Below are 576,716 nucleotides of genomic sequence, written 5' to 3'. Positions count from 1 at the left end.
TATGTGTTATTCTGGATCTTCAGCTACTTATAAACCAAATTTTATCGTAATCGTTTTGGTAGTATTTGCGTGAAAGAGTAACAAACATCCATACATACATACATACATTCTCACAAACTTTCGCATTTATAAAATTAGTAGGATCTTCCATCTGCTGAGTACCTATACGTTTCACCTGCAACAGGGTGTCATCTTAGTACCTTTGAAGCGGTAAGGTCTTTAGGACTTATCGTAGAACATTGTTAAATTCAATGAAGTCTCGTAAAAAATAATTTCAACAAGTCTTCTAACAAAGCACATGCCGCACTACAACACCAATATTTCAAACCAATTTTTTACATAACACTTAACCAAACAAAATAACCAAAGAACACACCTAGCGGCCATTATTTTGTGTGTAATAAATCGTCCTATTACTTATATTTTGGCGGTGCCATGATTAATACAGTCCGAGTATTATTTACGGCATATTTGATCAGATAACGCGATGTCCACTACTTGCTTGGGGCTCAAATTGGCCCAGTAAATCATAGGGAAGACTGATACGAACTGTTGATGTATGAGTTCTTTGTTAATCTTTGTTACTATTATAGTATGTATATACTAGCTTCTGCCTGCGACTTTGTTCGCGTGAAATTACTTTCCGAGGTTAAAATCATCCCATTTGATAAACCAAGTTATAATTTTATGAAGCTATCAGTGTACCAAATCTTATTATTAAAACCATTCCAATAGTCTTTTCGTGAAAAATGCATCCATCCTCACAAACTTTCGCATTTATAATAATATAGGATATAGAGTACTGAACATAAATTGTATTTGTTCGTTATTTGGTTTGAGTAACTCTATTTTTTTGTGCTGTAGGGGGACAAAAATTTTAAAATGAGAGCATTAGGTCAAATTAGTTTAGGGCGTAAAATTTGCAAGATCTGTCTTATCTAATATACTTACTTAATCGCAAAGTAAACATAATATAAGTTAATATAAGAATAAAGTTTTTTTTTTACATCTCTTGTTCACTTAAGTAGAACCAATACCATATAAGCATTCCGAAAGGCTTACATTAGGCTTATTACACCTACAACCCAATTACATCCCATGAAAAATAAAGCCAAAACAACTACTAAACATAACTGCTATATCGGCGTCCGGATAATTCCCCCACAGGTCTGCCACCCTTCAGAAGACAATAGTCGTGATGAACACGTCAATATTGCTTAGCACACGACACGTATTAATGCCAGGTGACGTATGCCAGTAGATGTATGTATAGGTAATTTGTATCGATCAAGTATTTGTTTGTATTAGAACCATTGTAGTGTACAAACTTCTTTTAAAAGGAAAATAGTATCATTTTGCAACTTGGTTTGTCCCGAAAAAAATCGTGGTCGTCAGTTATTCGTCATCTCGCAGTTGCAGAATTGACAAATATAAGAATAGGATAAATAAAAAATGTGCTATTCTGTCCCGATCCGATCCCGATATATTGAGGGCGAGTTAATGAATAACTGAAATATTTGAATTCTAATACTTTATCAATGGCAAAAACAAAAAATTCAATAACAAAATTAGGTTGATAATTTTATTAAACGTAGTTGCAATTCGTGCAAGCACGCATTCACAGCGTACTATGCCGAGTTAAGCACTCAAATTACCACCTCGCGCATTCAATACCCCATTCAATGGCAACAACCAAACCATCCATTCTCACGACACCGCGAACATTAAAATCAGATAACATATCACAGCTTACAACATCAAACGCATCATGTACCGAACAATACCAACTGACCCGTGAACTAAAAAATTCGACTGTCAAAACACCATCCATCGCGTGGTTGACGACTCAAAGGGATCTCGTATTGTAAGGGAGCGCCAATGGAACAATACACTTAATTTTCGTACAGCTTTGATTGATGGCCAATCCCATTGCTTCGTTGACATGACAAACGTAAGGTTTTGAAATTTATTTTTCGGGACACGACAATAGATGATATTAATACGAGTAAATCGGTGTTGAGATTGGACCTCTTGTGGTGTTGTTACTAAGATTAATATGGAAATGTTGATCAAATATTTTGTAAACAGATACACAAAGGTGATGAGGTTTAATGAGTTGGATATTCACAAAACAAACAAGTAGAAAAGTAATAAATAACGAGGAATATAGACTTCATTTTGATGGCAGAGATAATATTCAAACATATATGAATGCATCACGCATTGTAATACTGATAGAGACAGCCAGGTATAAATATTTGGTCAGTACACCTGCAATAAAATAAAGTTGTGATCGCAAACAAAAATCACAATAAAGGCCACTTTCTTCATAAAAGCACAATAGCCGTTAGCGAGCTACCAGACCCTCAGAGGTCACAAATAACAGTACAGCTCGTAAACTAGTTGGCGCATTAACCATAACGAATAAAGGCACTAAAAGCACGTCTCGGCCGTCCCTAAGGGCCGTTTCGGCTGTCAATGCGAAAATTTAAGTTCGCCACACCCATGCACTCTGGAAGGGTCGACCTTTACGCCCTTTGTCTCAATCGTTGTTGCTTTTACATTCCGTAGCTGTACAAGGTCCGTACTTTACGAAGGATTAAATAAAAATGTGCGGTAGTTGGGTTCAAGTTTTAGTGCGCCAAAGGTGAACTGTATTTTTGCTGCAGTCTTTTGTTTTGAGTGTTTTATTTTGCTTTTCGATACATCTTTAGTTTTAAAAGTAAATACTTCAAATGCTACTTTAGTCATTTGAATAGAATCTTTACAAAACGTAATGTTTTGACATTACGAGGAAAGGTTACAGCAATATACTTTTTATCGTCCACCGCTCAATATAAGCATAAGCAAAAAATGAAGAAACAATTGACAATCTCCTAATGCAATTTGAAGATCCATTAATCTCATATCATTAAGGAGTGTCCCAAATTGCAACATATTTAATACTAGCTGACCCGCGCAACTTCGCTTGCGTCACCTAAGAGAATGGGTCAAAATTTTCCCCGTTTTTGTAACATTTTTCGTTGCTACTCCGCTCCTAATGACCGTAGCGTGATGTTATATAGCCTATAGCCTTCCTCGATAAATGGGCTATCTAACACTGAAAGAATTTTTCAAATCGAACCAGTAGTTCCTGAGATTAGCGCGTTCAAACAAACAAACAAACAAACAAACAAACAAACAAACAAACAAACAAACAAACAAACAAACAAACTCTTCAGCTTTATTATATTAATAATTAGTATATTAGTATTAGTATTAGTATTAGTATAGATTCAAACTGTCTAGACTGTAGTGGCGTTTAATAATGCCTCGGGCTTTATAAATATTGTACGTTCACTGTTTTATATCACTTAGATTGCATTCATTTACTGACCCATTCAATTGAACAACAGACCCTAATTCTGGCAGTCGAACACTGTTCTAATCTTGTTGTTCAAAGGAATGTGTTACCGACTTCGGGTGGCCATCTATCTTGTTATAACGACAATGTCTTGATGTATTTTATCACATTTAGCCCCGGTGGAAATATTTACTATCGTCAGCCACTCTACAAAGAGCTCCCTCGTCTCCCCGTTTTCTTTTATTTCTTTCTATAAATAGGTTGTTGCTGGGTTGTGTTCTATGGGTCTATTGTAATTGGTTGTAGCTGCCGTGACCGCGGTGTTAACGGTCTTATTTGTCATCTGTCAATTTGCCTTCTATTTTTGTTGGGGAATATGAAAGCTTTCGTTTAACTGCGCGTGTCGTCGGCAGTGTTTTGTCATCATTATTTTTGGCCTCCTCCATAATGATTATTGACAGGATTGTGGACACGATGGATTGCTTGTTTTTTGGTGTGTTGTAATTTTAGCCCTTGGTTATAAATTGGTTTTATGGTTAAAATATGTTGAAGATTTTAATAACTTTGTGAGTGATCCATTTTTATAGAATATATTTTTATCTTTGAGTGACTATTGTTTTATTATTGCTCTGAGTTAATTCAGGAGTGGAAGCGAATGGTAGTCCTATTACCTTTCTCCTTGGCGGATGGCTAAAACAAAAAAGGTTCCCATTGAAAAGGAGTAATCAACGGAATTAAAGCCGAATCTGTATCAGGAGGCGAGCCCCAATCTTGTGGGGTTTACGCCCAATTAATAATCGTGCGGCTGAGATTTTCAAAGTTCTAGTCGTTTCCCCTTGTTTCAAAGAATCAATAAAACTTTAGGGACGCATCACTGAACAGAATTCAATCAGGTTAAATGTTACTTACAAATTAATTAAGAGTGATGCTCCTTCAGTCTAATCTATGCAATCATTCTTTTATCTAATATTGTTCATAGTTGCATATCTTCAAAGTCATTATAATGACACATTTTAGGATTACCTTCAATATGCATTCAACAACAAAACTTATCTAAAATGCCCTAAAGTTCCTGAACCAGGTGCATCTATTGATATATTAGTAATATTAGTATCAAAACTTTGAGCGCTACTGGTGTAATGGCTAACCAAGATTTAGATCCGATGCGCCGGCGCATCATGTTTAATTAACTAACCCCCTTCAAGGTGCGTTGCCGTAAATATAGTGACCGAAAAATAACAGCCCTCGTGTGCCTCCTGTTTTGTTTTTATTCCCCTTAAATGCATGTAATGTGTTTTTTGTTTATTCTTACGTTTCATTTTTCATTATTTAATATGAGAAGTTTTAATCCTTTTATTATTATAAAGGTAAAAGTAGAGTTACACTTACCTGTAGGCTTATCACGTATCTCAGTTGACAACTAAGGTACGTCAAATTGATGATCACTATTCAGAACATTTCTGCTTTGACGTAATTTGTTAATCACTAAATTCTAAGATAGAAAACATTGTTCAGCAGTGGCTTTCAAATAGTTGTCACCTGAGATACTTGTATGAAATAAGCTTGTTATAACCGAGGGTATAGGCAGGGGTATATGAAACCTAAGTACCTATGTAGATACAAATGCTAACTAAGTAGTAAACTTGTTCTGAAATGACAATGTTTATGTCACTAAAACATCTATAACCAGGTTTTAATTTCTCAATTCATCTATTTCTATTAATAACATAGGAATAACAAGTTTAATTAAAGTTCAATTTTTGTCTCGTTCGGGTCTATTATGGCGTTTGGACCGAGCGTCCCATCACAGGGGTTTTGGGCGGCTAGTGTGTAATCCCTATAATTACAGTCATCCCACACCGGGTGATTGATAGTTGCATCGGGAACAAGAATGGGATTCTAATCACTTTTTATAGGGTGAGATTTAGGTGAGGAATACGGGATGAAAAGACGTATTTCTGTGTCTATGTTTATTTATAAGGCTTCGTTTGATATGAGCCGAATATGAGTTTTTAAAATAAAGTTCGTTGTATTATCAATAGGTACTTATTTATGACTTATCTACGCAATAGTATAATATTTTGTATGTAGGCAGCAGTTCTTGTTTTTATTGAAACAATTTTACTAACACCTTTGGGGCAAATATTATTCGTAAGTATTTATTTAATTATGAAACATGATCATTAACTTCATCTTTTATTACGTAATTTTATCTAAGTATCACTTTCCATTCATTTAACAACAATAAATGGATAGTTTTTTCTTTGAACTTAGTGTGGCATTTTTGTCAAAAGAGAGACATTTGTAATCATTGATTATGGGAGCTTACAGTAGAACCTTAACAACAACAGTAGAAGTACACTAATGGCTACCCCTGACGCCTCCTGGCCAGTTGCAAGCACACCCTCTAATAAAGACAATATTAGGAACGCCTATCCTTGCTTACTTTTATTAAAACCATGTAATTTAACAAAATGCCTACCAATTTATCTACGAAATCGTGAACCATGGAGGTTTTGTTACCGAATCGTGCGCAGGAGTCGATTTTTTTCGAACATCCCTTAACTGATTGTGTTTTTTTTATAAATCGTCTACTCGTTATATAGTTTTTTTCTTATTTTGGGCTATTTCGTTCGCGTGGCATATTTTTTATGGCGGCAATTTTTATAAGAGTTTAATTATAGAGCTGTATTGGGATAAAGTTGCGGTTTCACAAAAGAATATCAAATAGGAGATAGCTTATTTTATATTTTTAGAACATTTAACATACCACTGAAAAATTTAAGTACAAGAAAAAAGGTTTACTACTTGTTTCGGGGTCAAATAGTTCTAAACATTTTATATCTGTTTAGAAAATATTCTTGATGGAGTAATAAAGCATTGATTATATTTTTATGTTTGTTGCCACTCTCGCATAAGTCTTTTGAGCCACAAACGAGACTGCACTTATTTTACCTAACGTCACCTTAATCATCTGCAATAGATGAATAATGGTGATTTCTTTTAATAAGTTTTTAAAAAGATAAACATTATTTACGCTAATATAATATTTACGATATTAAAAGTAAGCACAATGTATAGTATATTTATGTACAAATAGATAAATAGAAACAAAAGTAGAAAAATAAAAATAATGAGTTATTTTTGTTTTTGTATAGGTACAGTAAGTACCTCTTGTGTTTGTTTGTGACTTGTGACCTACAAGGTTCCTTCAATTTACTTAATAAGCACTTTTATAATGTTTTCAACACTTAAATTTGACATACACAATAATGAAAGCCGCGTTCTGGAAATGTGTTTTAATTTGCCAATATTACTGCAGGTATTTAATGTTCGAGAATACAAGTAAACATTTTACAGGTGTTGTTTACACGAATTCATTTAATATTAATATTTATAAACGCCGTTATCGGATTACGTGTGAGTAAATATAATAAAAGAGATTAAAAAATATATATTTCATAGAAAGACATTTCGATAAATAACGAATAGATAGCTATTTTTATTTTCTATATGCATCTATTACAATTGACATTTTACTAGGTACCTTTACTTTGAAGGTGAGCTGAAAAAAAACAGTTATTTCCATAAAAAAACAAAATATATTTCGACACTGATCATTAAAAAATTTAGCAGATCATCTCAAAAATGACGACCAACTCGCACACGAGTGAAATATTCGAAATATCCAACAAATTGCGTCTTCGGAACAAAAAATCTTTCAAGTCGATTTAGTTCTTTGTGTAAAAAATAGAGGGCGTAATTATGGTCACAATGCCGTGGTTAGCGCTGCGGCACAATTAGATTTTGACGGCTCTTTGATAAATGCTTGTCTTGGGCGCTGGTAAACCATAAAAACCCTGAGAGCCGCTTCGAGGTCACTTCGAATGTTATTTTTCAGTGTATGTGAAGATTATTTACGAGCATATGAAACTTATAAAAGTATTTGTTTGGAAAAATAATGCTATTTATGACAATGTTTAAAATATAAAGCAGGAATATCAAAGTAGATCTAGAATTGTTTTTTTCATGATCTATCTAAGATTATAAAAAAAAAGTTTTTACGTGAATGATCATTTAAAAAACAATGTTTTTGGTTGTTGTTGTTTTGTTATGATACGATATGTGGTTTGTAAAATAATTGATTTATTATGTTATTTTTCGGCAGCAGTTGCTTTTATCTTCAGTATTATTCATTAAGCATGAAGTAAATTAATTTGTCATTGGAGTTTGTTCTGAGTTACACTTGGACAATTTCGTAGCCATTTTTTTTTATGTGTTTGACGCAACACCGGCACAAATTCAGCACAAATATGTAATTATGACTTATTTTGGATGGTCATAAATTCAACATGTCCTCATTTACTTGTAATTATTTCTTAGTAAACACACTGAAACGCTAAAATAATTATACAAATTTCCATAAAGTCACCTTGGAGTCGAGTAACGTTCAAATGTACAAAACATATCACGGCATTTTTATTGTTCATATTTCATAACTTAACAATTCCAATGTCACATAAATAAAAGAAAATATAAAAGTACATTGTGGCTTTTACGTGAATTCAGGTTCCGTGACGGTTTTATAAAAACATAAGTAAATAATTAAAGCTAGAATGTTATTATATTATGAAATTATAATTTCACTTAAGGTCAGAAAAACACTATTTTATTCAACTATCCTTAAGGTCACATCATCCACTCGCTCAATTTGCGCGCAAACACAGATTGCAACCACAAAAATCAGGTACTTAACTATTACTATGTCCGATACAAGAAGATACAGATTTATCATTCAAAAGTCATATAATACATACGAAACAAAAGCGATACAAAAATACTAAATTAAGAGTTACAAATTGTATCAAACAAAATAAAATTACTTAAAACGACTCTACGTATATTCTCTATCCCAAAGGATAATTCACTACAAATCGTCCCAACTTATTATTAAAAGGATCGTTTCCCTAACCGCGAATTATCAAATTTCAACCATCTTGCCCTAGTATTATCACATAAGTCCAAATGTCTCGGGGTACCATTTAAAACAACCAGTATAACGTGAACCTCATAAACCACACAACGGCAGACATTCTTCAAAAATCTAAAGGCGATTTCAAGTGACGTGGGTCTTTCTATACTGGTCACTTTAAACTCCGACGATTAAGAGAAAATTGCAAAAGATTACAGTCCCGCTTGTAATCCAAGATTCTCCTGTAATTATAAGTTTTCCTTTAAAATTCGGCCATTAATTAGACCATCTGTGATTTAAACGGCTATTTTGGACAATAGCTAACATTATGGTAGTTTTGGGTAATCTATCAAAAATCTTATTTTTTATTTGTTTACAAATTGTTTTAAACCTTTTGATGTACTTAATTATTTTTAATGCGCTTTGTCAGTAACAATTTGTTTGTTGTTTTACACAGATTTTATCAGTATTGCCAGATTTATTTATCCTTTAAAAGGGACATATAAGTACGCGAAATGTGTAAATACCGAACAATTCGAAACAGACGTTCAAAATTTTAAATACGTTTTGGTACAGAGTCAAAATATTTTATAACCGTTGATATTTAGAACCGTTGAATGTTTATAAACGTGAATGTCAAAAAAATTAAATAAAAATTCTATTATATACCTACTTGAAAGGAGAATGGTATTAACTATAGTTTGTACTTTCTATAATCCCTTAACAAATTAAAACAAAAAACCATCGCGAAATTTATTTCTTAACATTTTTTAAATTAAAAAAACACATGAGACATCCATAAGAAGTGTTGTCATGCCCATACACTGACATTAATAACAATTTATAAGGTTTTATTGATTGCACACGAAAGGGTCGCTACCCACTGGCTCGTAACGTCGTGCATTACAGCAAAAACAGTCACACTCGAGTGTTCTTTACAATATACGCTTACCTTTCCCGGTTATTGTTAAATTCTTCGCAATGCATGATTATTTATCACTTGGTAGTAATTACAGTGCAGTGGCTTATGGAATAGATCGTTAATTGTTTTAATAATATATCATTTTTCGTGTATTTATGATCACTATGTATATTTTAACCTTTTAGGTAAAGTTACTTGTATTTGTTATTTATAAGAAAAATAAAAACTTATGAATTACTTAGGTGCCTGCCGAACACGACCATCGTCTGAAATATTTTAGACTTAAATAGAGTGACCTTAAATATTTATAACTAGCTGACCCGCGCAACTTCGCTTGCGTCACGTACGAGAGAATGGGTCGTAATTTTCCCCGTTTTTGTAACATTTTTCGTTACTACCCCGCTCTTAATGGCCGTAGCGTGATGATATATAGCCTATAACCTTACTCGATAAATGGGCTATCTAAAAGTGAAAGAATTTTTCAAATCGGACCAGTTCTTGAGATTAGCGCGTTCAAACAAACAAACAAACACTCTTCAGCTTTATAATATTAGTATAGATATAATATTAGTATAGATTAGTTGCATATTCTTTTTCTCAAATACATTTGCAATGCAGTCTTAGAAAACTTAATAATATAACAAAAGTTCAACATAACATCTATTGAAAACTAAACAAAATTCACAATTAAAAATAACCCTGACAAACAATTTGTCTAAGTGCAACAAAACAAAAAAGAATCAAGGTACTATTGATCACAATAGGAAATAATTTTGTACTTGACATTTAATGTACTGCACACCATTTCAAATGCATTAGCGTAATTACACGGTTATTAATGAATATATGAACGAACTAGCTGACCCGCGCAACTTCGCTCGCGTCACATAAGAGAGAATGGGTCATAATTTTCCCCGTTTTTTTTTAAAAACTTACTGGTGCTCTGCTCCTTTTGGTCGTGGCGTGGTGTTATATAGCCTTAAGTCTTCCTCGATAAATGGTCTATTCAACTTAAAAATGATTTTTCAATTCAAACTAGTAGTTCCTGAGATTAGCGCGTTTAAACAAACAAACTCTTCAGCTTATATATTAGTATATTATATATATAGCTTATAATATTAGTATAGATGATTCTTACGAACAAAAATATAAAAAGGTATTTTTTGCATCGATGAAGTGTATTTGCGTCTTAAATAGTACAATGTATTGTTGCGTGTCTTGAAATGAGACCACCTAGGTATTCAGTGAATAAAACGAGGCTTACGTTGTTCATTTTTATTGTCCCTTGCATTAATACTAAGAAATTATTATCAATATTATTTTGATATATTAATTATATTCGTGTAGGTTGAGAAATAATGTTTGTTGTAAATAAAGATACTATCTTTCAAAACTCGATACTCACAAAAACTGTTAGAAATACTGACTTAATAGATTGATAGAAATACTTAAAGAAAATAAGTACTAAATTATATAAAGGATTTAGATTTAAATAGCTATTATTGGCTCGACATAACAAAATACGGGATATAGTCTTTCAACTTAGTAGAAACCGTTCACATTAACGATATTACTAGAATATAATTAATAATCCTGTGCATTCCCTAAATTAAGTAACTGTATCGATCGGGCCATCAGCTACATAGATAAAGATACGGGTCACTGATGTTGCTAAATTCTCAATTTTGTTATACAAGTCAGCTGAACCTTTCATACAAAGCTATCTACTAAATTATTAAAAGTAGTAACACTTTTTTGTACCCAGTACACATTTACAACAGTTAAATCGTGTTAGAGGATTAAAAAGCTCCGTAAAGAAGATTGGATAAAATTAATAATCCGTAGAATTCTGTTTAATTTCTTTGATTAATCGCCAGCTTAACTGTACCAGTGTTTTTACCTCACTTGTTATATTCACTCACTGACAAGTACTAATACGTATTAAACGGACTACACACAGCATTCATGCTAGAATTAAAACAGCTTGTCTAAACTACATAAAACTGTACCTCGATTCTCTACCACTATCGACTACCGAAAACCGGCTAGCTATCGAAATTTTGACACTTAGAATGTACTGCCAAAATATTTCCAACGACAACCGTCAGAGGCGCTGATCAGATTTTCATACAAAATTTCTCGATGACAGTTCGGTTGTCGGTAGTCGATAGTAGTAGAGAATCGAGCTACTTTTTTTTTGTTTGAACGCGCTAATCTCAGGAACAAGTACAGCGCGATTCTCTACAGCCCTGTCGAGTATCGAAAATTTGACATTTAAAATGTACTACCAAAATAGTTCCTACGACGCCCGTTAGGGCCCTGATCAGAGAGTCATACAAAATTTCTCGATAGCTAGCCGGTTGTCGGTTGTCGATAGTGGTAGAGAATCAAGCTACTGGTTCGAGTCGAAATAATATTTTTGATTTGAAAAGTTTATTTATTGAAGAAGGCTATATATAGGCTATGTAATGTCACGCATTGATTAATAGGAGTAGAACAGCAATAAAAATGTAGTGAATATGGGAAAATTTAAGTCTATGCACTATGCAGACGAAGTCGCGGGCGATCGATAGTAACAGATATGGATCTACGGTTACGAAGCGTTTCCAACACGGTCTTCGCTGATTTTAAGCCTACAGAGACACTGATTGATTGTATTAAAATTAGTTTTATTTCTGCTGTTACTGAAAACTACTTAAGTATCATATTTATAATGAGAACACTCGAAATTTATTAGCGTTGTGGTTGAACTTCATAAAACTAGTGACTTAATTCTTTAGTCATCTAACTTGAGCTTAATTATTTAGCGCATTTAGTGTTCTCAAAATGGCTCTTGTCCTTGTTCCTTTATTTAACTCATCTATTATAAGAAAACCTTGTGAGGTAAATATGATTGCACTTAAGTACACAATTGAAAAACCTCTACTTTTTTTAATAGACCGTGGATATAATACTCCCTTCGTCAATCAGAATCAATCATAACTCATTTGACATTAAAAACAGAGAAAAATCAACTCAAAGTGCAAAGCAACTTTTTCTTGAACATTTCTTCATCTTTCCCCTGACTATTACTAGTAACTACACATTACAAACCAAATACTCTCGCTGCGTATGTCTGTCTGTCGGCAGTTAACTCTAAAGCGGCTGTATGGATCATTATACAGTTTTTACTAAAATATCTCTTGTTTTAATAGCAGAGGAAAGCATCGTGATAAAACCCCACATGCAAGAGTTCTTTACAATATTTCTTTAAAGCACTTATGCAAAATCCCCAACCCGCAATTGTCTGGCATGGTGAACTGAAAACCTTCCCTAATTTCAAGAGGAGACATCCAGCAGTGAAACACTGCCTTACTTTATCTACACGTTTAAGACAAAAACTCTTGCTATTATCACTTGTAAATAGAACAATTCTTAAGAAAGATTTTAGTGTATAATTAGGTAAGGTTCTATGTTAAATAACTTTCTAACTCGAGCAAGGCCAGGGCGTTCGCTAGTACACCATACATTAAGAAATCCTAGAGGATGGTGTCAGTAGTTTTTACTCGGCAAGACATTTAATTACATAGCACATGAATTATTCAGTTGACCACGAGGCGGAACGGTCACACACGTTGGCAACGGTCACTCCGTCCGCCTCAAGATTTCGAATTATGATGACTACTTTTATTATAGCTTGCTTAACAACTTAGATTGCTTGAAAGAGATTAGAGTTGAAAAGTTTTCCTATGTTTAAGTAGTTTTTCGTGTAACGGTAGATCTGTTTGTCTGTTAAATAAGTAGTCACAAATTACTTTTATGAGCTTTAAATAGGAAAGATTAACGAGTCCTTTAACTCAAGAAATGATATAGGCAGGTATAGGATTTTTAGCTGTTTGAATGGGTGGAGGTAAAGAGTTAATTAGTTCAAATATTACAAATAATTTAAACAGTTTTAAAATTTTCAGGTCCTTTTGCAGAATACAAAGTAGCAGTATCATTTCATCGTCTTAAACGACACATTCCATTTTGATTTCGCTCCGTTACCATGTCATTAGCCAAGAGCTTCTCATAACCGATCAGCTAAATATCAGTCGGCTGTCGCTTTACAAGACCACCAATCACATAAATAATGACCGTAAACTATGTCTGATTCACATATCTTGATGATTCACTGGCTATTCGGTACATAAACACAAAAAATACAATGTTCTTGGAACTGACACGCTATGTTCATGTCCTCGGGCATCAGACTCAAATAATGCTTGGTCGCTAGTCACATTCGCAGGCGAAATTTTTGACATTCCGTCACCGCCCTCCCTTTGAAACGTGTGGTTACATGGCGCTTTTCAAAGATAATAGCGAAAAACTATTATTGTCTTTGTGTGTCTTTAAACTTCTGAAACTGAGAAACAAAAATTAGGCAGTTTAAAGTACACAACGGTGGCGTTAAAATATTCAATTTGTTAGTAAGGTGTGACATTAGCTTTCGTTTACAATACACGGTCATTGCTGAGACAATAATAGCACAATAGCCAAAGTATTCTTTTCCATTATCAAACATAAATAGTGTTCTTTCAGAATTGTGTATTTATCAAGTTGCTGCTATTTTTACTATATTTCTATGTGAAATCTCGACTTTTTTTTTTAAATAAATATGTCCTTGCGCATCATATAATCCTTTATTATTCTAAGTCGAAGGTCCCCTGGGCAGGCGACGGATTTGCATAATAACAGCCGCACTCTTACGCCCTCGAGCGAGACCACTCTTTTTTGACAAAATACTGCAGTTCGTTATTAACATTGTTGAATATTTTTGACATTAGCTTTATGTAAAACTGAGGTCTACTGGATACCAAGCTTTTTGGTCGCATATATTCGTTGTATATGGAAGAGTGTAAGCCTGCTTTAAGACATAATATATGCATAGGAGCACAGCTTCGATCGCGTGTCAATACGTTTTGTGGACAAGTTCATAAAAATCTTGTTCACATGATAACTGTTAAATCTACGATAGTCTACTTCAATATTAATACAACAACTTATAAATTCTTTATTTTTCAATTGACTTGTAACCTACACTTTTTGGTGTTTTGGATCAAATATCTCGATAATTCGGTCAAATAGATTGTTTATGCCATAGTTAACGGATTACCTCATACCTATTACCATCAAATCTAAAACTTCTATCACATCTCGTCAACTGTCACAAAAACCATCACTTCCTTATAGCAACACGCACATAATAAAAATGGACGACAGAACAAAAAAGAAAATAAAAAGTACGCTCAAACTCACGGCATGTGAAGATAGTCCGTTACACATATCTGTGTAATCATCAACACAGCACATTATCTACGACAGCTTTTGCAACCTCGGACAGTGAAGCAACATGCAACCACCTAACCGTGACTACTGACACTTACTTACCAACAAAACAATACAACACAACTCACAAAATAAACGAACTGCTATTTTCAACCTTAAGACTCAAAAAATAGAACTCAAATAATTTGAAACTAAATTCTAAATCACGCAATTATAACTTTGTTGAAGACTCCGCACTACCACAGTGTAATTACTAAACAACAAAAGACGATCTGAAAAATTGACGCACTGTGTATTATACTTCGTTATTTACATAGTCTGTGGCATATAAGTTGCGGATGTCACGGCATATGAATTTGTCGCTTCAAGTAATTGACAGAACGAGTCGTCCAATGAAATAACGCAACGGATTGCAAGAGACAATTGTACACAATGTTATATAGTACATAGCACCGTAGATGGGTAATTTTACGGTAAGTGCGTTCGACAATAGCTCCTACAAGTAAACAAAGGCCTCTGACCACGCATTGTTCTCTATTTAAATAATTTATAAGACAAAGGAGAGATAGCGGCCTAAATTTGGTGTCGACGAATCGTGTCAAAGAAAATTGGAGGTACTTTGTGTAATGATTTTGCTGGACAGAAAGTTGTGCCCTCTTTGCTCTAGTGAATGCGCGATTGTTGATATCGGTATGAGTTTCATTCTTATATGAAGTACATCGTTAGTTTATTTTTAAAACTTTAACCGATAGACAAGTCTTGATAGTTGTACAATACAGAGTCTAGATACTTGGTTATTCAAACGAAATCGACAGCTATGAAAAGTTGTGTATTTCAAGTATCGGTTATAAGTAATCAGCGAAATCAATTTCTAGGACTAAAGAAAATGTGTATTTGAAATTGTTTTGAATATTTTTTTCGCAATAAACATGTCTTAATTAAATCTACTTATCGATTTAAGGAAACATATACTCGATTTTAAAATATGAAGCCTAGGAAATACTCTTGAAAAATATTCTTACTAAAAGCACTTGTGTCAAATCAAAAAGTATTTAAGCGATAACATAGGCATTGTACTAAGTTCAGGTTACGTATCTTTCTTACACTTATACCACAGTATTTAAATGAGCAAGTATTTAGCACAGTTCAAGTGTTATTTCAGTAGATACCGGATTTAAGATTACAATGTAATTGTGTAGTAATAGTAGGTCGATAGAGAGGCACTTTTAGACGTCTCGTGATTTTTAGCATTTAGTTATAAGTGTTCTATGTCAAATTTTGTGGCTAGCTACCATTGTTACTGCAAGATTTCTGTATAATAGCCTCCACGTATGATTTCTCGTCCTAGATTTTGGAAATTTTACTTGTTTCATGTGGCAACAAATGCTGTAGGATATTTTTTTTGTAATACGTAATTCTATCCGCACCCTTTCTAATGTTAGTAGGTTTGTCTATCACATCTATATGTGAGTAGGAAGTACTAAAACCTTACTAAAAATAAACTGTTAGTCCCGATTATAAGGCTTTAGCTATAAGCTTTATTTTTTTTTTTAATTGGATCTTTAGGAAAAAAATGTATGAATCGTTCGGATGATAATGTTAAGGCCTATTTCTTTAAGTCCCAAATGTCTTCTAGTGTAAGATACACCTGCGATTTTTTCTAATTCAACTATTTCACACAAATCGTTTTATCTGTCTGTCCCTACATGCCTGATATTACGTAGACACGTACCAAACGATTACACGAAGTTCAATCAACATACCATATATATGTGAATATGAACATCCATCACGAATTATAAATTAAATGGATAACTTCAATTTAGTTGTTTGTCAAGTATAACTTTCTACAAATTGGTATAAACACCATCGTTTAATTGACGCGACATGTTTGTTACACAACGCGATTTCTAAATGTTTTATATGTAATATCAATATGGTTGATAGCACATGACTTAGCCTAGTATGATTGTAATTAAACTGGCGTATTTTTTTTAACCCATTACTGTCCCACTGCACGGCAAGGGTCTTCTGCCAAACGAGGCCTTCCTCGTTTGGCAGAAGACCCTTGCCGTGTTAGGTTACTTTACTTAGATAATTTTAAATTAACAGCAGCGTAGCATCGTAAAGTTTAAGAAAAAAGTATCTTTAAAGTAAAGACCATGATAAATTATTTGTTTTTAAAATTAACGAAGTTAAGTCATCATTATCATAGTCTCTCTAAATCGCTATTTACAATTTGTTTTAGCAAGTGCAACAAAAACGTTCTTAAGTTGAAATCACTAATTTGTCAATTCTCGTTTTAGTTAGGAACAAATAGATGTGCTATAAATTGACTTAAACAAATAGCTATATACCCCAACAACATCGATAACCTGTCAGTAATTTCTTTCAAATCAGTTACTGTTATTTCTTTGAGAAAATCTAGACTTGTTGAAAAATGTTCGTGTTCTTTTGTCGTACACGTGTTCAATTTCTTCGAATTAAAACATCCGCTTTAGGAAAAATCGTTAACAAAAATAGATCTACTCACCCATTTTCCTTATAGCGAAATAATATTTAAATTAATAAAAAAGTATAAACGTCAGCCGTAGAGGAAAACTGCACGATCCAACTTAAAAAAAACATGGCACTTTCTAAACTCAAAAAATATTATTAAAACTAATAACCCGATCGTTTAAAACGAAAATGGTAATGGTATCTAGTAATGATGCCTACCAATAAAACCTTTATCCACGCACAATTTTATCGACAGTTAAAAACGATAGGTATCAAGTCAATGCTACTTAATTGCACGCATTTCGATTCGGATCGTGTGTAGTATCGATTATAGGGACATATCGAGTTGTTAGGGGATATTCCGATGTGTATATAGATGTTTTATTAAAAAAACATTATTTTGGAGGTGAGAATGGAGGTCGATGGTTGAAATAACAGTAAAAGACTTGATGTCCAATCACGGTGTTCACAAAAGTCGTAACATATAAATACCTTGTCACGTTGCGATCGTTAAAATGTATTTTGTAAACTTGTTAAGCTGTCATTTTGTTGCTTAATGTTTGCAGAAATATGTAGAAAATGTTCTTTTTGTTATTTCGTTAACTGTTATCGAGGAAAGCTGTTAAATGTTATTGTGACTGTTTTTAGAACTGTTAGTTTTCTATTGGCAATAAACAAAAACAATATCGACGACCGACAGTTGGAAAGGTGGTATTAAAATATCTTAAAAGTATAAAAAAGAAATTCAAGCATAGTATGGTTTTGAAGAAAATAAGGATACGGAGAATAATACTAAAATGAGATATCCAAAAAGAAAGGGGAAACTAGATACTTACTCAATATAATATCATCTACTACGCAGTGTTTTTCACTAGAAAATACTCCAAAACCAATTAATCTAATGATTGGAAAACATCATAACAATAATTCATAGGTACTGATTCGTTTAGCTGTTTGTCTATTTGCAACACTCAATTACATCGGAATGATGAAGCTATTAGATTAAATTGACTCGGTGATACATATTTATAATCTATATCGGTGTCAGTAATCAACGAAAATTATTTCTGGGACTTTAGAAAAACATGCATAGGTACCTCTAGTTGATTAGGTAAGATTTTCTAAGAATTAATGCATATATCTTGATATTATGAGGACAGCGGAGAGGAATTCAGAAAAAACTACCCTGAAAAGATATTTAATTTTAAAAACTACTTTAAGTTTCAGTTTCTATTAACAATGAACAAAGGTGCATAGAAATCTTTAGTAGACTTTAGATTGATATGAAAACATTAGCTTAAAGAGATATAATAATTGCAAAATAAATTTACATGCCACTTCCAATAAAAACGGCAGTACCTATGTTTCAAGTTTCAATTTAAATGATAAGTTGTCTCATCCAAAATTCCAGATGCCAAATAAAAATATATTACATTACACAATAATATCAAAACCCAAAACACTACAAATATAAAACGTAAAAAGCTTCAAGACAAAATTGTACCAGACCTTATCACGGAACCAGTTGAGAGCAATTTAAATTAATGGATTTGTCATCGCAATTAATTTTATAGGAATTAATATGCGAGCGGCGAACCCAAAGAGATGTTTTTTATGTATATAAATTGACATATAATGGAGTCTGGACGATGTATGAACCGGTGACGGCAAATTGATTGACAAATTGCGTGACGAATCCAAAATAGGTGGATTTCTTTTGAGTGTGGCTGTTGTAAAAGTCGCGGGTAAATGTAGGGCCCTTATGTGGGATCAGCGCGGAAGCGGGAGCGATTAGACCATGACTATACTGTGATATCAAAGATGGCTTTGAAGCCAGTGTAATGTTTTGATTTCAACTTTGGTTTTGATCTGGTTTATTTTCTTTCTTTTTGTTGCATTAACAATTTCTTACTTTTTCAGTGGTTTTAGGCTGTTAAGTAACATAAAGATACCAACAGCTGTTAGCTGCAGTGAACTTACAATATAACAAACCTAGTAGTTTTTTATTCAATTGATAAAGTCTCTCACGATATGGAAAATAAATATTATGAGCATCTGCGAATGTTAGAGCAAACCTATTTCAATAACATAATATAATTATACAGGTTGTCATATTGGTGACATTTAGAACTAATTGAATTCAAGTATACAGTGACGGTCACTCAATAATTCAATAACATTTATATCACTTAGCAATAAACTCAAAACTTTATCATCTATAATAATACTATAAAGCTAAAGAGTTTGTTTGTTTGTTTGAACGCGCTTTGAGAAATTCTTTTAGTGTTAGATAGCCCATTTATCGAGGAAGGCCATAGGTTATATATCATCACGCGACGATCAATAGGAGCAGAGAGCCAGTAAAAAATGTTACAAAAGCCGTGAAAATATGACCCATTCTCTCTTACGTGACGCAAGTGAAGTTGCGCGGGTCAGCTAGTCTATAATATTTATCATTGAATTAAAATTCAATTGCATCTTGCAATTTACATTTGAATATAGATTAAACGTATTAAAAGTGAACATTGTATATCAAGTGATCTCAGAGCTGCAGATAGATATCTAGTCCAGGGCAATTGCATTCCATGTTTGAAGACGCATCATTTTATTAAAGCAACGTAATCTTAATAGTATTACGTTAGATCTAAACTGATTTTATAATGTTTATAAATACTTCCATATTTGTATTGGTCATGTAAAATTAGCATCGTAAATGAAATGTGCGTTGTGACTTTTTCAAATCATTGCCACAATTTCAAAATAATGCTCCAGACGTAGTTCTCAATCGATGCTATTTTTATGTAAATAAGAAATAGTTTTCTCAATTTCACTATCTAACTGAAGCTGAGTTGCTAAAACCGTATTTATCCCAGGTATAAATAATGGGTTGTATGTATTGGTCCCGTAATAACTTATTCAAAGCATTGTCACTATTTTATAAAAATTATATCAAGCAGGTCCCATTAGATATATAAATAAGAAGTAGTTTTTGCAATTTCTATGTTACTAAAGTTGCGTAGCGTTGTTACTATTTATCCTAGGTATAAATAAAAGGGTAGCATCAAGTTCTTCCTTCTCAAAATCGCTGTTTTCCTAGCCCCCACTTATAGTTGTAAAAGTCTTAGTTAACGGTTTGAAGTTCTCACGACAGATCGATCCCGATTACGAGCCGCGTTCATTATTAGTCAATATGTTTTATTGAAAACGAATGCCGCCTTTGATCGGTTATGTCAATTTCTCTATATCGACGCTAATGTCTTCCGAACTTTATTGTTTTTTGGTGATTAGCGGCGTTTCACTAGATATTTTTAATTGTACACCTCGTATATGACGTACCTTGGACGTTATTAAGGAAACTTGTAATTGTGACGCCCCGATTGGAGAGAAAAAAATCAACGTGTGCACCTTTAGGACCTGTTTTAGTGAAGCTGTGCTTGCCGCGTTAGTGTTATAGAAATGAGGATGCTGATATCGCATTAACTCACTTAAAAAAATAATCACTTTTGAAACCATTCCTCCTTATTCTCAAAGTTACTCGAGGCAATTGTAACTCTATGATATGATTCGCAATCGCCTCTTGTTTTATTTGTATCCAATTTTGTCTCACCTAATCGGTTAGTCCGAAAAAAACAGTTACTGTAATGACACAAAGGACGGTCAGTTCAATTAAAAATCGTCAATACACAAATAAACAGAGACTATTCAAGTACATCGCAACTCTTGCGACATTGACATTCCGACCGACACGCTACCAAAAAATTCTATCTTTTAATTTATTTAATTTGTGCCTCTAATTACAGACAATCATCATTGAACGTGATTTCTCGTGACGCCTCTGACTTACAAGGTAGTCTTTTGTACCACCGTCAATGGTTGTCAGACATGTGTTTTGCTCAGTAACCTTTCCATAAACCAGTTTAAAAAGACCCCCAATAACACCCAACAAATTCCTTTAATACTCTAACAATGCGCATATTCCGAGGGACGAGACAGACCTAGATAATTTGGTTTCTCGGTACCATTATCGGAGACTAGTAATCAGAAGTAATCACAGAACAACGAATGGTTTTTCGTCGTGACGTGTTTTTTTGTCAAATTATTTTGTATTTTTTATTCATTTTACCGATGGATTTTTGATTCAATGTCAAAGATCGTCGTACGTTCGATTGACAACAAATTATATGTGATTATGTGTGGTCAGTATAAATACCTCGTAGGTAAGTCTGCATCCATATCCTGTTCAACTCGTCTGTAATTACGTAGATAGATGGAATAGAATACAACGACAGTATTTTTTATGTAACGTAATTTATCATGTGTGTAAAACCCTGATTTTGTAACGAAAACAAGCGTGTGAGTCGGCTTTTCCAAAAGTATGTTTGCAGGAAATGTGATACTAAAAGAGTGTTGACTACAATTTGATGGACTTTTCAGAATCGGATTCGGAAATATTATTAATTAAATCACTAACTTATGCGTTGATAACGTTGTGAGAAATTTTATGTCTTCAGTTATTGCCTTGAGACCTAGAAATTTTACACTCAAATTTTTAGTCAAATCCCTTATAAAACTGTTTCATAACTATTAAAACCTTCAAGCATAACACTGTCCTCTCCAAACAAAAACGTACCGTTACAGGCAAATCTGATCTCCATATACTACATACCAGCAGCATTGTACAACAAAATTATATACTTAACAAGCGGTTCCCATCCCCACTCACGCACAACACAAAGCCAGGTCGTTAGGCTTCAAGCTCAATAAATAATAACGTACGATTTGCAGGAGGAACACTATCTAATGATCAATGCAGAGAACAATCGCCATTGTGGTGGGCTGCCGGCGGCTCGGCTGTCACTGCCCGGTTGGGTGGGTGCACCAGCCAGCCAGCTATGATGTAATGCACGATTATATGAATACGACATTATTATTTTGTTGTGGAATGTTTTGTAAGGTTTCGGGAGGTGTGGCTGAAAGGCGAACGGCAGGTTTATATGAAGAATTCGTACAGCTTATAAAATGTCATGTTTAGGTTTACTTTTTGTTTTAATTGGTAGCTAATATGATAGACAAGCTTATTTTAAAATTCTTATATTTTTAAAAGTTGGGAGGTAAAAGTTATGTCCATTTTTAGAAGCCCCGATAGTTCGCTAAATTGCTCAGATGCTGTCAAAACCACAATTCAAAACAACAGCAAATTGGCGGATGCGTAGACGTCAGACGAAAAGTGACGTATCATGAGATTTTCTTTTTCTTTAGTTGTCAACAAATATAAGCCATGGACCAAAAATTATTATTTAAATAAACAAATACTTTCTAATTAATCCGGACTTCTAAAAATAATACTCCCAAATAAAAATAAGTGACTTAGTCCCCTTAATAAGTGGTACAAATTCTGTTACGAAACAACACAAACTTTAAGCTGTACGAAATCTGCCGTACTCCTTTTATCTCAAATTCGTGCTGAACATTTTATTTAAAATATTTTTGAAGTTATTGGAAATTCAATTAGATTGCAGCAATTGTTTTTATAAGCGTTCAAATGTATTGAAGATTTATTAAAACATATATTAATTCGCCTGATATTTGAATCAGTTTAAAATAGTAAAAAATATATGCAGTTTTTTTAAAGCTCATTCAATATTTTTATAGTTAAGTTACAGTTGAGGCTATATCTGATAAAACTTTGCATAACAGACAATGTTATCGCAATAGTCTGAAAACTAAAAGTCAAATAGAAGACACAAAAAAGGGACTACGCAAAGCTTTAGATTTCAAAAGTCGATATACTATCAAATATTGTTCGAAAATCTATGCAGAAAAAGTTGTGTAAAGGTTGTATTTCAAGAGACAGTATTATCTTACTAACCTTAGAACTTAGAAGCCGGCGAGGTATAAATCTGAGGATATCTGGAGGCGCGGACACGTGGTGAAAGTTCACTCGCGTATCGGCGCCGCAGCCCGCAGGCTACGGCCTACGCGGACTCTTATTATGAGAGACGAGAATAAAACGTTATTGTTGCTAGGAAATATATTTAATTGATTGTAGTTATTTTATATGTATGTTTCGAGAGTTCAGGTAAACAAACGTTAGTACTATAGAGTACCTCGATTGTTTTAAAATATAATATAATGTGGTCTTTACATCATATGTCGTGTGGGTAATAATTTGGTAATTATATAAAACTTCTGATTTAATCCGGTTTTGCACCATACTTCAAACTGAAACTTACGTATCTATATTAAGATCAACCATAAAACCCAAAGCGAGATTTTGTAAGGTTTGTCAGATAGAAACATTACAAAACTTTAAACAATATACAATAACCAACAAAATACAAACTAGCATCATCCACTACATTATCGGTTCAATCTCGTTTCCACATCGTTTTCATCTCGTTCCTCCTCATTCCCCTGCAGAGTACAGCATCACCCACAAGTACGGTGGACAACCGATAGGCCATTAAGGATTTATTGCCAACAGATTGCTATCATTACCTTCGTCGAGTGGATTATGATGTTTGAATACGTTATTAGGACTTTACACGTTGGTGGCTGACTTTGTAAGTGTTATTTTTTAAACCTAGATATGTAATTGCTAGTTCCTTTGACTTATTATTGTAGGCTATTGATAGTACGACGATAGAGTTTTGTAAATGTAGGTATCACTGCTTGTGAATATACTTATACTCGTGCTTTAACAACTAAAATTATGTCGCAATGGAAAGTACATAACAGAGAACATAATATGGTAATAAAGTACCAATAATAAGAATCCCGCCCGACGAATGCATGCAATATCGTACAATTTAAGATTATGCTAGGCATGTAGATCAAAAAAACTGAAATAAAAATTGTAGCTCTTTATTTTATTGCTTGTTTTAACGGATACCTGGGAATAAATTAAAAAAATACTATTGCAGCTCTTTTTTATTATTCCTTGTTTTAACAGATACCTAGTATGTTTGTGATAGTTAAGGTAAGCATATTATCTAGAACTTTCAAAATTTCCAAAAAACCAACAAACAACAATCAATTAATCTTCTACTAAAAGTCACCGATCAAAACACATCTCCCCAAGTGAAGAATTAAGTCAAGTTCCTTCAACCATGCACTTCGTAACTCCATATCACTTCCTTGGCTCCCTCTTTTAATTGCGATCCAATGAAGCGCCGCTAATTCCCTCCCCTCTCACCCCCTACTGCCCTTCTCCCTCTGGGACCGAAGAGTGGACGGTCTCGTCTGATAACAGTATCGATTGATGAGTGTAGGTCAGATGGTGATGTGTTTTGATTTAATGTTTTTTGTTTTCTGATGACTTCGAGCGTTTTTTGGTTTTTTTATACACATTACTGCATAATAACTAATGACATGACTTGTATTGATATGACTCTTATAGCTAAGTTTTATTGAAAACTTGCGACTATTTCACTTGAAAGATTAACGAGCCCTAAATTCATTATTTTGTATCTATAACATTAGTGCGATAAAAATTACTCAATAAAATCAATAATTACTTCAACAATAGAAACTAGTCATCCTTTTGCGACTTCTAACCAAGCCTAACTTCACGTTTTGACATTTGTCATTTAATTTTATCAAAAACGCACTAAGTACCATAACAATGTTTGCTATAACCTACCAAACAAATATATTTTCAACAGACTGCAAAGGACTTCAGAATCACAAACAAAACTATTGTAAGAATCCAACTACTTGTGGACCACTCAAACTTCAAACTAAGATTGACCCGAAGCAATATACCTCGGGCAAGTGTCCCGAGCAATCTCGACCGCTCCCGACATCCCTGGAATGCATTCCTGTCACATCGCCGCCCTACGCCAGAGGACTTGAGTGTGTATACCTATGTAGTTGTTTTCTTTGTAGAACTTGGTTGTGTTTTGCAAAACGTATGAATCGTACAGTAACAGTAGTGATCTAATTTACGAATACACCATAAATTGGTGTATTCGTAAATTAGATCACTTCTTTGACACTGAATACTATAAAATAAATTTTACCTACTGTCCCACTGCAATGATTAAGAGATTAGTCTTCGGGGACGTTACGTTGGCGTAGTGCGAATTGGAAACAAAAAATGTTTTAATTAATTCTATGGCTAAACGAATACTAAATACTAAAGCTTAATTTGTAAGGATATTATTGTAGCAATAATTTCGCGCCTGTAGTGGCTTCGATATCAATGTGAAATAAATAGCCGTGTGATGCACTGCATATTATAGCCATCGTTTAGATTGTTTGTTTATATTTTTGTTAATTTTAGTTTTTCTGTACGCCGTAGTTATGTTTACCTGCATGTAAATCAAACTTACACTGGGCTGTTACTAGGCCGGTATAAATTATAAACATTACAAGGTAACCGAGGTTTTATGATGACACAAATTTTGATAATTTAGTAGGCCAAAAGGTGGCAGCATGACCTAATTATTTTTGTGGATATGAGTAGGATTGATGGTTTATTAAAAAAATCTTTATAAATTAAATTAAATTAAATTAAATAATCATTTATTTCAGGCAAATCACCCATATTTTTGTTAACTTAAAGTTTTTCTGGTTTACCTATTTAATTAATTTAAATGAACAGTGTTCCTTTACTCTAACGTAAAATTAATGGTCTGGTAATGTAAAATATTAAACTGGAAGCCGATTCCAAAATATTTAGAAAAAAGTGTAGGCTGATGACGTCTTTACAATGTTAGCCACCTTAATTGGTATGTCTTATTTTACAAAAAGCATGCATTATTAAAATAACAAACACAAATATACAAACAACACCACAATTTAAAGACGAAAACACCAAACCCATTATTTACAATTACATAAATACTGTCATCGTTGTTTCGGCAATTGTGGTCGCAATTACTAAAACAATTCCCCTTCGAGTAAAAAGCGTCCCTTCAGAAAACATTCGGACACTTAACGAAAGCCCCGAAGGAACTCGACAAATTAGTCCGTGGAGCGTTTCCACACAATTTGGCGAGACGCGATATGTCCAAGAAGGAGGAAAACATTGCCATTTGATGTCCCGACGACAGGTACTGTGGGGACGAGAGCGGGGAACGAAGCGATTCAGTTTGTATTTTACTTTTGAGTTTAACAACGTGTAACTGCTGTGAGAAGATAAGTGTAATTTTTCACAGAAGATACAACTTTGATTTTATATTTTTTTGTTTGACTTAACTTTAAAGAAATACGTACATACATACGTGTACATAAAATTTCCTTCTTTCCATAGGGTTCGGCACAGACTAAAGAACACCACTTGGTATGATTTTTACCAAATTCCTATGCTCCATTCACATCCATATATTGCCGTTTAGTAATAACATATTCATTACAAGATTAATAATAACACTGCTGTAAATTGTCAATACGTTAAACCCTCCAACTGACCTATAACGTCCTCTATCTTTATACAAAAAATAAATGTCGTATAGTGACAAGTGTAGCGCATAGTTCTACAAGCATCGCGTTCTAATTTATAGTTAAGCATCGATCGATTAACTGACTAAGACTGGTACAAAACCCTCCTCGAGGCTCGCACTATAAAGAACAGCGTACATGTCCTTCACACTAAGTGATGGGGCGACAAGCCAGTGCCGGATTACAATGACGAATCACTAAATAAATCACCCCATTTTTCCACAGTACGTGACCACAACAAGCCGAAATCACTTCCTGTTTTCCTCAGGTGTTATATGAAATCATTTGTAACAGTTGTAATGCTATTTTCGTGTGGTTTTTCTCAGAAGATTGGGCCATTTGGTCTCGTATTAAAACGTCTGTTTTGGTGTTCTTTGTCAAAATATTTATGTCTGCGATGCTAGACAGTTTTGATTGAAAGTAGGGGAAGATGACATTATTTGTGTATTGTGGACACCGTCCAAATTACGTAGACATGTCTGTCCTAGAAAACTGAAACATGTTTTTAGTTAATCGATAGGGATCGTTCACATTACGGTTTGTTATTTGTCATGTCTAGCTGTCATGTGCAGACAGAAATGTAAAACAATTTTAGCACATTAAAAATAAACCAAGTTTTGACACTTTTCAACCAAACAAAAATTTTAAACCATTTTTTCTTGACATACAATACGACCTCACAGCCGGTTTTTGCTACATAATTATTATTTTACTGATCTTTAAGGTACAAACTTGTCCAATCATTGATTTGCTTCAAAGTTAATAGAAGCTTTCTTTTAAAGTACTCAAGTATTTTTCTTTATAATCAAGCCCAAGTCCGTCCCCCAGACAGGACATATGGCATGACATCGAGAATTCGCCGTACGCCCCAGAAAGGTAATTACACCGGCTTGATAGACAGACCGACCCTTTCGTTCGTAAACTACCCTACAAGACGTACACATTCACTTGAGCATCGAATTTCTTTGTTCAGTTCACTTAGATTGTTTTTGTAAATGTCGCTTGTAGAGGTGATAATGATGGATTGTAATACAACGATTCGACGGAAAAAAGACGCAGCTAAAAATAAAACTTTATTTTTAATATAAAAATAAATATATAAACATACAACTGACACAATATACAAAGTGTCCAACACAAGAATTTATTATTTATCCTTACATATAATTGTTTCTTATGATAATCGAACCTGGGAACCCTAAGAGCAATGATCGGCATAGCTACAAAGTAGTCACTACCTTAATTTAAAGATGGACGGAGTGTCCTATTATGGTAAAGCATCGCTGAAACCTCCAAATAGATATTTAAAACACGGAGTTAAAACTTACGCTACAAAACACATTGATTGCATTATTTAAAACTAGCAACTAGATTCATAATAATTTTATAAGCAAGCAATAAATTAAGTAGCTAAAAAATCTCTTGTAAGAAACAAATAATTCACTTACATAATTTCAATAGACCTAATCCACCTGCTACTAAAATAGCCTTAACTTTTTACCTTTTATCACCTGAGATAACATCATATAGATATAATCTTAATGTACATTATGTACAATACTGATACGCGCTACGTATATTGTATGCAATTTCGAAATTGCCGACTGCATTGAATAGTACATCAGTATGAAATAACCTCGTACAATTAGTTATTAGTTATTGTGAATAAAATATTAAAAGCTCCCTTACATAGATAGAAACAATACTTGTAATGCTTTGATATTTTATTAAGACATACTTAGCTTACGTGATGCCAAGCTTGTTGTATTCCATTGGTGCTTGCGGCCTTTTATTATGTTTATATATCCCATTGATGCTATTTGTTCTGTTTGTGCTAGTGCTGTAATGGTTGTGTTTTTGTGAGACTACATCACTACTTTAATATACGTCTTAAATATCTTACTTATACAACCAATCCATTTAATTATGTGTTACCTAAAAAGTTATCGCCGCGACACTGTTTCATTTGACAGAATATCAGGTTAAAGTTTAATGTCATTTTAGTTAGGATATTTTTTGGACTATGTAGGTATCCAATTATTCGAACCAAAAAAGATCTTAGCCTCTACACGTATTTTTGAAACAAGTCAATACGCCTTCATGTAGCCAGGCAATTTGCAATCACACAATTTTACTTGAAGAAACACAACTTGCACTTCGTTCAATATGCATGACGTCACACTCTAACATAAGCTAACAATAAACGCGAACACACCAACATCGTGACGATTACCGGCGATACAACCAGTTAATAGCTCAGCAGCTTTTAAATAACAATATAAACCCGCCTACCGCTATTAATGTGGCTGTAATCACTAGATCTTTCTCAGGGATCATGTTGTTCTGTTCCTTTCAAGGCCTACTAACAATGCTTGATGGGTAGTACTATCAAATTCTTGCCTAGATTCCAAAACTTGTTGATATTTTATTGGTTTTGTAATCAAGCTTGGCTTTTCGTGTTACAAGTATTACTTGTGTTGACTACGAATTATTTATTAATTAGGTTCTCTATCTTTTGTACTGTACGGTACTTTGGAGAATCGAGAGTTGGACATTTAAAATATACTGCAGAAATAGTTCCTACGTTCATACAACATTTTCCGATAGGTAGCCGGTTGACGGTAGTCGATAGTGGTAGAGAATCGTGGTACAGTTGTTACGTTTTACTTAGTCTAACAAAATTTATCATACAAGGTTTCATGTGCAACCTAATAAAAACAATTAAGCGTGAAATACTTGAGTAGGTACAATTTAATATTCTTCCTTAGATTCTAATGTGTAACAAAAATCTACCTACACTATCTGCTATCTAGATGGGATATTTATTTGCTGCTGTAATTAATATTAAAGTTGATAGATAGTCTTTGTCTGTGTCTAAATAATTGCTATAGCCACTAACTAAAGTTATGTGCTCACTGATTAAACAATTGATTTAAATCTCAAAATAAATGCCCAAATTAAAAAAAAAGATATCTTATAGTATCAAATAACAGTCGCGTAAAACTTTTGGAAGATAAAAATCAATTTTCAAACAATGTCTCTTTTTTAATGAATATGGCCATTTACTGATCACCTGTTTACTTCCTATTCAATACATTGTATTGTACATATTAATTACCTTCGGCGATGCACTAAAAAGGTCCGTACACTTGAAGGCGAGTGAAATGCTAGAACAGGCCGCCGGAGGGCAGCACCCACGTGTAAGATGGGCTTATACGTCTCCTGTCTGAGCCGAGTATGGTGAGGTTAGGCTGGTTATACGATGAGCGGGTTAACTTGAAATTCGTTAGAATTTAATACCAATGTAACAACTTCAACCTGCACTTGGTCAGCGTGGTAGAATCAATTTCTAACTCCTGTCACGTTTGGGAAGAGACCCTTGCCCAGCAGTGTGCAGTACATTTTTTTGGATACAAAAGCGAACTTGTGACGAGTTCACAATTTTGTAAAAAAAATTGTCGCTTTAGCTTTTATGTTGGGAAGATTTCGATTGCGTTCAAATCATTAATTTCGTACAAGATAGTAAAGCTTGCATAGTTAATCAGTTAATGGCAGACCTTCAAGGGCAAGCTTTATATGAACGCAGCGATAGTTACTCTTGAACTCACTTAGCCAATTTTTTTTAAGTTATCTATTTTACATTATTTACAAATAACTCATCATACGTTTTTATTCATACGAAAAGCAAAATAATAATGTAACAATGTATCTTTGTTTCAGAAAGCAGTGACTGTCAACGACTGAAAATCGCTACGGTACAAGCAGCCTAAAAGCCGCGAGCTGAGACCCTTACGCGGATGCAGCGCAACCTAATAATTTCTTAATGTCATGCGCTCTGAAGGGAATTATTGTTTTGTATTAGAATAATGGCGTACTTAGATTCTTAAGTATAGATTAAAAGCGGCCATTCCCCCTGACGTATTGCTTGAGTTTTCCATACAATTGGACTGAAAATTAGGTCGCTACAACCATATATTATACGAACATGATCACACGGGTGCTTGAAAGTTATGAATGTGGTAAAATAAATGAATACCTGTAGTCTTACTACGGTTCGTAGTAGAATTAGCATAGGTATATGGCCATTGATCAGCCAGCTTGTGTTACCTTATTCAAGCAGTAGGAAAATTGTTCCAAAACTTACCATATTTTTTTTTAGCAAAAAATTATAAGGAATCCGTTTTTTCGAGATTCATCTACAAAACCCTAATAAACAATTATTAAAAAAAGACGATTGTCAGTAAACAAAATGGATTATGAAAAATGCAAAAGCTCTTAAAGATTCATTTTTAAGATTTCATATGCAGTCGCTTCTTATACGTTTGTTTAGTCCTTACCTATTATCTAATTGTAGTTTCAGTAAGTAGTTTAAAATAAGTTAAACTATTGTGTATTCAAAACGACAGTTGATTTCAAAGCGTGATTCACAAATGGTTGCCCCGTCGTTATAAAATACGGTTAAAGGTTATAATGTCAAGCGTTTGTGTCACGACATTTAATTATTTATGTTAAACAACCAGTGGCAAATTGGTCTTATTATAATTTTGAAGGGAAGACATTTTGTGTGGAGACGTGATAGTGCAACTATACACTGTCACGTACTTGGCTTTGCCCGTTTATTTATAACGCTATTCGGTTTTATTGCTTGTTGTGATAAAATAGTGCTTGCTTAAGATCTCTGTTGTTTTCTTACTAGATAGATATCAAAGTTTTGACGCAGATTGTAAATTTAAATATTAATAAAGGAGGTAAATATTAAGCATAGTACATATTAACGTACTTTGTCAAAGTGGTTCCTGTCAGTAAATGCTCGTATTAGGCCGTGTACCAACTGTTGGTTATGAACGACCCTAGGAATAAATGGTCTGCATTAGCTAGGTACGACTCACTAATTTTCTATATAATATATATTTTCTCTGGATCAGAAAGATATCATGTTTAAGCTTTCTAACTAATTGCCTTCTAAGCCACAACCTTTCGTGATCTGCCATCTATAACCAATATATCTAACTACGTGGACTTAAACCGTTTCCAAATTAAATTCTGTACTTAAAATAAGTCTGTCCAACACGCACAGCCTCAAAAAACGCCATAAGCCCATTAATTTCACGGAAACCACCCGGAAACAACAATAGTCTGTCAACGCATGCGGCCCAGTTCGCCATATTGTCGCATCTGTGCGACAATCGCGTGCGCGCATGCGCGTGCTTTATGCGCACGATTCGATTTCGCACGTCCATCTAGCACGAAACAAAGCAATTAAGATTTTTTACTATTGTTAGATAATATTTTTCCGGTCTACGGATTCTGTGAATAGATTTGAATGAAATTGTCGCTTTTGACGTCGAGTGTTAATTTTAATGCAGAATTATTTTTTTGTCACGACAATCTCCTTTGTAGTTGTACGATCGGAATATAATAAATATTTTAAAATATTGGTATAGTGTGCGCTTTAAACATACATTTTATTGCATTTAATAAAAATATAAATTTATTTATTTATATATTTATTTTAAACCTTGTATACAGAGCTGTATAAAGGCGGACTTAATGCCAGGAGCACTTTCTGCCAGTCTACCTTAGGGTGATGCAGAGATTGTTGTGAAGGTTATTTATCAACTTAATTGAAATAAAGATAACTTAAGATAAGAGACTTTTCTTGAAACCAAATTAAGCTCCGCAAGTCGTATTCATGCTCTGATTTATTTTTTTCAAAGTGAATATATAAATATTATAGCTTGCACAATACGCAATTATTTTATAAATTCATGATGAAATAAGAGAGCGTTAAGGATGCATCGATCGCATTTATTCCCAAATTCATTGCAAAAACGGAACTTTACAACAAGTAATACATAATTTATAATGTACATACTAACACGTATTACGCCTACTTATATCACCGGGCCAGCTCAAGCGTGGCACATTATTTAGCTAAAGTACAGCACATTATGATATTTAACAATATCTAAATGCTGGCATTGTCTTCAGAATTAGACACGGGCTGTGAAGCCAGAGCCCTTAGCAATGCGATACGCGTAGGTGTTACATAGATTAATGATGGAGATAAGATCTTTTAGATATATTTTGTGCCTAACACTAGATAGAAAATGACTGACGGAACATAAAAATATATAAATGTATCATCTATTGAAGGCATGCAAAGTCCCCAAACCACACTTGGCCAGCGTGGTGGACGCAAGGCCTAACCTCTCCCTCATTACGGGAGGAGACCCTTGCCCAGCAGTGGGACATTAATGGGAATTTACGAGTATTATATTATTAAAAAATACTTCAAAAGATTTGTTTACACAATGGCGTTATCCAATATCTGGCTTGTGGTAGCAGCAAAGCTGATTCCAGGATACTATAGCGCCTATTTAGATGGTATTGCAGTACCGACTGTTTCGCTCCAGTCACTGAGCTTTCTGTTTAAAAAATTCCGCTACCAACAGGGGTAGCGGATAACGTTTAGGTCTGTATAATTAATAGAAATTTGGCACACTAACAGCTAAGTACGCTACCCCCGATAAGTATCCACCTAGAAAAGAGAGCGTTTAGGTCCTAGACCTTTATACTGGTAATCAAGAGCCGGTTGTGGAAATAAGCAAAATATGCCAGAAATAAATTATTACAAACTGACAACTAGACATTTGACTAATAAGTAATTAGAAATAATAGTCGGAAGGTAAGTTAGAGAAATTAAAATGGAGTACACGTGTCATAATAATAAGTATTTCCATAACACGCAGCAATATTTTCGTTTAAATTTATGAGCTGGGTTTTTCCTGTAAATGGTGACACTAAGCCTAAATAACTAGGGAACGTAAGACAAATATGAATTATATTATTGTTCCGGCCATTTATTGTACATTTGTAGAAAACTTCCACTTATTTATTTATTTACTTTATAATGACGGAAAACATACATTGTCATAATATATTCATTTAGAATGTCCTGTCATACCTATCGAAAGTCAGAGATATATACATAGGTAATTATAAAGTGCACCCACGTTTCTCTTGTTATTTTTAAATACAATACAATGTACCGCAATACAATGTAAGTAGAAACCCGTATTGTAATCGGGGGAAAGTCCATTTTCTAATCCATTCATTTTCTAATTAATATAAAAAAATACAAAAATCACAGCTTTTGCAATACAGGATTTGAATCCACCACCTGACAATTTTCAATCGCAAAACATGCCTAAATCACGAAGGCATACATCGACAGAATTCTGAAAAACAATATCCTAACACTAAACTTTAAAGTAACATCACTTCTTCATAATAATCTAAGTCAGTTCCCTTAGTCATAGAGTAAGAAAACGCCCGAGGCGGGTCAGAGCAGTCTCCAAGAAAGATCACTGGCAGATAGCACAGCCTTAATTAACTATAACTATACAATAACATACGTGCTTGTTCACAACCTCTAATTTTAGTTTTGATTTAGTCTTGTTGTTTAGGGTTGACAGTGGTGATAGGAAGTAAAGATTTCATGGTAAAATTTGTGTTACGACAGTTTGTTGTAATTTAAAATTTACATTTTCTTTGACATCCAAGCAATTATGGTGGGTCATGTAGATATAGCTAAGTAGTTACACTATAAGGTAATAAGGTAATAGACAAATTGTATTACCTTTTGATTGATGGTGTCCAGCCGTAGAATTAATATGAATCAATAATAAAATCAGTTTATTGAATCGCTTCAGTTCTCAGTATTAGGCAGATGTTTAATTTTAGTGTCAAAATTAATATCCCCACAGTGCTATCATCCTATATTACCTGAGATATCAGCCGTATTACCTAGGACGATGAAAGATACATTAAATAAGTATCTATTATTAACAACCAACAAAACAAATAAAATTACACCACCTATAAAAACAAGAACCACAATCGAACATCATTCAATTGTCTAACCCTTCACCTAACACAATTACGGCGCTCACGACAACTAATAAAATGGCAAAAGAAACGGCCTTCGCCACTTGAGGGTCGGAGAGTCCTCAGTATTCCTCACGCGACCCTCATGGCTCCTCACAAAGAAAGCAAACACTTTAGCGGAGGACCCAAGGACCCTAAATAGAGTACGTATTGAGTCGCGAAATAAAATAAGGGATCGTTTGTGGAAATACTTGTAAGTAAGAATGTTTAGAGCTGTGCTTTTTGATTTTGCTGATAATTTTGTTATTGTTGGTTCGTTGTAAGTTTTTTTACTTAGCACAGGGATTATGTTTCTATCAGAATTTTTGAAGACCCATTTTGTTAGAAATATGTAAGTTTTCGTAATGTCTTTTCTCCATCTCATGATTTTTTTATATTAAGGTACTAGTCTTCGAACTTTATACTAAATATCATATTACCAGACAGACGCTTAAAACTTTATGACACTTTTTTTTCAAATTAATAAATATAACCCATTTTATTTCATTGCTGCGCTCTTACCTTCCGAAACGAAACATATTTTGAACATCAAAATTGATCTCCTAAATAAATATAAATAGACACGCTTAAGGTAGTGACCCCTCTATAAAAGTCCACAATCAAGTGGACAATAAGGCTGACCGCAGGTGGCGCGTGCCTTCGCCAACTTTTCAAATATTTGCCATGACTTTCCCATGGATTTGTTCCTTTTTCCCTTTCCCCAACTAACGTGAACATTTATCTAGGGCCGGATCAAGTATGCTTTGACACAAAGGTACGAATATCTTTTGTTCAAATGTTATGTTTGAACTTACCTTTTGGATTTGATTTAATTAAATTTCGAATTTTTGAGTGTTGTTCTTTCATGTTTGTCGTTTTGGGATTGTTGGGATGTTAGCTTTTGAAACTTTGTTACGAATAGATTTTGTGGTCGTCACTTTTATTTCGTTTCTTTATTGACGCAGGTCCACTTAGATTAAGTTGCAGAAAGGGATGAAACAGTTTTGCTTTGTTTAAACAATTAAAGTTCTTAAGTTAGTTATAATGAGTTATATTATTATGTGCACTTAACTTACACTTAACCTTTTTGGGAAACGGCGTAATGCGACAAGGCGGCAGAAATGTATTAACAGCCAAAACAAAAGTATTATTTCAACGGCATGGAATACTACACCTCTATTTTCATAATTACACCTTACATAATCAAAGAAGACCTCCACAACAGCGTCACTAATCACCAAAAATGTTTGACATTTCGCATTCCACACTTACAACCAAAACATGATGCACCTGACCTTACTTAGTCCAAGATTTAAGTTCCTACAATCGAATTTTTCGTTTTTTTTTCTTCAACCATTAATAATAAATCGATTTCCTCGTAGCTGGCTTGTAAAAAGTTAAAATGCACAATTAGCACTAGATAAAGCACTTGGCGTAATAACCGTGGGAGAATGATTTTTTGTAGACGGTTCAAGTTGAGAATTATAGCGTTTTAGTACCGTAATGTGACGGAATTGGGACCGAAATTGTCTTTGTATCACTTAATTTATCAAGTATTTTATATCACTTAGAATAGCCAAAATATATGCCGTGCTATAAACTATCACTAGGACTGAATGCTTGCATGAAGCTCTCTGCCTATTTAATTCAGATTACATCGAGTTCAAATAGCCCTACACGTCCAGTGAAATATGACCTTAGCCACGAAATGTGTTGATTTCTGTATCACTTAACATTAACGGGTCATTAAGTATGCGAGTACAATAAAATATGTTGCTTTGATGCTGTTGACATGAATTTTGAGATAAGTTTAAAAGGCTTGATCAACCATATATATGTACCATATGACTGCACTGTTGAAATTTAGACATTAGAGGTATGACACACATGTACAAGGAAATGGCGATCAAGTAACCACAAATTGTTGATTAATTACGTATGTACCTTCAGCTCGAGCGACACACGCGAGAAGTGACGGGTCTATTAATTAATCTTTGTCGGACACACCATCATATTTACGCAAAACTATCTTAAAACTTATGAATGAAGATAACAGATAAATAAATATTTTGTCTCATATTAATAACATCTATGTAAAACGGTGTGATAGTAAGTATGTACGTGTAGGAAAAAGGGCTTACGCGACGTTCAAGTTAAACACGTCTGTACATTTAACAGCTGAATAGATTTCAAATCCGATTCCATTTTCTCTATAAAATACAATGTTAACTTTCTTAAAAGTAAATAAAAAAGGGTTGAAAAAACACAACCATTTATTTGCGAGAACCAATGCATATTATCATTTAATCGAATTTTCTTTCTGTTTAAGTTAGTGTTAAACTTTAATGTGAAAACAGTTTAGAAATACCAATTTCTTCTGCAAACAAAATAAAGTCTCACACAGCTTAAACACTTCTTATTGACAAACCGGCTTCTATAACTTAGACGTAACAGTACTGCAATACTTAATAACATTTAATAATCGTCCGACAGCAGTCAACGTTGTCAAATGCTGCAAATTAATGTAGGCAATCAGTGTTTGAGGCCGAACGAGCAATTCTCACGGGCGCCGCACCCAAATGCACTGCAATACAAATTTGTCGCATTCACTCAAACTGTGGAGGACACGACAGGTAGAGATGCGCGTTTAATGTTTACAAATGTCGACAACGTTGTTTAATATTCATTGGGGAAAGTAAATATAAGGTTTTAATAAATTGGTGGAATCATTGATTGGTTTTCCAATTCAAACGTATGTTTATTTGTCTCACTGCAGTCAATTGGTCTTTCCTGGAAATGAGGGAGGGGTTAGATGTTGAGTCCACCACGCTGGCTAAGTACGGGTTGGGGACTTTGAATGACCTGATGCAATGACGTGTAGAAATGTTATAATATCTGTTGTAAACATGTATAAAAGTATTTAAGAAGTGATTAATCGATCATGGTAATTGTATTATGTATTAATAAATTGGTCTCAGAAAAAGGTTGACCTTAAAACAAGTAACGTTTAATTATCACAATGAATAATGTGCGACCAAATGGGGTTCATAGGAAATTTATTGAAAATTAATTCATAGAAAAATCAATTAAGCCTAACGCAGTTTTCTATACATCAATCATAATCATAAAAATCACGAGGTTAATATACCAGTTACATCTGTATTACAGCAATAAAAACCCATAAACTACACCACCGTCAATCATTTAAGACATAAACAATTACTACAAAACAATTATTGTTCATAAATTATTCGGCGGCTTTTGAATCATAATTTATCGATAAGTTATTGAGGACATCACTAGTTTCTACAACCGGTACGTTTGCGACAAAGATAAATGTGAACACTAAAGTGCGACACAGAGTAAAAACTTTCACACACCAACATTAGCCCACTGCAACTTTCCTTTAACAATTGTGTGGTGATATTTTACACTGTGGTGTTTAACTAGAGTTGAGTCATCAGAATAGTGTAAAGGTGTATTCTAAACGGATGATTGTTTGGAATGTATTGCTTCGACACCTGATAGAGGCGTAGTTTTAAAGTTACTCCACCTGTTTTATTTAACGTGAGTCAACAAAATATTTACACCACGGCACGTTAGTAGACTCTAAAAGGTCGCTAAGTTTTCTAATCGCAAATATATACAAAGCACATAACTCATTTCCCAAGAGCTCCTTTAGCCAGTTTAGATAGCAAATCTAGCCAATTTGATTCATCCTTGTAGCTTAAATATAACTTATTTTAATCCGCAATCACGCCATATGTCACAAAATATAGTCCTCAACAATTTGATGACAGTATTTTAACGAATACATGCTAATATGTCGAATAGAAAATATTACAAAGTCCGTAAAGCTTGCTACACACATATTCGGTTCGGCATGTTCTGTTCGGCAATATTTGACTAACTCGAGTCATGCCCGGTTTCTGAGGCACATTTAGCGGTAGTTTATCTATTCAAACTGTAGTGTTTATATTAGCTTAATCGCTATTGAATAGATAAACTACCGCTAAATGTACCTCAAAAATCGGGCATTACTTGTGCAGCTTGTGCCGATCGGATTCATCGACACATATACTTAGCCGAGTGGCTTAGCCGATTAATGCCGACCCGACTGTGTGTAGCAACTCTGAGAGAAAAAACATTCAGCGATTAGAAACATTAAATCATTATTTATTACGCAAGTTTAGATCTCAAATTGGACGGTTTTAATTAATAGTACATTTCTATGTCTCTCCGTTAGTTTTAATCAATCAATTTTGGATGTTATTCGTTCAAACGGGCCGAGTTTGGCGCATTCTGTAATGCCTGGTAGCTTATTAATTGCCATAAAGCACAGATTGATGACAGGCTGACGTCGCTTATCGTTCGATTTGCGTGATCTATAGAAATATCCTGTAACTAGTTTTAACTGGTAATCTGTAGTTATCGGTCAGTAAACTATCAATGCAATGAATGCAAATAAAGTTAGGAGTTAAGTACTTTGCAGCCGACAGTGCCCATCTTTCGGAAGACTTCCAATACTTTTTTAAATTTTGTGCATTTTTTGGCGATTAAGTCTACTAAAGTTCACATCTGGGGGCACGGAAGTGCCCCCGCAAGTCGAGCAATTATTATTTATTGAAAGTGAAACAACAATAAAAATAAGTCCACTATTAAGCCTCTATGTTCGAACCTGTTTCTAGATATTTTGTTTTTCTTTTTTAGAATAGTAAGATACGTAGACTTTGATACTAATTCTCAAACTAAATGAAGTTCTAAGGAAACCCGAATAAATTAATTGTATGACAGAGATAACTCTTTTATAAGTCTCTCGGGTCCTTCTCTTAGAAATAACATCCAACTGACTCGAGCATCTTTACAACATAATAGTTAGCGATTTGATAACCTATATCTTATGTAACAAAATAATGACACAATTTACAACTGACATTTGAAAATGGACCGGGGCGCTCGGCAGTTTCGTATAATATTATCTATTATTGCTTCAGTGTAATGTAGTCTAATAACTAAATAGCCATCCGTCTGCATGGGTCTTTACGTCAGCGATATAGCAGCAAAAATATCCAATATACAATACTAGTTCAAAATTTGTGCCTAATTATGTCAATCCTGTGATTACATTATTTTATCAAATTGAATGGCGACCACCATAGCCCAATAACTTAATAGACACTTTGAACTTAGTAAACGAAAGTAAGCATATAAAAATTACATATTTTTTGGTACGTTTAGTGAGTGTGAGTGGTGTGCGGACTAGCATGGATAGAAGCATATTGTGAAGAAAAGTGACTGTATACTTAGAAACATGCTAAAAGTCGATTGAGCGCAGGTTCCAAAAAAGTTATCTTTTAGACTACCAAAAATACACTGCAGTCTTTCAAACGATAAAAGCAAATAACTAGACGCACTGAAGTCTATCAACATAGACTGATTTTAAAACATCGCTTATTTGTTTAAAGTATGTCTGATACCCTTGACCTGATACCTAAGTCCACTCAAATCAATAATACAGGCAATCAGTTAAATCTTAAACTATTCCACTACAAACAGTCAAAAGCGTCAAATAAATTAATTAAATCGCATTAAGCATCAACGTGCGTAGGCAGCGGTGCTAAAACTTAACGACGAAAGACCTGAGTTTGACGAAACAGACCCTGAGATAGTGTCGTACGGTCAGTCTCACGATACGATAAATACTAAGTAACGATGTTTACGTCTCAATTACGAAAGCTCAAATTTAATCAAATCGCTTGATGAATAAGTGAAATTTAAGTTAGACTTGTCATTCCCCACTTTTGAATTATTTGTTAGCTATGCACAAATTTTTCGTGTCTCACTTTTTTATTAACCTGTAGCGCAATTCTGTACCTATAATCTGTACTGTCGAGTATCAAGAGTTTGACATTTAGAATATACTGCCAAAATTGTTCCTACGAGCGACACCTGTTAGAGGCGCTGATCACATCTTCATACAATTTTTTTTGATGACAAGCCGGTCGTCAGTAGCAGTAGAGAATCGAACTACTGTGCTCATCGTATAATTGAGCCCAAAACGTTTATTACGTGTCGCTTTCCGGCTGCTGTAGAGATTTATTGACTGAAAGATAAGGCCAAGACGATATATAAGCTAGTCAGGATGAATCGACTTTTATAAATCAAAACTTTCATCTACGGTATTGGTCTATCCTTTTATTTACTTGTAGTTTTTATATTCCGAATCACTTTGATGTCTTTCGTTTAGTAAACAATGAAAAGCTCATCTAATTTGATTTGTATTTGCGCCACAAAGTCTGCAAAAACAATCATTATAGCAATAATCGTAATGGTATAGATTACGACAATCATTGCTCACGATTATTAATTACTTTAATAACACTGTTTGTTAAATTGCCGCCATAGAAATAGTTCGCTAACTCGTAATGTCGTTAAATAAAGAGTTATAGCTTTAGTTTACAGTTGATAGATTAATTTTTTTTGTAATTATTGTACAAATAAGTATTTGCAAAAATCATTCAAAACATTTCTCGATGGCATCCAAATTCAGCGACCCACACATCGCCAGCGTTGTGGACTCAAGGCCTTATCCATCCCTAGATCGGAAGGAGACCCTTAGCCCAGCAGTGGGATAGTATCTACCGGTCAAAAAAGTATTTACAGTAAAGTAACGGCTTTTTTTATGAAGTAAATCTTATGTCGCAGCAATGCAGATCCTTGGGACGACCGATTTTCAAGACCTTAAACTAGCTTAAACTTTTAATCTTCAAAAAACATTTGTTAAACAAATCAAAGCTAACTCGTGTATTCAATTCCAATAGTTACTTACGTAAGTTGCTTGTCGAATTACTTCGAGTACGTCCTTGCCACGCCAAAGTTGTCTCACAAAAACTCTTCCTAGGATGTAACATGTGATATTTTGGCAACAATAGAGCCAGTATGTCATGCTTTGCCCACATTAGCGTGTTGTAGCGTGACCGCACCGATTTGACGGCTACAGTCATAGTTCATGGTTGTAAGCGCTTATACACTCAATGCCGTTGTCGCAACGTCAACGCAACGCTTCTATGTTGTGTGTATGTAACGTGTAAAGATCGCAATCGTGCCGCGGCCGCACCGTTGTCGCTTGAATTTTACTATAGGTACCATTATAATGGTTGTAAGTTTCCTTCCTGGGGGGTTATTACATATCTCGGTTGACAACTATTTGAAATGCACTATGCTATACATTGCCTTTTTACGTAGAGTAGACTGGGCAACACGTTACGTCAGAGCAACAATGTACTGAATAGTGACCATGTACGCCTATATGACGTACACTACTTGTCAACGGAGATACGTGATACGCATACTAGTCGGTAATATGCCAAAATCAAATACTGGATAAGCCACGCGGTAGATGCGCGGAGGCGTAGCGTTGGCTGTGCGGTGACGTAGCGTTGCCGTTGCGATGACGATAGTCTCGTGTATGTATGCTCAAATGTGACGTAAATATTTCATTGAATATCACTGCGACACGACGACGCTCATTAGTTTTAACGATCGTGATTTGAATAACTGCAGTTTAAAGCATCGGTTTTATAAACAATCGTTAGTCTAATGATGCTTGAATATTAAAGCTGAATTGCAATTGTCTGTACAATTAAATGTCATAGTAAACTAACATTTACAAGCGAATATTTCTAAATATAAAATGACATTATGCCTTATTTGGGTCTGTTTTATAGCTTTAATTGAAGCTCTGTCGTTTCAACGTAATTATTTTCATGTTACTTCAACATTCGCTATTCAATTCGTGAAAGGTCGTCTATAATATTTTAACATAACATAACGGTATTCCCATTATTAAAACCCTGAAAATTACTTCCGTATCGAACTTAATTATCACAACTTTCTCTCATAATAAAAAGCGTACGTTGCACTAATTTCCATGAAAACAGATCATCAAGCAAATGACCGAGGCGCCTTAAATTAGTGCGTTCATTACCGCGTGTGTTGAAACGCTACGTTGAATGAGGCAAGTGTACTCGCCCGTTTATTTGCCTTTACTGCAATGTTAAGTGCTTGTTCACGTTGGAACTCGCGGGCGCGGTGGCGGTCGCGGTCGCGGGGACGTGGCGATTTGTGTTCACGTTGGCCGCCAGGCGGGCGTTTGGCTCAAACTGGCTCAAACTGGTTGATCTTACTTGACATCGCGCCCGCCACCGCTAGTTCGACGTGAACACACACGAACATCTTCACTTGTTTGATATTGGCGCGAGCGCGCCACGCGGGCCGCGCGCGACGCCGCTAGCTCGCCCGCGACTTAGACCGCGCGAACGGTTTGTACGTGAACACTTCGGTACATCGCCATATGTTTGATATTTCGCGACCGCGCCCGCCACCGCGCCCGCGAGTCAACGTGAATGAGCACTAATAGTGTCCCGAGGCGCTTCGACCACTGATTGAGACAATTACTCGAGATTGCAGCGACCGCAAGAATTGTGTGACCGAAGATTTTTTGTCTGTTACTTTACGTGATATATGCCATAAATTGTATTCGCGTGTAACTTAATGCTGTTGAAAGTTTGATAATGACATTGTTTTGGTGTGTCACGTTGCTTCGGGGCGTAATTAAAAGGTCACAAAATTGTGAAAATTTGTGGTTTGTTTTTGTCTCATTTGTTTGTAAAGTTCCCACCAATTTCGTTCAACTTTGCATTACAAAAAATTTTATTTTGTATCCGTAGATAAATGTCAACTAACAGGCTACCTACTTACACATTCCCCTCTTTCAAACTGTACTAAAATATTTTAACTAACATTATTGGTAGACACAAAACTTTCCTCAAAACCTAAAACACTTTTCAGCCTTTAAAACAGCAAAATCAGCTAAACTAAATCACACCAACAAAACCACGACTCTAATCAACGCTAATGAATGTTCAGTTCAGTCGGTAATGTGCATCGCCCATATCGGGCAGGCCAGTGAGTCAGTGGACGTGGGCACTGGGTGTCGCAAGAGCGCGCCACTTGACTCGCCTGTGTCAACACACCTACACGGATTGACATCCGATCTGTCTCGCTGTAAACGCGCATCTATTGAGATTGTTTACTAATTTTGTGAATAATTTTATACGATCAATCTTATGTAAGCAACGTTTTATGTTTCACCAAGATAGGATACGATGAATGTCCTCTTCACTGTCGCGTTCAAGCTGTTTGGCGACACTAACGCTGAACCTGAATGTTGTTACTCTAAAATAATTTAAATCTTTTACTGTTACTGGTACAGTGAGTTTTCTTTTAATTCTTACACTGTTACTGGAGAAAATAAGTTTTCCTTCAATTTTTATCTGGCTAAAACTTCAGGTGAACCTATTACGATGGACTAGTCATGATGGAGCCACCTTCTATAATGACAAGGAACGATTCTCACGCTGTCTTTCTTCACAGTTTACCTTATTACATCAGCGCTTACGTTGCACCAATCCTTGGTCGGTGTAATGGAAGCATAGATGCAAGCAGCACTTCTCAATCTGTCAAATAGATCGACGACAATCCGCACCTACCTAATAACATTGCTACCACAGATACATGCATATACAGGTACAGATTACAAGCTAAAATGTCGTAAATACTTCACAAAGTACAGCCTCTGTAGCCAATTACCACACCTCAACATTCACCCTTTGGCGCTACTTAGCACAATTGCCGTCCAATGATTTAACTTGCAATGGAATGTACCACTCTAAATGTCAACAATGACAATATTAGACAAATGTCAAATTAAATTTGAATGTACAATTGGTTGTAATGATTGTTTTAGTAGTTTAGTAGAATCAATATTGTAGGAAAAGGCTTCCGGCGTTTGTTAGAATTCTGGACCTAAAATGTTGATAACGAAATGAAGCTATCAAATGTTGCGACAACGTATTTAAGCAAAAGTAAACGCTGCAAGCCGTAACTCCGGGTTTTCTAAGAAATCTTTACTTTATGAACCACCAATTAAAAATTAAATCCGTTTTAAGTTTATCGCCAACAGACAGGCAGATGGGGCGACCTTATTTTGCAATATAGTGTAATGATAGTGATATCGGTAAGTCATTTCTTAGAATGTTTGTCAAGTTGACCATAATTCGACTAAGTTCGTTAACATAGATGAATGTCTGTTTGTAACTCTTTCCCGAAAACACTACTTTTACCCCGCAAAATCGTTACACGTGGACGCAATCGCAGGCAAAAGCTTATTAGAAACTAGCTGACCTGGCAAACGTTGTTTTGCCATAAAATTAAATAAAAAAACATTGTCCAGCGGACAAAATTGTGAATCTAAACCATTCTCAGATCCTCTTGAAAACACAAAAAAAAATTCATCAAAATCGGTCCAGTCGGTTAAGAGAAGTTCAGTGACATACACACTTACAGAAGAATTATATATATAAAGATAAGCCACACTTAATCCAAGTAAATCATCTCCATAGATGCGTTAGTATTACCTTAACTAAATTCTGAGTTATCTGATAGCTCATTACAGTGATAAAACGTTTCGCCTTCGTGTTCAAACGATTGTACACTTTACACAATTACCACGATCGTCCGTGGATCTGACTCATTCATGTTGACATTCATTGCTTTTGACGTTTCCATGCGAATATTGTATTAATTACTTGTTATATTGAGTAATTGTGGGCTTGGGCTTTGGTAGGTGTTGATCGCTTGCGGTTTAAGATTTATTGTTTATTGTGTTTAAGAAGAATAATAGATTATAATGTAGGCTAAAATAAAATCTGGTTGTTTGTTATCCTTGATATATTTGTTTTGCTTTATAGTTTTTACTGGCTGCCTCCGTGGCGTAGTGATTAAGGTCGTCATGCCGCTACTATTGCGTCGGGAGGTCGTGGGTTCGATTCCCACAGGGAACAATTTCCGTTGTTTGTATGTTTGTAAAAGTCCCCGCGACACAAGAGAAATTCTTAGTGAGAGAGTTGTCTTTTTAAAAAATACTAAGACATCGTTTTCTATTAGTATCGATGTAGAATTACCAACTGCTTAAGGTGCAACAAAGTTGGTAAAATAGAGACATCAGTTGTCGACTAGAGTGTTGAAATATACTTAGTAAGTAACGACAACCAGTTACTGGACCCTCAAAGGTATTGCAGAACTTACTCATTTCGTTACCTAATCCATGTCGCTTTAGATATTATGGTTTTATGTACTAAATGTTTACTATGATTTTGATTACTGGGTGTGTTAATAGGTGCCGATTATTCTATTGTCAGATGACTTCATACCAGAACAAACATTGGTTCTTTGAGCAATGTTAGCAAAGATGAACTTCATTCCTCATATGAACTAATTAATTAACTTATAAAATTCAACGTGTCTTTTCTCATACTCGATTTACGTTGAAGGTTCATACTAACAAGAAGCCCTGGCAATACGACAATATTTTTTCTACAAGCGTATTTTACCTACAACTTTTTTCTACGCCACGACAATCGTGCAGTCATTACTTCAATACTGCTCATTATACGCAAATGCATACATTTTCCGTCATGATGATGGAAGTTCTATATTGTGTACGTGACAATACAACCTGTTCTGAGAACGATACACGATTCTGAATTGATTATCTTCAAGATTTCTTGTAATCTTGGATTTCCCTTTGATGACATCTTATTTTATCTAGGAATGTAGTTTGCATTGCAGATTTTTGTCCTCACGTAGGGAAAATAGCATTTTAACGATGTTACACATGTCTACACATGATTGAATATGTATTTAGCCTATCCCTATAAATATTATTATATTTCTTACAAATTATTTATTACAAAGGCATCCAATGCTTACATGACTTAAAACGTTTTCGCATTTTTCAAAGAAGCTCATCAATATTAAGTATTAGACATTAAACCAAATTTGAAAGAAGACGTATTGATTATACGTCTTCTTTCCACTCAAACAATCTGAAGAACATTTTGTTTAATTTTTCTCATTTCAAAGACATTTTTAATAACTGTTTCTAAATCCTAACCCCGATAATCACTAAGCCTTACTGTCATACTAACATTCAATTCTATCGCAACGTCCACCCAATAAGGCTCTTCATGTAGGTTTAAACACTACAAATATTAATTTATTGACACTTTCATGTATTCAGACAGGCTAACAGGCCGGTATCCGTTTAGTGCTTATTATTGTATCTGGATTTACGATCTGTAAATGATAGAGTATTGGCAATTGGGTGACTCATGACACAATTTTGATGACCTTTCAACCCAAAGTGTGGGTTTTGGAGTCTGTTTCAAACCTTTTTATAATGATTGTGACTTGGCGAAAGACGTGAATAAAGGGTCTAGCAATAAGACAGCTCTCGTTTTAAATTATAATCAGCTTTATTAAAAACATGCCTCAGCAAAACGATTGATTTTGAAGGTCTGTTTGTATAAAGATACTTCAAAAAGGTAATGCAAGTTATAACTTTCAAACTGTCGCATTACATGTACGAGTATATTATATAATTAAATCCGCAAGTTTTATCAACATAAAACTATATTACTAGCACTCTATGCATCCTATTTTATGCTATTTTATTCAAGTAAATTAATGATTTCAATCATTAATTTACTTGAATAAAAATACATTTATAAAAAAGCGTTTTATTAGAACTATATCGTTCTTGGAAAGTTTAAAAACACCGCAATACCGAAAATAATAAACGACTGTCTAGCAGTTCTATAACATCTATTGTGGACAATAAGGAACCTGAATTAGTTCCACGACTAAAACCTGCTACACCCGTTAACTGCACACTTCCCGAATGCACACACAAAACCGCTAAAATGTATATATTTAAGACACAAACACAATGCTTCCTCATACAGCTGTAACTAATCACAATTTACGTACTAATCCAATTGTAAATTAAGGAAAAATCAATGCAGCAACGCGGAAAGCATCACAATATGATTGGACAATTACTATTAGCTTCGTATGTGGTCACCGATCGTGACCACGGGACCTTCGGTGGTCGAGTGATAAATTTTTATATCAACCTAATGTCCATTGTACGTGACTGTTGCGACTATAAATGCGTTTGTTGAAGGTCTTTGATTCGACGGTTAGTCTAAGACGCATCAAGTAATTGCATTAAAAGTTTGACTTCCTGTATATGGTTTGGCAAGGCAGTCTTTGATATGTCGTTGCAATAATTATTCCTTATTTTGTAATTGTTTTCTTATTTGTGAAAGAGATTTCGGTACATCTTTAATATGTAACTAGTTAATACTTAGAAATGAGTTGTATACTATTGTTTCTCCCATTGTTTTTTTCAGACTTTAGGAAGTGCAACGTAAAGACATATTTATTTTACATATCACTAAAGCTACGTTCAAGTTTACGCTAGGTTTAAGATTATGATATAAAGTTAGTTATATGTTGATAACAATCATATAGACACACGATTTACATAATTCTGGCTCTTTTTGTGGGTATTTAAATTCATTTTCATTCACATTTTTTTTGTGCTTAAATCATAATGTTACTTATATTTAAAACCGTAATCATAATTTTATAGAGCTGTTTTTGCGTTATTCATTTCTATAATTTACAATATTTGTTAACCTATAATAAGTAAGTATTTTAAAATAACGATACAGTCTGACATCTTCCACTGTCCCATAGTTTTTTTTTTTTTAATTTATTAACCGTCCTTATATCCCAAGAATCACGCATCAATTTTTTAAATATCCCTCGGTCAAACCTGGATCTTTTTCAACAGCAACAACTATTAAGAACGGCAAACTCTTTGCACGCACACCCAATACTATTCATAAAAGCCTCTAATACACTTTTACATCATCAACAAAACTTCCTTACATCACAATGCGAAACAAAAACCACCGATTACCAAACACTCGGTCACGAAAAATCGTTACAACTTAACCGATAGTTAACTAACAGTTAGTAGAACAGTGGAACTGACCTTTTCGTTCAAGGTTGGAGACGAACTCTCATTAATTTTGTCGCTGGATTTTGAAACAGTTATGTTTTAAATTATATTATGTATTACTCAATGTTGCCATTATTTGTGCACGACTTTACTGCTATTTTCGAGGCAACATCGCCAGTCGCTAAATGATCTGTGGGTAAAGCAACGCTAGGTGCGGTTGATCAACATATGGGTTACCGAGTAGTGGTAGTCGAGCCGAACTTCTCCGTGCTTCGGAGGACCTGTAGCCAGTCAGTCCCGCTCCCCCTAATTAAGATAAGAGTCTTTATGTTTTGTCAAAAGCCTCCAGGCAGCTTAAATAATTTTGACACTAGCTTGACCATATACCATATGCGAAGATACGCACTTACGATAAGATGAGAAGACCTTGTGATTATATAGCTTTTTAAAACTAGGACTCTAAAGTTTACACACGTGTATCATATTAAAGGATTAAGCGACTATATTGAATAGTAATACCAATATAATAATGTCCACCGCTTATGAGAATAATCACTCAAAAATTAGCACATCCTTCCAGCCGGTCGTTGACCTCTGACCTCCTACAATCATGTTTTTCTACCAAACCGTTAACACTGAATCATATTTTGCTACCTGTATTTAGTATAATCCTATTAATAAAAATTTTGAAGGACATCTTTCATATTTTATTAGGTGTCGCCTTTAGTATGATGTCATGGCTAAAGATATTTGCGTTAGTGTTATGAAGTAAAGGTAAAATACGGGTCCGATTTATAACTTTACTGATTTTAAGAGTTTATTAAGATGTTACTACAATTATAGTGAAGAACAAATTTTAGAATTATAATAGTGTAAATTATTTTCTTGGTAAGCCTCAAAATAGGCGTAAATAGTGGGCGTTACAAAAGTATAATAAATGCTGTCAGTTTTTTAGATAAGAGTATTGATCATTCAGAAGTTTAAAACATTTTCATTCCGAATATAAACTTCATATAATACCTCCATACCGTATATTTAATGATAATAAGCAAACAGTAGTATTTATTATTATAATAATATACGTTCTTCTGATAATTTAATTACATCATCTAAAGGAATATAATAAAATATACGGCATCAAACAACAAAACGGTCCGACACCGCTTGCTTTACATAACAGTCAATAATGTCATAAACATACATATTTATGTATATCTTCTCGACAATAATCATGAATGTATGAATATTAAATATATAATTAATTTATAGGTTTAGGCTTGCTACTGTGTCCTTGCATTTTATTGTATAGTCCAACAACTTCGTAGAGAGATAATAAATTTAACCTATTAATGTCCCACTGCTGGGCAAGGGTCTTGTCCCGTAATGAGGGAGGGGTTAGGCCTTGAGTACATCACGCTGGCCACGTGCTGGTAAGAAATAAAAGAAAGTTGTTTATTTTCAGCGCACAGCACACACGCCATGCACCTTAGCACAGGTGTGGTAGGGACTTTGCATACCATGTTATATACGGCTGTTTTAATTTGGAAATACTTACAAAGATTTTACAATTTCGATAAAGCGTGCACGCCAAGTCTCTCTACTGAGTCGTTGGACTATAGATATGTCGTATCTTTTGCAAATGTCATTTTTAATTGCAACGATGTTTTTCAATATTACTAGTGAATATGATTTATGGATTTTTAGTTCCGGGTTCTCATCCGGGCCGAATTCTAGTGCAAAAGACAAGTTTCAATCTCGCTTAATGCATAGTTAGGTTTATATTTTCGTTGATAGCAGCGAAAGTATGTAGCAGTCGGCTTCTTTTAAATTTCCTTATTCTTGTGTAGTATAGGTCATTTTATAGCGAAATGCGTTTAAAAAAAAATAGTTTTTTAGCTGCAGGTTTGTCTTTTTTGCTAAAGTTTTTCGTGTTTCTAGCAGTCGATTTAATAATAAACTATATAAAAATGATGACATAGTTTTCTATAATTTATTATTTATCGCCTTTTACGTATTCATAAAGAAAAAACCAACGTGTATTTCACACATAATAAATAATACCAAGGACACATAAATGCGAAATGATATAAAACTATAATATTTAATATAAATTCGGTGACAAAAGTCTAATATAATTTACGACCGCGATTTGACCTCTACGAAGACTTTAAGGCCACTTTATACTAAACTAGCTGACCCGCGCAACTTCGCTTGCGTCACATAATTTTCCCCGTTTTTTGCTTCTTGCTTTGCTTCATCGCTACTCCCCTCCTATTGGTCGTAGCGTGATGTTATATGGCCTATAACCTTCCTCGATAAATGGGCTATCTAACACTGAAAGAATTTTTCAAATCGGACCAGTAGATTCTGAGATTAGCGCGTTCAAACAAACAAACAAACAAACAATCAAACAAACAAACAAACTCTTCCGCTTTATAATATTAGTATAGATTTACGCAATACGCAAAAAATATATGACTTTTACAACAAACTTAAGTGCTACTTAGTATTGGTTCAGATAATGTTTTAATGTTACTTCAAGTCGTGAGGCTTTGAGGCAAAAAAATTGCCTAGCAAGGCTATTTCAGTATAGGCTTTATTTTTATTGTACTGAGTTTCTATGGGTGTTATTGAGTAAAAAATGCTCTTAGGTCATAAAAAGCTTTGATTGCACATTGTAAATTGAAGAACCTAGAACATAAACACTTCGATATACTGTATACGAATCCGTTAGCTCAATAGATACGGAGAATTTTACAGAATGGGGACTTAATTCTCATTTTGCTAGGCTCTGATATTATGACTGCTTTAATTTTAGGGCTTAAGTTTTAATATTAATGTGGACATAAGCACAATTTTATTCAAAACTTTTTTGTGTTTTATTTATTTAGGGACTTTTAAACCTTTCAGACATGCAAGCCCAAGCTACTTCTAAACTTTAACTTTGACATGAACCTTTAGTAATCAAATAGCTGTTCCACTTAGTTCTATAGCGTAGTGGTAGTCTTCACCCGATTCACTATTCAGTTGTGTGGTAGGAATATTCGTCAGAATTACGAATAGTTGATTCTCGTCTTATTATTTTTTGTCTTATATATTTACTTCAATGCAAAAGTGCATCCTCGAGACAAGTGGTTTTCTTTTAACGTTTTGAAGAAACCCAAGCAGAAGTATATCAGTTTAGTTTTCAATAACTTTACTATTCATATCAACATTTTTATTTCAATCGTCATTCGTCTTCCATAGTCTCTTAGATATTGTACAAGCCAGGTCTCATTTCACAAGTGAGCCTGCACTATTAGCGAGTATTGCCAAACTCAATGATTCATGATTCTGGCACTGTCTTTGCTGTTTGTTTTGTAAGCTTTTAGGGTCCCGTAGTTAAATTTTACTATCTTTTGCAGTTACGACTTGAATTATGGACATTTACGAATACACTATAAATAAGCTGGACGAGAGTTGATTGTGCAACTGTTGATTGTGAAGTTCTAAGTTTGCTCCTCTAGTAGGCAAAGTATTTCCATATTCCTTTTGAAATTATCTCCCCAAACAATTTTATTGGAAGTCTGATCTTATATTAAGGTAACTTGCTAATAATTTGTAGCAAAACACCTCTTTGCTTATCGTTCCCGAACAGCAACAGCAATAGTAACATACAGAATCTCTAACATCTTTCAGCTCATAGCCAGTTGCGCTCACCGGTCGGTAAACGATCTGTGGGTTAAGCAACCATTGGCGCGGTCATTCCATAGATGGGTGACCGCATAGTGGTATTTGAACTGGGCGTCTCCGTGCTTCGGAGGGCACGTTAAAAGTCGGTCCCGGTTGTTGTCTACTAAGTTAACAGTCGTTAAGCCAGGTCAAAGGCCTCTCGGGCGGCTTGAACAACTTTGACACTAGGTTGACCACTAACCATACGACAAATAATAAAATAAACATCTTTCAAACCCACAATAAATTTTGTATGACGGTCACCCATCCTGTGGTTAACCTCGATAATTTTGCTTAAACTCTTAGACTGATTGCCAGAAATTGTGATTGCCTCAATAAATAAATAACTAAACTCATTAAAAGTATATACGGAACTTACCTATTCTTAGATAGATTTTTTCCTAAAATATTCATAACGGATCGTTGTTTGAATAAAGTTTTAATGTACAAGTGTTGATTGGTAAAAATAGTTCACTAGTGCTTACGATATTTCGTGTATACCACACTCAGTTGAAGAACGACCTATGTTGAAACAGGGTAAAGTCACTTAAGCCTTTTTTGATTGATAGCGTCGAGACGTGCGATGCGTTTGCTCAGCTGAAAAACGGCCTAAGTTAGAATACAGTGAAGTGACTTAAACCATTTTAGAATTGGGAAGTTGATATGTACTGTTTGTAAGTTCGTTACGCGAATTATGTTGAAACTTTGTAATTAGTGCATTTTGAAGTTAATGTAAGAATTTTCTTTTTAAGTATTGAGTTGGGTTCTATGAGAATCTGTATTTAAGGTGAATGTGGGTAACTAGTTACACATGCGGTCATTCCATAGATGGATGACCGTTAAAAATACTTCAACTAAACTTTTAGGAGCTTTAAAAGTTTGAACAATGTTAGTATGATATAATTAAGAACTGCGTTTTGTTTAAAATGCAACCAAAATACAGCCCTAATTACTTTCACATGAGATACGACGGAACTGCGCTTACCCATCCAAATCCAACCCCTACTGAAGATGTACTTAACTTTAACATCATTACAAAAAACAAAAGTAAACAAAACAATCACAAATATAAAGGTCGTCATTAACCTGAACGAATCCATTCGACGATCATTACATAGTCAAGGAACATATCCACATAAAGTAGCGTAATCGCGTTTTTACGACGTCTTTTTGTACTAAATTATAATTAAATTCACTAATGTGACCACTGGCAATGTCAACGTAATAAAGGGTTCTTGTACACTAGATTGTAACAATACTGGAAGAGAAGATTTGGATATTCGCTGCTGTAGAATATGTTAAGGGTCACAAAATCCTTAGAATATAGGATTGCTTGATTGACATCCATTCATCTTGTCATACATGACCGCTGGTTACGACTACAACACACTTAACCTTTTTGAAGAAAGACATCTTATTATACATATTTGCTAAATAAAGTGTTAGCAGATCTATGAAAATCAATGTCATTTGATAGGCTACCTATTTGACGGTTTTCCAAAATCGGTGTAATTATGTAAATCGATGTAAATTGGTACAAATATATTAATAAATAATAAATTTCGGCTCATAAACTATCACCACACAAAATTTCACGAAAATCGGTTCTGTAGTTTTGCCGTGAAAGCGTAAAAATATTTTGCATTTGTAATATTATTGTGGAGGTACCCATACATGTTGTTAACAACATAATTATTATGTTTATGCTAATTTACATATTTCTTTCCTTGATTCTTATCATAAAAGATGCATCGATAGCTGATTAATTCATTTCAACATAAATGTTACGTCATAATCCTGTACTTTAAATATTCTTGAATTATAATCTGTTAAATTATTTGTCACGCAAATTGTTGATGTAAGAGAGGATTAACTGCTTCATAGGAATGCAAATCATAAGTGTTATATATAGACAGCTGTTTTATTATATTATTGTATGCTTTATTTTATATATTTGTCTGTAATATACTAGAAATATTGCAATGATAAAATTATTTCAGAGCTCAATTAAAGGTAAACTTTGATCCATTTTTTTTTTGGTTTTTGTTGATTTAAACTTTAAAGTATCAAGGCCCTTGCGTCACCTCGCACCTTAGGGTTTATTTTTGGAAAGAAAAATAGCCTGTTTGATATCATATCTTCTACTATCTTTATGCAAAATTTTATCGAAATCGATTTAACTCACAATAAAGAACCGACTCGCATTTTTAATTTAAAGTAAATACTGAATTATTATTTTTTCATTTGTAAGGATCGTACCGTGTGAGGTTTTCTGGTCTTTAACTACAAGAAAATTGGAAATTCGCTGTTTTTTTGTATGACTGTAGTATGTATTTAACAACTTACATATGTAATTCAAATAATGTTTGTAAGCTGTCATTCTGTCCAGTGTGTGCAGTCCTTGGCTGGGATCGAACGTCGCGCAATCAGTTGACAGGCATGAAGGCTGCAGCGCTGCACGCCGCGTGACGTCACACAGTGATTACCCGCTACTGTCATCAGCGAGTAGGGCTGCCTTACTTGCTGAATTTGACACTTTTATGAAGTTTTGTTTAGTTTGTAATAATTGTTTGTTTATGTGAAAAATCTAAAGTGATAGAGATCTCTCTAATATTGAAGCCATTTATAAAGTATAAAGATGGTTTCGCAAAGTGTTATACTGATTGGAAATTACAATTGGGTAGTTGACTGGTTTAACGAAAAATTATTAAACTTTTACTCTTAAAGGTTCATCTTGAATGTTCAGTCTATGTAACTTTTTTCTTAAATAATATCGCGTATTTCTATGCAAGAATGTATTTTTATATATGTCATTTCATAATTAGAGTAGCTGATTGGATTGATACTCAAGTAACCAATTGGCTATGAGCTCGAAAAGCAGCCGGTAAAACAAAAATAATCAAAATAACTTTAATGTAACTAAGATAAAAAATGTATTTTGAGACTTTTGAGATCAACATATCACTATTTATACCTTCAAATCAAGTATGAAAAAACATTTATTAGTTAATTAAATGCATTTTACAAGATATCGTTACACGAATGAGTCGATTCATGTAATTAATAAAAAACAAACTTAATCTTCAGCGTAAAATTCTCCAAGATAAAATGATGATTTAATAAACAATCGATTATAATAATTGTTTAGTGTTCATCACGATATCATTGTACTTTCACTAAAGAAGGACTAGCAGTCCAACATAATATTAGTTACTGAATTTGCATTTTTCAATCAATTCGCCATGAGAATATCTATTAGTTTAGCTAATTGGTGTATTAAATTTAATAAAAAATATAAATTAACAATGTTCTTGAACGGATATTGCTTTTTGTAAATATTTGTTGTTTCGGGACTTCACGGTAGACTTATCAATATTATGATCATCGTTGAAAATATTTACTCCCGGCATCGTCGATGTGTCAATCTTCAAAAGCTTTGTGATAGATTTAATAAATAGGATCCACGGGTATATGGCACAACAGAAAACAATTTTGACTACCTCCGTGGCGCAGTGGTTTACCACGCCACGCCGCTACCATTGCATTGGGAGGTCGTGGGTTCGATTTCCACACGGGACAAATACTTGTACGATCCTCGATAATTGTTTCGGGTCTAGTTGTACTTTGTGTCCGTTGTTCATATGTTTGTATTAATTCCGTGTGAAAAACGATTCCACAATACGCATTTCTATGTCAATGCAGTTACTATCGTATAGCGCTAGCTATGTAAAAGCTATTCTAAGAACTAAATGACGTAATGATATACTGTATATTATGTCGCTTAGGACTCTTTTAAATTAAATAGCCAAACCCCCTATATTAAGTTAGCAACATAATATTTAACTATAATATCCACCACGACCCTGAGGATATTCACCAAACAAACTTGAAGCTATTACCATATTCACCATGGTTACAACTATTCATTGATGTCTTAGTGTTACTTAAAAGTCAAGGGTATGTTTCTGTTTGATACATACCTTTCTAATTACTTTGTTTTGTGAATTTGTTACTGAGAACTTGAAAGCAATGCAGAAAATATTGGTGAACTATTAAACTTAATAAATAGTTTATAAACACACTCGCAAGCTATGATGGGGTTGGCATATCTTACAAGATAAAAATTCCTTAATAAAATAAGAATAAAAAAAAACACACTAGCCGAAACGAGTATTGTATGCAACGGTAGTCGCGTAATGTTATCATAAACCATTGTCAATTATTATAAAGCTTTAAAAAATAGGAGTTTATGCTGACTGTCGGATAGGATCAATTTGATCAAATCATTGCCAAGTTCGTGGCATTATCACCACCTGATCTCCTATCCCCAGCCCGTTCTAACATTATTATGAAATAGGTACTATTATAAGCTTAAATTTAACCCATTTCTGTCCGACTGCTGGACAAGAGCCTTTGGTCCAAATCCAGACAATACTATTAACTTCTACGTTTAAAAGTTATATAATAACAAACATAATAATATATTATATTATCCGCATAAAATCTGCAATATAAGTTTATTCCCACGTGTAGTCAGCCCTACACTGATGATCGTCTCGGCCTTGGCAGCAGTCACGAGTTGACAAAACGACGAGTTGTTGGATTTGTTCAATTTTAGTGGAAAACCGTCGTGTCGCCGTGAGCGGGACGTTAATCAGCCGAGGTACGTGTGCTTGGTTCAAGGCATGAGATGAAGCGATAGCGATTTACAAATAAAGAGCGGTAATGAATCTTCACTTGATAAACACAGGAATGATAAAAACACATGTCCCAATCCTGACCTGTTATACTCATATACATGATAATAATTTAAATTGTTTTGGACAAACCAGTCAAGCAATGTTTAGCTATTTGACTCTCTTGCCATTTATTTATCTTTTTAGCAATGAAGTACTCGTATATTATGTAAAAATAAACAACATGCTTCTGTTTCGGCTACTGTTTTGTCTTCTGTGAGTAGCGCACAGAACACAGTAGCCCAAAATAACCAAAAAGTTGTTTCAAGCTACAAATCTCTCGGAGCAAACGTTTAAATCGTAATCGAATATTATTGTTTTATCTTATAACTTGCACCGTACAAGCAACTATGTTAAGCGCAAATTCGTATTGATACGCGGATTTTCTATGCAAATGTCGATTACTTTAATTGGAATGGCCTTTGCCTGTATTTACGCACACAGTTGTAATATCGCAATATTGTTTCAAGATATTTTTTTATTATGTCGTAAAATGGCAGGTAATTCGCATCGAGGACAAATATTATGTGTGAAGAGGCTATAATATAACTAATCCGCGTAACGTTTATGTATTAGCCAATACATATCACAGAGACCGCTGACGATTTTGATTATTATTTTTTTCGAAATATTCTGCGGCTTTCTTTTGTAATAGTTGTGTCATGTTTGTTGTTAGAAACTGGTCATTTTATTATGTTTTTTGGCCTTTGACTTGTAACTGTCTAATGCCCGGTTTCTGAGTCACGTTTAGTGGTAGTTTATCTATTCAATCTGTCATGTTTATATGAGCTTAAACGCTATTGAAACGATAACCTACCGCTAAATGTGCCTCAGAAACCGGGGGTAAGTGAATAACTTGATGAAATGATCAACATTGTATTTTTTAAATTACCTTCCTTTTCGTTACGCAGCCGTCTGTATCGGATGTCAGTCTGCGGTCACCCTAACCGATGTTTACTTGAGATCAGTTATCAGTAGCCCAAAAACCATGCTAATTTGATTTTGATTGTAATTTATTTTACATTAAATTATAAAATTAATAATATTTTTTGTTAACAAAACTGTCCTCTTTTATTTTGACGTTATGTACTGTTAATATTTTTATAGTCGTACTAAAATAATAAGTTTGTCAAGGAAATGTGCCTCTTTATCCATTTTTACTGCCTGTTTCCGTCACAACATTTTAATAAAACCAAAAGCTGTATGTTAAAAATTTAAAATTAACAACGATTACAATCGTAACCAAAATCGTGTGACAAGAATTAAAACTATGGGAAAACCTATAACTGCAAATGACGTCATAATTATAAAAACTTATATGAGAGTGGGCAAAATTGTATGTTTTCTTAGAAATAGGTATTGACGTAGTTGATTCTGGTTGAAACAATTATTGTTATCTGATAAAATAGAGAACTATAAAATAATTATTCTGATGAATGAATCTGCGTAAGAATGAAATTTTATTTCTACGTATTCTCATCTTTACTATATTTACGTATACTACTACTAACATAATACTGTTTGTAATTTCTTATGCAATGTATCTTTATTATTTCTATAACACTTCTTTGCAGCATAAATCATCATTCTAACAATGCTTAGTTCTAGAAAACTTAAAACAGTTTTAAACGAAAATCGAGACTTTTATGGTGAAACTTGCTATCAATCTTCTATTGGGTATTGTAAGTTCAAAAACATATAGCAAATTATCAAGCAGGTATTTAGAAAGAAAGGTGTCTGTCAAACCCTAATAACCGTAAAATTGTCTTGTATCCCCAAACCAGTATAGAAACTTTATTCTATGAAGTAATGTGCGTGCGCAACATTGGCAACACCGAGGACCGTTACGTCACGTCCTTTTCCCGCAAAATGGGGATTCACACGTACGTGTCACTGCAATTAATATAATTTTGTATTCGATCCGCTGGCAAATCTTTAATTTGTAGTGTAACCAAGCAACGGTTACAAATTGTAATTGCGAATGAGGGACAACATGTATGACGAGATGTATGACTGTGCAGGAAACAAAAGAAATTATGTGTACAGTGTATCATGATCATCATCACCAGTTTTACAGTGTATGGAATGCAGTATATCGAAGAATTCACTTTAAAACCAATAATTACCTCATTATACTGCTTTTTAGCCTTTTTTAGCCACTGCTGGACACGGGTCTTCTCCCAAATAACGGTATAGTTCAAGTCTGGAGTCCAAATTTATAGCTTACATTACTTTACTCTATATCCTATAAGAAGGGAGCTAAAATAGAAACCAACTTACTATAAGTAAACATTTATATATCACAAACACGTAAGATAATCATAGTATAAAGCTTTAAGGACATACAGATATGATTTTAACAACATCACTAAATAAGTATCCATTCTTCAACGATCCTTAGCAGAAGGGAACAGGTCAAATTCATCTTCAGACCAACAGTAATCCGGGACTCCATAATATCGTTCTGGACATTGTGTGATGGGACTGTCCCGGTCAGACTGCGTTTCTGGGTCGAAAGAGTACTGGTTCGCTTTTGGTAACTGGGCAAGTAATTCTGCCGGTATTGGTGGTAGACACATATCCCAACACATGGTTAATGTTTGAGCTTTCAATTTATGGAATATTGTAGACATACAGCTATTGTGCATGCGATTAGTTCGGTCTTCTTTAGACTAATGATGAAGACGAATAATCCTTGTTATAAAAATGAAACAACGATATTATTTTTAATGACAAATCCGCGAAAAACAATAACAAACATTTGACAATAACACGTCAAAGCTTGAAACATTTTGTCAGTTTTTTTCTTTAATTTTAAGAAAGAGTTCGGATACAGTGATATAGGTATGGCATAAATTGGAAAAAAGTTTTATTATTAATGAGGTTGTGTATATAAAGTAATAAATGACTGATGTGTTTGTAGACATTTTGCTATAAAAACTAAAGTATGTAAGTTCGTGACTTGTCCGCATCCCGTTATTAAGTGTATTAATATAATCATTCTTTTACAGTCTTAATTAAAGGATTATAACTGTTGAGAGTAAAGGAAGATATAAATCAGTCTTAAGACTAATTAGTCGATTTGAAAGATGAGTCGAGCCGATAGGTATTAGTAATTTTAATCACTCGGTAGTAAATTTAATTTTGATTTAAATGAAATTCTAAAAGTCAGTGTCATAGTCTATTTTTAACTCTACTCGAAATCTCTAAGTCTTGTACCTGTACATACTTACTTATAGTTAGAGCTTAGTTCAACTTATCTGTCATTTGTCTATCTGCAACGTTATCTGAAACTTACCAGTAAGTACTAAAAACGGCATAATAATTACCTTAGTCCCGTTTGAAAGGAAAAATATTTTTTTCACAGGCTCCAAAAGTCAATGCCTTAGAAAATTGTTTACAAGAATTAATTGCAAATAGTAGTAATACAAGTTTTACAACAATTGCGAAGCCGTAACGGAGACAATAATAATTTGAAAGTACCATCACACAACTTTACGTGTCTCATGGAATTTAGAAAAAACAAGTTTTAGAAATTCGCTTTCATACTCTTTCGAATCTTTCCATGATCAGTAAAAAGATAATTAAATATTACAATTTTTAAAATATTCGTACAAAGTTTCCCCGAATTTTCCGACTAACCTTATTTAAAGGATGATTGGATTTTGGTTTTTCATCTGCTAATTCTTAATATTGAATGAGCTGTAATATTTCTAGTCGGCAGAACGCTACAAATTCTGAAAATGCAAAGTTGACATCAGCTTTATTCAACGTACCTAAAATTAAAAAGAAAATCATGATTTTAAACTATAAACTTATTTAAATAATAACCCAAAAATAGATCTAGAATACGCAAAACCAGCTACAAGCATTACAAATCCGAAATCCATCAACATTGAGCGTAAAGAAACATGTATTAATTTCCAAACGACGATAACTTATTAGAAACATGAATTATTTCGATAGCGGGCGTCGACTGGTGTAAAAAAGGTAACCAGTTTATAGTGTAGACGACACGTCGCGTATTGCCGGCTACTGTGGGAACTGGGTCGGGACAGGCTTTATTTTGTTGTGACACCACGAACCAGGCGCCAAGACGCGACACAAACGTGTGGTGCAAGGAACAAGCGGAAAACATTTTGGGAAATGATGTTTCAAGATGACCTTTCATTGGAAAGGAAATTTCATTTATGTGAAAAATAATCGTTATAAACTGAATTTTTTAGCTTGATAATTTAACTAGTTCGCGAGCTTACGGTCTCAGCGATTACAGGATCCTGAATGTGAAGGCGTTCTTTTAGTCTATACGCTTTTTTATATTTATATTTTAAATATTTCATTATTTATAATTAACGATTGTTTGCAAACAACGACTTCCCGATAGAAGTATTTATTCATCTGCGAGGGTAAGACTCACAAGCATAAAAAAAATCATAAAAAAGTTATGAATCGCTACCGCTCATAACTCACATTAACAACAGCGACGTTTGACATTAAATAGTTCATTAGAAAGAAGCACCAATCCGAATTCGATACGTGACTCGATCTCGGTCGAAATTGTTTAATGACTGGCCGATGTTGCGTGAGATGGAGACAATTGATAGGGGCCTGTTATGTCTGTGTATTGCTTTTGATGCGCTGATGAAGTGTAGATGGGACAGATAACGAGATTTAGTGGTTAGCTACCAATGTGTGACATTGCCAAAAAAAGTCGAAGCGTATTTCGTAGTCGAAATAAGCCGATCGAGTTACGGTACTTTTTTGGAATTCGTGATACTAATTTGCGATCTTTTTCAAAATCTTCAGACGGAGTTTTTTCAGCTCAACATTTACTGTAATGCTTTCATGACTTTCAGCACGGATGATTTTCCAAATTTACTTGTAAAAATAAATAATTTACATGTACTTATAAGAAAATAGTGTTTTCATATGAACTGGCATCCTTTTCCTATTCCATTCGTCATGTCGAAGTCATTAGTTTTTTAACGCACTATTTCGATTGGCAACAATAACCATTTGTTTTCATATATGTGACCTTATTATCATTAAGATTCCCATAACATCATGATAGAGTGATAATGACGTCATCAGCAGTATCAATGACGTACACTTAACAAAGATTAAAGTCGTGAACTCGTGACGGGTCAAGAATCCTGTTTAACTATAAAATGAGTCAGTTAACTTTATAACCATTCAGTGATGTTATCTTCTGTCCGATTACAAGACAACTAAACATGAGATAATTCTGCGAAACATTACGTTTCATTTGCAAATACCTATGAAGGCTTATGGGTTAAATACAAGGCTATGGATTAAGTAGCATTTATTTTTATATATATAATATCACGCCTTTTATATCCGAAGGTGTAGTGAAGGTGTAAGCAGTACATCCACGTTTATGATGAGGCTACCGGAAATATTGAAAGATCTTTTCGAAATTTTAATTTATACAGTTTTTCATAATATTTGCCATAATATCTCCTCGAAGTGCTACTCAAATATACAAGGTTATATATAGAGATATTAGATTTATTGATTTATAAGATTTTTTTCAGTCATTTCAGAAATTACCAATAACAGTGGATTTGGACAAATTACTGCCGTTAATGAATAAAAGTCTAAGTCCAAAACTAATACGAAATTCTGTATTCAACCACTTATTCCTTATTAAAAAGTAAAGTTAAACCCGCAAATAAATAACACGTTCTATCAAAACAAACGTTTATTTTGGCACATAGATATAAAACATGGGCGGATTTGTAACCTAGTACTTATTTAAATATGATTAAGTCCCATGTGAATTCTCACTTCATAAACCAGTTGTATGTATGTATATTAATGTACCGTTGATCTGTCGAGGAAATTGTTTCCAACTCATCCAAAGACATATTATTATAATGGTACACCTGTGCACTCTGCAAGTAGTTGGATACTAGTCGTGTACTGTCGCTTCACTTGCTTTGCGTAAAGCTTTAAAGCTGAAGCTGCTAGGAAATTCTTTTTATTAATTTGGCGTGAAATAAGACGATATTTTACAACTTTTACGTTTTATGAAATTTGTGTGTAGAGGCTGTATTGGATTTGTATTTAAGTGCAGCTTCAAATACATGCAAATCTGCCTTAAAATTACAAAATTTTGCATTTAATAATGTAAGGCAAGTTGCAATTAATATTCCTATTTTTTAGCAATATTCGTTTTAGAACTATCAATAAATTATAAGCAGAAGTTAATACAATACACATTTATAATGTTAACAATATGTTAATCATTTGGCTTATTAACTCATAGATTCACATTACAAATGCACAGTGCGATCATAAACAACTAGAATAATAAACAGACAAACTAACACCCGCACATAATATAAATATGGAATATGGATGAAATTAATACTGTCATTCAATGTCGAAACATCAGATACAGATAGAGCCTACAAAAACCTCAGCGAGATGTCATGAATGTAATTGTTTTTTGTATTTAGGATGTCGTAGGCGTCGCTTTTTATTTGTTCACCAACTCTATTCCAACTAACGAAAAAGACTCAAATATTCTTCGGTAAAATGAACACAGTGTCGTGTTTTCGACACGGTGTTTAGTCCGTGTGGCGGTGGGAAATAACGAATTTAATAGTAGACCCCCGCTGGTTCCACCATGTAAGATTGATAGCTGATACGAAAGTCACTTTATCGTCCCGATGACGAGCTTTTTTATCATCATGGGACCTTTTAAGTGAGAATTGTCTTCTTATATAAATTGGATTTTTATCTGTACTGCGCCCGTGATTGAAATATGGCGTCAAATTTTCGGGTTATTATGTTATTAGCTGTTAGTTTAATAGCGTTAATGCTGTTGGGCGCTACCAATTCAATATGTGTTTATATCTAGCGGGGCCCCCTTAGCTAGAGCGATGAAAGTGATAAGAGCGGTTAGCTCGTTCAATGTACCTACCAAATATAATGAAATGGTCCAATGTACCTCCGTTGTATCCACAGAAATGACCTCTGAAGTTGATGTCCATCCAGCGGGGCCCTTCGTCGTTATCAGGCCGAGATACTTAAAAGTGATGTCAGACGAAACTTGGCCCAATGTACCTTTCTAGTCATGTATTTGTTCTTAAAAGTTTGTGATGATATACCAGAAATTAAGTTTCAAAGTTTTGTCTAGCCAGCAGGGCCCTTTGTTATTTGTATTAACATATGCATAAAATGCAGACCATTCTTATGTCTTCCCAATGTACCTCACAGTTATTCACTATTTACCAAATTTTTCGCGGTTTTTCTACCTAAACAAAAAAATAAACTTTTCATACAAAATAGTCTGTTTGTGCTTTGTGTTTCTTACCTTACCAAGCGCATACTACGTACTACATTATTTTCTTACCAGGTAATTTGAATTCCCCTTTTCCCTCTTACGGGATGATTCTACTCATAAATATGTACAATTTCGAAATCAGTATTTAAAAAAATCTACTTTTCATACAAAATGAAATATGAAACAGACTATTTTGTATGAAAAGTTTATTTTTTTGTTTAGGTAGAAAAACCGCGAAAAATTTGGTAAATAGTGAAGAACTGTGAGGTACATTAGGAAGACATAAGAATGGTCTGCATTTTATGCATATGTTAATACAAATAACAAAGGGCCCTGCTGGCTAGACAAAACTTTGAAACTTAATTTCTGGTATATCATCACAAACTTTTAAGAACAAATACATGACTAGAAAGGTACATTGGGCCAAGTTTCGTCTGACATCACTTTTAAGTATCTCGGCCTGATAACGACGAAGGGCCCCGCTGGATGGACATCAACTTCAGAGGTCATTTCTGTGGATACAACGGAGGTACATTGGACCATTTCATTATATTTGGTAGGTACATTGAACGAGCTAACCGCTCTTATCACTTTCATCGCTCTAGCTAAGGGGGCCCCGCTAGATATAAACACATCAATTCAATGACTGTTTAGTAAGGTATTGCAGAATCTGAAGGAATAGATATACCTAATTATTGTAATAATTATAATCTTTTTGGGTTCCCAAAATAAGTAAGAGGTATTCGGAATCGATTTTTATGTTATGTTGCAAAATAGTATTTTAAAGTATGTCTATATTTGTTCAAAAGAATATCTAGACATAACATGATTTTCAGGTAGTTAAAATGTGTAACGGATTATTTAGAAGTCCTTATAATAGTCCTTATAAGTAGCAAGAGTATATTAAGGAACAGGCATAATTATTTTAACTTATAAAAATGTTTTAAAAATTTCCCCTAATTCACGTGAACAAGTCCGGTCGTCACCGCCAAACAAACGATATTTGAGTTTAACAAATTGCTATAAAAGACAGTCTCCAAAGCCTCAGGCTTTACTATATATTAAATACTATCATCAATATACACCCGGAAACAGTAGAATTATTTAAATGAACAACCTTCTTTATCTCTCTATTTTTTCTCGCAGTTAATTTCAGTTTGACAGTTAAATATTGATGATGAGAACTCTTGAGGTCGTTTGTCAAGTAGCCGGTCAGAGTACGTGATTTAAAGGTTATTGGTGTAATTAAATAAGACATGGTATAAATGAATATAAGTCTTGGTTTCTGTTATTTGAAATCTGAAAGGTAGTATGTGCGTAAAAAAGCATAAGTTCCTCTAAAAGTTCTTGCAGCGCAGTGGTTAAGTTAAAATACAGTAGAGGGTTTCAAGTTGTACATACTGATGTTAATACACTTTATACTCATGTTTTGTTAGAAAATTATGTCATTTAGAAATTGACTTTACAAAGTACATAAGGGGTCGAGCTAATTATCATTACGTCGAAATTCCAATGCCCTAAATTTAAAACACTTTTCATCCATGTAAATAATACCCAAGCTTAAAAGCCTTGCCACGGTATCAAACAGAAACAATTAGCAATTACTTATTAAATCACTAGCGCTTATAAAATATCATAATTCTTCATAATATTTTGTGATTTATTCAACACTTCGAGTGTGTTATTAACTTGTAGTTCCGGACTTGAGATATTATCATCACTATTTATTACTATTTAATTCAATTACTTCGTTACAATACATATTTACCTAATCATTCATTCATGATCTCATTTTATCAAAGCTGGTTTACGCGTTTCACTGCACCTGGCTTTGTCAAGTATATTTCTTCATAATATAAAATTTTTGATTAATTTATTGACAGGTGACAAAAGAATAGAAAAATACCTAAGAACACGTATAATTTTAATTACATAACACACTTGCGTTCTGGTGAAATTGTGGTTATTTTTGTTCCCAAGTTTTAGAATGAGTACAGTATTTTTGGGCTCCAGCTTTTCTCTATTCAGCGGAAAATCTCGCAGCTCCGCTCCCATTTCAGCAGTGTATAGGTAGATAAAAAAAATAGGGAAATTAATCCAAATTAGTTCAGTTTAACTGTGAAAGCGTAACAAACAGACCGACTTCTACATTTACACTAAACCTTAGTAAGAAAATGTTAACTAGAAGGTTTAATAATATCTGTAGGTGTCTGGGAACATAGTTAGTAAGGTGTTTAGTCATGAGTCAATGACGCAGGTTTGATTCCCGATCGTGTAATTGCCGTGTCGTGAACTCTCTGATAGCGTTACTTTTGCGTAAATGCCTGATTGTGTTGTGACTAATCGTGGATATGTTTCCATTATGATGTTTGGTTTTACAACGCGATTACCTAAGGTTAATATAAAATTATTTATATCGCTTTTATTTATAAATGTTGCCAAACTATGAAACTATATTTTTAGAACCCTCTTATTTCGATTGAAAATGATTCCATTGCTTCAAGCCAGAAATTATGTGTGCAAGCAAAAAAAGCGTTACAAACTTAAAAAGACGTTACAAATCTAAGATTAAACCAATAATACCCTGAGCAATCATAATGGTGAGACGACGAACTTAACTATTTCATTAAGTACCCACAGTACCTACAAATAAATACCTAAAGACACAAAATAAAATATATTTCGCAATAACTTACCAACAGACCCAAACTCATCCCTTTCGGAAGGAAAGCCTTGCCCAGCAGTGGGACAGTAAACGGTTATAAAAAAATAATTAACGTACCGTATAACAATGGAACCGAACCTGCACTATCGTACGTCCTTTACTCCAAACGAGGACATTCGCACGTCTCAAAACACTGCTATTAGCGAAGCGAATGCGTTATTACATGTCAATGCAGTTGATCATGTCTATCGATGGCAATAGAGATTGTGTTGCTAATAGTGATTGGTGTTTGTATGTTTATTTGTTTTGTTGATGGGTAGATGACACAGTATACATACAGGTAGAATAATAATAAGAATAGCATATAGTTTAAAATATGATTGTTAAGTTTGATTTCTTAGATGGGTAAATTGTTGTTTATATTAATAAAATGATTTGTAAACAGTCCAAAAAATGGATAGTTATTGAAACGAAAACGAATATGCTAGTTAGATACATTTGATCCCAAAGGGATTTTTGTTTAACAATCCTCATTAGCACCCTCAAATTTGTAGCTTTCCTGAAAATACGTAGTAATATCTCATATTATGGACTGAAAATTAACGCCTAAATACATAAGACGTAAGACCAATTTTCGTTATTGATAAAAACTCAAGCCCCACTCAAGCCAACTCAAGCAAACCTTCACACCCATGCGCTTAAATAAAATAAACTCAAAAATAATCAATTTATCACAACATTTTTCTATAAACAAAATTTAATACAACTATTTTGAAAATAACCTCCAAATTGAACGAACATATTTCCTTTCACGTCCTTCAGACAACAGTTCCTAATCTTTAACGATAAGCCATTACAATAACGACACAATAAACGTTATAACATAAAGATATCTTATTAAATGCATATAAAACATGAACTTCCTTAATACGTACTACAATAAATTTGATTTTATACACTTAAATGTGTTAAGGAAACTATTAGGAGACCACACAGATCGTAAGGAAAAGATATGGTATCTTATGTCTGTATGTTTGATAAGGTATAAGTCAGACAATATTAGATCGATTTTGATCGGACTTTGAAATGCTCCTAACACTATGATATTTTGAAAATTAATCATCATTAACTAGCTCGTGTTTATAAATTGCGGATGATCAATTGATTAAAATAGTATCGTCATACCAATTGGGTACTTAAGTAGTATAATAATACAGAGCAAATTTGCCTTTCGTTTACGAAAATCATTTCCAAGTTCAAGACTTTTATTAAACAAAAAACTGCATATTTTTAATCTGGCTCGCAAAATTCATGATTTATTGATTCTCGCATGCTATTAATCTAATCTAAGGTCCATGACACACACAATCAAAACGATTTCAGTAGTAACAAAAGACATTGGAAGCCACAGGTGTAGATTAAGTTAATAAGAAACGTGATAACTCTCACGATGTACAATTATGATGATATTACGTGTTCATGAGCTAACTGTGTAATCGTTTGTCCTTACAAATGCATTTTGTATACATCGTGATTAGGTGTGCCGTGTTTTTGTTAATTTATAGTCATCCTACTAATCTCTACTAATATTATAAAGCTGAAGAGTTTGTTTTTTTGTTTGTTTGAACGCGCTAATCTCAGGAACTACGGGTACGATTTGAAAAATTCTTTCAGTGTTAGATAGCCCATTAATTGAGGAAGGCTATACATCTTCACGCTACGACCAATACGAGCAGAGTACCAGTAAAAAATGTTACAAAAACGGGGGAAAAAATCACTCTTTCTCTCTAATGTGACGTAAGTGAAGTTGCGCGGGTCAGCTAGTGTTATAAATGCGAAAAGTTATTATGTTTGTTGCTCTTACACGCAAATACTATGTGACGTCGCACTCCTTTAAACTATTGAACTTTACAACTTGTGAACGAATTTAACTTCGGAAAATCTTTTCACACAAACGAAGACAAAGAGGGAAACAGTAGCAGAAATAAGTGCGGAAGTCTATTTACCTGTTCAATTTTCACTGGTAAACCGTCAAACTAACTATAGAGGAATATGGCCTAGAGACCGAAAGTTTTTCTTAAAAAACTGTTCAAAAGCTGCTCAAATAGGGGACGGAACTTTTAAAGCGAGCGATGCCGTGCGGATCAACTAGTTATCAATAAAAATGCAATAATTTGTATGATTGTATGTTTGTGATGTATTTTTGTATTAAAATTAACGGCGTCGTGATAGTTTATAATTCCTGTTTAGACATTAAAATTATGAAAGACAAAGTTCGTGTGAATTCAAAATCCTTGAGTCTGCAAGTCTCCGATAAAACGTTAATTTGCAAGAAGTTTTATCCAATAGCCTTTGTAGTGTATATTATTATATAAATCATATAATTTTATATTATGCTTTTAAAGAAAAACTAAGAAACTCGTCTACCAAACATGTACTATCCACGAATAACATACGCTGTATTAGACAACGCAAAAACTTATCCCTAGAGATTCACTTATCATTCACACGTACCACGACAGAATAAACACAAAATATACCACTTTCTTACCATAAAACACTTCGAAAAAAAGTCCCTACAAGTATCCGTCTTCAAACCCTATCGCTAAGGGTACAGCAGATAGCAATAAATAAATCAATGTCGAACTACGCAGCTACTGAATAAAATATATGTCTTTGAAATATTCCCATATTATCACGAAACATTGCGGCTACCCTACTACCCACAGCGGGTTGTCAAACTCAACTGACAGTTGTGACGGTTAACATTTGAATGTGGAATTTCGTATTTGAAATTTGAGACGTGAATTTTGATGTGTTTCAATAAAAATGTCTTCGTTTGAAAACTGAATGTGATGTTACGTTTTCAAGGTAATATTTCGGGGAAAATGTTTTCTTGGTGTAAATAGATAAAAGATGAGCTTTTTAGAATGGTTTACTGTTAGCTTGTATCATGGCCCGACTGACATCGCTATTAACTTAATAAAAACTATGAAATAATATGCTCAAGATAAAATTATTTTCGTTTTTACATAAAGTATTAGTCAAGTAAAGTAAAACTATCATACACTAACTACATCTGTAGTTTATACCAACCAAAGTATATTCTAATGGAGAATTATAAATCGAAACACCCTGTACAACTGGACATTGTACAAAAAGTGTTGAATCGGAGATCGCGATCACAGACGGACAAACTGATTATTTATGTATAGCGATGGCCCAGCACCTATTCGTCTTGCACCCTTCCGGACAAGGGGTTTTAGGGAAATTGTCTCCGTGCCAATTCTCTTATTAGCTGCTGATAAATAAATCTGTGGGTGATGGACTACGAACAGAACGAAGGGACGAAGAAAGTGCTTTTTTATGGCACAAGTCTTGTTTGAACAAGTCCCTATGTGTTGGTTGATTCATTTATTCTCTTATTCAGTAATGTAATTGATCAGTGATTTGATCCTAAAAAATAGACACTCCCTGTTGTACGTGATATTTCGTAGATTTGAAAACATCTGAAAATATATTGAAAACCACTCTCAGACTAATAAAACAGTATTCGGATAATAAGCCTTCAGCTAATGTTCAACTTCCTTTTCTTTACATTTCTTCAACCCTGTGTAATGCGCAGAACCTAATTGACCGCATTTAATTTTATTATATTAAATTAAACAAAGCAGCAAATGCAACAAATACACACACACAAAGGCAGATTCAACCCTACACAGTATTTAACGTACATGCGAACAAATACAGTAGGTACTTTTCGTACACAAACACACACACGCACATACGTACACACATACCCATACCCACACACACTAGCAAATAAATGTAGAAATTCACTCACACATATTTACATCCCAAGTTTATACAAACACATCAACAAACGAGACGTCTTGATACAAAACATACGAAAACACCGATGTAATTACCGTCGATCATACAGTAAAACAACAGGGCAGGACAGCGGACATATTTCTTGATGTTCCGAGAACAATTTGTTGGCTTTACTAACTGTTTATTGGTACATTATCTTCGCGATAGAAACTATGTGTATCCGGTTTTACTATCGATTGATTTAGGTGCTGAATTGTGGCGATATACAAACTATAGGAGTTATAGAAGAGTGTACAAATTTCGTGGAATTCGTATACTATGAAGTATGAAAGCTAGTTAAGTGACGCGTTGGGTTTATCGCGAAGTTTTACTTTGGAAATTGCCCATTAAATGGCCCTTTTCTTCAGAGGAATTTCTTTTTTTTTAAATCTTTGGAACGCTAGAAGACTTTCTCCTGGAAAATAATCTTTTGCTGAATCCGTAGTCGGTTTTATTATGTAACAGAAAATATTTTCAATGAAGTATCATATATTATCGTAATTCCGTTATAATAAGGTACGTGTTAAGAACAATGTATTCAAACAAAAATATACTACATTACAAATATTACTATGACTCAAACTTTTGTATTAATATGTATCCATGAAGTCATTGGATACAATCCCCGACATCCTCGATACGATTCTAAAAATATTAATAGCATTGTGAGACGATCGTAAGCTTATGATTTTAAATCCTATCTTCTGAAATGGCCGTCAACCCACTCGGAACCGATCATGTAAAATGGCTGAGAATATTGTTGTAGTGACTATGACACGAAGCTAATTTTTTTTCTTTGTTTTGCACCGGATTTTCCGCAAGTGTTGTCCATTGAAACCGAATTCAAGAAAGAAGGAGGTTTTTTAATCATGTGAAACTTATTTTTTCATATAAATACTTGTTGCTTTCTCCCTTATGTAATCTTTCAGTGCTGAAGAACTGTTATGTCAAAAACGTTTAATGTTTGAATAGACATGTATGAGAAACGGTTCATTAAAGAAACTAAGGAATGTTCAACTTCAAATTACAATTCGAACATATCAAACACCACGCCAATTATGCTCTTAGGTAAGCCTCTACCTAAGGCGAGTGAAATAGTGAGGCAAAGGTGTAAGAAATACACCCATATTTTGCTATTTTCCTCTACAATGTTAGTCCGGTTTAATAGGGGGAGAGCTCATTGCCTAACTATATTTCAGGATGTTAAATCGTTTCGGTTTAATTGTGGATATCTTCTTCAACTTTTTGTTATAACTTCTTAACATAGTTGAGACTATAGTCGCTTAAACGATAGTTTTTTCCCTGACTAATCATTTAAGACCCTATAAAATTCTTCTTCACTTATTTCCCAGTAACAATGTTACGAGACCACAAGTGTTCAGTGAACACTCGATCACATTATTTTGACAGTTGGCGTCTAAAAGCAAATGAATAGCAATAAATTTAAATCTCTGTTATCGTTAAAGAATGTCCGACGATAGATAAACTATATATTCCTATTAAAATTAAATCTGACGACAGGGTTGCCAGTGGATAAAAAACAGGAGACATTGTAAGATGACAATTTTTTACTTCTAAAACTAATTATTGGACTTGAAAACTGATTTCTAATTGGATTATAGCCCGAACCTGAAACTGCTATTATCAAGAAATTTTATCATTATTCGTATATTATGAAAACGCTCATGCATTTTATTTAAAAAAAAAGATCAACCCGTATTTTACAACTATATTAAAGTTATATGTATAATTGTACTGCAAAACTCCCAATAAAATAAGAACTGCAAAAACGAAAAATCTAAAATACGCATCTCAATTTCGTACCAAATAATTTCTATAGTTGCTTCTTCGATGCACAAATAAGGTAACATCACTAAGGCAGAGTGTTGGCAAACATTATTTTTTCCATGTAGTTGGTAGCCCTGTTCGTTGTCGAGTGGGCATATAAACGTCACGTATCGACACAAACGCGATACAGCACTTGGCTCGTGCTCAAATTGATATTGAATTTATTTTCAATTTTAACGCGCCCTCCTTATGTGTACAGAGCACTGTTGAGTTGCAGAGGCAGTGGCATTTAAATGTTGGGTTTTGTTACGCTTCGTTCCAGGTTTTTCAGTATATATTTTTATAAAGCTTAGCAAAATATAAAGCAATGGATATGCATTCAAAATGTGTTTTGACGAAAGACTAATGTGTAAAACCTACATAAAATGATATGGAAATAAAGTGATCAAAAACGATTGACACTTAATACTGTTCTAATTACTTAGTCTTAGACCTAAGTCACTCACGCAAATGTTGCAAATTTCGTTAAATGTTTTAAGATGTTAAACAGCTTTTAATATTTATATAAACATTACATTTAGTTAGTACATACTTAATAAATACCTAATACACATTTTCATAAATACCATTCAAAAACAAAATCTTCCACGACATTCCCCGTAAATCACTCTAAATACTCTACATCTAACACTACTCTGTATAGTTGACAGTGAACAGGCGCCACCGCGGATACAAACGTCAAACTCTATTTCTGTTGCGACTGCGGTGTGCCCGATACCACATCCCCCCTCTCCCCACCCTCGCATACCCCCCATATACCCAGCACACCATAGATTTGTCCCGTAAACAAGTGCGCACTGTTTTTGTATGGATTTTTTAGGACTATTTTAGATTTGGGTTAAGACGCGCACTCGACTTTCTATACAAACTGTATGTAATAAAACTGGCTGCAAGGAATTGATTTTTAATGAAATGCCAGATTGCTTGTGAAAGAGGCATTGCAAACTATTTTCGATTCAACTCTTACGAGAATAAAAAAATGTTCTTCGAAAATCAAAATTGCGGTGGCAATGCGATTCTTTTTTTTATATTTTGAATAACGAAACATAGTCGTGTTTCTTTACAGCCAGCGTCCTGATATCACTCACTACTTTTTATATAAATAAATATAATACGGCGTACTCTTTGTCATATCACACGACAAACTTATCTCCAAACTTTCGAAAAAAGAAACCGAACAGATATTTGATTAAATACTCGTAAACGTAACAACACGCACGTATAAAAACGAAAATAGAATAAAAAATAAAAAGAAATATAAAGGCGGAGAGTCACGAGACACGAAAATGAGATGTTATCCGTATAACGATCATGATTCTGTCCCGCAAGCGTGACAGATCGCGACAGATAGCCACTGACGTGACAAAGGACCGGCTCACTTAGAAATTGATTGTGTGTCGTGATAGGTTTGCTTACTAACTGTGTGTACTGCTGTTTATATGGATATTGTCGAATGCTATTTTCAATTTTTAAATTCGAATGACTACGACTGAATTAAAGCTTCTATTACAAAATTGGTTACCAAAACAGCAATTTTATCTTTACAGTTGTGTGCAATAAATTAAACTAAATTAACTTGCTTGCTTTTAAATTAAATAAGTCCGGTTAAAAGCCTTTTATCGTTTCATCAAAGCTCACATGAATAATGAACACTTCAGGTAAACCTGAAACGATAGTATCTGTTGATGACACACATGCTAGAAGTTAGTTAGTTTTGTATAACCTAACCAACCCATACAATTCTAGCGGCTCATGCATCGTAAAAAGCACATTTTCTTTTGTTAAGTTGTATAAACAAATTCTCCCAGAACTATCCTCAATTCAAACACAATAATATTTATTGTATTTTTCTCTTTGTCCTTCTTTGACACGGTCGTCATTTGGTCAGAAATAACCTAACCTGACTTGTTATTTTTGGCGGGCGCGCTCGGATCATATTCAGACAATACCATTGACTAGAAACGCTAGGTTTCAGCTGCCAATATGTAAGATCTAGATGTCTTTTAGACTAAGGACGCCTGAAATATAACCTAAATGCAATGTCAAATTATAGATGATGTGTCATTTCTGACAATGACATTTGTGTTTAGCAAAATGTATTGTCATTTTAAAAGCTAAAAAAACTATGCATAGAATATTCTATTCATTTTTAGCAGGCTTTCAATACTCCAGCAGAAAGGAACGTTTACAATATTCCAGCAGAAAGGAACAAGATATTTTATAAAGCAGTGCACAGTGGCATCATTTGTATTTTTCTACTATTTTATAAAATACACTAAAAATATGAAACCCTATGATACTCTTAGACCTTATAAAACATTATAAACAAATTGATTACACCAAAACATAATATTTATAAAACAATATCAATTTTATTCAGAAAACCTAACCTCAAAACCACCCAATAAAAAGCTCACCCTCGCGTCATTCAAACATTGAAAATAATGCGATGACATCAATTCAGTGAACATCATGGCTGCACGTCATAAAATAGACATTGTACATGTCAAAAATATCCCTTCCGCGTGTTAGGGTTGGCTCTAATGCTCGTTGAATTTTGCATGTGAATGGGCCTCGCGCCGGCGGTAATGTGACAAGTGACAACCTTGAATGTAGGTTGGGTGTCTGGTTTGTTTCGAATAGAGGATGTATGTGATGTGTACAGGATATATGCGATGTTTTGTATGACGCCCCGTTTTACTTGAAGTGATTGGTGATTGATCTATTAATTGGTATATCCTTCCCGTATTTCACTGAATAGGAAAGTTAAAGTAATTGAAAGATCAATAACTCGATATTGAAACTTGCAACTAGTGAGGTTTTTTACCTATGGTTTTAAAACAATGAGACACCACTTGCCTTGCTTAAAAACCTGTACCGTTCAGAATAAGCTAAAAGTGCTTCAAATTTTACTTTAGCCTGTGATACTCAGTCAAATTAGTTCAGTTAAATTAGTTTGTTTTAGGGAATCGCTGGCCAAAACTTACCATCGATGAGGTAAAATAACAGTTCGGTAACAAAACTGTCCCTAACTCAAAACACCTTTTAAACTATTTACATTCGGTAAAATAGAAACTACAATAAAACCACTATGAACTAATATTAGTGACTGAATCAAATTAGTGATTAATTAGTAAATCTACGACCTAACGTGAAAGCAATTAGACAGAGACGTAATAATCATGTAACGCCGGTCCACTTTAATAATAGGATTGGATGTTACATTATTTATGAACATACAGCTTTTATCTAATCACTTGTTACAGTACAGTTGTTAGTACACTAGACTTTTAAGTTAACTATTTGATATAGTTTTATATATCAAATAGTTAACTCGAGAGGAGAGGAGCTCGTGGCTTAGTTTACAACAGCCGCACGGATCGATCTCTGAGGTTAAGCTACGCTTGCCGAGGTTTTTCCGTGGATGGGTGACCATCTTATACATATCGAGTTCCTCCGTGTTTCGGAAGGCACGTTAAATTGTGGGTCCCGGCTGTCATTTTCGAAGATCTTTGACAGTCGTTAACAGTAGTCAGAAGCTTGAAAGTCTGACAACCAGGCTTACCGAAGGGTATCGTGTTAATACCTAAGTAACTGGGTTGTGGAGGTCAGATAGGCAGTCGCTCCATGTAAAACGCTGGTATCCAGCTGCATCCGGTGAGACTGGAAGCCGACTCCAACATAGTTTGGAACAAAGGCTAAGCGAATATATATATATATATATATATTTGATATAGTTTTACATCGTTTATTTCTCCTAAATATTTTTCTATCAATTATTAAAAATATCTATATCTTGTTCATACTCATACTTTAAACCTAAAATTTAAAGTGAGTACTTTTAAATGTATTTTTTCGCTGTCGTATTTGTGGCAAGCAAAACTTTCAACTATGAATGAAAAAAAAACACCGTCACCATTTGCTTTACCAAGCCTAGCCAGGTGGACTAAAGACCCTTTGTCTTTCTAGGGAGAGATCGATTTTAAGTGCCTTAGTATTTCTAGTAGGTTTATTTTCTGCCTCTTAAAAAGAAACTTGGAACTCGAAGTTACGACTTTACAACCCCAGTGAATATTTTTCACCAAACGCCTCATGTTAAGAAATTGGCGTAGCAACCCTTGCAACTAACGGGTGGGTTATGGGATTTATTCTCACTCACCCCTTGTTCCATGTGGTTTATGGTTATCTGCATTTTATGCTAATGCTCGCTGATTTCAACCGTCCACCGCTTTTTAAGATACATTAAACCTAAAAAGTATGAGAGACCTTTTACTGTACAAAGGTATGCCAGCCTCATCATACCCTAAATATAATTACGAACTAACTATGCAATTGTAAAAAAGTATGACTTTAAAAGGGGGTTTTCCTTTTTTCCTCCGTATTATTTCTTCTTTCGTCATTAAACTCCTAAAATTCCTAGCAACTGCTCCCAGTAACCTCTCTTGCAGAAAAAAGTATCTTGTATTAATCGTTTGTAAAATTTCTTGACTAAAATCAGCCTTACTCCGGGAAGAGCCTATTGCCTAGCAGTGGGACATTTTTGAGCTTTTATTTATTGAACCGTGAGAAAAGTATGCTAAAAGTACATTTAATCTGTCTATAGACGTTTGAGATGAAGTATGCGTACATATTTAATTAGCCTTAGAGTAACCTATATACTTATACAAAAAACGATGAAACCGCTTAAAAACTCCCAAACATACAAATACCTCACTAATTGTGTACATTATTACAACAAGCAGCAATTTAACTTTAATTATTACATAATAGTAATAATTACCTCTAAGATTTACACCGGAATCACGGCAGGATAACCGGTACTGATAAGCTATCGCTCAATCAAAGAATTCTAAAGCATTTTTTTAGCTTGTTACTGTGTTTACTACTGAAGACTGAAGGCTCTCTCCTCAAGATTTTCGAACCCCTCTGTCATTTGTTTCTGGCCAGGCACACGTCCAGTTAAACGTCTTGAACATCCTATTGTAAATTAATATCCACTTGGGTTTTCTCCGTCGTCGAACGTCTACACCGACACTCGCTCGCTCATTATGTGGCAATATCAACAATGCATAGCAAAATAATTAGTTTAGTATAAAATATTCAGACCTACGTATAATTATAATATTAGCCGGAAACCCGGTTAAAAATTTCAGCCGATTTCACATAACGCCGACATTTTAACAATATTCTCGAATAAGAAATTAGTATCTTCCGTTTATAGAGATACGCTGATTGCACTTTTACATATAACATTGTAACAGTCAATTATCAACACACCCGTTTAGCGAACGGAAATAGAATAATAAATACCAATTTTATGAAAATCTGTACATGAAATTGATGTGTTAAGTGCAGGTGTGGTATATTAGGAAAGTGACGACCTCGTCACAACAATGCGTGCTGCGATTTCGGATCCCTGTAGAAACTAAACGTGTTAAATGGTTTCGTGATAGACTTTTGTGTACACAGCGAGGCACGAAGATTGGTCAGCTCAAATACAGCAAAACAAATTGAATTCAATGATGAAATCATAAAAAAAACAACTATATTAGAGAACTATGACGAAATTCTTATTTCATGCAATGGTAGTGTTAAAAGCTTTGTACCTATATTTGTATAAACCCATACCACGGTTCACACGCAGTTCAGAGCAGTGGAAAGTGCGAGTGTTGCTCACTCACAACTCGCTCGATAACGTCTAATTGACGGCCAGAGTGAGATAAACGTCAATATCCGTCGATTTGCGAGAACAGATAGTAAGGAATTCTCACGCTTTGAGCAACTTTCAGCTGTTTTCGAGAGTAAAATGCTGTCACAAGTGACACATAAGTGGAACAATTTGAGACGTGATAGAAATACATATTTTAACACTTTCATTTACTGGGTTCAACAATTCTGAATTTTGTTACTAAGCAACAGGGACCATGATAATACATATTAGGACGGTTAGCATGCATGCTTATAAAATATAAAGGTGCCTTCAAAATGTCCAGAGCGCCTTTTACGTTGCAGCCAATTTATTTATTCATACTTGAACACATTTTTTTTATAATACCCAATAGTGTAGTTACTATTATTAAGTTAAAAGTAATCTGCCATTATATCACAATACAAACAATAGGTACAAAGTAGGCCTTTGTATATTCAATAGTAAACTACTTAAAACAAAAGCACACTCAAAACAACTAGATACCAATAGTCTTTAAACTATCTTCCGTATAAAAAAAACTCGTGACGAACTACTGACACGGTGCTATAAATATTGCAACACAGCCGTCAATTTCAAATCAAATATTCAAGCAAGCGACCATCACCCACACGCCACCGTAACTAATCCACAGGGACATCCGTGACAGACAAACACGCAAATATATATATAACTATATGTATAATACTAGCTATATATAACTATATAATATTAGCTGACTGATTAGATAATACAATACACAAAAAAATGTCTAAATAACTCTTATCACTAAGGAGTATGGAAAATATATGTTGGTCGACTCTCAGATCTTCTCAATAGGCTCACAAAATTTCATGTGTTTTATAATAATAGGTATATAAGATGGGCGGGTGACATATATGTTAATAATTTCGTCTGTGGGTACAATAACCTCGATTGAAACCTTATATGAATAACAAAACATAAAAAAATATTTCGAGTCGGCAACATAATAATTTATTCGCAAAATTCGGATTATGAAGAATATCGTTAAATTCTGGCTAATGGCACTGACAAACAAAACACAATCACCATCTTGAGCTCTTCAGTCGTTAAAACGTCACGAAAATGTTGTTTTTGACACTTTTTAACAGCCATAGAATTGTATGTATGATTTTATTATGACTCACATTTAACCCGAGTGAAGCCAGATTTCCATCTAGTATATTTCAGTCCTCGTCCGGAACACTGAGTAATTCACCTCGACATTTAATTTAACACGTACACAGTAATTAATAATTGCCTAACATGACTTGTCAGATAGATGCATGATTGATCACTCAGAGCGAGTCAAAATATGTGTGTTTTGTTCACGACGTGTGACTAGTACGACCCTGTAGGTCGTTCTTTGGAGGCGTTTCTCACAGTGACACACCTATTTTGCATATGAAAGGTAATGTGCCTTGTATTTGTAAAAGAACATTGATTCGTGTGTATATGTCATCAAATGGCATATTTGCTTAGTGGTTAATCTTTTGTGTTAATCAAGGTTACTGTCTAAACATTTCTTGACTATGTCTTTTTAACTTTAGCGTTGCATGTTAAGTATCTAAGTAGGATAGTGCAGCCTGTGACAACGGTCAATTTAATTAGAACAAAGTAGTCTGGCAATCTAAGATATAACGGATCTGTGCTTTAGTTCCCTAATTGAAACTCCTTAGATCGAGCAATCTCCATCCAATCTTTGTTCACCGTCTCATAAACTCTTGCCAGCCAGACTAATGATATTAACCTGCACCTCTATTAAAAACAAACACGCGCAACTACTTCTAAAAAAAGTACTATAAAAGTAAATATTCCCGTGACCTAAAACCAATGCTGGAATAAGCCGGTAAATCCCGGTTTGAAAGCTGACAAGGCCGCCAACATAACAAAAAGCGGCGTGACGGTTGGCACGCCCGACACTTGACGTCTCAATTGTCTTTGATCACAAATACGTGAATTATTCATCAGGAGGGCGCTTTCATAGGCAAAAAGAATGGCGTTAAGCTTTGATATTGCGAAGTTGAATTTATTAGTTTGTTACAATACCTACCTTTGTTTTGTTAATTCGTTATTTCACAATGCGACTGGGTTTTCTGCTGAAGTTCATTTGTTCTTACGGAGTGTAGGAATCCAAACGACGGAAAGCTCTTAAAAACAAGTACTGTCCAACGACGTGCTTTATACGGCTATATTGTGGCTCTTCACAAATTACGAGTGATGCGTAAAATTATTATTATTAACAGCGTGGTTAAATGGAAAAAGTTTATCTAAAATATTTCAAAACAGTATCTTAAACAAAAAATATTAGTGCTGATAGTATCAGTTTTTTTAAGTTACTTTTCTTGACACTACAATTTAAATTCTAGATATGTAAAATAATACTTCTTCAATAAAATATTCAGTAGTGTAACATCCCGTCTGACTGTCATAATGGATATCACTTTGAATTTACGTCACAAGTGCAGGAATAAAGACAGGTGAAATATTGTAGAGCGGTGCATTTTAAAAGTCGACGTTTTGAATTGAAAATTGACAAAATAAGCGACAGACAGACTTTAAAGAAACACTTTCGTATAAAATGCCTGTGATAATAAATACGTGAATATTCATTAATAAGAAAGAACAATTTAATAATATATATTTACTGGTCTATTGAAAAAAAATAATTTAATGTGATTCATGACCATGAAAAAACACAGTCACTGCTGGGCAATAGTCTCTCCCCGAATAATGAATAGAGATTACTAGTTACAATAAATTTCTGAAGATAAATATGCTAGACACAGCAAAGCACAGACTCAGGCTGTAGTCTCGTGACCTATATTTACACGTGGAATAGCCATTTCTATGATCCAATAGTAGTTTCAGAACTTAATTTTCATACGCTTCCAAACTAATTCTTAATACGGAAGTATTCATAAACAAAAGAAGACAAATAAAATAAACTTCAACAAAATTCACAATCCACTAAACACACAGTCCAAAAAAAAAAAATTATACACAATTACGAAAATATAATTTCCTATTAAAAAATACCTAAAGTGTAACAGCTACAGCCTGAAGCGTTATGAAGCTAATAATTATCTTTTTGAACTCCTTTATGAATTCTTAAAGAGATTAAAAGAATGATTACGTATTCTCACTTGTCTTGACGAGCCCTTGTAAGGGACAAGCCAGATTAAAGCACACCCTTAGGCTAGAATTCTTCGCTAGAATATACCCGTGTTTAAATATTTTTCCGGCCACGAATTAATTAGGTACATAATGTTTAGATCTTTCAATTTGGGAGTTTACTTAGACTAGGAAGTGGGGAAATTATTTTTGAATTAATTTAGACTTTTTTTATAAACTTCCGTTATTAGCTAGTGTTGTGCTAGTTACGTGTTGCATGAATGCTTATTTTGTCTTTACACGGCTACTTTTCTATTCAAAGTATAACGCTTATTTTGATTTTTAATAGTTTTTAATGAAACGTTTGTGGCTCCTTTCAATTAAATTACCGTTCTCTGTTACCTAGTAAACACTATTTTTAATCAATCTCAGAAACCATTACAGTAACAAAAGACGAACGATTAATTGTGAACACTCCAATTACGAAAAGTAACTTAATAAAGCAGTTACATTTCTTCTACGTTACAGCAAAAGCAAAATCCTATTCTAATCGTTACAAATCCTACAAATGAAATTACCCTCCTTTGCGTCGCGCAGTCGGATAAAAAAGACAAGATTATTTTTACGAAAACATTTTTTCCGAAAATCTCCGAGCTCATCTTACACTTAGCAACAATTACCTCGATACACCCTTGCCGAATTCCCGCACGTCTGCCCTCGGGCTTAGCGCCGTCTTTAAACCGCCTTTGTACATTTTGTCAAACGTTAATTAAGCCCTGTGTACACTGCACGAGCGTAATCTGCGAATTACACTTTGAAGTCGCGTTAGTCTTACAAATTTGGTAGCAGACGTTTTGAATAAGTGATGCCATTTTCCTAGCTGTAATTAATATTAGTCTATGTTTTAAGAAGAAGTACCATCAGCCGCGATCATTGATCTCTAAGGTTAAGCTACACTTACCGAGGTTGTTTTTTGGATGGGTGACCATATCATACATACCAGAATATTTCTGAAGGCACGTTAAACTGGGTCCCGGCTGCATCTGGTGAGACTAAAAGCCGACTCGACTAATTCTATTTCTTGGTATCTATTTCTTAATAATCCTATTTCTTGGTATTAGAAAATGTATATAATTATACTCAAATTTACCGAGGCTATAAATGGATCAAACAATACACTTAAAGTAATGTTTATAAAAGTGTATTGTGTTGCACACGCATATGCGAATCGGCCATTGCGACATAGACATACCTATTTTTGAGTAAGGTTTAATTTATCTGTTTTCCAAATAAGGCAGGGCGTGGTCGTGTTTTATTCATGTATTGCCAACACATACTAACTGAAAAACACCAGGTCAAATACCAAATAAGTAAAACACAGGAAGCACTGCCAAAATGTTGAAGTATAATTTACAACTGAAATACTCCATCTTGCTTAACTTCCTTATCTATTATTAACACACTTGAAAAAGGAAGAGGTTCTCAATTTCGTCACGAAATAATTTATTTTTACAATTCACTAGCAAATCTCATAAATCTAACCATCCTTACGTTATCAAAGTTTATATACCATAAGTCGGGCAACTAAGTAGAGAGCATTGGCACGATTTATTTAGATAATAAATAATAATTCTATTTATTTCTAAAATAAATTCGCCGCGACCATGACTCTTTAATATAGTCTAACAACTTATTAGAGAGCGTTGATTGACATCAGCGACTTATGTATTTGACAGTGGCCAGTTTGATATGCCTACTTTATTTTGGAAATACACAGAATCATTCATTATAATATAAATAGATTGTCCATCCCAAGACTCTCTACTAGCCCCCGGTTTCTAAGGTACATTTACCGGTAGTTTATCCATTTGTTTAAACTTATTAGATCAGGGAAAAAGTATTTTCGCATTATAGTATGTAAGAACTTGTAATAAAATCTCTTTGGCTTCAACAATCACAAATGAGTACACGGTTCATTAGGTTTCTTTCAGAGAGCTCGTGAGGTACCCAAATATAATTTTTTTTTGTCTAGATAAAATATATTATTTCAAGTTCAAACATACTATAATACAGCACACAACACACAGCAACAAATACAGTTTGAATAGATAAACTACCGCTAAATGTGCCTCAGAAACCGGGCATTAGTTGTTAGACTAAATTGTTGGACTATAGTTGTAATACACAAACAGTCTAATTCTGAAAACCAAACTAATTACGTACAAGGCCTACGGAGAATTTAGCTAATAATACGTAGCTGAGTACAAATAGTCAAGATGTTATTACTTGAGCAGACAGCGCCGCGGGCACTAGTTAGTTTATTAATTTACGTTTGACAAACTATGCGGGGAGCTTGTAGCTTTGGTTTAGTTTAGTAATTCATTGTGTTTGTGTTGTATGACAAATTATGAGAGATTTTGGAGTTTACTTAAGTCATTATTTGTTATCATAAAGTTTTCTTACTTTTGACTGAAATTAGGTGAACATTATCGTATTTACCAATTAAGGTACTTCTAAATTCATTCTCATGTAATTGGTTGCTTTTGAAAATGTATTTACATAAAATCTCAAGATACCAAGTTGAGAGTAATTTAAGCTTCTTATATAAAATAATTGATTGATACCTAAACATAACAACAAAAATGATGGTCTGCAGATTATTTACAAATAACCCTACAATAACTTACAAATACAATTTCTGACTTAATTATGTCATACGTACCAGCACCAAATACTCAATTTACATGGTCCCATATTTTTCCCCAAATTAAAATAATACCTTCCAATACATCACCGACTACAAAACCACAGCTCCTCCTCAGTCACCCAACACCCAAGCTTTAAATCTCATACAATCGTGGAAGCACCTAGCGCTATCTACCGGCGGCTTTGAAACTAACAAGTACGTAACATTGAGGCACAAGTTCACTTGTTTTTGTATTAAACGTTATTTTGTTATCGATTGTATTGAAAGTGATAGTGTTCGATTCCTGTTTCGGTTAAATGTTATGTAATGTTGATAGCGAAGTCCAATGTTATTTCAGTAAAGCATGTAGTAAATGTACTACATGTATCCCTAAAGGGCATCTGAGAAACATACTTCTGTTACTTGAAGTATTTTTTCAGTTGCTGTTTACAACAAGATATTTTTATTTTTTTCCTTTGCACCATACATTGCAGTAGGTCTTTTTACGTGCTATTTATTCTACTTAACTATTTGAGGTAATGAAGTATTTTCTTTTAGCTTACCTTTCTGAGACTCTTCTCATTTTTACAATCATAAATGTTTACGAAAAAATTACAATTTAACATTTTTTTTACTTTCAGATGTATACCTAATGACAAATCCTTGTTAAACCGACAGTCACTATATGACTACTTTAATTGTATATAAATACAAGCGTTATAAAGCTTTGATACTGCTGATAAGATTATCTAATCATCGCGGAAAAACCCATCACAACACAGACTAAAATATAGTTTTATCATTACTCTTTCAAACCAAACGTAAATCACGATACATTTAAATCTTTGTTATTAAATCAATCATGAAGAAATATTGCCCAAAAATACTAGAATAAATCATAAAGATCCAAAAACGAACCACTTGCGATTCAGTTTTCAATTTGCTTTAGACAATTTTCGTACAAAAATCATTGTCGACTCTAGCGTATATTATGTCAAAATATTTTTTTTTTTATACCAAGGGGGCTATCTCGTATTTCAGTTCACAACTATTTGCCACTATGCTGTACATTCTTTCCTTCTTTAGATTATAGTGATTAAAACGTTACGTCAAAGGAGCAATGGACTGAATAGTTACCATAAATTTAAGATACATGATGAGCCTGCAAATGTCTACTCAACACAAATGGTACACGATAGTAACGAATTACGAAAGTTCGTGATTTCGTTACGGTTTAAAAGTTTTTATAGTGATAGTGCTTTTTCATTTCCACGAACACATCAAAACGGGTTCCAAACAAAAAATAATTAAATGTCAATTCGTAAATAATCACGTGTATGTACCTAATAGAATCGAAAAAGTCTACGACTCAAAAAAACCACACGCGTAAAAAATTAGTAAAAAATCTCACGCACTTTTTACAAAAATCTATCAACATTTTTTACGCGTAAATGTCGTTGTACGTGAAGTAAATTATTTACGCATTGACATTTATTCATTACTTCAAAGATTTAAGGACGTTTTAAACATTTGATTGATATGAGAAACATTAATCATTGCAAGCTTAATCACGGACAAAAACGTCAGCCATTTAATTAAATGTTGTACAAACGACTTCTTAAGTCCTTCAAACCGTTTTGTTTAACTCGTACTTAGCAATACTTTGATATATTCAAACTACAACCGCGACTAATTTGTCCACAAATTCAATATTTTCATTTAAAATAAAGCATCCTTGGCGATCTACATTTACTAATCTCACTGTTTTAGCTGTTTAGTAGTTTATTACTGTAAAGTATTAGACAAATTTTAGAACCAAATGGAGTCATTAATTTGGCTTTATGAGAATTTATGTTTTATCAAAACTCATCTCGAAAATGGATTGAACATTGGACTTGGACATTTTGAAATAGAAGTTCAGACGGCCAGAAGCTGTGGCTGTTTAGTTTTGAAAAAAATAGCCATTCCTCTGCCATTTGAGAGGCGCCTTTGCCACATAATGGTTTTCATTTTTTTACACAGAAATAGGAACTTGGTTAAATACAAGTCCGAATTTGATTTAGGAGTTAATAGTTCCGTAGATTACATTTTATTTTCAAAGAAATTTGTATTGGATGCAAGAATCGATTTTGAAACGCCTTTGTGGCTAAAAGGCATTTACTGTTGAGTAGTTTATTTAGCTACATATTAGATAAATAGGTCTATAGCAACGAACGAAATTACGAAAGCATTTTCTCGCCATAAACTAAAAAGCACACTTTTTTTATAAACACATTCTAAACGACGAACGTTACAGAAATGTCAAATTATTTTCGATATTCAAAACCACATTTTTTCTTCTTTCAAATATCGAACATAAATATTCCAGCCAGTACACAACATAGGTGTTTACCAAATCAATAACACTGGTTGCACAACAAGGAAAAATCGGTCTAATTCAATTTGTAAGACCTATTATCGTAACGAACAAAAAAACTACCCATGAATAGCTTTAGGAAGTATTTAAACAATCATCACACCTATATTTCGTGACCTATTAAAATGCGTTCACACTCCCGGTAATTGTAAATCGAATAACATTAAAAATTGCATGCATTTTTCTGAAACGCATACGTGACTACGTCATTTGTACATTTCCTTATTTATTTGGTAGTTAATCAATTAATCAAGAAGTGATAATTGCTCATGTTAATGAAAACTTGCTTCAGTGTGGTAATGTAGGTATTTTAGAAACCATGAACAAAGCTCGACAATCGTCATTGCTCCTAGAACTTTCTTTTCACTAATTCAAGTTTCTCCATTAAATGTATTGTAGAAAATTAAGGTTTGAAAGCACTCATTTACACGTCGTCTTATTATTAAAAGTCATAGGTACATCTTACGTATCCCTTTTCCTAACATTTTTTGCCTTATACATCGCTGCCTTCAACTTATTCCATATTAAAATTGATTTACCAAAACAAATCCTTAACCAATACTTTCTTCTATACTCTACCATTGCTGAAAAAGCTCTGAAAAGTAGGTATTAAATATTCGATCATCTTTAAATCCAATTGTACGTTTAATAAATCCTCTATTACTTAAAAAGCTCTGACACGTAAGTGCAATACATTATACGTATATACAGTAAAGTATAGTAACTCTTACCTTTATAAAATCTCAGTACTCGTATATTTCCATACAACATTACAGAACCCTAAATAATGTATATTTGGTGCGTCGCCCTGTTATTAACCGCAGGCAGGTCGCCTGTACAATTAGCGATGTTCTCACGGCGATAGATAGATGACTTCAATTATAATTATACGCCTCCGTTCAGGAAGATTGTTCGTTTAGAGGTCAAGCACTTTAATTTGTATCAGGTAGTTTTTTGGAATTCGTTTAAGACCTCTTGTATGTATATTTTTCAACTGCACGTTTGGCGCAGTGGGTAAGGTAATCACCGCGCTATGTGGTGTGTTCGAATCTCACCCTGGACAAACATTTGCGTGATGAGCACGAGAATCTGTTCCATGCCTAAATGTCAATCTATATAACTAGGTATTTAGAAAAACATATAAGTTAGTGTATCCAAAATCTGGGTTTGGAATCAAATGACCGTGTATGAGTTGTCCAAAATATTTATCTATACTAATATTATAAAGCTGAAGAGTTTGTTTGTTTGTTTGTTTGTTTGAACGCGCTAATCTCGGAAACTACTGGTCCGATTTCAAAAATTCTTTCAGTGTTAGATAGCCCATTTATCGAGGAAGGCTATAGGCTATATATCATCACGCTACGACCAATAGGAGCAGAGTACGAGTGAAAAATGTTACAAAAACGGGGAAAAATTTCACCAATTCTCTCTTATGTAACGCGAGCGAAGTTGCGCGGGTCAGCTAGTTATTCAATATTTTTCAACTGTTTTTCCTTCTTTGACAGTATTTTATTTAGGTTTGAATGGTTGATTGACAGGGTAATACTGAATTTATAAGTACATCTCGGGCTCTGTGATTTCCCCTTGTTCGATAAAAATCTTACAATTGAATCTGATTAGCCTTTACGGGTTTTCCAAAACGTTAGATTTCTTGATAGGTATTATTACTTCTTAGCATAAGTTGGATCTGAATTTAGGAAGAATATTTTAAGCACCTATCTTTATCATCACCACACTACTTTTAGTAAGATTTTATAGCTTGACTTATATAACGCATCTTTAATTCCGGGATAGAAGTCTTGAGGTTCTAAGAAATCCATCGACGGAGACGTCCCATTGTACTGAAGAATTAGGTATCAAATTGATTTTACAGATGGTATAACTTTGTCAATAAATGCTACTAATTCTTTGATCATAATCCACCTATGTAGAGAATGAAAATGTTATGAAAGTATTTGAACACTACATATCCATAAATAAGTATTAGGTCGGGGAAAAAGTCTTTTCGCAATATAGTATGTTAAACTTGTAATAAAATCTTTTCTCTACACGAAAAAGCTCGATATTTGGGTACATCACGAGCTCACTGAAAGAAACCTAATGAACCGTGTACTCATTTGTGATTCTTGAAGCCAAAGAGATTTTATTACAAGTTCATGCATACTATAATGCGAAAAGACTTTTCCCCGACCTAATATTATCATAATACTACTAGAGATAACAAAAGAAGCAGAGTGTACATTTAAAATGTACAAATAAATGAATATCGACGCGTTTGGCGCCACAAGATTCATTAAACTTTGATTTACAATGATCTCATTAAACGACCGACGTCACAATTGTGAAGTTAGATTGGAATGTGTACGAGATTCTACGACGATGTGATAATAGTATTGTAAATCACCGGTCTTATAGCTTGCTGAGAACTGAAATAAGCTGGTAACCTTATATATTATTCCTAAAAAGTATTATAAGGAAACCTCACTGGACCTGTAACTGAACCCTAAGCGTCTTTTAAAGAAAGCTTAAAGTTAGCTCTAATTAATTCAACTTACCCCCGGTTTCTGAGGTACATTTAGCGGTAGTTTGTCTGTTCAATAGTGTACAAAACTCATATAAATAAAACACTATTGAATAGATAAACTACCGCTAAATGTACTCGGGGTTAGTTGAGTCTATTTTATGAAATTAATGACTTTTTACGATATGGAGAGTCTATTAAACTTATAAGTCTTAGTAGCAAAATTGCACTCTTATAAGTCTGGTATTTAGTAAAAGAAATGCAATGCAAAAACTTCCTGTCTTTATTTGTTATTACTGAAAGGCATTATGCTGAGATATTGGCGCTAGTTATTTAAATACTTACTTCATTTATCTTTAAGTTATCTGATAGTTATCCAAAAGTAGTTTAATCGGGACTTAAACTTCTTATCTTATTCTGTATCCAAAAATTCAATAAAGCTTTTAGACTTCTGATAATTCAGACCATGTTTTCTTCCATTTCATCGAAGTATATACCTACTTAATACCATATACAGCTGGGGTGTGTATGCACTTGCTAACACGATCACGAACACCCGACCGGAACAGAGTTACGTTACTTCATATGTTCAGTTGTTCACTGGTGGAAACATCGCTGACCGGTGAAGAGGAACCGCTTGTTGGAACTTATTACTTGTTCATGATAGTGTACAATTTTGAAGAAGACTCTTATTGTTCATTTATTGACTTAAAGTTGTCTTTTTGACTTAAATTGACTTGAATTTTTACAAACAACGGACGCAGAGTATAACCAGACCCAAAACAAGTATTTGTGGATCGAATGATTGTTTCGCGAGGGAATCGAACCCACGACTACATTATAGGTAGGTATACCATAGGTTAGACAAATGTAGCGCGATTTTCTATAGTAGGTCTATAGCACCGAAAAAAGGAAAAAAATGTCTATTGCGTAGTACTCGTAGTCCGGTCCTGTATGACAAGATGTATGAAGGCAAGAGAAGTTTGTAAGAATCGTACCAAAAATGCGTCATATTGTGTTTGTATAACATCAACCAGCGAATGCTTGAGCTTTATAATAACTTGACGGAAAATTTAGTTTATATTTTTCTGATCAGTTTTTCATATAAATTTTGTTGATAACTTTTCAGTTGTCCATATTGGATGGTAGTAGTAATTCGCCTCTATATTGTTTATAGTGTTTGTTATATAATAGAGACTGAGTGTAGTTTTGTTGACAATGTAATGATTGAAGGAGGCTATTCTAGTACGTCTGTTGTTTATAAACCACATTTTAATCATTTTTTTGTATCTAGGTATGATATTTAAATTGAATTCAGAAATATGATGTAGTGATATAGCAACCGCAAAATTATCAGGAATCAAATTACTACTTAATTTAATGATAAAGTATTAATTGAATATTAAGATTAATAAAATCTAATAAAAGAGACTTTGCGGTATCAATTGAAAAATATTTGAAGAATTCAAAATGATTAATTATATAACAGGTATAATAAATGAGACTAATATTATTTAATTACTTTTTCAGCTATATTTCAAATGTACACCTAACAACACAATACTTTCTCTGTAATTAATAATAACATAAAAATATTAAACATTAATTTATTCAAATGGCTACTGTAAATTTAGATGTCCGCCATTAAGAAAACTAGTTTATTGATTATTCATAGCTACAAATTGAATGCTAAAATTATCATATCTTTATTGTATTGGCTCATAACAAGCGCAGCTTTTGAACAGAAATCAATTCGTGTGAAAGATTAGTAAAAGGTTTCAGCCAATTATCCAATCAAGCTTCAAAGTGAACTTTTACTAGAAAGCATTGTTATCGCGAGGGACAAAAAGTGCGTAGGCAGCTGCTCATTATGTTTCCACTCGAGTAGACAATGTTCCCGCCGACTGACGCCACCATTATACCATTAACTATCCGTAACCAGATTATCTCAACAATAATTCGGAACAACTCACCACACAAATAAAAACAATTGTACATTTTTTCCTCAATGAGTTTATTGCGCCAGAACAATAAATGAAGCTGATCATTATAACGTTTACTTTCAACATCGATTACGAATACTCTACACGATATCATGTCGTACGCCGAGTCCATTAATATTTATAATATTCCAGTCCGTATTGCACTTCGCTTCACAACGCCAACTCAAACACCCAAGCCGCTATCCCTATTAACTTACAGTTCGTGGGATCGATAATTACGATATATTTGTCTAAATATCACAAGAAAATACAAAAACGAAATACGAAATAGAATTAACACAATTAAAATTATTAACAATTAAATATAGAGAGTCTGTGTCGCTTCAAGACGTGAGGTATCACCAGGGCGAGCGCGGCGTGTGTCGCGGCCGTCATGACACGGGCACGTGGTGCTGGTACAGTTGCTCCTGGCGCTCGCACAGAGACGTCATCTTCTTGAACGACTCTGAGCTCTCGCGAAAAAGCAGGTTGGCGTCGTCCCGGGGGCGCGCGTGCGCCGCGTCCAGTCGCCCCGGCGAGATCACCGGCGGCGACGACGCCGACAGCGGCGACAGAGACTCCCGCGCCGACACCGCGCCCGCCGCAGCTCCGTACGGGCCGCCGGCCGCTGGCACGCCGTTACCCATCAGGAAAGGCGCCGGAAAAAACCCCCGGTCGCCGAACTGTGGGAACAACCCAGCTTGCAGTGCGCTCAAGTTACGACTGTAAAATTTCATCGTTTCAGTCACGTAGCTCGGTAGTTGCGCTGCTTCCTCGTTGCCGCCGTACCGTAAGCTTTCCAATGTTGATGCGAGCCCTTTGATGTCCGCATACAATTTATTTAGGAGTTCTGCATTCACCTCGAAGGCAGGTCTCTGTTCTCGTCCGTCCGGTGAGCCGGTGGACAACAACCGCCGATGTAGGTCAACGTTCGAGCTGTGTCTGTCTCGACTCCGCCGAGAAGGGAAGGCGGCGTCGCAACCGTTCACTTCACAGGGGTGAAGTAATTTCAAATGATCGTTTCTGTAATGCATACGCAGGGTGAAGTGGTTCTGAAATATTTTCCCACAGGCTGTACACCGATCTGGGTTCTCATCATCAATCGGGATCTCTAAGTCGTTGATATCTGACCTTTCATCGGTCCTGTCGCTGCTCGCTGACGGTGACCGCGCCCGCGCTAAGCGTTCTTCAAGAGCGTGTAAGTCACTCCCGCTGTCGCTCGGCGTATACAGATCGGAACGCAATCTCAACCCTTCGCGGACTACGCTTGGAGCACTCGATTCATCGTCCGATTCACTCTCAGCCTTCAGTCGTGTAACCGATTCCGAGTCCACAATAGCTTCCTCACCGTTCTGAAAGGACTCGGTATTTTCAGGCTTTTGTTTTTTCAACGACAATGGTTCTTCTTCGGCGCGACTTGAGCCGGGGGTCGACAAGTTTCTAAATAAATCCGCATGATATTCCTCGTCGGACACGTTGTATTCGTTGTTTTGCGAACACCGCGTGGGGTTGCCGCTCTTCCTCTTACGTTTATTAGGAACGAGTGAAGACGTCTTATCGTCCGAGGCGGTGGGGTCGGTACGGCTAGCACTATCAGGTTGCACAACAACTGGTTTGGTATCGTCTCTATTTTTATTAACACTCAAATCCTCCGGCTCATCTTCGTAATTCAGCCTTTCAACAACCGGAGACTGAGTCCGATCATCAGATTTATCTTTATGTTCATCATCAGAAATATCATCATTAATTTCACTACAATTATTCGAATCATCTTCATGCACAACAAGAGGTTTGGCAAGGTCTAGGGCATTACGTGAGGGCTCGTCGTGCGGTGGCAGTTTTCTGTACATTTTCTCAATTTCACTGAAGTTCCGGAGGTCGTCGAGAGGCACACGGGGTGGCAGAGGAGTCGGTCCCGGAGGCCCGGCGAGCGGAGGCGGCAGGCGTGCAGCTAACTCAGGCGGCAGGAGCCCGGGCGGAGGGATAGGCAGCCTCGCCAGCGCCGGCAGCAGCGGGAACGGCTGAGCAGAGCGACCGTCGTGCGCTGATATCTTGCGTCTCACGTGTGGTGAATGCAACTTGGGATTAGGGTTAGCACTGTGGCGGTTTCTCGAACGTCGCGAACTGAACATCATGGTGCATCCTTCCACTGTACACTTGTGCATCTCTCGCAGGTGCACCGCGGAAAAATGAATTTTTAAAGCGCCTTTATCGCAGAAAGTCTTGAGGCAGACGTTGCACTGAACTCTCTTCTTGCCGGTCGCGGGGTTGACGAACTGGACACCGAGGCCGAGAGGCCAGGGCGCCGGCGGCGGGTCGCGCCTGTCCGGCGGGTACTCGGGCGAACGTCGCTCGTCACTCTTGTCATCATCTCGGCCGCTGAAGCTGGCGCCGAGCTTACGGAAGTCGAACTGGGGCGCGGGCTGGCTGACTCGCGGCATCATAAAATAGTCCAGGCCGGCCGGCAAGCCGGGAACAGCACCGAACTCTTTGCCTTCCATCACGTCACTGTCATAATATAGCGCGCGTAGTGCGAAGCGGGTGGCGCGCGACGCGGCCGCTTTGCGACTGAGGACGTGCGACACAGGTGACCGCGCGCGGGCGGCGCGCGACAAAGGCCAGCGGTGCGGGGGTGTGAGGGCGGCGCGGCGGGCGAGCGCGGGGGAGCGGGGCGCGCGGCGCGGCGGCCGCAGGTGGGAGGAGCGAGCGCTGGGCGGAGCGGATCGATGCACGGTGGGGACAGGCGACACTCGCGCTCGCACCGACCACTGTAAACACTGGAGAACTAAAGCATCGCATGCCGTTACGTAACTAGACACATACGCCACTCCGTGTGTTGCACAGCACATAGCCATAGCCACGAGCACGAGAGCACACGAGCGCATACCGCTCGCTAAGTTCCGCGTATAAATATAGACTCCACACGACGAGCACACCGGGATTCATTAAATGTTTACGGAGAGAAGTCTCTATGATATATTTAGGAATGCCGAGTAGTAATTAAAAATGTACGCTCGACATAGACAGCGTAGTAATTGTTGATTCAAGTAGACAGCTAGGTACAATGAACTTGAAAGTGAATATCAACAACGGCTATTTGGAAACCCGAAATAACTGAGCCTGCGGTACTTGAGAGATAAATAAAGATGTTCTAACGTTGACCATTCTTAACGAACGTAATATTGAAGGCACCATCTTTTGCAAGAACATAGTCAGCGCTCCGTTCTTAGTCGTTTATATCTTTTATGATACTTATCACTAAAATAGGGGATGGATATGATAATAATATTATACCTACCAGTAGATACCAGTAGGTACCAGTACGCTACACCTGTTCAATTGGTATGATAAATACCTAGTACTGTAGCCCCAATTAGTAATTAACTTAGACGATAAATTCTAAATATTTAAAACCTAGAGCAGCATTTTAATTGCTTGATTACATTTGAGACTAGTTGAAGTATAAATATCCTATGTCAAATAGGTATATTTATAAAATTCCCACGTTTCAAATATATAAGGAAAGTAGGTTACGTCACCAATTGGCAAACACCTCGTTAAGCAGGTTCGATTTCCGCTCTAAACAAAAGTGCTTGTATTCTACTGAAGATTGTTTTATGTTCTAACTGTGATCTGTGACCATGATAACTGTAATTAAAAGACTATTAATAAAAAACTAATTCTTCGTAAAATAAATAAAATTTAATTTATTTACATACTTTAGGGATCAAATTATTATTATCACGATCTAATTATTACTTTTTCAAACTTTTCCAGGCTTTTTTCAAACTGGTTTCTAACCAAATTAGGGATTTGATTTAATCACAATGACAATTATATGCTCAAAACTTATATTTATATCACAAAACTACGTATAGATACTTCGAGCTCGTATATAGGTACGGCTCTATGTACCAATAATGGTACAAACGATCCTAAATTATGTATTTTTGCAACAATATGACCATTTTAGTAATGTTACAGTACGGTAAATTTTACAGCGCGTGTTGTTTTGTGTAAGACAATGTATCAAAAGCACATAAACGATTGTAGAGTTCAAATCTATTAAAGATTAGGCTTTTACTGATTATAGTCTTAAGCTATATTATAGCAAATAAATACATACCTCACAAATATAATTCTTATTTCCAAATGTTTGTATAAGTTTAGGTTTTAGATGCGGAGATCAAATAAAATTCTTACGTATTTTACGTTACATGTCAAAAATGCGCAAATGGAAAAAAATGTTCAAAAAAGACATACTCATTAAAACCCTATTTATTACGATAAATAATCTCATTTCTAAATCAAAAACAAAACTAACAAAAAATTTAATCTGATTACTTTTAGATGCTTCTCAAGTGCGACTACTAATGCCATCTGTGATTGTTTTTAAGAACCATTCTTACATCAATGAAAATCCTCAGCTGTACGCGTGTCAATAAATCATTGTTCTATATTTGAAAACATTATGAATCTGTAACAAACATGGCGGTCGCAATAAAAGAACGGCTTTCGACTATTTTTATTTGATTTTAAGTGAAATTGTTACGTTGCGTTGTACCATCAAATAGTTTAGTACAATCACGGTTTCGTATTCGTTTTCTATGAGTTGGTTTAGGGTTTTTCTTTTCAAAATATATTAAAGAACGGAAATCGTTTGAACAGCGTTAACAATCTACTTCAAAGAAAGACTTCCTGTTACCTACCTCAATTTGTCGGTTCATTAGTAAGAATCCGTTTAGGTAACTAGACTTATAGTTAATTACTTAGTTATATGACATCGCGTGTAAGTACATTCTTCATTAATTTAGGCAGTCACCAGTCTTCCTTATTATTATGGGATTGTATGTTATGTGTTCTGATTACAGAAATTCCCAAAAAGAACTTGTGTATACCTATTTTTAAAATAAATACCAGTTAGTTTTTGAAGCATCCGTCTTCACAAATATTGAAGGTTTGAACTCTAACACAAAGTAAAATACGAGTAATATTAAGTATTGAAATAACATGTGTTGTGTAAAGCCCCACATTTTTTAAATACTTTCGGGAATTTTAGTCTCAAAAACACGTTGCCAGACACCAGACTATTCAGACATATTTCTTGTTACAGCCCAAACAAACCGAATGCTAAGCTGTTATCAAAATACTCAGCTTCTACAGTGGCATCATCGAATTTGTATCACGAGCTCAGCATTGTTTCACAAAAAGTAATTAGTAATAAAAATGTTTATTTTTAACGCTAACTATAATAGGTACCTACGTTTTTATATATCGATGTGGATTTATTGGAAACCTTAGGATAGTTTAAGATTTCGAATAGGAAGTTAATAAACCAAGTGGAAAATATCTATCTGACCGTCACTATGTTTGATCTGCCTTGGATAAATAGAAAAGTGTTTTAATTAAACATTATCTTATCGAAAGATTTTAGGATACCAGAAATTAGTAAATCATAGGTACTGACAATAAGAAACGCTTTTTTACACAATTTCTAATACGTCTTTATTTCTTACTAGATTTACTTTCCAACAAGATCCAACCTGCAATCAAACTAGCTGCTTCCACAATCATAAAAAAGTAGCAAACACAGAACTATTCCACTAAATTGCTAAACAAATGTGAATCAAAACAGAGCAGCTCATTCACGGCAGATAACAGTCATCGTCGTCTGTTCGCCGTCGTATCGCACGCACCGATTATTTCTGATCTCGGAAACAGTTACAATTGCCCGACTCTGCCCGACTATCGTCCCGAGCATGCCGCGTAAACATCACTGTTTTGGTGTGAGGGTTAAAGTAAATGAGGGAGCGAATAAAGCTTAGAAACGATTTAAAGCTGTTCGGAGTTCTATTTTGTATAGTATACCTAGTTGTTCAATAAAGAGCAAGATTTCGATCATAACTTTGAAGACCTAAACTCTGGTACGTTGACCAGTATCTAGGCACGAGAGTAATTCTAAAGTGTTTCTGCATAAATGTACTGCGCAAAAAAATATTTTTTCTGTCACAATCCAGTGGGATAGTAATCCGATACAATAAATAAGACGTGTCAACTATCATTGTGGTCATTTACGTCGCTTTTATATTTTAGGGCTCAACCAGAGAGTCAAGACATCATTTGCACCTAATACTCAAAGTATTATGACTAGAAACTGAAATATCTAGTTTTTCATAACATAACAAACGCGTACTGTGAACTTCCGCAAGCAATTTCATTTACTAATAACTCGCTATTTCCTGTAAACTTGTACCACACTACAGTCACCCATATTATACTCTCCGTTTCGCGGTACGTAACATAAACACGATCTCTTTTTGTCCTAAGTGATCGCCTCTGGTCAACGTTGATTTTTATATCGATTTAAGACTATTCTACACTTGCATATTTTAATAAGTTTACTTTTTCTATACTTTTAAGTTCTACTGTAATTTTATGTATTTTTTGACCACATCTTTTTTTGTTGAATCTTTTATTTTATGACCACAAAAATACACAATTTCCAATTTTTCAATGCTGCTTTTCAGTTAATATTATCAAAGGATATTTTAGGGTTTGTCTTTATTGAAAGAACTTTGGTATATTTTTTGTATTTTTTTTTTGTTATCTATAGTTATAATATTATACATATAACAATATTATTATGCTTCTTCAATTTGAAAGTAAAATAAACAATATAGTAAAAAAACAAAACTATTTTAAACCTTTATCCATTATTATAAATTATTATTGTGCATTCACAAATTATAATTACAAATGCTAACTGCAAATACTATACAAGGTTAAAATAGTTTAATATATTTTAAAAAACTGTATCTAACGCAATTTAGCAAACAAAAGTGAATCTTAATGAAAACGGGTATAGTTATTTTAATATCAAACTAGCAGCGCCATCTATTAGCAGAATATGGAACTAAACGTATAGACTTGGTCATTTTATTTTTCGTACTTTATTAAAGTATAGATCTAGATACACATCAGGTAGGTTTTTGATTCTTTTAGCTTTGTCTTGATCCATAATCAACACATTTCACAGCATGTGAAAGTAAATGATATAAATTTTCTTCGCTTAAATCTAATAAGCCCAGTATCCTATTGGAAAAATATGACGTCACATTTCACCATTACATCCCAACATTACACTGCAGGCCACAATGAACAGGCTCCTTAAAACCGACCGACATATTTATTTTGAAGAGCGGCGTATTTTGTTTAGATTAAAAATATTTTTGGCTACACTTGCACACGACACTGCGCGGCGAAGTATCCCCATGTACACTTGCTTACAAAATTATAGACCGAGCCGACAAGCTGTGTACTTTTTCGTGGCATGTGACGCACACAGGTCGTTGGAAATTCTTAAGATTGTGGATTTTATAGAGAAATTAGATGAATTCATTTGTTTGTTTAGTTTAAAATTGGGTTGTAAAATTTGTACCGTGTCTTAAAACATTTGCGTAGCAAAGGTGTCTTAGAGAGGTGTTTTTCTCAACACAATGTTTACCAATACTTTACCTATCGCTTTCCTGATATCTTATTTCAGGATTTTCCCACTTTAAGAAGAGTTTTGTCTATCAGCTGATTGATAAATTATATTTTTTACATATGTCAATTGAAATGTTTTCGTACATTTTCTGCAAATATTAACTATCGATCGATGCACCGTGATCGTCGACTTTACTTGGCAACGATCACCGTCGACTTTATGTGTTCTCCGAGACACGAAATAACTCCCCAACTTTCATACAATTAGGCAATCACAAAATATTTCCCACTTTCATACAATTAGGCAATCACAAAATATTTCCCAACAGAAAAACTCAAGAACATCTTTCAAACCTAACCCGGAATTCTAACCCGAGATGTTCGTCCGACAGTCGCATACACTACCTCTGGACCACAGAAGCAGTATGTAATGTATGCTTTTTTTATGTATGCAAGTGTATACATAACACTTTCATTGACCACGGCCAGTTGAGCAGGTGTGCGTGTTTCAGCCACACATCCGGCCCGCAACGGAACCTATTACTTTATGCACTTTTTTTACCTTTACTATCGTGCATTTTGTCATTAATCGACATTTCCTTTATATAATCTTTTGCTTTAACACTTTTACTCGTTATTGGCAAGGATTTTTCGTTTATTCTATACTTATAATAAATCTGTAGAGAGGTCAATTCTGTACATTGAATATATTTAAAAAAAACCAATGGGGGATGTTTAGTAACGGATACTGATACCGAATCTGCAATATACATTTTTCTTTACCTTTACTATCGTGCATTTTGTCATTAATCGACATTTCCTTTATATAATCTTTTGCTTTAACACTTTTACTTATTATTGACAAGGATTTTTCATTTAATTTGAAATAAAGGAAGTAATTAAAGGAGCTAAGACTGAAATGTTGTTAATGTTACAAATAATTGTACAGTGCATCCTTTGTTGGAGACTCAAATAAATAAATAAATAACAGATGGCTGTTCTGTATAATCTTAACTAGACAATTTAAGAAAAAATTGTTAACATTTACTTAATAGCGTGACTTCTTTTTTAATTTAGGTAAAGTTAGTTCCTCCGAAAGGATTGCGCTATCCGGTTACAATTTAATAAGGTATATTAAGTATTTTTTAGTTAAACTTCAAGAGGATAAGGTAAATTTTAAGTAATTTGCCAAAAGAGGAAACTATAATTTCTTTCAAAGGCGTTATAATTGTTTATCATCCTGCATTCGTACAGCGTGCAGCATTGCGATGGTACTGAAAAAAACACAGTTATTTTATTACATTACGCCCGTCATACTTGCCTTGGTATAAGGATCATAAGTCTTACAAATCCAATATTGTCAGTCCTAGGTATAAGGGGCGAGCCTGTAGTATATGTAGAGTACCAATTATTTGATGTCCTGTTTCTATTGAGAATATTCTTACTGAAATCTAAAATTCGGACACTTTTCCGAGGAACTCGACAGTAGAAACCATACGGAATTGTAAAGCATTGTTCATTATTGCCTGTACCTCGATTCTCTACCACTTTCCACTACCGACAACCGGCTAGCCATCGAAAAATGTTGTATCACGATCTGTTCAGCGCTTCTAACGGGCGTCGTAGAAACTATTTTGGAAGTACATTTTAAATGTCAAACTCTCGATACTCGATGGTTCCAATTGTAGAGAATCGGGTTCAAAATCTGTTGTTTCTCATTCAGCCATTTAGTATACTGTCAATAATCGATGTACTTTTTGTACGACATATTACGCGAAGCGCAAAAACTCGGCATAGTTTACGACGACTAGTTTTTCAGTGTATTACTACACTTAATTGCTGCATGTGCTATTTTCACCGATTAAAAAGTGTGTCACTGTCTGTCAACTGTATTTCCAAATAGATCTACAATTCCACCTACTAATATCACGTTATGTCTTTTAAATATTTACCTTGTACCGCCAGCAATATTGTTTAACCACCCTAGGTAATCTCGAGACGATATTGGGTTATCTCCTTTACAACATATCTCATCGTACTCGTGCTTTTAAGTCTGTTTAGTATTTTAAAGTCTAACTGTACTAAAAAGTATTTATCAAGAACTTTTATTTGCCTGAAACAGTACAAGCACAATTGAAGTTTCAATATCATCACGTACTCTAACTCTTAATACTACTATTAGTAATAGTTAGTTCTTCTATTGTTTTGTTAATTTATCAGTAACTTGACTTTACAAGGACCCTAGAAAGTCCAAATTCAAACAAAAACATAACAAACCAAAAAATACAGCAATTAAAACAAATCAAATCATAATTATTTTAACAAAATGCTTGTCTGAAAATTTTTGTTTGTAACACATGACAATCAGAGCGTTGTTATCGTGTTTGGTACAGGATGTAAGATCCTTGACTCAAATGTACACGAACAAAGAACATTTAAGAATATGACTAATCTATATCATTATATTACTATGATAGGTTAATTGTGAATTAAAGTCACGATATCTTACGCATCCTGTTCGAGTATCGCCTGTCAGATGAGTTAACTAGGCTTTATGAGTGGCTACGTCCGTGTATTCTTGTTTTCATGCCTATAGCCTTTCGTGGGATATATTGTAGTAAATATAGTAGGCTGATTTGTCGTTTAGTTTTATTACTAAAATTAGTAGAGTCTACTCTATCATATCTCGTTGCAGACAGGTCTCTTCGAAACACGAAAATGTGTGCCCCTTTCATACTAACTTTCATACTCCGAATAATAATTTCTTGACAAAGACTTAAAATAAAACTCAGGTTTCTGGTTTCTTGAAGACGAGGAGTTTTACTCAACTCTAGAACGTGTAAGTATCGAAATATCTCCAATTATATTCCATGCCAAAGAAGGAGTATAACCTAAATCAATGCGAATGCGAACTGCAATACCATTTACGCCATCAAATGCATGTTTAGGGTGGATTGGAGAACGTTTCTTAAATTGCTTCAGGTAATCCTTAACACGTTTAAACCGAACGGATACCAACATTTCGTATAAAACATTGCAATTACAAAGCCCTGACAAAATCCGTTGTAACAAGGGAAATACGAAAAACAAATAAAATCACTTTATTACGTTTATTACGAAATTACTCGCTCACAAAAACGGTGGCAAATGAAATCGCATCCTCAGCCATCAGACCTCCAAATATAATGACAGGACAATCCGCCCAACTTACTTTTATCTCGCTTTAAAACAAAAATAAACCTTATTTTGTAAGTATTATAGTTGGAAATGAGATACAGCTATTACTGGTATGTTACTAGTACGATAATTTATTAAGTAAGTCGATGTGCGGCGCGGGAGTCGAACCGTGTAACGCCCCTGCGGATGCTACAAGTAAAAGCAATGATACATCGCGGATTTCGTCGCGATCTTGTTGTGTTCCGCTTGGTTCTGAGTTGTTTTATAATACTTTAACAACCTCGTTTACATAAATAAATAAATGAATTATAATTCTGTGAAAGCAAAATTTTATTCAATTTACGTTTTAACTATGGTTTAAGACAAGTCAAACATGTAAGTACTGTGCAGTTTTGAGATCTGTCCATCCATTTCGTTTTATCTGTAAATAAAATTATCACACAAATGACCATAACTAATTTGTTAAAATATTGCTTAGGTTAAAATTGTAATCTGAATTATATAGTAAAAATAAGCTCTTAAATCTATACTAATATTACAAAGCTGAAGAGATTGTTTGTTTGAATGCTCTAATCTCAAAAACTATTGGTATGAATTGAAGAATTATTTTACAGTTGGATAGCTTATTTATTGAGGAAGGCTGTAGGCTATATATCATCACGCTACGACCACTAAACAAGTAACAATTATTAGCCCCTTTTTTCCGTAACAGACATCTCGACTAACATGTATTATTTTGTAATATACTATTTTTTAATGAAAACTTTGTTATTTTTGTTGTTATTTCAGATAAGTCCAAATCACATAGCCCCAAGTGAACAACACCGTGTTGTCGGCGAGGACGTATGTACACACAGAGGAAGTGATTCAGGCGCGGCCTGTATGCTCAGCGAAGCAGTGCGCCGCTTGCGCAACCACCGCACGCGATCTCGCCGAGGTTATGTGTCCACTACTATGTGGAACGAAGCCGAGGTTAATCGGGTTTCAGTTTCAGTAACGTCACTTACTGCTTCCCGTTAGAGCCCTGCCTCACTAGGATGCCATAGCGGCGTCGTTGGCTACGTATCCAAGTAGTTTATATTGAAATGTCCAGTTGCCACACCGTCGCCGAGTGAGTTGGATGACATACATTTCAATATTAACTAGCGACGCCGCCATGGCGTCCTAGTGAGGCAGGGCTCTTAGACTATCGATAACCGGCTAGCTATCGAAAACAATTGAAGTACATTTTAAATGTCAAATTCTCGATACTCGATAGAGCTGGTTATGTGTCCACTACTATGTGGAACGGAGCCGAGGTTAATCGGGTTTCAGTTTTAGTAACGTCACTTGCTGCTTCCCGTTAGAGCCCTGCCTCACTAAGACGCCATGGCGGCGTCGCTGGCTACGTATCCAAGCAGTTAATATTGAAATGTACGTCATCTAACTCACGTGGCGACGGTGTGGCAACTGGACATTTCAATGTAAACTGCTTGGATACGTAGCCAGCGACGCCGCCATGGCGTCCTAGTGAGGCAGGGCTCTTAGACTATCGATAACCGGCTAGCTATCGAAAAAAAACAATTGAAGTATGTACATTTTAAATGTCAAATTCTCGATACTCGATAGAGCTGGTTATGTGTCCACTGCTATGTGGAACGGAGCCGAGGTTAATCGGGTTTCAGTTTCAGTAACGTCATTGGTTGCTTCCCGTTAGACTATCGATTACCGGCTAGCTATCGAAACATTTTTAGCGCCCCTAGCGGCTTCTGTAGGAACTAATTTTAGATGTCAAACTCTCGATAGTCGATACCAAAAATTTTTTCAAACTTTTAAACTATAAAAGCAATGTGAGCACGGCAACAACGTCACTGCTGTCGTCAATAGTAGTGGCAAAGGCGGGTTCAGTCTTCTGATAGGATAGCATGCATATACATACTTATATACAGAAAAAAACTGATCATTGAATTAGCAGTCACCCAAGTGTCAGTTGGGTTAGAACTTAGAAGGCACCACTATACCAAAGTCAAGTCAAACCCTAATCTCTGGACAGTTTAATCTAATCAAGTATACCCAATAATTAAAATAAAATTAAAAACGCGGAGAACTTAATTTTTTAGAGTTTTGACAACAGATCGCAGACGAGCGAATCTTAGTTAACATCTTAAAAGGCTAGGAGTCACAAATAAGGGTTCACCCCATACAATGACGTATTCAATGGTACGACAGCGTGAAAATTTATAGTTTAAACGATGCTCTTTAAGAGCTCTCCTGTCGTTAATGTTGGAGACGCGAAATTTTTGTTAGGAATATATCCAGTGAATGCTATACGCTATACTTTATAAGTTAAGTAGGTACAATGTCGAAAAAGACTCTTCTGATCGCAAAGATATAAGAAATGCGCTCTTTTTGAAACGTTTACAATCTTTTTTAATAAGATTTTCTTTTTCTAAAGCAGTTAAATAATACTAGATTTGTTCATACTAGACTGATCATAAACTGACAGCTTTTCTCTGAATAATAATCATTTAACAGACAGACGGCATGGCGAAGGATCAAGATACTGTTCGTTGACTTTTCTTTGAAATTTTACTAGCCAAGCGTCAGAGAAAAAGAAACGATATCCGTTATAATCATATTTACTAACACAATACCTAAGCTATAAAAAATAAAATCTAATCTACTACTGGACTACAACCCTCTAAAAGCTTGTCAATTAGCGAAAGTTCAAGTCACTGCAGTCATTTATTTCGCGGCACTCGTTCGCGACATTTCGACTTTTCACTTCGTTTCTCACCACTTTGCCTCAGCCCGCCTCACTGTGCCTCACCCCGCCTCAGTCAGCCTCACTCCACTAAGCTATGACACGGGCTCATTAACTCTAATTATATTTACACGACAAGTGTTTAGTCATTCGTGCGAAGTGACAGTTAAAAGGTTTGGGAGAGAATGTGATGAATGACGAAGTGTGACACTGCTTTTGAGGGTTTAATAAGTATAGTAAAAGCTATTTCTTAGTAAAAAATATGCTGTGTGGTAATCTGGTTGCGAGATTTTCTACATTCAGTACTGTGAAAAAGCGTTTGGTATTTTTTCTAACCCATTACTGTCCCGCTGCTTTATATAGTCTCCTCCCCGAGAGCTTGAGTTCAGCAGGCTGCCTAAATGCGGGTTGTAGACTGATGCTCTCAAGGAAATGAATGCCCTTAAGCTACTTGAAATAGTATATTTAATGGCGCTGATTACGTAGTTCTTGCCCAAAAACTAACTATGTTTGCATGTCCATACATCCTCTGATTTTCACATTTGAATATTAGTCTCTCATATTAGATTTCTTATTTATTAACCGCTAAGATTGCTATAATTATTATCTAAAATCGTAAACCGTAAAAAGCCCTAAAATCTACATAACAAATTATTTGAAACAATGATTTCAATCTGCTTTTTTCCATTGCCACAATATTAGTGTACAAAACAAAAGTATCCTGTCATTTAAGGGTGGTATCCACTGGCTCGTTATAATGTTTTAATGACGAACATTATGCAAACACATTAAGGGTATCACCCTCGTAGCCTATCGGATTTGTGAGTAGTATAAGTCATAAGAGTAAGCGAATAACTGTGAAAGTTAAAGTATTTTTTCCAAACATACTTATGAATTGTGTGTAAACTAGTACCGCTGTATCAAAAGAGAATTCGAACTTCATAATAACACATTACACAAGAATATCGAAAGTTATAGAATAGGGATTTGCTAAGTATCTATTTGGTATGACACTAATTGGCTTCTTGGCCAGCGTGGAGGACTCAAAGGCTGCTCCCTCCCTGGTTCAGGAGAGCACACTTGCCCAGCAGTGGGACTCTCTGCCAGGCTAGGAAAAAAAATTGGTTTCCGCAAGAGATGATAGTGAAATATTCAGAAAACAAACAAGTAAGTCCGCTATGCTTCTATAGCTTGTGGTCTAGATTTTTTTGTAGGCATCTTACCACTAATGCGTTCAGGACAGTTGCAGTTATGACGTAATGTCTTAAAAAACGTCGTAATACCGTGACTAAGCCGCATTACGAGCTAACAGGGACATATTAAAATAGCTAATTGATTGCAAAAACTGCAATATATTTTTACAAACTTACTTTTTGTACTTACATTTTACTTTTCCTGAAAGGGTGGTAGAATTATTTGATAAAGTAAAGTTCAGTGTAACTGCAGATAGGCTTACTTTCGTCAATAAGACAAGTTACAAAAGACCTGACATTTACTAAGAGTTTAAAAAGTACTATGGAGAATCGGCTTAATTTCTCCGATCGAAAGTAATAAATAAAAAATAAAATAGTAAGCAATAAATAAGAAGGTATCATGACCCGCTGCAAGTAAAAAGAAAACTCAGAAAAGTACAACAGCATTATACAATTGATACTTTAATTTCTTTCTTTCTTTACAAAGCATTTCCTGAAGGGGAAACACCCCTTATTTTCCAACATTGTGACTGAAACATCCAATTCACAACAATGGTATCAGTTGACGTCCACACAAAAAACCGGACATGAATCGAACAAAACCGATCAACAAGTTGTTAAAACCCTTGTTACGGTTGTCACCAGAAATAACAGAGAAAACAACACTATTTAAGAAATATAAACCTTATTTTTTACATCTTAAAGTAAAATTTTACTTTGGCTTTAATATGCGTTGAAGTCACAGTATACATTTTAAGAAAGAGTTTAAGATATCAAAAAAGCGGTATGCCAATGATATACTTGATGTGTTGTTTACTCTGTGGTTCTTTCAACCCTCGTTACGCAAAGGGGTCAATACTGAAGGGGAGCGAAAAAAAGCCACGACGGAAAAAATAATAATAACACAGACTTATCGCCTTTTTACGCGGATCCTTACATAAATAATGATAAAAGGAAATTAAATCAAAGTCTTATTACAATATTAAAAGTTGGTGGGCGTTTTTTTAATGTCTCTCGCAGTGTTTAGGGACGCATAATTCACTCAATTTGGTAAATGGAAGACGGTGTGTTGGAAGTTGAGGGTTGTTTTAATATATTTTTCTAATATTGAATGCATTTATTAATTAGAAATTATGACGTTTACGGCTGTCGTTAAGCTTGGGTGTAATTTATAAAAAATGAAATTGTGGGTTGGAACGGAAAAGAGTTCATAGGACATACATTAAGAAAATGCATTAAGATATTCACAGTCAATGTATTTTTGGGCGGCACGACTGGACTGACTCAGGAAGTTGACTAGACTACTGACAATCAAGTCCTGGGTGGAATTGAAAACAATTACTGAAACATTTTTTATTAATGTCAATTACTATCTATAGAGATACTTCCTGTAAAATAACCTTTCCTCAACCCCATAAAACAGATAATATATCGCCAAAAAACTCATTCACTAGTCATAAATACATACAAATGACTCTAAAACAATACTAATCAAGCATATAAAGTTTTTAAAGCAATTTCCATAGTACATAGTAGGTGTGTCCCTAGCGAACGGCTAGCGGTGGTCGAGTGTCGGCCATGCGTCTTGACTTACCGCGCCCCGGATGTGCCACGTCTTTTATACCACCTACGAATAAATAGCCTTGACACTTGAAATAAAATTTACATACATTTAAAAACGATTTTTCTAGTATCTTACTTTATACGGGAATTAAAGCGAACATAACTCGGAGTGTTGCGGCGTAAATTACAGCAGTCGTTGTGACAAGGTGATGATGAAAAAATTGTTGTTGTTTTCATTGTTTTTTTTATATATATTGCAAAATGAAATCATCATATTTAAACTGAATGATTGAAAATACTAAAAATAAAATCACTTTGAGATGAATATGATGTGATTGTATTATAGTTATGCAATTGTGTGAAATCTTCCTCGTCTTGTTTAATAAAGTTGTAAACTATTACAAATCAGTCACCGTAAATGAGAGCGTCTTAGCGTTACCCATACCGAAAAATACATGATATGATTAAAGTAAGTCACTACCATAAGTCGTTTTTTACGTGACCTACAAACAGCAAATTGTTCAGTCAAATCGTAAATGGTAAACATGCTTAGTGATTACACCGGAGATTGCCAATAAGTAAGTCCACTAAACGCTGCAATTACGAGTATATTGCACATCACAGCTGACACACCAATTACTACACGAAATTAGAACAAGAGATATCATAATTATTCCTAATGAACAACTGAAATTAATTAAGCTGACGGGATATTGCCTTAATGAGCGTACTTTGATGGATGGATTGATGTTTTCAGCGCATTTATTTATTCAATATTCAGTAAATTCGTGCCATATTGCCAATAACAATCACAGAGGAAGCAATACTTTTCGTAAACTATGCCTTATCCTTTTTTAGGCATTTGGAGGGAGCGGAAAACGTATCGTGGTGTTTCCTTTTAGTTACAATAACACATTGTAATCAGGTAAACGAATGGCAATCGCCTATGGCTTTCGATTTCACTGGACAATTAGCTAATGCGTAGCTTTTTTAGCGGAAAACGGCGTATCGTTAATATTTCTTCAAGGTTTAAGGATTCTATTAAGTGGTTTTTTGTCAGTGCACTACAAGGCTAATTTGCCTTAAATAGATTTCTAGTTTAAATCGTATTATCGTGCTTGTTACTACGTTCTAGTTCTTTCCTAAAGAATACATGAAGGATCAAGACGTCTTCCTCCGGGTACACTACAGTCAACCATTAGGGAAATCTGCGCGGCAGCGAGTGCTGTTTAATTTATACGCGTGAATATTCTTAAACTATCGGTTTTGTGGTCACTGTGGCGATTCGGCCTTTATTTATGTTCGGCCTCGGCCTCGGCTGACGCGGGGCCGAATTAGCGGCCGTTCTCAAGGGATTCACCGCTCTATTTTGTGTTTCGAAATCCCTGGTAATATTAAATGTTAGTGTTTGGATATTTCCGAAGCCTAAACTGTTGAACTCATTGTTGATGTGTATGCTTTATTTAGCTAGATTCTATTGACGGTTGGGCCAATCTGTTGCAGTTAAAATCAGACCCATTGATTCATGTGAACGAGGCTTCTTACCATGAAAACCCAAGAACCAAGAATTTTCGTCGGGAAATACTAGATAGTGTTTTGTCTTACGGTTAACTCAGTAAAACCTTAGGTCATTAATTAATAGCTTGACCGCTTTCGGGAAAATTAAACAAAGTTCCCAACCAAGCGACATTTACTTAAATTGATTTTTCATAACACAAAATGATATCTGGTAAGCCGGCAGTTTTATCAATTACCAAAGAAATTGTCCATAAGCTGCGCGATCCCGGTAATTTACACTCACCATCCAATTACATGTCACCTCCTCGCTTAATCGAAAATACATCATTCAAAACGAGCGCATATTTAAAAACATGACTTGAGTATCGTTAACTAACAGTTTGCGAGGCCATCACTTACCAAAAGGTCTCATCTCGTATTCATTATCGACGTAATTTACACATTTCGGTCACAATTTATACCGAGGATGGCATAAAAAGCCAATTTTGGGAAGAAAAAAAGCGGTAAAAGCCAAAGTATAACATACGAGCTTTGGTAATATCAATTTACTTCTCATACATTTATTCATACAACGTCGTGAGGAGTCATATAATTTATATGTTAGGAGCAAGTGGGAACGATTGTATTCGCGAACGATTTGGCGGGTAAAAAGGAATGTATTCACTATGGCGGAGTAGCGGGTAGTGGCGCGAGCTGGGTTATTATGCATGCGATATGTATGCCACTCTTGGGGGCACTTACTTATGCTACGTATATCTGAATTTGAGAATATTTTAGACGGGGAAGAAAGGGTTGTAGCCTGCGTTTTATTTTTGTGATTGTATTTCTTTTGGAAAGGCCATATCGCTATCTTTAAAACAAGTTTGGAAAATCCCTAGTGTTATCAGGAAGTCAGGTGCCGCTGAAAGGTGAATTCGCAGTTGAAATGGGATTCCAAACAGTATGTGTCAGATGATTCAGATACTTTCTGATTACAAAATGTTCACGTTCTTATGAAACAAACGCTGTAAGTAAGTCAGAGTAAAATAGTTTTGTTTTAAAAAAAGCAATATAAAACTCCTTCTGTATAATTTCCCTAAAAGTCCCTAAATATTCCCACCTGTATATTCCCTGCTTCTAATTCGTGTCAAATAAATCATCCGTGTAACGTTGTCAGCCATATATCACATCTCTGTGACAACGCAGGGAAATGTGGAGGCAATTTTCTTTTAAAAGAGTGTCTGATACATATTCACGAGACTCAGTTACTCAAATAGAGCTCGTAGGTGCTGTGGGTGAGGAAGCCGCTACATCAATACAATTGAATTGAGTGTTATTAGTTCAATTCCTGTAGAGATCAATTATATATTTTTGATTGCGGATGAAGATTTTGAAATCATTGTAATCTTGGCTACAATTTCCCTTGGAATTGAATTACAATTGAGTAATCATACATATAGCTGCAATATACCTATCGCTTATCACGACAATATTTTTCCTTCTAAAATGTTTCATAGATATTGAAAACACCCGCAAGACCCACCATATTTTTTTACAATTCAACATACATTTTTTTATTTTCTTTTAATGGCAGATGCATTTAACAAAAACACAAGGCGTAGCATTTACGTGATCATATCCTAAACTGTTCAGTCAGTAATGAAGGTACACGAATGTTGGGCGTACGATGTCCCGGGACGTAGTCATCAAGCGTACAAACAAATACTGACCAGCTCTTTGACAAGAACTGTGTAAACACCGACCCAATTTATCACCGGATTCACGTCAAAGCCTCATTCCGATGTTATATCAATTTCCGACCGCAAATAAGTTAAAAAGTAACACTTTAATTTTGTGATTTGTGAAAGAAAATTTTACGATTGAGTTCTTAATTTAAAAAAAAACAAAAATATACAGTCGAATTGAGAAGATTCTCCTTTTTTGAAGTCGGTTAAAAATAAGCTTGGATTTGTAAACAAATGCTAATTTGTTTAATGCCGGTCTAATTTTCCTCAGCTGTTGGATTTGTTATCTTCGGCCTTAATGCCTATGAGTTAGGTAAATATTTATTTACTTAACCTAATAATAGCGATAATATTGAAGGGTATATTTTACATCTTACAATAATAACGCAATTTGATCTCAACACTTTAATTTTTCTATTAATTTTGGGTCCTTTTAATATACATGGTTAACAATTTCCTCAAAATAAATTGACACCTCTCGACACTGACGTCCTGATTTTCATCAGCATCTTATACTTTTTAATATTTTTCAAGCTCATATCAACTTTAACCGTTAATATGTTGAATAACGCCACCCCCTTTCATCACGTAATGACTATAGTTAACTAAATCGATGGCAAACCGATTGTGGGTCAAACTATTAAAGTCCACGTGTAGGGGAGGCTTACAAAACATGTTTTGACATGTTAACAAAGCAAGTTTAATTGATAAGCCGTTTAACGTGAAATGTAAAGGAGATTTCCGTTACGGAATGTCGTATTGATTTCTTTTGAAGGTTTTGTTTTGGGTTTGATATAATGACGTTTCCAATACTTGTTATTGTTGAAGATTGAGGTCTTACAACGACGTTCAAAAGTGTCGAGAATTTTAACTTTTGGAAAATATCCGGCCGTTACTGTATATATATAGATACCATATATTTAAGTTACCAAAAAATACGCTTAATACGTAAAGAGAAACTTTTAGCGATATTCTATCTGGAGATTTTAATTATTTCATTAAATGTGTAGATCGTAAGTCATATTTTATTTTTCGAGGCATAACATCTTATGCTTTTTTTAAAAGCACTCGGCAAGCCAAATTTTTAAAAAACCTATTTATTCTTTCAAAGACAAATAGCTCTATAGATAAACCTACAAGCTTACAAGAGACGCGTGCAATAAACAAAATGTTTAGTGTTGCTCAGTAAATTAGCAGTAAAGACAAACTCGGTAGGGTCCAGCTCTGAATAACCCATGTGACGTGTTCCCATGGGGTGAGCCCATGTTAATGGCAGCGACACTAACTAGTTATCAGTTACTGTCGTTTGTTCATTACTGAAGGCGCAGTAGAAAAGTGGTTGGACGTAAACATCTTATGGTAATATGTAGAGGATAATAAAACTATGTACAATTAAAAAATCTTTCATACCAAATACATAGCTCATAAGTTCATACGTCACTCAAGTTTTAATAGCTTTTGCATAGTCTTTTTACCGAAATTTCAATTAAAATATCTTTACATTACCTACATAAAAAACGCGTCACCCTTTAAGAAGAGTGTAATTAATTATATAAATTATATGTATACGGATATATCTAATCTCACTGTGCGAACGTAATGCTAATGGCAAAGCTTGTTTCCTTGAGTGAGAGTTACCTTTACTAATCAGTTTAACTGGCTAAAGTCAGAGTCAAGTATGCTTTATTTCATAAACTTTTAACAAATATTTGAAATTCTCATATTATTTTTTTATCTACCACCGTTTCGGAAAAGCTATTGTTCCTGAGAAGAAACGGCAAGAAACTCACGGTAATACAATCATTATCATTATACAGGCATAATTAAAAATGTCACCAAGACAGTCTGGCTACATTTACAACTAAAAAGATAGTCGTCTCTGCAAGTACATTAAAAGTCACGTAGACAGCGGAAGTAGTTAGAAACTCGGAACATAAATGCATTTTTAAGTTGCAACAAGAGCTCGTGTATTAGCCGGTAATAGGAAAACTCCGCGGGGCCATTAAGTGCAATCCTCCTTTGAAATGAGCCTCGTTACTTATTCACGAGTGTAGAATACTGCGATGTTTCCTTTGTAAAGAAGGAAGGACGAATTCTCATACAATCTTTTAAAGCAAAGAAGAGTAAATAAGAAAGGTAATGAAAGATATGTTTTTCAGTGTTCGAGTGCTATTTAATTGGGTTTATTGAGTATTTAGGCACCATCAATAATTGTAGTAACAACCATTATTTGATCACCAAACTGCTAGTCAGAACGTCAAAATTCTTCTTGATCGACCCGGAAATATAACTAGGATATAATATTTTTTTGTTTTTAATTAAATAGCTTCGTTTTTGTTTGTGCGCTATTTAATACTTTCAAATAATTAATGTAATGATTCTCAACAAATATTCACAGTAGCACGATTCTATACAGTCGGTACTATCGAGTACCGAGAGTTTGACATTGAAAATGTACTTGGAAAATTGTTCCTATAGCACCCGCTAGAGGCGATGATCAGATTTTCATATAAAATAAATTGATAGTTAGCCTGTTGTCGGTAGTAGAGAATCGAGCTCCAGTAAGCAGATAATATTCTTTCTTACTAGTATACAAACCAAGCGAAACAAAGTTGCCAGAATAAAAAACAATATTGTTGTTTACATCGAATTACTTAATGTAGTCGATTAACCTTTTACGTTGCGTTAGCCATCTACCCTTTACGAAGGTATCATTAAAAAATACCTTCTTTACGATAACAATAAAAAAATGGCTAAAATCATTGTTTTAATTAAATTATCTAATATCAATCTAGATGATCATCATCTACATATTATTGAAGGCTTTCAACTATGTAATTATAAAGATGTCCTTTGATTGATATGAGAGCAAATACGAAAGGCTTAAGAAAAGCAATTAATCTATTAATTGGCGGTTATGAGTTAACGATGTATTAATTCATAATAAATATAGATTATAGGTGTAGCACGTTTAAGTCGTTATCATACCTGTTATTATAGATTGTTGTCTTGTTTACTGCTCTCATAAGTTATTTGTACACGTGTCAACACCAGATGGCGTTGTTGTACAAAAGTATTTGATCGGAAGAGTTTAAAGGTAAAGTTGAACATTTGTAGAATTGTATTGTAATAGGTCACACTTTCTTAACCGTTTTACCCCGTTGCATGTTTGTTGTAAAAGAGTAAATTAAAAAATATATTTTATCGTAGAATACTTGATTTTGGCACAGGTTATCCTGGCCGCGGCCGCAAGCTGACTCTCTCTCCTGCTACTTATTTCTGAAGGGTTACTTGTATAGCATAAAATTGGGGCTTTAAATCGGACGAAGTTTCTATTAAATTTTGTTGTAAACCATCAATAATCAGAAACAGCAAAAACTATTCCTAATAAACTTAACTCTAACTTAAATATCTCTAATTCAAACACGAACATAATATTTGAACACCAAAACAAATCCCAGCTACAAACAGCAAAAGCAATTGAAACACAAACAATTTAACATTATCGTTCACAAACAATAACCATAGATAACTTGGCAATAATCTCGTGGAGTGTTAACAGCTCAATCAAGCATTCACTCGGCGCCATATTGAATGTACTGAATGAATGAACGATACCGCGCGAGATATCGTTTGTCGATTCTGTCGTTCGCTGTACAATTATTGACGATTAATGCAAACTTCCTCTACATTGGTTGTATAGAATATTTTATTATAGAGCCTTATTTCAAGAAAAATAAATGTGTTTTACTTATTCTCAAATTAGAACTATAGCAAAACCTACGAGTAGAAAATGAACTTAACGTTTTATTCAAATATTTCAAATCAGATGTCGCGTAAATTTGTATTAAGTAATATCATAAAAGTCATGTAAATTAACTAAGCCAAAAGCTCATGCCCTTAAACCAAAATACTTGTTTAGTTCTTCCAATGGTAGCCATAAAGAAACAATCTTAAGTCGCAGTTAGGCAGTTCTTTTAAAATATATTTACTTACTTAAGTTTACGAGCATGTATTTCAGTAACATCACAGCAATGTTATTTATTTCTTACTACATTTACATGCGACCATTATAGAACAAACACTTTGTTGGTGTGACGCCCACGCCACAGATTAAGTTGTAACTTGAGCGAGTCCATTCGAGCCCAAGTATTGTAATTTGTATCCAATATTGCGCTGACTCATCCTGGGAACCAACTCTTAATTAAATGCAATACAAATTTTAATACACGAACCTCCCTCTTGTCCTACGAACATTCTAAAGTCCGCCCAAAACAAATAACAGTACATATTATTTTGAATCACCTTAAACAAAACTTCATTCACTAAACTCAATATTAGAAGTCGAATACTTAACCCTTGCGAAACTGCCGGGCATTTTTCGCCCCTCGCCTTCCAAATTACCTTTAACCCGCAGCTGTAAAATCTCGAAAAACTCCCAAAAGACGTCTCGAAGACAACATCAAGGACATAATTCATAATGAAAAAGTTAATTTTCGGAGCGAAAACTCATTTGCATATTTTTGTAGGCGATGTTCAATTATTCGAGTATGCGTTCTCTTTCGCTGGGCCCTAATATAAGTCCTTTGGGCCTCGTTCGGAATAGGGAACCCTTTCGGAGAATTAATTTTTCTTAGCCAATTAGTGAGAGATGTTAAGAGGATGATTCTGTATCGAGCTGCAACTTTGTAACTTATTTTAGTCTTGTCTTTTTAAAAACTTGACTGTATAATTTGCTTGGACCATTTACTAATGTAATTTTCGTAGATATTACGACTCTTGTAGAAGCAACTATTTAAAAACACACCCAACATTCGTAAAATAAATGTATGTTCTCTTACTAAGTTTATTTTTACATATAGAGTAAGGTTCTAATAATGTCAATATCAAGAAATTGATTCACGTTTTACTCTGTACTATGTATTTGTGAACCCCAGTGACTGTCGCACTTCTGGGCAAAGGTCTCCTCCCAAATGAGGTTGGGGGTTAGGCCTTGACTCCACCACGTTAGCAAAGTGGGACTGGTTTGACTTTGACTGGTCGACATTGTGTACACACGTATGTGTGACATGTTGTATCACCTAAATAAATATATTTTAACATCATATATTTTTCTATTGTAACTAAAAATACGAAAAAGACAATACTCTTCTTGAATCTTAAAGGATAATTCCATAATACACCTGCTGATCATATTGTTCCCCTTAACTAAAAGTACACTACGTTGTTACAAGTTCCCACTACTAGCCGTCACGGGCGCATCGATTTGTCACACCCAATCATTATAATGACGGCGTGTGCAGCACGAGTTACCACACTCTAAGTATAGTACAACTGTGTTGAAGGTACAAGAGGCAGGTAGATAATGTCTTAGTTTAATATTTGAATTTATTCTCAAATAATATTTTTGAAAGTATTAGATATACCTATACTAATCTATACTAATATTATAAAGCTGAAGAGTTTGTTTGTTTGTTTGATTGTTTGTTTGTTTGAACGCGCTAATCTCAGGAACTACTGGTCCGATTTGAAAAATTCTTTCAGTGTTAGATAGTCCATTTATCGAGGAAGGCAATAGGCTATGTGTCATCACGCTACGACCAATAGGAGCAGAGTACCAGTAAAAATGTTACAAAAACGGAGAAAATTATGATTCTCTTATGTGACGCAAGCGAAGTTGCGCGGGTCAGCTAGTTTATTCTAAAAACAATCTTTAAGAAAAATTTGGTGTGGTAGTAACAGAAAAATGTTAATTTGGTAAGCAATTTGGGGAAAACCACCTCCTAAAGATATGTAACGTGTTCTTTCAATGAGAACTGCATTCTAATATCGAACATTGATTTGCTTAGATTGAACTCATAGCGGGAATTGAATCCATTACCTTTTCTTGGCGGTAGTGGAGATGTCGTTCAAAATATTAGCAAAATATGACCTAGAATTCAATGTCATTGAACGTTTTGTCTAAAAAACAAGTCTATTCTCGAAATAGGCATTTTGTTAATGTAAAGACCAACCAACTAATTCCTAAGCAGACTACTTAGGTAAATCAAATGTGAAAATTTTCAGCAGTTAATGTAGACGCAACTAACCCGAGACACATCACAAAAAGCTTTAGCAACAGCAAACTGAAAGGGCCCTTTTGACCCGCCCGCCACTCTAATTGAGACCTGTCTGCAACGACCCACTCAGACAGTATTCAAGACTCAACACGTATACATTTTAATAAATGTATCGTCCATGAATAGGTGCTTTTATCAAAAAGGAAACTTACACTTACAATGTAAAAAATATACAAATTAAGTGTAGGTGGGTGAATGGGCCCGGGGCGAATGTAAATGAATGGCTTGAGCACTCGAGGGTTAAGTACACAATATCGCCATTGAATTGAGACGTTGCTAAATATACTGCGAAGTGCTTGAGGTTTTATAATTTTAGGGTTAATGTTGTTGTTTTGTCGCGAGGGAAATTTATTGGTCCTTCTTGTTCGTTATAAATTTTTGACACGTATACGTACTTTTGACGCCATGAACGAAGCCACGAGTACATAAATGTTTTGTAACCTGCTATTATTTGATTTCATAGCCAAGATCTTATTTTCGTTACTAAGTTCTTTGTAGGCAATATGAGTTAATCTCGCTATTTTCGTTCATTTTATGATAAAACGAAGCTGTATCTTAGATTTAATTATGGGACATGAAGTCTGAAACTACCGTCCACACAGTACTTCTATACAATTTATATAAGACCAAATTTCAGACTTGTTGCCTACATCTTTGATAGTACATTTCTACTCAATAGAACACCCAACAGGCCATAATAAACTTAAGAGCACAACGAGAGCAAAATAAAACGATTGAACACACGAGTCCTGACCTGAAAACAGCGAATAACTTCAATACTTTTTCAGAGAGCGAACAAAGGCGAGGGGGGAAGACTCCCCCCTCCCCGCACCCCCCAGGGGGGAAGGATGCGGTACCTTGTCGTTTATAAGTCGTTATGTTTTTATATCTGGATATATAACGGTTAAATACTAGAGTGGCTGTAAAATATTTTTATTTTTTGGATGTAATTCAATTATATTTTGGATTAGGTATAGACTGGGTACGAAGAGTAAGTAGGATAAAGAAATAATTAGATATGAATCTAATGAAGCTTAAAAATTATGCTAATAAATATTAATTAACAAGGTCAATAAGTATGTTTAATTGTTTTATGGCGCTTTTCGAAGGCTCTCATACTCTCCACCTCACCGATCTTGCTAAAAGTTGCATTCTAGCATCTGTAATCGGTTTGTTAAATCATTAAAAGTGTGGAAAGCATACGTATATACACTCATAGCACAAATTAGCTTTCTCTTCTTGAGCTTTACTCGTTATAAGCAGAGTATGCAAATAAAAGCCAACATCTACGTCATCTATCCACACAACTTTACACATCTACTAAGCATCCCTGTTACGTATATAGAAAGCAATATAACTTACCCAACACACACTAACACACTCACACACATCCCATAATCCCTTATCTAACCGAGGATATTACTCTTCATTCCTTCAAAGCCTTTATACAGCCACCTATTTACGTAATGCTTTCATAAAAAAACCTTTCCAAGTTTGTGATTGGTGGAAAGTGTCGCGTTGGGCGTGGCCGAAGGTTTTGTCGCCAAGGGGCGTGGCAGAGAGAGACAACCAGGCTTTGTCACTGTGGTCCCTTTAAAAAGCCTCCAATAGGGAGGAATATGTACTCCTTGTTTAAGTATTCGTGTAGCTGTGATCTTAGTGTGCGTATTTATACTTGAACCTTTTTTTCTTTTACTATAAAGAAAATGTAAGGCAGACTTATATACTGAAAAGTATTGAAATAATTACATAAAACACTCTCTTAGAAAGTAATATTGAAACCTATGAATAGTGCCTAATTTTATCCCAGTTAGGAAAGAAAAACTAATCCTAATTTAAGCCTTTATTAATACGTATTTGTATCAAATCTATTAATGGAAAGTGCGACCCTTATTCTCAGAAATGGTACTATTTTCATAAATCCTTACACAGTGTAGCGACTTCTATTTCAGAACAACTGAATGAAATGTTTGTACTAATATTTCTCTGCAATCAGTGAAGGGATATTGATGAATAATTAACAATCTTACAACTCAATATGTATGGTGGCCATGTTCATGTGACAATACATACTTCTTTCAAATATAACTTTACTTTGAACACTGTCTACAAATAATACAATCTAAGCGGTTCTAGGTTGTAGGAAGTAATGTACTATGAAAATGCCGTTTTTCAGACAGACTACTTTGCTAAATGCTACTTGCTTTATCATTCAAAGCTCTGTATATATGGGATTCTATCCTCCTCAGATGCGAGTAGCATCAGTTAGTCTCTACAAAAATAATCAACTTTTCTTCAGCTCAAAAACCCAATTTCACTAAAACGGCCAACGTAATACGGGACAAATTACACAGGTATACTTTACCCAATATAATCAGACTTAAAGCTTAAATAAGAGTAAAATAAACATAAAAATAGGGGTATAACATTGCCGCCCAAGACCGTGCAGGGTGGGGCGGGCGGCGCGGGGTGAGGGCGGGGGGTGTACGGGTGGCAAAAAGCTCAAGTGCAGAGGCTGTATCGATCCACGGCCGGCGACCGGCGACATGGCCGGGTCACATCAATGATAGCTGGTATGGTGATGGGCGGAGCGGACAGCGGAGTATTAGCGTAGAGAATCGCTACGCTGCTGTAGCAGCTGTAACGATACAAAATTAACATTATTTACTATATTACCGTAAGACCGTGTCCCGTACAGAGCTGAATGAACATTTTCATTTACCTTTGCGAAGTATAGCAGAGTATGCCCTTTTTTTATTCCTGCTCTGTACGTCACGTACATATGGGCTGAGTACCAGCTATCCAAATATAGATGTTACACCACCAAAGCTTCTGCCCCCAACAATAAACTCTACTAATCAAAACAACAAAAGTAACATTCAAACTGTCCCCAAAATACAATCAAATTGAAAATCCCTAACAAATTATTCACAAATTCGCGACAACAGTGACATTATAAAACATCTTGTCACTCCACGATACAAACGACGTCACCCTTCAAAACAAGGAGAAACGACAACAATACAAACGTCTTGTGAACATTAACTTAGAATAATACAGGATGTTGTTAAATCATAGAATTATACAGGGTGTTGTTACATCATAGAATTATACAGGGTGTTGTTAAATCATTCAGCGTTTGTTTTGTGAACGGTATTAATATCAGTTTTCTTCGTCTCCGCGCCAATTACATTGTTGTCCGTATCACTGCTACGATTGACATAGATTATATCAATAAAATAATATGCAGAAGCGTTGTGCAATTCGATTTTTCCAACTGCAAAAAGTACGCAAGGTTTCTACCTACTTAGTAAGTCAAGCCAATGGCAAAACGGCCTATTTTTTCTATCATTCGAGTCTTCATATTATTACAATGACAAGCAGAAAAATCTAAATTATTCCCTTTATTTTAAAACGTCGAAGAAAAAAATACCCAAAAAAGAATAATTGGTAACAAATAACATTTCTCTGTAGGTGATTATTTCTTGAATTTGAATTAATTTAACTTGTAATTGGTAATGCTTATGACTGTAAAATCTGGCTAATGCATATTTGTACAACAATGGTTTCAAAGCCACTGAAGTGTAGTAGGGAAGTATTAAGTATAACACCTTGTCTTTAATTATTGTGGTAACTAAATTGTGGCTTTTGATAATCCTGTCAAGTAAAAGTAAACCTACTCAGGTACTTGGTAGATTTAGAAAATAATTTCCCCAACCCTTCCTCACAATTCTCAAGTAATACATCACACAGACATCCTCTACTAGACTATTCTAACACTAGACTTTGACCTACAAATTCAGTTCTGTTCCTTTTCTAATCCATATCCACACTAGAGTTCCTTAGATTATTCTAGTAATGTAACAAAAACTGAGACTAGAACTTTTTAGGCTATACAGACCATCTTACCAAAAAAGCAAGAAACAAATACAATAATTTACGTAGCCGTCAATTCGATAAGTTTAATTGAAATTATGAAAGCTATATAAAAGCTAGCAAAAAGAAAAATAAAAAAAGAATAATTATCACTATATGTAGATGATGCAATGAAAATTCTATCAACAAAACAATAACAATTCCAATTTTTAAGGACAAAATAAATTCGTGCCGACCCAAATATCACATAAAACAAAATTACCACAGTACAAACTCAACGCATTCAAATACATCACCTAATGAATCAAACCAAAATCAAATCAATTATAATTATCAATCAGATCAAATCTTACAACCTACGATAGTGGTTACAATTACAGAATCTACCACTAACTCGGAAAGGGATTAAAGCCTTATGAGAAGAGCTAGCGAGAAACTCACGGCCACTATCTTCAATCACCACTTGATTTACAATGTGGTTGCTTATATAATGCTTTAAATAATCATTTTAAAATATATTCTACCTACACAAAACCATCGCATCTGCTTCCCATCTAATCGTTTCGTCTCTAGAGAGGCTAATTTGACTCGCGACAACCGGCCGATTAAATTTTAATATTTGAAAAGCGCAAGAAGCGACGTTGGGATTGCGATGGGATTACTGTCTCTTTTTACAACTGTACTCCGACTGTTCTGACTCAACACCATTACTTTTTATGGTGTTTCTTCAATTACGTATTTCAGGTGGGTTTTTTGTTTTGTTTGGTATTTTTTGTCGTTATAAAGCTGTGTAGAAAATTCCTTGACATGTTTTTTTAGGAGAAAATATACGATGTTTTAAATTGTTATGTTATCTTAGAGGTTTGCGATACCACAGAGAAACGGTTTATTAATCCGTTGCTCATATTTACATTAAAATAGAAACACTTAAATATCAACTTTTTCTTGAGACACTTTCTGGAGTAAGCAGACTGTACGTTTGATAAAAGTATCGGTAGATAAAGTCACGTTTTAAAATGCTTTTAAATTTTACTGTCTTTTCATTTGCTCAAAGATTATACAGTAAGGAAAATTTGCCGTGTAATTGAAACATCCACTCAATTTCTCAAGCGTATCACCGTACAAACAAACAGCATCAGAGAGTCATCGAAAAAACAGATAAAAACACAAGACGCTCCCTAATTTACTTCCAAACGGGAATTCAGTAACAAATATTTGGTAATATTTCGCCAATTACTCCGGGCGTGCCGAACACAGGGGTATGGGGTTCGAGTCTCGTAATAAAGAATACCAATCCGGGACGTCCCCCGGGAGGGTATAACCTCCTCAGAATAAAAGGGGTAAAATAAAGTACGCGCTCAATGGTACCGCTTTAGTATTTTTTAAATTAACTAAATAGGGTTTGTGGTTTTAGCCGATTTCTTTGCAAAGGTTTCTGCTGATTTACATGAGAGATGAGTAATTGGGATTCAGTCGGTGACCAAATAGTGGATTAACACTGTAGCGAGTTAAAGTAATGAAGGTTTTATTGTTTAGGTATCTTCGAAACTGTTTAAATTCTATTCGGAATATTGAATATTAATTTAAACATTTAAGATTAAATACTGACTACACTTTATACAGTTCCTTTACTAGGTACATATATATACGTAACACTATACATACGTAATATCACGCTTGTTAAACCCAAAGGTGCATGAAATACAATTAAATAAATCTAATTAGCCACATTCATACTCAAAATACACGACCTTACAAAGTAAGTTAAAAAAACACACAAAATTATATATTAAATAATAATGAATAATGTTCGAATAACCGTGAAAAAAGTATATATCCCCGAGCGACTGATTACCTCAAATTCAATTCCCTTTCACTCCCATTGAAGGCACACGAAAAATGATAGTTAATAACTCTTAAACATAATGTTTCCGTACATTTAGGGCCTTCGAAGCCTTAGTGGTTTAGCATGCGATACGCATCCCGGGCAGACAAAATAAAACATATTGTATCCTTGGGCGTAAAACAGGTAGCTCGCCAATCATTTCATTTGGACAAAGAGAGCGTGTTACTATCTTGATACTTTTGAGATATAAAGTTATAGAGGTAAGATAAATATTAAAGTAAATCGTCTAATGTTCATGGATGATGTAATTAAACTTGAAAAGTAATCACTAAATAGAATAAACCAACTTCTGCAAAGCATGTATTTCGATTTTAAAGCTATTATTTTCTGTAAGAACAATTTTTTTATTATTTATTTTATAAATTTATAACTTATTACAAGAATTATTGAATTGATCAGTTAGGTTGAGTTATTAATGCGTCGGACAACTAACTAGAATAGTTTTATTAAGATCTAGATAAATTCCAACAAATCTCTTTACACAAATGTAACAATACTTTCACAATTTATTATATATTGATCAGGCTTTAAAGTATCAAAACCTTTTACTTCTCAACTAAAAACTAACGCACCGGGATAATGGATGTTTATTGAAATTCGGCCATTATTTTAATAGGACATCCGGTCGGATCGCGAAACGTACAGATCATACGTCAGCAGTTTAAAACCGAAACAATAATAACACGAACACTTTGAGATACAGAAGTTACATTTTAAAACACGGAAAACTATCATATCTTTTGAAAAGACATTTACAGAATAATTGCTACAGAACAGTTTAAGCTTTTGTCGCTTTTCTTATTCGGATTTTGCTAATAGGGAAATTGTCATACCTAATTAAGATGAAATTTTATTTGGTTTACGATGTTTCAATATATTTATTTTAATCTACAAAGTGCTGTGGCTGTTAGGTACTTAGGGTTGTTTTATCTTCAACAGTAACGTTAAGTAGTTAGCTCACTTATCAAGCATTTTAAAAAACGCTTGTAAGATTATTAAATTTTATCATGCTTTTAGATTACAATCAACACATATTGTGAACTAACGAGACTCAAAAAAAATATCAAGCATTACCAATTATCCTTGTATTTCCAACCCTATTCATTTCTAAGCCTTCTTCGATCTCCGTTTCCATACAAAGTTAAACATATAATTAAGAAATTCGCTGCAGTCTAATCTCATATGCAAATGTCCAGGTGGATGTGCAATACTTCGGTAATCATGCGCTTTGTGAGCCACTGATACGTATTGTTTTACAGTCATTAGTAACTGCACGATATTGGGGCTCCAAACATTAATGGGAATTTTAGGGGTCAATGACTTCTGAAGATATTGGTTTGGGTTGTTTTTGAAGTTGAAATTTGTAATCGGAAATTAGGGGATACCGGCTATAATTGAAGCTATAGTGCGCAGTTTGTTATTTGTTTTATACTACTAACTTTTCCGGTGTAATTTTTCCGTGTATTCGTTTTTAATTTCTCGTGCAGAAAACACCTACATGCTTTACAGCCAAATGTAGTTTTTAATAAATACTTTACATGACTACAAAAGTCGCATTAAAATGTCTGTGATATTTTAAGGTCAACCCTTGCCATAAACTACTCGTATATTTAAGAGTTTCTCTCATAAAAACATGTGAACTATAAAACCGCATAACTCCCTTCTATCGGGCCGTCATACAAAAACGTTTGCAAAGCGTTGGACCAAGGATTTTTCCCACCGACCCTTAGCCCTAACACCGGAGTAGAAGCTGAGGTATTCCCAAAACGCGCGGACGTGGCCGAGATCCCTTGTGAGGGTCTTGAGACCCTTCGATTTCGATGTGATTTACGGTAGGAAAGGATTTCGAACTGTAGAAGAACTATGAGTTGGACAATCAAGCATTTAGTACTTCTTACCTATAACATGTTTATACCATCACCACCTACTCTGTATTTTAAAGAAATAATGAGAACGTATTATTATATTTATCTTCCCTTCCACACCCCTAAGCATCCCATACATTTAAAAAGTTCTATCTGATTATAAAACTAATGAAAGCGCCATTTAATTTCTTACAGCATGTAGGTATCTATTATCCAACATTCGTATAGAACTATCCTTTGAGGAAACTGTCTCGTAATTTCATAACATTTTATGTTGTCAAAATGTTTATTACAATAGTGTAACATAATGTTTAAAAGAGATTTCATAAAATGTTATGAAATTACGAGACAGTTTCCTCAAAGGATATTTATGCTATCTAAGCATTTCACCAGTGTGTCCGTACCTCAAGAACCACGTATATGTCACCCGTCATTTAGACTGTCGCTTTTCATCACACGCTACTGAAGGGGACACAGAATCCGTATTGACCCTCAACAGAAGTGGCATTTTGTTCCGAATGCCCATTATTTTTTCCTTCCCATAAAGGTTATGGTAATGTCATTTGGATGGGGTTACTTGGGGTTGAGAAGTCGTGTGCGACAGATGTTTCAAACGCTTTGATGGTTAAGGCCCGCGTTTAAAGCCATTTGAAGGAAGTGTCGTGAATAGAAATGGTGCGAATATTTTTGAAGTTATTGTAGAGGTGTTGAATTATTGTTTCTTTTATTTTATAGATACCTACATATAGTAAACTATAAATAAATAGAATTCGTCCTGCAAATTGGCGTGAAACTCTTCAGTATGTGTTTTCTTACGGCGGCAGGACAAATTTTAGCGTAATTTATCAGCATAATAAGTACTTTCTAAGAAAACACGTCATTTTAATATTTACCAACCCTTTAAAAGATTTTTTAAGTTTATCTGCAAGGTCTTAAGCTAACAAAAGGCTATATCGGCCTCATAGGGAACTTTAAAAGTTACTCTATACTTTAAATACCACTAAGCGATTCTCTATCAAAAAATTGGCTGACGTAATCCTCACGTAGGTCGACACGTGTTATCAATAAACAATAACACGAATTATTTCATTCATACCTCTTGCTCAATCTATAATGGAACATACAAATTGAATCCAGCCATTGCAGTACAGTGTGAATGATTTAATTATGTGTAAACATTACAATAATCAAATAATGGATCACCGAAATAATTTAGGTCAACGCAGTTTGTACCGCTTTTTAAGATTTCATCTTTTAATTAAATATGCATGAAATCTATACGACTTTATTGTATTAGTTTTGTATTTGTTCCAGTTTTTCCGATATACTTCGATGAGACTATTTTTGAAATGTTACTAGGTACTTTTATGAAATAACTTGTAGCATATAAGAAGTGGGAAATTAGTTGTCCATATATTTTAACACAGTGTGTATCTTATACCCTAAATGCACATAACAGTTTTTATTATAAATTAAAGTATACCGGGGGCCACTTTAAGGACAATGCGAACTGAAACTAGGATTTAATTAAGAAGTGAAGGCGTTTTAATCCATTAAACAATGATATCGTAAATCAAAGAAATATCTTCAAAAATATGATTAAAAGCATTATTATTCGGTAATGTCGTCGTACAATAAGATTTCAGCCCTGAGGGTCCGCGGCAAGTTTCCTACAAGTTATTGTACAAAACTTATCTCTTGCATAATGGATATGCCCTGATAGGTTTCCGTAAGTGATTGATAGAGGCCGTTCGCGGACCGCATTCGCGTTAATGTGAGCAAGATTGATATATTTCGGAAATTGTAATTGTAAAATTCAATACGAGGAACTAAGGAAAGCTCTTTTTCACCGACATTATGCATAATTAGCCTGTTTTTCATCTATCAGAAAATTTGGAAACATAAAAATCAAGAGCGATGGGTAATGTTTAAACCCGAGAACAAAAAAAAATCTATCAATTCCGAGACTTCGAAGCTTGAGGCAGAGATTAGAGCCATGATAAGCAAGAAGAGTGCCATTCGCGAAAGACAAACAGTTTTTTATGATGTGAGTAAATAAAAATCGGATCAGTGCCTCTAGCGGGCGCCAAAAAACTATATTACAAGTATACCTACTTAAAAAGACTTTAGAGAATTGCGCTTCTGATTATTTGTTTTGATTACAACTCTATGTAAAGTCCGTAGAAGGACTAAAGTGTTTATAACTTTAATTTCATGACATGTAGTAAAAACGTAAATCTTGCTAAGTATCAAATCTCCCATCCTTTTCCCGAAATCCTCCGATCAAAAGTACATCTCCATTAAAATATATCAGTAGTCACGGTATGACTGATCGAGCGGCTTTGTTGTGCTAATACACCGCCATCTTGCCTCACATATATGAAAATAAAACTTTTTAATGTACTGCCATTATTACAATGTTTCCGGACATCCCTTGAGAGTAACGTGGAGATAATTATTTCGTTAGTTTTCCTTCTCTCGATATTGTGGTAGGAAATAAACAGAAATATGGCCACTGAAAAGAACATAAATTAATATAATGCATTTTATTTGCTTTAAAACTAAATGCGTCTTAATTCATAAACAGAAAACAACATTTTATTAGTATCACATAGCTAGCTCCATCTATGAAAGATTTTCCGAAATTACTTATCGGTAAACTTTATGAAACGTTAAAGTTGAGTTACATATTATATTCTTAAAAACGTCACTTAAATCAGTAAACTGCGAATACAATACCATAAATAATAGTACAAAAAAATACAATTGTCAATGAAACTTGCGTTCCTTTACGTTTTATATACCTAAATATTGTCGACTATCAATTACATTCCTTAAACAAACATTTGATCGGAATCAACATTTCATTTTTGAATCAACCCCTAGGAGAGTATCAGTGCGTCACAATTACGGCGGCCATCTTGCTACGTCACGATGGATGATAAACGAGCTGTCAACGCGAGGGCACTGAAGATTGTGCCAAATTAATGTTCTGCCTCACGCCTCGTTACCGAAAGATTGCAATGACAAGTATTGTTTTTAGTTGAGACGCTGATTTTGGGGAAATTTATGAACGATGTTTAATTGGTTTGTGTCAGTGAAACGTACTTACCCAAAAAAAAAACCGGTAAGTAAATGAGAATTTAATGTTAGTAGTAGCGTGAGTGTAGGTACTAATTCAATTTAAAATTCTAATGTTCCTAATGCTGTATACCTACGTCAGACATCTGCACCAGCGTATAAACATAAAGAAACATCGAAAATTAGACACAGACGCGCATAAAAGCCAATAAAAAAACTCACGCCGTCACACAAAATTCTAATCCACGAAATTGCACCACAAACTCGATAGAGGTAAAAAATTGACACCAAGTGCTACAAACAAAAAGTATTGAACCGCAACATAAACAGATTCCCAAAGTCAATTTCCAAATTGCACCGCGACTATAAAGTCAACCCTCCTTAATCCAATCACACCCGTCCTTGTCAACGTTTTGTTTCCTCTTTTTGATAACCCACCATCGTAACAAGAACCACTCATAAATATACACGACCCCTTTTCTTTAAGCATTTCGTCTAACTACCGGGAAGAGAGGGAGCTCTGAACAAACCGGTCGTTGAAATAAAGGAACGTTCACAAAAAGGTTGAAAATTGTTTTTGAAAAAAGAACATGCGAAGAAAATAATCCATTTAGTCGCGCGGCGCAAATGCCTCCGCCACTAAGGGGATGCAACACTAAAAAGATCAAAAAGGCATTCGTATTCGAACCGGGATTCTATTATTTGGGCCAGTCAAAGCCAGGGGTTCGTTTAAAATGTACTTAAATTCAATTCCTATTTCCGTTTCGGAAATGTTTTACTTTTTAATTTTTCGTATTCGGACTCATGGGTTGTTTTCGTTCATTCATAGTTAACGTGAGTGATCTTTTGTAGGGGCTCTTTGTGAAATTGGAGAGGGCTATTCGCCCTTTTTGCGAGATCAAAATTGCCCTTTACATGTCCTAGTGTCTCTGACCGTTGCGCTGTAAACTGCGTTTTATTTTTTAAATAACGCGGTGTGCTTTCATTTGTGGAGTTCTCATTACATTTTATTATGCTCTCTTGTTTTGCCCAAGCTTCGAGTTGAGTGTGGTCGCCGGGATTAATTCGAATATAATCGCTTATTTAATCAAATATTTATATTTTACACTGGAACTGTGAATAGTCTATTTTTCTAAATAATATTGATTGTGGCTTTATTAAAGGTTTACGTACTATAATAAGCTTATTGAACTGGAGCCTTAGTTAAAATCCGTTAATTTCAATTTCTAGGAATAACCAGTTACCGATATTTAATTACAAACACCGCGAGATTATAACACTTCAGGATAAATTGATTCGTGGAAATTTTGTGGAGGTATGGAGATGTGCTACAGATTAACATTGGTATAATTTGGTGAAAACATTAATGTAATATCAGAATGAATATTATTTAACGAATTATGTAAATATCTCTAACTCACAGATTAATAAATAGGTAGATTCTACGCCAAGGTGTCATATATTGTGTTATCTTTGCGAACCTAATTCTCTTATAAATTCCAAGTATTCGTAATACCATAAATACTATTCCTAAATAAAGCTGAATTTTAAAATTACTAACGGTCGTAAAGAGTTAATATTCAAACATTTCACGTTCAAGTTGTTATTATTATTTTAGTTTTGTGCGTGGAGGCTAAATCAAAATTAACCTCCACGCACAGAACTAGGATTACTTATATTAGTTCCTTGTTGAAAAAAAGTTTTGTATTTGCGCTACTGGCATAAAAGAAAAACTTAAAGTTTACGTTCTCCGCACCACGACACTTGCAACTTAGTAAATCGTATATTTCTTTAGTATCAGTATCAAACAGTTTAAAATCGAAGGTGCCCCTCGTAGCGGTGATATGTGGCCCTCGAGGTCCGTGACATACATTCTAATAGTTTTATTGGGGGAACTCCACAGAAAGTAAACTCACATCGAACCAGAATGACTTAGAAAATAACTTTTTTTAGGTTCGCAGCTTGTTTTTCCATACTATTAGGTACCACAACGCTCGTTTTTATATCGAACCTTTACATCCAACACCGCAAGACATTCGTTAAAATAATTTTAAGTAAGTATGTGATTGTTTTTAATTTGCGTAGTCTTGTTACGTCTTCTTAATAATGCTAGAACAATGTGGTTAACGCATGGTAGACTATAGCTCAAAGATTTTTTACCTCAATTCGATATCTATGATGAAATAAAAATTGTTTTAAAATTCTGAAACTCATTCGTCTACTAAAAAATCCTAAAACGTTTACGTTTCAAATCTCTTTAAAAAAACCGTCCCAAAAAGGCACTTGCACACGTGAGTCCGTCCAAGTCTAATCGAGCGGAAACTGTAGAAAAAACATCACTTAAAGAATTCCCCGGTCGGAAAAATTGCGGATATTTTTCAATTGAATTTCAACGTAGGACGGTCACACACGGTAGATTAGTCGTTAAGTCGTACAGTGTGGTGATCGTAAATCGTGTGGAACTCGATAGGGATAAAGGTCAAATGGGGTCAAATGTTCAGTAGATTTGTGATGAAATCGAAATTGACTTTTTGAGTGGTGGGTGGTTGGAATTGATTGATATTAATGTTTTATTTTAAGTTTTGATACAAGGTAAGTGCTTTTCTAGTTCTTTTGTACGATGATAGGTTTTATTCATCCCTCGATTATGCACTGTTTTGTATCGTAAAACTCCAATACTAAAAACTTATGTAATATAGTTGATACAAGATTTTTATCAATAGGCGAGTAAAATTCTAACCAATTCTAGGGCGTAATACAATGTTATGAACTAATTACCAAGGACACATAACTTCTAATTCACTATTAAAGTACCCCCAATGTTCCTTCACTTCAATATATTTCAATTTCCTAATAAAAGCTAATGAAAAATACGAAATGTTTCATTAATATTCCGCTAACCCGAAAAATAGTCCATAAATTTATTAATACGGCGACGACGCCACGCAAACAAATTGCCATAAACAGGACTTTGTGTCTGCTGCCTATATTAAAAAAAAACAACATACATACAAACTTAACTTTACCGTTACAAGAACCAAGCCAGCAATTCACTTGACTCTTATTTCGTAGCTTTAGAGTTCATTTTCAAACTGTTTCTATTTTCGTAAGTGCAAAGTAATGTTTGTGGGTGTGAGGGTGAATCTCCCAGTTGTCGGCACGTCGCGCTATGGATTCATCTTCGCGACAGGAGGCCGAGTTTTCCGCGGGAACAATATCGAATGTACACCTTAGATTTGAGTTTACTCGCGTTATGCATTGTTGATGGAATTTGCGCCATATTTGTGTATAATATCAGTTGGCTTTGTTGCTTTACTGTTTAATAGACGCTGCTTGCTGCTTAAAAGACTTGAAAGAATGACATCATCAAATAAATGAAATATTATTTGAAACATAACCGAATTAGAAAAGCCCAGAAAGAAGACAAATGTGCAAATCCGATCATCGTCACGTAACTTTTACTTTCCACATTCGAAGTCATCTACACGAACTATGAATCAGTATCAGAAAGCCTTACAAAGACAAAGTTAGATGCTAAGTCCATGTGGATATGCTTATTATTCGTGTCAGAGCAACATTTAGAGAGTAAGAATTTATAAATATTTATTTACTTCATACTTTCATCTGATACAGTGTATCATGAATATGGGACTTAGAACCTTTAGCTGATGCAGAGATAAATGAGGTAAGCGTATTCTAAAATATTCTAATAGCTACAGCTCTCGTTACCGTAACGGGAAGTGTACACAAAGTCAAACATTAAAGGACTTCTTTTCCCCTGTCCAACGTTTGTCTGGCATCCCGCAAATGTCGTGGCTTAGCTACGAATCGTCCAAATTTCTACCGCGTAAACTTTTAAACGGATAATATTTCACTGTTGTATTAAGTAGATGTACACTGCCACTGCGATACTACACCGCGCTATAACAAGCTATAAATTCAACGCAATGTACCGTTAAATGAACGACGATAATAAATTGTTACTACTGAACAGCTATTGGACATGTTCTAAAGGTAGCAACAAGTGCTTAGAAACTAGATTAAACGGTACTGAAGATTTTATATTAATTTCATTTGAATCATTTAGCTTGATGAAAGTACACTTTTGCTTTCGACTGTTTTGTAAGCGACACATACGAACCGAATGTACCGTGGAGTCAAGTTTCTTTTGATTATTTAATCTAGGGGTTATTTATCGAATTGTGTAAGGTTGGGTTTTGGGTTTTTATTCCTAAATAGAAAGCAGCAGTAATAATGTGTTTTGACTTAGATTAACTTACCATCAAAATTAAATAACAAAAACTGGTTCTTCTTGGTTTTGTTCATCTTGTTAACATTCTCTGTATAGGAGCCCCTTGTTTATTGTTACAGCGGCAACTGAAAAACATCATATGCCAAAATTTCAACTATCACGATTCATGAGACAGTCTGGCTACAGAGAGACAGCGAAGTCTCAGGAATAAGTTCCCTTTGGGTTCGAAACCGAAATAAAGCACTTTTTAAATTGGTTTCCAAAGCTAACATGTAATTTTTGTAGCTTACCCCTGTAGTAAAAGCCTAATATTAAAACACCCGCAAAGTTCCCCAGTCTTTGTTGTTCGTTGTCGAATTCTTCGCTCGCGTTGTGCGCATAAATTAATTTAAATTTTACATCTCTGTCGTTGTTGCCTCTTTTTTAATGAGGAATGTTTTGTCAACTTAAAATTATATTCTTTGTTTTCTTCGAGATGAATTGTTAGAATACTTTTGTGCAAGATTGTTGCGACACGATGTTTATTTAAAAGGTTATGCAAATGAGAACCACTTAAGGGAATTTATGGTATTTTTGTTGGTAATATGATTTAGAGCACGATCATCACCAAATGATGTAGGTTTTGAAGGCAAAACTAAAACAATTTACCAAAATTTTTACCTGGTATTGGTGACACTAAGATTACTGATAAAACTCTATGAAAGAGCCTGTGACTCTGTGAAAGTGTACAAACTTAAATCAATTTACAGATACTTATTATAAATAATATTATTTGACATGAAATAACTAAATACAATCACAGAAGTATTTGGGTCAGACAATAAATCAGTGAAACCATATCTGTGACTAAGTTTGTACAAAACAAAACACACGTATTTATTCCAACTAGTTTACCGACACGTGAAGTAATCCGGCTGGCGGCGCTAGTGTCGCGTCATCCGGCGGGGGCTGGCGACCACCCGCGTCATTTCCGCTTCCGCCACGCATACAGGATACAAATAAACGGAGCGTGGATCACACGTTGCGTGAAATCAATCGCGTGGCTAATACAGCCTGCGATTTATTCGTCGCATTTGTTTTTGTGCAACACTTTCTTTAGTAAATTATGAAGGGAAGTATGGGATAAAGGAAATATGTTGTTATGGAATAATCAGCCATATTTACTTTTTGGGAAAGTACCAATCGATACATGTTGAACGCAGATATTACCAATTAAACATAGACTATTTAAACTAGTTTTGTGTTCTAAGTATAATAAGTATTTTGCAAAATCACTTGGAAAAGGTTTCAGATATGCTACTTTTAAGTTCGAAACAAATTAACTAACTTACCAAGCAGAAAAATCTCAAAAATCTTTTCAATTTAACAATAACACGTCACATCAAAGTCATACATAAAATCTAAATCAGAACGACGACACAGGACAACATTATCACAGAAACTTCCCGAGAATATTTCGAACTTCCACCAAACTTAACTAAATAAAGACAACACAACTAATCAAGCAAAAGCGACTTGTAACAAGTAAGGCGGTTTTATTTCCTCGTTTGCTTGTACAAAACGAGTGAGCATTCCATCACGGGTGCAAAAATACAATAAGTAGAGTTTCCTTGTCCCCTGAACCGAGAGGTCGTTTGGCAGTCCGGCTAATGAAGCTGCCATATTGGCAGGGCGCGACCAACTTCCACCAGAGACAAATATTAACTAGATGGGCATAGAAATAAAATAGAATAAAGTGAGCATAACTTTTAGTAACATTAAAATCTTCTAGATCTCTTTCTGGCGTTGGCATGTTTCAATACATTGAAATACATTTTAATCTTAGATTCTGTAGATTTTTGCTCGATTTCTTTAACATGGGTAGGATGTTCGGAGGAAAAACAAGCCATCCACATAGGTAGACAAATAAAGCAATAACACACGGTTTTTTTTTCAAGGGTAGGCTGGACGCAACGTAAATATGGGTTTAACATCAAAAATATTTTATTTATCAAATACACCAGTTATGCCCGGTTCATCATTCGTAATTCGTTTTATACTGAGACAAATCTACGCTTTGAGAAGTTCCTTTTTTAACGCTTCTAGTAGATAGTGTGGGGATATGTTCAGGGGTCGGACATTGGTTAATTACGTGCGATAGTCGGTGGCGCTCACGAGAGAATGATTGCCGCGCGGTAACGACGTTCTGCCATACAGTTGACCACGCACACCCACCAAACTAGCGTGAAACTAAGAAAATACGAACACAGCACCTCCATTACTTAATACAAGTGTTCTGTTTTTGTCGGTTCTTGGCTAAAAGACAGATTTGAAGTTAATTTGCTAAAGTAATTGGTGTGATTAGAGAAGCAATGATTCGAAAGATGGTTTTGCATGAAGATAAACCATTGAGGTCTATAACTATGTATCCGTGGTGTATAAATTAGAAGCTGCTCTATAGAATACGTGAAACTACAAAATGGTTGTCAATGGCAACTTATACTGTGCTTCAAGACCTTAACAATAATATAATATTAGTTTGTTTTCTTACGTCTTCCCCTTATTTTCTCTCGCTTCTCTCATAGCCACACGTGGTAGGCACGTACGTGGGTAATGTCATTCGGCAGTCGGCACAACAACTTGTTTATGAGCGCATTTTGTTGTTCACACAAACCTCACACCACTCAGAGACCACTCACTCTTGTACATATAACTAACTACTTATTTATTTACTAGTGAAAAGGCAAGGCTTTGCTCGGATTCTGCTCTAGTTTTTATAAAAAAAAACTTATTTATGCCATGTAATTCAAAAGGCATTATCATTAATTCACGGAAGAAACAATCCATATTGAAAAAGAATTAGTGTTCACATATAGAAAACCAAAATAAGTTTAATAAATATGAAATGTAATATATTCTATTATATCTTGAATTACAATGGGAACTACAATCGTGGGATGTAATATTATAGCACAACGTAAAAGGTCACACAAAATTAATGACAAGCGATATAATATTACATACCATAGTCAAAAGCCATGTAAATTAAAAATCAGTAACATTTTACTCTGCTGCAAAGACTAAAATATTAGCACAACATTGTTCAACCTATAATTGATTATTACTCACCAAACAAAACAGCAATAAACATTAACACTCATGTCAAATAATCTCCCGAAACCAATCGCAAAAAATGTTCATACATCACACACCTAAATCACTATTGAACGTCAAAATTAAATTAAAAACAAAACGAGGCCATTAATTTCACTCAACAATTAACTTAAACGAAGTATTCGTATGCACATCAATCTCAAAGATCATTAAACTTAATTCACCGACTCATATGTCTCCCTCGGGCAGGTACGGGGGGCTATACATGTATAATGGGATATAGCCCTCGTTGCAAATGTACAAGTGACAAACTCATAAACATTTGTCACTGAACGGACTGTCCGAGTAATTGCGATCCAGTATGAGAACAACCAGAATTACATGACCTCTCTATCTCTACTATTCTTCCCCTGTAAAGTTCTATGGTAGGTGGTGTAAAGAGAGGGGGGAAGGTCAGAGTAAACTGGTGTGCATATTACTTATTTGTGCCCCGAAACGTTTAACCGATCCCGTTCTAAATTTGAACAAATAATTTACGAACGGACACTCTTGACACCGCCTGTATAGGGTTATCAGCAATATGAACTTTTTTGTTTAATGCCTGTGAAATAAATAAATACTTAATACAGAAGTGCACTCAGATAGATGGCTGTCCCAGGATTAATAAATAATGTCAGTCGTATATGTTTAAAAAACACAAAGTGAGTGCTCCTTTGATATTAGGTTTTCTTCAAAATAATCCTTCTATAATACAAAATAATACATGCAAATTAATACATACTCATACAAAAAATGTCGATAAATTATAAGTCAGTAAGTGATCCACTGCACCAGACCACAAGACTAAGAAAGAAAAAGCCAAATTCCAAATAAGCACTTTTATCGGCATCATAAAAAATGCCAAGATCTTTATTCTCTAAAACAAGTTTATTACTGTAACAAGAGCAGGTATCAGCCCTACAAAGTCGATGAATAATTTGGCGTATGTCCCGCGACCGTGGGCCGGCTGCGGCTCATTATTGATGGGGACCTCGTCACAGCATCCCGTTCACGACCACCACACAATACAAGGGAATCTCAGTAGGACAACGTTCATATAAAGTACAGACATTATTTTACTTATTTATAACTAACTTATTACTGTCCCAATGCAAGGGTCTCCTCTTAAACGATATTAGGCATTGAGTACTCCACGCTGGCCAAGTGCGGGTTGGGGAATTGGCATGCCCTTAATAAATGTATTAAACAAATTTTAGACATACATACATGCGTAAAATCACCTCTTCTTTCCTCTTCCTCTTCTTTCCATAGCGGTAGACAGACACCAAAGAACGCTACTTGTTACGATCCTTAAAATCTTCCTTTGTTTCATTCACATCCATGTCATCCATTGATCTTGTCATGCAGGACCACTGGCTACGAGTACCACGCAACTGACCTTTCTGCAAAATGTCCTCTCCCAGCGTCACCATTTACGTCCGCGCACTAAATGTAACTCATTAATATCCCACGGCTGGGCAAAAGTCTCCTCTCGAAATGAGGGAGAGGTTAAGCCTTGAGTCCACCACGCTAGCCAAGTGCAGTCTGAAGACTTTGCATACCATGCATGGCATCAAGTTTGCATCACGATGTTTTCTTTCACCGTTGAAACAAGTGATTATTATTTCTAAAACAGACCTAACTTGGAGAAGGCATTGGTGTGTTGCCTCGGTACGAACCCTCGATCACTTGTGTAGGCGGTGCAACATAAATCATTTCATATAAAATATATGAAATTTAATCACAGTTATAAAGCCCAGTTTCATCACTTCTGAATAAGATTGACAATTAAAAAATCTTCATTTTTATTTTTATTATTGATGTTTGTGGTAGAAATAATTTAAAATAATTTCACTCTATAAAGGTTTTCAATTAAACAATAAAATTGATTAAACAACAGAAATATATGTTCAAAACATGTATGGCTACGAAGACAAATATTATTAGCTGTAGCTGTTTTCTTAAGAGCTTTATAGGAGTAAACAGTTATAACCCAATTATTTAATAAAACAGTATTTAGGAAAATTTCGACTGTGTTCTTGTTTCTTTTAAATTGACAGAGTAGAAGAAAGATATAATATTCGGACCAACGCATTTAACATTTCACTTAAAATTTTTCTACGTAGTTCTAATTCGTCACAATCATCTTAATTGCTTGCTTTTCGCAAAATATCTTTTTTATTTGTTCATACCTATGAAAAGGTCATACATTTCATAACAAAAAGTAGCCAATGTTCACAAGCCGTGGCAGACAGATATAAATTATTTTTACACGCGATGTCAACAATAAAATAGATTGAAAATTAATTTATTTTACTCATAACGGCACCTTTGATATTCATTTCTCTTGAACTTAAATGTCAACGCATTAAAAACAATTTGGATCCATGTTTTCATTATATTTATCAAGTGTATTTTATATTATTTGAATTAAAAGTTAAAGTGCGTATACATCAAGTAATAAACAATTACAGTATGGAACATGACGTGGAATAATTGAATTGAACTTCTATTATTTAACTCTGCTGTGGTATTTTTTCTAACTTCGTGAGCAAAAATAATGATGATAGCGACATAAAACCTTTACATAATGTGACTCACATAATCTGATAATTCATATAATTTCCGCTGCTAAACATCGTTTGGGTAGAGTTCAAGTAATTTCCCTTAGGATACTACATGGAATTTTGTAATGAAACGATCGTAACACGAGAAGGAAAAAGTCGATATTGAAGAGTAGTAGCAACACTGACAAGGACTTATGAAGAAAACAAAAAATATAACTAACTACATGCCAGCGTGGGTAAGACATTCTAAACATGATTATTGAATTTGTTAAAGTGCCTTAAGTATATTTTTCTACTTAGTCTTCTTAGTATTCTCTCTATTTATTAAAATAAATAATGCGAAATTTATATGAATGTGTGTATAAATATTGTGATTGCTCGTGATTAACATAAGGGATTTTTTACTACGTGAACGGAGTTACGGGCAGATTCTAGTAGATTTCTGCTTCTATAGCTCGATTCTTTACCACTATCGACTATCGTCAACCTGCTAGCGATCGAGAATGTATGAAAATCTGATCAGCACCTCTAACGGTCATCAAAGGAACTATTTTCGCAGTACATTTTTAAATGTCAAACATTCGATACTCAACAGTACCGACTTTAGAGAATCGCACTACTGCTCATTATTCTATTTTTGATAGAGAGTAAGGGAAGAATAACTATCTAAAAGAGGCCAGATATTACATAACTGGAAACAAAACAAAACAAACAAGATAGTCTGGTCACAATCACAGCGCAGTGGCCGAGATAATTAATGTGAAGACGTCGTTACGTGTCTTGTGGACTACCCCTCCACCCCCCACCCTTGCTCACCCCCTCTGACCCCTCCTTGCTGACCACGACGACTTATTACGTATATAGTTGTATGTTTGTGGAGTTTGAGCTAATTTTGTATAGGTTTGTTTGGTAAAGAAACATAATTACGATGTCATGTACTTAACGTACTAATACTATAAATGCAAACGTCTATCGGTTACGCTTTCACGGCCAAACCGCTGAAATGATTTTGGTATAGGTTATAGGTATTTAAATGAGGAAAGTTTTATCAAACATAAAATAAGAAATCTAACTTTTGCTCTTCTTCTGCTGGGCAAGGTTTTCCTCTCGGCATGATGTACAGGCTAGACTTGTTATTTATCCAATATAACAAAAATAAGTTAATCATACATTAGCTAATTTAATAAAACAATTCAGTATTTGTATAAAACAAATCAGCAACAAAGCCAATTAAAACAGGCTATTAGTTACAAATCTTTCAATAAATGACAAGAGGAAAATCGGAATATCCAGTACGACGGTACTATTTATTACCTAATTCAGAAACTAATTAATATTATGTACTGCAATAGTAAAAACTGCACCTAATCATAGTTCTTTCACACACAAAACATCTTATCCACAAGCTTGGAAATGCGTGTAACAGGCTATTCATAATAAAGCTTTCAATAAATTACAAAAGAAATCGGAATATTCAGTATGACGGTACCCTAACTATTACCTAATTCATAATATGTACTGAAATGGTAAAAACTGCACCTAATCATAGTTTTTCCACACATAAAACATCTCTTCCACAAGCTTGCAAGTGCGTGTGTCTTGTGAGAGCGCACCGCGGGGAGTCCATCTGTCCTTCCCAGTAATTACAGCCAGCCCTTTGTCTCGCGTGACGAATAAATAACGCACAGTCTTTACTTGCGACCGGTGACAAAATTATTCGCATGCCGAGCTTGTTTTGTTTTTATAAAGTATCGGTGAAAGATGAATCATTATTGGGTTTTATACATTAGTTTGTATTTACAGTTTTACTGCAAAACATTCTGAACTTTATGGTAAGGGGATTTGTGGAAACGTCTTGTTCCCGGTTTCTGAGGCACATTTAGCGGTAGTTTTTCAACTCAATAGCATTTTTTTAATATGAGTTTAAACACTAATGACTTGATAAACTGCCCCTAAAAATACCTCAGAAACCGGAGGTTCATGATTTGACTTGATTTAGATTGTTTTTCATCAAAGGTCTATTTTTCAACCTGCAGAAACCGTTCAAAGTCTTAACTAAAACTAAAACTTCCTAAACTCGTCCTAAGCTTATAACAATATTGAAAAGATGTATCATACATATGTAGCGCAATTTTTTACAATCGTAACTATATGAAGAAGGTAGAGGGGTGGTTTCCTAATACTATCGAATACCAACAACCAGCGCTATTGATAAATTTTGTAGGAAAATTTTATCAGCGCCTTTAACAAAGAACAATTTTGTTACTACATTTTAAATGTCAAACTCTCGATACTCGATAGTACAGACTGTTAAAAATCGCGCAACAGTTTCTTCTTATTAGATAATTAAGAATACTATTGGAGCACTAATGACGTATTCATACCAAATAGTAGGAACACAACCCACTCACGATACTAACGCGACCAAACAAGGCAAGGAACAAACTAAATCGTTTCATTGGTCTAACAATATCCAAAACCAAAAATAACGATCAGCAACAGTCGTAAAGTAGCAGGTAATGTTAAATTAGGTGATCCATCTGAGTTCAAGGGTGCTAAGGGTCCAATAAATTAGTTGGGGACACCGGGATAATAAACACGGACCAAATGGCCCCGCCAAATAACTTGTTAGGAGTTGCTTGTCCTCCCCTATTGAGTAATTACGACACTTTGTTTCACAGACCTTTGGGAACACGAATTAGTTGGGAAGTTTACGTAGGACCATGTTTCTTAGAGAACTCTGGTAAAGAACTACGTCTTATTGCTGGCCACCTGTCAGGCGCACTACATAGTCAGACAACAATTATACAAAATTCGCTCCGAGATTACAATTTGATATTTCTTGATCTAATTCCTATATTTCAACCGGTCGTGATTTGATTATTTTTATCATAGAGTCGCTTTAGGCTGTAATATTTATTTACGGGACTCATTCAGGTTAAAATCACTACTCAAATATTAAACATATCTAATAAACACAATAGGTACTCTTTATGTCAAAGTATTGCTTTCACCATCAATTTAGCAAACTAACAAATCTAGCCAAAAAATGTTTACATCTCAAAATTTCACCGTCAATCGCTTATATCAAAGCAGCATCAAATATTATCAACGACGTAACCAAAACACGGGAGAGCCGGCTATCATCTATCAGGCTAATCTACGTTGCCAGTGGCGCATAAATCGGTGCGCGGGCGCCGCGTACTTTACGCGCGGTGTCGTACAAGGATGCCCACTCAGCCAGAGATAGCTACAACGAGTTTTATCACCGGTGACAATAGCGTACTGTCGGCGGAAAATGTGGTGCGTGTTTTGTGATAGCGACGCTGGGAACGTGGCTAAACTGTTTAGTTGGTGCTGCTAAAATGTTTAGATTGTTTGATTTGAGTTTAATGTAGAAGTGGATCTACAAGGCATGTTCTAAATATTATGGTGGAGGTGTTTTATTTGTTTTGATTTCATAACGAATTTTGATCTTTAATCAATGAGCATAATGTCATTGATGTTTAACCGAATTATCTTCCAATGACAGGTAATAGATACGTGAAATACTCTGGTAGATGAGACTCGTCCAAAATTATCTTAAGTCCTATCAATCAGTTTTCTTATTTACTGTTTTTTTTATTTATTTGTGTTGTATTGTACCTAAATCCGTTGCATAGACAATAACAAAATTCGAATATTACAAATAACATGACGTTTTCATCTCCATAAACAGAACAACATACATTGCGCTTTCATCTCACGTAACGCCAAAAGGATTCAGTACACACGCGTCAATGTACACGCAAGTGCAAAGATGATTGTAGGGTGACAATATTGCAAGTATCTCGCAGTACAGAGAGTGTTATCGAATTTCGATTTACGATGTTGACAATATCTGTTGAAGCTCATGTCGCCTTCGTGTATTTTTATCTTTTGCAGGCACATTGTGAATCTGAGTGGTGAATATACTGCCTTGACGCGCGGAGGTTTTGTTACAAACTTATTTAAATTGTTCTCTTGGTATACGAGCTTGTAGAAATTCATTGTTTTAGCTTGGTGACACGTTTTTGTTGTGTTATGTTATATTTGTTCTATATTGTTTTGTGTAAACCTAGTACCAGTTTCGACAGCAAATTTAAATATCCTTTATTTCATAAGCCTTTGAGTAATTAAGCATGGACAAATTTTACGACTTTTTCAAATACACACAAGTCACCACAATTTCCGCTGTTGCTCGTGAGAACTTTCCGTACCAGCCAGTAACATATCCTTTTAAAAATATGTTGATACTTAAAATAACAAACCTTTAAGACATTTAAGAAACTCTTTAAAATCATTATCATAATTATTGTGGTTCATCTTTAACACTACCCAGAAAAACTACCGAGTCTCCTTCAATCGAATCATTCAAGGACCAAGCTATAAAGGTGGTACGACCATAACCGTGTACCCTGATGTACGAGGAAGGTGCCGTGATATGTTGTATTAAGATATTGATGTGGGATGTGTCCTGTTTTGCCAAGGGACGGACTTTGCCTGCGAGTTCTTTAGTTTAGTGAAGTAATTTCAACGAATACATATGACTTACATGCATACATTAAGACACAATTACATTAGTAAATTAAAATGTTGGTTCTGATATATTTTAGATTTTACGGATTACAATCAATTTTATACCAAACAAATCTTAAACTACAAATAACAACTTGCTTCATTAATTTCGTCTCCTGCGTCTCAATGAACTTTCGAGGATATATTAAACTCCTATAAACATGATCTAAGATTTTGAAATATTTTGATCCATTTGCAAGTAAACAGAGCTTTCGTTGCTTTCTGTGTTTCTAAAACATATCGAAAAAATATTTCACTTCCGGAATCCATCCCACAAACCATCAATACTAACGGTCGCGCCCCACGAGAGTCATAGTCGCAACGAAAAATCATTCCGCCGGTAAAATATCAATAAAACACAAACACGAGTACCACACAGGGACTCGTTGGTACCGGTACCGAATCACTAACGCGTTTGAATGCGGCCCTGCCCTTTTGATGGGACACTTTATTTTTTTCTAATGGCCCATGTTGGTACATTATGGAAGTTACATTTTCGTGTCTTTTTATTGGGCAGGGGAAAAATGGCACGATCGTGTGAAAAATTGAGTAGGCTTTCCGATGTTAGTAGTTTTGTAGAGATCTATTGATATACGGTACTTTACTGTTACCCGAGAATGTCTCGGTCAAAAGTAAGGATTTTTTTTTATATCTCCTGCTACAAAGTTAACTAATTAGTTTTTAAGGGAAGACACATACATTACGTCATACAGTCTGACATGTAAGTCGTAAGTGTCGTTAACTATCTTAACTATGATTCTATGATCCCAGTTCAAAGGTATTTTCATTGCTGGAATCAAACTACACTTGAAATTCTTCTACAGTTTTCATGGACTACCAAAAACTTTAAATCCTATTACTCACCACTCTTCGCAATCATAACACCATCAAAGTTCGCTTTCCGTCCCCAAGCCATTCCGCAACAGGCTTGCCCTTTAAATGGGACACTTTACTTTTATAATGGCGATCACATACCGGAGCTACATTTACTCATGTCTTTTTATACTTATTGCCTCAATATTGGGGTGCCGGCCAAGGAACATTACTTTTGCTGTGAAAAATTCAGAAGCAAGTGGATTATCTACGGTCAAATGATAATGTGATCTTGTTTTAGTTTATTTGATGGTGATTTGGGGTGCAAAAGATCGTATTTTTTACTTGGGGGGTTAAGGTGATTGACATAGTTGAAAATAGATTTCATACGGGGAGGGCGTTATTGATTACTGTAAGTAAGCTTTAGTTAGAAATGAATACAAGATACTAAAACCTTAATTGGAGGTCTAAAATACAGGCCATGGCTTAGTTTAGACTCCAGATCTCCCACAAATTACAAATGTAACAAAAAAAAGGACACGAAAATCGACCATTATGTACCATGTTATGTAATTTGTGGAGATAAACAAATCATTATTATTATTATTAATTGTCTTACTAATAAACGTCTTTAAGATTACTCAAACAGAGTTGGTTACTTTCAAACAATTTAAAAATATAGTGTAGTGAAAAAGTCAAAACACAGTATAACTAATCAGAGCTTACCCGTCCTTTATTAGCTGGTAAGACAGTAAAAATATACTGATTGTTCAAATAACCATAACAAATATCGCCAAACATCGCCAACAAACTGGTTGACAGTTTGGCGATTTTTGTATGTATTTTATAATGTGATGTATTATATGAATAAACGTTTAAAAAAAAATATTGATCCATCATTAATAAACACAAAAAACACAATGATACCTTCATTTCATTCAGCTTGACTTACTATTATTGCACACCAGTTCTCAGCACTCACAAAAAAAAGAACAACGACGTATTTTCCTTGAACACCGTTGTAAATCGAAGCTCAGAGACACAGGCGGTGTCTTCCCCTATCTTAAATAGTGGCGGCGGGTTGCTGAGTGCCTATTTATTGGAGGTAATTAAAAAGAAAACAGACAAAAGGGCCGCAGCTGACCGCGACGTGCCGAGAACACTAAGTTTCAGTGAAGGGAATCGAGTGTCGATTATTCCATGTTTATTGGACATACAAGTTGTTTTATTGCTGTTATGTTTAATAGTAAATGTCACGTGTTGTTATCTTGTAATATTAATTGTGACAGCCGAGTGGTATAAGTTGGTACCTAATTACCTAAAAGTGGTTACAGGTTCGAACCTGAGGCACACACCAATGACTTTAAGTCAATTGGCCAGAGTGGGATTATCAAGGCCTAACCCCTCCCTCATTGCGGGAGGTGACACTTGCCCAGCAGTAGGACATAAATGGGTATCATTTTTAAAATATTTTAATAAACTGCAGAGCTTTAAATTAAATTGCATTAAACCAATTTAAAGAAATAGAATTTGAATCACATTTGTAAAGAAGTCATGGAATTAAGAACAGTCTAGTTCTAATGTTAGATTTAACCAAAGGTTGAGTTATCTATATTCTCTCAAATATGTACATGTAAAAAAAGCACTGGCGAAAACCTTTTTCGAATTCAGTAAACACAGTCACAGGCGAGGAACACAGAAAGGTGGGTTATACAAGAAAAGAAAGAAGTCAAAGGAATCGATATAAAAACGGTACCACGTACATCACTAGCAAAGATCACAAGTTGGTCGTGCGAAAGAGGACTTTTATCAGTCGCGACCGATACCAATACTCCTAGATTCCGACAAGTAATTTATTGCCACCCTACCTCTACCAACTACGCTTACGCAGATTACCTCACTCTTATTCCGATACAAATAAAGACTATAATTCAACGGACTAATGTTACTATTAACGTTGTCAATTCTTTCTGAATGTGATTTACGCAAAATTTGCACTTGCTGCCTCAGTTATATGGATTATTTTGGATTGCAAGGGTCTATTTTGGATATTGACCCCTAGTTTTCGTGAAAAGTAATTGACAAATAAGTCATTTTTCATCGGTAAAGTGCGATAAATGGCACAATTGGACTTGTGATTGACTACTATTTTTACACTTGAGTTAAATTTGAAAGTTTATATCTACTTTCGTCTCATATTCCTCTTAAAAGTGAATTTAAATAGTACCTAACAATTTGCGATATGACAAAATACGAACTTTTTTGAATTCGGGAATCAAAAACGCTTCTTGGATTTCAAGCAGGAATTAATGCGATCAAGATCACGATTTCTTTCACTCGAAACTTTCATTTGACATTCAAACACTGATTTTGTAGAATACTATTTACAAAAATCTACCAGATAATAAACCAGCTACCAAGCATAGGAAATAGAGACTACAGTTGTCAGGAAATAACTATAAACCAGACAGAACTTAATGTAAAAATGTCGTTACACCACGTCTTCGTCGCTTACACCAATACCATCTTCAAACCTACTATATTACAACCAATAACCTATAAACAGCGCGGTTCAAACACGAGCCCGTCCTTAGAATATAGATCAGATACATGACGCACGATCCTTCAGGGAGTCTTACATCACACAAACTTCTTCCACACCTGGCTACTGAACGAAACTTGTATTTGTGAAAGTTTAGGATAAAATTCTTTGATTTATTATCGGCTATTTGGTTAAGAAATTAGTTTGCTATTTAATTTGAATGTAAAGATGTTGATTGTAAGTAAAGTAGTGCGTGGATGACTACGAAATTCTAAACCACTGAAAGCTAAAATTCAGTGGAATCAGTCAATGATTATAATATTCTGTATAATCATAGATTTTGCACCATTCCTTCTTTCTGTTAAAGTAAAACGAATAATGAACGTTGCAAAAAATACCAAAACCTTCACTTAATAGATTACCGAAGTTCCACTTAATAAATTTCAATTTCTTTATAAAGTTAAGTTTCAGGATCTTCTGTTGTATTACATGCAAAAATATTCATAGGTACATATGTATGAATCATCAATCAATCAATTCACAATCAATCAATACACATGCCCTAATCATAATTTATACCATCACTTTAGTTTCTTTAAAAACAGACATATAAAAGAAACCTCTTCGACAATTTTATTGAGTTGAAACTTTCGCGTCTATATTACTAAAGGCATGTAGTTTAAGATTACTTACTTCCATTACAATGTTGTGTACGCATTAAGAAGAGGCCACGCTGTTTACGATACATAATGCTACGTATTCAATGGAGATATTGGCTATGTATAATTTATCTTGACATTCACGAATATAAATGTAGCAATTGCCTTATTAAACTCTGACGGAGTGAAAATGTTTATTTTTATCTGCCGTTGATAGAGATCTCTTTTTAGAATAGGTGTTTTTGGGTTTAAAGAAAGCATCATTTTTATGACAAAATCTTTAAGAAAATGAAAGTAGAGAAATAAAAATGTATTTTTTATGTTTATTAATATGAAAAATCTTGTCATGTTGAAGCTGACTATTCGGTTCTAAAAATGTTTCATTTTCAAATCCCCACAAAAGTTTTAATTTTAAAAGAAGTACTCAGTTATCAATTAATTTTTTGTACATTTTGATGTCTTATTTTTTCAAATTAGTTTGTGTGCTTTTAGTTTTGGTATTAGGTACTTATTACGTTATAAATCCACAAAGACTTTTATTTTTTGTCTTCTGAATGTGAGACATAATTTTAATTCATTTGCCAATATCAGACGGCATTTGAAAGCGTATTCAGTTATGAAGTAGCACAACAGCAACTACCGTTTAGCACGACTCAGCAATCGAACCCAACATTATCTCACGAGTTATTGCTACGCACTATCAACAGATAACTGTTATAAATAGACTATCTTAGATGATACTTGAGACACACAGCTTAAATCAGAATATTATCGGAATTATATATCAAAAATACGTTTAAGTTTACTTTACAGAAGCGGAAGCGAAGCGATTCGATGGCAAAAATTGTCTTAGCAAAAAAAAATATTGTAATGCTTTTTAAATTTCTAGCAATTAGTACCATTTGATAGCGAGTTATCGTAAGAAAAAAATAACTAGAGAATAAAAGTCTTATGGAAAATATTGTATATTTTGGCTTGTAGCTTTTGATCCTAAACGGTTCGGTTAGAAATTAAGTACGACACTTCTTATTTGTGAGCACATAATAATATGATTTAAGGACTTTCAGAGTAACAGTAATCCGTAAAATGTGTTCCTTCAGCATTTTATATTTTGAATAGCTCATATAACTTAGGATTATAACCTTTTAGTCTGAACCTGTAAAAGGGTAATGTTAACAATTAACACATACAAAAAAAACATTTATTACAGTGAAACATCCAAGATATAATATCATAACCATTGTCAGTAAAATCGATTCGCAGAGAAAAAAATAGTCGAAATATTGATAAAATCATTTGACGCGCAAATGTTCCCATAAATATAAAAAATGGGTATCGTAAAAACAATTGATACGTTATGAGTGGCCAGCCGTGTTGGCACGACACGTATTTATGGTTAGTGGGCCTCATCGACACCGGTTCAATACCCGGTTCACGCAAAAACGCGTCCAACACATCGCGAGCGTAATATAATGTGAAATGATCGTTCGTAATGTGTGTACGGTGCAAAATATTGTGGCGCAAGTGTTTCGGTGGGATAGATGCTCTATTAAAAAGTAATTGATTATATTATTATAACTACTAATAACATATTTTGATAAGTTAAATCACCTATGAATGAACCAAGGCGGCTTCATAGGTGACTATACGATTCATTATCGCATTAGGTAAGAACCTTTTGGATAATGAATAAATAAAAAATCAAGAGTCCGACTTTTTATATTAGACACTGATTGTAATATAAATGAATCCCGGCCTGTTTATACATCCGAGAGGATTTAATAATTTTAAAATAATAACTCTATAGAAATGTAATTAAACTCTGTAAAACAATAAGAATCGAGTAACTGATAGATTACACACTGAACAATTAGCATTAAAAACTGAAACAGCAAATAGAGCATATCAATTACAATAACAACATTTGCCTTGACTAAATATCTTCAAGGCGAGAGCTAATACACAGCAGGCACGCTACAAACACTAACAATTTAACCTAACTGCACGTTTGGCGCAGTGGTTAAAGTGGTCACCTCGCCGTGGTGGTTTCAAATCCCACTCGGGACAAATCTTTGTGTTCTGACCATGGTTGACAATTTATCTATATAAGTACGTGTTTAGAAGTTATTTGGTCACCATAGTACAAGCTCTGCTTAGTTTGGAATCAAATGACCGTGAGCTCTCCAATGATTTTTGATATTTATACATAAACTAGCGGACTGGCCCGATTTCGTCCAGGTATAGTACGATTTCATCCCGTTGATTCTATTCCCGTAGGAATTTGATCCCATCGATCCCACACAAACCTTGTCCCGACAGTAACAAACATAATAAAAAAAGAATTCTCCAATTTAGGTAAGTTGTTCAATAGCTATGCGTGTACATTTCCGTGATTCATTTTTATTTATTTGTTTTCGTTTTTAAAAGACAACTCCCGCACTAAGAATTGCCCTTGTGTCACGGGGACTTTTACAAACATACAAACAACGGACACAAAGTACAACCAGACCCGAAAAAAAATATTTGTGAATCGCACAAATAATTGTCCCGTGTGGGAATCGAACCCACGACCTCCCGACGCAATGGAAGTGCAGTGGTGACCTAAATCGGAATGCGCCACGGAGGCAGTCAGCAGAAATTTATTTAGATTAAATCGCGAAGTAGAGCCACTTGTGTGCACTGTTCCCGTCATCGTCCCACGGTGAGGTTACTTTATAGTCATGTCATATCAGTTAATGGCGCGCGCCTTTGTCGCGCCGCCTGCTGCCGGCCGCGTACATCAGCCGTATCGACAATATCAGCGATATCGCAACGACATCGCAAGCGACGGCCGCGACACGGAAAACCGAGTAGAGCAACATTCGTGTCGGTTTGCTTTCTTTGCGATCGATTTTGGTGATCGCGATAAGTGTTAAAGATGTTTGAGCTTTATGTATTTATGACATAACTAGATATAAAATATTAAGAATCGCAAAATTCTGAAACAAAAACTTATTGAAAACGTCACACTCGAAAGCTCAGACACAACTTGACTATTACTTACTAGTCTTATTACTCATTAACAATTTTTTTTACGATTTTCCGGCAATGCTTCGATATGAAGAGTTAAAATTACAAAGATTTATTGCGTCCTTGAAATTGCCAAAAACCTTACAAAAATATAGTAAGTAAAAAAAGAGTTAAATTATCTATTGTTAAGATAACGCTACAGTAAATATACGGTTCTAAATAAATTGTGCTCAGTACAAAACTGCATTTAATATTCATTCCCACTCAGTCACACACATTTTACCAAGTAAAAATTAAAAAATACTCCAAAAATAAACAAACGAACCGGCGCCGAATATCCGCACCAGTTTCGCCGTCTCGAAATCGATATATCTTAAGTTTATTAACACAGGTAGGTAATAAAACACAAATATTAATAAGGGGAGCAATAAAAGCTCGTCACTGGATAAATTAAGCGAATATTATGCGCGACAATGCGACAATGTTAGCGTTCTTAGAACCGGATAAGAACTTGCTGTAGGGTCATCACGATATTTATTTAAAGGCTTTAAATAACTTTACAAATCAGCAATAGTAAAGTATACGTTATTTTGAAGATATGTATTTAAAGAACTGATACACATAAAATATTTTCAAACAAATTTTACAGGTTTCGCATCTTTGTGCCTAGTGCAAACGCTTTCAAAATTGCAGGCACTATTTTCATTCAAAGTCACCTATTTAGATTACCATACCTAACTCCTTAATTTACTATTTAGATTCAAGTTTAAACCACATTTTTTTGCCTTATTTTTTCTAAACACTATAAAACACAAAATACTTTAACAAAGGATATTGTCAATATCAAATAGACGACTAAAAAAATACGTAGAAAGTAGAAACTAAATACTAAATAGATGTCAAACACATAGAATTAAATCTACAACTTTAAAAAGCTTGCATCAAAGCCTGCGAACCCTACTACAAGTGAGTCACACAAGTTTATGTGACACTTTATTAGAAACTTAAGGCTAACAGCGCCGATATTTAAGTTAGTTCTAAGAAGAGGCTCTGTCTCTGATGACAGGTACAGCTTCACATTGCGAGCATGCTTTGTAATGTCCAGCGTATTTAGGTTATGAGACATGCCAGTGACGTCATTGTTGAAAGCCTTTGCATAAAAGACTGAGTGTTTAATTTGGTAGGTAGTGAAAAGCATCGGTTTTTAAGAGTTTCATATAAAATTGGATGGAGCAAAAATTTTCATTTCTAAGCAAAAATAGGTCTTCTCCAAACATACCTATGTAACTTATAACACGATACCCTACAGTACGACTGGTTTTCAGAGTTTCCATTTTCTGATCACTGTTAACAACCGTCTGTCTTTGAAAATAACAGCCGGAATCCACTAGTTAACGTGCCTACCGAAGCACGCAGTAACGTGAAATGTATAATAAGGTCACCCATCCACTGAAGAACCTCGGCAAGCGAATCTTAACTTCAGAGAGAGTTTATTAATATAGATTACTGAACAGATAAAGCCAAACATTAATGTAGAGCCCAAAACCATACTCCATAAATCATATTGAACAACATAACAATACCCACTTCGTCTGACTATAACAAAGTCAAAACCGCTTAATTCTAATCATCCCTTAAACTAACCAGCCTAAAGATACACAATTCCCCAAACTAATTAAGTAAATAGACCAAGTCTATCTTAATCCCTAACTATTTCAACCTTATCCCGTATTAATTTTAGTGACGGGACACGCTAGGACAATGGCTAATTAATATTTATACCGGTCAGGGATCATATCTTGTGTATGAATAAATAATGAGCACGTTGTTAAGCTCAGTGAAAATTATCAATTTCCCGGCCAGTCCCGTGTCGTCCCGGGGTACTACAACCCTTAACTTTGGGACCGTTTGACTTGATAGGGTTGGCAATGTTTGTTTTTGTGAATATTTTTAATGATATAAAATGTTGGAGTTTAATTTATACCCGTTTTTGATTTTAGTGATTGTATTTTGTAAGAAAGTTCGAAGGGAAAATTATTGTAGGGGTCAATAATACTACGCGTTACCTTATCTTTATTACATCTTACCATGTTCTACAAATACGCAATAATTTTCGAAATCAACTAATGTTTAATTAGTATGTATTCGTGATTATTTTGCCTTAAGAGATATTAAAGGTTATCTGTCTGCAAACAGAAATCGATGACTAGTACTACTAGTAGATGCAAGCAGTAATAATATAATTAGTAGCATCAATTAATCGCATCGAGATAAACCGAAATAATAGTGCGATGCTACATGGATGACGAGTGCAGATCAACTCCTACGATACAACATTTGTAGAAACATAACATTATTTTTATAAAATAACCAAATAAGACATCTCTTTTATCCATTATACTTATTTATTTATTTTAACCTTTTATAGATAAAAAAAAATCAATAAAGAACACTAAAATAACTTTCTCATCTTTAAATGTCAGTGTCAGTATAATTTATATACCAAAAGGTGTTAAATACCGAAGACATGTTCGGCATAATCTTAGTAATTTCATATAAGTAAACCCACTACTTGGAAACGTTTTCAAATGTTTACCAGCCCTGCAATAACCCCTTGGCCGCGGGCGTCATATCAAGCTCAACATAAAAGCAATTCTGTAAATTGTTATTGACATGTTAATAGTTTGAATGTCGTGATGTCGCTAACCCTTCACTGCTACTTGCCTTGTAACAGGGATCGTAAACAGTTTCATAAATATGAACATTTCCATGCATAAGATATTGAATGTAACCCCTTTTTCGGGATTTCTGCTGAATTAGAATTTTTTTTTTTTCGAACGCTAGAAACATAAGTGAAGGAATGATCATCAGCCTAATAAAAATAATAAAGGTATCCACCTAAACATGCATTTCATTGGTAACTTTATAAAAGTTATGATAAGAAGCAAAAAATGAGAAATAAGCCTTTTCAAAAGTTTTTTTTCATAAATATTAAGAACCTTTGCGTTATTATTTTTGTTGCGGGTAAAACAGTGATACCTAAATCTTTTATCAAATACTTTGTTTCATAACCGATTGTTTGATTTCTATATCTAGCCACAACGAACAACTCAATAATTGTAGCTCTCTACTGAATTCGTCAGAATAACTTATTTAATACAATTTCATCTATTTACATCCATACTTAATATTATAAATGCGAAAGTAACTCTGTCTGTCTGTCTGTTACTCAATCACGTCTAAACTACTGAACTAATTTGCATGAAATTTGGTATGGAGATATTTCAATAACCGAGAATGGACATAGGCTACTTTATCCCGGGAAAATGACGCATTCCCATGGGAAAATTTAGGTGGCAGTCGTGGGTAAAAGCTAGTAATTTATATAATAGTAAAGATAGGTACTTTAGGTTTGGCAACCCTTCACAAGGTCTCCTCGACCGTCTCTTACCCCGGTCGCTCCGGTCTGTGCGACCGAACTACAGATTGTTTAGTCTTAGAGGGTTAATATTATGATATGTTACGTGTTTAGGGTTAATTTGACTTAATATAGTTACACCAACTTGTTTAACTTGTTGGGTAATCATTTTAGTTTGTGTAATGTCGCTGTGTTATTTAATTAATTCTTAGTTGTGAATTAGGTTCTTGATTGTCGTCCATGGAGTGTCTTATTGAGTAAATATCTTAGACTATACTGCTATGAATGTACTGTTGATATTTTTGAGTCAAAAATAGGGTGCACGAATTACAGTTTTACCGAAAGAAGTATTTAATTTAAGACTGCACTTTTGTCAATGAACAGAGTTGAGGGCCAGATCGAAAACTAAACGATTACATTTCGTTATTGTATTATACCAAAGTAAATAGCATAGAACTCGAATAAGTTAAGAAAACGTAAAAAACATGCTTAATTTAGCTAACTAGCTACTAATAAATAAAATACACAATAGAGTTTATTAAAGTATAAAGCTTTAACAACCACTCAAATGTAATAATAATACAATTTTCAATACAAATACAAATTATTTGAACCCTTTATCCACTACAAGGTCCAATTAGCCAAATACAATAATGCAGCTTAAGATTGAGGTAAGGTCGGTTGTACTTCGTGGTAGATAATGAATATGGCCTCGGGACATCGCTGCTGTTTGTGCAACCCGCCATCTGTCACAACCCTTAAGTTAAGGGAGGATATGAGTTGGGAAGTAAGAAGGACAATTTTTAATTGATGTAACTTATTAGCTCCATTAATCCACTTATCAATTAATTTAAGGGGTTGTTATTTGATAAGAAAAATATCGTTGAAGGATTGGAAAAATTCAAACAACGGTTTGTATTAACGCTATTGGAAATAATAATGTCTTATTGACAATCAAGTTTCTTCATTTCCACATAATTACAATCTCCGTTCCAATTTAATTTCATATATTATTTATTTGCTATCTTTCATTTATAATTTGAAGGAGATTGAAAACAATATGCTTTTACTCGTTATTATCGATAATTTTTCATACATAAGACTAGTTAGAATAAGAGAAGTTCAATGTTTGTAACTACAATTGAAGAAGACTAATACGAAGAACCACAAAATAAAAAATAGTTCAAACACATACACAATAATTAAGTTCTGGCAATTATTAGAAATATTAAAGGTATATCCACTCTCGTAGTTCATAGCATGGTCACATCAACGCGACGACCCTGTATAAATAATTCAAGTCATCAAGGGCCGATTGTGGCCACACACAGACTTGCAGTTTGTTTACTAAATATTATATCTAACGGATTTTTGTCCTCGCTACAGTCAATATTATTTTGTTTACTGTTTCTTTGATAATAATCAAAAGAGGGTTTGTTACTCCTAATTTTACGAAAAAACACTATACCTTCTTATTTTTTGTGTAAGCAAATTGTATAAAAATTATGTTGAAATTCGAATTTTAAGTTAACTGACTCTTATACAGACTTGATAAAGCTGCTATCAGTGTCATCTCTACTATAACTTGTCTTATCTTATGTCAGTTTTCTTCATTTTAGTTAATACTAGCTGACTCGCGCAACTTCGCTTGCGTCACATAAGAGAGAATAGGTCAACATTTTCCCCGTTTTTGTAACATTTTTTATTGCTACTCTGCCCTTATTGGTCGTAGCGTAATGATGAATAGCCTATAGCCTTCCTCGATAAATGGACTATCTAACACTGAAAGAATTTTTCGAATCGGACCAGTAGTTCCTGAGATTAGCGCGTTCAAACAAACAAATAAACAAACAATCAAACAAACCAACTCTTCAGCTTTATAATATTAAGTAAGTATAGATAAATAAAAGGGAGGACATTAAAGTTTTCTTTAAAACGCCACTGTGACCTCGAAAGTCGAATTATATATCAACAACAAAATCTATGTAAAATGATTTATGCAAAATGGCCAGCTTTCGTAACCAAGCCGTCGTTTAAACCCCCGACAAGACATATAATTACCCGTAATTTATCGCTGCCACACTAATCCGCGAAAGATAGGCGCACACAAAAAATAATATAAAAAATCTATCCCCTTGATTACAAGCTGTCACGTCGTAGGATTTTTCGTAAGCCCTCGTTTTAATTAGGCACGTCGGTTTTGTACGCGTCTCGAGTGGTGAACATCCATTTTCTTAACTACTGTAATTGGCCCCCACCTCGCGATGCTCCGGCCACAAAATTTATTGCTTAATTACCTCAAGAAAACGCGTCGCACCCGACATCCCCGACAGATGGTTTTTATACGCCGTGGAAAAACAAAAACGCTTTAAGAATGACATTAATTAATTCTTAATGAAATTCATCTTCACCCTCGGCTTGTTTTAAATTAAATGCTCGATTTATTGCTTGTACAATTTGTCGCTTACTCCGCCCGCGTAATTAAAACACGCCCATCAGTTATTACGTTTATTAGCGAGACACAACAAAGTTTGTAAAATCTTTCATTTGCATTACAGTTCTAAAAATAAATACTAGATCGATAAATGCTCTCAAAATGTTAGTCTACACACGGTATGAATGCGTTTATGGCTATTTTTCAGGGTTTGTTTGAGAAACGAGCCAGAAACGCTGATTCAGTCCATGGGTTAATATTTTCTTTGATAATGATCGTCGACTGCTCCCTGGAACAGTGGTTCATCGTACTTGAAGTATGTATCGTCGTGTCTCACTACATCTTGAAAAGCTTTGTGTGCAAGAGGTTCATTGTAGGTGTCAGCGCTCTCGTGGTACTGGTGACTGTTGATAAGATTTCTGTTCGCATTGATCGGAGTTTTGAACTTATCTTCCTTCTGTGGTAAAATTGGTGTAGGGGTGACCTTGTCTTCTATTTTCTTATCCTTGACGACAGTTCCAGCGCCGGCCAAGTCTCTGTAGTTTCTGTCATCTTTTCTAAGAGGAGCGTACGGGTATCTGCTTCTAAATCTGTAGTCGTACCTTCCGTTCCTCGCATATACGTCATCATCAAAACGCCTGTAAGGATCAACAGAATATCTGTACCTCAAGTCCACGCTGGGTGGAGTTCGAACAACTTCTGGTAGATGGGCGTAGTAGATGATTCTTTTAGGCTTTCGAGGTACGTAGTTATCATAGTTGTCATCGTATCTGTCGACTCTAGGGCCGTAAGGGTAGTACCGCCTTCGGTCAACCATGTCGTAGTAAGGATCTCGTCTGTACAAATCATCTGGAACTGGGTAATACCTATCATCGTAGAAGTATCTCCTTGATTCATCGGGAGCTATTTGGTTGTACACAGCTTGTCTTGGGAATACTGGCTTATATTTAGCTCTATCTTCATCTGGTCTGACAAATTCGGTTCTTATTTCATCGTTTCTTGTCGCTCGTTGAACAGATTCTTTGTCGTTACGGGATTCTGACGCGTCTAATGCTTTGTTCTGAGTGACGAAGTTGACTCGCGGCATTCGAGAGTTGATCAAATCTCCTGAAGGCTGTGGAGGTGTTAGTATGTCATCTCTGTGGTCTCTCTGATCTCTTTGGATCTGGTCTCTTTGTAGCTCATCACGACCTGGAATGGGTAATTTGATCCAGTTCTCATTAGAAGCCCTTGCACCTCGACCTGTCGGCTTGTCAGTCACTCTTTCAGTAGTTTGGTATAAAGGCAAGTGTTCCTTAACTTCATTAGTGATTGATATCTTGGTAGTCGGGTCATCTTCTGGTGGCAAAGGCCCTGGTATCCAAGGTTGGTTCAGATTTGAGTTCTGTTGATGAGTATGGATGTTGTAGAACTTCTCTTCTTCGATCACGCCGCGACGACCTCGCACCGAATCTGATTCTATGTTGACCTGTAAAAATACATACGTTAAATGTTACTTGTGAGTTGATATTATGAAATTAAATTGTCTAGATTAAATGAGGTACAGCAATTAGCAACTATTTAAATATTCATTTTATCTTGATTTTTAATTATATCCTGTGTAGTTTCACTTGTAACACAAACTAGAATATTAAGCTGCATTCGTGTCTAATTGGAATTTATCTTCGCAGTTTGTTTAAAACACCTACGACTGGAGAATAATTTAGTTTAGCGGCGGACATTCCAAGGATTTTTCAAAGAACAGACAGATTAATTGTCGAAAATAGTGGGTTGTTTGAAAACAGTGGTGTTGAAGGCAGGTGAGATTCAGTAAACGGTGGGTGTAAACACTTGTGACCTGTCTAGTTCGTTCTACTCAGCATAGATACTGACTCATTATTAACAAAAGACTTTTCAGAAGCGCTGACGCCTACGACAGCTAATCTTTCGGGAGTTCGTACAAAAAGTTGTATAAAGAGTTGTGTTCTGCCGTCTTAGATTTGTCTGGCATTATCTTTGTAATAATAAAGTTATAAATTGTATACCGATGAAAAAAATACTTTTCCTATTCCTGTACTGCAAAAAGTAGGCGACAAAAACACCGTCCAAACTTTTAACAATGGACATAATATTAACACAGCGATTTAGAAATCTAACTTGCGATCTAGCTGATGAAATACCTACAATTTTGAAATTTTTACATCCGCCGATACATCGGCCTCGTATCGTCCAGCAAGAAAGTATATATTCCCAGTGTTTATCAAACAAGCTTAGATTATGCGGTCGCGATTGATAGAAACAAGACTTGCTATAAACTAAAACGTTAGATCGTGCTGTTTACTGCTGATAATCTCCGCGATAACATTTTAACATTCGTGTCAATTAATACTTTCATCCGTTTTCTTTTAGCTTTTAATAGATCTAGCTATTAATTTGTGAATATTTATGATACCTATTTTAAGGATTTGTGTTCAGATTTGCTGATTTTTGTGGGAGACGGATTGATAGAGCTTTCAGTGCATATTTGCGTATTATGCAATCAGCACTATACTCATTCAAGACCAGTGTATTGCTTATATTTTTGTTTCAAGTTCTATTCCGTTGCCTGGATCCTATCAGATCATAGATATCATTAAACAGCGTAATTAGATCCAAGTTTGATCATTGTACTTTAAAATCATTAATATTCGAATTTCTGGTAATTCCTGTCTTGTTTTTAGGACAAAAGAGCTAAATTTCACCTAGATACGTATTATACAAATCAGAGATTTCAGGTCACGACTACTGCCAAATGTCATTTGACACATCTTGAACTACATAAAATACTAAGAGACGCAGTCCACTTACATGTTCATTAACTTCGCTATGTTCTTGGAAGTCATGCTGCACTTGCTCACACAGTCCGAGGTGGAACAGTACTCCACACCACAACAGAACCGCTTTTGTATGCCACATCTTTGTTGCCGATAGACGACCTGGAAATTAACAGTTACGAATTATTATTATAGGCTTCTCTTATATTTCTTTTTAGTCTGGGAATCAAGAAATTTTAACCTTAAGCATCTTCCTTTAGATACAATCAGATCACTCGACATTAAGTATTATTATAGTTAGTTAGTTAGTTTTTATATTAGTTACTTAGTTGAATTTCAACCACAAATAAGCATCCTGAAACGTTGATACAGATCATATTTTCCTGTTCGATCCTGGAGAGACACGTAATAACATGTGTTTGTCAAAATAAAGACATTTTACATCAACCAACTCAATGAAAATACTAATCATTATTTTACTACTACACCTATTTTCCCTTTATTCTTGCAGATCTTGACACTCTTCCCCACGTCATACTTTTCTCTCGATTCAGACAAATAAAACAGCAATGACGAAGTACAAAAATGATATGAAATGTAGTAAAATTGGTCGGGTACAGTGACCGGAGGACGGAAGCTGATGAAATCGACGGAAGCCAGCGCGGTAGAGCGTGAACCTTATCTGTTTGGTGCCTGCGATCACCGCGCGGGCTGAACCAGTGGCCCTAACTAGATGCCACCTACCTTTGCATGATAAGTTCACCTGGATAGGTATATTTTATCAACATTGAGGTACTTAAATCAAATTCAGACTACCTTTTTCCAGGACTACTAACTTTTGCATTAAAATTGACTCATATGTCGCGAATTAATGCAAAAACTCAAATCATAAAACCAAAATACTAGTGATTGGTCTGAGTTGAAATTAGTAAATGGACACAAAACTCCCAAACTCTGATATTCCTTTTAGCAGAAGGAACAATCTCAAAAGTTGTCGTTTTAAAACGTTGTCAATTGCTTTACAGTTTTCCATAAAATGAATTTCAGAAGGATCCTGCAAACAAAACTTTGGAAGCAATTTCTACCCTGATGATGAATACCTACTGATCAGGAATTTTTCAACTTATGATGAATTGAAGACATATATGTGTACAGACCTTAACAATTCCTAGGTATAATTATCGTTATCACTTTCTGAGTTATTTACCTAATTATTTATAAAGCAATTACGAAATATGGTGAAGGGTGAAAAACCGTGATATGTGTACATTCGATGTTCATGTACATCGACATGTAATTATAGCTATCATTTCAAGCCAAGGACAAAAAAATGGACCAAACTATTGTCAGTTTAATGATGAACATTGTACAATCACGCAACACCTAAATTCACATAAAGATATACATTATACTCTAGATAGGTACCTACTATAGTTTATAGTGTCATGAAATAAGTTTGACCTTAAACATATATTTGAAACATTTTATAAACATATTTGAACGGAAATGATCCATTGTGGTATGCAACCTCGTTTTAATCTAACACGGTGTGTGGTAATGAAAAGTGGGAAATTTTGACATAAATACCATTATTAGTGATTTATCATAGTAGCAGATTATAAATACAAATTGAGTCGGCGTACAGTATTACCAATCGTGATTTAAAATGTAAACAAAGAACGATCAAAACCTTCAATCAAGTCTTAACAAACTTTACCATTTAGAAGAAAAAGAAAAAAATCAACCCGAGGAACATTTCTCTACCAAATGAGTTACACCACAGTCATAATTAAATCGCTATACCTATCACTGTTAGGTAGCTAATGGCATAAAATATGAGTACGAAATCGGCCCTACATTACAATGTGTCAAGCCAAGACTATCATCAGACCAAATGACTCATATTATCCAATCCAAAAAGTCTTATAAAAGTGGTGGAAATCTCCATACATTTAAATTTATAGACAACTGTAATACTTAAACCGTTTATAAGTAGTTTTAATGAACTAAGATAGATTAATGTTCTATTAGTTTGTAATCTAATTGTCTCTGAATCCCTTACAGTCAACCTGGGTAACTTTGAATCATTTGGGTAACATTAAATGTGGGAATTTGAACTAGTTTCGATTATTTTTTCATATGAAACCAACACAATTGATAAAGATTTATTTTAGTTTTTTTTTGTGTACAATACCCAAATGATTCAAAGTTACCCAATTGACCTTACTGATAGAAAAATTTACCCAAATTACTGTCAATCAGACATCGAATGTACCTATAAACTAGAACCACCCAAATAAACATTGCGAAATCTATCATAATCAACAAGCACTCCCATATTCAGATTCCCAACACAACTAAAGAAAATTACAATTGTTGACCAACAATGGTCCTCGGGGATCCCACGAGATAAGGATCAGTGGCGTGTGACGTTCCGGTTCATATGCTGATTGTTAATTGTATCGATCACCGTTAGACCTAGCTATTGAAGAAATGACCCAGTTAAAGGTCTGTCAGCCCTTGCATTGTTCAACTGTCGCGGTGGGAAATGTTAAACGGTTTTCGGATTTTCCGGAAGTTTACTGCAATTGGAAATGTGTTCTTTAGTAAGCTGTCCTAAAACTAGCTGAAATATAGAATCTATTCTACGTAATACTAGTCTCAGCTAAAAACAAATTTTATTTTAGTAGCAGCGCAAATTTTCATCATTTTCAGGCGGTTTTCATAACTGAAAAGCATCGCTAGTCTTGCTCTTACATTTGTGACTATCTACATTGCTTACAAGCACGTTAATCGTACGTAAAAATAAAATTATATCTTTAAAACATGGGTATTATCAAATCATTAACGAATACACCAAACCAGCATCATCTTATTTTGCCCTTCTGATGAAATTGCATGAAATTCTTTTCAGTAGTTTAATAATTTAGCGCGACCAAACAGATGCGAAGGCACTCTTTTCTACAATAATTATTTAGTGTTGCAGAGATAGAAGTTAAATAGTTTAAAAGTAAATCTAACGTTTAAGGGATCTCGTTCTTTCCTTTTGCAATGTGAGTAAATTTTATTTCAAGAATGATTGGTAAATAATGCTTACAAAGACAAATTAAAAGATTAGCAACTATTAGGTTTTTCTAAAGAATCAAGATATGAATACGATCTTGAACAAGATAACGTGCTTTCAGATAAAAAAATAGCCACGTGTACTTATTATTCCACAATAATGCACAACGTCTGGTTATTGTTCCCATATAATTAGGTACTCATTGGTTATTCTTTTATATTTAGAGCCAGTTTCACAGTTTTAATTTAAGTGTCAGATAACCTATCTACTAAATAAAGTGACAGCAAATGTATGAAAAATAGAAGAAGAGAAGCTATCTGATAGATATTAAGGAGGGGTGAAATCGGGCATTAGTAATCTAATTTAACCTAACTGTTCTATTTAACCCTAGATATGTGCTTAGGTACATAACCTACGATCTATCGTAAATCGGAATAATGTTTTTAATTTCAGGACACTCGTAGAAGCAACGGGTCTTAAACGCGATTGAAAATTAAAGGTACTTTAATTGCTTACCCGACGTTTCTATCGTATTGCACGTAGTTACATCATAATATTAGATATGTAGTTACATCATAAATTTAAACCGTTCTTCGTAGTTATTTTAGAGCAAAATTCACGGAGAAAATGATGCCAATGATTTTCCATATCTAGTTTTGAAAACTTTAAAATTAATCACATTAACAAAGAAACAGGACTTCTATTTTATAAGAAACCTGTCTTATACGATTGTTTATAAATGAATATGAGACTTTTCCACAACGCGGAACATCCAAGATATGAGAATATTCACGTAGATATTCAGAACACAATCAACACTTTTGTAAACAGTCCCAAAGACATGAAAATGTAACTTAAATTCGAAAAGACTGTTAACTTCGTCGCTGCAATTATGTAACAAAAGCTACGGTTTGTTGTAGTCACTAATAGGCGGGAAAGAACAAGGTAAAAAGATTTACAGTTTTGTGAAAGATAGTAGTTTCCCTCCAAAAATATTTTTGATTTTCATCACATATTGCCCTTACAAGCCTTTTCCTAGACATAGCCAATATTTTATCAAATTGCATGGCTGCTTGATGTTAAATAGATAAATTTTGATAGAAAAAAATATTACCAAAAATCAAACAGCTCGGTTGCATCAATAAAGCAGTTTAGAAAAACTAATTCTGAATTTGCAATAATCAGCACTAAACATTTTTTAGGCAAAAAGTATAAATAAGGACCCTATTTTTTGAACTCCCAAAATAGTCAATTAATAAAACTAAATATATTGTCAACTTACCTTATCATAATCCCAGTGTGGTCAGTCAGCATGCAGCGCGGGGCTCAACAGTGTAATGACAAATAAAGTTTGGCGATGAGCGGTCACGCAGCCCGAGTTTATTGTTTGCCCTCACAATTGAAACACGTTTCCATTGTAAACTGTGAAAGCAGTTACGATCGATGTTCGGGAAAATTTTGTGAACTTTTCAAATGTATTGTGGGAACTACTTATAACTGTATCGTTTGCCAAACGTGTGTAAGGATGATGATTAATAATGACATCATAGGGTGATTGGTTACCCTAAAAGGATAACTGATTACTAAAATATGACTGACTGATACTAAAGTATGACCTGAATTATCCGACTTCTAAAAAAGGAGGAGGTTCTTAATTCGTCAACTTTTGTTTCTTGAGAAATACATTAGAACTTGGTAATGCATTTCTCATACCCCGTATTAGCTAGTGACTCAATTTTATTGCGAAATTTGAACCATTTAAAATACTATGTCGTATAGTCTCGTCCCCAGTGGAAACGCATACAAATAACTGTATATATTTTAAATACCATGGAACAATGTGTACGCGGAGCGTGTCGCCTGTCTGAGCTGGGAGCACCGCGGCGATCTGTGATTACACGCCGATTATCTAACTTTTGGTAAAACAAGTAGGAAGTATCAACATAATAGTTAATATTTAAATTATTATCAACCTCGGAATGTTTTAAATTGTTTATTAGATTTACTGCTTCGATGGTTCAACGATTACCTTGTACCCGATATCTAACGTTGACAGTTTTCCAATTCTTGAACAAAGCATGCAGTATAGGTTTTACACACAGTTTCCAAAATATTAGCTTCAACTTGCCCATAATATGGCATAATAGGCGGCATTTTCCTTATTTCTACATATTATGTAGAAATAAGGAAAATGCCGCCTAATGTTCGGAATTAACCATTAATAGCATCATAAAATAATATACAGCGGTGTTTTTGGCGGGAACGAGTTGTATTATGTGTCGTGGAATTTAACATAAAAATCAATAAAACAAATCATTTAGATATATAAAATTTTTAATACTATTATTGTTCAGTTTTAAAATAGCAATTAATGAACTTAAATGCACTCCGTGTGTATTAGACGAAACATATGATAAATAACAAGAAAAATACGTAATAATATAGTTATTTTATAGTGATGGAACTATAAATAAGGCGACCGTTAGCACTAGATTATGCGAAGCTATCTAAACACATATCGTGAGCGAGAGTACCCTTCACTCTCAAAAGACTATGCTAGTAGTTTTAATACGCTTTAAATTCTAGAACAACATCAATACTTTTCCGTGTAACTCGCAAATAAGTAACAATATTTCACTAGCGACCTAACATTAATGTCCTAGTACAATGATATGGAGTGATCCATAAAATATGACTAAATTTGTCAACTTATTAGACTGCGAGTATTCAAACATGAATCCGACATGAATCGTTGTAACTTTTTCTACAATTCATAACCTTACAGGAGATGTGAAAGAATGTCATGTTTTATTTTATTATCAACATTTACCCTCCTGATACTTAAAGCCCTGAATTTGTAACATTGATTTATTACACACCTATCTATACTGATAGTAATGATGTGTTAAAAACCTTGTGTTTAAACTCATTATAACCAATTTATAAGATACTAATTGTGATATTTGGTCGTACAGTATTGATGTTGTTCCAGAGTATTTGTAAATTAAATGTAATTAGTTAGCTAGCGTTATTCCTGCATGTTGGCCATCTGCGCGGGCGCCGCGGGCTCGTTGCCGCCGCGCTTCTTCGAGCCAGAGACGATGTCGTCGATTCGGAGGAGGAGGATTGCTGTCTCTACTGCCGTTTTGTACACCTAAAAATAAAAAGTATATAGTAAGAGGCAATAGTTATTGGGATTTTAACAAGTATCCAACGAGAGGAAAGTTAGTGATCTACTCTTACTCGATCGCTCGAATGTTAGGAACAAATGTGCCGTCGGTCTTGCTTGTTTGTAGCAGTGCTTAAGCTAGCAAAGACATCAAAATTGTACTATATTATGTTCGTGGTAAGTTCGTCCATTACTTAACTCAACTCGTGTATTATGTATAGTTACGATCATAATACACTTTTATTTTATTTTAGGCTCTTGAAAAGTTACTTTGTAGAAAGCTACCTTCAATCAGGCATCGGTGAAAAGGACAGATATAAGGGAGGTATCAATAATGTATAAAATCTCGCTGCACGTACCTGCAACTTGACGGCGAGTGGTTCCCAGATGCCCTTGACGGCCATGTCGACGATCTCTCCGCTCTCCCCGTCGATGCCGGCCGTGCCCGCGCCGCCCGCCGCGTGGCGCGCCCGCAGCGCCGTGAGCGTGCGGATGGTGTTGGCGCCGCAGTTCTGGGCCAGCGTGCGGGGGATGATCTCTGCGGGGAACAGAAATAGTGTTAAGTATTATTTCAATAATGTTTACATTTTGTCCAGTCTAGTGTTGCGAATCAAGTATTGTGCCAGCGACTGTAATATCACTGATTATTATACCAACTACCCAATACGCAGCAACATTTACGTAACTACCTCGGGCTGAAGATTGTTAATTTTCCTTACAACTTAAAACATCCATTTTAAGTATGACTCTATACAGTATCAAAGAGAGCACATAACTATAAAAATAGGACTAGTAATCAAACCTTCAAAACAACTCATAACGAGATGAGGTTTCATTAAGATAAGTCAATATTATTATATTTACCTAACGCCTGTGCGACCGCGCGGTAAGGAGTGTTGTGAGCAGCGTTGGCCGTCAGAGCTTGAGAGACTGCCATCTCAACAGCACCACCACCAGCTACCAGACGAGGGTTCAGCACCTGTGAAAATAAAATATAACATTATATATATGACCTATTACCATTATATACATGACATTTGATAAGGAAACCTTGTTCAGAAACTGTAGTATTTATATAATTTTTGATTACTACTATACTGACTTTAAACTTGTTGATTGTGGATACGAAAACTACCTGTTATAAGAATCTTTGGAAAGCCAAGACTTCTCTCCGCTAAAAACAGCAATGACTAATGACTAGTGGTTAATGTAACAAATAATTAATTTCATAAAGATATTAAACTTACCAAATTCTTAGCAACGTGAAGGGCATCCTGAAGATTCCTTTCGATCTCATTTAGGATGTCCTTTGAGGCACCACGCAATAGAATTGTACACGCCTGAAATAGCACAAACATGACATGTATTAAAAAATATCAATTTATTTAGTAGGTCATTATCGAATCTGAGAAATATATTCTAAATATGTTTTATCCGTAAAAAGCTATTTATAAGTTTGTCCGTAAAAAAAAAAGTAACAAAATGTTATCGTAATAATTTAGGCAATTTTTATGAGACAAACGAAACAAAACATCTTAGACAGAAGATTGTTATTATATAACAAGTTACTAAAGTAATATAAAACGAAACTTTACCTTAGGGTTCTTGCACTCAGTAACAAAAGTGAAGTACTCATCGCCGATCTTCTTAACTTCGAACTTGCCGGCTCCAGTACCAACGTCAGATTCCTTCAGTTCCTCAGTACGGTTCACGATGGTGGCGCCACATGCACGAGCTAGACGGTTGTTGTCGGTCTTGCGAAGTCTGTGAACAAGGAAAAGGGGTTGAGTATTATAATTTGGTGGTCGCATCCTTGTTCCAAAATGGTTTGGAACAAGGTTGTGTTGTCAGTAGTTTTGAATTGTGACGGTAGATGGCGCTGCACTAAATATGCTACGCTCAATACGCAGGTTGAACAAAATTGGAGTTGTTCAAGATCTTTTATTTTCAAAAAGTGCGTTGATTTTGTCTTGAGTTTTATTTTGGTATGTGTTATTTATTTTATTGTATGTATTTTATATTTAAAAAACTCTATACCGCTTACAGAAAGTTAGCACTTAGAGATTGAGGATGGATTAAATACGTTTGCATAATTTTTAGTACTACATCTTTAAAATCAAGTTAACTATGTTACCTGCGAATAGCTGTGATGCCGGCTTTAACGAGGTAGTGTTGCGCGAGGTCAGAGACTCCCTTCTCAGTGAACACGATGTCGGGCTTCAGGGCAATGATCTCATCACACTGGCGCTGAACGTGCTCCTCTTCCAGTTGGAGCAGGCGGGTGAAGTCCTAACAAACAAAATAGTAAAGTAAAATAAGATGTTTTGATGCCTCGGTACAAATTGAGCTTCTCACATAAGCACCGCGATGATTTTACATTTCAGTGCAAACAATGTTTACCAAAATCTGAAGCAAAAACTTAAACTGATTGCTGTGTACCATAATAATTGTTCTGCTTGAAAACTGTTCATCAATGTATTAGGAACTGTTCAAATAAAATAGAAGTATTAACTGGGTTTTGGTCTAAGATAGGTGACCTTCTTGCAACAAATCTGTTATCAACAATTCTTATCTCCTCTTATAGTTAGTGATTATTATTATTCTATCTCTCTGAATTTGAGACCGGATATTCAATATGTAAACTCTTGTAAAACTATTAGCAGGGCTACATTAATTTCTGTAGAGGTAGTGCCTTTTTTTGTTTTCTTTCTAACTAGATGACCCGCGCAACTTCGCTTGCGTCACATAAGATAGAATGGGTCAAAATTGTCCCCGTTTTTGTAACATTTTTTATTGGTACTCTGCTCCTATTGGTCGTAGCTTGATGATATATAGCCTATAGCTTTCCTCGATAAATGGGCTAGCGCGTTCAAACAAACAAACTCTTCATCTTTAAAAATAAGTATAGATTGGAATTAGGCGCGATTTTATGTTTGTTAGTATAAAGGTTTCACCTGTTCTCCAAGAATCTCAATGTTGGTCTGGCTCTCTCCCTTCTTGTACTCGAGGGGGCAGTCGAGCAGAATGATGCGCGGGTTCTCGATGTAGCGCCTCATCTTGGCGTGAGTCACGTCCTTGTTAAACATCACGCCGTTCAACACCTTCGACTCCTCAATCGTACCGCCAGGGATCTTCTCTACTTTGGCGTAACTGGAAGATAATAGATGGTTAAGTGTTGTTTTATGGCTGAGAGAACCATCTGTCTAATAGCCTGACACAAAAGATATCATGCAAAAAGAACCAAGTAGGCAGATAACTAGACTAAAATGAACAATAATGGAATAAAAAACCACATAGGGACTCATCTGGTAATAGGAGGACTTGTAATATTATGGTTCAGTTGTGGTTTGGTACAGATCTAATTATAACTAATACTGGGACAATGAAATTTATAAATTAGTGTTTCTGTTATACTTACTTTTTGATGTCAACCTCAACTCTGCCGTTGTCGTTGATTGTGACAGTGTTGACAGCATCCAGAGCAATGTCTACAGCAAGATCAGCCCAGCGACCAATGTACTTTGTGCCCACACATGAACGGATCTGTTAACAAACATTACATTTTGACCAGATACAAAAAAAAATATAACTAAAATTAAAAATCAGTAATTTACTTTCAGTGCTTGATCTGAACTTCATCTGCATGAAAACTTTTCCCAATGCAAAAAGTATGCTATGTGTTAATTTGTGTTATAAGCTATCAGTGTACCAAATTTCATTTTAATTGTTACTTAATGAAAGAGTAACAAACATACCAACATCCATACTAACAAATTTTGTATTTAATATTAGTAATTGAGTTTGTTACATTTCACATCAAAACAACTGAATGGATTTCAGCAACCTTTAGCACAGTGATAATGATATAAACTATCATCAAAGGAATTAGGTATATAGGATTTTAACATAGAAAAATATCTGTGAGAACATGAATTAATACTTACAACATCCTTCAACTTGTCCCTGTCGTTCATGTCAATGGGGACAGAGATTTTGTCCTGCAGCAGTTTGACGGCATCCTCTAGTGCCTGTCTGTACTCTCTGATGATCACTGTGGGGTGGATGTTCTGTGCTAGGAAGGGCTCGGCGACGGCCAGCATCTCACCGGCCAGAACTATTACTGATGTTGTTCCATCACCAACCTAAAAAAAGTATTTTAAGTTGTGGAAATTTTAGTTTAGTTATTCAATGACTGCTAATATTTTTGCGTTATAAAGCAGTAAGGATACAGGATATCAGAAAAAGGAAAAAAAATATTTTAAAACTCATAAAAATCCAGTTGCATTTGCATTGATGAACCAATGTTCACTGTACATAAAGTAAAATAAAGTATATCCAAGAGCTGTGTGCAACCAGCATTAAAAGAAGCTTTGTCAATGTTTCACTGGACTATTTTCTGTGTGGGCGGAGAGTAAACCATTTATGTAGTTAAAATTCATATAATCTTTAGCAAATTATGCCTACTACTGGTAAATCTTAAAAAATAGATTTACCTTTATCTGACTATGTACATATTATTATTTACAGATCCAATTTGAATAAAAATGTAGGAACAAGCTCCCTCAAAAAAATCTGTATAATAAAATTTACAAGTAATATTATTTATTTAATACGAGACATAAGTGATGTTTGAGTGATAACCGTATTTATCACTACTAAATATACACAACTGGGCATGGTTTGACTGAAGAACAATAGCACAGTCATAAACTGTCATTACTCAGATGATGAAAATTTCTAACCTCTTCGTCTTGTGTTCTGGCGATTTCAATCATGGATTTAGCCGCAGGGTGCTGCACAGTGATCTCACGGAGGATAGCGTTGCCGTCGTTGGTCATGACGATGCCTCCCATCGGGTCCATCAACATTTTCAACATAGCCTGAGGCCCGAGGCATGTTCGAATAACGTCGGCTATCGTCTAAAATAAACATAAAATTTAAGGTTTAACCCCTTGATTCTAAAGTTTTATGTGAAAATAATCGATTTTTGATATCAATAGCACTTATTCACCTTTCCAGCATTTATATTTTCAAGTTGAACCTTCCGGCCGGACTCACGTTTTGTGTTTTGGCCTGCAATGATAAATCACTGTTGAATGAAATTGTGTCATTTATATGTAAAATTACCTAGATATGCACTGAATACTTACTGAGCACTAAAATAGGTTGTTGACCGTACATTGTGACTGTATTTTTGTTAAAATAATTTCGTGAATCCAAATTATTCTTCCCAGAAAGTCAGAGAATTTCAAGAGATTCACGAAATCGCGTGGTGACTAAAATGTTACCAAGTGAAATAATAATATTAAACTTTTCGCAGCCTGACTATAGAAAAATATGGTAGGTATGTTAAAATTAAACTTTTTTTATGTATTAATTTGATTGCACATAATTTATTTGAATCGAAGCCTATATATTAAACAAAATTAAATTCATTAAAATAGATACTTAATTTTTAAAACGGCAACATTAAATCAAATGTCAGAGATATTATTGCCAGTGCCAATATGGTTAACTTTTTTTATTGTCACTATTGCAACCACTTTTTAAAGCTACCTACTTAAACTAATATCCTAATCAAGTTATTTTTCTTAATACGATTCCATGATGTCTAGGGAAATTCTTTTGTAAATATTTTATTATTTTTTCATACACTAATAATTATAAAAAGGACACTATGATTTTTTATTTAATCATTATTACTGTTGGCAACAAAACTTGCTATTTTACGCGGGATATTTAAATAGTTTTTGTAAATGAGTTTTGTTCTTGATCTTGTGTTGTTTTTCATTTTCACAATTTTTGGCAAAAGTGTCAACGCAAGAATTATGGTTTAATTATCAGTATTTTCTGTCTAAAAGACGTAATAGGATTCTTTCATTGAGGAAGGGTAAGAGTCTGCCATAATTTTAACCTAATTTTACTTTTTACACTAAATAACAAGAGACTAAAAATAACTAGTATTTAACTATATAATTGTAGACCATTAAAACTTTGAGTACTAAGAGAGTTCGTTTAAAAAATGGTTAATACATATTTTCAACGAATTGGTTAATTTATACCAGACTATAATAATCTCTCAACCAGTCTCAGTGAACCCATCTTTCAATTTGTTTAGCTGTTCGATTAATATAATTGTATTGTGTGTTGCATAATAGTGTTGTATTGAGTATTCTTTCTTATAAGTATACCTAAACGTTAACAAAATAATGTATGATGGAAATTCAAAACACGTTTCTCAATAGGTACAGTTTAATTCAATAATTTATTTAATTTCATAGGAATCGTCGTTACAATACATGAATCTATAACTGATTGGTTAATAGGTACGATACTTTGATTACATTATAGCTACTAATTTATATACAGAATACAGACTAGAACATTGAGATCAATTTGATTAGTAAACATTGTTTATAATTTATTATACAAATAAGTTATAGTATTATTTGCAAGTATTAGAACAATATTCACATCTACTAGAGTTATAAGTTTAAAATTGATTTATTTATTCTATGATGTCATCGTCTATGTCCGATGATTCAGCCTTGGCATCATCCTCTTTAGCTAACTTAGAGTGTTCCTTCACATCCTGCAAGTTATGGATGTCTTCGTAAACCCGTTTTAAGTTCCGCATAATGTACGATGTACCGTTTATTTGACCTGGTTGTTTAGAACCTGAATGGTCAAAGTATTTTTCAGCTTCCGCAGATACGTTGCCAGAGCGAACTGGTACAGAAAAAGCCGACAAATGCCGAGGTCTTTGTCCAAAATCTCTACCAAGCCTTTTATCTAAGCTTGATTCTTCACGCGGTTCTTGGTTAGTTTCCATACCTTCAGCGGCAGCTCGCTTCCTGTCGTAAATATGTCCAGAGACACGCAGATCTATGAAGAAATTTAAAGGATCTACTCCGAATTGAGGGTTGTAAAGAGGCGGGTACCACATTGGTGGCGGAGGTGGAAGGATCAGATTTGACTGCGGGACTGAAGTTGAAGTTTCAGTGTTGCGTCCAACGCAAGGGGAAGGCTTGGGCAGTTCTTCAGTTCCAACATCGACGAAAGAAGACTGTCGGCCTGGTGGACCAGGGCTCCCACTGGATTTAGCCTGTTCAGTTTTAGGCGATAATCTCCTAGGAGAAGGCTCACGCACTCTTGCATGTTTATCCACAGTCAACTCTAGCGGTACTTCGGGCCGTGTCTCCGGTTCTTTCTTTTCTTCTTCGTGTTTAGGCCATTCTCGACGCCAATCGTGCTCGTTCTCTGCGAAGTATTTCTGAGAGCGACGTTTGAAGCGTCGATGGTAGTGAGGTGGTCGGCAGCCGTGACGGGCGTTTACGAAGGACCTGAGCATTTCGCTGAAGAAGAAGGCATGAGGCTGGAGGGGTAGAGCGCTATACAGATACGGTGGTGTTGCTGCCAAAAGACGAGAAACCAGTTCGGTGTTCCTCAATTCTCGTACGTGAGTCTTCGCCGGACCGTCTGTAGGCACTTTCTCCTCCTGCACGGAACTCATCCTGCAACAAAAAGAGTACGTGTTAAAATGTACCTAAATCAATTCGCAAATGAACGAGTGAACCCTACGGGGAATCACGCGATGTGAATGAGATGAGATGCAACTTGAACGAGGGGTGTTTTGCGCGTTTTATACTATCCGACAACGACATTTGAAGTCTGTTAAATTGAAAACATTCCGATTTATCATATTAATTATGTATGGAGACAGACATGTAAAAGGTTAGTCTTTTAATAATATAATATGTAATCGTTTTCAGCACTTATTAAAAAAGTGTTTTATCCAGCCGTCTTAGTTTATTTTGTACTTATTATCATTTCAAACCGAGACCTGAGAGACATTTGCTCATAAAATATATGATACAAGAATGATAAAAACTGCATTAATAAAAGTCGTTGGCTGTAAAACCATCAGTCTGAGCTTAGAGTGAGTGCGATGGAACACAGCGGAACAGTGGGCCGGTGATTATCGCGTCGTCCGCGAACAATGCGTCCGACGCCATTATGTCTAAGTACTGCATTTGTGTTGATGAGATACCCACTACCAAGTACTGAGAGGATAACTTTGTGGGCGCTAAGATTTTTCAAAATAGGTTTCAACAGTTAGACTCGACTTTACCGGAACTGCATTTTTTTAAACGTTTCTTAAATATTTTTGTGCTATTTAGATAATTTGGATCTCGTTAACCTCTAATACTTATTCTTTGATTTCTCTCTCTGATTTCTTTTACCTCAAAAAAATTAGTTCCTCGTTTAGTTCTATGTGTAAACTTGTATTTAAAAAATTGTTAGTGTTATACTTAACACCAACAAAATATGATCGAAGTAAACTGTTGTAAAGTTATTGCAGAACTATTCTACACCAGATGTACGTCATATGAGTAGTGAGTCCTGTCAAACAAAAACAACAAAACTGACGTCACTACCGCGACGGTATCAAAAATGGAACAAAATATTGTCAAATTTAAAACATGTCTACCGTTGCACTGGTGATATAGTGACGGTCTGACGGTTTACATTCGCGGTGTCGGTTCGTCTGTCGACATCGATTTTTCAGCTCATCGGTGTTTTATTGGCAATATTCGAATGACGATACATCCGCATTCCGAGCCCAATGCGGATTTGTTTTTAAATTCCTTTTTCAATGCGCCATGTTCTGGCAGAATATCATTTGAATCTTTATTAAACGAACGCCGGAGTTTTCTTTCAATTAGGATTTGGGTTTTATTTTTTTATGTTCAGGTACAGCGTGCAATACGGTATTTTGTAAATAAACTGCAGTTTGCTTCATTACGTAGATATGTATTGGTTTTAAAAAAAGAGAGCAAATCGCAATATGCCTTCGTTGTTACATTTTGCAAAGATACATAACTCACAATGGTAAAACCAATAAAAAGGACGCAGTAAAAAGTAACCGGGAAATCGCAACGAAATTGCCATTCAACAAGTGCCCATTAACCGTTCTCACCATTTATTTTTTATTCGGAAAGAATATTAAATTCGCTATATAATCTATTTAAATGTCCCATACGTTATCCATTTATTTTACCTCAATTTGAAAAAAAAATGCTTTTAAAGGTTATAACTCTACTCTCAATATGTTAAAGATCTTATTTTTAGAGGCAGCAGTAAAATGCACATGATATGTCAATAAACTTATTTTTTCTTTTCCTTTTTAAGTTTAACAATGTCGCTTAACCAAAAAGTTCCTCCGTCAAATGAACCAAAAATCTACTCATCAATAGTAGATTATGGTTTTCCAGTGCTCTATATCAATGAGTTCATACGGGAAATTAATTAAAATTCTTAATCTATTAATCGGAACTCCACACAACAAAGGCATCCTCGCAGCGGCGGGATAGAAATTAAATGTCATATTACCATATCAGTGAGTTTGAAGTGAAAGCGATACATCGGATTTGCGACAATAAAGAGTGGGCGGTGGGTTGGTGGGGTTGTTCACAATAAATTCAGAGTGGTGTATCTCTATTCAAACAGTTGATACGGAGCGTGAAGCGGGATGAAATCTTACGTACGCGACGATGGGCAAACATGACGGGGGATACACCCCAACGTCTGCGTTTTAATGTTGCTATGTTTAAAATTTTAATACGACCTACATTTTTGATGAATTGTTTTTGTATAATTGTTTAATACTTAGTATGATCATTTAAATTTTCATTTACTTACATTTATTTTCTTTTTTATACATTTATATTCATTTATAATTTCAAGATCATTTTCAAGTTGATAAAGTCGTGTTACTTGCTCTTTTAGAAATTGACGGAGGTTAAAAACACTATTAGATAACATCTCAAACTTATTTTTACTTGGATTGACAGATAGACATACTACCAAAAACAAATATGACTATAACTACAACCTACAGAATCTGAATGCTACAGATAATACAGTATATTATTCAGTAGTGCACTCTCATTGTAGCCGGTCTACGTGACCTCTACGAGCTTGTGTGCGTAGACAGTGCGTAGCGCAAATGATGTGTAACGTATATCACCTGCACAGTCAAATTGGAATCGTTATTTTGAATACAAAGATCAGATGCACTTTGGATATGAATAACGAAATATGTACCTATGTATCGCACAAACAAATGAGTCGAGATAAATAATGAGAACTAACATACCATGAATGATGCATAAAAAAGTACCAGAATTTTGTTGTTGCTTTAAAATATGACAACATTTTATGTCCAAAAATAATTCTTTAAAGGTAAAATAAGTCACAAACAAACATAAAATGGACCGTACATTTAATTTATTTGTAACAAGCTTTGAGCTGAAAGCTATCCGTGAAAATACATACAAACATAACTAAAAGCCGTAGTTGGACAAATATAAAGCCAGAACGTAAAACCGACAGCGGCGAATTAAACGCACGAATTCACAGCAAAAAAAAACCTCAAAGCCATTGTAAAAGTACATAAAAAATTCAATTAGGCGGCTCACAGGCGACGCGTGGATTTTAGCGACAAATTCGCAGTTAAAACGTGAACATTTTTTAAAAATAAAATTTCAAAGGAAATGAGACTTTATGCGTTTGTAATAAGAGTGCTGAAGTATTGTTCGGAGCGGTAAATAATGTGGTCGCGAAGGTGTTTCGTCACACGGCAGCGAACGTTAATTTCCATATTAAAACCGTCACAAAGGAAGCAGATTCAAAAACCGCTCCGCGGGCGGTGAAACAGTCTGGGGATGTCTGAAGTGAGTGGATGCGGTTATATTAATGTTTTAAGGGAGTTTTGGCAACAAAAATGTTTGTTTTCATTTCAAATGTACAATTTTTTATAACATTATGCGAATCACAATGACCTTTTCTGTGGAACTAGTTGTAATGTCATTATTTAGATCCTAATTGTTCTACTAATTAAATTCTTAAAGATTGGGAAAACATGACATCTAATGAAAATATGTTTTTATACATTGAAAACTATATAATGGGTTCAAAACAATAAACTAGAATCCCCAGAACCATTGTCCGAATTCTATGAAGCGCACAGAAAAGCCACATCAAACCCTTTCATTGCTCCGTAACGCAAACAATATTGCGCGCAGATACCGTCGGGGTATGATAATCGCGTCAAAACGCACGTGAAGTGCCTACGTTGGGGAGGAGGGGGTGCACGGGGGGAGAGGGGGCAGGGAGGTGCTAAGCCGATGACGGCTTTAAAACGTACAGATTATCCGACCGAGTGTACTTTAGACGGTATGATTTATTGTCGTCTGATTGTACCAGGATTCATTTTTGTGACGACCTTATTGAGAATTGCAGCATGTTTTCACTTCGTTTAAACCGCAGGTGGATAAGAACTAATATGAAGTTAACTTTATACTTAAAAGAAGGTTTTCTTTAGTTATTTGAAGATACCTATTAAATAGCAAAATTCTTCGATAGACTTCTATACAATCATGTACAATTAAAAAAAAAATCGTTTAAAATGACTATGTCAAACATAGGAATCAGTACCGATACTGTTCATCGACCATTATCTAATCGCATAGTAAACACAAGTCTTGATTAATATACACATACAATAAACCTAAAAACCTGTAGTAGTTCAAAGCCAAAAAGCTTTTTGTTTCCAAAAACGTAGGCACGAAATACTGCAGGTGTATCTATTGTAGACATCCGTCATGGACGTATGTGTGGCAAGTTATTCTATGCATCAGTCACACACGTCACTGTGCTCGGTTCACGAATAAAAACAAAAATGCACCACACATGCGGGATGTTTAATGACTGACATTGCTTTTTGGCTTTATCTCTGTATGCCTTTGGATAAAAATGTTATAGAAATTGTATTGAATTCGAAATTTGTGAGGGTTGCATAGCGGTAGTCACATTGTTTCATTTCGTTTTATTATTTTGATCACTAAGTAAGGAGGGTTATTGGATGTATCGTAGTCTGTTTAAAAAAATATTGTACTTCATTAATAGTATTTTGATAGATGCCTTCTTTTTTTTCGTAATTGTAAGTAGAACTAAACTAAGAGTAGATATTTGAGAAAATCTCCTTTGCCAATGCTACATTCCTATACACTGAAAGCCTTAAAGGTACTATCGAATACATCGTTTCATCTTCCTGTAAAAGAACAAACCCACCAGTTTAAAATTGGCAAAAAAACAGAAACCCATTATCCATTCGTGGTCGTCGGAACCCGGAACCACGGCACACTAATCAAGCAGCCCAGCCGACCAGAAAGCTGAATGTACCCAATTTCCTAACGAGATCAATCTCGAGATACCAATGTATTATATCGAGAGCGAGTGAACGTAATGGTGAACGAACGAGTGAATGTAATGATGCCTGAATGAACGATTGCAGCGCGGGGAATTTTCGGCAAATGTGCATGAGGTGTGCAAATATGATTGGGTATTTTTCTCTTTATTTGTGACTGGCGAGAGAGAATTCGGATTTTTTTATATGCAGTAGAGAACGTTTTATGCTTGAAGCTGATTTGCTTCAATGTTAATAGAAAAGCGTAATGAGGGATTTTAAACTTAGGTATGATTATCAAACGTTGAGCCTTTAATTTAGCTCAAAAGATTGTATATTTTCTCGTTTTCTTAGAGTTATAGATCTTACATACCTACAAAAATTTTGCACTGAAGTAAGAACAGTGTAAGCAAGCACTAAGAAAAGACTTGAGAAAATCTCAAATGATATTTGCTTCATTATAATTTCTTAATAAAACTGTTTATACCAAGCGTGTGCAAGTAAACAGCTACATAATGATTGTTTAACTCACTTCACACGCGAGATCCGCTAATTGTGTGTGTTTAGCGGCATATTAAAGATCGTCGTCTTCCCCCCGTCAAAGGGTTTTAATGAGGTGTGACTTGTTATTGTATGTGTGGCTTAATATTGCTATAAAGTCATTAATTTAATACATCATTAATATACATTGATGTGTGAAGTTAATTATTAATTAAGCAGCTAATTTTTACAGTCCTTTCGTATCGCAAATGCGATTTAAACGTTTTCTCCTCCCATATTATGTTTTTCCTAAGTCGTATTCACTACCACGTTTTCTATTGAAATTAGTATAAAACAAATTGCAATAAACAGCAATTTTAAAGTGAACCACCCATTCTCCATCCTTTTTACGTAACCGTACGTTGTGCAACATGTCCTGGCCAAATACAGTAACATATAATGTTTTATCAATTCCAAATGAATACTACACGTTAACTTTTGTATAATATCAGTCACTATTTCTTCAAGAAAGAACATTTTTGCAAATTACCACTACATTACTATAAAGTTATCTAAATTCAGTAAATAAGCACTTACTCGGTTATTCCACGGTATATTTTTTATGATATTCCTCCCTCAGCGACGGCTAATAATAATAAAAGCGTTATCGTATCGCTACACAATAAAATATTTTTGATTTTTTTTTTTTTTTTTTTTTTTTTTTTTTTTTGAATGTTTATGTTATGTTGGGTCAACCACTAGTACGATTTTTTTGGTTGTACCGAAGAAAAGGGATTGCCAAGAAGTCTGTGACAGTCAAGTCAAAATTCTGACTGTTGTCATTCGTCTCGCACAGAATAGTTGGAGGTTAAGTTATTCAAACCAATTGTACCTTTAATCAAAATAGTATTATTTGATTTTGATTTGATAAGGGAATCAGAATATCTTACATGATTAGTTCAAAAGCAGAAGTGGACTGTGACTCCAAGGTGCACTTCTGCATTGGCATTTTGTAAAAAAATACATAAATCCTGGCAATTGTAAGTCAGTGATAAGTTATAGTCGGTCCATTATATTATCAGTGATGTGTGAGATGTGTCACACATAATGATTACTACGATTGTGCCACCGATTAACACTTACACTAATTGGACAGAGTGTAAATGTTATTTCTGGCACTAAAACCCAGGCTATAATAAGATCCTTTTATCTTAAGACCCCAACAATGAAATTAATAACGATTGATGACGAGAGTAGAGCAGTCTTTAATAGACAAGCTTTCAGCGTTTAATTGAGTTCTGTATGTCGGCTAAAATTGTCTTGTGTAAAGGTTTATTATTGTTTAGTAAAAGTTGATTATTAAACGATTATGTATTGATATATAAATCTGTGAAATAAATAGCTATTAAGGTCTTTAGTGAGACGTTGTAGCTGCGTCTTTTCTACAGCCGGTATTATCGAGAGTCGACATTTAAAATGTACTAAAAAATGTTCCTATGCCACGTAAGAAATTGGTTTCAGAGGAGTGATTTCCTATACTACTATTGACCATCGACAAGCAAATAGCTTTGGAGAAATATTCTATAAAAAGTTGACTATCGCCAGAAGCGTATTTCGCAAGAACTATTTCCCGCAACTAGTCCGCAAAAACTTTTTCACATGAAGTATTTTATAATGTCGAATGTTTGATAGTGGACAGCATCGACTGTATAACAAACTTGTGACTGACCTACTGTCAAAGATAATATATATAACTTATTTTTGTAAAAAAAAAAAAAAAAAAAAAAAAAAAAAAAAAAAAAAAAAAAAAAAAAAAAAAAAAAAAAAAAAAAAAAAAAAAAAAAAAAACAATGCCACATTGTCGTTTACATTCCGTCAAAGCGAAGACCGCGAGCTAAGAAAATGTAAATGTTCTGAGTTCCAAGATATTCATTTGTTTTGCGGTAAAAAAAATGAATAGGTAGTGTATCAGACAGTTTGTAGATTTTTGTTTTAGCCGAACTTTATTTTTTTTATACTTCCAACCAACCTATATTGGAAATCTGTGTCATAAATCTGGAAACATTCAAAAGAGACTGTTAAACATTATCCTTTTACCTACTTACTACTTATTTATTCATTTTACCGTTACTAGATATTTTTTTTTAGACTTAAGTGTATCTAAACATAAAACAAAGCGAGAGCAAAGTAATTTCAAAACATTAGCAATCAAGTAAAAACACTTTTTTTATGCACAACTTAAATAAATTCTATAAAGTGAATGATGTTTTAAAATAGAATATTAATAGTGATTATATTATTCATGTATTATCCTCAAAATACCTGCCACCTCCATCTCACAAGCTTTCTTCACACATTAATGTATTCGTTGTGTATCCCGAGTCCCGCGTAGCGCGGTTTCTTTGTGTCGTAGGCAATAAAGGTACGTGCTACGCCGCTACGAGCTACGGCGTAGACAACGTAGCCTGAATGCTGGAGTTGGTTTCTATTGAAACTTGTAAGCATTTTTACAGAAACGTTGAATTGTATTTTTCGTTGCAAATATTGTTCAAATAAAGGTTGATAACAACTGAATCTGAAAAGGTACTTCAGTACATACATAACGATGAAGCTATTTTAACGGACATTAGTCAACTAGTATATTATAGTGTCACTGACTACCTCCGTTTCTTTCAAAAAGGTTCAGATGATACCAGCAACGACCAATATTATCTGCTCCAAATTGTCAAGTAAAAGACATGTTCGCATTAATTTCCGTACGTACACTATAAGACAATTCAAAAAAGTGTTTTCGGTACTGTGCTATCAAAAAACAACTTCTTTAAATTGCAAACTAAGAGCTATTTCAATGTTACATGACATAAGTATCTCATCGTCAAATACCTACCTTTCAACTACGAATTCTATAATAGTCTAATCTGCATAACATCAAAATCCTACACTTATACCAGTACCATATGGGAGTATCGCATTTCGACAGTATGTCACATATCGGGCGATGAACACGCAAACCCACTCTACATTTAAATACACACCGAGTGATACGACCGTGTCGTTACAATCTGTATTCGATGCGGCGGATGTATTACCACTTTATTTGGAACGTATGAGTGAAGATTATTATATCATGTTACAAACCTGATTGATGTGTGTTTGAAAAAGTCACAGAATAAAACTCTAACCAAGAAGTAATATAAAAAGCACGGTAAGCTATGGAAAGAATACACATGATCGTCATGGTCAAAATTCTTCGCGTTGTAGCCTTCGAAATGCAATAATAATTGATTGAAAACCAAATAATTAATACCTATCAGTAAAAGTTCTTTAACACATTTCTTGAGGACATTCAAAGTCCCCAACCCGCACTTGGTCAGCATGGTGGATCTAATTCCTTATCCCGCCCTCGTTTGGGAGGAGACCGTTGTCCAGCAGATGGACAGTATTTAGTTAAGAAAAATATTCGTAAGATAGTTTTTAGATAATGGTTGAAATATAATGACACTTTATCATTATTCATTAATTTTGAATTATGATTAAATGTCTCTATCATTTGTTTAAGCTTTCATTGCAGATAAAACCATTCTTGCTAGTTTTACAGGCACAAATTCTGACTTAGATTTGCTTGGCTTACTCTATTTCAACAGACAGTCTCGAGTACCTTCTACCAGACAAGTGAGTCCCACCAGACTGACGTAAATCCGCCAAATCTAATGAGCAAACATCGGGCGAACGAAATTGAGTCTTGGTTTACTTTGCAACTTAACTGCCAACGTACACACCTGCCTGAATATTTTACATTATCAAATATCAAAGGTTTGTTAGAAAACTTAATATCTAGTTAAGTTTTAATACGAGCAAAATGTCTTTATACAGCCCTTAGAATTTAAATTTTAGTATAAAACAAAAACAATCTTGCATGTATGGCAGAAAAAAACACAATTCTTAAATGCGTTGATTTGTTATCACTATGTAATACTCCAGATAATAATAAAATCATTGTTTAGTATACGTCTCCTTAAAATTCCACAGGGTTTCCTTGTAGCAGTCATTCAGCCTTCTCATTTAAATACTGAGGATATCCTGCGAGAGATACCCGCGTCACGATACGCAAATCACATGTGCCTACAAAACGTAGTCACGATTATAAACTTATCTTGTTGTACAATGGTTCTGTAGATGTTATTTTGACTACTTACTCTTTTTATGTAAGAGTGACTGTAGATATGCCCATATCAGGAGAAGATCCAGTTTTAATTTATACGAGTTAAATTTACTCTTAATAGAAATTTGATAGAAAAGGACGGTGATAACTAAAAACCAAAGCATTCGCATATCCATTTAATTTCGCTTAAACTGTTATTTTCTGAATTTCCGAATAACATTTTTAGTTGTTTTAGTATTGCAAGAAGCAAGAAGTTGTAGCTGCTGACGCTGTATACGATTAATCAAATCTTAAAAACGTTTTGAAAACCGTACATACTTTGAAAACATTAGTTATACACACATAGCATACATAACTTTAAACAAAAAACACAGAGATAAGTATGATACGTGGATGATACGGTACGTATCCCTAAAGCCTGTATGCAACGTATCCTGTGCCCGCGACAATAGCGAGCGGCGACGCGGGAAGCGCTTCAAGCGGCCATTGTTTCCCGCCGCGCCGCACGCCCGCCGCGCCTGACGAGCGTCCAGCCTTTACGCCGTGACGGGTATTGTTTAACGCTTAGATTTTGTTTTACATTCGTTTATGGGGAAGGCTTTATGTTAGGTGTGTGGCCCATAGATTCATCCGTTACATTATACTGGTGATGAAAACATGGCACTGCGGAACGTCGTGTCGTGGGTTCGAACTCTATCCTTATGGACGTGAAACACGTACTCTCGTCATAAGCTGAAAAGCTAACTGGAGATATTAACAAGGTTGCTCCTCCTATAATATAATCTACATAGCTCATATTCCTAACAAAATATCTTCTAATTGTAATCACAACAACTGCAAAAAACACGTACGTAATTTAGTATTTACATACCCAACGACAAAAACTATTCTACAGGAATTAGAATTATGAACTACTTTTTCAGTCCAAAACTCTCCATACAAAAAATCACAAAATCTTTAAAAAACATTCAACATTCTTGTACTTAAACATAATTCTCACATCGGCATCTCACATGGAAACATAAAGGGTGACGATGGGAAGCCTCGTTTATCCGCCAGGGGGCGCCACATGCGCCAGCAATGAGAGAGAGATCATCATAATGACGTTTTAAAATGGTCGCCAGGATTTAAAAATTGAATATAAAAGACTCACACCCCACACGCGTGCTCGAACAACTTTTTATAAAAGAAATTTTGGTACGTACGATGAATAACCTATAGGTATGTGGCATTTTTGCAATGACAGTGTACAAAGATGATTATTATTTTGATTTTCGAGTACTATATTATAAGAAACATAAACTTAATAGGTACTTTATAACCTTTGTAAAATAAGTAGTTACTAACCTCTGCATTAATATCTGCAAGGCTTACTTTTGATTTTTACAGGATTAACATTACGTTATAAGTATTGGCAAAAAAAATACAAAACGGTATGAAGTAAATTCTTAATTTTTATGTAAGTATTTTACATCACACCAACGATATAATCTGTTAATAATATTTATCTTAACTCACATTGTGTTACAATAAATCATTGCTACGATATCCAACATCTACGCAAGTGCTACGAACGCTACATTGTGATGCAGATTTGTAGAACATCAAACGGTCTACGAGAGCAATTGTCTGAAGGAGTCATACACGAAAGAGGATTTGTAATGGAAACTTAGAACTTAATTGTTATTACGTAATGGCATCTACATGTGACTACTATCTCGCTAATTGTAGCTAGAACGGAAATACGTAGTCTGGTAAGACTATTGATTCTAAAAGTTTTTCTAAATATCAACGATTAATGATTCAGCAGTCAAACACAACTACTTTTAGTATAAATGTATTTTGTCATGAGTCAAACTAAATACCATATGTTTTGTTCTTTAAACAATACAAGCATTGGTTATGTGTAAGAATCGGACACACGCATGACAGTTCATGTTTGAGAAAAAATTGGCTAACATCATAACCGCAATACTAGGTACAAGCGCTGTCCTCACATTACTAATTCTAATACAATTTTGTTAAATATTAAATTGTCAGCTACAACTGATAATATCTACAACAATATAATCTTACACAAAACGGTGAAATCATAACTCATAAAATATCAATAAAGATTTAAGCGAAATTAGCGTATCTCCCAGACAATAGGGTAGAGCGATGAATGCGATGACAATTCTGAATACCTTCAAATCTCATCTGCAAATATCTGGAGTAAATCTTAATCCGTCGCCCGCGCCCCTCGCCGCGGACCGCCCCTCGTCTTTTGTCTACCGCTAATAACGTGATTTTAACCACGGAACAGGCAAGTTTCAGTAAGATAGCAAACTTCTAGAAGGAATAATAACAATTTTAGTTTGAGTATTTTTGTATTTTATTTTAGAGTTTTGTTTAGAAACGGAACTATTTGATTTTATGTATGTTGATATCTTACAGTTTTTGTGTACCTAATATAAAACACGGCTTTCATAATTATTCCTTTTTAGTACAAGACAGGTGAGTTTCTAGCCACAATTCGTGGGTACTGTGGGTAGTGCTTGCTACTTTAATTACTTGTTGATATTTAAGGTCTGACAGACATCCAAGCTCTTAACGTCATCCTTTTTACAATCAATGGCAGTTATCATATTTGAACACGTTTGCTTCTTTTCAAAAGTAATAAGACTTTATTACCACAATGACTGAGTTGGCATGGAAATGTACACGGAACTAAACTTCTGTTCTGCCTTTGCAACCCACGTTAGCAGACGTCTCAGATATTAATGTAATGGGTCCTTAAGACACAAGTGCCCGCGGCGCGACTGTTGACATACGCTGCTGAGAGCACATCTATCTCCTACTATTGTCCGAGGGTACCAACCCCACAGCTCCCACGTTTTGAATAGTGATTTATGAATTTGACACGGTATTAGAAATTATCTTATAGCGTTTTGTGACAATAGATATAAAATGTATGATTTAAAAAAATAACGCGTGGTTTTTTGGTAGAATACATTTTAAATTGCAAAATAATATTATGTGGTTACCTTAAATCTAGCTCGTAACCGGCTAAAACTATTCCACCGAGTCCAAAAAGGGTTAAACTTTACAGGAAATCCGTAATGAAACATAAAAACGATTATTTTATCGAAATAATAGTATGAAGTAACAAATCTTTACTTGTTGATTCTTCCCCCAACCAAGAAAATAATCAACCCTATCCCCCGCAACTCGTCGCCAACAATTTATTGCTGAGCCATAAATATTAAAAAGTTGGGCGCATAAATCTCTGGTTTTATTAATAAAGGAACGAGCAAAGAGGTAAGTTTGCGCCGGTGACGTCATATGCCGAGGCAATATTCTTGCCATCTTGGTTTGTTAGTAAATGTTTGTTAGTGATAAATCAATCTTCTTTCTCTCACTGGTACAGGTGTTTTAAATGAATTTATAATGACATATCCGTTAGTATTCACGCCGTTGAGTTAATGAATTGATTATTCCTAAATCAGGTATATTCCACGTCATCGGTTAGTTTTTCATTTTAATGCTATGGTAAAAAAACCTACCTTAAAGCAGACATTTCTATAAAAAGCGCACTTTTTGTCTTGTAAAGGGACGTAAAAATATTTATTGAAAAGGAAATCAAAGACGGCACCCTAAAATTCATATCAATAACAGAGTAAACACAATCAACAACGGATTAAAACTGTAAGGGAGATGGCAATAGAAATGTTGAGAGGAAACAAAAATCCAATCTGAACTGCAGAACAAAGGAGGCCATTAACGGATAAACTTCACGGGCGGTAATAACTCTATGGAAAAACTCTCTGTGGAAATCAAGAGAAGGCGACTTTTGATTAATTAGCGGCATTCTTTTCGTCGAGACGACTCCCGCCATTAATCCGAGGAAAACAATATGGCCGCCTTATTGGGACGTATCCTGTTACAAGAAGTTGCTACTGTTTTCCTTTAAAGAGTTACTCTAAGAAAATTTTAATTGGGTTTATGTCCGATACTCAATTTAATCGTTTACAATAATTTCGGCTGAAGTTATCTTATTTGTGACCAATCTTTCATGATTACATAGGTATATAGAATACTAGCGGACCCGACAGACGTTGTCCTGTCTACACGTCCTTAATTTGTAAAAAATAATTAAAAACACATTGTCCAGCGGACAAAATTGTGAATCTAAACCATTCTCAGATCCCCTTGAACACACAAAAAAAATTCATCAAAATCGGTCCAGTCGTTTAAGAGAAGTTCAGTGACATACACACTTACAGAAGAATTATATATATTAAGATATCTTGCTAACCCGGAATCTTAAGCCACATTAGTACCTACCTAGATGTTAAAGTATATACTTATCTAAATACTATAATTTTTTATTTCGATCACTTATTTTCATACAGCAAAAAGCTTCACAATATTTAAAATCCCTGATCATTTATTCTACAGAAAAATAAGTAACGTAAAATAGAAAACGAAAGCAATTCAAATAAGTATCTAAACTACTTGTACATAGATTATAAAAGCTAATCTCAGACAATCCTCAACTAATCCTCGAAAAATAAGCCTGCAGAAGATCCTCCCTGTCTAAACCAAAGTTTTATTTGTTTTACAAAGACATTTGAACGTCGCCGCACCGACTGAGGTAATCAAAGAGGGACGGAATTAATATCAGTCACCACCGCCATCCCTTCGATGCTAATTAATGACAGTTTTACAATCCGGATCCCTTTCATTGTTTTATAATTGTTTTTAGGAAATCAAAAGCTGTATTAGTTCGTTTGTTATTTAAATTTCTAGTTGACAGTGTTTGACATTGCACGATATTCTTTTAAAAAATAAAGATTTTTGTTAAGAATTTCACTGCAAGACAAGCAGCAACTAGATTTATTTGTGGAGCTTGCAAAATATGAAAATATGATAACGTAGCGAAAGAGCACAGAAAGTAATTCCTATTATTTTGCTTGAAATGCAAGAAAATCATGGGCAAGACAATAGTTTACTTATTACTCTTCAAACCCAAAAGATAACCATTTCAACATTTAAACTGAGCCAGTATCGAGACATAAAATTGAATATCAATGCAATCTACCGAAACGTGCCTCCGCCGACCGCATAGAACAATATAAGCCTCACAAATAAACGGCTCGAAAGCTACACCATTGCACAGCAAGTAACCGGACACCTTGCACATGTCACACGATGATTACACCCGTCGGTAAGGCTCGTAAGGGCTGCTATATCTCACATTCTCGTCACCGTTCATTGAACATAATTATTAGTTGTAGAACAAAACCGCTAAAAACCGAGGGGTGAACGCTTTCAACCCCACTGCAATAATTATATTAGTACGTAACCTCATATTAAGTGGGGTGGATAGTTCCCCAGGAATTTTATTGGAAATTTGCCTTTGTTCGATATTTAATGTGATCACTGTAGCTAAAGATCGAAAAGTCTAACTGTTCTTCTGTAGCTCAATTCTCTACTACTATCGACGACCGACAACCGGCTAGCTATAGATAAATTTTCCACGAAAATCTGTTTAGCGCCTCTACCAGCCTCCGTAAGAACTATTTTGGCAGTACATTTTAAATTTCAAACTCTCGATACTCGACAGTACTAACGAGAGAATTGAATCACTGCCGTGTCGGTCTTGTCTTTTGACATTCAATGGCGGATAAACAAAATGGTGGACTAGTGGTAGAGACTGGTAGTATTGTAGATTAAGATAGGTACACAGATACATTGCCGTTATGATTCGTTTCAAATATAGTGTTGCCGATATCAAGTCGTCCACATGACGTGTCGATGGGACGGCGCTTTAGATCTACTGACTACATAAGAAGTAGATAAAAATCACAAGTTTCTTAGTAACAGACGGCAACATTCACATGGCAAAATCATTTTCCCATTAAACAGCGATCGCTAAAGATATTTTGTCATTATAAGAAACGATAGATAGTGAACAGAGAATATTCTTCTTAATATCCTTGTGCTGAGATATACGGCTGCTGTCGCTCTAGCATCTTCATTACAACATAAGTTAGTGTCCCCAAATAACAAAAATGTCAGCGGGCGATAATTCGCCGTAACGAGCGTGTTTCGTCGCGGTGTGTTGTGTGGGTGACAAAATGTCACGCCGACGACATTGCCGCTTTCACCCTATTTATACACCGAGTCATATAATTTATTGTTTTTTTTATATTTCTTATTATCAGAAAAAATATCAATAATTTGGTATGTTATTATGGAGAATTATTTTGCTTGCAATCCTATCTTTTCAACGATGAGATGTGTTTTAAGTATTACCGATCAACAGTTGTTTTCGAATATTAAACAGCTTTTTCGAAATGATAGACGTACCTACCTCAGAAAGCTATAACCCAACACTGGCTTTCCCTAAAAGTCATCCGTCGGAAGCGCCACCAGCATTTTTTACGAACAAGAGAAAGCATGTTAATATAAGTATAAACCTCACTCATTCATTACCCAAACAGTCGCTAAAATTATAGAAATGTAGGTTTCCAACTTATAGTTAAGTATCCGCTCCCGTTACCTATGTCACAACATTGTGTCATTATTGTTTCTGCCACCTGAAGGGTTGGACTTGATTATGCTAATGCTTACGTAGAGTGATACCTTTGCTTACGCATATTATACGGTATATTAGGCCTAATTAATATATTATCTACCTGTAAATATCTATCTTTACTGCAAGTGTTTAGTATCCTTCCATATAACGTACGAATGCGCTTATGGTGTATCATCTTTTTTGTCTATTGATAATATTTACAGAGCTAAGCGAAGCTCTACCAGAGGCTACAATACGCTGAGTTTTTCTTTACTCACAAGAGAGTTCTACACCAATTGGGGTGAGCCGGATATGAGTTGACTGTTCTAGGAAAACTTCCGAAATGCATTTTAAAAATTGCTAAAAACCACACGCAATTTACACTTGTCATAGGCAGGCTATGTCACGCGTGTTGGGCATCTGCATACAACGCTTTGGAAACCTAGTTGACTATTAAGTTGAATAACTGACAATAATATAATTCAATTAGCCAATAACCGAGACTAAGGCACATTTGTTCCGTTAACACAGTAACGCTATACTGCATATTAATATTAATGCAATCTATTCCGTCACATTCACGCGGCCAAAGACAGGTCACATCACGGCTACAATAGCGACCGCACAATGCGTACCAACTGACATCTGTATCAGATACCGCGTTACACGATACCCAACTAACAATACCAACTAAATACAACCGAAATAACCTTTAAAACCTACATAATATGATTTAAAATCAAATGTTTTAAATGCATGAAAAAGTTTGTAGTATTCACCATTGACAGGGTCGCGATGCGAAGGGGATGCACGCGCCAAATCTGTGCATTTATTGTTCAAAATAGATTTTGGAATTGATAAAAGCGTCGTTTTTTGTTGGAACAGGTGACTAGAGTATAGTTGTTACAATGGTTGTTATTTTTAATGAATGTTAAAATTGTTATGTCAGTCTTTAATAATATTATATTTACTACAATAAAATCTAAAAGCCAAAAATAGATAGGTGGAGTATTAAACACACTAGGTACTGTAAATTAAAACTCAAATACGCTTTTCTTATTATCTCTACTTTTAATACTGGCGGTAAAGTCATTAACTGTATATTTACAATGATTATAGAAGGGTATACATTTTTTTATTGAATCAATCAATGAGATTTGATATTTTTCAAAAAATATAATTAGCTACAACATGATTTAAAAACGAAACACAAGAAATGATCAAGATCGCCCAACGGCGAAAAAGTTAAGACGCGCGGGTGTGCACTCGAGAAAATGGGAAAAATTAAAAAGTAATAAAAACACAAATGAGGTGCTTTCAATCATCCCTCTGACAACAGTGTCGTGTAGGGGGTGAGGGGGGGATGACGTCACATGAGATTAAAAAGTTTGACGGGCTCTCCCACGGAAATTAGCATTTTGCCCGTGGGCTTCATTTGCATACTGTCCGATCTAATTTTTATCTTTTGTTGTTATTAATCCCTATGGAAATGTGCATGTGAAGTTCTTATAACTTAATTTTATATTAGAATTAATTGTTATAACAAATGACTTTTGAATTTTATAGTTTGTACCAATCTATGTTTGCAAACCCGTTACGTATTCCCCTAATTTGAAACGTTGTAAATTGATTTCTGTAGCTTGGTTAAATACTACCATTTCTTGCTATCAATAAAATGTCAAATAACTATTTTACCTGCTATTTTGACCACTCTATCTATTCGCTTCTATTTTACATACATATGTACATATCTTAACATAACCTCTAAGTATAGTCTACGCAGCAACATAAACTAGGTATTAGGTAAGTCATTATAAACATGACTTCTCAAAACAGCTATCTTTGAATGTAACGAACCACTCGAGACCAAAAAAATAACCAACAAAAGCGTCTTAAAAGTAGGCAATTTCAATAGCTGATACATTATGTAGGCAAATTTGAAAAGCCTAATTGTAAAATGAGAAGCAACGACGGAACCATTGTCGTCGGAAACAAAAAATATGGAAAAAGTTCCCCCGAGACTCTGCAAATAAAAGACTTCTTTTTAAAAAGTAACTTCACTTCGCTAAGATTGTGACAGTCAGGAGAGGTATCGAATATCAGCATGAATTTCTTTATGAATATAGCGTGATACCTTATTTTTAGTGTACTAAATGCTAATTATAGCATTACAATAACTGTCACTATGAAATATTTCTGGCAAAGAAATCGGAAATTTATCTACTTACACCTACTACCCAATGTGAGGTGCGTCGGCCAAATGTTTAAGAACTTGATTTATTGTTTTTTTTTTAAACAAGCAAATATTCCCTACACTAAGACAGTAATAGCTTTTGATGCTACAAAGAGAAACTATCTATAGTTTTGTATAATAGAGAATAAACAGAGTTTGTAGAGCACAAAGTTGTGGTTACTTTAAGACTGATTTATATTAATCAGTAACAGCACATAAAAACAATCGTATTATCGTAGAACCGTAATCTTGATCGTAATTTGTGCAGCAATATAACTCCACGAGCCATTTTTTCGTTATATTTCGCAACTCGATAATAGAACCGCGACTATACCGCCGGGCAGTAACCGCATGCCGCGGCCGCGCTCGCCGCAGCTGTCACTTAATAATTTAATTGTGCATTTCCCCCTTTTTCACGTCGGCCGCGCGATGCCGACCTATCATTATGGAGTATGGACTATACAGTTATAGATGACAACTTTTCTCTCTGAATATTGTATGCATTTTTGCAGTAAGTATTAAAGCGAGTAACAATTGCGAAGAGAAGCTCAAATGCGTAATTCGGTATTTTACTACCAATCAAAACAGTTGCTCTTATAAAACCCGGTTGGAAATACTAATATAATGAGGTCCCTAGTAAAGGATTTTTAAAAATTCGGGATAAAATAAGAGATTAAGATGTTGTTTCTGTCTTTAATTGTATAATTTTATCTTTTAATATTATTATGAGTAAAGAATTAGGTATAGCATAATTATAATAACCATAGCCTAAACATTTAGGATCTACATTTGATCTACACAGGTTTTTATTTATTCGTTTACCTTGGAAATACCCTCATAGAGTATCGTTGTATCATACTAACTGATGATCAAGAGCAGTTATTAATGTGATGAGATTTCTTTAACTGTGTAATTTGTGTTTGTCTTGTAATTTGAAAAGATACTTTAAGTTTGAGCCATTCAATTAATGAATATCACGAGATCTATCAACCAACATATGAATTAGAGTTTAATTTCCGACTGAGACTAGAATTTCCATGATTTTAAAGTTGCAAAAATAGTAATGATATTTGTGTAGGTCATTCGTATGTTTTTCATCAGTGTATTTGATCAGTGAAACAAGAGATATTAGTATTCTTATCAGTCTTTATAACATAAGTATAACAATTAGGTTTATTGAAAAACTTAATGCGATCTTAATTCCGTACATCTTAATGTACATTCGGATTAAACCTAACACGTCGAAGAAAGTATATCAGGTACCTAATAATTTACTATTTTCTGAATAGAGTTTAAAGGGGTCTAGAAAATAATTATATTCTTCTTTAAAACGGAATTTGATAACCAGTAATACTTTCAAAAAATGTATGGCTACTTAATAGAAAACAATACAATTTGAGTCTTAAAACTATCACAACAGTCGGTCTATAAATAGAGGCAATTTAACATGTTACAACAGCATTGTACAGTTTTTGATAATGCAAGAATTAACGGCACCATTACCTTATAACTAACATTTTTAGTTCTTTCTACTCAAAAAAATCGGCCTTTATCGAGGTTTCATAAGTCTATTTAACTCATTTAATGAAGCTAAGTATGAAAAAGAAACTTAGAGTACGAAAATTAATTATTATTTGCTATTTTTATCGCTACATTATAGGTAAATGGCCTTTAGGTATTTCTACATGATTATGGTTCTCTTCATCGTTATCACTTGCATAATAAACCCAGTTGGCTGTTATCTATTACGCGGTTTTAAGAATAAGTTAGTTAGGTACCCGTATGCAAACAAACAAAAAATCGACAAACTTCAGCTATAACTCGATTAGAAGAAAAGTACAAAAAAGTTGTCAAGAAAAGAGGGAAAATACCATTGACACACTAAAATCCTTAAAAATCAAATAAATATCTACCCCAAAATTCAATAAAAACTTATCCACCTTCAAAATTTTCCCAAAAATTATTTTATTACTCTACATTTTACATTGGAAAATATAAATGAAAAGCAACAAATACGCACCTGTTCCGTCGCTCCGTACGAAAACTCAACTACGTCAACTGGAACTGTAACACGGTGCGTGCTCTTCAAGGGTTGAATGGATACTGACGGTGATTCAGCTGGCTTTGCTCGCCAGCCGCCCAGCCGTGTAGGCGGAGCGAGTGCTGGGCGGGTCTCCGGTCCGCAAATCAGCATCGTCCCAACTTCTTTTCTTACAGCCTCGCTACGCCAAGGAATTATGGTCAGCTATAAGTGGGCAAAACTGTTGTACGTTCTTTACTTGTAGACTATTATGTATGATTGTGAAACGGTTTGAGCTTGATGGAATTATTTGCAGGATTATGCGAATGTGTGTGTGAAAAATAAGAGATGATATTATGGTTTTGCAATGGTTCAGTGTCTAATTACGTTACACATCAAACAGCAGTGTTATTTTTGTAGCGTAATACGACCATAGGACTCTCTGTTCTGTGACCATAGGACTCTCATGTGAGTCGGAAAAAATATTCCGAATTTAATGAGTTCTCAATAATAAGTTTCATATACACGCACTGTAGGTACATATGTTACTGTAAAAGCCCGAACGGTGGTAAATCTTAAGATTTTCCGGTATAACCTAAGATTTACCAACTCGCAATGGTAAAAGTCCGAACAATTCTTTTATTTCGAACTTTTACCTATATTCACTTGATGATATCGAGATGTCGCCGGAGCCCCGCTTCGCGGGGCTTCTCCTTCTGGGTGGTTAAAAAAAAATAACCTAACCTTCTAACCTAACCTACCCATGTCGCTATGCCCAAAACTCCTTCTTTATAACTATGTCACAGTAAATAATTATACCGTGAAATAGTTATAAACATAGTTATGAAGGAGGATTTTTTTATATATCGTAACATAGTTTTTAAACTCTGGCTTGTTCGGACTTTTACCATTGAGAGTTGGTAAATCTTAGGTTTTACCGGAAAATCTTAGGATTTACCACAGTTCGGGTTTTTACAGTAACACATACACCCGCTCTACCTAAAAAGTTACTTCTTAATGTAGCACTTAAGTTACTTTACAAATAACAAACTTTAATGCCTTTTTTACCACGCATCATCTTCCAGGATTATTATTAGTCTCTTTGCGAAATGAAAAACTCACGAAGCAAAAAAATGATTACAGTCTAACGTAGGAAACGGTAACGTTTGAAATCATGTCTGTTACTATATCCTTCTAGCCGATATTAATTTAATGCAGGACTTTGTCGATAGTGCCCAAATGCATAACATAGGCCTCTACTCTACCTAATTTATTCGTTACAGTGTGATTGAATAGCTTAAGTAGGAATTTTATCGGGAGGTACCGGGAGGAATTTTTACATTGTTTCCTGCTCCTCCATACAGGCACATACTAGAATTTATGCGCTAATATGGCCTTAATGCAGATTATACATTTGATCGGGATGTGCGTTATTTGTGTGTACTTTTATTACATTGTTTCCTGCTACCAAATAAATACAGACTTGAATGAATGGCTAATATGGTCTCAATGTAAACTATACAAAGGTGTAACCAATAACTCTCGTATTAATGAATCAGTACCTATAATTATTTTGGAAAGTTTTATTATTTAGACTATCTGACCTAAACCTTAGATTTAAGAATTATAAACGTCGTGTAACTTTTGATTAGTAATACAGAATTTTGTCTTTTTCAGTCATATGTAGTTTCAAAATTGATTGAAGGTGAACACTGTTTAACTAATCGCAGAGCTTACACAACGTCTTAGTTCTTCGTCTTCGCTTAGTAAGCGAGTTAGGTCAATGTAAGAGTTATTGCAGATTAGATACCACTCTTATGACCACGCTGTTCTATGACGAAATGTTATGGCGAGTTTAAGAGAACTCTAGAATAAAATCACCGACGGAGAATAGATATTTAATTGACCCTCGAATAATGAGATGACGAAAATATATACATAAGTATTAAGTAGTGTAGTAATAAAGTGCCTTTATGCAATTTCTAAATTTTTCTACCGTATTTCAGACTGGCTCTTTATTTAGGTAAGTACCTATTTATGCGGAACACCTACAATTTTCATAGAGTTATACCATGTTTGCACCACTAATGTCGGAAAAATTAAACAAGTAGGTATAGAGGCTGAAGAAGGAGTAACCAATAAAATTAATCACTTGCCTATCATAATTGTTTATAAATGTCGTAATGCCGTCGGACCTGTGCCGGACCTCTTACTGGTCATGTCGGTTATCCGTTCCACCGGGCTATCAGAGTGAATACAAAGTATATCTGTGTATTGTGCACTGTTTGATAGGTACTATAAAAAAATCCTGCACCGTGGGCCTGTTTCAAGGAAATGGGCCACCGCAGCCGAATATCGGCAGGGAGGTCAATAGTCTTTATTTATTTGTTTACTAAGTACTTTTTGTGTATAAAGTTTATTATGGAACTTATGTACCTAATTAATTTATACGAAACGAAAAATACTTATCGGTTATAAGTGTCTTTAAAGGATAGTTCATAAATCTACACTCTACAGCAAAGCCGCCAAAAATTCATATTTTTAGTTTCCTGCTATCTCTACTACTCTTAACCCTTGCGCAGCAAGTCAGACCATCAAGAGTTTCTATTCATATTGTCAAAAACAAAATATAATTCAAAGTCACAGAACCGACGGACTATTTTGATTGAAGGTACGTGTAAGTAAGCCTACCTGCCTATTTTTAGAGAACTGGACGGTGACTTACTGCGGGTATTAGGTACCAGTAGTACTAGTACTTTTTCCGCAAGTAACAGCAAATATTTGAGGTATCTGTGTACATTTAGGTAAAACGTGTGAAAAGTCTATTTACTATTTAGTCTGTTAGATTTCCTTGATTGTTTATTTACAAGGCTCCGTAATTCAACGTGGTATAAGTAGAGTTGCCAGATGGCCGGGTTTTCCGGGATTGTCCCGGAATTTTTGCGTGTTGTCCCGTGTCCAGTAATTTTACTTTTCTGTCCCGGAATGAATAAATACTAGTTTTTTACAAAGTTACGGTACTACGTTTTTTTGGTCTCTCCTACTTAGCATAGTCACGGACCGGGTACCAAAACCCTGATTCCGTTCGGGGCCACAAAAATGTACGGAAAATTTCGTTCGTGGCCCCAGAAATGTTCAGATAATTATCAGCTTGGATCTGGCAACGCTAGGTACCTATACGTTAAATCGACCAAGATTAATCAATTAAATAGATACATATTTCACAATCTGTGGTAGGTAAAAAAAAACTATGTTTGAGCGAGTTAATAAGTAGGTACCTAATTAGGTAGGTACCTGCGTACAGTTCATAGAGATGTCATCCAATTTTAGCCCTACGCCGAACATTAAGTAGGTAGGTACCTACCTGAATAAAACAGTGCCTCGATTCTCTTCTACTATCGACTACCGACAACCGAACTGTCATCAAGTTTGTATGGAAATTTGATCAGCGCCTCTGACGGGTGTCGTAGGAAACATTTTGGCAGTACATTCTAAATGTCAAAATTCGATAGCTAGCCGGTTGTCGGTAGTCGATAGTAGTAGAGAATCGAGGTACAGGTCTCCTTTACATCAATAGGTAAGAAAATATATGATGTGTATAATTATATTTCAGTATTCAGATTATGTGTGGTAGCTTGTACTTACAAGCCAACAATATAGGTAGGTACCTACAACGGCTACAACTAACCAATCTTCGGTTGCCTGGCAGAACCTATTCTATATTTATGTCTCTATTTACATACCTACGTTAGATAAACAAAAATAAAAATAGTTAATTGAAATAATTGAAATCTGTTTGTTTTGTTACATTAAAAAATCCCATCTGCAAAACAAAGTAGGTAATATTACAATTTCTAAAGGTCTTATGAAAAAAATGTATCAACCATCACGATCGCAAAAAATATTTTTATTCAGAGCCCTCTATTGTTACAAACTTGAACTAAATAGATAAAATCGTGTCAACTCGAGTCAACTGCCAGTACTTGATGATCACGAATTAACTTTGTTTACGACTCCATTCGTAATATTATGCATTTTCATAAAATGTATGATGTTGCGTATAAAATATAAAAAAAATAAACAGAACTTCTTACTTTTCGGGAAATAGGGAGGACGATTATTTGTTCCAATTATTACAAACAGATCCATCCAACTCTTGAATTTTGATATATATAAATTGTGTTATCTTAATGGAATTATGTCACATGAATAAATATAACTCACTAATGATAATAAATATGTATATTGAATACCTACATTCATTCAATCATCGTAGATACCTACATAGTAATTATTTTATAATAATTGCTCTCTGTGCAAATAAAAACTTAACCATAAATATTATTTTATAATTTATTTATTCTATCTCAATAAATTTAATATTAGTTAAGTCAAGCAACCATAAATAATGCAACGATCAATTGAATAGATTATACTAGATAGAATAGAATCTTTTTTTACGTGAAATCAAGTAACTGATAACAGAGCCCTCTATTGTCCTATAATAGTTAACATATAATAATAGACCGCGCAGAAGTGAGTACCGTTTTGATGCGTCATATTATTACTTCCCGCTGCGCGCTATGTCAAAATTAGAACGCGCTCAATCAATAGTTCCTACAAACACAGGCGCAGAGGGCGTTACTAACAACTACTGCGCAGTCATTCCAAAACTTATTTATAAATTTAATTCTAATTTGAGCATTTTATCAAATTAAACTACTATTGTCAATCATTATAATAATCAAGCATCCTTTTAAGTATAAAAATATATTTTTATGATGATGTTTATATGCTATAACGTTAAATAGTAGCAGACGTGACTTTGTAACAGCATCTCGAATCGTGAAACAAGCTTCGGTCCGGAATGGTTCGCAATGAGGCCGCCAACAACACCGCCATCTTACGTCCACCGTGTCAACTTGTGGTGAATTTGGTGCAGTAATTTTGTGTTGATTGTGAACTGAACAAGATATCGAAATACTAACTGAATAGTTTGGACAATATTGGTAAGTTCCATGAATAAAACACTGAATATTGTGGCGGAAAATTCAAGTGATTCGTGTTAAACAAACTGTTTATTATGTGCAAGCGTAATAGCGTCACCCCAGCCCTAAATGTACGTTCCGACTATTGATCGTTACCGCTATTATAAATTATCACAAATATCTCTGTTTTTACACAAGTGAAACTGTAATAATTACTTGTTTCAGTGCATGTTATGCCGGAAAGATAATCAGCACGATGGTATGCTAAATTTCAACAATGTCAGACGTGAAGCAAGTGAAAGTTGACAACTGGGGGATTTATTTCCTCCAGAGGTTAAAACATTTTTTCAACCGTACGGACTACTGTGACCTGACACTTCAATTTCAAGACAATGCCCAGTTGAAAGTCCACCGGTTAGTGCTCAGTGCTTGCACTGAGTACTTCGAGTTGTTGGAGCGAACATGTGAGATGTACGAAGACTGCTTAGTGATGCCGGACGACCTGCAGGCCGATGTGGTCGTACCCATCGTTAACTTCATGTACACAGGACATCTGGAATTCAGAATGGATTTGCTGGAGAGGTTGTATCAAACTTCACAAATCTTAAACATGCCTGTTTTGACTAAACTTCTTGAGTCACACCGTGTAGCACTTAAAACACCATCACACATGTACTCAAGCGGAAAAAGATTCATGAAAATAAATGAACCTGCTAAAACTGTTAAACCTGCCACAAGTACCAAACGGTCCTATGGTAAAGCCTTTGACAATAACAGTTCATCATTTAGAGAAAAGAAAGTTTATCAATCTACACCTTCTAAACCTGAAGTCATTAATAGCCCTAGTGCATATCGGCCACCATCTCCTATACCTTCAGAAACTTCTTTTTCATCAAGCACTAGTAGGAAATTTGCTGGAGATCCTCGACCAACAAGATATGAACTCCCTGAAGAATTAGACAATGACAATGTTTTTGACAATTCATTTTGCAATATATCATATACTTGCAAACCTTTGATGGTTCATCCTGAAAATGTTAAGCGCTACTCTTCTAAGCGAAGTGGAATATTCAGTGAAGCATCAAGTTCTAAGAAAGTACTGTCTAATATGTCAACTGTAGACATAGTTGAATGCAAAAAAATAAGTAAAGATGACAACATATTTGATGACAGTGTACCTGATCATAACATGAGTGATGATTTAGACTTATTCCAAGGTTCTTTCAATAATGAACCGGCTAAAGATACAAGTCAACTCTTTGACCAAATTCTTGATGACGGTCCTAAAGTGACTATTGAAACTAAAGATAGCAAAGCAGCCTCCAATTTAGATCATGCTAAAATAATAAGTGAAGTTTTGAAAAAGTATCCACATTTAGTCAAAAGTAGTAAGAATATCAAATTGAAGATATTGAATACCCCGGGAAAAGGTAATAAAAAGCAACCAAAAACATCCCCTACTTATATTGAGGATAAGCCTAAACTAAAGGAAGAGCCAGACTACACATATGAGACTGATGTGATTGATTCTCAACAAGCAGCTAGACTGATCGCTATGGGAGCTGAAAACACCAAGGGCCCTTGGATATGTTTGATTTGTGGAACGCCAGGCAAGGCTCTCCATTTCACTTCATATTATAAATTCCGTCGTCATTTAGTAGAAGTACATAATGAGAAACCAGTATCAAACATTTGTGAATATTGTGGCCTCAGATCTCTGAAAAGAAACTATTTACTTCACCACCTTTATTCCCAACATGGTGTGCCTCCACCTCCTCAGTATCACTTCCCTAAATGTAATAGATGTAATTACATTGCACTAACGGAGGGATTATTAGTAAAGCACAAGATGACACACAAAGATGCAAAGACCTTCTGTTGTAATGTGTGCTCTGCACCTTTCAATACAACTAAACAACTATTAAAACACATACAAGCAACAGGGCATAAATACAGTGCAGAAAGAAAAGCCAATTTGCAGTGCATCTATTGCTTAAAGGCATTCTTACGAGATTGTAACCTTTATGCCCATTTGAAGACGTATCACAAAAAAGAAGCTAAGAGTGACGGAATAATTGAAGATTCTGATGATGATGATAAACCTGTTGAGCGACCTTCAAGACAAAAAGTAGATAACATGGACAAAAAGTATCATCATATCAAATTTGAACCAAGCACAAGCTTTGACAACGATTATCCAAAAATTGATGTGCAATTCCAAATCCAGCAAAGACATGATGGTGACATACAGGTAACCCCAAGAAAACAAATGAATGTAATTTCTAATTTGAAGCAGAAAATATTGAACCCTGGCTTTGGTGCATCAAAATCACCACAGAAGGCAAAGCAAGTTAGAAAGCCTCAACCTGAGCGCAGTGACTTCCTTGACATACACATTCCATCACCACCAAACACAAGTAACCACAATGACGATGAAATAGTTCTTATAGACAACAATGAATACATCATGAGAGATAACCAGCTAATTCCTAGAAAACGAAACCGGTCAGCTAGTTCTGAATATATAATTTCAGAAACAATGGATTCTGCTTCACTACAGGCAATACAACCTACTACATCCATGGAGTATACAAATGAACACAATAATAGCATCATGGAAGAATCACACACTAGTATGGTTGTTAAGAAGACAAATATAAATCAACCTATACAAATAGTAGTATCTAATGAAGAGGAGTATAAAGCATTGATGTCTTCAAACCATCCCATTTTGTTTGGTCATGGTGATTCAAACAAAACACTAACAGTGTTAACAACTACACAGAATAACTCAACACTAGGGTCAACCACTATTGATTTAGATGCTGCTCAATCAAATGATATGATGATCATACAAGATGATTATCCACTAAATGTCACTGAATCAGTTTCTACTGACAATTCTAACATAGTTGTAGTTTATAGTCACCCTGTTGATGATCCAAATAAACAATTCCAAATTCTTACAACTGAAGGAATTGGTACACAGTTTGTTCAGTCCTCTGCAATTATTACCCAAAACTACGAAACTGTGACTACATCTGCACCAATAATGAGTGCCAATGCATTAGAGCCACAAGGGACTACAGTGTGGCACCATGATATACCAACTGAAAACTGTCAACCTCAACCATTAGATCCAGTACCAGAATCACAATTACAAAATATAGTTGAAAATGAAATAGTTAAGGAACCTGAGATTCAAGCTGGTGATGATTTATGTGAGCTTCCAGAAGTACATTTAGCTCAAGAACAACAAGAGTCTGTTGAACCTCAAGAAACCCAAGTAATTGATACTCCAAATGAATTGCATGATGCAAACATTGAACACATAACACAGACTGTAGAACAAGAGATAGTAGAAGAGCCCAGTAGTCATAACTTACCAGAGAGCCACATGGAAACTGATGTCTTACCTGAAAACATTATGGATCAAGAAACTATGGCAGAGCAGGAACCAATTAATGTAGCAGCAGAGCCTATGGAAATTTCTCACGAAAATGAAAACATTACGGAAGTACTACCCAATGATATAGGTGCCGAACCCGCTATTCCTGAAGTTATATCTGAACCACTACAACCAGAGAATATAGTGGAACAAACTGCTACAGAAAATGTTCCACAAGATGAACAAGTTGTAGAAGCAATACCTGCAATACCTGCGAGTGAGAACCCTGAAATTACAGAGAGTGTCGATCTTGCCGATACATTATTGGCTGAGCAACAATTACCAGAATCACAGGCGTATGATGATATTGTTGAGGTAAATCATAACGCCAAGGAAGATCCGCCAGTTTATCCCAAAGAAGCTGAAGAAAAGATACAAACTTTAACATCAGAATGGTCTGAAGATGAGTATGATGTTCCTGAAGATACCCATGTGGCTCAAGATACCTCTGTGACTCAAAATACCCATGTGGCTCAAGATACCTCTATGATTCAAAATACCCAAGTGGCTCAAGATATGCCTGCTATTGTTGAAACTACTACAAAAGCTGCAGAAGTGGTTTCTGAAGGAAAACAACTGGATGGAACAGAAGATAATATACAGCAGGAAGTACAAAATCACGTAGATAGTACAGATATGATAACAGAAGATATGGAGCCCCTGCCGCCTGTACAACCTGAAGATAATGAACATTTACTGACAGACGATAGTATCCCTAGTTTGGAAGAAGAACCAAAACTTCTTCCAGTATCACAGTCATCAGTTGCCCCTCTACAGATTGAGCCTCAAGCACAAGAGCAAATATCTTCATTATTAAATGATTGGGAGGACAATGATTCTCAAGAAGACAATATTAATAACACTGATGATGCTATTATTGATGATAATAAAGAAGAGGGTGAAGGAAAAATTAATAATGAGCCTGAGAAAATACCTAGTACTGATAACATCAAAAGTTTAGTAAGTGATTGGGATGAAGAAGATGAGGAAACTAAGGAATAGTAAGCAATAAGTAGAAATCATGTAAATTTTTATGCAGGCATTTCTCCATCAAATTTTTGAATTTTCTGAAGCTATTTTTTCACCATGTGTTTATAGCCTTAAAATCTCTTCCAACTCGTCTTGTTGACGGCTTTTTTAAACTTAAATACTTAGATGTAAGTAGTATTTTTAGTTTATAAGTTAATATCATGTAAAGCAATGATGCGTACTTTATAATATAGAACACCAATAGACTATATTTTAAAATATTTAATAGAATTTAAATATATTATATTTGTCAAAAATAGTATATTCATACTAAATTTCCACATCTTTTAGGGCAATTATTGTACACAGTTTGCAAGTAAGACATATATATTATGTGGGTATATTGTGTTATTTTTATTCCAAATATTATATATATGGCATGTATGTATAGTGGTTTACCACTTCTAAGCAATGTATAACAAAAGCTAAAGTTATGTTAATATTGTTTCATAAAACTTATGTTTCAGATGAATGTCTAGTTGGTGATGCTAACAGAACTTTAAATATATTGCATATATTCTAGGCGTTAATTAATCAATGCCATTGCTAGCAATGAATCCTGTAAGTTTAGTCATCACTAAATATTTACACTAAGTAATTTCATTAAGACTTATTATTATAGTAAAGATTGTATATTCATCTGAATCATACTATTGCATAATATATATAATATTAATAAAGTTATTGGAAATGATACTGATTACCTAAATAAATACATGAGTTGGCACAATGTAATTTTATTTCCCAACCCCAAATAAAACAACATTTCATAGAAAAATACCATTTTACTAGATTTTAAACAATGGCAGTTGCTAAAATCAATTCCTATTTCATACAATGATTACAATTATTAGCTTTGTATCATGTGCAGCACAACATGGCAGAACATCAAACACCACTTAGCCAGTTAACATCATAAACAAAATATACCCTGACATACAATGGTTCTGCTTAAGTACAGAGTTCATTTTAAAATAAAAGTATTCAACAACACAATTCTTTAAGCATCGACATGTGTGAATTTTGCCTTGATAGTAATCTCTGATCATCCTTATAAATCTAATAGCTTTTTTTCCCAAACTTGCAGTCCAGCAACATAATAAAATAATGACAAATCTCAGCCATAAAGAAGCAAAATAATTGTATGGATAATTTTTCAAATGTTAATTTGATCATGTGATAGGTAAATGATAGTGTTAATTTTCTGTACTGAAGGGTAAGCCTATTTAGTCAAAGTCATAAAGATTTCCAATATATTTTATTTGGTCACTTCAAAACAGGCTTCAAACTCAACCTATGTGCTTTTGAGAAGACATAACTTGTTATGTAACAAAACAATTTAAATGCAATAAATAGGCTTAAATACAGTATGTATTAACTTTTGGTTTATTACAATTATATTTTCCTATGTGAATTTATCCCATACACTATTTTTGTTACTGGTGCTTGCACATATTGTAGATTTTTCACTGTATATTTTCACTATTATTATTTCCCAAGCATTGGTGAAAGAAGCAAAACATTAAGGGAAGAACATGACTAAATAAAGCATACAAAATAAAATGTACATTGAAATAATTACATTTATTTTTCTTTGATATCAACTCACATCATATAAATATTAAAATAGGTACAAGCTAATTTGCAATCTCACTTTGAGAACATTTGCAAAATTGAGAAAACTATTATCACATAACACTACATTGTTTCAAATTTGAAACCCTAGCTTGCTACAATTAAAAAATCTTTTAATTATACTTGATGCACCTATAGGTATTCATCCATCATACATCACTTAGATTGCACAGTGCTTCCACATCTAAAAATTAGTCAGCTTCATGTTTTGATTACACACTGGTGATTTAACTAATAACAGGACTTAATACTAATCATATTTAGTTCATTGAATCATAGTATCCAGTGAGTACAAGCAAGTCTATTAATTCCATTCATTACAACATTAAGTTATAAATTAATAAATAGGAGACCTAGGCATGTAATAAAGTTAAATATAACATTAATGTGATGGTAACTAGCAGAAACAAAGACAAATTAACTCTACTGACAATATCTATCATCATCATCACTGCAAATGAAAATTATTTTGTCTTTTAAAGCTTTCATATGAAAACAGTAATTCAATAAAAAATAGGAAATATGTGAATATCAGTATCAAGTACATAAAATGAGTGTTTCATATAGTAACAACTCCATTATATGCTTAGCATGATGTCATACAAACTTCAAAATTTGCCTCTAAGGCCCCATTCACAATAAAAGTGTAACATGTAGTTGCTTTTGCTTGTGCTTATTCAATATGTAATTGAATATGTACATTCTCTTCCTCACCAAATAGAAGAAATGTTTCACTACACATTCACTTTCATCATGAATGGGTGATAGTGGAATAAACATATTTACAAAATAAATTACATTATTTACATTAAAAAATACAACATAACTGGTGCCTAATCATTAGATATGGAGACTAATACATATTTAACCATGTATGCAAGGAATGCAAAGCCTAGTAACACAAATAAGTTAGTTAAAATGTAATACATGTTGGACTGCTGGTCATTTAACACTTCACTTTCACTTGTTGCATTAGTATTATCAGCATGCAGCATCGCTTCCTGCCGCTGCTTCAACTGCACCTCTATCTCCTCCACACACTCCGGGAATAACTCACAAAACATTTTGTTTTTAATATTTATTTCCAAGGATTCGGCAGCTAAACATCGTTTTTGATAATCCGATGTCTCAATAGATCCGAGTGTAGGGGTTTTCTCTAACATGAAACTAAGTAAGCCAGTCAATATAGTAGATATCGACCACGCCGGGTTCCATGTATCGGGATGGAAATCGGTGATACTAAGGCACAATCGCGTATTTGTCTTGAATCTGCCGTTCGGCGTAATCATGTAAATCGACGGCGGTTTGAATGGGAATTCCCTAGGAAATATGATTTTTCCGTGGTAGTATCCGCCCTCGTAAGGACTCTTTTCGGGCCCTTTGACTACATAATGCCATTCCAAAATATTAGACGGCACTGGTTCCGCTGTCACATATGGAACGGGGTCGTTTTTAAGTCTAAGGTAATCTTGCTTTAGCCTGCTAGTAGCTCCCGTAACTTTGGTTTTCGCCATGACTTAGCACAAAGCAACACTCATTAAACGTCTTTATATATAATAAAGTGTCTCGCACTACAAAACTGTACTATATTTCTTTAATAAGTATAAAACAATTACTTTGGTCGATTAGAATCAATCGCGAATAAATAAAATAATACGTCAAATGATTCGCAATCATACGATACGTCATTCAGATAGGAATGTGACACAAAGTATTTAGTGGAGTTTGTTAGTAAGCTACAATCCTCGGAGTGACGGGCTACTTGAGCCACGTTATGTTTTGAAGTAAATTAATAAAATTAGTAAAAATGTATGAATACTTAATTATATTCATTGTTTCATTCTTGTATACAGCTTGTATAACATTACTTGTACTACATTGATTAAGTATCAAAATCTTTACGATGTTACTGGGATTAGGTACTGGGCAGCTCCAGGAGAGACGGAAACATCTCTAGCGTCTTTTTGCATAAAAGTAAAATAAAACTCCATTAAACTGATTTTCAATCGTATTTATTAATAGGAATAGTATCATGAACCTAGAGCGGAATAATATTTTCCTATCTGTTAGTCTATAACTATTACACTTCCGACTTACTCGCTGAATTGATTAAGATGGAAATAGGGAAAAAATGATAATAAAAACATGAAATCATTCAACTTTTATATATTTTATAACAAAACCTTCCTTCAAACCTCCTAGGTGGTAATAAAATTGTTTTAACAAATATAACAACATCCACGAGGCAAGGCAACATGATAATAAATAACAACAGTATATTTTCTAATAGGTAACAAAAATAACGAGAATTTTGCTAAACAATTATTATGGTCAAGTTCCACAATTTAATAGCATGTTTCGTATTTCGTGGTTGAGATTCTTCAATAAGTCTTCATCTGGACTGTCTTGTTGAATTAGTCTGTCGCGTTGCGCTATTAGGTCATTGATTCTTTCGTTCATTGGATTTTTAGGCGTATTCCTGGAACACAAAGTAACATTTTCACTTACAAATAAGTATGCTTATTCCCCTTGTTAGGCACAGCACTATATAATCAAATGAGTGATGTGCAATATTGGAACAATAATTCAAGCTTAAAACGAAGTTTTTTTTAAACGGTGTTACTAAAATAATTATTTATTTGACGGTAATATTGGCTTACTTTAAATCGTCAAACATTTGTATTTCGTCATGAACCGCCGTATCTGCAAATAAATGAACACCAAAATAAAAATAATTTCCAACAAATAATTTTCAAGTACCCTACTGTTAGTTATAAGTTTCTATACATAGGTACTTAAGGTCTTAACTTGTTATTTGTATAAATTAAGTTACTTTAATAGTATTTAACTTACTTAACATAGGTGACTCAAGTGCTGGCGTGTTAGCTAATAGATCCACGTAAAAATCATCTTTTAATTTCTTCAGATCCACCTTACTTTGTTTAGAGTTGTCATCAAGACCGTCTATAGTGTCTAGCCTGCAAAAAATAAGTTGAAATAATAATGATACAGGGACTACTTTTGGTACATACCCTACAAAAGACAGTAATTGGCTCTCTAACACGCATATTGATAGCTAATACTTTAAAGTTAAACTGTGATATATCATTCAGATGACGCTGGCTTATCAATGGATAACAACAGCTCCCAATGCTACAAGCATAATATTACGCCTCTTATACCCGAAGGTGTAGGCATTAACAATGTTAGTCCCATGTAGTATGAGCTGAGCAGATTCCCATTTACTGATATATATAAATTAGGAAAGGCCAATAGTATTTTTCTCGACACAGGAATTCAACCCTTACGTTCATGATTAGCTGTCGGACACACTTCCGACAACACCACAGAGGCAGTAACTGAAATAACCAAAGAATCAAAATTACCCCATCTCGCCGAGTTGTTTTCTATCCTGTTGTAGTTGTGTGAGCATCTGTTTCCTCGTACTAAGTTTGACGAGGTGCAACTCTCTCACCGCGCGGCCCCATTGCTCTTTGAAAAATGATTTAGATTGCACCGCACTGTCTAGTTTCTCTTCTAAATATCGCTGGAAATTCGTGAAAAGATTTTTTACTGCACGGTTTCAAATTTAACTCATATCATATCATACGCATACGAATTCTAATAAAAATGAATTACCAGTTCTTGTATTAGACTCGCAGTTTGATCTTTTGTTAATCCAGAATATTTACCCTCAGCTTCTTTTTCACTGTTTTTTATATTATTCTGAAACAAAAATTATAATCTTCATAGCATTTTCAATCACCCAAACGAAACAAAAAATGGTCATAACATTTGAGTTTTTTTTTTAATAAATACAAAATTAAAGTGGGAATGGGCGGGTCATGTTGTTCGGATGCATCCAGATAGGTGGGCATGTATCGTCACACAATGGATGCCTGAAGGTCGGCGACGACGTCGAGGCAGGCCGAGGAAACGTTGGCGTGACGATTTAGACATTTATCTGGAAGAGTGGCAGGAAATAGCTAACGATAGAGACCGTTGGAGAAGTTTGGGGGAGACCTTTGCCCAACAATGGGACAGTATAGGTTAAAAAAAAAAAGAATACAAAATAGAATACCAAACATTTCAATACAAACGAACATAAAAGTGACCAAAGAACGCCATTTAATTCTTACAAACTTATTTTAGTTCCATACACCAAGTCATAAAAAACAGTTATACTTTTAAAACGTCACTAAATTAGTCGATTATTTACCTTCAATGTGTCCACCTGTTTCTCAAGCTGCTGAACTTTGAGCGCCAACTCTTCGATTTTCATATCTTTCAGTTTGAGCTGGTGGTTCATATCGTCTTCCATTTTTTGAGAGGCCTCTCGCAATTCTTGATACTTGGCTGTGTAGTGCGCTTCTAGTGCTTTCTTTGCATCCAATAGCTGAAAAGAAAAAATATGATTTTAAGTTCTTCGAATTCATATGTCTCACATATGGATATGTCAGTTACAAAAATCGAAATTGGACCAATATAATATTTAAAAAGATAATTACGTTTACTACACTACCAAACTAATGATTTGTTCAAAATTTGACAACTAATGTGCGGTCTATGCCTAAACAGTCTACGCAAAGTAGAAACTGCCTTTTTATCCATGATTATTCAGTTAAATAAATAAACTAAACTAAACACAATAAAATTATAAACAAATGCAAACGTTGTTACTGCTTGTCTTTTTAATTAATTGTTACCTTTTTCTCTCTCTCAGTATTGCGATACCCCCTCAGTCTGAAGTCTTCTGTAGCTCTGCTTAGATCTGCTGCCAAATTGCGACATTGTTCTATACCTTTACTAAGCTTGCTTTCCATTTCAACACGCTTTTTAGACCACTCCGTTGCTAAAAGTTCTAGATGATATTCTTCTTTACGTTTTAACTGCAAAAAAACAATTATATTAGCTTAAATGAATACAAAATCTTATTAAAAAAAATAAAAAATAATATTAAATAAACTAATTCTAAACATAAATGTTCAAAACCTTATGCCTCACTAGCGCCATCTATATTTATATTCCTAGAATGCATAAACACTAATCTGCGGTAACTTAAATTACTATATAATATTAAAAAATCGTTCTAACGCAAAACTTACTTGACACTTAAATAGTTCCTGTTGTTTTTCCTTCCAATCTTCTAGTTCTTCGACTACTTTTTGCATCAATGAATCTCTTTCTATTACCGACATTGCTACTTTAACCATATCTGGAAAAACGATTGGATTAAAAATACTAAATAAAATAGCATATAATATTGTTATTGTGAAATAATCAAAAAAATCACCTCTTTCTTTACGATCGATGCAAGTATAACTCTTGCTCGTTTCATATCTTATTGGTTCACTGGAAAGTTATAAAGCAGACATAAAAAATAGTATACTATTAGCAACTAATACTTTGCAAATACAAAATCAAAGCAATTCAAAATAAGCGAGAGAGACATTTTTAATCGTTAGTAACAGTGAATTCATCACCAGCTCGGAAGGTACGGTCATCCTGAAAAAAATCTGTATACAGTTACACTCACATTTATTTCAAATAGCATTTTAATCAATGAAAATAGTGCAATTACTACTTCAAAGTGATTTTACAATCACTGATGTATTGTTCCTTAACCAATAGCATTTTTTTTAAGTATGATTGTAATATTTTAACCCTATAAATATTAAACACACTCACTTCTCAACAAACCGCTGCTTAGTACACAATTTCTCAGGGCTATCACTGTCTTCTATATTATTGTGTGTGTCTTGTACATGTTGTTTCTCTTCACACTGCACTTGCATGTCCGCGGTGGCAGGCTTAGTACGAGCGGCCAGTAACTTCTCCTGGCTCTGAGTGAACGAGTCACACATTTTCTTTATCAGATCTGCTAGCTCGTCCGTCTTGAGGACCGCGTCGCCTGATGCGTTGCGATATCTGAAAATGTAAGAAATATTTATAGTTGTTTCATGTTGAAATAATTTGTTAAAATCTTCATCAGTTTTGGTGGTTAAATGAAGCTAATCACAATAGTAATAGTAGGTTAGTTCAAATTGTTCTAAAAGAGATTCTTTCTAAGAGTTAAGTTTGTTTGAGTATGTATGAAGACTTTAGTTTATGTGCTCTTTCTTCACTTCTAGCAAATAAAACCACTATTATAAAAAATTATCTAAATCCTAATTCTTTTCTTTAGAAGCAATGAAACTACTGACATAGTTCGCCCAAAGAATACTCCAAAAGCAGGTGTAGAGTGTGTACGTCTAAGATTAAAGAGCATCTCAAAATAGTGCCCATTGTTTAACAACGAGTATGTTGGTACCTTCCAGTGTTAGTAGTGGACATGTTAGTGTATGCGGTTCCGCCGAGGTCCTGCAGGTTGGTGCAGCTGCCGCTGGGCCGGCCCTCGATGACGGGCGGCGTGACGGCCGCGCGACCACCGCTCTGTAGTTGTGTCACGCTGCGGGCTGTGAGGTTGGACGGTTTCTGAGAACATACATTATTGACTGGTTAGTAGTGGTTAGTATCAAATTACATAATATATGTAAAAAGTTAAAGGGTGACATTTTGATAAAGTAAAAGGCATTTTCTACTCCAATGTTGCTTTCTTTTGTGTTAAAAATTATACAGCCCCCGCAGCCAGCATTAAGTCAGTTAGTTGGTAATGCCCAATATTGAGTGTATGCATTTAATTTTTTCCTGTTATTGGATTTTTGTCCGAATTGTGCTAGTCGTGGGCCACCATAAAAATGGCTCAAAAAAAATACATTTTATGAAATTACAAAAAGTGTAACTAGAGCGTTTTTTTATATACTTCTGTTACCATCTTTAACTAATCTAGTTAAGAATGACATTACCTTAGCATCAGTCTTTAATCCCAAATACTTCAAGCTCATTTCAACATCGACGAACGGTCTCCTCGACTGACCGGAAGAGGGCACATCGTCACAGCGCAGTATAAAACATCGCTCGTTTATAACAAGCGCGCCTTCTGTGTTGCAGAACTTTTCTAGGAAGTACTGCGTGTCTTCCGTCGGAATTAGTTTGCGAAGGTCTAAGCTGCAAATACCTGGAATCAATGCACATCGTAGTTTATAATTTGTTTGCTGTTAGATTAGCAAAAAAAGCTGCCCAATTAATAATGTGACATAAAATCATAAGAAAGTTATTCTTTCATAATGAATTCTCCATTTAAAGAGCATGAAAATCAGGAGTTTCGGTCATACGGCCAGTCAATTTCCAGCTTGAATGCAAGGCGATACACTTTTGCGCAAAAAGTAAAGAAATATGGCGATATAAAATATAGTCAGCACCTAATTACTTGAAAATAGTAAATATTAGTTAATGACATACCTATATCTCTATCATTAGCACAGATCTTGGTGACGAGGTGAGGACACTGCGCGAAGTATCTGCCCAGCGCGGCGAGGTCTGACAGAAGTCGCAGTGATGTGCGCTGATTGAACAGAGCTGTACTACCGCTAGCTCCGGTCACTGCTGCCACTCTGACAACAGTTAACATAACACTTTTAATTCTGTTTATTATAAGAGATTTGTGTCGTACCTACGCGGTAGTTCGGATACTCTGACGACCTATTTATCTGAGAAATCATTCAACTTCTCTGGAACCTATAAACTTATATCTGTCACAGTATGTGTTGTGGGCCTAGGGCGTAGTAAAACTGCGATCTAGTTTGATTTCTAGGTCAAAACAATTTGGGGTTAGTCTGAAAATAGGTAATGTAATAGGCTTGTTTGGCATAGTACAGAAAACCTTCTTGGTAGCTATATTAATGCACTGATGATTCATCAGAGAAAATCATGCATAGATATAATGATGTAATTAAGTACCTGTCAGTCATAATGTCGTGTGTGAAGACAGAATAGCTCACATAGCAGTCAGCTTCTTTGTTCTCTTGATCTGGTACTAACTAAATTAATAAAAAAATATCATTTTTAATTATTTAAATTAGCTATTTCAACTTAAAGTGGGGTACTATTTGATTTAAAAGGTGGAAGCATTTTACAAATGAACTGTATAAAACATGTCTTTCACCCTCAAATGAAAACTACAATCAAATATTATTATACTTACCAAGTCTATGTTCTCCACAGCACCTATCACAAGACTGAGGACAAACAGTTCCTTTCCTTTGCCAATTTGTATGAGCCCTTGGTCACAAATTAGCTTTGGTTGAAGATCAGGAGATGAGACTGTTTTCTTACTTTCATTCAAATATTCATCTGTAAGCAAATTATACATATCAAAATATCTTATTACAGCAACAGTGCAGATGGGTTAAAACGTCATCCATATTTATTTAGGTATATAAAATAATAGAAAATCTATTATTCTTTGTCCTATAATTATTAACCATAAGAACTAATTCTGGGTATTAATTCACAGTAAGTATCTGCATCAGGAAACTTTAGTTTTAATAAGAAGAGTTTAACTTAACTTACTTATTGTCATCATCAAAGGCCTGGCTGGAGGAGTTTTAGGAGCTGTATTAGCTGTTGGATAAGCAACCTCATTGCTATGAAACATGCGCAACTCATTCCTCTGAAAAACAAAAATATCAACATTAAAAAACTAGTGCGACAACTTGGACACCTATTTCAGGGATTAGCTGAAAATGGTGTAGATAGAGGCTGATGTAAGAGTCTTAGGGATATCTTTGCCTAATAATGAAACAGGCAAATTGAAGAAAAAGAAAGGATCTCTGCCTCTAAAGATGCTTTTTAAATAAATTTTCCTATACATTAAAACTTTCTACCAAAATTCTTATGGTTCCTACTGTAAATACTGAAATTATAACTTACAGGTGTAGGAGTATTGACCCTGTCTTCAATGGAGAGGCTCATCATTAACTGTGGGTGACAGCATTTGCCCTCCGACTTCACTCCTAGCAATCTGTGCCATGTGTATTTTACCTGTAAAAGTTCTAACATTATTCCATCATACTTGAATATAATCAATAAAGTTAATTTGTACTGATTTAATACAATTAGAGCCATTTTTATGGCTTATGAATAAGTGTATCATGTATACAGTAACAATATGAAAACAATTGTTACAATTTTACCTGATTAGCTTGCTGATACTTATTCTAATGTAGCGACATGAGGACTCTATAATAAAAGCTTAAGTAACTTAATTATGAATCGTAAACTGTTACTCACATCAACTATCTTGTTAGATGGACATGGCTGTGCTCCTAACAGGCTAAGGAGCAAGTAGCCAACTTTATCCTTCCGTCCCTGTGTCCCCATTGTATGCACCTCCACTTTGACCGGCACATTTTGAACTCGTAAACTAAAATATAAAAAAACACTTGCAAAAATCATGTTGTTGTATGGCTTAATGCATTGGCAAAGTGTTACGGTAGCTTACATATCAAGTTAAAAACGATTTCGAGCCCGCAATAATGTGTTAACACTGGATTTCATATTATTTTAAAAAGCCAGGATTTGTTTTGTTTACCTGCGAAACCTACGTTTGTCTGCTTCCCAAACTAGTTCAGCGTCAAAAACAGGAGCGTGCGAGGGCACTACTGGATCAGTTTCCAGCATATAACCATTAAGAGACCCACTTACAATAAAAGGAGCCCGTAAAAATCCAAAGCCGAGACCTAAAAACAAAACGGAAGCATATTCGTCAAAATACTAAATTATACGTATTAGTTTAGCAGAAAAATCACAAATACCTTCTTTAACATGCAGCACTATCTGAATATTAGGTCCTCTTAACTCGTCCATCTATATTTTATTTGGAAATCGTCGTAAAATAATAAAAATTCAAATCAAACGCAACTGTAAACATTCCCTTCCAAAATCAAAGATTGACATTTGATAGACAGCTAAGACAGCTTGCAATGCTACCATTACCAGTAGTAAAAACTATGATTATGATTTTTTTTTCAATTATATATAAAAAAAATGTAAAGTCTTCAATAAAATTCATTTAGTTTCATATCAGACATACCACTCATTTCTAATATACGTTTGATTTAATCCTGACGATAAAATCAACTCACATTTTTTTAATAAAATATTTACAAAATCTTACTACAATCTTACTATTTACTTGCTGTGTTGCAATTTACTGTAATTGCAACACAGCAAGTAAATCTATGTCGCTACCGGAAATTTAAAAATTTCTGCTATTTATTGTATTATTGTAGTTTTATGTTTTACTTTATTTTATTTTCCATATAAACTATTTAATAAAAAAAAAGAACACTTCCCTTAGGAAATATTGTTATGTTTTCAGCTTTAAAACACTAATTAATTAAATATTTATTAATTGCACGTATATGACTAGTTTCCGTAAAAATGACAGAAATTCCGTGAGACCTCCTTCTTTTCTGAAATATTTATTTCATGAATGTCATAACGTCATTAACGTAAACAAATACTTTTGCTTTAAGTTTACAAAAATGTGTAATTAATTAGTGTTATTTTCTTGATATATTATTTGGAAGATAGTTTGTTCACAATGAAGAAGTTTTTATTCGAGTACAAAGCTTTACGGAGTAAATCGGAACAGGAAACTAGTGTAAGGTAAAGCATGAGCAATTTGTGACTCATTATTAAAACTTTATCTCAAACTACCCATCATAAAGTGTTATAAAAAATGCAATAGCGTATCGTACGGTAGTGGATGCACATTGTTCGGTTGATGAGTCGTCTGTGACCGCAGCAGACTAGACCTGACGAGGCCCGACGCTCGACAACCGGCACCGCATGAAGTGGATCACCGGAGCGCAACGAAAAGTAATTTGTACAAAAAACCAAATTCAACTCATTGCGAATGCCGCGTTGTTCGTGATGTTTTGTCTGACCGCACAATATATCGGCGGTCATTGTTGCTAGTCGTTTTTTATAACGATCGGACTTCTAATGCGCCGGTAATGTTCCGCGTGTTCCCTGTATCGTCGGACTTTCCGTTTTAATTGATAGTTATTTTATATTAGTTGCTAATTGCAGACGGCTTGTTTTCTGTGCGAACTTTATCGAACAAAAAGTGGATTCTTTGCAGGATATGGGAGTTTTCAAGTGGTTGCGCCGGTGAGTACTTACCTAAGCCTGCTATTTCTTATAATTATTATCTTGTAACATAGGAAAAAAAATGTGCATGCAACTGTTAAAAAAAAGTGTAATTTTAGTTATAAAAAAAAGCAATTGTTTGAAAAAAACTGAATTTGAGATGGCGGGCGATCTTCGTACTAAATAACTTTGGGTAATGTCCCGCTCTAATTTCGGTACTTATAGACCATAAAATGTTAAAGCAACAAAATGTTATTTAACAATAGAACTGGCATGCATAGTGCCATACCTGCCCAGGATGATGTAAGTGGTCCACCTAATGTTGAATCATCAGAATTGTACAATACATTTGATTTCATTCCAATAGAGGCCACCTGTATTGTGTACTATTGCCAATACGGGTAGTAATGGTGAATGCAGATAATTATTGCAACAAAGTATTAGTAGAATTCCATCGTGCCTAGTTCAGTCAATTTCTGTGCTCCAGAATGGCTGAACTACCTAGGCATTTTACAGGTATTATAATTTTAATATAAACATTTTTAATTTCATTCATATTAAAAACACAATGTCCGAAATGATTGTTGGAATTAGGTCGAAAGTGTAAAGGTCATTGACACGTTTTTTGCGAATTAGGTTCATTCACATTGACTGAGGTTTTAACCGTAAACTGTCTACCTCGATATAACGTAGTGTTTAAAAATAGAACTCTGTTAACTGCGATTGCAAACTAGTGCAACATTTAAACGAGAAGATACCTACTTAACGAAATTCTAATTTTATCCTAATCGACCGTAAGGTCGTAACATTAAGACTATCATAAAAAAGTAACGGAAACATAGAGATAATGGAATCGTAATTGATTACGTTTGTTTTAAGACTGTTTATTTGTTAAACGTCAGTTAGCTTCTTGCAATTAAAAGCATGCATTATAGTAGATTCCTGTCTAACTGTTCTTTTCGTACTCAACAAGACGTAACATTATGCCGTTATTAAAGATTTAATGGCAAAAAGCACACATGCGTTAGAGGATAAAATAGCCGTGAAATCAGCAAGAAAAAACTAAGTGCTAGTTTTCTTAATAAAGAATAAAGTCTTTGATAAATAGTGGCAGCAAAAAGGTATTAAACATTTTTGTAATTATTAATTTTAGTCATAACAGCTGATTTTTATCCAGTGGTGGAGAGTGGAGACCAGCCGAAATTAAAAGCTTAGCTATTCTTGCATTGCTACTTTCTTATTGAAAAAGAATTTCATTTTTTGATCCCTTGTGCGAAATTGTCGGTCTTTCGTACTATTCAACAAAGGTGGAAGCCATTTCCAATGCACCGCGGCCACAGAATGTGTCACAGCTTAAAAGTTTTTTGGGAATGATTAATTACTACGGTAAATTCATACCAAACTTAAGTACTTTGTTACAACCTTTACATAGTTTATTAAAAAAACATGTAAATTGGAAATGGAGTTCTGAATGTGAACAGGCTTTTGCGGCAGCGAAACAATCTCTCCTGAGTGAACGTCTCTTAGCACATTATTCGGAAGGGCAACCACTTGTGCTATCAGTAGATAGTAGTGCATATGGGTTGGGAGCGGTACTAGCGCATCGATACTCGGATGGCAGTGAAAGACCGATTAGTTGTGTATCGCGCACGCTCAATTCAGCTGAACGCAATTATAGTCAACTTGACAAGGAGGCACTCGCTATACTGTTTGGTGTTACAAAGCATCATCAGTATTTGTTTGCGCGGAGATTCATTTTACGCACAGACCATCAACCTTTAACGCATATATTTGGAACTAAAGGGGGAATTCCACAAACGGCTGCCAGTCGCTTACAGAGATGGGCAGCTCGACTAGCTGCGTATGATTTTTCAATAGAATTTGTACGATCAGCTGATAACGGTCCGGCCGATGCACTATCGCGATTACCTTTGTCTTGGGAGGTTTGTTCAGCTGACGCTATAGATTATATAAATTTAGTGCAAGAGTGTTTGCCAATATCTTACAAAGATATTGCTAGAGAAACAGAATGTGATGTGTTACTTAGTAAGATTAAAGGGTATATTCTTTTTGGTTGGCCATCGACGCCAAGCTGTGATGCAGAAAGTCCGTATTTTGCCAGGAAAAATGATTTTATTGTTGACCAAGGTTGCATTATTTACAAATATAGAATTGTAGTGCCACATAGTCTGCAAAATAAAATTTTGAAAGAAATTCATGAAGGTCATCTAGGAATGAACAAAATGAAAAGTTTGTCGCGAAGTTATGTATATTGGGCGAGTTTAGATCGAGACATCGAGCAAGTGTGTAAATCATGTGCGGCCTGTCGCACTGTACTGGACGCTCCACCTCGATCTCAGCTTCATCCCTGGGAGTTCCCATTACACCCATGGCAACGCGTTCACGTGGATTTTGCGGACTGTGGAGGCCGGCGTTATTTAATCTTAGTAGACGCACACTCAAAATGGATAGAGGCAATACAAATGCAAAGTACTAATGCGGATCGTACAAGTAATGTTTTAAGAAGTATATTCGCGCGTTTCGGCTTACCATCACAGCTCGTCACCGATAATGGTCCACCATTTTCATCACAGGAATTTAAAGAGTTTTGTAATAATAATTGTATTAAACATACAACATCGGCGCCTTATAGACCTCAGGGGAACGGTGCTGCAGAAAACGCTGTTAAAACCGTTAAAAAAGCTATTAAAAGAGCCTTGTTTGAGGGGGTAGATGTAGATGTAGCTTTAAATAAGTTTCTTTTTCAATATCGAAATTGTGAACACGCGACTACCGGAGTGTCACCAGCGATAGCTTTGCAGGGGCGGCGACTTCGTAATCGCCTTGATGTCATTCGGCCCGACAAAGCTGCTACGGTACGTGAAAAGCAAGAGCTGCAGGTCGAGCGTGCCTCAGGCAAGGATAGGGATTTTCTAGTAGGGGACGCGGTGTTAGCTCGCGATTATACGACTAGGGGACATAAGTGGGCCGAAGCTACTGTAAGTAAGAAAACGGGCCCGGTCTCATATAAAGTAGAAACAGGGGATGGAACAGTGTGGCGTAGACATGCGGATCAACTTATTAAATCTGATAACAAAACACGACATTCATTATCACGAGTGAGTGATGGTTCAGCTAAAATAGATTCTGACATGAACGATAAACCTGAGGTCGATAAGGATGCGGGTGAGGAGAAGTTTGAGGATGCGTCGGATGGTGATATAAAAGTTTCAAATACATCAGCAGAACCGTCAACTCTGACATCTTTGCCTCAAACTTCCGCTATATCTGCTCGTGCATTACGTGCATTAAATCGAGCCAAAAGAAATGAAATGTAATTGTAAGGATAATAATAATTATTAGATGTTAAGTAAAATTAGTTTGTTTGAGATATCTGTAGTGGTTTTTATAGCTTAGTGGGGAGATATGTAAAGAGGGCCAACACTAATGTTACTAATGTTGAGGTTGGCCAACACTAATATTACACATGCTGAGGTTGGCTAACTTATTATTATTGTTTGTGATGTTGGTCAACCATGTTGTTGTCTGTGAATATTTTAATAAATTAGTTTACCGCCAAATCCCGCGTTTGTTTGATGTTTCAGTTTTAACCGTAAACTGTCTACCTCGATATAACGTAGTGTTTAAAAATAGAACTCTGTTAACTGCGATTGCAAACTAGTGCAACATTTAAACGAGAAGATACCTACTTAACGAAATTCTAATTTTATCCTAATCGACCGTAAGGTCGTAACATTAAGACTATCATAAAAAAGTAACGGAAACATAGAGATAATGGAATCGTAATTGATTACGTTTGTTTTAAGACTGTTTATTTGTTAAACGTCAGTTAGCTTCTTGCAATTAAAAGCATGCATTATAGTAGATTCCTGTCTAACTGTTCTTTTCGTACTCAACAAGACGTAACATTATGCCGTTATTAAAGATTTAATGGCAAAAAGCACACATGCGTTAGAGGATAAAATAGCCGTGAAATCAGCAAGAAAAAACTAAGTGCTAGTTTTCTTAATAAAGAATAAAGTCTTTGATAAATAGTGGCAGCAAAAAGGTATTAAACATTTTTGTAATTATTAATTTTAGTCATAACAGCTGATTTTTATCCAGTGGTGGAGAGTGGAGACCAGCCGAAATTAAAAGCTTAGCTATTCTTGCATTGCTACTTTCTTATTGAAAAAGAATTTCATTTTTTGATCCCTTGTGCGAAATTGTCGGTCTTTCGTACTATTCCGATGATAATTTTTAACAACTTACAACAGCAATGCACAGGATGTTCATAATCCGTCAATATGATGATCATTTTTTGCGTACCTGCAAGATCTTTGTACCTTACTTATTTTTATTGGTCTATTTATCTTATAGTGCTATTATCTTGGATGTAATAATAATATATCAATCACAATCGTGACGGGTTGTTCGTGACAATGAATGGAACAAAGTACCAATGATATCATACAGCGATTACCAAATTATGAGTGGAGAGTCTACTACCTGTAACCTCGTTGCAATCGATGCCGTAATCTTCGTAATCTTATAGGAATACGAGATAGTGAGGGGTCAGCTAAGAATGCGCCGTTCCATTTAATTTATGCATTTATAAAACGAGGGGGAAGTCATTAGGTTCCTATTAAATAATTGTTTCAAAAATTAGGGAAAGGGCAATCTATGTAGAATTCTTATGTGTAAAAATTATGAAATACGAAGGCCTGGTATCAGTACTACTGGATAAGTATCATAAAGCGTATCAGATGGAATTTCTATTAACTAAGAGTCGATTTCATTCATTTGCTATCACGTATTTTGCAGATAGGTTATCAGACATCTTTTAATTAGCTGTGAAACTGGCTCTGATGGTTCATCTGAGTTTAGTACTTTTTGCAAGAAAAAATATCAGGCACGTCATTTTTCCTTAGAAACTTTCGCGTTAGATATAGCTGTGAACGAATAAGACCTACATAGTTTGTAAGATACGACTGAGCAGGCTTTAGTATGTTGGGCAGCTTCTAGTCTTCAGGTACAGATAATCTTGGCCACGTTTTTGACTCGCTGTCATTAATCAGGGTGGCTCTAAAGCAGCAATGCTACTTTTGGAAGTGTTCACCTAATTACATCTTAAATTCGATGTTAGTATTTCGCCACTTATAATATCATATCAACAAATAAAATAAATATGTGTATCATTTATTAATAGGATTTTTATACATGTCATATAAGGTTCACCAGATAAGGAAAAACCTTTTTGTTATTGTCGAATGTCGATACACACACTTATTTTTTATTTTATTTATGCAAGACAATAATACCTGCAGGCAAGTATCACGTCATTACTACTTGGGATTAAGTTCATTATCTCAAATAATCAAGGCCATGACATTACACATTTTTACGTTCTGTTTAAACTTAACGTTCTTTGTTTCCGAGTACCGTAATGAGAGTAAAATTAATTTCACAACTAATCTGTTACAAGATTACTTTAGGCAAATAAAACTATTAGACTTTCTGTCATTATTCTCGCTCAATAAAGCGCACAATACTTTCGTTTATTTTAACACACGGAGACTATAAAAAACTAGTGTCCAAGTTTTTAGACTGCTTTATTCACTGCGCACGACCGAGTAATTTCGAAAAAGTAACTACAAAAGAATACCTCCTGGTACACGGTCGTGATTGATGGTTCCATTAATTACTGGTTCGATTCAATCTGAAGCCTTTCAATGCTTCTAAAACAGTATTATTGAAATTTCACTTTCACCAAACTTATTTGTAGATAGCGGCGTTGTGTTCTTATTGCACTACAAATAACCAAAATTGTTGGACGGATACCTTCTTATTTATGTAAGTTATCATCGTGTCACTCGATATAGGCTGAGCCCCGACGTGCTTTCTAGTTTAATTACAATATTACGTAATGTATTGTTTGTACCGAGATTATAACTATGGAGCTTTGTTATAACTTCCGGCGTATCGAAGATTTACAATGACTTTAACCTTTCGACGAAAGCCTTTGAAAGAACTTTGTTAACTAAGCGAAATGTAGCAAAAAATGAGTGGCAGAGGCCGCGAACTGGAAAGTGCTTTGAGTAATTTGGATAACGTGATTATCATTTTTAATGTTCTCAAGCTTAATTTAGAAAAACGGAACTTAATGAATCATATCGATATTAGCTGAGCTCCTATCAAAAATTTTTCACGAGTCGCGTAGAGAATAGAAATAAACAATCTATATCAGAGGAAATAATATCTTTTTTGTCTGTGTTCTAGATAAGATGTAAGTCTCGTGAGAAGTTCCTATCCATTCTATTTGGCGCGTCAAATCTCTGACTTTGAATTGAAACAGTATAAGAATATTTTCCTTGTATAAAAGCTCAGCACTACTAGTAGACAGATATTGCATTCAAAGAAGTACATTTCAAAAGTCTCCATTAAAATATGCGCGATGTAATTTTCTTGTCAATGTCATAGGTGTAAAACATTAAATTACAAACGGAAGAGAAAACTGGAATTTATTCAAATAGAAAGTGCTAAAATTAAAATTGCTTTTTATTGTTATTCAAAAAATGTTCTGGACTCTGACGATAAAATTGCATACGTCAATCACATACTATTGTTGTATAATATACCTATCTGATTCCAGACAGAACACTTCATATTCTAAAAGTAAATACATATCTGTAGCAATATTGGCACTTACAGTTTTCTATTTGATGCATGTCAATTATTGTATCATCATACTTTCTAAGAAACCTGATAAAAAAGCGATTAAGTTTTATCAAATCAAAAAAATATTAAAGTAAATTAAAATAATAATCTGTGTCAGCAATAGACGAACCTGTAAATTGTAACGAGCTGTGATTGTCACGATACATGATCCACTGTCCATCATACGATCTAACAGCTATTTCACAAGATCAAATTGCCGGCACACAATGCCTGGGAACAAATTCGTTAGCCTGATCGAATTGCTAATCGGTAAAAGTGTATCGGTTGTCCCGTCAATACTTGTGATTATGATCGCCTCTTACTTCGCTCTCTTATCTCGCGGTTCGTTTTTTGCCGCTATTATCCAATCGAGACTTTGTTACTAAGCTAGTGTTAAGGATAAGCAGTTTTGTAGATGGCTGAAGTCCGTTTCCAACTTTCAGTTCTCTTATCTTACTTGCTAAGATTGTTTTTTCAAATGTTCTATCTCAGTCAAAATCGCAATTTAATTTGTTTGCAAAGCCTTTATAGGCATTTCGAATTGTGAAGTTGATAAATCTTTAATTTACTGCCAGGTTAGCATCGATTTAAATGTCTAAATGTGACGTTTGAAGTGGTTTCCTCATTCTAATAAATACAATATTAGTATTTTTGCAATCTTTATGCAGATTAGCTATTAGCTGATTTCATTCATGCACTTTTATTTGCGCTCACATTTTTCATTTAAAATACATCTCACATGTGAAAACTAACAAAACAATTTAAATAGGCAAGCAGACACTTAAAATATATTCAATACTGATCCCATTTAATTGAAGTAGATCGCGTCGTCGTTGACCCGCGACAGTCCCACGCTTTTGCTGCCTGAATGCCGCCCGAACTACCATTAGTTGCTGTTATTTGTACTTTTATATTGTTCAGTTTTTCTCACTCTATTGTTAGTTTGACGCCTTTACTTTAAAATATATTACCGGCGCTGGTGTACGCCTAAAACCTAAACAAAGATGTGATTGTGTTCACTAATTATTCTAGAATTCTACGTTTGTATTGTAGACAAATGGAAAGGGTAGACAGGTGGAAGCGATTCTTGTCAGAATGACACAGAAAAAGTGTGTACGGAGATAGCGCTTGCTGCGTCCTGGGCAAGAATTTAGCACTATGTTTTATGCAAGAGCGAAAAAAATGTTGCACTAATTTGTAAGACTAGAATTTCTGCTTGTTCGCAGGGAGCGCGTGACTGTAACGACTCACAACGTGAGCCCCTCATCCACCGGCACACCAGAGAACCAGTACTCCCACAGTACCACACAGATCGGCACCATTCGCACTGAGGAATACAAACGAGATTTAGCCGAATTTCAAGCGAGAAGATCATCCGGAGCCAAAGAACAAGAAACGCCGGTTAAGAAAAAATGCGGCAGACATTCTTTACCCGTCTCTTGCACCGATTGTACCGCAGATCACGATAATACTTTCAATTATGAAAAGAAATCAGCCGTCAAATACAAAAAGAAAAACCAGAAACGCGCTCGAAGTACGACCCCAGACCGAACAGTTTACGAACACGCAGGCGTACCTAATATACAGTTTTTGTTTCAAAACCAGGTGTTCATGCCTGGGAATATGTACCCGACGCCATCGTTCTCTGAGCCTCATAAATTCAAACGACAATCTCGTCATAGAATAAGTAGATCACCAGACCTGGACTTCTTAGTTCAAAAACACATAGATTTTAAAGAAGACGATCAAGTGAAATCACCGCCGGTTTTCTTCAAGAACAACTCTTTGCCGTTTGACGTAAAGAATTTCCTTGATTGTCCTAATAACAGTGAAGACAACGTTGATGGAGCCAGAGCTGCGGGTGATGTTAAGATATCTAGTCAGACTTCGTCTAGTAGTATTAGTAAGGATGATAACGATGATAAGCTCTGGGAAGTGATGAGCGAACTGAAGAACTTCGACCAGTGGGCCGACGAGCAACTGCAGGTGCGGTCGCCGAACACCACCAAGTCTGACGACAGTAAAGTATGTTGGTTAGGGCATTGCCCCCATGATCTTTTCCTTAGTGTTGTTTTGTTTGCATGATTGACCTTAGTGAAATCGGAAACAAAACGGAATCAATTTGACTAGCCACAAGTTTTAGATACCGATTTCGTTGCAGATGATTGATCGCGGTTGACTTTGTTTTGTTTTAACGTAATCGTAGAACCCGCAAGAGCTTCCGAGAAATAACTTGGAGTGTGACTCATTTACTTTGTACCTGTGTGTCATTTGATTGTTAATTTTAGAGCGACACGAGTACTTACGGTTTGCCAATAGCGAGTTCGAGCAACCTCGACGTGACGGAGGACAGGAATAAGACTTGGAACCACGGCAGGTGGGGGGTAGTGCCTGTGCAAATAAAGAAACTGACTGGAGTCACAATTCAGCACGTTAGAAAGAAACGGAATACGGAGATAAATATTTTAAGGTAAGTGCTTGACGTCACGGTAACTTAATAAGTACATGAAACCTCTTTAGTTATGGAGTTGTTTTTATGATATGTCAGTGTCCGTGTAATGGATAGTGACAGTGACTTGTTATAATTTTGACGGCATAATTGTTTTGCTTGAGCTGTATTTATGTTTAAATTTATGTGTGAATAATAGTTTTAAACCATTTTTTTAAACGTTTAGCTTAGTTGATAGAGTCCGAAGCATTATTCAGATTCGTTTGTTTATTGTGACAAAACTTTATTGTGTTTTTAAAGCTGCATAAAAGATTTTGACTTGGTTCATGCTTGCATTGCAGAAAGTGTCGCCATCCTAATATAATACTTCTAATGGGACTGTACCCGGACATACATGGGAACGTGCATATAATTTGTGAGAGATGTGTTGACTCCATTTACGGCATTCTACATACACAGGTAAAACAGTCTTAGGATACGTTACACAATATTTGATGAACTCATTTTTTTTTTCACCCATTCATTTTTTTTTGTTTCGAGACGCTTACACACTATTGCATACAGGGAGAGTTAATATCTCATTACTCTCTTTGGTTCAGTATTGCACTAATTAACCTGGGGCTACACCAGCACGAGTTTGACAATGTCATCTCACCATATTTCATTGATACGACCTTTTCAAATGCAGAACCACAGACCTCCAAACATGCCATTAATTATAGGTGCGAAACCAATTAAATTAAATAATTAAAAAGGCCGTCCCTCACACCTTCCTATCATTACACAACATATTAAACAATACACGAAAATTGCAATTGTATTTTCAGGGTCGCATACTAAGTGCTCAAACATCAGTGCAATACGCGTTAGATATTGCCAACGCTCTGGTGTTCTTGCGGATGCAAGGGTACTTGCACACGGAGCTCAGTAGCGATCACATCATGATTACCAGCAATGACACCGCCAAACTGGCCGATGTGTCCGCTTGTGTGAAACTGGACAAACAGCTGCCGAGACCGCCCAAAGAGTATGATGTGTATACGCCTGAGCCGCAGTATGTCAATATTGAAGGTGAGAAACATTTTACTTTTTTTTTACACTTAAATATACTGTAGAGAGCTACAAATATCTAACATTTTAAGTGTTATGAAGTTCTAGCTTAAAACTTAGAGTCCTATGAGGAACAACTGAGTGTTATGATAACGTAAATGACTTAGTTACTGTAAAGCTGAAGTTAAATAAATAACTTAACAGTATAATCTTTCGTATTTTTAAGAAAGCACTAAAGCGTATAATATTCGTAACTACTATGAATGAGCCTTTTAATGAATGAATTTGTGAGTTTAATTAATTTAAATACTTAGAATAATAGTTTTACTGTCTACTCCAAGGCTTTTGTTACATATTTTACGACCTATTCATAAGAAATTTAATGCTTACTTACGCGATATCCGTCAGTTTTACATAATCGAGTTAAAAGTTGCCTCGGAGTCAATTCTTAAAACATTACACGGTATCTTAATTAAATGTAATTACTCTAAAATGCGTGTAATGTGTCGAAACAGTAATAAATCTTTATGGATTATTACCGTAACATTTTTTATTGGCACTTAGCGGTATTTGTCCAAACATTGGCCCTATTCGTCCAACATAAAACTAACTTTACATGTAAAATACACAGTCAGTTTTATCTGGCTATAACGCCAATATTTGACAAACATGTTGCGTAAGTATACATATCACAAAATTGAATTGTTTTACTTTCGCCTAACTAAATACGGGTCGTCCAAAATCGAAATCGTGAAAAATCGATTTGTTTGTGTTGATAATATAAAGGGCGGAAAAAAATGATGCCAGTTAAGCGTCGTATAGAGAATTGATTGTGGCAAATAGGTAATTGTATCTATGAATGCGTACTGTGCGATATTTTTGATAACACATAAAACTTGGATCACATAATGTAGCCAAAAGTTAGTTTTTTTTCCTTTTAATTTTTTAACCTCCGCATTTTTTAAAGTTCCGTATGCATGTAACCATAGACTTTCGTGTTGCATGATTAGATTAGTTCCTAATACGATACGGGAATTAACCTGATCATGCAAAATGCATTATTTATGAACCTCTAGTTTGAAGATTAAAGCAGGTCTGTAGCTATGTAGCTACAAACTGTTTCCGTGTATCTTGCGTTGCGAAGAATTAGTTAATACATAAAATAATTACTTATTTTATAAGTTTGATTATGATCAGTAAATTTCGATGAAAAGTTGTCAACGTCCATACCATGTTGAACACACCGGTTCTCGTCCGATCACCGAAGTTAAGCAACATCGGGCGCGGTTAGTACTTGGATGGGTGACCGCCTGGGAATACCGCGTGACGTTGGCTTTTTGTAAAAAATTAGATTTGTTTAACCATTAAAAGTTTTATACTCGTATAATTTTATCGCTTTTGAAATAAATGTTAGCAGCGGCTAGTTTTTTGTGCCGCTAAAATGCCTTGAAGATAGGACATAGTAACATAAATATTCTTTCAAAATTTTTTTTTTGTGAACCTCGCACATATCCATACTAATATTATAAATTCAAAAGTAACTCTGTCTGTCTGTCTGTCTGTCTGTCTGTCTGTCTGCTACTCAATCACGCCTAAACTACTGAACCGATTTGCATGAAATTTGCTATGGAGATATTTTGATACCCGAGAAAGGACATAGGCTACTTTTTACCCCGTGAAAATGACGCATTTCCCGGGAAAATTCAAGTGAAGTGAAGAAGTCGCGAATAATCAATTATAATGACATTGAAATAACAAAAATCCGTTGTCATGGCAACTGTTGTAATGGCGGATATGCCTTAGCGCGACTTCGTTATACTAAGAGATATAAATAATTTTGAGAATATTTTTCGTGGAAAAAAGCATATTTTGTTGTCAAGGAATAATTAAGGAATAATAACTTATATTATAAAGCTAAAAATTAAGGGTCCGATTTGATTTGAAATTATTTCAATATTAGATAGCCCGTTTATCGAGGAAGGCTACAGGCTATATATCATCAAGCTACGACCAATAGAAGCAGAGTACCAGTAAAAAATGTTACAAAAACGGGGAAAATTATGCCCCATTCTCTCTTATGTGACGCAAGCGAAGTTGCGCGGGTCAGCTAGTTTTATCTATAAATAAGAATAATAGAATGATTTCGTGATATCGGCGTGTACAACATAATAATTTCGGTGTGTAATTCGCCAACGTCCATACCATGTTGAACACACCGGTTCTCGTCCGATCACCGAAGTTAAGCAACATCGGGCGCGGTTAGTACTTGGATGGGTGACCGCCTGGGAATACCGCGTGACGTTGGCTTTTTGCAATTTTATTTTAATTTTACGTTCAATTCTATTTAAATAGTATACTAATTTTGCGAAGACACATCTTACATTTCAAGAAACTTTCTAATTTTTTTGTTTCTTATCTTATGCTTTCCAATTGTTGGGTTGAATTCAAACTCCTTCACCGGTCCCTATCCATGGTCATTACGCTCCAACCATTTAGACTTTTAGACAATCAGTGGGATAAGCAACCTTGGTGCGGGCATTCCATAGATAGGTGGCCGCATAGTGGCATCTGAACCGAGTGTCTCCGTGCTACGGAGGGCACGCAAAAAGTCGGTCCCGGTTGTCGTCATTAAGACAACAAGGCCTTCAGGTGGCTTGAACAACTTTGACACGAGGTTGACCACTAACCATACAACATATAAAATGTTACAATTTTTTCAGATACTCGTGAATCAAACTCAGCAGAATGTGAGCCGTTGATATCGGCCCATCCCTCAGAAACGTACATCACGTCGAACGCAGTTGCCAAGCCGTACAAAAGCTATGCAACTTCGACGAAATACCGATGGCATGCACCGGAGCTGTTCACTGCTGATGAGGAGGGAGTAGTTCATCCTTGTTCTAAGAGTGACGTGTACTCTCTTTGTTTGGTGTTGTGGGAGTGCTGTAATGGTAAGTGTTGTTTAGTTACTAGAGTGAAAACGTTCGCGTGAAATGATATCTTTGGTTAAAAAGCATCCTATATGATAATCCAGGTTGTAAGTGTACTAAATTTGATTAAAACACGCACAATAGTGTTTGCAACTTTTGAAGAACAAACACACATACATAGTAACAAATATACCTACATACATACATACTAAAAAAAAATCATATTTATAATATTAGTAGGATCTGTTTACCAAACTTAGTCAAAATGGGTTTAGTGGTTTTGGCGTGATTGGGTAAGACCAAACTTTCGCATTCATATTATTAGTAAGATAGTATTATGTAAGTAAGTGACAGTAAGACTGAAAGGTTGCAGGGTGAAAGACCAACAAAAGCTTCCTATTGATTTAAAGATATTATTATCATGTACTTTGTCATCGTCTATTGTTTTACATTATAGACAGTTTATCAAATCAGTTTATGTATTTAAATTGCCATGATCTATTTGCTTAAATTTTGGTTTATATTTTTATTAACTGCACACTAAGATAAAACTAAATATACCATTTTTCTTACTCTCAAATTTCATTAATCTTTGTTAAAGAATTCTTATGTCAAGAGGTTTTTGATCTGATGCTTTTGCTTATAACAATGGTCTGTTCTCTTTCTAATCCGTTTCTTAAAAGTTATTACACAACAATTAATCTTTGTTTGCAATTTTGTAGCTCACAAAAAATAATGCTCATTGTTTTACTTTTCAGCCGCTAAGCCGTGGAAGAATTTCACATACGACAAGTTAAAGGAACAATACACACTGTGGAAAACAGGCGTCCCTTTGCCTAAAGACGGGACATACCCCGGATGTTTACTCTCTTTGCTACAATCCGGGCTCACACTACAACGTCACGAACGAATCGACCTTGAAACACTGCAGAATACTCTACAAACAGTCAAAGTAGGTATTTGTAATGAACGTTAAATTTAGTACTGCTGTCGCCAACGTCCATACCATGTTGAACACACCGGTTCTCGTCCGATCACCGAAGTTAAGCAACATCGGGCGCGGTTAGTACTTGGATGGGTGACCGCCTGGGAATACCGCGTGACGTTGGCTTTTTGATTTTTTTGTAAATTCGATAGATTTTTTTATAGTTATTATATCAGATTTATTAATTCAGATTAATACTTATTAGTCTCGTTAACAAGCAATTTAGTTCGGGAGCAATGGATAAATGTATTTTTTTTTTGTACCTATTTCTTACTTCATTTGATCAATAAAATGTACTATTAACATTACAGAGGAACCTCGAAGAACTCGGCTACATAATAATCCCGGCTCGCTTGCCAACCAGGCCTACATTTAGTACCACGGCCTGGGACACGACCTCACCCACCGACTCCGATTGCCTTAGCCCACAGAACATACAACATAAAGCCGTCATACACAACAGACGAGACAGCTCTACGGAAAGCGAGAAAGAATGCAGCAAAAGCGACACTAGCCCTCGCTACGAAACTATCAGAAAACACACTGACGCTACTTATTCTATTGCTGAAAAATGCTTCATATCCGACGATGATACGGAACGACTCCCAACAATTACGTACGATCATCTACCAGAAAAAGATTTCTCAAGCGCTTGTTCTACGCCAATAGCAAAAATTCGAGCGAGAATCAAGGATATGGAAACCCCAGGCAGCTTGCATAGAAGCGATTCTACTGAATACTGCAGCATATTAAGTCCGAATCGTACTGTCAACTTTGCAAACGACGACAGTAGAGATCAAAGTGCTGAACGTCCTACGACTAAACTTAGTAGAAGTTTCACACCGAAATCTTACAAACCACTTCATATAAAAGTGCCTGATTATAACTTGGATTCTATAAAACCTTTGTTGAAGAATAGGAATAGTGGTGAAACGTCGTCGTACAATTTTGATATAAAGAATTATAGTCTGCCGACGACTCCAATTGCCCGCAGTAACAAGTTGAGGAAGAATGCTTGGTTGTCCGGGGAGTTAGGCGGCATGGAGCACAGTCCTGAGAAAAGTAAAAATGATTCCTCAACACCAGAGAAGGAAGGTATGTGGTAATTAATTTATTCATGCTGTGTGTAGCGAAAGGTCAATTGTAAGGGGTCCGTCACACCCCTTGTCTTTTCATTTTATGCGACTTTCAACCTTATATTCTAGGGTTAAGGGTTTATATTGAAAAATTCACTGTTACTGTAAGTGGTTTGCTAGGGCGCAGTACGTTCTATGAATTTAAGTAAACTGTTGTCAACGTCCATACCATGTTGAACACACCGGTTCTCGTCCGATCACCGAAGTTAAGCAACATCGGGCGCGGTTAGTACTTGGATGGGTGACCGCCTGGGAATACCGCGTGACGTTGGCTTTTTTGCTTTACTTTTTTTATATAATATTTCAGAACCTAAGATTACAATTAATACATCGCTTGAAGTCCCCGAAACACCAATAAACTCTTTTTCTGAAACTGCTAACAATCATGGAGAGAACGATTCGCCTTCGCAAGAGATAGCTACTAACGAATCCCCGGAAAGTGTTGATACGATCAGGGATTATATTACTGGACTAAAAAGGTGAGTTATTTATATAATTATTTATTATTATGGGTAGGTAATTTATAATTTTGACTTTTAGCTTATTGTCGTTGTCCAAGTCCCTCAATTAATTTTATTGCCCCCTGCAATTTTAACTTGATATTATTTTATTGAACTGTATATTTATTTCGTTAATAGACAAAGCTCTTAATTTTACCTGTTAACGATTAATGATAATGTAAACGAAAAATGTCATAATCCTATTATTGTAGTCTGTATTTTAGTTCATTCCAAATCTTCCAAAGTGGTTACATTACTAAAGGAACATTTTTGCTGGCATCTAGAGAACATGGGTTATGTTATTTTTAATATTATTATAATGAATATTGTGTTATTCTTAGCAGTTCATAAAGCTATAAAACTAATACAAAGTTTTGTAGCTTTATTAACTGCTGGATGTAGTTGTTAAGTGCAAAGCATTTTTATAAACTCTATATAATTTTCATTTAATACATTAATTGTCTTAGTAATTTCGTTACGTAATGGAATGATTATATTACTTTTGTAATTAATATGGTACTTACATTTCATTATGAAATAAACATTTCTCTGGCAGCATATTGTGTAAGCATGACATAGTTTGCAAACAATATATTTGCTCCTCATAATTCGGTATATTAATACAAGATTATTTCCTGAATATTTTCCTTAATTTCGTGCACGTTTACTACGTGCTTATTCTTTTTTCAAATGGAATTTCTACGTAGTTCTTTAAACCTAACTAGATGGCAGCACAGGAAAAATTAAAAGTCGGTGTTAAGATTCTCCGCGACCGAATGACTACCCCGGAACGTGGGGCGAAAATTCATACTTACCTGGCGTAGGGGAAACCGTGATCAAGTAGGCGGTTCCCCCAGGGCGAGGCCCCTCCATTGCACTGCGGTTGGGTTGACCCTTGCGATTATCCCTAATGTGGATAACTCGGACGCGTAATTTTTGGTAGTGGGGACTGCGTACGCGCTGTTCCCCTCATAATTCCTTAATTTAATCATAAGTTGGCAAGACTGTGCGCCACTCCCTATGGTAGTTTCGTTTCTCCAGTCTCCCTATGATTATTGTTATCATTCATGCGTACTATTTGCAATAATTACTATACATGGACATTTAAAATATTTGATTACGTTAATGATTATGTGAAACGTGAAACATCACACCTTTAAACATTCATTTCTTTCTCCAGCCACGAGTTTGACGTATTTGCTATTTTTCATTATGTCTGTTCAGGCAATAAAATACGACTCTTCAATTTGCTATTGCCTGATAATATGGTCCTAATTAATAACCTTCAAGCTTTCCATGAGCTACAAATACAACAAAGAACATCGGGCGTTTTTTACCCGATTTTTTAAAAGTCGCGAACATAAACCAAAACCTTTTTAAATGATAGTGTTTGCAATCATATTTAATATTGTGTAGTTATTTTGATTCACAATAATGGGAAAATGGAAATAATTAGTAAAATGAAAATCATATTTTAAGTTGACTATTTTTCCTAATTACTAAACGACCGCTCAGTAAGTTAAAATATCATTCCGTGGTATTTTTGTAAACCCAATCAGACTAAATCCGTCAAGTTGATGTGCATGTTTCGTTCTCACTCTCGCCCATAGTCCTAAAACTGGTTTATGTTGCGCTCGCGCAGGTAGCTAGCTTATTAGCTAGCTTAGCTAGCTTAGGAAGACAAAGCCTCGAGGGCTATTACTGTTCCTGTATACACGGCCGCCGCACTGTTGGGAGTTGCGCGCACATCGCCAGTGTGGTATACTTTTTATCTTGGGCTGTATATCAAGACGAATTTCACACACCTGCGGCGTTTTTAGACGAAACTATTTTAGATTTAGATGCAGCAGAATAAAAGTTAAGAGAAAAATATGTTGTTTTAATTATTTTTGATTCCTTTTTTCCTCTTCAATTATTGCCCAAAAATCTTTATAAATATTTTTTAAATGTCCATTTTCTCCTTATTGCCACGACCCACAGATATGGGAACTATACCATTGTAAACTAGATTTAATTGCCTATCCACCGTACCTAATTTTATTTTTGTTCGCCGTAGGTAAGTGTCCCATACAAAAATGCCCGATGTTCTTTCGTTGAATTTTACAATAATACCTTGTATAATAAGATAACTTTTAACAGCGCTAAATCTACCAATTGGTACTTTTAAAGGAAATTTGTGTTAAGATAGGGAGGGTGTGCATGGAGTAGAGCGTTCGTTTGTTAACAACAGTACTAGTACCTTCTCCCTTCGCTAGATGGCTCTATTGTACACTATTGTGCACAACAATATTGCACGTTGATACGACAAACAATCTAGCATTCTAGCCATAATAAGCCATAGCCCAGCCTGTGTTGTAGAAGTATACAATTAATAATTACTAGTATTATATGGCAATAATAAATTTGTTTTCAGAATAAACCCGCCTCATGACTTCATGTCACCGGAGAGTGACGGAACTGCAAAAGACTTCATGAGCTCGTGGTCTCCGAAGTCCTCGCAAGATCGCAACACTACTAAGAGTAAAGTGGAAGAGGATGTGTTAGCGAATGTCAACGTGAAGCCTTTAGTCGCCATACACGAGCGCTGGATCTACGAAGCAAATAGAAAGACTTGCCGGTCAATGTCTTTACCCGAAGATAATAGGTTAGTATAACATCATAAGAATGTAGATAATACTCGATGATTTTGGTTATGCTATCGCCAACGTCCATACCATGTTGAACACACCGGTTCTCGTCCGATCACCGAAGTTAAGCAACATCGGGCGCGGTTAGTACTTGGATGGGTGACCGCCTGGGAATACCGCGTGACGTTGGCTTTTTGATTTTATGCTTTTTATTTGTGTGTATATCTTTCTGCGATCAAAATATGTAAGGTATAGGCATAAGTAAGGTATTTTTTTTTTGTATCAAGTCTCAAAAAAAGATCAAGTAGTTCTATATGTAAGTGTGATATAATGTCATACTTTTATAATATAATAGTGTTGAATTATTTCGTTTGTCTATTCGTTAACGTCCACACCACGTTGAAACGTAGTGTTGACGTTATAAGCACGTAGATACTAGTAATTTTGGCTCAGCAATTGTTAACGTCCATACCATGTTGAACACACCGGTTCTCGTCCGATCACCGAAGTTAAGCAACATCGGGCGCGGTTAGTACTTGGATGGGTGACCGCCTGGGAATACCGCGTGACGTTGGCTTTTTTTTATTTTTTGTTACACATCACAAAAGCTTATTTACAGTTTTCTAGTAGATTAGTCTTTTGTTGTATTCACTTTATCCATTTTATATCACATCCATATTACATATTATGTTACTTAGTGTCACCTCAAGACGACTAAATCTTTAACTTACTGCTTCTTGCGATCAATCAAACGAAAGTATTTATAATTTTTTTTGTATAATCGACAGAAACCAGATCCCGGCTGTAAAACCCGCATCGCATTGTGTAGACACGCTGCAGAAGTCATTACCGCAGCTGAATACGAAGAAGCCAGCGAGCAAAGTGTTCAGAACAATGCCGGCCTCACCGAACAACGGAAAACATGGTCAGTCGACTATGAACTGTACGTATTGATAGAGATCACGAAATTACACTAACTGAATACTAACTTTAATAAATAAATTTAACCCATGAATGTACCGCTGCTGGGCAAGGGTCTCCTCCCGTAATGATGGGTTTAGGCCTTGAGTCCACCACACTGGCCAAGTGCGGGTACAAAATAAACTAATACGATGTTCATGTCAGCTAATATGTAGAAGTATTGCTCTATTCGCCATTATTCCAATTTCTATATAGTGAATCTTGGAAGAAGGGCTTTGTTTTTAATTTTACTATTTCTGTACTCACACTCAGTGGAAGTATAAATTTAATATTAAATTTAAATTGATTTAAAGAAGCAATGTTATTTCAAGAATTGTAAAGCACAGTACTCTTTGGTATGTTGGTCTGTAGATATATTTGTAATTGCGAAGTAGGTAAGTACAAAAGTTGTAAAAAATATATCTTTACACAAATTGAGTAAGTAAATAAAGTTTCTGCTGAGTTGGTACCGACTTTTGGCATTTGACCATTATTATCAGGGTACTAAAAATATGACTGACTAATCATTCACACTTTTAATTTTCATTACTAACTTGGTGATGGTATCACAATAAATACTTGTATTTTCTTGTGGCTTTTATTTCTTTATCTATGATTTAATTATTTAATTATTATAATAATATTCTAACGAAAATAATATGAAATTATTTAACGCATGCAGCTCTGATGTTAAAAGTAAGTACTTTATTATATAAGTGACTATTTTAACCATTATTGTACTAATAACTGAATTAATAAAATTTACATTTTGTCTTAACGAGAAAATGTTTTTTTTATTGTTAAGCAAAAAAAAATAGTTATTATTTAATTCTCATTTTATTTTGAAAAGGAATTCTTAAACAATTTTGATGATGTTTATAAAGGTTTTTTTAATGAATTGTGTTTCATTTCAGGCAATCAATGGGAGCAGTTTTGTCACGCGCGCGACCTGGTGGCTAAAAGCATCAACTTTACGCGCGACCCTGAACGATACACAAGGAAGAAAGACTCTGAAAAGGGGTAATTATAAATATATTCAGTTTATTTCAACTTTAATATAATAAAAATAAATAAAATAAAATTGGACACATTAGTTGGCGACGCCGTAAGGGGTCCCCAACACCCCTAGTCTTTTTATTTTATGCGACTTTTAACCTAACCCTGTTGGTATAAAGGTCTATATTGAATTGTCCATTGTTGCTGTAAGTGGTTTGTTAGAGCGCAGTACGCTCTATGAATTCATGTATGCTGTTGTCAACGTCCATACCATGTTGAACACACCGGTTCTCGTCCGATCACCGAAGTTAAGCAACATCGGGCGCGGTTAGTACTTGGATGGGTGACCGCCTGGGAATACCGCGTGACGTTGGCTTTTTGCTGTTACTTAGTATTTTCCTCTTAGCTTTATGGACTCATTTCTTTTAAATTATTATTTAAATTGAACAAAGGTCAGTATTTTCTTGTTCGTAGATTTACCTCATTTTCGCCACTCACTCTAAGACACTTGAATATTTTATATTTTAATTCTTAACTTTTCTTATTGATGTCTTTATTGCAAATAATTATTATATTATTATTTAGGATCCAGATATCAAGAGAACAGATAATATTTGGCTCTCGTTTTTATCACGTAACGCTAAAAAACATATTCTAATAAACACGCAATTATTAACATACTGTTCAGCTACTAGCGTTTTATCTTAAAGTTCAATTAAAAATATTTCTGCCCGTGTGGTTTACATATTTATTTATAGCTTAAAGTGAGTGTTCAAACTATAAATAAATGTGGAAATAAAATTCAGCTATAATGTCGCCAACGTCCATACCATGTTGAACACACCGGTTCTCGTCCGATCACCGAAGTTAAGCAACATCGGGCGCGGTTAGTACTTGGATGGGTGACCGCCTGGGAATACCGCGTGACGTTGGCTTTTTGCTGTATATTAGTATTTTCATACCACCTGTTTGAGACCCTTTTCTTTGAAATTAATATCAAAATTAAACAAAGCTCTGTCTTCATTATGTAGCCCTATTGAAAGATTAATTACTTGGTTATTTTATGCCTTGATTTTTAACTATTGCTCTTGCTGAATGTTTCTTAGATGTTTTTATTGGTCATATTATTATTTTTTTTAATACGCTACATTCAAGAGAATAAATAAATCTATCTGTCTAACATTTTGTCACGTAACTATAAAATAATTTGGACAAATACCCAATTTTTCATAACATATCTTGTTTAGCTATTAGTATTTTATCTCGCACAAAGTCTAGTTAAAAATATTGCTGCCATATGGTTTCTATATTTATTTATAGTATGATTTGTAACTGAAAATAACATTCAGCTTTGTTGTCGCCAACGTCCATACCATGTTGAACACACCGGTTCTCGTCCGATCACCGAAGTTAAGCAACATCGGGCGCGGTTAGTACTTGGATGGGTGACCGCCTGGGAATACCGCGTGACGTTGGCTTTTTGCATTTACTTCTGTTATTTTAAATACTTTTACATTATCGCATATTTTAATTTTAATTTGTTTCTTATTATTAAAATGACGTTGTTTTTTTATAGGACGTTGACAGAAAGTCCCAAGGCAGAAATAAAGATGGATCAATCGACAGACACTCGCAGTATAGAAGAGTTTATAAGAGATTTAATTCGAAAAGAGTTCCAACACTTACTGAACGAGATATCTGACGAAGCTTCGAGCACTTCGGCGACTAAGAACGAAGAAATATTGAACAAGGGGGTTGCAAATATTATTGAATCATTGAACAATGAGGACAAGTCTAAGAAAGAGCCCGTGAAATCTTTCTCTCGTGTCAAAATCAACGGGAACAATAAACCGTTGTTACAAATTACGTTTAGTCGTTCAGGCGAGAACAGTCTGCAAGTGCTGGATAATTGCGTGAACGTCACTATTTGTGATAATGCTAAAGATAAATTAAACCAGTCGATGGATGACACGCTGACTGAAGATGTTCATATTAATTCGTTGAAAAGATGCCAGGCTTTCAATGCGTTACAGGTACGTTATTATTGAAACCTTATGTTACCTTCTAAATTTCCTAATGTTTATTGTACTGTCAGAAAGCGTGTAAAATTATAACAAAAAATTTAACTACTATTTATAGTATAGATAGGTATTTTCCCAGCCGTTAGTTTATTTAAAAACATGCAATTTATGCTAAAACATATTCTTCACGGTGTTTACAGGAAGCTAGAAGTACCGAGGACCTTTACATAGACGACGATCTATCTACAATGCAAGAGAACTTTGGCGGCAAAGTGAAACTGATTCCTCTGCACGGGTCATTGCACGAAATACTCTGTGAGAAGGAGGACGACTGTTGCCTCATCAAAGTGAAACAAGAAAACGGCTGCGACACTATCTACTTTAGATGTGACAACTCTGATACCGAGTCTAGAGATGCTATCGACGGCTGTGCTCTCGACCGAACACAAGACACTGTCGTCTTCAAACGAAGTATATCTCTCGTCGAGGAGAGGATCCAACGCATATTTCCCAAAGACAAACGCGCAAACACACCGATCCTAGCTCGCAGAGCAAAACCTCCTGAAAAAGTACGACCTAAGTCTGAAGTGTTCGTACCGAGCTTGAACCTAGAATCCCGCGCTCGAAGCAACAGCAGCCCTTCACTACCGACCAGCGACAAAGATGAAATCGAAGTAAACATAGAGAACGTTCTCTGTTACCAAGATTCATCTTCAGACGAATGCTTGAAGTGTCAAGTAGAGAACGACGATTTTGAGCTCCTCGAGCGAAAGATTGAAGAAGACATCGCGCACAGCAACAAGTCCTCCCTCACCTGCGGCTGTCTCGAGAAGATATCTGAGGAGAACCTCTCCGTCCTGAACGAGGATGGCGACAACAAGGACTGATATATTCTGTTGATCCAGAATAATTTTGTTTAATTATTATCGCTAAGATGAAGCCATAAGTACAAATTACTGAATAATGCACCGTATATACGAGAACTGCCCCTCCTATGATTGATTCGTACGTCCATTTGACAAGTACAAAGTTATAAGTTATTTTTGTATTGCACTTTTGTCAGTGTACCTTAAATCATGTCGCAAATCTTAATTCTACTAATTGCCGTCCAGTTTGTACTCGCATTTAGAAAACCCAAAGATATTTTTCGTAGGTTTTCTTATATTTTAGATTATTTCGTATTTTATTTGTGTTTTAGTGGTTACATTGCAAGGCTATGTGATTTAGAGTAAGTGGCACGATACATTCCACTGTTGTGATTTTTAGAATAGTTATCACCTTGTAAAGGTTACGCCTTTTATAATTTAATTATTATGTAGCACTTTTAATACTATATCAAGACGTTTTAATTTTCATTTCTATAGATTTTTATTTGGATTAAATAGTATTAAATACACCAAAGGTTTGGTCCCCTCATGAGTGACCTTTATGGTCCTGTTTTTCCAAAATGTGGTTCGATTTATTAAATGTTTTATTGCTATATTTCTAAAAGTACAATTTTAATTCATATTGTTACTCAGATGTGTGGTTGATTTTAGATGTAACTGTTAAAAATAAAACTTTGTACTCATGTTTGTATTTTCATTTCTTATTTTTAGCTAACGCGACGCGCCGATATCGCGATAATACATAATTTGGATGTTGAAAGCATAGAGCTGACGTTAAAAGTACGTGGATACTTTTCGATAATTTTAGCTCTGCTATCGCCAACGTCCATACCATGTTGAACACACCGGTTCTCGTCCGATCACCGAAGTTAAGCAACATCGGGCGCGGTTAGTACTTGGATGGGTGACCGCCTGGGAATACCGCGTGACGTTGGCTTTTGCAGTTTTGTTTTAAAGTCTTAATCATTTTTGTGCTAATAAACCATTATAATTTACTGTAAATTTATAAAATAACAAAATTTTATTTTCGTTTTCACGTAGCAGACATAGGTAAAATCAAAAAAGGGTTGATTTAAAAGAAATACATTATTTTAATTTGTGCAATTTTATTTAAAAATATAGTTTTAAAACGATTACAATCGTACATTAATTGTGGAAGACATTGAGTTTTTATAAAAAAAAGATAAGTCAGTATATAAGTTACAGAAAGTAGCACTTACAATACCATATCTATAAAACTAAGTTCTTAGAATGTTTGAATCTATAATAATATAACACATCGCAGCTGAAATGCAGAACAAAAAAATGTTTATAATGTTAAAAAACCTTTTTCACCTAAATTCATCAAGAATTTTGGATAACAATCACATTGTAGTTACAGTTCTTAACTGCTAGAATAACACTAACAATAACAAATGGCAACAAGAAGAAAGTACATACAAAATTATATTTGGTTATGAGAAACGCACTTTAGTAAAACCATTTCAGTCATAAATAATTGATGAGGCATATTTTTTGTGTGCTGAATAAAAGACACTGGCTGTTACTTACAATCTTAACGAAATATGTTTAATATTACATGATCGTGGGTTTAATTATCTTGAATTGATAAGATTTCCCGTTTTATATTAGACAATAGTCAGGCAAACGGAATAACTGCATTAGGTATATTCCTCCACATTTGTTAAGTTCATTTGGCATATAGTATGCCAGCATTGAAACAATTCAATCTTATTATTCGCATGAAAGCAACAGTTCTGTAGAGAAAAACCGATACACAGGTTCTTAACTACTGATGATAAATGAATGATTTATTTACAAAATGATATAAGACGTGGTATTCACGAGGTCTTCTCAGTGATTCTGGTGACGACAGCCTTCACTTCGGTGTAGTTCTTGATGCCGTAGGGTCCGTTCTCTCGGCCCACTCCGGACTGCTTGAAGCCACCGAACGGCACTTGGTTTGTGAATGCGTTGTAGTCGTTTACCCATACAGTGCCGGCGCGCAGTCTCTGTTTAAATAAATACAGTGGTCAGTTTATGAAAATAAATGTACTATAGACGTTGGTTAAGTTGATTCCACAAATACAATATTTTGGTAAGGTTGGGGTAATGACTTAAAATGCTTAGCTGACGGTGCCAGTTATTAAATGTTGTATCATTTGGAATTTTAGGATCACTCAATTTATTTTTATTGTGGGAATCGAACTCACAAACTCTCAACAACCTAAACTGCGTCGCAATAGCTGTCAACTTGAGTGTGGTCACTTCTTATAAATTATAGGCCTTTAATTAAATACAACATAACACTATGTATACTATTCTAACCACAAGCTTTTAAAATAAATATTCATACCTGGACCATGTAGTTAGCCGTGTCCAAATCCTTGGTGAAGATAGCAGCAGCGAGACCGTACTCTGTGTTGTTGGCGCGCTCGACCACCTCATCCATTGATTTGAACTTCAAGATCTGCTGCACGGGCCCGAAGATCTGGGAAAATACAAGAGATTCTAAATCAAGACCATTGGCGAGATACTATAACTACCATTCTTTCTTACTTATTTTATATAAAACACTACCCCATGTTAAAGTTTAAAGATAAGTTATTTACAAAATTTCACACCGTTCTCCATAAGAACCATTTTTTTCCATATTTCGGAAATAATGCCCGCTGTCCACTTGGACAGATCAGTCCACCTCAATAGAATTAATTTAAAAAATAGGTCCAGAGTTTAAATTATTTATGTTATGGTAAACTGACAAATTACATCATAATTGATCAAGTCATTTAATATTTCCTTTCTTCATTAATAATGAGGAAAGGAATATTAGTAGGTACCAACGATTTTTACCTCAGTCTTGGCGATGTCCATATCATCCTGTACATTACTGAACACGGTGGGCTCCACGAAGTACCCCACGTCGGAGGCCTTTCCTCCGCCGGTCACGAGGCGAGCGCCCTGCTTCTTGCCGCTCTCGATCAGACCCAAGATCTTTGAGTGCTGCTCAGCATCGATCTGAAAGTCATTTATTAAATTAAAAGTAGTCTTAAAAGTAGCACTGATGTTGGACTATAAAACTGAAAACAACGTATTTGAAACTGTGGTTTACTCGTTTACATAATATCTAACATAATTATAAAAACAATCTTAGCAAAACCCTATCGCAAGTAACAGAAGAAAGCGTTTTCTAGCCTCTGCGTATCCCTAGAAAGAGTGTGATTTTATGTTTGTCTAGAAAAAAGTAACAAAATATAACATAGTACCTGTGGTCCCTGTTCAGTGGTAGGTTTGAAGGGGTCTCCGACGACACGACGCTTGGCGCGCTCGCCCGCCAACTCTACGAACTTGTCGTAGATTGACTCGTGCACGAATGTACGAGATCCTGAAATGATAAAGCATAATAATATTGTTGCGACAGAAGGCATTAAAAGATCCAAAGAAGAATTTCGTTTATGATTATTCAGTATGATCATCGGAATAATTTTGCTGCCGGGAATCTTTGGTAAAAAAATTTAAATAACAACCGCCACATTCGTAGTCAAAAAAAGCTCAGTTTTTTTTTTGTGGACAATTATAGCTTCCTACTTAGTATTTTTTCTTTAAAGATCACATCTCACTAGGCAATGTAGACATGCTTTACTGATCTTAACACTTTTAATTTTGGCTTTAGATCATTCTGGTGCCTTATTATTAAACAGTTAATGAATGGTGCTACTAACCAGCAGTGCAGCACTGTCCCATGTTGTAGAAGAGTGCGAAGTGGGCGGTCTCGACCGCCTTCTCCAGGTCCACGTCTCCGAAGATGATGTTGGGAGACTTGCCGCCCAGCTCCAGTGTGATGCGCTTCACTGTGCCGGCCGCGCCGCGCTGAATCAACTTGCCCACCTCGGTTGAACCTGAGTACGTACATAATCACGTTAATACATTTTTTCATAACTCATTACTGGCTATTGTTACCAGATCCAAGATGATCATTTCCTGGACTTTTCTGGGGGCACGAAAGGAATCAGAGTTTTGGTCTCCGGTCTGAGACTACACTAGGTAAAAATGACCAAAGAAAATGGACGCAGTGTAACTTTGTAAGAAAATAGTATTATTTCCTTCCGGGACAGCAAACTAAAATTACTGAGACAGGACAATCCCGGAAATCTCGGCCATCTGGCAAACCTATGACTGAACCTCTGCTGGACCATGGTTTCCTCCGAAATTGACGCAGGAGTTAAACCTAGAGTCGTCAAAAAATGCGTCAAACAATTTTTAGGCATGCAAGGTTCCATCACGATGTTTTCTTTCAACTTTGTTAACAAGTGATAATTATTTCTAATTCACATAATAACTTCGAATACTCATTGGTGCCTTGCCTCGAGTTCGAATCATTTACATGTATGGGGTTATCAAAACTAATCTACGAATGTACCTATTAACAAGCATTTTATGTATAATCGATTTTTTTATTTGAACAACCCGTACCTACATCGATTGCTTTGTGTTTATACGAAATTATTATATCAACAAATTACAAGATAATATCACTTGCTATTTTCATATTTCCTGCTGACAATCACGATTGTGCGAATGAATTGAATGATAAGACGACATTTGGGCAGACATAGATGCTTTATCAAGTAAATTATGTAATATTTCGTGTGTATATTTGATTATTGTACTTGTTAAACTAAAAATAGACGGATTTAATGATCGATAATTGATTTTTAATAATCTTAGGTATAATATTGTAATTATGTACCTGCTTTATTACGTTATTTAATTATTTTATAACACAAACGACGTAGATGCATGCAACAACGCGCAAGACATCAGAATATTAATTTATGTGCATTGATATACATAAAATCATGCCTTTTTCCCATAGTGGTAAGAAGATACCATCAATTTATCGACTACAAATATGGTTTCACATGCCTTGGTTAACATGCAAAGGTGTAGGCAGAAAACACAACGACTCTTTTCTCGACCCGACAATTAAACCCAAAACCTTACAATGGGGATTGTTAATTTTTTTTTACATAGGTTTTTATTTTATTTTTTGAAAATATAGAGTATTTTAAGAAACTAATTTGAATATTTTAATTATAGCAACAATAGTTAACTACAAAACTGCATTAACTACGGATCGTAGGTACCTACACCTATTTTGTACGTAGTTAAATAACAGATAAGTAATGAACTTACCAGTGAATGCAATCTTGTCGACATCAGGGTGGTCCACGAGAGCTGCGCCGGCGTCACCGAAACCTGGCAACATGTTCACTACACCTTCAGGGAAACCTGCTTCCTGGAATATTAAACAGAACATTACTTTAATAAGTGTTTGGAGTAAATAAAAGTCGTTTTAGTTCAGATATTAGGACAGCTATAAGTGTGTGGATGGCTACATCCAAGGGTCTAATACTTTCGTAATGTTAGTACATACTGATGGATTGAGTGTCACTGATTCTAGCTAAACCAACAGAAGGGAGTTGGTACCTATATTTCGAAAAATACACAGATAATTTCCTGCATCTACCAAAGTTAGTTAGTCCCTACTTCCTATAGTTCCTATCACGGAAGATTTCTACGCGGACAAAGTCGCGAGCAGATGAATATGAAAGTGTACCTTGATTAGTTGTGCAATGTAAAGCGCGGTGAGTGGCGTCTGCTCGGCGGGCTTCATGACGATGGTGCAGCCGGCGGCCAGCGCGGGGCCCAGCTTCCACGCGGCCATCAGCAGCGGGAAGTTCCATGGGATGATCTGACCGCATACTCCTGCACAACACAATTGACATTAAATTATTAGAAGACTTGTTGTATTTAATTATTAGAAGTAAGTATTTATTGTGTTGCTATTCTTGCCACAGTTTTGCGACTCCAAATTTATCTATCGCCATTCGCAAACCATCTAAAATCATAACTTTTTTATACGGTAGGTAAGTAGATGTGTTACCTTCTAGGGTCACTTGTAAAGCATTTCAATACTAATGGGTTCTGAGTACAAGAGTAGTGATCACAAGGGCTTAGATTTAATTTCTAATTTTAGTGCTGGAATTATTTTGTACACAATCATAACGTTAGAAAAACGGCAATGTATATTATATTAACATTGGTTACTGTGCAACATTACGTATAACACACAACATACGTATAAGGTAAACAAAGTCAAACAATAGGAAGTAAATAAATCAGATGTCTATTTTTATGTATTGGCAACGAGGTGTTAAATAATTGCTAAACCAAAAGATAAGGCGATATGTTCTTAAACATTCTATTATTATTTGCTATGAGCATGTGATGTCGTGTTTGGTTTCAAAAAGATTACATCTTGACCTACAGCACCTCTAGATAGTGACTGATAGCGCGAACAAAACTGTTTACTTTGTTTAATAATATCGATAATATGACATAATAGTGTTTTACAAGCAGCAATTAATGAAGTAGGTAAAAATATCTAAAAATTCTACTAATGTTATAAAGAAAGTTTGTAAGTATAAAGAGTTATGTGTGTTGTTACACTTGTTACTCTTTCACGGATTTGGATGAAACTTGTTTCACTGATGACTTTTTATCTCCGAAAATCTTTTCATGCTGATCATTTAAATGCTTAGCTAAGTATCTAATGTAATCTCAGCTCTTCCTACACAAAGTTATGCAAGTCTTCGATTCTCAACGATTTAAGTCTTCAAGCGATTACCATCATGCGAGCTATTATTATGGTTCGTTCACAAGTATTATTTTATTGATATGTTATTTCTTGGTTCGTCATACGTTTGTCGGTATGGCATTGTTAAGGTATAGGATTCCAGGTAACACCAACTATAATTAATAATTTATGATTAAAGTACTATAGCTACCTAAATACCTAATTGATAGCATAATTTATCTTTTACGCATAATACAACAATGACTTCGCAATAAATATCCCGAGATGAAAATATTATTATATTTTGTCATGGATGTAAAGATAACAGAAATAAGCTACATCATCCTACATTTGTTTTAAAAAATAATTGAGGAAAATTATTTGCTTATAATACCGTTTTATGCTAACTTTAGGTGGGTAGTTAGTTATGACAATAATAAAGTAGGCCATAACTCATGAAGTGCATAGGCCTTTACATAGAAATTTACAGTCGCTATTCTACTCATACCGCCGTATTGGTAGACTGGCATTAACTTGTTTTAAGAACCTTTTATAGTTTGTCAAACGGTTTGTTGCTAACAACTGTGTATTTAAGTTTAGGCCCTAGTTAAGTTGGTGAACAAGGCGCTATCTTGAACACCAATCTTCAGAGGATAAATATACCAGTGGAACATTAATAGGTCAATAACCATACGAATAAATTACAACTTAAATGACTATTCCACCAATAAAACAGGTGATATTTGTAGGCAACATAATAATTGCTTCACACATTATCTAAGATGATACAGCATAAATTCGGACGTGGAAATATTCGTTATATCGGCGATTATGTAACTAAGACAGATAAAAACTAAAACATATGATATTCACGATGTTAAATTAATTATTATTAGACGATTAACGTATGCGTAGATTGCGTACACGAGTAATGCCCGACTTATTGCTGTGGGCCGCAGACCAAGCATACCTATTAAATTATTTAATGAATGCTCTTTACTGAAATGTTTTCCATAAACTAACGATATCACCTGTTCAGAAAGGTGAAAACTTATAATCAATTATGAAGTGAGGGTATGTTATGAAAAGATTGGGAGCTTCTGTTCTTCCTAAGTACAGGATTAAGTTAGGACAATGAGACCTAAAGAGTTAGGATAGTAGTACTTTAATATGAACAGAAATGAAAGAGAGGTTTTCTTTACATCGTGATTATTACCTAGTCAAAGCTTTTCAAGTTGCCTCAAATCATATAACTTAATTGGCTCTATGAACTATCTTATCTGATCAAATAGACTATCACATGCATATCCAAAAACAAAGCCTTTTATCATACTATATAGTCGCGTTGTTTACATTATCTAATCGACTAATAAAACATGAGTATATACGGTAATATGGTAACGTTTGAAAATAAATGCGGATTACAATAAGTGCCGTTTGCAAATAGACGTGGTCAACGTTTCTATGTTTATCTGATTATTGATGTTATCAAAACATTATGCATATGTTCCACCAGTATTTTTTGATAAACATGTTTAAGTATTTTCCTTTTATGTTTTTAGTTTTTGTCGAGTCACTTTTCAGTGACTGTAGTGTTTATTTATAATTTCTTTAGCAGATGTAGGAAATGGCGCTACTGTACCTACAATACGACAACTAAGTAGACCCGTGTGCATCTTAGCGGTTGGCAGGTATACAAATCTTACAATTTGAGCATCAGTGTCTTGCAGGAAGGTAGCTGACGGTGACCTGATTGTTACAGCTACATTATTTTGGAAATACACAGAATGATTTATCTAAATAAGTATGTTTAAATCATGCGTGCCAAGGCTCTCTAAAAAAATGTTGGACTATAGCGATGATTTACTCTTTACGTGACAACATAGTACATATATACAGAGTATAATAATTAGACCAGTGGTTCCCAACCAGTGGTCCGTGGAAGTCAAAATATGGACCGCCAATGTTTTTAAAATTAAACATTTTCAGGATGATTGTGGTCCCTGCTAGCAAGAATAATATAAAGGTGGTCCCGGACTAAGAAAAGGTTGGGAACCCCTGAACTAGACTTACCGACAGGTTCGTGGCGAGTGTACGCGTGGTAGGGTCCATCAGCGGGCAGCACCATGCCGTGGTTCTTGTCGGCCCAGCCGGCGTAGTAGCGCAGGTTCTTCACCACGCCCGCCAGGTCGCCGTAGTACGCCGCCGCGTAAGGCTTGCCGTTGTCCAGGGTCTCCAGACTCTAGAACAATATTGAACAACTTTTATAACAGTGGTAGGTTTTTGAAGCTTAGTGCGTAGACCTAAATAGGTGTTCGATAACGATACAATACACAGCTTATCTAAATGTTGAGGTTCGTTCTGAGATCATAATTAACTCCATTAGATGCGTATTTGCGATTAAAAATGAGAAAAACTTATAACATATTAGTGGGAGTATGACTTCATTCATAGTAGCTATAAGGTTATCAAATATTTCATTTCGCTTACAATTTTTTACTTGTCCAAATATTATTGCGTTCTGGTGCGAATACTACTTACTAATAGATGCTAACAACGCTAAATTGCTTCAACCAAATCAATATTGTTTCAATATCTAGGATGTTATAGCAAAGTAACTGTTTACAGCAATACTATGTTACTTTACTGAAGAAAAATATTTTCATACATATGTACCTACCTACTTACTAAATAAATTCTACTGTATAAGTTATTAAAAATACTAAACATTTTGGATTCGTTTACAGATTAAGTTTTCCATTTTACATAAGTACTTACGTAGTGTAGGTAGTGTAGGTAGGTACAGATGTAATAATATCATCGTTCTAAGTACTTCTACGATGTATAGGTACCTACCTACAAATAGATGTAGGTACTTGATTTTGAAATACCTACCTAATGAAATTCTATTCGCAAGTTGAATAGCAAGTAGTTCAGACAGGTTCCACTTATTGCAATACAGAGTTGAATGTACGATGAAATACTACTTGTTATCTCAATTGCATGTCCAGTATGTAGGTACTTACGTTATAAATATAACTAAGTTATTTTAGAAACACATGGAGTGTTGTCGCGAGTCCATATGTGCACACAAACGACAATTACAGTGTGCTCTATGCATTTACATTTTGTTTTAAATAAATTTCAATTTAAACGTTATTTTATTCTAATTATTTGGCTCTTCAACGTTTGGTCTTATTAGAAGTCAACGAAACGAACACAAGATTTAAAATGTTTTAAGAATTTACGGTCTGTTTATTATAATGATTTTGATTTGAATACTTATTATCTGATATTTTGAAGTCTGTCTGTTTGGTTTATTATTGTATTCATACAAAACGTCAACTATAGTCCAGACTTTAGTTCTTTTAAAGTTTCTAGTATTCACATATTTATATGACGGTTTAAAACTAAGATTGTCGAGATGATTAACAACTTACGTTTGTTAAGAAAATGAATAGTTTTTGCACTTGTTTCTAGGCAGATATAACGAGCTAATAATCGTAAAAGCCTCGACATGCTACGATTACCACATGAGGCAAATATTATAAGTAGGTAGGTAGGTATCTACTAAACTAGCAAAACAAACAAGTTTTTAAATATGGTGCTTTTTATAATTTGGCTTTGTTATTTACGACTTAACGTAAATAAACTTAACCTTATATTCGCCTATTCATAATACATAAATTTGCTTGATCATGATCACATTTATGAAGGAAAAGAAAAGCAAGAAAGATTATCCATTTTTAGTTCGCGGTTTTTTTTTACATTTGACTAGTGTTAGCAGTAGGTATCAGATACCTTCTGGAATTACTGAAAACTGGGTAATTATAATGAAATCGTCAAATAATGTAGCATGAAAAAATTACACTGACAGGTGCACAATAAAATAAATCGATTGATGGACGGCACAATGCAACTCTGATAACGTAACTTAGCAATTTGTGCATAATCTTGTACCTACGTAATGTTTTTATCGATGCTATATCACAGTAAAGCGATAGTGAGAGAGTCATTTAGTAGGTACTTATTGTTTATTTCTGTCGCTTCATAAATTAATATGCAGGGAATGTGTCATTTAAGAATTGGAATAGAAATTAACATAAAAAAAATAAATTGTTGTTACCAGGCTTTACGCATTTTGTCGAATTATACCTAAATTTGGTATTATTAAAAGTAGGTCTTACCGCCAAGTAAGTCCTGTCCCTCTCAATGAGATCAGCCAGCTTGTTGATCAAGACCCCGCGCTCTGACGCGTCCATCTTCCTCCATGGGGAGCCGAACCTAAATCATACAATTATTAATTAAATGTGAGCATAAGCACCTTTATTTCTAATTTTTTAAGCTAGGTACCTAGGTATATTTTAGTAGTTAGTTTAATCATCCATTTTTTTCGAATCTATTAAAAAATAGGTCGGTCGCTTTTTAGACGAAAGGCAGGAAATAAGAAGGTATCTAAGTAATATGTTGATATTGGTGATGTTTTGGTACTTACTTGAAGGCATCCTTAGCGGCTTTGACAGCCCTGTCCACGTCAGCCTTGCTGGCTTGCTGGACATCAGCGATAACCTTGCCGGTGGCAGGGTTCTCTGTCTGGAAGGTCTTGCCGTCCGAGGACTTCACCCACTCATTGTTGATGAACAGCTACGAGGAAAATTTTAACCATATAACTTGCGAAATAAGATAAGCATACCTACCTACTTACGATTTACTTATGCCCAATTTATATTAAGGAATAAATGTTTATCCCTATGATGACCTTGAATATGCGAAAACAAAACCATTTTTTTATTGATCTGAGTAATTTGAGTATACCAAATACTCCATTAAAAATTATTGTAAGCAAGTAGTGTATGTAGATCGCATTATCAGTTAGTAAATAAGTCTGACAGCATGAATAGCCTTGAAGATACAAAACAGTATTCACATTTCACATACGTGTGTGGGCACTATACCGGCGAAACGCCGGTAGATAACCTTGGCATTGATCGCGGCGCCGGCTATTTGGCTAAATAACACCATTGTGTGGAAGATTACACACGTGTGCACACACAAAAAATATTTAAACCAATTTTTATGAAATGTATTGTCTATCATGTTAATTTCATTCGGGAAAAATCTGAACAGATCCAATGAAATTGGGTACATCCAACCGAATCGCAATATAATAAAATACGAACCCCGGTGTATAGAATTTCTGGATTGGTATGCGGGGCCGGTGCAGCAGCCGTCGCAAATCTAGCCTTCTGTTGAATAGCTTTGCTAATTTGTCGTAACATGTTGTTATGTAAACTCACGTCCTCTTAACAGAAATATCAACACCGAACTGCGGGCGGGTGTCGGGCGGCGATATGCGCAAGTGGAGCGACGAGGAAGGGGGAAGGCAGGGGAAGGCAAGATTCCAAACGTTCCCGCGTCTGCCGGCTTCTGATAACAACGATTAAAATCTGTCAGTGTCAACTGGCATCTGTCATTGGCCGTCACTGTTTGCTATTGACATTAGCCCAGCGAGACAGCTTATTTTAATGCTGCACTAACTCAAAGTCGGAATAGATCAAATTGAGATATAAAGTCTCTCAATACTTTGTAATTATCTGCTTATAATGAAATTGAATTTGGATACACATTCATTAAAAACAACTGAGCTTTTCTGTTCTATTCCCGGGAGTACTAAATTAGTGGATAATGTGGACATTGCCCTACTTAATCTTTTGCAATGCCATAAGCATGTGGTACGGACTACTGAAGAACGCGCGTGAGCGTGAGGCTTATACCTATATAATCTTAGTATAAACGAATATTTTTAATAATAATCTGCTTTTGCCCAGCACCAATTATTACTTTTAACGTCAAAGTCAACAATGTCAATATTATTATTTTGAACATTTGATTTTGACACTTTTATTTTGCGATGGGTTGAACTTTGTAAGTTCCGCTCCGTGATTCAAAATTTTAAATTAAATGTGATACTATAATAAATGGCGGCAAATAAAGAAAACTTTGACTTATTGGAGAAGTTAGAAAACTTAAGTATTTTCCGACTTTGTAAGTTTATTGAAAACCATATAACAACAAATCTCATGGAAGGCGGTATTGAAACCAGGTAAAACCTGCACTTTGAACTTCTTTATCGCATCATACTCGTAATGTTTCTAATTTATTGCAAATGGATCAATATTATGACATATCATTTATTTTTTAAATATTTTAATGGCTAATTATTTTTCAGGCCAGCCAACTCAAATGGACTATGGAGTTGCATCCTTCTGCCAACTATATTAGTTTTATACTCTCTAGGATACAATGTATCATTATTATATAAAATAATGGCATGTTTATCTGTAGGCATGCTGTTTTATTGCATTTTGTTTAGTATTTTTTTGAGTGTATCCTGTATGGTGTTGAAAGATAATATTTATGGAGGATGTGTGGCATCAAGCTTTATATCAGCAATATTAATGTATACAGTTTTAGACCAGGGTAAGTGCATTTAAAATAATAAACAATTTACAAGTTATTCATTTCAAAATTTCATTCAGTAAAATAATTGTGATAGCAGTGTAGTAGGTACATTGATTTATTATTCTTCAGTTTCCTGATTGATTGATAAAGGGTTTTTCTTTTCTTTTCAGAGCTCTGGTTTTCAGTAGTATATTCAATGTTAATAATGCACATATTCAGTTTACTACTAAGGAATGCTCTGACTAAGTTTCCTAAGACATTCACAATTGGGGAGGCTATGATTGTTGTACAGGGTATTACACTATTCCTTGTCATGACCTGCTTCAGAGCATACTACAAAATTGGTGATAAAAGTGACGAGCAAATGGAATTTGTTTATTCTGTCAATTTTGTAAGTATCAGCTGCTAATGTTTGTGAATGCTTTAAATAATAATTAATGCCCAAATTACGTAACTAGAATATTAATAATTCAAATTAAAATCTATTTTTGTTAGTCCATATCTGACCACCCTAACATCTTATGGCTACTTTAATCTTTCACTTTTACAATGGTTGTTAAATTATGAATTAATGTGTGTTTGTTATTTCAGACAATATTAACAACAGTGGGGATTATTGTCATAGCACTTACATTAATGGAGGAGAGTGAAAGGAACTTAAAATCACTTAGTTATGTTGTAAGCATTGCTGGGACATATGCATTAGTGATGCTCCATATGCTTGTAGGAGTTGATTGCATTATTAAACTTGCAAGTTACATTTTATTAGATGTCAAGAAGGTGAGTGAACTATTTTAAAATGATACATAAAACTATTTATTTCATAATTAATTAGTAATTAAAACAGCTGTTGCAGGGCTTTGACCCTTGTCCTTGCATTTTTCGCTAAAACTTTAATGTATTATTCATTAAGTTTTGAATTAAACAAGTAAATTTTTAATTTTATTTTTACTTTCTGGCTAAATGCTGGTCTGTTGCCCATAATACAGTATAGCACAAGCAACAAATACATATTAGCCACAGGTTTAGGCTTCATATCAAGCATGTAGTACCTAATAGATTTTAATAGAGATTTTATTTTATTATTGTGTATTTCCAATAGTAATTTAAATTTTAGTTTGATCATACCTACAAGTTTTCAACCAATTATCACTTTATTTATTTTTTTCAGGTGGGACTGTTCTCAATTTGGTTACTCATGTCCATATTCGCTGGTTTTGTCATATATTTCCGAACACGCATACAAGCTAAAGCTAGCACTGTGACTAGGAAGAGCTTCCACATTCTGGCCTCTGTAGTGTTTCTCACTGGAATCATTTATGATGTACACTTGATTACACTTGCTGCTGGGTTTGGACTAGGATTGTTGATCTTTGTTGAGGTACATGGTTTTTAAATATAGTTCTTTTTTCTGTTAGAGTTCTTCTAAGATACAGGAATTTAATTTAGTTGTCTGACTACTTTTAACTAAGTAGGTACAGTCACTTTATATCAAGCAAGCATGAATCAAAAAGCGCATATGTAAATATAACGCGTTCTGCGATCTTCCCTCTGAACTACTCTGACTAACAAAACTTGTGTTTAACGATTTACGTCCGTCGATAGCTTAATGTGAATGTTAACATTCCAGACCCTAAGGAAGGCTGATATCGATCCAATATCTCCACAGTTGCAGGCAGCATTTGATGTTTATAGTGATGAAAAGGTATCGTAATGAACCCAAATATATTGTGTTTTAAGATCTCACTCAAGCATTTTGTTGAAGCTTTTAAATAAAGGTAAAGATTTTGTACCTAAATAATGTTCCGGTTTTTTTTTCCAGGATGTTGGTTATTTCGCTATGACGCCAGTTTACCTGTATGTCGGTCTAGCATGCCCATTGATATTAGTGCCGGTACATACCGGCCACCAGCTAGAACTATTGAGTGGAGTTCTATCTATTGGAGTAGGCGACACGGCTGCTAGTTGGTTCGGCTCCAAATATGGCTTTAATAAATGGTCAGGTAGGCAATGTCTTCTGTAATAAATATAGAAATTTGATGACAATAGATTTTTATGTTTGCCTGAATTTATTTGCCTTTATTCCCTGTTATATTTGTTGTTGATTTTATTTCAGATGGTCATAAATCATTACAGGGGACATCATTTAATATCATATCACAAATAGCTGTAGTGTATGTTCTCGAAATGTTTGGTAAGTTCAAACTTTTTATACTACATCAGTTTTTGGTCACATAAAGCTTTTTCTGTCTTTCCTCAGATCGTAATCTATCCTCTACCAAATTACATTGATGTATTTCTTAAGTCCAATAATTTAGTTGATAGGTTAACCGACTGGCAAACAGTTAATCTGTATATGGATAATTATAATAATGCATATTATTCTTTACAGAAATATTTGCAGTGCCCAATGGTCTGTTCAAGATCATGTTTGTTGGAACAGTTACAGGTTTGGTTGAAGCTAAAACTGATCAGATTGACAATTTGATATTACCACTAGTTACTGTTATTGCATTTCAAATTGTTGGTATGTTTATCTAAATGTGGAGATTTTAGTATTTATTATTTATTTAACTGTGGAGTTGTTATGAATGCCCTTTTTGTATTTGAATGTAAAAAACATAAATAATTTAAAATGAAACTATGAACCAATGTGATAGCTAAAATTAAAAAAAAAACTAAACAAAAATTGATGCCATTTTTTTTTTACTTTTATACATTAATATTGAATTAAATTATTGGGTGGCACATTGTAGATGTTAGAAATATAAAAAAGAGGTTTTATACATTCCAGATTATTCCTATACCAAAGAATAGGTAATATTGTAAATAAAACATATTTTTATAAAATAAATTATTTATTTACGTATTTTCGCTTTTCATTTCAATGTAAAATAAATGCTTCCATTATACTTATTCGCTGGGTTATTTATCATAATTATTTAAGAGGGACATCACAAATGTGCTATATTTACTACACCTTAGATTATATTATAGATACTGTACTTATTAATCCTGATTAAAATTGTATCTAATATCATTGCAAAATATTTAGTGATTGAAAACTTTTAATGGTAATGATTACATACTTTTGAAACACAACATTGATAATAATCAATACTAACTTTTTTACTCCTGAATCTCACAGGTTTGTTTTGTCTGACAAAACTATATTACTCAAACATTGATACTAAGTTTCATGGAAAAGGAAACCTTCAATATTAATACTTATTACTAATCTAGGAAATTGCTATACTGGCTTAGAAATATTGCATAATACTATTGTACTATTAAGTACTATGAAGGAGTACTTATTTCTTCATTAGCTTCAGTTTTTATTTCCTCAGTAATACCATTCTCTTCCTTAACATCCAGTTTAATAACTTTCGATTTATCATCACTAGCAACACCATTCACTGTTACCTCATCACTATTTCTCTTGCTTTTAACCAAAATCCTTTTTTTCTTAACACCTTTGCACTTTGATTTAAAAATCTTTTCTAATTGCATGACATCTCTTCTGTCTATGGTCCAGTCGATAATGGCGGCATCTGCCCTTTTAATTGGGTTGTATTCTTCACTGTATGTAGGTATTTCTATGCCTAATATGTTCATTACCTTTTCTAGTATGTCGTCCACATAATAATTTATTATTAAGTCAGCTTTGTTGTCCTGTAAACATAATATTAACTTTGTGAGGTGCAAAAAGGATTTATAAGAACAGCAAACTTTAGGCCCTATAAGCTACTATAAAGAGTAGCAAATGTAAAGTTCCTTAGGATTATATCTATAGAAATCATTTCTGGGGTAGTATTACTATTGATATAATTCAAACAGTATTCTTTGAAAACTCCTTACTTAGAATGTTGCAGAAGTAACTCTCCATATATATTTAAGCTTTATAGAGCTGTGACACTTTGCTTTAATTGTAATACACAATACTTACATGTTTAGTAGATTGTAAATTACAAATGACTAGTTTCCCTCCATACTTCACTGTCTCTATAGGTAGATTACCACTTGGTACTATTTGAAGAGTTGTCCCTAAGCATATACTTAGATCTGCAATACTGGAACAAATAAAATGATAATGATCAAATTACTAGACTAAGCACTGGCAATCAACTGAAGTCAAGTTTTTAGTGAAAAGGATAATAGGCAAATAAACAGAATACCTTATTAAATTGGCCCTCTGTACACATGACTTAGTCATTCTAAATAGCATTTTCTAAGACAAACAGGTATAAATTTTGTGAGCTTTTTTTTATTGTTATGAAACATACCTTGAATGCCACTCAGCCATCAGCAGGTCATTCTCTGGAAGACTATGTTCCCAGTCCAGCACTCCATCATACAACCTGCCCCTGCAAGGTCTGCCGGTCACATGCTCAGCTGCACAAGGTACACCACTGCACTTCTTACCTACTGTTTCTACTGGACAACTCCTTACAAATTGTCTGAAAAATGTTATTGTTAACATCAGGAAAACGGCATCTTATCTTTGCCAAATGCTTATTTAAATTATATATTAAAAAATTTATGGTAAAGTTGTCTATGCCCTTTCCTACAATATAAACAAATGCACTCAGTACTGCTACATGATATCATAGAAAAAAGTGTTAGCAGAGAAAACATAATAAGCAGAATAAGCAACTTTTTGAAATATATATAAAAATAGTAGAAAAAATATAACCTTTTACACAAATTACATTCATCAATAAACATATTTCCATGTAATTCAGCTAAATATTTCCTTGGCAGTCCAGACTTTAGGTGTAGTCCATCTATATTCTGACTGACAATGTATTGAACTTTATTACATTCTACTAGTTTCTTCAGTATCATGTGGGTCTTGGTGGGAAGGGCATCAGCAAATGAAATGTTGGTTGTTGGTCTTTTGCCTTCTCTCTCCAGTGTCCAGACTCCATTAGGACCCCTGAAAAATTATGAGAATGGAAATTGATGCATGCAAAAAAAATAAGTTAAATATTTTTGGTTTGTAAGAATGGATCATTTATTTATATATTCAGGAAACAAACAGATATAATTAGAAATGCTGGTAATACACTAATAATTAAACTTTGTTACCTAAAGTCTGGAATTCCTGCCGACGTACTGATGCCGGCTCCTGTATGTACCACAACATGCTTCGCTTGTTCTATAAATTGAGCTAATAACTCGCAATTCTTATTGAATTTCTCCAACGAATCAAACTTCTGCAATTATACGAGAATAATACATCTGTTTTAATGTACTAAATATGGACTTTAACTATTAACGTCTCACATTAACATAATAAATAAAAAACAAATTGTTTATCTCATTTACCTCGGGAACTCCTAAGATGCCTTTATTTTCATACGGCGAAAGACCATCTGCATAATTGCAGGACATTATGAACTTAACTGAACTACTTCTACTCAAATTGTATGCTATCTAATTATAGCAATAGTCCGCTGTTATCTTATATCGGTGCATTTATCATGTTAAAGTTCTATTCACAAAAAACCCAAACGAACTTCGAAAGCTGAGCGCAAACTCTCAAAAACATCAAATCAAACATTTGAAATTGTCATTTTGACAACTGATGTAGATATCAAAAATCTATTGCTAAAATGATATACAAAATCGACTACTTAAACTTTTTGGTCTTTGTAGTTAGTATATTCGTCGAAGAGATACACCACTACTTGGCTGTCAATTTCGATTTGCTTCGGTGACTGGTGTTTGTTGGCGTATCTCTAAAACTTAAAAAATATCCTGATAATTATTGTATTTGGTGTGTTTTGTGTGTTAAAATCCTCAAAATGAATCGCAGAAGAGCTCATGATGAAGACGACGGTTATGGTTAGTTTACAAAAGTTATTTCTTCAATACTGTTTTAGGTTATAAACTAAGTTAGTTTGATGACCCTTGGTTTACTTTTGTTTTAGAGCGTCTTCATCGCAAGAGACGCCGTGTTTCTGAGAACCAGGAGATCGAAGACAGATTAGAATCCTTGATTCTGAGAGTCGGAGAGAAGAGTAGTTCTAGTTTAGAGAGTAACTTGGAGGGTTTGGCGAGCGTATTGGAAGCTGATTTGAGTACGTTCCGTGTCAAAATTTTACGTATTCTCACGGACTGTGCGATTCGTATGCCTGAGAAGTGTACGATATACGCCACCCTAGTAGGTCTTCTCAATGCCAAAAATTACAATTTCGGTGGAGAATTTGTTGACTACATTGTAAAGACTTTCAAAGAGAACTTGAAGACCGGCAAATGGAACGCGGCAAGATATTGCCTCAGATTTATAGCAGATTTAGTTAATTGCCACGTATTGGCTGCTTCTTCCCTGTTAACTCTATTGGAAACATTAGTTGATTGTGCTAATGAAGATGGAGTGCCACAAGTAAGAAGGGATTGGTTTATATTTGCTGTGTTGTCGGCGTTGCCGTGGGTCGGCAGAGAGTTGTATGAAAAGAAGGAATCTCAACTTGATCACTTATTGACAACCATAGACATATTTTTGAACAAGCGCAGCAAAAAGCACTGGCCAGCACTAAAAGTGTGGTCTAATGATTCACCTCATTTACAAGAGGAATATTTGGATTGTCTGTGGGCTCAGATAAAGAAATTAAAACAGGATAACTGGTCAGAGAAGCACATTCCTAGGCCTTACCTTGCTTTTGACTCAATTCTGTGTGAAGCCTTACAACACACATTGCCTGCTATACAAGTAAGTTGACATAATCAAATTATAATCTTAAAAACTTTATCACAATAGACAGTTTGGGTGATACAAAATTGTTACCTGATAAACATGCTATGGATTCCAATAAGATCATGTTATAACAAATACCAATCTACAAAAGTGTTAATTTAAATGATATTACATACTCTTAGTTAATTAATTTGGCACTTAGTGCATAACTGTTTTAATATTCCTTACATGTAATAAAATTATGTTAAGACATGTCTTCAAAACTTATCTAAATAATTAAATTTTTCAGCCTCCACCACATAATGACAATGATACATATCCAATGCCAAGAGTGATCTTCCGCATGTTTGACTACACAGACTGTCCCGATGGACCAGTACTACCAGGAGCCCACTCCATTGAACGGTTCCTCATTGAAGAACACCTTCACAACATACTGGAGGCGTATCACTTAGAACGCAAAGAATGTGCGGCACAACTATTATGCTTCCCTTACAAAGCAAAGATACCGTTAGAATACTGTATTGTAGAAGTGATATTTGCAGAACTGTTTAACTTACCGAGACCGAGATACTTGGAAATCTGTTACGGTTCAGTTTTGATTGAGTTGTGTAAGCTGCAGCCATCCACAATGCCACAAGTGCTGGCACAAGCTACAGAGATATTGTTTTTGAGGATTGACAATATGAATATTGCTTGTTTTGACAGGTTAGTAGTCATATATTATCACTGACTATAGTAAGTTACAATGCATGATCCATGTGCCCAAAGAGCAGATTTCATCTCCAATAGTATAATGGAAATATTCAGTAAATATGACTTTCAAATATTTCAGGTTTGTCAATTGGTTCTCATATCATTTGAGCAACTTCCAGTACCGTTGGTCGTGGGAGGACTGGGACGCGTGTGTTCGGTTGGACCCTGAACATCCCAAACCCAGGTTCGTCAGAGAGGTCCTTGGAAAATGTCTCAGGTTGGTATAAATTTTTGTTTATCCTTTTATAGTTATACATTTCTTATCATACTATTTACTTGTTGTTTTCCTTAACCTTGCTAAATTTAATGCTATCTAAGGAGTTTTTATTATTATTTCCACTCTATTATTGCAGACTGTCATATCATCAGAGAATAAAAGACATGGTGCCCGAGTCCTTCGGAGCATTTGTTCCTTTGAAACCTGAACCCATATACAAGTATTCCATGGAAGGAGCAGGTGAGAATAATATCCCATTCATAGTATTTATAATAATTTATTATTCATACAAAATGTATCATTAACTTAATCTACACTTAACTGAACTTAAACATATTTACATTCCGGTAACGCAACATGAAGTTAGGATAGCGCACATTATAGTACTGTTGACTTTCTTGGCTGTAAATAAATGCTTCTAAATCATTTGTAACAACATTTGACTTTATAATAAATAGTTCTCCTTTGTCTGTCTAAAATGGAGATCAATGACAGAAATGACAGTTCAAAGTTACACTGAGTATTCACACTAATAGGAAAGCATTCAGTCTATTCCATTGCCATTAATTCTAGTAAACTAAACGGCCGGTCTTTACTATCCTGAGTTTGACTATCTTGACTATCTTCTTCATAATAATCATCTAAATTTCTACTATCATTCTCTTCTTCGTTGTTAAATGGCGAGTCTTCATCGTCACTGTCATCGTCGTAGTCATCGTCATTCTTCTCCTCCTTGTCTTGTCTCGATGGCTTATGATCAAGGGAGTGCAAAAACTCTTCAATATCGTCGTCAATAGGTATGTATTGTTCGTTTTTAACGCTTTCGTTCTCACTGAGGTCTGGTGCGGCGGTTGACTGCGAGTTTGGTTTATCCGTCATGTCATCCATAGTGAAACCTCCGAACAGTTCGTCAAATATGTCTGGTGTAGATGCACTCACTGTTGTAGAACTGGTGACACTACTAGTAGGCACGGTGATCGTTGTTATTTCAACTTCGGTCGATGCTTTCCCGGTCTCGATAGTCGTAAGATTACTATGCTTCTTCTTTTTACATTTGGTCTTATTCTTTGCGTCAGATTGTGACGATGCGTCAACCGTCTGTCCAGTTGTTGACTGAGTATCTTGTGTGTCTAAATTTATGTCAGATATTGTAGATGTAGCCGGGAATATGTATTCATCGTCGTCAGTAGGTTCTCGAAGATCGTTATCTTTGTCGTCTTCGGCATCTTTTTCTATGATATCTTCCGGTTCTTCGTCTCGGTTCCACTCTAACGACGATTGATTGGCAGTTTTATATAGTTCCACGGTTGCAAGTGTAGAAGTTGCTACATTATCGTCAGGATGTGGTGTTGTGCTACCTCTTTCTTTGTTCAAAGGAAGAACGCGATCTTCGTGATATTCTCTGTGTCTCTCAGTTTCTAAAAGTCTAGGAGTGCTTGAAGGAATATATCCTTGGAATTTAGAAGCTTTTCTTCTTAAAGGAAACGTACTTGGTATGGTGGGTACTGTTCGGTTCTTCTCTATTGCGGCGGCCGACCATTTGTCATGGTTTACAGACGTACCTTTTTGCATTAGTGTGGATTGTCTGAACCGATTTTTACTTTTTGGTTGCGTAGTTGAAACAGTTGGTTCGATTTCCGTAGTAGTACTTGGAATACTAGGAGTAGTTGATGATCTCGTGGTAGTCGTAGGTCGGGAGGTTGTCGGTGTCGTACTTGTGGTCGTGGAGGTCGTGGTCGATGTCGAACTGGTGACAGTGGGGGCTCCTTTGTGCTTAGTTTCCCATACAGAGTTGGCTCCACTCGTCGCTGCAGAGCTCGCTTGTGGCGTTAAGTCTTCGGAGGAGGGTTTCTTTGTAGGATATTTCCGCGTCGGTTTCACAGTAGTGGTGGTACTTGTGGTAGTCGTGATTCGCTTGTGTTTCTTAACTTTATCTGGTTTTGTGAACTTTGGCGGTGGTCGTGTTCGCTTAGGCTTAGCAGTTGTAGTCGTCGTTGTAGTAGTGGTCGTGCTTGTCGTGGTGGTGGCCCTGGTGGGAATGGTTTTAATCTCTTGGGGTTCTTCCGTCGTTGTACTCGGAGAGACTGTAGTTGTCGTGATAAAATCTTCAATAGGGTTTTCCTTTTCTTTCTGCGATGCCATAGGAGTAGTCCTAGTGAACGCGGCTAAGATCTCCGCCCAATGCAACTCGTCATTCTCAGTCAGCAGCCCATGAGCGGTAATAATATCAGGTGAAACTGTAGTGAGGGTATGGAACTTTTTGTTCGGTTTCTTATTTGGCGTAGGTTTACGGTGGTTTTTGGGACCTTTCTTACTGTTAAACAGTTCTGTTAAGTTGAGCGTTATCGGCCTGAAGGCAGTGTCTGCTGAGGAATCGGCGTCCGTATCAGAGTATTGATTATTGTCGAGGATTTGTGGGCTCGGCCGGAAATCGAAAGGTACCGTCTTGTGTGGTTTTGGCGAATGCTTCAATTTTAATGGGGGCATTGGCTTAAATGGCTTTTTATCCATAGTGACAAACACACCCGGGGGAGCGTTATAAACTGGTGGCCTAATATTTTCTGGGAAGTAATTCACTTTCACTGGTATTGGTTTGTTGTTGTAAGTTTTATGAGTAGTACTTAACATTTCTGGTTCTTTGGTAGTATAATCTGTCTCATTTAGTGTGGTTCTGATGGGTGTGTCAATAGAAGATTCTTTCAGCAATTGGAAATTCGTGACGGGTGTCGGCAAGACAGCTGGCTTTGTGGTTTTTGCTGGATACGGTGGTATGTATCTGTTATCTGGGTGAAGAGAGGCGTGAAGGCCGAGCCCGCTTTGATTAGTGTCCATGTAAGGATGCATATAAGATAAGGGTGGCGGCGGTAGCGGGGGACGAGAGTACCTAAACGACTGCGGTTTAATAGAATAAGGCACAATCTTCTTTTGATGATATTGTTCTCGGTCGTTAACGAATCCTAATTTCGAATGTGGTTGAGAATATGGATGCATTGGAACGTAAGAGTTCGGTTTGCGTCGGTATGGAACATCCCCGTGATCGTCTTCATCGTTGAAAAAGCTTGAGAAGATTCTGTCTAAACCATGCGAACCCGATGGTCGTTTAAGAATGTTTTGAGGAGCTATATTTTTATGGAACCATATTGCACGTTGACCTCTTTCGTGGTAGGTCGGAGGTCCGTGATTACGGTACTGTGGAGGCGGTCGTTCCGTGGGATTGTTCTCTTTGATGGTGAAAGTTCTCACTGGATTTTCGAAGGGTTTCTTTAATTTCTTCGTCGCCTGCGATGTCACTGAAAACGTTAACTCGTAGTGGTATTTCCCGGGTGATGTTTCTCCTTGCCTCACTCGTTTCACTGACCAATAGGCCTTGACAGCTTGCGTGCAGTTATCTTTATTGCATTTCTCGGGGAAGGCCTCATCCTCTGCAAATCTGTATCCGTTTTTCTCTTCAAGTAACCTGCCTCTGGCCAATATGATAACATCGCCTGGTGGGAGAGGGTCCGCCTTTATCCTGTCAAATGGTGCAGCCTTAATTTTTTCCCAAAGATCATGGTCGTCTACTTCTTTTGAAACGTTGTAGTCAGGTTTGCTATCGGGCGATATGACGGCACCTTTGGCTATCAGCTGATCTATCTTATCCCTCACCAAAGTTAGGTAGACGCTGTGTCTCAGTGCATCTTCCCAGTAGTGAGCGGGCAGGGCGGCCACTGTTGGCGGTGCGTCAGTCTTAATGAACTCCTGCAGAGTGCCAGCCGGTTCTAGTTTCTCGCCCGACCAATTGCTGAGCGGTATCGGCGTCGGTTTGAAGTCATCGTCTTGTTCGGCGTGGCTTCCTTCTTTCTGTACCTGTAACGACACATAGCGAGCAATTAATAAACATGAAGTGATCGAGTAAATACTAACGGTAATTAAGTGGCTGTAACTGCTACATTAGAATTGTATTTGTCGTAAAAAATGTGTATATTTGAGTATGCGTTTGAAAGTAAAATGGCGGTAGGCGGGAAAGTGCGCCGGAGACGTTGGCGTGTAACAAATCGGTTGCGTGCCTGGCGATCCAACCCTCGCGCGCGATGAGTTTCCAATTGAATAATTTCTGTGTTCAGCTTATTTGGTACGAATCTTGACGGCACTTTTACCTGATTACGAGCCAGCTGCAACTTGTGGATTTCCTGACTTTGATTGAAATTTCCTGTCTTCGTTAGCAAAATAGATTTTTTATGATACAAAAGTACTAATCTGTTTTTTACTAAATCAGTTACGAATAAGATTAATAAATGCTACCAATTTAAATCTTTTAATTGTGCCTGACCGTTATTTTTCATCCATTAATTCATAGGAGGCCATTAGACATGACCTTGCACCCAAAGCTGCGATATCCATCAATAACAATGCACAAAGGGCAGAAACATCCAAACGCACCAATTAGCAGGCATTTTACTAACAATCGTGTTATCTCACAATCTTTGTATAGAGTTTCATAACGCTACACCTTAGCTGAGATGGTTATCGAGTCTTTGGCAATTTCTTTGTATCTCAACAATAACTGTTTATAATTTATCACTGTCTGTGCGTATGATCTAGACCTATATGTTCAAACACCGTAAGTCTAATAAGTCGGTAGAGTTATAGCTCTTATTATCATTATCGTATTAGTATCAATTGACATGATTGGTAGTTGCACTTCGTATCACTTTTATTAGCGTTTCTCTTGAATGTTTGTGCATAATTAGATTTTCTGATAGTTATTCATGTAAAGGAAAGTATTTTCCGTTTTATATGGATGATTCATGTATGCTGGCTGTACGATTCATAAGTAACATAAAAGCTTATAAAAGTAACGTAAAAGTACTTTATGAGGCCCAAATCCTTTTTTTTAAACCAAAGTGGCTTAAGAAAGCTCAAATCATAGATATCTTTACCTTTGACTAACAAATTACCTACTTCTACTGATATATATTATGAAAACTGAAATGATTGACATCGTATCAAATGTGTCATAACACTCATAACAAGTCCATTCAGTGCTTGTAGTGAAAAGTCTAGACTTGCACACAAATGTGCGTTTGTTTGTTTATTCATCTTTTACTGATTGACATGGTTTTTTTTCATTTGGAGATAGTAAAGTTTACTAGAATACAAGATAGGCTAGTTTTTTCTCCCAGATATTTTCTTTTGATATGCAAGGCCGCAGGTAAAAACTCTATGTCTTATTTAACCCGTGACTGTCCCACTGCTCGGCTAGGGTCTCCTCCCGAATGAGGGAGGGTTAAGGCCTTGAGACGTCTTGAGTTCAACACGCGGGCCTATTGCGCGTTGGGGACTTCGTATGCAAGGAAAAAATATTTAAAAACCATCTTCTATAGAATAGATTAAAACATAAAATATTTTTAGTTTTTATAGAATCACATGAGTGGGAAATGAGACGGATTTGTGTAGATAGTGTGGGACTATACGCGGCTACTGGACAATCGTAACTGTTATTTATTGATGTAACAAACCACACGCATAGTGCATACATAGACACATAGACAATACAATGTTTTCAGTTATACTCATCGAAATTTAATATTTTTGTAAATTGTATTGCGTTAGATGTTTACCGCAGTTGTATGCAGCGCGGATTGTTTTGGGATAGAAATGTAACATGTAAGCAATTGTACTTCCGCGTCTCATCGATTAGGTAAAGATGTTTAGTTGTCATGAAGTGATGGTGTGTTAATGATAGTTCTTTTTTTAATGTACTTAATAATTTGGTATCTGTGACATACCGAACTGTAGGACACCAAGTCTCTCAGTGGCAATTCTTTGTGATTTCGCCAATTTCAAAGTTGCCAGACAATATACTTTCATTAGAAGCTACTAACATTTTATTACGTTTATTTACTTCAAATAGTATATTTTTTCAACTACAATTCTTATTAAGACAATGCCTTGGAGGTCAACGGACAGTGAACTTGAAAGCTTCGCCGACCTATTTTCATACCAAACTATTTCACATAAAAAAACAAAAGTGTCCAAAAATTCCCATTAAAACTCCCAGCGCTTTATCGTGTTTATGTCGCTATTTAGTTTATTTTAATGATACATTATAGCGTGTAACAGTATGGTTTTCCACGATACTCGTAGTGTCTAGATGTAGTTGATTGCTCTACTTGCTTGGGAACAACGACGGTAAACAATGAACTGCCTACAGTAAAGGTCATTGTCTGTTGTATAATACACTTAATATTATTATACACTATTTATTTTCATTGAAATATATGTCAAATGTTTGTCTCTCGCTTGTTGATATTTTAGAACAATCGTCTGTAACAGTTTTTTTTTCTATAATTGTCAATTTCGCTGTTTTTGCTTCTTAGACTGCAAACATTCACATTATAATAATAGTATAGACTTTTATTCTAACTTGACGTACAAGTTAGATTATAGTATGATTTTAAAATGATGTCAATGCCGCGAAGTTTATATAGAAACTAGATTGTAATCCTGTTATTTTTAGCTGTTATTAATTGAGTAAACGAATTATGTTTTGCATAATTACTATACTTTTAAATGATAATGGCTATAGGCCTGTGTAACTTGCGCTTTGAAGCTATCTATTGTATTGTAGCTTATATTGATCAAAAGTGGTGAAACTTTTTATCGTATTTGGAAATCGGAATGTTAAATCCTGACGCTATAGTATAGTACGCTAGAATCATTATGGATCGTGATCAGTTACTGTATATCAACATAATTAATGTAAAATGCCACATTCTCCAAATGAGAAAATGTTCGTCTGTCGCGTTTCGCGATCCGCTCAATTAATTTGAAGGATCGTAGCTTAACGTGTTATTTTGGAATTCGTTGTTCTATCTGTATCGGTGCTACTTTTCCGAGCCGCTGCTAACTTTCAATTTGAAATGTCTCATGCGCTATGAGAACTTCCGCAATGTGGCGCGTTATTTGATTTCCAATCGATCGTTATGATTATTAGCTATCTGAAAAGTCTTATTTAGAAATAAATATTTATCTGGTAGTTGTAAAAGTTTACATATTTACTAATAAGTACTTACAATAAGCGCAAAGATAACGCATATTAACGCAGATCTCATGTTCGATCACTGTTTCACGGCACTGCACGATTGTTTACCACTGTGGTTGTGCGTTAGTATGACGAGTGCGGCGCATGCGCACTGGCGGCGCGGACTGCCGCTGGCTGCGCGCGCGCGCACCACGCACTGCACCACCCACTCTTCGTGCTTCAAGCTCCGTCGCGGAAGATACACCAACGATACAGCTTTCTTGTATAACAATACATTTCTTTAATTTCATGCGTAAACAACTTTTCCATATAAACGTCCAAGAAAATAATTAAGTAAATATATAGGTATTTCACTACCGTGGTGATCACGAAAGTTACAAATATCTATGACCACTGCTAATTTATGTCTACTATTTAATTCCTGTATTTCATCGCGTCGGCACATATTTTATTTATTGGTGTAACTTTTCGACTAGGTAATTTATTGTGTAGTGTTTAACATAGCGTCACTTTAATGAACCCAGTTATTTAGTTTTTATGTGCGTGTGTAAGGAACTGCTATTTATACCTTATAATTGTATGCACACTTTATGCATTGTACCAATAACACCGAAATAACATTTACATATATATAAAAAAAATATTTTTCTCCCAATATTGTATACAAACCGTGATTGAAATTATGTTATTCATGGGACTGATAAGTAATTTCTTGCTTGAGCGTCTCAAGAATGTTAGTTCCCTATTTTCTCATTTCGTTTTGGAGCACATTAAGGCTTTAATAATGGCATGTAAAATATAGTATTTTTGTGTAATAAATACTATTCATTGCGGTAGGTGTTTTCCCTTTAGGAGGGACTAGCTATGGCTAGAGATTTATTTAAACATTTTATCAAATTAACTTAATAAATAAAATACTCGTGTGATTTTAAAATACTTAATTAGTTACATTACTCTATACGACGATATAAAGGTACCTTTATATTATGGTAATTATGTTGCAAATACGGTGAAAAGTATAATTTTCTTACAGGAATTATTTACTTAAGTATTTCGCGCAGTTCGCATGGAAATATGTTCGTGTCGACTGTATAAGGACAATTCTTTCATGCTATTCATTACGATTTCTTTTGTCAAAGATTTGAGTACGCCTTTCATTTCCGTAAAAAATGTTTCATTATGACGTCTTTAGTAAGTCAGAAGCCCTTTAGAACATTTCGTGAATGTTTTTGTTGGGCTAAGCGTTTAAGTTTACCGACAAGTAAATGATTAACGGAAAAAACATTTTTTTTAACCCACTACTGTCCCGTTTCTGGGCAAGGGTCTCCTGCCAAACGAGGGGTTGGACCTTGAGTCCACCACGCTGGCAAAGTGCGGGTTGGGGACAATTTTGTTTATCACGTTTCTAGAGTGTTCTTAATGTTTAAAATAAATATGTTTTTACTCTTACTATTGACATAATAATATAATGACTTTTTTATATTTTCAATTTTAGCGAATCCCGGTTCAGGTAAGCCTTTATCAAAAATCTTTGGATGGCGTTATTTTATTTGTTAAAAATAGAGGCATGATTTTTTCCGTAAATATTATTTCTTCGATACATATTATTTCATGTGGTTTAGTAGTTGATGTTGAAAAAAATATTTTGATCATTTTTGATTTTGTGTTAGATTGTGGCGTATTTCGAAGCTGAAAACTGTTTCTATATTTTTACTATCCGATATATTTATTGCGGCATTTTTTTTATATTTCAACGTCTTCCTTATATATTGTGCGATTTTTTATATTATGTATATTTTATATTAGCATGTTGGGGCTATGCATGAATAAATAGACTTAAATAGAGAATCTGCCGGCTTTGTGTTAAAAGAGTTGTCTGCCTCGATGGTAGCGGTCACGAATGCGAGTGTTGGTCGGGGTTCCAGGTTTGGTTGGAACAAAGACTTTTTCTTATTTTCAAGTAACTTTTTAGATTTTTTGTTTTACTTAGTTCTAGTTTTCATGAAAATAGTAGCGTTGCAAATGAATATCAGTTTGGAATACGTTCAAACACATTACCCTCCTCGGCGTCGCGCAGTCGCGTAAAAAGGGTTTTTTTTTGTCTACCTATGGTAGGTACGTATGTAAATTTTGCGATTTAGTAACTATAGGACATAGATATTGTAATAGGAAGTTCTACTGACCGTTAAATGATTATCATTTGGTCTAAGTGAGGAAGCTACCGCAACTTCTATGACGTATCCCCGCGCTAACGACTTTTTAAAAACGCGCTGTTCATTGTGCTCTTAGATTTTATCGAGTTTTCGCTATATTGTTCTACGGTCATGTTATTACTGAACTGTCGTGGGATGAATAGAAGAGGGTTAAACGACAATTAAGCTTAGCTAACTAGAAGTATGATGCTTACACAATATAAGTTTAAATCGCCAATAATAAGTACTTTATAGACAGGTATCTACCTACACCGGGCTGAGGAAGTTTCGCAGTAACCCGAATTCTTTTCGAATGTTTTACTAATTCGAGACAGACTTTTTAGGACATTCCAAATATTTTCACATAATTTTATATAATAATATCTAAGTCTCATTTTCTTTATAATGAAATAAGTATCCAAATTTTCACTCAATAAAAGATAAACAGCTCTCAAATATGTTTGTTTCACAAAATCTCCGCTGAAAAACTAGAATCTTCCACGCAAGGGTGGTCGAGTGAAATTCTTGTCTCGCGTGCACACTTTCCATCTCGTGGATACAGTTTTTTATACAAACTCGAACACGGAACGTTGTGAACTACTCCTTAGATTGTCATTTAAAAACGACATAAGGTAATTTCAACTTTATATTTTAAATAGTAGAGTTAGTTTTCCTTTTGCTTGTAACTTTGTCAATTACTGATTATTGGTTAACATTGAATAAATTATTCTACATCAACATGAGATGCTATGCATGAACGCATAGAGAATCCGTCTGCTTTCCTTGTTCACTAATATTATGTTGATTTAATGAAATATTATCGATTGCATTTTGATTTACGTTTCACGTATAAATCAAACGAAGAATGCAACATGAACGTCTTTTACTTTTATTGAGCTGCGCTTCGTGACTATTGGTTATAGATTTAAATGTGTTATATTATTTCGTCATTTTATTTATATACTGATTGTTTGTATTCAAAAAGGAAAACGAATATTGCTTCCTTTATTACGCTAGTTTTTTATCACATACTATATGCAATTTAGTTCCTGTTCAATTGAAATATAAGAACTAATAATGTATACCTGGGTCAATTATGGCCAACCGAAAAATATACCATTTTTCCAAGGCTCATGGATGCACTTTAACCGATACCAAGTTACAAGCAGGGCTCTGTAAAAGTTGACAGGTACGCTGTTACACTAGCGACAATTTAAGATCTCATTACAATATTTCGTGTTTGGAAAAATAGTTTGTGCTTTTATTTTTCGGCTGGCCATATTTGACCTAGGTAACTTAAATCGCTATTTTAATCATGTTAAAGGAGCTAGAATTAAAGTATAACACAGTTATAGTATATTTTATCTAGTAGTAATTCCCACCGCGGTCCATCAAGTTCTCATGATCGGTCGGTACGTTCGCGATAACACGCGTTTGCGCAACTCCGCTCCGGTATTGTTCGCGCACTATCGCGCACTGCATCTTGGCTAATTATCGCCGTATTGCTCTTTATCCGACCTCTTATTATACACCTACTACTGTGAAATATTGCACACTAGTTGGGAAATGTACTATAAGTCGATTTGTGAAGATTGTAAGGATAACTCATGTGTTTTTCCATGTACCTAATCTTGAGCAATGATAAATGTTCTAAAATAAAGCTAAACTAAGTGAGTAATTTTCCTTTATGAAATTAAATAAATCGTTACCTACAAGAGCTTTAGCCCTATCAACAATGTTAGCCATTTTAATATTAGCCCTACATGGCTGTATCGTTTTTTATTTATCCATCTTTACGTCCTATCATCTGACATTATTTTTAAAATATGGTTCGGAGAGACACGACCAAGTTTTCACCCACTCACTGAATCTGATGTACTATTTATTCTTCTTATAGCTGCCCTCCCCGGAACAGAAGCAGCTCACCAGTTAGTGGTCTGTGTCCGCAACAAGTGCACTCCCGAAGAGGCTCTGAACGTACTACGCGAGTTACCGAACCCGCTCCGTGAAGGCGAACAGCCGGCCGCCGCACAAGCCGCGCCCTACAACCCACTGAAGATAGATGTGTTTGTACAAACGCTGCTGAACCTCGGCAGCAAGAGTATATCGCACAGTTTCGCGGCGATTTCCAAGTTCCATTATGTGTTTAAGGTAAGTTATGTTGTTTGAGTTAATATTACTCGGCACGATAACGTATGAATCAGTAAAACATTTTAGAAATGTACTTATATCTAGTATTATTTTGAATAAACGGAGATTATATGTCGCCAAACATATATGCCAGAAATGCTCATAGGCTCATAGTCAGTGGCGCTCACAGGTCGGTTAACGATCTGTGGGTTAAGCAAACCTTGACCCGGTCATTCCATAGATGGGTGACCGCATAGTGGTATTTGAACTGGGCGTCTCCGTGCTTTGGAGTGCACGTAAAAATTCAGTCCCGGTTGATGTCAATCAAGATAACAGTTAGGCCACGTCAAAGGCGTTCGGATGGCTTAAACAACTTTGTCACTAGGTTGACCACTAACCAAACGATAAGAAGAAGAAGAAGGATTATTAAAGACGAAATATTTTTGTACCAGATTCTAGCAGAATCCGAAGAAGCTCAAATCTGCATTCTCCGCAACGTGTGGGAGCTGTGGCAGCGTCACCCGCAGATGGTGTGCGTGCTGGTGGACAAGATGCTCAAGACACAGATCGTGGAGTGTAACGCGGTGGCCACGTGGCTGTTCTCCAAGGAGATGGCGCCCTTCTTCACACACGCATACCTGTGGGAAGTACTCCATCTTACCATTGATAAGATGAACAAGCATGTCTCGAAATTGAGTGAGTATGATAGTTAATACGGTATTTTATTACTTCGACTGTTTATTACTACTTCTTAAATTGAGCTTAAATTTTTAACTGTTTATTACCACTTCATAAATTAAGCTTAAATTATTTCTGACGACGATATTTGTGGCGTAGTGGATAAGGTAGTTTTGACGATTTCCATACAAAGCTAATATTTGTTGAATCAACAAATATTTATTCCGGGTCTTGCTGCATGTATATTGTGTCCGATCAGCAAAAATAAAGAAAAAACTAACTAACGTTTTATAAAATTTCACTGTATTCTATATTAGGAATATCATCTCATTTCTGTCCTAGAGCATCTTTCTCTAGGACAGAAATGAGACGAAAACGTAGTAAGTTCTGATTATTTAATAAAATTTGTGAAAACTAGGTGGTGAGCTTCAAGAAGCGAGGGAAGCATTGGCGAGAGCAGACTCCAGCAGTTCCGACTCTGAAGATGAGAATAATACCAAGAAGAAAAAAGATCAAGACAAACCAACAGAAGAGGTACGATCAATTTTATTGTATTACTTGTGAATGATTCACAAATCTTGATAAGTCCTGAATTGATAGATAGTTTAGATAAAGTGACAGTGCATAAATCTGTCAAAATTTAAGCTAACTAATGCTTACTTCTAGTTTTACTAGATGATTTATTAACTCTCGTTTCTTTATGACTGACAGCCTTTGTTGTCTGAGTGTTAATGTTGTGCCGTCCACGATGCGATTGGTTCGATTTGTGAGTTGCATAAAGTTTTATTGAAAATTCCTATGCATACATACATACTTCTTGTTAGAATATATTTTAACTAGCTCTGGTATGGTAAATGCTATCCCCCACAAAATTTTTGTGGTGAACAGTGTATATCATATAATACACCATTGCGTATGCGTACGTAGACTTGTATGTACTATCGAACCAACTGAATCATGACCCATTTTGCCGATAATTCGCTTGAAACCGTCAGTAAGAATTTAATCTCTATCATCAAAGTTGCACTTAGGATGTTATAATATAAAATTAACCATATTTTTCTAGGCTGTAGAGCGCATGGAGGAGCGTCTGGAGGCGGCGCACATGGACCAGAAGCGTCTGTTCCTGATCGTGTTCCAGCGCTTCATCATGATCCTGTCGGAGCACCTCGTGCGCTGCGACACGGACGCGCGCGACCCCGACACGCACTGGTACCGCAGCACCGTGGGCCGCCTGCGACAGGTCTTCCTCATCGTGAGTATTTACCTATTTATTAAATAAATAAATTTAACCCATTACTGTCCCACTGCTGGGCAAAGGTCTCCCGTAATGAGGGAGGTTTAGGCCTTGAGTTCACCACGCTGGCCAAGTGCGGGTCGATGCCAATAAATGTATTAAACAAATTTTAGGCATGCAAGGTATGTTTTCCTTCACCGTTGGAGCATGTGATAATTATTTCTAATACACACATAACTTCGAAAAGTCATTGGTGTTTCGGGTTCGTACCTGCGAACACTTGCTTGGGAGGTGTCCAGTTATACCACTCGGCTATCACCTATTTATTAACTTGGGGAAAAAATCCCTTCGGATGCCCGCTATCCTTAGGGGAGGAAAGATTATGTGCTGATATAACAAAAAAACCCGCCCGGGTAACCATCCGTAACATGCGGACTAAGGAAGCCCTGAGACCTAAAAAACACTTCAGTGAAAAAGTCACATTTCTGGTGAGATTCGAACCCTTTTCCAATTACATGTAATCTGAATACATATTTCAATCTCACAACAGCTTTCTACTTCAGATCTTGTGTGTGGTCGTTTTATTCTATCAAACACAGCCGTGGTGTCCAAGAAAAAAAAATGACTTCATAACTACATTCTAAATCCCAATTTTATATTCTTAAAACCAAAAGAAATTAAGAAAAACCACGACAATATCTACAAACTTCTATATCTTACTAACACTCGTTATTTCTTTCAGCACCACGAACAAGTGCAGAAGTACAGCAGTACTCTGGAGACCTTGCTGTTCACCCAGGACCTGGACCCGCACATTCTGGATGTGTTCCATCAGTTCATCGCGCTGACCGCTTAGCGCTTAATCGACCTGGACACTCAGATTGAGCTCGATTGAACTACTTCAACGTAGTGTGCGCTCAATCTAAAGTGAGGCCAATGAAACATGATAATTTGTGTAAACTAAGATCCAAAGAAAAAAATCTAAACCAACTGTTATCCCAGTGCTGGGCAAAGGTCTCCTATTGAAATAAGGGTGGGGGCCTTTAGTCCACCACGCTGGCTTAGTGCAAGTTGGGAACTTGCCCTAAAGAGCTTTTTTAAAGTTCTCTTTGGCATGCAAGTTTTCATCACGATGTTTTCCTCCACCATTAACATAAGTCGTGATTATTTCAACTGCTGAGATGCTAAGGGGACTCTTCCATGATAGGCAATAACACAACATGTTTAAATTGACTAGTTTCAATATCGATCTTGTACAACAAATTATATACTAATACCGTAGTTGGCCTACTCCCGGCAGAATCAAATTCAAATTACGATACAAATCGTATTGTTAAGTTCTGAATTAGCTTATGATTGGATGATGGAACTAATTGAATAGTTTAAATTATTGAATTGAATAGTTTAATCTATTTAAATTATTTTCATTTTAAACCAAGTTTTGATCTTACGCCAGTTTGGAATTTAAAAATACAATTTGACATGAGTTTAAATGAGTCTCGGTTGAATTTATATGCGATTCTATTGGTAGTAAGCGTAGTGTGTTTACAATCTTTATTATGTCAAGTTGGCCTCACTTTAAAAATAGTGAAATTATTTGACATTGCATTTGTTTAGTGGCTTGCGTTATCGTGTCAAAGGCGTTGAATTTCATCTCATCTTATTAATGGTCGTGATTTGATCTCAACAGTGAAGTGTTAACGATGAAAGGCTTTTTGCCTTACAGCTTGTTCTTGTGCTTGTATCTAACAATTGATTAGAAGTTATTAAGAAACTGTTTGAACTCTGTGACGAGTTGGTGTGAAAATTGTAGCTAAACACAAGATTAATGTGACTTTACAGCTGCGCGTCGATTAAGTCCGAATTCTGTGTTACTAAGGACCATAAGGATATGTTCTTATGTAATTATTTCTATAGCACCGAAATTTAGTACTATAGAAATGAATACAAAGCAACAAGCCCTTTTGGTCCATACACTCCAATTCCGACTCGGGTCTACGCACAGCTTAACAGCCAGTTTCGCAACTGAATAAGTGTTAAATAAATTATCTGGTGGATAATGACAGTGAATGTATGGAAATAAGTGTCGAAATTCCACCAACAAAGGTATTTGATGCGTATTTAAGAAGTGGTAAAGCTGGCTTAAGTGTCGTCGCGATGCTGTTGATCCGCCATGACAGTTCGATTGCCCTGCCATCTACAATAGTGTGTAGTTCAGAAAATATATGACGCTAGTTAAATGTATTGGTGTTAAGCTAATTTTATAGAACTGCGAGATATGTCAAATTATTTCGAGACTAATCGTCTATACACTATGAAGACTTAACAATCAGTCATGAAATAATTTTGGTGTAATTCAATGGGGTCGCTTTGTGGCATACAAATTGAGCGTTTCCGTGCTTGGAAGGCTATGTCAAAAGTAAGCCAGTATTTCTATAGAACCAGTTATGATCAAAATAGTATTGTTGGACATGAAATATTAGTGTAACGATATATTTATAAACTCGATACAAAGTGATGGTGCGTTTGTTAGTGTTTATCTGATAAGTGTTACGTATTTATGAGACGAAGACATCATTGCCTTGTGTACCCTCCCTCTGGATAGCCTCTACTCTGCATATGAGTCTATAAAGAAATAAGTCTGATCTCCACATAATGAGTAAATGAAGCAATGAAATATTATTATTACGTATGGAAGTGACATCGCGAACTGATTTTTTACTCCTGCTTTAACAAATTGTTGAACAAAACGCGTAAGCGCCCTGAACGTCATGGAACTTACGACGTTTTGATCGGGAGTAACTACTTAATAAGCAATCTAGATACATGAAGTAGTATTTAATGTGTAGTATTTAACCGCTTTGTGCTCACAGGAAGCATTAGTTAGGGCTAGTTAATTGTTTGGCATAGCATATATTCTACGAACATTACTCTTCACTTATACTAATATCTCAATTAAATGAAGTCTGTCCATAATATAGCTTCCACTTTCCTGTCTTCCATATCTCTCACACCATGTTATAAATAATATTCTCGTAACACCAATGATGTCTTCTGTCTCTACCTGTATTAGCTATTCGAATCAAATGTATTTGTAAATCAGATATTTTATCAACCCATACTACGATGTTAGTTTAAGACTGCAATGTGTGTTATACAAAATTAACGCTTATGGGACGTACGAGTATACCATTTATACCTACACAAGGTGTACATTTAACATTAAAAGATATAATGTAAAGACACTAACTATCGATTCTATGAACAGTTCACGGTGAATGTACGGACATCCTGTAGATATGAATGACGAGCTCAAAAGTGTTTTACATAGCGTGCGTTCCAAAAACGTTAATGTACTGATATCTAAATGATAGAATATTATAGTGTCTCTGTTCCTTTACAGTAATTAGAAAATGACAGCATAATATTTATTCTTTAGATATGTTTAATTTGCACATTCTAAGACAAAACCTTTGTGTATAATGATGTGACGATTTCATATTTTTTCATGTAAATAAATTTAGTTAAGTTTAATGTGTTTTATCTTGTTTTTTTTACACTGCATTTACGAATAGAAATGCTATATTATATATGAGGATTTAAATTGTGCTCTAATTATCTTTTAAACAAAATTCTGTAGCAAAGTCTTTGCAGCCTAAAGTAATCAAAAATATACAATCATTTTTTATAGTGCCTGGATGACGTTTTCAAATCAAAACAACAAAAGACAATATCAGTCTTATATATTAAAAATACATACATCAACAATAAACATTATCAACAGTACAGCAACATAAAATCATTTGAAGTAAGAAAGTAATTCTTCAACGTCTTTCTTGGAGCCGAGGTAGCACGGCGCCCTCTGGTGGATGGACGTGGGAACGATGTCTAGTATGGGGATAGAACCGTTGCTCGCCAGACCACCCGCTTCGGTCACAATGAAGGACATTGGGTTGCATTCGTAGAGGAGACGCAGCTGAAAAGATGTAAAGTCATGTTATAGGTAAGGTATACGAGAGTATAGAGATGAGTATGCGTGCAATTAATTTTGTAATGTATTCACATGAAAATCTATAGAACTTGTGAATGGTGAGTTTCAATTAATATTACGCTTCAGTGTTACGACTTCTTAAAAGTTAGGGAGACCGGGTAGTTTCACAAAACGTTCGGAATTCTCTTTTTTCATATACCAGTTTACTATTAAATTATATGTTTATATAATTACCATACAATCTTTCTTTATTTCAATGCTAAATATGAATAATAATATTTATTTAAATCACAACAGGTACATAATAACTCCAAGCTAAATCATATTTATTCTAACATCCGTTTGAGTCATCATTACGAGACAGTATTTGTTTACATATAGTTATCTCAGACATATCAAGCCGTGCCCCCTCTAGATAGCCTAGCGATAGAGGGCCGTGATTACATTGTTTTTTACCACCTTTCTTGCATAAGCCTAGCTTTAAATCGCGTCTAAATAAGTAGGCGTAAAGTGCAAAAATATAATTTAGAATTGGGTACTATTTACATTGCTTTAAAAATAATATTTTTGATCAATTTAAAGCCAAGCTACCTTGATTAACAAGACTATTTATACAAGTACAGTAGGTCTTATAAAAAGGCACTTATCGCCGCTCAATCAATCAATATAAATATTGATGAATCAGTGGCCGGCTTGATTTACGGTTAGTCGACTAATTGATCCAATATCTTTAGTGACGTGACCAAACACTTAAACGTCACTCAATTTTAAGTGCAGTAGGTAGGTACCTACTTTAAATTTCTGCCACTACAATCCGCGTCAAAGCATCAAAAACTACTCACCATTTTATCGTTACTTGGTTTGCAGTGCTATTTCAGTAGGTATTCAGTAAATACTTAAGAACTAAGGAACTTTTTTTATAGAAACGAATAATGCACATCATAGACTTACTTTTCCATTAGGAGCAGACTTGGTGGCAGGGTACATAAATATGCCTCCATATTTGATAGTCCTGTGCACATCAGCGACCATAGACCCCACGTAACGGGCGCCGTATGCTTTACCAGTCTTCGGACGCTTCTTGTCTTCGATGTACTGACGCAGACCATCTGACCATTCAGCTGCGTAACCTAGTAAAAAAAATTGTTTGTTATTACACAATAGTGTGTAACTATATCGCTCATATTTTATTGGCTATAAGGCACCATGACCTTCGGAAAATAATAATTGATAATTTTGATTCAATTAATATTACAAAGGTTGCGTTGAGCCAATTACTAGTAAATTGATAGTGACTAGTTAATAAAATAGTTAACGAAGACTTATCTACGTCGTTTGTATGACCGTCTGCCGACCACGCATAATAATCCTGCATTGAGTACTGCGGTACAAGGGTCGTTTAAACAGATAGGTACCTAGTAGGTACAACGTGAAAAATATCAAACAGTTATAGAATTGATAAATACGTAATCTCAGTATCAATTTTGTACATGGTTTATCCATCTTGTCTTAGATTGTCGATAATGCATTTTTTTAGAAAGTCACTATTAAGTAGGCTATTTTGAAAAGATAAGTGAATACGATTCTATAACCTACCTACTTCGTCACTGTCCTAGCAGGTGTTATCAAAGCATTCAGATTTCATCATTTATTACGTTACCAGTGACCAGTACCTAATCAGTTCAAGTGCGTCCTTATAAAATAGAATAATCATGATAGATAGCGAGTTCGAAACTTCCTTACTATTTATTAAGTTACTATCTTGAAATAATGGTTTTACAATAGAATTCCCATTCAATTTTATAATTTTATGTGATTTATTATAAACATAAAAGAAAAAAGATTAATTTATTACAACACGCAGAAAAAAAATTGCGATTTGTGCTACCAACTTCATTGATTTTCACACTACTTTGCCGCTAAATTATTTTACTAATTTACTTCTCTACTTTTGTTTTTCTTCAAGTAGTTACCATAGACTATAGGTTCCCAACTTTTTATGGAAAACTGTCCTCCATCCTTACATAAAAAATGTCCAGCGGCCCCGTCGGGAACCTATGCCATAGACATGGAATTAATGATTCGGAAAACTAAGATTATGACTGAATTTACTTTTTTGCATTGTTGCGACACGTTTATTAATACTTCGTCTACAAGTTATTTTAGGCGTCTGCATTAACCGACTATTCCCAGTGCTCTTTCATCTTATTTTGTTCTTTTGATCAATAAAAATACCTACGTGACGACTATTAAAATACTAGCATTCGACCGTACATTCTAACGTATCGATGCACCGTCTGACACTACTCGTATTAAAGTAGAGATCAACCTACTTAGGTAGGTACTAGACCTAAGTAGGTTAATTTTTTATTAGTATTAGTTATCCTGTCCTCATCACCGATAACTGCTTAAATATAGCAGTTAGCTGAACAGCAGCCTTTTTTGGATTTACCGACATAGATTTATAGCCACTGAATAAATTAATAGACAAATATGAACAATAATATTGGAAATTGATGTCAATCAAATACCTCCCTAAGTTGAAAATGGAAAAGTTCTATGTCCTTACCTTCATTAATTGAGTAGATATTTCCTTTCTCAGGTATCCTCATATTAGGGTCGGTGAGGATGAACTCTCCGAGTGAGGGGTCGTACATGAACCCGTTGACTCCCTTGCCCTTGCCCAGAGACAGTACCAACATGGTGGCTGAGCCGTACAGAGCGTAGCCGGCGGCGACCAGCTCACTACCAGGCTGGAAGGCGTCCGCTTCTGTAGGAGCGCCTTCTGATTTCTTTCTGCAAAGACATTAATTTATGTTAGACATCCTAAAAATAGAAGTAAAAATAGAATAGAGTATTGCAGCTAATATTTGGCAAGTTAGTAATTTTTTTATTTTATTTATGTGTACTAACAAATGCGAATACGAATATTTTGTAATTTTTCCTCGATATTGTTTATGCGTATTTTCCCGTGAGAGTTGTTATCAAGCAAGCAATATAATTTTGTATAAAACTTTTCAAAATAAACTTACTTGTAAATAGCAAAGATGGATCCTACAGACACCAAGCAGTCAATGTTCGAAGAGCCATCCAGAGGGTCGAAGCACACCACGTATTTGCCTCGCCTTTCTGTCTCTACCTGTAGACAAAATAAAATTTATTTTTCACCGGCTTACCTAATTATAAATACCTGAGCAAACCTACTTTAAAATTTAGGGTTCTATAATGGTCTAAAAGACGGATTACATATCTTGTTGTACAAAAATGTTATGACTTACTAGAGGAGATCGTGAAATACGGTACAAAAAATACTTAAACTCAAACGTATAACTTTTGCTACCGACTGTACCCAGAGACAATAGCGTTGCAGATTATATCCTAGCTTAACTAATGCTGTAAAATACATAATCTACCATCAAGTACTGCTTGCAAAGCGTATAGGTATGTGTGCCTATCATTTGATAAGAGGAATCTAGTAATACCTAGCTAGCCAATAACTATTTATTTGAGTTATAAAATATTTTTTTTATACCTACATAGATCACTAGAATTCGGCGTTTTAATCTACGTAAACATTTACTTAGTAACTAGATTCAACGTGTTATCGAATATTTTCTTAATGTGAGTCTACGTAGGGTCAACTGATAACATTAACGATTTTGAATAACAATCAACAACAGTCGTATCGTCGTAATAACATAACCAATGTTTTTTTTTTATAGAATCGTTAAGAAGATGAACATTTTTCTAAGCTATTTTTGGAGTGTTGACTTGTAACGGATACCTGAATGAACTCAAAATGTTATGAATGAAATCAATTGCAGAAAAATGCTTTTTTGTAATCCGTTTTTTTTAAATTAACCAAGCGTTTTGTTATTTCGTCCAATATTGTCGTTACCTCCAAAACAGTATCATTCTCCTCAGACACCAGAAGTCCACAAGTGAAGGAAGACTTGAGCATGTTGATGAACAGGTCGTTGGACAACACATCCAACTTCTTGACCTGTTCGCCTTGCACGTTCGTGTCCCCGGAGATGCCATGCCTGGTAAATGGTAACAACAATTCAAAATAGATTCAACTAGTTTTCGATTCAAACCGGTTCTTCCGGTCCCAGACGCAGACGGGGGTGTGGCATTTACTTTAATTTTTTTTAATCTGAGCATGAATTAATAATAGACAATATAAGAACTTTTTTACTTATACATCGGTAGCTATATCGTAAAATAAAAATTTAACCAAAGATTAAACTTAACATTGTTATGATGATTTGGTATTGTGCCTACTTCATTAACACAGTCACTTTACAAGGTCAAATTCTCTTTATTTACATAATAAATATATGGTGCGATATAATTTCTCGCATTCACACAACAAAACATCGCGTTAACGATGCAATTAAAGATCACCGGCTTTATAAGAGTACAGTTAACTAGAAAAGTGCAGTTATTCCGATAAACATCGTATAAACATGCAATGTGTATTTAATTCTTTGGCTGTTTAGAACATTATCAAATACAATGTGCTCGTATTTATTGAGACTATTCAAATAGAAATAATGATACTAACAGTTTGGCGATGCCGGCTTTCCTCACGGCCGATTGTATAGCCTTGACTGCGGTCTGGATGGAGTTGAGGAGCTGAGTCAGGTCGCCAGTGGCTGACTTTGCAGTCCGCTGTTGGGCCAAAACCCATCGGGTCAACGTCATAGCGTTGACGTCAAACGCCGGGCCTCGCTGAGACATCTTGTCGTATTATTTTATTAGACAACAAATAATGCGTGCTGCACTGCCAGCTGACGCCGACCGACTGGTTTGGCCGTGCCTCCAAGCGAAGGTGGCTGTTATCCATATTCGTAGTCAACTTCACTGTGTTTTTTTCTATAACGCATGATGTAATAAAGCTGGTTGGTGATAAAATTGACGGACTTGATAAAAAATTGGGGCGTGTACTCGCTGATTAGGAGCCGGTACCTACGTAGATTCGATATTGGGAAAAACAAATGTACTTAATTTTGAGTTAGCTCGCGTATACGTAGGAGAGTAATATTCGTGATTATACTTATCCATCATGCCCATCATCCAACGTGAAACTTCTTCAAAACAAAATTAGAAACTGTAGTTTAATAGGGTGCAAAGTTCTGTAATACATTTTTAAACAAGACAGTTTTAAGAAGTAGCTGATTCAATGCTATACAGAACTTTTGTTTATAATATAAAAAACATACCTAGGTAAGTAAAGTATTCGTAACTCTAGTGACCCTTATTTGAGCTCTAGCTCAAGGTAAATAAATACAAGTAAATAAATCGCGCAACTATTTGGTAACTCACGATGCGAAATCGAACCCACGACATTCAGTGCAATTAAAGTACCTATGGTTGTGAGTGCCGTGGCTGCGACGCAGAATGTGCCTCGTTCCCCGGGCGATGTTATTAGAGAATGATTAGGATCTCCAGAACTCTGAAGAAACAATTTATTTTTCCTTGCTATTCTTGATAATTCTAGTTTTAAACTGAAAAAAATCTGATTGACGTTGTTGTTACCACGGTTGTTACATACCAAAGGTCTTACTTAATATCAGGATAGCCTCGTTGTGAACGTTTACGAGGTAATGATAAAATGTTAGTAGCAATATTGTTTCTAATGTCTAAGGAATCCCAAACTCAGACTTTGGAATTCATTGCGTTATAATTTAAATTTAACGTCATGAAATAGCAAATATCGCTTGATTCAAGTTTTAAATATTGCGATATTTAATATCGACTAATTTTATAAGTGACATCACTATTTATATTCCGAATAGTAATAAACAATATTGTCTATGTCAATCTTTGTCAAATTTTGACTGAGCGCCATTTGTAATTTCAGTAAATAAATAAACATGGCACCGAAGTTAAAGTTTGCTGATGGTAATTTGATGTTTTTACTAAAATATGTGATAAATGTTTCGTTTCTTGTAATTGTATTAATTCTAATTGCAATTTATTACTTGCAGGCGAGAAAGTGCTATGTTTCCACGGGCCTCTCATTTACGAGGCAAAATGCCTCAAAAGTTCTGTAACCAAGGATAAACATGTTCGTTATCTAATTCATTATGCCGGATGGAATAAAAAGTAAGTAGAAAATATTTTCTTTATCACATTCATGGGTTTTTTACATACACTATGTTAGCATTGACGTATTTAGCAATGTAATTTAGTAATAACCTTTGAGATAATATGAACCAATGATGTAATTCTAGTTGGGACGAATGGGTTCCGGAAAGCCGAGTACTGAAGTACAATGAAGCTAACGTCCAGCGGCAGAAGGAGGTGCAGAGGGCTCATTCGGCACAGCCTACAAAAACTAAGAAAAGTAGGTTAACATGTAAAACGTATTTGCTTGCTTGCCTCTGTAACACCTAATAGCATAATGTCATATTGAATTGCTAATGCTTTTTTGCTTGTAACATATTTTTTGTGATGGTGTGGTGTGTGTAAGTAAGTTTTCTGCTACTAACATTATGATGTAACACATTTGTGGTATAAAACCATCCATAACTAGTTTAAAGCTTGTTAAAAATGTCATTGATATTAAATATCTGCAGCTCCGGCTAAAGGTCGCAAGTCTGAAGCTGCTGCGAGTGCAACACCAGCAAGAGAAGAGTCTAGAGCATCCACTCCCGCAGGTAATTAATTCATTTTATTTATTTTGATTAGATACTTATTAAATTCCTAAATGAGTTGAAGAGATATAGTCACACCTTACATTATTTTTTACCACATAAATCTAAGTTAGACTTGAAGTTTCGGTAGCAATGAGCTTGATACAATTTCATTGCTTCTTCTATTCCAATTTTAATAATATACAGTGTATAAAAATCATTGTTCACCTGAAAAGTAACATCTTCTAAAATATAAAATTATCGCGTCACAGTTTTCGTTGCCATACTCCTCCGAAACGGCTTGACCAATTCTCATGAAATTTTGAGAGCATATTGAGTAGGTCTGAGAATCGGCCAATATCTATTTTTCATACCCCTAAGTGACACTATATTTTTTAATTACTTGGCAAAGCAACATTTGTTGGGTCAGCTAGTATATATCAGCTAGTATATATAGTTTTTATAAATGTGATTTGTAGTTAGGCTTATGTTGATTGTAGACTGTAAATAGGATGTCTTATAATATCAATTGCTTCTTCAATCAATATCATCATTGCTTTTTATTTTTGAATCAAAATATTGTTTTGTAGGAGCTTATATTGTAAATACTTACTTGTACATTTCTGTTGTTTTTTAAATACATTATGTATAATATTATGAACACTGTAGTAATATTTTATTTTCCATATTTTCAGGTAAGGAACCTGAGGCAACTCCCGCTCCAGCAAAAGCAACCAAGACTCAGAGTAAAGACACCCCAGCTGACTCAGGCTCTGATCAACCTAAGTAAGTAAAGACTAATCTTTTTATTCATAAACACACTATAAACCCATTTTAGTTAAAAAGCTCCTATAATATGTTTTCTCTTTTTCATTTCGCTAAGGAGTGAAAGAAACAAAACACTTTATAAGCCTTTCATAACTTCATATATTTTTATGAATAAGAGGGTATGAATATAATACTACCTAAACTAAACATAGTTACATTTCTAATAGTTGATTTAGATTTAAACTAGGTACCGGTAGGTGTTTATATTAGAGTTTGGAGGCCAGACCGTACCTTTATTAGCATTTTAATGCCTATGTTAGGCAGCCCTTGTCTTAGTTCTTGTTAGGATTATGATGTGGTTAGATATTATTTATTTATGTTAAATAATTACCATGTAGGCTCTAATGATTTTATGAGCAGCTCAACTACTGAACTTAGATGGTTTTTTAGATTATTATTTATTTATTTAAACTTCATGTACAGTAGTGGTACATAGGCAGACTTAATGCATCAAAATAAATATATCAAATTATTTGAAAAACATATTATAGTTGTAGTTTAAAAACACTATCTTATATGCAAAAATAAATCGCCAAATGTGTTGTTAAGCTCAATACTTAAGAACAGCTCTATTGTTCTATAAGACATAGGAAAGTTTTTAAGGAAAATAAAAAATTCAAAGAAAATTCGTAACTGCGCAGGTCAGTTATTATATAAAAATTGTTATCAAGCGTGCAACTACGACCATTCAGAATCTTTTTCTTTAACAACCTGCACAAACAGTTAATCATGCTTTTAATTCTCAAGCACATATTTGTGAATGTATTAGAATCATACAAGTTTTTTCACCATTTAGTTTTCATAAAAGGTAATGGTGTTAATGAGACAACATTGCTGATCTTTAAAATATTCCTAAGGCTATAAATAAATATATTCTGTGATTAAAATATGATGTCAAAGTCAACATGGGTCTTAAAAACAAAGCCAAGCCTTTACGTTTACCAAGTGACATTCTTAGGTTTCTGTCTACCGCTATGGGAATAAAGGCGTAATTTTATGTATGTAAAACTCAGTCAATAAAGAAATTATATTTAGACTAGAAGTGCGCGGGGCCATGCCTACAAAATGTAGTGTGTTGAAGTGATTTAAAGGTATTCCGGTAGATGGCGCCACCTGTACTTTTATGTAATAAATTGAGCGGAATGTTACAATGATCTTGGTTATGCATCATGCTATTTCGCCATGTTCTAATATTATTTAATCCATTTGAGTGTAAATGTCACTCTGTTAGTCCTACTATAATAGTTAGATTTCGTACCTATTGCTGTGCTATAGGGATTGGAATACTGAATCCTATAGCAGAATTAGCGTTCTATGTTCTCATATTTCTCATGTTCGGTAGAAGTAGAATATTTGACTAATCGTAATTTGTTTCATCTTTTCAGGAAAAAGCGTGGCAGGTTAGATCTATCGATTGAATCTGAGGATCAATTCAACGCAAAGATCGAAGTGAAGATCAAAATTCCTGAGGAATTGAAAGTATGGCTAGTGGACGACTGGGACGTTATAACGAGACAACAGAAACTGGTCATACTGCCAGCCAAGCTCACTGTCTCACAGATCGTTGACAACTATTTAGCATTTAAGAAATCCAGTAAATCTCATAACCAAGCTAAAGAGTCAGTATTAAATGATATCACTGAAGGTATTAAAGAATACTTTAATGCTACATTGGGATCTCAACTTTTATACAAATTCGAGAGACCGCAATACAGCGAGATTTTACAAGAATACCCGGACACTCCAATGGCTCAAATATACGGGTCTATTCATTTACTTAGATTGTTTGCCAAAATGGGCCCGATGTTGGCCTATACGGCGCTTGATGAGAAATCTCTTACGCATGTTTTGACACATATACATGACTTCCTAAAATATATGGTGACTAATAGATCGACATTGTTCAATCTGCAAGATTATGGTAATGCGACGCCTGAATATCACAGAAAAATTCAGTAGATGTTTTTAGTTTTAAGTTGACTGAGGTATTAAATGACGTTAAAGATTTATGTTTGTATTATTTTAATTGTAATTTCTAACGCTTCATTATAATATACGTAACAAGAAAAAAATATTTAATTATGCACCCAATAAATAACCATAATAATTTAAACCAGCGCGAGCGTCAACATTATTAAGGTGTAGAATATTTTCAATAACATAACAGATAAAAATGTCGATAGTAGAATATGAATTACAATAATAATTTATGATCTCACGCTACAAATAAATAAACACCTTATAGGTCTTAAATCTTATGTTTTAATTACAACGTTAAATGCCATACAAGACCGGTAGCAGGCGACATGCTGACCGACTTGTGACTCATGCGCGGGAAAAACTCGACCAGACCGAACATGGCCGCCACAGACAATATCGATACTTTTTAATACAGTTTTGATGGCGCTGTAATAATAAAGAATATCAAATAATTATTTCGTTATGATGCACTTAATCCGATATTACTGAGCGCATACGGTTAATGAAGTCATCATTTTATGTGGACAAGGAAATTTATTTCTTAATTGGAATTAACTTGAAAACGGGATGTTTTGAATACAAACGAGATAATTGTCTGTTTGTAATGCTTGAAGTTTCATTTAAATTAGTTTGTAAGCCACGAACCGTAATCAAATTGAACACGATGCACAAATATCGTTACGTGACGTCCTACTCGTTGGCTGGATATTAGTAATTTGGGAAAGTGTCACCTCATGCTGCCTGTAATTTGACTAAGTCCTGTTTAGAAATCCACGATTGTTTACGAAATTTTTATCAAAACTAGTGAAGATTAAAGAAATGGCCACTTGCCATTCAAGATCCTGTAATTCAGACATTTTAGTTAATGAAAACCATTAAGTAAATACTGTTAGTCACTGGTCACTACGTTAGGTCATTGGTAACTAACCAAGTCTACCTATCCATTTGAGTACTTAGCTACAATAATAGTCAATCAACTTTATAAGGCTGCAAGGCTCCTGAACATATGGTCCGCAGAATGTATAATGTGTTGCAATCATCTGCACACCGATCTTGACAATGTGGCCACTGCATGTTACGGGATATTTTCTATGTTCTTTTTAGACTTATTGAAAGATAAAATAGAAACTAAGTAAGCATTAATTAATCGGTTGGGTCACTTAGAGGACCCACGGTCTGCTGGTGCGGTGGTAGTGGGACATTGACATACCATTGACATAACTACTGAAAACAAAAGGTATATTAAATTATATTTATAGTTCAATAGTCTCTCTAAATAAGGTAAATTTGCGAGTAGTGAGTTATTTATTCATTGTATCCTAAAATAGGTATAAAATTGACGTCAAACGGCAGGTAGGTATTCTCAGAACTGGAACAGGTTCAATCACTGAAGTTTAGTTTTTTCTTGAGAATTAGGTCATTGTTAGACTATCAGCCTGGTGAATATAAGGCTTGGAATTTTAGCGTACGTGCTCGGTAGGGTGAAAAAAGTTGAGTTGTTTTATTACACAACTTGTAAAGTAAATTGATATAAGTATCGACCAATAGGGTAACAATTTACAAATATTTCCGAAGACGTATAAAGAACAACGACGAACGGTTGATTCCCAACGCAAAAATAAGTAGGAAAGGATGTGAATGGCGGCTGTAATAGCGATAAATTTGCAACGAGCCATACCAGATGCTACATTGCAACATCTATAATGCTCAACACTCCTTACACATGGTGTGAAACTCCTTGTAGCTTGTAAAATAATTATGTTACCTACCCATACAACAACAAGAATAATTACTGTACAAATTGTTTCTGTCCGTTTCCAATCAGATTCTTTGCATAATCTTTACATATTTTCAAGCAAAGCTCACGCGTACGTTATTATTTAACATACACTGTCTGTTACCTAGTGGCTGGTGCTTGTAAAAACGTAATCAGGGTCTGCGAGTGCCATAAAAGGTAGAAAATATGTCGTCGAGTTCGCAACTCGACGGTCGGAGGTCGCGACGAGACGGCGACAACTGTGCCATTAATTGTCGCGGACATTATACATTGTCCAGTGCACTTATAAAGCTGTAATTTGTTAGCAAAGTGACTGACAAGGCCTGGATGAATTATTTATGAGTACAATTAATTTGTTTAAAGTTCAGCCCGGCGTTATCCAGTGGTCGGCACACGCGTCATACTGCTTCGCGTTCTGTTGTCAAAAGTAGGCCAGAAGAATCATATTGGTAGTTAAATGAGGCTAAATGATTTCTCATTAAACCAAAGCTTTTAACGGTAAACTTGTTATAAATACTCATCTAGAATAAGTATTTCACATTCCTTAATCTTTGTGATGAATGGTAATGAAGACGCATACCCAAACGAACCTTAGTAAAGTTGGTACTTACTTAAGAACAAGCAACAAGCACCCCAGACCACTTGCAAAAGGCATGTTCTACATTATTTTCATTCAACAGTTACACGTAGATCGCTTTGAACGCGATACTAGCGAACATGTTTAGTATGAAAATAAAAAGCTGTAGTCTGTAGGCAAGTCGATTGTGTGTTATGATGAAACCGGAGTTATTTCAGGCTCGGCGCGCGCACGCGTTGTACAGAAATAGTCAGTAGTTACAAGTGCTGCACTGCTTTCTCTCTTATTGATGATCCTTGATTTAATGGGCCAGTAGGATGTTTAAGTTAAGATAGAATGTAATGTACAAACTGGTTTGTTGCGGCACTTTGTCTAAGTATTTGATCGTGCTGGTTTTCAAAAACTACGTTTGAACGACTATCCCCCGATTTCTGAGGTTCATTTAGTGTTAGTCTATCCATGCAATACCGTTTAAGCTCATTATATAAGAATCACAGTTTGCTTAGATAATCTACCGATAAAATTAAATGTGCCTCAGAAACCTGGCATAATTAAGCTACCTAGTTACGTTTTTTTTCTGGAAGCGATCATAAACATTATAGGTACCTAAACATATAAGAGACGGTTTTATAGATATTATTTTGGATAAAACATTTTTTTTGTCTGAATAGAATCGCGCATTATTTCACATCTACGCAGTTAAATTATTTTGATGGAATGTTACCAACGCGAGCGCTTAGTAAACGTTTCGTTGTTGATGCTTTCGTAGATCCTACGTCATGTTATACATTCTTTACTGTTGCATTGCAATCATTGCCAAAACTGACTATCGCAATTTGTATCTTCCCGTTTATGCATGAGTCGATCACGTTTACATTAGCGGTGCCCGGGAGTGTAAACTGTTTAACTGCGCAGGAACTTTTTATATTGGTTTGCACATCCCGGATCCCCTGTAAAATTGTAGACTTCTAGCGGTTATTGATATAAATATGTTGTTTTCAGTATCACAATTTATATTTTAATGACGTTCAATAATAGTTTTGTATTAATCTAGGTAGGCACATACTAATATGACCCAAACAAGTACTTTCAATGAAATGAACTCAAAAAAATATAGTTAATTAAGTTTCAGAAAGAAAGTTACGATATAATTTTAAATCGTAAGATCGAAACGCATAGTTTTATAGTATAGAGACTTGAAACGCATAGTTAAATTGTTCCTATAGAGACTGGAGATTAAATCCTTAATTCCGTAAAACATAGCCTAAATTACAAAACATTGAGTCAAAAACATCTCGAAAGTGTTGAGTAACTTTTACCGAATTGACAAGTTTACTTCCTATTATGAGTCAAAAGTTGAAACGTGCTTCATTTGACTTCCATAATGAATCATGGAGGATACCGTAACGGTTTTACAAAGAGATGCCATGTGTTCGTCACATATGGCTTGTTTGTGATAAGCGTTGTGTAAGTATTCCTTAGACTGTGTTCAACCATCTTCAGAGTGGGCTGAACACCTGCTTGAAAAGTAAACGAAGGGTCGGCTAGGGATCCTACGAAGAAGGACTAGTGGTAATCTTTACTGATAAGTATAACAAAATGTCTGGAAATATAAAAATCGAGTAATTAGAACTTGTATGTCTTTAGTTACTGCAGTTTTCAGTTCATGTCATAACCAAAAGTGATGTTTTTCGCTTATCTTTGTTGAGTTGTGGTAATTTTAGCTACCATGTACGCCTTTTAAAAGATATTGTGTTAGTACTTTGCAGATTTGATATACGAATGAAAACAGTTCCTAGTAATTAACAAGTAATTGATTATTTTAATATACTTAACTCGCTGCCTATACGCATGAACTACCGTACAAGATTAAATGTCTGCTCAGTGTATATATCAATACAAATAAATACCTATTTTACATATTGATACAAGTGCCCTACTGTTAACACTCTGTAGTACTTATAGTTGACAAATAATGAGTAATACATACCTATATTGTAGATCTTAATATATAAGAGTAAAAACAGACCATTAATAGTCAAAATGTGAATGAAAATGATGTCAGATTCTTTGAAAGTTTTAATGAGCGTTTCTAGGTACTAACATTAATTTCAAAACGTTGAAACTCAAATTTCAATGAACTTTCTTGCACACTTTTCTTTTATTTCTTTTACATCCCGTCTTTGAAGTTCGATATAGCGGCGAAATATTAAAAAATAATTAACAAAACAGGATGTTTACCGTAAGTTGTTCATTTGAGCCTTGGAAAGTCAATAAAAAAGGTATCAAGAGGTGTCAACCTAGACCTAGTATCGTCAGAGAGTGTCGTGAGTGGCTCAGGTGTCGGGTAACATTGGCGCTCGGACGCTTTTGCTGCGCCAACACCTTACTCCTCGTTCGACATCGTTGCACAGATAGCCTAGATCTGTCTACACGTGCAATGAGATGAAAACAACAATTATTAATTAACTGGTTATCTATTGAATCTATCAATAAATATCTCAAAAAATATTGTTAAAGTGAAAGAAGTGGTAACTAGATTCTTGTTTTTCAAACTTTTTGAGTTCTATAAAGATTTTATTCTTCAATAATTATTTATAAAAAGTTAATATTTTTTTTTAAGAAGATGACAAAACTATGGGTTATTTTAACTCTGTCCCAATTCCAACTCCATGTCAAAACATAAAATACGAAAATAAAACAATCGGAGGAAATATTTCTACTTTTTTAAATTAAGAGTGATCAATGGACTCTATGGTAAAACCGAATAAAATAGAAGTTATATGGCCTGTTATACAAGTTATATGGCTTGGTCACAAAAGTAGGTCGTATTTATTGAAAACATGAAATAAGGACAACAGTTCCTCTAACTATACGTTTAATTAGCTGTTAGTTTAAATTAGCAGGTGAATAATTTTACTTCGAACCAATTGACGTATTCGTTCTTAGATTTCTTAGTAATATTTGTTACGATCGTTTAGAACAGTGTAAAGTTTCGAAGTTCCTAACAAAATCGATTTATAGGGCATTTAAGTATGCTACTTGGAAATAAAAATATGTTTTTTTAGTTCGTTAACAAGGCAGTAAGAAATATAATTGACGTATTAGCCACGGGACACCTAAGTTGCGGAAACCAAGTAGCTATTATGATGAAGTCTTAGTAAATATTTTTAAACGGGCACCATAACACCTTGTGGCAAACCATTGATAGCTCATTTTCAATGGGTTCAAATTCAAACATACTAAAGTCAATATAATTATTTACTTTCTTCTTTACCACATAGACATATAAATAAGTATTTATAATAAATATAAGTTGTTCTTTGAAGAGAAACAATGCGTAATTAGGTAGGTAGAACGGTGCGTGCAGATGAACATTATGATACCATAGTGTCAAATGCGTTCGTATATTAGCTAGTGATAGAATCTCGAATGAACACATACATTACATCTATCGTGGGAATTGTTTTGGGAGAATTTCTTTTACTTGAAACGATACGTAGAATGTTTTGTGTAAATGATCATGATTTGTTCGCCGTTATGGAAAAAATATTGTACCGACTTAGTTACTTACAACATATTTTTCCATGCTTGGAAAAGAAATTTAGATAGTTAAAATTATGCATCTTATTAAATGCAATTTGGTTTTGACAATTAAGGAGCTGTTCTTACTGAAATTGTCTTTTTGGTAGTAAGTAGGTAACACATTTTTACTTGGATTATTAAAATTACAGACTCCGTCGTGAACTCGTGACCAATCAAAATTGACTGAAAGATTTAGAAAGCGAATTTATAAGCATTAGCGCGAAGTTATCTAAGATTAGTTTGCAAACAGTTTATCCGCTAAATTAACATTAATTTAAAATTATTTCAACTACATTAAATTACTGATTCACCATCTATATTAAGCCTTAACACGGTAATTACTTAACTTAAACAACAAACATTTTGGAGAACAACTGTCAGATGGCGAGATAAGCTTATAAAGCCTATGACCATGCTGAAGGCCGCATAATTGTGGTAATGTACCATGGGCCAATGTGAACTATGGTCAGGCCGAGTACACTCCTTATGTGAAGCCATCTAGGTCAGCTGTTTACACAAAATGACACGCACACTGATTCATCGGCACGTCGCTTTATTTCGAAATTAATTATCACACGATTTCTTTGTAATTTATTTTACGTAGGTTACTTGGATTTGTTTTGACTGTGGTTTTAAGAATCTAAATAGTTTTAGGGAGTTTGGTATCTAGAACAACTTAATTGGCCAACCTGTTTGTAAGTGTGCGAAAGAAAATATTTGTTAGTCTTAATTAAGACAATATAATGAACATAACATAGAGCCATTACAGCTTACAGTTTAGCCATATGTTTAGTCTTACTAGTTGTTTTGATAAAATTAAATGTTGATTCTTGAGGTAACAGCACTACGTGAGAGTGTAAACCTGAAAGTTAATATTCAGTTATAACGCGAATTTTAGATACCTATATAGGTACGGTAATGTGCCAGGGGAAATGGTAATAAAAACAAATTCTTATATACATACGCGAAGAAGAAAAATTGGTATGACTAAGCAAGTTCCAACAGTGTAATTGCCGGTTAAACATTATTTTGGTTAGGTACCTAAGGATGTTTCTGTCGATACATCCAGACAACAAATTAATTTTAGGAATTATCTTCAGTGTGTCACATACACAATTAGGTTTTCCTTTAACCTATATTTGTCAGAATACAAAACTATATTTCCTTTAAATAGATTTATAAACGTCATGAATCCTTATTTAGCGGCAAATAATAATAATAATAAATTGAGCATGACAAATAGGGTCCGAAATAAATAAGTATTATGAACTAAAACAAAGATGAAATTTGATAAGTGAGGATTTATTAGTGTTTGTTTGAAATGAATGGATGATTACTTCAGTGTATAAGGTAAACCACATGCCTTTATATTTCAAGCGAATACCCAAAAAGTTTTGTTTAACCCGTTTCCTTTTATGTGCATAAAACTGCATTGATGAAACAATACTAACGTAGTCTGGTTCATTAGTCATCGTAAACTAAAATTATTTTTATTTCACGATGACTATTCGTATCAAATATGTAATTATTAGATGCCTATTGAATATCAACGTTTAAGTTCTATCACCATTGAAATTGGTCTCTGCTGAAAAGCTGCTAAAAATTACTTACGTGGTGATAGAGCTTAAGTGATATGTACGAGTATGTTGTTTAGATAGGTCATTATTGTAGCTACAATGATCTACATAAATGTTTTTAACTAACGTACTTAGTTCATGTGTATCTTTCCAATGTGGACATTTGTGGTGAAAGTACAGCAAGTGCCTTTAGATAGCGGAACTTTTCATTCCGGGATATCATATCTTTACTTCAACTTCTGTACCCTAGAACAATAACATTAGGATTTCAAGGAATGTTTGGACACAGGTGTTAAATGCATCTACTCATAATACAATTGCAACCCTGAAATGTAGGCATTTGTTCAGTTAAAACCTTTGCTAGAACTGATATTTTGTCTTTTGTCTCGTGATGTTAAAACCTAATTCCATGCAAAAAAGTTGATTTTCAAATTTTTCACACAACACCTTGGTAAACTTACCTATTCAATTGTTAGAAAATAAAAGCTTTGGCTAGAGTCGTCCTTAGACTTAGATTTTGACAGCTGGTGCAAGAGTAGGTACGTTGCTGATTATTAAGTAGGTCCATAGAATTGAAAGACTACTTCTACAAATTACTGTTAAATCCATATTAAAATTCGTCAATTACATTTGAAAGTATTCGCTTACATTTGATAAATGTTTCTCTATAATGTACTTCATATGCGAATGAGCTATAAGTCTCAAGAAAACTCATCGCCCGGAGCTTTTCAAACATGTTTTTGAAACAACCACAACCGTTGCTTTTTGATTGGTAGAAATATTTCAATACGCGACTTATGAATGAGGACTCAATTCTTCATTTCGAGAGTATAGATGAAATTTCGCTTGCTTGTTAGTTACAACCATATATCATGTGACGGTTTATCATAAGTATTCGCAGATTACCTATACCCATTCATTGAACGGCATGAGAGCTACTCTCAAATACAATGATTCGACCCGATTCTATGACTTTCTTGCCCAGGTCTTTTCGTCACACTCATCATACGTGACTTTAAGATCAACAGCCAAACCTTTTCGGAGATGTAATGCAAACAAATTAACAACATATTGCTTATCGCATGGCCCTGTTAATTAAGGTGACGCCCTTGGACACATCCTTTTATTATGTTCGAAAAATTAAAATTCTTGAAGGCTTTTCCCCATGAGCTGTATTCTCGGAGCGGGGTGAGACGGCGCGCTTCATCTCCTTTCGCGGCGGTAAGGCGACACCGAACGAAGCCGCGCGTCGCTCGCCAGTCGCACCACAGCACGCGTCGACTCGACATGTAAGTACGACCACGCTCTGACAGTGCCATAGTGTACCAGTGAAAAATATACAAGTGATTTTTTTTTATAAAAAAGCGAGGTGCATTGATCTTGCCTCTCGTCCTTTTAACAATTGTCCGTCTCGGTAAGTAGGGTGGTAGTGCAGTGTTCATGTTATGGTGCATTTATCGGTTTTTAATTGTGTCTGTAACTTTTAACACGGATTATAGTTACAGTCACAGCTGATTAAATGTAATTTTCTGTCTCATAATAAATTATAATCTACGGTTTTTAGCGCTGTCATTGTTACTTTCGTGTTATATCTTATCGATAATCTTAGTTATAGTATTGAAATATTATTTCATTTATAATTTTTAATCGACCTCCAATGAGAACGTTATAACGCCCGTAGTTTTGTAATCAAGTCCCGTTTCTATTTTTGAATATCGCGGTGCTCGGTTTCATTTTGGGCAGCCAATAGGAGGAGACTCTGTTAAAGTTTTCCCGCGCTTTTGGCAAGTTGCCAGATACTGACCAATAGCGTGGACGCGCGGGATGTGGGGGCGGCTAACACGCATGCGTACCGCGCCTGTCAAACTTCTAGCTCGCCTATTTTCTTTTTCTTCTACTTTAAATTTAGAACAGATATAAATTTACTGCCAGCTGGTGTGCTACATAATTTTTAGCTAAGAGATCACATACCTGTGGCTGTTTCTATGCGCTCTTTCAGTTTATTTTAACAGAAATCCTGGATTACACACAGATTATTTTTTTATTTGAAATTGTTTCATCACTTACTGAGATCCGTATTGACTTAACTTTGATTCAAGGTACTTGGTGGTAACATTAATTGTTACCCTAGTTGTAAGACAAATAAAATAATTTCACAATAAACATTGAAACACTTGAAATACCGGAGAATTGATGTCCGCCTTGAGACCGAATCGATTGTAAAGAAAGCCAAGGTCAAGACGAATTGTAATTATCAGCACCATAAGTTGAAAATTGTGCTAATTTCTCAATTGAAAACCAATTAATTAATCGGATTTCAGTATTCAGAAGTCAGGGATTATAAAGTCGGTTTAGTACGTCACCTTATTATTCTGTCGTCCTGGCCAAGACGTAGGTACCCATGTACCTACATTTTATACTTTATTTGAATAAATGTCTTGCTATTAGGCTATCTGGAACTTATCAATATGATGTGATACATAAAACAAACCCTTGCACATAATTAAAAACTTTTTTAAATGTGATATTCAACTCTTAAATCTAGGTAGTTATTTACGAACATCACATGACGTAGTAAAACCTGAACAGTTAGCAGATATTTCAGTCAATGGCCCGAGCTTAAAAATTGGCATCAGTTGGCCATTCGGCTCGGATTCAATGCCCGGTGTTTAGACGTTTAGAACTTGATATTTTCAGACACACTCATTACATTACCAGTCTTTTATTTCACAAATACGTGGGCGAAAATGTTTTCAGTTCATTTTCTTTTTGATATTAGGTATTCTAAAGATTTGTAAAAACTAAAAATATGATATCATCGACTTGTAAACTTTTTCAGTCGTAATTAATACGATTATTCTCAAATGCTTGACACCCATCACTTGATCTTTATTTCAAAAGCTAATCTCTCTCAGTCAGATTACAAAAGACCTCCCAGGCTGGACTCGCGCCAAAATTCACTAGTGAGTAGTGACGTCATAGGCGTCTAAACAATAGCAATATAACCTCAATAATCTAATTAACTTGCATACAATGAGCTATATTTTATAATGGCTCAATGCTACCAAAGATATGCTTGCTAGAGAATTTATTGTTGCTCGGAAGGTCGTTTTGGAAGATAATAGAATTTACAAGTTAATTTTGCATTTTAATTGACCAAGAAAAAAAGGTTTTCTACGGCTAACAAACGTCACTCGTTTGATAGGAGACCATTGTTGCAGGGGGACAGTAACGGGCTTAAAAAAAGTAAAGATAAATTAGATTCCTGAATTTGTCCAACTATAGGTACACTTATTTTTGCTAGAAAAAGCATTTCTGATTGTTATTCGCTATCTTTATAAGTACAGAGTAATAAATTATTAACGGACAATGCTTAAGTATGTAAAGAATAAGAAAACGACGCGAACCTCGATATTGAAGAAGATGCAGATGAATCATGATAAATTCCAACAATGCAGTCTTTCAAGTTACAATATAAAATTATTCATTATACGGAATGCAAAACATAAAAGAACATCAACCGTTGTAGTTGTGTAGGAAACGAATAATGTCTGCATTATCTAGAGAATGCAAATATGACAGTAATGCGTGTATTTGTTTAGCACAAGGGAGAATGCATTTATAAACGTTTGACGGAGTATTCTAATGGCTTTGTTTTTGTTGCGTATTATTACAGCTCTAGTACCATTCTTGTAGAGATAATTTCTCTTTACTGACCGCTATTGTTTATATTCTTTTGATTGTCAATGCCTATTTAAATCAACATTTCGAGATACAGCTTTGAAACATCAATTTTCATTTTGGCATACTTAACTTAATATTCAAAATCTAGCAGTTTAAAGGAATGTAATAAATATTGATAAGTACATTCCATCCATTATTGTTTAATTACACCGACAATTTTTGTTTTCGCCTAGCTTATAAGAATGCAAAACAATGTTATTATGGTTTCTTTTAGTCGTAGTCGCGGCAATCGTCAACATCAACAATCGTCTAAGTATTTGTTGACAGTCGTCTTCATAATATTGGTGAAGTTACCAATCACAATAAGTAGAAGATCAATCATTGTCCGAATTCATTCAATAGATTTTGATTGTAGATAACACGGTTGCCTAACAAAAGCTACTGTTATTATCAGTTTCTCGGATCTTTGAGTAGAAACCGGTTTTGAGTAAGGATTAGCTACTATAGGAACTGTTGTATAAGAATTTCATTAATGCCGTTCGTCCGTTGACCGTGTGTTGACTGGACCCTTTGAAATTTATCGCGAAATGTGACTCAGTGCGCAAATGTTTTTCTTTTGAATCATACGAAGCACAAGATTTTTTGAGATGTAGTAAAGGGGTTGAGTCAATCAATATTGATACTTTGCTACTGTGTAAACTCAATTCTCAAAATCAAAGCGGTTTTTACAAGTAAAACAATATGTTTTTCGCCGTAAACGACTTCTAGCTCAATCTTGAAATTACTTGTGTGATGTATGGATATAATCTAGTCACGTAACAAGTTTGAAGAAGTATGTTACGTTTAGTAAACCATGCGGTCCCATGAATTCGAATTGTCCCTTAAAACCACGAAATCCTTATTTCATGTAAGGAGAACACCAACCTAGTATTAATGAAGATAACATAGACAATGGAACCCACCGGCAGCTTTTTAAATTGCTCGTACATAGAGCATGTGCGATGCTCTTAGAATTTTAAATAGACGACAAAGAGGAACTACAACTCTTATGGAAACAGTAAAATATGAGTCAGATTTACTAAGAATTAATTGCACCTGATTAAATAGAATTATATTTGTCACGATTCTTCAAAACTCAAATTATATTTTGTCAGTTTGCTACAGCCTTTTAACTTTAATTTAAACACAATTAAACTTGTGATCGTAATAGATTCATCTAAAATCAGGCTACGTAATTTTTTTTCCGAAATAATGTTGAAAATTTGATTATGATACAAACTAAAATTCGCAACTGGGACGTCACTACACCGTATTTCTATACTAAAATGTGTAAATTTCATTTTTAACGGCTGATTTGACTGGTAGTCCACTACCCTATTACAATAATTAACAAGCAAGTTAACTCCGAAACTAAAGTATTTGTTGTACAATTGCGCCATTACTGGCGTGAAGCATTACCGTTCTATCGGTTGCTGTTAAATAGTTAGTGGCATTAGAGGTTCTTAACCTTTGCCTGCCAGTAATGATCAGAAAAAAGTTAATCGACTCTGTTAATTGTTCGACTTATTTCTCATCTCTAGAATCGCTCGAACTCGATAAATCTAGCATCAGTGCTTTTGTTTTTAAAACAGTAGATTCTAGTTCCTTTTTACGGTTCCGTATCCAAAGGGTAAAAACGCAACCCTATCAAAAATCCTCCGCTGTTTGTCCGTCCGTCTGCCCATCAGTCTGTCTGTCTGTCCAGGCTGTATCTCTTAAACCGTAATAGCTAGGAAGGCGAAATTTTCAAAAATTATGTAGGTAGGTATATCCTTAACCGCTGTAACAACGAATACTAAAAATTAAAAAAAAAAAGATAATTGATAAGGCTCCCCATTAGTCCCCATACAATGAAATTAGACTTAGTATCCTGTTTTATTTGTCGCATGTCTACATATTCATTTGATGTAGACATTTCACATGAGAATGCATCTGTTGTAAAGTTATGTTATATTGCAGCAAACAGTCGTGAGAACAGCTCATTGTTTCCATAATCATTCATTTACGAGTGCATGTTTGATCTGTATCTTTTGATTTGTCATTCATGCAATAGCGTATGTCTGAACCTAATTAGATGGGTACTTTTTGTTTAAATTATCGTAGATATATGCGTTTTCTCATGTCCTAATATTAAACTGTATACTCATTTTTGAAATTAGCAGGAACTACTTTATTTTTCGTATCAATATATTTTATAATTTTCGTAATGTTGAATGTATTTTTTAAATCCTAAAAAAAGTCGGTAAAAAACGCACAGTCTGGTCACGTATTATGAAACTGAATTTGTTTAAGTTAAACCCCTGCCTCAAGATCATTGCACCCTCAGTTCCATAAATAGCGGCCGCTCCGTTTCAACTCATATTGACATAAGCTACAATGTCTTTTCCTTCTTTTTAATTTCCTCGATGAGGCACAAGGCAGGCAGGTCGTTGGTTCATTTTACACGATTCAATCAAGGTAGTTTATTTTTACGGTAGTAGGTTAACAGTTCGCTAATTAATTTAATTACAGTACACAATGTCAATAACATTGGTAAAATAAAATTCGAATATTGCATCAGAACTGCACTACGACGCTACTTTTTTAAATCAACGAATTATTATTTAATGATGCATAGAAAATAACTGATATGCTTATGAACTTACAATGCTTACCAAACCTGAAAACTTAAAAACTTACTTTTAAAATATTTTAACAAAAAAAACTAAAAATCTAACTATAACAATTTCTTTACAGCTGTTCAAATAGGGGAGTAGAAAAAAACAAACCGCCAAAATGGACGCGATCAAAAAGAAGATGCAGGCGATGAAGCTGGAGAAGGACAACGCGCTTGACCGCGCCGCCATGTGCGAGCAGCAGGCCAAGGACGCCAACCTCCGTGCCGAGAAGGTACCTCACCGTTTATGGCTAAAGGGCACTCTTTACACTCGTTATGTTGCTTTATGACGGTTCAACTCGACTATAGCCAGGCCGTAACCCAGTTTACATCACTAGTGCAGAAAAAAAAGTTCTTATGGCGCTTTGTTCCAAATTTAAATCAATCTTGATATTTAATCTATAAAGAACTTTTTTATTTGAGCTTGATTGACGTAGGTCTGTATTTTATTTATATAGCAAGTTTGTATAAAATTTACCTACGTACCTATATCAGGTATTGTGTAAACTTTGGAATTTTATCAGACACTTTCTCTGGGTCACATGTGTATATTTTATATTAAGAAATTAATACTTATCGCGCTACCTACTTTCAAAATGTCAAATTATGCAATTATGGAGTAAATGATCAGTCATGTTGTTGCGAAATTCTGAAGGATTATGAAATGGATAAGGCTGCCGTAGACTAATTAAAAGACGGTCATTCACTGCCTAGACATTTTATGCTACACCTTAAATCGTCATTGTAAAGTGTGGCGAACTTTTTGTTTTTACAAGTGCAGTGACAAGCTGAGGCAATAAAGTTCATGACGAGTTGTTCCCATGACTGGAGTGAAGACAAAAGAAATTCATTACTACGAACTTTACATACTTTTTTCAATAAATTTGAAAATATTCATTAATTTCGTTAAATCTTATTCAGATTCCGTTTTGTTTATTTATTTATTTTGTTACTGATTGAAACCCGAAGTTAAGAGTTCTGTCAATTATTTAATAAAAACAAATATTCAAAATTGGAATCCAATATGCAAATATTTTTTAATGGCCAGTTCGTAAACACAACTGCTAGTGGTGTGAAACAGCTAGTTCAACAAGCTATTAGTCGATTATATAAAAATACAAGGCCTGTCGTAATTTATTTTGCAATAATTGCATATGTTAAACGAACGTGCAATATGTTTTGCGTCTGGTGCAGTAAAGCCTTGACCACGGGCGTGTCAGGGCTAAGGACGCCAACCTCGACAACTTAGATATGTATGTCTGTTTGTGTATGTAGCTGTAATGTGCATTCATAATGCGAGGCTCTAGAGCCTATGTTATAAACCTACCTACCCGAGATGATGATATCTTTACTAAGAATGTCTAGAGAACAAAATGTAGGCTTAAGACATTTTTATAGCCACATAAAGCAACATAAAAAATAGCCAAACGTTTTTTAGGACTTTTGTTAAAGTCTTTTGGAAACGATGTACTTATATTTTGGTTTTTGCTTGGTGTAGGCCGAGGAGGAGGCGAGGCAGCTCCAGAAGAAGATCCAGACCATTGAGAACGACCTGGATCAGACCCAGGAAGGCCTCATGCAGGTCAACGCCAAGCTTGAGGAGAAGGAGAAGGCTCTGCAAAACGTGAGTACTACGATTGATGGACTTGTCTTTCTGACATTACGAAACATATAAAGAAATATGCAAATGTTGTAGATTCTGTTTAACTTACTGTCGTAAAATAATGTAGAATAGCATAGATAGATGAATGATGGAAAATCTTTGACTTAAAGTTTTTCTTTGTACCTATGCAGTTTTATTTTATATCGTTACTTTGAAATTCATTTAAGAAAGAGCAAGATATCTGTAGCAATCAAATAGGCTGAATGACGAATACCTATTCCTAACAATACTACAAACAAGAAATAAGAACCGTGGTATAGGCCGACAACTTAGTAGAGAGCTTTTTATGCAAAGTGCAGGATAGTAGAGGCATACAACATTTTGAATTTAACTAGCGACTTGCCTGTTTGCTACGGTTACTTTTATTCGGACAAACAACGAAATCTGAAATATACTTTAAATAAATCACGCGTTTCAAGATTATTAAGTTATCGGACTATTAAACTTATTATCTGTAATCTATTTACTGTACTGACAGATTGACATATTCATCAATGTTCTACATGTAACTGTATCTCGATTGAATATATTAAAGTCTTCAAATCGAATGGTTTGAGGTTAAAATGTTCTGTGTCACAGCGCGTGCAATATAGAGTTCCTACACGTTTTAATATAGTTGCCAGTCTTTTTACTTTGTATTTGCTTTTTATATTCACCTGTAGCCATTTAAACATAATTTAAACATTCTTCTGAGCCAGTATTGTTCCAATGCTGGTCTCTGCTTTCTTTATAAAAGGATACGTATTGAATTGGCATCCCTTTGATAACTGTTTAAAGTTCCCAAAGCATTTCTTGTTATAATTAGTTAAAATGTCTTACAAAGAACTAGAAATTCTAACAATATAACATCGATAGTGGTAAGACATTATCATAATAGATGGTATCCTAGGAAACTATGACAGAGTCACTGTAAAGAACTCTATGTTTGATCAATCACGACGCATCCTGAACACACACACAACAGGAAGTTAAAACACAACAGACAAAAAATAACATCAATAAATTATATTATGATACATAAATAGCAATGGAATTCGTATCAATAGTGATCTGTAAACAATACATGATCTCAGTGATATAATTAGTATGAATAATTAAAATGTCGTCTACATTTATATTGAGTGTGTCAATAGTCAAACAGTTCATCTTAGAGCCAAAAACCTTGGCCGATTGGCAGCCAGGCGGGATTGCACAGCGATATTAAAACTAATACGATGCCTATCTGCTGAATATCAGCTACCAAAATAGACTTATCGATATAAGAATTACATCACGTGCTATGTAAAGAAATATTCACATTATTCAGGCCATATGTGGCCTTGAACACTATTAATGATTTACCAATTATACTGATGATATTCAACAATAATATTATTAATGAAATTTAATAGTATGAGTAATTAAATTATGCGTGAATGAATTATTGAGTGTACTATTGTGGTTTTCTTAATTTTACTGAAAATATGACGTCACGTCATAATGATTTGCATTTAACTACATGTAATAAAAGAGCACATGTGTTGTAAACCGGATTCCCGCGCTCTAGGGGGCTGCGTTCCGCGCGCAACGTGTTTATTTTCGGCGCTCGACACCTAATATGGGCCCGGTGCCCGGTGTTTCAGTAAAAATAGACTCTGGACTCATTCGATACGTCAGCGCACGTAGATAAATGTTAAACTATGGAATTCTAAACATATTGGAATTGTTTGACGATTTAAGAAGTAACACTTTAAACAATCTCTTATATTTAAAAATACATTAGTTACTGTAGAAAAAGCATTCTCTAAAAATTCTAACGTTCCGATACCGAAATCTTTTGAATTTTTAGTTATCTATTTCTAACAGTTTTATAAAAACAATCCTAAAACATTTTGAAATTCCCACCCCGAACTATAAACAAATGCGCAGCGCACAGTCGGTAAAACAGTGTAATGAAAACAAAAGACGGCAGCCATTTGTGCGACTACAGCGCCACGGCGTTTCCACCGAGAATGACAGTCAGTCAACATGGCCGACGCCGCTGCGCGGCCGGACGGACCGCGCCGAGCGTAGTAATGTCCGCGTCCGCGCCCCACGCCCACGGGCGCACCCCCGTGCGGCGCAGGGGGCATCAACACCACCCGCGGCTGAGGGGCGACCGCGTTCCCGCCCCCAGTGCGCCCGCAAACACAAGTCCGTCCAAACTAGTGGCCTTAGACAGTCAAACAGACGATGTTGTGCCTTGTGTCAATAGTGTTAGTGAATCTCAAGAAGTGACAAGGACGAATAGTGACGATGCACTTTCGAATCGAAACACAATCGAGGACTATGCGAATATTGATGATGAAATAGAATTCGATAGTAGAATAAAAGATGTGGAATCGCTAGATGAATCCGACGATGAATTTTCTTTCCGCGAAGAGCGGTCGGCGGGAGATGGCGCCGAATTCACGGCCGTCGCTTCAGATATATCAGATGATGATCCTGAGACGGCGGAGCTCGCGAAACTCAGGTGTACTAGCGAGTGTACTGAAGTTCTGGCCGAAAGAGAGAACAGGCGGAGGAGGAGATGTGCAGACTATCCGGGTCTGGCCTTCGGCAGTTCCATATTCTCCTCAGATACTATGATGAAATTTTCCATCATAAAGAATGAATTGCAGAATATCAAGAACACTGCATTAAAAAGGGTAATGTCCTACGTTATTTGAGCTTCTATTTAGATGTGTGAGTGAGGCAGGCGTGGGCCAAATGCGCACAGAACTATTTTTAATCGCGTGCCGTCGAGAAAACGTTGAATCTGCTCCACGAAATGAAGCAGATGCGGGCTCATCTCGCGCGTGGCGATCAGCTGAGCCACTGACATTTCGTTTGACATGTTTACTCGGACGACTACACATGGTTCCACTAGATGTCGTTGCTATCGATAGGCGCACGTGGCTTATAGCTGTCAGCCCTTGCCCTTAATTTGTTATGGGAAACAAAAAATATTTTATCTTTTTTTTCACTTCGTCGATAGTCTGTTGTCTTATGCCAGCACTACGTGATGAAATAGAGTAGTCTGACATTGAAGGCTTATAATCTAACATTGCGGTTTAGATATTTATATCAGGTTACACATTATCATAAATACCTATCTATATACATCTCGGACTAGGAGAGTCATAGATTGATATGAGAGGCGCCGTGCGTCTACAATAGATAAACAATAATTTGGGATTCACTAAAACTCGCTATCATTTATCTAATAGTCCTCATTATGAGAGCAATTAGAGGACTGAATAATTATGATAGACCAGACGACTTTTACACTCAGTGAACGTGTTTACTCATCTAGGTATATTACACATCATATTGCATTCTACTCTATTCCACTTTCTAAAATATTCATGAAAGAATACGTAGCGATGGGCAATCGTAATTGCAAAGCGTAACAATTCGAATTGATATTAAAATATATCGAGAGAATGTGCAGTCTGGGTTGACCAATCCGTAAACGTTTATTGGATTTCTTTGCACGTGACTATACAATAATACACGCAAAGTCGTTGGAGGTAACCCCACCAATGAAGCAGGTGAAACAATAAGATTGTTTGCGTCATAAGGAATTTGAATTAACAGGTTCAGAAAGAATTATTCAGAAAAGTTATACCCCTGAACTGAATCCCTTATTTTTAAATCATCTTTTTCTTCTAAAGCCTTAAACCTACGAAAGTCTATTGCAAAGAAAATAAGAGGAAATAATCCCCTCTTTAGACCAGGAAAAAGATACATAATATTTTACACTGATGCATTTCCAGACCAGTTTTCCGTTTCAAGTATTGGTCCATCAATAAGCACCAATTAACGTCTAAATTAGGAAATGTAACCAACTGGTTATTAAGCTTTACGTTTGTTGCATTTTTTGAACTGACATGATAGCATAATTAGCTTCATGCAATAATTGTTCACTTATGTATCTGAAACGAGTTTGCTTTTACTGGAAACGCACGCAGTTCGAAAATCAATGAATTGTGGAACTGTCTGTATTGTTTCACTCGTGTGCTTCAGTTACTTTCTCAATTTATCGAGCGTGAAACATCTCCAAAAATGTGTATTTTACATTTACATTTTCTTTACACGTAGAACATTTGCCGTTTCGTAAAGACCTACATGTGAAGCATACGTCGTTATACGGTAGTTCTGACGACGAGGTTAGCACACTAATAAGCATGTTTACTATCGGAAATGTACTGGGTAACTAGTTCTAAGTATGGAACCCTACAACTGTGCGTGTTTGGTGCACATCTGGCCAATAGTTATGTGTTGCATGTTTACATAGTCTAAGAATTTATTTACAGGAATTTCTATGATTTATACATGTAACCACTGAAATATTGGACTGAAATGAGCTATTAATATCAATGTTGTTTGTACGGACGATAACCTACGGTAGTATTATGAACAGGCGGTCGCATAACACGACCACAAAAATTCCGATCAATTGAACCGTACTGAAAAATAAACTGTATAGAATGTAGATAGGTCACGGACTGTGTGTCAATTATCTTATGAAGATGTTACATCTCGTGATAGGTGTTGTTATTATAAAGAAATAACGAAGTAGACTATTGATAAATGTCCGAAGGCGTTTGGCTCATTGTACTACGCCTACTACACTTTGCTTCGCAATTATAGTGTGCTGCCAAATTAAAAGATTTAGCACGCTATGTTGGCGCGTGTTACGCCAAATCATTAAAAGAGCCTTGTTGGAAACCGGCGGAAAAATTACATTCTGTACACAGCAAAACATACGCTCGCTGTTAAATATTTACATTTTAATTGTGTTTTATAAAACAACAAGCAGACTGGAAATCTGTTTGAGAATCAACATTCACACGATGGCCAGTCAATGTAGAATGTCATATAATTAAATTATGGTGTTACGTAATCAATCACTGGTTGACAGATGTCTGTGTGCGTCACACTTGGTGTTATTTACTCAGTGTGGCCGGCCACTGTATCATAGCTCAGCCGTGTAATTACACTACACCACACCCGCCTGTATGGTCATGCCCATCTACGTGTTAGCCTTCAGGTACTCCAATAACTTATTACTGACCATCTGGCACTGACAGACAGATGACCAACTTTCTACCCTGTATAAATATGGCAGCATCTCATATTGGGACAACAAGCCTTGACTTTTATAATGGACTATCTCAAATATCTGTGTTTGAAAATAAGTTTTAGTCATCGTCCAAGAATCACGTAGATAACGTTTGAATAGGTATTTTTTACTTGAATGTTAATGAGTTCATTGTTGCTAGTTTGGTCGCTTCGATTGTGAAATCTTTGTCCTTTTTTGGTATTCAATTCTTGTTTTATCATCAAGTTATTCTAATAGTCGAACTACTATGTTTCTGGTATTCGGAGAAATGGCATTCACGCGGTTCTGTTAGCGTTATTTACCTGCTCGCTGTGAAGGTTTAGATCCGGGTTCTAGAACAATACCTGTTTGTTAAGTCATATCCTTTGACAGCGGGTGACATCGGCAAAAAGTGAAAGTCTTAAATGCCATAAATTAAAAAAAAAATCATTCGGGTAAAAAATGGAACAATAAAATTTAAGAAATACTGCTTGTCTGGAACAAAACCCTAATTAGCATATTCCAGAAACCGCTGAATAGTTTGTAAACTAAGTTATACCGTCTGAAAGAAGGAACAATTTTGTACAATGTGGCTGAAAGCCGCAAGGTCAATAAAATTAGTGCACATATTTTGTGCTTGTTCTGTAATGTGAAATGAGTCAGCAGCAGAGGTTATTGCTCACTTAATGTCACTCACTACTCACAATGGTTTAAATAAAATTAAAATGACAATTGAGTATTAATATGACGATTGTATTGTATTCAAGAACTAGGAAGCATATCATTTATGTGCAGACTGTTGATAGTCTATATTTAAACGAGATTAGTTGAAAAAAAATTAAGGAGACCTGAAACAGGTATATTATATGTGCAGCAATAAAAGTTAGACTTATCGGTCTTTTAATTCGGTCTCCAATAAAGTTTCTCTTTTAGCCTTATCATTGCCTCAGTGATACTGCTTTACCGACCTAAGATATATTTTTTGTTGCAACTGCCCTGTTACTTAACGGAATTTAAAACAGGCACATACTTTCCAAATGACGTCATATAATTTCGGCAGTCTTGAGTAAATTGTTCGTGGTTAATCGCCTGCTCTGTCATTGGCCACGGACACGTTGCCACAGTTTCATGACGGTATACTAGATGGCGCTGCTAATTTGTTTCCAGCCTGTCTATTGCAATATATTAACGAATATAGAAACTTGTTACAATAAGTCCAGTTTGTATATTTGTTTAGATACTGTTAAACAATTATTCATGCCCCTCCTTTTTATTTTTCAAAATATCATAGTTCATCCAATTGATACACCGGTAAATAAAATTTCCCATGATTTCAACACAATGCGCGTTAATAGCCCTTCACTAAGTTAAAATCACTTCCGTAGTTTCATTGTATAAGGTCATTCTACCGTTGCGCCCATCCTATATTTTCGGGTTTTCTTTCTGAACCTCGCTTTTGACCCTACAGGATGTAGGTTCCGATGAACGTAAACAGGTGGAGCTACTTGTCCCTCCGTCAGTCGGTCGATTGTGCTTATCGCGATTGTCGCGTCCGTGCGGGTGACGTTTCTGTTCATGTTTCGCTGTCAAAGTCATTATAAGAATGTCTGATTGTGTTAAATATTAGTGTAATTTCAATTAGTCACTTGTGATCACCGCTGCTGCTCATTTGATCTATGCTTTAAGTCAGAAACTAAGCTAATTAACTCAGTACCATTAAAGTAGCAGCGTCTAGGTTCGGTGGCGGCCATTTTATTCGCCGGCTGTGTTCATTCGTGCCGTGCCCATCTCGACGATACGGGGCAATAACGAGCGGCCCAGTCAGTTGGCATTTTCGCGAGTAGAGCGAAGGTGTCTCTAGTTTTTAGCATTTAGGCATTCGATTTAAACTCAAAAGTGCATAAAAATGACGACAAACATGCAGCAAGGCACGATCCTGGACGTGTTGAAAAGAAAAATGCGTCAAACGAAAGAGGAAATGGAGAAATATAAGGACGAGTGCGAGGAGTATCACAAACGATTACAAGTGGAAATAATGCGGAGAGAAGAAGTAAGAAAACGTGTTTTACTATTGTGCTGTGAACTTTGTGAAACGTCCATATCAATGTGTACCTGTGTTGAATTCATTTTGGGTCAAAATATGAGAGTTATCAGTCGTCTTGTACTATCTACCTATAGTGAGTAATGTCCGGCCATACTTAGGTGTGCAGGCAACGTACGCATATTGACCTCTCTTTCGGATTCATCTCGGTTCAATCTCGCAGAAAGAGAGGGCGAATAATGATTCTTTTCATCGAACACATTCATTTCATCGACTGTGTTGTTCCCAAAAAAGTGTTGCTCTTTTGGATATCTATTATTGGGATGTGAAGGTTTTCTTGAAAAGTCTTTACATAATTTGATCGGTACACGGTTGTGTGCCGGTTTCTGTTGCATGTAACAGGTTTGGTTGCGTTGGAGGTCGTATACCGGTCTTTTGTGGCACATGTAGAGCGAGCCGGCTGGAATCGTGAAGCTTAACACCCTTTAGTACATTCCTGTTGTTCGGACGTCCTCGAAGGACCGCTGGCGCCGTGAAGGCGTGTCCGACTTGCTCGCCGTTATCGTCGAATGACGTAACGCGACGAGCATTACTAGCTCATACAGATCATAAACACCTGTAAATGAACATCCATCGATGCTACACTTTGACTTATTTCCTTATATAATTCGATTTGGCCGTCACACGCTCGATTCTATTACGAATAATGAGTAGTCTATAATCTATGACTATGATATTCTTTTGATATCAAAAACACTACTCACATACATGTCTTATCGTCCTAAGTGTATCAAAATGACGATAAGGAAACGGTAAATGTAGATAATGTGAAAGAGTAATTACTAATTCAGCGTAAAGCGAACGCTATTTAAAATTAATTTGTTAAAGAGACTATAATAATAGACGTTTAGTAGATGAAATAGACGAGCGTTTTTTGTGTCTCGCCGTGGGCGTGTGCTAACATTGGGAGCTCGCATCTCGCATCGAGCTGCTAAACACTGATAGTTGAGGTCAACAGTTAAAATAATGCTCAATCAGAGGAAACACCTATGGAGGTGGGACAAGGCTGTTAACCCATTTGAATAAATAATGATCATCACGTACCAAGGGAATATCAATTGAAACGAGTATTCTCGTCTCTTTCTATACGTTGGATTGGAAAATGTTTATTGGGACATGTCTTATTAGAATTTGACTTCAGCATTTAGTTCTATTGAAATCTTTTAAGGTACCTAGTTCTGATGATCCTTTGAATCGTAATAATTCGTATAAAATACTTAAGATATCTGAGTGAGTCACTGTAAAGGCTGATAAGTTATAGGAATTATCGATATTGAATTCCTATCGATGCACTCACCATCCCGTACATAATGACGGTCCCTTCGCGTGACGGTGTTGTGTTACAAATTTATTGGGCTTGCAAGGGCTAGCCTTTTGTGTTCAACATTTGAATAGACACAATGCTACCGCCCTAACCGATCCCACAAATTTTAAACAATGTGTTCCGTCTATTGGTGAAAGTTAAATACAGGTAATTCGGGCACCTGTGGAACTCACTACGCTATCTCGTATTAAATAACATTCAGGGAAATTACGTCCCATGCTTATGAATTCCGATGATCAAAGATAAAGGTCATCGAACTTTTATAAGAGGCTTAACTCACTAATTTTAAAATAGCCTCAAGTAAACGTCAATTTGAATTATGCTCAGAGTTCAAGGTGACGCCTGGCTACTGATCTCTAAAACATAGCCACGACTAGACACCTATTTGTCTTGTACCCGGAGCAAAAAATGTATATCGAAATTATTCATCTTGTTCATTGGAAATGGAAGTTATTTCTATAGAAAAAATGTTACACGTATTGGCTTAGTTAATTGCTGTAGATATCGCGTGAAAAGAACTACGTAAATTAGAATATGCGTGATTATAACATGGTGAGGATAGTCAGGGCTATATTTAGCGTCCACGCTGTATGACGACACAGGATAAAAGGAGGAGAAACTGGGACTCGGGAGTGCTTCCTCGCGACAAGGACGCGTGATGTCATGGGCATGTGCAGTACGATGAATATAAATAATGTAGCGCAAAATGTTCTCTGTCTTATGTTTAATGCTCAACACGTATAGTGTTTCAACGTTTAACAATGTCTATTGTACGTTCACATTCTTACGGCCAAAAGTACTCATGTACGGCTCGCCAACTTTGGACACCGAAAACAGAATATTTAACTTTGGTTCGCGGTGCAAAGTTTTAGAAAACGCTATGAAATGTACTTCTATCTGATTAGAATTGGGTCGTTTAGTTATCATTCTTTATGAGCAGACAGAACTGCAAAACAAAAACCTAATAGAAACATCTGTGTGCGACACCGCTATAAATAGCATAACATTTTATTAGGTTACTTAGATTTGTGACCGCATTGTTATTGTCTCTATTTAGCCGAAGTACCGAGCATTCCTCGAACACAGTATCGCCTAGCACCGAAGCTTTACGAGCTAAAAGTTTACCCTTATTGAGATATTCGTCCGTTTGTTTAGAGTTATCGGCACGTGATTTCGCATGAACCTTGTGAGTTATTGTGAAAGGTGTGCTTCTTCTAGGAATGCAACTTTCAATTGTATCTATGCTGTTCTACAGATGTTTTACGACTGCATATTTTTGATTTTAATATGTTCTTAAGCATGAAATCCTTAGTAGTTGTTTTAAATGTAATGTTTTTGTGCAGGCCGAATCCGAGGTGGCTGCCCTGAACCGACGCATCCAACTGCTGGAGGAGGACCTCGAGAGGTCCGAGGAGCGTCTCGCGACCGCCACCGCCAAGCTGTCTGAGGCCAGCCAGGCTGCCGATGAGTCCGAACGGTGAGTTCGACACTTAATAGACCACCCGGGACTTGTATAGCAGATAACATGAAACATTGATCTGGTAGAGCCAGTCTAATCAAATGTCAGTTACTTTTATTGGATAGAAAAGAACAAAATTTAGAAACGAATAAGAAATATAGTTTAAAGTAAGTAGTAAGAACAATCTACATTTAATTGATTACATCCTGGGTTCGAGACCCAGAAGGTTAATTATGTTGTTTATTTGTTTTTATAATAATATCGATAGAATTCGATCAAAACTCTAATTAGAACTGTAAATAAATATTGAAACAAAATTTATTCTTACATTCAGAATAATTAATTAATTTTGATGAAGCCATTCAGTTTTTCCATTTACATAATATAATATGCAACACATGAAAGTAACAGATTTTCGATAAATCTAGTAACACAAGACTCTCACAACTATGGCTTCTTCAAATTCAGAGCTAAATTGGATTATCTATACTGTTTATTTTTATGCTCCCGTTGTAAATATTTTCTCGATTTATATAACTGTGTGCATGAGTGTTTATTTTTTATTTTATTTTACGCCCGTAACCACCATATTCTTGATAAAACTATCTTACGAGTTTCTTCTACCCTTTTAAAAAAATCTGATTCTGTTATTTTGAGAAAGTCTTTCATTGTACAATATGAACGATTTTCTTCTTCATAAAAAGCCACAAATCATAACACTTTGAGTGTTTTTATCGATGTTATAACACGCATGTGTTTGGCCCCGCACTAACCAGAATACGCAAGGCGCTGGAGAACCGAACCAATATGGAGGACGACCGGGTCGCCATCTTGGAGGCACAGTTGTCGCAGGCCAAGCTCATCGCCGAAGAGTCCGACAAGAAATACGAAGAGGTGAATGCTTGTCCGTGACGTCATAAACATTAAGAATTTTCACACCTAGAATTAAGCACCCCTACCGTAGAACCCATTCTCAATTATTACAAAAAGTTTAACATGAAAACGGGTGTCGTGCGATGAATCTAGATGTGAATATTCCCTATCAATTCATTGAAGTTTTTCAAACACATTCCATTACGGTATTGTTGTGCCGTGAGTAGTAAACACTCGATGTTAAGATAGTAATGGAATGCTATAAAAGAAACTTCCGATCACAGCTGATGTGTTATTGCGCGGATCGTTCCTTGTTCTATGGAAAAGTAAAATATTGTTCCACCATTGTCGTGTCGAAATTAATTAAAAATCAAGTAGAATTTGGTATGTGTTTTATATTCTAAAATGGCTGACATCAGAACTAAATTAGAATTTGGTAATTGCTACTCCATTAGGACCTTTTCAATGTCGAAATGATTTACAGACGCTATATGTTTCGGTGTCAAGCTATTACGAATATTATGTGAAATAACACATTAGCTGTAACTTTATTTTAAAACCTGATAATCTTGTTTCTCAGTGACTAATTTTAAATTATAGAAACGGTGAACTCGTTAGAATCTGTCTATGCTAAATGAGGACTCGATTATTCGGTTTTAAATGTATGTGTACAAATCCGATCATTGCAGAAAGTAATAAATATAGGTACATTTTTATTTAGATTAAACATTTCTTAATATTATCGAGAAGTTTTAGCATTGTTGTAATGATAAGAAAACATTTAAAGTATTTTTTGTTTATCACGAGTACGCTATGTTCGGAATGTATGAAACTACTTTAGTATTTAAAAGCTAATTAAAATCCCGTTAGGGGTTCAGTTGGCTACTTATAATGTTGGAACGCGCAATAAACAAGTTATTCGCTAATAAAGCGATGAAGCTATTGCACGATCCACAGTTTATTTCAGCTCGAGGGCAGCAGTCGTGTGTCGCTTTATATGTTCCTCTAGTGTTCGTTTCTTGCATGTCTTCTAACAAATGGGTTACCCTTGAATACACCCCTTTTAATAGTCACCGTTCGATCATGTACTAAAGTTGTATGTTCCGTGGTCCAGTGCCCGTAAGGTACTCGAGAACAGGTCGTTGGCCGATGAAGAGCGCATGGACGCCCTGGAGAACCAGCTGAAGGAAGCCAGGTTCCTCGCCGAGGAGGCTGACAAGAAATACGATGAGGTCTTTATATGGGAGTTTAGATGTCGTTTGGTTTGGCTTGTCTTGTTTCAATACGCATGTAATGAATATTTCATAACGATGCCATGTTGCGTCGACTTGAATAATCCACAATGGAGCTCGTTCCATACTCGCATTTGTTCCTGTTTTCAAAATATATGGTTTCTCATTCACATGAGCGTGTCGTGTTACCAGTTTTGGAGTTGTTTCCCTACTGACATTTTTATCCAGGTATTCCCTTTTTGAAGTTATAACAAATATAAGTTATATTTCTACATATAAATCCCCTTCCATTGAATTTACGTGTCTCCTACTAAACGATGAGATGTGGATTTCGAACTGATTAACATTACCCCGCAAATTAACTCTTGTGAGCTTGAATTTGTTGTCATTAAGCAAATATATACAGTCATTGAATACTGAGTGTACATTCTCGAAGAAGGAGGCTATCGCATCAAGATTAGATACGGCAGTCTCCGGTATTATGTTTTTGTTGGAAACCTTAGTCACTGCGCTTCGATGCCAGATGGTTTTAACGTTCAGCTATACGCGTCCTAATTCCCCTGACATATGACCCTGCGCGCTGAAGTGAAGGCAGTCGTAAAAGTCAGCGTCCCAAGAAGGAGTCGTATCGCGCCTGATCTTGCTCGCCGAGCCTTATATGGAGGGACTAGCCTCCTTCATCGCACATGTTGTTACATAAGCATTACTTCCATATATGTGCGTGTACTTGCCCAAGACTACGCCGTAACGGACATAAGGCTTTAACGAATTACACATGTCCGTCGATGTCAGTATGTAGTAACTTGTTATTATCCGGCTGTTTAACGTGGTATGGTGTCTCCAGGTTGCTCGTAAGCTGGCCATGGTTGAGGCTGACTTGGAGCGCGCGGAGGAGCGTGCCGAATCCGGTGAATCGTAGGTTTCATTCCGTACTGCGGACGGGCCACTGCCGCATCGCCGCCGACACCGCGCTGAAATAAGAATGACATTAACTAGCGTCCGCTTGACGCGACTCGGTCGAACATTGTTATTCCGGCGTGTCAGGCGACTGTGATCGCTGTGCAGTGGTCCCGACGCGTTGTTTTGCAATTTTTCGCCTCCGTTCTGCATGGTTGTTCATTTGCATTCTTAACATTCTGCACAGTAACCCGATTTACCTACATAGGTATTTCTAACATCGGCGCTCACTGTTATTCTTATTGCATGTCCCCATTCTAGGTGGCGTACGAGGCGGAAGCTGAACGCAGGACATTAATTAATTAGCATTTGTCATGACATTAATACGGTGGTGCCGGTTCATGTTTAGTGAAGCGGCACTACTCTTAATTATAAGGACACGGTGCGGAGCAGCGACCCTCGCGCCCGAGCGTCGCTGCTCTCGTCACACTAAACAAGGGTTGCCCCATTTCATGGATATTTCTTATGCAAATGTTTAACTATCATGTCCATGTGTCGACTAAACTTCTGTCTTCAGTGTGTGTATCTCTTAAACGTGGCTATAGGTTAGGTTGTCAGGAAATATGTGTGGTATAGGGCAATTTTCGTTTTCAGATATGCACCGCATTACACCAGAATTACTGGCCGTATGCGTGCCGCACATATGCAAGCGCACACATCACCTAACGAATACGATAATGCACTAGATAGCACTTAGATAATTATTAATGTTTTATTGAAAAAGTAATTTTTAGAACTAAATGTTTTGGGACAACCCTCGTTTATATTTTTAAATAAGTGAGTTCTGACACCGCTCTCGACTCCCCCCGCTTTGTGTGATCCTTTTTGACTTTACGTTGTTTGTGTTTTTGCTCAAGTACCAATACTGCTTTGCTTTTTAGTTCTAGCAGGACAACATCAGGACATTTGTGCCATCATTTAACTCACAAATGTCTGCACTAACTAGATAAACACACACCTGTGGACGAAAGTCCATTAACATTAGAGTACGAGTCTCGGAAGAGCTCGGCAAACACTTCGGTAGTATGGTTTCATTTCTTGAGTACTTTCCACTTTATATCTAATCGAGTCGTTCGTTGTTGCTAGAAGCCTTCTGGCAACTGAATGTTCGACAAACCGATGTCAATTGAGTAACATTGTAATTCCTGTGCACTCCACACCCGTGCGTAGTTTTCACACGTCGGTGTAGTCAACAGTGACACTAACACAAAGCATAAGCCACGCGTAAAGTACATATATGTAGCACTGCACGTTCGCGAAGCAAGTCGAGAGCGGTGCCCGGCTCGGTAGAGTAGTGTGTGTTGTGTGTGTGTGCGTGTGGGCGTGTACTAACGCTCGGCCGGCGGTAGGTGGCGCGCAAGCTCGTCTTGATGGAGCAGGACCTCGAGCGGGCCGAGGAGCGCGCCGAGCAGAGCGACTGGTGAGTACTGCTTGATACTCAGCACACGACCTACTTCCGCTACAGCCGCTGAGTCTCCCGAGTCTGCGAGCGAAAGTGACCGTGTTTGAGCTAAAATCGCGCCTTGAACTAGACAACTCTTTCTACATTTTACTCTGAATGGTATTAACGATGCAACAGTTCATCAACGAGTTGTCTAGCCTTCAGGCGGTGCGATATCGCGAGCTGCTCGATGTCAATGGTTAGACACCACACACGATATCTTAGAATACATCAATGAATTTGACCAATGCGCTGCACGAGATCATGCCATTGCAGTATGTGTCAGTGAAAACAAGAAAGTAGTAGCTTAAAGTCATTAAATTGCAAATGAATTTGTTATCTGTATGCGTTTGAGTTATTTTCACTGATTCGTGCTGATTAATGGATATCGTAAGTTGCTAAGGCGATGATAACACCAGAAAACTGCACCTACGATTTTGAATTCCAGTGGAAATAGAAAAATTATCGTCTTTGCAATGTTGCATGTTTCATTGAATAATTGCTTGATTATCTCGATAAATTACCATAGAACTATGAAGAGTCTGAAGCATTTATTCAAATAACCGATCATCATATTAATACATATAACACGCACGCTTAACATTTTACTATTCATGAAATAGTTAATGTAAGAGGACACGTTTAAATTGACAACATGTCGGTCACTGAACAAGTGGTCGACCGTTAATTGATATTGATTAAAAGCTGTTAAAATTTCCCGTTTAATAGAACAAATAGTTGAACATAATGACTGTAGTTAACATGTTGAAATATTAATCGATGTTGTAAAAAACAAACTGTTCTCTTGAACAGTCCTCTAGTTCAAAGTGATTAAGAAACTGTTTTATAAAGTACAAGCATCAATCTCCCTAAGCGATTCTATAATTACAGTAGAAGTTGATTGTCTGTCATTCTTTTCCTCAGCAAAATCGTCGAGCTTGAGGAGGAACTCCGTGTCGTTGGTAACAACCTGAAGTCCCTGGAAGTCTCCGAGGAGAAGGTATTTATTCACTTTGATTCTATAATCTTAAGTATATTTAGGCTAGGAACAAAGCTAGGGAATTCAGATCAAGGGTTATAATTACCCTTCGAATAAATATAACTTTGATGATTAATTTTCAAACGAATAAGTTCGAATGATGCACCAACCTTTGTTATCCTTTGGAGGAATAGAGCTGCAAGTTCCCTACATTGTGTCGTCAAGTAATGAGTAAGGCTAGGACGAAACAGTCGGACTTCATGTAAATGCTAATCGTATGTATGTATGAGTCAGATGAACGAGTATGTGTGAATTACTAAAGTATCCGCATTTGATGTAAGTGATGAGTAACCAAAAACGTTCCTCACAGGCCAACCAACGCGAAGAGGAGTACAAAAACCAAATCAAAACCCTCACCACCCGCCTAAAGGAGGTGTGAATGCGAACGAGATCGGTTCATTACGCGAGTGTTTATGTTAGCTTGCCTAACTGCATTCTGCCGCACACACCCTCTAGTGTAGCCTCTCTGTCTGATTCACCATACAGCTGCAATATTTCCACTACGCTGATGGTGAATGGGACTCGAGAGTAGTGCGTCTGTAACTCCGCCGTGTTCAGTTTTATTCATATTGATAATTTTCTCCTTTTTTTGCTGTTGTGTATGTTTTCTTTCTTAACAGTTATGTCGTTGTATAATAGTTTTAGTGTAATTTATACCCGTTTAATACTCTAGTATCGCGCAGTGTTGTCTGGACATCGTCAGCAACACTGTGCGATGCCGCATGTATTCAGTTTTCGCTGTTTTGTGTTTTTCGTTAACAAATAATAATCGCAGGCTACGCAGAGGGAAGAGACTTACGAAGGTCAAGTAAAACTCCTGGACGCTCAACTGAAAGAGGTAAAACGGTAGCCGGACCGGAAGAATACGTAGATAGAATTGGTTACGGTTTTAGTTTCGTTTCATGTTCATTGCCATTCAGTGTTTTGGGTTAGTACGTTGTGCCTTGGGATGTGAAAATGTCAACTTAAATGACCATAATCAGTTGTGATGTATATTATTTGTGGGTATTTTGATTTGACATTTTAGTACGTTTTGGGTGCAGCATCGTAAAGCTACGTTCGTTTGGTTTAGGCCCTAGTGTCGAGTGGCGGCGGTTGGTGCTTCATCTATATGTATCTATTTACGAGTACTATCTTCTATTTCTGTATCTAGCTGTATGTACTATACGTCTGTGTTGTGATTGTACGCTTTTTAAATTCAATAAGTATTTTTGTACGACCTTTACGGCTGACGTAATAGCTGTTCTTAATATTTCTTCATGTAGCTGTAAAATTGGTATCAATTTCATACGTGTTTACGTAACTGTTAATCCAATATACTTCGTAACTTGAATGTTATTGAACTTCTTAATGTCAATGTCAACCTACAAAGCACCTTGTTGCTAACTTGTTCCATTCTTTTTGTAAAAGTAATATTGTTCGTGTCTTTTGTGACATCTTTTCCATTATTCTTCTTCGTCCATTCCCCATCACCCATGCAAGTGTCCTTTGTGTTCGTATGGTGTATGTAAGTGGTACAGTCACAACGCAGGCGGCATGTCGGTGGCTTGCCATTAGTAATCCATCCTGTGTGGCTAGGCAATGGCGTCTCGCGAGCACGTCGAGGATAAGATCCACAGCCTCTCGCAGAAACTATCGCAAGTAAGTTTTGTGAACCACGGGTGCTCTGGTCGTCAACACATGAACAATAAAAATACTATTGAACGTTTATTGCAACATTTCCTTTAAATTATATTATTATTAAATGATTTATAATGTTTAATGCCCCATATAATACCTATGTTGGAATATAAATATCATAAATAATCTATTCATAACATAAGGATAATATTATCAATTCAAATTATAACTCATCGATCATCCATTGTGATCTTAAAAAAATATTGAATGGCGACCAGAGTATCCTGCGCATTGTCTATTAGTACATTATGTATATCCATATATTGGTAGTATATATCATACATGTATATATCGGGTAACGGGACTGGTATTTAGTGTTGTAGTGTCTCCACTCAGCACATAGCCGCTTTCGGTAAAGGTAAATGCATGGTGATTGTGGCTTTATTGTTTGTAACATAGTTTCTTTTCGTTTTACTACTAAATGTTGATATTTTCTTTTAAATTTAACACAAAAAAAGAATTGTTAATTAACTTTGAGAATAAATTCATTGCATGCCCAATTAAATAGTTTGGAAAACAGCCTATTTTCTATATACTGAGCAGTAGAGATCACGTTAAGAATAAAATTTTGTTTTTTTCTGTTAAGTACAATTTTTCACTTAAAAACACTTGATCACGAAGAATTAATAATTTTAATAAAAATAAAATACAGTAATCACATTAGTAAAAGCACAGAAAATAGGCTGTTCACTTGAAGTTCAAAAGTTAAAAGAAATCTTAAATAATTACAGGCTGAGGCGCGTGCCGAATTCGCTGAGCGCTCCGTGCAGAAACTCCAGAAGGAGGTCGACAGGCTTGAAGGTAATCTATCAATTTATACGAAAAAAAGACATATTCAAATATTATATTATTTAATTACAATACAGATATACAAAAGGATAAACAGTAGAAATGATTTTCATGACAAAATAATTCGTCCATTTTTACTGATGCTAGTTTTGCAAGTTTTCAAGGGTCTCCAGATATTATACAGAGCTATACTACGTACAGCAGTTGGTTAAGTGAAATATACAACTCTCTAAAGTCAAGTTGAAATAACACGTTTGATAATAACAAAGCTTTGGACATTACGCACTTATATGATACCATATCAGCCGCCATTAGATCTGGCTTATGATTTACAACGCTGTACATTGTACAATAGATTTGAAAGCTTTTTTCTGTCATTTCTGCTAAAATCTTAAGCTTATTTTTATCTTATTTTTTAGTAACAGTGTTAGAGTTTATTTTAATGACCACAGAATTGTTTTTGTTTACGCACCCATTTGCACCAAATTACAATGAATGATCATCTTTCTTACACACTATTTCATATTATTATAATTATCTAGGTGCTCGTGTTTCAAATTCAATTCTGTGCATTTTTTGTTAGCATGACTTTTTAAGTGTCTCCTACTAGAATGCTCGAATCTTAGATGTGATTTTATTTCTGTGATTTGGCATGGTTTTATATTGATGTTGTTTTTTGCCTGCGCTGGTCGGTTCAAACATTCTGTTGTAAAAACTATTGACGTTGTTAAATAAATGCGAACGTTTGGACCGAACGGTTGTTTGTTGTGTGTCCCACTGACCGTGGCCACGTCCAATCTTGCAGACGATCTGGTGGCCGAGCGCGAAAAGAGCAAACTCCTGCAGGAGGAGATGGAGGCCACGCTCCACGACATCCAGAACATGTGAACACCTCGCCCCTTCCCACGCTCGCGCGCTCCACTCACTCACTACGTTATAATATATATATATCGACTCGCCTCATCATTCGCTCAACCGTGCGCCATTTGCAATCGTCCAATGACAAAACTGCCATCTTTTAATTAACAATGGCGCAATAATTAATTAAAATGTCGCGAAGAGTCAACTAGAAAGTGCAAGAAGTTCTTATTTAATTGACATAATATATAATTTCAAACTTCTTGTTCATAATATACGCCAGTGAGCCGAGCGCGCGAATAGATGTTATTAGTTATAGAATAATTGCCAGCCGCTTTTTAATGTAACTTCAAAAAATCGAGTGTTCGCTACGATAGCACTGCCATGTGCAATTTTTTACTACATCCACAGATTACTAATATGTATGTCCGTATAGTTGAGACGTGTAATTTGTTATAGTCATTACTTTAGGAGCGTGCCTGTTATGTCAAATGATCGGTATTTATGACGTATGCAGTTAGCGCTTCTGTAGCACTCTAGTGTAAGATTTATAATGTTAATATCGACATTCCACAACGGGGTCCAAAATGTTACACATTTTACACTCAACTTAAAAGACATTTAGCATTATTTATAAAACGATGCACATAGTTTTTGTACAATATTAAATTTTCTATGTATTTGTAGAACAAATTAGTCGCTGTATTTTGTTTCGATATAATTTTTATATTTCACTCAACGGAATAAGTGCATACAACGCGTCGTATGCTAATATTTTCAAATGCACTGTTTGCAATTTATTATGAACTTAATTTACTTAATGTTAGTGAAGAGATTAGATATTTTTATTCAATGAGTGACGGTAATACAATAAAAAATGATATTTATAGGAATATTCTTGCTAAATTGGAAATATTTGATATTCTTATTATGTTTGAAGTATGATTTTCTCGTGTCATAATTTGAGTTTGTTGTTATTTATTTAAATTAATCGATGAATAAATGGCGACTATTCCAAGTTGTAAACAAGGTTAGCGAGTTGCCGCGTCGCGCATAGACAAGAGAGCAAGTGTAGGTGACAGCGGTGACAGCGGTGACGTCACACTGTCCAACAATCAGATACGTCTGTGAGAGCGAACGATACGTAGGGAGTCCGTCTTTTTTAATGTTATCGATTAATGAATTGATAGATAAGTTCGTGAAAAATAATTTAATGATTTTTAAGAGTATTCTAATAAAAGTGTTTATGAATATATATTATTATTTTTATACCGTTGTCTTTTTTACTAACAAGTGTGTTTTTTCCCTAACCGTCCCTGTCGATTAACACTACCTACCCCGTCGATTCTATCAGCTATAACGTCGATCATTATCATAATAATTTAAACATTTGTAACATAAAATCATTACCATCAATAAATTGGAATCTGTCAAGAAACTTCGGGATGTTCGGGGCGAACCAAAATTAATCGCAGAAAACTCGATTGAGTGCGGGATCAGGAAGCACTGTATATACCATCATCCGCGGCACGGGGCATGAGAAGAACCCGCACGACCCCTAGTGTAGCGCCCGGCACCCGGCCCCGCCCGGCCCCGAGACGTGCTAACGCATGCAGTCGCGTGCGCTCGCTCACCGTCGCCCACTGCTGCAGATGACCTCATCGGCGCTCAGGAGATGTTCAACGATATCAGCGACGACATCGACGACTCGCTCGTCGAGCTCATCCCCGGCGTCGACCCCACGCGCCGCCAGATCGACATAGCGCGGGAGGCGGCGCGCAAGGAGTACGAGCGCCTGCACCCCAAGCAGCCCACGCCGCCGCCCAAGGAGCCCACCCCGCCGCCACCCGCGCCCGAGCCCGTGCCCGAGGCCGCGCCCCCCGCAGAAGCCGCCCCCGCCCCCGACGCAGCGGCACCCCCTGTGGAGGGTGCAGCCCCACCCACCGACGGAGCTGCACCACCGGCTGAAGGAGCACCCGCGGCTCCTCCAGTCGAGGGTGCCGCTCCACCTGCGGAGGGAGCTGCTCCACCCGCAGAAGGAGCGCCAGCCCCGGCTGCCGCTCCTGCGGATGGTGCCGCTCCCGCTGCTCCACCGGCAGAAGGAGCCGCCCCTCCTGCGGACGGTGCCGCTCCCGCTGCTCCCCCAGCAGAAGGCGCTGCTCCTCCTCCTGCTGAGGGCGCGGCACCGGCTCCGGCCGCAGAGGGAGCGGCACCGGCGGTCGCTCCCCCTGCGGAGGGAGCTCCGGCTGCACCCGCTGCTGAGGGGGCTCCCGCGGCACCGGCCGCCGCTCCGCCAGCTGACGGTGCCGCCGCTCCCGCTGCTCCGGCTGAAGCCGCTCCCGCCGCAGCTCCGGCTCCGGCGGAAGCAGCTCCGGCAGCTCCTGCAGCACCGGCACCAGCGGCCGAGGCTGCACCCGCACCGGCCGCTCCCCCGGCGGAAGCGGCTCCGGCAGCGCCCCCCGCGGAAGCGCCTCCCGCCGAGGCCGCGCCCCCCTCGTAATTTCCAACGTCTACTCACTCGTTGCTCTCGAACTCTCGCTCGATGCCGCGCCGCCGACGGCGCTTCGTGTCCGTTTCGGTGAAAACTTAGTGCGACGTCCTACTGAAGAATATTTTTTATGTTGCAAATAAACGTCTGAAACTATAGCTGATGGAATTTCTGTTCCCCGTTCGCGTGGGGTCCCTGGCCTCGTCGGTCGGTCTGCATGCGTGTGAGTTTGGCGACCGGCGGCGACGAGCCGTGGCGAATGACCGCGCCGGTGTCCGCAGACGATCTGATCGCCAGCAAGGAGCTGTTCCACGAGATCGGCGGCGAGCTGGACTGTGCCTTCGACGACCTCGGGCTGCGCACGGCGCCGCCGCAGGGCCGCGTCTGCGACCGCTGCACGTGCTGCCACTGAGTCGCGCGCCGCGAGCCTTCGACACTCATTATGCATTTACGTTACCGGATACACGCGCTTTGATTCTCTTTTGACGACCATTAAACTATCACAATATTCAGAAACTTCGCTTTCTAACTGAGTTTGCATGTAAAACTAATTGGACGTTCTATCGAAACCTCATTATCTATGCAAAAATAAAAAAAGCTTCTAGTAACCCAGCGAGTCGACGCATGGCTTCAGAATAACAAGGATACGAACATGTAAGCATCTTTAATATATTTTACTTCTGCTGCTGATTTAGTGCGCTTACAGACGGTATGGATTGTGATGTGATGCTACTGTACGGAACGTACGGAATAAGATAATTTGCAAAAAAATCAAATAACGATGGATAACAAAGTCACATCACTAACGGACAGTCATCAGCATGCAAAGCTTCGAAAATGCGGCTGCAAACACATACACAGAGCGCACTCATGTCGCGACGCTAGGACATGTCGCACCGTCTGTAACCGTCATTACGCTGAAACTAATTATCCACGACTTGACTTGGGGAAGAGTTATGGAACTGCGACGCAAAAAGTGATCAATTTGTCTTTTTGTAATTTTTTAACCGATGAGCATATGATGTAATGGTTTGTCGAATGTGCAGACGAACTTGTCGCCGAGAAGGAGAAGTACAAGGACATCGGAGACGACCTCGACACCGCCTTCGTCGAGCTCATCCTCAAGGAATAAGCTGGCTCGCTTTATTTCGGACTTGGCTGGGGTGACTCCGCCACGCCGCGGCATCTACAACCGCCCGCGATTCAAACAATATCCGAATAGATGTATTTTTACTTTATATTTTATACTCCTGATTTAAAGTATTAAAATCCATAGCTTTATGGCGGTATTTATTTTCGAGTAATATAAATAAATTAATTTATTACTTATGACTTGTTTCATTTGACTCCCTTAATAAATACTATACCCATGCAATAAGAATGTTGAGGTTGTCCATCTAGAGCACCCGTTACTCACCCATATTTGACAGGTTCTGTTCGTGGACTAAGCTAGGTGCTATTCGGACGGGTGCTCTAGATGGACTACCTCAGAATGTTCAGTAACGAACTTCAAGTACAGATGTAAAGTATTATTTTTCTTCTTCGTTGTATTGGTTAAGCATGACTAAAGTAGCTTTGTATTTAGGTACACAATGATACCTACTTGTTGATATTTGTGTAAAAAAAAGATAATTAAGTAGTGGGTACAGAATTTATAATTATTTGCATGTTACTTACTTATTTTTAGTTCTTTACACTTGCAATGCAATACACATACCTATTGGAGAAAGGTAGAATTAGCTGTATGATAAGTTTGCGTAAGTATTTGTCAGTAGATAGAGCTTTGTAAGAACGCTTTGGTTTTGGTAAGTAAATTACATATTTGTTGCATTACCTTCGTCTTAGTTTTTCATTTTGCATGCACTGTTAGGAAACTACGAATAAATAAAATCAGTAATCTCTGTGAATCTGGGAGACATTTCTAGGCGACACGATATTGACATTGACCCGACCCTTTATCTAATTAATACTAATCTATAATGAAGTTATAAGTTCATTGAATTAGATAATGTAGATAGATGAAATTCTTCTGTTACTAATACACTAATATTACTAACAGACGAGGTGGTAGAAGAACGCAGTAAATACAAGGCCATTGCAGAGGAGGTGGACCAGACATTCGCAGATCTATCAGGATACTAGGCCACACCCGGCCATTTTAAGTGGTCGCCATCTTGTGGAGAAATGGCGGGAAATGTGTGCGGACTGTGCGGACGCACGCGGTGAATGTTGCTTCGAAAACTAGTCTATTATAAAACAGCAAAACACGAAGTTTTACGAATAAAAAGGTTCAGTATCTTGCTTTATTAGCCGACATTACTAACGTATTGGAAGGTAAAATTAAAATTTGCAGACGATATTGTACGGAAAGTAAGTATCTCGATTGTGAGCATGGAAATCACAACAATATTCTTTGCACAGAGCTCAAGTCAAAAATCGGACAGCTTTAGCATCCGAAATATTTCTTTGGATATTTTAGCGTTGCTGGATTAATTAAGTGCCTCTTCGAAAGATTTAAGGATTTGTAGGAAAATGAGTTTTATAAAAATATGGACACAGAAGTTTTGAAAAGATTGTGTCATGGAATCGGAATATACCAGTATGAATTTTGTTGCGAGATAAAGACGAAGCCTTCTAGACGCGAAGCATTATTTAAAATAAAGTCTTAAACGAAATAGCAGCTATCTAAATGCCTTAATCTCTTGAGCAATACTAATATACCTAGTCTATTCTAACTAGAGCTCGCTCGTAAAGCTAGACTACGTTTACATATTGTTGCAAAGGAATAAAACAATTGAGCGAAAATAAAAATTAGATGTCCAGAATATTATCATTGTTATCAAAATGTCTAGTTGTAAAAATATTTTTGAGACTTGTACATTGTCTAGTGTAGCATTTAAAATTCTAAATGTATCGAACATAAAGGCTATTCTTGTTGCACGAATAAAATCATTTATAATATTCTTAACCTACGTATAAGTTCTCTAGGTGTCTATCCAAATCAGTAAAATCCATTGATGAACCAATCATCCTCCCGTCAATTTTTGGACACCTCAAGAGGATCTATTTTAGCTTCATAATACTAAGCTCATTGCGAAATTCAAGCAACCATTACGTGGACTGACATTCTTTACGTAACACAATTGGAGAACACTAAACTCAAGAACAAATATATTCACATACATTGACGTTTGTGTACCTATAGGTACAACATTTTAAGACGGATTCTAAAATGTAGACCGAAACTATAAAGTCTCAAGAGACGAATTTGAAATTCCAATGGTGATACCTTACATAGTAACAGAGTATCAGCTTACATTCCAAGGAAATGAAAACTGAAACATCCGTACTTTTAGTCTACGAAACAAACCGTAGCAGTCGTAACCTGGATTTGTGCAAAGATATTAACTACATACAGCCAGTTTATTACTTCGAAGCTCATTTTATGTAGCATTGAACTCGCCTAACAAACACTGCCGATTGTGTACCCACGCTGCGAATGTTTTATGAAGATAATTTTTTTATGATGTGTAAAACATAATCTTATGAAAATGTGTAACGAGTTTTTTTGAGTTAAGGCACTATTTTTATTCTCAGTTACACTTTGAATAATGATCAAAGCTGTTTGCAAAATGTGCATCCGTTTATATGAAAGAAAGCTGTTTGGATAGGAAAATGTAATTACATTTGGAATATTTTTCGGAAGTCTGAAAGGAGAAAAGATTGTTTCTATTTTCGCACATCAGTTAAATATTGTCTAACTTCCCAAAATAAAGAAGTTATAAGTACGTAGAAATACAATATAAATCTTACATGATGCTGAACTTCAGTCTGCAGGAAGCCTATACCAGTGGCGAAGGCTCCATACAACTCGATTCCTACCGGCTTCCCTTTCTGGACAGACTTAATATTAGTGTTAAATTAATTGTTTACTTTTGCCTAATAATACACAATTAATTAATAATAAACAATATTTAAAGCGAAATCTTTAACTAGAATCAATAATCTAATCGAAACAGTACGAAAACGCCTACCCTTCAAAAATTACGCTCCGCTAAAAACGCAACGTGAAGTAATAATAATGAAATAAACCGTAGGCGCTGATCGGGAATCGCGTACAATAAAAACTATGGCGGCGATGTCGCTTACGACCTTTTGGATCGCGCTTTACACCGCGCTGCATAGTGGCGAGCAAGCCGGAGGAAGAGCGGGTTGCCTCGCGCTACAGCGCTCGCGCCGCGGCGGACACATGATCTTACGCATGTTTCTGTCGCGGCGCGAGCCGCGTGCAAGAGCGAGATGGCGAAATATAAGCTAAGCATCCTGCATAAGTATGAGTCGAACATTGTTCACCAGTTTGACATTAGGTTATGTTTGTTTACTGTTTTTTCGCGCGCTCTATAACAAATTAGAATATTTGTGTTTATTACAACATTATTCCTTATTAAATGTTTGTGCATAACTGTGAACGTATCAGTGTATTAAAGAGTAATTGTTTTGCATGTTTCTATTCGAGTAAATTTTCATTTTGTCAGATTTATAGGTTAAACTCATTTCTATTAAAGTGTTCTGCGTTTATCCATAATGTGTTTGATATTTTATTGTTGATGAATACATTCTAAATTGCTTGTATAATATGTTATTAAACAACCAGTGCGAGACAATCATCAATCGTTCGATATACCGTTATCTTAAATATGTGCTGTTGTGTTACCTACGTGTTACTACACTGAAGACAGAGTAACTTAATGCAAAACAAGCATGATTAGGTAGCATGGTAAGTAGGTACCTATGTATTATTAGACTGTAGAGAGAGAAATAAGAGACTGTAGTCGAATGTAGATAATACTCTCATATTGTTATTATGCAGAATTTTACGTCGATATTCTTACGATGTACATAATATGTAGGTATTATACCTAGATAATGACTAATAGCTCCGGCTTACCTTTTGTAAAAACTGACCCTTCGCCACTGGCCTATACATGTGTTATACACCTGTTATATTGTTCCAGTCGATGCCATTACAATCTGTATTGGCCTGCACATAAGGATGTTACTACGCCAACGCTTCTGTCGATAGTCCTGGCTATATTAGTGTGGTAACATCCTAATCGTTTTGCAAACAGCTTCGATTCTATCAGTCAATATGGCTGTTATACATTCCAATATACAACATTCCATCCGAAATCAAAGTGTGACTGAGAAATTCACTATACAATATTAATAGGTTTGAAAATTTTGTATTTTTACTTAGCTTAGATTTTGTACGACAATATGATTGTATCTTATTAGTACCTACTATGAATGCTTCGTACTTCCCAATACCCTTGAGGACTCAGGTTCGAGTCCGTTTCTAAGACTAGCTTGTGAGAGGTGTACCTATCAGCGCTTTAAACTGTTCACTCTTGTAAAATAAATTTATATTAAATACTATTTACTTGTTTTATTTAATTTCACCTTACGTAATAAACGCAATTGGCCAGCGTGGTGGACTAAAGGCCTAACCCCTCCCTCATTACGAGAGGAGACCCTTGCCCAGCAATGGAACATTAATGGGTTAAATTTAAATATTATATTTACAATAAATAAGTTTGTTATAACATAGAGTTGCGTCACTAAGGCATAGCAAAATAGGCCTTGACGTGGTCCGTTAGATCTATTTATTTACTTATTACTAATCTATGGTGGATTTGCCAGGAAGTAACTATGACGTGAATCAATAACAGTCTGAACCGAAATAACCCATCGTAAAATATCAAGTCCTAGACCAAGAATTACCTTTTTTTTTATCGGGGGAGGGGGGGGGGGGAAATCCCTTCGGATACCCATCTTTCTTGGGGGAAGAAAGACTAGGTTATGTGGTGTAAGAGGATTGGTGGTTGCGTGGTTGAAGAGGAACCCTGGGACCTAAAAAACACACCAGTGAGACCAAGAATTACCTACTTCGTGCTAGTGTGTAAGGGATTTCAAAGAACTATGTTGCTAAAATGTCAATATACAGACACATTAGTATTAGACCTACATAGCACAAGTAACTTAAACTAATATTTGAATAAATATTTGTTTGAGTAATATTCAATATTTCGTGTGGCGGGTTCGAATCCCACCCGGGACAAATATTTGTGTGAAGAGCACGAGTATTTGTTCTGAGCCTGGATGTTAATATAAGTACTTATGTATTTAGATGTATATAAGTTTGTTGATCAGTTGACTGGTTACCATAGTACAAGCTCTGCTTAGTTTGAAATCAGTTGACCGTGTGTGAGTTGTCAAAAAATATTTATTTATTTGTTCTACGTGACAGTAACACTACATGCCTAGCACAGTAAATGTTGACACCATTGATGTGATGCAAAATCAAAATTAAATCATTTATTCATTTAGGTCAAGCACTGACAATAAGTGAAATTACCGCCAGTTCGGAAGGTTGGGCCACAGAGAAGAGATGGCAAGTGTAATATTTTTGCAAGTGCAGATGCAGGAAGAATTGAAACGTCATCGATAGACAAACTACTACCTAGTTAAACTAATAAAACTATTTCAATATTGAACTCGATAACCAATGAATGACTCAAACGCATCTTGGCTTATAATCAAATTACAAATAATGGGTACCAACAACAACGTTTTGATATCATAGCTATTGCCAATATAGTTATACAAAGATCTGGTTTAAATAAAGAGTACGAAATTAAATTTAACCGTGTTATTCTTACAAGCAGTGTAATAATAATATTTACATGGGTTCTCTTCATGTTTTGAGGCTTTGATCTCAAATCATATCAAACCTTACCAATGGTTTTATAAAAGATTTTTCTTCTACAATAAATTATTTGTAAATCCCAATATCAAAAACAGCTTTTTGGTCTGCTGCTTGGTCTGCAGCAACCATAATATTTTTCACAAGACCACTTAGGTTTCCTGAAAATCCATTGGATATTTGAACAGTTTCTAGGGTTTGAGAGTACCTACCTCGTGGTGGCGTTGTTATCGACATGTACCTACATATAGATTTTATGCACCTGAGAGTGTTACAGTCATCGCGAATGCGAACAATGCACTAGCCATCCGGCACTGTCATCATAGAAAAAGGTGTTCGGTTCCATGTCAAGTGCATCGTCAGGGTTTTAGATGAATTGTCTATGAAACGATTGGCAATTTTTTTAAAAAACCATTAAATAAGAACAATATTTTGGAAGAAAAAATTATTAAATATTCCATGGCAACAGTATCGATCTCAATGAAGTTCAGTAGGTATTACCTACGCTAAAATTAGGTGAGTCAAGAGTGAGCCGGGTAGCTCTCGGAATTTGTGAAATGTGCAACACGGGGCGTGAGAGCAGGACAGTGCCACCTGATCGATTTAGTCGGCATTGACAGCGAGAGGTGTTTTTGTATCAGCGATCTATCAACCCGATCGATATTCACATCCGCCGTCGTCACCGCGGCTGCGCTCGCGCTGAGATCGTAGCAAAAATAGTGAGTAGCTGTGTGTGGGAGCGTGACGGGTGGCGATCGGCGCGTTCGTTGCGATTGCGATGCTGAATTGGAATCCTGGATTTTTGGCACCGAAAATAGTCGGGCGGGCGCGCGGCTGGCCCGCGAGGGCGGGCGCGGCGCAGTGCGTGTCGCTCCGCCGTGTGAACAGCCCGTTCGTGAGGTGAGTGCGCCGCCACGCCGCCCGAGCCTGGATACTTCACCTGGACGTGGCTCACCACCTCCTCGCGGAGCCGCCGCGGACCCTTGCGACCTCGTGTGACACGGCGACTAGTGGCACGTGACGTGTGGAGTATCCAAGCTCTTGGATTTCGGCTCCAGTGGCTTATTTGGTGCTTTCGTTCTGTGATACGTTACTCTTTAATTTTCTGCTTGGATTAACCGGTAACTCGCGCAGGTAGTACGGCAGACCGTCAGTGTGATATAAAGTGTTAGTTGTAGAGCTGCAAGGTGGTGCAGGTGTGTGTGCGCGGCTCGCGTTTTCCATGGATATGACTCGGGTTTCAATGGTCGCGCGTCCTCGCTGAAAATAGTGAGGCGCTCGTCGCGCCGCCCACGCCGCGCCGCCGCCCGCGCAACACACCGCTTGTAACCTATTTGCGGCATGCCCGAACATCAGTATTTATTTAGCGAGATGAGGAAACTCGTCTCAATTTTTATTTAGACTCAGTCGTGGCCCATATATCGTGTAATTAGGACGTCGAGCCGCGGCTTCGTTGTTTACTGATGTTCGGTTTCCAATTTCAACCGACACTGTCCCACACTATGTGCTGATGGAATGTTACACCTACACATATCATACTGTTGGATCTCAACTACATGCTTTACCAATACTCTCTTCATGTATTCCAATAACTAACTAATACGTAATTTATTTATGACCTTACATACTTTAATAATAAAAAATAATCTTTGATATTTTCAAAGCACTTTTCTTTGAAAAATAAGGTCATCATTTATTTGGACATCAACAAAAACGCAGTATATTAATACTATGAACATAAATCTTAGAATTAAGAATGGAACTGAGCAAGCAAAGTTAATATTAGAACATTTTTATATTTTAGACGCCACTTGGAGACGTCACCTTAAGTAATAATTTAATAAGAGATAGGATTATGAAACGTGTCATTTTGAACACTTCATTATACACGGCGGTCGGCGATCTCAGAATGTTGGCACCTCATCAAAGAAGATAGTCTAACACACAAACCAAACTATCTCTGAAATGTGGCAGTTAGTTATAGCAACCCAATAACTATAACTACAGTAAGCTGTCCTGACTTCAAGCTTTTGCAAACTTCAATGTCTTGTGAAAATTTTATCCGTTAAGCTTGAATTAAACTCATTGGTGACAAAGAAACACTTTCACATCGGAAGCCACAGCTGGCATTTCGTCAAAATTCTTTGAATTGTTGTCTAATTATTCATTGTATTGATCTCCTATAAATAGTTACTACGCCGTACTTATCTATAAATTGATTTATTTAGATGATGTCATAGTTTGTTATTTAGAGCTTGGAAAGCACCATTGAAAATGCAGAAGGAATTTTTCTCTAAAGTTTTTTATTTTACTAATGTGTATGGAGACAGTTTGTAGTTAAACTTTAAGTTATTGGTAGTTAATTTCGGAGCGGTCATGACCTCTAAACTTCTTCCTATCTCTAGACATAATGGAACATTTTTTAAAACAAGCTTCTATGTTATCTATGCTAAGTTTCGGAAGAAGAAATATCCTTCCTTCAATATTAAAATTAAAAGACATTTCGTCGTGGTATAGATTTTTTTTAATATTTCTAAGTTGTTTTCATGTCAGTTAACTTTTAACTTACAGTTAACGTTTGGTTCAAGGTTCCCTTGCTATTAACAAAGGCATCACTCATATAGAAGTTAAATTTGACATTTGAGATCTTCAGATAGGTACAATAATGATAAACAAACTCAACCCTCTAGATACAAACTCTGAAATTAACTTAAAGTTAACAATACCTTTTTTATCTAAACGCAAATAAAATGTTTTGACCAAACAATTCAATATTCTTAGACCGGATTGAAATAGATGACATTTTGATTTAAAGTTAAAGACAACATTCGGTACCAATCCAAAATGAAATAAGATTTTCGTACAGAAAATATTTTACGTCGTATAAATTAAGGATTATTTTACAATGTGCAGCCCCCTTACTTGTAACCGGCGGTCCTGTATGACAAGATGTATGGATGTGAATGGAGCAAAGGAAGTTAGTAAGGATCGTACCAAGTTTCATTTTCTGGTCTCTACCTACCCCTATGGAAGGAAAGCGTGATTTCACGTACATATCTGTACAGTCCTTAAGAGTAGCAGAAATGAGGTCAATAAAGCATTATCTTTAAGATTTACTAGCTGGAATTATGTCAGTTGTTTCTATACATTTGCTGTATTGCTGTCTTACCAGATAGATTACCTTGAATATCAACTGGCCAATCTTATGTCTCTATTTATCTTCAAACCGTAATTTCAAGTTAAGTAAAGCATTCTAATGTATTTAGACAGTATGTTGATAAACTGTATGACGCAATTGTTAAGTGACGTTGTTCCCTGACCTTGATCAAGAGGCTCTGATTCACATTGAAGGTTTGAGGGACTTAGTTCAAACATAGGTATCGAAAGTTAAGCCTGTAATTAAGTTTCGGCCTGTGCCTGTTAGTATAAAAACAGTTAATCTTTGTACAGTTCGTTTCTTTCATGAAATAGTCAATTTTCTCGTCTTATAAAGCCTGCAAGGCTGGATTGTAGACTTTGATTTGTGTTAGTAATAAAATTAATATCTATCACATTAAGGAGGAATATGTAGACAATAATCATGTTGAAGATAACATCTACTTACGATAAAAAGATCTTCATTTAAAAGATTGCTTTTCGATCAAAGAAAGACTTAATAAATCCGGTCAAACTGTTACGTACGAAATTAAAAATTCTGGCCCCGGCTAATCTTTAACTTTGAGATCATTTTATTAAAAATAAATTTTATCGTAAACGAAAACTTCAGATCATAAAATATTTCAAAGAGTAACGTGAAGATATATCATCTGCTCGACGTATCAAGGTTGAAATGATGTATAGCATTACTTACAACTTACCAACTTTCCTAGAAAAAGATAGAAAGAAAAAGCTGAGAACTCCCAACGCCAAGTTAGGAAAAGCGAAACCGATACATGAATTGGAACATTCGTTCTTAAATTCCGGACTTATATTTAGTAAAAGCCCACTGCAACAGCTGTTGTAAATGTGAAAACACGTTTATTTCTGTTAACAATATGTCGGTAGTCTTGTCAGGGAGCCAGGAATACGTCACGGCTAAAACTTCGCGTTATTTTCGCAACTAACGCGAAGCTTGCCGGTTCTGTACTGTAACATTTTACTGACATTTTATAGCGACCGGCAATGGTTATAAAATATTAATGCAGCGATAAAACCGTTTATTATGGGATTTTTATAAATAAAATCCGTTTTTTTGGGGGAAATGTCACCATAGGAGATGTTATAAGTAATAACATGAGTATCGAATTTTACATGCATTTTGATAAGTAGCTATTTTTATCAATTCGCCATCACAACTGCCCGAGTTAATTCAAATATTATGGTGACTATACTTGTTCGTCGTTATTGATTTACAGATCACATAAAACACAGTACATGAACTACATAGATCACACTACTGTACTGATTTATAAAAATAAAATGAATTTTGAAGATTTCCTCTTATTATTTCAGAAATTGATATATGGCGATGAGAATATAGGAAATAGAGACCCGTACAAAAATCAGAACATTAGATTGCCGAATTAACCCGTCAGTAGTCGCGTATGGGTCGAAAAGACCCAGAGCATAGCACAGAATTTGATCCATATTTTTATAATATTATTTATTTTAAAAAATACGGATCAATTCTGTAGCTCTGGGTCTTTTCGACCCATGCGCGACTACTGGCGGGTTAAAAGCCTGAAAAATTGGTATCTAGCGGTACAAAACGTGCTAGACACTGCGGACACACGTACACAACAAAACTACCATATAATCGTCTATTATTTCTCAACAATAGTTTTACTAAGCAACGAAAGCTTTAGGACTTTACGTAACATTTGCGCACAATGCCCTTCAAATCTCTCCAGCATCCGTTTATTTTGGTCTCACATTCATTAGCTCCATTTCTCCGGTTATTATAAACAAACTGAGCCGTCGATGCTCTCATCTCGTAAACAACGTACTAATATGGTGTTGGCGTTAGAAAAATATCGGCCACGGTCGTTTTTTGAAGATAAGTCATAATATTTTCCGGCGTAGATTTATGAAAAGAGAGTGGTTGAGTAAATATACTGTTTGTTAAAAGATGTATAGTTATTTGGAAAATCTTCGTGATCAAAAGAAAGTATAGGAGTAGAATTTAGCATAATAGCGCTATTTTAGTGGGCATTATTTTAAAAAGAAGGAAGAAAGATTAAAGCTTTATTTCTTTGTTAACGAAAAAATACGTAATTATATGATTCAAATGAAAGTAGGTCTCAAACTAGGTTATGCTTGTATCTTGTACGAAAGCACCTAATACAATGTATAAGTCTTAAATGTGTCTTAATTACACCCACTGGATGAAATTTTTAAATGCGAATCGTCAACAACGAACAAAAGCGACGAACGTCACTGCTCTCAATAAAAGGTTTTCTCGCGTCATTCTGGAGCCTGCTTTAAAAGACTGACGCTGAATCTGTCTCTATCCATTAATTATCTATAGCAGCGTTTCTTTATTAATCTAGAATGCAGTTCAATACTCGTGGTAAATGGAAACATGATCTATTATTATTCCTCTCTTTATGTTATTACAAGGTTTTGCTCGCAGCTCCGTTAACATCAAAAGATTTCCCGGACTAAAATCTATGTTCCCTTAAACCCTGTTTGTTAAAAACGTTTCATCAAAAACCGTTCAGTAGTTTTTGCTTGGAAAGTAACACAACTATCACGAAATAATATTAGTAGAATTTTGAGGCTCATGTGATCTTATGTAATTAGATTGATCCCTATCTAGAACTAAAAACTACATATCTTACCACCACCCAATTTATATTTTTACCGCACCGCAGTTCCAAAAGTTGTGATTAAATTAATGGAACTAGTCGTAAACAGTTTCTACGGCCAAGTTAAAACAAGTATCTATTTCGTGTAACTGGAATCGGGTCGGAAACTTTGTATTGAATTACATTAGTCTTGATAAAACAGCCAAAAGTCGAAGGGAAAAGGGTTGCGGGCGATATTAAATTAAGTTACGATAAAATTATATGATTTCGTATGTTTGAGCGAAACTTTGAACACAAAGTTTCCGATTGTTGTGTTGTTTTAAGTGATTTATGGGATTCTATATTAGACAATGAGGCTATTTAAAGGTTTAATATTACAAAGGGTACTTTTTAAATAGATGAGTAATATCCATATTGTTAAGCGATATCTACTGATACAGAACAGGATTAAAACAATAATCAGTTGGAATTGATACAAGCTAAAAAACGATAATATAGGTACACATCATAACTTTAACACATTCAGTGTAACTATTATAATCTATTAACACCAGAATATGTCCGGACAATTCAGTACCTATAAATATATCTACTAAAGGAGAAAAATGTACAACCATTTGTACTCATCATACAAATATGATTACTACAAACTACTCACTCACAATTTCATACACTCTGTAAGTCCCAAAGCGCAAGGAACGGCTCCCAGAGCAAGGGTGGTTCACCGTAATATTTCAACACGAGTCATGGAGGCTGCCGACCCCTCTGCGTAATCAGGTTGAATATAATTCAGTATCAGTTGTTCAATAATTATGCACGTAACATCTGGCAAGTTGGCTCTGTGCCATCGTAATACACTTAACTTACCAAACTGAAATAGTTTCGTGTTTTTTATATGAAATATAGGTTTTTATAGCTCCAATGCAGGAGTTTTGAAGCAAAATTACGGCAGTTTAATTCTACTAAGTGACTATGAATCAGAACAATGGAAATTTTGCTGAGTCAGCTATGTTATGGCGAGTTATACAATATTAATGCATAGGTAAATCAGGTTATTTGAATACTTCTTCAATATTTTACTCAGGCACCTTTAAGTTAGAAAAATACACGTTTATTGTAGAAAATTTAACCTTTATTATTTGCAAGTTCCGTTCCAAAATGTCCGGCAAATTTAATAGCTAGTATAAGGAGCAAGCTTGCCACTAATGGCGGTAATAGCACATGAGAGTGGCTGAAAGTGCAACCTCACTGTTTCAATTAACTTCACACATACGAAACTCGCGTCATTATAACTAATAGTTAATTAAAGCGTTTATTGAAACTATGCTCGTTTTGTTCTCGTGTATGGGTACGGTGGAATTATCGAGTAGCTTTTGAGAGATTTGTTATTATAAAAGTCGTTTGTATAATGCGGTAGATACTGATAGTACGTATTATTGTATTAATAGTGCGATGCCCACAATTGCTTCATGATGTTAGGATGTAGTTGTAAAACTGTTAGTTGTAGACATGAGACTCTGTCAAAGCAAACGACTAATTAAATGATCAGGTTTTTGAGATAAAAAGAACAATAATTATTAATCCAAGCAGAAAAATAACGGTCACAAAAAGCATGTCAGTTTTTTTTCATTAAAAGTGTATTAATGAGAGTGTGTATTGTTTCAGGCCGTAACTGGCGTATTTTTTCGACCGGACCATAAAGACATAAAGCCGCCACCATGGACGCGATTAAGAAGAAGATGCAGGCGATGAAGCTGGAGAAGGACAATGCCATGGACAAGGCAGACACCTGCGAACAGCAGGCCAGGGACGCCAACCTCCGCGCCGAGAAGGTACACCACACAAATAACCATCACTCGTCTTTTATACACGATAGCATTAGTCAAACGAATCTTCAATATTCAAAGCCATTTGCTCCAAAGAACATAAATAAGTAGCTCTCAATTTCTTAAACGCCAACTTTTGCAAACTAATTTACATATTCATTCCTCACTCACCGCGGATAAGATTGAGCGAGGAAACTTTACAAAAGTAATAAAGATTTCTACCGACACCGATGTTTGAGCAGACGATTAATTTACTATTTAGGTCACGTTAAATGATGCGTTCTGCTAAATGGTGGATAAAATTGCAATTGGTCGTTTACCCTTCCAGGTCAACGAGGAAGTCCGTGAACTCCAGAAGAAGCTCACACAGGTGGAGGAGGACCTGGTCCGCAACAAGAACATGCTGGAGCAGGCCAACAAGGACCTGGAAGAGAAGGAGAAGAACCTGGCTTCCACTGAGGCGGAGGTTGCCTCCCTCAACAGGAAGGTACAACAGATTGAGGAGGACCTCGAGAAATCCGAGGAGAGGTCCGGCACCGCCCAGCAGAAGCTGCTTGAAGCGCAGCAGGCTGCTGACGAGAACAACCGGTAAGATCAACCCTACATGACGAAAGCGGTTTCTTCATTATTTGTCAGTAACATTTAACATTCTGTTTTCATTTCATAAAACTACGGACGAACAAAATAATCAAGATGTATTGTTCTTTAAAAAACAAATAACTTGCTGTTGCCCTACTTTCAATAAGGTTTTAATGAAACCGTACATATTTTCCTTATCAAAAATTTTTAGCATATTTCCTTGACAAGGTTTGATTTATGATCCAAGCAACAGTTATGTTTCGTGACATTGGCCCTATTATGTTGTTAATCATTTGAACACGGTGTTGAACAGGGGAACAACGAATTAATTTTGATGAATTGAACTATCGATGTAATGTGACCTACATAGTTACTTTGTTCGAACAGTTACAGAAGTCCATTTTTAAATCATTTGAGGTCGTGACCTAAATGGCGGAGTCGCGTTCCTAATCGCGGCCCACATACGAAAAGTTTTTCTATATTTGCTCTCGAAAAGACAGATCTGCGGCACATGAGAATCCCTAGGGACGGATTTCATAATATATCTTTTTGGCAAATATCGTTAGTAAAGTTGGGCTAGACTTTCTACTAAGTTATCGTTAGGCACATGTATGATGTAATATATAAATGATATGTACTGAATGTGTTCTTGTTGTTTGCAGTATGTGCAAAGTGTTGGAGAACAGGGCACAGCAGGATGAGGAGCGCATGGACCAGCTCACCAACCAGCTGAAGGAAGCCCGTCTGCTCGCTGAGGACGCTGACGGCAAGTCCGACGAAGTGAGGACACGGAAATTACTTAAAATGTCCCTTTTTACTTGTAAAAGTATTTACTTCCAGCTTAATGTACTTCGTTACTCAACTCAATTGCGAGTGTCTGGGCAAATTAAGAGCTCAATTTTTTTCATCCAATTTCGTAAGCTGCCCATAAATCATTTAAAACGGCCCACGAGTGTCCCATCTCCCATTAAAATGATTGAACAGGGGACGTATATTGACGTGTTTCATTTATTGCGCTGTAATTAACTTTGCAAACTCACCAACAGTGTAAATAAATTGTTTAATATTTTTTCATAAGTTAGAAACAATTTTGTGTCCGATAGAAGTTATAATGCTTGATTGTGATGTCCAGGTTTCGCGCAAGCTGGCCTTCGTTGAAGACGAACTCGAAGTCGCTGAGGACCGTGTCAAGTCTGGTGACGCCAAGATCTCAGAACTTGAGGAGGAATTGAAGGTAACTTATAATAATAACCATGTTTATTAGTAATTATGGATTTAATAGTAATATGTTCTGTGTGAACAATATATGTAGTTATAAGTTCTGTGACGACGCTAAAGTTGTAAATTTCCTCACCCAGGTTGTCGGTAACTCCCTTAAATCTCTGGAAGTATCAGAGGAGAAGGCCAATCAGCGTGTTGAGGAATTCAAGAAGCAGCTGAAGACCCTCACCATCAAGCTCAAGGAGGCCGAGGCCCGCGCTGAGTACGCTGAGAAGACTGTCAAGAAACTGCAGAAGGAGGTCGACAGGCTCGAAGGTATGACTCTAACCAACAACTACTCTAATCTTATAACTATTGAGATCAGATTAAATATATCACTAAGAAATATAACTAAGAAAAATCTATCGAAGTTTCAACTAAACAATTCTAAATTTCAAAGTGATCGATTAATGAAATGGTCTAATGATGACGTAACTATTCTAACAAAAAGAGAATACTATGGCTTCTCTGAAATATTGCAAAAGCTTTGTTAATCTAAACTTTTCTAATAAAAACTCATTTTCTTACTTATCTTCAAAAGGAAGGCGATGGATAAACTTGGTTCGTTTCGTAAGTTATTATCAAATGACTAAATTTTACAGACTCATTATTCGGAGAGAAGGAGAAATACAAGGCGATATGCGATGACTTGGACGGCACATTCGCCGAGCTGACAGGATACTAACCCGCCCTTACAGCACTTAGTTTAAGACAATACCGTCCGTATCACAATACCCATAAAGTCCACTTTGATTCGCCACCTTGCATCGTCGCCTTTGCCCCTTTTCAGCCCTCCACGTGCATTGTTTAGCCCGACTGTAGATTTGCTGCCAAGATCGAGTTCCATTGTTTCAGAAGTTCTAAAACTGTTTCTTGTAACGCCTAACCTCTTCTTCGATGTTTAAGGGATTGTCGATGTACATAGTAGCGTAATATATTGTGTATGTTCACCGGAGCGTTTGGTGACAATCCTTTAGAGATCGTAGTGTTGAGCCCTGCTTTCTTTGTTTGTGATTAACATGTCTATCGCTTTGCTGCTACCGCCGTGGACCAATGCTTCCAAGGTACTGTTGGTTCTATTTTAATCTCTTAATTTCTATCTATATAAAACATTCTATAAAGCTGTGCTTGTGCCTTAAATTACTTCAATATTAAAACAACATGACTTCAACTAAAATAATATTATTTGATTATATTTAATTACTTCTGCCGGAATTGGTTGCAAAAAAGAATTTGAAAAATATTTTATTTCATACCAGAAACTATTTATCCCTAGAAAAATGCTGGTAGTCTGTACCTGCAATTTTTCTATAATATTCAATCATGATCAATGTCAAAGAAAACAAATGAAAATTGGATTTCAAAAAAATTATATTTCCAAACAAAATAGTAACACATTCCAACCAAAAAAACATTCCTAATAACCAAAGATTCAGCATCCAAGACCCTGTAGCCCTACATCCATACGATAAGAACGAAATATTAACATATTTCTGCATTGACAGACGAGCTCGGCATCAACAAGGACAGATACAAGAGTTTGGCCGACGAGATGGACTCCACCTTCGCCGAGCTGGCCGGTTACTAAACACCGCACTCCACTTCTATCACACATTCACACACACACAGAAACAACACACGTACACACACGCAGCCGCTGCTGCCACCAACACATATACACTATACATACAAATACCTTCGTACACGTGATGTAATGATATTTATTAATATTTTATGTAAATTTATTTACGATTTTCAATAAAAATTAATTTATAACAAGTTAATTTTGAATTCTATCTTTTTCTTTGTTACCCATTTTCGACACAGGAAAACATAAGGAGAAAAAATTGTACTTACTGGTAGCATACTACTATCTTATGTATTTAATTCACTTAAGTTTAAATACCTGTCAAAAATCTAGCTGTCAAAAGCACAAGTCAGAATGTGACATTACAATAGTATAAAGCAAAATACTTAAATACAACTGTATTTTACATGTAAATAATCAGAATTGTTCGAATCAATACTGAAACGCTAACCGAATGAATAATTCAATTGCATTGTAATAAGTTCCGATAGCAATATCGTGATAGGGTAAACCACATTAGTCATCGGAACAAAATTTGAATCGGCGCCTCGGACAATAGGAAACCGGAAAATGCGTTTTAAAACTGTCAACACTGTCAAGTGGCGTCTTTCCTGTTGTGGCGCGCATGCGCGGCGGGAGGGAGCCGGGCGCATGCGTGACTACCCTCACAGTTCAATCGATATTGCAATGTAGAAACAGCCTGTTGGGCTCCGCTTATTATTTCTTATTATCCGAGTTAAACGTAGTATTTGCGTGAGATTGTGAAGTAAATCGCCATCGTGTCGGTGTCAAGCAGCGTATTGCCTGGAGCCATCACGATGAAGATGCTGGTTGCTCCTCACGACGGTCCAGACATAACTCCCGTCGAGTCAGGTACGTAAAAAACAATCATTAGCGTCATACCGATTAATTGCAGCTGAATACTTGATGAAATATTCATGTGCGCCCCCTGTAAAATAAGGGAATGGTTTTCCATGTTTTTATCACGAGGTAATGTTTAATGCGCAGTTCACAACATATAGAAAATGGGCTTTGTTATGTGGATACCTTATAAATAAATTATTTTACTATTTAAAAATTGGGGGTTGATCTAAAATTTCCTTATGATTAAGAAGCTTTTATTTCTTTCAATTTAAATTAACGGACAAGTAATAGTAATTGACATTTTGCCAAATTGAGCCAAGTGCGTGTTGGATCCATCTTAGGATGAATACAACATACTCCCGTTCTTTACGTCTCCGCTGTGAAAAATTACGCAATTATTCTTAATGTTCATGTTTTATATTATTTCTCCGTATCATAAACGTAATGCACAAAACGTATTATGCTTATAATGTTTGTCTAACGTCATTTATTTTGAATATAACATTTTATTTTCCTGCAAATATTACAATGGAATTTGTGTTCGTATTGTACATTATATTTAATTTTATGTACATTTAATTATTCTATTGTACATTCAACTCAAAAACATGTTTATTACCTGTATAAAACTGCATATTTATTTTTAAACATGTCCTTTAGCGATTTAAACTATTTCATAACTTTGCCCTTTTTACATGACCTATGTTTTAAAAGCTATAAAGATACACTGAGAACGGTGTAAGTCAATATTTATAGGGAGATATAAAAATATGATGTTCCATAAGGGTATCATATCGCTATGAAAAATTACGACGCAATGGTCGCCCGATCGGTGACAAATATGAACGAAGGGTTCGGTACTCCGACGGAAGGGAGACTGACATTTTAAAATTTTAAAGTTGCCAAACATATGTTTCATTTTCAAAGTAAATATTACTATTGCAGTTTAAAAAATAGTCTTCTCAATAATCAATTAGAAAAATAATCTCCGGATTTTTTGAGATTTTCTTTTTACAATCTGTCTACACTGTTTTACGCAAAAGATCTTAAAAAAAAGGACATTCGGCATATCTTTTCGGAGAAATTCATTGTCCCTAGAGATGTACCATTGTAATCAGACTAATTTGATATAACAATTTTCCGTTAACATGGCCTTATTATACTGCCCACACAGATGATAATGTACAGATAACATTCCTGAATAACCGGCCTACACAACAGATTCATGATCATTCAACCAAAAATCCTACAAGTCATAGTTACCTATAATAACATTTGCAGAAATTATATCTAATGCTTATGGTAATACCTACGGTGGTAGAGAAAGTAATTTTTATGAGACTGTGTATCAAGTACATAGGTCCTTAATAAATAATTATTCCTGAATCATCTGGCACCATTATATTGGTCTAGGTGTTTGGATACATGGTCGAAACCAAGAATTTTTCAGAAACTAAGAAATTGGTACCAATGAATAATATGAGATAATACCCTAAAACTAAATAATATGCTATTCTTTAAGTTCAAAGAATCTCTAACAATAAATCCTGTACACATAATAATCCTGGCACACTCTTAACATTAGATTAACAAACTCCTATTTCAAAGCTTGAGATATTCAGGATATTGCATTTTTGTCATCACAAATGACTATCAACGCTACACAGAAGCTATTTTAATTCTTCTCTTATAACTAAGAACTACCTGACCTACTCTACTTGAAGGGTGAAGGGTGACTTATATGAACATAAACCTAGACCGTCACTAAATACACTAATTTAGGAATTATCTAAGTTTTGCAACAGGCTCATTTGGTACTTTATTCATCATGACTTGCACATTTTAAATTCTTGTTCTATGACATGTCCAAACAATAACAACAGTGATGAATCATATGTGTAAGTAAGGGTGGCCACCCCTGCTTAGCTGGACATACTTAGTTATGTTGTCAATGTAGCTATGCAGGAAGGTTTGTTAATTAAAAAGGGAAGCGTCCTTTGTGAACTGCAACTCTAATTATTTTTGAAGAATTTCTGATTTGAATGATCGGTCTAGCTGTACGATTGGAAATTTAGTTTCAAACAAAATATATGCCTTTGTTACTTATGGTCGTTTGAATTATTTAAAACAGTTTTTAAACTATCGGATAGAATCTAGCTAATGGTAAAATAATTCATGTCATAAGCAAGTTTTCTTGTTGTGAAGCCGTCTTTTCTATTGTTAAAATAATGTATAATGACTGGAGGAATCACAATCGGATTTTTTGTATCAAATTGCTGACAAACTGACCAATGCTATAGCTAATAATTTCATATTAAAAACGTTGAATAAAGATAACAGTTTAAGCTACCATTTCCATGTCATTTCTTGAGATATTTGTTTAAATTACCTACACAAGAAATTGAATTCAGAGTAGTTTCATCATCATATTAGACAATCATTTATCTTCAAATAACTAAAATATACTTACTTCATTGTTCGAAATTTAGAGAAAGGAAAATGTAAAAGGTTTATACAGTTCTGAAGTGATAGCAAGAACAGTCTGGAAGCCGTCGGGCTTTTAGCTCGTCACTTCACCTGACGTAGTGAATACGTTTGAACATTATTTGAACTCAGCGAAAGGGTTGACAGAGCCAGACATATTCTTGTTAAACGGTAGACTTGAGTGAGAGGTTGAGTTTATAATGTGGGTAGTATGTAATAATGTTTGCGAAAGTAATAATAATAATATAGTGTTTGAGAACAGGCTGATGATTGAGCCTTTGTAGTTAGACTAAATAATTTGATGAAAATCATTGATCAAGTAAAGACAGTTGATACTTTTTAAGAAACAACATTTTTCGCTGCGATCAACATTATAGAATTGATGCTTAGGTAGATGTACTGGTTTCCTAAGTACAATTTGATATTAGAGTATACCTATAAGTACAGTTATGTTGAAATCATTTTACGTATTCAAATATTTTTCATGTGAAGTCGGCATTGAGATAAGAAGAAAACAAATCCGTCAAAGGACGTGATATATTCTTGTCGTTTTATGGTATAAAAACATGATACTGTCAAAAGACATGTAAGAATTTTTGTTATAGCTGAAACATTTAGACATTTGTCTTGAAAAAGACAGGATTTTACAGTATTCCATACATACATACGTAAAAATCACGCCTTCTTCCCATGAGGGTAGGCAGATAATACTGTACTAATATAAATAACTAGCTGACCCGCGCAACTTCGCTTGCGTCACATAAGAGAGAATGGGTCATATTTTTCCCTGATTTTGGTACTGGACTGGTACTCTGCTCCTGTAAGTCATAGCGTGTTATATAGCCTATAGCCTTCCTCAATAAATAGGCTATTCAGCAATAAAATATTTTTTAATTCGCACCAGTAGTTCCTGAGATTAGCGCGTTCAAACAAACAAACTCTTCAGCTTTATAATATAAGTATAGATATACCGGCAATTTTTACTACTGAATCTACAAAATGAATCAATATTGTTTCATAATTTAGAACGCCTAAAATACCTGTCGTTATACCTAAATATAGCTTAATCCTTTTTGTTCACATTTCATTACACCATGATCACGCATCTGACGTATATGAGCTTCAATGGCCGTGTTTTGTCTCGTCCACCCTTATCTGTAGGGTCTTTATCTGATAGATAACCGTCAATGAATTTGACCATCAATATTTGTAATTACAATATACTGCAATACTTCCGCTGTTTGTTTTTTGGTGAATGATCGGTATGAGTCAGCTCTTATTAGTTTTGTTTTTGAGTAAATTCGTGTTCGAGTTTAATAGTGATTGGTTTTATACAACCATTATTACTATTATTTCTACTTTTCGGGCCTTCAGATAAACGTTATACTAAAAAACATAATTTAAGTTAAATTGGTCAATGAACGTTTTTAAACCTTCGCGACTAGTGCACATAATATTATGATAAGATATCCTAACCTTTAACTTGCAATCGCGTTTAAGACCCGTTGCATTTAAAAATTAAGTGTCAATGAAAAACTAACAAACATTAGTTTATAAAAAGAGCTAAGGTTTTATAAAAAAATAATTTTATTTATATCACAAGCATAGTAGCTTGAGTACTTTCAAAACAATTTAGTATTTTTTCAGTAAAATAACGTAAATATTTATGAAAAGGTAGATACCTACATTAAATGCTATCCCAAGGGTTTGTAACCGAGTGCCTAGTCTAATGTAAATATGAATTATAAATACACACCAACTTTCTCTTTATAAAATATAAACGTTATTTTTCAAAGTAAACAAGAATATTAATTTTCATTAAGTAAATAGCTTGTCTAAAGTCAACATCCGTTAATTTCAATACTTGTTGAAAATTAATTAGTTGTTAAATAACATTTTGGTTGAAATTAAGCTTCTAATTAGGCGTTTATGAACATAAAAGACCCTTTGTACTACATGCTTTTGATAGGAATACTGTATCTCCTAGTTATTATGATTAAGATTTTACGGGTTGTCGAACGCTTTGAAAATTAGTATCAAATTGTATTAAAAACCGCATTTTAGATTTGAGTGATAACACTGAAAAATCTTTTTCACTATTATAGTTTTAACTTAACGTAAATAATAATCTTAGTACTAATATTATAAATCTAGACGCAAAAAATATTCTCGTCGGATTAGCACTTAATTACGTTTTAAGTCAAGCAATTCCAATTAAGTAACGTAGCCACGCCTTACTTATTAAAGGGAAGCCTTACACAAAAATAAAGAAAAAAATACAGAAAAGTTTCGAGTTGCGTAATTTCTAGAAAGATTTTAATAAAAGTTAGAATATTTCGCTCCAACTTACTAAGTAATGCGAATAAAATTTCAAACGAAATTAGTTTTTCTTTCTCGTCTTACTGATTTCTTAACTAGAGATAGGTTTTGCAACGGTAATAGATAAAAAGCAAACCTAGGAAAGAAAGACATTTCTAATCGGACTTAATTACATTTTCTAACGTCCACTATAAAAACGCAGACTGTTTTAATTTAAAATTACTGTCACGTCTTACTCGACAACCAAGTTAAGATGTTTGTTACTCATTAACGTTAGAACTACTTTCTATGAAAACGAATTCTATGAAACAACGGATTTCTATGAAATTTGGTACACGGGTAGTTTATAGCCTAATAGGATAGTGACTGGGTTACCGAAAAAAATATTAAACTTGTACTCTTAAGTTCATTGAAAATGCTCACAATGTGCAATTCTTTCGTAAATAATGTAGAAATTGTAATTATTAGGTACAGACTGAAACATTTTATTAACATTTGATACCAACGAAAATACAAATGCTATACCAAAATGTGTTTTTTACATATCATAAAGAGTAGCTAATTTGACTCAAAGTCAACTACCATAGTAACACGTATAGTACTTATAATCACAGAAAATCTCTTCACGTAACCAAACTCGTGGGTAGAAGTCAATACTTTATAAAACGAGTTTTCACTTCAATATTTGCTTTCATTTCGACTCTATAATTACTCCAGCTTTCAGACCGTAGGTAATTAATTGGAAATCGATCTCTCATTGCTTATAGAATATTTAATGGCTTTCACCGTCCACGTTTAAAACTATTCCTGCCTAAGAACTCGTTGAATATGCACCCGCTACTTGAATCAATTAAACTCGGCAATTGCATTGGTTTCGTTTGACATTTTCAATTTTAAATGCTAAGCCAATTCGAAGATTGCTTTAGAAATGTAAATTTGAGATCTGTTTAGGTATTTCTGGTTTGCTTTTAGATTGTTTGTTGGGCTACTTAGTTAGTTAGTTACTGCGGTCGCGTGTAATTTGGGTAAAAATATTTACTAGGAGTGGTTTTGCCCGTGTTTGACTAGGGTTTCAGTTTACAAATGTTATCAAAATTGATCAGCGATTGTGTCGTAAAAACTTAACGGGCAGACGGACAGTTTGTCGCATTTCTAACAATAATATGGATTTAAATTTGAGAATTATTTCGACATTGCTAGTTTACGTACAAATTTCGTTTCGAGGAAAGGATTTCATGGATTATAGTATTCGTAAAATTACAATTTATGTCTTAACAAATAATATTATTAGTTTGTTGGACATTGTTATTAGAAGATGAATGATACTACTGTAATTCTAAAGGCTTAGCCATAGCCTAGAAGCTTGTTTGTATAACTAATCCGATGAAATGCGACAACAACGTTACTGTCGGCTTGAGAGGTTAGACGGCCGCTCTGTTAGACTGATTACATGACAAATTATGCTCGTGGGTTGAGGGAATATGACTAAGTAACTGCTAGTGTAGGGAAAAGTAATAATAAGACATTATTTTATACTGTTACAGAGCTTCTACCTATAAATTTCGATTTCGAAATCGTAGTACGTGGCTTGTTTCACTAATTATGGTTTTATGGTAATTAACTATAATATCCATAATAATAATTAATATATAAATGTGAAAGTCTGTTTGTCTGTTACGCTTAAAATGAAACATGAAGATAGTTGAAAATTTGGACAAATATAGGCAACTATTCTACAGTATGTGCGCAAATAAAGCTTTTAACTTCAACAAAGAATAACAACATATTTTAAGTAAATATTAAAGTGGAGGAAATATAACTTAATAAATAAAAAAACAGGAGACTATTAGTACTTCGCCTACGTATCAATCAATGATAATATGGGTCACTTCACGTATCTCTTTTTAGTTTTGTCGTAATATAATGTGTTTCTAATAATGGAAACTCCGCCCACATAACGATTGTCTTCACAAACATTACCAAATAAATAGGTTTATTGTATACGTCAATCCACTTACTTGTCTTTAGTGTGTTTCCACAATTGTTTAGATACGAGTATTAGGTATGTGATATTATTCTACGACTTCATAGTAGTGTATAATATAGCATTGTATAATTGATATTATGTTGTTCAAATGAGCTCAACGAAAGAATAGAAAACACCGACTTCTAAGTAGCAGTAGTACTTTATCCTAAAAAATATCCCGTAATAATAATGATTAAATGGAAAGACTAATGGTCTAAAAAGCATATATGAGTAAAAATGTAGATAACATAATTATTTTGAAAACGAGAATTAGAATACGATAATTATGTAAATGTGCAGATATATGGATGTAAAAAACTGGTATTCAGCTGCGTCCGGTGAAACTGGAAGCCGACTCCAACATAGTCGGAAGAAAGGCTTTGATGTTGATGATGAACAGACACATGGATTTGAAGGGTGTACAATAGTCGTTAGCTGTTTCCGAATTACAATAACTGTGTCAAATTCAATTCAATGTGACAATAGTTGCACCCACCACCTTTTAATCAACTATTCAAATTATTTCCTATTTAGTTGTCATCAATATCCATACTAATATTATAAATGCGAAAGTAACTCTGTCTGTCTGTCTGATTCTCAATCACGCCTAAACTACTGAACCAATTTGCATGAAATTTAGTATGGAGATATTTTGATACCCCAGAAAGGACATAGGCTACTTTTTACCCCGGGAAAATTACGCATTCCCAAGGGAAAATGGTGGACAAAGTCGCGGTTAAAAGCTAGTTTCCTATATATCGACAGTCTCCAATATTTCCATCACGTTGTTTCAACACGTGGCTTACGACGTCATCATAATTCAGTTGTAACCAACTTATTTATAGTAAACTGAAGACTTGTTCGATAGTAAATGTCGAACGTGAGTTGTGGGGAAGGATGTTAGGTGTTACATTGACACGCCGAATATATGGGAGCTAAGGGGCTTCTTGTGGCTTTTATGCTTAAGATGTGGAATATTTATGATATGTTACTATTTGGACCTATGTTGTTTCATGGGGAAAATATATGAAAATGCAATAAAATGTCTACCAGCTAGATAAATGTAAGATAAACCAAGGTAAAGTGGATATAAGCGTTTATTCTTGTGCAATGTGAGATACCTATGTTTAAAATGTTTATAAAGCAAGTTTTGCTTTAAGGGTTTATCTAAGTTGAAAATTGACGACTGAAGCATTATGTAAAGTCTTTTTTGATGATTTACAATCGAGCAATTCTATAAAAAGCGCAACTTTGCTAAATACTTTGTAGATCTGATAAAAATTAAACCTGACTTGCTGACAGGGTCGCGACGAATTTCCATAGAATTTAATATTTCTTTTGTAGGCAACCTTGTCTAAGACACTTAAGCCCGAAGGCCTTTGATTTGACTTATCAGCTGTCTTTACGACATCAGAACATTCTGAAGTGCCCTTGAAAAACGTTGGAAACATCGCTCTTCCACGAACTAAAGTTGTTAAAGATCGTATCTCGGTTTGTCTGACTGTTAACAGTAGGATACGATCTAGGGATGTTCGTGGTTGATGAATTACTTGTATAATATTGATAGAAATGCTGTAAACGAAATAATATACCGAAATTTTAATGAGGCTAAGAAAAAAAATCTTACCTGGCTATAATTCTTGGTAATAGCTGTTTAATTTTGTGAAAGGTAATTTTTTTTATTCAAAACACTAGTTTAATATCAAAGACGACTGTAAAGAAGTCTTGTTTATTTGTAGTAATACAAATGAGAAAAAAAATAAAATAGAGAATATTTTATCCCAATTTTATTCTATTTTATATTTCATGTAAAATATATTTTTCTCGTTGCAAAATACAAGTACGTACTCCAATGAACATGGCTCGAGTGAACAATTTAATTTACTTTTTATTAATGGGGTGAATTACCCATCTACAAACAACCCCGCCGAGAGGACGAGTAACTCACACAGTTTGTATTAAATAATAATGTTATGTTATAACAGCAATGGACGTTACTGGTATACTGCCGTGCATTGGCCTCTTTTTAGGATGAAATATGTTACTGTGACTGAAATATTTCACTTTTTAACTAAATGAAAATAACCTTTCTTCCAACTACGTATGTTGAAATCAGTTTCCAGTCTCACCAGATGCAGCTGAGTACCAATATTTTATATGGAGCGACAGCCTATCAGACCTCCACAACCCAGTTACCGGGGTTATAACACGATACCCTTCGGTAAGACGTTAACGACTGTCATAGGTCTTCGGAAATGACAGTCGGGACCCACAATTTAACGTGGCTTCACTCTGAAGGTGTTTCTATAAAATGTAGGCTTAGATTAAGCAAGATTTCCTCGATCTGTAAAATAACTCTAGTGTTGTGAAGCCTTTTCCAATATGTACGAATAAGGGAAACGAACAGAAAACGGAGTGGAAAACGAATTTTCTTTTTGTATCGAACAAAGTGCTGTCTGGATGGAGATTAGAGACATTGCACGTACGTTGCAACTTAAACTTTCATACGGTAACATTTTATCTTTAAAAATGCCAATGGTATTAATTTGATTATTAAAATTTAGCCTTTAAATAACGGTCACATCCAATCGGTCAGCAATCAATACATTTATTTATGCATTTGTTTACTCACAACATTTTAGTAAATTTCTATCCCGTTAGCCAAATTAGGGAAATAAATATCACCGGTACTTGTTTCCTTGATCAGATTTTGATAATAATAATCGAAATATACAATTTTGTAGGTCCACGTGTTTACAATACTTTATCCTCTATACAATTGCAGTTCAGTCTATAAAAAATATAAATCACTTCATACAAAATGTATTTTCAAAAACAAAGCAAATGACAAGACATTTTTTTACTTTCTGTATAAAAAGCCGAGCGAAAATACATAAGTCTAACGTAAAAAAAAGATATTACTAATACACTGAATAATTCACAGTCTTTTACCACACATTATTACATCTTTTAACAAAAAAAAAAAACAATAATACGTCAAAGAATAAGCCCTAACACGAGTTCTAAATTACATAATATTATTTCGTGATCCTTGTTTACTTGTTTTATGTGTTACATAATGTTGTATGTATTGGGGAGGGTTTTTTATGTGTCTGGGAGTATGATGGAGGGACAGACAGGAGGGTGATCGACGAGAGGGCGATGCGAGGTAAATGTGATCTCGATTTAAAATTGGATATCTCGTTTGGGTTTCGTGTTGATTAGAGTTTTCTGATTGGTATTTCGATATTTACTATATAAGTAGGCATGTTTAGGAGTGTTAATAAAATAGTTGTAATTGATTTTAAAGATATTTGCTTAGTCTTTATAACAAAACTGAAAGTTATTATTGTTTATTGAAAAAATAGACAATTGGATTTGTTATAATTATTGGACGGACATTTACATAACAATAAATCAAATTAAAATTCACAACAGTATCCAGCATAATAAATTAAACAACAAAATTTCTATGTCCGGACTAACGATTTCGGAAGCAGCAGCGTAAAGCAATTAGAAAACATACCTACGAATCTATAAAACAGAAGTCAATAAAAGCAATAGACTAGGTTCGGGCAATAAAACCCCTATTAGTACAATTTGGTCATCCTTACAAAGGTCACGACATACGTAATCCTGCCCGCTGTCCGGATGTCGGGTAAAGCCTTATAATGTAACGTTTTAGTAATGTCATTCTTAAAGGATTATGCAGATATGTGCGGCCGGTCATATTAACATTTAAAGAGAATTTGCTGAAAGAAGATTTTTCACCTTTATTACCTGTGGCTGTCGCCGAAAAGATTTCCCATGCTAAAAAGAATTCTTTATGTTAAACTAAGTTATAAATTATCTGTGTATCAAATTTTATTAAAATTGGTCTAGCAGTATTGACGTGATTGAACAAGAAATATCCATCCAAACGTCCAAAATTTCAATTATTACCTATTAGTTTGAGCCCGCGTATTCATCAGTGTGTAAAGATTTCCCGGGCTATAAAGTATCCGGTGTTAATATAGGTTATAAACTATCTGTGGATAAAATTTTATCAAAATCCGTCCTGTAGTTTTGACATGACTAGCCAACAAATATAACCATTCATTTGTTCTTTATCCTGACTAGTTTCCGCCCGCGTAAAAATCCCGAGATATCAAATTTTATTTCAATTCGTTCCAAACTTTGGCATTTATTATAGCAGTACGATTAATACGGTAGCCGCGAAGTAGAAGTAAAAAAATCTTCCTTTTTTCTTTTAAGGCATCCGGCGCAGTATTTCAATTAGGGCCCTGAGCTCCTGCCATTAGTCTAATGACGTGACGGACATTCTAAGAGAATAAGTAATAAATTTCACACCTAAACTTTAGGCTTTTGAGACTGAAAAATTAATTTCAGGGTATTAAATTAATGTAATTTTCGGTCTAGACGTCTTTCCGAAAGGGTAATTAGAGGGTTGTAATTTTTATGTAACGCCAATTGTGGCTGATTAAATTATTGCTAATTTGTAATTAAATTCTGAAACTTTTCTGATTTGAGATTTCCACATGTGGTCACTATCGATTATGACTATCTATTATAATAGATAGGCATGCCACGGCAGTTATTTAATTTTAGTTATTTTATTTATTTTTCATAGATATTGATTGTTTATTAATCTACCAAGGTGCAATACAATTTACAGTTAATTCTTGAATGCCTAGCATAAAAAAAAGTTGTTTTCAAATTTGTAATTCCCATACGGAATAAAATATACCGAATACAAGACGATAAACAGAATATTACTAAACTATAATACAACTAAACCGTAGCATGTTTAGTTTAAATAAACTAAGCTAACATAACAGTTGGCTTATCGTGGCGTTCAGGAAGTGAACGGTGCCTCCGGTTGACACTTACCGTTTCCGTTATACCTATTGTATGTTCACACTACATTTACTATGGTGAAGTCCAACTGTACATATAGATTGCGTAATAATGAATGCAAAGGTGGAGAGTGAGAGGTGGAGAGTTTGGACTAGAATAAATGGTTTTAGGTGTCGTCGTTGAATTTAGTAGACATATCGTTTTCCTTCTCTTTTTAAGGAAGGACACTCGTGCCTTGCATTATGACAAAATTTCTTTATTGCGTTATTTATTTGTAAGTGACAAAAAAATATACGGACTAGGATGAAAATTGTTGCTCAATAACGATGTATTCAGTAGAATAAACTTAGTAGCTTTTCATTAGATTTTAGGCAAGAAGTAGTTTACCGTGAAGCTAGCTTGATGTTGAACTCGTTGGTGTCACTCGATAAAAAAAACAAAGAACTTTTTTCAAATATCCGGTAGCTCACCAAACAGTATTTTTACCAAGTCTAACTGTTTAACTATAAAATGTAGCCAAAACATCTCATGCTCAAAACAGATCTGTACCGCAGTTACTATATAGACTTTCGAAAAAGCTTTATCATTAGGAAATAATGACGTCTCTCTTTGTAATGCAAATAAAACCAGGCTTGACTCTGCGTGGGAACAGAGATATGAAAAAAAAAAATCACCCTGTATACATTACACCTACTCATGTACGTAATAATTTTCATATGAGGTGTACATTTCGACGCTGAAAAAGGGTATGATAATGAATAATTTGAATGTATACCAAATTGTAAAATACATAAAGGGATTTTTCGTGTATACTTTGCATGTAATTCCTTGTTCTTGTATTCATTTGAATAAAAGGTTCCCGTTTATAATTATGAAAAGACGAGAGAAAAATATTCGGTCAAAAATTCTTGTTTGAAATAATGTAATACGTGATCCGTATCAAAACTAGATGAAACATAAACAACTGTTTCGGAACACGTAAAAAGTATATTGAAAAATATCTAATACAAGAATTTATTAAAATGTTTTTGTAGAACAAAATATTATGAACACGTGTAACGAACAAAGTAAATAAACGACTACAATCTCGGTATTGTTGCCGCAAGTTTAATCAAATATTTTGGTTCTAAATATCGCGCTCCATTACCCAAACAATGTATTATAACTAAACTGTATACATTATGTAAATCAGCAAGTACATCGGTTGACGTAGCACCCGCTACGGCGTAGCACCTACGCGTAGACTTCTAGGAGTCGTTGTTCATTCATTAGTGGTTTCGCTTTGATTTACTACGAAGTACAGGTAATATGTTGTTCGTGTATTAATCACTCTATGAATATCTTGTTATATACAGGGTGTGGCGTAAATAATGGATAATCCTTTACCAGCGGATGGGCGACAACCCAACTGATCTAAATATCAAAATTTACCTCTGGCACAAGTATCATAGTTTTTGAGATTTTGGCCATTTTGTGTGTTTTTTAAAAAGCGATTTAAGCTCGTTCTTTTTAATGCTGTGATCACAATTTAAGGCTTTTTTTAAATCCGTTTTTTGCACTTTTAATTTTTAGATCAGTCGGGTGGTCGCCCATCCGCTGGTAAAGGATTATCTATTATTTACGCCACACCCTGTATATGTAATATTCTCTTATACTTGTTTACTCCTGTTTCATGAGAACCTACAACATACTTCGCTGTCACAATTATAATTTTCTCTTCTTGTTCGTACAAATGTATAGCCCGTGAGGACCTAAATTTATTTTAAAATGTAATCCTATAGAAAGTATAAAGACCTTTTTCTTTCGCATGCTATCTTTACAGTCAAAAATTACTAAGGAGACATAATAATATTTTCAATACAGTACCGAATAAGTCAATTTTGAACTGATAGAAAACTACATAATAACCTCGAAAAACGTAGTTAATTATCTACCGGCAGAGTAATAAAATCAGGAACTCATGGAAAATTGCAACACAAATCTAGTTACCAATAATGCAAGCACGTAAATTATAAACTGAACGTTCGCAGTTTTGATATACGCTGTACAAATCTAGTTTGCTATACGGACATGTCTGGCGGGGTTCGCAGACGTAACTTTATTACGTTGACGTGTGTGTATGCTTGTCTGTGTGTCTGTGTGAGTGGGGGGAGGAAGGAGGGAGGAGAGAGAGAGGGGAGGGTATTGGAAAACGGACAGAGGGAATAAACCGCACGCGACGGGAGCCGGGCCTCACCGCAGACTGTTTCAAATATGTACTGCAGATTTCAGCTTAGCGCTGTGTTGATGCTGTTTATGTATCAAATTGCATACAACATCCTCCCTACGTGGTGGGGCTTTGGATGGTTGTAAATCGATTATGTGGAATCTGCTGGACGCATTTGAATATTCGGTATTTATAGCGTGGATAATTTGTTATGTTACTTTGTAGCATTGTAAATTTGAAGATTAGTTGGTTCCACTTTTTGGCAAATGAGTTCGTAGATATATTTAAGTAACAGTTCCTTAAAAAATATGATATCAACGTTATGTGACTTATTTATGTCCACTGCGTGCACCAAAATGAATAAAATTTACAACTATCCTAATTTTTACATTAACATCTATGATGTAAATAGTAATATTAGATCACTTACTACTACAAAGATACTTACTCACTACAAAGACACATTAATTTAGAATATTAAACAGTCTCATCGAACCCAATATTCAAACTCAAAAGTAATTTATATACTAGACATTTAGTTGCCATGCCAACACAAACCTCCGCCATCTTCGAACCGTCGTCGGTAATTTTATCACTTCTGTGGTCACCGTGCCTAGCGAACGTGACCACAGAATGTACGCGTGTGGTTGAAGGGATGTACTCGTACTTTTGTGGTCATGAACATGAAGAGACAAGTTAAGTCGTCTTCATTTCGCTTTAGGTTTTAGACCAACTTTCGAGGGTTTTGATAATGTTCATAAGAGAAAGGATTTAGACCATTGGCTTACGTCTGGTAAATTTTAGTTTTTTTATTTCATCTATACTAATGTTATAAAGCTGAAGAGTTTGTTTGTTTGTTTGAACGCGTTAATCTCAGGAACTACTGAACCGATTGAAAAATTCTTTCAATGTTAGATAGCCCATTAATTGAGGAAGGCTATAGGCTATATATCATCAAGCTACGACCAATAGGAGCGGAGTAGCAACGAGAAGTGATACAAAAACGGGGAAAATTATGACGCATTCTCTCTTATGTGACGCAAGTGAAGTTGCGCGAGTCAGCTGGTTATCCATATTTTAATTTAGTATATAAGTGAGAATGAATAGTCGTTCATTTTTTGCACCGTATAATACTACAAATATTTGACAGTGAGATGATTTGTATGTTCGTAAATACCGATCTCTGAAGAAGATTCTTGACGAATAATTTAATAGTATTTATGTCAATTGAGAACAAAAAACACACTTTATTAGTTTTTAAATAAGCTGAGTTCCTTGGCACTTAATTATTTTACAAAATGTATACAACTAGAATATAAAATATCACAATACTTATTTCAATTTATCTTCCTCGGATGTTGACCCGGCTAATTCACTTGTTCAAACCAGCGAGTCAGAATTAACAAGTGAACATTAAACTTTAAATTACATACACGAACTGTTACTATGAGAAAGTAAATTCATTTAGAATTCTGTTTCAAGCTAGGAATATTCCAGGTTTATCCTTAGTCCGTGGGTGTTTTACTAAAGTAAACACGGCCATTTAACATGTCACTTGAGAATTTCCTTCAAGGAAAGGCGACGTTAAGTAATTGAACACGTGACAGTTGACGCCGAACGATTTATACCTTCAAGTCAAACTTGAATTATTGGCTATCGCCTCTCAAGTTCGTAGTAATGTCAAAACTGATGTTATCCCTTTGTGACACCAAACTGCGTAGTTCGTGTATTAAATATTAAACGTCTCTATTATAATGTACTCGTAGAGAAGTAGCGAACATGCGCAGTTCGCTCGTGATAAATATTTCATCCCCGATTTCAGCCGTTCATGGACTGATTGTTGTAAATAATTTTCCGGGCACCGATCTTTAACTATCATGGGCCTTTTTCAACGTTGAGTCCAAGATTACAGATAGATTTCTATAACAGATTATTATGTCGAAATTATCTATCATTAACTAACTTTGATTAGAATTACTATCCTTTCATAAAGAATAGGCTACAGAAAACAGCGATAAAATGATAGACTGGGCATTGAAAACGGTCGTTAGCCGCGAAAGCATAACAGACAGAGATTCTAATTTATATAAGTTTGAATTTCGGAGATAATAATAATCAAGACGATATCTGTCTCCATTGACCTTTATATAAAAGCTTTTATAAGGACACCTGAGCAAAAAATAAGGGTTCATATTATACGTAGTCTGGGGAGTTTCGCACGTCTCTTATAAGTGGGGTTCAAATTATTATTTCTGATGTTAGAATGACCCTAGCGTCCCTTTTAGATTACCTCTCCAAATATAACATAGTACGGTAGGCCTTTAAGTGAGAGGTTTTAGGCCTTTTTCTAAGTAGGTGTGGTTTCTGCGGCACAGAGGGTAAGGTTACAAAAATACGTTTACTTTGTTAACTTGATAAGGTATGTATATTATTTTGAGGGTTTCTTTGTGATACTTATTTTGTTTGAATAAGGTGTTTTATGTTTGTTACTTATAACTTACGTTTTTAAATTTGGGTGGTAAATATAATATTCCTCAATTTAGAAGGAGACCCTCGCCCAGCAGTGGGACACTAACGGATTAAATAAAAAAAAAGAATAAAGATTGAATACAGAAGGGAGGTAAATTATAATGCTTAAATAAATATCTTGCCGAAATCTTTAAAGGGATTCTTCGAAATCACATCAACAGATTGAAGATGAAGATTTCTTAGAACATGTAAATCCGACAACAAATAAGGATTTTCTGGCTAAACGGTTATTACTTTAGATGAGTGTCAGACTACAAAAGCAATGAGATTCTGTGTAAAAACTAAACCGTTTCATTTTCATATTAAATACCAAGTTTTATCTCCCTTTATCTCCCATTAAATATTTTTTTGAACAATTAGCAAAAATATTTCGCAAGTACCGTAGTTACGTTTAGTCAGTGCCAAGTTAGAGTACACACATCACAAAATACACTCCGCACAATAGACAGTTGTCTTTGGCCAGTCACAAGCGATCCAAAGAGCCATTAATCACAAAAAAAGAAGAAAATATCTGAATTAAATTAAGAAAGCGTTCGATTCATGGTCCCTTTCCATTCCAAGGGCAAAACATAGATGCCCCTGAGAAATGTATGTAAAATGGAGTACGTTTACATAGAACCTATATATATTTACTAAAGGTTTTATAAGATCTCAGTACTCATTTTTTTAAGCCATTACTGTCCCACTGCAGGGCAAGTATCCTCCCAAACGAGTTAGGGAGTTGAGTACTCTAATATTACTATGAATTCAAAATGTAAGTCCATTAAATAAAAAATACACAGGGACAGTTGCAAAGAGATTTGTTTTTCTTTACAAAAAAGCGTTACGTTGTCAAACTATGAATATTTAATGTAAAGGTGACTGGCTCACTCTTTGCAAGAATAGTGGAAATATGCTAAAACAACCCTAGGTTTTTTGCCGTTCAGCGCATAAATTGAGCGTTAGAAGTTGTAGCTTTTTGATCTTTGTTTGTGCGAATCTGTTTCGAGATACGAAGGATTTCGGAAGATTTTTTGTTTTGTAACATTTGTTTGTGTTTATAAACTGATTTGAATATGGCCTTTTTCTTTGAGATTTGCTATTTGAGGAAGGGTTTTTGTGTTGATGGTCTCATGTGTTATAGGATTTAACCGCTCGCTCTGTGTGTTTATCATAAAATATATGAATCGAACAGTTTATAAATTATGCGAGAGAAGGTAAGACAAGAATTTTTTGATTGACATTTTAAAGCTGCTAGCTTTCTTCTAGCTTTTTCTTGAGGTCTTATGAAAATGTGTTTAACAAAATGATAAAATAAATAATGTACAGAAAAACAAACAATATCGTCCTTTTCATGTTTGCGACAAAGAGCTAAATATAAAAGTATTGTTAAGTAAGTGTAAGGAATACATAAAAATATTATCGAGCCTTAGGCTCTCGAAGGCCAAAAATAAGCGCTTTTGTGGAATAAAATGACCCAATAAGTGAGAAAATAAGGAAAACAGCAATGACGTCAATCGTAATGTGGCTGATCTCTCTAAATAGGTATCGATTACATTGTTTAAGTATTCAGATTCAGTGCCAGAGTCGCGTTATAAGTTTGTAGTTTATTTCGCTTTAAAATGGGTTTTGGTTCGCTATAATAAATATTTGTTTTGTGGGTAACCTAGTTAAGTAAAAGATAGTTCTGTTGTTTTATTAAAGTTGCCTACTTTTTGATAAAGTAAGGCATCGATTTATTTTGTTTATGTAAAAGAAAGACAAACACATGACCACCAGTTACACTTATGACTTTAGTCCTAAAGGCTCATTCGGGAGGAGGTCCTTGTCCAGTAATGGGACCGTCATGGGTTAAAAAAAAATACTTAGAAGTTCTTTACTCACAGTTTATTTCCGACTACTACTTACAGAATACAGATAGACTGCCGAATGGATACAATAAAGACAAATCTGAGACAAAAAATATCAAAATGAAAGCTCCATAAAGCTTATACAGTACGGATCAGTCCAAGAGTTGTGAAAGCGGCTGTATATATTATGTTTACTCTCAATAAGCAATATCATAATATAATCTCAAAATTTTTTTTCGGCATTCGTAATCCAATAAATGAGTGTCGACGGCGACGTGATAATTTATTTCTTATTAGCTCACGGTCGCATTTCCTCTCTCACTGAAATTCGATATTGCTGTCTGCGTTTCTGATCTAAATATAATAAAAACGTTCAGAATGTCTGTTTAAGTTTAATAACTTTGTGTTTTTATTAAAATACTGTTTAAAATCTGTTTCAAATTCGTTCGTTTTATGTTTTTAAAATCAAATAGGGTTAATAATAATAATTTATGATTTAGATAAGAGTAGTTCTAAAATATTATCGTATTTTATTTCATATAAATCTTTAGTTTATATTGTTATTAAAATACCTTAAATATAACACGTCTGAGATGAGATAAATCTGCGCGTAATATTCTTATCGAAATATTTTGTCACAAATTGAACTTTATCCATACTAATATTATAAATGCGAAAGTAACTCTGTCTGTCTGTCTGTCTGTCTGTCTGTCTGTCTGCTACTCAATCACGTCTAAACTACTGAACCAATTTGCATGAAATTTGGTATGGAGATATTTTGATACCCGAGAAAGGACATAGGCTACTTTTTACCCCGGGAAAATGACGCATTTCCCGGGAAAATTCAGAAAACTCAACGAAGTCGCGAAATATCAATATTATAATGACATTGAATAAACAAAATTCCGTTGCCATGGCAACTGTTTTAATGGCGGATATGCCTTAGCGCGACTTCGTTATACTAAGAGATATAAATAATTTTGAGAATATTTTTTGTGAAAAAAAAGCATATTTTATATCATCACGTTACGACCAATAAGAGCAGAGTTCCTAACAGTAAAAAGTGTTACAAAAACATGGAAAATTCTGACCCATTCTCTCTTATGTGACGCAAGCGAAGTTGCGCGGGTCAGCTAGTTGCTTATAAAATAAGATGTAATATTAAAATAAGATGTAATATTAAAACAAGATTTTATACGAAGCTTGTTATTAAATAAAGCTAATATTGTATTCAATAAAGTTATTTTCAATGAACATATTTGATATTGTGTAGTATAGGTATTGAGAGAGACTTTATTAAGTTTTGCTGAAGCGGGGGCGCTCGGAGATCCGGAGTTCCGTAATAAATAGCTTCGCATAATTAAGTAGATGAACAAATAAAATTTACTAGAAAAATTTGTATCATCAGTCGTTGTTAGAATGGAGAACATTGTAGTTAAGACACTCGCCATATTACAGCATGGTGTATGTATTATGTCACTTTTCACTATTTCTTTGAAAATGAAATATTTGTGTGATCTACCCTTAGATAGTTGTTTCGGGTGTACTTGTGCATTGTCTAGAATTTGTATGTATTTTATAAATCTTCTAGTCACATGAAATGCTAATGCTAATGCTAAAGCTGTAAATGAGAGAAGAGAGCCTTTTGAAAAATGATTTCATTAGTCTATACTCGTACGTCCGTATTTCCTGAAAGATTAAAGTAAAATTCTGTCGGTATACTTCCGAACAAATTTAGTTACCATCGCAGGATATGTTGGGAATCTAGTATATACAAGCGGGACGGAATAGAACACTTTTAATCTCACTAAAAGTCTCAAGTCCCAAAAGAGCCAAAAAACTTTTAGCACTAACGAAATAGCACTAACATTACGAAATGCCGAATTTTTAAAAAATAAACGTATTTTCGATTCATCGGTGCGCGTCTCCCTCGCCGTGTGATCGGAAATGACGCAAAGTAAAGTGCTTTCAATCAAACAAATTACGTTTATGGCTTCGCGGAAATTTCGACAAAGATCCGTTTACTTTTAATGGATATTTTAGGTATAATGCTTTATTAAGGAATTTTGTCATTGTTTTAATATAAAACGATATTCAGGGAATTTCAAAGATATTTTTGAAAAGATTGTCCTTATTGTCATCTTCCGGATATTAAAAGTGATTTCATTTACATCGAACTTCGGAATAAATCTGATGGCTTTGTAATTAATACTGAGAAATTGGCGCGTGGCACGTGTAGAATCCACTAATAAATAACAAAACATATATTCGTATTGCTTACCCAGTGACATCAAGTGATAAAGATATAGAAAAAAACCTAATCACTTTTTTAAAATAGAATCGTCAATAAAACGTACCGTCGTAATAGTATACTTAAGTTTAAATGTCAGCTGTACATAATTTAATGTCTATTGAGTACTTGTAAGTTTGCGGAGGCGTGCTCTTGAAGGGCAAGGACGCTCTTAACAAGTACCTACTTCTAGAGATTTATCGTCAACATGTCTACTGCGTCACACACTCTTATTTCAACAAACTCTTCAATCTCATGTCCAATGATTACATTGTTGTTTATAGAGAAAACTTGTGCAATCTTATCGTGGTTTATGTAGAATGTATCTTACTTCGTCCCCGCTTTAAAGTCACGTAAACTAGAAGCAACGGCAAAGTAAATGTCTCTTGGCAGACTTCTCAGTAGATGCTAGTTTCAATTTCAAGAGAAAATACTCGAGATTTTCTCTTTGGCGCAATGTTTGGTTTCATTTCAACTTCCAACGTTCAATTTGACTAGAAATACCTCGGTATTCCTTCTCAATATTCCCTCGGCATTCTATCTAGACTTTTAAAAGGTTGTAAAAGTAATTCTTTGAGGTTTTCGCTGAAGGATATGATAACAATTTCCGAGGGAATGTTCCGTCGAGGTGAAATTGCTTGGCTGTGACGTGCCAACGACGCTCGTACTACATCACCTGCGAATAGCCGTTGCGTAAGGCTCATATATCGTGTTATATACTATACGACGACGAGTAAAGATATACCATCTCCGCTTTGTTCCACGGGATATATTCTGGAGAATAATTTGTTTATGATAAAGGTGCGTGAGTGAAACAAGGCGTATTAGATATTTAGGGGCTCAAAGGTTTATTGTCTCCTTTGTTGTTGTGAAAGGAAACTTAAGCTTTTTCTCAGTTCATACGAGTGTGCATTGTTTAAACAAAAACCGTGTCCTCGTTCCACATCCTTAAAAAGCATGTTACTAACCCAAATAAAATCATATTCACTTGTCGTTGCCAGAAATCGCCAGTCAGCACAATTTCTGCACAAAATAAAGACATGGTACCCTATTTTCGCATTAGCCCCGTGGGTTGCAAGCGAGGTACTTGCGCCAGACGAATGTTTGCTGAACAATGTTGAAGGCTTATTGGAAATCCCTCCGTCCCACGTGACACTAGGCTGTGGGGGTTGTACGCCGTGCGTGCGTCACTCGCAATGCAATTTGATCCTTGAATCAACTCCGCCGTGTTTCCGATCTATATGCAAATTACTTTACTATTATTTCTGCGGTAAATCTAAAATTATGAAGTTGTTTGTTTGTTTGAACACGTTTGTCCTAGGTAGTACTACACTGATTCATATAATTCTTCCATTAGTGGAAATTTTAGTCCCGAGTTTTGTACATTTATTTCATTTTTTTATCGAGCGCATCTGATCGAGTGAGTCGAAGAGGTAGGCAAGGCTGAAGTCGGTCAGAGAGACCATTATCAAATCAAATATAGTTTAGGTTAAGCACATTATTTTATAATTTATGTCAAACAATACATTGGATCTTTTAAAGTATTCTTGAAAGTGAAAATAAAATGAGAAGGTACCGAGGTCACGTAGTCATACGGGTGGTCTCCAAGGAGTTATATTACCTTGAGTTTTACATAAACTGTGAGACCGTCTAGACATAACAAGAGGTCTGAATTTCAAAGGATTTATTTCAAAAGTTAAAGTTGTTTTCGGGAGACCTTTTCCTGTCGAGTAATTAGACAGCTTTTGTACGCTCACGTCAAGAATTAAAATTAATTATAACTTCTAAAATGCCAAGATTTATGAATTAAAAGTCTTTCTGTTGTTTTCCTAAAGTTTAATTTCAATTCGTGTTATATTCCCATTTCATGAGAGATGTTTTATGTTTCCTTTATGATCGTCGGGAAAATAATAATAAAGTTAGATAATAATAAATAACTGATGAATTATACACGCACTTCACCTTGGATTACTTGACGTTTCGGCGCAAGTTATCCAGTTAATAATATAATACAGCACGAAAGTTTATCCGCTATGATATTAATTTACTTTATTTTACTAAACTATCTTGACTTCTATCGATTAAACATCTTAAAATAACAACTAATGGGTATTAGAGTGCATATTTCAACAGCTCGATATTTTTATCCAACCCAGACACGAAATATGACCTAGATCTTTTTATAGACCGATCAGCCCGATACACTGTATCAAGAACGTGTGGTCGCATATGAAACAATACATACATGAATAAAGAAGTTTTATGTTGTTTTGCATAGGTACAACATTATATAGACAGTATTTATACGAAAGAAAATTAAATTTCTTATTTGTATTTGGTTTAAAAATAGTTTGGATAATAATTTTAAAATTGTTTAAATTACAATTTTGTCAATTCTTCAAAATCATTTCCTTTGCTTAATTGGAAAATTTGTTACGTGATTTAAAAGGCCAATAACTTTAAGTTCTTTTCACAGACTTCTGAGATAACTTATTATGATGCTGAATGTATAACCATTTTTCAATTATGTTTTAAAGTTATTTAGTTTGAAATATAAATCGCTGGAAATATTAGCTCTACAACAAAAAATATATTACTCCCTAGCTTCACATTTAATTAAAAATAAAAAAGTATTTTTCTAACTAGACATTATTAAGAGCTGTTTACTTTAATTATGATATTTTAGATAATTTCGTTAGTACAATAATTATAGTTCCCAGTGGGAGTAAGGAACAATGTGATATCTTATCTGTTACACGAGGTGAATATTTTGACTCGGGTTCATCTCCCGGGACGTGCAAAGGTCTGCCTTATCGTCGACAATGGTCATGTAGATTTAATCTCATTAAAATTAGCTACCTCGACACTTTTCCAACGTCGTTTCACCTTTTACACTTTACTAATATTACTGTATAGAGGTTTGTTTTTGTCTCATAAATGTATAAACTAGAAGAGTACTTAGAAACCCTATATCCAGGATTTCATTTCATACATTTTGGGCAATGTCCTTTGTTTGGGATTCCAGATCTTATGGCTAGGAAAGTTTAATGCTAAGTAAACTATACCTATACGTAACCACAAAAATTATTGCAGTGGCACTATCTTCTAAATAATGGAGATTCAGTGGACCTTAGCTTCTCATTGTCACTTACGAAGGCTAGAGTCTATCGAAAGTTTGTATAGAGTTTGAAAATCAGGCAATCTGAACCTCAGATAAAGTCCAGCCAATTTTAAACCCTCTTGTTTATTTAACCTGAATGACATAGAGCGTGGGTCACCGATTGCCTCATTCCACTTCCCAATATCCCTGGAACATTTTATTACCAACGTTTCTCTACATAGAGCCGTCTGCTATATAGAGCCGTATAAAAAATGTACACTCTGTAAGTAGGTCGCCCGAAGACGTCTCTACTATATAAAACTATTTTTCTTAGAAATAAAGCTTATTTATTTATGCAATAGAGTCCTAGAGTTTTAGGGTTAAGTGTAATGAATGAAAGAAATAAATTAATGTTGATCAGCAAGCTTATTACGGCATCTCAGTTGACAACTAGTGTACGTCAAATTGATGGTCACTTTTCAGTACATAGCTGCTTTGACGTAACATGTTAATCCCTATAATCTAAGGGAGAAAACAATGAAGAGCATAGTGGTTTTCAAATAGTTGTCAACTGAAATGCCTGATAGCTGCTAATGCCTGAATGGTGTTAAGTCCCGTATTTTTCCTCCACTTAATAGAATTTTCTTAATGAAAATCAAGCACTCAAGGATTCGTTCAATGGCGAGTGGTAATTGCAATTTGATTACGTTTTCTTTCGGTTTTATTAGTAAAGTTTTGTTTAATGATTTTTTAAGCGCATTTCTGATGGCCGAATTTTTAAAAAGAGGCTTACAGATAAGTCGAACCATAATTATAGTATGTTCGTCATAGAAAGCGATTTGTACTGAAAGAAATAAGCAGATATTGATTGACTAAATTTAGTAATACTTACATAATTATGGAATACTGGGAGTTTCTTTTCAGCATTTTTAAGACTGCTAAGTCCATAACATGCATTCACCCACTGTAGTAGAATTAAGCTTTAGTTTAATTCAGATCTTCTCATTACGGGAAGAGACCCATTTGCAGTGAGACGGCTAAGGTACCTTATGGAACTTACCGGTTGTACAGTAAATAACTGATGAAATCTATACTAATATTATAAAGCTGAAGAGTTTGTTTGTTTGATTGTTTGTTTGTTTGTTTGTTTGAACGCGATAATCTCGAGAACTACTGGTCCGATTTGAAAAATTCTTTCAGTGTTAGATAGCCCATTTATCGAGGAAGGTTATAGACTATATATCATCACGCTACGACCAATAGGAGCAGAGTTCCAGAGAAAAATGTTACAAAAACGGGGAAAATTATGGTTCTCTTATGTGACGCCAGCCAAGTTGCGCGGGTCAGCTAGTAGATAATAAAGCTAGCGTGATATGTTAACAAAAAGTATTCCACTAGGTACTACCGGTTTCATGGAAATTTCTTCCTCACTTAACGTGTAAAACTTACAAAGAACCTCACTCAAATGTAAACGAATTATTTATTTACAACGAATACGATTTCTAAAAACTTATGAGTAACAAGTCTTACTAATATTATAAAGGCGAAAGGTTGTGAGGATGGATGTATGTACCTAATGTTTGTTAGTCTTTCACGCAAAAAAACAATATTTACGACACTTAGTACACAGATAAACTATATATCCTAGATTATATGTATATTATATAACCTAAATTTACACACAGGACTCTTCATACCACGAGAAATCTGTTCACTCGGACGATGTCGTTGACGGAAGCTAGCAGGATATAAAATTATCGATTCGTTTCATAAGTACGCTAGAGTACGCTGTTGAGTTTGAGTAAGCTCTTTACGTGGAAATACGACTATTGCAAAACTCATTTAAAGTTTCTACCTCGGTCTTGGTAAGTTCATCAACAGTTGCTACCGTTTCAAACGTTATAGACCAAGTTTCTGTTATGAAACCACCTGCTTTATAGACGAGTAAATTATAAACATTATTATTTAAGTTATTCTTACGATTGTTTGACGACCAATGAAATTTTCATTGCGAATGGTTATTTATATTATTTGCGCTTTTTCGTGTATTTGTTTGTTAAAATGATAAAATGCTCACAAACCTTTGATTTTGGCTTCACTCACGTGAAAACATTTACTGGAAATTATTCTACGCCTTAAGATTATCTTCCAAATTTTATTTGAAGCGGTTCAGTGATTTAGCTGTGGAATTGAAACAGATTAAATCGTAATAGAAATTTAGAACCAAATATTATATCAGGGATAAATTGAATATCGATTATAAAAAAAATAAATTCGCAATGTCATTTGTCTTGAGGGTTGAGAGGTGAATGACCGATGATCGATGGCTTATGTAGATACGTACATTACTGATCAAATATATTTTAGAGAAAAAACAGCGGTGAAATACTTACGATTATTATTGCTCGTAAAACTAGGCGTAGTGATCGTTATTACAATTTATTGCTAAGAGACGTGTAGGTACTGTAAACACGAAACTCTTGAAGACTTTAATGTTTTAAAACATGAAAGTACATAAGTTGAAATTTTAGCTGAATTACTAATATGTTGACATTCTGATCTTATTTGGAGGAGAAAGTAAAGTCAATGACTTGGTAACACGTGTCGGCATGGAAAATTCTACGCAATTAATCCTCATTATGAGGGTACAGACCTATTTCGTTTCAGTTCATCTCATTGTCTTTACCATACCATAATTAGTGTTAGAGAAATACAATTTCTGTATTATTGCAACTTTCCAAATCATTTCTAGAATAACTTAACGTTACTTGTATTATGAGAGATATCTAGATGAGGCGAATATACTAAGGGTTATAATTTTTAGCTTGAAAGAAAATCATTTTCTTCTTGATGAGGCACGAACAGTATACCCAACTTAATCAAATAATAATTAGAAGAATAATAAAATCTATTGAAGGTTTTATTATGTATAATAATGTGTGGAAAAAATATTGTATTTACTCTGAGCCTAAAAGGTGTTTTACCAAAAATCATATTGCTAAATTGCTGTAGCAGCCCCAAAATGTGTAACTTTGATATGAGTGTGACGTGGGTGTCAAAAGCAAATGTTTATCTCGCCGCCGGGTGATCGAACCCAGGACGATATATATTTCCTCTTGTTTGTCTGTAATCCCATTGAGTGAGGGATTTTCTATAGCTTTACTTTCCTATGACAGCTTAGTAACTGGCTGACATGAAGATATTGGTTGGAATGTTTTTGGAGTGCTATAGAAATTGATAACCGACTGAGGTCATGAACTACATTCTACTATTTGTACGGTAGTATTGTCCTTTAGTATATTATGCTCTCTGTAATAATACGACAAACTTGAATATACATTAATGAAATAGACAAAATTAAGATACTTACACTCTTGACTTATTTAAAGATTCCAAACTCAATTAAATCGTGACGTCTACTAGACAATAATAGTGAGATTTTCGAAACGTTGAATATAAGCAATTGTTTTGTTAAAGTTAGGAGGCAGGTCACCTGCTTTCTACGTTGTTAATCTTCAATTTCATGCATTAAGCAACTTTGTCTCTCTAGGCGGCGAATTGCATGGCGCCACACTATGGCTGGTGGTGTGCGGTGCCGCGGCGCTGGTGCTGGCCGCCTTCGCCGTGCTCGCGTGCTGGATCGCGCGCCGCAGGAACTCGCTTGCACACAAACTTGGTGAGTTAACAACACAATACTTCCGCGATACTACTAGTAGCTGAGTGCCAGTTTAAGAAATTTCGAAGGCATTATTGATTACTTATAGAAATATTATAGACAAAAGGTTACACTACTAAAAATAGTAATTAAACACAATTGTAAAACCACCAATAAAAAAATATTAACCTAACACCAATCTGTCAACTTATCGGCCAGATTACCAGTATTAAGTGAAATAACGTGTTCGCAGTCAATGCCATCGTGCTTAAAAACTCGCATCAGCTTGCCCTACAATCTAAGAAATTACAGCAGCAGTCTATCCTTTTTTTTTATGTATCAGGTGGCAAGCGTGGTCCAGACAAGGCGCTGGTGTTCCAGCCGCCTCGGCGCGCGACCGCAGTGCGCTCGCCCGGCTCGGCCACGCACTACCTGCGCAAGTCGCCGTCGCCCACTGCACCCGCGCCGCCCGCGCCACCCGCTCAGGCCAATACGCCGCCCGCGCAACCACCACTGACTAATGCTGCGACTACTGTAAGTAAAAATTAAATATCGCCTTTGTTTTATGAAGTAACAAGGTCTTCTGACAATTCCAAAAAAGGATATGCTAAACCTTAATACAAAGATATTGCCCAAATATTATTTCTTTAGATATCTCGCATAGATAACTCAAAGATTCTCAAAAGATTGAGACTATAGGCTGGAACTATTCAGAATCATTTAACAGCATGTTGAATATCACATCTACTATTTTAATATCCATCACTGTACGATTACGAGAGACAAGGGGGACAATCATAACCTTGATATTTTTTTCCTTGTATATTTTGTAACATGAGGAATAGTATCTCCTACAGTTACTCACATCCATATTCCTCCAATCATAGCCCACTGGCGGCAATAGCCCGCACACCCCCACGGCCCCAACTGAACCGACCCCGCTGAGCAAGGAGCTGGCCGATGCCAACGCCACCGAGAAGACCAAGGTGGCTGAACCTGAGAACACTGATGGACGCCTTGGCGATCTGCACTTTAAACTGCGGTAAGTGGAAACTTAACACAGAAGTAGATCAGTTTATACATGTGTTTTTGATTTTACAGGACGTAACCAAAACTTCTTTACAGAAAAAGTAACTTTTGACAGTAAAAAACATAGTATTCTGTTTTGTTGTTACAGTTTAATACCGTTTGTATAGTTGTATAGACGACTTCCCAAATGCGGAGTAATAACATCCCAATTTCTAGTTTTAGCTACCTGTGTCTAGCTTAAAAGTGCACACAGACATGTTTCAGCAAACACGTTATACGTAGCCAATATTCATCTAACCAACCTTTATTAGAAACGGATCTACAATAACCTTTTAATGTGATCGATTTCCTACGCAGCCGTTCGCGACGAGCTCGTAATCCATTTAAATCTTCAATAAATCCTCAATGAAGGACGCTAATTGTCACCGGCAGTCACTCAACCCGAGTCTATCAGTCGAATTACTTCCATCGTCGTATTCCGGACCGATAACCAGATGAATAGCAACATCACTTACCCTTTACAAGTTTATTTTGAAGGATTGGATACTAATTGGACGCTACGTTCGCTCGTAAAATGAATATTCAATATTCCAGAGACCGGCTACGCGCAGGACTAATGAACTTTATGAGAAAAATTGCGAGTTTTTTTATTTTAGATTGTTAAAAGCAGTTTGTTTACTTGACTTTTAAACTTTGGAATAGTCTATTGTAAGACGTCTGCGTATATATAGCGCACATTCCTTAAATAATGGGAATTCTTAAATAGAAGTTGTAAACCAGAAACAACTACCTATAGTGCGACTACAATTTCGAAATCATGTCCGTATAACAAAGCCTAACACATACAGCGATGTGTCCAATACATCTTCATTTTACTTTAAAGACGCTCTTCATAGCATCTCATTTCTTAATGATGATATAAACCATCCCAAAGTCATCTCATGTCCCATAACAAAAACAAAACAACAGTAAGTAAGCGTACCGAACGAGCGTGTATTAATTACTCACAACAAAATATGACGGTATATTGTAGGGGAAATGCCATACGTGCCGCGGATGAGTCACGGTCCTTCAATATTAATGCACTAATATTAGAATACTGTTCACGGAACTCACTGAATTACGTGGATTTTTCTTCGATAATGGTGGAGTATCGAGTTAATAATGATTGAGAATTATAGTTGACTGTCGATTTTGATATTTGCTGTTGTGGATTGTCGATAAAGAAAAATTACGCGTATGTTATGTTACACTAACAAATTATAAGTGTTCAAAACGATAAAAAAACTAGAAAAAGGATAATGGTTTCGTGTGGTTTTTTGGCAGTTTTATTTTAGGTTTTGATTAATATTCCTCATACTTATTAAAGGATATGGCTTTTCCCTGTTAGGAGTCATAAATCGATCGAAAAAGCTCCACTTGAAAGTATATGACTTTCCAATTTTCAGTATATATATAAGTATAACCGTCAACTCAGTAACCTCCAGTCAACATATCAACACATCTACAAACTATCGTTAGTCGTTTCTTCCGTAGCTAGAAGACAATCAATCTAAGAAAGAAGTTTCCACACCAACTTTTAATCACTTTCCTCCACACTACCCAACGGCAAGGGAAATCAATACAGTCTCAATTTCTTCTAATTATCGTTCGAAGTGACGCAAACGCACTTAAGCATTATTAACTTAGTTACCTGACACTAATCGTCGTTATCGAACCGATTCACTAATTAGTACCTTGGAATTATCGACGACTGTTCAAGAGGAAGGGGCATGTGGGCGTGTCGCGCGTGCCATATGAAGTATGTGCAGCTATACATACCCTAGTACTAACCTCAGAGATGACACTAAAAACACATAGATAGAATTCCGACATAAATCACAAAGTATTAGTGGAAAATACGACTCCAATGTCATTGAAATATGGCTGGTAATTTTAATTTGTAACAGTCGTTTATTCCTTTTCATATTTTAGTGTGCGTTTTCATCGGTTGAGTTTGGTGCTGAGCAATCTTCAATGAAATAGTATGACGAGTCCTTTCCTCTTGTGTTACCTGACAGTTCTTCTTCTTATCGAATGGTTGTGGTCAACCTAATGTCAAAGTAGTTCAAGCCGCCCGAAGTCTTTGACGTAGCTTAACGACTTAATTGACAAGAATCGGTACCGAATTTTTACGTGCCCTCCGAAACACGGAGACGCCCAGTTCAAATACCACTACGCGGTCACCCATCTGTGGAATGACCGCAAGGTTTGCTTAACTCACAGATCGTTTACCGACCGTTGGCCACAACTAGCAATGGACACCTCAAAATTATTGAACCGATTCACTAATTAGTGACTTGGAATAAATTATTACCGACGGCTGTGCCAGTACTTTGTACTTGTATACTGGACTGTGTTTTATGGTAATTAAGCTTCATTGAGTATAGACTAGTGGTTGTTAGTTGAAGGTAATTTTAGGCTGTAGTGTGTTTAAGTGCTGTTGAAAGCGATGTAGATATCGATTTTCTATGTAGGTGTATTTTTCAATGTGAGTTTATTGTAGGGGACTGAAAAGTTAATCTTTTAGTTATAGGTGTATTAACAATGTTTTCTATTGTATTTTTAATCGTAATAAGATTTATTTTAGGAACAGAAAAAATTGAAAGTCCAGAAATGTTATATACCTAACTTGTTTTAATTACAGTTAATTACAGTCGGTTATAATTACTATTACAATAATAAGAAAATGTACGTATATGAGTTTTTAAAAAATTGTCACCACACCCACAAAACTGTACGACATACCCTTTACAAATTTGCTAAAGTAATCTATAAACTAATTTGTCAGTATAAGCTCTTAAACTGCAATACAATCAAACACTCCGGATATGTTTGCCATACTATATACTGTAAATCAGCCAGTACATTATCGTAGTAAACTTATACGTGCGAGTGGTATAATTATTTCAGTCACGTGAGCTATTCCGTTTTCGATACAGTGCACGTTGCACGAAGCGTTATTGCGAAAGGCCTTTGTTTTACAGCTGCACTTTGAAATTAATAAACTTGTCCGTATTGAGCTTTTGTTAATGTTGCTGTAGTTTTTGAAAGGGATATTTAATTACTCTAGTTTGATGGTGTTTTGAAACGGAAGTCTATTAATTACTGTCTCTGATAGTTTTTGGAGCAGTTTTTTTTGTTTTTATACTTGATTTTATACTTACACATTTCCTGGCTAAATTCTAATTCCACTACTTCCGGGCTACTCTTTGGTATGTCCCATCGATATAATTCGGATCTATTTTTTGGCTCTTGATTTGAATTTATCCTTCAACATTTGCTGGTGATATGCTTATTTTACCACTCCCTGACAACTGTATTGTATGTCCTATTGACACATTAACGAAAATCGTTTAAAAACATTAGATTTCCCCCTTTTTTAATCGTTGCTAATTTCTAAGTAATCCAATTGATTGTAAAGTTACCATTTTACATTACTTTGGTCAATAGGTTTAATTTTATAATCAATTTCAAGTAGTTATTTCTAGATTATACATTATGTAGATAATGACTATTTGTAACCCAAACTACCAGTAATCAGTTTGGGAAACTATCAATCACTCAATAACTTAGTAATACAAGCTATCCATCAGAACTTTCACACTCGATACATAATACATGTCGCGCAGCCTGGCTCGGCGCGCCGGTGCCGCTGTAATGACAGCCGGAATCAATACTGGCCGAGGAGGTTCGTTTGTCGCCAGCCTTTGTCATCGAGTTGCTTGCTTTATGCCTCTGTTTACATTTGTCTATGGACATTCACGTCACGGATTTCAATAATGTAGTGTAGGTTAGTTTTGTAGGGGTTGTGTTGTGATTTGTCTTTTTACGGTTTTGGTTTTATAAATTTTTCGGTTAGAGAGGTAAAGTCGGAGATTTTTTAAGGTTTTTGGTTTATTATGTAATTGAAACAAAGATTATCCATCATTATTTAATTAAATATTGGATTTGTCTGACAAAGTTATTTATAGTTAAACTAAAAAGCATTAAATAGGCATGGCATATGAATTTAATACATATGTACATACATTCATAAAATCATTTCCTCATTAGAGTAGGTAGAGACCAATAAATTGTTTTCTTTATAAACTCACTATTTACGAACACAGTACTTTTGTTAACCCTACACATATTTTAATTTATGCAACATTATTACTTTATTTCAATGCCAAGTTCACTTGTATTACTACAATAACTTGGTAGCATACACGTATACCTGCAAGAAAATTACACGCATACTTGCTATTCATATGAATTCCTCTTCCAACGGCTCTTTATATCCGCCATGGAAGGATCAGACAGACCCTCATAATCTCTCTACCAACAGTATCGAGGACTTGAGTAAACCGGATATTGGAAAACGAAAGAAAATTCACGGGAAAATGTACAAGAGAAATTTTTATATTGTGATTATGGCTAAGTTTTGAAGGATTCGATTTAAAAATGAATCTTTCTTGCGATAGGTTTTTTATCGGCAAATAACTTTATTATTGGAATAATAATGTTGACGGTTTAACAGGATACCTGTACTGTCGATTTACTTTCAAAATTATTTCACGAACGCTTGAAGGAAATATAGGTAGAGTTTATTTTAGTATTTTCACTTGTAATTCTGTCAGGAAATTTAGCCGACAGGTGCAGAGCTTAGGCGACATGTGCAAGGCTTAGCCTTATTCGTTTCAAGTACCAATTTCAACAGTTTCCGAAAACTTTCCACACCCGTCATTGGTAATACCAATGAATCAAATACACTAAATTTAACGTAACTTAAACTCCTAACAACCTTTCATCTGTATTACATATGTACATGTTTTAAACGTTACAAGTGGTTCCGTGCCATTATTTATGAAAACGGCAAATAAATCATCGTATGGGAGCCCTCTTAAATATTATTTTTATTTAGTCACCACTCCGTTACCATTAAGTCGCGAAGTCGTGGGTTCGATTCCCACACGGGACAATTATTTGGGCGATCGACGAATAGTTGTTTCGGATCTGGTTTCACTTTGTGTTCGTTGTTTGTATGTTTGTAAAAGTCCCCGCGCCACGCGAGCAATTGTTAGTGTCTTAAGAAAATAATAAAAAGAACAAACATTGACACTACAATGATAACAGGAAAGCGTGGGTACTAAATCTCTCTATTTGTTGAATACAACTTCAAGATATAAGTTTCCTCTGGACAGGATGTCATAAAATAGGTCACAGTTATTATTGTAGCTCGACTGCTTTGCCCTTTTCTTGACTGTTGACATTTATCTTCTATATGTGGACTTCTCTATAAGAGCATGTTTGTTAGGTAAATATAAGTTCTCAACGAATAGTTGGTTATCGTGGTGAACTTAGCAACAACACAACACAGGCCTTCTTCGTAGTTTCGGGAGACCCGTATCCAGTGGAACAATAAACACTATTTTTTAAGGATTTCCTTCGTATTGTATAATTGTATAGATATAACAGTTATTTTGTAAGTTATCATCAAACATTAACATTATGTATAAAAGGCTGATTGCCAGAAAGGTAACGTCGTCAGCGAGTAGTGCGTAGTAGGCTGTTCCCCGCTTCATTTGAACACTAATAATTTGCAGACTCCCACAAATAACATTACTAAGTTAGATTGTCGCACTAAATAGTTATTGTTTACAGTTTACGTACACTGTACAAAGTTTTGTATAATCCCACGCGTCAGGTCGACGCACCTTCACAAGGCAAACTAAAACGATAACACACTGTTGATAAACAGATTATTATAACAGCGTAATTCCTAAACAAACCTATTTACCTTATAGGAGTAAGTAAATTTTAAAAGAATGAACAATACAATAGTCAAAATTCACGATTGCGTAGTTAGTACTCCGTATAATATAAATTCTCTCGTTCAATTTTTCCATCCGATTAACGAATCGAGGAAAACTCTATCGAAGAATTCTCTTCAATTACGCAGTACTTGAATTTCCTAGAAAACCTTATCCTACTTTTTACCGCGGTCGTATTAATCGAACATAAAAGGTAGGACGGGATTTTAATAGGATTCCTCTTTGAATCATAACTGAGCTTTAAGCTGTTCTGAGCTTTTAATCGTATCGGAAAGCTATCGGGTTGCTAAGCTCCCCGCCATCTCGCTCCGTCATGTCTGTAGGCTTTCAAGATATTACGCTTCAAAGGAAATTATATTGGAAAATAATGAACATTGAAGTTAAAGATTAATATTACTACCATTAGTTAGCTTTAGAACAATAATTAATAGTGTAAATATTCTGCTTCATTATCATAGTATATAATAATAATAATATAATAAATTTAACCCATTACTGTCCCACTCCTGGGCAAGGGTCTCCTCCCGTAATGAGGGAGGGTTTAGGCCTTGAGTCCACCACGCTGGCCAAGTGCGGGTTGGGGACTTTGCATGCCCTCAATAAATGTATTAAACAAATTTTAGGCATGCAAGGTTTCCTCACGATGTTTTCCTTCACCGTTGGAGCATGTGATAATTATTTCTAATACACACATAACTTCGAAAAGTCATTGGTGTGTTGCCTCGGGTTCGAACCTGCGACCACTTGCGTGGGAGGTGTCAACTTATACCACTCGGCTATCACTGCTGTATATAATACTAAAAGATATTTAAATATGTGTTAGGTCTTTGTTTAACATAACCTTTTGGGTTAATGAAAGATATATAATTAATAGCAAGTACCTCTTTGTAACGTTGTGTAATATACGTTACCTATATACATACATAATATCATGTTTTTTTCTATGTAGACGTCTGTATGCTATGTTTTAAATAATACAACTTTATGCGTCCAACAAATTATTTTACTTCCAATGTTCACTATTTTCTTCAGTGCCTGCTTTTGTAAACAGGTCACAAAGTACTTTAAAACCATGTCTAAAGTTTCATTGCTGCAACTAAGTTTAATATGCTATACTCTACATTATAAACTAACTAAAACTAGCACTTACAAGAAAATAACTGCAGGGTTAAGAAATGCAATCGTAAATCAGGATTAAGTTACTTAACCATTAGTCTTGCTTAAAGATTAAACTGAGAACAGTATGGAACAAACTATATCAACCTAGCCTTTATTCTAACTATGTTGGAGTCGACTTTCACGAGATGCAGGTGAATGCCAGTATTTTACATGGAGTGACTGTCTATCAGACCTCCACAACCCAGTTACCTGGGTTACAACACGATACCCTTCGGTAAGACGGGTTGTCAGACTTTTAAGCTTCTGACTACTGGTAACGACTGTCAAAGGTATTTGACAATGACAGTCGGGACGCACAATTTAATTGGCCTTCGTGGAATGTACAATATGGTCTCCCATCCACGGAACAACTTCGGCAAGCGTAGCTTAACTCGAGATCGATCCGCGCCGGCGTTGTTACTAAACCACGAGTTTCTCTATGTAATAGAACAAACTACAACTTCAATTTACAACATCATTTAACTTTACAAAACTTTTGTGTTGCTAAACGTTGTAGTGAAAAGTAATCCATTTGTGAATCCCTAGGGGGTGTTTCGTTACACGGTATATAAAAGCCTTTAATGTACCTAAAACCTTTTTTTACTATGCTTTAGTAATAAACGTTGGGATGTCTGTTACGAGTTACGACAAATGGAACACGTAGTTTAATGTGACTATTTTGTACCGGAGTCGAAATAACGTGAACTGCTTTTGTGGTCTGGGTCATGGTATGACGTCTCGAGTTGATTCGCGGGTCAGACATATTTCTTCTCTAACTTTTGTAAGAATATTCTCAACTAGCTGACCCGCGCAACTTCGCTTGCGTCACCTAAGAGAATGGGTCAAAATTTTCCCCGTTTTTGTAACATTTTACGTTGCTACTCCGCTCCTTATGACCGTAGCGTGATGTTATATGCCTATAGCCTTCCTCGATAAATGGGCTATCTAACACTGAAATAATTTTTCAAATCGGACCAGTAGTTCCTGAGATTGGCGCGTTCAAACAAACAAACAAACAAACTCTTCAGCTTTATTATATTAGTAAGTATAGATATTAGCTCAGAGTATGGTTATCAACCCGGGTATATCTTAGTATCGCTCCCTGATCCATGGGACTAACATTCTTAAGGGGTGTGTATTTCCTACACCTTCGGCTATAACCGGCGTGATTTTATGTATGTATGAAATAAAGAGTATCTGATAAAATATATACATTTATCGAATTTAATTCTGTTCTATGTCGTCACTCTCGTATTATTATATAATGATATTTGTTAGGAGTTATTGAAAATTCATGACGCTTTTTCTTAAATAGATATTTGGTCTTGCTAACTTTTGAGACTTGAGTAAATTGACGAAAAATATCTTGTTATAACTTTGAAGTGACAATGTCAATCAATCTTTGCTTTTTTCGTTTAAGTTATTTTATGCGAAAGATTATTTTTAGGCATTGGACAATATAAGTTTAGGTAGGTAACACTTTGTAGTTACGAAATTATCAACTTGGACTGAAAGTAACTTGTTATTGAGCTGACTTCAGGGCTTCACGAATGATGGTTAAGTGTCGGTTAATCTATCCAATAGATTAAGTGACAGCAAATGTATGAAAACAACTGTCAAAATTGCACCAGCTAAAATAGCCAATACTTAATTAAAAGTGACGAATATAAAGCGGAGAAAGAAAATTACTTTTATTGGAAATTATAATAACAGAAGCTTGTTGCAATTAAACGAAAATAATGTTATGTAAATATACTTAATAAAGTCATAATTAAAACGAAATGAATTGCGAACTTGTTGTGGGAGTCAAACACAGTACATTTAATGTAAACAGTAATCAGTCGTACAACGAGTTCGTGTAATGACCGACAAATACTTATTTACTTGGGACGTAAGAGGATAACTGTAATTATGTGCCTCAATAGTTATTACTAGGGATTCATTATGATTTGTATCAATATTATGAAGACTTCTTAATATACGTATTAGTCCGAAATAAAGAGTAAGTGGAACAAGTTTTTAATTTATATTATACGAATACATGAGTATTACGCAACGATTGTTAGAACGGGAAGTTAAATAAAGAACAAGTTTAAATAAAATATACACCTGTTATACATTTGATAAATAATTTAAAGCGAGTGAAAGCTACATGCATGGATTGATTGTAGAGTTGATCAGTGGCCTTATTATAATCAATGAAAACAAGTATACCTTGAAATTACGGTTGTTTCTATCAATTATAAAATGTCGGTCCACCTATGGTATAAGGCATGCTAATCCGATACCACCTACTGCGAGTCAAAATATAAAATAAAGTACATAAACGAACACCTAATATCCTTTACAATTTTTGGTTTTACCAATTATAGTAGGCCCTCCGTATCACCGTGGCCCTCTGTTATTAACGTCGTCCCACGCAGTAATTAATAACTTTTCCTTAACTTTAATTAATGTAGGTAATATTGTAATATTGTCTTAATAATTCAAAACAATTGAACAATACAACAAAACAAAATGATAATACTGTTCTTGTCTTTGACTATAGTGACAACAATAATATTAGACTACCAAACTTCTAAAATAGCTGTAAATCTTTTGTTATTAGGTAAACTTGTTGCATAACTTATTTATCTTTATGTGCTACTAATAAAGCCTTATAAAAGCCTGATTCTGTAACTTTATAATGGAATTGTATAGTTTGTTTGCACGACAGCCGGTGAAAAGGTATAGCAGCTTAGACGGAAATTATTCAAACTTCTATTTCGTAACGTACAATGGATGTTTGGTACCGCATTTTTATATGAAATAGGTTTTGTAACAGAGTATGAAAAGTTTCGTGCCTTATTTTTAAAATAATACATAGGCTTTTGATACTGTCGAGTATTTATTATTGTGGTACTAGAAACATACAGTACACATATTTATTACAATGTTACAATTAGAATATTAGCTAACACTATCACAAATAAAGTGTCCAATAACTTGACTGCACTCAACGACAAGTGACACAAAATGTTATCAATAAATATCGTCTTTTTATAACTGCAATATTTATTTAAGCTTCTTAAGTCACTATTAGAATTTTCGTGATACTTATTTTGACAGACTAGAATAATAAATCTGGCTCAAAATGTTTTATTGTTTAAATAAATCATACCTAAAATATGGGTTACCTTAATAGAACAACATATATTGTCCTACTTTATACGTGTCATATTACACCCCACATATATGGTTTAAGAAAATTTATAACCAGCTCAGAATTAAGGGACTCAAGTTTACAAATTGCCAATATAAATTCAGCAGCAGGACTTGATACAAATCTATAGTGATATTTACAATATTGCTTACATTTAGGCCGGTAGATATACGGCTTACTTTATGTCTAGCGCCCTTCTCTTATTGCCTCTGTACACGACGCATCGATCCCATGAGCTTTGTTTCCAAAGTATTGAATATTTATAACAAAACGATACTGTAACTTTGAAAATCAATGATTTGAGATTTCTATTTTCGTCGTTGTTTATTGTTTTAGAAACGTTTTTAAGGTCTCTTGATTGCTTTTTATTGGTGATTGAAATATTTTTTTGTTACGATTTTGCAAATAATATTTATCCAAATTGAAGAAAAAAGTTTTTGTTTGTAAAGCTTCTTGTGGTATAATATTATTAAATTAGTAAATAGTTGATAAAAATATTTTTGCTGCAAATGGTTTAGGTCATTGTCTGGCCTAACTTGTCATGTCACCGAAACCGTTTGGTAAAAACGTCTAACAAAGGAAACACCTTTTATCAACAATAGAAAATCTAGAATAACCTGTATTTTGGAAACCAGGATTCCGGTTATTACAATTCCATACATCTTTGACAAGCGTCAAAACCCCTATCGTTCCTAATACTTTTGAATAGAATATGTACAAATCAAAAAATAACAATTGAAATCCGTCTCTTATCTCCCGAAGCTTCGTACCTTATTCATCATCGTAGATTTAATAAGTGTATCTTTCTATCATGTTGTAGTAAGCTGACACTTAACGAGTTAATGAAGCTAGTGATGTATTTAACAGAAGTGTCTACGAACCACTCAAATATTTACTAAGTTTTATATGACCTCAAAAGATGAACTTAGTTTTAACTCACAAAGGTTAGGCGAAGTGAATGACCGCACTTACGTTCTTTATAATGGTCGCAATATTTTTTCTGAAACTCATTCTTTATCTTCGAATTTGTGTTTTGATAAGCGGTTGAGTCAAATAAGACCTCACTGCTAAGAGGTGATTTCCTAATACTATTGAAAACTAGCTAGCTTACGAGAAGTTTAGTATGAAAATCTGTACAGCGCCTCTAGCGGACATCGTAGGAACTATTTTGGTACTACGTTCTATATGTCAAATTCTCTATTCTCGATAGTATCGTCTGTCTAGAATCGCGTTACTGAACAATTATAAGATATTTCTTGAGTTAGAACCCTAGCATCATTTAATATACCCTTCTCTTTCCTTCTCCAGCTATGAGAATGAGAAGAATGCACTGGTGGTATCCGTGGTGTCGTGCCAGGGTCTCCCGGGCCGCGAGCCTGCTGGACCTGATCCTTACGTCAAGCTGCAGCTGTTGCCTGACAAGCAGCACAAAGTTAAGACCAGGTACGTGTCGTCTTTGTCTATTCAATAATGAAAGAGGGAGATGAAAGTTATGATGATAATCTTTTTAATGTAATTATGTGTGTTTATTTCATTTTGTAGCTATCATGAAAATATGGGTTTGACGGTGATCTGTCTATTTGTGTATGATGCTCAGTTAATGACTTAAAATGTGTAAAAGCGGGTTTCTGAAATCAAGTAACCTAATGTGAATAACAAATTGAAAGTTTGGTGTGAAACATGCTTTCCTAGCAGCGATAGCCCGCTTAAATCTAATTTCATGATTATTACTGTCATTTATATCATTTGTGTGCTTTGTGTAATCTCCACAACTTCAAGAACGAAGCGTTTTAAAGAAGACCATCTTCACGGCAGTATTTTGGAAGCAAGAACACCGAAGACTGCGCTAGTGGTGGGACATTAAAACAAGGAAAAGCAGTTCTAGTGTCTCTTTTCTTCGTTTTAATGTCCATCACCATTAGTGAACGAATCAACAAACGTGATGTTATTAACACCAAGTGCCACTTTTTTTGTTTTTCATGTATTTTTGTGTTTCTACAGCTTTGTGAAGTCTGGAGTGTGTAATAACAAGCATATTTCGGTGTGTGACTTATTTTTCGAAGAAAATACTGTGTAATTTTGGGTCGTGTTTAAAGACTTTTGTACATTTTATATTTTTTATGTAAAACAATGTTCTCATCCGATCATATATTTTTTAATAACTATGTGTATTGTGTACGTAATCCATGTTTTCATTATTTTTTGTAATTGATATACAGAGTAGAAAATCTTTTAAGAAAAGTATATAAAATACTCTATGTAATGTTAGAGGAGAGCTGCACTCTTAAAATGATATTAACTATTTGCCTCTACTATATTTTTTTCTTAGCCTAAACTTTTTCCGCATCGTAAATGCATAAATTAGTTTCATACATGCAAGAAAGGAAGAACGAAGAACACTGCGCTAGTGGTCAAGACTTAAAACGGAGAAAAGGCGATTCAATGTGTCTTTTTCTTCGTTTTAATGTCTTAGACTATTAGTGCGAGACCATCTTTAATAGAAATGCTGATGCAAGAAAATCTACGCGGATATGGTGAGTTATTAAATTTCAATATGGTCACATGTGCATTAACTCATACCATGATTCAATCTTAGGATTGTTTTGTTATTTTCGTGTTTATTGTGCAATGATTAATTAATCTATTTTGACAATTTATTGATACCTAGAGAAAAGGTTTTCTTGGACAAATAGGAATGAAATACACGATAAGAACTATTACCACGAGTTTACGAGTAGAATGCGTTGGGACAATTCGAAAGCTTTCGTAAACTGGAATACCGACCTATACATCTTTGTTATTTCAGACGGATACTCTTGAAGCCTAATTTCAGATGAAGTGAAAACCTTCGTTTAGCACAAAAAATGTATTATGCCGTTATTAACCATTTCCTGTATGTTATTCTGTCATGTACCATTTCCAGAGTTTCATGAAGTTAACGAAATATTTACGTCAACAACAATGTTATTGAAACATATTTTAACTTGTGTGACTCCTGTTGTTTTGGAGAGACACTGCGTGGAACGAAGAACACTGCGCTAGTGGTCAAGACTTAAAACGGAGAAAAGGCGATTCAATGTGTCTTTTTCTTCGTTTTAATGTCTTTGACCATTAGTGCGCATCATCATTCAAGAAGACCAGCTGTACCAACCTCGTGCTGCGTGGGAAGCTGCTATGAATTTGTATATATCTTACTCTCCTTTTTTCTGTATATTCGACTCTTATCATGGTGGGGTCAGCCTTCTTTACATTCTCCCTCCATTTCGCCATATTCTTCGTTCTGTATATAGTGTATAAGATGTATTTTTGGTTTTTGTTCTTATCCAGTTTCCCACACTGATGCAACACATAATTTCAGGTCAGAACAGAGTTCAAGAAACAGCGGTTCCGATCAAAGATGATGTCTTGGTTATCTCATATTGATGTAATGACTGTTGTTTCCAGAGTGGTCCGCAAGACCCGCTGCCCGGTCTACGACGAGGACTTCACGTTCTACGGCATCGCACCGCACCAGATCACCGCCATCACTCTACACTTTGTTGTGCTCAGCTTTGATAGGTAACATCTCCTTACTTAATCAGGAACCATCTTTGGACCCTTGCTCAAACACGTTTGTTTTCCATCAATGTTGGTAAAAAAGATTAATATCGATTTCCAAAGTACACAGTATTTGTTTTGGTACGACGGTTAATTGTTACCACGCATATAAGTGGTAAATTTGAACTTGGTTGAACTGAGGTTGAAACTGTGAATTGACTACTGTGTTTCAGATACTCCCGTGACGAGATAATCGGCGAGGTGGTGTCTCCGTTGTCGAACCTGCAGCTGCACAGTGGCGAGGCCATGGCTCTCTGCCGCGAGATACAACCGCGCAGTCTCAAGGTAAATACACCACAAACACCACTACAACGAACTTAGAGATTCCTTCTTGTGAAGGCCTAATTTTTTTAAGAGCAATATTTCAGTGCGGCATCGTGGCAATTCTAAACAATCATGTTAACACAAAAGATACGGCTCACTTTTCAAATTGATCTCTTAACACCGGATCCACAACACTAGCTAATGTTAACTTAACTAGCCATGTAATTAAACTCAAAGACGTGTTTTAGAAGGTGGTCACAGTAACATCACATCACCTTAATTGACGGGTAGCTTTAGACATCTACAATACTAGACATCTATAATGTATGATTGTATGTACAGATGCGTAGCGTGGGTCGCGGCGAGGTGCTGGTGTCTCTGTGCTGGCAGCCGGCCGCCGCGCGCCTCACCGTCGTGCTGCTCAAGGCCAGGAACCTGCCCAAGATGGACGTCACCGGACTTGCTGATCCGTGAGTACCACTCGCATTATATTTTGCTATAATTTAAACGTAACTTTATGAGAGTTAAAGTCTATCATTAGGTTCAAAACCTCCAATAAATCTCACAAGATCTCATACAAACTGTATCCAATGGTCTACCGTTAGATGACGACAATTATAGAGTAATCTTTCCAATTTTACTGAAATGTGAATAATTTGTAAGAATCTATGACCTAAAAATAGGATAATACTCTCATCCTTCAATCAAGCAGTTTTACAGTTTTCATTTTAAGTTTGACGAATCTTTACTAATTTTTGTATAATATTTCCAGCTACGTGAAGATGTACCTGCTGTACAACGGTCAGCGCATCGCCAAGAAGAAGACGCACGTCAAGAAGCGAACCCTGAACCCCGTGTTCAACGAGTCGTTCGTGTTCGAAGTGCCCGCCGCGCCCAACGCCACCCTCGATCACGTCTCACTTGAATTGCTCGTGCTTGACTGGGATAGGGTCACTAAGAATGAGGTTGGTACCGTAAAACTGTAGATTTCACCTACATTTGAAGTGATATCTTCCTTCCCGGATTTTTATCTTCTGAGATTCTCTTAATCAGACCAGCTTTTTTGCAGAGTCAAGTCTAAACTAAAATGCATGATATATCTCATTGGTACTTTTGCTCTTCCAGATTGAAGATAAATCTGGTTTTGGTTGTAGCTATTTTTTATTTCTTGGAACAGGGATATACCAAAAAGCGAACCAAAAAAAGACTTCTTGGGGTTAGCTTAAAAACAATATTAATATTCAGTTAATTCTTAAATTACTTTTTCTCCGCCAGGTGATCGGTCGGCTGGAGCTTGGCTGCGCGGGCGCCGGCAGCGCGCGCCACCACTGGCGCGAGGTGCAGGCCGCGCCGCGGAGGCAGATCGCCGACTGGCATAAACTTAAGGAGTAAACACTACTGCAACACACAACATACCACACACATACACACAACTCAACTCACGATACATACTGCTAAATTATTCATGCGTTTCTAAAGAAAGAGGATATCTATCGAAGATTGTTATGGTGCCATGGGCATACCAGGTTAGGGAAATAAGTTTAAATTACGGAACGAAGCAACGGTGTATTTTTGGAGGGATGAGTAGAAACGCATTAATAATTTAGATAAAAAAGCAAAAATAATTCTCCGTATTGTCATGAATCACGGTTAATTTTCAGATGTTGATCTTTCTGTATTCAGCATACTCATTTACATTTTGTGGTTTACTACTATTAGACTAGGGACCTAGTAAGATCAAATGAGTACCTAATATTATTATAATCTTATTCATTAGAGAGTAAATAAATGTGTTGAATACGAAGATTTTTATAAGTAGGTGTTGGAGTCTCTACTTCTCGATTCATTAAATGTCATATATGGATGTAATGTAGTTAAAACATTCCGTTAGAGATCTCCGCCAAACAAGATTCAAACTAAATGTTAATTATAATAGTTTTATTAATTTATTTGTGAAGTAATTTGTGTTATTTATTTAATTCTTCACTTATTATTGTTGCACGGAGTATCGCGGTAAGAGATGTAACATGGCTAAGCCAAAGTCCAGCGGAATAACAAAGAGTTTGTTTTAGTGTTAATTTGTAAACTAAAAAAATGATATTGTATATTAGATAGACGAAATTATTTGAATTTATTCGCGTGTAATGTTTCAAAATCCTCGAAAGCGCACATTGTCGGCAGAAGCCCTGACCCTGTTCTGTGTGTAAGACAACATTTATGTATGTGTAGTAAATAGCACAGAATATTCTCGTGTTTATTCAAATGTAGATTATATTAATGTTTTGAAACGGGAGTGAAAAACGCGGTCGACGTAGCAACCCTTTCACATTTCACAAACATCTTTTTTTTCTTCCTTTTGTTACCAAGACTATTCTGATTTGTTGATGCCAGGTTTATCTCATATGACCGACAACAAACCTTACTGGCTTCTAAAACTATTCAATTATGTGATGCTTCAGATATCAGCCTTCAATCTGTAAGAACATAAAAGCTCTTTAAGTAAATAATTGCTCAAGAATATTTAGCATAACATTGAGTGCAGTGAACTGCAACAGATCTCTCCCGTTTCAACTTCTTGTAATTACTACATATCTAAATGTAAGACACTTGATGTAATGGAACTCACTCGTTATTCATACTCAGAACTTTCCTTCAAATAATCTAACTACGAATTCTGGAGATATCACCACCAATTGTGAAACGAATGCTTAACACCGGCCTGTTAGGACAAGTTTAAATAACACACACAGGAAGTAGAAGGAACGCTGTAGAAATGAGAAAGTCTAGAACGAAATGTTTCATAAGACTTGAATTTCACATTTTGAGCAGTTAAAGGTCTTCTAAATTCGTAGAACAAAACCTATCTTTATGAACAGATTTCGCTGCATTACGTATCGCCTGTTATCTACTTATTATATTTATAAACACTGGTAGACTGTATGTATGTATTTATTATCTCCTATATTTTGTAAGACATTAGGCGACTGGCACTCCAGTATGAATGTTGTCTAACGTTTAAACCAATTCCAAATGCGAATTATTCTAAATTTTAACCAAAATCGAGGTATTTATATGAATTCATCACAATATAGACCGCGTTTTCAACTTCATTCATGCTTTTTGAAAGAAAATTTCCTAAATTATTCCAACGTTAGCGTGAACGTCGTTGAACATACACAATACTCATTGGTATCGATTAGTACATAATATGTATAGTTTAAAGGTTAGAGAAATAAATCTATTTTATACCTAAAGTTACTTTAATAGTTGTTTAGGTATGTGTAAGCTCAGGAGGCTTCGAGCTTTCAGTCGCATGATGTACCCCATAGTGTCGCGTGTGTCACCATAGATGGCGCTTTCACCAAAACCAACCATATAAAAGTATTTTTGAAATCGAGTAATTAAGAAAATCGTATATGTATTGGTAACTTGAGATTATTAAAATTGTAGTGACAATATACGATTTACGAATATTCTAAATATTAGTTTCATGTGTACAGGCACTCGCATACAGCGCTGTATTAGATGGTAACTTATTGGTAGAATACCATTGATATAAATGTCTACGATTCAGATATATAACGAATGTAACTATTGTTGTTTTATCTCCATACTTGAACATTCCGTAAAAGTAATTTGTAAATAGTCATCGCTTAATTTAGTCATCGATAAAAGCTTTCTCATTCTAATTGTTAAAATAAGAAATTATAATTAGATGTAAGTACTTTACTATCACTAAATGTTTCCGTTTCTATGATCTCATATGTTCTCCTTTGTTATTTACATAATGTTCATGTTGTGTAGTAGTCATGCAATGATTGTCGTCGCTAAACACTCAAGTCTGTTTCATTGTTTAAAAGGAGTAAACTCCTTAATATAAATAAATAACGAAACATATTTAAGTGTGAATTAATATATTATGGTCTAATACCAACACATTATAGAAACACAAAATATCAAATAGCCGGGTCCAGAATGAGCGAGCAGCCAGTATCTAGGTCTCTTTCAGATCGAAATGAGAGGGACCGAGATACTGCCTCGCGAAGAGGTCGCTCAGTTAGGACCCGGCTAATAACGCAACACGGGAGTAAGTTTAAGCGAAGCTGAACAAAAGGAAATATTGTGCACACAGCATCTTGCCTTAGAAATTACCGAAAATAGAGTTTCTATTCCAATCATAACAAAAATAACATCATCTTGGTAAGCGTATGAATGCCGTATCGTTGGAATTGTAACTCTAACGATGTTGTTATAAGGTTTAATTTATTTATTTTTTCCCTGTATGCTGTACTATCGAGGAAGGGTGGTGTTTTTGTTTGATAATTTGTTGGTATAAGACCACGGACACAGAACATCGGCCAGCACTTGTAGTATAGAGACCACGTCATCCACATCACCAATATCAGATTTGTATACTAAGGGAATTTTAGTGAATAAAGTTTATTGACTGGTGCTTTCACAATAATTGCTGTTTTATTTTGTCTATCCTTTAGAAATCTTGATAAGTAATTGCAGATACTTTTTAGAATAGTGATTATTTATAGGTAAGACGAGAAACAAAGCAAAATAAAATTAAAGGTTTAATATATCAACGAGAAGTCAACAAAATTAATATTCAATAACTTTTTAGATATTTATTTCTGACGATGGTATTCAAGAGCAAGGTTTACTAATTCAAGACTGCTTGACCTAAGTATGGCAATAAATAAAATTAAGTTTTGCCATAGACAAACAATTTGCTTAGATAGCGAGAATAAGTTTCGAAAAACGCGAGTGAGCATACTCAAATTGATAAAATATCATCTGTTTTCAAACAGCAATAGATTTGCACATCACAGATTACCAGAAGCATGTTACTGGCAAAAAGGTAAAAACAAAGTAAAATAAATTGTAGAATTATTATTAACCATATTCGTAACCAGCAAATAAAACACCAAACTCTTATCAATTGTATATTTGATATCAAATCTTATTACATATAACACAGCTTAACAAAAATTATTACATACAAGTGTCCGCGGCCGGCGTCACTCGCCTCAAGCTCGTGCTCGAGACTGACTGATGCAGCGCAGCGAATAAACGTCATGCGTCATGTACGAGTGCCTTATTGTGCTCAGTACTTTATTATTATAGTCTTTTATTGTATTGGAATTGGGCTTGAGATTTTATATAGTCAAGGTTGAGATTATGATTAGTGGTATGGTAAGGGCGAATGAAGAATAAAGGAGGGGCCAACTATGTCTTGAATCCACCACTTAAATAGGGACGTAGTACCCTCCAAGAACTGTATTAAAGAACTCTCAGGTTTACAAGGTTTCTTCACGGTATTTCCTTTGTCATTAGATGCCTTTACACACACGCCATTTCGCGCGTGGAACAACAAAGGAATAATTGAATGTAAGTTGATTTTCAAGTGCGTTAATAAAATCCACTCCGCCGCGCTCCTTTCTGTCTGCGCTGACCATACGTGACAATTATAATAGTATGAAAAACCAATTTTATCAAAGAGAGTTTCAAGAATAATAGGGTCCAAATTATGTGTTATGAATAATCCCAAAACCAATTCCAACACAGAATCGTGTCATAAAACGCTTTCATTAGCTAACACGTGATCTAAATCAAGTTTGCAAGTGAGTCGATGCAGTTAACAAAGTTTCATCTAAGTTAATAAAACAAAACTCGTAAAAAACTGCGTTGTTCATATTTAAAGCCCGAATGAATCCATTAGAGAACTATATTTAATAAGTCCGTTGGACGTTGATATTTTTAATAGCATTTTGTTCGTATTATTTTATACGATGACGTTCAAAGAAACAAAAAAAAGTCGTTCGAGATTCTTGTAAACGAGCAATCAGCGCCCTCTGGTGTATATCGAAAGAACTATTTAGTCATTTGTCAAACATTAGACGTGAAGTCGACAAGAATCTATCAGCCGATCGATTATAATTCGATTTTATAAATTAGCAGTATTTGAATTAAATATAATTGTAGTTTGCTGTATTAAAGAACGTCATCGTTACAAAGACATTGAACATCCATTGAAAAACTAACGTCTAACAAATATGCTAACATATAAATCACACCAGTTTTTTGTAAAAACAACTATCTTAAAACATTCACTTTCACATCCAGTTACATCTCGTAGAGACTCGTCTAGGAATCAACATTTATTAAATTACACAATGATATTGTCTTTTTTAATACAATCCCTACTTGGACGTCTCTTTGATTTCATCTAGCTATGACATTCGGTGATTTCCAATTAGAGAAACACACAGCAATAAAATATAAGAAGCGAATCGACTAGACACACACAGAAAGTCTCCACTCGAGACAATTTACATTTACAAATATCGAAAACACGTCATCAGTAGCGCAATTCTCTACAGTCAGTACTAACGAGTAACGAGATTTTGACATTTAAAAAGTACTAAACCATTAGCTCCTACGACACCCGCTAGGGGCGCTGATCGGGTACTCAAACACAATTTCTCGATATCTAACGATACGAATGCTTGGTGATGTCGGTAGTAGTAGAGAATCGCCCTCTGTAGTTTAAATTTCAACTATAACATTAGATAAAAAATATTTGTCGAACATTTGAAGCAGTATGAGATCTCTAAATGGAAAACGCCGTAACACCAACACAATCAGTATAAAACACTAACAGTGACACGATTAGGCAAGAGAGAGATGTGCGTTACTATAGTGAAATATCGCACTACACTACATATAGTTATACAAAACAATATAGTTACAAACTATGACTATCCACGTTAGTTTATTGCTAGTAAAATAAGTAAGATATGAATTCTAGTTCAGATATGTTAGAACTGTGTAGATATTAAAGTTTTGGTCCGAAGTATTTTATAAAATTTGCAAGACGCCGAATGTTATAAAGATTTCGTGTGAATACGATACATGAGAAGATCAAATCATTTTCGATAACAAGTTGAGTACGATCTAAACTTAATAAATTGTAAAATAACTCCTCGTATTATTGCAAATTACAATTAACTATACAGATATAGAATAACAGAGATTTCGTATTCCCATTTGAAATGTAAAATTATTCATTAAAATACAAGATACAGTTATACATTCAGTATTATAAATATTAATGTACGCAGGAATATATTCCAGACTGTAAAAAGATATAGACTGATAGTTACTTACAGGACATACTTTATAAAGTAATGCAATAGGGCCTTACTATCATAGACATGTAGGCGACAAATATGCTTGATTAAAATACATTACTCGTTTCGTTCGTTATATGATAATTGTAGATTATAGATAAGTGTAAATGTACACTCAAATCTGTAAGAGAGCATACGAAATTGATTATTGCATATAGATTTGAGTGTAAGAAATTCAGAATCCATTGATAAAATCGACTTACTGGTAACTGTCATCTAGTTATTGTATACAAAAATAACATAATTACAAAAATTAAATAATTAAAACTTAATATTGGAGTACATTTTTAAACTAAATTGTATTATGTACAAGCTACTAAATGCATTCTAAATAATAATGCTGTGTAATACGGTGTTAATCTAGGCAAGGTTTTTAAATCGACATAGTCTGAAAATTTATTTTAAATTACGGGCAGAGTTACGGCAGGCAAGTTAGTTGCAAAGAAGTCATCAAAATAAAATATACACTGCTACAATATTATAACATCATCAAGGTATACGAAAAATAAACCACTTTTACTCATTGATGTTTTGTTGAAGTAATTGGAAATGTGAAGTTAATTTCGTTCAAAATGTTAGCAAAATTTTTATAATTATTGCTGAAGTAAACATTTAGAAAATTGGTTTATTTGTTCAGTTTATATGTATTTTAATTTGATGATATTCTTTTGCAATGACAAGAACTAAATGCCGAGTGTACGAAAGCTTCACTCATAAAGGAACTATTACATAAATTATATTATATTATATCCCGATAAATACGTGATAAAATGTAGAACCACTGAGTATTCATAATAGTCTTATCAATTTTCAGTAAACGCCAGTATAATCGGAATCACAGACAAGTTGTTCAGAGAGCATTTCCAATGACGTTTTCTTTTATAAAAAACAGTTTATATAATACATAGTTTTGCAGTTAGTAAAACGAATGCTGAAGCAATTATGCCCTACATGGCGGTACCGGCTTCCATTTAAAATTCCTTCCTTTCTTAGACAAAAGTTTTCATCCCTCTACTTTCCCACTGGGCAATCCCAAAGCCGGCACTAGCTAATCGAATCGTCGACTGTGCAAATTGTATGTACAATCTAACTATAAATATTGTTAATAATAAAAAAATCAAATCTCCATTTATGGAGATAACGATATTGTAAGTGATCCCATAGTCGGAGCTTGCAAGGACTCGCGTCCCGACGGCCGAACGGCTACGATACGTCCAAATTACGTTGGTACGTTTAACTTTGGTTGTTCTAAGGACGGCACAGGATGTTTGAATGTGTCGGATTATAGCAGGCCTCGGTCGAGTTCTTTGCGGAGCATCCTGGACAGCTTGAGGACGTCGTCGTCCACTTGACCCGAGAACAGAGAGTCCAGGAGCTCGCCGCGGGAGGCGATGGCGAACACGCCGGCTAGTCGCGACACTGACTTGTCTGAAAGGTGTCGTTCTACCACTGACCTGAAATCATAAGAAACCATTTTCAAATCCTCTGCAAACAAATAATCTCAAATTCTTTTCTCAAATCTCATCTCTCTAATCCTATTTTATAAATTGCGTCGCTTTAAAGCAATTTAAAAACCGTATAAACATCCAATTTCAAATCCGATAAATGCAATCAAGTTGAAGCCGTTGTCAAATAATTTAGCGCGAGCGTTTTAATTAAGTGTAGTTGTTGACTCACTTGAGAGACTGGTGGGACTCGCGGAGAGCGTCCTGGAGGAACCCGCGGTCGTACGAGAAATCCACTTCGCAGAAGGACACTACTGCCATCAGCACCGTCTGGGAATCGACAAATTATAGGTAAGTAAGTATTGATTAAAGGCATTCATGCCGGGTTTCTAAAGCACATTTAGCGGTAGTTTATCTATTCAAACTGTCATGTTTATATCAGAATAAAAGCTATTGAATTCACAAACTACCGCTAATTGTACCTCAGCAACTGGACATAAGTAAATTAGTTTTACAGAAAACAAAACAACATTTGCCTATACAGAATCGATTGAAGTATTGCTTTAATTGAGTAAATGCTCATTTAAAACGAGGTGTCTGCGATTTAATCATCAATTTACAGGGAATTTTATGTGTCACATTCAGCCCAAAACAAATACTACATTTTTCACATTTCCGTCATCACAATCTGTTCTAGTCAACATGTAGCCCCGAGTATTTTAAAATAAATAATGATATTATAATGTATCTCTTACATGGAACTTAGAACGGAAAGCGGCGAGTGCTCTCTCGTCGGCGGCGGACAGTTGTCCGTGGCGCCGCAGCACGCCCAGTTTCACGGCTGACTTGATCACGTGCTTCACCAACTTCTCCGCTTCACGCTTCTCCATGCGCTCGCGCAGCACTGTCAGGAACTGGAAGAAGCGTAACAAAACTGATTAATTTTTTACCACATTTTTTTCCACCTGATTTATAGTTTGCATGATATTATTAGAGCTTAATCTTAATAAATTCTGTATGATGAAGGGTTAGAGTTAACTTTACAATTACGTCTTTTTTGCCGCCCGATATTATCTTCATTTTATCGACCCAAATACTTTTGACGTGTTTTCCGGAACATAAAAATGCTAATATACATAACGTTTGCAGCTTTTATGCTCCAAATCGCAATATCCCCGTCGAAAAGTGTCCTATTAAGTTTAAAGTGTTTGTTTAGTGTAGGTACCTGGTCCAGCAGTTTGGCCGCATGTTCGTCAAGCACGAGCGAGCGCGCGCTGGCTGCGCCGCCGACGCGCGACAGGAACTTCTTCTGAGCGCGCAGCGAGATGTCGCGGGCGCACCACGCGCCGCCTTCCATTGCTATAACAATACAATAATATTGTTAATTAAATGTGACTTCTTAATGAAAAGGTAATAATTAAACTGTATAATTCGAGACAATACGTCTGCAGCGTTCATATCAATTGTTTTCGTGTTCTTATACCTATTTAAATAAATGATTAATGTGTTAACGTGTCGATCCAAAGTTCCAAAGATCCAAAGTGGCGATTTATATTACAAAAAGCCAAAATGATCGCTACAAATAAGGGTAAATAATTATACCCAACAAGTTATGTAATAGTCCAGAAACTTGATGTCGAAATGATTTCAAAGCTCATGAAATATATGCAGTTCGGTATCGAGATCAATCATTTGATAATACGTGGAATCCCAATATGTTTACATTTGATATTTGCACAACACGCCTGCATCTGCATGTTTACAATTGGCGCCGGAATTTATTTCAATTTTGCACTGGACAATGAACAATTGCGCTTTCAATTGAATCTGTAGAACTGGGACAATGCACTGTGACTAGTGCCCGTAGTTTAGTAGTTAACGCGTGAAATACTAGCGTTATTGGAGCTATTGACTTAATGAACTGTAATCACATGATACATGTGTTTGATATACGGATTGTATTTGAATCATCTGCATAATGTTTACCTTAACTGTCGTACTACGGAATATCATTATAGATTCGATTCGATAATCTAACACACCGTTTCCTACATGAAAATTATTGCACAATATTTTATTATCCATTATTATTAAAACGAACTATCGTTATAGTATAGTACTACAAGAATAATAGCTATCTGAATAGCAAGAGAGTAACTATATCAAACCGTTTAAATATATAGTGAGACGATACAGTATCCCCTAAGACACTATCAGCAAAGTGCATTAAAAGGAACGGATATCAGTTTTCAGTCTGTAGAGAGTTTTGCAAGATATCCGTCTATCTTGCATGTTGTATGTGCATGTATGTACATACACACTTTCCCAGAGTACTCCAAACTACGACACACAAATCCTAGCGGAGGCGAAGCGGTGCAAACGCGAATCTACACAAAAATAAAGCCGGCCGGTTACAATGTGACATAATAATATTGAATATAAATTCAATGAAAACAAAAAGCCTCTCGCCAACCAAACCGGTACTACTTTAGTAACATGACCTTTAAGAGAAAACTATTTTCCTTTAAGGAGCAAAAGTCAAGGCTCGCTTGAAAGGTATCGTAGGTACGAATTGTATCGGCTATTTCAACAATGGCCGGGCAAAATCTAATTGAACCTTGCTGGCAATCTATACCTTTAATCTCGAATTCGCTACCGGCATCCGGCGTATCCGCGATTGTGTGCAAACATCCCTTTGTCCTGGCCAAGGGCGAGAGACAAGACAAATGGACGTCGGATATTACGATCGTGTTCTACCTTTGAGCTGTGACGCGGTTTGAACGCTATTTGGACAGCTCCGAATTACCTTTAGATTGCTACTGCTTGTTACCTATGTTGTCTACAAAGGTTACTAGTTATGACGGTGTTCCAGTATTATCGTAACTTAGTATTTATTGTGTTACATGATTAACAATACGACGCGGGGAGTATGATGGGCTGATGCAAACAGATTAAAATTACACGAAAAACTTTAATAAGGCTTCTCACATAGCTCCGTGCAGTAGATATATAGAATTGTTTCAAAATATGATTAATAAAATAGAACAAATTATATTTGCGAAATATTACGAAATCAACGGGCTTTTGAATCTATACTAATACTAATATTATAAAGCTGATATTATTTGTTTGTTTGTTTGAACGCGCTAATCTCAGGAACTACTGGTCCGATTTAAAAATTATTTCAGTGTTAGATAGTCCATTTATCGAGGAAGGCTATAGGCTATATATCATTACGGTACGACCAATAGGAGCAGAGTAGCAATAAAAAACGCTACGAAAACGGGGAAAATTATGACTTATTCTCTCTTATGTGACGCAAGTGAAGTTGCGCGGGTCAGCTAGTTTAAACATAAAATGTCATAAATTCAAATTAAAAGCTTTTACATACTTCCTACGCATATAAACTTTACACTAATCCTAAAACGAAAACAGCAGGATCGTGTCCTCATTATGAAGTCCCCAGTTATAAAACTCAGTGTTGAATGATAAACAGCAGTTGACATATTAAACAATATTTATGACAATGTTTTAACTTCGTTAAACAAACACAATTACCCGTAAAGTAGGTCTTTCATGATAATGTACCATTTGTTAAAAGTTCACATTCGGTTTGTACACGACGACCTCAAAAATATGTTCGCATGCACATAAATATTACGAAAATTCACAATTTTACGCTTGTATTGCACAGTGAACAACCTTTTATTGTGCCATTCTAAATGTGAGTAATAATAAATAAGTTTAATTTTTTTACATAAAAGCCTTAAATTGGGAAAAATTTAAGGTCTGATTTTTAGTATTAGCTATGGTTCTATTACTACTAAACTTCTCCGTTCTATTACTACTTACTATAAGACTACCATAACTTATTTCCTGTCGGTAGATGGATATACAGGACACATAATAAAAAAAAAGTTCGATACAGTTGCATAGAAAAATACCCATTTTACCTTCAAATGCCTCCCAATGCAAAATGCTTTTTGTGATCCTATCATAATATATGAAACATGCAACGCGAAACTTTAAAAGTAACATACAAAATACCCGATCAGTTAACTAAAGATACAATAGCCAGTAAAACATCCCGATAATCTCTCCCACCTTCACATTAGCCAACATGTCCGCCAAATACCTACCAAACAAACGATTTGAAATGTTGCCAGAAAGTTGTATCATTACTCTGGTAATCCGCACTTGTGGTGTGTTGCCAGCGTCCGACTAGTTTGTTTAGCTCAATCCCTAAACTTTGCACTATTCAACATGTAAAGTCGCTACGCTATCATTTTAAGGTTAAACTATTTGTTGTCTTAAGGCTGTGTTATCGGAAACTGTTGAACATAATATAATCATAACATCAAATGTAGCTGGCTGTAATGTTATGCTGAAACTATGAAGTACGAGTTAGTCTAAGATTTCTACGAATTAATGTGTTTCTCTCTAATTTAAATTATAAGTGTGTTCATAACTTAACAATATAATTTGTTTTTAGATATTTTATTAACTTAGCTGTAAATAAAAACTGAAATAAAATTATAATCATTAAATATTTCCAGCATATAGAAGGGAACGGATTGCCTGTAAAATATAAAAATGTTTCGTGTGTGATAGTAAAAGTGTATTCATATAACACATAATTTTCTTTTACAAAGGTTTTTTTTTATCGTTTCGACAGATGAAAATTGAAGTCCCGGCCACCACTTCTAAATAACTACCAAATAGTTATGAGATTAAATTTTGACACTTGGTATCATACATTTGTAGCAGATCTAGCACTTACCCCTAAGCTGTAAAACCCTTGGCCCTTGGCCCTTAGTCTGAGGAAACTATCTTTCTAAAACTTAATTTTCCTTTATTATGCAGTACTAATTAGTAAAGAATGTGTATTTAACCACGCATACAACTAATAAATCAAAGTAATAAAATTATTGCACTTCCGTATTTCAATATCAATTGCACATTCTCACAAGTAATTTCTAACATTGCTTTAAGCTATGAATATTGAATAGCTAAAGAGGAAAAAGAACAATAAACAAACGGTCGTTATTTGTCAAAGATGACTTATGAGGCAGGTTAATTAGTTACAAGTTACACATGCAATTTCTTGTTTTGTAATTAAAACAGTATAAAAGTAATTGATGATACCGGATTTCTTGAAAGGATAATTCAATTTAATTCTTAGCCTCCAACAAAAAAGGGGTGTGATTGTACCTACATAGAATGTAATCGCTAAATAGTTGACACAAACAGTTTCTGCCGGATTCTGAGTACATTTAGCGGTAGTTTATCTATTCAATAGCGTTTATTATACGAGTTTTAACGCTATTGAATAGATAAACTACCGTTAAATGTACCTGAGAAACCGGGGGTAAGTATTTCAAAATTCATCTTAATAATATCTAAACAAATCATGAATGCATCTCTTCAAATATTCATTCTAATATTTGTTCTGTCATAGTCACATGATTGCTTCGGAAAGTGAAAAAATTTGCACTATCATTTGCATCGCAAAAGTCTTACAGAAATATATTTCGTACTCTCGTTTATGCAAATGATACGCCAGTTAATAGAGCAATAAGTTCCGTAAACTTCCGTACTATGAGATCGCGTTATAAAATCCTACTAATATTATAAATGCGAATGTTTGTGGGTATGAAGGAATGTATGTATGTTTGTTACTCTTACACGAAAAAGCTACTGGACGGATTTTGATTACTGGACGGAGCTTATAACCTGGATGAACACACAAAATACTTTTTACACCAGGATTTTTTTTCTCGCGGTCGAAGTCGCGGGTAGAAGCTATTACTATATAATTACAAGAGAATCAATGGAATGTATGTGTGAACAAATCGCAGTACACTATCTCGGTTGTTTATGTTCTTATTTATCTGCCGCCGCCATCAGATCTGTATTAAAAACACGTATAATATGCGGACAATTTGTGTTCAAGCATTCGTTTTATCATGATTTTGTACTGAGATAAGTATACAAGCGGTTTCACAACGAATACCTATTGAGTAGTTCAAGCATCATCAGAAAAGACACAAACTGATACATTTGTCCTTATAAACCTAGTTTAAAACTTTTTCATTACTTTAACCTTTACGATTTTTAAGTGTCATATAGCCGTAAAAATATTATACATTTGTTTTAAATACTTTTTTCTGATATAAAGACACGCGGTTGAGCTCTACACATTTCATATGATATGTTAGTACCTTAAGTCATGTCTTCAAACGTGTATAAGGAAACATTAAACCTTTCCGCTAGAATAAACTCCGATCTGACTAAAGCCGATTACTTTAAAATAAAGAGAAAACGGAATCCCCCGTAGTATTAGTGACGTGAATTAATTATGCGAACTAATTCCACGTTCTAGCAAGAGAATTAGTTCGCAACTCTAACGAACTTCCATAATTTTCCTACACTCCTTACTGGAAACAGATTTACGTAATAAGATTCGTTTTAACTACTGAATCGCTGCTATTACGACCAACATTTCGAAGAAATATTATAATAACGTAAAATTTTATTCAGTAATTTATGACAAAAACTTAAAATACACTAACAATTATAACGGCTGCCTCCGTGGCGCAGTGGTTTAGGTCGCCACTGGGGAGGTCGTGGGTTCGTGGTCTGGTTGTACATTGTGCCTGTTGTTTGTATGTTTTTAAAAAATCCCGCGACATAAGACCAATTATTATTGCGGGGGTTGTCTTTTAAAGTAAAAGTAAAAGAATCAAATCATTGTATTTCAAGTTCATAGGAAACAATAGCAAAATGGCAAATAAAGGTATGCCGAATGACTTTTCAGTGGCGAATTCTTAAGATCGGCAAGTCACCGTCACCGCTTACTCACTCGATATCAGAAGTTCATTGTCGTTTCTACCAATGACGAGCAAATTATACGTTCTAGAATACACTGGCAAATAATCAATTTTACTTTTATAGTATAGGTATAGACTTTATTTGTAGACAGACAATTTTATCAAAGTTTAAAAAAAAGGTATTGAGTTCAAATTCATAAATTGTATTGTACCTATACTAAATCGACACTTACTTTAGTTTTAATTATGAGTTAACATAGCAGAGAAAATAACCTTTTCCTTCTATCTGAGCAGGTTACAAAGAAGCTTGATTATCTCCCCGTGTAAAGGGCACCCTTCAATTCAATTAGACTGGAACATTATCGGATAAAATCGTGGAGCGTGAAGAGCCTCCCGTTTGATTGAAATGATCGCACTAAAAGGATCCAAGCAGAATTTTCAATAAACCGGTTAATAACGGACGCTCGACAGGTTCGCATTACAAATAAATTGGAATCCAAGACAAAAGGTATCCATAGTGACTGTAGCACTCTCCAACGTACTGTAGCGAAAGACAATAGCAATTAAAAACGTTCCAGCTAAACTCAAAAACAAATAGCGTACAAACATGAATCACGGTACTCAAATTAAAAACCAAACAATGACTAACGTTCTAATTGCAGTAAAAAGGCAATTTAAAACCTATTAAAAGCAAATAAGATCGATATTCGTGAGGCTTTTTATCGTAAACTTGAACTTAGGTGTAAGAAGTCAGGGCTGATGAGTCAGGGGGCAATTTTCTTGTACATATAGTTAATATATAGAGTGGCGCGCCCATACAGCACTCCGACGGAAACTGATAAGGTTGTATTACCATATCGCGTGTTACAACGGCCTTGAAGATTGGAGGGACGCCAAAAGTTGCGCCCCCACGCCGAGGATAAGTTGACAGTAGTTTAGGGTATTAAGGATGAATACACAGGTTATCTACCGTAGATTTGGAAAGAAATAGGCTTCTTTTTTTTCTTTTCTCTATAATTTTTTTACCTAGGAACGTATTATCCGGATAAATATAGTGCATAGGGAAATAAACCTGTAGCACGTTTCTCTACAATCAGAATCTGTAATTTTCTGAATCTGAATTGAGTATAGAGAGTTTGACATTTAAAATTTACTGCCAAAATAGTTTCTACGACGCCCGCTAGAGGCGCTGAACCGATTGTCATACAAACTTTTTCGATAGGTAGCTGACCAGCTAGCCAGTTGTCGGTAGTCGATAGTAATAGAGAATTGCGGTACTGTATATGTTGTGTTAAATTAAGTTCAAATTAAAATCACATATTTCAACTTTACTCAAAGAGATGATATTGATACAGTGTAATGATGTGCAAAGCTAATATGAATTAATATCAGTATTGATTAATAAGCGATTGGATTTGGAGCAGAGCCAGTTAACAGCTTATTAAGCTTGCTAACTATATCATTAAATTCTGATCCCAAAACAATTTTGTTTAACCGTACACACAGTAACACATTTCAGAGGCAAATATTATATTGATTGCTAATTTCAGTATTCTCCTAATGTTATAATGGCGAAAGTTTGTGACGATGGATGTATGTATGTTTGTTACTCTTTCACGAAAAAACTACTTGACAGATGTTAATAAAATGACCACATAGGCTACTTTTTAACACGAAAAACCTTTTTACGCGGACGAATTCGCGGGCGGATACTCGTATATACGGGACCATATAGCCGCGTATTTATATCTAAACTTCTATTTTACCATCCCATATAATAGGCATTATTTTTATACCTTATCAACTTCACTAACAACAATTCTACAAAAGCCTTTAGTCAATATAAATCATTCCAAAATACCACTACTCTACACCTGGTCGTAACCTAAGGTCTCAGGTTCTCAATGTCAAGCCTACAATGTCAATGTACAGATTTAGCCGGCCAAGACCTTGGAGCGGTCATCTTGATAACGACAATACGCAACGAGGGTGTGTTGCCCGGTTTCAGCTTAGATTTACCGTTCCGTACCTTATTAACTAGGCTTTTTTTTTAGATAAAAAGAAGGTTTTTTAGTAAAGCCGATAATAATAATTAAAGAAAGCCTTGTAGCTGCTTAATGAATCTGTCGATGGCAAAGAAATACAATGGGAGAATTAACTTCGGTAATAATCGTTAAGCGACAATCAGAAAACTGTTTTTAAATCCACTTTCGAACAAAACTCCTAAATAAAGAAAGACAAAAAGTCCTTGAATTAGTAGTATATCTTTAGTGTTACGTTTCTTTTGTATCTAATACTCAGTAAATGGTTCACAATTAATAAGACCTTCGACTAAACGAATGCACAAATCAATACAGCATCGATACCCATCATTCAGCGAATCTGTACCAATCAGCGGAAATTACTTTCAAGTTCAATAATAACTAATAGTGAAAACGTTAGTACGTTTATTATTAAACATATAGAATTGTTTACTTGAGGTATATTCATCTTTATATCAAGATAGCTGCTTTTTATTCATGGATATCTGTAGTCCGACAACTATTGTCTTCTTCTTCTTATCGTATGGTTAGTGGTCAACCTAGTGTCAAAGTTTTTCAAGCCGCCCGAAGGCCTTTGACATGGCTTAACGACTGTTATCTTAATCGACAACAACCGGGACCGACTTTTTACGTGCCCTCCGAAGCCCAAGTACCACTATGCGGTCACCCATCTATGGAATGACCGCGCCAACGGTTGCTTCACCCACAGATCGTTTACTGACCGGTGAGCGCAACTGGCTATTGTAGGTAACCTTGACATGTACCATTTATCTAGATTATAATTCTTTGTAATTCCAAAAGAAAGTAGCTGTCTCAAACAGGCCACTTGGTCCTGCATAAGTCTGCAGCTCACAAATATTCTAAATCCTGACTTTTGTATGCTTCTGACAACCGCTAACCTTGGATGCAAGTCTCTCTACTACATTTAGGACTAAAGAAACATTATAATACGCATTTTGAACTGCCTAACTGAAACACTACTAAGCCTTACATTTGTTATTTCTATCAAACCTCGTATTTCTATATCACATTTATAAAACCACATGTCCCTGGTTTATATTCTAGGTCCAAATAGAGTGCGAATGTATCGACAATTTCGGGCATATTTCCAAAGCCTCAATACCGGGAATTTTGCCACAGAAAAAATCCAATAACATTCTGTACGTTTCCCAGTACCTCGCGGTCAGTTATTGCAAACATTCGGTTCAATTGAGGAAGTTAATTAAAATTTCCATCTACGGCTTCAAACGTTTAAACAGAATTTATAGTTTCTAGTTTGTTTTCTCCTTCACTTGAGTAACCAAACGTATTCGTGCAATTTCAAATTTAATTTAAACTACACTTATAGTATAGGTACATTATAATGAACATATCTAGAATCACGCATTTTTTCTATAGGGGGTAGGTAAAGAAGAAAAAGTTAAGAGAGATTATAATTAGCGCGTAATATTTTTATAAGTAAAAAAAAATAAAAATAACATATTGCAAATCCTTTTTGCAAGTAACAAACAAACTGACAACCACATAAACTATTCACTAAATTATTGACAAGTGACAATAACACCTTTGCCAAACATGCAAAGTGCTATACAAAAGCAAAACCAAAGAAAGGTCTTGTATGACGCATAGTCTGTTTAAAGATAACAATAGAACACCCTATATAACAATATCTGTACAAGTTAAACACACTGTATTATTGAATTTACTTTATAAAACTTACGAATTGTGTAACAAAGGAAAAGTATGAAAAACTTGGGTGTTACTTAAGAATATTTGGTAACAGGAAAAAAGTAGGCGAAAATCGGTAGAATGTAGAGGATACCAATACTTGTATGAATGTAGGGTTATGGAGGAAAATGTTGAAATAATACGTGCAACTGTAAGACAGTCCTTGTTACCTTTTATCCTTTTTGGGATAATAGTGATTATTGTAACAGCGTGTGTAAACATACAACCTCTACTCGACATAATATTATTACTATTTTGGGTTGACACTGAGAAAAGGTTTAATATTTTTTTGTAAGTAAGTAAGTCTCTACTTTTAGGTACTTATCTAGTACATCTTCCTATACATAATCGTCTTCTCTAATATGATGAGGATACAGACAATACACATTTTGAGTTACTACAATCTCTAGATTTCTAAATAGTTATAACTTAACACGCAATTTCCTATATTCCAAATTGACACAACTTCGGAATACTACAATATCAAGCATTAATTTCCACTATTAACTTATCAAATAAACAGTAACAGTCCATATCAGATTACACTATAAGGGTGTACAGGACCCCTGAGGTCAGTTACCCCATTACATCCCGTCTAATATTCATTACAAGAACTTTAAAAGCCTTCAGCGACCCTCTGGCAGCCATAACGTTCCGATTTCTATCACAACTGAACGTTTCAGCCTAGATTATGTATAATTTATGAAAATGAGCTTTTCCACGAAGCCAATTATCGTCCACCGTTGTATTAAATCATCTGTGAAAGAAGCGAAATTACGTGCGCTTGTGACTCACTGAATTATAATTAATTCTACTTATTCAGGTTTTATGAAGTTTTTACATCGTTTTTTATGACAGACGTAGAAAAATATATATGTCTCTCTATCTTCCATGCTATATGGTAGTGAGGTCAACCTTCCTAATCTTTCTCTTCTATTTCGCATTATCCTCGACATCGTCTTCAGAAACCTCACACTCTCTCATGTCTCTTATCGCTACAGTTTCCCATCTTGTTTTAGGCTTTTGAATATCTATAAATTTTAAAATGACCTTACAACTATAAAACACATATAATTTAAACAACCATTAAGTTAGTTAGTAGTAGAGAAGAAAGCATATTTTTTCTACTTCAAAAATTTCAAACAGTATTTTGTTTTAACCACACCAAACACATCAGTGACTATCCCAAAGTCCCATAACCATGTATCAAGTAACTCAAGGGCAAAACCTACCCACATGTAGTATTCAGGCCATAAGACATAGAGCAATAACCTCTTGATGTAAGTACATAACCTTATGTGTATACTATGTACACATAAGGAAAATCAGCGTAACGACATATTGATTACCATTTACGTAGCAAGGAGATTGACAGACGACCTTTAACGTTTGACTGAAGTAAATTTACGTAAAGCCTTTATACGTGTACCTATAATAATATAGAAGGCTTTTTTTTACTTGTACTTTTTAGTTCTTGCTCTATATTTCTAAGGAAAATAATCCTTTGTTTTGCGGTCTCACTAGGAATTAAATTTTTTCTATTTCATTTGGCGTTATTATTTTAATGTAAACTTAGTATCGTACCGTATCGTAAAATTTGTAAATGAACTTTAACAAATAGGTTTAAGCAAGCAATCGTTTATTTTTAAATAGTTTCTGTTCCACTGCTAGGCAAGAGTATCCTTCTGAAAAGGGAAACAGTTAGGCTTTGAGTTCATCACGCGGGTCAGGTGCGTTTTGGGGACTTAACATGCCTTCCGGAAATCGCATAATTACTAAGTATTGAAAAATAACGCTTTGAACTGCGTAACTGCGTAATATTATAAATATACTCATATAATTTCTACCACAGAATAGAAAACAGGCTAACGGCTCTATCTAGGTTACTAAACCTAAATGAAACATCAACTAACTAATTAGAGGATCCGTTATCCCTCAATTGATACAATCAGGTCCTCCGATCGAGTGTATTGTAGCGTAATGGCACGCATATTTGAATGACAATCGAGCTCCACGCAACAACAGACACAAACAGGAAAGTACCGGGAATACGAGGCGAATGCAACCACTCATTATTTACATTGTACTACCATTGTAGTGGTATTTGTTATGTACTCAAATGATTGTTGCAGGTATGTGTATATATTGAATCTATATAAATAAAAATGAATCCCCGAAAAGTACGCGCATAACTTTTTAACAATGAAACTATCAGGATAATTATTTTTTAATATGTTTGTAAATGTCTGGACAACGTTGGTATGGGATCAATGGGACCAGAAAACGAAAAAACTACAGGAATGGAATCAATGGGATAAAATTGTAATATACACGGATAAAGTTAAGTAATATGATACGGTTGTTATTTCAGTTAGATTTCCTAGAAATGGTTATATACATATCTATGTGAATATTATCCCTATTACATGTCATCCAGTGCAATAGGCTACTTTACATAGGGATATATATTTATTTTTATACGATGCTATTTGTATAAACAATAACAATATATCCTGTTCATAATTTCACAAAGTTTTAAGCAATAAATATGGCGTAGTAAAGTATAAAAGGAAATTAAAGTCGATTTAAAGCTCACGTGAAGCAGAAAATTATACTCCTATTTTCCAACTCTATGAGTAACAAAAACAAAACAACGTCGAACGCAAGGGAAAATAAAATAAAAAGTTCCGACCATAAACATTTACAGCACAAACATGCGAGCAATAATAAAACTTAGTCAACTCACACGGACAGCTTCCGTGTTGATTTTGTACCCCTCTATTGGGGTTATAAACTCATTATATGTAGCATTCAAAGGGTTAATATAGGCTATTTTATATAAACAGTAGCGAAAGCCGAGTCGTCTAAATATTCTACTTTCACGTATATCAAGAGTTTGAAACCAAGGCAAGACCGGTGACACCAATGGCTTTCCAAAAACTTATAATACGATATGAATAAATTACCAATTGTACTGTCGATAAGGGAAACCGTCTTGATGAAACCTAGTATCCAGAGGGTTCTTTACAACGGTCTTAAATTACTAGTAGAAGTAGAAAGGACAAATATATCTCAGTATCAGAAATTAAGTTTAGAGAATGAATCATTGCGGTTAGCCAATCAGCCAGCAATTAGTCACTATTGTGATCTTTATTTTCTACGTTAGATACTGAATACATACACCTCACAAAAACCTACCTAGGTATACCTTGTTTCTATATATAATAAAACAAAGACTAAAGACACTGAATATAATAAAACATAGCCAAAGTTTCCACTCATAGTGTTATACAACACATTGTGTGTACACCGTTCCGACTAGGTCACAGTTCGTCAATATTAATATACGGCGGTACATTAACGGCCATTATACACAATATACGCAGGCGACCTTCACGGTGGCTACAGGAAATTGCTCCCCGGGGTTCTCGTTAACCCCTTAACAACCCCCACTATCTGTGCAAACAACTTTTTGTATTCAAATACATTATACTTTTATTTTGATCGTGTGAAGAGTACGTTTGGTGTTTATAGCACTTTGTCTGTTGCGTTAGTAGTATTGTGTTCGGCTTATGATGATAGGACATCAAGAACGTAAAGCGGTATAAAGATCTACCTTTTGAATTATTCTCTCAGATTATCTATTGCTTCTAAAACAATGAATTATTTAAAGTAAATGTCGCAGGAATATGATGAAAACAGAGACAAAAATATATTGTAACTAAATAATAATAAAGAAGATGCTTCACAAAATCCGTTATCTATATATCTGGGATATAAAAAGGCATGTTGTGTGTATATCCTTAAATTGGTGAGTGGTAACAACTGTAGGTAAAGATGGGATCCCCTAATAAAAACCTCGAACACTTTACCTTGAAAAGAAAAACGATAAAGTTAGGATTTATCGTTATAATTTACAACCGTTGAAGGTAAAATTTCTACGTTACTCATCGAAGCATTAAGGTACTTCAGAAAAAAGGGTACTTTCTTAAAAAATATTTTATGGACAACTTTAACTAAATGGCTTATAGAGATTGGATAGGAAAAGGTAAAGAAAACTGCTGGGATTTTCTTGGAATTTTCTCATTTATACCTACAACTTAATTTCTCGTTTCTATAGAGTACTGGTTATTGAACAGTCCCATTCTTTGCTACTTTTTGTAGAAATTTAATGTAACCTTGAGTGTCTATCTGCTTTTATGGGTTCCGGTCTCGTGCAGACCGCTGATAAACACTTTAAATAGTGACAATTGTCTTTAAATTAGTAAAAGTTAATACATATTAATATGACTTTTTAAACAGCAACATTTTCCGGAACAAAAGTTTTAATAATACCATCTTACTCTCCGTTACGTTACCTTTAAAGTTTGGAAGCTCAATATCACACTAACTTTAATATTTGAAACTCAAAACGTAACTAGAGATTGAACTACCAAGTTTACAACTCAGGTAAAGGTCAGCTGACCAAAATAACTTTGTAATCTGAACTGTTGAAAAACGAGATATCTTAACTAATCCACTAAACTGGGGACTTCGGAGATAAAAAGTCTAACAACAAACTCGATTGTGGTCTTCTAATTTTAGATTTTGTTGTATTGCTTTCATTGTCATTTATATATTATCGTTTACCAAAAAACAATTATTTTTTATGGATACAAAAATACGTTTTCAGTTTATTTTGCTTTTGTTCATATTTTAAATTGCGTATGTCTTGCACACGACTAGGTAATTTATTTTAACAATCAATCTACATTTATTTGTAGTCTATGAAACATCAAACAAACCAAAAATCTTCACGAAAATTAAGCAACTAATTCACAATAGCTAACTATCACGTAATCTTAAAATCAAACAACGGAGATATTGTCAATTTCCATTTATATCCTGTTTATAGAATTCACCAAGTTTCGCGCTCAGTAGCGCGTAGACTGATAGTTTGGTATCACAGCAATATTCAAGCGGTTGTGAACGATACCGCCGGTATTGGGAGCATTCAGGCTATTCCGAACTCGTGCCAAGAATAACAGTGTTGATACCAAATACAGGACACTCGGTACAAATTGTTGATTTGGAAACCAATACAAGGACAATACGAAGCCACATTATTCGGTAAAAAAGAAAAATAGCGACACACTTTGATTATTACTAGTTGAACATAAAAAAATATGCCTAAATATGTATATATAAATTCGATACTATCGATTGTCGAGAGTTTGACGTTAACAATCTACTGCAAAAATAGTTCCTGCAGCGTCCGCTAGAGGCACTGATCGAAAAATCTTGATAGCTATTTGCTAGCTAGTCATTTGTCGGCCTAGTAGTAAATCGCCTAAGCCACATTATATGTCAGACATAAATAGAAACATAAGTTAACTCTATGTTGAATGTAATTACTCTATACTAATTAATGTCCTTCTTGTAATTGTACCACTTGAGATAAGAAGTAACATTCACATTAGTGTTTTATGACTGCACTCAAAGTAATGATCGGGCCTGTAACTACACGGCAGAGCACTTATAATGCATGGTCAAATTAAATTTAATAGCCAAAGACAAATAATAAAATTGATTGCGAGCACTATCCATAATTTTACTTTATGATTTCTATCCATAATTATACTTTGACAAAGTCACTCTACAATATTTAATTTTGGCTGTTTAATTTGGACAGTCTGTCGTCCCATAACAGTAAATAAAAAACCCTTTCTAAAAATATCCCAAAACCTGTCTCCAAAATGAAATGACTTTACAACATGGAGTTTGAAACTGAACAACAGAATTACATGTTCCAATCTAATTGTGCCTTTATCAAACCTTCACTGTCAATTAGACGTGTGAATGTTAATGAAAACGGAAACTGTGCACGTAACCGATATCGAAATTGAATGTAATATTATTTTACTCTATGTAAATGCTGTAGCCTCTTTAAATTCCACTCGTGTGGAAGTACTGTAATTACAATTTCAGTAACTGAAATAATCGTGCTTTCTGCTTCGAATGAGCACGTTTTACACTTCATGGAGCTTACTATCTACCTATATATTCGTATGGTTAGTGATCAACCTAGTGTCAAAGTTTCAATTCAAATTCAAACCGCCCTAAAGGCCTTCGACATGGCTTACCTCTCAGTTCAAATACCACTATGCGGTCACCCATCTACAGAATGAGCACGCCAACAGAAGCTTAATCCACAGATTGTTTACGGACCGGTGACTACCACTGACTTGAAGCGCCTCGAAGCTGGAGCTTAACGAATAATATATTTTGTTTATAGAGTTTCAGACATCCAAAATTTTGCGATTGTCATGATGAATTTCCGCAAACGAGGTGTCGCTTCTTTCTCGGAAAGATGTTTGTCTTTGCGCTTCCACTTGCCTAATAACTTTCGCAAATGTTACTTCAATCTTATGGAAACTTGTAATATGAATGATTTAAGTTTGCGCGATCTGACATCTCCAATCGTTTGCGACGACATTTACAAAATCAGATTTGCCGGAAGTTTGTGACAGGTAATCTTACTCACTATTACCTTATTTATATGTTTCGAATTGCATTCGTTGATAAATTCCCCAGGTGAAACTAAATATGAGTCATTTATTAGACGAGTGTATCCCAAGTTATAAATATAAGTAGGTATGTCCATTATCCTGTTCGGTCCGAGCAAATTCCTTTTAGCTTACACGTGGAGAAAGTACGTGGAAAGAATGTGGGAGACTATTTCTAAAAAGTAACAAATATAATAAACATACATTACTTTGTGCCTTATTTTATTTGAAGAGACTTTTTACAAAGATTGGCTACTGTATTTTATTTCTACTGTCCAAGTGTTTTTAAGTCCAAGAGAGTCTTTATGAGTAATACAGTAACAATCTACTGTCAACAAATTTTAATTATGAAACCTCCAAAGACTATTTATCATACCAGACTAAGGGACTTCGGTAAAGTCCCAGACTATCATTAACAGTGTATAAAGATGAATTATTACAGCGGAAATTAATATAACAATGCAGGGTCAACGAACTCCTAACCATGGAGCGAAATTTGTAGATGAGATTTATGAAATCGTATTCCTTCTCGTGGGGTCGACGTCCAAAAGGGGTCGGCTCTGAATCTTCTCGAACGCTCCTAATATTACATTTATTGTAAGAGTAATAACCGTCAATTGTTCTACCAAATGGTTTTGGTTAAATTACAAAGATATTACTATAGAAAGCGTTGTTTTACATGTAAAAATCTTTTCATTCTATCGCTCTTCAAAATCTGGATTTATTCGTAAACTATTGATTAAGGATAAAATAAAATATTATTTCCAAACTTCTAAAACAATTCAAACAAAAAGGTTTCTCCCCAATTCAGCAAACTTTAAAAACCAATTATCCCCTTCCATCGTTCACGAGCTTATTTATATTTTGTGAAGAGTTTCCACACTTGAGAACATCGATAATAAACAGTCGTTATCTGACTACGACCTACGAACACACTCAAGGGTTCTCGCTTCTAAAGTTAGTTTCGAACAATGGATGTAAAGAAGAACTCTTTTCCGTTCATGAATATATCCCTAGGAGAGTGCGGGGTCAACGTCCTCGAGAAGACAATTAAGAACAATGTTTTGTTAATTGGAAGTGAGACTGGGGCTCAAGTGGTCCTCTCCGACACTTTATAAAGGTAAAGGCGGCGAAGTTTTACACACGTGCTTAGTTTGTTCACGTTTGTTCAAGATACGTGGATGGTTGAGCACTGAATGTGTGTCTTATGAGTGGTGTTTGCTTTCAACATTTTAGGTTTTTTGTATCTAATTTTGTATAGTGGTTACTGTCAGTCATTAATGTGTTGGTAGAGTTTGAAGTCTATTTGAAGTTCAGTTTATTACACAGACTTTAACGTGGTATGGAATTTTAAGTTTATGGAGTACAAAATAGCACCGAACAATGTAAACGGACTTGTTAACTTTAACCGCACGATTAAATTCTATATTAGTAGCAGAAACCCCATACATAGCAAAGCTGTTTCCGCGTTACTAAGATATCAATATTAATCCATATTGAAAACTCCAGGAAGACCTCCAAAATCTTATTCAATGTCGGCGTAATTATATCGTCTGTAAGTGAATAACTTGTTCTCAATAACGGAGAGCCCTCAAAAAATCTTTGTTCCCCATTTCCTTCGTATTGAGATAGCAAAAGTTTCGTGAAACTTGTAAGAACTTGTGTTGTACAAGGCTTGTTGATATCACTTCTGCTGAGAACAAGTTTTAAACATTTTGTACAGAATTTTAGACAAGTGGTATTTACGCGTATATTGGAGATACCTAGATAAAGATCTATCGATGTGAATAAAGCAAGGAAAGTCTGCAAGGATCGTACCAGATGACGTTACCTGGTCTCTGTCTACCCTTATGGGAAAAAGGTATGATTTTATGTATGTATGCACTACGACTACTACTAACTTTTACACAGCTTTCACAACTCAACCTACGATGTAGCTTAAATGGTTGTGAATACCAAAATATATAAGCCGAATAATACTACTTACTATGCAGAGAATATATAATCCTAGAAAAGTATAAAAACTTACTTTTCTTTTTTCAAAATGTTTCGTCTCATTACTCCTCCCTCCTCATTTTATCCAAAGAGAGTCTCAGCTTATTGACTTAGCTCAAGTTGCGAGTTAAGTTCCAAAGTAACTATGTCAATGTCCTTACGAGAGACAGGAGCTCTCGCGAGAGTTTGTACCTAATTGATGGATTAGACATCAGACTTGTCACAGTTTGTCCTTATACCGACTAATGTACCTTGATTCTCTACCACTATCGACTACCGACAACCGGCTAGCTATCGAAATTTTGACATTTAGGATGTACTGCCAAAATGATTCCTACGACACCCGACAGAGGCGCTGATCAGATTTTCATACAAAATTTCTCGATGACAGGTCGGTTGTCGGTAGTCGATAGTAATAGAGAATTGAGCTACTGTTACGTACAAATTGTTAGCTGAGAACGAAAAATCCTTTTACAAAGGAGCTATTTCGCATAATTATGTAAGCCCTCCACTTGCAAATTTATTTTGTTTATTTACTGACTTTATATACAAAAGTACTTGCGGACTAAATGCCTTAGGTATTTTCTGACAGTCATCTTAAGGTGGAGCAGAGATAAAACGAAATAGGTGTAGCCAAGAGAAAGGTGATGATGTGATAATTACAAAAATTATATCGATAAGATAAATGTAAATACTGAAATGGATGTTACAGACATATTATATGCATTACATACATACTTATTATGTTTTAAGAATAAAAAAGCTGATGACTAACATTTTGACTTCACATTGTTTGATCAATCTCATTTTTAATATTTACTATAGAAAGATATTCATAACCCTAACTTTCATGATGTAGAGTGCTATTAAATATGACGATGGCCACTCTAGAGACCCTATTGAGAATTCCCGCTGAGTCAGGGACCCTTCACAAAAAACTGTTTACGCGATTTACATTTCAGGATTTGTTATACAATTCTGAGAATGTAGGACAAGCAATAAGAGTACTCGAACGAAATAAAACCTATCTTTCTTTGTACTACTTTTTTGTTTTACGAAATCTGTTCGAGTTCATTTATTACGCTTTTTTGGGTACTGTTTTATTGAGTAGGTATTGCTATCTGTGATAGATTCAAAGTAAATGTTTAACATGAAAATATCAGAGTTCATATCTCGTGTTGCCAGGCGAGTTGCCATGAATGGCACTAGTTCCTGGCGTGACCTAGTTTTATCTTATTCATAACGCTTGATAAACAGCTCTCTGATATAGTTACATCACAGGAAACGGGCACAGTTTTAAACTAATTCAACCGTAAACCTTGACCTAATAAATAATAAAAATTCAGGTGCCAATTATAAAGATGGAAATAGAATACCGAATAACAAAGTATCGATCCACCTACCTTTCTTTATTACTGAACAAATGGTGGATGTATTGACGAATTCAGACGGCGAGCACTGAATAATAGATTCTGAAGGAACAGTCGGATCAATCCATACTCACACCTTATTATTGACGTTGAAACTTTATCTAACTAACTCGTTTTATTCTCTAACTTTACCTACTGTTCTTGAGATATTTTCTATATAAATTGAAATGAGAAAAAGTTAGGACGCGAGCTCCTGGGGCATGAATGATTCACAGTCGATGTCCCTGACATCCGCAGTGCTTGGATATTTATTTTGTATTGAAGTCTCGACTGTCCTTCCCATCCTTCAGTTTTTATTTCACTTTGTACAATACGGGTAAATTAATCGGGAAATTGTTTTCCCCTTATGTTAATGACTTCCATCGTGAATAAGGAAATATGAGACAAGTAATGACCGTATTGTTTCGTTTCTGTGCCTTTCTTTTCTATTATTTTTACGGTAAATGGGTCTTCATTTGAAATATTAAAAGTAGGGACGGGTTTTATTACTGTTCCTATTAAATATGGTATTTTATGGCTAACCTTTATTTAAGAAGCACGCAGAAAGTATAACCACCGTTATCATATAGATGCTATTACTCTATATGCAGGTAAGTTTACAGAAATATTACAATATCAAAATCATAAAAAAACCATTAAAGTAATATTCGAATCAAATAATATATCCTCAATTTTCAGTTTCTAAATTACTTACGACAGGAAAATACAATTTATTTTTATATTTCGCCATTACATTAGGTTGTTAAGGAAACATTATATTATATTGGACCAAATAGCCACACTTTGTAACACCTTGAAAAGCGAATATGTTTTAAGTATCCTTTACTAAACCATTGCCGCTAGCGAAATAAAAAAAGAACTTATTGAAACATGATATTCTCCGAAATGCGAATAAAAAAATCGTTCTTGTAAGCCATTTAAAATAATCTACCTGTCACTTATGTAGTTAACGCATAAACCTGTTGCTAAGATGCAAGATAAATACGTATAATGACGTTTTAAAAGCTTTTTCTAACGATGTGTCATTTGTGTTCTGAACGACAGCTCTTTTACATTGAAACAGACCATTTTCCCAACATACTTGCATACTTTTATCTCGCACATAAAGTGAACTTATAAAGTGGCTCGCTCGAAGCTTATAATTTTGCGCTTTCACAACGTAACGTGAGTGAAGTCGCAAATTATAGAGAATTTTCTTTATAAAACGTACGTGTGATAAAAAGTTCTTTTCAGAGTTGCTTCCAAAATGTTTCAGGCGTTTATGTGCTAAAATGTGTAATTTTTGTTGTATCGATTCTGAATATTGAATACAGCCTGTTTAGATTTCTTTATAATAGATGAAGTGTTAAAAAATGCTATTGATGTGTGAGTTTTACCTATGGTTACAACATTAATACTTATTGAGCGATAAGAGATAGTCTAGAACATTAAATTGTAATCTAAATAAATTGTACGAAACATATGCATGTATTTTTTACGATCAATGCTTAGCGATTAGTGTTTCAATGACACATTTACACCTGGATAATCAAAGTCTAGAAAAAAAACGAATGAATAGGTAAACCCCAGCAATAAAAGCTGAACCTTTTGCCATACTCCTAATTGTAACTAGCGAAGAAAATATAAAGTATATTCAACTCTTTCTGAAAAACAGGTGTGGCGCTACCTACATATGAACAGACTTATTTTCAGCAGCAATTTATCAGTAAAAATGACAGTATGCTTGCAAAAGTCATGTGTACATAAAAATCCGTGTACCGCGTGAATTAGTAGCAGACGTTGACAGTGTTGCGTGACACACGCGATCACTATCGATCCGAGCCGCTTCATCTACGAGCGAACCTTTAAAATAACACAATTTATTTAAGCTTTTAATACCTGAATGGTATTTAGTTATTGATTACGAACGACCTTGAATAGTTGGCGATGTAACGTTGGTTTAACTGTAGTAAGCTAGTAAGGTTGTGATTCTTTCGACAATGTGCGAGGTAGCTAGTGCGTAAGGAAAAACTCTACCAATAAAAATATAAAGCCTTGCTAAGCTCCGCTATGTTCTGAAGCGTAAGTTCCTAAAGGGTGCTACACTACTCCCTAATGAAACTTGAAGCTGTTAGTATAAGACGGAAGCTGGTCCAAAGACAATATTATAATATAATTGGTGTAACTAATATGTAAAGAAAGGAAATGGTGGTAGTCTAGAAAAGGATGGGAACCTATGTCTTAGAGTAAAATTTTCGTAATTATTTTTTTGTCCTTGCGGACCATCTCGCTACCTCGCTCGTTTGTAGTGGAAACGTAACCTTAGGAGGATTTGTGGAAACAGTTTTTTTAATCAGAATTAATGTAGCGTTCTATTAGATAAATAACTTTTAGTTAGGTAGTTTCAGATTACCTCTACAAACAAACTAAGTTTATCTTTTAGTTGTTTAGTTCATTGATTGTAACCGATTGTTTTGACTATTAAACATAATTTAATTTAAATAAAGTAATATTGAAAATTAATCTCGAAGATCGTCTGATCCTGAAAAATAAATGGCCAGTACCAAATCCATAAGATAATAAATTGCAATCGTCATAATTATAGGTTATATATTGCTTGTAATAAGTAGAGAGCCATTTAATGAATACTGAGTAGAAATAAGCCAAAACCCTTTTCTGTTGACCTTGCGTATGTGGTTTTTCAAAGGTGCTTTTTTAAAGATAAATTGAGGTACCCGCCCTTTGTTTCGACCATTACTGTCATGGCCGATGGGGTGCACGAACCTCTATAACAAGTACTCAGTAAAAGAGACCTCTCTTGAACTCTTCCATAGAACCTTATATCAATGGGACGTGTTTAGGGTTATTGTACAGAAAAATAAATGGAAAAAGGTTTGTCTTAAATTCTTTATTTGCGTTTTAGAGTATTGCATTACCATCGCTTATTGGGAACCCGTCATTTATCTCAAAGGCTTTTTTTCTGTTCTTCTTTAAAGACAACTCCCGCACTAAAAAATGTTCTTGTGTCGCGGGGCCTTTTACAAACAAAGGATTTTGCATCCAGTATTGCTGTAGCTGTTTCGGGTCTAATTGAGGCCCAAAACTGCTATTTTTGGATCGAACCAATAATTTTTCAGTGTGGGAATCTAACCCAAGATCTCCCGACGCAAGTAGCGTAGCGACCGCCTTAACCATTGCGCCTTGGAAGACGTCACCTATAATTATACTGCATATCCAATATCCATGTTATATTTAATGAAACATTTATACATCGTTAAATATTTGAAATTTTAGATAAACACATAGTAGGAAGTTCCCCGTCTGTTAAAACAACGAGGCATTCAATTTATTATCAATTTGACTCGTTCGTTTATTATTAAAAGCTTTTATCAGACAAATATGGCATTTATTATACCTACTATCTAAAAGTATAACGGCCTGATACAAAATAGCTGCAGTTATATGATATCAGGGAGGGATCTTTTGAAATATAGTGTAATAAAATCCAATGTGGCTATGATACGATCATGGCTGGCTATAGCTCACCGCTTTACGGAGAAAAAGGATTTTTCGTATATTGTGTTTTGGATAATACTATTTAGAAGGTGCATTGGGTTTGGCCGTTTGATAATGCAGGGCGTCTGGTGACGGCGTTTCGCGGTGGACAGACGCCAATATAGTTCGTGACTGAATGTTTTGAAATTAGATGTACTTCTGGTCGATTGATATAATAACAATGTTGCGATTCGATTACTCTAGTTTTCTCACTCGTCATTGGTAACTGCCTTAAGGTAGACTGCTGTAAAAATAAGTGGTGACTTGTCATTTTTATTTAAGTAGCATCTAATAATCTAGGAGGAGAGTTATGTGCCTTTGGTTTGACTAAACTTGGCGATTCGAAGACTGTTATTAGTAGTTATTACGTACAATATTTTTCTTTCCTTAACTACAATAATAGTCAACATTCTACCTTTTCCACTAATAGTTATTAATAAAACTAAACAATACTATTATTAGTCTTCATGAAAGACAAAACAAATAATAAAAAACAATTACTCACAAGGCCTTGCCCTTATATTAAGGTTACAAATACGCATATTTCTTTGAATAGGAACCAAAATAGCTGCTACTAGATACTTCTTGAAAGTGTTCAACAAACAAAACGACATCTACAGCGCATAAAGTCATAACACCTTTTTATAATCATCCCATTTTTTTTTTAAATTCCATTTTCATAATTACGGGTATGAGTTTAATAGATCCCTGAAATCAGAATAGTATTAATTACTTTTAATTAAAGAGTTTTATGAAGTCATATGATCGTATATTTTAAAAGTTACCGCACATAAAGTGATATTTCGAGGTTCGTACCTCTGATTTCAGGGACCTATTAAACTAGAGTAAAATATGGATTTTCGATAAATAAGGTGTTAAGACCTTATGGGCTGGAGGTGTCGAAAAGTAACTGAAGCCAGTAGCCAAAGGAGGATAACGTTAGCCCTACTAACCTAATTGTTGTGGTCGTTGTGGACAGCAAACGACTGTGACTAATGGATTAACTATTGATACACTGACACGGTGACAAATTAGTATTAAATTGGAACGATACATTACTCAATACTTATTATCGAACGATCAGTGAAGGTAAATAGGACAGAGATGTGAACTGATGGACGATTATGAACTATTATCGAGTCGCTATCGACAATTTTTATATGGAACATGTTTAGCTCCCCTATCAAGCTCAAAAGTATCAATAGAAGAGATTTTTTTAGGAAACATTATACGTTAACCGATAGAGAGAAAATGGTATCATTATGAAAATGATACCATTTTCATAATGATACCATTTTCATAATCCAAACAGCACATAAAAACGTCAGCAAAGGGTTATAGACTAGCGTAAAGTAAAAGTAAATTCAGATTCATAGGAATAGCTTAGAAAATTACCACCAGACTGCTATTATTTCAGATGTCCTAGGTAGGATTTCGACACAAAATCAGTAATGCAAATTGTAAAGCATGCGTATAGAAGCTTGCAAGCGTATACGTGCACGTGCGCGTACGCAAATAAACCGCGTATAAACGCTCATATGAAGTTTAAATTCTATAGTTCACACACTGTATTGAAACTCCAACAATTCAAGTGAAACTAGTAATTTAAGAGCAATTTGTAAGAGAGTTCTACACAGTATCAGACAAGTCGGCAACTCTATCACGAACTTTATGTGTAAACTCATGTAAAGCCTAGAAGTGTGTTCCTTGAAACTTTACTATAAATGACTGACTATTAACCGTTAATCTGTGAACTAACATTAAGAACGAATTATTTTGTAGTGCTTTAGAATTAATTTTGCTTTGTAGAGGAATTGGAACAATCCTTGATTATTGGTAGGAATTGTAATTATGGTACAGGCTAATTTAATGCTTGTATGTGCTAAATCAAATACCTACATCGCGCGAAGCTGGGATGGACCGCTAGTATGAATTGACCTATGAGTTCAAATACAGAAGTACGACCATATTCTTCTATAATAATATATACTTATATTACAGTTGAGAAGTAGAGTACTGTAAATAATTTACAAGCAGCGAAAATTATTGTTCATTGACCAATAAGAATAATTTATTTATAGTCTAGGGACTGTGCGTCGTGTACCGTAGTTGCCGCTACTCCCTTGAGAGAAATAAATTATGTAGGTATTATTTATTACACATATCGCTTCACGAACAAAGTAGACTGGTTCAAATTAGCATTAGCATCTATACTAATATTATAAAGCTAAAGAGTTTGTTTGTTTGAACGCGCTAATCTCAGATTACAGAACTACTGGTCCGATTTGAAAAATTCTTGTATTTCAGTGTTAGATAGCCCATTTATCGAGGAAGGCTATAGGCTATATATCATCACGCTACGACCAATGGGAGCAGAGTACCGGAAAAAATGTTACAAAAACGGGGAAAATTTTGACTCATTTCTCTCTTATGTGACGCAAGCGAAGTTGCGCGGGTCAGCTAGTGTTGCATAAAACTATGAAATACCCATACAAATGCAATAATCCGTATGCCCGTTGATTCTCTTTTAATAAAATTTGGCTTGGACATAATTAAAGATTCAGGTTTAAGCTATAACATAAGTTATTTTTTTACCAAGTCCTGTCCTAATCCTTGAAATAGGAGAAGAAACTGTCCTCATGTGGAAAACAGCGTGGATTTGCTAGTAATTAAAAAACTTAGTGTCTAACTTCTTCAAAACTATCAAAAGACGCGTATCATTGTGAAATTTATTTTCTTTTCTTTTTATTTTTGGAGAAATAGTCTACAATGAACAATACTACAAAGCATGGTATCGACTAAAGAAGGAAATAAACAAATAAAATATCAAATAAGTTTCCCTCATTAAAACTGCGGTATTTCTGAGGTGTTGACCCCGTGACCATGGCACTCTTAACGTCGCCACGGGGAGGGAAATCATTACTTAACACCCTCCTTCCATAAAGGTTATATTCTTATACTTATACTAATATCCATCAAGCCTTTCTGTTTTGTTTTAATCAATTTGTTCGTACACTCTATTATATTAAAAATTACTATTTGGTTTAGTGATCGTTAATGCTTCTCTAGAGTATTCTATTTACAGGTCGGATATTACAGTGGCTTTGACGGAAAATTATTTAATCAGAACCTTAGGCTAATTGAAATCGATAGGTAAATACTAATCATCTACTATAAACTATTCGTTTAATTAAGTAGATTGTATGCAAAGGATTGACGTATTAGTAAAGTAAGCCTTATGTAACATAACAAAGGTATTTTAAGAATATCCTCAAAAAGAAAGCTCTTATACATGATCAATATTCTCCAGCATCATTCTTGAACAATATTGGAAACTCTTAACTCGGCCCAATCAATCAAAAACTTTTAAATAAAGTCATAAATATGAAAATGTTACAAGCAAAGATAAAAATAGAACCTCGAAGAGGGGTAACTGTATACAGTAAACTCGTAAATAGGTACAATAGTCATAAAATAAAGTAAATGTTTGTACCCTGACCGACTCCCTCAGTTTGTTCGCCTGACGTTCACAGTAATGAAATGTTCCAAACACTTTAAAGATGCTAATAACAAAATGAAATATGACACAGTTAATATTGTTTTACGCAAATGTTTCTAAGTAACTACAACCACCATTTATTTAGCGTTAGAAAATGAGCAATAGTTTTCTGCTGTTTGCATTTATTTCTGTGCCGCCAATAAATTTGGAATCGCAATTTATTTTAATAGAACTTTTTGCTCAGCATACATAACGCCTTGACGGAAAATCATCTGAAGAATATTAATTAGGAATACAAATTACAAACGTCCAAGTTATGCGATTGTTTGCTTCTACTTATTTTCTTTTATTTAAATTGTATATCTGTTTGTTACGCAACAAGTAAATATTAGAATTTGATAGACACGACGTGTACTCGTACCTATCCAAACTTTACGGGCGTCATGTTTCATTGATTTTATAGGGACACCTTTTTATATGAGGGTTCGAACAATATCCCAACTAAATATTTCAGTTGTCCAATATTTCATCCCTTCGTGTCCTAAAAAAAGTCACGTTGCGAGCATGTGAGTGTATCTTGAGTTAAATATTCAAAGGTGTGTACCGTCTTGCTCATTTATTAGTCTAAGGCCATTTGTCGCCAAGCAGTCTGCGTGATAGATGCGAAGCTCCGTTTATTGCTCTTTTTAAACACTTTATTTGGAGAAAGATGTCAGTCGCTTTATGAGCACGTTTTTTCTCAAAGGAAGAACTTGTACAGTGTTCTTTGTTGTTTTCTTTTAGCGATTCGACTTCTAACGATATCTCACGGCAGCTTTATACGCGTGTATATTTTATGCATGAACGACTTGTTTGATACGGATGGTTCGTAACGACTACTTTTCCATATTATGTAAGACACAAAATAAAAGTTGTTTTACAAACTTACATGGTTTCCATAACATTTCTAGCCAGCCTGATCACATACTTATCTTCTCATAAAGAGCATTATAACGATATAGTTCACCCTTCACCTTATGCTCGCGTATCCCAAGTTTCCGTACTTGAAAACTATTTGCAATTAGAATAATATGTTAATGAAAGATGCCGTGCCGTTCTAATAATAGAACCATTTAATACCTTCTAGGCGTTGCCATGGCAACTGGTGTGAAACAACGCTTCATGAAGCTTCATTCTGTAGGTAACTTATCTATTGTGCTTTTACTTCACTACGTTATTGATATGCTTCGTACTCACACACTGTTGTGATAGCTCGATCGAGTAAAATTATAAGGCGCACTCAAATTGTAGATTTTTTTTAACATTGATTTATTAATATAACTATCGCAAAACCCTTTGTGAGTATATAGCATTAGACTTTTTGCTTGTATCCAAATGCGTAAAAATTAAACAAGGCACAATAGCACAACCACACGTAGATGGAAGAAAAGCATTCGGAAGATAGATAAATTCGACAGTATGTAAGTATGCTTTCGAATTTTTCACCTTTGTACGGTGTAGACTAAATACAGCCATAATTAAAAGCAGAGCTTTCAACAAAGTTCTGTCTACGTTATGTCACTTTTAGCTAGAATTTTCTTTTTAATTAGCACATTTCAAGACATTCCTAGAAGTGAACTTATGATACCGACTAAATTCTATTTAGAGATCGTTTCTAGTCTACAAAGTTATGATAAAATATCATAAATATGACATCACTTGAATAAAAATGTCGTGTATTATATCATATGATATTAATATTTTATAATTAATATACTTAATCTTTAGGCTGTAAGGTGTAATTTTTAGCATTTAGTTTATTATTTATCATTAGCAAATCTAATTTGGGAAAAAGTGTATTAAAGCCAAACTCATAAGAAAGACTAAAATCTACTTATACCCCACAGCCTGAAGAAGCAGAATAAACATGAAAACAATAAATATAAATATAATAACTGCCTTAAACACTAGTGTAACTACAGGGCACAGCTATTCAGTATTCAATATGCCATTTAACAGTAAAATAACTCAGTCAGATAAGCCTGTTTGACAAAAAGTCTGCATATGCCGTCGTCTAAACAGAATCAACTTGTCAAGTGCGTTGATTTGCATGCCATAAAACTGACATTAACCAGCCTGTTTCTCTACTATTTATTACACGAACAGAGTTATCTAACTGGACATTTACGACATAAAGTTCGCTAATTGACTGATCTTATCTTCAGTCGGGACTTTTGATTCACATATATAGTGGTTGAGATAAGAACCTACGCTTTTTGCTATAGAACTACTGTAATAATAGTGTTAAGACAAGTTATGGTACTGTATCGCGACTCTCAGCAGGCGCTACTATCGAGTATCGAGAGTATTATATTTAAAATGAACTGCAAAAATAGTTCCTAAAGCGTCCGCTAGAGGCGCTGATCAGATTTTTATGCAAAATTTGCGAATGATACTCAATTGTCGGTAGCCGATAGTAGTAGGAAATTGCTCCGCTGCTTAAGCAGTGTTACTAAGGCAATATCTGAGCTGTACTATGCTGGAGTAAAGAAATGTGTAATAGACTTTTCAATGCTTTATTTACAAACCCATTACTGTCCCACTACTGGACACGGGTCTCGTTTCAAAACGAGAGGGATTAAGCTGAGTGCCGCTGCTAGCCGCTTAGGGAGGATTTTGCATAGTTCGCTAAGCAAACAGATTCTTACTTTATCTTGTATTGTCCAACAGATATTTCTAAGAAAATGGAAAATGCCAAAGCCGTTAAAAAAACGGTGTGATTATGACGTTACTTATATACTCAACTAGCTGACCCGCGCAACTTCGCTTGCGTCACATAACAGAAAATGGGTCAAAAATTTCTCCATTTTTTGTAACATTTCTTATTGATATTCTGCTCCTATTGGTCGTAGCGTAATGATATATAGCCTATAGTCTTACTTGATAAATGGGCTATCTAACACTGAAATATGTTTTCAAATCGGACCAGAAGTTCCTGGGATTAGCGCGTTCAAACAAACAAACTCTTCAGCTTTATGATATTAGTATAGATGTTCCAAAAACAATAATGTAAGTAAGAGTTAACAGTAAGCTCTTCCCAAAGCCCCCAAGCTTGACTTTAGCTAATTGAGTTACGAATGCATGTCAGAAACATTCACATGTACTTAGCATCAAAACTAAACATTCTGACTGAAACTAAACTGAGTTGAACTAGTTTGATACAGATTGTAAGTGCTTTCTGGAGAGGGTAGATTACTAATGGTTAGATAACTATGTTGATAGAAGCTTATGTTTTTATCTGCTTTTGGTGGTAATTTGACAACTGATAACATGTAAATCCGAGAGAGGATGTGATTAACGAATTATAATCACGGTATAATGGAATCCCAATACGGAACGTAAATGAAATGTTGTCGTTTTTTTAGAAGTGATGTAATTTCGGTTACATAATTAATAATTATTGTTCTATGTAATGCCCATTCTTGTTTTGTATCTAAGGAAAAAATATTGTAAAACAGTATTATCAAATCGAACCACATAATGTTATACAAAATGCAAAGATAATTAGTGAGCGGTGCTGAGCGAGTCGCAGGTTAGTTACATATTTTTTTTATCTTTGTCAACGCTTTTCTATTACTTTAAAGTAAATGGCAAATAGTAGCGCGCTTCTCTATATTCGGTTCAGTCGAGCATTGAAAGTTCGACATTAAAAATGTACTGCCAAAATAGTTCCTACGACACTCGTTAGAGGCGCTGATCAGATTTTCATACAAAATTTCTCGATAGCTAGCCGATGGTCGAGAGTCAATAATAGTAGAGACAGGAGCTAGAAGTGCGCATAAGTAAGATGTTATTCAATCTACAAAACATCCCTTAAATTCCCACACCATAAGCCACTAAACCTCGTAACCTGCCACCCAAATTACAGCGCTATTCATTACAAAAGCCATTGATGCAAAAACTGAGGTAAACAAGCCTCCTCATTAAGGCTTCACGACGTAACGACCGACTTGACATTTACGCTATGACACCTGCCACTGTAGACAACACGATTTGACCGTTAACTTTATACAAATAAGTATGGGACAGTGGTTGTTAAAATGTATGAATTATTTGTGATTCGTAGAATGAGTTCATGGTTTAGTTTGACAGTTTAGATCTAAAAATTGTAAGATCATAACACAACAGGTAGCGATGAATTCGGTGATATGTAAGAAGTTTTAATGTTGTCTTCCAAAGAAATGTAAAGTAAAAGAAATTTTAAAGTTTTTGCTAAGACAAATGAGGTGATATCAAGGACTCTAGTAGTATGTACCTAATTTAAATAGTTTATTCATTTAATAGTATAGGGAAAATACAGATCAAAAAGTTTGGCAAACTCTGTTCAAAGCTACTGTTTTTATGCGCGAAAGGTACGTTGAGATGTAGTAATAGGTCTTTAATGTGTGACTGTTAAAGCAACATCAGTAAATATCTAAGCAGCCAGCTATATTTACACAAAAGAAAGAACAGTTACATTACTATGGAATCCAATGATATCTATAATTATAATATTTAAAATATAACCAGGTTTTTCAGAAGCAAATTACGCAGGTAAATCTATCTATCCGTATTTTAATATTCTTAAACCTCACCTCAACGATTATAGAAAACCGGAGTCAATTTGAATGTAGCGGTAAATTGTTTACAAGATGTATTGACAGCGAGATTACATTAGCATCAGTGCGTAAGCTTTAAACGATGCGGTTCACCTACACGCAGTGATAAAAACCAGGCATGGCGTGGGTGCCACCAAAAAGTACTTATAATTATATTCATTCATGTATTGTGCTTGAATTTGGTATCTAATGATGATAATGTTTTATTAAAATTGACATTATGTACCCTTATGATTCCGGTAATTTGTCTAGATAGTGAGATTACTCAATGAAAACTGAAATAATAAAAAAAAACCTAACTGATAATTTGTATAAGTTACTGATGCTACCTTACATCACTTGTTCTAAAATGTAATGCATAAACAAAATACCTTTAATTAAAAACTTATCGTTATTAAGTTACCGGACTTCAAGAATAATAATAATATACTTTGTTCTAAGAACAAGTCTTACTAAGTGCTTATTTATAAACAAGCTAAACAACTAGTCGTATGTCGTGGATTCAATTTATCCGATGAGCACATAATGTGATTGATGATTGAACGAGTCATAGCCGTGTAACCTTTAGTTAATAGTGTCCGCATTGCTCATGTTGTGTAAGGTTAAGAGGACTAAATAACATTAAATGTAAAGTTTTCTACATGTTTTTCTTTAACCCTTTGACCGCCACGGTCGGCGCACGGTCAGAAAGTACTCACGCCGCTTTCGTTGGCAAATGTCGCCAAAAATATAGCGTTGTAAGCAAATTCTGATTTGTCGAGTATAGCCGACCATGGCGGTCAAAGAGTTGAATAGATGAGAAACTGGACTTAATTCTTAATTCCTATCCTTCAGGTGAACCTTTGTTATGTGTACGGTTTACTTTTGATATAGCCATCGGAGCTACTTTCATACATCTTTAAAAACATTGCCCCAAATCTAACAGTAAATAAATTTGTTGTTGTTTAATAACCACTTATTGCGACTAATATTTGAAATACATTATTACAAATACGTGTCAAAGATCCTCAAACATTTTAAAGGTATCAAAACTCAATTTAAAATAAAATTGCGTCCCATACGTGAAATGTTTGCGGGAACCAAACTCATTACTTTTACGATACGATAAACCTTTTCGCGATGCCTCTGAGTCAATCACCCTTATATCAGATTATGGGACCTCGTTTATTTAACCCATGGACCAGAAACCTAATCCATCGTAAAAAGAACATAAATATTAATGTTTTGGAAAGATGTGTGCTTATCGGTACGTCTTCTTTTGATAATAAATAATATGACATATAACGGGTTAAGAATGATACGGGTATCGCTGGAGGCTTTGCAATTATAAAAATCTCAAACACGAAAATATATATCAACTTAACTATCCGATTCTGTAGAACATAATTTGAATTAAACTAAGCGCTCTATTCCTAACTAACCAGTGCGACTGGTTAGGAGAATTTTATCAGTCTCTGATTACTACTTAATCTCACTGTATTGACTATCAAACAGACTATAAATCGCATTATTAAAGCACTGAACACCGTCTAATACATCCTGTCGTATAATAATATGCACATGTACGGTACATCTGATATTCATTTCCAACCATCTTCAATAAATAATGGATTTTCCCGAATCACACACCTGCTACAACTGTAAGCCATTGTACTAAGAAATTGCTTCCTGCATTTGACACATGGATACATCGTAAATGTATCTAATACTGCCGGCGTAATACGATTTTAAATTACAAATTTTCTTCGAGCCCTTCCTATTTGCATGTGTACGTTTCCATTAGGAAAGGCATTAGGAAACAAAGATTTAATTTAAACCTTTCGCATCGAATTTATATTGTTAGTAATAAAACCCGCAGAGGGAATCGAGGGTTAGGTACTAATGCGATGTCGTTGACCTCGCGCACTCCTTTCCGCGAGTCCCAATGTACAAACACCGTCTCCCGAAAATAAACATTTTTACTAAATGCGTACACAACCACGCTGAGAAAATTTAATGACAAAATATACAGATTTTTCTTAGATATTTTATATAAACATTGTGCTCGTGAAATTTCATTTATATTTTCTTTTCCCATCTTATTGAACGAAGGGGAGGTTTTTGGCCAGCAATAAGACATAATCACCTTAAGATAAAAAGACAGAACCTCCTTTTCAGGGATTCCTTCGTTTACCCACTGAGGGTTTATGGCGTTGTCTAAGGGCTTATGGTAAAGCCCTTGGCGTTCTTTTCCGAATGGAATGTCGTAAAATATATTTGTGATAACAAGATCACCAACAACAGAACATTGTTTGCACAGGACAAGAGTTTCTTGTCGAAATTCAAGAAACAGTTTTACTTAGAATTCTTGTAGCTAAAACCTAATTCGCTTTTAAATGGATATTTCAAAAATAATAAGTCTACACAATACTTCAGTTAAGACAGGTTACTTACCTCGAAAATTGGCTAAACGAAGTAAAGTAAGTCAGTTTACCTGCCCGTCACCAGGCTGGCAATTGGATTCCCGACAGGATACGATATTAGGTGCCTTCGAAGCGTCCCGAGAGAAATACGATACGACGCCGTATTACTTGAAGATACCTCTAAATGAGAGGTGTAGGTAGTTTAATTTCCTGTTTCATTGTTCCGTACATCCTGCTAATATTAAATGAGAAGGAATGTATTTTATAAAAGCACGCTATATTTCTCTGAAGAGGTAGTTTATTCGCCTCCGTTACTAGTTATGTTCGGTCGCATGTAATAGATGGCGAGCATATTCAGCTTATTGCTATTATAGTTCATGCCGCCATGACAGGCAAAATACGTTTCCATTTGTACAAAGTTTTGCTTGCAACAGAAAATAACGAAACGTATGAATTTTTATGTAGCAGAATGCAGTTTGAATGAATTCCCCAGACAACATTTTATTCATTCAAACATTTTCGTATGTCGGATACAAGTGTGTATTTACTATAATGCATAAAACATGCATTTATTACAATCATATAAGGAAAATGCTACGCTCCATTTAATGTGGATTAAAAGAAAGTTACAAATTGCTGAATGGAATGTTCCGTTGTATCATAGACATGAACTAAGTAGTTCATGCAAAGTATCATTATATTCGAATGCCTACGGTTCCGGGGATCCGAGGTCGGTGACCTTTAACATATCATAAATTGTAGGTGTCTAGAACTGAGACTCGCAAACTAATATCATAATTTCAAACTAGTTTCATAAAGAAAACTAATAAAGAGAATGCAAGCATAACAAAGTTGAACGAAATGTAATCAATTCAGTATCTGAGTGCACCGACGAACCTTCATTTTCATAGCATTTGTTAGAACAAACTAGTTTTAATTAAACACTGAATGGTTTCGTTGAACCGAAAGAAAACAGCCAAGTACTTAGTTATGCGCAACGAAGTCTTGGACATAAATCTCGGTGAAACATTACCGAGTGGAATGATAAAATAAGTCATCAAGTGTCACACAATTTAAAGTTAATTTAGCCTAGAAAATTCGTTGACAAGTTTTATTGCTGCTGTGTTGATAAACTAGTCTTATTTATTCAGAAATTGCGTACAATTTTAAAATCACAAGATATATTTATAAAATCTGTGAAAATGATTTGAATATAAAATCACAATTTACGATCATAATCAAACAAAGAGCTCTCCGAATGTGAAAAATTGAATTAATTTCAAATGTGCACGAGATACAGCCTAGTGACAAACAGACAGCGTTGTTTTGGTGGTAGGGTCTCGAATACGGAACCTTAAAAACGTTTGATATCAACATTACTAACGCATCACTTGACATTGGAAAAATACGAATGGGAATATTGAAAAGTACAACGCATCGAAATAAATAATAATTAACAAAAGATAAAATCAGCATTCTTGATTATTACTAATGATAAGAAATATATTTTTCTGCACACGCAAAGAGGTGAGACATTATTCAGACAGCAAGAATTTTAACGACAAACGAATTTTTACGTTTATTCTGTAATTCGTTGCACTAGAAGGAAAATGTATTTCTAATAAACATTTCATTACCTACTATTTACATGACCAACAATATTATGCTATTAATATGCAAAGTTATGTTAATCGTTTCAATAATAAATAATGAACCGCAAACCGCATATCGTTTTACAAATTTCACTGTTAAGTACTTATTAAAAACAACAAAGAAACAGACTAAAGGAAGAAGTATACAAAACGGTGGCGCGATTCTTTACAGTTGGTACCTACTTAACTATCGAGTTTTACATTTAAAACGTACTGCAAAAATAGTTCCTATGTAACCCACTAGAGGCGCTGATCAGGATTTCATACTATTTTTTTCGATAGCTAGCCGGTTGTCAATAGTAGTAGAGAATCGCGCTACAGTACCTAAGGCGCTGTCGACAAAAGCTCGCATTAAACTAGACAGTTTATCACTTCGCGTCATAACACGCTCTCTTGTTCAGCTTTAAGGAGCACTCAGCAAGATAACCAGCCCTTAACATAACGTAAAAATTGCTACATTTAATTGAATCTGTTTGTATATCGCGCTCGTAAAAATGTTATCACCTAACAGCCTCGTGTTAGGTGTTGGAGCCGAATCCCTAAGGCATTCGGTAACGGCCCGAGAACAAAGCCTCATCGCATTACACATAATATTATTACAAAACCGACGGAGTATATGTACGGTTAATTTTTTCGAATTATATTTCAATGTTGCTCTCATTTTCCTCAGCTTATAAGAGCATTTTCGCACGGATATTTTAAGTATTCGACGCAGGTATTCCAAAATGACAAATTTTAATTAAGTTGAAAATTTCGTGTAGGTTGGGGTTCTAAAGAAATTGTATTTATACGGTGCAAATTATGTAAGCAGTACCTTCTACTTATTCCAAATAACAGGACTGTTTTCACCCTAATATTTTTCATGGAAACGAAAAAACGTGACAAAACACGCTACCTTTTTATTTAATAAAAAATCATTGTGTATATTTGTCATACACCCTAAGTATACGAGTATTTTCCAAACAGGCTTTAGTCCCTTTTTGTATTCTTTGTTGTCATATAGTAAAGATTATGAGAATATTGCTAGCACGCTTTCTCCTCTGTGGAGGTACAGTTCTCGGAAACACATAAGTATAACAAATTGTATTACTGGGAAAAAGAGCCGCCTCCTGGAAAATCATAATATGTCGTAAAAGCTAGTCATGAGTCTTGTTGTACAGTTATATGATAGGTTCAGTAATATTTAATATTATTTTGCTTTCACTTTATCTTTGCAAAATATTGGTATACGTAAAACTCTAAGAACTCTAAGAACGTCCTACGATAATATTTCACTGGGAACCCAAAAAAGGTATTCCTCTATGACTTTTGTGCGTCAGTGTCTACAGCTATCATCTATAGCAAGAACGCATAAGATTTTTGGAATACCTTATTTACCTTCTTAATTGTCTATACCTTCTTTAAACTAAATAGTCATACTTCCAAAGGTTTAAATAATACTTCAAAAAACTAAATAAATCGAAATAGTGTTCACAATCTAAACTGCCGAAAACTATCTTCTTCGCATTCAGGCTTTTAAGATCTCTAACTTCAATCCAAAACTGACCTACAACTTCATACCACACATCGAACTTCTAACAGCAGTTAAAGCCGCATTTCCTTGGCACATACTACATACATATCAAGCACACGACGTGTCAAGGAGAGTCCATTTCTTTGCTTTATCAGACAACCTTCATACACAAGGACTATGGAACATACATACAGGTGTACAGCCTTTAATGCAAGGTGAAATGCATTTCAGGTCAAAAGTAGGTTATTTAAAAAAGGCCTCTGCTGACGTAATTTATTAGTATTGTGGATTTTAGTGCAAGGTTTTTAAAAATAGTGGTTATTTTAAAGTTAATTATTGACAATTAAATTTTAATTAAACCTTGAGATGTTTTACTGTTTTTTGCTAAGAGCGGATATAACTCAACTTCATAGACCTTAGTTTAAGAATGTGAATATATTAATTAGCACTGGGGAAATAGATTATTGTCGATCTTTTTTTGACTGTAGCAGTAAGGTTAGTTGCTGCATTCATAGTCTCTACCCCTGTAGTATCTAACAGACTATGTATCCTTACAAAGAACGGAAGATTTTATCAGAGAATATACATAAACGTGGTAACATATAAATCAACAAATGTATAAGCAACCTCTTACAACAAGCAATCAAACCACCCTATACATTCGCTTCAAAAGTTCATTGTATCCTTGTGTAAATTAATTTGATTCCAGATTTTCGATATGAAACAATATGGCCGCCTGTACACACGTGTCGTCTAACGCAGTAATATCGTGTGTTAGTTAATTAAGACATAACTATCGAGGGAAACTTACGTACCCAATTACGAAGCTTAATTGCTTTAAGAACTAAGCAAGCTCTTTGAATATCGAGTGTCGTAGACAATACCTAAGTTTTATTTACTTGCTTATAACAAGTACATAAGGCACGTGTAATTTATATAATTTATTAATGTTATATTCTACAATACTTACTTACAAAGTTCTAAAAGGAAAACATGTTTTCATATGGAGTCCTATATCCTATAGTTAAAAAAAATTCTTCTCACGAATAGAAATTTACATTACTTGCGCAACGTAAAAAAAGCTATTAAACTTACACCTTTACGGATAATCCATTACACATTTTAACGCCTTACCTTTTCTCCTAAAAGCTTTTATAATATGTAAACTAAAAAGCACACAAGCCCGTATGTGCCATTATTCTAGATTAGTCTAGAAAGTATTTTCATCATGCTCAGAAGAAATTCCTTTGCCTAAAAATGTGTCCGCTTAAAAATATGAGAACGTTCTGCCTGAAACGTTGCATATTAATCAGGGTGAGAAATATTCATAAATTTGTCATGCCTGCTCGGATTACCAGGTACAACAGACATTAGTTTACAAAGAAAATAAGGAGTTTCTGCTTCTTTTGTTTTTACCAACCTATGCTAATATTTTGTAAATTTTGTTAAATAACAGTAAAGTAAGCTGCCTATGACAACATATAAAATTACTATAACTGAATATGTTACTGGTACTCTATATATGACTGTATATATTTGAATATGAAAATAGTCATTAAACAAGAAATAATAATAATTTTACTTAAACTTTTACCGGCAGATGTTCATTTCATAAACTGATAAAAGTCTCGTCAGACAATCAAGTGTTAAGGAAACGCAATACGAATTATTACATCACAATCTACAAAGTCATCTCATAACATATTTCTTGTCTCACACTATTATATAGAGGAACTATCAATACTTCCGACAGACATATTACCGAGCAATTACTTACAATAATTTGTAGCGATAAATCAAGTGGTATTGCACGGCGTCCTTTGCGGAAATACGTCACGATATTGCAAGGCTTGACCTTCGCTGTTCCGGTCGGAAACCGGTTGCCTGGTTACGCCCCCATTCAAGGAGACACCTTGATATTGGGGAGGTTTGTGGGGACCATAAAACGTGAACATTACTGAACGCTTCCTCATTACTTTTGTCATGCAAAGGACCTTTTAGTCGCTTTGTTTTTGTTCTAACTTGTTCTCGGATTAGGTCATTTGTGTTTTGTATTTGAGTACTTTTTTACGACTGGCTGCGTAAAATTGTTGTGGCTCTATTCTTCATTGATGTTTTTAAATTTGTTTCTTTGTGTGGTATATGACTACTGTTGAAAAGTGAATGACTATTTTATTGGGCAGCGCAATCGTAGCCTTACTCACGAAACACTAAAAATGTTTCCCTAATGTAAAATCTAACTACTCATAATCTACCATCAACAACCTTGCATTTAGATTTAAATCGCTGAAATTGTGGAATGGATTCATCGGATTATTTTCACAGGATCGTGTCGAGGTTGGGCATGTCGTCAAGCATCCGGAAAATAACGTCAAATTGAATTGTCCCGGCCCGTGTCCCGTGCAGGGCGAATATGTCCGTCTTCGGAAATAGAAAAATTCCGGGTTCACAGAGATTTTCACGGATATGTATGTGACGTATTATGTCAGCTTAGCGATTTTGTTACTTTGTGAAACAGTCTGGAACACGACGCGTAGAGATTACAAAGTGATATTGAATGCTGCAGATTTTTTTTATCAAAATCATTGTGTTTAGTTCATTTTGTTAAATACAGCTATCAACACGCATTTTAAATATACACAAAATTAATAAAAAAACATAATTTAAAAAAATAAAATAACAGAAAATAAACAAAAAAATAAAACTTACATGATACCATGAAGATAATTTAAAGAAACTTGTGGCAAAAAACAAAAACGGCTACAAATCCAGCTCCTGTAAAGAAAAGAAAATAAAATTAAGCAAAAAAAAAACAAAAGGATAAATTAAAAAAACATAAATGTACGTATCAAAATATAACAAAGTAGAGCGATATTTTCTTCAATCAGATAAAACTATGAAAGCTTAAAAACATTGTGAATATAAAAGTTATTTCGAATAATTCGAATGCACTCATTAGTGTATCCCATCAAAAAGATACAATCTTCATTTAAAGTAAAAGTCCATAGAAACATATTGAATACACAAAAAAATATGAACTTAACCTTTTTACCATCACTATAAATAAACATATTCAACCATATTTGTTTACACCGCTTCAAAGAGCGTAATTTTAAATTTTAACTAACAAGCCGCATGAGTAACAAAATGGCCGTTACGCTATACGTTTTCCCCGTTCTATATTTAAAATCCTTTTATCTCGTACGTCGCCTGTACTGCGTCCGGATGCCGTGGTCACACAGAATAATAAAAAAAAGAAAATGCACCCTGCGGTCGACGCCATATGCGACGCGACGCCGCGTGTGTCACACGCCTAGAGCCGCTTAATCGCTTTATCGTGTAAAAGCGCTTTATATGACAAAAAATACATAGCGGGTTTTCTGGTGAAAATTGACAGCTTCCGCTATCAATATATTGGGTAGCTAAATGCTTTCTATTCATCTCTCATAGATGTAATTGCTTCATAAAAGCATGGTTCTCCGAAATTCATTCAATTCATTTTCGGATGCCTGAATATTAATTTATTGGAGTAAATTAAAATATTTGTAATTACACCATAAGCTAAACAGAATAAACGATCTGGAAATCTCATATTTCAATTATAAGTCACGTGTCGCTATGATTGCTTCGCTGATATAGGTACGAACTCACACTTGACTGGGTTGCCCTTCGAGGACCAACGTTAATGAAAGAAACATTATTAAACACGAACATTGGGAACGAACCAGACGTCTGGCGAGAATTCACGATCGAACTTTGTTCAATAGTATGTGTCCTATATTTTTGTGTACTTGTACCTCTGTTAATACCTGTTTGGTTAAAGGATCACGTCTAGGTAAACGTAAAGAGCTTGACTACAATTTGAATATTTTACGTCCTATTTCAGTGAGACCTTCACAAAAAACCAGCTCAAAATTCGCAACGTTACAAACTTTATATAACGTAGCAAAGTAAACTAGTTAAAATGTAAAGACTTGAATATTTCAACAGAATTGCTGTCTTTTTTCAGCGGCGAGATTAATTTTCAACACATCAACGTACATGTATCAGTGTTAAAAGCAACCATAGACACTGAAAAATGCAACAATATAAACTAAACGCCTCTTGAAATTCCGAAGAAATTTGGAACTCTAAAAATAACGACGGACTGCACCAGCTATATACATTTCCTCGGAAACCGTTATATTTAAATCTTTTTAAATAAACTGATAGATTTATGTGTTTAAATCTTTAAATTTGTTCTATATGAAGCCAATAAAATCGTCCTATTGATGAATTTTCCTATCCTCACGGGATTTTAGTCAGTATAACGAAGACATTGACATCAGAATCCCTTGACAATTCCTAATCAATTCAAAGTCCCACTTGTATATTTTTAGAACAGGAAAATAGTTATATCACTTTATGATTTCGTTTGAGTGAATAATGGAGTTGAAACTACCGTTTCGTTTTGAAACAAAGCAGGTAGAGTAGGTGACACTGTTAATTAATTTTAATGAAGTAGCTTAATTAAAATTGAAATACGTCCGACTGAATGAGCAAATAAGTTGTTATTTGGCAATTTGAATACGAACAAATGAATATAAAATGTGTACAGAAGCATGGCCGTATATTCTCTCGGTTGTATTGTGGTTGAATAAAACCTGTGATATAATTCAAAGCTGAATCCAAGGTGTGTCTTCATTTCGAATGCTGGTAATTGAAGCTAAATATAAAACATACATAAGATACAGAAATAACTGTAATTATCGTAGATCTGTAATGTTTACGCCTATTATTTCTTAATAATCTGTAAGTGGCAGCCATTTGTAAACAACTTTAAAAAAAGAAGAAGGTCCTCAATGCGTCGCAATGTTTGCATGCAAATGTTTTTATGTATGTTATCCGTATGACAACAAATGGACTCATTTCAAAAGTTTTCTTTATATTACATCAATTCTTCGGTATGATTTGTTACATTGTTGTCCTTTATGTCAATGTAGGGTTTTCCTCGCCGAAGTTGATTCAACATTGACTCATATTTACTTTAAAAATGATAAGTAATCTTTAGATACACTACTGACTAACACCGCTAGTCATATAAGTGTTAAGTCAATATCCGTACTCTAAAGTCTGTAGTAGTTTTATGACTAAGCTAATGTTTTGGGAGATAGCAATACTTGTATGAAATATTCGACTATTAGACATAATATAAATAAAATCACGCCTTGTACCATAAATTGTAACAATGTTCTACTATTCTACTAATATTATTAATGCGGAAGTTTATTACTGTTTCGATTTAAATTAAAGGCATACAGTTTTTAGTGTAGATTAACACATGGGATAGTTTTTGCCCCGGAAAATCGTTTCACGTCTACGAAGTCGCGAGCAGAACCTAGTATTATAAATGCAAAAGACAGTGAGCATATAAGTCTGTAACTCTTGTACGCAAATACTACAATATAGATTTGATTGAAATTTGGCACACAGATACTTTACAACCTGGATGAACCCATGGGATACTTTCACCCAAAAACACGCCGAAGTGGACGAAATTGCGGGCAATTTTTAGTACATTATAAGGTCTTTAATTATGACGGCATACATACAGACAAGCACAAGCCCACAATACGTGTCTTTTGAGTCACGGCTGAGTAGACAGCGGGCCTATGACCTAATCATTGTTTGTTCCAACATATCCTTGAGTGAGACTCAGTAACTCACTCCTGCGCTACATACAGCTATTTTTATACACAATATTAGGAACGTTATTTTCCCGTTTGTATTTACTTTAGTTGTGCCTTGGTTATAATTTTGTATTTACTCAATAGGAATACGCTTCGATTTTTTATAAGTTTTCAACTTAAGGAAAGAAATCTAGATGACAGCTTTAATCGATGTATCGATATGATTTTATTCGTTGACTTTCTTTTATCGTAAATGTTATTTAAATTAAATGATTTAATTAGTCAATAAAGAATATAAATTTTATTTTTTCTTGGAAATTGCTCAAACAAGTTTTTTTAACGTATTTTGAATTTATAATTTACGAATGTTTATATCAATGTTCAAGTATATATATAGCTAAACATATTATTATATGTTATGGTTAGGCACAACAAGGAAAGTAATAATAGAAGCTAATAAATACTTTGTTTATGAAGCCATATAGCTATTTATATGAATTTAATTTACATTCATGTAAAATAACTTTGCTCTACGGAAAATGTAAGAAAACAACTAGCTATCTCAATTTCCTTCACTTATTCCTGAAGCATCGATATCATTCTCACGTAACTATTCCATATTAATGTTCAATTTCAACAGCAATATCGGATTCTGTTTACCATAACATAGCTCATAAAAGGTTTAATATGAATACGCAGCCGGAATCAAAACAGGAAACTACGTCAAATAAATCTTATAGCGAAGAAACAGACGAATGTAGAATAATAGAAAATAATAGGACTACCTCCGTGGCGCAGTGGTTAATATCGCCGCACCACTACCATTGCGTCGGAAGGTCATAAGTTCTACTTTCACACGAAACAATCATTTGTGCGATCCACAAATAGATGTTTCAGGTCTGGTTGTACTTTGCGTCATAAACAAATGTTTGTAAAAGTCGCCGCAACCCAAGATCAAATCTTAGTGCGGGAGTTGTCTTTTTTGACCAAAAACAAAAGGAATACAAGAAAATTGACACCTGACGGAACCCTCTATTTGAGCGTACAGTATGGTTGAACGAGATCCGCATCCAATTACATAGGTATTCCTATTCCTTTGATCACGTAGAACATAGCGCCCCTTTTGACACATCATGTACAATAATTGAGTGGAGCTCACACCGTTATGCTACCGGATCTCGTGGAAATATGAACGTGATTGAATACGTATTTGATATCCAGCAGGTTTGATCGATGAGGGAACACCGGCCATATCTGATGCTATATAAACGTGAAATATTGTGTTCGTTATTGCATAGCTTTTGAGAAACAGATTCTTCTTGAAACCCTGTATGAAGTATTAGACAAAGAATATTTAAATATAATAATGCAACGCGTAATTATTTGTTTACCCGACGTTTCAATCGAATTACATCGACCGTGATCACGGGCTGACTGGAATATTTTGGTCGATAAACATTTTTAGAATCTGCCATATTCGCAACAACTTTCATTTCAACACTTTCATTGCGCTGTAGCGATATATGCTCTAGTTCCATCCTATTACTGTAACTATAAATCTGCATCTGAACACAGAATATAAACAAGTTATTGCTGGTATTTTGCAGTCTTTGAATGCCGTACCGGATTTTTTTAGCCACTCAAATCACAATACATATTCAACTATTCATAATCCGGTGTAAGAGCAGGGTGGGACTTTACAGAATGCGTGCGTGAGAACATTCAATATCCCAAGTGCCAACCCGTTCCGGTTTCTGAGTCGATGGCGAATATAGACGTTGCTCTTCGGATTAGACTGCATATTTAATTACGACATTAGGCTGTACGGTCGTTGCCTGCTATGTGGAGCAAAAACACGTTCCGTACATGCATTGACAAGTTTTCTTGTTAGAATACGCAAATGAGACTCGATACAGATGTGATGGCAAGCACCGTTACGCTATTACCGAGGATAATATTATGTTAGTTCAGACTACCACGATTCTATGAGAAACTAAAACGAAATTTATTCTATAGAAAAGTAAAATCTACCACACCGGAACAATGGATAAACATTCGAGTGATATGACACGACAGCTCAAAAAAGAAATTCCAACGTGAATAAAAGCCGACTATTACATAATCAAACTTGTTAAAAATATTTGTATCTTTTATGTCGGAAACTTTATTCCCTCGACAATTTCTGAGGCAAGACCACAACAAGACAAGATGGTATCGAAAGCGAAGACGTAGTTAGTCAATTAACTAACAGCGGAAACACTAGCGAGTACAAATAAACTAAAATGAATCATTTCCCCTGACTTTCGAGAGACAAGTAAAATCGTGAGAGACGTCGAACAATAACTGTTCAACGACGTTCATATTACGTCTCATAAGAGCAACGCGGTTGCAATTACACGAGACATTAATACACTTCTTGCAACACATGTTAAATAGAATATAACAGTTACTTCGCTAAAGCTTTCATTATGAACACGTGCAAATAACTATTAATTTATACGCGCGACAGCACTGAGAAATTGTCACCCAGGAAGTTCAACAGCGATTTATATGTACTTTATACTTGTATTTTTTTTAATCACGCGAGTATGAAGTATTAACTCATTGAAAGAAGCAATGAATGGAAGTTATGAATAGCCAATATTTACAAAACGTGTTGTGGCACTGCTATGATAACACCACGGAGTGAGTCAAACTGCTAACTCGAGTGTTTCTTAGAATACGGCAGGTGAATGACAAGGCGTATGTCACAAAACCAATAAACATAAAATATGTAACGTTATTACTTGCTTAAATCACTTTTGTGGTTCTCAAAATCGTAACGGAAAAGCAAACATGTCCCTTGACATCCTGTCACTAAGTTAAAAGACTATGAAAGCCAGTCTACCGGCAAATAAAAACAATGTTACGCTCCCTGTCTGCCGCTGGCGTCCACCCTTCCCTCCCTCTGTATAGTTATGTACAGGGTCACGCTTCTTACTACTCACGTTTTATATTCTACCGTAACATTGCTCTTCACAAACACATTCTCTGCTTACATTTTAAAAGCAAAATAAAATCAAATTACCGAAGACGTATTCAAAGTTTTCGTCCCTCTATAAATCAAACGATTTCTATTCGTCTAATCGAAATGTAATGAGAAAAATCTTATAAAGATGACAGGGATTATTCGAGAAAAGGAAATGAAATTGCCACTTAAGTAAAAAGGCACACCAAAACAATTTAGGCCCAATTTGTAGAGAAGCAACAGAAATGTTTTCTTCTGTGCAAATTAAACGTCGACGTCTTAAAGGCATTTTTTATATAACAACTTAATTTCTCTGACTAACAAACTGGAAAGATCCGAAATAAAATGTGGAGTTGACGTCATTTTGTTGGAGCAGGGACGATCGAGGACCAAATCGAATTATTTGAGCAAAGAAACCGGAATGGGGTCATTGGATTATGGCAAAAAAGTGCAAAAAGAACACCGACGGACATAAAATTGTGTTCATATTTAAAAAGTAATATAAGTTTATTACACATTGATGATATAACGCTGCAAGATTTCTGTCTCACTTTATCACTCAAAGAAGGATTTCGATGTTTAATTAAGAAGTAACGGGACGGTGAGTGTTAAGTGAGAACGATAATCCTTTGCTATTGTTTCGGAAGTGTGTCACGGATCGGCAACCCGGAACAAGACGTCATCGGGGTAGACTTACAGTATTGTAATACAATCTTTCACATAACAAAGGACGAGTTTGTGGTGACAATGGAGCTATCAACACTATCAAGTGTCCGGCGTTGTTATGTAACGTCGATACAGGGTTAGTACAAAGTCGCAGACAATGGATAGTTTTGGATAGAAGCTTTAGCGAAAGGATGTTTTGATATTACAGACAACCTAGCTCCGATACAGACTGGAAATAATAACAGTATTGTGAAATCAAACGCCGTCAACACCCTATTGTACACATTTTGCTACACAAAAGAGTTTATGAAACAAACGAGTCTAGACTGTTGTGGAAATTAGAAAAACAAAACGAAACACGTAGCCTATTGGCTTTTTATCTTATTATTAAGTTTGTTCCAAAATGTTTGTTGTATAATGCTTCAGCTGTATCAAAAAAACTAGGCCAACGATACTACAAACTTCTCAGTAATGCAGACGCCAAATCAGGTACAAACAAGTGCAAGTATTCATCAGAAAAACGCATGACAGTACAATTGATCGGTCAATTTCACAGAAGCAACAACTGTTCAATGTTCATATTGGAGCGGAATAACCAATTAGCAGTGGAGCAGCGCGGGCGCATCGCGGCCCAAAAATTACCTACCGTTACCATTACTGTTACTGAATACTTGTTTACATCTATCATTTAGATATTCGCAAAAATAGAAATTAGTTCGCATATTGATTAGAAATCTTCTTAATTTTATGCTTGATCGATTGAAAGCTTTAACGTCTAGCTACCGGTAAAAAAGCCCGTTAATATTAACAACTGTGTCCAATTACGTATGTGTCGTTGAAGCTAGTTTAACAGGCTGTCTGGAGGCTACACCCAACGACCTTGCCAGTCTAACCATCTCAGCCTACGCAAGCAATATTCGCTCTTCTACTCATTGTAATAAGAACTACTAAATCCCAAGCGATAGTTTGACAGATAACAAAATAATGCCTGTGTTGTTCGGAGGTGAGGGCTATTTATCATTTCAATAATTGACAAGCCATTATAGACTTTGTTTCAAAGCATTTAAGATGATAGATCGTAATATAAATCCTTGCAGAAATGCTAAACGTTGCAATTTTAATTGGACGTATGATTTAGTAAAGGAGTCCTTACGAATGTGTTGAAAGGTAAATTTACTATTCTGTAAGTTTCTTAGTTATTGTAAGACATTACTTAATTATAATAGTGTTAATTGTTCATATTATGTTATATTATAATAAGTTAAGTAACAATTCAAGCTATTGAAACGTACGTTTGTTTGCTTAAATTATAAAGGAGAGTTATAAAGGGGTATTCAGAGCAATCGATGTACTCGGGTGAGCAACGGTGTCGTGGAATTAATTATGAATAAGTAATTACTGGATACATCATGCAACATTATTAACACGGTAGTGTGTGTAGAAGCGCGCGTGAAAGCTATTATTTGCTAGATACGTACGTGCTAGGAAGAATATACAGGCAAGTCGATACTACTGGGTCAAAAACATAAGTAGGAGAGGTTTTTTAGACACCATGTCGATAACAGGGCATAGTTTAAAATAAATATTAAGAAGGCTGAACAAAATCGAATCAAATCATTTATTCATTTAGGTGAAATATTGACACTTATGATAGTCGTTACAATTACTGAATCTACCACTAGCTCGGGGGGGGTAGAGCCTTATGAGAAGAGCTAGCAAGAAACTCACGGCCACTCTTACTACCACATACGATGTATTGATATTTAGCAGAAAAGGGAGAGATAGTAGTTTGACGCTATTGTTTTGATAAAAGATCTCGAAAAAAGTCAGTAGAATCAAAGGCATTTTAGACAGTCTCTACAAAAATAGCAACGGTTCGAATTGTGTCGCAACAGATCTAATCGAGAAATAGAGTTGCTCAATCAAAATATTGGCAGCCTCAGTTTAGAATCAGATTTAAAAGTCTATAAATAACTTGAACTGCAAGCTCTACAATCATAGTATAAAAGTTTAATGATATAACAAACTCTACTTTCTTCCACTTAAAGTTTGAGTTATTCAATGTCAATGTCGAATGTTTTATTCATATAGGTCGTGGTGGCGATAATACGAGTTTAATTGAACTTAATAGTGTTTGCTGTCGTTTTTAATACTTATGATAAATGTCTGAACCGTAATAGATGTGAAAATGAACTAGAAATTGGGACTATCTTTACTTTTAACTTGGGAATTATTAATTGAAAATACCATTTCGGAAACACACCCATACCAGTATTAAAGATGCCAAAGTCTGTTCATCAATCTGTAATCTACTGAACTATGAGATGAAATTTTGCATAGAGATAGCCCCAAACAAACGCTTCGTTTTTAAATGAGCCCTTTAGCTGCTGTAACGGGGTTACACGTTTTTTTAGCTAGTAATAAATGCATAATATGTACAATGTACATGTGCCCTTTAAGAAATTGTACATTCAATTAATAAAACATGATTGTAGTCATGAATCATTACTTGTACACAATTTCATTGCCACATTGGATTTACCAGAACTGTCAATGAAATTCAATGAGGTATATACATTGTATAATAGGCTCATACAACTAGTACTGACGAATTGACACGTCACAATTACTCATAAATACCTATTTCAATACTAAAATACTAAACCTATTCATTGATACGAAGAAACCAATAATTTTTATAGGTACTTTCAATGTAACAATTGCATTGCTATGAAATTGTGGTTTCACTTTTAGAATGATATTTATTAAAGGCACCCACGTAAAAATGAGTATTTACACTTATGCTGCATTGTATATAACAATGTCACCAATACATTGTAGGTAGTCATTTGATTATTGAAACAACGGTATAGCATTACTTAAAAAAGTGACTAACTTATAATATAACTCCTGTACCTCGATTCTCTACCACTATCGACTACCAAAAACCGGCTAGCTATCGAAATTTTGACATTTAGAATGTACTGCCAAAATGTTTCCTACGACACCCGTCAGAGGCGCAGATGTTCATACAAAATTTCTGGATGACAAGTCGGTTGTCGGTAGTCGATAGTAGTAGAGAATCGAGCTACTGTACCTCGACAACCCATGTATAAAAAGTAGCGAAATTGATATCACGCATCATACACTCATACAATTATTTATTGATTAACATTTATAATTTCTTGATAAAACATTTATAGAATTCCTTTGAAATCTTTGATAAAGTACCATGACGTACACATACGTCTTTATTAAAACTAAAATAGAATAAGCTAAGTGCAAAGGTTAACAACGGTAGTCGATTTAAATCGATTGGTCATACAAAGTGTTACGGTTATGAGGTTTATGCTTCAAATAGGGTCACCAGATATTCAGGTTTGTCAATAAAAACACCTTAAAAAATCAAGGACAGTCGTTATAAAACGTTTTTTTGTAAACACGATTGACTTTACAAATAAGGCGAAATTTTGGCCAGAAATGCCTTAAATATAACATATCCTACATAGAAGAAATTATGATTTTGAAAAAATACCTAGATATAGTGATTCCAATGACCTAAGTGCTAAGATTTTTTCAATACAGCAAACTAACCAGTCAAAATAATATCTACCAAATTACAATATTAACCATCATTTTACTTACCATAATAAAGAAAATAACAAAATAGGTACGTTCTTACACAGAACTTTGTAAATCTCTTACTGTTCAGTCCAATCAATTTCTTACCCATGGTAGTAATATAAAGTATTAATAAAAAAACTAGATATCGTTTAACGGTCACTTCGAACCGGACTTGCCAGATTAATGTGGACTTGTAAAAACAATTCGTACGTGTTTGTATGACGAATCGCGAACATGACTGTTCCATTGCAAAACATATGACTTTGTTTATATTACCTACGTTTTAAATGTTTAAACTGTCATGTCTAATGTATAAAGAAAGTCTTCGCTTTGAACTTATCCCACGATAGGTCAACACGACATGTTTTCTTTTACAACTGATGATTATCAACTGTTAATTGTGTATTCACCCCTTTTCTAGTTCATATTTAAGGCAGAATCCATCCAAAAACAAAAAAATATGACGCCCCTATAGCCCTTTTTGAAGTAATGGTAGAATCAGTAGCTTTAACTTTGACTATTATGAGCACTAATTTGAACTTAATTAACGAATCTTTTCCTTTTGATAGTGATAATGATATATGTGAAATCAATTTTGATTTGGTGGCTGGTGGAAAAAGTCGGAGATATCCGACTTTTTCCACCAGCTCTGGATAAATACCAGTTAAATTAACAAGTGGAATATGGCACATTTTATTCAGATATATACTAACACTTTATCTTTCCAATAGTTTTTAAGAAACCAGTAGGGTTCACAACACAGTTTATAACCTACCTAGTAACCAATAATGCAAATATCTATACTAAGTCTCAATGCACTGCATTGTATGCACAAAACATTGGCCAAAGAACAATGAACTTTGCTTATTGTTTCGCTACAAATAATACTCAATTATGCATGACGAATTAAATTACTAAACCATTAGATATCTATCTCCTAAGCCTTATAATCTGGTATGGATTTCCCAATAGATAATACTATCATAGGATATGTAAGTCTAACTAGGCTAAATTAAAAAGTAAGACCAAGAATGTGTTTGTTTGTAGGTATTCAGGATATTGACTAACAATGTGCCTTATCAGGATTAGTCAACGGGAAATTATACACATGAAATTACATGATTATCCTTAACCTAGATAATATAAATAGGTTTCTGCGAACTATTACTAGTAAAATACCTAAATCAATGTATTTTTTACACTTGACTGTAAAACGTGGTTCAAAATGAGCCATCATTGTGGACAGTTTACCGAAGGGTAATTAATGTTACGAATTATGCAGGTGATCATTGTCGTCGGACAAGTTATTAGGTAAAGGTCTGAGGGGACCGTCCATATTTCCGTAAAAATATGTCATAAATGTTACTTAAAACGCAGAGACGTATGCAAAATAAACTAAAGAATCTTTGTTTTAGACTTGGAACAGCCAAAAACGGTAAATATGACAAAACAAACAATATAACCGTTCACTTTTGTATCTTTTATTGCTACATGCAATTTAAAATTTGCACGCAAGTAACCTATTGCAAGCCCAATTGCTGGCTGTGATTTCCTCATATTTTACTACATTTTCTTCACATATGTCAAAATTGCTGTTCACATACCGAAATATATTGTACAAAGTGCGCTCATAAACCTAGATTATTTATTAAATACAATTCCCAGCATTATTTCGAAAGGAAGATGCACATTACGTATTGACAAAGACTTTGTTGTCAAGTGCAGTTCGGGACGTCTCGACCATGTTCTTCGCGTGCATAAAGAGCTGAACAACAATGGTGACTATTTCTAAACACGTCTGCAAGTCCCTACCATTATGGTAAGCTGCATTGTCGAGGACATGTACCTTGCTAATATTTGTACTATAATAAAGCTTCATTTTCCTATGGGAGGAGGACTTATTTTTCTGCATAGATACTTTAATTCTTCCCAATTCTTGGACTGTTTATAAAGAAAATTAGCACAAACTGACTGTCTATTTATCAGTGAGTAGGTTAACCTAATAGTTTAGGATACTTTTAGTAATAAACAGTTTTATAATAGCAAAGACTTCTTTCAAAATCGGTACATTAGTAAAAGTAATTTTAAAGTCTATCTCAGTTTATATCTTTGACCAATTACTTATAAAAAATCTACCAGCAAAGTATAAAATGGAAATACTTTTATTCCTTTGATAATATTTTATATAAACACTAAGTCAACTAGATGCTTTCAACGCCGTCGCAAAGCTCTCGATCTGATTCACGAACCTAACTTATAAAACCAATCAAACTTTTTGTTCAACTACGATTAACTTGTAAAATATCTTTCTACAAGAAAATATTTAGGTGTTTGAACCTGTTTTGGGTGTTTATGAGGTGATTAAGAAAATAAGAAAGGAATTGGCGTCATTAATGAATGTTTACAGGTCAATGAAACAGTGACCGGAGAAATAAACATGCTTTAGTGCGGCTGAATAGGAAATTCGGTTTGTTGTTTGTTTTTTTAATAGTTTGACGTACCGTAACACAAATAAAATTGACTGGGAAATGAAAAACTGACATTATAGTTCTGTTTTTAAAGAACTCAAGTTTTAAAGGAACTCCACACGTCATAAGTTCTATCGTAAACATATACACCTTATTTTCGTGTGTAAATACAGTTTAGTATTGTGTTACAAAGAAACAAACAAAGACTTTCTCTCTCTCCCACGCTACATAAAATCTAAGACGAAAATATCAAGACCAGAGCTCTTGTAATACAAATCAATATTTCACAAAGTGCATCACTGCGACGTCAAACAACGGAACAGCTGAGATATCGAACTCTCGTTGTAATTTTAAAAGCATTACACTTTTATAAGAACAGAGTAGTAAGTATATTTCTTGGCATTATTTTTCTACTAAAATGTATAAAATTGAAAAAGATAGAAAAGGGAGTCTGGAATAAGGCGGATTTGTAGGTTTTGTAGTATCTGAAAAAGAATGGCTGCAGCTAAAAGCTGTTTTTATCAAATAACAAAAACATGTTTTTGTAATCACGTGTTATCAAATATCAATAATGATGAGTGGTGTCTGACAACCTGCGGTTAGTCAACATTGCACCTTATGATAGGAATATGTGCATACATAGGTTGTTCCCAAAGCAAAGGCCAAAAGACGCCACTTGCTACGATCGATACAAACTTTATTAGAAAAGTTTAATAACTTATCGATAACAGTCGGTTAGCCTATCCGTTAGATAACGTGACGGCTAACCGAACTTATTTAGGAGTGATAAGACTGGCCCTAAAAAATTAATGGCGCATTTTCAGGAGTCACGAATCTTTTGCGGCAGACATTAATAATGGCTCCATAATAAACTAAGTTAATTAGTATACAAGAGTATATTAACTTGTAAGCGTACAGTAAGTTATTAATGATTCATTACGAAATATTCCACATGCCGGGCGCGTGACAATGAATTTATTATGTTCCGATGCTACGGACGGACAGTCGCGTTTTATTAATATTGATAACTGCTATTACTGCTACACTGTTCCTTAGAGGTTTTCACGTAATTACTCGTTTGGATTATCGTTGTTTAATTTACTTGAGGCAAGATTCTACGCAAGAAACACTTACTTTACATCGCATAATTTGGATCAATTTAATAATGAATCTAACTTGAATCATTTGAAACATATTCGTCAATGATTATGCAAAAATATTATAATTATTTTGATCTGTGGCATAACAATGAGATCCAATGGTTAGAATAACTGTGAATGATGACATTATAAATCTAAGACAGAATATACTCTTTCTAACTTTTGATAAGCTTCTATATCTATATGAACAACTAGCTGACCCGCGCAACTTCGCTTGCGTCACATAAGAGAATCATAATTTTCCCCGTTTTTGTAACATTTTTCACTAGTACTCTGCTCCTATTGGTCGTAGCGTGATAATATATAGCCTATAGCCTTCCTGGATAAATGGGCTATCTAATACTGAAAGAATTTTTCAAATAGGATCAGTAGTTTCCGAGATTAGCGCGTTCAAACAAACAAACAAACAAACTCTTCAGCTTTATAATATTATAATATAATATAATATAGTATATATCTATACTAATATTATAAAGCTGTATAGTATATAGTATAGATAAAATTTTTGTGACAAACGCTTTAAAACGATTTATAAAAGACTCAGTATTCTTGTTAAAATTATGACTCAACATATGTATTGTCCTGGCATCATGTATCGCAATTTGATTACTGTAACTGCAGAAAAGGTCGCTGAACCCATTAAAATATTATTATCGGTTGCCATACAAGTGTCGCCAAACTTCCAAGATTGTTACGACATATATTATTATGTTACTTTTGTTCAAAGTGCCATGTGTATGTTATGTAGACCGGAGCATATTATTGACCTAAAATTATTTCATAAACTTTAGTAGGCAAAGCAGTGTTAGCTACACTAATGTTGGATAATAATTGTCTGATGATAAAAATTCTCCCGAACAGCCATTTTTTCCTTATTAATTAAGTTCAGTTTTTAACCTAAGCAATTCTTCAATAATCTTACAATGTCTACCGAAACATAGACTGAAGTCATGTTTTAAAAACGTTTTACTGTTAAATATTTAGAAAACTGTATTCACCTTTCACGATTTTAACCAAATCATAATATTTAGAAACTTGTACAACAATATCTAGCAGTGATATCTAACTTCAAATATTACTCACACTGTTTCATATACATAGTTAATTTAATTGACTTTGAATTCGTGGAATCGTGATTACATCTAGCTTCCAGGAACGGGGTATTTGATATCAATACCCAATTTCAGAGAGCGGGTACAATTTCGATAGCTTTATTACTTACAAAGGTAGTCTTAGTTTGACCCAGAAATGTGGTCAAAGCTAAGATTTTGTAATCGATCATTGTAGCTCCGAGTTTCATGAAACTACTGAATTAATTACAGTCCTTCGTCTGGAATATGAAACTAATAGTATTATGCTAGAGGAAACGTGACTTTACTGGGATTATGTTTCTGCATAAATAGAGAATCCTCTAGTTAGTAAGTGACTAGTTATTGGTATATCGCTTTATTCTTAAAGAACTAGTTAGATTTAAAGTTTGACAAGAATATTATGGAAAAATAGTTATGGAGGTTGCGCTGAGACGTCATATCAGCAGCCTCAAAATGCAACTGTAGTCTTTTTATTAGAGGTCTTAACCCCGGTTTCTAAGGTACATTTAGCGGTAGTTTATCTATTCAAACGCGTTAAAATTCATATTAAAAAACGCTATCGAATAGATAAACTACCGTTAAAATTACTCAGAAACTGGGGGTTGATCGATTATCAAAGTCATTAAGCACACAGTTCCTCATTAAACCCAAGGAAAGCTAAATATTTGACAAAGTGCTAACAGTAACAATACACCGAGCCCGTGTCGACTTCACTCAGAAAATAAACCTATTCTGTGACAGTTACTAACAATCAAGGAAGTTCTAATGACCATTAATGTCTCAACAAAACAATTAAAAGCTGGACTATAACAGTGAAATGTCCAGAACATTTTCATCTCAAAGATTGCCAAGGGACGGGTGGGACACTATAATAATGCATCTAGTTAAAAGGGCACGCATAACAGTTAGTCGCACGAATTTGGCCTCAACTCTCGCACTATAGAACTCGTGAGAAAACACAATATCTACTTAAGTGAGAACATACAAATTATAAAGTAAAAGTATTCATATAACTATGCAAATTTGTTGTCAAATTTAAAGGAAAATAAACAAAAAATATTTTGAAATAAACATGTTTCGGGTTAATGTTCCCAAAAACGGTCACTGTCTGAATAAAGCATTAAATTCATTCAATTCCCTGTAGCATCTAGTTTGTGTATGTACGTATATCGCCATGTAAACATTTGCGGGAAAACGGTGCGTTCAAACACGTGCATGTTACAGGATAATTATAATGAATTCGATCGATCTGCGCCGTGCTTTGCCTCGCTAACAAACAATAACAAATATATTTTAATTACATAACATTAACCAGATACCTAAAGAGTTAAAACTAAGTTCATATTACAATAATTATGAAATAGTAATTCATTAACATTTTCATAATTCAGATCATACATCTCGCCGCTACGGAATGCAAGTTTATCGAATTGTTTGTATCGCTGTAATACTCAATGGTCATTAAATGAAGAATTTTCTAGTGAGACTCAAAGCTGGAATTCTAAACAATCCACAACTTACCGAACAAGGCTTCTGGCGGCCATATTCCAATTAAAATTCATACTCGCTTAGTCATGGTGTTGTCGCAGTGCCAAGCGAAAAAATCGAAACTTGCTTTGTTGATGTAAAGAAAAAAACTTTTACTTATACTTTTGTATGAGTTTTATAAGGCGTTTTTAAACTGTATTATTTGAATGGTCGGGGGTCGCACGCGCTTGTGACCGTTACGAAAGAAGAAGGGACGAACAGCTGTGAGCACACCTGCCGCACGACAGCTGAGCGTCAAGGAACCAACTTATTATGTACCTTCCTTCGATAACTTCTTGCACACAAAGGGGACGCCAAAACGACAAAACGTTCCGTCTACAAGTTAAACTAAAACTTTTCCTCGTTAATTAAGTAACTTATCGAGATGAAGAATTTCATATAAAATGTGTACACAATATAACATTTAATATGTTTACAATGTAATAAACACAAGGGACTGTTTAAAAGGGATCAGAATTGCTGCATTAAAGACATTTGGAGACCTTTTGGGCCTAAACAAACATCGAAATATTTGAAATGGAGCATAAACCCAGGCATAATGTCCAGGAATGCAGGCTGACATGCGTGGCGATATACAAAAGTACCAATACTTAAAGCTCAACGGCCTTCGGCATTCCACACGTGGAATTCTGAATAATCCCTGAACGAGAGCACTCTGTAAATTGGGGTCAAGCCTCTCAATCGCGATATTCAATTACTAGTTTTACCATTCATAGCAGAAATTGAATTCTTTTAGAATAATTAATTATAATTTCCATGAAAAACGATCCGGCGAACGTAGAGTTTGAGGATTGTTCTACCTATTTAATATATATTTTTAAGTACCTCCCCTCCCCAAATCATCTTGTATAGTAAGGTGATTTGGAAGGAAAGGGGGGAGGGGAGGGCCCAGAAGTGGGAACACTCAACCAGGCTAAAGAAACAAAACATAGCAATAATATAATAATATAAAAGCTGAGGTGCGTAAAACTTGTAACCGGCAGTCCTGTATGAAAAGATGTATGGATGTGAATCAAGCAAGGGAAATTAAATTTAGCGTTCTTTGGTATCTGGCAACCCCTATGGATAGAGGCGTAATTTTGTATATGTATTTATATACCTATAGCATAACTTTCGAACTTGAAGTTTGTTTCCAAATATGGAACCTGGTATTAAAACAACGTACTGACCTTTGCTTTTCTCTGAATCATCCTAATGTCGGTATAAACAATTATACCTTGTTGTGATAATTTATTCTAATTGATGGTAATTATAACATGGAGACATGTTTTATTTAGATACAACATGCTATTTTACACATTATTTAAATCATTAAGGCTTTTATGTTAGTATGGAATGACCTAACCTGTGATCTAAAAGGTCAAAACGAATAGAACACCCAAGCCAAAATATGTTTTTTAAATCCGTATTTATGTTCTACCATTCCATTTTGTTTATTACGAACTGAAAAGTATCTTAAGGTTCTTATTTCAGTAGGTCTCTTGAGAAAGTGTTATCAAATTTATTTTCATTCACATCAAATCAGATATCTGAACATTTAGGAAGGGTACAGTGACGACACCGCTCCTATAATCCTTGTCACAACAAGTATCGAAGAAGGCCGGGAAACAACCGCCAAATCCACAACATTTACAATTATCTTAAAATGTATTCAAAGGACTTATTAAACTTATTTTATGAATAAATACTTTATGATACTAGCGAATTTAGAAACAAAAGTATTATAATGAATTCCTTAGAAAACAGAAAGTTAAAAACGATTTTGCATGATTACCATGATTTATCTCTTTTGTACTAAAGATTTTATTAAATATGTACATTCTTGTACATTGTTCAAGCAGAACATAAACATTATCTATTAGGCCAAGTTTATAAGCTTCTTAACTCGCAAACAAATTGATATAGGTACGTAATAATGCTTAAGAAGACTTCCCTCAAGCGACTACGCAAAATTGCCAATTTAATTTTGACTTTGTTTACTTATATTTTTCTTATAGAAAAGCCATTCAAAAGTTTCCTGCACCCTACATTATCTTTAGTGAGTTTCGGAAGTTAAAAACTGTAAATTGATTTTGTTCTTAACAACTTTCTAACTTTAATAACTTTTAGATTTTCTAAAAAAAATTATTAGTCTTTGTCATGAATGTTACATACGGCACGGTTATAAATCTACTGAATTGCGTAACATACTAGATTTATAGTATAAACTTCTTCACGTAACTGGATTGAATTTTGCAGTATAATTAAGTTCTCCATTGCGTTTAAGTATGGCAATTATTGGGCGGCGCAACTTGATCGATGTTTCAAATTCCTCCCGAAACCCACAAAACGTAGCGTGCCTACTATTCTTAGAACTATACCTGCTTTATACATTTCTCTAGAAATCCTATTCCAATAAAATTTGTAATACAATGGTATTTTAATTAAACTCAGTTATTTACCTATTAATAGATTTTTGTCATACTGTCAACATTCTTCCGAGAAACGTAATAAACTAACAACAATTATGAAAACCTTCACCTTGCTCTGTCATAACATTGGCATATTTATTGATTACACTCGGGTGTACACTGTACATAGAGAGCTATAAACCCTACATTCATGTTGTAGGAAGACTGGCCTCGCCAAGGCCACGGCCTTCGGGAGCTCCTTGTGTCATGGAGACTCAATCGATCCATAATTTAACCCCCAAAACAGTCGAAATTTATGCGACATACAGCCGACTGTGACATCGGTATTTACTTTATGTGAAGGATGTTCCGTAATCATTTTCGCCAAACCTCCGACCCTGAAAACGGCTTTCCGTCATCGCATCAGCTTGTAAACGACAAGACCTTCTCAACTCAAAGGCCTTAAAAAGGAAATCCTTTGCTTTGACTTCTGAAACATAAATGGTTCAATTTTCTATGAAGATATCAGGAGAGGACTTTTTTCGTGTCTGCGAAATTATTATGAGAACAATTCGTTGGCTCAGCACTTCATCTCTGTAGTAGAGAAAAGAAAATATCAAGTGACCAGAGAAAACGTGATCTTTTCCTCGATCGAGATCAAACGTGATTAGTATCAGAGTAAAAGCTTCTTCCGGACTAATTGTTTGTGTGTGTTGTACAACCTGTTATTTTATCGTATTTGTACATTGTACCTTATTTGCCATTGGCTACTTGTATTTTGTAGAGAAACTATTTGCTTTAATACTATCAGTAGAAAGTTTTGTGTTTCACTATTTGCGTTTGAGACATTGTGGTATCTGTTCAAACATGTTTATTAGCAATTAAGACGTAAGTCTTCCATCCGTTGTTATAATCAGCTCAAGACAAAAATGGAAATGTTCCAAGTATTCAATTAGCGGCACGCTTCTGACTAAATGGCTCCTTGCTTCATCGGGGAGAAGCAGACACTCGGGGCATGTGTTCGTTAAACATGAACCAATTAACGTTCATTAGACGTTCTGTTCAAGCGTTCAAGATTACCCGAGAACGATGTGCTCCTAAATACGCCTCTTATCTTCTCAACTAAATGAAGACACGCCTGGATCCCTCTTATAATATGACACGAAAATTACTTTTGTTTTAAGACCGTACTTAAAGCGCTTCAATTGTAATTAGTTTTTGTACTGAAATATTATGAAGTACCCAGCCATTCTAACAAGCTATTTTTATAAAATATAGACTTTATACTAGCGGACCCGACAGACGTTGTCCTGTCTACACGTCCTTAATTTAAAAATTTTAAACTTTTTTTAATAATCTAAACCATTCTCAGATCCCCTTGAACACACACCAAAAATTTCATCAAAATCGATCCAGTCGTTTAAGAGAAGTTCAGTGACATACACACTTACAGAAGAATTATATATAGACTTTATATATTTATTTACTACGGTACGAATGTGCTATTTGTAGGCACTAGACTCTTTTTTATAAAAAGCCCTGTCACACGGAGTGTTTATAACCACATCGCTTTATATGTAGGTCGTCCAAGTTATGATATCTATTTATTTAAAACAAAGCGATCCTTTATCCTCTTCGCCAAGCAGGTGTTTGTTCAAGGGGCTCAATTACAAAACAATTGACACGACTGATATTTGTGGTGTAAGAACGTCATCGCGGTCAATCGTACGACTACTGACCACAGCTTACTAAGTAGCTTATTCTATTTACAGTCGTAATAAGTACTAGGTACTTACGACTATCCGTCTAGCTCTTTATGCAGAATGAGATTTCCAAAATAGCTTTTCTTAGATATGCAAGTCTTTTTTTTACATCCTGTTTAAATCCGACATTAATTGGAACAAGTAAAAATACTGAATAGTTGAATACAGTAGCAACAAACGACCGTGGGGTCTATAATTGCTAAAAAGAGGTCCTTGTTCAGCAATGGGATCCAAAACCAAGTTAAATAAAATAAATAGGTGCAAAGATTTTCTTAATGTACAATGCGAAGAAATTTAATGAAAACCACTTTTCCAGTCCTCTTCTTCAGATTTATTCTTCCAGGTCGTAAACTATCTCAAAAATAATTTCCCGACGTTTTATTGTTCACTTTTATAAACACTGAATAGAATTTCATCTGCTTTTATTTATGACAGATGCTATTACTATCCAGAGCTCATAAACAGGACCGAAACTTTAATATTTACTATTGCTTTAACCCAATTCTATCAATCGATAGTTTTTTTTTTTGTTGTCAAAAATAAAATGTACCTACTGGACCGATCACCACACGATCATAATAATGAGTTGTTTAAAAATCTTGTTTTTGGCTCTATATAAGATCTGTTTGTGTAGTTATAAGAAATTAATTGAAATATAAAACCGTATTAATTGGTACATTAATGCGTGAGTCATTGAATGGTAGGTAATACCCAACCGGTATGCTACTCGGGTACGAGGTGCGGTAATATTTTTAAACATGTAGGCATAAAACTTGATGGTTTTTAATTTCCATTATTTTTTATTGCGGCCTGTTTCGCGATTTTTTTTTCTGTATTCAACTCTATAGATGTAATGCTATAGAGCTGTTGCACGTAAACAACTCGGAATTCTTTAATAAAGATATATAAATATACCAAATTTTAATTTAATTCCTTATTGAAATTAAAGAAAGAAGTCAATTATGTGCACAAAATACCGATGTTAATAAAAAACATTGCATTTTTTTTATCGCTCTGGAACACGCGTGACATCGTGAATTAATCAAATCATTAACATAAAATTAATTAAGCAAATTGGGTACTTACAGCTGCTAGACACATGGCATTCATTCAGCACACATTGGTAGATTATCCAGGATTCCAATTCAATCATTGTAGAAGCGGTCATTTTGACACAAAAATAATATTCGTACACAGTCAATAAAACAAAAGTCTAGCCTTAATACAATAAATTACACTTAGATCTTTCACTGCATGCCTATAAAACGTTAACAGCTAATAATTTTCAGTCAATGTTTTCAATTTAAAATTTGTAAATAACACGCGCTCAGTTCAACCCGGAACGTTGTTTTGATAGGTATCGCCCACATAGGTTCGCGAGCTGAATGATTTGATTGGACCTCCGAGCGATATCGGCCCGCCCGACAGGAACCCGGAAACTCAACTTGGTGTTGCCATAAAAACTTTCCGTCTCCCCTAAAAAGCTGTCAACTACATATGAACTTTATATGCACGCCAATAATTTAAAAAATATATTTTGAATTAACTTACTAGTTCTATTTAAAAAATATATATTGGAAAATATATTGATAAAATACCTAAACTCATACCGCTGAGAAAAAGTTCCTGGAAAAAATATATTATACAGCCAATTTGTATTTAAGGTTTTTAAAATTTTAGGAAGGACTGGATTCTTTCTCCCGCTATAAGCGGTAATACCAACTTTTTGGCAACATTATTTCCATAAACAATGTGCTGCGACACAGACGTCATAGCGGAAGCTGTCATCGTATTGTAATCGATTGTAGCTTTGTAAAAATATTATATTTTATGTACTTTGTATTTGTATTTGGTTTTTACATCAGCGTTTTAGTATAATTATGTCAAATATTCGTTTTATTATAGAAGAATTATTATAGCATTGGATTTAACAATCACATATTAGTTATTTTTATCATCTCGATTATAACATCGATTACCAACACTCGGTTTGAGATATACCAAGCGAGCATAAACAGCATTAGAGCAACACTACAGCACCAGCTGTCAGATCATTCAGTCTATTTTGTTTTTGGTTTTTTACAAGTGCTTCGCGCAATAGAAAGTGGTGTTTATTTGTAAATATTGTAAAATTGTAAATAATCATTTGATCATATGTTTTAACATTTGGTTCATGATTTTAATATAAGTGATAGTGTTTTATGGATGAAAACCACATTTTTAAACGTTTGAAGTTTATAAAGGTGAGTTATTTACGTGTGATGACCGAACACCTGTCGTTTAGTGCGTAATTTTCATGTAAATGCAATTCACTGTCGGATCTGTGGATCTGATAATAATTTCGTAATAGTTATTAATTGTATGTTTTGTCTGGAACGTTGGCCAGTTGCGTTGTTTTGCGTAACCTTGAGCGAGCGAGTGTCATCGTCTAATTCGGCCTTATGCCCTACAAGTATAAGCAACGTTTGTACTTTGGGCACATATGACGACAAAAACTTATTCATGTCACGCACTTATTAACGGAGCGTTTTCTTTGACCTTTTTTGGGCCCCTATATTAAAAAAACGTACTTCAAAAATAATTAAAAGTGGGGTACTAGATCTGCATTACTGTTTTTGCGTTTAGTTAGTATTGTAAAAACTAAACTAGATGCTGAAGTAAGTATGCAAGTTAATTAAATCAGTATAATCACCTTCTCAGAAGTTAATCTTCATTAAGCAGCCTATAAACACACTATAATGTCACACTCTCTTAATCAAGTAGATTCAGTTTATACTTTAGATTCCATTGATCATAGCAAAAATCATCATTTATACTATACTATACTATACATTAAGGGAACAAATGGTTATATTTGAAAAAAACATAATTCAATCATCTGACCCTGCTCATCAACGTAACAGCAAATCACCTGTTTCAATTGAAAAATAGAATTTGTTGTAATATATTTATTGTATAACAACAAAAGAAATGCTTTCAAGTCCTACAAAAACCGAATGTCATTTGGTCAATCTTAGTCCCTTGCTACAACTAAGGCACATATTTCATTATTCATATTTCAAAATTTTATTTTTATTATTGCTATTGTTCTATAATGTCTTTAGTTACTAAGTATAGCTATGTAATACTTACTTTAATCCTTTTATCTAAGAGATAAATATATTTTTGGATGAATCATATAAAGTACTCATTATAAAATACTGTGTGCTACAATATTTTTATGATAAAAATTAATTGCTTTTATAAAGCATCTGACTCATTTTCGTAACAACATTTTAAAGAAAAAAATGTTAATATTTCAAGTTTTGCTAATTACTTTTTTACTAGACTTAATTGCTATGGTAACATTTATTTTGTTTCATACACACATAGCAACTACTTTATCTAGTTTGCCAGTGTTTCTCGCCAGCCAGTAACTTAATACATGATATTGACACTCTGTGGTTTTAGATTTAATTCTGGAATTCTCTTTTAAAACACTAAAGTACTTGCTTCTTTTGTTTAAATACATACCTTTGTTTTATATTTTAGTATCAACTTATGCAAACTATCAGCTGTTATGCTCTGATGAAAAATTTTGACTATTCGAATTAAATTTGCATTAATTATTGTTGTTATTAGACTGTATACAAGTTTTTAATATATTTAAATGACTACTCATATAAAACCTTATTTGTTTACACACAAATGAATCATCATTCTAAAAGGTTCATACAAGCAATTTACATAAATGAAAAAAAATATGGACATCCTGACCTTACGTGACCGTTTTACACCTATAAAGTATGGCTAGTTAATTGTAGTTTCACTTATCCATGTGTTACGGTACACTTATTGATAACACATAATCAGTCCATGATATGGTGCGTCACCTTTAGAAAACATTGACATATTGCTCACATATCAGTCAAGTAAATAATGTAAAAAAAGTAGTACATAAATATTTATTATGATAACCATACTTTTACGGTAACTAGTCAGAAGTTGTTTGTGTTTTTATAGTCAACTAGCTGACCCGCGCAACTTCGCTTGCGTCACATAAGAGAATCATAATTTTCCCCGTTTTTGTAACATTTTTCACTGGTACTCTGCTCCTATTGGTCGTAGCGTGATGATATATAGCCTATAGCCTTCCTCGATAAATGGGCTATCTAACACTGAAATAATTTTTCAAATCGGACCAGTAGTTTCCGAGATTAGCGCGTTCAAACAGACAAACAATCAAACAAACAAACTCTTCAGCTTTATAATATTAGTATAGATAATATTAGTATAGATTAGTATAGATGGGTACAGTTGAATAAATAGATTACTTATTGTTGAAATGAATCATAGTATAATAATAAAATGCATGATACATTTTTTTAATGGATTTACGTAGTATTGATATTGTATGGTATCAGTTAATTCTGTTAAAAGACAAATTACTTAAACCTAATGTTAAACTAGAAGGTTACTTATTTATATAAATACAAAACAAATTGGTGAAATGTATGCACATAATGTTTGTAACCGTCGGGACTAAGTTTGTATGGGGTCGATGGGATGAAAATTATACTAAACACGGACGAAGTCGGGCCAGTCCGCGAGTATACAATAAAAAAATCGGTTCTCCTTCAACATAAACACTTCAAAAGCAGTAATATTCTTATAGTAGACCGTATTAAATTCCTAAAAAGATGAACTAACGAGAGAGCGTAAAAATGGCGTTTTCGTACACCTCGATTTTTCTTTGTCACATGGGAGTAAGTCGTGATATTATATAAAAACGATAACACCGATAAATTAATTTAAAATGTATGTAAACGATAATAAATGAATCATAACATTTTAATAACATTAGAAGTAAAAATTCCAAGAGCTTACTTCCCCGTCGTGCGACCTGTATCTAAGACAGATAACGATAAGTGTCTAATGAAATAAAAAACATGCAAACAATAAGTAAACAAAATATTGTTTTACGTGGAAAATACCTAGGCTTTTGTCATTCCTTTAGTCTTTGATAAGAATATAAGTGAAAAGTGTGTCTATTTTTTTATTTGAATTTTGTAACGAAACTGAAAAAATTACATAATGAAGTAATGTAAAACTGTCTATTGAATTACGGGTCGTTCTAAGTTATGAGGTAATTTCAATGTCAATGAATTTTTTTATATTTTTAATTGATAATTTATTTAAAATAAAGCTGTGAGATTATCAAAGTCAGTATCTTCTGTAAGGTCACTAAAATTCACCGATGAAATGTTTTTAATTTAGTCACAAAAGCGCCTTAAACATGAAAAATTTATCTCCCCTGGTCTGTCCTTTAACCGATCATGTTAATAAATTAGTATTTTTAACTATCTTTAAATTATTAAATAAATTAAATTGTGTATTATTTAAAAACTAGACAAACTAAATTAAAGCAATGAAAAAAAAAAAAAAGGTAACATTTAGATATTCATAAAATGTTTAATATTGAAATTTGTCCCTCGTATATAGCATCTCTTCCCCTGGCGTTTTGTTTTCATTAAAAACTCACGACTTTTAATTTCGCCGCGTAAATTCTGACCTTGAGCACAAAGTTACTAACGTGAAGTTGACAGCAAGCCGTCGGCGCGAATGCGCCCGCCATATGGTTCGCTATTACACAGACGCCACTTGGTGAAAACTGTCGTGGTTCAGTGAGTGTGTTCTTTCCCCTGGTAAGATTTTATTCTTTATTATAAGCATAAATATTTTACTTTCTTCCTAGAATGACTGTAATGTATGCAAAGAATCGTAATCTTCCCGTCTAATAACTTGTTACAAAAATTTAGACTTTTATATCGATATTTTGTCGAAATAGTATCTCCCCTGTCTTCTTTCCCCTGCCGCTTAAGGTACCAGGGGAGATACTAACTGCTCAGGGGAGATAACTGCTTCCTGCCTATGATGCAGTTATCCATTATTTAGTATCCGAGTGTATTTACCTAGTCTGGTTTTAGTTTAAACATAAATCTTGTTATTTTAAATGTCGATTGTACGAGTGTTTATTGTCGCTTTCATCCTAAATATCTCATACCACGTAGTGTTCCTCGAAACTCTTATTGTTTTTGTAATAAGTAAAGGAGCAGTCCTTTTTAACCCGGTTACCTTATAGAAAAACGTCGATGCCAAGTTACCATATTTTGGTTACAGATTATGGCGGCACGAAAAAAAATGACGCGTGAAGAACGCTTAGAAAAAAAACGTGTAGCGGAAAGACTGAGATACCAAAAAATAAAAAATGACCCTGTGAAATATGAACAGCAAAAGATTAAAGAGCAAAAGAAATATGATAAGAAAAAAGAAGGACTAATTAAAACTGTGAATGAAATGACACCTAGAGAACAAACAAATTGATTTTCGTATAATGTCATGTTTTTGTTGCTTTGTAGGAATGAAAGATTATTTTATAGTGAAGTCTGATGGCTGTTGAAATTAAGTCTGATTAATATTAAACAAAAATGAAGTTGATTCTCAAACTACCACTGTTATTTATTTCATAACACAACAGAAATGTCCCTCCCCTGTCCTCAGTACCTCCCCTGGTCAGTTATAAAATGGTAAAAAATTAAGATTTTGTCTGGCTGTTGTCTGGATATGAAGATAATAAGTGTTTTGGTAAGAAAATACTGATACTACATTAATTTTTTATCATTTTTGTCATGCCGCCTCTTCTAACATCATATTACCTCTTAACTGAGAATGACCCTTACAGTTTTTGCGTACCCATACCTAGGTCTTATTATTACTATGTATTCGTACAATACTTTAGTGAAGTACTTAAAACGTAAAAAAGAAAAAGCTTTTACTTTTAGCATACGGAATAACATCTAGCAAAACGTCTTCTTTTCTGTAACTCGAATCATTTACACTTTCGCGAACATTATTTTCCGATCTCTAGGTTCTCCTAAAGAACTCATGCGTCTAACCAAATAGACCTATAATTACGAACAAACCTTCCTACCTCCAATCAAGTACATAATAATTAAGCAGTACATCCACCTACAAAAGTGACTCAACGTTTTATAGTACTTCAATTAAGTCATACAAGTACATTTTAATAATACATTCGACCTTTCTAAATATTGTTTTCGAAGGTCAATCGCCTTTTCAAACCAATAACTGCTCTTAAATTATGAAGACGGATTAACTCCGCTTTGTTTCCTTAAAAATATACGGTAGTGACTGTACCAACGTCAGCCAGTGTGTTTTTACCATATTTATAATGTACGTAAAACACTTACTGATATACAAAAAGAAAAAATAATTTTAACCCATTAATGTCCCACTGCTGGGCAAGGGTTTCTTCCCGGAATGTGGTAGGGGTTAGGCCTTGAGTCTATCAAGCGTGCCAAGTGCGAGTTGAGACTTTACATACCTTCAAGAACTGATCTAAAAAACTCTCAGGCATGCCATGTTGGTTAGTCACGATGTTTTCCTTCACCGACGGAACAAGTGATCATTAATTATTTCTAATACACACATAACTTCGAAACATTATTTTTGTGTTGCTTCGGATTCGAATCCTCGACCACTTGAACGGTAGCTTAAACCACTCGGTTATCAATTCTCAGTGGTATAAATGAAAGCTAAATTTAAAACAATGTGTCACTTTCATCTTAGTTCAGCCAAATCTCTCTGTAAGATTTCTATTCTTGGTACAAACAAAAAGATTATATATTTTCCTGTATTGTGCATAAGTGTGGGAAGTACTATTATATCCATCACTCTCGTTTCAATGGTTCGTGTAGGCTTATGTGCTGAAAATAGGACCTTTTGTAGAGAGCTTTGATAAACATACGTCCTAAAGGTCAAAACCAAATTGATACGGGTAGATAGGTTTACGACTAATTCTCGGCCTTTTCGAGGGCATATGGGTACATACTGCAGACATAAAGCTATTTAGTATTAAAATTGGTATATTTTTAAAACCTCAGCTTGCGTATTCCAGAGAGCGCTAATTCGCTAGGACCCTTTTTCCAATATTGTGACCGGAGGACTAGAATGGCGACCACACAAATATAAAGTTAAGCTACGATCGATCCCCCAAACACATGAAAAATAAAACTGCATCCTCTGAAAAATGCAATCCTAAATATAAATGACTATTCAACGGATTAATTATGGTCTATGGTTTTATCTTCATCACGGAGTTGTCCTTCAATCACAGAAGTGGGAATAGCTAACCAATCGTTTAAACCATCGTAAAGGTTCTCATGAATTAATTCGTCCTTTTCTTCTACAAAAAAATGTGGTGTGACTTAACAAAGTCAACGCAAACGTTGCCATATACATATGTCGAAGTGTATCACCTAATAAAAAATACATCGCAGTATATTTATAACACACCTTACAGTTAGTACTATAAAAGTTGCAAAATGTTTCAGTAACTGCGTATGTAATTTGCAGTTAAACTCGCCACACAGGTACCCGATAACAATACTTCAGTTAAAAGTGCCTATAAATCTAGATAATGTGTAGATATCAGTATTTACAACCTCGTAACTGATAAGTGACGTAGTACGTTAAACGTGTGATTAGATAGTTTTGTTACTATTATTTGTCATACTGGTTTTTCTATAGGGAAAACAAAGTGGGTTAGTAATAGGGAGCGACTGACACTTGACGATACAGTCATTTACCTGGTCTTAAACGTATCTATATAAATACTAGCTGACCCGCGCAACTTCGCTTGCGTCATAGAAGAGAGAATGGACCATAATTTTCCCCGTTTTTGTAACATTTTTCGTTGCTACTCCGCTCCTAATGGCCGTAGCGTGATGTTATATAGCTTATAGCCTTCTACGATAAATGGACTATCTAACACTGAAAGAAATAATTAAATCGGATCAGAAGTTCCTTAGATTAGCGCGTTCAAACAAACAAACTCTTCAGCTTTATAATATTAGTATAGATTATAATATTAGTATAGATTATTATTTTTTTTAATCTAAACCATTCTCAGATCCCCTTGAACACACACAAAAAGTTTTATCAAAATCGGTACAGTCGTTTAACAGAAGTTCAGTGACATACACACTTACAGAAGAATATATATATAAAGATGTATTTAGAAGTATATAGGTATGTATATCAGTTACCATACCATAGCACAAGGGATACAATTGGTTACCACAGAACAAGCTCTGCTTAGTTTGGAATCAAATCACCTTGCGTAAAACTAGGATTATGAAAATCTTTTTTCCTCACTTAGGTCAAATAAGTGTTTTAATCATTGTATGTATACAAATTACAACATTCTATCGAAAACTAGCAGCATAAAGAGTGATACAGGTCATTTGCCTCATATTATTGCATATTTATATTTATATGTTGTTTCTTGACTTTATTACTTCCTGTTTATGTCATAATAACGTTAGCATATCGTTATCATATCCTTCACACGCTAAAACATTTTAGCTGGCGACATTTAAAAAATAATATTACTCAAAAGTGACTGACTGACATAGTGATCTATCAATGCACAGCCCAAATCACTAGACGGATCTGGCTGAAATGTGGCATGCCGGTAGATGTCATGACCAGAAAGGATTTGATCAATTCTACCCCTAAGGGGATATAATAGTGGATGATAGTTTGTATGAAAATGTTGACTTAAGTCACAAACCACGCGGACGAAGTCGAGTGCTAAAGTTAGTTAATTCGATAAGCATCTAAATCAATTTATAATCGTAGTTCAACTTAATAGTTATAATAGTGACATTAAAATACGTAACAACGGCCGCATGCCTTACAATACAACTTTCTCTCACGCAATGACACATGTATAATTTTCGTACGTACCGGACCGCAGTACTCATCGCAGTCACAAGAACTTACGCGAAAGTACTGACTTTAAAATATCGTGTTTTGTACACATCATGCCTTTACAGTGGGATGAACATAATTAGAAATGGAAATCAAAAGTAATTGTGGCATTGTCTTTAAATGTATGAAGTTTGGGTTAGGTTCCTCGTAAGAATGTTTGACTAGTCTTGTCTCAACTTATCATAAGTTCGGCTAATATTGTGTTTATTGAACTTTAAGTATTATACATGAAAAAATGTGATAAATGCCTCAGGTATCCAGGATTTTGATGGGTCTTTGATGAAAGGATAAGACTTAATTTAAGAGAGGGCTTTACAAAGTTAATCAGTTCGTTTGAGTCACTCTGCAGGTCATCAGTCTTTGGAGATAGTTAATTTGCAACCGTGAACCTTTCTTTAATTATCTAGTCAAAAGAAAACGAAGCATGTTTCGAATCACTAACACCAACAAAGTAGTTGAAAAAAGCAGTAACACATGCGTATACGCAATAATACTCAGTAGGTATATATTAAAGCGTACACTCTCGAGTACTCTCACACTTCAAGAATAATGGGTATGTGTAGAATGGATACCCTCACGGTATATCAAGGTGCCGGAAAAAAAACATATCGTGAATAACGATGAAGTTGAAGATAATGGACGCGATCTACGTAATGGCGTCTTAAAAAATTATGCATACAAACAGAAACTTCAAGAACCCCTAAAGAAACAGTAACTTCAACGACAAAACTAAAAATACTTGAAGAATGAAAACTAGATAAGAATACAATAAAGTGTAGTGGCGCGATCAAATATCTCGATGACATGAAAACATCTGAATGTCATGGTAGCGATTGGAATAAAATTGGTGACGAGTGATTGGCAGCTCGCCAACGTTCACGAATACTTCCTGCTAACGTTTCTGTGTCTTTGGACTTTCTCGAAATTGATTCTGTGTGTTAAAATATAGACTGATTTTGGTTTCTTCATGTCCGAACAAGACAAAGACCATTGCTGTTTTTTTGTTTCCTTTTTTTAACTTGATGCCTTGCTAACCTTGCGTGTTGTAATGATGCAGCTGTCGAATATATTGTATGACGAAATTAATGTATGTTCATGTAACAAATGATTGGGTGGTCTATAGACTCGAGTTAAATTTATAAAAGGACTATCTAGGTCACATAAAGAGCAACTAACCGTTTGTAAAGGAAAAATATATTCTATCTATTTCACAATTTCTTATTCCATCTCAAGTAATTTTTCAATCTCCTCCGTCCTCCAGGGGATTGACCTCGTTACGTTTTTCTGTATTTTCTTTTAGTACTTTATCTGTAGCCATTCTCTTCTCATTATTTACGTTTACGGCGTTCGTCGGCCCTCGCACAATCGTTTAAGCAAGGCCTCTGCTGTGACGCAACACACCTACGGTATGCTAAAAATCAATATTTAAACCTAACTTAATTAAATAAGTCATTAACACTCCACTTGCTAAGTTACGTTCGTACTTTATGTGAATTCGTCTGTACATAGATGAAGTCTGACCCGAATGAAATCTATGTAAAATCCGTACTTATCAAATATTGAAATGAAATCTCCAAAAAAGGTACAGAAACCGACGTCGACGAAACAACGGAGCGATCTAAAAATAAAAAAGAAATTTGTAGACTGTAAAAATATATTCGGAGGAGTACACGCATATGCAAAAGGATAAAAATATTGTGGGACCACGTGCACGGCTGGCGTCGCTGGAGAAAATCTTCCATTCCCATATTATTGTATAGATTGTGACGTCATAACAATAACATGAGGGTACATGAACATCATCTGCCATGCATTAATATGCCAACACTGGTGTGGCGCCATAAAAAGTAATATCCCGGTCTGTACGTGCTGTTTATGAATTCAATGTCATCCCCATTCATGGTTTGACCGCCGCTTTATTAAAGCGAGTGACGTATCCGTTTAGTGATGTCACAGAGGATAAACACATGTCGTGTTGTTTTGTATCATAATTCCTGCAACGTCACTGGGACTTTTCAATAGATCATGCTCTATGACAATGAGGTAACACGATGACCACTGAATTATGTGTAACAGTTTTTGTCGAAACATAATAAAATTAATTAAAAACAAAGGTAACCTTGGTGTGAGGCTTGTTAGTTTCGCACAACGATTCTTGATTTGCTGTATCGAATTTCGAAACATACATGAATGCAAACTGCAGGTTAATCTAGTAAACACCTTGACGAATTAAATAAATACCCGGCAGAAATAACTTAGAGCTATCAAATGGGGTATTTGACCTTTTGTTTGTTGAAGGCTGATCCAGTAGCTGTATATTAGGGTCTAGGCCTGCGAAATGGTCGATAATCTTGTAATGATTTTTAAAGACCGAATGATATTGTTTGATGTGGATAAAATGCCATGGTGATTCTCAACAAGCCAGTCGAGCGAATTACTGTAACAGGCTTAATTATTGCTCTACAATTTACGCCTCTGATTGAATCTATTATCTGTCTTATCAATCGATACTATTTTTATTTTACTCTTCTTATTTCTCAGCCCAAATGAACTTGACTACTAGTTACAACGTTCACAGACTTACATAACTAACGTTAACTGCGATAATAGTTAATGCAACCACATTATCACAACACCGCTAACGGTTAAACAACATACCCTATGATTGCTCAATTTAGGAAACAAATCGCTTTCAGTTTCAGCAATTAGAAGCAACCTTCGCAGTTCCTTAACTTTGTTATTGCTTTTTAAAGGAAGCCTTGTCGGTCGTTTCCGCGTGTTTTGATACGGCGCGAATACAAACGTGACTCATAGACAGTCTACCAATGTTTATAGTTTATAGTGCTCTCTTATCAATATGGAATGTCGGCGTTTGATAAAAAATAGTACTCGCAATACGCGAGAAAATCTTTAGTACCGCTTAGGGAAAATGCCAACGTTTCTTTATGTGTTCGGTAGCCTTGTCCTTCAAGATATACGGTCTGTTTATCCGTGTTTTGTATGTATTTATATCTGCTATGGAATATTTGTTATCAATACGGATTTAACAAGCTCTCCTATGGCAAGGACGATAATAGAACACTCGAGTTTGCCTTCTTTGGTCAATCGCTGAGAACTGTATATTGTAACGTAGGTGTAGTATGTAGGATGCTAATCGTAAAAACATGTTTATCTTGATTTAGCATTTACTCTGTTATATTATGTAGATTGTGTCCTTTTGTTCCACCGTCTTCACAAGCACCGGTGACGTGATACGTACGTCCAAACAAAACGTACACATACAATTTGTACATACATTTACGGACATAACCGTGTCATCATGTTCTCAAACATTTAGCATAGCGATTAGCTACGCACTAAAACAAATAGCATGTTGTTTTTTATCCAATTATTTACACAAATCGTAGCACGTTTTGATCTGACAAGATAAACATTGAAATGTACGATTGTCGGGCTAATCAGGTAGTCTAATTACGTCTATTATAATGTTTGATAGCGTCACTCACGTGTAAATGTACGACACCAGTGTACTAAGACCCACCTCCTACTCTAAAGTACTCCTAAACAAAGACATCTTAAGGAAGATCATTTGAACATTCATGTACAAGATTAACTGGCCGAGCAGAAGTGGCAATCTGATCTATTTTAAACCGTGTGTGGGTGGGAGTACGTGTCATTATTGCTCATATGGATATTTCTGGCGTTAATTCGTCATTTTAGATGCTGGCAAGTCTCGCAGTAAACACAGTTTTTTTGTTCAATAAATAACGAAATATTATTTGGGTGCGTTTGTTTGTTTGCGTGTTGGCGCAGTTGGCCGGTCTGCAAGCGAGGTACTATCGATTCGCATTCCACCCCGACGAGGACTTTTGACTTTATGTTGCGTCCTTTAAATTTGGTTTTGAACTATTGCTTTTGTTTCAGAGTAGGTAAGCCGGCATGGTGATGGAAGCTGATCCTATAGCTGGCAAACACACCGACGGTAAATATCCATTTCAATCACTTTGATATCTTATAGTTTTGGAATAGCGACCTGCTAGTTGTAATTGAAGATTTATGTCGACTGTCAGACTAGAATCTATCGAGCCTCAGTAATAGCGCTCGGCTATTCAGAATTCGTAGCACAATATATTCGAGGAGGCGTGTTCATTTACATATTTTCGCCACAAACATGCAAATGAGTAGGTATAATATTTTTCATGAAAATTTTTAGACACGATTGAATTTTTCCACGGCGGTGGTATTTCTCTTTTAAAATGTACGAGGTTGGGGTTTTCGCGTGAAATCTGTTGTTATATGATGATGTATTGTTTTATGTCGTGTTTACGACGCATACATCAGGCGCTGTGTCCCGGCCGTGACGAAAATTGTCCTATTTGCTCTCGATTCCTTATTCCACTTTCGTTCACGAGTCGTTGTCCCAAATTTGAGGAGCTTGATGCTATGCTATAAATACTGGGCACGTATCTGCTTTATCTCTGGTCCAAGTTATAGGCAAACGATTTATTTACAATGACTCATGTTTATAACAATGGATTGTATTATCACTGGCAGACGTATAGATTGTTATCTACAGGGACGTTTATAACATAATTTTGCAGTATTTATTTGACTAGTTGTGGACTTGTGGCTTATGTTCGGTGTTTCGTCTGCAATGGATTATTGCTGTCTTGTCGTTCTTGGTACGTTCACTTTCAGAGTGCTTTCAAGCCACGGTTTCAAGCTATAAAATTGATTAATGAGACAGTTGGCGTGTCAAAAGTACAAAGCCACGATTGCCACTCGAGCAGGTGTAGTCGTGTAAAGTTGTAGACTCTACTCGTTGAAATTCTGAGTTGGAACATTTAATGTAAAATCTGTTTATTTTAATGTCAGATAAACAAAGTGATACAATTGTGGATATTTTGAGTGTTACCTAGCTACTTAAAAAAATAGATTTTTTTAGTCTGTCCCTCTGCTGGCAAGTGTCTCCTCCTCCCGAACAAGGGAGAGGTAAGTTTATGTTGTCTAAATCCCCAGTATTCAATCTTACCTATACTTAAAGCAGCAGAGACTATCCTCAATGTAAATCACGTCGCCTCATCTCATAATATCATGTTACTAGATAATAAAGCTTTCTTGACCTGTGTCATTATCATACACCCGCCACTGTACACGTGATGTCAATATTACTACCCAATGTTTATGTTTATTACAGTACTTCAATGCAATAGCATTCTTGAATACAGTTTATGCTTGTCATTCATCGTGTTGCAATCTTGCTTTATGTAAAACTAATTAGGTAAGGTCTAGTTCGTTTCAACTTTTAGGACATTTTTTTTTAGTTTTGAGTTCAATTTTCAGTCTAACGATAGTTGATGGTCGATACCATAGTCAAGAGACATATTATAAGTTTTAAATGAGTTAATAATGATCCGTATTTTCTTCATAGAACATTTTCAGCAAAAGTACAAGTTTAAAAGGTGCTATTTTTCTAAAATGTTTATGGATTCTCCTGTATTTTGGAAACATAAAAACGTATGGTATGTAAGTTATAGATCATCATTGCAAAGAAGACGTTTAGTCAAAGTACAAATCTTATGCGAAGATTATTAGGGACCTTATTACGAAAATAAACAAGGTCCAGTAGTTCCCGTCGTTAAGTGTCTCACGTATCGTTAGTTCGTCCATAAACCGAATTAATTTTAGCATCACCTAATTTGCGGGAACAAATTGTCTGGACACCGGCCTCAGCGCGGGACTTGACGTAGTTTGATCTTTGATCGTGATTTGTAGCTGGCCGAAAACTATAGTTTAAAACTTCCTGTACATATCTAATTAATAAGAAAATTTGTTCCATTTACAAATTGTTGAACTGTACCTCGATTCTCTACCACTATCGACTACCGACAACCGGCTAGCTATCGAAATTTTGACATTTAGAATGTACTGCCAAAATGTTTCCTACGACACCCGTCAGAGGCGCTGATCAGATTTTCATACAAAATTTCTCGATGACAGGTCGGTTGTCGGTAGTCGATAGTAATAGAGAATTGAGCTACTGTTGACGTCAAATTTATTACGTCAAACATTTCTATAAAGGAATTAGTCAGAGGATTATTTTTCCCTATAAATGATTAAGTAAATAATAATGCGTTTAAATATTGCATTTATTACATCAGTTTTATTGTGAAACGAAACAAAATTCCAGAAGCTTCGAGGAAGATCCCGTAATGCTCACGCTTATGACTCAAGGGGAAAGGGCTTATAAATAAATCCCATTTTGTGCAGAATTTCAACACAGTCATACTCAGAAAATGTAATGTCCTTTAAAAAACTTAAAGTAATTTTTAATGGACTGTTTAGGTACTTGGGAGTCCGACGCTTTCGTCCATATTATAACTTAGACTTCTTTAGCTCTCCATTCTATAAAAAAAATGTCTCCCATACCTTCAATATAACGCTGCACAAATTAAAATACCAAACAACATTGACAATTCCTCGTGATTTACACGAGTTCCAATGTAGCGGAACCTGATCGAATGATTTGCCGTCCTTTATTCAGAGCCATTGATGTCAATACTCGCAAGTTTGTGCTCCACCACTCCCATTGTGTATTCATAGTTTTTGTTTCGATTGATGAAATAATCCGGTGCTCAAATGCTGTAACATCCTTGACCGATTAACCAATATCCAATAATACTTATTCTGGCCATAGCCAGTTGCGCTCACCGGTCGGTAAACGATCCGTGGGTTAAGCAAACCTTGGCGCAGTCATTTCAAAGATGGGTGACCGCTTGTTGAACTGGACCGTTTCCGTGCTCCGTGCACGAAAATGTCGGTCCCGGTTGTTGTCAATCAAGAAAAGTCTTTAAGCCACGTCAACGTCCTTCGGGCGGCTTGAACAACTGACACTTGGTTGATCGCTAACCGATTAGAAGAAGACTTATTCTGCCGCTTCTAGTAGAAAAGACGCATCTAACAAGAATTAGAAACTAAGAAAAAAATATTTTAATCTTCAACAAAAGTGTAAAGACGCATACAATTGTTTCACCAAGCTAAAACTGTAATAGAGTGACAGAAAAATACAAAAAATATTCGAAATAGGTATATACGACTTTTTTGCTAATTCCGACAATATATTGTCAAACTGTTAGATGCGTCTTTTCAACTGTCGGTGGCAGTATTGATTTGGCGTGTTGCCTTCTAAACGGTGTTTTACGAGGGGCACTGGGCAGTGGTGTCGTTTAAATAGAGATATGCTGCAATCAAAGGGCTGGCCAGTTAAGTGGGTATGGCAGAGATCGATAGGTTTGCGTGATTACACAACGTTGTGAGTGGTTCTAGTGTGGAGGTTGGTTTTTTAACGAATTGGGAGCATTGTATATGTCTTGTAAGATATTATCATATCTTACAAGACATACAATGACTATCTAATAAAAGTCTTAGAAGAAATTATCATCAAAGAGAATTGAATGTTAAAAACCTAAACCCAACTAACTGCGGGGCTCGGGTCTCGAGAAATGAGACAGACTACGGCAATATCACTATAGCTAAGTGCGGATAGGTTTCATATTTCTGATAATTATTATGGAAAATCATTATTTCTGTTGTGTTTCATTTGACGATTGAACGAGTCAATAACCAGAATAATAGTATCATCTACCTCTTTCGGCAAATTCATCAGTACTATGGAAGATTTCCTCTCAATAATCAAAACGACGCGTAGAGATAAAATAAACATAAATACGAGTCATTGTTATCTGTCAGCGTCTGCAAACAATCGTACCCTATATGACTAAATATTTTCATATACCAATGACTCATAAACACTCTTCGAAATTGATAGACTGCATCACATATCCATATCTTATCTCCAATACTCATACTAGCTATTTTATTCTCAATACTCAGTAAGCATTGTGACTAGTTTGTGACAACACATATTCGTTGAAGCGTAAAAGCCTAGCTATTGTTCGTGACATACGACTCTTTACAAAATGGGCACAAACACAGTCAGTCGTTGCAACAATGATTTTTCGTGTTCTATCTATCCTTCCCCGTGTTATTTTCCTTCACACGAATACGATGGTAAATATATAATTTTCCTAATATTGTTTTGTAAAAATGTGATTCATTAATGTAGGACACTCGACTTATATTACCTATATAATTCTATTAATTAGTAATTGTATTCGGATAGTGTTGACAGTCGTGTCGTGTTCGTGACCGTTAGTTACTCAGTATATTAAAATATTATTTCTAATACAAAATCTGTTGTAGTAATAGTCCAGTGATTTGTTTCGCAACAAGTAAGAGCCTACTTATGTTATTAATACGACATATTTATGGCTTCTTGTAACGAAACCGCCTTAAATACTCGATGAACAAAAGATTCAGCTTCAGTTGCATAAGCATCGAAAGTCGGACATTCTGAAAATAAACGTGTGTGTAAAGAGTAATATTTATAAAGTGAATCAGTGTTTTGTTATAAATAGTGTGATGTACTTTGTAAAACAAAGAGGAGGGAATCTGTCACGTATGAATCCGTTTTAAAGCGTATTTACACGAGACAGTTTCACTCAGTGTGGAGTACTCGCTTACGATCGGTACGTATTCAGTAGCGTCATTATCACGAGACTAGTCCAGCAACTGAAAAGCAAATGCAAGGTTCGCAGCTGTCGGGGGCAATCAAAATTCACTATTGTGGGCGATGGCCTGTTTGAGACAGCTACTTTATTTTGGAAATACACAGGAAATTTCCTATACCTAGAATATAATTAATTATATTCTTATTCTATTCAGGGACTAATGTTTCTGTGTCCCACTGCAGAGCAAGAGACCCTTGCTCTGCAGTGCTGACACAGAAACAGGTTAAATAAAAGTCTAGGTATACCGTGCGTCCCAAAGCTCTCCTAATTTGTCGAACTATATATAACTGAAGTAGCTCTTCAGTTGACAGTCGGAAAGCTTGCAGATAGATAGTTGATGACCGGATTATACGATAGTGACGTATGTTACACCGTCACGTTTCGACAACAGATCATCAAATCACATTTAGACTAATGACCTTTATACGTGGGACTTGCAGCTCTCGTAGTGTTTTGTTTTCAAATAGTTTTAGTGTGTGTTTTTGTTGTTACAGAGAGAGTCCACGGCGCTTCATTGAAGGCGCGTGCGGGTGGTGACGTCATCACACCGGAGCGGTCCGTCGGAACCCTCGATTTGAACATGTCTTTCACGGCACCTTCCAATCTCGTGCTTACACCAGCACCAGAATGTAAGTTTTTATACCCTTACTAGCGGATGGCCATCCTTCGTTCGGATATAGTACAATTTTAACCCGTTTTTTCCATTCCCCTAGGAATTCTGATTGAAATTTCGGAGCTAAATTTTTATTCATATAGATTTTGTTTAAAAATCTGCTAGTCTTTGTAAATCCATTGTTAATATTCACCAGGTAACTCAAGTAACTCAAATCAAGTCCTGGCCAGGTCGTAGTCTCCTTTTCAAACTATATCGCACAACTGCTAGACTGTGTAACAATTTACCAGTGGTGATAGTCCCCACGGTTACGCAGTTTATGCATAAGTCAAAAATGTTAAAATACTAAAAAATATCGCAATAAACGAATGCTAAAACTAGGTGGGGTTTATTCAAAGAAATTTAAACCCTCTTCCATGTTACATTAAATGACATGCTCTCCGTGCCTTGTCAACTGCACGCGGAAAGAACAACTGAATGCAAGACAATGAACTAAGCAAATAAGAAAAAGAGGAAACACTGATGAGAAAACATTTTCCCGTATATTTTGTTGTGCAGCATATTTCCCTGATAAGTGTTAAACCTTACAACTTTTGGAGCTGTTACAATTTGGCATTACCAATTTGGAATTGCAAACCGGTTATATGTTTTTCTGGGGGCTGCTTATCCCACAACTTGTAAGAAGCCCCTGATGCCCATCGCTACTCGAATGAACAAATATTTCGATGTAAGATCATAATTTAGTTGGGTAAAAGTTCCACAACATTGCTTATTTTTTCAGCCGTAAATACCTATATGCTCATTTTGTTCGATTACCAGGTCGGAAACTATCCCGTGGAATATCCCGAGCGACAGACAACGAGGGCCTAGTGTGGGCCCTGCGCAACAACACTGAACCTGAACCCAACACACTATCATCAGACCACATACTGCTGCTACCAGACATTTCTGTCTACCCACCAGATTTTAGGTGAGTAAATACTAACTTATACCTGACTACAAGAACTGTAAATACTAGTTTCACGGCTTTGGGATAAGATTCTGGTAATAACGTGTTTTGCGGAAATACATTTTCGAATAGTACAGAGTGATAGCTGAAGTGACTGTGAGTGAAGTCATGAAGTGTCAATGTTCTTCTTAATAAGGCTATTTGATTCTTATTCAGAAGTAGGTAATGAAACCTGGATTCAGGAATAAATTCTCGATAGTAACTTACCTTGAGGGCTCCGCTCAATAATGTTTTAGTGTCGCAACATAACAAAGCATTTTTCTAATCGGATCAGTAGTTTAGACAGTTTTATAGTATTGGTAGAGATGATACGGGGAGGATCACTGTACTAATTTATCTTAATTTGGTCCATATTTCTAGTAATAATGATTGGCTATCCTATGGATTAGCGTTATCATTTTATTTCCTTATCCCGGGGACTTAACAACAACTTTTTATCCAGTTTAATCTTCCACTTTAAAGAGGCTAATTGTTAGTATTACAATGATAACATACACGCTTACACGGCCATTAAACTGTCGATTATGTTAAATGAAGATAGCACACCATAATAGCATATTGACCTCGGCTAAAACAACTCCATATCTGTACGAATGATACGCTAAAATAGTCCCACTTTAGCGGCCATTGTTTCAATAATGTGTTTCCGAATACATCTGTTTTGACTAATTGCCTTAGCGCTTTAACGAACCGAGTGACATGTGTTTGGTTGCCAAATCGTATACATACGTCGCATGACTTGCTAGACGGTAAATAAAAATGTCTGCCGCAACTCGCTACGAATGTATGCCCTTTAAATTAGTCAGTTCTGTCTAATATAACCGCTGACCATGCGATATAAATAAATAATTGCATTTTATGATGACACTGCACGTGAGCACACGCTTAGTCCCCTTCCATTAATAGTGTAGTACGTTTGTTTATTAATACACACGTAACTTGAAAACTACTGGACCGTTTCCAAAAAATGTTGTACTGTAAAAAAGCCATATCATTCCAGACTCCTAAATCGTTTCCATATAGATGTTGAATTACCATTTACGTTTGCTACTAGTCTAGTACTAGACTGTTATTAAATCATTCTCAAATGAAATTCAGCATGATTTATTTGTTTTATAAGTAGTATCTACAACAGTAATAGCATCGGCTCCCTTGCTATCTTAATGAACATTTCTCCTATTCTTTTCCGCGGTGCATTATGTCCTATCCCCTGATATGCCTATCATTCCAGTACCAGAATTTCTTCAAGAATCTTTCATATTACGATTTACAAAAGCATTCTCGGTATTGTTCTAGTAGTTTATAGGATATATTCGGCATACAGCCAATGTTGAATACTCAATGTTCATTAGAGGCGCACGCAAGCGAACCGTTTTGTCCGTTGAACTTTCTGTTATTGTTTACCGTTCTTTCACCTTTACGTGTGGACGACACTGCCACGATATGACATTGATTTCTGCGACCATTGATATCACTGGAGTTTTTAAAGGTTTTGGAACTTTTATTATAGTTAGTTGCTTTTTCATTTTGTTGTGAAAGGACGTTCTATTCAAATCACTTTTCCTTTTGTGTATGACACGTCACACAAACAATATTTTTAATTTTTTGCCTTCATACCGCATATCACAATCTCATCCCCGACTTTGTCGCCTTTAAAATTGATCCATTCAAAAAGTCATATTTGTGAAAAGAACGACGACAAACCGCAATAAGAACAGACTTTCAAATAACGAACCTGAAAATTTTAAATTTCACATACATTGATAAATATGGAGAAGCCTCAAAGTCTAATGTTGAGACACTATACCTGACATTATCTGCGTATATTTCACCTTATAAGCTTATACCATCCCACGTAGAAATCAACCACAATAATCTATTTCTGTTCAACACTTTGATATTATAAGGACGTGTATCCACCTGACAGTTACCTTTAACCTTTACGACATCCTAGCACCGTGGGATGAGGGACTATTATTATCCTATACCGACCTTTATGAGAAATTGAACATTTTAATATCAAATAGGAAAACGTCGCAAGCTGTAGTATAAAAATTGCAATTCTTATTTAAGTAAAAGTTATACATACGTATTATACGTAATGTGTTTTGTGTGAAATATATCATGAAATAAAAAATGTTATATAAAAAAATGTAGAGAAATAAATAAAGTAAATAATAAAATGTTTTCGTTTTACTTACAAAATGTAAGTAATCGCTATGCAATATTACGTAAAATTATATGCACAATCGCCTTCCTAATCCTCGCGATGCTCTACATGCAACACGGCAGCCCAGAAATTGTCGTAACACCTATATAATGCAATTTAAATCATACGTACACTGTGTGTAATGATTCATTTACTTAGCATCGCCTAGTTTTTCAGCGAATCTGGCATTATGTATTTCTACACTGCGTTGCAGAATATGTGGCTTTCTCTCTTCTAGTCTCGTATCAGTTCAATCTACAACAGCCTTGTTACCCTCAAATTAATTCTCATTAATTATTATTTCTTTAGTTCACCACCTCACGTTGCTTACGTTGATATTTTTGTTTCCAGGACATTCTTAGAAAAAGACCTATTAGAGACAGCAACATTGGTGACCTTAGAATCAGCAAACATCTTAAACTGGTGGAAGCAATATGGCCGCGTGCCCGGTTCAGCGCGACTCCTACCATTAGCTACATCAGGAGATGGCAACTGCCTGCCTCATGCTGCTTCGTTGGCAGCTTACGGCTTCCATGACAGACTGCTGGCGTTGAGGACGAAGGTCCAAGCGTTATTGTCTGGGGAAGGTGGTGAAGTTCTCACAAGTAAGTAAATTTTTTTTTTTTTGTCGTTTAGTTATTTTTGCATTTGACGTGTTGTAACGGCTAGTAGATTATGTTAAATGACTAAACAAGGACCGAGGTACGGACACGCTAAGTTCAAATACGTTTGCCCATATATGTATTGTACACGTCAAAGGTACATTAATCTACCGATAGTATACCGACTGGTGACTGCAACTATAGAACAAGTAAAGAAATAATACATTAAAGGGGAAATTTGTTTTACCTACAGCATTTAATATTGAGTCATTCATTACATTGTTGTTTGGAAATATGATTCAATAATATTATTGACCAAATAAGGAATGGGAGACGCGCTGTCTAATTGGGTTTTACTATAATTATATTAACATTATTTGAGGTCTATACAATTATTAGTTTTGTGTTAGTTGGGATTATACTAGCGACGTCAGTCAGACCGTTAGTGACGCTATGTGACATCATAATTTCATTATACGTTTTATTGTACTTTTCGATGAATATGAAGTAACTAATTAATGAGTGCCGGACCCAGTTCTTGCATTGGTGTCTGATATTTTCTTCTTTCTTATTTTCAAGACACGTAGTAATTTCTTCATAGATGTTATTTTATAAAATGGTGTTTAAAGGTGACGGGAGTTATTGCAAACATAAAGGTAATTTACCTTGGACTGCTTTCATTTCGGCACAGATCACATTGGCTGTGGTCGCAAGTCGATCCTTGTAGAACATTAGATAATAAAGGTTGTTTGTTGTTCCATAGACGCGATCAAGCGTCGCTGGCGCTGGTCGGAGAGCACGTCGCTGCGCTCGGCGGGGCTGACGCCGTCGGAGGCGGAGTGGGAGCGCGAGTGGGCGGGCAGCGTGGCGGCCGCGTCGCCCGAGCCCGCGCGCGCCGGGCCCGCCGCCGCGCCGCACTACTCCGCGCTCGAGCACCTGCACGTGTTCGCGCTCGCGCACGTCATGCGCCGGCCCGTCATCGTGTTCGCTGATGTCGCACTCAGGGTAAGCTACATTATCATATTTGGTTGAACCTCTCAACTTAAGAAGCCGCTTCATCCGATCAAGAGGCTTCGATTTCTCCTTCTTTTTCCGTTGTCCACTTACACTCTCTAAAATTGCCTAGATTAACCCAGACATCCTAAGGCAGGCATGCCGTGCCGTGCCGTGCTGATAGTGGAAGCCGGGCCTTAATATTAACTTTAAACTCAAGTACAAACAAAACAATACATTCAAACCTGATTTCTTTAGTCTTGATTTTATCGCCTAAACTATTTATCTATGAAAATCATTACCTACTGCGTTTTAAAATATATTATATCGAAGGCATTCGAACTCATACCACCATTATCACCTCTTCAGGACTTCCGCGGCGACCCAATAGCGCCAATCCCGTTCGGCGGCGTGTACTTACCCCTGGAGCTGCAGCCGGAGCAGTGCAGCAAGACGCCCATCCTGCTGGCGTACGACGCGGGCCACTTCTCGGCGCTGGTGCCGTGCGAGCCGCTGCCCACTGATGGCGCCAGGGTGCCGCTCGAAGACCACGCTGGCAACCCTATGCCTATCAGGTAAACAATAATATGACATCATTCACTTTTGAAATATTAAAGCAGTCGAAAAGGGCCTCTGCGTGTTGGCTTCGGCCCCACCCATGCCTTCCAAAAGTCCGGGACGCCATTGCCAAAGACTTATTAACCCAATAAAATGTTGTTTATTTGTTTACTTTTATGGAATCTATACACGATAAATTCAAATTCGAAATATCCTTCATTCCTTAAACTTCGTAGAAAGTATTTGAAATAGTAATTTATTGAAATTTTTTGTCCGTTTTGGGCAAGCTAGTTGCTTGTGAGACAACGGTAAGACAACGGCGGCTGTAGTAAATATGATTGTGATCTGGTTAATTAAATTCATATTTAGTGCGTAGCTCGTTAGAATTGGAGCTGGTTGACTGAATCGTATTAATTAATTTGGAGCAATTATTATAACCAATTACCCAAGTACCGTAAGACGTATGCTGTAATCTCTTGTAATTGAAGGAGCATTATGTTTTAAATATCGATATTCGAGATTCATAACAATAAATAAACAAGACTTAGGCTCCTGAACAATCAATAATGTTACGTACAATATGGCGTATTACACTTTATTTACCATTCAGGGTTTTAGGCTTAATATTATTGCGGGTCTATTTCCCTAAAAACAAATTTCTTTCAACCAAAATACCGCACACTACTAAATTTCTTTCGTACTCTAACATCAAATCCAATTTCAGATTCAACGTAGATCCGGGCGAAGAATTTCGCTGGGACGTAGAACCGGACCAGAAGACGATCAACAACTTACTACCAGACGAATACCAGCGGTCAGCCATGTTGGCCGCGTACCTAGATCTAGAACGAGTCGACTGTATAGTGCATACACAACCTCCTGAAGAGTTACGAAGATCTCTTGACGCGTTATCGACTAAAAGTTCGAAGCAACTAAATTCTGTAGCGAAACAATTTGGAAGTATTGGTCGGTCTATGAGTAGTAAGATTAAAAAGAATTTCGGTTCAATGGCTAAGTTAGCGGGTAAGAGTGGCAGTCATAGTAACCCTGAGGAGACGCTGATGAGGAACCAGTCTACGTGTGAAGTGTTGTGCTGTAGAGTGCTGGCGGCCAGGGCGCCGGTACAGGAGGAAATGGTTAAGAACTATTTGAATGAGGCTTGGATTGGGTGAGTTACAACTCTAATATGTTATTTTTTTTCTTTAACGACTTTGTAACATTAAGTTGGCTACACTGGTGACAGATTTTTGTTGGCCGAAAACCTTAAAAGAAATTTACTTGGCCTAAAGTCTGCTATACTAGTCTAGAAAAAAGGGCAATATATTTTTATGTTAAGTAGGTTTAAGGTAGTAGGTTTTAATTATTACCAAAATCAATCATTATATTTTTTAGCTCGTAACTGACCTCTACTGGGCAAAGGTCTCTCCACTCATTCGGAGGGGTTAGGCCTTGAGTACATACAATCATTCAACAAAATAAGTACACATGTCGGGCCGTCCAAAATATAGAAAATACAACAGTATCAAACATTTCACTAATTGTCAAAACAAGTTACAAAACTAACCAACCAAAAATTTCCAGTTACACCGCCGAAAAGAACCGCAAGGAACCAGTACAGCCAACACAGCCGCGCTACGGCACCGGCCGGTCCCAATTCTACGCAGAAGCCGAGCGGCCTTCCTCCGACGTTCCTCGGTCTACCACCAGCTCATCGAAACAGACTCCTCGAGCGAACGACCGGACCTTATACCTCAGTCGGTCGACGTTTTACGACGATCGTCCGCCATCACCCAAGCCTTGTCGAGCTCCATTGTGCATGTATTATGGCAGCCCGGCTAATGGAGACTATTGCAGCAGGTGTGCGAGACTCCAGTGAATATACTGTGTGATACGTTAGTGTAGGTATAATACGATTTTTTTTAGTGTGTGGTACTTTTTGGAAAAAGTGGTCAAGTGATAAAGAACGTTTAATTCCTATAAGAAATGTTAAGTACCTACTTTTGATTTTTACAAAAAATCTGAGGAGAATATAATTTTAAGGGCTAGTTTCACAGTTTTAGATATCTGAGCTATTCAAAATTGGTAACTGGGTCCAATTTGGTTCTAATTCATACAAAAAAATGTAATAAAGTATTATTGAATTGAAATTGTAATTCGTAAAATCACGATGAACCTGCTAATTTTAAATTACAGATTCACTTGATCACTGTTCTTTTCAAAAATGTGTACCACACTTGAGTTAAATAAGTTTGTTTGAAAATCCATGTACCATAATCTGTGAAACTTTAAATCTTATTGTACAATGTATAACCAAACAAACTTGACAAGAAATTGACCTTAGTTATATTCAGTTAAAAATAAGTCTTCGATTTCTTGAATGATGATCAAAAAATATGTAATATCATTTTAAATACAACTTAATTAGGTTACTAAATGATTTGTGAGTTCTGTATTAATTAATCATTAAGTATAGTTGTAGCTTTTCTAAATACAGAGACGAAAAACACATTTTCAATACTTTTAAGTAGCAACCTCATATAGATAATTGATATAATTAAAAAATAAGATTTATCTTACAGAAATTGTTTGGTCATCATTCGAGAATTCGAAAGTTAGACTTTCTACACACATATTCGGTTCGACAATAATCGAACAACAAAACCGACTCGAAGCAATTACTGCACTTGTTCGGCTTGTGCCGATCGGACCTGACGAAACTGCCCGATTCGATTTAAACATTAAGGCGCGGCGATGTCGAGCGGCATTTTGTTAAAACATTGATCTACAGATATTCGGTTTTGCAGCCCAATTAATGCCGAATCGAATATAAGTGTAGCAAGTTTGACATTTACTTACTCATTTCTATGACACGGCCGTCAATGCCGCGATCTCTACGTCATAAGAAATCATTGTCAATACAACTGCGTATTCTCATACTAACTTGTAGATAGTGGTTAAGCGTTAACAGTTCGAATTAGGCTTATTACTTTAATAATAGTATATCTTTTGCGTGGGTGATATTTTTTATTGTTATTTAGATTTAGTAAGTCACTTTTATGTTTGCCCCACCATTTAATAATATGCATAATAATAAGTAAACTTTGTATTAATGTCATGATCATCGGGATGACCATGGGCGCAATGAGAAAAAACTAAAATATATTTTACTACAAATTTTCTACTGAATACTGTACTCAACTGCTATGAAAGTGAAATATTTTTCTATAATATTTGACCAAATTAATCATTTTAATAACTGGTATTGAGTTCTTGAAAAAAACAGATCAATATTTTTGTATCTATTACAAATTGTCAATAATACTATAGTCAATAACGAACTACTTACATCATAGCATAACTATTTAAAACTAAAAGGATACTAGATGATTCGATAAAACAGTACTCTACCGCAATTCTCTACTACTATCGACTACCGACAACCGGCTGGCTATCGAAAAATTTAATTTGACAATCGGTTCAGCGCCTCTAGCGGGCGTCGTAGAAACTATTTTTACAGTACATTTTAAATGTCAAACTCTCGATACTCGAAAGTACCGATTGTAGAGAATCGCGCTACTATATGACTAAATATATTTCTACAAGAGCTGTGTACGCCCGTGGTATAAACAATATAAAAGCGACTGTTATTTATAATACAAGTGCCAAAGAGTGGCTTCTAAACGTATTTACAAAGTATTCGAAGGTGGGTGTTCGTATGTTCATATGGTATAGTAACATATGTGTTCAAAATTCAGTGCCAGCTTGTGAACTGTGTGTACATTTTGGACAATACGACAGCTAATGTGTTTCATAATGTTATAAATATAATGTTTATACGCTTTTAAAAACGAACAATACAACTAGAAATAGGCAAAGTTATATTCTATGCAATATTTTTAAACTTAAAATCCTTAGAGCACTTGCAACAGGACTTTCACTAACTCTCGTTTTAACTTATCCTACGATTCAAAATAAACCGTTAAGTATTTAAGGCGAATTATATTTCTAAACTAATTTATTATACTTGGTAAACTAGTTCTCGTCATTCTTTGTTTTGTTTGTTCGTTTTTAAAAGTAAGCAAGCCTATATACTAAACGGCGTAAATATCTATGGACCGTTTTCTTGTCGTTTGACCAATAGATGGCCGAAGCTGGCCGTGTCTATGGATGTTGCGCCGAACACTAGAATGTTTCGAATGAAATATATATTTAAGAATACGCGTCTATAAAACAGGGTAAAATCTGTTTAGACATTTACCCTCTTATTCATAAACACACTATAAACCTATTTTAGTTAAAAAACTACTGTTTTCCCGCTAAGGAGTGAAAGAAACAAAACTCTTTATAAGCCTTTCATAACTTTTTAATTTTTTATGAATAAGAGGGTTACTGTATACCTTAAAATTATGTTGCCTTTATCGTGTCTTCTCGCATTGGAAAATGTACCATGAGTATTTTTATTATATTTTTTCATTGATGGTATAGTGTAAGGAAATTATATGACAGCTGAACATGTAACGTTAGGAATTTAAATGTAAAAATTTGGTATCACCATAATATTGTAATAATGTTGAAATTGTGTAAGGGCGTTTCTTAATACCTGGCCGTTTATTGTTGTACTTAATTTTGATGAAAATGAAAATGATATAAATCATAGAATCTCAGTTGTAAAAATATTTTATTTTTATGATTTGTTCTTTCGATTAGTATTTTAATTATTAAAAAAAGCAAACTTTATTTATTGATGACTTTTACTAAATCGTGTATTTTTATGCATTGATTTCTGTTCTTAGGTACTTACAGGTAGGTACTTTTTAAATTATCGGGTATTTCGAAAAGACCTTATAACTATCACTAATGTTAAGATATAAGAAAAAATATCTGTATAATGTCGTAGAAACCTACTAGAAGTAGGTAAACAGCAGCTTAAATTCTGAACATAGCCTTGGAATTGTGATTTAGAGGTTATGTACAAAGAGAATAAAATATTTTTTCATTATCATCCGACTACCTCAATGATGCAGCAGTATAGTGTTAAAATAGAGAAATAAAACAATGTCTGATCGAGATAATTTTATAGTGAATAGTGCTTCCAAAATTGGTCAGGTTTTATCATAGATTCCTAACTTTTTTAAACTCTAGGCTGCCTTAACACAGCGTCTAAACATGGCGATAAATAAAAAAAAGTTTGTTGATGATAACGACTTTGCTAGACGCAGTGTTATTGCAACTAAACAAGTTTATACAACCCTAATGCTTTACTGTCGTAAATTAAGACTGGTACATTTTCTTTTAATATTGAACAGTCAACAAATAAAACCTAGACCGCTTAGTTCGTCTCGATCAGGACTTCCCGATATAATTTGGACTCAGGGTAAAATTGTATGCACTAAAGTTTCTAAGATATAACTATTCTAACCCATTAATTATGAAATCTTAAAAAAACGAGCTTGGAGTTCGTCTCCGTCCTTATTTTGCTTGTTTATGAAAAAGGTTGGGTTACATCCCTACGAGATTATTTAAAACTATAAAAAAATGGATTTAAAAAGTAGAAAGACCCAACCTTTGTTATAATATTTGATCTTCTAGTCCCGTACGTTAGAATAGAATAGTCGTAAATAGTATTTAAGCGAAGTGATTAATCAATTACGTTTAAAAATGTTTAAAAAAATTGTTGCATTATGTCATCACATTGTTTGTGTTACATTCATTGTTAATTTTCAGCTCCCTCGTCTTACTAATGTATCTAATATAAGTATTAGTACACCTTTAGCCTTATAGATCTGTGAAACAGTTAACACGTTTGTGAGAAATCATGACAAATATTAATTATTACTTATTAAAAGTGTACACTATAACTCATGTTGAAACCAGAGATGAATGTTATATTTTTTCATATGTTTAACAATATAGATACAGCATATCATGTTTTGTAGAAATATAAATCGATATTACATATGCAAATTTAATATAAATGACTTTTATTTACCATAAACTTACAACCTAGTAGGTACCTACCTGAGCTTAACTTATATAAGTCCACAACAGACATTACCGTTTAATATGCGAAATAAGTAGTCATGGTGCTTTACGCAGATTAAAATGTAAGTCTAATTTAATCCAATAAAGTAAGATCCCATAATGACGATTTGGAAACGAATTTGTCGCAAATTATAATCCTAGTGAGTTATGTAAAGTAGCGCCATCTAGATGATGAAACTTACCTCCGAAAAATTAAAACAACGACCATAGATGGCGTGATTCCTGGCTTCTCTTCTTCGTTCAAAAACATGAATAAAAGCCTGATAATTTATTTTTCTGTAATAAGCCTTTATAATACAAAGTTCGATCTATTTTATGAAATATTTAACGCTATCAAATCTCGGTTCAAAGTATAATTATTTTTTGTGAGAAAGGTTTCATGTAAAATTCGCTACATTTCTAAACAGACATCAGAAACGTCAGGGACGCTTTTTTCTCCCTCCTGCGGAAGAAAGATGCTTTTTGTGAAAATAACACAAATGAAGTGAAATACCTAGTATTATTGTGTTTAATGATGTCCGGGGGCCTCATAGATAAAGTTTATATCGGCCTAGATAATGCGCCGGCCGCATTTGACATAAAAGGACGAATTTTAGGACCTGTGAGTTTCTCTACTTTGCATGGATTTTATGCGTTTGTTTTGCGATAGAAAATAATATTATCGTGTTTGTTACAGAATGGTACCAATTTAGAATATATAAGATCGGAAACTGGTGTTGTGGCAGTGTTAAAAAGTGATAAAATTGAACCGCTGCATTTAGCGTTACACCATACGAGGTCTGAAGCGTTGGCGGCAGCAAGGTCGCTGGCGCAGAACCTGATAGAGACGATACGAGCAGAGTTGGGACAATGGAGCGCGGCGCAGGCGGGGGGGCCGCCGCCTACGCTCAACGTGCCTCCGCCTGCGTTAACGACGAGCACGACTAGCACACCGCAGCCAGTGCCCCCGCCCGCGGTCACAGCATCGTTGTCGACGCCGCCCGCACTCACCTCCACGGCGCACCCCACTGTGATGCCCCCAGTAGTTAGTGTAGCACCTGCAACGACACCCCTCATGACAGTGCGTCAGCCCACCGTATTGCAGCTCCTACAACCACAACAACAGTATGTGTTAAACCAAGAGAATGGGCAGCTAATACCCATAGTGCAGCCAGGGATGCAAATGTCTAATACAAACTTTACATCCTTGCCTATAGCTCAGCCTTTGAGCTTGCAGCAACCAAACTTTGGTACACAGATAGTTGATATATCTAGTATGCAGCCGGTTAATGTGACTCAGTTGAGGCTGAGTGGAGTGCCTTCCTCTATGTCAATGATATTGCCTAATGGTTTAACATTTCCTCAAGCAAGTTTGACAACAACAGATTCTACGACAGTGAGTACGGCGACTGCTACTCCTGTGGTATGTGCAGCTCAGAGTACAAATTCATCACAAAAGATTCTGTACAGTAGTGATAAGGGAGATAAGGATGTGAAGTATCATATACAAGGGGCAGACACAGTGCAGTGGTCAGTCCCTATGTCTAATGGACAGACGATGTTGATACCATATCAACAGCTACAAGACTTGACTGCTAGTCAAGCAGGATTGACTAATTTACAACCACAGCAGTTTGTTTCTGTAAGTATAACTGCATAATAATGAAAATCAAACTTTCTAGTTACATAATATAATAATATGATGCTTGTAAGAACTGATCATTTGACATTTTTGTATTATACCATATCACAAATCAGATGTCTTTCGATGACATTTCTTTATAATATGTTATTACCAGACTAATTATTATGCTCATTAATGATAATACTAAAGGAATATGGTACAACATTTCAGATAGCACCAGCGGGAGGTCTTCCACAAACATCACTACCACTCTCGGCAGCACAGTTGCAACAACTACAAACCACTGGCACTATTATGCAGCTAAATCAAAAGGTATGACTCACACAGTAACTTATCAATGTTTACATTCTTTATTACATTATCAGATTATAATTGTTTTGTAGAAGTATATGTTAACAATGATATATTTTGTACATTTTCATATTATGGGTGATTTACGGCAGTTAATTTTATGGTAGTTTTTTTTATTGCTCCATGAGGTAAACTCAATAAATGTTAATGTGAAGACTGCTAGATAATACACTAGTTATCTGTATACAATTCTATAAGTTAATAGCTGGATAAGATGAAAAATAAGGGGATACACAGCTTTAATAACAATTACAAGGTTACATAATTTGTTTTAAAGTAAAGCTCTCGCTAGGCTATAAAATTGACATTGTGTTAATTTTCCCAACAGCCAATATCAAGCAGTGGTTCTTTGATAAACATTATATCGACGGGACAGGCGTCGTCGCCACAAATTATATCTGTGAGCATTAGTCTATAGCACCAAATGATGCTTTATCCTCACAAACCTTCGGTGTTTTGGTTTCAGGGTTTATTTTACGTCATTTCGATTAAAAAATCCAGGCACACACAATATTTTTATGTAACTAAGTATTTAGTTTTTAATTTTAAAGAAAATTGTCTAAACAATCTATGATGTAGTGTAACAACAACACAACATTCAGGTCCAATTGCTTAGTGTTCTCAAAATTCTATGATGGAGCAATCATTTCAGAAGATCTGTCACTCCATCAGAACACAGAACTTTTTTGAAATGTGCAAGCAGTCCAGAACTTATTCACTAAAAGTATTGTGTGACCTGCTCATGCCCTTACCCATTTTATTTTATAATTTTAACATTTCTTTGTGAAGGGTTTTCACCTCTTATTTTACTTTCAGTGAATGTTGTAACATTTCTGTTCATTTGCTTCCCCTAATTTTTTAAGCTCTTCCATTTAGTAACTGTCTATAATAATCATAGAATAATAATGCTTTAGTCCCTTGATGTATAATAAGGTCTTTCTACATAAAAGTTACAACTGTCAAACACATGTTTAGACGAGTTTTCAATACTAGCTAAGTATAGTTAGCTTAAAACATATTTTTCTGCCGACCAGTAATTACCTTATAAGCACAATGAAATAGACATTATATATCATCAATGTAGACATTATATTTTTTTATATTATATTATTACAGCAAAAGATTCCATAAACATTTGTCTAACTTTTCTTGTAGTAAGACCACTAAAAAATTACAACACCTGCTTAGATGTCCTCACAATCTGGTGTGCGTTCGCGCAGCGGAATGTTGTTGAATTTAAAGATATTAATTATGCAGATATTTAGTGTATGACGTCGTATAATTGTGTATGGTAAAAAAAAAATTGTGTACGCAGCCATTGTGGAGAAATTCACCAAAAACTGATTCCGCTGGGCGAACGTTGTCCTGGCGGAACTTATTTTAATCCATAGACTTTAGAAGAAAAGAGGTGTGTCCAAAAATTAGTGTGTATTTGTGTGTAATTGTGTATGTATGAATAAAATGAGTGCATGCATAAACTTCGGAGAAATTCAAGTTTCCGCTACGCGAACGTTTGGCCATTAGCTAGTTTTCATATAAAGCGCTTACATAGAGAGCTGTAGATTTTTACATACGTTGTTTTGAATTTGTTTATATTTGTTTAAAAAACAGATTTAGAAAAAATCGTAGGGCTTAAAAGATAAAAATATAAACGTAAAATACACTTAATAGGTCTTAGTTCTTAAAGTATGCACTTTGGGGTCTAGATTTTCACGTTTATACAAACCTTGTAAGTATCTGAAACATGTTGCCAAGTATCAATGATGTTCCGTTAGTAATTAAAGAGTTAAAGGACAATTTTACCATGAATAGATCACTGTTTACAAAACAGTCAAATATCACGACGTTCTAAAGGAATTGCATGGTAAAATGTATGCCAAAAATTAGTTTATTCATTCAACTATTCACATGCAAAATTTCATGTCATTAAATTTAGTAATTAAAGAAATCAATTAAAATACTGACGAAGCATCGAAAACCTACATAACCCGACCAAGTTCGGATAGCTACAAAAAAGCGGCCCAGCCATATATCTAAGAGACGTTCTTAACCTTCCAATATAGTATTTACTAATATGGTACAGTTCCGTACACAAGCGTTAGGAAAAAATAAAACAATTGCATTTCTTGAATTAAAAATATTTTTTTAATAATAACCCAACTATCTACGATAAAAACAAATCTTCAATTAACAAGTACTTTTCTATTTAAATATCCGTGTACAAAAATTTTTTTTATTAAGTATATTACATATTATTGCCCTCTCTTTTCTTCAAGGATGGAAGTACCGTTTCAAGCGGGAAGCCGCGCGCGTCCTGTTCGACTAGCAGTTTGTGGAATATTCCACAGACGTTAAATTACGTGCGTTCACAAGAATATAATTAAATCAAAATATTAACTTTTAAAAAATGTGAATATCTATCGGAACTCCGGAATTATTCCAGTCAATTCTGGAGCTGAAAAATCAGAACAATTGAACAACAATTTGGTGTACAAAAATAAATGACCTTTAAATTATATTGAAACAACAATTGTGTTATCACCTATACCAATTCAATACCGGTATTATACGGTAAATTTTGGGATGTTACCTAAATATATTGCATGGACGCTTTTTTGTAGCTATCCGAACTTGGTCGGGTTATGTAGGTTTTCGATGCTTCGTCAGTATTTTAATTGATTTCTTTAATTACTAAATTTAATGACATGAAATTTTGCATGTGAATAGTTGAATGAATAAACTAATTTTTGGCATACATTTTACCATGCAATTCCTTTAGAACGTCGTGATATTTGACTGTTTTGTAAACAGTGATCTATTCATGGTAAAATTGTCCTTTAACTCTTTAATTACTAACGGAACATCATTGATACTTGGCAACATGTTTCAGATACTTACAAGGTTTGTATAAACGTGAAAATCTAGACCCCAAAGTGCATACTTTAAGAACTAAGACCTATTAAGTGTATTTTACGTTTATATTTTTATCTTTTAAGCCCTACGATTTTTTCTAAATCTGTTTTTTAAACAAATATAAACAAATTCAAAACAACGTATGTAAAAATCTACAGCTCTCTATGTAAGCGCTTTATATGAAAACTAGCTAATGGCCAAACGTTCGCGTAGCGGAAACTTGAATTTCTCCGAAGTTTATGCATGCACTCATTTTATTCATACATACACAATTACACACAAATACACACTAATTTTTGGACACACCTCTTTTCTTCTAAAGTCTATGGATTAAAATAAGTTCCGCCAGGACAACGTTCGCCCAGCGGAATCAGTTTTTGGTGAATTTCTCCACAATGGCTGCGTACACAATTTTTTTTTTACCATACACAATTATACGACGTCATACACTAAATATCTGCATAATTAATATCTTTAAATTCAACAACATTCCGCTGCGCGAACGCACACCACAATCTGTTATAGTAACAACATCTAACAATTCACAACATGTTACAGAACACTTCGACGCCAACAAAGAATGTCAGTACGCAAGAAACTCGTGGTCAGAAGCGAATGTCTGATGGTACTCCGAGTCAGTTGCAGCTCAGACCTATAGCTCCGGCGGGGTGAGTTTGTACAATAAGTTAGAAATAATACTAATCTGCTTGTTTATTTCAGAACCTTTTTACTGTGAAGATATTTGGCATAACTAGAAGATGAGGTGGTTGAAAATAAAATTTGTATTATTTTTAGAAATATATTTGTCTATAACGAAATTGAAGTGATTTTGCCAAATATCTTCGCAATCAGATCTTAATATTTGTAGAAAAAATAACCAATCCTTTCCTTTAATAATGAAGTATGTTTATATGATTAACTAAATTTTTTTAAGCAATTGGCGTTCTTATAAGAAGCTCGAAATAACTACAAAAATTAAGGTCAATATTAAAGGTGGTCCAGTCAGAATGATGTCCCGTGGATGGAGATAAAGAAGACATCAAACATACTTAATTTTCTTTTTCTTAAGTTAACGTTTGAATTGAGCTTTGAATAAATATAATTATTTTTAATACGTTATAATAATGTGCTCTATTCACTCTACAAGTCAAAAACGAAGCTCAATTGAAATGGATTGACAACAGGTTATGACCGACGATGCAGTGAAAGACCTTTCGACGCTCTCAAGTTTATTCAAATTAGACATGAATAAATTCAAGCCCATTGATAATATTCAAATCCAAAATACGAATTCCTACAATGACCACAAGGATACGACAGGCTTAAGGGACATTCGACGTGGCTTATATGCTTCGAGATGGATATGTCGCTATAGAAATTGATCTTCTAATTTTAATGGGGCCGTCTTAAATATTATTTCTTTCGTATGAGTTAATTTCTCAATATAAAATTGTTTCTATAAACAAGTTTAACAGGGAATAACATGTCACAGTGGCGCCACCGTCCATTAGCTGGCGTGTGTGGCAAGTGAAGTAAATGTTTGATATTTTGTTGTGTGGCTGCCGCAGGTCGCATGTGTCGCATGACAAGAGCTCCACCAGAGAGTCGCGCACCTGGACCGCGACGCCAGGTATATTGAACACACATTATATAACGAGATGATCTGAATTTTGCTTTGTCGTTACACTACTTGATAGGTTCCCAACGGGGGTGATACCGGATCCTATGAGGTTCTGTAGCTTTTCGTGGGAGGTAGTCCATCTAGAGCACCCGTTCTAGCCTTACTCGCCTATATTTGACAGATCCTCTTCGTGGACTAGACTAAGTGCTATTCAAATGGATGTACTAATGTGATAGATGAGACTACCTCTTTCGTGGAGAAGGTAAGTGGGTCGAAAGACAAAGGATAAATAATAAAAAATACAAAACATATAACTATTATGTAATAGGGTTACTGGTTTATTATCTTTTTGTAACGGGGCGGTAGACCACAAACGTTGGGAATATAATGGTAGTATGTTGACTATAATATCAACTTTATTTTTCAAGTTACGGTTGATCTGAGAACCGACTGCAGGTAAAAACGTAGTTTGCGTAGTGCGTGTTGTTAGCCATATAGTTTGCGGTCATGCCAAGCTTATCGCCTCCTTTGTACAGAGTGGAGACTGTAACCTTCGTGCGTTGGTGCTACCGGACAATTCTTGCCAGCGGTAAAAATCGTAGAAATATTTAAGCATAGGCTTAATATTCATCTGAGAATTATTTTGCTGGGTAATAATCGTTTGCGTATAAAAATCAAAGTTCAAATCATCTCGTGTATTTATCTATTTATGTTGCATGCTTGTGTTAATCTATAGATATAAGGTGCGTAGCGTAGATATGTACTTTTGCGTAATATAAAGGCGTCAAGCATTAATATTGAAAGCAGTGCATCTATTGAATTTATTCGACAGCCGGCCAACCGAAGATTATACTTCAATGTATTTTGAATTGACGTCGTTCCTCTATTTTTTATATTTTCAATATTTGCAATAAGCGTCTAATATATGACTATTTAGCGTTTTCAGAACCAATAGCAGAGTGACAACTTTGGATATGGAGACGATCATAATTCGTAGTTAGAATTATCTTTTCCAAATTCCTTTTTCAGCACTTCGTTTAAGGCTTTTCGAATAAACGCAGTACCACCAGGCCACCAAGGCACCACGAGAGAGCAAGGAAGAGCAAAGTCGCCAAAACGGATTCAGAAATTTAATTTGTATCTAGCGCGTAAATAAGAAAGCGTAACACTGCAAGGCGGCAACAGGCGTATTGAGCGTTTCGAGCTAGCAAAATAAAGAGTTCTGAAGGCTAAAACAAGTTCAATACATTGATGGATGTTCCTGAACACCAATCGCCGAGTACTTATTCGATATTTTTGCCTCGTTTTATTTTATTTTCTCTCTAGAAGCAGTCTGTTCCTGCCTGATTTTAAATTCATTCATGTATTTTCAGCCTTCAATAAAGCAGTCCATTCCACACCAGAGGAAGGAGGTGATTCGAAGTCATTTTATAACCGAAGTTCTGGCGTTTATATATCTCGAGACAACGCGAGAAGCAGGAGTTCGAGTTTTCTGAATCTTAAGTGATAGTAGAAAATCTTTTTCAGAATCTACTCAGGAGCGTGGATTCATCCGGACATTTCTATCATCATTGTATATCCAATAGTACCAGCAAGTTTTAAAATTGAAGAAGATTTTTCTCCATATAGAGTCGTTGGATTGACGATGTCATCTGCATTTCCTGTCAAGGCGTTGATGCGCGTTAATAATGAACAGGCGTACAAGTGCGTAGTATTGAATAAATTAGGCGTAATATTTTTTAAATAGCGCAGTATGTAGACCGTATTCGTATTATTTACGTAATATAATATTATGTTTTATGGGTTGTTCTTATGTAACAGATTTTGACTAGCAGCAGAAAAGTGACTGGACAATGGACGTCATTTCGTCGCTTTTTACTTATTCTATTTCATTTAGAGTCTGAACATGACATGAAGAATGGAGCCTGTCAAACCCCAGAAGTTATATTCTAATCATGCAATAGCGTATGCGTTTCTCAAAAATGCGTAGATTTTTTTGTTTCTGGCGTCCGTAAGTGTAAATAACCAGGACTTTTTTTGCTTTTTAAGCATTAATGCGATCTAACAAAGAACTAAGCGGATAGTTTAATTACAGATGAATTATACTTTGCAATTCAACGTATGGGACGACGCTGGTAGAGCTGTTAATGCTTTAAATGTATCAAATTGCATGTTTTTCAGCTTATTTCAATTTCAAAGGCTGTCACATCGGGGTCGGCGGGATACCAAGCTGATCACAGGGGCCGAAACAGGTCAGTAAAGTCAGTAAAAGTCAGTATTTTTGGACCTGGTCAGTAAAAGTCAGTACTTTTGAAAATCGGTCAGTATTGTCAGTATTTTTCCAAACTCAATTATTTTTTTGGTTTTCCCCTGCTGTTGGCCAATCTTACACTTTCGATTTGCCCAGTGATGATATCTCAGGGCTGCTGTAGATACTGTGTATATGTGGATGCTCTACGTTTGTATTGAAGCATCACATGGATAGCGAGTGGCCGCCACCGGCTACACGTGTGCGGTGTGTCTATACAAAATATATGGAAAAACGTGTTAAGTGGGTGTCGCTGGCCACCAGTGGCTGTGGTCGGTGGCCCGTTTGCGCGGACCCTTAGAGTTATTGGAGTCATTTACACAATAAAAAAGGCGGTGCTGGTTGGCTATGGGGATGGTGGAGGCCAATAACTGAAAATAAGCTTTATATTTCACACCATTCACCCAAAAAACGATTTGAAAATGGTCAGTATTTGGTCAGTACTTTTTAATTTTTGGTCAGTAAAATCAGTATTTTCGACCATGGAACTTGTTTCGGCCCCTGTGATCATTTTCATACAATTTTTTTGTGCGTAGCGTTATTGCCAATGCGTAAACCAGCAAAGCGTTGAAAAATATTTGTAAGTTTGTGTTATAACTGTTAATCTTTCGACAGCTAAAGACAACACGATTGTGAGCATGGGAATGAAGATCAATCCGGCGCACGGCACCATCATACAAGTGTCTTCGGGACAGCAGACTAAGTAAGTATCTTTGCGATACTTAGCAACTGCAAGCCTTTTTCTTCAATAGCCCACTTCCTACAAATTAATTGTACCTTTTTAGTTCAGTTGTCTATTAACCCTATTTGAAGACTAAGATAATGCTAGTCGATTTAGAACAATCAGGACAAAATTATTGAAATTACCCCTCTCTCATTGCGGAAAGAGACCCCTGCCTAGCAGTGGCACAATAATGGGTTAAATTTATTTATATTTCTTGCAAACATGATCCCCTTATTATAACTAAGAGGTCATGTTTGGGAGATTCTAAATTAAAGTTAAGGAACTTAACTTATATTTTATGTTTTGTTCCAGTGTGTCAGCCCCAGGAGTAAGTCAAGACGGTACAGGAATGTACATCAGACAGATAGATCGAAACGCGATACAGATACAAACAAGCAAAGACGGACAGAAGCAAGACTTGAGCAAAGTGCAAACTCAAGCGCAGAACGTACAAATGATCACTGTACCGCCCGGCATGACCGTGTTACAGAACCCATTGAATATAAGCCAGATGCCCACCATGCTTGGTCAGCCTAACAGCCAAGTTTACATGATACCAACAAACCACCCCAGTTTAGTCCAGAATGCTTTACCTTCTGGATTAATCGGACAACAAGTCTTGCAACCTGGACAGAATGTGACTGTAATGCAGCCAAACCAGTTGGGCATGCCTGGTGGTGTGCAGTACAATATGCCACTAATGCCAATGAACATGCCAGCCACATCACAATATATGCCGACTGGCATAAATCTAAATACGCAGCTATCAGCCCAGCAACTAAACGCAGCTCTCGCAGGGCACCAACTGAACCCTAATTTAGGAACTATACCAATAGTGCAAGCTCCCCCACCCTCGTCTCCCCTTACAAACCCCGGGCAGGCTCTCCCTACCGCCCAACCTCCGCCTATGCAGCAATTAATGCAAAATTCCTTCTTAACGCCAACATCACAATATGCAGGAATGCCCCAACAGTACATGATGCAAGGATCTTCGGGAACCATCACAGTACCCACTAACAACCCTAATGTCCAATACAGTATACCAGCTAGTCAGAATAATACGAACAATGGTAATGGACAAACTGCTACTGCAGAAACTGAAGCGAACGGAGCTAACAACCAAACTAATTATATAACGTCTTCATCACAAGAGAACGGCTACTCTATGGCGAGTGCTGTTCAGAGTCAACAGAGCTTTACACCTGATGGCAATGGGACGCAGCCGACAGCTGGTTTTGCACCGGCGAGTCAAACTGTAGCACCCAGCTATGGTACAAGTAATGGTAGTCAAAACGCAGCTTATAATGTCAGTCAAACGACAACGACTCAACCACCGCCTAGTTACAACCCAACGAACGGATCAAACCAAACAGCCAACCAGAGCTATCCTACTGGTAGTACATCGAGTGCGCAGAATTCACAAACGAGTTTCTCTCCATCAACGACGCCGGCTCCTAACCAGTCTTACCCGACACCGACTATGCCGAATATGCCGAACGTCGGCTTCCCACCGAATCAAAATCCGCAAAACCCTTATCCGAATGCTACTGGGCAGAATTTGGCAGCTTATGCAACTAACCAGTATCAATACCCGAGTAGACCGTGGGTCAGACCGCGGTACGGTTCACCACAAGGCTCCCCCTACAGTTCAGGCGCTGGCCCCCCACCGAACGGACCTCCGATGTCAGTGCCCCCTCCGACTGGAAACTACAACTATTGGCAGGATAGCTGAGACTTGGAGAGTATTATTATTGAAGCAGAGTTCGTTGACCAGTGTTGACTTACTATCGGACAATTTTAGTGTAATAGAGACTGCTTTAACAGATACATTTATAAAATGTAAAGAAATATTTTAGTAATAGATAAAAAATATAGTGGGTATTATTACAAAAATGATAAACAACTGTCCAATGTATGTTTTGACATATTCTTATTTTGAAAACTCGACTAAAGATGCGTTTGACAGTTGTTTTATTTTTTTGTGATAATGCCGTATGACTTTAATATTTGTTCTAGAGATATGCCAACAGACTGAGTTGAGTAACGATCAGGGACACAGATGTATAATGTAGTTGCATATGTATCAACTAGTTAAGCTTTCAGTCTCAACTCTTGTAGTAATAGATAAGTATATTGATGCAAATGACGTACTGCCGATATCTTGATATTGTCATAGCGTTATATGTGTCTCGCACCGCAATTAGTATTTGTACATACTAAACTAAGAAACGTGAACTAATACACCTCTTTCTAATGTCTAACCATTTGAATAATAGTCATAATATTATACATGTACCTTAGATGTAAATTATGTATATTTTGTACAAAAGAATGTGTCAAATCCTAAAATTGCTGTTCACACAAATTATATGAAATGATACCTACAATATGAACTATGTTTTATATAAAGCCTCTTTTACAAAATTCCAGTACCGGTGCAGAAAATATGTGCATTTTATGACGATAGATATAACCCTTTTCCTAAAAAGTTAATAAATTCTATGAAGAAAAAAGCAAAAGTCATGGTGACTTGAAACCATCTGTCTGTTATCGTGACAGAAAAATTCTATGAGTAAATAAATTTACAAATATTACAATGAACGCGGAGAATCGTTACCCCGTCACGGCTTCTCTGTTTATGTTGAAAGAAATAAAGCATCGTCAGGAGCAGGTGAACCGCGGGCATCAGCTTCTGAAACGTAAAGCTGAAGCACTTCGTATGCGCGGTAGACAGGCCGCTTTAGAGCTGGCTTCCACTCAAGCTATCCTAGGACATACGTTGAGAGAAGCCTATATTTCGTTAGCTGCTATCAAATTTACTAATGGAGAGTCTAACGCTTTGGTGCTTGAAAATGTTGGCCAGGTAAGAATCAACTATCCACTTACTACAACTTTCACTTACTGAGTTATAATTACCCCAAAAAACGATTAAAGTGCTTCGTATATTTTGGTAGTTTCCTTGCGTCCATGTTCAAATATCAATAAAAAAGGCTAGTAATATTTGCTTTTTATATTTCAAAATCAATTACTTTGCAGTTGCTAAAGCAACTCAACTTAAGCAGAACACTATAGATAGCATCTAATTTTATTTTGAAACTTGGTTGCCCTTTCTACTAGGCTCAAGTGAGAGTCCAAAGAATTCCGGAGAATATATCAGGCGTAGCGACAGTATCTCTTCAAGCCTTAGAAGATCCAGGCGTTGGTGACTGTCTACGTTACGCAGGGCTCGGTGCGGGTGGCCACCGCACTGGGGAAGCCAAGAAAGCGTTCCGCGAAGCTGTGCTTATACTCATTAAATTCGCTTCTCTGAGAAATAATTGTATACTGCTCGATGAAGCTATTAGATCCACGTTGAGGTAAGTATTGAAATTCTCTTTATTTAACTATTAACTCTGTCGCATAGTAAGTTCAATATATATTTTTACTCCTACCAATTTGATTGCAGCAATTCTTGATGCCTTTACAGGAAAGTGAACGGGATTGAGAAAGTCATAATGCCGAAACTGCGTAACACTGAAAACTACATTATGACGGAAATGGATGAAAGGGTATGAACGATATATTATTTTTAAAGCATATTTTCGATGTTTAATTTACTAACTTCGTTTTTTCAGGAAAGGGAGGAGTTCCACCGTTTGAAAATGGTGAAAGCTAAGAAAATAAGGAGTCAAGTGCGAGCCGTGACCCGCCAGGAGGAGATAAGCGTCGGCGGCGGGGAGTCGACGGGCATGTACCATTTCAACATGGTGGGCGTAGCCATGGTGGGGCAGATGGGCCACTTGCTCCCTCCCATAGCATGGGCAAGTACCTGATTCTAGTTCATTCAATGAATTCATTTATTGCTCCTGGCTACGCCCAATACTTATTGTGTTACGCAACAGATTTATTGCTAATAGGCTTTGTTTTCTTTAGAATATCTCGGCACGACAGCAGTCCTGCACCCTTGCGTCGGTTCCGTAGAGTGCCTCACCAACATCTTGGCTTGCAACTCTGCTCTCTCCATGACGACGGACTCCGGAGACTTCAAGCCAGTCTGTCTCCCTCACAATTGGGATGACGACGACCTTTTATTTTAGTTTTATTACACCGAGCTTTCTTCTGGATAGGTTCCATTTTTGTTTTCCAAGAGTAATAAAATATATGTTATTCAAAAATAAATGTGCTCTAATTGTTACGAGTACCCTTTTACATAAACTTCGCCATACCCCATAGGTATTGAGTATCATAAGTGAGAGAGAAATTAAATCACAAGCTGTCGTTCTAAATAAATTTATATTTCAATAGAAATAAAAATAATCTATAGAACCCATCCGTTATCCAATCTCTCTTCCATGGGTTTCGTAAAATATTGGCATCGTCGAAACTTCTCCAGAATTTCTCCCTGCAAAATTGAACGATGAGTATTAATTATTTTAACTTCTTAGCTCTAATGTCTATTATTATCTCTAAAGTGAATTTTAAACTTACAGGACCGGTCTTCTGAATCGACTCGCTGTAGTAAGTCACTGCACTGGACCCAGTGCCGTACAGAGGATATTTTAGATGCATCTGAAAAACATAGAAGCTGTTAAAACAGTAGCCATGTACTCTACGTAAATAAGTAGCGAGAACTAATGGTATCATTAGGTTTATTAGATTTCTCATCAATACACCTGAGCTGAGCGGTATCAATAATAATATAGGTATATAAGAGTACCTACTTACTATCAACTACCTATGCAAAACAAGTACTTATACTAAATAAGATCAGTAAACACTGAGACTTACGTTTTTATCAGCTGTGACTTCCAAATTGCGTGGTTCGAAGTTATCTTTTATAAAATTAGCATCGTACTCCGTACAGTATTCAGACACTGGTTGTGAAGTCGCTAATTCTTCTATCACTTCATCCAACATTTGCTCCCAGAAGAAATCGGTGAGCATTCGTTTACGAACACCTAGAATACAAAAGAGGTAGCTGTAGAAAGAACTGCTTAAATATGAGATCAATAATCGCACTAAAATAAATGAAGAATAATGAGTAGGTACCCTCGCCGCGTTTAGATTTCTTTGGGATTTTATAGTTATTACGCATTTCACTCCCCATTTCAGGAGCCGGACGACCATCTTGTAGGATCCATGGTCTGCTAAAGTTTTTCCCTTTTCCATATGCTGAGGGTTCGATGGGAACTTTGGGGTGTAGTTTAATGCGTTCAAGTGCTCTTATTTTTACAGTTGGTTCCTCATTGAGAGGTTCCGGTATATCAGCTTGAGCACCAACATCGGCTGTTGCAGATTCCATCATTTTTATGCACTTATTCGATAAAAAAATACGACAAACTCGAAAATTATAATTTATTTATTGTAAGTCAATACGTATGTGCACGTCTGCCGTTTGGTTGAAAGTTGATTGGTTGTCATGGTTATATTAAAAGTTTTTAAATCACTTGCAGTGGTAAAACTAAACGCTTTGGAAGTTTGGAATGTCAACATTAAACTGCTGTGAGCTGTCAGCTGTTGATCGATTTGTCAATCTTAAAAATGGCTGACGCTTGTCAGGTTGTGCGTAAACAAGATTTGCCCCCTCCGGGGGGCTACAGACCTATACCTTACAAAAGAATACCCGCAAAAACATTCTTTAGCGGTAAGTAAATTGTTTACATTTTTATTTATTGATAAATACCTCTAATACAAGATTATGTAACTTAAGTTTGTAGGTTAGGGTGTTTTGTTTTCGTTATAATTTCTTGAATTTTCTCAAGTACATCTTTGAATTTGTGATACAGAATACTTGTACAGCTCCCCAAAAATATAAAAAAGACTATACATCTCATGTTATACACCATTATTCATGTTGATGTTTTCATCATGACCTCTGGATTTCTATGCTATACAATAATGTCTAAGACCTACACACAGGTTTCTTAAACTCAGAACATGATTTACTGACGTTAAACTTCAGATTATAAAATGTAATTACATAGATTCATCAATAATAATAAATTTATAACAATTTGCAGGGTATACTATGTTTGCTGGCTACCTGGGGATAACAGCCGGCGCCCTTTACTTGTACAACTTGAACTACAAACAGATTGTAAGGGATCAGATTGAGACGCGCTCGGCCAAGATGGCAATATTCCCAATGTTGCTGGCTGAGCGTGATAGGGAATTTCTGAAGCAACTCCGCAGAAACCGTGACGCGGAAGCTGAGCTTATGTGCAATGTTCCTGGATGGGAAGTAAGTAGAAAAAATATTTTAAACAGTTATTTAACAAAGTCATAGTGAATTACCAGGATACAGGCATTAACCAGTTGTATACAACTGCATGCCTGCTAATAAATAAATAAATAAAATAAAATAACATAAATAATATCACTTTTTTTCTCAAATATGAGTTTCTAATTGAGGCTTATTATGATTTATAATATGGTACTGCATCTACTAGATTGGTATTTAGGTGCCACTTAAGTTGATGAAAAGTCATAAATGCTTACTGTCCAAATGCTCCGATTCCATTGGAGCGGATATGCAGCATATATAAGAGCAGAAACACTGAAATGAAAATGTTTGTTGATTTAAAACACCGATTCTTATTTTGTACACTCTATCATGTTTGTAACATATATTGGGAATTAATCTGTTATAAAACAATGAAATTATATTCCAAACCTCTTTTCCAGGTGGGCACATACTACGGTGAGAAAGTATACAAACTGCTGCCCGAGGATACCCTTGTGGAGCCAATCTTCCATGAGTACTATGTACACACCGAGCCTAGCAACTGGTTCAAACGTGCCTATCTTAAACTGCGCTCGTAAGGCGACACCAAAGTGCTCTATTACCAACACTCAAAACATTTTCGTGAGACTCCTTCTTCAGCCACAATTAATACATTTAGTTAATGGTTTGCTTAAGTTCAAACATGATGTGGGTCATTTGGATGTCTGACTAGTGTTCAGTTAAATCAATAGCTTATTTATATTGAAATACAAATGTGAAGTTGCTGTGAAACTAGGTGAATTAAATTCAATAAAGTGTAGTTCAATAAGAGTGGAGTTTTATTAATTGTGAGGATAATACAAACTTATTTGCATGCCTGATTTTGCTTCTACAGTCAATTTGATTCATGCAGTGAACAAGCATATTATGTAATCTACAAATGTAAATACTTGAGTGTACTCATAATGCAATGAGTGTTGCCACTACACCTTATCCATGCACCATATAGCTAATGCTGCATGCTCACTAAAGTAGTAGGATAGCAACTCTGAGATACTGAACTAGAACACTGAATATAGTTTTTTCTGAGTCTTGTCTTATTGAACAGGGGTTTACTTCTTGTGCTTTTTATAATAAATGAGTTTTGGGGAAAATGTTGCAAGTAAATAAAAGATTTATTCCCATTTTATAAACAAAACATTTAATAACTGTCACCATTTGGTATAAAAAAATGTAAACGTAAATCTTATAATATAGTAAATAATTTCATCATAATTGTGTCATTGACAAAATAAATACATTTTCAATTGAAACCCGTGGAAAGGAAAATAAACTAATTATTTTCAACTTAAATGTATAAACAGCTATGGTGTTGGCAAATTAAATGGATAAGCTCATTATTTCACCACCAAAATTTATTCCTAATACAAATACTTATTACTAGGGTATATTATCAATTACATTATAATAAATATTAGGGAGCACATTGTAAATTGAATATGTCTTAAAATTCTGTGTCATCATAAAACATATTTGTTTGCCAAATAATATAATCTCTTTAGAATTTGATAGGCGTAACTGAATACTTTGTGACCTTTCAGGTTCTTACTAATAAATTGTTCAATTAAAATTAGGTACCAATTTAAGACTATCATATTAATTCCTGTTTTCCGTTTAGTTAGACATTGCACGCAGATTGTAATAGGAATTTTAGTTTACTAGACTATTTTGACTATTTCAGTAAATTCTACTATATTGCCTACAGGTACACTAGACATGTTTATAGACTAATACAAATAAAATATTATCTTGGGGGAAATCACGTAATACGAGATACGCATACTGGTAAGACTGATCTAAAGTTAGATTCTACACATTGATAAACATCTTTGGTTACCATCTATTGTACACTACACAGACAAAATTAACAAATTACTGTTATTCTAACCTACAGAGTAATTTCAACAACAATGAATCGTTGTTATATACATTTACGGCTATTTTTGCGTGCACATACATTAATAGAAGAAAGATGAAACACTTTTTTATATAGAATTCAGATTGTCACCGGATTTCATATCAAATTTTAATGTATTAGATGGTTTTCCAGTCGGGTTACAAACAACTTTTATGTCACACAGTAGCAAGTATAGTGAATGAGCTTTATACACATCTCTAATTACGTTTATCACGTCTTTATGAAACACACAATTTTCTCTAAATTTCTGGAAGTTTATTGATCTCATAAAAGCTGTAAATAGATTAACTAACATTATATTTTAATCTGTGGTAGAATTAGACTTATATCAATGGTAGAAATAAAAAGTTTTTATAACCACCATGTTTACCCCATTTCAAGCGTCTATTGAAGAGATTGTCATAAGCCCATTCACTATACAAGTACTTCTGTTCTGATACAGCTATCTACTTCAGTCTAATCCACACCATCCATCAGTTACACCAACCTTTGGTATGAATACACCGGCAGTCTTCCCTATTTCGACTTCTTAATGATCACCTTAGGTTTCAGCTTGACAGTCCTGAGTTTGTACATATGACTCATGACGAAATACATTCCTGGGAATGTTAGGAATAGTAAATACACTCGCAGGAAGGTTGGCATGTGGAATGCAAAGTTCCATTCGTTAGGCATTGGGACGGTGAATTTCTGTGTTTCCTCAAAGTATGGTATGTTTCGTAGTATGACGATTGCTTCGCAGATAATGCCTAGAGGGTAGAGAGGAATCCACAATGTGTAGCGAAGCCAGGTCAGTATGTAGATGTCCTTTTTGTAGAGCTGGGATATGTAGAATGGGTACCTGAAAAATTATTAACAGAGAAACTGTAACAGTTGCAAAGCTAATGCAACACAAGCAATTCATTTTGGGTTACCCACACTAGCAATTGCGGCTTTAGCCTATTTATCTACCCGGAGTTGTGACCGTATGGAAGTGTGTTCGAACCCCACCCCATACTTTTGAACAGCAGTAACAAAAATCTCGTAAGTCATTTCTTTACTATATTTACCAAGATAAATTAAAATGTAAAAATCTAATGGGAATGTCGGTAGTTTTAAATGAACAACTATCGAAACAAAGGTACTCTAGTAGTTATTCACCTTACGACTTCTATCATGCTCCACATGACGAATAGATAGAAGACAACAGGTTTGGTCTGCATCCGCGGCTCTGCCTCGATCATAGCGAACAGCACGAACGCGCGCCCGCTCACTTGTAGGAACGGCATTAGTATACCACCCTGAAATATTATTACCACCATTGAGTATTGAGACATTACCTTTATATTCGTTTTTGCCAAAAAAATTTGATTAATTATTCAATCACCATTAGCCACTAATTTCGTCTAGCTTTTACTAAGTCAAGGAAGACCTTTAACTCAGCGAGACAGATGTCCCACAACATGCGTCGCCGTTATATCAAGCGAAGCGAGAAATTTAGCTTGACATATCAGGCGACGTCGCGCGACTTGATTTATATCTTAGTGTTTGGCTTAACTTTACAATACTCACAATTAGTGTTACTAAATAAAGTGCTTTTTACTCACCCGAGTATATCCAAACAATGGATGCATAACTTCCAAATACTGCATCAGCTGTAGGAACTTCATAGCTCCGCCCACATTAGCATAAGTGCCGACTATGGAGTCATAATCATGTTTGATGTACCGCACGCCAATCACCGTCAGTATGTAGAAGTAGCCCACGAATTGAAACAGGTTGTATACCACCAGGTAAACCTTTTTGTAGTCTTCTGAAAAAAGTTTGAATAAGATAAATTGTTGCATGAAAAAAGCAGAAATCACTAGATTTTTGATATTGTTGAATTATTGACACTGCAAATTAAAGATCCCAAATAATATTTAAAATATTCCTCGATTTTATATTGTATGTCAACTTTAAAGTTATGTAAATTATAATACCCTCTTTTTTTGGGGTTAAATAATTCATTTCTGTTATTTATTCAATGCAAATGCATGTCAAAAGGCCTATAACTTTGAAAGTTTAATTATAAATGTTGTTCAATGTGAACAGAAAATACAATACTGTCAAAATATAACAATATATGAGGGGATAATGGCAGGAAAACTTGTTTTTAGTTATCAGATGTGCCATAACTGCATTTATAAGTTACTGTTGTAATCCTAATTTATTAGTTACTATAATATATATAGATAACTAATCATAATGTCCTCAGAAGCTAAAGTAAGCAATCTTCACTTAAATTACAAAAAAACTAGTTTACGCGCATTTCTCGAAAGGTCCCTAATCTATAAACTCAGTTTGAAGTCAGAAAATTTCTTTAGTTAGTTTCTTCTAGTTTAGAGCCACATTTGAAATTTTATCGTCCAGGAATATTCTCAAGCAAGTTTCATTTCTCAGTGAGACACGGTAATTTATTTTTGGTAATAATAATATTCTGATAAAAAATGTAATTTGGAACTTATGTTTTTATACTCGTTAATAAGTTATAACCTGACACTGTCTCATACAAAACAACTATTATTCGCAATTTCTGAGAGCCATATCGTAGATATGAGTTAACAACATACAGTCAACAAGTATACAATACTGATTACTCAGTAATTTTCTATGAAATCAAGTAATTTACTCCTAACAAAACTTATCTATAAATAATTCTCATAGGTCTATATTTTAGTAAAAGTACACACCTCTCCTATACCCCATCTCCATCTGATGCAGTCTATCATACATTCCCGGGTAGTCCTTCATGACGTCACGTTTCTCCTCGTCACTGTCCTGACCGTCCTCTGCCTTCCAAAGATCAAAGTTTATCTGTAAATTAACACAATGGGTCATTAAAAAGGTAAATATTATGACAGTTCTATAGAACGGAATGTATTGTTTTGTTTTATAAGACAATAGTGATTTATGTTACATTTTTCAATAGAAATACTGATCATATTTTTGATTATGAATAGTTAAATTTAAAATGATTAAGGTCTGATAATCCATAATGGTTATAAAAGTCGTTGTATAAAGTCGTCAAAAAAATTAATTAGCATGGAAATAGTCGAGTTCCAATATCAAATAAATGCTCCTTTTGTGTATTCATTTACATAGATGATATATATGAAAGTTTCAAGTAGATGAATATATGAAATGAAATTATGAACACACAGAGTTGCGCGGATTTGTAAGTAGCAGATTTCCTCTATTTCATTGAACCCATACACATTAAATTTGCCCTTAAAAAACACTGGCATAAAGTGCATGTCAAAGTTAAGATAAATGATGCATTATCACTATTATGTATTAAAACTATTTATATTCCATACATAAATAAACTCTAAATTAACATATATTGCTTAAATTGTATATAACTAATTATGTTAATGATGATTCAGTCATGTAAATGACCACATAATTGAGTAGGTATTTTGTTATACAATGATAATACCTATCTATACTAATATACTATAAATTGCTATATAACATTTACCTTTATCATAAAGAATTTTACACTTATGTACTTATGTATAATAATTTATTATCATCACTACATATTGAGGATGCTTTGCATCTTTGAGTATGCTAAATTGTTTTTGAAGGATTGTTACAAATTGTTTGTATTTTGTAACATTTTGTAACATTAGCATTATATGCAGCAAGTGTGACATTTTTTTCAGCAATAGGCCAAGTATAGCTTACAACAAAAAGCTTAATCACTAATGTATTTAAATATAGGCCTCATTCAAGATATAATAAATTATTAGGAAAATTATATTTATGAGATTTGATTTGATAATGATGTATTAATAACATGAATATTATTTTCTAATCGTAACTATATGAGAAATTAAAATTATTTATGAGTTCATAAGATTTTAGTTTACATAAACTTGAATCATTACTTTGTATGTCTGAATTCATTGTCCAGAGTCATATTGGTGTGTGATACCAGCTCACACATAGCAAAGTTATATGCAGATTAGCTGTATCATGAATTAGTTTACATCAAATGCTTTGCTGTAGAATCAGGTGGTGTATGTAGCAAAGTTAGCTACCCAGCTAATAGCTAAATATGGTGGAAAAGTTTTATTACCTTCAGCCAAGCAGGCTTCTGAGGTTGTGCAGTTAGCCTAGGCCACCAAGAAGGCTTCACTTTTTGCAGCACAAGGTCCACTCTGTTATCAAACACTTTGACAACTGTAGCTAACTCATCTCCCTGGAAAATTAAGAGAATATATCAGTTGTCTAGTTACCAGTCCAAGCTTTGCTTAGTTCAGAATTAGATGATAATATTATTTATCAAACAGATGATATTATTAAGTTTAACCTTTAAACTGTCTTGTAATAATAGTACCAAAATAGTATCTGGCTTATTATCTGTAATAGTATCAGAATAAAGGATTGACAGATTTTAATTATCTTTAAGATAATGTTCATTACTGTTATAAGCAAGCATGGGAGGTGAAAATAATTCATTTGAATAAAATCCTGCTTACAGTGATGTACTGTAAAAATACATGATAATATTAAAAATTATTGCTCGATAATCTACTTAATTTCTGCTGCGTTATTACGTATTATTTTTGTGCTTTTTATAAGCAAGTAATTAACCCGGTAAGGTAGACAGGCAAGCAAGTATTCATTTAATTCATAGATAACTAAATAATTGAGAACCGTGCGATGATCAGATATTAAATGAAGACTCCAGTTCTTCATCTGTACGAGTCTCGTAGCACGCACACACTATAAAAAAATCACAGGCTGAAAATAAGACGATACTTACTGTCTTCACAGGTGAAAATAAGTCTAGACTAAATTCATATTGACTCTCGCCTCGGGCTCCGACGCCCTGAGCAGAGAATTTCACGTTATTTTCCAGAACTTTCACGTCTGGTTTATCAACATTTTTTAATTCTATCTTCAATGAAACTGCACTCTCCGTTTGCGCCCAGTAAACAAAAGGGCTCGGAATAATCATATTTACAACTTAAACTAAATAAGTACTGCAACTACAACGAGCATTAAACTAAACTAAATTAAACTGAACTCTTGATATAAAGATTATCGAGCTTGCGACAAGAAAAACAATTATTATTTTCAAGCTGCCAGTTTATCCGTGAACAATCCGTCCGAGCGCCGGTCTCAATTGGTATTGCCATTCAGAAAATAGTTGCCTTCTGTCTTTTTTTTTACTGTTTTTAATGGGATTGTACTCGATTCTGTACTTTTAGCATTATTAGTTTAGTTCATGTTGTTGTTATTTTATATCAGGAATTATATTTATGATATAAACGTTTCTATCACATATTCTGGACTCTGATTACCGGAGAAAGTACCTATTGTATTGTCATGTATTCGTTTTAAATCTGAATTTATTGCTATAAGTGAGATATAAGAAATAAATCATTGTTTCTGTTTATTGTACGATTACACATTATTCAGCGTTCAATAAGCAAAATATGTATTTTGTTAATTATACGAATTTATTAATCAGTAAAACATAATTAAATGTTATTAAATAATAATCGACTAAAATATATAACAATCATGAAATTACTCGACTAAATTCTTATCGTCATTCTTTGCTTTTCATAATTTTCATTCTGTGTCTGCCTGTCAAAAAGCCGTTTGCTGCTGTTGATAGGTGTCGAGTTTCTGTAAATTTCTGAATTTAATCGTCTTTCTATGTGGTTCAATATATTTCTTGTCAACTAAAAATGGTTTAATTATTATCGTTAACTATAAATTACATACAGTGGTTGTTCTCTGACTCTGGTAGAAGTTGTAAACAAATCCAAAATGTCCGTTCCGAGCACTGGATTGAGCAAGTTGAAGAAGAAACACATTCGTGTAAAACATCAAAAAGTGAAACTGTTTCGTGCAAATGAACCATTACTATCAGTGTTTATGTGGGGTGTGAATCACACGGTAATTATTTAATATTTTATGCACTAATTGCAATAGTATGGCGGGTGTTTAATCCTATTTGAAGTAATCTCGGCGAGCGAAGCATTATTATTATGTCATTTCCTTCGCAACTGGTTTGTTGTGGTTTTGCAATGTTTACATTTGTAATGAACACCTTCAAAAATATTATAGCGGCATAATTTTATTGTAATTTCTGGCACCATGTCAATACGCATTGTTTTTATGTTTCGCTTTTCCATTGAATATAAATAGACTAATAAGCTTTATTGCGTTGGAAATAAGTCCAATACCTGTCATTGTGCTAGTCGTATAAACACTCATTTGCATATAAAGTATAACACTGTAGTGCTAAATGATATATTTTCTTTTCAGATAAATGAACTAAGTCATGTCACAATACCTGTTATGCTCCTTCCGGACGACTTCAGGGCTTACTCCAAGCTCAAAGTTGACAACCATTTATTTAACAAGTAAGCTTAACCAAAATTATAAACCAAAAACATCCAGTAAAAAAAGTTACATTCAGCCTGTTATAAATTAAAAATGCAACCTTGTGCTCTATGATTAGATGGTCTTCAGCTATTATTAACTGGTATGACTAAGTTAAATACAACTAATAATAGGTTTCATATAAAATCAAGAGTTCTAGTACCTGACTGTATGCAGATAATTTGTTATCTCTCATGGTATTCAGTAATCTGACTAGAGTAATTATCAACAGGATAGGGTAATGTTGTAGTATGGGATTTTCCCTGTAGTGAATTTCAAATGTTGGGTTTAAATTGGTATCTTCAGTGATTATTACCTTTTGGTACTTCCAAAATCACTCCTTAAAAACTTTTAGTATTGTTTTTTTATTACCCATAGCCTAAGAATAGAGTGATAAATACTCATTGGAATTGTTATAAACTTCTTAAAATTCTTGATTTTATTCAATACAAGAATTGTTACCTGAAACAGTGTTATCTATTTATTTATAACCATCTTACATTAACAGTATGAACTACACATGTGAGATATAGGCACACTATATTATATCTATTGTTATATGAAAATGAATATTTGAGTATATAAATGACTAAAACACTGAAGACAGATTCATGTCTCGGACTAGAAAAACAGAATAAATTAGGCAGGTCAAGATTCATTGTGAACTGAATTTGTGTAATCTGTACTTTTCAGAGAGATTTTAGAACTGTTCACTATTTTAGCTAGTTTAGTTACTACTATTGAAATAAAAACAAAGTAGTGATTATGCATCTCACAATAAACAGAAGTCCCTTATAAATGCTCAGTGCAAAAGTCACAATATTATACCTAATTGTAACATTCATTATTTAATATCTCAACATAGGTATATATACATTGTCAGTGGTGAAAATAGGGTGTATTTCAAACACCTCTACCTAAGCCTTTGGGTTTAATAGGCATAATAATATGTATGTATGTATGTATAATACTTTTTCCACATACCACATATTCATTTGTCGCTGACAATATCCTGCTTTTATATTGGAAATACATATTTAATATTTTTCCTCTATTTGTATCAATATGATTACAGTAATGACTATAACAATATTTTTTCCTTAATTATATCTATCTGTAGGAGGAAATAACCTAGAGTTGTTATTAAAATTACATCATACTTCAGTACTTTTAATTAACACTAAGGTACTATATTTTCCAAGCATGTAGAATATGTTTTTTTACCATGTATGTATGACAAGATCTATTGTTTTGAATAAGGCAAGGAGAGTTTGTAAGGATTGTCCCCAGTGGTGTTCTTTGATCTCTGCCTGCCAATATGGCAATAAGGTTTCAATTGTCATATTATGTACAAATTATACCATAATAATTATTATACCAAGCTCATCTATCATATAATTTCTTAAACCATGAAATGGAAATTTCAACAGACAAATATTTTGTCAGAAATATTTTTTAAAAATAAACTAATAAGATATGGCACTGGCTGGACACATTACTAGACATGCTAAAATCACTGAGCATTAAATAGTTGGTACTAAACTGCACTTAGTAACATGAGTTTGAGTATTATGATCTGATTACTATTCACATTACAATTTAGTACAAAGGCATATTTAAATATGTTATAAGGAAATGTTCTTGGAGAAATCTCCCTCAGTCAAACAGTTTCCAAAATATAGTTTTTCCAGTGATGATACGTTGCCGTGCGTCAAATCAAATCAAATCAAATCAAAATTGTTTATTTGTCAAACATAGGTCGCGACATTGTCGCGTTAATGTCTCACACAATCTCCCATCTATTTTCTGAGATAAGCCTGTCTGAATCTGGTTGCATGTAGCTACTTTGTGGTTACTTTTATTTTCCCAGCTTTTCGTAATTTCAGAGATCAGAATTATAAGTAGAATTATAGAGAATGAAGCAGGAATTGACTATAAATTAGACCTTTCAAAATACATAAAATTATTGTATTTATAGTGGGCTTTTTACCCAACTTCTTATTCTTATAGGAAAGGTACTACATTCCTGATTAGAACCTTCATACTTGTTTTGCTTCATTCTTATTCATACGTCTCCTAGACGTGCCCGCGCCGGCGACAACTTAGCATCCATTATTTTGGTACACTATATTCGATAGATCCATCTAATCCATGTGTTTCCTTCAAGGACATTCAAAGGCCAACCTAGCTTGAATTTTTCAGTTCCACACTTGGAATGCTAAGTCGTAATTTTCGATTTAGAATGCATCACCGGTTCGCGTTCTGACTTTAACGATTTGTTTATCAGAAAACCTAATCTAGAGAATGAATCACGGTGACGTCATATTTAGCGTGTTTTTCATTGGCTAGTCGATTGTGTACAGGTTTGAGGAAAAGGTGAAAATGTTAATTATAGCACTTAAGCACATAATTGTATTATAACTTTCATTTTAATGATTTAATTGCTCTTGTTATTATAGTAACTTAGTATTGTACATCCAGTTGAGTTTTTCTAACTACTTATTAAAACCTAGAAAGAATAATAATTGCTGTACAATTCATTTAGTACTTACTAAGTCGTTGTGACGTTGGTCGGTGTTTTTTTTACTAGCATTGTTTATTTGCATCGATACTAGGTATGATTCAATTCAAAAGCTACCAACTTAATTTTCTTAGGGAATCTCGATCACATTAGCTCCTATCCTCTTCAATTTATACTATAGTCTACACTTAACGCTATACAAAAATCTAAAACTACTAGTAAAAAGGAACCAATCCCTATTAGCACCGGCTTCCTTTAATTTCCTCTACCTATAAGGCCGCTAGCAACATAGCGTATTAACAGTTCAGATTGAACTATGACGTAGTTATAGTAACATCATAATTTGTAGCTGTATGCAATCTTATCGCCCGAGAGATGCTTTCTTGGCAACTGAGCTAAATGTCTTCTGAAGTCCCTTTAAAACATGTATAAGAAAATAGATTGTAGGTTCTATCTATACATATGTACATAAATATAATAATGTCGGTACATGGGATTCATTGGTAATAGCAAAACGTGGGTGTATTTCATACACCCACAAAACGTGGTGAGAGGGCGAGCCTATTGCCATATACCTGGCACTTTTCCAAAGAACTACTAGTTTTGTTAAATATTCTAATGTAAATAAGAAAAGACCAATAGTACATCGCCCATCTTGGGAATCGAACCTAAAACCTCATAACCAGCAGTCACCGACCACACGACAGAGTTTAAGTTCTTATACCATTTTTCTCTCTCTGTTAAACTAAAAGTAAGGTCTATCAATGCTGACACAGAGATACTGTTCATTTATTGAGAGAATAATTCTGTTTAAACTATTCACACTTATCCACTTCATAAAACCTTATGGGTACCTAAGTGCCCAAGCATGTGGGAATTACTATTATATCTCATTCCCGTTCTTACACATTGAAATAGAAAAGGACAACTGTAACCATCAAAAACAGATGTTATTCATCTAAGGTCTATTAAGAATACGACAGTTAATGGTTTATTAATAGCTAACTATATCTTATTGTAATGTCATTTTAGTCGATTAATTCAAATTGGTAGCTGGCTGTTTTCCAAAACGATAGCCGTAAACAAAATAAAACGTACAATTTTGATTAACGTACCTATTTGCCAAAGTACTCTTTCTCCAATACGAGAAGTATTTAACTTTAATATGTCTGGTATCTTTCATGTCTATTTTGACCTACTGGCTGTTGTCCAATTGGGCTGAAATTTTATGTGCATGTGTAAATCCGATGACAATGCAATATTATTATAGCGACATTGCACCGACGCTGCATCTTAGACGTCTATAGCATTCAGTTTGAGATCGTTTAAACGAAATTCCTTTACATGTTCCAAAAAAGTTTTGTTTTTCTTTTTTTCCGGGCTTATTTATCGCTATAATCCGGGGTAAAGTCTATCAGATTTTTACGAAGGAAATCAGACCTCGTAATCCGAAGGGATTACTGATCTAATAATGACTAAGGCATAAAGCACACTTATTTGATCTTCATTCATAGTTCTTTGCTAAACCTTACCAGAAATAAGGCCTAACCAGTTATTGTTTGTTTCAGAGAAAACATGCCATCCCACTTCAAAGTCAAGGAGTACTGCCCCCTCGTGTTCAGGAACCTGAGAGAGAGGTTCGGAATCGATGACATCGACTACAAGGAATCACTCACAAGGTACCGCTTTATACCGATAAGCAAACCAAAACCAAAAAACTACTGTAACGACGTTCGGCACGTGTGATACGCTAACGATAATATTATTTCTTTATTGATTATTATGTATTTATTTATATTTATTTTTATTCCCAAATTGTATTATCGCATCCTCCCACATCCCGTCCTGTGGTCCTTAGGTTTAGAAAGCCAGATAACTACCTGTGTTCGCGGGCCCTGAAGCGGCCGAGCTCGACGCTGCGGCGGTCGGCGACGGCCCCTACCGGGGTTGCCAACATGAAAAATGAAACACACCAAGAGAGCATATTCCACGATGCGAGCGCATTCGTCAAGCGCGGCCTGACGATAAAACGCCTGAGGTCAGCGGAGTTTTACTAGCAGCTGTACGATTTTGTTTTATTTTTTCAGTTTTTTTATTTTATTTTTCTCAAATAACAGTATGTAGTGTGCCTTTCGAACTGACACGGCGAGCATTAGCATACCCCACGATTCACTGGCTGTATTGTGAAGTCATCCCCTTGTCTAACCGCTTGTTGAGGCCTCTAAGAAAGATGGCCTTAAAGTTTGGAAATGGAAGTTTTTGTTGGATTTGGTTTGTAAACCCGTGGTCCTGGCTCCCATTCCAGATTAGGTACAAACGGGTGTCGAGTGCCTACACGATCCTTTATTGACCGTGACCTCTATTTACGTTCCTTAACCTCCCTCAATTGTCCAATGTCCATGTCTCGGTTACCTAATATATAATTATATGTATATTTTAACATTAACACAGACACTGCACTAAATGCTGAGCACTCATTGTGCACTCTCACAAAGAAAGGTAAGTATTGTGTCAATATTTGCAACCAGCACTGTACATAATAGGTAAAGTATGACACGGATGACACTATCGCATTGATTAATCACTTTAATTAGGCAAAAAAACGTCTACTGTGTGTGAGTGTACGCATGTGCCGTACGAAATGTACGGCCTAATTTAGGAATGTTATCTGGAACATGTATCTAAACAAACTTTGTGTTTGATTGTACTCCGCACACGCGAACTAATATAGGACAATTAGAGTCAGCTGCGAACACATTCACTTTATTTTATTGGTAACATTTGGTGTGACCTTGACAGCATTCTATTACAAAGAGAAATGAAGATTTTATCTAGATTCATGTAAACATGTACGGGAGTTTAACACATTTATTTAGGAAAACATTTTGCAGAGTGTAATGACTAACCGTGTTCTTTTTAACGTGATAACACGTTAATTGTATTCGTTGAGTAATGCTTTACAACTGCTATGCAAAACACCTAAAGATTCAAGTTGGATGTATTTAAGGAATATTTAATTTCGTATGTAATGAGGCATTTGTGTAGGTTCTTGTACAGCATCAGTAGCCAAGAATCTACCTAAAGTATGGCTGCTGAACCAAATTAAGAGTCTCAAGACCTCGAAAATGTTGAGTCTCTCTTTTGGTAATCATTGGCGCGTAAACCGGAACTACGAAAGACTAATTTATTTTTAATCAACATTATCAAGTACATTGTATATTAATTTCAATATCCTTTAAACCTAATAGGTAAGATAACTTACCTAACATTTACGGATATAATTCTTGTTGTTTTCGAAAACCGATTCAGATGTATTGGTTATCATATCTATACGAAATCCTATGATTGATTGGGCACAAAAATATATTGGAATTAATTACCTAATTGTATTTACTTTGAAAGAATATATTATGCAGGTGTTACTGGGTGGAAAAACTTGTAAGAAGAACAACAGATGTACAGGCAACAAAAATGGGGAGGGCCTTGTTCTTGAAACAAAATAAGTATTCCAAGTTTCTGAAACTTGCGAAAGTTTGGCTTCCTTTGCTTTTTGCAAAACAACATAGGGCAAGTTAAATACATACTAGCTGACTCGCGCAACTTCGCTTGCGTCACATAAGAGAGTATGTGCCAAAATTTTCCCCGTTTTCGTAACATTTTTTATTGATACTCTGCTCCTATTGGTCGCAGCGTGATGATTTATAGCCTATAGCCTTCCTTGATAAATAGACTATCTGAAACTGAAATAATTTTTCAAATCGGACCGGTAGTTCCTGAGATTAGCGCGTTCAAACAAACAAACTCTTCAGCTTTATAATATTAGTATAGAAGTATAGATATTGCAACGAAATTAACTGCCAATAAGAATTCTAAGGACGTACTTCATATAAATTTAATAATATCATTATCTATGGCTCAATAACGCACATCTTTTCTCCGTATTGGTAATCTATTATTTCCTTCGTAAGAGCCTATGAGGAAAACCTTTCACGGTAAACATGTCTCATACACTTGCGATAAAATATGAGAAGATTTATGTCCGATTTTAATGTTCAAATATGAATCACAGATAAGTAAGTAAGTGTTCATTGTTTGGCCAAAAGTTTAGTTATGTTTGTTTTACATACAAATGTAGCTGACATCGTAATTTTTATATAAACTTAGTAATAAATTGAACAGACCCATCCTACTAATATTTTAAATGCGAAAGTTTGATAGGATTGATGAATGTAGGTATGTTATTCTACAAGAAGAATCGACTAAACTGATTTTAGTGACATTTGATGCGTGGATGGTTTTGAACCTAGATTAACATACAATACTTTTTACTACGGGAAATCTTTTCTGGCGCACAATGTCGCGGGCAAAAGCTAGTAATACAAAGTATTATAGGAAGTTCAATATTATTATATAGAATACTATAGAAAAGGCATACAGCGTGCTATATTTCTTTGTCCGTGTACGTGTTCTGGTTTATTTTCTCCAATACAAAATCCGGATCGAATTTTATTATTGTGCTTGCACCTAGTTTTTCGAGTAGCGCGTTTTCCGACTAATTGGAGTGGAGGTTAATTAAACTCACGGCGAGAAAATCTGCAAAACTGAATAGTTCATGTAAAAATAAATTTAATAATAAATGTGTAGATGGAGAATTCGCCTTAAAATTGTGTATAAAGGCTTAACCATCGTAATCCTAGGTAATCCAAACCTAATCCTCCTAGGTTCGAAAGTTATTCTATACCTAGGTAGGGCCCCCCTACAGGGGGCGAGCCGCGCATGGCGTGCGTCTTGCGGTACTAGCTTATTGCGGTTATCCCGGCGCACGTCTTTGCGGAAGCGGTTGGACACTCGTCAGGTTTTTAGTGGGCTCTACGGCGGACCACATACCCCGTTTGCGCAGTCCCAGTGCGGCGGGGACCTAGCCGGTGGGTCGACCTTTACAGCGACCCCGATTGGTTTCCCTGACGAAAAAAAAAAAAAAAAAAAAAAAAAAAAAAAAAAAAAAAAAAAAAAAAGGTTCGAAAGTTATTCTATACCTAATATTAATGTATATGATGACAAAGTATCTATTGAAAAATACTAAAATTATTTATTTCGTGTTTCTACTCTGACCTTGAATCATTAGAAATACATTAAACTAATATCCGTGACCACAAAATGTATTATAGTGCTCTTGTTTTTACACAAAGGTGAAATTATTTTCTCATCAGACAATGTACAAAACTCCAAACTACGTTTTCAGTACAATATATCAATAATATTGATTGAATGAATAAACTATTTTCATTAGTGGTTAGTGAAAGAACTAATGGAAAATAGGGTGTTTTATGTAATTGAGTAAAATTTGGAGTAAAATAATTGGATATAGATCGGACCGAAATGTCGTGTAATATGATATTAATTAGGAAGTTGACTGGGTTAACGAAAAATTATATTTGTATTATATCTACTTGTACTCGCAAAAGGTTCATCTTAAATGTTCAGGCTAAGTATTTTTCGTAAATAATGTTGAAATTGTAATGATTACAAACAAAATATTCTATTAGGCACTCTATTGATACCAACGAAAATACGAAACTGTGACGTCATTCCCTTGTATTTCTTTACTAAAATGTGTTTTTGACATTTCATATAGAGGAGCTGATTTGACTTGTAGTCAACTACCCTATTAGAAAACATTATTTGAGCCAATTAATAATAATAATAAATAATAATAATAATTATTTATTGGCTCCAAACTTATTATAATGTTACATAGTATAATGTTACATTTGAGTTTTATACAGTATATAAGAGAGTTAGTAAGAAAGACTATTTTAATTGTTAGTGAACGGAATAATTATACTTATAACATGCGCTAGAGATACAATATTATTAATTCTAAATATAATTAATTGTGACCGACCTGAGCTAGGTTTTAAAAAAACCTGTGTTACAGGACTTCACTTGACGCGACTTTGAAAGAAATTTTATTCGACATTATTTTGGTTATTTGCCTAGATTACAATACAAAAAGTTAGTTATATACAGTGGTAAACTATAAACTAGGTGTAGATTTTAAAACTAACAGTATTCAATGGTTTTACTGTACAATGTCTAGTAATTTTTCTGTGTCTGAGTAGTCGTATTGTCCTAAGTATTCAGACAAAATTTTTCTAACTTTTTTAGATGTAAAGTTAATTAAAGTTAAGTTAAAATTGTTTTTTGTAGATATAATAATAATAAGTATACTTCTTTTCTCTTATAAAGCGTTTCATAAATAAATGCACTCGATGCATTATTATAGATCTTATCCAGTCCAGATCAATATCGTTCGATTTCCATTGTTATCTTTCTAATCTTATCGACACTTGAACTGTTATATCGGCTCCGTGTTGTAGAATATGTGAATATATTTCGTAAAAAAATATTAGTCACACATAAAAATACACTTTCTAATAGCAGTAGGCGTTGCCAGTTAGGAGTATGGGCTATCTCTTCTTCCAATGCTGTTAAAATTGTAATGAGAACATGTAATTTATCAATATGTTATAGAGGCCATAGGTCGCTTAGCATATAAACTCCTGTCATTTTAGTATAATACTATAAACATCAGTAATTTTCCTATAGATCGTCATTACATTCCCACAAACAATGGTCTCACGCAGTCACACCTTCCTACGCGTTCGTAAATTAAGCCAGCGTGTACGCGCACGCTCTATGAACGTGCACCAATATGTACTCCGTGAAAGCAGCGTACGAAACACTTGCACGTTGCGTAAAGTGCAAGCGTTTCAAATGAAATTGAGCTATTATGGGTTTTAAAGAATAAGTGAGTTGTTAAAGAATTACTGCATAACTATTATATTTTGATAATTTTGGATTTTTCTCTGAATACAATTCAGTGATACATGACGAATATTATCTGTGCCTAGACTTAAAGAGATACCATATACGGTGTCTACCTACTTACCTATATTATCGATCATGAATAACACGGTACAAAAAAGTGTATGATACGTTGGAAAATAAGGAATCTTTTGCGTTATATTGTTATTCGTCGAACTCAAACTGTATAAATCCGGGGTTACATTAAGGGAGAAATGGTCTACGACATTGTATCGGCGACATGTCAAGCAAAGCCCGGCAGGAGTTGGAGACAGACGAGTAAAGTCCGGCGATGTAGACTTACTACTGCGTCGGATGTCGCTGAGGGCAAATGTCACGGGACAATTTTGTCCCCTAGTGTAAGATCCAGGCTTTAATCTGAAATTTAGTCTAAGTTTCAACCAGTAATCTTAATCAACAATATTCTGCGGTGTTCGTAATATAGGATAAGTTGAAGAGAAGTTGGTATTTGTCGTCAGATCTCAGCCGATCCCCGACGACTCGTCGGGCAAGTCCGGCGCCAAGTTCTACCAGAGCTACGATCGCCTGTTCATCCTCAAGACCCTGACTTCTGAAGAAGTCGAGAGAATGCACTCGTTTCTTAAACATTATCATCCTGTGAGTATAAAAGGCATATTACTTTATAAATATGGCATTGCGAATGAGTGGGAAGTTCACGGAAGTTGGCATAATGTTTAAAGCAAAAACCTTTGTTAACCAAAACTCACCAATTGTTGTATATTTTTCAAATTCTGCCATCGACCATACATTAAGTACTTTGTTTTTGCACTTATTTAAATAAAAGTAGGTACCGTTCCCATGAGTCCCACGATAAAGATTAATTTCTTAATGTTGCCGTATAAAAGAAAATATTAATTTGGAGTCATTAATATTAGGAAACCGACGTCAATAAGGTTCAATGACATAATAAAGTTTATCAAAAAATAGCTTCTATTAGGTGCAAAGTTCGAGTAATTGACGTCATACACGTGTACATGAGAGCTTAAATCGAATCCTTTACAGGTGTTTCTGGACTAGACTTAATGTATGTACATTTTATACATTTTATAAGCCAGATGTATTGTGAACTACTAGTAAGATACCTATATAACTGGTAGTACCTGTATAAATAAGTAAATAAATAACATCTATCAACTTGAATACACATAATATACTTAGGCACCTCTACGCACTTACATTCCTCTGTATACCTCTTTTTCCAGAGGTGGTAAACAGGTAAACAGAGGATGCCACATGCATCTCTATGGTTAAAATTTGATTAAATTTGTGCCTTACAACACGATTGAATATACTTAATAGATCGTTTGGCTTATTCATTATGAGCCTAAAAATTACTGTAGGTCCTTGCTAATGTGTCTATATTGGTAATAGACACGTTCATCTATCTATAGAAAGTATGCGAGAGTCTAAACATAGCGATATAATCGACAAGTTATCAAAGCTCGTGTAAACAAACAATATATCTCTCGAGCTATCTAATCTCTTTGTAATGTGTAACTTCCGATCACTATTTGTATGTAAATGATAACGTTTTATTGTCTGTGACGTGGAGATATTGTAATTATTGTAGCAATGAAAGTTGATCGTAAACCTCATTATGAGTACTACTAAACGACAAAATGAAATGGAACTCGAAGGCAATATTGTTAAGTTATTTAAAGAACATTTTAACAATTTGATTAATGACTTAAAAATATTCACGTTTTTTATCCTTCCTCGATGAAGGGTTTACACCATCAGAAAAGTTATTGAAACGAAAGAGCAAAATGTTAATGTTTAAAAATGATAAAAAACAACTTTATATAGTCCAAGTTTACATTTTTATTAAGCACGTTGATTAATTCCCGTTTTGTGGTTAAACAAAAATTAAATTTAAATTAACAATTAACCTAATCGAGTAATTTGCTTTTCATTCGTCGGTTACCATAATTTTATCCTCGAATATGTAGGTAGGTACATAATTTTTCCTGATATTTTTCGAAAGTTATTAAATAACTGACTAATTATTATGTTTAATTTGCAGTATATCGTGGAAAGACACGGCAAGACGTTACTGCCTCAGTACCTTGGCATGTACCGACTGACGGTGGACGGCATCGAGCACTACCTCGTCGCCACCAGAAATGTGTTCTCCAACCATCTTAATATTCACAGGTAAGATGTACACCGAAGTTACAGCTCATAAAAAACTTACTTACTTTAACTTCAGTATTCAGTCCTTCCACCCGGAAAAATAAGAGCTTGAGAGAAATACCGTAAAAAGTATAGATTGTGGTATCACAAGAAATGTTACTGCAAAATACTTATATAGATGTTAAAAGTCAACCAAAGACCTTTGTCACGAATTTAGCACAGGTCCGACTTTCCACATGACCTCAGCCCACATAGAATGATTAGTGATTACCCATCTAAACTTATGCACTAAAGATTATTAGTTTATCCCACTAATCGTCGAATGCAACTTGCCCTTCGTATTTCCTTTAAGTATTGACAACTTTATGGCCACTATATATAAACTATATATAAATATAACTAACTATATATAACACTGTATATAAATATAAACCAACATCTTTGCAGTGGCAAGGGTCCATATTTTTAGAAAGCCACTTACGCCTGATCTTCTTTGGACATCATCATTTCATCTTGTGCTTTTCCTTATCATCGAATTCCAATAATCCTAAATAACAGAAATAAAAGATTACTCATAATCAATTTGATGTGCAATGATTCATCAAGATAATACAAGCGTATCGAATTTCTTTGTTTACTGGACCGGACACAACGAATAAGAATATAAGTGATAATATGTATCACGTCATCATGTGTTACACCTGTCAATGAGTTCATAATGCAAGAATATATGTATATAGCTCTATGTTAGGTGAATCATTGTAAAGACTGGTTAAAACCTGCTACCTAATCCTTTGTGTTTAGTAGTAAGAATTTACTACTTTGTAGTGTTTTATGTCGATAATCTTAGTTTAACACTATATGTACAAGTATTTATAAATAAATGTTGCCTTGTTCCTACAGTTAACTTATACCAAAACTAGCCACACACTATGTTTTCATCTAAGATAATGTTACCAAACATACCTTAAAGATTTTTAATCTAATAAAGATCTTAAGAAGCATTTAAAACAATTAACAATTCCTAACACAATGTATCACTTCCTATACATTTTTAGTAAATGTATTACTATTAGAAAAGCTTTTGTTAACATTTTTACACACAAAAAGAGACAAAATTTACCTTTAGGAAAAAAATCTCGTACTAAATTTGATACCCAACTACTTTTTTTCTAGTGCGTACTAAGGACGTACGTATACGTTATAGTATATAAATCGTAGATGTAAATTACGTTCTTATAAAAATAATATTAAAATCATTTGTTTACAGGAAGTTTGACTTAAAAGGATCGACGGTAGACCGCGAGGCGTCGGAGAAGGAGTTAGAGAAAGAGTTGCCGACGCTCAAAGACAATGACTTTATCAAACAAGGCGTGCGCATCGATATCGGAGACGCCGCTAAAGACAAACTGTTGGAGACACTTACTGCTGATGTTGAGGTAACGTACGATGAAAGTCGTTTTTGTTGGGTTATAGGATAGTTTTGAGTTGAATTAAATCTTGTGAATTACATTACTAATCATAAGGGAAACAACATTAAGAAGACAAGAGTGAAATTACTATTAGTGGTAGGAAAACAATATTTTATTGTTAAGAAAATTATAAAGAATCATGAACCTTTTTTATTCCGCAGTAGTATTTTATCAAGGCTCCTTCGAAGTTATCAAAGTATCGTCGAACTTAAACACTGACAGAAAACGTCCTTAAATTTGGAATTTCAATGAGGATACTTTCGCCTATTAGCAGTATCGTAATAGACAATAATAAAGTATAAAAAAATCGCATATATTAATGTGTAACGTGTCCGCAGTTCCTAACGAAGCTGCACCTGATGGACTACTCGCTGCTGCTGGGCGTGCACGAGTGCGGGCGCGGCGAGGCCGAGGCCGAGGCGGCGCGCCAGCGGGACGCCGACAACGACTCCGCCGACAACGACTCCGACACCGACTCCGACACCGACAACCGCCACCACGGCGACAGGTAACCACCCACTAGTCTAAGTGACTAGCACATTGCAAAATTGCTAGGTTGCAAAACATTGATGACAAATTTGATGAACGTCAGGATTTCAAAAGAGGTCCGTGAAAAGTAGGAATGTTACGAAGCTAAGTAACTACAACCAAAATTATCAGATACTGGAAAAATATCCATAAGCACTGTTAAACAAATATGCGCATCTCTAAAATTCTATTAAAACTTCATCCACTAATATATTTTAAGGGTGGTTCTTTGGTGGCCGGAAGTTCATATAACCCTTGATATTTAAACATCTTAATACAATACCCGTTTTGAATGCATGCATGATAGTAAATCCAAAACGTAATAAATATGCTAAGTTTATTATTCTTGTCACTAGATGGGGTTACAACACGCCGCCAGACAGCCCGCGTGGTTTCGCGCGTCAGTCGTCTCTGCGGTACGAGGGCATTATTCCTGAACTCGACATCTATGCCATACCCAGTCAGGAAGGTGAGTAACACATACACAACTCGTTTTTTAGACTGTAATTTTTTTTTAGTATTAACTAGAGTTTATGTCATAATATTTTATTAAAGATAATCTTTTTTTTACATAAGCAGTATATTTAAGTCACAGGGGCGTTTATGACGCTTCAGTTCGGTTGGTAATACAGGTTTTTTTTTTGCAGGTGCACCTAAAAAGGAGATTTATTTCGTCGCTCTGATCGATGTACTCACGCATTATGGTGTTAAGAAACAGGTAACACATTATTATTTTATTGTAACATTGTCTATTTCCCAAGTGTCCAACAAATTAGTTTTCCGGTATCAGTACTGTATTTAGTAGTTATTTTATAACTGAAATAATAATTTCTAGGCGGCGAAAGCGGCGAAGACTGTAAAATACGGCAGCAATGTGGACGGGATATCGACCTGTGACCCCGAGCAGTACGGCAAGAGGTTCATCGAGTTCGTCGCCAAGGCCATCGAGGGCAACTAGTGACCTCCGCACTCCCGCGCCACGCACACCCGAGCGATGCTTCTTTTAGTACTTAAACACGAATAGAGATGGCGTTACTGATACGTTAAGTGTATCGAACATCGCCTAACATTCATTTTGTTAAAATAATTGGTTGATAAATTACTTTTTGTATTCCGTATTCTAGTCTTCGGTTGAAGATTAATTAACCAGGTGAGTTCTGGTTTCGTTTTGTTATAAAAATTGTACGCGTAGACAGTAACGCCATCTAGTTTTGGGACTGAATTAGGAAATTGTGTGTTGTCAACTTCAAAATGCTTAGTGGTGTGAGGACTGAATGTTTTCTTACATTTTAGTTTCCGCTAGTACGTTAGACTTGAGTTCAGGGGTCTATGTTAGGGAATAATTGGAGTTTACAGGGTGTTGTATGATTATGGCTGGTAGTTTGTTTACTTACGTTATGAGTAAAGTTCAGAAATTACTCAATATTACTTAAAAACTTCTACTTAAAGCAATAAGTTTAATAAATAAGGCAAAACTGCGAAACATTTTGGAATATCAATGAAATACTATTTTTGTTCTCTATAAAAGTAACAGCTTATACATACGTGTTTGTAATCGCGACAAGTCATTGTAAACTTTTATGTACGAATCCTGTGTCTTAAAATATAGTTATTCTGCCGAGATATTAAGTAGAGGTACGTATTCGTTCATAGTATACGTAACTGTCACGATACAGCAATGAATGACAAAGTTACTTTTATGTGAACAAAAGTTTACAGTTTTACCTTATTTATTCAAACTCTCGGGTATTACTGTGTTTAGTTGTGATACTTTACTCTTAACGTAAAAAACATTCACGTAGTTACGTACTAAAAGAAGCACCGCACAAGTTATCTTGTCCAAGACAAGTCCCACGATACAGTAAGTGTAATAACGTCGATTCTTAATAAAAATTGAATATAAATAATAAATTCATGTGTTAATAAAACGTAGTGAGGAGACATGTATTGATATTAGCTATTATTCGAAACGATCGGACAGTTTGCGATGAAGTTTGTCGTTTTTATCAAATTATTATCTCGTATTTATTCGCTTCGCGTGCGAATTGGAACAGTTTAGGGAGATGTTCGCGTCACGTACTCTGCTCGGCGGGACTGGTTGCCATTCACTTGTACACTACAGTTATAGAGATAGGCTCAAGTACGAGTAGATGACTATTATAAAGGACTGTTTGAATGACGCAATTTGACGTTAAAGCAATATGACCTATTATTGCAAGCATACATTTGTAATATCATATACCAATGGTATATGAATCTGAATAGTCTTTTTTTGTGACTGTCTTATGTAATAGTCATCGACTTTCAGTGGGATTACCGCCGAGTTCTGAAAAATCTGGGTCGTTTGTGTCCGAAACAGGGACAGTTACGGGTTTGTACGGGACCCACTTTTTATAATAATAATTTTCTACACTTGTCTCTGTGTTTGCAATAATATTAAGCCCCCTTTGACAATATTATCGTAATCTTATTCTTATCACACACTTGAGTCCCTGTTTTGTGCTAATATACCTAATAGGCTTAGTTCGAGATTGCGTTGTGCTAAAGGCACGGTAGGTTCTAGGTTCTTAATTTATTAAGAATATGGCTAGGAACTGTTTGTTTTGATTTTGTCACTTTTATATCTTTTTTTACAGTTAATCACAATATTTTTGTGCTTAAACTGTACTTACTTTTCTTCGTTTTAGAGTTTCATGTGTTTGTCCAGTAGTCAGCTAAATGGTATATTTCAACAGCGCAATGTCGAACTAAGTAGAATCTCGTGCTATGTCCCAATGTTCAACGAATTTTCTCACATTAACCACAGAATGACACCTCTGAGCACATATTCGCAATAATTTCCATAACTCGTTATTAGCTTTTTATAATGTTCCGCTAACGCGTAGATTAGTATTGACAAATTATAATGAATAATTGCTCGGACACATTACCTACTCGATTGTAAGGAAACTGAAGAAATAAGTGAAGGTACGTTATGAGAATGCTCAACGTAGAGGGCGCTAGTTGACCTGCGGGTCTATTAGACGTCGAATCGAGATTTATTTTCTTTATTGTATTGGTTTGCATTGGTAAAGGGTCGCGTCTGACAATTTGTAAGTGTCGTCATATCTTGTAGAGAGCTACAACTAATGTATGATATACGGTTTCTATATAAAGAGTAGCTAATGTGTTCAAGTTTTAAATAAAAATGTTAAATATCATTGAATTAGAATGTTGAAGTTTTGCAATTGGCCAAGTTAACTATATCGGTGGAATTCAATGTATACTATTGGCTGTTGTAAAATATCGTGTAATGCCTTGGATATAATGTTTATTGTGTTAATATCCAGACGAATGAAGTACATAAGATTACAGTTGTTTGTGTTCATAATAAAAGTAGACGCGCCCCCGGGACGTATGGATTAATGCTTCAAACTAACTTATGAAAATGTCAATAATCGATTTTGTAATAATGTTATCACACTGAATTATAAATTTAAGTGGATTTATGTCAATCCATACTTTATCATACATGTATGAAGATCTATTATGAAGTAAAATATTATAATTAGGATGTTTTCGATCAACAACTACGAGATGAATGGGAGGTTTCATTTGTAAAAATAAATGACCTCGGGTATTTTACCTTTGTTGTATGTTGATACTTATAGTTTTCCATCAATTCGGTGCGCACAAAACCAATACGAACAGTGTGTAATTTTGATTTAATTAAGTTACTGTAGTTGTTGATCGAAAATGAAACACCTCAAAGGAATTGATGATACATGTAATACATTAAATCTATCTAATATGGCGCATAAACGCATTAAATTGTTACGTTTAGTATTCGATAGATCTTTTCATATTTGTATCCCCAGAATATTGTATTAACAGGTCTTTTGGCATTGTCAAAATATAAATACCAGTTATGTCTATTATGTATTCTAATACATAGGCAATTAAGTCCAAAATTGTGTAAGGACGGCCATTGTTAAGAGTCGGTGTTTCACCCAAATAAAAAATACATACGTCATTTTTGCCAATATACCCATTACCTAGTTCGCTTAGTTTCTGTCTAGAGTAGTGTTTTTAATAGTACTATGTAAGATTTTGTTATTTATTATTCTATATTTCGAATAAGACTTGGATTGTTATGGAGTCTTTGTGATTTATTCTGTGAAAATTCACGTGCCGTTTACGGTGGTTACGGATAAAATTTTATACTTTTAGGTGGCGGTTTCATCGCGTCCGAGCGCGGCGCGGAGAAACTGCGCTGTTCGAAAATGTTAAGTGACCTCAGAATAATTATATCGCTATTCATGTAATTCTTTTTAACTTTTGACTGTTTATCGGGGAAATATAGCAAGGTTTATCAATGAAAATCAGTATTTAGGGCTCCGCTCGAGTCGCCTTCGATTTGAAATAATTTTGTCAAACGATAGTTTTTTTTTGTGATAGATATTGTTTACTTTTAGATATTAATTTTATATTAGAGTTCGAGTTGATCACTTCCTGTGTTTCTAAATTAAAATGAAAGTCAAGTACCTACCGTTTTGTTATTGAGGTGATCGGCTTCAGTAGTGTTAGAAATCCTTTGTTACACTCTCGACGGAGAGGATTTTTTTATTATTTTATCCAAGACCCTGTCTACATATTCCTGAACAATGTGTTAGTCATAAAATGATTCAAATTATGTCATATGTGTTGCCATTGTTTAGGTCGGTAATTGTATTTTAATTTGTAGTAATGTTATTTCGAATAGGTTTTATCTTGTTATCGGTGACGGTTGAAGCCGCGGGCCCGCATTGTACGGCATATATTTATTATACGATAGCTTCGCTACATACAAACATATTCGGCATGTAAGCAACACGGTTGAAATGTTAATTCTCTAGTCTACTACTCTTGTAAAGACAAAAAAAATGTATGAAAAATTAAAACTTAATTTTTTAAATATTCGGTTTATAAAGATTCTGCATTATATGAGTTTTATTTTTTAGAACAACCCTCAGACCTTGCAATTAACTAAACCTAGCACATCAGTGACATAGCAATTTTATAATTCACTGTTTTACCTACAAACGCTTGATTTTTCTTAAATAAAACAGCATGTGTTATATTTTTAAGATAATTTTATTAGTAAAAGCTCCACAGTATCTTACAACAAACTAGTCCATCCTCGTCTTGACGTGCTTCTCTGTGATCTTGTCTTTCTCGATGATGTACACGATCGCACCCCAACCAGAGATGGCGTCACGGTCAGCCGCATTCACCAACGCCTAGGATTAAAAAAATACTTTGTTACAACACTGACAAAGTTTTTTGATATATTATGCCTAAGCCCCATGCGAAAACAAACTGCGTTTATGAATTCAAGTGCAACAGAATCAGTTACACAACTAAATGGGATGCTTGGCTATTGTTACTATAAATTAGTAAAGTTGTGTTTAGTGGAAAAACAACCTATTGTAAATATTCCATTTTGACTACATAATACAGTAAAAAGTTTATGAATTTATGTTCTGTTATGCTATATTTTTATATATCTATACTAATATTATAAAGCTGAAGAGTTTGTTTGTTTGATTGTTTGTTTGTTTGTTTGTTTGTTTGAACGCGCTAATCTCAGAAACTACTGGTCCGATTTGAAAAATTCTTTCAGTGTTAGATAGCCCATTTATCGAGGAAGGTTATAGGCTATATATCATCACGCTACGACCAATAGGAGCAGAGTACCAGTGAAAAATGTTTCAAAAACGGGAAAAATTGTGATTCTCTTATGTGACGCAAGCGAAGTTGCGCGGGTCAGCTAGTTTTTAAATAAAATGCAATTAAAGTAAAAAAAATTACTTTACCTGTGAGATAGTTTCAAACAGCTCATCAGGAGATAAGTTGGGTTCCCACAAAGCTTCACACATACCATACAACTGCTCTGAACATGTTCCTGACACTACAAAGTCTTCAGGCTCATTGGGGCAGCCAATCTGAAAACAAAAACAAATGAATTAAGCACCAAAAATGTTTAATTACTAGGACATCAGTCCATTTCATATGAAAATTAACAATACAACAACAAATTCCAATCTCAAACAGTAACAAAAATTATAACAATCTTCCGATTCTTGAACAGATCTCAAGCCTTCATTAATATGACTGAATTCAGTGGTATTTTTTACATCACCCCTGTTCTGCAGTAGGACACTACTGCAGATCAGGGGTGAATTAAAAAATACTCTCCTGCAAGTATTTCTGATTCAATTATTGTTCAAACAAGCTTACCAGATCCATATTGCACACATAGGGCTGGTTGTCATAGGGATCAAGTCCAGCGATCACTGGCTCAATGAAGTAGGGTCCAAAACGCCTCTCGTACAGCAGGTTGGAGAGCATTGCAGAGAAAGTCTTGGGTCTCATTACTCTGTTCTCTTTCAACTCGTACAGATTCATTCTGAAATAAAAAAATATGGCTATAGTATACTAATAACTAGTAGCAGGCATTGGATATTCTTAGTGTGAAGAGTTGCTTCACGCTTCTACATAGGGGATATCATAATATTATATGAACCATACAGTATGGTTGGTTCATAAGAAATTGGGCACTCATTGTTCTATGTCTCTTGCTGTGGAAGATCTTACTATTCTTATAAAGAGTGGGTATTGCAACAGCCATTGTTTTTGGATGATAAAAGTGCTGTCTCGAAAGAAACATGCATTCTTAAAGTTTTCACATACTCCATCAACAAGACATGCAGTGTAACATGAGTAAGCAACATTTTATACCTGAATTTTAGTCTCTGGAACACTGTTTGCGTATCAGTGGCTAATCCGGGGAGACCGACGTATAGAGTGGGCCCCATTGGATACACCTTTGGGAAGTTAGTCGACACTGTCTGGGCCTGGATACCGAAACGCTTGTCTGTTGCGATCGCCACGCAGTCCTTGCCCTTCATGGCGACCACAGCACCTCCGTTATATGCTAGAATAGACTGAAAAAATAGCCATGTTTCAGTACATTACAGACACAGTTTTCATATGATTTTACTGAATCTAAAAAGCGAAACTTTTAAGCATTGTAATTACTGAGGTATAACTGCTGTAAAGGTATTCCCTTTTGTCAATATATTAGTTTATTTTCAGTTATTTAGTATAAAAATATCAAATTCTGCAATGTAATGTTCGTGACGCTATCCTAACCAACATACAAAACTTATTTCTGATGTTTATTGTTTGAATAAAGTTTTCCTGCATTCGGTATGTAAAAATGTACTTACCATTTTGTATTATTTATAATAATCCAGCTATTTTCTTATAAAAACACAGCAATAAAGTTTACACGGAAAACCGAAAAAGTGACAATTCATCGGCGACAATTTGTTGAAGTTGTAACCACAGATTATAAATTCATAATGACAAAGAGTTTTTGTTTAGTCAACACAAATATCTATTGTTCCGTTGTCTGTGGATATAAGTTTAATTTATTATTAAATTGATATTGTTATTACAATTTATCTCTATCTCTAAATATATAAAATATTTTTTTTTTTGATATTTTTTTGGTATTTACGAGATATCTATAATGTTGCCATGTGACGTGTTCACAGTTAACATTAAAATTTTAAGAACTCAGGTTTGATTACTGCGTTGAAAATTATGCCAAGAAAAATACTATATATCTGGTTTGATTGTGTATTTTACAGGTTATCTTATTTATCACGTTGGTTAACACATTTTCTTCTTTCATTCCACCTGATTCTTCTTTAAGTTTAACTCTTTCGCATACATGTCCAAGCGTGCTGTCATATTATAACTGGTCTGGTCTCTAACTTGCTGATTTAAATTTAAATCAACTTGAACTATAAGCAGACCATCTTTGTCTCTTGATAGACCTGGCGTTCGGCACCCGTCTGGAGCTGTCACATAACTGGACCCATAAAAATTCCTTGTTATTGATTTATTCCCATTTTTTGTAATAAATTTCTCCGTTCCAACTCTATTAAGACTACAAGTAAAATATCCATTCGCTATAGCTGCACTTCTAGCTTCGATACCCCAAAATGATTCTCCAAATTGAGAAACAGTTGCTGCAGGGTTAAAGACAATTTCAGCTCCATTGATCGCAAACATTAACCAGTTTAAAGCATGATGACGGCCATAACAAATGTTAATCGCAATTTTAGCGAACTTTGTGTCAAATACAGGATGCCCTGTGTTCCCAGGAGAATAATATGGTGTTTCACTAAAACTACCAGCGCATGGTAGATGATTTTTTCGATGTTTTCCCAAATATTTTCCATCTTCATTTATTACTACGGCGGTATTCCACCAAACACCATCGTCATCCTTTTCCAAAATTGGTGAAACTATCACCATGTTGTGCTTTCTCGCTAGTTCACTAAGAAATTGGAAACTCGGACCGTTAGTCCGCGATTCTGCAAATTCGGCCCATTCTTCTTTCTCCCGCGTGCAGAGGAAAAATGGCATGTACCATGTCTCTTGTAAACAAAGAATTTGTACACCTTCTGACCCCGCTATGTCTATTATCTTCTCAACTTTGTCAAAAATAGCTTGTCTTTGTTTATTAACCGGTTCAGTAGTCGGTAAAACAATTGAATGTTGGATCAAACCAATTTTGACAACTTTTGGAGGTCTTATTTCTTCGGCGGCATCAAAAGAATACGCTGCTATATCCAAATTGAGATTCTTGCATGCATTTATGGTCGATTCTTTAAGTTTTAACTCACCATGGTCATTTCTTCCGTAATGAATTCTATTAAACTCTTTTAATTCCTCTTTATTTAAATTGTTTTTGATAATTTCGTCAAGCTGTCTCGCGGTGGCCATGACGTTTTTACTCGGACTGGTAAACAAGAGATAAGTTATGTAATATTGTTTGCTGGGAGTAAATAATCGCTTGACTTAATCGATGTTTAACAAGTCGACTCGCGACTCGTTATGAATTCACACTGGACTATTAATAGATGTAGTTAAATAATTCATTAACTTAGAGTAAATAATGTTAATAATATCCAGTAAGTATATTGATACACAGGAACGTTTTGGAATTTGAGATATGAATTAAGGTTGCAGTTAGGTACCCAACCTTAAACTTAACTTAATGTTATCGCCTCTCTGCTCACTTTCTGTGGTACCTATCTTAAAAAATTAAATTAAAAACATGTTATGGCCCGCAAACATAGATTGTTTGAAGTCATTATTGATTTATTCTTACTTCAAAATCCTTCATAATTAATTTCATATGACCTTTTATAAAAACCAAAGAAAAAAAACATTACAAGTACGAGAAAGTTTCACATTTATTTTCACTTACTTAGGTCAAATCGTTCCTGTGTGATGATCTCTGTTTTAAGACTTAAGTCGTCGCCACATTTCTTAACCACACACCACTGCGCCGGGTTCGATTTCCACAGTATACCACACGTAACAAAATATTTATGCGTAGGTACTATCTAATTAGCATACCTATAGGACCTATAGGTACATAATATTTTTGATCTTGATGTAGTACTTACGTACCTATGGGGTTGTAGTCTCCTACAATACAAAACTAGTTCTTAATGCCTATTAAATGATTAATCGAAAGATAATGGAAAACTATAAACATGCTTAGTATTTAATTATTTTTTCCTTATTGTTCAATCTTTAATTTGACAAAAGGCTATCATTTTTATTCGATAAGAATTTCATAAATAAATGGTCTGATACAACGGAAGCAAGAACCGTAACAAACATTGCATATCAAAATAAGAACTAATAATAAATGTATTGATAAGCAACACAGACGTTTCACAATCAACATAAAATATCGCAACATTATAGAAACATCCAGAATTAAGTTGCAAAACATATACTTTTTTATTTAATTTATCAAAGTTAATTGTTTCCAAGCTTTCTTATCATTTTATCTTCGTAGGTACATGACACAGCTAAATAATTACCAAATATTTTTGTTCTCGAGGTTCTAAACTTATCGTAAAGGGTCGAAGGTCGTCCACATCCCGCCGGACCACACAGATAAAGTCAACCCACGGACCAATGCATCACTAACAAACACCAAAGGTATTTAAACTGGCGCACCCGCCGAGAAAGCGCAGTCGTTGCCGGCTATTCTAAGGGTACGGACATATACAAGCAAAAATGGAAAACGAAACTCTCAGCTTCGAATCTATCATCAACAACAACCTCAGTGGTCGTGACCTCGAGGAGTTCAACAGAATCCACTTCGGACGCAAGGACAACCTCGAAGTGAAGCTGAAGGATGCTTCCATCGATGCCGCTAAAGAAAATAACTTTGAAATCGCCGCTTATGCATTCCCTGCCAAGAAGGAACAGACCAGGCCTCCGAGGATCGTGAAGGTGGGTGTCATCCAGCACTCCATCGTCGCGCCCACTGACGCTCCCGTGCTCGAGCAGAAGAAAGCCATATTCGACAAGGTCAAGAAGATCATCGATGTCGCCGGTCAAGAGGGAGTTAACATCATTTGCTTCCAAGAACTATGGAACATGCCGTTCGCCTTCTGCACCAGGGAGAAGCAGCCGTGGTGCGAATTCGCTGAATCTGCTGAAGACGGTCCTACTACTAGATTCCTGAGCGAGTTGGCTGTGAAATACTCGATGGTATTCGTCTCCTCTATCCTCGAGAGGGACGAGAGCCACTCCGAGATTCTGTGGAACACCGCTGTAGTCATCAGCGACTCCGGCAAAGTTATTGGCAAACAGCGCAAGAACCACATCCCCAGAGTAGGAGATTTCAACGAGTCTAACTACTACATGGAAGGCAACACTGGCCACCCAGTCTTCGCGACTAGATACGGTAAGATTGCCGTGAACATTTGCTTCGGACGTCATCACGTACTGAACTGGATGATGTTCGGGCTTAACGGAGCTGACATTGTTTTCAACCCGTCCGCTACTATCGCTGCTGAGGCCGGTAGCGAGTACATGTGGAATATTGAAGCTAGAAATGCTGCCATCACCAACTGCTACTTCACGGCTGCAATCAACCGCGTTGGCTACGAGCAGTTCCCTAACGAGTTCACCTCAGCTGATGGCAAGCCAGCACACAAGGACCTGGGTCTGTTCTACGGTTCCAGTTACTTCACCGGTCCCGATGGCGTCAGATGCCCCGGTCTTTCCCGCACCAGGGATGGTCTGCTCATCGGCGTGATGGACTTGAACATGAACAGACAGATCAAAGACCGTCGTTGCTACTACATGACTCAGAGATTGGATATGTATGTGAACAGCCTCAGCAAGGTCCTCGAGTTAGATTTTAAGCCTCAAGTCGTCCATGAGAATGACAAGTGAATGATGAAGAACCACGGAACGTGTACCCAGTACCCACCATAATCGTAGCTTTTTATGTGCCTTAATTATATTATTATCCCGCAGTTAAATATACGTATACCTATTTAAACCTAATCTGTTATTTTTATTTACCAAACCAAATTAAACAGTTGAGATAAAAGGTCAACCTTTCATCGAAATTTAAAAACAATGTACCTAGGTACCTTGTGATGTGGAGAAAATACAGTAGGTAATAAGATAAATCTCATAAATCAGTTCCATTTAATAATTTACATAGTTTTACATACAAAAGTAAAGTTTGCAATTTTTTCATAATAATAATCAAATTAGACTTGTTTTTGTGGCAAATTATTTTCGTCAGAACAGGAAAATACCAATTTAATACTACCTATACATAAACTATTGTTTTATCCCCGTAGCAGTTTAGTAGATTTATATAGTTATCTATTTCTAGTATCTTAAAACCCCATAAGTCCTCGTTGTTATTCTATAAAACGAGATAAATAATACATATTACCATTTCTGTGCCTTCAGATTCAGTATTAGATGCATTAAGAAATTCCATTCATTAAAGATTTTACGACGCCAACGTTATCAGTATAATTCACTATTATTCTATAATCTATGCCACCCACACAGTTGATTAGAAAACGCGTGTTTCGTTATCAATATCGTTTAATTGTACGACATCTACAAACAGCTTCATTAAGGAACTCATTAATGAAATGTTCTCATTATCGTGGAGTAGGTATAGTTAGACGAGATAGGAGAATTTCTCTTGATAACGCGCTTCTTACTTAACAAAGATCTGTGTGAGACAAAGCTATGTCTAGCTAGACTCAATTAAGTAGATGAGAGCTTTTTAAGTAGTTAGGTAATAAGATTAGAAAATGAATTTTAAAGGAATACTTATAAAAGTCTGAAAAATAGAAAAGAAGCGAAACTCTTGCATCTGTAACTTAGGTACTCATAGTCATATCATTCGATTTCATAGCTCGGAAAATAAAGGATTTGTTGGTAAACAATCTCATCAAGTAATGCCAAGTTAATGGCAATAGATTCGTCCCCAATTATTCGGTGTTAAGAATTTGGCCTACGACTTTATTTTAATAAATATTTTCGATCGGATTACTTGACTAATTCGCCTACCTATTCGAGAAGTATTTGTTTAATTTCGCGACGAATTGAGAACCTCCTCCTTTTTTTGAAGTCGGTTAAAAGGCACATTATGTTTCTACCTTGTACCTACTAACTAAGAGGGATTGATAATCAAATATTGATGTCAAAAACGTTCGATAACAACTCGTTTTTATTCATGTTGGTTCTCGTTCAAAAATATTTGATATGAGCTAGCAAACTGTGAAAACACACATATAGACATAAAAATCGTATGTTCATTGTTAACAAGACATACAATAATATTTACATACATACGTACTTATATAAGACTCTGGCTTGTTCCCATGGGGGTAGGTAGAGACCAAAGAACGCTACTTGCTACGATCACTACGAAGCGAACGTACCATACGAGTACTTCATTCACATTCATACATACATACAACATTATATAAATAACTCCCCATGGAGGAAGGTAGAGTCCAGAGAAAAAACACATACTTATATATTTCACCCATGACTAAGACGGTAAGACTGGTTGTTAGACTTTCAAGCTTCTAACAACGACTGACAAAGATCTTAGAAAATTACAGCCACAATTTAGCATGCCTTCCAAAACACGAAGGAACTCGTTATGAAAAATATGGTCACCCATCCCCAGATCAACCCCGGCAAGCGTAGCTCAACCTCAGAGATCGACGTTATTGTTACTTTGCAACGAGTTCCTCAAATACCATCTTGTCATAATATTTAGCTTTGATCAACAAGGAGAACAATCTCACAGGTATAATGACTGCGCAATTCTTGCCTTATGTAATCAGTATGATCTATGAATTATAATGTATACTAGTACTTAGGTACTAGGTATTTATTAGTAGTCTAGACCGAGCTGGTCCTATGTGGGCCGCATGCCTTATTCGACGAGGGACCACTTTTCCTACCTACGGTGCAGATTAGAATATTGGTACTTGGGTGTTAATGGAAATGGTGTCTATTTTGAGACTAGCCATTCAAATTCAGGTTTGGTGGGTATAGTGTCGATAAAACATAGATGCGACTTAAGTTTAAACCTTCTTTAACCAGTAGCATTTATCGATAAAAAAAATAGTTGCTATTTTAAAAAAAGTTATAAAGATTCTCAGACCCTGACCGCCTCTGTGGTACGATTGAAACGTGGATGTATTTCATACACCACTGCTTACACCTTCGGGTATTACACATATAATATTATGTATGAAAAACGCGCTGATTTGTTTGGTGTTCTTGGTTCAATTACTTAAAGTCATGCTAGAGCTTGCTAAATCGATCTAAAACATTATACTCGCAGTTAAAAAACAAATTACCGCGCGAGAATCAAACCCACTATCAACAAACACTGTCTAACCTACCAAAATCTCATTTGAAGTTCAGTGACGAACAGACTAGCTCGTAAGTCATAGTTGAAAACACCATAGTACATAGGCCCAGCGCAGACAGACCGGAATAATCCTCGCGCGGTCTCGAGCATTTTCTTTACGGCTCGCGGATGCTCGAGCATGCTCGCGACTGCTCGAGCCTGCGCGAGGAAAACTTTCTAGGTTACCATTCTTCATTAAACAGGCCAGTTTTCGTGAAAATTCGTCAACGATGGTAGACTGGGCCATGATTATAATTGCTCTTTTAACTGAAGAATAATAAAAATTACGTTCTCTCTCTTTAAACTCAGTAACAACATTGAAATTTTTCGTACGATGCTCGCGCGTCCTCGAGTATGCGCGGGGATACCCGCGCATCCTCGGGGACGCGCGAGCATTTTTTGTCAGGTTCAAGCAATTATGCACTTTATTTAATTTATTTAAAGTTGATTTTCAAGTGCGTTAAAAAAATCCTCTCCGCTGCGCTCCTCTTGGTCTGCGCTGACCCTTACACGTCTACGCTGAAAGCTTCGACACTCGCGAACATCGTAATTCCACTGTAATTTTCTCACTCGCCGAGAGATGTCGCTAATGTGTTGCTCTCGCGATTGTCGCACCATCTAGTCTTCGAAACTGCAAACTTTGTACCGCGTGTTAAATGCATCTTATTGCTAGGACTATAGGGCTGAGTTTCGTTTGACTAAATGTGGGGTGATGTTTGTAAAACCACTACTTTCTAGAGCACTTGTGGAGTTGCAGCCCGTGACATCCATTACAATAATGATGTCTTTGGTATAGGGGTGGTACTCAACATTTTGGTTACGTTAACAATTTTTAATTGTCTACAACAAAATATTGGGAGAAAATAAGAGAAAATATCCTAAAATAATATATTATGCACTTTTTAATTGTTGTTGAATGAAATTTCGGCTGCATGCAAATCGACTGCACGTTTGGCGCAGTGGTAGACGTGGTCACATCACCGCATTAACCGTAGAGACGCGTATGGCGGGTTCGATTCCCACCTGGAACAAATATTTGTGTGATGAGCACGAGTATTTGTTCTAAGCCCGGTTGTTAATTTATCTGTATAAGTATGTATTTAGAAATATGTACATAGGTATGTTTATCAGTTATTTGGTTACCATAGTAGAAGCCCTGCTTAGTTTGGAATCAAAAAGACCGCGTGTGAGTGACAAACAATATTTATTTAAAATTGTTGTCTTAAAGAAGTGCATACTAAAGTTGCATTTTAATCATGTTTATCGTATTCTTGCAATTTGCAATTATTATGTGTCGTAGTCACTGGATGTTTGTTATTGCTGTGATCTGAATAATTAATGTACATTTAATTATGTATGAGTGCGAGTTATGAGAATATAACGGATCTAAATGCTATTTAAAGAGTTTATTAATTCTTGATGATGGTCTGATCAAAAATGCTAATAAAATTGTAAGCAGAACTAAATCAATTACCTTCATCTAAATACGTTTACTTTAAAGATTTACAATTTAAGTGTTTCTGATCTGGCAACTCCTTAATTAGTAGATACAAGCCCAGAAAAATCAAATGAATAATGGGTAACTAATAGAAAAGGATCTTCGCTGACTTGTATTGTTTTATAAGAGAAAGCGATACAGCTGAAAGAATTTGATAACTGAATAATCTTTTTTCGTTTCTCAGTAGGAAAATGTAAAGGAATGATTTAACAAGAGCCTCTGGCAGCCCTAACGTGTAACTGGGTTGCGTGTAGTGTCATCACGGTCTCGCCGGAAGTCACGGGAGCACTCGCGACATCTACCGCCATGTACATAAAGTGCACTTTTTATTTACGCCTACCCTACTATTTTATCTTATATCGCATTACTATTTTATTTACCAAAATGTATTAAGTTTGTATTCGTGCTTTTAAAATCAAAATAGACAATCTGTGTACCCGTAATAGGTACTTACCTTTATTATTATAGTTTTATGAGGAGGTGTTATTTTACTGCTAAGAGTATGGTAGAGTTAAAGAGACTTGACTCTACCTAAAAAAGTTTTAGTAAATTACTTTTTTTGAGTGTATTTCTACGTTTTTTTGTATAAAATTAACGACACATCCAGTATTTGAAGAAAAATCCGAGATGTCTTGCTAAGTGTGAGAAAAGCAAACTTCATGAAGTTAGTTATACCTACTACCAATGCAACGATTAAACTTAGGTAAAGCTGTTAACCATACCTACTTCATTATTAATTAACTATACGTAACTAGTGTGAAAGTACTAATCAACACCTTACTACAAGCTAAGCTTGAAGCATAATCTAATCGCTCCTCGACATGCTAATTGAAAGGGAGAAAACTACTAAGAATCGATCACCAGTCTTGTATCACTTGGATTCATTTACAACCAGTTAATACGATGAAAGTTAAATTGGGCATTTCTCAGAAATGAAGTGTTTTTGCATAATTTATCTGGCAAAATTTTAGGTTCTTATTTTGGCGAAGATATCGCAGTAATATCATAGCGTTTTCAAAAAGATACTCGAAAATAGCGGAGGCCCTCCTGTAGTCGCATTAGTTAATGAAATACAATGTTTTAAAATTTTTGATTACCAGCGTAATGAGATGTGACCAGGTGGATGAGAAATAAGGCACAGGTAAATTAGAAAAATGTGAAATAAAAAACGCAAGCGGCCGTTTCATTGGTTTAAAATAAATAAATCACAGTCACAATTAGGAACACTTCCAGGTAAACTCTTAAGAACCATAGTAAATCGGAAAAAAGTGTTGTGAAATGTAAAAACAGTTCACATCTTCAAAACTGTTATAAAGCTCGTACAAATATGATCAAGATACACTTTGACAAGTACATGATCAGGATCATATAATTTACTTATTTATAATATTTTATAAGAGATTTGGAAGGTTTTTGAACTTGTATTATCTATGCCATAATATTTATCAGTGGTCGATATAACAAAATCAGTTCGACTCTACTTTCATTTTTTTAATATTATGTTTGTGTACAGGGGTTTTAACTATTATCTTTCTTTCAGTACTATTTACTTTTCTTTGACACAAACAATTACTATTTTAATTACTTTCAGGTTTTTTTTACACTTGTCGTAATGTTTTTTCAGATTGGATTTAATTTAGGAATTACTCGACTCCTATTAGTCGTAGCGTGATGATATATAGACTATAGCATTCCTCAATAAATAGGCTATCCAACAGTAAAAGAAATCTTCAATTCGTACCAGTAGTTCCTGAGATTAGTGTGTTCAAACAAACGAACAAACAAACAAAATTTCGACGTTTATAATATTAGTATAGAATTTATCGTTTTTGTAAATCTTATGGGTATTTTCTTATTGGACAATTCTAGAAAATTGATGAAGACAACGGTGTAACCAGCAGTATCTATCATTTATTTTCGGGATGAGTATAATATTTCAGAAAAAGAGCGATTCTCTTTTGTTCTTTTTTCCTTAAGTAATAAGCCTTAAATTTCTTTCTACATCTTTTTCTTCACACTATCTGTTATCTTGATGATATTTCTTCAATACTCAATAGTTTTTTCGCCTTTGTACCTGAGATATCTGTCTATCCTTCTCTTTTTTATCTTTCAACAGCTGTTGGTTACTTTTAACATATTCATACTGTCTTCTCTCTGCTCACCGTTTTAACAAGTCTTTCTTCTGTAATCTGTTTCTTTATTTTCCCCTATTCTTTGATCTAGAACTTAAATAAACAATAATTTAGTCATTAATAAGGGAAAATTTACTGAAATCATAATTTACCTGGGACATATCTCATTTATCTGGTGCAAATTCGCCAGAGAAACCCAGGTGAATTAGGGCCAGATTTATTAGTTTTTCTCATAAAAATCCATTTATCTTGTTATTTTAATACAGTTATTGAATAAAAAAAAGAAAATAATGTTGTAAAACCCCAATGAAACAATCTGATGTGTTTTGTGAATAATATTCTGTCAATATTGGTAAAAAAAATACGACCATAAGAATTAGTTTACTTACCTTACAAAATCCAATTTCGAAGTCAATATCATGTATAATTTTGGCGAGGAGCAGCAAAGAAACGTAGTCATGGTATTAAAACACGGAGGAGACTAGCAGCGAGCGGGCCAGGAGCCTTCACCGGCTGTGCAAGCGACGGTTTTTGTGGGAAGTTAACGCAAAGATGGGCCAGATAAATTATGCTTATGCGTTCGGACATTCTTAAAACTTCCATAATTATTGTAGTTCATTATAAAACCATAAATATTATACTGGAAATTATAGTTAAATGTTTGAGATACCGATGTACATAAATAAATTTAGTATTTTTTTAGGAACTCAATATTCTTTTAAACCATAATTAAATCAATTTCACGTTAGGACGCGCCATGTAAATTAGATTTCGACTGTATTCTATTTTTTATTATTTTTATAACAATATCAAATGATACATTAAACGTAGGCCTCGATAGATAATTAACTTTAACGTAGAAATAAAAATTATCGATAGTAAAATCTATTCATTTATATACGTTCTCTGATGAAAAACCTCTCAAACTCACCGTTTTGAGAATTGCCCAATTGCTGTCTAAGCTAGCAAATATATTCTTATCAATTTTAAGTAAACTGATTTAATCGTACATTTATTTAGAATTACCTTTATAAAATCTTATAAGTATGGTATAGCAAATTATAACAACATCTTGGCCGGCTCGTAGTCGATATTTCGACAGTTTGGTCACCAGCCAACTAAAAGAAGAATAACAATAATATGCTAAACCACTACATCAAACTTAACAAATTATTCCATTCTACAAAAGAATAAAGAAAGTTAGTTTTCAATTAAAAACCAAATAGGAAACAATGTCAAAGCAGTCATTTTTAATTCGATCAAGAACAATAAATGTTTTGGCGGTTTGTTTGTCGTCGCTCGTAATTAAGGCCGTTACGTTCCTCATGAAACATGGCCGCAGTTCCGTTTCCGGCGGGACTTTTTTAATTTTTCATTTACGACTGGCTGTTTCAATTTTTCCTCTAATTTCTCATTAAACTTAGCTGCACGTTTGGCCCGGAGCATTATTTTTAAAATGTAAATTAGCAGCGCAGATAATTAATGTGGTGATTTGTTTTTTCTTGTAATTAGTGACCGATGGTAAAAATGTAGATTGGTTTGATGTTGGTCTTTGAAATAAGTATGATGAATACAGTGATCGTTAAGTAGGTACAGGAAGTATCTTCCTTTAATTTAGTAGTAGTTGTAGTAATAAGATAGTAGGTAAATTCAGAGCTTCTTGCATAACCATAGCATCAAATCCAAAATACTTTAGTAAAAGAAAATACCGCCGTATTGCCTGAATATCAGCGATTATTTATTCATACAGCGTTCCTTACGAGCGAAATAAAATTCACAAAAAGGGTTTTTATTTTATAAAGAAATCAGCATTTTACTATTGTGTCTATGCGTGCGAAAAATGTTATTTGGATCTAGATTTCTTTTGTCTTTTTATTGTACGACTTTTTCGCACTTTATTGTTTCCTACATCACAGAATGTAGAGTTTATATGTTAATAATTTTATGTATTTTACATTGACTGTGAAACCGTATTGAGTCTCGTTCCCTTTGAAAATTAACTAGGTAGGTATTCCCTTTAAAAATATTTTTATCTGCGCACTACAACTTCGTTATCAATCGAACTTCGAAAATTTAATTTAACGTACGCAGGTGGTGTTCATTTTTCCAATGCCACAGATATTTTTTTTTCTAAATTCCCGCCACGTATGACAAGTGTCGTTCCGTTCGGGAACGTGGGCACACGACAATAGTTCGCTGGCCGATTTCATCGACACATGCTCCGTTTCATTTCCGTTGCACTCTGTACGCGATGCGAGAGGTTTTTGAACAGATCCATTGTAAAAAAAAGTTTCACTATTACACGAACTTGATTTGACCAAGAGCAGTGGAAGCAGTGGAGTTGTCAGCGAACTAAATAATTTGGGTAAATTACAAATTGCTACGGACATATGGAAGAGATCTATTATTCTGCCAAAATATTTTTCTTCAGAATTTTATAGTATACGAGGAAACTTATGAAACGTTTTCATTGTCAGGTTAATTGCAGTGTTCTAAATAGATTATTATTTCTCTGTCATCTATATGTATGTGAACAATATCTATGGATCTTTTAAAAATCAGGTAATAATGTAAATGCACCTACTACATTTGGTTAAGAGTTTCTATCAAAGTGGAGTCGTGCTCTGAATTGGAAACTCAAATCCAATAAACTCATGCATCAAAAGATATTTAGGTACATTTTATTTCAAGCCTACTCAACAGACGTCGTTGTTCCACTCGGCTGAGGCAAATTGAAAAGCACACTCGAAAACCCCTTTAGTGTGATGTGAAGGCACCACAATAGAACACATACACCCCCGCTAACAGTATCACAACGCTTTATTGATTTATTTAACACAAAACATGTATTTTTGCACATATATTTTTTATTTAATAGAAAGTCAATTTCATAGCGACTATCTAAATTGACTCATGGTCTAAATAAATTAGATTATTTTGTTTTTAATCATTGTCGCTTTGCTTTGTCTTTGGTATAGTATGCCTAACAATAGAGCGAGAAAATCCGCAAGAAAAATCAGCTCTTCTTCTATAAAAAATATGGGAACGAAGGTAGAGACTACATACACAAAAAATGTGTGGTTTGATAAGTAAATGTACCTATATTAGTTGTTCCGTGTGAAAAAAACATCTACAATGTCTGATGAAAATACACTGCCTATTAGCCATACACATAATCTCTCATAGTAATGTGTCAGTAAATAGATATTATTATGTTATTAATACATTTAATTCGCGGTAATGATACAATACGATACATTCAAATAAGTAGCACGAAAACTAATCCGTTGTGGTTGTGGCGTGCGGTTGACATTATCAGCTTACTTGCTGATGAAGTACTTAGTCAAGGAATTAGGTAACATTAGTAGGCATAAAAAATGGTACCTGGTCTATGCTATATCCTAGATTTTACATTTAAATGTCACAGGTTCAGACTTTATTATACATAGTTTTATTTTTGCCCTAAATGGTGACAATAACCAAATGGAATGAACTCAAGAACTTTGCATTATAACTGTACTGGATTTTCGTGTGGTTATCTAGCTTTCCTGGTTTTGGTTGTTAGATACTTAGATACCTACACCATAGCAGTTTCCTTTGTGAAATTATCGCTAGATATCGCTTTTCATAAAAAAATCAATATTAGAAATTTGGGCTTCTACGTGTCTTTGTGGACATAATTAAACACAGGTAGTTTCGTTCGTGTAATAAGTATTAGGTACACTTAGCGCTTGCCAGCCAGTTCCTTTGCTTGACACGCTGCCGCATGTCTAGATCGAGATCTGTGATTGGTTTCCTTGCAACAGTTTCAGAGAATTTTATCTACATAACTATTTTTAAATCTAGGTCCATGGCGTTAGCAACAGAGAAAGTTTAAAACAAATTCTAATTCAGTTCTAACATTTTAAAACCCAAAAATAGAGTGACACAATATCACACGTAATGACCTTTCGGCATAGAAGTGTAGTGCGGGTGCGATCCATCACACAGTTTTATTGAATTACGACCCTCTGACGCGAGACCCGGCCCGTCCAATTATTACCACACTAATTATAATTATTGCACTTGATGTTGTGCTGTTCAGTCTTTTCTATACTTTTATTAAAGGAATATGTTCTCAGTTATTAGGGAGACAGTAATTTTATACCTATTATGGATATTTTTATTTGGCATTTTTGTCTATGTTGTTCTTGCTATTGCGTTGTAGAGAAATGTTTAGACCATTATTATTTGTTATCAAAAAATGTTTTTTAATAAGTAATGTATCTAGAAAATGAACCTCCTTCAGACAGTAACTATTTGCAACATTACCTTATCAATCGATGAACTTATACCCGTGTTCAAAATCTGTAATTTACATGGCTTATAACTCCTGTATGTTCGCCAAAATTGGCCTCTGTTTACAATAGAAACAAGAGATTAATGTTCCAAGTCCCCGTGTATTGTTTGTATGACTTTCTCACCCACCTAACGTACACCACATTAATAATTGCATAGCTCCTTGACAATACAGATTCGTCATACAACAACAAATACACAAACTTCTTATAAAATCGACTAAATTTTAATGTTGAAGGAATAAAGTCGATTTTCAAATTTACGAACTGCATTTTTAAGTTGGCAATCTAGAGTGGAGTTGATCACCCCCACGGGTACCATACGTCATCAGGGCAAGGGACGACATTGGACAGTTTAAATTTCGAATTATACGCAATCCATTTTCGAAATTGTGGCTCTTCGATTTTTCGCCATTTTTTATAGCACGACTTATATGCTTCCCTCTATAGTAATTTAAAAAAAATACCGATGCATTAATGCAATGGTTACCTACGAACAATCCTTATGTTATCAAGAGCTCCTTAAATATTTTAATTACACAAGCAACTGCCGTAAAGTCCAGACACGAGAGTAACAGAATTAGGTAGAGTCACGTAGTGTTGGTAGGGTTCGAATCCCAAATTAATTTATTTTTGTATTATTGTAATTATACACCATCGCACATTCCATAGGTATTTTATCAGCGGTGTTTATAGTATTCCTATGGGGGCAGGGCGCAAAGGGCACGACATTTGGCGATGGGGTCGCGGCCTTTACAGACGATATGGCGATGATTCCGCAAAGGGCGTAAACTATATAAATTCTATGCGGTCGCTTTTATAGTGGTGACATTTTTTCGGTTACGCCGTTATGAAGAAAGTGCCAATTGTCTTGTTACGACGATTTGGGTAAGTGGTTTAATTGCCTGTACTGAATAAATATTTTCATGGCTGAGTCACACGGTTCCTTTGGATTTGAATCGGGTAAAAAGTTCAAAGCGATGATACTCGTGTCTTCCTATGGACAGACTTGTAAAATTGCAGCGCCCTGTGATATGACTAAATAGTAATCGAAAGATAAAATTGGGTTAATCCCTGCGCTTCTTACTGCTTCTTGCCACTACTATTGGTAGGTACTTACTAAATAGAGGTCCGTTGACTCGAACTGTGCGAAATAAAATTTGTCAAAATATTTCAATAAACGAAGCCTATACAGTACTATACACCTACTACGCCACCGCCTTTGATATTCAGAATTAAGAGATAATTCTAAAATATTTTATAACAAACCACGATTACCTTCATAAATAGCGATGCTTATTAATTGCACACCGTCACTCCGTGTCATTAACTCGAATTTTCTAAGATCGCAATAAAATACGACCAGAATTTATTGACCTATCATCTCATTAAGTTTCAGAACAAATTTTGTATTTAAAGAACTTTTTGTGTGGTATCAGAGGTCCAGCTACTTTGGTTACGTCAGATATACATAGACTGTTCTATCTTCAGGCGATTATAGTCTTTATGTAGCTAGTGATAAGGGTTTTAATATTATAAATGGATGTATAATGTTGTAGGGTTCATGACAAACCCTTTCTTTTCAAGATAATTACAGACACCTGTGGCTAAGTCAAGAAATGGGAAAATACGCCAGTTTTGTTTTACTGTTGCTTGGCGTTTTATTGTAAGGAATTCGTATTTTGATGTCTGTTGTATAAAAATGAGAGTGCCAGGTTTGTTTGAATGCGAATTGATAAGATGTTACTGATATTCTACCAATTCGTAGCATCTTCCATGCATTGGTTTATAAATAGCGTATTTCTTAGAATCTAGTTCCCGCTCGGAGTAAATTATTTAGATTTTAAAAGTTTCTGAAAGAAATAATATAGAGACGGATTTTTTTCCAACCGTTCTACCATGACAAATAGCATCTAATAGAATATATCTTTAGTAGGTACTTGAAAACTGGTTGTTTCATGCATTCAGAAGCTCTATGCACAGGTATGCCGTATCTTGTGTTTTCATTTTGCATAGATATATAATGGTAAAATAGAGTCACATTGCCTACCATCCGCACAATGGGGTAAATAGGACACCAAATCTGAAAATAAACTAAAGCGTTAAGCTTAACTTTAGTGAAAAACCACAGTAGCAAACAGTAAACACCTTCAATCTCTTCCTGCTCGATTAATCTACAATACACAAGAAAAATTAACATCCAGCCAGTCAAATCGAAACGTTGAGGCGTTTATTCGATTGTACACAAAGGGGTAAGAGGGTTGTGAACAAATCGACTACTCGACTGTAAATATCTCCGCGCCGACGACTTATAAAAACACGAAATAACACTCACTTAGAGGGGAGATATGAAAATGTCATTATTATTTGTTTGTAATGATTGTATATTTATTTTTGGTGAAAAGAATTGCCAGTTTTATTTTTAAAATAGACTCAAGTCGTAGTTAAGTTTCAGCTTTAATTTTAAAGTCGTTTATTCGTATAATAAAATATCTAATAAAATAGCATTTTCTTTATTAAAGAGACGATATTGAAAGAAACAAAAGATCCTAGTCCTTAAAACTCCCTAATTTGAATAAACTAAACAGCTCACACACAAAGCGCCTACACAAAACATCTTAGCAAAACAAACTCACGCAACAACGAGTTGTCAATTGGCGTAAGTAAAAAGTGTGACAGTATAACACCCCGAATTGAATGACAAGAGACAAGGAGCTGTATAAATATTAAACTGAATAAAAAAACCCAGTTCCGCTACTCGCTGGGAAGTCGTTGACTTTGCTTCGCGTCTTGGGTTTTTTTCGTCACGCTTTTGGCGGGAAAAATCATGGAAATGTCACCTGTATAGCGTTATCACACCGTTTTGATACTTCGTCTGATTTGTCGCTGGTCTGACTTTTTGTATTTCGTTTATCAAGTGGGTTTTTATTTAAAAATGGGTAAATGTTTAAAAATACAGTGAATATCTAGTAAATCGAAATAGAGTACTTAATAGAAAACAATCGTCAGATTATGGACAACAACAAATTGTCGGACAACTAATTCGTATCATGTCTTTTAAACAATCAAAGCTGTGGTAACGTTTTAAGACTACCTACCTACTCATTTTTGACAGGTTGGAAAGGAACTACAAAACTATTCAAGCACCAAGCTCAGTAAATCCGCGTTCTACCGCATGTAATGCAAATGGCCGCCGAACAATAATCACGAAAGTAAGCGATACGAATAAAAATATCGTCTCACCGCCTCCAGCCCCCCGAGGACTGAGATTTAACATATCTAATGCGATTTACGTGTCGTTCTCCCCTGCACACCTTCAACACTGTCGGTAATCGTTTTAAGACGTTGTTGACTCGAATACGCACCTCCTTCGCTGTTGCTTTTTTTTGGGGTGCGGTTTTTTATCTGTGGATTAATCTATGGTAGTTACGAAAGAGGATTCGCAACCGCAGAGGCTCAATTTGACTTACCCTAACCCATAAAACGTTTCTATAAATGTTTGTCTAATTTAACCAAGTTAAACAAATCCGCAAATTTGTTTTTGACTCTAATCTGATCATGAATAAACTCTACCCGATACGACTGTTTACACTTCACAGTCTTACAAAGAAGCCTCAAAAAACGTGTAATTTGCTCCTAATCACTCAACGACTAAAACAACAATAGCTTCCGCACTTTTTAGACCTTCTCACAGAAAAAATACGCGTTTAAATTGCAAATTTAACAAACAAACACCACTTAACACGACAATTCTTTTCACCGCGAGATTACTCTCAAATTCCGTTCATGTCAGTGTTTAGTAAATTGCTTGCTAATAGTACGAAGTGCTCATACAATGTTCTATGCCGGTGGGGGCTCGTATTAAGCTGTGGTACAATAGCAGGTGTGCGAGTCTGTGCCCGAGTCGCGATGCGTACTGACTTTAAGTAATTGGCCTAATGATAGGGCTGCTACAGTATTTTTTAGGGAACTTTATTAGGTAACGCTTAGGTTACGAGTTAATTTTAAATGCAAGTATCAAATTCGTTCCGTATAGTATATATTTTTTCTAAATCTGTATTAATAAGCTTTTTAAGCTTTTAATCAACTTTTAACTTTTTCATAATTTGAATGATTATTCAATAATGATTTTTAAAGCCATTTACTTTGAATGAATTATCAAACAATAAGCATGTAACTACGAATTACAGTCCAATGTTACCAATTCTTCAATGAGTTTTGCCTCGTAGAGATTATCTACCCACTGAGAACAGTATGTATTATATTTATTATAACGAAAAATATACCTACCTACTTTTTTACTTCAGATGTATGACAGCCCTAGTCGTCGGGGTGTGGTTAGGTCGCCATCAATGGGACTTCAATCATAATGAGTGGCGCCTTCATTATTTACAAATGAGCGTATAAATCTCTCGCGAACGATCCAGATTCATTGTCGCGCCAATTACAACACGCGCTATCCCTTTCTTGCCTATTGTAAACTGTCAGTGTTGGAAAGGGATAGTATTGTTGAAAATTATGAGTGAAAAAGTTGAGGCGAGGTTCGACTGTTGAAGCGAAGAGCCAATTTTTTCATTGTGCCTGAAGCGGTTGAAAATTGATTTAGTCTGCCCGGGATGCGATTTTTGAGCTCTGATTTTTCTATATTTAGATCCCTGGTATGCGGTACTGGCATAGTGCTTACCTTTATTTAATAGTAAGGTTTTTTAGTTTATTGTCAGGAAAATTCTAGCTCTTCAGATTCGCTACCTACCGCATCTGCAATAGCGATTGTCATAACTGTTCGCAGATGACACTTCATTATTGTTTAAACTTAAACGACAACAAACCACTCTTGACGACGTGAACATTGCTATCTCAAAGGTACACTGGTTTGATGTTAACAATTCGCTTCTAAACGAGCAAAAAACTAAATGTATAAAATTTGTAACACCTAATGTCAAACCAGTGAAAACAGCAGTAAAGATAAAGGAAGATGTGTTGGACCTTGTGGATAATGCTAAATTCTTAGGCATTACAATAGAATGTAAGTTACAGTGGGGACCACATATATCACAACTAGCTGACCCGCGCAACTTCGATTGCGTCACCTAAGAGAATGGGTCAAATTTTTTCCCGTTTTTATAACATTTTTCGTTGCTACTCCGCTCCTAATGACCGTAGCGTGATGTTATATAGCCTATAGCCTTCCTCGATAAATGGAATCTAACACTGAAAGATTTTTTCAAATCGGACCAGTAGTTCCTGAGATTAGCGCGTTCAAACAAACAAACAAACTCTTCAGCTTTATAATATTAGTATAGATTAGTATAGATTGGCGAATAGACTTAGTTCTGCAGCCTACGCGGTCAGAAAAATTCGTCAACTTACTGACATTGAAACAGCTAGGTTAGTCTACTTCAGTTACTTCCATAGTGTCATGTCTTATGGAATTCTACTCTGGGGTAATGCTGCCGACACCCAAACCATCTTTGTGCTGCAGAAAAGGGCTATTCGTGCAATTTATAACTTAGGAAGTAGACATTCACTAAGGGAAAAAATCAAGGAAATAAATATAATGACAAGTCAGTATATTTATGAAAATTTAATTTATGAACATAAAAATATCGCCCTTTTTAAAAAAAAGAGTGACATGCACAACATAAATACTCGCAATAAAGACAAACTTGTTATCCCAGCCACTAGGCTCCAAAAAATAAATAAATCCTTCAGAGGTCAGTGTGTGCGATTCTACAATAAAATCCCGAGTGAAATTCAAAATTTAAGTCTCAATAAATTTAAGTTATTAGTTAAAAGTAATTTATGTCGTAAGGGATATTATACTATCAAAGATTATTTAGATGATAACAAAGCTTGGGACTGTGCTGCTTCTACCAAGTCTATTTCAAAATAATGTATTACAATTTGATATTATGACATTGTTATTAATTTAATATGACATTGTTATTAATTTGGAAATATTGACATTTAAAAAGAGCAAGCCGTGAGTTTCTTACCGTTTCTTCTCACGAGCAACAGCTTTTCCGAAACGGAGGTAGATAAAAAATATTTTGACGATTTCAAATACTTGTTAAAGTTTATGAAATAAAGAATATTTGACTTTGACTTTGACTTTGCCTACTACTAACCCTGTTGCTATAAGCATATTACGTTAAATTGAAATAATACCAACATGTATAAACTACCTGCTAGTCGGACTAAGCCTTTACAACAATCATAGTCTTCAAAATTTATGAGGTCACATACCGATCGCATATGATGACACAGGAAGATGTGTTTATCACTACTCAGTATTCGTAGCTGAACGATCATTGTTCATATTTAATATACGCCGAGGCTGCAATGAATACATTATAACGGTAGGCTAAAACGATGGGCCACACGCAAACTGAATAGCATCTTGTGTAATTACATGTTGCTATTCAATTTGAACAGGCGTTTGTTCGACGGTCATAGAATTGCTAATGGGCTGTAATATCTTGTTTTGTTACAGGTTAATGAGAAACTTATGAAGAAAACGGGTCTTTATTATACCTACGAATTACTAGGCTCATTTTCCTTGAAACTGGCCAATGATAAAATTATGATTAGGTAGACTGGAGTAGCTGGGTAATAAAAAATAAACTAGGGCTCTCTACACCTAAACGGCAAGGCACAATTTATTTACATAAAAACGGTTTGGGTACAGCTGTCGTAAAAAAATCGGTAACCCAAACACAAGTTGCAGCAAAAATCTATGAAAATAAGAGCATGGGCGGAATAAGTCAGACAAAATGAATATTCCTAAACATCTAACTATAATTTCGATCCAACTTGATATAATTCATGGTTACGTGAATGTTCAGTGCATAGTGTAATCTGGCTAATTGTTATGATGACAGTGGCCGGCCCGGGGCGTATAACCCGGGAATTTCATTAGGCCGGCTGCCCCGCGCCGCTGGATTAGAATGCCGGCCCATTGTCCATTGAGTTATAGCTGCGTTGGACGTACGCTATTGCCGTAATAGATGTTGCTGGGGTAGTTTATATTATGGAGTTTGGGGACATGTCTAGATGGTAATTGTTTAAGGAATTTTGTAAGTAGGTATAGATTATGTTTTTAAATGGTTCATTTCAGTAGGTACTCACTGTTGCAAATCAGTATGTCTATCTATAGGTTATCGCTAGTAGGTACTACTCTTCCGTACCTTCTGAACTAATGGAAACTGTATCTCATCGCAAATCATCAGTTGTTTAAGGGTAGATATTCTAATCGTACCATGTGTCATCGAGCTTAGATCAAATGCTTGTTTGTTGGTTGATATTTATGTGTAAGATTCGATTTTCAGTAGCTACAAGTGCTATTATCCAATCATGCTAAAGTTGCACAATTATTCGGTAAATACAGTATTGCTCTGAGGTTCACATGTAACTTAGTGTTCTAGTTGCCTAACCCCCGGTTTCTGAGGTACATTTAGCGGTAGTTCATAGCGTGTTTTTATATAAGTTTAAACGCTTTTGAATAGATAATCATTATATATTACTTAATAACGCTAAATGTACCTCAGAAACCGAGGGTTAATAATATAAAAACTACTACGATAATTGAGAATAAAAAACCTAAAAACATACTTACTAAAAATAAGTGACAATGACCGAGAAATATTTATTTTATTTACAAGTTAGAAGTTTACAATACAGTCTGATGAGCCACGTCTGTCAGCGTCATGGCGGTGGAGGCTCAAATTGGCCGCGATTGAACCGTCTGTCTAATTGTTTGAAATATGCGCTCACAGCCACAAGGAATAGTTTAATACTTCACTTCGCACTGCTGTAAAACTGTTCATGTCGCAGATTATTACTGAGGTATTGACGCTAATTGCTTATAAAATGTGCTAATTAGTTGTTATGTAAGTTTGGGTACGGAATGATTCGTGATTGATAGAGATTCCATTATAAGCCACATTCTCCAGTGATGCAAGCAAAATAAATTTTAGGATAGACAATCCATTTTTCTCAGAATAACAATTGAGCTTTATTGCTCATACTGCGTGCGACAAATATAGAGCCCTCTTATTCTTAATGCAATTTAACATTTATGATTTTATAGTTTCATACTTTTAATATCTCATAATGTAATCTATACAATCTTGGTATAGGTGTCCTTCAGCTCTCTTCACTGTGCGCGATCCTTGGCGACTCTAGTCTAGCAAAGTCCTAGAGTAAGGCGGATACGAAAGAAGTAGAGCTTAGGAATTTAGCAACGACTGTGAAAAAGTAGAGTTCATCAACACATTTGTCTGCATTTTCGGTTTGCGAAATCATTTCTGACTAGTAATTCTGGCTAGTTTTAATTATCTGGACACTTATTTTTTTCGTAAGGTGTATTTTATTCCTCTAGTTAAGTATTTTCTACCAAGTACTTCTAAAACAAAACTTTAAATAGCATATTCACATTAAAGATAGAATAAAAACCATAGAAAGCTTCCAAAACTGCGTAGATAAGACATCAAAGTGTGTGATAATCGGAGAGTGGTCGTAAATCTCGGCCGCCTAGCCGGCTGGAGCTGATAAACAAATTAATACTGATAGTGGAGCGGCCATCATAATTCATGTGAAGATAGCAGGAGGAACATACCGCTGATTGTGAGGGTTCTGCTATGGAAAAACATTTTAATAACCATTTCTTAGGTATTAAGTTCTTTGAATGTAATAGGCTGTAGAGTCTTTCACGAGTTTTTTGTTTATTTCTCCGTTTTTGTTAGTGTTTTTTTTTACCAAAAACAAATCATTCGAACACAGTATGTACCTTCTCATATGCAGACGGCAAAAAGTAGGCAATAGTAGGCATACTTACTGCCTTTTTATCGACTTCAAAAAGCACGAGGTTACGAGGTACTCACTATTTATATATTAACGCTTTTAAACAAAAACGATTTATTTAGGTTTATAAGAATAGATCTACATAAGTGTGTCTTTACTTTACACTATATAATTGACTTGTAAATTGTTGACTTTTTAAAGGTTTAGAGTGTTGCTTGTGGAACCCTAAAAGCGGTTGTGTGGTGCAATTGTAAAAGTTGTGTATAAGTAAAGATTACGTATCTGTTTTGAAGAACTGCTACACGGCTGAGTGAGGAGAAATATTTGTTAAATAAGCTTCCGACAGCGGCTGTGTACGCGTGTTTTACGGAAAATATTGTTTTCTACTTCTGACGTAGATTGTCTTTATGTTACCTGAGTATTAGGTTTAAAAACTTGATGTATTATTTTAAGAGTAATTACTTAAATGGTTTGTCAGAAATATTGATCTACTAAGAGATCCAATTTCTTAAAAACGAAAAGTCAATATTAAAAAGATACAATAATTATAGAATATGAATCAGTTTAGGTCTGGATCCCGACTGTAAAAGTATAATGTTAGGTCTTCTAGACTGTACCTACTCGTTCCTTAGTTTTCAGTTTTATGAAGAGTAAACATTTGGTATAGTGTACATTTCACACATAGTAATATAATTTTACTCTCTGAATTTCCTACGTACTTTTAAATTTATGCACATTTACTGACTAATCGTCTGAAATCTCTACAGAACGTATATTTAATTTTACCTGTACTACAATTAAAATTAATTTCCCCACAGCACATAACAAAAAAAAAATACATTCGTACCTTTCAACAGGGTTGTTTTGATGACGTCATATAACCTCACACGAGTGGTCACTCCGGGGTGTAATACCTCCAGGTAGGGAGGGGTCAGAGGTGCCCAATCGCGGCCGGAAACGACCGCGAACGGACACTTACTTCCGGTACAGTATTTTTTAATTGCTGTTCCATTGGTTGAAGCAAAGGGCTTCCGCCAGGTGTGGGTGGACTTTAATAATGTTATATTCGAAATGGGAATAATGAATTGATTTAACTTGATGTAATATGTTTCAATCACTGCTTAGTAAATGGGGTTGTTTTAGTAAAAAAATGTAATTGGATTACAAGACATCAGTGACCAGGTATGACAGGGAAATTGATTTTCTCAGATTCTATTTACGAGTCGAAAAACTGTAAAATCCTATAGCATTATAGGATTTTACAGTAAAAGTCTAGGATTTCATGCCATGCCTGACTTTAATCAACATTAAAGCTTTAATTGTCAAAACATGGATTTACACACCCCTTCCTATTATTTGAGCGTATTTAACTACATGTTATGTTTGTATTCTTATACCTAAGCGTTTATCGATATTTTACAACCACAAAAACAACGATTAATTATGATACATTTCCCACGTCAATTACATCTAGTTACATCACCTCATCTTAAACGACACATCTTACAAACAGGAAACACAAATTAAACCGAGTCTTCAGAATGAAAACGAGTGAGTTTATTGTGACATGACACGACAGGATGACATTTGTTATTGTATACTACAGTCACTACAGTGTACTGCTAGGATACGGATTTGTTAAAATCTTCAAGATAGAGATCATGTTCTATGATATACGGTATACAGGGTGTCCCAAAACTCAACGATAATCCGAGACAGGATGAAAGGCCAAGTCATACCGGTTCTAGGAAAAATTAAAAAAAAATTCCATATCACTTAGTTCAGCAATAATAGACATTTTTCAAAAAAGTTGAAATTCCGCACCCTTGGTCGCATTTTCAAGTCCTGTGATCACCAATGCCACAATTTCGCTGCGTTTTTTTTAATTTCGTGATCTTCATTAAATATGTTATTAATCGTAAAACAAATTTATGCACAAAACATTGTTAATTTACTAAAAAAAGTGAAGTTTTAGTGAGTCATGGTTCACAAAAATATCGTTAGTTAACTTTGACGCTTCATATTGGAAAAAAAATGTACTACACTACCCTTGGCAAGTTATTTCAAAAGTTGGCGCATTTAATCAAGATTACAAAATGGTGCAACACTTGCCACTTTTCTTGCCATTATAAATGTTATTTTTATTTGAACGAAGAATGTCCTCACAGATGGATCGGACGCAGTGGTTCAATTTTATGGCCTCCTCGTTCCCCCGATCTAAATCAAGTAGATATTTTTGACTGGGAATGCATAAAAGAAAAAGTCTATTCGAAATCAATACAAAATCTATCAGAAAATCGCCAGAAAATTGACACAGCGTCAGAAGAAATAAATACAAGAAATTTTGCACGACTGGTGAAAAGATCTTTTGTAAGGTGTTGCAGAGCCTGTATACGTGCCAGAGGAAAGCAATTTTTTTTAGTAAAGAGGTAATTGAGTTAGTCCATAACCAATATTTAATGTAATAAACATAATAGGTAATAATAATTAAAAAAAAAATATTGAACGACCCATGGTTCTTATTTAATTTTTCTCCATAAACTAAAGTAATTCCGAATTGTTTTCCTCTGGCACGAATACAGGCTCTGCAACGCTTTATAAAAGACTTTTGCACCAGTTGTGCAAGTTTCCTTACTATTATTTCTTCTGACGTTGTGTAAATTTTCTGGCGAAGTTCTGATAGATTTTGTATTGATTTCGAATACACTTTCTCTTTTATGCATTCCCAGTCAAAAATATCTCTGGATTTAGATCGGGGGAACGAGGAGGCCATAATATTCAACCATTGCGTCCGATCCATCTGTGAGGACATTCTTCATTCAAATAAAAATAACATTTATAATGGCAAGAAAAGTGGCAAGTGTTGCACCATTTTGTAATCTTGATTAAATGCGCCAACTTTTGAAATAACTTGCCAAGGGTAGTGTAGTACATTTTTTTTCCAATATGAAGCGTCAAAGTTAACTCACGATATTTTTGTGAACCATGACTCACTAAAACTTCACTTTTTTTAGTAAATTAACAATGTTTTGTGCATAAATTTGTTTTACGATTAATAGCATATTTAATGAAGATCACGAAATTAAAAAAAACGCATCGAAATTGTGGCATTGGTGATCACAGGACTTGAAAATGCGACCAAGGGTGTGGAATTTCAACTTTTTTGAAAAATGTCTATTATTGCTGAACTAAGTGATATGGAATTTTTTTTTAATTTTTCCTAGGACCGGTATGACTTGGCCTTTCATCCTGTCTCGGATTATCGTTGAGTTTTGGGACACCCTGTATATGTTACTGTAAAAGCCCGAACTGTGGTAAATCGTAAGATTTTTCGGTAAAACCTAAGATTTACCAACTCTCAATGGTAAAAGTCAAATGGTAAAAGACAGTCGATGGAGCACTAGTCTAAGAATATTCAGTAGTAAAATTTCCAGCAATGAAGTAAGAATTAAATGTATAGTAGAGTTACTTCAAATCCGTTTAATAGAGGTATAATTAATCCGATTGATAGATCTCAATGTCCAGTAATGACGGATTTCAAACGGACTCTTCCGTTAGTAATTTCGAATATTGTTTATTATTACTCTCAACAAACCATACTTAAGATGTTTCAATTCAGTATCTCCGTATCGCCATTCATCTTCAGTTCCACGTCGCATACTCGACACAGCTCTATGACAAAATCCCACCGATCCACCATCGTCGTCGCCCCACATTGTTTTCCGCTAAATTGGACTCCGTGATTAATTTGTTTAACTCCCCTACCGTGTAATTTGTCATTAACAACTATAACCTGACCTCCCACACCCCCCGCGACACTAAAAAACTCTATATAAGTATCGGTGGTGTAAGCCAAGTCGTGGGTCTTGTTATTCTGGTCGGTGTGCACCTAAAATTCCTTGCTTATTTGGTTAGTTGACATTGGGAGCTCAATAAATAGTGGAATTCACAAGATGTTTGCGCAGAAGTAATTATACGTGTTTGTTTCTTTTGCTCGGATGCTTCCGCTACGAGGTTGTATGGCTGGTGACTTAATAGGGATGGTTGGTAAGGCGTGTCAAATTGAATAAGAATCGTTTCACTGGACACTGACTCGTGATTTCGCACACTACTTAAGACCTCGCACTTTATAGATTAGTAGCTTTTTTGCCATTTTATCACTGGATTTTAGGTACGTATAACCAATGTGACATCGAATAGGAAGGATTATTTTATAGTAGGAGCACATAATGATGTATGTTAGGGTCCTAGATGCTACAGAACTTCAGGTAGGTATCTAATAGATGCAGGCCTTACATACAAAGGTATCCATAGACTAGATCCGTATAAATCCTTGTAGGGCAGATATTCTATTCGTCGTTAATTATTTCCACGGTTAACAATCTTCTATTTCATAACACCATCATCCAAAAATAAATCCAAGGTGGAGGACAGGCCGTGACTTCCGTTCTCTTTATCTAAAGGTTCGTTTTTCACCCGCCATCTGGCTAGGAGGGGGATCATCTTGACGATATCTCGCGTCCCTCGGGAGCTTGTTACACCGCTATAATTACTGCTACACCTATCTGACTCAATTAGGAACGACGAGTTATTTGCTCAGACCGCTAGCGAGGCGCTCGGTGTGAATGGCGGTCTTCGGTTGAGTTGTCTGGTACCAAGATTCGTTGTGAATGTTGAATGGTGATAAAATTAGAACTAAAGTTAACACTCGCTTTGGTTGTTTCAACATTAAATAAGTATTTATTTGCGTACCCGAGAGTTCTTCCAATAGTCCTTGAAAGGGTAGGTATGCCGTCTGCGAAATCATATTGAACCGTTTAACGATATTTAAAAAGTTATGCCTTATCTTCTAAAAATATCTTAGTACTCGGTAACCGGTGGTCTTGTATGAAACGATGTATGGATGTGAAAGAGGTAAGGGAAGTTTGTAAGGGCGACCAGGGTCCGACCAAGTGGCGTTCTTTGGTTGGTTCTGCCTACCCGTATGAGAAAAAGGCGTGATATTATGTATGTATGTGTGTATGTACTATAACACACATAATATGCATACATATCTTATAGTATGTATATCTTAGAACTTCAATCTTCTCTATTCATATTTTGTTTTGTAGTCGAATTACAAAGTTGAAATCGCCATCAAAAATACATCTTGTAAATATTCCACCACAAAACTTTTGCGTAAAGGAACGGCCACAGATTTAAGTCAAGCATCCTTATCCAACGTTGGTGATTCCTCGTTGCACTTCATCAGGGCGATAAGGGGTTAGAACGGGTATCGGTGTAAAATCTCGGGTTTCACCGAACAAGGGGTAAGATTGTCTAAATTATGGCCACGACCAGGGGTTGCAATTGTGCCTTGTCAACGGGTTAATTTAAGATATTTTTCTTTGAGATAAGGAGTTGGAGTTCATAAATTCATTATACTTTTTGTTCTGGTGCGTTTTTTGATGACAATACTAAGTGCGATTGTGATAAAAAAAATATATTTATAATGCTTTCAACTTAAGTATAAATTACTTTACTTACTTTTTCATAATGCTGGTAAACTAACTAAAATAATATCCAGAGATTTTAAAATGGAAAAAACTATATTGAAGCAAAGAAAAATCATTACATTTAATACAAGTCTTCTTTCTTCCAGGTAAAACAAGTTGAATAATTTAAATACTAGCTAGATTTCTTGAGTTTACAGCTTCAGCAGATGTTGCTTATAATTAAAAGATCGTATTTCCGTACTCCACAAAACATACTAAAAATGTAAAATATTATGATAAAAAATATGTAAGCTTGAAAATATTTTGGCTAAAACACTCTGGCAGTACTTTATCAGTGGGATTTGTTTCGGACGTTATAATCCATTGGCTTTAACAGAACAGTGGTGAGATATAAATCACGAGTGAACTCCGACCGGACACACCCAACGGTTGAACGTTTTAATATATGACTGTTATGAATTCAGTACTGTATTAGAAGTCGGGGCTGTTAGGCCAATTTGTTGAAGTAAGATAAAGATAAAGATAAAAAGATAAAAACATTTATTTCTGTCCATGTTTACAATATTGTTTAAAACAATGAAAGCCACGCTAGGCATTGCCTGTATCGTAGTATTTATACTTTTAAGTGTCTAAATAATTCTTTAAACAATGTTGAATCTGATGATGAAAAATCAGAACTAGATTTAGGTAAATAATGATGTATGAGTTGTCTAAATTGTAGAATGATGTTGTCTTTTTACGCTAAATTGATAAGATATAATACCTTCGTTACGAAAAAAACTTTAGGTACTATAATTCTGTCTCTACGAAATTCGCGTTACTGCTAAACCGATTTTTCATAGATTCCTTCGCTACGGAACTCGTGAGGGTTAACTGCTTATTTTTCTACCTTTTCTATAATATATTTCTTTACAAAACGTATACAAGATTCACACGTTTTCCACAACAGCTACTGTATTACAGATTCAAGGACAAACGGAATGAAATATTCGCATCTTATATCAGGGATTCCTTAAATCTCGTAGCCAACTGTCCAACAGGAGGTTGACAATAAATTAAACAAGAACAAGTACAATTTGTCCACTAATCCCTGTCGATCGGGGATTATCCCCACAATTGTGGGTAATCCCACAACATTGCACCAATTCGGGGAGATCTATTTATTGAGGGCTGGTCACCCGGCCCTATTGGTCTTCAGTGATTAGTCGTAACAGATTTAGATGTGATTTGAGGGGACTTACTATCAATTTAACGAAGCAAATAGCTGTTGAACATTTTCATAAATTAGGAAGACTATAGAGGTATAGTCCTTCAACTTTGTAGAGATTTTGTCATGCACGATAAATCTGAATTATAATACACAATCTTTTGTATTTCCAAAATAAAGAAGCGGTATCAAATAGACCACTGTTAGCCATCTATGTTCTAAAGGGTCAGGTCGTCTATGTTCTAAGCTTTAGAATTTTGCTTGCCTCCGAAAGCCGAAAAGCCTGCATATAAGGCTCTCTAACAAGTTGTTGCACTATAGGACAGGTTTTGTTCCGCCATAAAAACTTTGTCCATCAAAAACTTTCCACTCCTGAAAAGAATGGTTTTAATGTATTCTATTTTACGAAAGAAGTTGCTTTTGAAAAATTTTTAAAGTGTTTTTTGATAACTTTACTTCTTATCGGGTAAGTGGTAAACTTTGTAAAAGAACTTGTTACGACTAATGAGAAGAAGTTTCAATATTAGAGATGCCACTTAGTTTTTAAGTTTTAAAATTGGTAAGTATTACAATCTATTTCAATTAATGCCTTTGAGGCATTAATTTAAATAGATTGTAGTACATATTTGTTTTGGATAAAGTCACCATGCCACTGGTCGTGGGTTTCATTCATTTCATTCCCACAAGGAACGATCATTGCGCGATCGATAAGCATAATTCTTTCGGGTCTGGTTGTACTTTGCGTGCATTGTTTGTATGTTTGTAAAGGTCCGCACGACACCAGAGCATTTCTTAGTGCGGAAGTTGTCTTAAAAAAGGAACAAAAAGACATAAAAACCAATTTTTCAAGTTCATCACTAAAATCATTTTTGTTCTGACAGGCATAATCTAGAAAATTGGTACCTAAAGGCAACAACATTTCATTTCAAGAACCTACTACCTTAAACAAAAAACAAATAAATAATTCGCGGTAAAACAGTGTACACTCAATCGTGGAAAGTGGTGCCACCACTGGACTCTCGTAATGACAGATTAGTGTAGTCCCCGAGCACCTGAGCTGGCCGAAATATGCAATAACTCAGGGTCTCCCCCTAATTCACACAGATCGTAGCCAATAAATTCGTCACTGTGATTACAGACTCTCGCATAATATGGAGAAGGATTTATTCATTTATTTAGGTGTATCAAACAAAACAATATATCATAAAAGTTATATAGGATTCTGTGCTTTTCGGTGCAGATCATTATTAAGCTTTTGAGCATTATTTTGTCCGTGTGGAAATACTCCTTTTGTTAATACATTTATTCTATGGTCAAAAGTATCTGGGTTATGAATAAACCTGTGTGCCCAATGCCATGAAAATCTGTCTAGTAGTTTTTGTGCGACAGAATGTCGAATACTATCAGAAACTTTCGCATTAAGATTATTTTGTTTTTACGGTACCTAGTACGTTTTGTACCATGGGTATAGTGTTGATATCTAAACCTGTGTGATATTGTTAAGTTAGGAGTCTGTCAGAAATAAAACTCACATGATTGCTTAAAAATACATAATATTAATAATAATATCAAATTAAAATTACATTTCGTAAACCTAATATTACAAAATAACATTAAAGAACGTCAACCATCACCACATAACGAGAGAAGTTCATACTGTCAAATATATAGGGCTTGTAACTTTTAGAAGAACAAGCACGCAACATGGCAACTGAAAAAATTACGAAAATCTTAGAAAGTATCATTTAACTTGTCTGTCGATTTATCACTATCCTCATTTATAAACATGTCATCGGCAGTCTTTTTCATGGGTTGTGGTATCAAACACTTCCCTTTGTGACCCCGGCCCAATGCATTCTGTATGGACACTGGTATCTTCGACACGATGCACTGTCCCACATTACTGTTCAGTTTGGGTATCAAACTTCGCCGATGTTTCGTACCAGAGTCATGTTTCGTTGCTCTACTGACATTAACGCTGATTTCAGTCTCAGGTCTATCAATAGTAATTTCTAAAAGTGGACCCCCAATAGCTTTTTTAGATTTGTTCGAATGACGGTCATCGCTCATTTGATAAGTGATTGACTGGTTCTCAATACAGCTGTTTACTTCCGATACAATGACGGAATTACTTTCTAGTTTTATTTGTCGTTGTACGCTACTTGTACATTGAATGCAATTTGTGCACATAAGCGTAGATCCTGACGCATTATCAGATTCACTCTCTATTCTTATTTGTGGAAGGTTGCTTAGACAGTTAATGCATTTCGTACAAGGAAATAAGGTCTCAGTGACGTCTACAGTAACAGGTGCCTTAGGTTCCGGAGATAATAGACGTTGTATGTCGTCGGTGAAATCAATACACTTCGTACATGGACATAATGTCGTCATGTCATTTTCAGATTTCTTCTTCGCCTCTACTTTTTTTTCGTCTGGGAATTCAACGATGCAGTTCGCGCATGGACACAACGGCCCAGGCTCCTTGCATTCAGAGGTACTTTCTTTCACTTTCTGCGGCATCTTCTGTGAACTACTAACTTCAGTACATTTTAAACACGGATTAATTACTTCAGAACTGTCGCGTTTAACTTTAACTTCCACCTGTGGGGCTTTGACGCAGGCCTCACATGGACACGGCTCTTTTGCATTGAGCAGGCAAACAGCACAAGGACACGGTGGTCCCGCTTCCGAAGGAGTTTTATGTATAGATTTTTTTGAGCTGGGCTTATCCGGTCCAGGTTTATCTGGGAAGGGTTTTTCCGAGCTAGGTTTAGTTTGAATAGGTTTCTCTGGACCAGCTTTCATTGGAGTAGGTTTATCCGGGCTTGGTTTCATTGGGATAGGTTTAGCTTTACTCGCTTTAGTTTGCTTTGGTTTCTTTGGGCTCGGCTTTCTCGGGCTCGGTATACTTGGCTTATCTCGCTTACATTTACTGATGTTACACTCAAATTGTCCTGGTAACATGCCACGCGTCCCGTTATCAGCTGTTTTGAATTCTGAATCTGTTTTTGTCAATTCTGAGTCTGATGTTTTTGTCAGTTGTGAATCAGATGTCTGAGAGGATTGTGAATCTGATGCTTCAGACGACTGAGAGTCTGTTGCTCTCATAGATTCCGGTGTTTTAGTTAAATGTAAATCTATTGGTGGTCCGAGCCCCGATAGTAGCGAATTCTGTACTCCAATGTCAGTTTTTAATGGCTCTGCTTCGGCCTTTCTGGATTTTATTGGATATTTACTTGTTAAATCTTTGCATTGAATCGATTCCGTTTGAGATTTCTTTCTAGCACTTTTACTTTTATCCGTTTGTGCATTAGCATCTATAACAGATTTGGCATCTTTCACAAATTTCGTTTCTTTAACAGATTTTCTATCTTTACTGTGGGTGCGCTTTGAAGTAACAGCCCTTGAATCTTGTTTATCACTTGATTTCGAAAGAGGTATAGATTTGGTATGTTTACTGATGTTCTGTGACGTGTATGTCGGCGGAGGAATACATCTTATATCTTTACCGTCTTTTCGTTTAGATTGAGTTGCGGTTCTTGGACGTTTATTGTCGGACAGTTTATAAGATACTTTGGCTAGTATATCGTTTATGATATCCTGACTCGGTGAACGCATAGCTTGTGAATATCCTGCATCGGCGTTATTTTGTTCTGCGTTTTTAAGAGAAGTATATTCATCATAACTTGACGCGACTCGCTTAAGATGCTGTGCATCATTTTCTGCTAGTTTTTTCAATGAAGGTTTTCTAGGAAGTTGATCTTTTAAACGATTAACCTCTGCGGATTGATGTTTGACATTGAAATAAGCATGTGATCCTGTTCCGCCAGATTTGACACGCAGCCCTGAAGGATACTGCGCCTGAAATTCAGTGTAAGTAGGATCTAGGTCACACATGTAGCCTCCACTCGTGATAGTAGTGCCGTGGCCGGGCGCAACGGACGGCCGCTGAGTCTCTGTGTCTTTAAAATCTCTGAAAGACCTAGGTCGCGTGTCAATCTGAAGATTTTTGGCGTGACTACTTTTCTTAAAACAGTTTAATTTGTCTCTCAGATTTCCTTTACCCTTTTCCATCTTATCTACGAACAGATACACATTGCTGGAGCTGTCTTTCTTTTTCTTCGAACAGAGTACGTAAATAAGCGCCGGTATACACCAAGCTACTTCAAAAACCAATATTATAGCTATGACAATCAATTTCTTAGTTGAAATCCCACAAAATATGTGAGGTTTAGCGATGAAGAATTTTATCGGTCTGTCCTTTATCAAAGGATCTCCTGTTTTGTTCACTAAGGTGAGAATACTTCCCAACGCCAGATATAAGTCTTCGTCTTTCAGATGAGGAATGATGTCCCTTGTGAGCCATTTTTGGAATCTATCGTCAAATTTGCCAGTTTCCGAGGGCGACATTTCTGAGATACAATTCCTTGCTACATCGTAGTATTTGATGAGCGTGTTACTTGCGTCAGGTACATTCAATGAAATTAGAGATACGTTTTTCAGAGGAACGAGCATAGTACTCGTCTTGTCACCCCATGTGACCTTAGGGAGCGGTACACCTAAGCCATCTGGAGTTTTTTCAAAGTAGGCTAATTGAATACAAGGTTCTTTCATACTCCTAGTGAGTATTTTTGTCGGAGCAATATTTATTGTGATGGAATTTAATAAGTTGTCGTCGGGGCTCCGCCATCCCATTCCGTCGGTGTCGAGGTAGTTTGTGATTTCTGTATAGAACTGATTTAATTTAACTATGTTGGGAAGCGATATTGTGCCTCCGTAGTAATCCAACTTAGCAACAGGTAGGACCCATACTTTGAGGTAGCCTCCTACAGCGTCGGAGAGAGCTGTCGTCATGATGGTGTCGGTCTCGTAATCCATGGCTTCTCTTTTGATGTTTGAGTACACGTCTCTGAAGTATTCAAGTAACGTGTGAATGTAATCTTCGTTGAAAGAGCTGATGAAGTCTGGGGGAGGGAGAATAGACTGGAAGTATCTCCTCGCTCGCAGCAGCCCTATCTCGGTCGTGGACCATTGCTTCTTCTGAAAGTCATTGGTAGAGAACAGCACAGTGCCAACGTTAGGCGTATATATTTGTTGCGGCGTCGCACTACACATAAGCGGTACGATTATTGTCCACACCACAATTAATAACATGTTTGTATAATGTTTATAAAATAAATTGTTACAAAATATTGCAAAACGCCATTTATTCAACAATTATTTGACTGCTTTGACATGTTGTATTTATTTTTCAGGGTTAAAAACACGTGTTATATCAAAGAGTATACAGCCACTAAGAAATTGGAGAACAAGAAGTTTTGTAAGATATTTTATGAGAATAAAAAAATACGAGTAAGTTAGAATTTTGACTTACGTACCTAATAAATGTCTTTATTTATTGGAAGACAAGGCTGGTTCCACACTAGGCGAGCCCGCTAAGTTCTCGAATGCTAATCATACGTGTCATTTGTCGGATCTGGCCTATACGTCACCGGAATTCAGGTGCCGGGTGTATAAATCACAGTTGAGCGTGCTACGGCGGCTACAGGGTGCTACGGGCGCTACGTGGGTGGGGGCGCTACGCGACCGGTGCGTAAATTGTTTAATTAAAACCTATGTCAAATTAGGGGATTACAAATATGTGGTTATCTTAGTGCAGTTGTTCAAGAGAGGGATATCGTTTTAAAATATGTCTTGTTTTGGTTCGCAGTACGGCACAATTTTATATTAATTCTTACTTAAATGTGAAGAGTTTCAATTTGACAACAAGCAATATACTCTGTTGAGACTGTCGTTATATTTTCATTCATTACAAAATACAGTAACATGTCTGTCACGATAAAATACCTAAACAACAACAAAATAACCGCATAGCTTTATTTAATACACACAATCGGCCAGGCTCGCACAAAATCACATAATTTATTAATGTTGATCAAGTTGACAATAATTACTAACCTACCAATAGTTCCATTAGCAAATAGAGAAGAATCTTAAAAGAAGATCTAGCAAGAAATTCAGTCATTATTTTCAATCGCCAAATGATAACCTAACCCAAATTCTTGAAATCGTAGTCATTTCCTTCGAATATAAGTTTATCTTTAATTAGAAAAAAAAACTATGTAATTTGTACATTCTGTTCCCTGTCGAAAGCAATTGCGGCTAATGACAAATTCGCGTGGGACTAGTATTTTTATTAATAGACTAATTAACATATTAAGGACTCATATGAAGTTATGATAGCGTGACAACGGTCCTGCATGTCGTGTCACTTCGCTTTAATTGTGAACAGTTTATTGTGATAAATTGTGTACAACGGGGCTTAATACAAAAATATGTTTGGGACGTAGGTGGCGCTAGTTAGGCTTGTGGCCTTTTATTAGATAAAGAAGAGTGAGGTCTGGTTCTGCTACTCTTAGATAAATATCAGATAGATTTTTGACAGTTTTTAGTTAATTTCATATATTGCTGTCATTTTATTTACAATATTGGTTATCTGACGTATTTGTGAGCTGTAAAACTGGCCCTATGTATTCATTAATTTAGTTTATTAGTAGGTCAGTTAGTTCTCCAACCGCCTTATTGTGTTTATTATGTCTGCCTGCCTTATTATGTCTGTGTAATAATATTTATCATATTACGTCTAATGTTGCCGTAAAATAAAACTAATTTGCTTTTTTTTATTTCAGCTTCCGACAATGTACAGCCAGTGTAACCATAGCCGAAATGTCACAGGAAAAATTCCCGCTAAATACGGAATACAACCGCAAATCAAAAGTAAACGAATTTATCACAAAATCGAAAAGGTTTTTCAATCACTAAATCTAAAAGGGCAATTTACCATAGCTCATATTTTTGTTAGCCTTGACCAACTGTTTCTTGAAACACGAAAGGCTGATATTCTCTTGTAAGGTAAAGATAATGAATCCCGTATCAATAATAACTCATTTGATAGTGAGGTATCAGTAATCAAAGGGCGACCCTTCCTTCGTGAACGCAACGCTCAGTGTAACGCGCCCTAATGATGTGTGTAACGGAATATCCTTGTGCGTGTTTGAGTAAAGGTGCGTTATGTTGATGTGTAGTTGTGGTTTTATTGCGATTATGAGTCGTTAGTTTTAATTGTTGTCACAGAGATTAATTAAACCAGAGAACGCTGAGTTATGATTAAGACGATATGATAGTTTTTTTAGAGCTTTTTAGAAACGGAGTGAACTGTAGCAACATTTGGAGTATTCTTCTTTTAGACCAATTTATTTCGCACTTTTTTAACTGTCGAAGATGCAAGAGATAGTAATACTCTTTTGTAGTATTTTTTTTACTGTAAGGAAATCGTGTGTGTTTTAGAATGTCATAATTCAAGCCTCGTAGAAGCCGACTTTTGAAAATGTAGTATAATTCTTGCTAAATGTATCTTGGTTCAGCGTTTTAACAGCAAAAGATTACACATAGACAGACATTAGGACTTATTCAAAAATTCTTGATGATGTTTGGTTTTACACATTACACTAAACCGTTTAACTGGCTGTGTGACGTGGTATGAAGCGCCCCCTACGGTGGGTATCGACAACATGTATCACACATTATCACGATGTACAATTAATACATACGTGTTTCTGTTGTGCCTGTGTTTAATTGTCAACCGAATGATAGTCGTTATGTCAATGTGAATTACTGTTTTATGAAGTAGTTTTATAATAAGTAGGTTTTAGCGCTATTTAAGCTGTGTAGCTAATTAGTCACATTCCTCCAGGGGTATTGGGTACCATAAGATACGAAAAAATTTACATCTATGTATTTTTTGTATGGTTATGTAGCCTATGTACCTACTACAAGTAAACACTTTACTAAATTAATATGTTCTAAAGTTATTTTAAATATTTTTCTAATTTGACACGATCTATCACACCCTTGTTATTAGTCTACAAAGACAACTTCTCAGACCTCTAAGAAGCATTTAAAGTAAGACATTGCTTTACTACAAAACCAGTAATATACTTATTTAATTTATTAACACGTAAAATATTTTGTGTGTACCTATGTAATTTATTCCCTTGAGTATAATCCAAAGAGTAGAAAAAGAATCTTAATCTCGTCTAAAGTTTAATGCATGAAAGGTTCGTAAAAAATAAATTTTAAACTCAAAAGCCAGACTTCCTGTTGCCACTTAGCAGACAAAATGTATAATTATGAAAGCATTACTTATTAATAGTGATGTGTAATTATTATTACAGCTACCCCTGATTGAGGGTAGCAGTGAGTTATGGCGACGTAGTTACGATTTATAGGCACACGCTGATACAAGTGTCTTATGATTAGTGCTTCTGAGTGTAGATGTAGGGAGAATTGAAGAGACAATAGCAGCTTTGGATGAAGTGAACGTAGTTGGAAGAAATTTAGTACAATTTTAAGAAAAAAAAAACAGTAACCAAAAATAATTTTAAGAAGCTCTAATGCCGACTAGCAGCTGGTAATTTTGACCTCCTTAGAAGCATTTTTGCTCCGTAAAAGTGTCTAAGTATCCTTCATATTAATTTAGTTTTGACACGGATTATTTTTAACTTTATAGGTTTGGATATCATATACCTACCTAATTAGGCAAAATGTTGACGTCAATTTTATCCAGAGTACCTAGTCTTAAATAAACATCTATTGGATAGCAGTCTGTTCTCTGTAAGTTACTTAGTAAATAGCAATAATACTTATCAGTGATGATCATCATTAAATAAATTATTTACTTAGGTATTCCCTGCTTAGTCTTAAACAGCAGGTACATAACACACTTATTTGCCAGAAAATCCCGACAGTAACCTTAAAACAAAATTCGTATAAAAATAACGAAAATGCTTTTTCAATACCATATCCAGTAGCAGTAAATCTTCATTGACGGATTATCCACCGGTAGGTCTGTTCGCGTAAAAAGCTCTCCGCTCTCAACTAATGGCGCTGTTCGTAAATATTGTACGAGAGCCATAGATAACGTGAACGTTTTTATTTATACTACAGGCAAAGGCACCAATGAGCCAAGGATTATCTGCCGTTGTATTTTTAATTCTGTTAATAAGAACTGTTCTTTTTTAAATATAGCTTTTTTATGTGTTTTCTTTTTGTTGTGTAATGGCTGTCGAAATGATGCAGTTAGTAAAGGTAAAGTTTTAGTTTACGAATTATAAAAGGACATGTTTTACAAATAATTATAAGTACTTAATAATATGGAATTTAATTGATGAATTGAATATAATTGCTAAGAATTTATTGTAAGGCGCTCAATCATACCTATCGTGTTGGATAGAAACACGTCATACCGAAATTAAATCAAACTACTTTGATTGTCATACTGTGTCTAATAGTTATTTTTCTGGAGCAAAAATAAGTAATGATATCGACTCCAATCACAGCGAACCGAATGAAAAAAACAACTTTTACACCTCAGACCCCATAGTCGTTTAATGGGAAAAATCATAGACATTTCTATGAGTGGAAAGCCCATGGGGTGTAGGGGACAAATTGTGCGCGCCCATGGGAAATCTGCGGTTATTAGCTGTCAATCATAGCCGGCGACGGTGGCGCCCCCTGGCGGACTAATGCTCAAACGTTACGACGAGATATTCTTTTAGAAATTAAAGATTTTTGTGTTTGTGTGATTTTTATATGATATTTATTATAAATGTGTTAAAAGGAAAGTTTTGGAGATACTGGGATTTGAACCCAGGACCATCCGTGCTGTCTATTTATCGCCGCGAAATGGAAATTATAGCTAACATTCTTACTTGCAATATAATAGACAATCTTGCTAGATTTTATACACATTAATTCAGCAATTTCAGCGTAAATGAAGAAAGAATCCTTTTAGTTATTATTCTAAGGAGAATGGGCAAAATAGTATGGAGCCTGGGCGATCCGCGGCCAAACTTGATTTTTTGTTTTTTTAATGTAGTTTAGTCCTATAATTACCGTGTAGAAGTTTTATTGCCGCGACGCACTTATATGACGAACAAAATACATTTTTGTTTTTGAGCACTTTTAATAGTATAAAAACATATTTTTGGCTTATATTCGGAGATTAAATAAAAAGTACTATTTATATTATTGCATACAAATATAGACATTATTAATATTCGAACAATCATAACATGTAAATATATAAATATCGTAACAAGTAAACAACTTGCTCTTGTATAATATATTCACTGAGACGACTTATCTGTCTTGAATGCTCAGCTTAAAAACGAGGCGTTCATAGCCAGTTGCGCTCACAGGTCGGTAAACGATCTGTTGGTTAAGCAACCGTTGGCGCTGTCATTCTATAGATGGGTGACCGAATTGTGGTATTTGAACTGAGCTTCTCCGTGCTTCCGAGGGCACGTAAAAAGTCGGTCCCGGTTGTTGTCAACTAAGATAACATTCGGGCGGCTTGAACAACTTTGAAACTAGGTGAACCATATGATAGATAGATACGAGTTACGATTATTGTTCATTTTGATGGCATTGCAATCGTTATAAGAAGATGTAACGTTATTACACAACATTAAATGCATTACAGACACGAAATAATTGTATTTGTTCTATGAAATTCCATTATATATACATGTCAATATATTGTTTCCTGAAAGGATTGCAGCGAAACGTTCTTAGTAAAAGTTGTTCCTAGTTATCATTACTTTAATTTGACACTACTTTCATTAATGGCCGCCGACCGCCCAGGAGTGCCCATTCTCCTTTATTGTATAGCCTAGATTAAAATAATTATCAATGGATAACACGGCACTTCCAGCCAAACAACAAAAACACTTCTACGGCAGAAGTACATAAAAAAAAAACTCAAAAGTATGTAAAAAAGTATACAAAAAGAGTATAAATAAATAACAAAAAGGTAAAGGTGTGATATAGTCGTTAGATTTCCGCACGGATTACCTCGGCGTGGAAATTGAGTCGCCACTTCATTTCCTGCGCGCTGCAAACTTTCACAAGTCTGTTATACCTACTGGAATACTGCGTTTTTGTACTGCTAATCTTGTTGCAGACAATAGGGTTTTCTGATGAAATAGATTAAATAAACAGCTTCAGTTTTTGGGAGAGATTTCCTTACATTCTATTTAATTAGAAATTACTCAAAACGAGGGTTAAAACTAAAGTAAACAGTATGTTCCTAAATTTTTACGCACTTCCATGCTCTTATTAAGGAAAAAATCCAGGGTAAGGCGGTAACACAATAATATATTTTTTTCTATATTTATCGTTTGCCTTCAGACCCGCTACCGTCCCACGAAATGTTCTAGTGGGTGTCCTAGTGGGTAGTATCACTCCCGTTAGAAGCCTTTAGTCTAAATATGAGACTAGTGTTTGTAACAAGAGCACAATAGACTTAGGTGTGCGTTCGAAATTCACTGAATGATGTATTTTTCTTACAGTAAATGAAACCATTATACAGTAACTTGAAACCAATATCATCAGCCTAGCCTTTCTTCCAACTACTTTGAAATCAGCTTCCAGTCTCACCGGTTGCATAGGAATACCAGTACTTTACATAGAGCGACTGCCTATCAGACCTCCACAACCCAGTTACTTAGGTCATAAACGAAGCCAATATCAGGCTATAAATAACACATCCTATTTTGTAAGTAAACAGGAACTGAAATATGAAAGAGTAATCATTTCGGCAGCTGATGAAGCCTTGATATATTATTCCATTTGGCCTGACATTTTGGTCGCGATCAACTATTCATTCGACTGACCGCGTCTAATGGGCTTTACCTTTAAAATAATGCCACGTGACATGATGGCCGTTGACCTTTTTACTGGTGTTGTAAATGATTCCATGGCAGTGTTGAGGAAATAATATATGAAGACTTCGAGAATTAACGGGATAATTTTTACCTTGATTGGTAACGAGAAGCGCGATCACAGCCAGTGTTACTGGTGCTGAAATGTTCACCATTCGTTTTTGTTTCGTTCTGTTAGATAATAGTAATGTAATGCTTAAGTCTAGCAAAATAAGGAGCAAAATTATTCTCTCTGTAGAAGTAAAAAATTTCTTCGAAAACTTGCTATACCTAAATACAACATTTATCAGGAATTAAACTACTTTTGCTAAACTTATAAAATTCTGGTACAAACATACTTTGCCTAAAATTACAATTTAAGATTATCATATTTCACAAATAACAATGCATTCTTTATTGCAATCAGAAATACAACAAAAAACATGCAAAACGTATAAGATAGTACAGAGAGATAAACATTACATGGACACGAAAAATCCCTGTATTTTATTTATCAAATTATACAAACCCAGGTGTATGTCAATCACATCTTCACTAATAAAATGAATTGTCAGTTTGTCCAGTTGTCCACATGCCACGTGTACGGCTGTACGCTCTATTGAATCGAGTAATGTACAGACAGATGGACTGACCTGATTTTATATTATTTGTAAATGTTCATGCTAAAGTTCCACGGCGTAATAAAACGACGAGAGTGTTTGTATGATTTTTACAAAATGAAATAATTCTAAAAGATATTTATTTGTAGTAAATAATGAAAAATATCCACATTTTATATTGGTAAAAAGCTATAATCGCCGTGACAGACACAAATGAACCACAAAAAGAACATTTGGAGATGCTGGGATTTGAACCCAGGACTTTCAGCATGCGAAGCAGACACTCTACCACTGAGTTACATCCCCGGTGAACAGATGGCTGAAATTTATTAGTACAATCAGCTAAAAATTACGTCATCATAAGAATGCTTCCAGCTAGTATACGAGTTTTGAATGTTGTACATTTTTTTATACTAGTAAAGATTTATTAATCGCAAGAACCGCCTTGAAACTAAAGTTTTAAAACAAATTGAATGAACTTAACAATGCTGTCTGATGTTAATTACTTTAGAACATAATAATATAATGATTAAATAAATAGAAATAAAAATATAAAACCTTATGTAGTTTTTATAAAGTAAGTACATACGTACACGTTTCTGGAACTTCGTCACATGGCGCGGAAACTTTTTCTCATTCATCCGCTAGATGGCGCTGTTCTACAAATGAACCGACCCGCCATTTAAAACAATTGCGTTTTGTTTCCCGCGTTTATTATAATACTGATTTTTTACTAGTGGTTCCCTATTAATTAACTAGCGATAATATTCATGATGACAGTTCAAATTATTTATTACTTTTGAGTAAATGTTTTTGTAAAATTTCAATACGACAATACGTTTACTAAACGCGGAACTCGAATTTGCTTTCGTTATTTATTTTAGTGATAGTAAAAAGTACATGGTTAGGTACTTAATTTTAATGACTTATTTTATTGATTAACTGATTTAAGGCTTATTTTTTAATAACTTGGACAAAACTTGCACTTAAAAGTAAAACACAAATAGCTATAGACAACTAAAAATAAAATCGCAATAAAAAAAAAACAAAAACCACAAACAAACAGTGGCTTTACAACAGTTTCCTGTGGCAACGCGGCGTACCGTGAAAATCACATAAAAATCATTACGGCCTCTTTTGTTAGCATCCCCTGTTCAACCCCTTACGTCAATTGTTGGCGTAATTATACAATGTCTGCATTGTTATATTTTGTTACTCAAATTATGCACTTTTTATTTTTGATGGGCTTTATTTTTCGAGTTCTGTATGAGGTTATTACTTTTAATAGATTGGGAAATAAACGGTCAGTGTCTAGTCTATTGTTTGATTGTTTATTATCTTTTAAAACAGCTGCTAATTTATTTTTAATCTGTGTTAGTATTTGACTGCTGGACAAAGGACCTCCTAGTTGATTTCCAGAACCCCCTAGGTACCTTTAAAATCATTTAATTCACTGGGTAAGAAAACCTAGGCACCTAGACATGGCACAGACAAGGTGTTAAATAGGTTAAAAAGAATGCTATTTTCTTTTGAGATATTGTAGTAAATATAATAATGTTATGATGTTTATCCTTATTACTGTACACATCCAGCCAATAATTTGATAGGTATAATACGCGATGCCTAGGTTAGGAAATATTAACAAGAGGTCTATGATAATTTTGACGTAGAAAGAGATCTTTTTTTTTTTAAGTATGCAAGTAAAATTCAAATTGATGACGTAGACACCTAAAACGAACCTTTAAAAAAGTGCTTAAACATTTTAAAGTGTGAAAAAAAAAAATGATTGTGAACCGAAAGCTTAACCATAAATAATTTACGCCACCTTTTTAAACTGAAACTAGTGAATTTAGGCGCTAGTGGTGGCTTGCGCAGTGTATGTACAGTGAAGTACAGTATGTATAGTGTGTTGTACAGTTAGGCGCATATGGCTCAGTACGGAGAGTACCTGGCAAAGCGGGAGCGTCTTCAGTTTTGATAGCGACGCGGTTCATTAAATGGTGAGTTAAGTTTACAGGTGTAGTAAAAGGTAAGCTTCGGGGGTACTTTTTCTTAAATAGTATATATTTAAATGTATTTTTAATACATACAGCTATCAAAGAGTTACATATGCTACGCTATGCCTTAGCCAGGGCGTACAAAAAAGCTACTTTGTACTGCCATTAAGAAATCTAAAAAATAACTAAAATAATGCCTCCTTGATATTATAGAAATAGAGCTTTAAAACTAACATGCCACCTTTTTAAACTGAAACTAGTGAATTTAGGCGCTAGTGGTGGCTTGCGCAGAGTATGTACAGTGTACAGTCAAGTACAGTATGTATAGTGTGTTGTACAGTTAGGCGCATATGGCTCAGTACGGAGAGTACCTGGCAAAGCGGGAGCGTCTTCAGTTTTGATAGCGATGCGGTACATTAAATGGTGAGTTAAGTTTACAGGTGCGGCGTAAGTCGCGTCGTGGTCCATCTACCAGAGACTGTTATAATTTTTCGTAGTTAGGTTTATTTACAAAAAAAAAATTGCACTAAAATCTATTATTTCCGTCACATTATTATATCCTATGTAATGTACAGCTGTATTTAAGGGGTACGAGGAAGTAATATTAGTCAATTAGGCAATGGCTCGAAAATCACATAGGAAAACTATTTGGGAAATTCACAATATGTTTCGTATTTAGAAGAACTTAAGTAAGTTATTTGCGTACTAGCTGGCAAGATAAAGCATTTGTTAATCTAGTATTTTTTGTGCAGAAAAAAAAATACTAGCTTTGGTTTGGTTGAACTAAAATTGCATGATTTCTACTTAAAACTATCACACCTAAGAATCATATTTCCTATAGAATCTTAAACTAACATTTTACTAACTAGTTTCTCATACACTCCACATATCGTGTACCGAGCAACCAACTGCAATTCTGAGGATACCCGGATCCACGGCGGATCGGATCGTGCACAACGCGAGTGAGACAAACATAGCCGAGTGTGCACGCGTGCGAGCGAGACAGCGCACGTCTCGAGATGACCAGCGGCACTTAGGGGTCAGGGGTGAATGCTCTTGGGTGAAATGTTATGGGTTCAAACTATGACTTTGCCCGTGGCTGTGGGCTATGGTGCGGCCATATTTAGGATAGGTGACCATGTGGGTAAAAATAAAAAGTAAAATTAAGTTTTTTTGAGGCTGTGATTTGAATTTTATAGCGGTTAAAGTGCGGTTCTATGTTAACTATTTCTGAAATGCTTACTGGTTGAAAATTAATTCTTTGGTTGATGATCATCTCTAAAATAATAATTTTCAGATAGACACGGCTTATAATAAGTATTATTTTAATAGTGATTAGTATTTTTTTTAATAGGTTTTTTAGGTATTTGTTTCTTGTTAGTTTAAGTTGAGTAAACGGTAAAATAGTGGTAACTGGTAAACAGGACGGTAAAAAAGAAATTTTCATTTTTTTCAACGACTATTGCATTCCTCTGAAACTATAATAATATATCAAAAATAATATTGATTTACTGAATTTTTCGGTTCATTAAATTTCAGAAAATTTTGAATCGGAAAAAAAATAATTTCACGTATTGTGTTCAGAAACCAATATGAAACATGAATTAATTTGTTTTTGAAATAAAATAAAATGTTCAATTGTATTAAGAAATGTTTTATGCGTTGTTCTCAGTGGAAAACATAATTTTGTCTCACATTAACGTTTCTTATGGAGCGTGAAATTTTGTGTTAGTTCCAATACATTAGTGCTTATAACACTGGTGATTTACGAGCGGGTTCGATTCCCGGCTCGGTAAAAATAGCCTGATGACTGGACTGCATTTGTTTTGTTGCTTCTTGTTAAGTGGCAATTGGATTTGGTGTTATTTTGGCTGTGGTGTTGTGATTTGGTTTGAAAGGATTCCGACTTTTCCAACTACGTAAGTATTTTAGTTTATTGATGCACGGTTAACTTAACTATCATTTAGTTTGGCCGGTAAAGTTTTCTTCAAGTATCCACTTTATCTTAGTATAAAACAATTATTGTAGGAAAACTTAACTAACATAAAGTAATGTCGTATAACTTAACTTTAGTTTTATAGAGCCGGTAAAATGTTCTTATAGGAATGTTAGAAATTGGACTATTTCAAATCAGAGCCTTAACTTACTAGAAAAACAATGTCACAAGTGGTTTTCATAGAAATAACGTACCTAGTTCTTAGAGTAACTTCAAACGATATAAAAACCTTCAATATAGTTCTCTCACCTCACTCGTTTTGAGAGGAGTTCCTCGTCCAGCATTAAGACATTGAGATAGAACAAAATAAAAAAGGGATAAGTTAGAGTAAGCCTGGCTAACAATATATTTTTATTATAACAAAGGTAATCCTAAAAATATATTTAAAGTATCAATTTCATTAAGTAATGTCATGCAAAATAATCGCACATGTAAATCCTAAATCTTCCCTCCAGGCTTGCAACTACCCATTGTTTATACTCCGACCAGATTAGGACGCCTCAAAAGATACTTTCAACCATTTTTACTAACAAAATGATATACTACTCATCCGTGCGTGTCACACACAAACAAAAACAACAAAAAAGCTTAACCGACAAACTTTAAAAAACACTTATTTCGACAGCAATAAGGTTGAATATCGATTGAGAGTTTAGTTTATAGGAATGTATAAAATAGTGTATGCATTGAGAAAAATGTCTAGCGTAAGATAAAATATGACACGTGGACCCCAGTATGCAATAAAATAACAATTTTTCTGTCCTCCCCTTCCCGAATAGTTTTAGTTTTGACGATAGTTTCCGAGTGTGCAAGTAATTTTAGATGAGGAGAGTACGTTTATTGAATGCTTGAGGTTTATACAGTTTTTGTCTTGAAAGAATATGGAATATTTCCTATAAGAATAATAAATCAATCATATTAGTAAATAATTGTGTTTGGAATCCATAGTAACGTTTTTAACTCATCAATTGTGTATTTAACCGTCCGATTTATGCAAAAAACAGATTTATGTTGTCCCACTGCTGGGTTAAATCCTCCTTGTTTGCTTTGCTCTATTTGTTTTTTTTAATGTTTAATAAATTCTAAACAAAGGCATCTATGTCATCACGCTACCGTTTCCTTAATCAGCCCCGAAGAAGATTTCCTAAAGAAATAGGGAAATAAAATGTCAAGTAAAAAGTATTTTTTTAAACAACAATTTACAATCATAAAAATCCGATTTTAGTTAATTTTAATTCTAAAATTGTCTGAAAGGATCTTTACCTACATCCAGACTATTCCTAACCCTTATATAATATACTAAAATCACAAATTCTATATGCACCGCTTAGCCACTTGCATACAGTGCAGTGAATGAGTGAACGAGTGAATGAATAATTCAGGAGCGGAATCACACGCTACAATTAGAGAGGGGCAAACAGAAATCAATTAATGGTGGCCGCGGGCTATTGATGAATTACATCATTTACATTTACATGGAGTGGCTGTTTAATTGTATTAAATGATGTATAGCTTACAGGCTAAGTGATGAACTGTGGTTTATTGGTTCCAGTACTAGATAACTGTTTTATAGAGGTTTAATAAATAAGCTAAAATAAATAGTAAGTTTTGTTTTTCAGTGATAGCTGATAAATTCTCCAAAAAAGAATTATGCGTCAGTGACACCGGCTGCACCTTTACTGTTTTAAAATCTGATTTTTAAGAGTTCGTGAGTTTTTGTGAATTAAAGAATGATTAGAAAATCATATAAATTATCACTGATCACTTGTTGCTTCGTAAAATTACCCACTTAATTGGTATACGGTTGCATCTAGGTGTCTCTTTACTTCGAATGACCAAAAGAGACGTGTCAAGTCTGTCGTAAAGTTCGACTTTCGTGAAAACGGAGATAGGAACTTTGACCAACGAAACCAACAAAGAATTATCACCAAGGACCATACATACGGCTTGCAAAAAAGATAAGTTAAAAACATACATAATACGCTGTATTAGATCTCAAACTCATCTACCCTCTGTTTCCGAGGTACATACATTTTAGCCGTGAGTACCTACATTTAGCGGTAGTTTATCTATTCAATAGCGTTTAAACTTATAAAAAAAATCAATTGAATAGATAAACTACCGCTAAATGTACGTAGAAACCGGGCATTAGTAATTTATCTAAGTCTGCAATCTACATAAGTATTGGTCAAGCAAAGCAGACAGATGTTGGGACAGCGCCCCGCCGCGTCTACGCGCAAACCCTCTAAATAATTGCTAGTGCATTATGCGAGGGTGCAATATTAATAACTTATATGAATGCTGGGTAATTAAATTTGAGTTATGGAAAGGACACTTGAAAGTTCTGGGTTACAAAGTCAATGGGATGATTGGGAAAAATATGAATATTGAATAACTTTTCGTCTCTATTATAACCTTCAGTTATCGAGGTTTAGGAGTTCATTTTTATTTCATAAAGTTTGGCATAATATACCTAATTAAACTACTGACCAGTGGACAGACGAGGTAACAAATTAGAAGTTGGTGGCAGAACTTATATATCATTTTATTTATCGATTATTTGGGGTACCTTTAATCTGACTAGCTTTAAAATAAGATTAAAATTAGAATAGACTTAAAATTTTGGAAATGGTTTCAATAACTTTTTAAAAAAATGGCAGACGACACAATACGTTCTTGTTTTTATTATCTCTGTTTTCATGTTTACTCTTCAGAATAACACATATTTAAGATACCATAAACTATTTAAAGTTAAACTTATGGCCCTATATTGCTATGTTTGCTGTTTGCTGTTATTCAGTTTCTAAACTACCTTTTGATTTATAGTTACCTTAAACATCCACATTATAGCACAAAGATACAAATCTCTGC

The 576,716-nt window shown here is 35.1% G+C and overlaps 26 protein-coding genes, 12 non-coding genes and 2 pseudogenes across 76 annotated transcripts; 25 read left to right on the top strand and 15 right to left on the bottom strand.

Moving 5' to 3' along the window:
- Positions 1 to 154,653: 154,653 nt before the first annotated feature.
- On the bottom strand, positions 154,654 to 161,860 carry LOC142978968 (uncharacterized). The gene is made up of 3 exons (XM_076123626.1): positions 161,731 to 161,860; positions 157,419 to 157,546; positions 154,654 to 156,060 (listed from the first exon to the last, which is right to left on the bottom strand). The coding sequence occupies exons 2-3, from the start codon at positions 157,524 to 157,526 to the stop codon at positions 154,846 to 154,848; spliced, it is 1,323 nt and encodes a 440-aa protein (XP_075979741.1). The 5' UTR covers positions 157,527 to 157,546; positions 161,731 to 161,860; the 3' UTR covers positions 154,654 to 154,845.
- A 904-nt stretch (positions 161,861 to 162,764) lies between these two features.
- Positions 162,765 to 168,900, bottom strand: CCT3 (chaperonin containing TCP1 subunit 3). Its single transcript, XM_076123323.1, has 12 exons — positions 168,768 to 168,900; positions 168,629 to 168,690; positions 168,360 to 168,536; positions 167,562 to 167,759; positions 167,036 to 167,160; positions 166,572 to 166,767; positions 165,752 to 165,906; positions 165,213 to 165,381; positions 164,865 to 164,957; positions 164,482 to 164,596; positions 163,977 to 164,155; positions 162,765 to 163,602 (listed from the first exon to the last, which is right to left on the bottom strand). The coding sequence occupies exons 1-12, from the start codon at positions 168,796 to 168,798 to the stop codon at positions 163,477 to 163,479; spliced, it is 1,626 nt and encodes a 541-aa protein (XP_075979438.1). The 5' UTR covers positions 168,799 to 168,900; the 3' UTR covers positions 162,765 to 163,476.
- An 849-nt stretch (positions 168,901 to 169,749) lies between these two features.
- LOC142978896 (uncharacterized) lies at positions 169,750 to 191,399 on the bottom strand. Its single transcript, XM_076123503.1, has 2 exons — positions 191,325 to 191,399; positions 169,750 to 171,131 (listed from the first exon to the last, which is right to left on the bottom strand). Exon 2 carries the CDS (start codon positions 171,128 to 171,130, stop codon positions 170,126 to 170,128), a length of 1,005 nt encoding a protein of 334 aa, XP_075979618.1. The 5' UTR covers position 171,131; positions 191,325 to 191,399; the 3' UTR covers positions 169,750 to 170,125.
- Positions 191,400 to 196,159: 4,760 nt separating this feature from the next.
- Cp190 (centrosome-associated zinc finger protein CP190) lies at positions 196,160 to 201,519 on the top strand. 2 transcript variants are annotated; one of them, XM_076123767.1, is made up of 2 exons: positions 196,160 to 196,333; positions 196,538 to 201,519. In XM_076123767.1, exon 2 carries the CDS (start codon positions 196,590 to 196,592, stop codon positions 200,760 to 200,762), a length of 4,173 nt encoding a protein of 1,390 aa, XP_075979882.1. In that variant the 5' UTR covers positions 196,160 to 196,333; positions 196,538 to 196,589; the 3' UTR covers positions 200,763 to 201,519. The 2 variants fall into 2 exon arrangements, with proteins under 2 accessions (XP_075979882.1, XP_075979883.1); XM_076123768.1 differs by having other exon boundaries at positions 196,160 to 196,443.
- Positions 201,520 to 202,032: 513 nt separating this feature from the next.
- Positions 202,033 to 204,103, bottom strand: LOC142979027 (ubiquitin-conjugating enzyme E2 J2-like). Its single transcript, XM_076123769.1, has one exon. The coding sequence runs from the start codon at positions 203,936 to 203,938 to the stop codon at positions 203,258 to 203,260; it is 681 nt and encodes a 226-aa protein (XP_075979884.1). The 5' UTR covers positions 203,939 to 204,103; the 3' UTR covers positions 202,033 to 203,257.
- Positions 204,104 to 204,574: 471 nt separating this feature from the next.
- On the bottom strand, positions 204,575 to 212,260 carry LOC142978760 (centrosomal protein of 120 kDa-like). The gene is made up of 20 exons (XM_076123317.1): positions 212,120 to 212,260; positions 211,897 to 212,044; positions 211,596 to 211,728; positions 211,236 to 211,346; positions 210,876 to 210,975; positions 210,508 to 210,656; positions 210,264 to 210,343; positions 209,766 to 209,917; positions 209,270 to 209,481; positions 208,735 to 208,898; positions 208,113 to 208,352; positions 207,718 to 207,776; positions 207,530 to 207,639; positions 207,131 to 207,313; positions 206,644 to 206,820; positions 206,064 to 206,150; positions 205,811 to 205,971; positions 205,278 to 205,402; positions 205,085 to 205,127; positions 204,575 to 204,903 (listed from the first exon to the last, which is right to left on the bottom strand). Exons 1-20 carry the CDS (start codon positions 212,169 to 212,171, stop codon positions 204,756 to 204,758), a joined length of 2,634 nt encoding a protein of 877 aa, XP_075979432.1. The 5' UTR covers positions 212,172 to 212,260; the 3' UTR covers positions 204,575 to 204,755.
- A 550-nt stretch (positions 212,261 to 212,810) lies between these two features.
- LOC142978773 (uncharacterized) lies at positions 212,811 to 237,402 on the top strand. Of its 3 annotated transcripts, none has more exons than XM_076123333.1 (14): positions 212,811 to 212,975; positions 221,405 to 222,203; positions 222,467 to 222,648; positions 222,969 to 223,086; positions 223,455 to 223,698; positions 226,398 to 226,628; positions 227,366 to 227,559; positions 227,904 to 228,687; positions 229,036 to 229,207; positions 231,642 to 231,872; positions 232,644 to 232,780; positions 233,730 to 233,835; positions 235,388 to 235,844; positions 236,033 to 237,402. In XM_076123333.1, the coding sequence occupies exons 1-14, from the start codon at positions 212,911 to 212,913 to the stop codon at positions 236,717 to 236,719; spliced, it is 4,407 nt and encodes a 1,468-aa protein (XP_075979448.1). In that variant the 5' UTR covers positions 212,811 to 212,910; the 3' UTR covers positions 236,720 to 237,402. The 3 variants fall into 3 exon arrangements, with proteins under 3 accessions (XP_075979448.1, XP_075979447.1, XP_075979449.1); XM_076123332.1 differs by having other exon boundaries at positions 232,644 to 232,798; XM_076123334.1 differs by lacking the exon at positions 212,811 to 212,975 and adding an exon at positions 213,064 to 213,482 and having other exon boundaries at positions 232,644 to 232,798.
- Positions 224,894 to 225,012, top strand: LOC142979092 (5S ribosomal RNA). The gene has a single exon (XR_012959801.1). It is a non-coding gene; the product is annotated as a 5S ribosomal RNA (ribosomal RNA).
- Positions 225,866 to 225,984, top strand: LOC142979088 (5S ribosomal RNA). The gene has a single exon (XR_012959798.1). It is a non-coding gene; the product is annotated as a 5S ribosomal RNA (ribosomal RNA).
- On the top strand, positions 227,600 to 227,718 carry LOC142979101 (5S ribosomal RNA). The gene has a single exon (XR_012959810.1). It is a non-coding gene; the product is annotated as a 5S ribosomal RNA (ribosomal RNA).
- On the top strand, positions 228,884 to 229,002 carry LOC142979090 (5S ribosomal RNA). The gene has a single exon (XR_012959800.1). It is a non-coding gene; the product is annotated as a 5S ribosomal RNA (ribosomal RNA).
- LOC142979094 (U1 spliceosomal RNA) lies at positions 230,036 to 230,198 on the top strand. The gene has a single exon (XR_012959803.1). It is a non-coding gene; the product is annotated as a U1 spliceosomal RNA (small nuclear RNA).
- Positions 231,929 to 232,047, top strand: LOC142979100 (5S ribosomal RNA). Its single transcript, XR_012959809.1, has one exon. It is a non-coding gene; the product is annotated as a 5S ribosomal RNA (ribosomal RNA).
- On the top strand, positions 232,314 to 232,432 carry LOC142979093 (5S ribosomal RNA). The gene has a single exon (XR_012959802.1). It is a non-coding gene; the product is annotated as a 5S ribosomal RNA (ribosomal RNA).
- LOC142979089 (5S ribosomal RNA) lies at positions 234,069 to 234,187 on the top strand. Its single transcript, XR_012959799.1, has one exon. It is a non-coding gene; the product is annotated as a 5S ribosomal RNA (ribosomal RNA).
- On the top strand, positions 234,628 to 234,746 carry LOC142979099 (5S ribosomal RNA). The gene has a single exon (XR_012959808.1). It is a non-coding gene; the product is annotated as a 5S ribosomal RNA (ribosomal RNA).
- On the top strand, positions 235,171 to 235,289 carry LOC142979098 (5S ribosomal RNA). Its single transcript, XR_012959807.1, has one exon. It is a non-coding gene; the product is annotated as a 5S ribosomal RNA (ribosomal RNA).
- A 135-nt stretch (positions 237,403 to 237,537) lies between the features above and the next one.
- LOC142979087 (5S ribosomal RNA) lies at positions 237,538 to 237,656 on the top strand. The gene has a single exon (XR_012959797.1). It is a non-coding gene; the product is annotated as a 5S ribosomal RNA (ribosomal RNA).
- Positions 237,657 to 237,805: 149 nt separating this feature from the next.
- Positions 237,806 to 248,772, bottom strand: Aldh (Aldehyde dehydrogenase). Its single transcript, XM_076123321.1, has 11 exons — positions 248,540 to 248,772; positions 247,855 to 248,003; positions 247,547 to 247,643; positions 245,433 to 245,601; positions 242,340 to 242,488; positions 241,916 to 242,018; positions 240,442 to 240,618; positions 239,986 to 240,104; positions 239,573 to 239,737; positions 239,076 to 239,210; positions 237,806 to 238,731 (listed from the first exon to the last, which is right to left on the bottom strand). Exons 1-11 carry the CDS (start codon positions 248,636 to 248,638, stop codon positions 238,561 to 238,563), a joined length of 1,533 nt encoding a protein of 510 aa, XP_075979436.1. The 5' UTR covers positions 248,639 to 248,772; the 3' UTR covers positions 237,806 to 238,560.
- A 162-nt stretch (positions 248,773 to 248,934) lies between these two features.
- Dolk (Dolichol kinase) lies at positions 248,935 to 252,603 on the top strand. Its single transcript, XM_076123430.1, has 9 exons — positions 248,935 to 249,462; positions 249,589 to 249,839; positions 249,992 to 250,212; positions 250,413 to 250,601; positions 250,993 to 251,202; positions 251,452 to 251,526; positions 251,644 to 251,824; positions 251,938 to 252,015; positions 252,214 to 252,603. Exons 1-9 carry the CDS (start codon positions 249,338 to 249,340, stop codon positions 252,360 to 252,362), a joined length of 1,479 nt encoding a protein of 492 aa, XP_075979545.1. The 5' UTR covers positions 248,935 to 249,337; the 3' UTR covers positions 252,363 to 252,603.
- Positions 252,604 to 252,660: 57 nt separating this feature from the next.
- Positions 252,661 to 255,384, bottom strand: Sirt6 (sirtuin 6). Its single transcript, XM_076123431.1, has 6 exons — positions 255,150 to 255,384; positions 254,910 to 255,037; positions 254,515 to 254,757; positions 254,105 to 254,278; positions 253,768 to 253,891; positions 252,661 to 253,493 (listed from the first exon to the last, which is right to left on the bottom strand). The coding sequence occupies exons 1-6, from the start codon at positions 255,213 to 255,215 to the stop codon at positions 253,119 to 253,121; spliced, it is 1,110 nt and encodes a 369-aa protein (XP_075979546.1). The 5' UTR covers positions 255,216 to 255,384; the 3' UTR covers positions 252,661 to 253,118.
- A 122-nt stretch (positions 255,385 to 255,506) lies between these two features.
- Cbp80 (Nuclear cap-binding protein subunit 1) lies at positions 255,507 to 274,289 on the top strand. Of its 2 annotated transcripts, XM_076123428.1 has the most exons (11): positions 255,507 to 255,668; positions 255,755 to 256,536; positions 256,811 to 257,229; positions 257,357 to 257,494; positions 257,631 to 257,734; positions 266,014 to 266,028; positions 268,608 to 268,861; positions 269,293 to 269,536; positions 269,937 to 270,052; positions 270,585 to 270,773; positions 271,498 to 274,289. In XM_076123428.1, the coding sequence occupies exons 1-11, from the start codon at positions 255,629 to 255,631 to the stop codon at positions 271,609 to 271,611; spliced, it is 2,415 nt and encodes an 804-aa protein (XP_075979543.1). In that variant the 5' UTR covers positions 255,507 to 255,628; the 3' UTR covers positions 271,612 to 274,289. The 2 variants fall into 2 exon arrangements, with proteins under 2 accessions (XP_075979543.1, XP_075979544.1); XM_076123429.1 differs by lacking the exon at positions 266,014 to 266,028 and having other exon boundaries at positions 255,508 to 255,668.
- LOC142978841 (uncharacterized) lies at positions 257,756 to 264,707 on the bottom strand. Its single transcript, XM_076123433.1, has 2 exons — positions 264,550 to 264,707; positions 257,756 to 261,340 (listed from the first exon to the last, which is right to left on the bottom strand). The coding sequence occupies exons 1-2, from the start codon at positions 264,586 to 264,588 to the stop codon at positions 258,044 to 258,046; spliced, it is 3,336 nt and encodes a 1,111-aa protein (XP_075979548.1). The 5' UTR covers positions 264,589 to 264,707; the 3' UTR covers positions 257,756 to 258,043.
- Positions 274,290 to 274,481: 192 nt separating the features above from the next.
- On the bottom strand, positions 274,482 to 279,570 carry fbp (fructose-1,6-bisphosphatase). Its single transcript, XM_076123432.1, has 6 exons — positions 279,314 to 279,570; positions 278,645 to 278,789; positions 277,779 to 277,885; positions 277,316 to 277,542; positions 275,698 to 275,876; positions 274,482 to 274,731 (listed from the first exon to the last, which is right to left on the bottom strand). Exons 1-6 carry the CDS (start codon positions 279,487 to 279,489, stop codon positions 274,555 to 274,557), a joined length of 1,011 nt encoding a protein of 336 aa, XP_075979547.1. The 5' UTR covers positions 279,490 to 279,570; the 3' UTR covers positions 274,482 to 274,554.
- A 997-nt stretch (positions 279,571 to 280,567) lies between these two features.
- Positions 280,568 to 284,222, top strand: MRG15 (mortality factor 4-like). Of its 2 annotated transcripts, none has more exons than XM_076123629.1 (6): positions 280,568 to 280,653; positions 280,740 to 280,857; positions 280,986 to 281,098; positions 281,343 to 281,411; positions 282,083 to 282,173; positions 283,601 to 284,222. In XM_076123629.1, exons 1-6 carry the CDS (start codon positions 280,626 to 280,628, stop codon positions 284,172 to 284,174), a joined length of 993 nt encoding a protein of 330 aa, XP_075979744.1. In that variant the 5' UTR covers positions 280,568 to 280,625; the 3' UTR covers positions 284,175 to 284,222. The 2 variants fall into 2 exon arrangements, with proteins under 2 accessions (XP_075979744.1, XP_075979742.1); XM_076123627.1 differs by having other exon boundaries at positions 281,331 to 281,411.
- An 8,625-nt stretch (positions 284,223 to 292,847) lies between these two features.
- Positions 292,848 to 322,427, top strand: LOC142978998 (tropomyosin-2). Of its 26 annotated transcripts, none has more exons than XM_076123713.1 (10): positions 292,848 to 293,000; positions 298,171 to 298,323; positions 299,589 to 299,714; positions 309,626 to 309,759; positions 310,518 to 310,635; positions 314,153 to 314,223; positions 315,169 to 315,244; positions 316,862 to 316,924; positions 317,695 to 317,764; positions 318,558 to 319,879. In XM_076123713.1, exons 2-10 carry the CDS (start codon positions 298,210 to 298,212, stop codon positions 318,638 to 318,640), a joined length of 855 nt encoding a protein of 284 aa, XP_075979828.1. In that variant the 5' UTR covers positions 292,848 to 293,000; positions 298,171 to 298,209; the 3' UTR covers positions 318,641 to 319,879. The 26 variants fall into 26 exon arrangements, with proteins under 26 accessions (XP_075979828.1, XP_075979827.1, XP_075979822.1 ...); XM_076123712.1 differs by lacking the exon at positions 316,862 to 316,924 and adding an exon at positions 316,059 to 316,121; XM_076123707.1 differs by lacking the exons at positions 310,518 to 310,635; positions 314,153 to 314,223; positions 316,862 to 316,924; positions 318,558 to 319,879 and adding exons at positions 311,729 to 311,846; positions 312,691 to 312,761; positions 316,059 to 316,121; positions 322,145 to 322,427 and having other exon boundaries at positions 292,849 to 293,000.
- Positions 322,428 to 328,602: 6,175 nt separating this feature from the next.
- Positions 328,603 to 339,096, top strand: Tm2 (tropomyosin 2). The gene is made up of 7 exons (XM_076123795.1): positions 328,603 to 328,761; positions 335,313 to 335,479; positions 335,802 to 336,061; positions 336,715 to 336,832; positions 337,185 to 337,286; positions 337,411 to 337,588; positions 338,818 to 339,096. Exons 2-7 carry the CDS (start codon positions 335,366 to 335,368, stop codon positions 338,898 to 338,900), a joined length of 855 nt encoding a protein of 284 aa, XP_075979910.1. The 5' UTR covers positions 328,603 to 328,761; positions 335,313 to 335,365; the 3' UTR covers positions 338,901 to 339,096.
- A 416-nt stretch (positions 339,097 to 339,512) lies between these two features.
- On the top strand, positions 339,513 to 386,629 carry Syt4 (Synaptotagmin 4). The gene is made up of 10 exons (XM_076123354.1): positions 339,513 to 339,773; positions 366,955 to 367,080; positions 367,403 to 367,593; positions 367,947 to 368,101; positions 379,612 to 379,746; positions 381,748 to 381,861; positions 382,074 to 382,185; positions 382,507 to 382,634; positions 382,937 to 383,129; positions 383,440 to 386,629. The coding sequence occupies exons 1-10, from the start codon at positions 339,719 to 339,721 to the stop codon at positions 383,554 to 383,556; spliced, it is 1,326 nt and encodes a 441-aa protein (XP_075979469.1). The 5' UTR covers positions 339,513 to 339,718; the 3' UTR covers positions 383,557 to 386,629.
- Positions 386,630 to 387,103: 474 nt separating this feature from the next.
- On the bottom strand, positions 387,104 to 453,433 carry sigmar (Tumor necrosis factor alpha-induced protein 8-like protein sigmar). Its single transcript, XM_076123375.1, has 6 exons — positions 453,088 to 453,433; positions 431,325 to 431,390; positions 392,034 to 392,167; positions 391,564 to 391,722; positions 391,041 to 391,138; positions 387,104 to 390,817 (listed from the first exon to the last, which is right to left on the bottom strand). Exons 2-6 carry the CDS (start codon positions 431,332 to 431,334, stop codon positions 390,646 to 390,648), a joined length of 573 nt encoding a protein of 190 aa, XP_075979490.1. The 5' UTR covers positions 431,335 to 431,390; positions 453,088 to 453,433; the 3' UTR covers positions 387,104 to 390,645.
- A 619-nt stretch (positions 453,434 to 454,052) lies between these two features.
- On the top strand, positions 454,053 to 481,186 carry LOC142978751 (OTU domain-containing protein 7B-like). Of its 4 annotated transcripts, XM_076123306.1 has the most exons (9): positions 454,053 to 454,244; positions 465,760 to 465,817; positions 470,960 to 471,094; positions 471,898 to 472,048; positions 474,648 to 474,901; positions 475,662 to 475,903; positions 476,261 to 476,466; positions 477,174 to 477,617; positions 478,031 to 481,186. In XM_076123306.1, exons 2-9 carry the CDS (start codon positions 465,775 to 465,777, stop codon positions 478,323 to 478,325), a joined length of 1,770 nt encoding a protein of 589 aa, XP_075979421.1. In that variant the 5' UTR covers positions 454,053 to 454,244; positions 465,760 to 465,774; the 3' UTR covers positions 478,326 to 481,186. The 4 variants fall into 4 exon arrangements, with proteins under 4 accessions (XP_075979421.1, XP_075979422.1, XP_075979420.1 ...); XM_076123307.1 differs by lacking the exon at positions 465,760 to 465,817; XM_076123305.1 differs by lacking the exons at positions 454,053 to 454,244; positions 465,760 to 465,817 and adding an exon at positions 469,754 to 469,905.
- A 1,722-nt stretch (positions 481,187 to 482,908) lies between these two features.
- Positions 482,909 to 494,406, top strand: LOC142978680 (uncharacterized). 4 transcript variants are annotated; one of them, XM_076123186.1, is made up of 8 exons: positions 482,909 to 483,092; positions 483,168 to 484,112; positions 484,326 to 484,427; positions 484,795 to 484,866; positions 487,938 to 488,047; positions 491,182 to 491,252; positions 491,924 to 492,011; positions 492,345 to 494,406. In XM_076123186.1, the coding sequence occupies exons 1-8, from the start codon at positions 483,003 to 483,005 to the stop codon at positions 493,762 to 493,764; spliced, it is 2,898 nt and encodes a 965-aa protein (XP_075979301.1). In that variant the 5' UTR covers positions 482,909 to 483,002; the 3' UTR covers positions 493,765 to 494,406. The 4 variants fall into 4 exon arrangements, with proteins under 4 accessions (XP_075979301.1, XP_075979302.1, XP_075979303.1 ...); XM_076123187.1 differs by lacking the exon at positions 491,182 to 491,252 and adding an exon at positions 488,948 to 489,009 and having other exon boundaries at positions 492,345 to 494,404; XM_076123188.1 differs by lacking the exon at positions 484,795 to 484,866.
- A 155-nt stretch (positions 494,407 to 494,561) lies between these two features.
- Positions 494,562 to 496,226, top strand: LOC142978681 (V-type proton ATPase subunit D 1-like). Its single transcript, XM_076123190.1, has 5 exons — positions 494,562 to 494,895; positions 495,150 to 495,388; positions 495,499 to 495,580; positions 495,647 to 495,832; positions 495,945 to 496,226. The coding sequence occupies exons 1-5, from the start codon at positions 494,629 to 494,631 to the stop codon at positions 495,990 to 495,992; spliced, it is 822 nt and encodes a 273-aa protein (XP_075979305.1). The 5' UTR covers positions 494,562 to 494,628; the 3' UTR covers positions 495,993 to 496,226.
- A 59-nt stretch (positions 496,227 to 496,285) lies between these two features.
- Positions 496,286 to 497,434, bottom strand: LOC142978733 (uncharacterized). The gene is made up of 4 exons (XM_076123279.1): positions 497,061 to 497,434; positions 496,800 to 496,969; positions 496,500 to 496,580; positions 496,286 to 496,413 (listed from the first exon to the last, which is right to left on the bottom strand). The coding sequence occupies exons 1-4, from the start codon at positions 497,314 to 497,316 to the stop codon at positions 496,330 to 496,332; spliced, it is 591 nt and encodes a 196-aa protein (XP_075979394.1). The 5' UTR covers positions 497,317 to 497,434; the 3' UTR covers positions 496,286 to 496,329.
- Positions 497,435 to 497,496: 62 nt separating this feature from the next.
- Positions 497,497 to 499,065, top strand: ND-B16.6 (NADH dehydrogenase (ubiquinone) B16.6 subunit). The gene is made up of 3 exons (XM_076123280.1): positions 497,497 to 497,655; positions 498,032 to 498,252; positions 498,696 to 499,065. The coding sequence occupies exons 1-3, from the start codon at positions 497,553 to 497,555 to the stop codon at positions 498,831 to 498,833; spliced, it is 462 nt and encodes a 153-aa protein (XP_075979395.1). The 5' UTR covers positions 497,497 to 497,552; the 3' UTR covers positions 498,834 to 499,065.
- Positions 499,066 to 499,408: 343 nt separating this feature from the next.
- Positions 499,409 to 505,370, bottom strand: Hacd2 (3-hydroxyacyl-CoA dehydratase 2). 2 transcript variants are annotated; one of them, XM_076123277.1, is made up of 6 exons: positions 505,008 to 505,370; positions 504,318 to 504,440; positions 502,924 to 503,047; positions 501,799 to 502,004; positions 501,353 to 501,492; positions 499,409 to 501,053 (listed from the first exon to the last, which is right to left on the bottom strand). In XM_076123277.1, the coding sequence occupies exons 1-6, from the start codon at positions 505,200 to 505,202 to the stop codon at positions 500,729 to 500,731; spliced, it is 1,113 nt and encodes a 370-aa protein (XP_075979392.1). In that variant the 5' UTR covers positions 505,203 to 505,370; the 3' UTR covers positions 499,409 to 500,728. The 2 variants fall into 2 exon arrangements, with proteins under 2 accessions (XP_075979392.1, XP_075979393.1); XM_076123278.1 differs by having other exon boundaries at positions 501,799 to 502,001.
- Positions 505,371 to 505,840: 470 nt separating this feature from the next.
- On the top strand, positions 505,841 to 525,140 carry PIP4K (phosphatidylinositol 5-phosphate 4-kinase). Of its 2 annotated transcripts, XM_076123720.1 has the most exons (11): positions 505,841 to 506,152; positions 506,525 to 506,622; positions 510,731 to 510,841; positions 511,021 to 511,200; positions 516,509 to 516,647; positions 518,074 to 518,204; positions 519,454 to 519,622; positions 519,994 to 520,163; positions 520,540 to 520,652; positions 520,831 to 520,901; positions 521,019 to 525,140. In XM_076123720.1, the coding sequence occupies exons 1-11, from the start codon at positions 506,024 to 506,026 to the stop codon at positions 521,139 to 521,141; spliced, it is 1,434 nt and encodes a 477-aa protein (XP_075979835.1). In that variant the 5' UTR covers positions 505,841 to 506,023; the 3' UTR covers positions 521,142 to 525,140. The 2 variants fall into 2 exon arrangements, with proteins under 2 accessions (XP_075979835.1, XP_075979837.1); XM_076123722.1 differs by lacking the exon at positions 511,021 to 511,200.
- Positions 525,141 to 525,276: 136 nt separating this feature from the next.
- Prosbeta3 (proteasome subunit beta type-3) lies at positions 525,277 to 527,581 on the bottom strand. Its single transcript, XM_076123723.1, has 5 exons — positions 527,434 to 527,581; positions 526,943 to 527,148; positions 526,442 to 526,610; positions 526,018 to 526,146; positions 525,277 to 525,441 (listed from the first exon to the last, which is right to left on the bottom strand). The coding sequence occupies exons 1-5, from the start codon at positions 527,434 to 527,436 to the stop codon at positions 525,331 to 525,333; spliced, it is 618 nt and encodes a 205-aa protein (XP_075979838.1). The 5' UTR covers positions 527,437 to 527,581; the 3' UTR covers positions 525,277 to 525,330.
- A 253-nt stretch (positions 527,582 to 527,834) lies between these two features.
- LOC142979001 (beta-ureidopropionase pseudogene) lies at positions 527,835 to 529,831 on the bottom strand (annotated as a pseudogene).
- Positions 529,832 to 530,255: 424 nt separating this feature from the next.
- Positions 530,256 to 531,601, top strand: LOC142978752 (beta-ureidopropionase pseudogene; annotated as a pseudogene).
- Positions 531,602 to 570,086: 38,485 nt separating this feature from the next.
- TRNAA-CGC (transfer RNA alanine (anticodon CGC)) lies at positions 570,087 to 570,158 on the bottom strand. The gene has a single exon. It is a non-coding gene; the product is annotated as a tRNA-Ala (tRNA).
- Positions 570,159 to 576,716: the final 6,558 nt, after the last annotated feature.

The sequence above is a fragment of the Anticarsia gemmatalis genome, chromosome 15, assembly GCF_050436995.1.
Source record: "Anticarsia gemmatalis isolate Benzon Research Colony breed Stoneville strain chromosome 15, ilAntGemm2 primary, whole genome shotgun sequence".
Classification (NCBI taxonomy): Eukaryota; Metazoa; Arthropoda; class Insecta; order Lepidoptera; family Erebidae; genus Anticarsia; species Anticarsia gemmatalis.
The sequence above is the reverse complement of the archived record's forward strand: the minus strand, read 5'-3'. Positions and strand labels throughout refer to the sequence as shown.

Bases quoted from the DNA above. Each gene is read 5' to 3' on its own strand.
- LOC142978968 (XM_076123626.1), bottom strand. From the start codon at position 157,526: ATGTGGCATACAAAAGCGGTTCTGTTGTGGTGTGGAGTACTGTTCCAC. The intron at 156,061-157,418 runs GTAAGTGGACTG...GTATTTTTACAG, and splicing joins ATAGCGAAGTTAATGAACAT to GTCAACATAGAATCAGATTC.
- CCT3 (XM_076123323.1), bottom strand. From the start codon at position 168,798: ATGTACGGTCAACAACCTATTTTAGTGCTCA. The intron at 165,907-166,571 runs GTGAAACCTTTA...TTTGTTTGTTAG, and splicing joins TTGAGATTCTTGGAGAACAG to GACTTCACCCGCCTGCTCCA. The intron at 163,603-163,976 runs GTACGTGCAGCG...TTTTATTTTTAG, and splicing joins CACTCGCCGTCAAGTTGCAG to GTGTACAAAACGGCAGTAGA.
- LOC142978896 (XM_076123503.1), bottom strand. From the start codon at position 171,130: ATGAGTTCCGTGCAGGAGGAGAAAGTGCCTACAGACGGTCCGGCGAAG.
- Cp190 (XM_076123767.1), top strand. From the start codon at position 196,590: ATGTCAGACGTGAAGCAAGTGAAAGTTGACAACTGGGGGATTTATTTC.
- LOC142979027 (XM_076123769.1), bottom strand. From the start codon at position 203,938: ATGGCGAAAACCAAAGTTACGGGAGCTACTAGCAGGCTAAAGCAAGAT.
- LOC142978760 (XM_076123317.1), bottom strand. From the start codon at position 212,171: ATGGACGAGTTAAGAGGACCTAATATTCAGATAGTGCTGCATGTTAAA. The intron at 211,347-211,595 runs GTGAGTAACAGT...GAACTTTTACAG, and splicing joins CATCTAACAAGATAGTTGAT to GTAAAATACACATGGCACAG. The intron at 210,976-211,235 runs GTAAGTTATAAT...TTTGTTTTTCAG, and splicing joins GGGTCAATACTCCTACACCT to AGGAATGAGTTGCGCATGTT.
- LOC142978773 (XM_076123332.1), top strand. From the start codon at position 212,911: ATGAAGAAGTTTTTATTCGAGTACAAAGCTTTACGGAGTAAATCGGAA. The intron at 222,649-222,968 runs GTAAGTGCTTGA...CTTGCATTGCAG, and splicing joins ACGGAGATAAATATTTTAAG to AAAGTGTCGCCATCCTAATA. The intron at 231,873-232,643 runs GTTAGTATAACA...TATAATCGACAG, and splicing joins TCTTTACCCGAAGATAATAG to AAACCAGATCCCGGCTGTAA.
- Aldh (XM_076123321.1), bottom strand. From the start codon at position 248,638: ATGTTACGACAAATTAGCAAAGCTATTCAACAGAAGGCTAGATTTGCG. The intron at 245,602-247,546 runs GTAAGACCTACT...ATATTGTTCTAG, and splicing joins GGGACAGGACTTACTTGGCG to AGTCTGGAGACCCTGGACAA. The intron at 242,489-245,432 runs GTAAGTCTAGTT...TGTGTTGTGCAG, and splicing joins CACTCGCCACGAACCTGTCG to GAGTATGCGGTCAGATCATC.
- Dolk (XM_076123430.1), top strand. From the start codon at position 249,338: ATGGCGGCAAATAAAGAAAACTTTGACTTATTGGAGAAGTTAGAAAAC. The intron at 249,840-249,991 runs GTAAGTGCATTT...TTTTCTTTTCAG, and splicing joins GTATACAGTTTTAGACCAGG to AGCTCTGGTTTTCAGTAGTA. The intron at 250,602-250,992 runs GTGAGTGAACTA...TATTTTTTTCAG, and splicing joins TTTTATTAGATGTCAAGAAG to GTGGGACTGTTCTCAATTTG.
- Sirt6 (XM_076123431.1), bottom strand. From the start codon at position 255,215: ATGTCCTGCAATTATGCAGATGGTCTTTCGCCGTATGAAAATAAAGGC. The intron at 254,758-254,909 runs GTAACAAAGTTT...ATAATTTTTCAG, and splicing joins GCAGGAATTCCAGACTTTAG to GGGTCCTAATGGAGTCTGGA. The intron at 253,892-254,104 runs GTATGTTTCATA...TATTTGTTCCAG, and splicing joins ATGGCTGAGTGGCATTCAAG to TATTGCAGATCTAAGTATAT.
- Cbp80 (XM_076123428.1), top strand. From the start codon at position 255,629: ATGAATCGCAGAAGAGCTCATGATGAAGACGACGGTTATG. The intron at 256,537-256,810 runs GTAAGTTGACAT...TAAATTTTTCAG, and splicing joins ACACATTGCCTGCTATACAA to CCTCCACCACATAATGACAA. The intron at 257,230-257,356 runs GTTAGTAGTCAT...CAAATATTTCAG, and splicing joins AATATTGCTTGTTTTGACAG to GTTTGTCAATTGGTTCTCAT.
- LOC142978841 (XM_076123433.1), bottom strand. From the start codon at position 264,588: ATGAGATCTGCGTTAATATGCGTTATCTTTGCGCTTATT. The intron at 261,341-264,549 runs GTAAGTACTTAT...GTGTCGTTACAG, and splicing joins GCGTTATCTTTGCGCTTATT to GTACAGAAAGAAGGAAGCCA.
- fbp (XM_076123432.1), bottom strand. From the start codon at position 279,489: ATGTCTCAGCGAGGCCCGGCGTTTGACGTCAACGCTATGACGTTGACC. The intron at 278,790-279,313 runs GTTAGTATCATT...ACCATTTACCAG, and splicing joins AAAGCCGGCATCGCCAAACT to GCATGGCATCTCCGGGGACA. The intron at 277,886-278,644 runs GTAACGACAATA...TTTTGTCTACAG, and splicing joins AGAATGATACTGTTTTGGAG to GTAGAGACAGAAAGGCGAGG.
- MRG15 (XM_076123627.1), top strand. From the start codon at position 280,626: ATGGCACCGAAGTTAAAGTTTGCTGATG. The intron at 280,858-280,985 runs GTAAGTAGAAAA...ATGTAATTCTAG, and splicing joins TATGCCGGATGGAATAAAAA to TTGGGACGAATGGGTTCCGG. The intron at 281,412-282,082 runs GTAATTAATTCA...CCATATTTTCAG, and splicing joins TAGAGCATCCACTCCCGCAG to GTAAGGAACCTGAGGCAACT.
- LOC142978998 (XM_076123695.1), top strand. From the start codon at position 301,685: ATGAAAACAAAAGACGGCAGCCATTTGTGCGACTACAGCGCCACGGCG. The intron at 302,420-309,625 runs GTAATGTCCTAC...GTTTTTGTGCAG, and splicing joins AGAACACTGCATTAAAAAGG to GCCGAATCCGAGGTGGCTGC. The intron at 316,925-317,694 runs GTAAGTTTTGTG...AAATAATTACAG, and splicing joins TCTCGCAGAAACTATCGCAA to GCTGAGGCGCGTGCCGAATT.
- Tm2 (XM_076123795.1), top strand. From the start codon at position 335,366: ATGGACGCGATTAAGAAGAAGATGCAGGCGATGAAGCTGGAGAAGGAC. The intron at 336,062-336,714 runs GTAAGATCAACC...TGTTGTTTGCAG, and splicing joins GCTGCTGACGAGAACAACCG to TATGTGCAAAGTGTTGGAGA. The intron at 336,833-337,184 runs GTGAGGACACGG...TGTGATGTCCAG, and splicing joins CTGACGGCAAGTCCGACGAA to GTTTCGCGCAAGCTGGCCTT.
- Syt4 (XM_076123354.1), top strand. From the start codon at position 339,719: ATGAAGATGCTGGTTGCTCCTCACGACGGTCCAGACATAACTCCCGTC. The intron at 339,774-366,954 runs GTACGTAAAAAA...TTGTCTCTCTAG, and splicing joins CATAACTCCCGTCGAGTCAG to GCGGCGAATTGCATGGCGCC. The intron at 382,635-382,936 runs GTGAGTACCACT...TAATATTTCCAG, and splicing joins GTCACCGGACTTGCTGATCC to CTACGTGAAGATGTACCTGC.
- sigmar (XM_076123375.1), bottom strand. The intron at 391,139-391,563 runs GTAAGAGATACA...GTCGATTCCCAG, and splicing joins CTTTCCGTTCTAAGTTCCAT to ACGGTGCTGATGGCAGTAGT. The intron at 390,818-391,040 runs GTGAGTCAACAA...TTATGATTTCAG, and splicing joins GAGTCCCACCAGTCTCTCAA to GTCAGTGGTAGAACGACACC.
- LOC142978751 (XM_076123305.1), top strand. From the start codon at position 469,815: ATGGGCACAAACACAGTCAGTCGTTGCAACAATGATTTTTCGTGTTCT. The intron at 471,095-471,897 runs GTAAGTTTTTAT...TTCGATTACCAG, and splicing joins GCTTACACCAGCACCAGAAT to GTCGGAAACTATCCCGTGGA. The intron at 477,618-478,030 runs GTGAGTTACAAC...AAAAATTTCCAG, and splicing joins TTGAATGAGGCTTGGATTGG to TTACACCGCCGAAAAGAACC.
- LOC142978680 (XM_076123186.1), top strand. From the start codon at position 483,003: ATGATGTCCGGGGGCCTCATAGATAAAGTTTATATCGGCCTAGATAAT. The intron at 483,093-483,167 runs GTGAGTTTCTCT...TGTTTGTTACAG, and splicing joins AAGGACGAATTTTAGGACCT to AATGGTACCAATTTAGAATA. The intron at 488,048-491,181 runs GTGAGTTTGTAC...CATGTTTTTCAG, and splicing joins AGACCTATAGCTCCGGCGGG to CTTATTTCAATTTCAAAGGC.
- LOC142978681 (XM_076123190.1), top strand. From the start codon at position 494,629: ATGAACGCGGAGAATCGTTACCCCGTCACGGCTTCTCTGTTTATGTTG. The intron at 494,896-495,149 runs GTAAGAATCAAC...CCTTTCTACTAG, and splicing joins TGCTTGAAAATGTTGGCCAG to GCTCAAGTGAGAGTCCAAAG. The intron at 495,389-495,498 runs GTAAGTATTGAA...ATGCCTTTACAG, and splicing joins GCTATTAGATCCACGTTGAG to GAAAGTGAACGGGATTGAGA.
- LOC142978733 (XM_076123279.1), bottom strand. From the start codon at position 497,316: ATGATGGAATCTGCAACAGCCGATGTTGGTGCTCAAGCTGATATACCG. The intron at 496,970-497,060 runs GTACCTACTCAT...TTTGTATTCTAG, and splicing joins GAAATCTAAACGCGGCGAGG to GTGTTCGTAAACGAATGCTC. The intron at 496,581-496,799 runs GTAAGTCTCAGT...TATGTTTTTCAG, and splicing joins AAGTCACAGCTGATAAAAAC to ATGCATCTAAAATATCCTCT.
- ND-B16.6 (XM_076123280.1), top strand. From the start codon at position 497,553: ATGGCTGACGCTTGTCAGGTTGTGCGTAAACAAGATTTGCCCCCTCCG. The intron at 497,656-498,031 runs GTAAGTAAATTG...AACAATTTGCAG, and splicing joins CGCAAAAACATTCTTTAGCG to GGTATACTATGTTTGCTGGC. The intron at 498,253-498,695 runs GTAAGTAGAAAA...CCTCTTTTCCAG, and splicing joins GCAATGTTCCTGGATGGGAA to GTGGGCACATACTACGGTGA.
- Hacd2 (XM_076123277.1), bottom strand. From the start codon at position 505,202: ATGATTATTCCGAGCCCTTTTGTTTACTGGGCGCAAACGGAGAGTGCA. The intron at 504,441-505,007 runs GTAAGTATCGTC...TTAATTTTCCAG, and splicing joins TATTTTCACCTGTGAAGACA to GGAGATGAGTTAGCTACAGT. The intron at 502,005-502,923 runs GTGTGTACTTTT...AACTTTTTTCAG, and splicing joins GGAGATGGGGTATAGGAGAG to AAGACTACAAAAAGGTTTAC.
- PIP4K (XM_076123720.1), top strand. From the start codon at position 506,024: ATGTCCGTTCCGAGCACTGGATTGAGCAAGTTGAAGAAGAAACACATT. The intron at 506,153-506,524 runs GTAATTATTTAA...TTTTCTTTTCAG, and splicing joins TGTGGGGTGTGAATCACACG to ATAAATGAACTAAGTCATGT. The intron at 518,205-519,453 runs GTAAGATGTACA...ATTTGTTTACAG, and splicing joins AACCATCTTAATATTCACAG to GAAGTTTGACTTAAAAGGAT.
- Prosbeta3 (XM_076123723.1), bottom strand. The intron at 526,147-526,441 runs GTAAGCTTGTTT...TTTTGTTTTCAG, and splicing joins ATGTGTGCAATATGGATCTG to ATTGGCTGCCCCAATGAGCC. The intron at 525,442-526,017 runs GTAAAGTAATTT...TTTTAATCCTAG, and splicing joins TGTTTGAAACTATCTCACAG to GCGTTGGTGAATGCGGCTGA.